The 576716-nt window shown below is 43.1% G+C and overlaps 1 protein-coding gene and 1 pseudogene across 2 annotated transcripts; both read right to left on the bottom strand.

The window, feature by feature from the left end:
- Positions 1 to 281323: 281323 nt before the first annotated feature.
- On the bottom strand, positions 281324 to 493551 carry ZMAT4 (zinc finger matrin-type 4; the record flags this gene model as incomplete). The annotated part of the gene is made up of 5 exons (XM_081221023.1): positions 281324 to 281424; positions 348570 to 348797; positions 376930 to 377086; positions 445540 to 445629; positions 493450 to 493551. The coding sequence occupies 5 exons, from the start codon at positions 493549 to 493551 to the stop codon at positions 281324 to 281326; spliced, it is 678 nt and encodes a 225-aa protein (XP_081077149.1).
- Positions 332552 to 337950, bottom strand: LOC308608265 (BAG family molecular chaperone regulator 1-like; annotated as a pseudogene). The gene is made up of 3 exons: positions 337910 to 337950; positions 336901 to 337045; positions 332552 to 333135 (listed from the first exon to the last, which is right to left on the bottom strand). The product of its transcript is annotated as a BAG family molecular chaperone regulator 1-like (transcript).
- Positions 493552 to 576716: the final 83165 nt, after the last annotated feature.

The following is a 576716-nucleotide window of genomic DNA, read 5'->3' as shown; positions in this document are numbered from 1 at the left end:
ATGATGTTCTTAGCCAATGCTTTTCTTATCTTCCTTACCCCATGGTGCATGTTTCCCCCAAGCAATTTACGTAATTCCTCAGAACGTGATTTAGGGAATTTGTTATTGCCTAGTCTCTTATTTAGGACAACAGATAATTTGTAAGATAATCTTACAATATTATAATGATTAAATAAATCACCTTAAATTAGTGGCTTCTACAAATTCTCTTGCTTGAGACTCCCTTTGAAGCCATCTCTGTCCCAGGACAGGGTTATGTTATCACTACTAACGGATCCTCTGGTCTTCATCTGATAGTTGGGAGAAAGCAGGCAGGAACACATAGAAATCATTTCTATTTCCCAAGAGAGATCCTCAATGATGAAAACCAATATGGAAACCTACCGTCAACAGAAAGTGGTGGTAGCAGCGTCACACCAGGTCCTCCAGGGTCCCGAGGTTTCCCCTTGACCCCATCTCTACTCAGACCCCCTCCCCCTCTAGGGCTCTGATCACAGAGCCTATTCTTCCTTTGCCTGAGTATCAATCATTCGACATCAGCAATGCTGAATTTTACCTGTTCTCCTGGAAAACAGTAAAGATTCAGAAACCGCCTCACCCTTTATCATGTGCCTGAGATGACTTACTGCTAAGAACCATCATTCCCCACATACCTTGTTGACGACTCCTGGATGCCCCCTGTTTACCTATGGCAAGGTCAGACTCAGACCCTTCAGAGTCCTATTCTTGGCCTCATAAGTGATGAGCTGAACTGCTGCTTTCACTGATCAATAAGAACAAAATGCTTATAAACCAAATGCTGATTCAGATTCTCTCCTTCCCCCAGGCCCCTGAAACTTGGCTCACCTCAGCGGAGAGAGCACACAGCCCTTCTGTGAGACCCTTCCCAGGAAATAGGCTGGCCTCAGGGTGAAACCTTCTCTCATCTTCTATTCCATCATGCCACCCTTTCATCCCATTCTTTCTAACTTTGTTTACTCCTCTCTCTAAAAGAAAGCCCTTTTTGCCTAGTCCTTGAGATGCTTGTAGATCTGATGTCACAGCTCTCTTCCTATTGGTGTGATCACTCTCTCTCTCTACTGCATTCTTCTCTTTCCCTTCTTTTCCCCCTGTGATAATCTTTCTGAATAAAGTCTCTCCTTACCAAGTTTGTATTTTTTAAAAAATTGTCAACGTATATTGTAAAACTCCTCTTCTAATAAGGACTAAAAAAAATTTTTTTTTTTTTTGGAGTACGCAGGCCTCTCATTGCTGTGGCCTCTCCCGTTGCGGAGCACAGGCTCCGGACGCGCAGGCTCAGCGGCCATGGCTCACGGGCCCAGCCGCTCCACGGCATGTGGGATCTTCCCAGACCGGGGCATGAACCCGTGTCCCCTGCATCGGCAGGCGGACTCTCAACCACTGCGCCACCAGGGAAGCCCAAGAACTAAAACTTAATGGTACCTCCTTTGTCCCTCTGGCCTCTATTCTTCAACACAGGTGTCCAGGATGGAGATGTTGGGCTAGTTAGGGAAAAAGATGAAAACCCCAGCTTAGAAGCCAGGAGGTAGGTGTTGAGTCTGGACACTCCTAGTTTTCTCCCCTTGCACTTGTCATGGAAGCAGCCAATGAAGGGCGTATCAGCCGACGTGGAGATCCTTCAAACCCCTGTTAAGAGCCTGGAAATTGATCTCCAGTCAGTCCTAAGACGCAGAATTGGCTCTGGTGATTTTTTAAATGGAGCAGCCACAGCCACTGGAGGGCACCAAACACTACTTGGCCAGGGACAGACTGACTAGGGATGGACGCCTGCTACCGCAGCATTTTAGCTGGACTGGCTCACGCGTTCATCTCATTAACTTTTCAGTGATGCTAACCTGCGTTTTAATTCTTGGACTCCACTATCACATTATGGTCCTAATAAAGTTTATGTATTAAGTACCTTTGTAATGGGAAATTCAAATCAACATTGGGTATCTATTCTCAAGGAGTTCATTTTCATTGGGGATCAGGCTATAAATCCATGAAAAGATGTGTTAAAAAAGAACAAGGTAAAATAATGCATTTAGTGCCCTCTGATTGAAATTCAGCTAAGACGTTTTCGCAAATGTTGATAGATAGAAGCTGGAGGAGAAAAAAAGGCATTTAAAGTGGGATGCAGGGCTTCCCTGGTGGCACAGTGGTTGAGAGTCCGCCCCCCGATGCAGGGGACGCAGGTTCGTGCCCCGGTCCGGGACGATCCCACATGCCGCGGAGCGGCTGGGCCCGTGAGCCGTGGCCGCTGAGCCTGCGCGTCCGGAGCCTGTGCTCCACAACGGGAGAGGCCACAGCAGGGAGAGGCCACAACAGTGAGAGGCCCGCATACCGCAAAAAATAAAATAAAATAAAAAAATAAAGTGGGATGCAATGTTTTTTCTCCAGAAGTAGAGACTAGTACTCCTTTGGGAGTCCCTTTCTTTTGGAAAATAATTTGGGTACATTTAGTAATGCAAATGTGATGCAAAGTGGCTGCAGAGATGGATGCTCGAGAAACCAGAGCTCAAAGAAGCTAAATTTCTGTAAAGAATAACAGTCTGAAGGGTCCCCCTTTGTTGCAGCTGAAGTTACATATTTAGATGAGTTGTTTCATGAAATCAACGTTTCTCAAACTTTTTAACAGACCCTCTCTGAGAAATATATTTCACATTTTACACGTGGCCGAGTACACAAATACGTGCCTGTTTCACAAAACAATTTCACTTATCAAACCCAAGGCCTTGATCATTTCTATTTCTATTTTTTAAATGCCTACAGTGATCCATTATATTGACTTCAAGAATCCCACTGGGTTGTGAAGGATATCAGAATACGCCACCCTACAATCTGCGGCTTGCCAAAGGATTCTTTTGGCAAAGAATTAATTGCATAAGGATTATTATGAGGTGAAGGCAGTTAAGAAACAGCAAACACAGGAGGAGCTCCCAGTCTTAAGCCTTGTGCCTAAAAGCAGGGCAAAAGTTTCCCTTTTGTAAAGGAAACTTGGAAATTTCCATTGGTAAAGGTTTCCTCCTGTCCTCTTTATCACCAGAGACAATTCTTATCAGCTGAGAGTGCACAGCAAACCTTACTAAACAACTCTTATTTACCTTATTTATCTTACATTTCCTAGTCCCTTGCCCACAATTTACCCAGCCCCCCTTTTCCTTTGTCTAGACTCTTGTCCACATTTTATCACCCTTTGTTAAAATTATACATATATATATATATATATATATATATATATATATATATATATCTCCCCAGGTTTAACTGCCTCTTTAGGGTTTTCATTTCTTTTCTCTGAGGAACCCTGTATGCATAGGAAATAAATCATTTCTCCCATTAATATGTCTCTTGTCAGTTTAATTCACAGGTCCCAAAACCAAACCTAACAGGGTAGAGGAAAGATTGTTTTTCTTCCCCTATGGTTGCAATCTATAATTAAAAAAAAAAAAAAAAAGCTGCCTTAGGAAAAAACGTTTTATTTCCAAGTATAGATTTAGAGTACAACTTATTTCTCATCCTGTGGAGATGTGCAGGTTTTTTGGGGAGACCGAGAAATGATTCAGAGTCTGCAGCAAGGACAGGCAGGTAAAGTCTTCACCTCATACTGTTTGACATACCATAATGTACCTATAAAATGGATACTTACCTAGATTCTTGATATTCAGTTTGGAATGCACTGCTGGTGTTATTAGAAATTTTTCTGATGAATGTGTCCCTCTGGGGTGAGGAGGAAATCCTGCAAACGTGGGAGTCATGGTGAAGGCATAGGTCCCAGAACAGAAACAATGACCAGGAGGGAGGCGCTGACTTGAAGAATGTAGAAGAGCCATGGGGGCTTTATAGAAAGTTGTAAACTGACCACCTGCACAGAGAGACACAGGTACAGTGTTGGAGTCCTTGAGAATGAGTCTGAATCTGTGGACTCAGAGAGTAGCCGTTCCCAGAAGTATTTTTAATGTTTCCTTGTTACACTCTCCTTCTTATATACAGTTACACTTTCCTTCTTATATACAGCAAGTCCCTGACATACGCACGAGTTCCGTTCCAAGAGCACGATCGTAAGGCCAATTTGTTCATAAGTCCAACAAAGTTAGCCTAGGTACCCAGCTAACACAATTGGCTACAGGGTGATGTACTGTAATGGGTTTATAATACTTTCACACAAATAATACATAAAAAACAAGCGAAAAGTAAAAAAATCATGTTTAATCTTACAGTACAGTACCTTGCAAAGCACAGTAGTATAGTACAAGAGCTGGCACACAGGGGCTGGCATCGAGTGAACAGGCAAGAAGAGTTACTGACAGGAGGAGGGAGAGCAGGTCGGAGATGGTAGAGCTGAAGGGTCGTCAGCAATAGGAGACGGAGGGCAAGCGGCCATTTCCCTCACGCCTGCAGCTGATGGAACGCACGTGCGCATCTTTGAAAGCTCACAACTTGAAGGTTCATATGTTGGGGACTTACTGTACCTGAAATTTCCATAATGTCTTGTCAGAAGTTATAGCCTGATCTTAGTTATGCAATGAGAAATTCTTGTCAGGGTCTCTTGTGTGCCTGGGACGAAGCAGGAGACCCTAGAACAGAACTTATCACGCGAGGCCAGAGAGACTGTAGCATTAGTGGATTCAAGCAAAGGCTGGGGGTACCCGGTGGGGCAGGCATCCAATGTGGGCCAGGCCACTGCCTGTGAGGCTTGTCCCGGCGGCTTGATGAGAAGCCAGAAAGAGGACACGGGCCCTCCTCAGCACAAAGGGAGCAGTGGGATATAATAGGGCAGTGGGTTTTTCTGTACTGAGAGGCAGCTCACTTGAATCACTGTAACTTATGCCAATAAAACATTAATGTTCCTGTATTTTTCCCTATAAGCTAGTGGAAAAGCCTGGGCTCTTCTCTCTTTTCTTGGTAAGTAGTGCAGCCAGTTACTCTTTGGGCTTAGAGGGACAGGGGTGGAAAAATTTTCCTTTTTCCCTTCTTCCTTGTAGGTTCTTTGCCTGGCCTAATAATTAAATTGACATAAGACAGATGAACAAGAGAAAAAAAAATTAATTTTGCACATATGGAGTCCCATCAAAATGTAAGACCCAAGGGCAAGTCTGGCAATTTGAGGCCTTATCTGCTACCCTTATCACCCATCCCGTGGAATGGGATGAGGACTGGGCCTCAAAAGGCAGGAGGGCACTTCACAGGAAGATGAGAAGAACGTAGCCATGTAGCTAAGTCGTTTAGATTAAAAAACTGAATAAAACAAAAAACAAACAAAAAACCCAAAAAAACTAAACAAACCCCAAAAAGGCAGTTGCAACAAAAAAATATTATCTCTGATAACAGCTCTTTTCCTGGTACAGGCCCCCTACTTAAATTCTTACAGGTATTAAGGGAGAGGTAAAAGTTTTTCCTGAGTTTGCTGGGTCTTAATTGCCTTGAGCTCAGAGTAATCCACATGTCAAAGTGGGACCTTTTGGGGTGGCCTATTGTGTTCCCCTCAGAGGAAAATGACAGCTGCATCTCAGAATTTGGAATCAGACCACAGCAGGTGTCCTTTCTTGGGAACTCAGACCAGAACTGCCTCTCCAGTGGACTTGTGTTGCATACAGTATAAGAAGCAGGGTCATGTGATGACACATGTGACTGCAGCAGTTTACCAATGTCTTCAGAACATTGCCTGCTCTCACCATTATCGTCAGCTCCAGCTCAGTGCTGCAGGTCAGAAATAACAACACAAATAATATAGAATCTCCCTGTGTTTTAGTTTCAGGTAGGGAGCTTTGAGAGTAGAACCAAATCCCTAATAGATAACTTTCCAGTTTAAGCATTTGCAGGCTCAATTCACAATAGGTTACTAATTGAGCACCGGGGAAAAAATTCAAGGCTCATGTCTACTAAACCTCCTAAATACAAAGTAGGGGGGAAAATACCAAGAGATGTACTGAAGATTTTTCAAACTCTCCCTTCTATTAATGTGGTCTAGATCGTTTGGACTAACTTTCCCACTAAGAAATAACTAAATGATGGATTAAAAACATTTTTTAAGTCTTAAAATTATTGACGTTGTGGCAGGTAGAAAGGAATGTCAGGGTATAATCAAAGGGAAAGAAGGAATCTGGAGAAGCAAGAAAAGACAGAAGCCATTTTTGCTGTGGAAGCATTTGTCTACACAAGCACATGTGAACTTTTTGCTAGATCGTCTTACAACCCCTGGGAAGAAAACCAAAGCCCAGGAAGTCTAGTTAAGGAGTCTAAGACACGACCTTCACGTATTCTGCTGGGAACACAGAGAACCACACTCTCAAGTTTAGGATAAGCTAAAAAAAACCCACCTTCACCATCAAATTCCATGGCTTTTTTTAGGAAAGTTGCCTTTATTCCAAGTAAGAGATCGATAATACTGTCCCTGAAGCCATAAACAGAAGCTGACCCTTCTGTAGATTTGAGGTCAAATTCATGTCACCTGAGTAACCAAAACAAAATAAAACAAAACAAACAAACACACAAACAAAAAAGACCAAAAACACACACAAAAAAAACCTTTGGCTCTTGAGTTTAGTTTAAAATGATTGAGCATAGTTCCCTGAGGCACCCTTTGTAGAAATGGACATTTATCCTTTATCTTAGGCTTCAAAGAACACTCATAAATAAATTTTCAAAGACAATACAACAAAGCACATAAAGAAAAAAGAAACCATGTGCAAGAAGCATTAAAAACTAATATGTAAACAGATCTACAAACACTTCTAATAGAAATATCAGACATAACTTACAAAATATTGATTATAGAAATAGATTATACTATGAAAAAAAGACAAACTTGCAGTACCTACAAAAAAGGAAGCTACAAAAAGTAATCCAGCATTTTAGAAAAAGTGCCAAATAGAAATTCTAAAAATGGAGATTAAATTACAATTTTGAAATATAATAACTTAGTAGATGGATTTAAGAGCAAATAGAATGTAATGAAGAATGAATAAGTGACTTGGAAAATAAGTCAGAGGAAATTGTATGGAAATCATAGTAGAGAAATGAAAAGATGAGCACACAGAAGACGAGATATGAAAGATAAAATGAGAAAACATAATATGTATTTAATTGGAGCTCATAAAGGAAGGGAGAGAGAAGGTCAGGGGCAAAGATGTGAAGATGATAACTGAGAAATTTCCAGACACGATAAAAGACACTCAAGAATTCCAATGAATCTCCAGAAACAACTATTTTTTTAATGTTCACATCTAAAGACATTACAGTAAAAGTTCAAAACTTTAAAGACAAAGAGAAAATCTTAATCACAGCCAAAGAAGTGAAAGATCATCTTCAAAAGAGAAGAGTGAGATTTATCACCGCCTTCTCAACAGCAATAATGGAAGTCAGGAGATAATGAAACGATAATTTCAATTTGCTGAAAGAAAACTACTGCTAATCTGGAAAACCTATGCCCAGAGAATCAACCAAGTTAAAGTTAATTTTATTTTAAATACTATTAATATTAACTTTTTTTGAGATTGATCATGGAAAATAGAAACGAGGTCTGAGGCATAGAAGATGCTATAGATCAGAAATAAGAAAACTATGGCCGTCATGCTTGCTGCTTATTTTTACAAATAAAGATTTATTAGAGCACAACCATGTCCATTCATTTATATATTGTCTATACTGTTTTCACAATACAGTGGCAGAATTAAGAGAACTGTGACAGACACCACATTACCCTCAAGCCCTATATTTACCCTATATTTAATCTCATTCCCTTTAAGGAAAATGAGCAAACTGAATGCATTACAATGAATCTCACAAATAAAATGTTGCACAAAAAAAGCAAGACCCAAAACAATACATATGAGCCAAACTCCACTCTGCAAATTTCAAAGTAGACCAAACTATACCTATATTGTATAAAGCTGCATGTATAGGTGGTAAAAGTATAATGAAAATAACTATCACAAAAGTCAGAAGAGTGCTTACCTCTGATGTGAGGAAGAATATTATGATCAAGGAATGACTCATGGGCTATGTGTGTGAAAAAAGTGTGTTTTGGTGATAATGATGTTCTATTTCTTGACCTGGGTGGTGGTTATAGATATCTTTGCTTTATGATTATTTATTAAACTGCACATATATATTTTCTGCATAATTATGGACTGAATTTTGTGGTCCCCAAGTTCATACGTTCAAACCCTAACACCCAATGTAACTGTATTTGGAGATAGGGCCTTTAAAGAGGTAGTTAAGTTTAAATGAGGTCATAAGGGTATGACCTTAATTCAAGAAGACTGATGTCCTTCCTTATAAGAAGAGGACAAGACCACAGGGATGCATGCTCACAGAGAAAAGGCCATGTGAGGGCACAGCAGGAAGGTTGTCATCTGCAAGCCAAGGAGAGGGGCCTCAGCTGGCACCTTGATCTTGGACTTCCAGCCTCCAGAGCTGTGAGAAAAGAAATTTCTGCTATTTAAGCAACTTAATCTATGGTATTTTGTTACAGAAGCCCTAGGGGACTAATACATGCACTTTCCTGTTTACGAGTTAAATTTCACAATTTAAAAATGGAGATTTTTTTAAAAAAATAAATTTCCTAAAAGGAGAATGCTCGATAGAGTTTTTTTTTTTTCTAAATAGTATTTTTTTCTAAATAGATGAATTTTTAACCATTAAGCTTCAGGAATCCTTGCTTGTCTAGCTTTGTGGGGTGTCTTAACAATTTGTTTACATAGTTATATGGTTTTGTAAAATTTGCAAACCTAACGTAACTGTAATCTATTGAGATTGATCTACTTCTCACCTTCCCTGGTGTCTGTTGGGTTGCAGTGAAGTGGCATTTTGTTGAATTGAGGATACGTTTAATTTGGGTTTAGTGGGACATACCTTTTTGGTTCCTAGTCACTCTGGGTATAGTTATCGTTGGCCATCTGTGGTCATAGTTTGTATCATGATATGAATGTTGGTATCAAAATTGGAAAGTGTCCACCATGGGAAACATGGAGATAGTAAAAGAGAAGGACATGTGAAATGTAAGAACTACAAGCTATCCTGTGGGAATTTTTGTTTCTAATCACGTCCTGTATAAAATTACAAGCAGAGAATTCTATTTCACAACATCTAGTGAAAAGAGTTGCCTCATGTCAATAATATATTCATAAGCAGCATATACAATTATAAAAGCATCATGGATTTTTTTTTCCTTTTGATGGAATTTGTGCAAGACGGAATTTATCCAAATTCTCATTTGTAAGGCTTATTAAATCTGTAGCAGTATTGCAAACAGCAACTACATTTGTAATGGTTCATATATGAAAGACACTCGGGGGAAGGATTCCCAAATTTGTCAACCAACCTAATAATTCATATGACATGACCAACACTGAGTTAATAAGCAGAAAAGGTTCTCTAAACAATTGATAGCAAAAATATTTTGACCAATGGCGCTAGAGGAAAAACCAATTATCTTTCTATTCTGTTTGTAGAGAATGATGTTATAAGAAAATCTTTGTCATATGAAAAGGCAATCAAATAATACACAGCAAAAAAAAATGCAGACAATTCAAGAGATGTGTCAGGCTATTATTAGCTGTTATTTTTTCTGGATTTTGTAATATTTGTACCGTTATAAACATTTGTGATTTGTTGTGATTTCTTCTCTTATTCTAAATAAATATTCACTTTTGTACCAAATTGCTCATTCATGGTGTTGTTTTTTAAAGAGTGTCCCCAAATTAATATTAGGCCCTACAAAACCTGGGTCTACCTTAATGTAAACCCAATCAGATACTTGCTGATTTTTCCTTTCTTCTCTGATGGTTCTGGCTTCTCTGTGCTAAGATACAATTTTTCTGTAGCTCTATCTCATTATATCTTTACACAATAATTCTATTTGTGAAATTACTGTTATACATTGATTGGCCTCACATCAGTTGGTGTTACCCTTTCTGTGGGAAGAACTATTTTCCACACATTTAATCTCAAGGACATGACCTTCAGTTATATCCCCCATAGCAAAGCAGCTGTAAGCTCTTAGTAATTTCAACCTGCTAAGTCTTTGACTTCGAACTATTGTGTTTTAATGGCTTTGGTGTCTTACTGTTCTATAGCAAAAGAATTGCCAAGGTCTCATATATTTTTACTGATATTTTACTTCATTTGTTATCTCAATCTAATCATCTAAACTGAATACTCCTTCAGTTTTTATTCCTGTCTCTTTTTATCATCTTCTTCACAAACATTTTACTTTCTCAATAACTAAGTTTACTTAATGTCATTAATCCCAAGATGCCAGTGGAAAGCTTAGAGGTGAAAGCAGGTAAAAAAATTAGTCTCAATTTAGACCTGTCAGTCAAACACAATTTAATCTATTTTCCTCTGCATGCTTGAAATAATTTCATGGAAGAGAAAGGCATTCTTCCAGCTACCAGGTTTTTAACCTGAGGCACAGAGAAGTAAAGTAATTTGCCCAAAGTCACTTGAAAATAACAGGAAACTTTCAGGATCACTGAGTAATGAAGTTCATATACCATATACAGACACTTAAACTGTCACAAACTTAATGGTTTCGTAATACTTTATGGTTCCTAATACTCTGTGCCCAGAGCTGTGTTAGGGGACATGGTAGCTATTGAAGAGATGATAACATGAACTTTATATTTTCAGGAGGTTATGGTCTAATTAGGAGAAGAGGTATGTACACATGAAGTAACTAAAACTGGTACAGCTAGTAGCAAGGCAAACAGGAAGGAGACAAAGCTACCTATGAACTGGGGCCTTATGATAAATAATTTCAGGATAACAAACAAGATTGGAAAGGATTTAAAAAATGAACTTGAGCAGGCAAAATAATAATAACAATATGTTCGGAGATCAAATTTAAGAGCAGTATTGACAACTTACTCATCCTTCCAGATAGAGTTCAAAAAGCACCTATGCCCCGGGGGTTTGGGAGAGGGGGAATTGGATGAAGGTGGTCAAAATGTAAAAACTTACAGTTTTAAGATAAATAAGTACTAGGGATGTAATATACAACATAATCACTATAATTAACACTGCTGTATGTTATATATGAAAGTAGTAAAGAGAGAAAATCACAAGAGTTCTCATCACAAGAAAATTCTTTTTCTATTTCTTTAAATTTGTATCTATATATGAGGTGATGGATGTTTACTAAACTTACTGCGATAATCATTTCATCATGTATGTGAGTCAAATCATTATGCTTTACAACTGAAACTTACACAATGCTGTATGTCAATTACATCTCAATAAAACTGGAAAAAAAAGTGAATTGCCACCATAAATAGGACATTGAAATTCTACCTCCAATGCTTGCTTAGCTTCTGGGTAAGGAGTCATTCATTGTGTTTCATTTATGATCATTAATGATGTTCAAAAACTTATTTACAGTGACTCAAAGGCAGTCTCTAAAATACCTTAATTAAATTTGCAAAACTTCATTTCTGCTTCTGAAATGTATAGAGAACACACAGTATTTACCACGTGCCAGACACTGTACAGATACAGATATAGATATGATTGTAGATGTAGACACACACACTCATTTAACCTGAGGCACAGAGAAGTAAAGTAATTTGCCCAAAGTCACAGAGCTGGTGCCTAGTGGAACTGGAATTGGAACCCCAGTTGGCTGACCCCAGAATCCATGTTCTTAACCAAGATGCTATCCTGTCTCTCATGCGGGGGAACAAACCTTATTATGTTTCACTTAGTTGTGAAGGAGATGTGGGATACTGACAAACATTTTCAGTCCCTGGGAAAACTACCTTGAAGTGTGCCTTCTTAAAAATATATATATATTCCACTGTATATATGTGCCACATCTTAACGAGTTATTTGTAGCGAGGTGGATGGACCTAGAATCTGTCATACAGAGTGAGGTAAGTCAGAAAGAGAAAAACAAATACTGTATGCTAACACATATATATGGAATCTGAGGGAAAAAAATGGTTCTGAAGAACCTAGAGGCAGGGGCAGGAATAAAGACGCAGACGGAGATAAAGGACTTAAGGACAGGGGGAGGGGGAAGGTTAAGCTGGGACAAAGTGAGAGAGTGGCATGGACATATATACATATGGTATATACATATATACCAAATGTAAAATAGATAGCTAGTGGGAAGCTTCTCCATAGCACAGGGAGGTCATCTTGGTGCTTTGTGACCACCTAGAGGGGTGGGATAGGGAGGGTGGGAGGGAGACGCAAGAGGGAGGAGATATGGGGATATATGTATACGTATAGCTGATTCACTTTGTTATACAGCAGCAGCTAACACAACAACGTAAAGCAATTATACTCCAATAAAAATGTTAAAAAATTAATTAATTAAAATAATAAATAATAAGATGGGGGAAAACAGCACCTATGCCCACAAGCCTTCCCATCCTACCTGGTCAAAATGAATCACTCCATTCTCTGCAGTTTGTTAGCCCTCTTTACTTCTCTTGAAGCACTTGCCAAATATAAACATTTATATCTTACCTTAATATAGGGCAATCTTATTCCAAATTGACTGTGAACTCCAAATGACATTGATTCATCTTCATCTCTGGACTCTATACATGGTTTTTCAGTAACAAACCAAACCTCGGGTACATTGATACTGTGTAATAAGCAGACTCGTTTAGTTGCAAGTGACTGAAACCCAACATAAAAACTTGAATCTAAAATGAATGTGTTGGCTCACGTAACTGAGAAGACCAAGAGTAGGCCTGGCTCTATTTATGTCTTGATCAACAAGCTCAAACAACATTAATTTGTGTTCTGTTTCATCTTCTCTCTTTGGATACACCCAGAAGTGTGCAATCTTCCTTGAAAGAAATATGGCCGGTTGTTTCCCAGGTCAGATTCCTATAGGAGACAGCTTCTCCCTCACAGGTCTGTAATCCATCTTGTGGAGGGATGCTGATTGGTTCAGCTCGGTCAGGTGACCCTTCTTGATCCAGTCATAGTTTTGCAGGAAAGAGTGTGATACCACAATTGATTAAGCCTGGGTCCTTGTTCCCACTTGTGGCAAGGGATAGGATGGAGAGAATGGTTACTAGGACTGAAAAAACCTACATGAGTCAGGGTAAGGGCAGCTGGGCAGACCAAAATCAAAGGTGTTTACTGTAGAAAGGTAGAGTGGGTGCATTGATTTCAGTTACAAATGAAGAGTTGAGATTTGTACAGTAGATGACAAATATGCAATAGTCTCTTATTGTGAAGAACCTGTTGGAAACAAAACGATGTAACAACTACAATGATTATAAAGTGCACTGGGGGTTAGAATGGGGGAGACAGTGAGGCCGGAGATATCGGAATGATAATCCAAGTATGAGAGGAAGGTCTGAGATGTCCATTTAGAAAGTGTGAAGGAAAGATGAGTAAGGTTAAGTGACTAAGGATTCAGGTGATAAGAAGGGAACTAAGTTATGCTGATTTAAAACTTTTGCCTTTAACAGTTGTTTGGAAAGAGAGGAGGGGCATATGTTTAGTTTCAAATAAAAGCATCTTATTTAATTAGATGGATGTCCAGGTATCTTCAAGTGCATGTCCTTTGAGCCACATGGAAGACAGAATTTCGGCTTGAGTGAAAGGTGAGAGGTGGAATAACAGAGGAGACAATATCAGTATTAACTTGATAGTTGAAGCCACGATGTTGAATGAAGGCACTTTCTGGAGAAAGCGTAGGAGTATTAAAACTGGAAATTGTGGTTGGATTTTACCTGCAGGAGAGGGGTTTCAACGACGTAGAAGAGGAAGATGCCCAATAGCAAGGGCGCAGGGAGGAAGTGAGGCAATAGAGGGTTAGACCACTTGGCTCTAAAGAAGAAGAAAATTAAGAAGATAGAGGTAAAGGACAGCAGAGTCAGGTTGAAATGTACTCAGTAAGAGACAGTGACTAAAAAGAGAGAAGATAAATATCGTAAGAAGAATCTTTAATGGAGGAAAGATTGAGAATCAGAGCCAAGGAGGAAAGAATTGTTGCCTCTCGGTATTGCAGGGGAAATGACAAGATACCCTGATTCTGCAAAGGGGATAAAGGAAGATATTCTTTCTTACCATCTGCTGATACCCGTCATTGTTGGGGGTGGACATTAGCTTCTGGAGAGTGAAAATTTGGAGGCATTAGGGGGAAAATCACAGAAGTTTTAGATCAAAGATGTTGTTTTATTCTTCTGAAGCTCTGAAGAGTACCCATGGGGTGCAAGCGTTGCTCATAAATTTCCTAAAGGGTGTTATAAAAGCTGACTTTGAACAATGAGGAAATGGCCACACCAAAGGCTTTGCACACTCTCCAAAGCCAGCCTATCTTGGCCTGTGTACCCACGCACCTAATAATCTCTGTGTAGACGATAAAGCAGGAGCATAGTGAATGTTGCTGTCTATAAGCCCCTAGGTAACAATTAATCATAATTTGCTGATTATAGAGCCCAGGCTTCCCAAGTTTGAATCCCAGATCCTCCTCAGAACAATAGTTCTGTGACCTTGGAGAAGTTTCGGAACCTCCTCTGCATCAGATTCCCCAGCTGGAAAATGGGTATAATAATAGAAATCTGTGTAATGGGGTTGATGTTAAAAATAAATGAGGTACTATACATAAAACGTTTATGAGTGCCAGGCACATGGTGAGCATAAATGTTAGGTATTATATTTAGAAATCTCTGCATTGGGGTTTAAAGAAAGGAAATCATCAATAATTACTCTGAAAACTAACCTAGGATGTGATGAAATCTCAATGAATTGAACTTTAAACATTTTGTAATATAAGTATTTTTAAAATTCCTATCAAATACAGTCTTTTGTTTTTAAAACGGATGTTTTTGTTTTTCATGTTTTAATTACTCATTTACATAAAGAGTTATTATAGAGTTCATTTAGGAAGCATACACCCCTCGTGTGTAGCTTGGAGTACATGATTACAGAATGTTTATCTTAATTAATTTGTTTGTTGTTTGATTAACTCATTTATTCATTTATTGAGTCAATCAGTATTTATATAGAGCATCTAACAATTGCATTAGCCAAGTTCTGACTTTTATAAAAGCCACATAAAGAGGATTAACTACTGAGGTATGAAAACAAGTGTATGCAGCTTCATTGCCCATGAGAGAATTTTCTTTACAATATCATCCATGACTACATTTTCATAGAATTTAAGTATATGATTTAATTTTTACCAGTTTGAAGGTATCTGTGTTCTATATTACAAGGCCTTCTTGGAACTGTGCATAAAAGAAATAAAATGTTCTTTATCCATATATCCTTTTTTTCTTTTTAAAGTAAGGTTTATTGAGCTATAACTTACACACAGTAAAGTTCACCTTTTTCAGTGTACAATTTTATGAACATTGATAAACACATACAGTTGTATAACCACCACCATGATCAAAATACAGCATATTTCCATCACCAAAATATCCCATGTCCATTTGCAGCCAATTCCTTACTCTCAGCCACAGCTCCTGGCAAACCCTGATCTCTTTTCAGTCCCTAATGTTTTGATATTTCCAGAATGTCATATAAATGGAATCATATAGCATATAGCAGTTTGAACCTGGATTTTTTCACATTGCACTGTGCATTTGACATTTATCAATGTTGAATTACTATCACTAGTTTCTTTTTTGTTTTTTAATTAGTGTTTCATTTTATAGATGTACCAAAGTTTATTTATCTGTTCTCCAGTTGATGAAAATTTGGCTAATTTCCAATTTTGGTAATGTAGCCACTAGAAAAATTTGTGCATGGCTTTTCTGTGAATATATGTTTTTATTTCTCTTGAGTTTATAACTAGGAGTGAGATTGCTGGGTAATATAACTAAATATTTAGCTTATAAGAAATTGCCATATTTAAGAAATTATTACCTAATCCAAGATTATGAAGATTTATGCCTATGTTTTAAAAAAAAAGAAAAAAATTGCCAAACTGTTTTCTAAAGTGGCTATCTCAATTCTGCATTCCCATTAGCATTGCTTCATTAATTGTATTGCTTTTTTCAAAGTATCAGATTTGGTTTCTTCTTTTTTTTTTTTTGCGGTACGTGGGCCTCTTGCTGCTGTGGCCTCTCCCGTTGTGGAGCACAGGCTCTGGACACACAGGTTCAACAGCCATGGCTCAGGGGCCCAGCCGCTCCGTGGCATGTGGGATCTTCCCGGACCGGGGCACGCACCCATGTCCCCTGCATTGGCAGGCGGACTCTCAACCACTGCGCCTCCAGGGAAGCCCAGATTTGGTTTCTTTGATTCTCTCTATTGTTATTCTGTTTTCAATTTTAATGATCTCTGCTCTTATCTTTATTATTTCCTTTCTTCTGTTTGCTTTGTCTTTAATTCTCCTCCCCTTTCCCACATGCCCCCTGTTTCTTATGGTAAGAAATTTTATCATTGATTTGAAATGTTTCTTTTTTTCTAATAGAAACATTTAAAGATATAAATTTTCCTCTAAACATTGCTTTAGCTGTATCCCACAGATTTTGTTGTTGCTGTTATTGTTGTTGTTGTTTTGTGGTATGCGGGCCTCTCGCTGTCATGGCCTCTCCCATTGCGGAGCACAGGCTCCGGACGTGCAGGCTCAGCGGCCATGGCTCACGGGCCCAGCTGCTCCGCAGCATGTGGGATCTTCCTGGACTGGGGCATGAACCCATGTCCCCTGCATCGGCAGGCGGACTCTCAACCGCTGTGCCACCAGGGAAGCCCCCCCACAGATTTTGATATGGACAATACTGTGTTTTTATTTTTATACCATCAAGATATTTTCCAATATTGTCTGTGAGTTCCTCTTTAACACGTGTTATTTACCAGTGTGTTGTTTTATTTTCAAATATTTGAGTATTTTTCACATATCTTTCCACTATTGATCTCTAGTTTAATTCTGTTGTGCTTAGAAAACATACTTTGAATGATTTCAATTCTTATAAATGTATTGAGGATTGTTTTAAAGCCTAGAATATTATTTACCTTAGCGAATTTTCCCTGTGCACTTAAAAAGGATGTATATTCTTATGTTGTTGGGTAGATGTGGACTGATCTATCAGTGTCATTTAGGTCAATCTAGTTGATAGCATTGTTTCAATTTTCTCTGTATTTACTTTTATCTATTTGTTTTATCAGTTATGGAGAAGAGTATCGAATTTACTAACTATAATTGTGAATTTCTCTATTTTTTCCTTTCAATTCTATCAATTTTTATTTCACGTATTTTGAAATTCTTTTGTTAAGTTATTTCCACTTAGAACTGGTGTCTTCTTGGTGAATTTTCCCTTTTATCAGTATATAAGGCTGGTCAAAAATGCTGTAAAATTCATAAACCTTGAGGTTGTTTTTGAAATAAGATTAATTATATGCTAAACCCAAAACTGATTTACTCAAGAATTATTTGATTTTCACATATGACTTAGTGGCTGAATTTGTTGATCATGCATGCAGAATATTTTTTTAAGTTGCTAAACTTTCAGTTTAATTATGTATTAAAAATACATAATTTATACCTTTAACAGGTATGAATAACAAAAGTCAAACTTAGAAAATAGACATCAGAAATATACAAGTTCGAGCTTCCCTGGTGGCACAGTGGTTGAGAGTCCACCTGCCAATGCAGGGGACACGGGTTCGTGCCCCGGTCCGGGAAGATCCCACATACCGCGGAGCGGCTGGGCCCGTGAGCCATGGCCGCTGAGCCTGCGTGTCTGGAGCCTGTGCTCTGCAACGGGTGAGGCCACAACAGTGAGAGGCCTGCATACCTCAAAAAAAAAGAAAAAAGAAATATACAAGTTCCCATCATTCTCCTCTATGTCCCTTAGGGCCTTGTACATACCTCTATTCTGATTTTGTTTGTTTGTTTATTTCTCTCTTATCATGCATATATATGGGAAAAGAACTGAATCTGAATCTCTGGTGCCCAGGCCAATAGTTGCTTTACAGAAAGTGCTAAATAAAGTGTAACTATATGAACACATAATAAGTGACTCCGGCTTCCTTCACTTTGCAGATTTCCAATTTAAATTCTGAGCTATCCTAAGATATTTGCGTTTTATATTATAGAGTACCAACCATCCTAATTTGCTCTTGTTTCCGTGTTGTAAGCCCTGCCTCCCACGAAACTCTTCAGTCCTGGGGAAACTGAGATGGTAGGTCACCCTACAGCCTCTCAGGCTGCATCTAGATGTTTAACATGGAAACAGAATTGTGTGAATAGAAATGCTTTTTCAGCTGTAAGGTTGAGATCAGTTAGAATTATCCATATGATTATAATGGAACCACGAAGTTCATTAGCATGGTTTTAAACTGGGGCACTTAGGTCTTCAAAAATTACAATTTGAATGAATGACGATTATAAATTTCACTTTTATTTTCCTGTGGAAACTTGTCCTCCCTTGGTAAAAATAGCATTTTTACAACTTGCTTTGGTTGACTTTTGATTCACAGGAGGTAGAGAAAGCAAAACTGAATTTTAAAATGCTGTTTGCCCTGGGGATTACACCCAACCAGGTGAAAAGAGGGACACTGAGTTAAGAAGCCAGTTGGGTGTTTGAATAATGCCATAGAGCACGTATTTGACGGAGTTGCCTACATTGTGTATTAACCACCTCCAAGAGAAAATAGGCTTAATTTTGTTGGAGCAAACTGATAGAATAAGCTAACTGTCCTATTTGAAAGTGATTATTCATGATCTTTCTTTCCCTTTTATAACCCCCAATTGCAATACCTTCCTCTGTTTTGCAGCAAAGTGGTTTTTTTGATATTGCAACAGGATATTATGCAAATATAAATCACATTAGGTTAGAATTACTCCTTAACAGCAAGAGCAATGTTCTTACTGGCAAGATAAGTGTAAATGTCTTTAATTATCCTTTATTACACGAAGTCTGAGAGCAAAGTAGCAGGCTGCAAATAGAAACAATCAGCTAGACTGTATTCCAGAACTAGATTGTTAATTCAATTCACAGAGGACAAAGCAGTTAATTACCTTCTAAGAGCAACTTTCTCGGTGCCTTATGACTTGAGATGCATTTGAGATGTATAAGCTGATACAATCATCACCTGTATCTTTCACATGATGGATAGATTCCAACAAAATAATGACTCTGGCATAATTGAGAAACAGTTCTAAGATGTAGAAGTCAGAAGTTGCTGCCATAGATGAGACACAAAGAAAACAAATAGGGGATGACTGTCATTTTCCACAGCAATCGGGTTTTTCTGCTTCTTCCAATTTTTAAACCAGAAGATGGGTGATGAATAATAATGCCCAGTTTCAAAATGTTTAGAGCTAATTGAAATGTGCCTATTAGGTCCTTATTTCTTCATGGATATGTCAGTTTAAAAAGAAGCTTTAGAAAGCAAGGCAAAAACGGTATGAAGAAAGCTACATGTTTGGGAACCTTGTCCAGCGTTCCTTTGCAGTAGGTATTTTATTCTCTGTTTCAGGTATAGAGGAAGAAATTTTGCAGGAAAAAAATGGCCAAAAATATTGTCTCTTTCCTAAAATTGTTAACAACAGTTAACATATATTGAGTGCTTGTATATGCAAGGCTAACCCTGCCAATGAAGGACTTACTATTATCATTTCAATTTTTAAAATTCTGATACTTAGTTTAACTTGCTTATGCAGGGACCCACAGCTAATAAATGGTAGACCTAGTTGGGTTTTTTTTTTTCTTGAAGTATAGTTGATTTACAAAGTTGTGTTAATTTTTGCTATACAGCAAAGTGATTCAGTCATATATATATATGTATATATATATTCTTTTTCACATTCAGAAGCGTGAGTTTTGTTTTTGTTTTTGTTTTTTTGTTTTTTTTTGCGGTACGTGGGCCTCTCACTGTCGTGGCCTCTCCCGTTGCAGAGCACAGGCTCCGGACGCGCAGGCTCAGCGGCCACGGCTCACGGGCCCAGCCACTCCGCGGCATGTGGGATCTTCACATACTGGGGCTCGAACCCATGTCCCCTGCATCGGCAGGCGGACTCTCAACCACTGCACCACCAGGGAAGCCCCAGAAGCGTGAGTTTTGAAGCACAGAGTGCCTGAGCAAAGCTGGTGGTCTCTACCAGCTCATCTCTACAAAGAACATCTCTTCATGTATCTGTGGGAATCTGTGTGCTTACATCTTGTACTCACACAGATCCTAAGACTGGGATATTCTTTTGGCTTATAAGATTTATGTGTTTTATTAAATACAAGTCTTAACTTTACCCATCAATATCTAATATTAAATATTATGTCTCACCCGTGAGATAAATGTATATCAAAATACCAACTTGGGAAACAGACATGGGAAATATACAAGTTATATTTCCATTATACTCCTCTGTGCCCCATAGCACCCATCATACATAATTAACCAGCCTTTGACAAAACATGGAAAGGCAGATTAGTATGGAAAGAAAGATTTCAGGATCCTTGACCGTCAGTAACCCAAATGGCTATAGACAACCATTCTTCACTGATACCTAGCACATCCTAACCTATAGATCATGAGCTGTCTTCCTGATTTCCTACCCAATCTCAATAGATACTGCACTGATTCTTCCCACAAGTTACTGCCTTACATGCACTGTTGCTTCCCATGGATTTATTTATAGGGACATAACATCCCTGCAGTCATTTCAGTTAAGCAGTATCTATAAAAAGTAAGGTGTGTGGAATCGCTTCAGTAAACTTCAGTTACCTGGTGAGAGAACTTTGCTCTTCATAGGTTGATCAAATTAATGACTGAAAAACAAATCATTTGAATGTGTGTTACATTCTAAGATACTCTATCCTCTAAATCTTATCTAGGATGATCTGAGGGAGCCCAAGGTAGGATTACATATCTGTAGACATGATAGGTGTTTAGTCTGTAAATTATTTAATCTGTACCTCAGTGTTTTTATGTCTTTAGCTCTTACTCTAAATGGTTTATTTATGTGTGTATTTGTTTATTCATTTAATGCCTGGTCAGACCTAGATTAAGATCAACATCCAAACAAACATCAGAGGTATCATGGGAGAGACAAAATTGAAAACATCCATTCTGATGGAGAGAAGAAAGTCAGGCACACAATGATAAATGACAAAGGAAAGGTAAAATGCAGAGTTGTACTCTTCAATATAGCCAGCAGCTTTTTGTGGCTATTGAGCACTTGAAACATGGAGAATTTAAATCAAGATGTGCTATCATATAAAATACATGCTGAATTTTGAAGACATTATGAATAAAAATTTTTAAATATCTCAATAAATTTCTCAATAATTTTTATATTGATTGCATGTTGAAATGATGATATTTTAGACATTTTTGTTGAGCATTTTTGAATACTTTTTTTTTTTTTTTTTTTTTTTGCGGTATGCGGGCCTCCCACTGTTGTGGCCTCTCCCGTTGTGGAGCACAGGCTCCGGACACGCAGGCTCAGCGGCCATGGCTCACGGGCCCAGCCGCTCCGCGGCATGTGGGATCTTCCCGGACCGGGGCACGAACCCGTGTCCCCTGCATCGGCAGGCAGACTCTCAACCACTGCGCCACCAGGGAAGCCCGTGAATACTTTTTTAACATGACTACTAGAAAGTGTTATATCATATATGTGGCTAACATCATATTTCAGCAGGATAATGCTGATGTAGAAGAAGAGAAAAGAGATCTATTTTCAACACTGGTGATCAAAGAAAGCTTAAGGGAGGAAAGATCAGAGAAGGCTGCTGTATAAGATGCCTGCAGAATAGGAAGGGGACTCCCCTTCTTCTACTCTGCTTTGGGGAAACAGACCCAAGTAAATGGGTTAATAAGGTCCACCCCAGTTTTACAATAGTTAGTTTTATAAATGGTATGTGGAGCTGAGCCAGCAGATTGGTGAAGGACTAAATGAAAGTGGACAGAGAGTCCTGGGAGCAGCAATGATAGGAAATATTTGAGTGTGTATACTCAACTGTGTGTAACACACTTTACATACGGTTATAGTGTTGTTACTGAAAGTGGGGTCTGGCTGCTCGCCACTCAAAAGCCAATAAACAGGCAAGGTTGGTGGAAAGGAAAGATTCCTTTATTTTGCATGCTGGAAAATGAGCAGGGGGAGCAGCGTGGACGCCTGTCCAAAGGCCGTCTTCCCACCTCCACCCCAGACAATCACGGGCAAGAGCTTTTATAGGTGGAGGGAGGTAGTGTCAGCTCTGACAGTCGTCTTGAAATTGGTCATCGGTGGTCTGACCAGTGTCATCTCGATTGTTATAGGTGCAGTTAATCTTCAGTTCCAGGGTCGGTTTGTTCACATTCCTTTGAGGCCAATTCTCGGAATTGTGGCAGCTTATGTCATGGCTACAGCCTGGTCATCATGTAGTTAATTTCTTCCACCTGGTGGGAATTTCAGTATCTACAAAGCCGCTCACAGTACATGGCTCAGAATATTATCTATAGTCCTTGAGGAGGAACTAAAGGTCCTTGACTTTACTTGCTGACTAAACTATTATTGTTTTATCCTGTATGACTGATTTTCTTTGCTTCTGCATTTTCTCACTTCTCTGATTAAACTTATTCTTTGGGTAAAGTTTTTCACAGACCAAAGGCAGGAGGAGGACATGGGGGGTGGGGGGAAAGACCATAGGGTCCTGCTCCACTTCAGTGTCCTTTTTGTTCATAAAACTTTACCAGTCTCGCCATGGTTTCCCAGGGATAGTATATACTTCCCTATCTCACTAACTTTGGGCTTGGTCATGTGTTAGCTTTAACCAATGCAATACGTACCAGTTCTGACTGGAAGTTTCAGAAGGCATCACCTGGTTCTGCTTGTCCTTTTGTTGTTCTGTCAACCACATGAGATGAACAGACTCCAGGTAATTCCTGCTCCTTCAGCTTGCATCCAGAATGAGAGACGAGAACAGATCTGAACCCAAGTCAATCCGGCCTGGTGGAGCCAGAGTTCACCAGGAAAGAAATGTTTGTTTCTATAAGCCACTGGGATTTGAGAGTTGTTTGTTACGCAGGGTTACTTCAGCAGAACCTAAATAATACGCATGCACAGCAAGGTTTATCTTCACGGAGATTCTATGAGGAAGATACTGCTGGCACCGTTTGAAACCAGGAGAATATCACACAGAGAGATTAAATGCCAAAGTTACACAACTAATAAATGGTGGCAACCGGATGAGAACCCAAGAGACTCCAAAACCTAGGCTATATTGATCCTTAAGGAGAAGTACTTTTATTTTATACAAAATGAATATGAGAATTTTAGAATTGTACTGTAGAATATTTACTTAGATTTGTAAACATGCTTTGTTTTGCTAGTTATGAATTTTCCGAAATCAAAGTTTCTTAAAAGTTGGATTTTTGTATGTTGTTGACTCATAGGAAAAATGTAGAGATTGACAGATGTAATGAAAAGTTATCATATAAATTTCACTGTCCATATAACATGACAGAGGTCATTATGACCAAACAAATTAGTCTGTGTGTCTATTCCTAAGGACTCAGAGGTGGAATAACTCTCTCAGTTCCAAGCTTTCTCTCCCAGGTTGCCAGGACTGGGCTCTTGGTTGATGGCTTATAGTCTCTGCTGCCCTCTGGAGGGTTACTGCATTTTGTGCTTTTGTGTCTCTCAACAGAGAGACAAGAGCACAGCAAAAGAGAGCTACACCTTTAAAGAAACACAGACTCAGAATCCATTTATTTATAAATTCTAAGCAAAAGAAGCGGTAAAGGTGATGAAAAATGAGACTTTCTATATCTGATACAGTACTTCCTGTAATTGTTTTTCTAAAACATTGAGACCTTTTACATAAAGGATTATTTTAAATATTATCATATTTGTTTCTTTTCTTGTAAAATTTCAGAACTCCCCACTAAAACTTTGCCAAAATTTAAGCAACAGTTTAATAATCTATATTTATAAATCAAACCTCTTTCAGATATTTTTCCCATTATTTTTTGAATTGTGGTAAGTTTACCTTTACTGGTGTTCTGGAGTTACTGTCTAGTGTCCTTTCATTTCAGCCTGAAGGACTCTTTTTAGCATTTCTCATAGGGCAATTCTACTAGTTACAAACTCCCTCAGCTATTGTTACCTGGGAATGTCTTAATTCCTCCTTCATGTTTTGAAGGATAGTTTTGCTGGATATAGATTAAGGTTTTTACTCTTTTAGAATTTTAAATGTGTCATATCTGGCTTTTAGGATGAAAAATTGATGATTAGCCCATATTGAATAGGTAATATTTTACTGATACACTCAGACTGTCCTATTAATAATGTGTTAAAATAAAGAGGGAGACAATAAAAAGGAGCTATTGATAGAAAATCAGTGTTTCACTGGATCATAGAATTTCTAGGTCAAAATGAATATTTAAGGTCATTTGTCCAAACTTTTTGGCTATATAGTATATGACTATTTTATTCATGGATACTATTGATATAATAGTAATTTTCAGGGTTCAGAATGCAAAATCTGAATCAGTGGCATACAAGGAAGACTATGTATTCTCAGAGTTTGATTAGCTCTGCTTCATAGACTAAGTCTAATTTATTTTAGGGCAGCCAACCAGAGAGTCTGTAAGGTCAGAAAAGACTCATGGCATTCCTCTGTTAACCTGAGCCATAGCAGACATCCATAAGCAACAGTGGCATTTTCCCATAACTCAAATTCAGTTTTAGAATCCTTCTCAAAAAAAAAAAATTCTTCTCAAAACACATCTTTCACTCTCCTACATTAGTCCTAAGAGTTTATCTCTAGAATGGAGAGTGAAAGCTTTGGTGAACCTCTAAGATCTTCTTTCTACTACTGTCAGACTCATATACACTTATCCCCACTGGTTATGCAAGATCAGATTATGATGCTGGGTCCTGCATCTCCCTGATTAGTCTCAAGACCCCTTCTTTCCTCATTGTATATCTTCATTCACCAAAGAACAGGGACTAATTCAAAACAGCACAGGAATCAATGGAAGAGCTACTTATAATCAAATGTCTATTTACTCCTTTTATTAATCAATCTGTGACCCTGAAAATACAAGAGAAATAAAAGCATCAGGGAGACAGTATGCAGATTATTGAACAAAAGACACGATTTTGACATCAGGTGATCTCTCCTTTCCTGTTTATTTCCCTTTCCTATTTATTTCTTTCCTTTTTATTTCAACTGTGGAATTAGTGTAACACCTTTGGTGAGAAAGAAAGAAAGAAAGAAAGAAAGAAAAGGAAGGAAGGAGAGAAGGAAGGAAGGAAGGAAGAAAGAGAGATAGAAAGAAAAAGATTTGACAGTTTCTATAGCTTCTGACACTGCTCATGTCTCCCGGCATCTATTTGCACATTAGGAGGTACCATGGGGGACTGCTAGTTCCATATTTCCAAATTTAGGCAAGTGCAGAGAGACAGACCTAAGGAAAGAAACAGGTGAGCAGCGAATGTAGAGAAGGTGCCGAATTTGTTCTCAACCCAGCCAGCATGAAAGAGCTTAACCCTTTGCAACTTGTAAAGCTCAAATAGTGTTTAACTGAATGAGGGCTTTCTCCTCAGCACCTATGATTTTAAAGCAGAAATGAGGGGCGAGCTGGAGGGCCGATGAGGACAGGGGGAAGGAGAGGGATAACTTAGAAAATATTTTTCCTGAATTTCTATCACACATTTTTTTGATGAGATGAAAAAAGAAGGATGTGTGACTAAACACAGTATTCAATATGTTTCCCTAAGATCTTTCTTAGAACTACCTTCTGCAGAGCAGATTTTCTATCATAGCTAGAAGGCATCATAGAATTAATCTGAAGCAATCCACTCATTTCTTAAGTAAGCAGAGTAAGGTTACCAAATAGATGACTTGCCTCAAGTCACATGGCTGCTCACAGGCTCAACTACAACTGACTCCCAGATAGCCTTTCTCAGCTGGGACCCATCTGAACCACAGAAAGCATAACGTGTGCATGATATTTACTCAGTTCTCCCAAGGATGGTACAGAGCTAGTACCACTTTCCCAAGGGTCTATTTATTCATCTTTCAAAAAAGCCATTTGTTATTTCCATAAGTGTCCTTTCTTCCCCCCTTTTAAAAAGTCATTTTTATCTCCCAGAAGTTCCCCGTTTCCTACCCCATTCACTATTAAGATGGTATAAAAGCCCCAAATTCTAACAGCCTTCCTGAGTCACATTTTTCTCTGAACTACATGTACATGTGTGTAAATAAAAATCTGTATTTTTTCTCACTAATGTCGTTTGTCAGTTTAATTTGCACTCCTCCAGAACAGAACTTAAAAGCGTAGAGAAGAAGGTTTTTTTTCCCGTCACCAACAAGGATCAAGATCACAGAATCAGATCATGTTTCCGTATAGTCTGATGATGGTCACTTCCTTGCCTGCTTCTACAAGACTGGAAAAATCAACCCATGACCACCTAGTTATTTTACTTAAAATTGAGGAGTGATCATGTGACCCTATTTGACCCATGAAATAAGAGAAGGCATTTTCTGGAATTGGTTTCTGCTTTCCTGATCAAAGTGGCAAAGGTTCTGGGCATCCCCCATCTGTCTTTTCTTCCTCCCTTGAATGTGGATGCAGTGTTTGAAGCAGCAACAGCCAACTCCCATCTATGAAGGGAAGAACATGAGAACAAAAGGCAATTTTCTAACAATGAAACAAAAAGTTAAAAAGAGAGTTTGACTTTGGGGCCGTGATAGTATCACTAAACAGGTAAACCCAAACTATCACCTTCCTGCTTCAGGACATTTTGTTAGGAGAGAAAATGTATCCCAATTTGTTTAAGCCACTATAGTAGCATATAAGTTCAGGCAATTGACATCCTAATGAGTGAAAACAGATAAGACAAAGCCAGGAACCCAGAGACCAGAATGAGGAGGGATAGGGAAAATCTGGAGATGTTACGTAGCTCATTGCTTCTGCTGTTTCCCTCTATTCCCGCAGAATTTTACTCGAAGTTTAACTTGCTTGGTATCTTCACTCCCTTCCAGGAGCCTAATGTCAGAGAAAGGAATTACGTGAGCCAATTGCAGTGGCTGAGTATTGCGTGTTTCCTCCTGACTGTAGCTCATGTTTGGACAGAAGGAAATGTCCTCCTGCCCTGTCCTCTCTTCACCCGCTTCAGAAGAGCCTTTGAAATCCTCTAACAGCAGTTGAGTGAGTGAAGTGGGTAATTACACTGTTTCCTTTCACTCAGAGCAAAGAGGACCATTTCTACCTCTTATCAGACCTAATGAGTGGCTCTTCTGCTGAGAAGCTGGAGGTCTAGAAGGGAAGGAATGATATGGAAACACATAGAAAATATTTCCTGGGGATGACGGTGCAGAGTGTGTGGTACATGGGAGATGAGCTATTATATAAAAGTACCTGTTTGCTAGTGTTCCTGGCCCAGGAAGGCACAGCTCAGTGGAGAGACGGGCTCTCCACTGGGTTCACAGATGGGTACGCTGTCTGACACTGTGTCAGACACAGAAGATTCCTGGAATGTCCGTACAAAGCAAAATATGACTGAAAAGTGCACATAATTTTTTACACTCAAATAAAAGAAATACAAAAGTCTTATTTGTTTGTCACAAATCTGTGATTTAATATACCCTCCTTCCTTCCCCCACCAAATCCAGTTTCCCTGAAGCTGAAGTGCATCTTTCGGTGATTTTCCTTCATCTTCGTGATTAGATTGCCCTCCATGAGTGTCCTGTCTTAGGGCCCAAAGAACCCTGGAGACATGGGGTAAGGAGAACAGGGAGGAAAGATCTTAGAAACATTTACGGAGGGCCGACAGTGAACCAGGTAGCATCTTAAGAGCCATATTAAATTACTGTGCAAAACAAGACAACAGGCCCCAAATGCAGTTGCTTCTGGTAAGCCCTGAGTTGCCAAACCGAGACTTAACAATTACAATATGGGTTCTCACAGAAATGGAATCTTAAGGCAGTCAAGCAGGAATCACCTGGCTAGCACTGGTTAGGTGATCTGCCTGATAGACCCCTGCATTCCCTAAAAGAAAGTAACCTCGCCATAACCAACCTGCTTTTTGGCCAGTATAATTCCCTTGTTCCCACTCCCTTTTGCCTGTAAAGGTCTTTCATTTTGTATGTTTGTTTGTTTTTTGTTTTTTGTTTTTTTTCGGCACGCAGGCCTCTCACTGCTGTGGCCTCTCCCGTTGCGGAGCACAGCCTCCGGACGTGCAGGCTCAGAGGCCATGGCTCACGGGCCCAACCGCTCCACGGCATGTGGGATCCTCCCGGACTGGGGCACGAACCCGTGTCCCCTGCATCGGCAGGAGGACTCTCAACCACTGTGCCATCAGGGAAGCCCAAGGTCTTTCATTTTGTAGAGCTCCTGGATTTCCTTTCCACCTGCTAGACTGGATGCTGCCTGATTCAAATCAATTTTTGCTCAAATACACTGTTAACACTTTTCATATGCTTCCGTTCACCTTTTAACCCTATATACTGGGCATGGTGCGGTCAGAAAGATGTGCGTGGGGTGGGTAGTGGGATAGGAGACGGGTGACCTGGGTAGGGCACGTGCCATATGGGAGAAAATAGGGTGGCAGAACAGGGTGGAGCATATGGGGTAGGGGGTGGACATCAGGACACGTAGGGCAGCAAAGGACCCAGTCTTCTGTACCACACTGGGATGAGTAGGTAAGACGTCAGTTCCCTGGGGAAAGAGACACTGATGGAATAGCAAGGGCCCTAAGAGAGAGAAAGTATAAAAGGTGAGAAAGTGTCAGAAACATAGACAAATGTTGGCACTTCCTATCTGACACGTTACCCGGGGGCAGGGCTTTGTGAATTCTCTGATTGGAATCCAAAATGCTCTCTCCAGACACCGACCTCTCCAAGAGACACAAACAAACGGACCGCATTAACGCAACTGGGAGCTCATCACATTGACTTGGCAACAGCTAACCCTAATCTCCACGCCGGAAGGGCAATGCTGCTGAAGATATTTAGCGGAGGAAACTAATCACTGAGGAGCAGTTTCTGCTCGAGGAGAAATAGTGATTATGAGCAGATCAGTGCTTACTGTCAAAAGGCTTGGAAAATGTCTTTCCTTTAGTTTCACTCTGTGCTGACTTCACACTTTTCCCCCCAAAAGTTTACAGAAGTAATTTCACTTACACGCCCACCAAGGAGACTAAAATTACAATAGGCAAATGGCTTCAGAAGAAAAATTAAGAACACAAAGGATTTGAATGGAAGGCCCAGATATCATAGGTCTGCCTACTAATATTCTCATCATGAAATCAAAAATGCAAATATAGGGAATTTCCTGGCGGTCAACTGATTAGGACTCCGCACTTCCATTGCAGGTGGCCTGGTTCGATTCCTAATCAGGAAACTAAGATCCCGTGCAGCCAAAAAAATTTTTTTATAAATGCAAATATAAGGACTGGGAAGGTTACAGGTCATAGCTGGGGTGAACCAATCTCTGTGACTCAGCAGAATTCATGGACCCTTTTACTACCTCTATGGAGCTTGAAGGCTTTTGTTTGTAACACAGTGACTGTCTTTTGAAACAGATTAACATGGGAAAAGGGTAGGTCTTACTAATGTATTTCAGGTACTTACAAAGGCACCTGTTTTGTTTCCTACAACTCAACTATAGAATTTTCAAATCTTATGAGGGCAATATTTAATCTTATTTTATCCAGCAAGGGAGGATAAATAATTTTGCCTCTACCTTCTGAGTTCTTGGCTGAGACCACCGGAAATAAAAGACAGATTAATAAGAGAAAAACAAACAGAAGTTTCTTAACATGTTTCCCCACGTACGAAAGAGAGATACCAGGGAAAATGAGGAACACTCCACGGTGGTCTGAACCACCACCTTAAAGACCGTCTTCAGCTAAAGGCAAAAGAAGGAAAAGTATGGGGGTGGGCGGGGGGAGAGTTTGGGAGGTTACCAGGTAAAGCCTGGTAAACGAGGGTAAGGTTAGTTCTTGGAGAATTAAACTGGTGTCTTCTCCACTGAGAAGATGCTCTTGTGATTCAGTCATCCTTCCCTTCCTGATACAGAGAGGGAGACACCCTTACAAATGGAGGTTTTCTTTATCCAAGTAAAATTCCCTTGTAAAAGGGTAACTTCTACTGTGATTTGCAGAGCTTCTCCTGGGTCTGCTGTTTCTCAGAATAATCAGCTCAAACTAATTCTTATGCCAGAGAGGTATACTTTGGTGTGGCATATCCTAGTACCCTTCACTTCCAAGATAAAACATGAAGCTGTATTTTGGGGTCATGGAAGCAATATTAATTATAAAGCACGGAATATTTGTAGTGTTTGAGCAGAGGAATCTGTGAAAGAGAGAAGAAGGAAAAACAGAGGCTTGGATATTTTTCAACATTCCCATTTTTTCTTAGCTGTTCCTTGATCCTTCAAGAGATTAATACTCTGCCTATATTTTATGTTATACACAGAAAAGAATCATGTAGAACAAGCGTAATGACTTGAAATATAAAAATGACTTACAGAGAAGAAGTACATTTATAGGAAACCATTCTCTGCAGAGTTTTCCTGAAAATCTCTGGGAATTTATGAAATAATTTTGTTAATGAACCTTATTTTTAGATTTACCCCATGGCAGTCCCCTTGCAAAAGGAATGGGAATTCTGTTCATGCCACAGAAATGGAGGTTCTCAGCAGTCAGTAGAAAACAATGGATATCAATTACACAGCTGGAACTGCTGACTTGATCATATTTTATAACTTTCTTCTCTGGGGGTCTTTTTAATAAATCCATGGAGAGGAGTGTCATGTTTTATGGGAATGTTCTGCTGTTTTATTCTATACATAGAAACAAGTAACTCAAGGTAGCTTGACCACCCTAGAGTAACTCACCTTACTAAATACATAAAAGTTAATGACAAACAAATACAGAATGTTAGATCTTTATTAGATCTGGAAGGAGTTGTTATCTTTGTTTCTAGGACTTAAAAGCCACTCTGATCTCTTTTAGTATCTTCTTTTTTTTTTTTTTTTTTTAACTTTGTATCATTCATCTCTCTACTCAGAGGGGAAATCAACTAGATATGCTGCTTTGGACAAGGTCCAAGGGTCTTTCACTTCCTTTTCTGATTTATCTCCTCCCTGATTGTCACTTGCATTGAACAGGATCTGGTTTAGGAGATCTTATCTAACTTTCTGCCAATTGGAGATAATAAAAGCACCTGCTTGTTAGGTAAGGGTGCCATAAGGATTAAATGAGATAATACATGCAAACGATTTAGAGCAGTGCCTGGCACATAGTAGTAAGTTCTTAAAAATGTTGGCAACAAGTCATCAGAAAGTCATCAAAAAGAAAAAAAGTCCTGCTTATTTTGTCACACCACTTCTGATCAAGTAAGAGAGTGATTTCAGTAAAAACAATAATAATCAAAGTGTATGTTCCTCTGTTCTTACAAGAAAGGGTCACTATGAAATCTTGAGGAGACTTTGCTATTCTTTCCTTTTTTTAGTTAAATTTCCACAGTTCTCCTGGAGTGTTTAACTTCATGTTTATGAGACTCACCTGCGGCACGGGCATGGGTAAAATGCAGATGATCAACTCCTTGGCCCATTCTCAGAAGATTCTTCTTCAGTAGACTTGGGGAAGGGGAAGGAATCTGTGTTATCAACGGCTTCTTCCACCCCCCATTTTCCTGCACTGGGTCCACGGAGGAGCCCAGACTTAGCATCTAGCTTAGAGCCTGACAATAGGCTCAATGGATTTATTGAATTGCTACTAAATTTGATTTTCTCAGTAGTTGATGTGTTGAGAACTCTCTGTACTTTTAAAGCTCTTTCAAGAGATTTAAGAAATCACTACCTTATGTGTGGACAGTTCCCACAAATAACCTAACTTTTTTGGAAGATTCCCAGTGGGATACTTAAGCCATCATTTCAGAATCCTTGAGTCTTTTTCCAAAGTGCTCAGAAGGCATCCACAGCTTTCCAGGATCTTCCAGTCAGAGCTTTTGCCATCTGCTGGATTTGGCGCTTGGTTTCCACTACAGGTGTAGACACCATTGTTGAGTGTCTAGCCTTACTTTATTTTTTTAATTAAAAAAATTTTTGTTTGTTTGTTTGTCTTTGAAGTATGATTGACCTATAACACTGTAGTAATTCCTGGTGCACAATATACTGATTTAGTACGTCTATACATTAAAAAATGATCACCACTATACTCTAGTTGCCATCTGTCACCATACAAAAATATTATATTATTACTGACTATATTTTCCACGCTGTATATTTTATGCCTGTGACTAATTTATTTTTTATTTTTTATTTTTTGTGGTTTTTTAAATGTTTATTTATTATTTATTTTTCTTATTAGTCATCCATTTTATACACATCAGTGTATACATGTCAATCCCAGTCGCCCAATTCATCCTCCACCATCCCACCCACCCGCCGCTTTCCCCCCCTTGGTGTCCATATGTTTGTTGTCTACATCTGTGTCTCTATTTCTGCCCTGCAAACCAGTTCATCTGTACCATTTTTCTTGGTTCCACATATATGCGTTAATATACGATATTTGTTTTTCTCTTTCTGACTAACTTCACTCTGTATGACAGTCTCTAGATGCATCCACGTCTCTACAAATGACCCAGTTTCGTTCCTTTTTATGGCTGAGTAATATTCCATTGTTTATATGTACCACATCTTCTTTATCCATTCATGTCGATGGACATTTAGGTTGCTTCCATGACCAGGCTATTGTAAATAGTGCTGCAATGAACATTGGGGTGCATGTGTCTTTTTGAATTATGGTTTTCTCTGGGTATATACCCAGTAGTGGGATTGCTGGGTCATATGGTAATTCTATTTTTAGTTCTTTAAGGAACCTCCATACTGTTCTCCACAGTGGCTGTATCAATTTACATTCCCACCAAGAGTGCAAGACTGTTCCCTTTTCTCCACACCCTCTCCAGCATTTGTTGTTTGTAGATTTTCTGATGATGCCCATTCTAACTGGTGTGACATGATACCTCATTGTAGTTTTGATTTGCATTTCTCTAATAATTAGTAATGTTGAGCAGCTTTTCATGTGCTTCTTGGCCATCTGTATGTCTTCTTTGGAAAAATGTCTATTTAGGTCTTCTGCCCATTTTTGGATTTGGTTGTTTGCTTTTTTAATATTGAGTTGCATAAGCTATTTATATATTAATCCTTTGTCCGATGATCCATTTGCAAATATTATCTCCCATTCCAAGGGTTGTCTTTTCATCTTGTTTATGGTTTCCTTTGCTGTGCAAAACCTTTTAAGTTTCATTAGGTCCCATTTGTTTATTTTTGTTTTTATTTCCATTACTCTAGGAGGTGGATCAAAAATACCTGGCTGTGATTTATGTCAGAGAGTGTTCTTCCTATGTTTTCCTCTAAAAGTTTTATAGTGTCTGGTCTTAGATTTAGGTCTCTAATCCATTTTGAGTTTATTTTTGTGTATGGTGTTAGGGAGTGTTCTAATTTCATTCTTTTACGTGTAGCTGTCATGTATTCCCAGCACCACTTATTGAAGAGACTGTCTATTCTCCATTGTATATCCTTGCCTCCTTTGTCATAGATTAGTTGACCATAGGTGCATGGGTTTATCTCTGGGTTCTCTATCCAGTTCCATTGATCTATGTTTCTGTTTTTGTGCCAGTACCATATTTTCTTGATTACTGTAGCTTTGTAGTATAGTCTGAAGTCAGGGAGTCTGATTCCTCCAGCTCCGTTTTTTTCCTTCAAGACTGCTTTGGCTATTCGGGTTCTTTTGTGTCTCCATACAAATTTTAAGATTTTTTGTTCTAGTTCTGTAAAAAATGCCATGGGAAATTTGATAGGGATTGCACTAAACCTGTAGATTGCTTTGGGTAGTATAGTCATTTTCAAAATATTGATTCTTCCAATCCAAGAACATGGTATATCTCTCCATCTGTTGGTATCATCTTTAATTTCTTTCATCAGTGCCTTATAGTTTTGTGCATACAGGTCTTTTGTCTCCCTAGGTAGGTTCATTCCTATGTATTTTATTCTTTTTGTTGTGATGGTAAACGGGAGTGTTTCCTTAATTTCTCTTTCAGATTTTTCATCATGAGTGTATAGGAATGCAAGAGATTTCTGTGCATAAATTTTGTATCCTGCAACTTTACCAGATTCATTGATTAGCTCTAGTAGTTTTCTGGTGGCATCTTTAGGATTCTCTATGTATAGTATCATGTCATCTGCAAACAGTGACAGTTTTACTTCTTTTCCAATTTATATTCCTTTTATTTCTTTTTCTTCTCTCTTCTCTGATTGCCGTGGCTAGGACTTCCAAAACTATGTTGAATAATAGTGGTGAGAGTGGACATCCATGTCTTTTTCCTGATCTTAAAGGAAATGCTTTCAGTTTTTCACCATTGAGAATGATGTTTGCTGTGGGTTTGTCGCATTTGGCCTTTATTATGTTGAGGTAGGTTCCCTCTATGCCCACTTTCTGGAGAGCTTTTATCATAAATCAGTGTTGAATTTTGTCAAAAGCTTTTTCTGCATCTAGTGAGATGATCATATGGTTTTTATTCTTAAATTTGTTAATATGGTGTATCACATTGATTGATTTGCATATATTGAAGAATCCTTGCATCTTTGGGATAAATCCCACTTGATCATGGTGTATGATCCTTTTAATGTGTTGTTGGTTTCTGTTTGCTAGTATTTTGTTCAGGATTTTTGCATCTATATTCATCAGTGATATTGGTCTGTAATTTTCTTTTTTTGTAGTATCTTTGTCTGGTTTTGGTATCAGGGTGATGGTGGCCTCATAGAATGAGTTTGGGAGTTTTCCTTCCTCTGCAGTTTTTTGGAAGAGTTTGAGAAGGATGGATGTTAGCTCTTCTCTAAATGTTTGATAGAATTCACCTGTGAAGCCCTCTGGTCCTGGACTTTTGTTTGTTGGAAGATTTTTAATCACAGTTTCAATTTCATTACTTGTGATTGGTCTGTTCATACTTTCCATTTCTTCCTGGTTCAGTCTTGGAAGGTTATACCTTTCTAAGAACTTGGCCATTTCTTCCAGGTTGTCCACTTTATTGGCATAGAGTTGCTTGTAGTAGTCTCTTAGGATGCTTTGTATTTCTACGGTATTTGTTGTAACTTCTCCGTTTTCATTTCTAATGTACGGATTTGAGTCCTCTCCCTCTTTTTCTTGATGAGTCTGGCTAATGGTTTATCAATTTTGCTTACCTTCTCAAAGAACCAGCTTTTAGTTTTATTGATCTTTGCTATTGTTTTCTTTGTCTGTATTTCATTTATTTCTGCTCTGATCTTTATGATTTCTTTCCTTCTGCTAACTTTGGGTTTTGTTTGTTCTTCTTCCTCTAGTTCCTTTAGGTGTAAGGTTAGATTGTTTATTTGAGATTTTTCTTGTTCCTTGAAGTAGGCTTGTATAGCTATAAACTTCCATCTTAGAACTGCTTTTGCTGCATCCCATAGGTTTTGGGTCGTTGTGTTTCCATTGTCATTTTTTTCTAGGTATTTTTTGATTTCCTCTTTGATTTCTTCAGTGATCTTTTGGTTATTTAGTAACGTATTGTTTAGCCTCCATGTGTTTGTGTTTTTTACAGTTTTTTCCCTGTAATTGATTTCTAATCTCGTAGCGTTGTGGTCAGAAAAGATGCTTGACATGATTTTAATTTTCTTAAATTTATTGAGGCTTGATTTGTGACCCAAGATATGATCTATCCTGGAGAATGTTCCCTGCGCACCTGAGAAGAAAGTGTAATCTGCTGTTTTTGGATGGAATGTCCTATAAGTATCAATTAAATCTACCTGGTCTATTGTGTCATTTTAAGCTTGTGTTTCCTTATTAATTTTCTGTTTGGATGATCTGTCCATTGGCGTAAGTGAGGTGTTAAAGTTCCCCACTATTACTGTGTTACTGTCAATTTTCTCTTTTAGAGCTGTTAGCCATTGTCTTATGTATTGAGGTGCTCCTATGTTGGGTGCATATATATTTATAATTGTTATATTTTCTTCCTGGATTGATCCCTTGATCATTGCATAGTGTACTTCCTTGTCTCTTGTAACAGTCTTTATTTTAATGTCTATTTTATCTGATATGAGTATTGCTACTCCCGCTTTCTTTTGATTTCCATTTGCATGGAATATCTTTTTCCATCCCCTCACTTTCAGTCTGTATGTGTCCCTAGATCTGAAGTGGGTCTCTTGTAGACAGCATATATATGGGTCTTGGTTTTGTATCCATTCAGCAAGCCTGTGTCTTTTGGTTGGAGCATTTAAATCATTCACGTTTAAGGTAATTATCAATATGTATGTTCCTATAAACATTTTCTTAATTGTTTTGGGTTTGTTTTTGTAGGTCCTTTTCTTCTCTTGTGTTTTCCACTTAGAGAAGTTCCTTTAGCATTTGTGGTAGAGCTGGTTTGGTGATGCTGAATTCTCTTAGCTTTTGCTTGACTGTAAAGCTTTTGATTTCTCCATCAAATCTGAATGAGATCCTTGCTGGCTAGAGTAATCTTGGTTGTAGATTCTTCCCTTTCATCACTTTAAGTATATCATGCCACTCCCATCTGGCTTGTAGAGTTTCTGCTGAGAAATCAGCTGTTAAACTTATGGGAGTTCCCTTGTATGCTATTTGTCATTTTTCCCTTGCTGCTTTCAATAATTTTTCTTTGTCTTTAATTTTTGCCAATTTGATTACTATGTGTCTCGGCGTGTTTCTCTTTGGGTTTATCCTGTATGGGACTCTCTGCGTTTCCTGGACTTGGGTGGCTATTTCCTTTCCCATGTAATGGAAGTTTTCGACTATAATCTTCAAATATTTTCTTGGGTCCTTTCTCTCTCTCTTCTCCTTCTGGGACCCCTATAATGCAAATATTGTTGCATTTAATGTTGTCCCAGAGGTCTCTTAGGCGGTCTTCATTTCTTTTCATTCTTTTTTCTTTATTCTGTTCCACAGCAGCGAATTCCACCATTCTGTCTCCCGGTCACTTAACCGTTCTTCTGCCTCAGTTACTCTGCTACTGATTCCTTCTAGTGTATTTTTCATTGCAGTTATTGTATTGTTCATCTCTGTTTGTTTGTTCTTTAATTCTTCTAGATCTTTGTTAAACATTTCTGGCATCTTCTCGATCTTTGCCTCCATTCTTTTTCCGAGGTCCTGGATCATGTTCACTATCATTATTCTGAATTCTCTTTTTGGAAGGTTGCCTATCTCCACTTCATTTAGTTGTTTTCCTGGGGTTTTATCTTATTCCTTCATCTGGTACATAGCCCTCTGCCTTTTCATCTTGTCTATCTTTCTGTGAATGTGGTTTTTGTTCCACAGGCTGCAGGATAGTATTCTTCTTGCTTCTGCTGTCTGCCCTCTCTAGCCTTATTTTAAAATGGGAACTACAGAAATAAGTCAGAACGTATTCTTTCCACATGCTCCCTTTCATCCTTGCCTCTCTCACAGAAGGTTTTATCCTCTTTCTATGGCAACAGATTAAAAACATTGCCTAGGTCTCTTGAGTGTTCCATCTCTGTAGTCCTAGGGGAAAATGCTGCCTATAGTATTTGTCCTCCTGGTCTTATTGACTACCTACTGCCTCTTGAGTTTGTAGGGGAACCTCTACACTTTTCCATAGTAGCAATAAAAACTGCCGTCTCTTCTTCTTCCACAAAAAGTAGAATCAATTAAAAATCTTTCTTAGAGATATCCTGCTCCTCATAAAATATAAACTATGGCATATAACCCTCCTCTCCATATGCAGCCAACTGCCATAAGCATTAAAGCCACTTAGACACTTGCATTACAGGAAAACCACACCCTATGAATTTAAACTGTGAGGGGAAAAGAAAGAGAAAGAGCTGCCGAGGTCTTCACCATGTTTTCTTTTGTGTGCATTTTTTTATTTATTCATGTCATTATCCAGGTTTGTAAATATAAAAGCATCGCGTCTTCTATGTGACATCTTCCCCATGGTAAATCTAATTAAACTGCCATTAAATGCTGTGTTCCCTCTATTATGTCAAGGTGACTACAGCAGCTACTAAATGTGAACAGTATCTTTCTTTGCTCATGGCCAGGCATTTGGGGAGGAACCAGCAATAGTGGTCTTTACAGAAATAGATTTTAACAACTATTCTTTTCTTGCTTTTTTTTTTACAATCAGTATCTGTCAGTTTGAAAATGTCATTGTCAACAATGAATAACCATGAGGGAAAAAATGATATATTTAGCACTTTTCCTCGTACTATATAACAGAGTTTGATGGCCAGTTAAAATCAATATTTGCATATTTCTTTGGCTTTGGGTCAAGTGCCTATCCATGTCTGGACACCTACCTTTCTAGTCTATTTGCCTGACTCTAATAGGACTGTTGCTGACTTCTGAATATGGCAAGCAGGTTTCAGCCCTCATGTTTTGCTCATGCTAATTTCTATTTTTAATGGGGTTTTTTTTGTTTTGTTTTTTTTAATCTCAATGCCATCCATCTTTAGGACTCAGTTTGAAATGAAGCTTCTCTTGGACCTCAGCAGCCCAAAGTGATTTCTCCTTCATCTTGAATCAGTCGACGGCCCATGTGACCATTTTCACAGATCATCTTGTGTTGGGACTCAGCATCTGTTCATCCAAAGCATCTTCTGGGCCACCAACCTGAGGAAGAAGAGAGTGGTCAGTAATTCTGGGCACATACTCTCTCCGATGGCAAGGGCTCGCTTTTGGCTTCTCTGGTCCTGGCATAGGATGGGGTAGGGACGAGGTGCTCTTAGCTCACAGAAGGCAAGCCAGGCCCCTTATCTGTTCATTCTCTGTAACTTTTTTTTTTTTTTTTTACCTTCACTATCGTCTTTCGATTGCTGTCATATTGGAGCACTACCTACACTACACTTGCTGCCTTTTCCTCTCTGTCCCTTGCTCTACCCTAATTCACACACACACACACACACACACACATACACGTGGTAGTTCCATACCTGTGGGGATGCAGGGCACACCAGGTCCTATGGCTTACATGGGTAGCTGCTGCTGACCGAGGCATGTGGGTTTCTTCCACCCCCAAGTTTGCCCTTCCCTTCTCTTTTGGGGGCAGTTTCTTATCTATCCATCCCCACTCCATGGCTAGAGTTCCCTCCACCTGGATTTGTAGGCCCCAGAGATGGATGCTCACTCTTTAGCAGGAAGGGGTGTGTGGACAAATATCTGTCTCACTAACTAGAGTCCCCACTTCGCTTATGTAACTCCCTGTCCCTGATGGACTCTAAATAAATGTGAGTTGAGGTCAATCATTTGAAAGCTCTATTTCAGAACCCCTACAGCAATTAGAGTTACTCTTTGTCCAGCTTCTATTAGGCTGCCGGGTTCTTTACTTGAATTATCTCATTAAATCCTTACAGTATTACCATAGGGCAAATATTCTTTTTTTCTATTTTGTATGTGAGGAAACAGAGTCAGAGAAATTCATTAACTTGCCCCAGGCCACTCAGTCCATCAGAATCAAAGAAGAGATTCAAACTCAAGTCTTCTGACTCTGTAGAATGCATGCCATTTCTCTTCTGACAGGCTTGTTCCCCAGTGAGAAGCAGAATCTCCAGGCGGGTTTAGATTTGTAATTCTCAGCTTACAAGGCCAGTCATTTAACTCCATGGGATGGAGCCTCAGTGTGGAACAGAGGCTACCCAGTTATCTGTCCACTTTGACCAAAAATATTAAAATGTACAAAAAGAGGTGCTTTATTGTTGATTAGCACATTTAATTATTTGAGAATTACCCACGTAGTTTGGAAAACTTAAGCCATACTGAGGTATTCCCTTCTGTAAGTTCCAGAGTTGCATTTTTATCCGTGGATCTGGCTTTTGACCCAAATGCATAGAGTATGCCATCCACTCTAACAGTTTACATTGAAATATATCTCTCCTAAGTAGGTAATTTGTCAACTGAAGGTTAATGACAGCAATGCTAATGACCAAATGGTAATTAAGTGTATCGTATTTTTAAACCAAACTCCCTTAAGAAGTATCACTGTATAATTATGCTCTAGGAAACCTCCACCATCTCCTAAATCAGAGTCAGGGAGATCTTCTTCTTAGCAACAACGTGTTTGTCTTCTGTCTTTCTCTATTCAATTTCACAAGTTTCATAAATCATTTAGCAGCTGCAATTGTTGTCAAAATGTTTTGGTTTCAAATGTAAATATTTATAACTATATCGTTTTCTTTTCCAAAACAGAAAGAACTGTGTGAAGAAAAGCAACTAGAACTTCTGATGCTTTTAGCTTGGCCAGGAATGAGCCACCATTGTGGGACCAGGATTGGCTCCGAGGCCCTTCCAAGTTCTTGCCTGAAAATAAATGGTCCTCACCAGGGGACACATACCAGGTCCACAGCTGGAGCTGCAAAGTGAGTTTCAGGATTCCCAAACCCAATTGAATTGGATGGACTCCGTCCAGACCTCGTGCTGCCCTGGGTAAGTGGTCTTCATGCCAGATGAGAGGCACATGTGCATTTTTATGGCATTTCCAAGAGTTCCAAGGACCTTGGGAATTATCATCATTCCAGTGTTCCTAAGAGGACGTGGTTCATATGGGAAGACAGTTAAACAAACAGATTCATGCTAGATCCTCCCATCCATCTTCCTCCCAATCTCTCTCTTCTAGCTGGACACTCTTCCGAGGACGTACCTGTGAGCCAGCAGGCTGTGACAATGCAAAGCAGTCACAGGCTCTCAGGGGCAAGGCACTTGCCATCTTCATGGGAATCAATACACTAAGAAGGATTCATTTATCAGCTTTGTCTGAGAAGTTCGTTTTTTAAAAAGAAATCCAACATGGCTTATAATGAACGTGTAGGAACTGCAATGACCATAAAATAATGTAAACTTAGATGGGGAGGAGAAAAACAGCCATATGTAGGCTAACAGAGTTACCGCCTGAGAACATTAAATATTCTAAGCTTCCAGAAGGCTCAGAAGGAGAATCAAAATGTTATGCCCAGCATTCATCTCATCACTTTCTAGTAGTAAAACTACATAAAAAGGTTTTCAAATCAGTTTTGAGGATAAGGAAGGCATCATTCTCCAGACTTGTCAAAGCTATTTTTTTGTTTGTTTTTGCATATGCCATTTCAATCTTTATTCTTGTGGAAATTCACATTCCTAGTACTTGTAAACTTTCATATTCTCCTTCTTGTCTCCTCCACAGCAACGTAACCATATGTCAGGTGAATTGTGACAGAAACTAGAGGACCAAAAGTTCACAGCAAAGCCTCTGAGGGCACCCGGGGCCCCAGAGGCAGAGGCAGGCTGCTGACCTTGAAGGGTCACGAGGCCCTTGGACGCCGAGGAAAGCAAGCTAAACTCTCCTTCGAGGACACGTAACCACACAACTGTACAGGTTCTTTTCATGCCATTTTAGGAAGCTGTAGAGCCTATATTGAAGATCTCTGATACACAGTTAACTGCAGCAGGCCCTGCCAACAGGGCAGAGCTCGAAAGTCATAACAGGCAAGCCCTTGGGAAAACAATAGCCCTTGGGAGAGTAAATAAGAGCAACTGTCTCAGGCCCAAGGCTTTGTGTGCCCAGATGTAATGAAGAGATAGCCTCCAACTGTGGATCTTAAATTCTGGTTTTGGGAGCCCTTGACACTCTTTAAAAGTATTAAGAATCCCCGGACTTCCCTGGTGGTGCAGCAGTTAAGAATCCTCCTGCCAATGCAGGGGACACGAGTTTGAGCCCTGGTCCGGGAAGATCCCACATGCCGCGGAGCAGCTAAGCCCGTGCGCCACAACTACTGAGCCTGTGCTCTAGAGCCCGCGAGCCACAACTACTGAAGCCCACGTGCCTAGAGCCCATGCTCCACAACAAGAGAAGCCACCGCAATGAGAAGCCCACGCACCGCAACAAAGAGTAGCCCCCGCTCACTGCAGCTAGAGGAAGCCCACGCACAGCAATGAAGACCCAACACAGCCAAAAATAAATAAATAAGCTTATATAAAAAAAAAAGAATCCCCCAAATGGTTTTCTATATAAGCTGGATCATTATTTACTATATTAGAAATTAAAATTTTAAAATATATGTTACTAGTGCATTGAACTACATGGATTTATTACCGAAACAGCATTACATAAATAACGTATCTTTTACAAAAGTCACTCTATTAAAAAAATAGTAGAAAATGGCATTGTTTTCCATTTTGCCGGTGTCTTTAATATCTGGGCTAAGACAGCTGGATGCTCCAATCTGCTCTGCATTCAATCTGCTGTGAGGTTTTGGTTGAAGAATATGAAGAAAATCCATCCTCACCCAGACATAGAGCAAGAAAAGGGAGGAGTATATTAGGAATCTCTTCAGATAATTGTGAAGATTCTTCTTTGATCCTACACCCAAAACTTTCCACGTGGTACTTTCTCAAAAGTAAATGGCCCCTGGGTGTGTACACCTGAAATAATTACTTGTACTTATTTCCTGCACTGTTACATTACATTCAGGGCTCTGTCTTGCCATTTAAATGTTTGCTTTACCCATGAGCGTTTTGGACCTCTCAGACCCCCTGAAAGACTCCCTGAGTCCCAAGGCCACATGGATACAGCCCTTAAGCAACCCTCTCCTCAGGCCACCCACACTCTGGACCTGCAAGTTCTCCTCTCGGGGTTTCCTTCTACCCATCCAGGCAGCACGTTGGCCTTACCACCCACAGCTAGCTACCAGGTAAAGAACAGAGTATGCAGAACGCACAGTGGGTCATCATGGTCATGGAAACTCAGGAACTCCAGTGTGAGGCCAACGCAGCAGCCTTGTTTGATATGAAGAAGAGAAAAGGAGAAAAGACCGGAAGGCAAAAAGAGGCAAATCCTAACACTAATTCTAACTGTATGTGTGTGTGATTCTGTGTGTTTGTCCTGGGGATGGGGGTGCAGATAACTGGGGTATGGAGGTTAGAGGTGAGTTAAAGACAAGCTTTACCTAATACCAATCTTTGTGGGAAATGTTACACATTATATATATGATATATATATCTATGTATATATCATATATATGTTATATATAAGATATATATATATCTATGTACTATATATATATTTGAACAGTTATAGGCATCACACATATTGTATATGGGATGCCTATAACTGTTCAAATTCCATGTATATATAATTATATATGTATTATATATGTATATGTGATGCTTATTAGCTGTTCCAGTTCCCTGTATTTGCAAGGCAGTTGGGATAATTATTAAAACGATAACACTACCTCAATAAAGGTTTAGCAAAACTGTTGAATGGGGAATTTTCTGGTGGTCCAGTGGTTAGGACTCCAGTGCTTTCACTGCAGTGGTCCAGGTTTGATCCCTCGTAGGGGAACTAAGATCCCCTGAGTGTGGCCAAACAAACAAAAAAAGTGTTGAATGAACCACATTTAGAATTTTCCTACCATTAAAATGCCTTATAGTCTATTTTTTCCTCTTTTTTTAATAGTTGGGTTGATTTTCTTTACCGAAGACAAAGTTAATCCTTAATTAAAACAAGCTAATTCAGTACTAGTATTTTTTCTTTCCTGGATGTTGCTCCAATATTGGCCTTCCAGTTCAGCTGTGGCCGTACAGCATCTGGAAGTTTTCCATGCCCCTGCGCTTAATAGTGTCTGATAAAATGTTAGGCAGCTCGAGACCTCCAAGGCTGACCACCCCTGCCAGTGAGCCTCACCTGTCCATCACAGAAGAACCCGTGCTGACTGACCTCACCAGAGACCAGGTCTCAGTTGGATGGAGAATATTGGATTCAAGGTTCCTGCTCCGAACTTGTCCCTTTGCAACTATGATATTTTATTCCAAGAAATACATATTCTCAATGAGGATCTGGCCCAGCCAGGAAGTCTTGGGATCTTTAGAGCTGAGGTCCCTAGACTTGCAATGCCTTTGTTACTTCTCTAAAAGTAAAGATGCTTGTGTAATCCTTGCGAAAGGCTTCAGAGACAGAGACATTTATGAGCATAAAGGTCTGGCCAATGAAAAACGTATATTCTGAGATTGTAACTACGGCCACATGCAGAGAGCAGAGAGCCTTGCTATGTGTTATGTAGGTGATGCCATGACTGTGCCCACGACTGGGGCACCTGAGCTGGGGAAGCCAGCGTCCAAGGCTGGGTACCTGCAGCTCAGGTCTGGTTGGTGGGCGAGTGGAGGACCCGGTCTTTGTGATGGAAGCACCCTCTTCGCCGAGCTGATTAGCCCCTGGCTTTTCAAGGAAAGGGATTCCACTTCTGCTGACACTTCCTATCTAATGAACTATTTAAGATTCGTCTCTGGTACCTTCCTTATCCCTGTTATGCAACTAATTTCCCCAAAGGAAGCATAGTTGGAAGCGTCTGGGGCCTCTGAAGGAGCCAGGCAAAGAGCACAGTCTATGTGTAAGCCGAGCTGCCTGCTGTTCTGGCAGGACCCAGGCACAGGGAAGACTTGTGTTTCTTCCAGATGGTTCCAGGCTCTAGGGACACATTTCTGGTCTCTGCTTCTGTCAAGTTCTCCAGTGTATTTTCACTGAAACACAGTGTAGTTTCACTGTTACTGACTCAAAGGGGGGCAAGGGGGTGAGGTGCTGGCAAAAAAAACCCAAAAAAACAAAACCCCAAAAACACCATGATGATAAATCCTGCTGATGCCTCTTTTCTGGAGAGAACAGACAACTGTCTTCTGCTTCCTATACCAGGCCTGGCTGGTTCCCTGTGTTTTCCTCTGTTCCCAGTTCTGTGGTGGGTGGCATTGGCGTGTACACAGTTCCAAAACACCTTAATGAGAAGGGTGCTATCGTGGGGCTGTCATTACTGTGAACATCTGTGAACCGTAGAGTTTAATGGAGCTGCAGCTAATGTTTATTGTGTGTGGAAAGAGTAGGGGATTAATGGTCGTTTGATTGCCTTTAGATGGTTTCTTACTATCTTTCCCTTTCTCGTGTGATGTTTTGGCAGGAGGTACCAAAAGGAACCGGAGCCCCGAAGATCAGACATCTAAATCATCCAAGAGTCTGGATTTGCAAACAAAGCAGCATGGGCAGGGATTTTTCTTACAGCCTTTCTTTGAAATATATAGTATAAAATTTAGGGGCAAGTGGGAAAGCAGTTAATCAGTGAGAAAAGTTAGCTCCCCCATAGCAAAAAAAAAAAAAAAAAAAAAAAAATTTCCAGAAAATTCATTGTAATTCCCCAAATGTTATCCACTTTGCACTGTCATTTCCGAATCTACTTATCTTAATATACTGGAATTGAGCTGAAGAAACGAAAGTTCACGAAGGACATTTTAGATTAAACCACAAGGCTCAGAAACTTTTTTTTTTTGAGATAAAAAAGTAAATAATCCTTAATTTTTTTTTCCCTTCACAAAGCTGAGTATAAATGAAGTTTCCCTTATCTTGGCTTCCTTACTCTGGCCGTCTTCTCGGGTTGCAGAATGTTGGATGCTGTACCCTGTATTCCTCCATCCTTGACAAAGATCTCAAGACTTAAATTACAGAACAGGTTTTTAATTAATTAATTTATTTACTTATTTCAGTACGACTTCAATCTGGAGAACAACTTCCAAGATACTTTTCGGTAAGAACGTTTCCTGTGTCTGGCATTTTAACTTCATTTTCCTAACAAATTTGGGTGTATGTAAGTATTCCAACTCTGGATTTCAGGCTCTTCCTCTGTGCTATAAACCTGTGCTCACAGCTGCAGAGAAAGACATTTCGGCATTTTTAGTAGTTAATCTTCAAAGAGCTATCATTTGAAAAAACCCTGTGTAAAATACACATACAGACGCCTGCCTCCGACTTTTTTTTGCTGAATGACAAATACCCTGAAAGGAGTGTACCAAGGTAAAGAGATCTGCCCGGGGCTGAAACTTCTTCCTCTCATTCTGGAGTCATAAGCAGTGGCCTCCATACACACACTTGGAGCCCTAACCAGACCCTGGCCCCCAAGTTCCTCTGCCAGGTATGCATCTTAGGAGCAGAAGTAGCATCTTTCTCCAGGAGGCCACGTGATGCCTTTCTATGTCGCCTCAATCAGAGGACACTGAAACAAAAAGCAAACACAAACAATAAGATTTAAAAAAAAAAGAAAAAGCCCTTTAGAATAAAATTCCTTTGGTCCAAGTATGTACTTTTCCTTTTATTCTAGCTAGCAATCTTCTTATAGAAACCTGAAAGAAAAAGAAGAGAGTGCTGACAAAGACATATGTGATTGAAATTAGCTGTTATCTTCAGGACGCCACTGGATTGCACATGGGATAATGAATTAAATGAAGTAGAAACCATGGCCTGAACTGGAAATGTGCTTTGTGCCTAATGTAATTAATCGGTATTGAAACAGCTAAGCCATTTAATTTGTGTTGCATGAATAATGAAATGAAAGGGGCCTGTATGAATGAACTTTTTAACCAGCAGAGAAGATGCAACCTCCAGGCTTAAAAATTGATTGAGAGTTTCCAGACAACTCTTTAGATTTATGTGTATTGGCCACAATCCCTTTATCTCATTGGCTGGTCACGGATTGGTCTTGCGTTTCAGAAATGTCTGGTTCATCCAGACTTTTTGGGAAATCTACATCACAGGGACATTTTTGGACAGTGACCCAAAGGGTGCATGCAGAGCACAGATAGCTGCTGGATGCAGAGCCCTTCCCTGCAAAGACCGACCTTTTTGCTTTTAAGATTTCCTTCTTCTGAAGACTTGCAGAGACCGGGTAGGAGAGTTAACCCATGGCTGTTGTCATGTGCATCTGTGCCTCTGAGACCATCAGGCTCCTTTGAAAACGCTGGTATATCTACAGTGGTCTCAGAAGAAGGGCGGTGCCAGGAGGGGCTCAATCCCTTTGTTTTTCATTCTAAGCATGGAAATGCACCCCGCCCTTAAATGGTTTTAGCATTTAACACATTTTTCCTAAGACTCAGTAATAGCCGATGGTTGTCATTAATAAAAGACAGGCTTCGGGCTAAACAACCCAGAGTCTGGCTGCTGTGCTCCATCCTCCAGCATCTTTGCTGGCTTTCCCTCTGCTTAGCCTGCCACCATGTCTCCTCCTATCCTGGGCCCAAATTTGGGCAGAGGTGGGAGGGTGAGGGCTTTTAGTGGTATGATTAGGCATCTTGGAGTCAGTTGGATGCAGATTTGAATCCTCACTTATGTTTGACCTTGAACAAGTGACAAAGTCCTTGGGCTTCAGCTGTACATAGGAGATGGTACCTATCCTTCAGGTTCATTAGAAATATTAGGAAGAATTTTAGTAACACTATTAGCACTGGACCTGCCAGCTTGTAGGGACTCAAAAAGTTAGCTTTTATGGTTATTTAGGTGATAACCGTCTCTCTGAAAATTTGGGTATAAAGTTTCTAGATATTAAATCATACTTAAAATACACTTAGGAATTTGCCTCTAATAAAATCCTTTAACTTTCTTTTTATTTTGAAAAGAGAACAACCTTTCTGTAAGGAAACTCTGTGAACTTTAAATGATCAATCGGTTGGTCTAGATATTTAAATTTAAGTTGGCCTTGACTGGGATATAATGCACCTATGCCAGCAACAGGTGCCTGCAGCTCTCATGAAAAAGAAGGAAAGTATTCCTGACCTTTTGCTTTATGCCTTTGAATTCAGTTACAGGTAGAGGAGAAGCTGGGCCATTGCCAGAGACAATAAACATGAATTTCTCCTTAGATACAAGTTCAGTGTTTACAAGGTTAGATGCATAGCACAAGACTTTGACAGTATGTGATACAACTTTTGTGTGTTAATGCACCTCATTCATATGCTGATAAGACTCCTGTTGCTGGTGGCAGAGGGTTGCCTTTAAATTAATACAAAGGGCAGCTGTAAGTTTTAATTTGCTACAACCGGATCAGCCCAATTGGATGTGCTGTTCTCATCATAAATTTAACTATGGTTACATTGCTTGGGCAGATATTTAGAAAGCACACCATTACTCCTACACTGAGTACAATATGCATTTTGGTTTTCACCATAGTTATTTTAACAGTATAAACAGTAAATTAAATTTATATTACATTTATCGAAGTGCACACAGTGATAGCGACAAAGAACACAGAAGATTACCTGGTTCAATCCCTACATTTTACCAATGAGGAAATAGCTCCAAAGAAGGGAAGGGATTTCCCAGAGGTGACACAGCTGAGAAGCAAAGCTGATGCTGGAACCCAAGTGTCCTGTCTTCCAGTCTCACTCTTCTGTCCACCAACACACAGTGAAATACGGTAACATTCTAATGGGGGATTCTGGGTTTCCTTTTCTCACCATTCACACTTTGTTTAAAGAAATTAAAATATTCTGCCATCTTTTCTATGGCGTATAAATTATCCACTCAGCAACTACAGCATTTGTAGAAGAGCTTTGGGGTAGCAATTTCTTCCTTTCTTTTTATGCTCTCTAGACCGATACCATATCGTTTCATGCAATGCACTCATCTCCCTGCTTCTGCTGTATCTCCACTCCATCCCAACCTGAAAAACACTCTCCACAAACTCACTCATTCCATTGCATTCCGCTCCATTGTAAGTATCTAACCTGGAGGAGGCACTGTCCTAAGGGATGGGCCCCCAACAAGGAATAGTAAAGAAACCAAGACATGCATCCTCCTCACAGAATCCTGAGAACTTTGACATTCACCTGCTCGACACTATTCTGTGACTTCTGTTGCTTCCTTCACGGAGCTCTGTCTGACCACTGTAGGCCCTTTTGCACTGCATCATTGAAGTGTTTCGTATAGAAAAAAAAAGTCAGTTTCCTGAGCTCCATCTCAAATTACTGAATCAGAATTTCTGGGTTAAAAATTCTCCATTTTTAACCAGCACCCCAGGTGATTCTTATGCACATCTAAGTTTGAAACCCACACTCCTACAAAAATAAATGTCTGCTCAATTCACTGGACACTTACCACACAGCCTCATTTTTCTATTTGTCATCTCATAAGTGAATAAAATATTTTGTCTATTGTACTGCTGACTTTTTTTTTTTTTTTTTTTGCGGTACGCGGGCCTCTCACTGCTGTGGCCTCTCCCGTTGCGGAGCACAGGCTCCAGACGCGCAGGCTCAGCGGCCATGGCTCACGGGCCCAGCCGCTCCGCGGCATGTGGGATCTTCCCGGACCGGGGCACGAACGCGCGTCCCCTGCATCGGCAGGCGGACTCCCCACCACTGCACCACCAGGGAAGCCCTATTGTACCGCTGACTTCTTAATGACAGAGGCTCTAATTGCACATTTTTCTGTGTGCCTCCCTGTGCCTTGCACCATTTATTGAATATATTAGCTATTCAATTGACTAAATGACTCCATAATTAAACGTGAAATGATATTATTCATTCTTGAGACACATTTCTCCCCAGGAAAGCAGCACAAGATTTTATTTTTTTATTTCTTAAACTGTGTACTTTGCAAAGTTGCCAAGCCTGACCAGAAGCTCTACGGGGACCCTAATGCGACTGTTGTGATCATCACCCCCAGCAGCATCCCTCTTCTCTTCCTTCCCTTCCCAGGTTTATTGGACGTCTCTGGTCCTTGCCCTCAACTCATAGACCCTGACTCCAGAGTAGGGCATGTGGCTCCAGCCTCAACTAATCAACGCAATCCCCACTATTGTATATTCAGCAGTAAGTATGACTCCATTAAAGCCAATGAGACGCAAGGAGAGATTGGCTGGGAGCTCCCAGAACGTGGGGATTTCTTCATATGGAAGAGAAAGCAAGTAACCTTGGTGGCCACCTTACAACCTTGACAGCAACCAGCCTTATCATCTGGCAGATGCTGCAGAAGGCAGGGCAGAGGTGGTAAGACACAAGAGTCCCCAAGGGTTGATGGATCAAACCATCCCTGAAGCTGGCTGGCCTTTGGCTTTGCTGCTTATGCAAGGCAATAATCCTTTTTATTATTTAAGTTGCTTTGAGCTGGGTGTTCTGTTACATGGGATCAAAAGCATCCTGAGTGACGCAGGTAAGGACCATGTTTATCTTTGTCACAGTACATAACGCAAAGTCGACATGCACAATACAATGTTGAGTGAATCAATGAACTTCAGTTGTGCACTTTTGTTTTCTTAGTGAACTAAATAATTACAATACCTTCAGAAACTACCATGGTTTGTTATAGAATATCATGGTTTGTTATTGGAAACTATCATGTTGTCTAATATACTAAGCTATACATTCCTGTATTGAACGTATACTTATTCCAAGTGCTGTGTTAGATTCTGGGGATATGGAGATTTTTTTTTAACAGAGAAGATGAAAGGAATTCATGTTTGCTGACTTCCTGAAATAGCCCAGGCGCTGTGCTGAGTGCCTTCACATGTAGTTTTTTTCAATGAACCCTCACATAAGCCTTATGAGATATATATGATTATTATTATGACTTTAAACAAACAAGATTATCTCAGGTGATTTATTAGACCAAAGTCATGCAGCTAGTCTGTGGGGAAATTGATATTCAAACTCAGGTTCCTGCCCTTTTTTCCTCCACCCCAGTTTGGTGCCTGTGCCCAAGAACCTCACACTTTCTACCCCTCGCTGGAGGCCTGCAGGGGACAGATCTATGTCAGCCAAGTATGAAGCCTCACAGTTTCTGCTCTACAGAGGGAAATGAGTAATCCATTGTTCCAAGGTCACTGAAGGGAAAAATACATGCCTTTGCCTCAGGGAAATAATAATATTTGTTACTCACAGTGCTTTCTGTCTTGTTTTAAAATTTAATTGGAGCTAGTTTTTAGCTTCTGTGACTGCCAAATGCCCAAGAGGTCAGCTGCCCTGCTGTGGGCTTTGCAGCCAATTCATGAGGGTTATTTTACTTGACAAGGGTCCTGTTTTAATGGGAAGGGTTGGCACATCTTACTCACATCCTGGTTTTGATCTCACTGCAACAAATTTGCTTGAACTCTTCGCCTGTCCTCCATACTGTTCTTTCCCAGATTTTTCTTTTAGCAGCCACACTTTGATATGCAGAGAGAGTATGTCCTGGTCAAGCTGTTTCCTGCCTTGTTGGAGTTCCCCCAACACCTGAATGCGGTCTTTCACTGCTTTGGGATTGCAGGTGATGCGGGTGAAGCCCTGATCAGCCCTAGCTTCCCAGCCATCCCCATCAAACACCCTCCTCCCTTGTTCAACAAGACGATTATGTGCTGGGCTGCTCTACCTAGCAGTAGCTTTCATTTCTTCTCAGCAGTAGAGGCCATTGTTTTGTGGCAGATATATGTCTTGAAATGAGTCTCTGGGCAGCCATGCCCATGAATGAGAAGGCTCATCAGCTCGGGGCTCGTTCTCGCCGGGTGGTACCCAGAACTTGATGACTTCATTAGCACTAAGAGACCATCGCAGAGCCTGGCACAGCAGAAGTCAGAGGAAGATGTAGACAAAAGCAGATGAATGGGAGAGGAGGGGCGAAGAAGGAAGGAGGGAAACAGAGAAAGTAGGAAGGAAAAAAAGGTGTGTGGCTTGTAGAAGTGGGAGCATGACCCTTAGAAGTAATATCTCTCATCCTCCCTCTCAAATGCAATCGTTCAAGCCCTTTTCACCAGGTTGACTGAGTGAACCTGTTTCCTGGTCCAATCCTGGAGCTTAGGGTACAATAGCAATCTCAGCCTCATTGCAGCTGAAGTGTGGAACTCGTCTCTATCTGGTAGGACCTTGTTCCTGGGGGGATCCCAGGACTCCTTGATCCCTTTTGATCTGCAACTTCCCCCAGACCCTCACCAAGTTATTCCACTTAATACGTACAGGTTTCTTCTTCTATCTTCAGCTGCTTAATGAGCCTGGAGTCATATTTAGATTCCCAGACCAGGGGTGCCCACAGCCCTGCACAATTTTAAATGATGCCCTTCAGGTGAATCAGGCTCCTTGGGGTCGTGCGTGCACAGACTCTATGACCTTCTGTGACAGTCCTGGTGTCACATCCCAACACCGTGATTGTGAGTGAGGGGTTAAGCCTCTTAATCCCAAATCCTGGCTATGCTCCTCTCTTGACAAGGCATTATGTCTGCTTCATCTTATTCAGAAAAGTGCCAGTTGTGTTGTGCGTATCCAGGTACTTGAGCTGGGCCTGATTCAGGGAAAATCCTCTCATACAGCTGCTCCCCATGCCTCAACCTCCCGTCAGGGAATAGCTTTACACTAGAGTGAGTCAGTTGTCCTTCTGGTCCAGTTCCTGAGTCTCTGTTGCCCAAAAGCTGGGCCTGGAGGTTGCAGTGGGTCTGAGCTCAGCCTGCGTTCCATGTCCCCATAACTCCTGGCCCGCCCAGCAGACAGCCACATCTTTCAAAGCACAGACCTCCTCAGAGGCTGTTCCCCTGCTTAAAAGTCCTCAGTGACTTCGTATTGCCCTCAGAAGGAAAAAGAATAGAAAAGATGAAACCAGGGAAAATTTAAAAATTGATCAACTCAAATGAAAAGTGAATGCTCTACCAAATAAAAATGATAAATCTCTGGCTAATTTAATTAAGAAAATAAGAAAGAAGATATAAATATATATTTACACGGATAATATTTTCACATATAGAATTATATATAGTTTCATATGTATATAGTCTCAGTACTCTAATTAGAATGCTTAATGAAATCTAACTACATTTAAGGCTCTTTAAATGACTCAAGTAGAGAAACGAAATTGGAATAGACCAAAAATGAGAAAGAAATTTTAGAAGTTTATGAAAGAATAACCTCCAAGAAAGATGCCAGTGGGCTTTACTGGAGAGTTATTTCAAAAGTTCAAGGAACAGATAATCCCTACCATTATGTTACCACCTAATGGTGCCTAAGGATTCAAAAGAAGCTAAAGAATTTTAATTTCACTTTGGTAAGTTAGTATGACTCTGCTATTAAAATCTGATTAAATTGTTTTAAAGATGAAACATTTAGATCAATGTTATTTATGAATCTAGATGCTGAATTACTAAAAAAAATGATAGCTAATCAAATTCTTCAATATATTAGAATTTATTAGTATATCAGTATGTCAGCCTATTAGAAGAAGAATATACTTTGTCAAGTAAGGTTTACTCTAAAAATATATGGTTAATTAAATATTAGAATACCTAGAACATAATTTATAATATTAGGAGAACAAAGGAAAACTATGCATTTGGTGGAGTTCTAATTTTATTCCATATTTTATTAGTAAAATAGAAGAAGAGGAACATGTCCCTAATATGATTTTTTAACAATTGCAAAAACAATAGCAAGCATCTTACGTTATGCTAAGAATGTTAATGGTACTGTTCCTAAGTTAGACATAAAAGAAACAAAGCTCTGTTTACTACTACTGTTATGGATACTTTTTTTTTTTTTTTTTTGCGGTACGCGGGCCTCTCACTGTTGTGGCCTCTCCCGTTGCGGAGCACAGGCTCCGGACGTGCAGGCCCAGCGGCCATGGCTCACGGGCCCAGCCGCTCCGCGGCATGTGGGATCCTCCCGGACTGGGGCACGAACCCATGTCCCCTGCATCGGCAGGCGGACTCTCAACCACTGTGCCACCAGGGAAGCCCTGTTGTGGACACTTTTGTCACTGTTCTGAACATTTTACTCTCTATAATAAGATAAAATAAATCTAAATTTTCAAAAAGCAGAGTGATAATATCAATTCTTTTAAAAAGTCTTCTAAACAACGAGAAGTCGAGAACTTTTGTAGTCTGGTAATAAGAATGTTTGTGATAAAACATTTCAGAAGGACAATTTGGTACCCAAATTGTAATGGTTATCAAGAATCTTTCATTCCAGACAAGCAAGAAGATATATACATATAAGTTTGTCATGTATAGAAATCTCAAATCTCCATGCTGTGCCCCAGGAGCTAACGCAGTGATGTAGGTCAATTGTGCTTCAAACAAACTCCTGGAAAAAAGAGATGATCTGCGGTCACCAGAGGCAGGAGGTGGGAGAGAGGGAGGAGAACTGGGGGAAGGGGGTCAAAAGGCACAAACTCCCAGTTATAAGATAAATAAGTACCAGGGATGTCATGTACAGCACGGTTAATATAATTAAGTTATATGTTATATTCAGAACTTGCTAAAAGAGTAAATCCTATGAGTCCTCATCACAAGGAAATGATGTTTTTCGGTTTTTGGGTTTTTTTTTGCAGTACGTGGGCCTCTCACTGTTGTGGCCTCTCCCACTGCAGAGCACAGGCTCCGGATGCGCAGGCTCAGCGGCCATGGCTCACGGGCCCAGCCGCTCCACGGCATGTGGGATCCTTCCGGACTGGGGCAAGAACCCGCGTCCCCTGCATCGGCAGGCGGACTCTCAACCACTGCGCCACCAGGGAAGCCCGGAAAAGATGTTTATTTCCATTTTGTATCTATATGCGCTGATGCTCACTAAACTCACTGTGGTCATCATTTCATGGTGTAAGTCAGATCATTATGCCATACACCTTACATGCATACAGTGCTGTATGTGAATTTATATTTCAATAAGACTGAGGAAAAAATAAAAATAAAATAAATATATATGTATGAGTTTACTTAATGCAGTGTTTTCAGTGATAATGTAGATAGAAGTGAGATGATGGAGGTCTGCATGTTAAATGCGCATGCATAGTTCTGTAGAGAGAGAATAAAAGACAGCTACATGTTGATAACTCTGGGTAGTGGAAATACTAATGTCACATTTTCAACAAGGTAAAATCCATGACTCATGAAAGTACAAAATGAACACATGTCCAACATTTTGTTCAACTGATTAAGTAATGAGGGAAGATATTAGGACTAGTTCAAAGAATATGTAAGAAGCTAGATATTTCTAGTCAGTTTAACAACAACAGAATACTAGGATATGATTGCTGGAGTAGAAACAAAACTGGTTAATATTCTACAGCACAAGATGGTGATGATTGATGTTATCTTTCCTACCAGACAGAAATTATTTAGCTCTCTACTGGACAAAAATCTATAAGTTAACATGTGGCTTCAGTAAGACCGGGAATTTTAATTAAGAGTAAACAGTGAGGGCTTCCCTGGTGGCGCAGTGGTTGAGAGTCCGCCTGCCGATGCAGGGGACACGGGTTCGTGTCCCGGTCTGAGAAGATCCCACATGCCGCGGAGCGGCTGGCCTGTGAGCCATGGACGCTGAGCCTGCACGTCCGGAGCCTGTGCTCCGCAACAGGAGAGGCCACAACAGTGAGAGGCCCGCGTACCGCAAAAAAGGAAAAAAAAAAAAGAGTAAACAGTGAGCTGAACGACATATCTTTCCCCAGATCTGTGCTGTCCAAGGTGGTAGCCACCAGCCACAAATGGCTTTGGAACTAGTCCAAATCAAGATGTGTTGTGAGTATAAAATACACACCAGATTTCAAAGATGTAGTACTATAAAATCATATGAAATATTTCTTTAATAATTTCTTACATCATCAATTACATATTAAATTGAAACTATTTTGATATATTGAGTTAAATAAATTATATTATAAAAATTAATTCTACCTGCTTATGTTTTTTTTTTTATGGTAGTTCTAGTTTTAATATTTTGAGGAATCTCCATACTGTTTTCCATATTGGCTGTACCAATTTATATGCCCACAAATAGCACAAGGGTTCCCTTTCATCTACATCCTTCCCAACACCTGTCTTTTATTGTCTTTTTGATAGTAGCTTTTCTGACAGGTGTAAGGTGGTATCTCTCTGTGGTTTTGATTTGCATTTCCATTATGATATTGATGTTGAGCACCTTTTCACGTGTCTGTTGCCATCTGTATGTCTTCTTTGGGAAAATGTCTATTCAGGTCCTCTACCCATTTTTCAGTCAGGTTGTTTGTTTTTTTGATGTTGACTTGTATGAGTCCTCTACATTTTGAATAGTAACCCCTTATCAGTTATATCATTTGCAAATATTTTCTTCTATTCAGAAGGCTGTTTTATCATTTGTTAATAGTTTCTTCACTGTGCAAAAGCTTTTTAGTTTGATGGAGTCCCTTTTGTTTATTTTTGTGCTTATTTCCCTTGCCTGAGGGGAAAAATATTGCTAAGACAAATGTCAAAGAGCATATTACTAAGCTTTCTTCTAAGAATTTTATGGCCTCAGGTGTTACATTTAAGTCTTTAATCCATTTTGAGTTTATCTTTGTATATCGTGTGAGAAAGTAGTCCAGTTTGATTCTTTTGCATGTAGCTGCCCAGTTTTCCCAACACCATTTATTGAAGAGGCTGTCTTTTTCCCATTGTGTGTTCTTGATTCTTTGTCATAGATTAATTGATATTATAAGCATGGGTTTATTTCTGGGCTCTCTGTTCTCTTCCACTGATGTATATGTCTGTTTTTGCGCCAGTACTATACTGTTTTGTTTACTGTAACTTTGTAGTATACCTTGAAATCAAATAGCATAATACTTCCAGCTTTGTTCTTCTTTCTCAAGATTATTTTGGTAAGACAGGGTCTTTTGTGTTTCAGTTCAAAGTACTTGTTTTAGTTCTGAGAAAAATGCATTGATATTGTGATAGGATTGCATAGAATCTGAAAGATTACCTGGGGAATTCAGTCATTTTAGCAATATTAATTCTTCCAGTCCATGAGCATGGAATATTTGTTTGTGTTATGTTCAATTTCTTTCATCAATGTCTCATAGTTCTCCCAGTACAGGTCTTTTACCTCCTTAGTTAGATTTATTCCTAGGTACTTTATTCTTTTTGATGTAGTTGTAAGTGTTGGCTGTAGGTTTGTCATATATGACTTAATAAAAGTCATATGTTCAGTTATGTTCCTTCTATACCCACTTCACTGAGAGTTTTTATCATAAATGATATTGAATTTTGTCAAAAGTTTTTCTGCATCTACTGAGATGATCATATAATTTTTATTCTTCAATTTGTTAATATGGTGTATCACATTGATTGATTTGAGATATTGAACCATCCTTTCATTCCTGCGATAAATCCCACTTGATCAGGGTGTAGGATCCTTTTAATGTATTGTTGAGTTCAGTTTGTTAATACTTTGTTGAGGATTTTTGAATTTATGTTCTTGTGTTGGCTTGTAATTTTCTTTTTTTTGTAGTACCTTTGTCTGGTATCAGAGTGATGTTGGCCTCAAAGAATGAGTTTAGAAGCATTCCTTTCTCTGCAATTTTTTGGAATAGTTTGACAAGGATAGGTATTAACTCCTTTAAATATTTGGTAGAATTCACCTGTGAGGCCATCTGAAACGTCCTGGATGTTTGCTTGTTGGGAGTGTTTAAATTACTGATTAAATTTCATTAGTGAAAATCAGTCTGTTTCTTCCAGATTCAGTCTTGGGAGGTTATACATTTCTAGGAATCTGTTCATTTCTTCTAGGTTGTCCATTTTATTGGTGTATAATTGTTCATAGTAATCTCTTATGATCCTTTTTTTCTCTTTTTTTTCTTTTTTTTTTTTTTACAAATTTAATCAGTTATACATATACATATGTTCCCATATCCCCTCCCTTTTGCGTCTCCCTCCCACCCTCCCTATCCCACCCCTCCAGGCGGTCACAAAGCACCGAGCTGATCTCCCTGTGCTATGCGGCTGCTTCCCACTAGCTATCTACCTTACGTTTGGTAGTGTATATATGTCCATGCCGCTCTTTCACTTTGTCACAGCTTACCCTTCCCCCTCCCCATATCCTCAAGTCCATTCTCTAGTAGGTCTGTGTCTTTATTCCTGTCTCACCCCTATGTTCTTCATGACATTTTTTTCTTAAATTCCATATATATGTGTCAGCATACAGTATTTGTCTTTCTCTTTCTGACTTACTTCACTCTGTATGACAGACTCTAGGTCCATCCACCTCATTACAAATAGCTCAATTTCATTTCTTTTTATGGCTGAGTAATATTCCATTGTATATATGTGCCACATCTTCTTTACCCATTCATCCGATGATGGACACTTAGGTTGTTTCCATCTCCGGGCTATTGTAAATAGGGCTGCTATGAACATTTTGGTACATGTCTCTCTTTGAATTATGGTTTTCTCAGGGTATATGCCCAGTAGTGGGATTGCTGGGTCATATGGTAGTTCTATTTGTAGTTTTTTAAGGAACCTCCATACCGTTCTCCATAGCGGCTGTACCAATTCACATTCCCACCAGCAGTGCAAGAGTGTTCCCTTTTTTCCACACCCTCTCCAGCATTTATTGTTTCTAGATTTTTTGATGATGGCCATTCTGACTGGTGTGAGATGATATCTCATTGTAGTTTTGATTTGCATTTCTCTAATGAGTAAAGATGTTGAGCATCCTTTCATGTGTTTGTTGGCACTCTGTATATCTTCTGTGGAGAAATGTCTATTTAGGTCTTCTGCCCATTTTTGGATTGGGTTGTTTGTTTTTTTGTTATTAAGCTGCCTGAGCTGCTTATAAATTTTGGAGATTAATCCTTTGTCAGTTGCTTCATTTGCAAATATTTTCTCCCATTCTGAGGGTTGTCTTTTCGTCTTGTTTATGGTTTCCTTTGCTGTGCAAAAGCTTTTAAGTTTCATTAGGTCCCATGTGTTTATTTTTGTCTTTATTTCCATTTCTCTAGGAGGTGGGTCAAAAAGGATCTTGCTGTGATTTATGTCATAGAGTGTTCTGCCTATGTTTTCCTCTAAGAGTTTGATAGTGTCTGGCCTTACATTTAGGTCTTTAATCCATTTTGAGCTTATTTTTGTGTATGGTGTTAGGGAGTGATCTAATCTCATACTTTTACAGGTCCCTATCCAGTTTTCCCAGCGCCACTTATTGAAGAGGCTGTCCTTTCTCCACTGTACATTCCTGCCTCCTTTATCAAAGATAAGGTGACCATATGTCCGTGGGTTTATCTCTGGGCTTTCTATCCTGTTCCATTGATCTATCTTTCTGTTTTTGTGCCAGTACCATACTGTCTTGATTACTGTAGCTTTGTAGTATAGTCTGAAGTCAGGGAGCCTGATTCCTCCAGCTCCATTTTTCGTTCTCAAGATTGCTTTGGCTATTCGGGGTCTTTTGTGTTTCCATACAAATTGTGAAATTTTTTGTTCTAGTTCTATGAAAAATGCCAGTGGTAGTTTGATAGGGATTGCATTGAATCTGTAGATTGCTTTGGGTAGTAGAGTCATTTTCACAATATTGATTCTTCCAATCCAAGAACATGGTACATCTCTCCATCTATTTGTATCATCTTTAATTTCTTTCATCAGTGTCTTATAATTTTCTGCATACAGGTCTTTTGTCTCCTTAGGCAGGTTTATTCCTAGATATTTTATTCTTTTTGTTGCAATGGTAAACGGGAGTGTTTCCTTGATTTCACTTTCAGATTTTTTATCATTAGTATATAGGAATGCCAGAGATTTCTGTGCATTAATTTTGTATCCTGCAACTTTACCAAATTCATTGATTAGCTCTAGTAGTTTTCTGGTAGCATCTTTAGGATTCTCTATGTATAGTATCATGTCATCTGCAAACAGTGACAGCTTTACTTCTTCTTTTCCGATTTGGATTCCTTTTATATCCTTTTCTTCTCTGATTGCTGTGGCTAAAACTTCCAAAACTATGTTGAATAAGAGTGGTGAGAGTGGGCAACCTTGTCTTGTTCCTGATCTTAGTGCAAATGGTTTCAGTTTTTCACCATTGAGGACGATGCTGGCTGTGGGTTTGTCATATATGGCCTTTATTATGTTGAGGAAAGTTCCCTCTATGCCTACTTTCTGCAGGGTTTTTATAATTAGTGGGTGTTGAATTTTGTCGAAAGCTTTCTCTGCATCTATTAAGATGATCATATAGTTTTTCTCCTTCAGTTTGTTAATATGGTGTATCACGTTGATTGATCTGCGTATATTGAAGAATCCTTGCATTCCTGGAATAAACCCCACTTGATCATGGTGTATGATCCTTTTAATGTGCTGTTGGATTCTGTTTGCTAGTATTTTGTTGAGGATTTTTGCATCTATGTTCATCAGTGATATTGGCCTGTAGTTTTCTTTCTTTGTGACATCTTTGTCTGGTTTTGGTATCAAGGTAATGGTGGCCTCGTAGAATGAGTTTGGGAGTGTTCCTCCCTCTGCTATATTTTGGAAGAGTTTGAGAAGGATAGGTGTTAGCTCTTCTCTAAATGCTTGATAGAAATCGCCTGTGAAGCCATCTGGTCCTGGGCTTTTGTTTGTTGGAAGATTTTTAATCACAGTTTCAATTTCAGTGCTTGTGATTGGTCTGTTCATATTTTCTATTTCTTCCTGAGTCAGTCTTGGCAGGTTGTGCATTTCTAAGAATTTGTCCATTTCTTCCAGGTTGTCCATTTTATTGGCATAGAGTTGCTTATAGTAATCTCTCATGATCTTTTGTATTTCTGCAGTGTCAGTTGTTACTTCTCCTTTTTCATTTCTAATTCTATTGATTTGAGTCTTCTCCCTTTTTTTCTTGATGAGTCTGGCTAATGGCTTATCAATTTTGTTTATCTTCTCAAAGAACCAGCTTTTAGTTTTATTGATCTTTGCTATCGTTTCCTTCATTTCTTTTTCATTTATTTCTGATCTGATTTTTATGATTTCTTTCCTTCTGCTAACTTGGGGATGTTTTTGTTCTTCTTTCTCTAATTGCTTTAGGTGCAAGGTTAGGTTGTTTATTCGAGATGTTTCCTGTTTCTTAAGGTGGGATTGTATTGCTATAAACTTCCCTCTTAGAACTGCTTTTGCTGCGTCCCATAGGTTTTGGGTCGTCGTGTCTCCATTGTCATTTGTTTCTAGGTATTTTTTAATTTCCTCTTTGATTTCTTCAGTGATCACTTCGTTATTAAGTAGTGTATTGTTTAGCCTCCATGTGTTTGTATCTTTTACAGATCTTTTCCTGTAATTGATATCTAGTCTCATAGCATTGTGGTCGGAAAAGATACTTGATACAATTTCAATTTTCTTAAATTTACCAAGGCTTGATTTGTGACCCAAGATATGGTCTATCCTGGAGAATGTTCCATGAGCACTTGAGAAAAATGTGTATTCTGTTGTTTTTGGATGGAATGTCCTATAAATATCAATTAAGTCCATCTTGTTTAATGTATCATTTAAAGCTTGTGTTTCCTTATTTATTTTCATTTTGGATGATCTGTCCATTGGTGAAAGTGGGGTGTTAAAGTCCCCTACTATGATTGTGTTACTGTTGATTTCTCCTTTTATGGCTGTTAGTATTTGCCTTATGTATTGAGATGCTCCTATGTTGGGTGCATAAATATTTACAATTGTTATATCTTCTTCTTGGATCGATCCCTTGATCATTATGTGGTGTCCTTCTTTGTCTCTTCTAGTAGTCTTTATTTTAAAGTCTATTTTGTCTGATATGAGAATTGCTACTCCAGCTTTCTTTTGGTTTCCATTTGCATGGAATATCTTTTTCCATCCCCTTACTTTCAGTCTGTATGTGTCTCTAGGTTTGAAGTGGGTCTCTTGTAGACAGCATATATATGGGTCTTGTTTTTGTATCCATTCAGCCAATCTGTGTGTTTTGGTGGGAGCATTTAGTCCATTTACATTTAAGGTAATTATCAATATGTATGTTCCTATTCCCATTTTCTTAATTGTTTTGGGTTTGTTATTGTAGGTCTTTTCCTTCTGTTGTGTTTCTTGCCTAGAGAAGTTCCTTTAGCATTTGTTGTAAAGCTGGTTTGGTGGTGCTGAACTCTCTCAGCTTTTGCTTGTCTGTAAACGTTTTAATTTCTCCATCAAATCTGAATGAGATCCTTGCTGGGTAGAGTAATCTTGGTTGCAGGTTTTTCTCCTTCATCACTTTAATTATGTCCTGCCACTCCCTTCTGGCTTGTAGAGTTTCTGCTGAGAGATCAGCTGTTATCCTGATGGGGATTCCCTTGTGTGTTATTTGTTGTTTTTGCCTTGCTGCTTTTAATATGATTTCTTTGTGTTTAATTTTTGACAGTTTGATTAGTATCTGTCTTGGCGTATTTCTCCTTGGATTTATTCTGTATGGGACTCTCTGTGACTCCTGGACTTGATTAACTATTTCCTTTCCCATATTAGGGAAGTTTTCAACTATAATCTCTTCAAATATTTTCTCAGTCCCTTTCTTTTTCTCTTCTTCTTCTGGAACCCCTATAATTCGAATGTTGGTGCGTTTAATGTTGTCCCAGAGGTCTCTGAGACTGTCCTCTGTTCTTTTCATTCTTTTTTCTTTATTTTGCTCTGCAGCAGTTATTTCCACTATTTTATCTTCCACCTCACTTATCCGTTCTTCTGCCTCAGTTATTCTGCTATTGATCCCATCTAGAGTATTTTTATTTCATTTATTGTGTTTTTAATCGATGCTTGATTCATCTTTAGTTCTTCTAGGTCCTTGTTAACTGTTTCTTGCATTTTGTCTATTCTATTTCCAAGATTTTGGATCTGGGAAATAGAATCTTGGATCATCTTTACCATCATTATTCTGAATTCTTTTTCAGGTAGACTGCCTATTACCTCTTCATTTGTTAGGTCTGGTGGGTTTTTATCTTGCTCCTTCTCCTGCTGTGTGTTTTTCTGTCTTCTCATTTTGCTTATGTTACTGTGTTTGGGGTCTCCTTTTTGCAGGCTGCAGGTTCGTAGTTCCCGTTGTTTTTGGTGTCTGTCCCCAGTGGCTAAGGTTGGTTTAGTGGGTTGTGTAGGCTTCCTGGTGGAGGGGACTAGTGCCTGTGTTCTGGTGGATGAGGCTGGATCTTGTCTTTCTGGTGGGCAGGTCCATGTCTGGTGGTGTGTTTTGGGGTGTCTGCGGACTTTTTATGATTTTAGGCCACCTCTCTGCTAATGGGTGGCGTTGTGTTCCTGTCTTGCTAGTTGTTTGGCATAGGGTGTCTTGCACTGTAGCTTGCTGGTCGTTGAGTGAAGCTGGGTGCTGGTGTTGAGATGGAGATCTCTGGAAGACTTTTGCCGTTTAATATTATGTGGAGCTGGGAGGTCTCTTGTGGACCAGTGTCCTGAAGTTGGCTCTCCCACCTCAGAGGCACAGTACTGACACCTGGCTCCTCAATTTGGGATGATTTGTTGTCTATTCATGTATTCCACAGATGCAGGGTACATCAAGTTGATTGTGGAGCTTTAATCCGCTGCTTCTGAGGCTGCTGGGAGAGGTTTCCCTTTCTCTTCTTTGTTCTCACAGCTCCTGGGTCTCAGCTTTGGATTTGGCCCCGCCTCTGCGTGTAGGTCGCCGGAGGGCGTCTGTTCTTCGCTCAGACAGGACAGGGTTAAAGGAGCAGCCTCTTCGGGGACTCTGGCTCCCTCAGGCCGGGCGGGAGGGAGGGGCACGGAGTGCGGGGCGAGCCTGCAGCGGCAGAGGTCGGCGTGACGTTGCACCAGCCCGAGGCGCGCCGTGCGTTCTCCCAGGGAAGCCGCCCCTGGATCCCGGGACCCCGGCAGTGGCGGGGCTGCACAGGCTCTCGGAAGGGCGGTGTGGACAGTGACCTGCACTCGCACACAGGCCTCCCGGCGGCGGCAGCAGCAGCCCCAGCGTCCCACGCCCGTCACTGGGCTCCGCGCTTTCAGTCGCGACTCGCGCCCGTCTGTGGAGCCCCTTTAAGCAGCGCTCTTAATCCCCTCTCCTCGAGCACCAGGAAACCAAGAGGGAAGAAAAAGTCTCTTGCCTCTTCGGCAGCTCCAGAGTTTTCCCGGACTCCCTGCCGGCTAGCTGTGGCACACCAGCCCCCTTCAGGCTGAGTTCTCGCCGCCAGCCCCAGTCCTCTCCCTGCGCTCTGACCGAAGCCCGAGCCTCAGCTTCCAGCGCCGCCTGCCCCGGCGGGTGAGCAGACAAGCCTCTCGGGCTGGTGAGTGCCGCTCGGCACCGATCCTCTGTGCGGGGATCTCTCCTCTTTGCCCTACCCAGGTATGTGGGGAGTTTCTTGCCTTTTGGGAGGTCTGGGGTCTTCTGCCAGCGTTCAGTAGGTGTTCTGTAGGAGTTGTTCCACGTGTAGCTGTATTTCTCCTGCTTATGTTTTTAACATGGCTATTAGGACACTTGAAATTACGCAGTTTGCTCTTGTGTTTCACATTATATTTTTCTTGGTCGTAGATAATCCTTGGGTGGGTCCTTGCCCTCATGGTGTTGAAAGGACATGCCATGCATATTTCTGTTTCCAAGTGTTGAATAATTTTTATTATCAGAAATATGAGTAATTTTAGTTTTCGTCATCTGTAATTTTACAAAATCTCTAAAATAGATAAGCATTAATTTTATAAATTGAAAAAAGACTATTTTGTACTTGGCTCTAAATATAAGAATAAAACACCTAAGTCAGGTTAGGAGGGGAAAAGCACACCAAGCAGGATTTTGAATGGGACTCTAATGGCACGTTCGGCTGTGTTAATTACAAAGTCCTCCCGTGAGTTATTTTCACTAATGATTTTAAGCAGCCAAGCATCTCTTAAAGTCTAATTCAGAGAAAATGAGAGTGACCCTAGGCATGAGCTGTGAAAGCCTCATCTGGGTGAGAAGGAGCTTCACTGTACGTTTCTCTGAGTTACACACTGTCTCCTAGAGCTATCAGGCCAGGGCTCACCACTTGGGGAAATCAGGTAGCCATGTGAGCTTGAGTTGTAGAGTTTTGGTGATGGAAGAGGCGGCGGATCAAGAAGGTACCACATCTGGTCCCTGTAGGGTTGGACCAGATTGGAATGGCCTGAGAGTAAGAGATGGCCATGACCCAAGAAGGCAAGAGATTCCCAGGCATCCTCAGATCCTAGGCTGTTATATCTTTACCTGCTGAATGATCTCTGCATTACAGACCGCACAGGTGCTCATCAATTCAATGGGTAACGTTTGTCTGCAGGGCAAGCCAGACCGTTTGAGATCTAGCTTTCATTTTGTTGCTATCTCACAGACTCCTCTGATCTTTGGCTGAAATTTAGGGACAAAAAAGCCAAGGAACTGGGATTTTCATTCTAGTCTTCTATTGTGTTCCCCACAGTCAGCAATGCAAATCTCTTAATACATGAGGATAATTGTTAAACATTTAGAAATAAAGGTGACCTGCAATCTCAAACCTAATGCCTTAGGTTTTCCAAGCTATGAACATTTTCTCTAAAGTACATAAAATAAAAATTAGTAATAGTATCCCCAACTCCTTGGATTTTGAGGGTGGGGAGTGTAATTTATACAGGAAAATAGTATTTACATGAATGATAAAACTAAAGTGGCAGTTTGCTTTAAAATAATAAATTACCCCTCCCTTCTTTTTTAAAAGGAGAGGGACATTTCTTCAGTTAGAATGGCAAAAGAAATTGATCCATGTGTGTCTTCTCTGTGAATTTTGATCTTTAATCAATCGCCCAGATTTTCAAGTTCAGGTAGCAAAATGTAGGCCAATTGAAATTGAGGCTGATTCAATAAATAACCTGAAAGGGAAGTGGCTTTCTATATATGCTTCTGTTTTTAGGGCAGAAACAAGCAGGTCGAGCAGCTGTTTCTGAATTGTGTAAGCCCTGCTTCATGTAGACTTGTGGAAAGAGTTTTGCTTACCCCTTTTCCAGCTCTCCACTGGAATAATTCCCTTTGTCCAATATGGCCTTTCATCCCTCTTAGCCTCTCATCTGACCCTTGTCTTCCAATGTTCTAGTCCAGTGGTTCCCAGAGGATGGTCTGAAGACTCTAATAGTACCCAAGATCCTCTCAAGGCCATCTGAGAGGTCAAAACTATTTTTACAATATGACTCAGAGCTTACTTGCTTTTTACACTTTGTTAAAGTTTGCACTGATGGTACAAAAGCACTGGTGGTAAAACTGTTAGTGTCTGTTGGCAATCAAGGCAGTGGTCCCCAATGGACAAATACTCACTGTATTCCTCACCATCATGCATTCAGTTTCACTTAACAGTGCCCCAGATGGAACAGTAAAAAGCATTAATTTTGACCCTTAAGTATATCTCTTTTTATTATTTTTAATAGGAAGTACACAAAAAAGTTCTTCTGCTACATACGATGGTTATCTCGAGGAAAAACACTGTGCAATGAACTTTTGTACTGGTACCTTAAAATCCATTAGTCTTTATAGACTAAAATCCATTCGTCTATATTCTCCTGGTACATTAAAATCCATTAGTCTACTTTAAGTGGACTTTTTACCTGTGTTCTGATTTTTGCAACAGCATGCATTGGTCATTTGGAAAGCATTTGCTCACTGAGTTATCCAAGTCTTCCCAAGGTTGACTCATTAAATTTGATATTCCCCACATTTAAGAAACGACCACTTATAGAATTTTCTGTGGCGTAACAAAAGAGAATATCCACAGTTACCTAAAAACGGCATTAAAATACTCATACATTTTCAAACTACATGTTTGTGTGAGGCCAAATTTTCTTCCCATACTTCAACCAAAATAACGTAACACAATAGGTTGAATGCTGAAGAATCTGAGAACCCAGCTGTCTTCTATTGTTAGACATTAAACAGACAAAACACACAAAAAAGTTTCTGAGTCTTCGATAATTTTTAAGAGAGTAAAGGGGTTCTGAGACCAAGATGTTTGGCGACTTAGGATCTGATCAATTCTGTCTCAGCTTGGAGGCTTTCGCTCACCTCTAGAACACATTACTCGCTCTTCTTTTGATATATTCTAACACAATGCTTCTTGAACTTAAATGTGCATGCCTATCACCCAGGGAAAGTGCTAAATAAAATGCCGATGCTGATACGGTACATCCGGAGTGGGACCTGAGCTCTGACAGGCTCCCAGAATATACCAATGCTGCTAGTCCATGGACCTGCCTTTAAGGAGTCTAGCTCTACCTGTACCACTCACGTGAGCCTCATCATTTGCTGCCTGTGACATTTGAGCTGTCCTCTCCCTTCTATTATTATATTATTATTATTACCATTGTTATTATTACTTGTGCATGTGCTATCCACTTGGTGCCGGAAGACACTGCAAGGAACTTTACATGTATTATCTCATCTAACACTCACAATATCCCTTTACATAGACTCCATTACTACACCTTGTCTACGGTCGAGGAGACGGAGGATAAGTATTTGCCAAGGGCACAAACAACGAGGAGGAGATAGAATTTGATGCCATGTCCATTCGATTCCATGGCCAATGGTGCTAATCACTGCCTTATATGGACTTATTTCAATGATCGTAACATAATTTGTTTTCACTAGTACTTTTCTGTTTAGATTATGTGCTCCTTGGGACCAAAATCTAAGCGCTGTCTCATTTCTCTTGGCCTAGTTCTCTTTTCAGAAATCTACAATGGCCCAAGAGATATGTTGTGTATTAGTTTGCTATGATTTCAGATCCACTTGTTTTCATCCAGGAATGAAGCTGTTTTGTTCTAAGAGTGGATTGTTTACATGGAGGAGGCTGTGTCAGGGTGTTGTCATCGACATCTGTAGTTGTCAGTAGCACTCAGTAGCTCAGTTATTAACAAGCACTGCTGGGGGCTTAGCCATAAAAACACATGGAGAAGCGACTATGGCCCGGGGAAGTTTAAGCCTTAAATACCAAGAGGGTTTGACTAGCAACTCGAGAGCGTCCTGTCTGGAGAAGTCTACACCTTGCAGATCTAAATAGCTCTCCGTAGACCTTGGGGCACTAGCTCCTGCCTGGGCAAAGTGACTCTTTGTGGGCAGTGCTGAAAACCATGCGTCTTGCCACCAACACAGTCTTCTTTCCTGGGCAACATTTCTAAGCAACAAGAGACTTTCGTGCTTGCTCTGGCAGCTGGATGCCAGCTCTTGGTTGGCTAAGCAGACTCTCCCGGGGACAAACTCATAGAAAGGTTCATCTCAACTAAATTTGGACTTTATTCTCTTCATCTCCCCCCTGCCTGAAACAATAATGTGATTAATCTATTATTGGTTCAGGTGATGCTATTTTTTATTGGCTTATTAACAGACATTATCCTGTATGCTCTTGGCTTATGAAATTATGATAATTCCCGCAGTGAGCCTGTGTTAAATAAATGAGTGGCAAAGAAAATCTCAGTCTCTGAGCATAAGTTGTTCTCAACCAAAACAAAATATATATTTGCTGAATAAATGTGTCAATATAAAAGTTTATGTAGTATAATAAAAGTGACCCTGAAAGTCCAAAGGGGTTGCACTTCACATACCTTCAGTAGGACGTAACACTCTGAATTATTTTAATATCCAGTAGTGAGGCTGGATCTGGGCTGATGAATTTCTATCCTTCTGTTCTAGCTCCTGTAGGTCAGAAGGTAGGCCTATGATGTCTTGTAAATGTGTTTTCTGTTCCCCAGCATTGTTGGACCTTTACATTTTTAAAATTAATCAACTAACAATATTTAAAATCAGGGAAGGGCTTCCCTGGTGGCGCAGTGGTTGAGAGTCCGCCTGCCGATGCAAGGGACACGGGTTCGTGCCCCGGTCTGGGAAGATCCCACATGCCGCAGAGCGGCTGGGCCCGTGAGCCATGGCCGCTGAGCCTGCGCATCTGGAGCCTGTGCTCTGCAACGGCAGAGGCCACAACAGTGAGAGGCCCGCGTACCGCAAAAAAAAAAAAAAAAAAAAAATCAGGGAATTTCACAAAAAATCCAGATCAATCGCTCTGGCTATAATGAGGCCTCAGTTACGCATTAGGCTAACTGGAGAGAAGTAGCTGCAGATCCCTGTAGCCAGTTTGTATTGTCCTGGTCAACACAGGGCCCAGCATCCCCACCCCTGTCTCACCCATCAGATTCTCATCTGTTGCCTTCTGTCGTTTAAGTGTGTGTGTCTAATTTTAGGACACTACTCTGCTTTTAGAAGTGATATTTTGTTACCATCAAACAAGATGGTATGTCAAAGAAGCACCTATTATATGACAGTCATTTCTGCAACCTGAGTGACCATAACTTTGTCTTAAATATCAGCTTATACCTTTTCTTGTGGAGAGTTTCATAATTGCCATGTTCTTGGAGGTCTCTGTGAGGATCTCCTAACTAGCCAGTTCCTCTCTCAGAGGTTTTGGATCAAGAGAAGGGTAGAGAAAAGCAGGAAGAAAATTCCTACCAGGAAGAGGTGAGAAGAAATGGCTAACAGTTGAGAAATAGCATGGAACCACAATGAAACATGACAGAAGAACAGAGAGAATATGCCAAAATTGAGTATTTTGAAAGTTATCCATTCTTACTTTCTTTAAGTTCAAATCATACTTTATCTTTGAAAAGGCAGTTGTTTGAAAGCCCAGAGTCAACTTTGCCTTTCTCTGAAAAGCTTCATCGGAAGGACCAACCACACTCTGAAGGGAGAAGAAAACAGCAAGGATTAGTATTGTATTGGCCTCTTCAAGTTTGTAGCGCTCCTTTGCTTACATTTACTCATTTGATCCTCCCTGCAATCTAGTGAGGTAGGTATTATCATCTTTTTATTAGAGATAAGGACACAGATCCTCAAAGCACCGTCCTAGTTGCTCAAGGTCCCTTATCTATTAAGCAGATAGAACAATCCAGCCCCTTGCTATGGTCCTTCCATTCCCTGCAGTAGCACTACTGGCATCAAACCACTATAAGAGTAGACAGTTAAGTGGCATATTGGACTGGCACTCACTGAGAGGAAGAAAGGTAACGTTTTTTGTGTGTGTGGTTTTTTTTTGCCGTACGCGGGCCTCTCACTGTTGTGGCCTCTCCCGTCGCGGAGCACAGGCTCCGGATGTGCAGCCTCAGCGGCCATGGCTCACGGGCCCAGCCACTCCGCGGCATGTGGGATCTTCCCGGACCGGGGCACGAACCCGTGTCCCCTGCATCGGCAGGCGGACTCTCAACCACTGCGCCATCAGGGAAGCCCAGAAAGGTAACTTTTATCTCTGAATTTCCATAAAATCAATTTACAAATATTACATTAATTTCTTACATTAATTATTACATTTGATTAATTAATTATTACATTTAACATAATGTTTTTGGTCACCACAGTTTCTTGTATTAAAGAGGCTGTTTTCAATTCTCTGCCCATCTTTGAGTTGAAGTCTAGTTTCTTTCTTTCCATGTTCTGTCTCTTGTTAAAACAGTAAGTCAGATTTTATTCAGGACTATTGTGACAGGTATCGGACCACAGCAATGGGGTTTTACAGTAAGGGAGAGAGATTGGGCTCAAGTCTGAATATAATAAAAAAAAAAGTGGGAATTTAAAGATAAGGAGCAGAATTGGGCAGGACAGGGGAGTGTGTATGGGAGGAGAGCTGTCTGTAGATGGAAAATTACTAAGAGGGTCCAGTCATTCTTTTCTCAATTGACTTAACGGTATTCTTGCTGAAGGCAGGCCAAAGTGATCACACGTCACCTGGGGGGTGGTGGAGGATGAGGAATTTGGTCAGCTAGGAGAGAGAAAAGATTGAAGGTGGAGGATTCTGGCTAAACCAACTTGACAGGATTCTTGCTTAAAACAGGGCTCTTCAGGGCACGTCTAGTTGAAAAAGAGCTTAGAGGAACCCAACTACAGTTTGGTTAAGGAGAGACTCTTTGTCATCACATTTATTAAATGAATAGTACATGAGTGTAGAATCAATGGAAACCCTGTTGCCTTTCTTATTTTTTGTCCTGTTTCTAATGAGTGTGTGTGTGTAGTTGTGTATGCATGCATACGTATGGGGGTTGAGGGAGATTGAAGTCCATTGTCAGATTTTGTAGATATTTGTCCCTTGACCCTGATTAACATTTGGCCAATAGCTTTTCTTCTCCATGCTTACTGTTATATTTAACCATAAAGGGAAGGAACTAGCCGAGATGATTTCTAATGTCGCAACTAGCAGGAAACTCGATGTGTCAAAATTTTGCTTTTATACATTTTTTGCTATGACAGCGATGGGGTATCTAGAAATGTGGTGAGGAGGGGGCTTTGTCCATTCCCCACCCTTGACTCTATAAGTCTTCCATTCTTGATATGCACAATTGACATTTTTTCAATCATTTGTAAACTTATGTGCAAACTTAGCTCCAAGGCAAGCTCCTAGGCCCCATTTCCAACTAAATTGCTCCCCTTAAGACTCTTCTATAGAAATTCTGGAGTTGAGGCTTCCCTGGTGGCACAGTGGTTAAGAATCCGCCTGCCAATTCAGGGGACATGGGATTGAGCCCTGGTCCAGGAAGATCCCATATGCCACGGAGCAACTAAGCCCGTGTGCTGCAACTACGGAGCCTGCGCTCTAGAGCCTGCAAGCCACAACTACTGAGACCATGAGCCACAACTACTGAAGCTCGCACCTGGAGCCTGTGCTCCGCAACAAGAGAAGCCACCGCAATGAGAAGCCCGCGCGCCGCAACGAAGCGTAGCCCCTGCTCGCCGCTACTAGAGAAAGCCCGTGCACAGCAACGAAGACCCAACGCAACCAAAAATAAATAAATAAAATAAATAAATTTATTAAAAAAAAAAAAAAGAAAAGAAATTCTGGAGTCACCAAGTTTCTGTAGTCCCCAAAGGGAAGCTCAGAGACTTACGATTGTGCATCTTTCTACAGCAGCCGCCATGGGTCCTAAGAATACTGCTCTCCCCATAGGGCCGTGTCAAGGACCTCTCCACAAAATCTGTGCAGCTCTGGGGGTTTCCCTCAATGTGCCAAATTTGGCAACATTGCAGTGTGTCTGCATTGCTATTTGGGCTAAATTTTTTGCCCTTTTCCTCATATCTTGTTGATAAGTTAGATACCAGTTAGCAAATTTGCATATATTGTCTCTAATCCTCATAAAATCCATGCAGATATAATTATCTCCAAGTTATTCATGACAGAGTTTGGATTCAGAAAAGGATGGGTAGTTAGTACCAGAACTGGATTTGACTCCAGGCCTGCTCAATTCCAAATCCTGTGTTTTTCCAAATATATCGTGCTACTGCAGTGTTCTGGCCTTTTTCTGGCTACAATGAACATCTGAGAAACCAAAGCAATTCATCTCCAGTGTAAAACAGAGCAATAAGCAAAACCTCTTTCCTAGAATTGGAGCTTATTTCCTCTGCTTACTGACTGTCCAGACTCAGGCCTCCCTCCCCTCTCTGCTTCATATGCAGGAGTTTAACCTCTTCCTGGCCAGGATGCTGAGTCTCCCAGACTCTCCTGCAAGAGCTAGAATCCTGGCTTTAACTATCGTTGGGCAATAGCTTTTCTTCTCCATGCTAACTGTTGTCTTTAACCATAAAGGGAAGGGATTAGCTGAGATGGTTTCTAACGTCCCAACTAGCAGGAAACTCTATGTGTTGAAAGTTTGCTTTTATACATAGTTTACGACAGTAGTGAAGGGATGAAGAAATGTGGTGAGGAGGGGGCTTTGTCCACCCCCTCCCCATTCTATGAATCTTCCATTCCTTCCATTCCTTAATGTATTTTGCATGACAATCATTAACCAACAGTCAAGTAATAATAGGAATTTCTTAGGCTACTTCCCTGCACTCGTGTTTTATTCCAGAGGTCCTCACATGAAAAGATTCCTGTCTGTTTCCACACAATTCCAGATTTCTGAACAGGAATACACCCTACAGATGATCTCGTCGACCGCTTCACTTTGGGGGTGATTGAACCAAGGCTTGGTGAGGTGAAATGCCCTCATTTACAGCATGCACCATGTAGATAGCAGAGGAGGACTGGAATGCAGCTCTCCTGGCTCACCACTCAGACCTCTCTCCTCCACACGGCTCTGAATCCGGAAGATGCCTGTGTAACTTATAACCCAGGTGAGTCACGTTTGCCTCTCCCCTAGTCCCAGCTGAACCGACAGCCGACGCGGCAGCGAGGTTTTCCGGGTCTGAGAGGGAAGCCTGACAAATGATGAGCGTTGATCTGGAGCCCATCGTCCTTGGTCAAACGAGAAAGTACCCTGCTGTCATACAACCTGGTTAGAAACCCAAACAACACAAGGCAGCCAGTCCTGGCAGCTGGAGACAGGCTTCCTGCTGGCAAAGCTAAACACTTAGAGGCAGTTACATTTTCACTTGTCTGAAAAACAAACTTCCAATGGCCCTGAAGCCAAAAACTTATTGAGCCACAGAGAAAACAGTGCAGGGCTCCCGTTTAGATATCCCCTTCTTTTTCATGGAGAAGTTTGAAGTTTTGAAATTGAGGAAGAATGAGTGGGCAACGGTAGCTGGGATCCCAGTGGAAGGGAAGGTGGGTGGGAGAAGCTGCCCAGTGGCAGACGTGCTCTTCAGTGGTCGCTGGGGACTTGGGCTATATTCAGATACTCCTTTTTTTTTTTAATCTGGGAGACCTTGGAGGGGTCACTTTGCCACTTTGGGACTTAACCACTTCATTGATAAAATGAGTAACTTAGGTCAAGCCATCACTAAGATATGTTTATCCCTTCAAAGTTAGGCCAGAGAAATTTAAGACTTAACCGGTATCTTCCACCTAGATTTCATCTTCACTCCCACCTTGGATGCTCTTTGGTCCCTCAGGATTCGTCTTTGATACCGTCCCATTATTCAAGGATGGACTCCCCTCCTAGGTTCTCAACCTTCCTGATGACCAGCCTTCACCGCTCATCCATATTCTCAGCCCTCCTCCCTCCTTGTCCTTTTGCCCCAGTAACGTTGTTAACTGCCACTGTTTGACCAGCTTAGTCTCCCTCCATCCCTGAGAAGCTGAGTCTTGATGGGAAAACAGAGATTTCACTGTACTAATTGGACCCATTCCAAATGTATGATTTCCTTTGCAGGAAGATTCTCAAAGCTCTTCAGAAATTCTCTTAATCATTTCTAGTGGTTTCCTCTAACACTCCCTATAATAAGCCCACACATTTATTACTTTTCTCAATATCCTGCTTTCACTCGTGCTTATTAATTGGATGACATCTACTCCAAATACATGAGAAATTTTACGGTACAGAGGCAACAACTAGGAATTAAACACTTAGTATTACCAGGCACTGTTCCAGGTAGCAAGAATAAAATAAAATATCTGTGTTCTTAGATTCTAGTAAGGAGCATGGAAGCAGACAAACAAACAAATAAAGCTGCAAAGGAGTTTCCTTGAATCTTGGATGAACTCTAAGCTGCTCATGTGTAGGGCAAGACTCCACGAGGCTGAGAAGTAAATAACCACTGGGGAGCTGTGAGCCACATAAAGGTTCCAGAGCTTGGGCAGGACTGGGAGTTTTGGAGTATGTTAAGTATTACTAACTGCTATGGAGAAAATAAAGCAGAATAAGGGGCATAGAAATTGGTGGGGGGATATATATTATATATAGGGTCATGAGGAAAGGCTATATTTATAGGTGAATTTGGGAAAGACACCTGAAAGAAATGAGGGTATAAATCATGTAGATAACAAGGGAAAATAACATTTAATTAGCACTAACTATAACTGATATAAGTGACAGTACTTGATGTATTAGAGACAAGAGCAATGAGGTCTCCAGTATTTTTGCCTAGATTATTGGAAGAATAGACTTGCCATTTACAAAGATGAAGAAGGTTTAGGGAGGGACTGGCTAATTATAGGGTGATGCTGGGAGACATCAAAAATTTGACTTGGAAATGTTAAGTTTCAGATTCCTATCATGTAACTACGTAATGATGATGAGAAATTAGTTGAATCCACAGCCATTCATTTTAGGGTAAGAGTCTGTCTGGAGATATAAATTTTGGAGCCATTGGGTATAGCTGGTATTTAAGGCAATCTATGTCAAATTCTAGCAACTCATTTTCTTCCCACTTAAAATGCAAGCCTAATTTTCACATATCCTAACTTCTCACTAGTCTCATGAGTGTTCTTTTTTCTTTCTAGGGCCACGTATTTTCCCATCTCAGCTTTCCTAAGGCAACTCTATAGCCACATTTATCTTACGATGTCTCATTTTCAATATAGCTGAACTTTAATTCATCTACCTCATTTATGAATTGTTTCTTCTGGTCTGGTTTCTTATCACAAGGATAGACACCACTGTGTATGATTTTCCCAAGCTACAAAGCTTATTCATCATTAATTCCTTCATCTCTCTCACCTCTGTCATTCAACTTGCTGTCAACTTCGAGCAAATAATGTCCTAACAGTGGTTCTCATATCTAACCTTCTGTACTTTCTCACGACCTTCCAAAACCTATCCCAAAGTATGCAGCTAACACTATATGCCATCACCCTCCACATTTACCCACAATTGCAGCTCTGCCAGCCTGTGGTCCATTCCACGTACACATCACGATTTTCAGTGTATTTAAAATTCCCTAGCCTCACACATGTTTAAATTCTACTAGTACTTGAACTATCTCTAGTATTCCCCTTCTGGATCTTCCTTGACTCCAAGTCAAAATTAATTCACCCTGATTATTAATTGCATAACTCTTTGTTTCTCTCTCTATCCTTGCCCTGGGCATAGTCTGACTTTATATTATAGTTTTCATACCTGTGAGTTTCCCTGGTTGTTCAGTGTAAGATCTTTAAGGATGTAAGATTCTTAATCATCATTTTGTCTCCAAGAACCAACAATGTGGCTGGTAACTAGACACTTATTAAATGCTAAATAAATTGACATTAAATATGTAATTTAGTTTTCTCTAATAGCTATATCCTAAATAATGTAACATTCTCAATTCCCTATTAGATAGTTCTTCCTTATCATTAGATAAGATTTTATCCATCTGGCTCCTATGGTTGGGAAGAAAATCCAACCTCTTGACAGAAGTCCCTTTAGTGTCTAGTATAGCCTGATGGAAATAGCATTCTTCAATCAATGGGAAAAAGAAAGCTTTCTCTTTTACCTTGAAGAAGCTTCTGATAAAAAACATTTCCAAAGGAGTGTCAACTGGCTGCAGCAGGCTCTTGGTCTTTCCTTCTGTGAATTGATTCCAAATAATCCCAGCACAATTTACTTTTAGATTTCTCACCTAATGGTAACTAGGTATTCTGCAGGCACCCTCACTACGAGAATAAGCTGCTGAAAGTAAAATAGAAGAGGTACTTCTCAAAGCACCATTCATTCATTCAGTAGGTATTGCTTAAGGGCTTCTTGTACATAGAGCACTGTATGCTGTGGGGAATCACTGAAGAAATAAAAGACAAGGGCTTCATTTTCTTTAAATAGTTTCATAGGGGAGACAAAGATAGCAGACGAAAACTAGAGGATGATGGTATATTAGTAACTTACAAAATATACTTACGATCTGAGTAATACAAAGTATAGTACTTAAAAAATTTATCCCATCTCAACAGCAATATTTTTTTCTTACCTTTTGGTGTATGCTTGTCCATCTGTCTGCCTATCTCAGTCTCTCTCCTGATTCCCAAAATTCAGTTAAATATTAAATTCTTTCAGAAGACTCTTTAGCTATTCCAGGTAACTGATTTCCCCCTTTTTTCAACACTACCTCATTTATGGTCTGTTAGTGTCAGTTGACTATAGGTGCATAATACCTTACATCATTGGTGATCTTAAAAATAGTAAAAATAGTCACTGTGTTTTGAGCTCTTATATGTAAGCGGTACTATGCCTTAAGAATGGCATGTGGGATTATTTCATGTAATGTCACAAGACCCTAAGAGGTGTATTATTTGTTGTTGTTACTGTACAAAAAGAGAAACAAAAACTCATTGACATAAACAGCACTTTAAAATTTTGAATACAGGTCAATCTGACTCGTAAAATCATGCTCTAAATGTGTTTCCCTGTAATAATTCGAAGCTCTTTTTTTTTTTTGGTGGGGGGAAGTGGGAGTCATTCATTCTTTTGAAAATCTGATCAATTTGGTTGCCATTTCTGTCAACACAGAGATTAGAGGTCCCCAAAATCCCATCCAGTGAAAACCTCCTGAAAATGTTGAATAAACTATTTCAAAAGAAAAATGTTGAGAGAACACAAATCAGGAGTAGACTGAGTGTCGAAGCTGGCACTGCCTAAGGACCAGATGCTCGTCCCTTATGGCTTAGAGCTTTCATTTTAACGACAATGAAAGATTACTTGGGACCAGAGACTTTGACATAAATGAGGACTCCCAAAAGGCAACACCGAGTGGTGTAAACTAAAAAGAAAACAACATCCCCCCTTACACCAGATAACGATCAAGAAATTTGCCCTTCTCTGGGGCTTCCCTGGTGGCGCAGTGGTTGAGAATCCACCTGCCAATGCAGGGGACATGCGTTCGAGCCCTAGTCTGGGAAGATCCCACATGCCACGGAGCAACTAAGCCCTTGCGCCACAACTACTGAGCCTGCGAGCCACAAGTTCTGAAGCCTGTGCACCTAGAGCCCGTGCTCTGCAACAAGAGAAGCCACCGGAATGAGAAGCCCGTGCACCGGAATGAAGAGTAGCCCCCGCTCACCGCAGCTAGAGAAAGCCCCCGCGCAGCAACGAAGACCTAACACAGCCAAAAATAAAATAAGTAAAGTAAATAAATTAAAATTAAAAAAAAAGAAATTTGCCCTTCTCAGCCTTGCCTCCAGATACAGGAAGAACAAGGAAAACAAGAATACCTCCTCGCCCGAGAATTCTTAACTACAAGTCAACTTTCACGTGAAGTTGGGTCTAAAAATTACAATAATGATGTGGTCTGAAAAATATCAAGTATCAAATTAAGTCTGAAGCCTTCCCAGGTAAATAGGGCTCCCAGAGGCCCAGCAGAAGCAAACTGAAATTCTCTTTATAATAAGGGCTCTAAGCCCAAGCCTTGACACATTCCATGCCTTAAAGTTCCAGGGAAAATTAGATCACAATAAAAGGAAAAAAAAAAGAAAGAGAGAGAAAAATAATTTTAAAATGAAGCCACCACAAAGAAGAGTGTTCAGAAATAAATGAACAACAGAACCCAAGTAAGTGCTGCGCGCTTCTGAAATGAGGTTGGCAAGGGGTTTCTGGGGTGGCTGGGTAAATGTGTGTGGGGCTCCTAAAGGGGTGTCCAAATATCTCTTGACCACTAGCTGCAGGCTCATGTATATTAATAAATATATAGCCACCCAAGGTGACTGAAAGGTAGTATTTATTTAGCTGTTTATTTTCCGGCCTCTTTCTTTTACAATTAATTCCACAAAGCTGTTTCCACGTGGAAGAAATTCCTCTTGCTTTTTTTTTTTTTTTTTTTTTTTTTGTGGTACGCAGGCCTCTCACTGTTGTGGTCTCTCCCGTTGCGGAGCACAGGCTCCGGACGCGCAGGCTCATTGGCCATGGCTCACAGGCCCAGCCGCTCCGTGGTATGTGGGATCTTCCCGGACCGGGGCACGAACCCGTGTCCCCTGCATCGGCAGGTGGACTCTCAACCACTGCACCACCAGGGAAGCCCTCCTCTTGCTTTTTAATGCTCACAGTATTTGGTCTATTCTATCTATGCTTTACTGACAATGCTAATCACTTTTTACCTAGTATTATACATTTTTATCTATTAGTCTTATCTCTCCTATTAAGCAGGAAGTATTCTATCTAATCTACCTTTATACATCTCAAATAACCTTACCAAACATAGTCAACATTCAAATAAACATTGAATGAAAATGAATAAACAGCAGATAACATATACTAGATACTTAATATGTTCTATGATACCACTTTACCTCTATTATTTAATAGGCACACGTAAACAAACCATTTTAGGAGGACACTCTCAGCATCCCCAGGACACTGATGAAGAAACAGACAGAGAGCTTAAAAAGACAACAACCTTGTCCAAGGTTACATGAGTATAGGGATCAAAACCAGTATTTCAGCTGGAGCTATCACGCAGCCAGGAAGCTTAAGTCCTGTGCTATTACACCGCCCTGTAAATGTCCCTATAAGAGGCAGCATTGTATACGGTAAAGTCCCCAATCTTGCAATCAAGAATGTCAGTGAATAAAAACTGAATCCTTAACCCAGTTCTGCCAACAAAATCACTGAGGCATCCTTGGGAAATCACTTACCTCTCAGCCTTAGTCTTAAATAAGGGATATTATAGGCTGACTTGAAAGTTCCTTTCATCATATGATTCTATGTGCCATCAAACTTGTTTACCCAGATTTCTCTAATACAAACACCATCTTGCACAGATTCCTCACTAACCTTCATCCATACCCTAGTTAATCTTATCTCTAACCCTTTCCATTCTGTCTCCCCTTTGGAAATAGCTTGTCTCTTTTTTTTTTTTTTCATACTATTGAAATTTTATTTTTTTAAGAAATAGGATTTTATAATAATTTCTTTTGCTGTGTAATAAATACAGTTTTTACATTGTATGACGTTTTCTTCTTTTTTTTAAAACATCTTTATTGGAGTATAATTGCTGTACAATGGTGTGAGCTTGTCTCTTTCTCTTGGCTGGTCTGTCTACTATCGTTTAAGTCATCACTTCAGTTCTGTATTCTCCATGAAGACCTTGCCAGCCCACACTAATCATCATTTGCCCTAAAGGATGTAGCACTTTCTGTTTAATACTGTTCTCTTCTTGTTTACTGCATGCTGTTTTAGGTTGGCATCCAAAATATAAGCTCCTTAAGTTTAGAAACTATATATTTTGCTTTTTGTTTTGTTTTGTTAGTGTTTTATGTTCTATAGCATGTACCATGGATACATTATAAGAGCTCATTCACATGTGATTGTTTATTTTTTAAAAATTTGATACTTAATGAGGGGGGAACTCAGTGAGAAAATTCAAAGAGTTTACAGCATCATTTAGAACCTTTAAAACTACATTCTCCAAGGCCAAGGAGTCAGAGTTAGAATGGACTGTATTGAATTCATAGCCTAGACAGTAGATCTCAGTCAGTGTCTTTCACTGACAAAGCTGATGATGTAAAGCTGAATGAGATCAATCCTATTCAAATCAGCATCCCTGAAAACCGGTTTTTCTTAAAGAAAAAAACCACACAAACAATAAAAAGCAATCTATAAACAAAGCAACAACACAACAATGACAAAATTTGTCTATGGTAAAAAGGAAATTATAGGAAAACTAAAAAAATGAAATTATTAAAATTTTAGTAAAGGTGGTGATGAGCACACATTTCCTTTCCAAACATAGTTTCTGTAGAGAAACAATTGACAGGCTGGGCCATCTAGACAAGCTGGTTCTCGGGTCATTTCCTCTGTCCTCGTGTCTGGTTGGAAACTCGTCCATAATTCATAGTCATCTCTCAAAGGACGATCATTTCCACCTCTTCTTCTCCTTCACATATTCTGGGTGGATAACCTCACTTTCTGCTTCACCAAAAAAACAGAAGTAAGTCAGAAGGAGAAAAACAGATACATATATTAACGCATATATGTGGAATCTTGAAAAATGGTACAGATGAACCTGTTTGCAAGGTAGAAACAGAGACACAGACGTAGAGAACAAACGTACGGACAGCAAAGGGGGAAGGGAGGGGGTGGGATGAATATGGAGATTGGGATTGACATATATACACGAATATGTATAAAATGGATAACTAATGAGAACCTGCTGTATAGCACAGGGAACTCCACTTCACTAAACACAACATTGTAAAACAGCTATACCCCAATAAATTGTTTTTTTAATTTAAAGAAATTTTTAAAAAAAGAAAATGGAAACCACGAAAAGGAACTTTTGAAACTTACATGGCTCCGTCTCCCCCCCCCCCCCGGCCCCAGCACCACCCCCCAGAGACCTCACTCTCTCAGTTAGCCTCGAATTAGCTTCAATTTCTCAGGCATGTTCACCCCTACCATCTGCTTGTCCTCCTAACAGCATTAAAATATTTTCAAAATCTCTCCTACCTTTTTTTTTTTTTTAATTAATTAATTAATTATTTTTGGGCTGCGTTGGGTCTTCGTTGCTGCGCGCGGGCTTTCTCTCGTTGCGGCGAGCGGGGGCTACTTTTCGTTGAGGTGCGCGGGCTTCTCACTGCAGTGGCTTCTCTTGCTGCAGAGCATCGGCTCTAGGCGCACGGGCTTCAGTAGTTGTGGTAGGCGGGCTTAGTTGCTCCACTGCATGTGGGATCTTCCCGGACCAGGGCTCGAACCTGTGTCCCCTGTGTTGGCAGGCGGATTCTCAACCACTGTGCCACCAGGGAAGTCCCTCTTTCCTTTCTTAATGAAAAAAAAAAAAAAAAATCCCTCCACCCTGCATCCCACGTTCCCCTGCTACACCTCTTCATTTCAACATTTAAATAGTTAACTGTATTTGTTTCCTCTCTCCTTACCACCCACGGTCTGGTTAGCCAGTCGCAATCTGGTTAGCAATCTCCATGCTCCCCTGAAACAGCAAATAGTGTCCAAGGTCGTCAAGAACCTCGCTTGCTGTCAGGTCCCTTGGATGTGGGAAGTGGCTTTGGGTTCACAAACTCTCGGTTGTGAATTCCAGCTTCTCCTAAGCTGATTGACCTTCCGCAGTTGCCTGATTTTAAGCTTCATTTCTGCCTATGCAAGTGCTTCATCTGAAGACTGTCAGGATGATTAAGTGAGGAAATGTATTTAATGAATTTAGCTTAGGTCCTGACTAATACGCTGCCGTTTACTGAGAGCTTACTGCCCTTGACCTCCCTGAAACTTTTGGTTCTGTGCTACCTTCCTTCTCTTTGACCTTCTGTCTCCCCTTTGCTGCTAATGCTGTTGGCTGTTCCTACAATGTTAATCACAGAATTCCCCAGTGAGTTCTAAAAAGTTGAGAAACATAATAGGAACCAAATCAGAATCAATGCATTTGCTTTGTTGCAGAAAAACGATGGGATGTTCTCTTATAGCTAAAATGAGAATTTCACTACTCTCCCCAAAATTTGGACCCACATGAGATCATAGCTCCCTCCCATCCAGCCAGTGACCCAGTTGACAATTGCACACCTCCCCCCATCACGCCTCCCCCTCATCACAGGCAGCTTGCCCCACGGGGAAGGCAGGATGGAGAGAAGAGGACGCTGGGCTCGTGGTCCTGGCAACCCTGAAAGGCTGGATCAGGCATGCTTGCTTCTGACAATCTCACCAAACAGCAATGAGTGAGGGTGTCGATGTTCCTTTGTTACGAGATAAGGTAGGAGGCCAGGAGAAAGCAAGCATGGTGTATCCCACCTTATGTGTCTGATTCTACTCCTCCTTGGCTGGCCACTCCTTCACAGCTTCCCTGCCTCTTTTCTCCCTTAAATGTCACTCTTCATTAGGAATTCACTCAACCCCTCTCCTCATCTCTAGGTACACACACTCTTAACATCTAATCTCATACTCCCCCAGGGTTTCAACTATCATCCATATGCTGATGACTCCAAAAACTGCCTTCCTATTGCTGTGTAACAAATCACCACTAATGCATTTCTTTATTAAACAACACAGACATATTATCACACAGTTTCCCTGGGTCAGGAGTCTGGGTGTGGCTTAGCTGGGTCCTCGGCTCAGATTCCCACCAGGCTGAAGTCAAGCTGGTGGCTGGGTCTGTGATCTCATCTGAAGCTCAGGAGGTATTCCAGGCTCCCATGTTGTTAGATAAATTCAGGTCCCTGTAGCTGTATGGTTGAGGTGCCTCTTTGCTTGCCTAGTGGTCAGCAGGTGACACTCTCATCTCTTGGAGGCCATCCTCAGGTCCTTGCTAGGGTCCTTCTCTGTAGGTCCCCTTACAAAAGAGTAGCTCATGTCTTCAAGGCCAGCAGGAGTATCTCTCTGTTCAGCAAGGACCCAGTCCCTCTTTTAAGGGCTCACCCAGGATCATCTCTCTTTTGATTAACTGGGAGTCAACTAATTAGTGATCTAGTCATGGAAGTGAAACATCATTATACGTACAAGTCCCACTCCCACTTTAAGAGATTGATTATACAGGACGGGTACACCAGGAGGTGAAAATCTTAGAGATGATCTTAGAATTCTTCCCTGCTGTACAGGCCGTTTCTTTCTTCCCCCCGAGTTCCTTTGTATGTACACACACATCTCTGTACAAAATGCCTCTGGAACAGCTCCAGTTAGAGGCCCCACTGGCTTGTCTAAGCAAACATAACGAAACCTGAATTATCTTTTTTCTTCATTCTACTGGGCAGGTTACAGCAGAAGTCCATAATACTTTACGGTATCTGTCAGGTACACTGAGCCCTTCTGAGAAAGGGAGCTTTCAGCGGTTCATTTGATCTTGAGTGATGGACATTCATGGCACCTAAAAAGAAGGACACAGCCCTGCTCTTCTAACCAAAGCTGATAGGACCAGGAATCTGTGCCCATCCTGAAGGCAACCAAATCTGGGTTAGATGAATGAAAGTCAGCTACCACTAAGTGGGTAACAATGAAAAGGCATTTCATATGGATGATGGTACATTGACCTCATCAAAACTACTCTTTGAGTAAGATGATACTTCCTTCCCAGCCACGGAAATTATCATCTTCAGAAAGATCAGTGTTTAAGTTACCATAATCAATGCAGAGTAAGAGGGAAAGCAATGGCCTTAAATATTCATATTAAAACCATCATAAATAAACATTTAAAAGACTCCCACCTCCGTAAAAAAATAAAAGGTAAAAATAAACCTTTTCTCTTGTATCTTTTTTTCTGAATCACCTTGTTGAGTTCTTTAAGAATCACTGCTACATATGCATGACCCCTGAGACAGACTTTTCTTACAAATTTTATTCTATGCAAAAAAATTCCTCCTTCTAAATCTTTCGAACTAGTCTTTTCTGGTTGAAATGCAATGCATTCTGACCTCTATGCTCCTGTTTTGTTTTTGCGAGTCATGGGAAAAACAACAGTCTGTCCTTTACAGAGAATATATTCATTGCGGTCTGTTCTTCTAGTTTTGGCCTGGATCTGGCCTCCAGTGGATGGATCAGCCAGCAAAACACAAATGGGACTTGACGCTTTGCACGTCCCCAAACTTTACTTAGAGACCATACAATTTCTAGGTTGCTCATCCACTGACACTTACATTTTAGGTAAGACTGTGAGGCTTCTGGGGCTTCCAAATATACAGAATGGTCCTAATGCTGCCTCTAAAGACTAGAGCAAAGCAGAGGGAGAAGCAAGTAAAAGATTCTGGCAAGTCAGGTACAGTCAGTGGGTATTTGCCTAAATGCTGTTCAGCTCTTTTGTTCTGGTACCACATTCAAAACCTTCTCTGGTTTTATTTTATCTTTTCCACAGGGTCCGAGCAAGATGCCAATTCTGTGATGAACCAATCCTCAGGTTATATAACAATATATTAGTTTATGTCAGAGGCATGCTTCACTTTGCCTCACAGATTGTGCTTCAAAATAGTTCTGTTTCTATCAGAATTTCCCTAACTGAAATATATTTTCAATGTAGTTAGGGTGGAATACTCTGTAAACAGTTAAGAGTACCTGAGTACTGACAAAATAATTCTGGAACAGGGATTATGAGGGCAGTATTCTTTTTTCTTTTTTTTTTTTTTTTTTTGGTGGTATGCGGGCCTCTCACTGTTGTGGCCTCTCCCATTGCAAAGCGCAGGCTCAGGACGTGCAGGCTCAGCGGCCATGGCTCACGGGCCCAGCCGCTCCGCGGCATGTGGGATCTTTCCGGACCAGGGCACGAACCCGTGTCCCCTGCATCGGCAGGCGGACTCTCAACCACTGCGCCACCAGGGAAGCCCGAGGGCTGTATTTTATTACCCATTCTGATACCACCTAGCTGTATAATCATAGCTCTGGACAAGTCACAACCAATAAAGGTTTTTATCTAATCAAGTGCAAAGTGAGAAATGTTGAAAACTAGACACCATCCCGTTCCAGAAATTCTTTGACAAAACATTCAGTGTTACCTATTCAGTGAGTCTGAGCTGGGAAATGTTAGTGGCTCCACTCTATTTTCTTTGCCATATATTCTGGAATTGGGACCTCGCCTATTTTTTTTTCCCAGTGTGCAGAAATATTAGCAAAGCTGTATTTCCTAGCACTGGAGAACTGCTTTATGTAACTCTATCTAGAAAATAATACCTTTCCCCCCACTAAAAACCTTAACAGAAACAAATCTTTTGGCTGTAAGGAAACCCTTGATCAATTAGGTCAGATCCCAGCAAGAAGGTCCCCAGTCACAGACAACTAGACAGAGGCACCTTGACATTTACAGCATTGAGGTCAATATGCAATCACAAAACAAAACAGCAGGATGTGGACAATTTGGCTTAAAAGTGCATTCTTAATCCCACAGCAGACTTCTCGGGAAGGAGCAGAATCCTCCAACGCAGCATTCTTCTGCTAGGTGAGCTGGGCTGTGCAGCTGTCCGGTCCTATTCAGTGGGAAAGAACAGATCTCACAGGACACGTGATTTCTTAGGACTGCCATTAGCTTAACATTACACTTATGGAAACAAGGTTCTTCTTACAGTCGGTTAAAAATCATATGTCATATATAATATACTGCAATCCACAGTGACTCGGTCAACAAGTATATATCTGGCAGCTGCTATGTGCCTGACACCTATGGTTAGAGCTGTAGGTGTAGCTATAGCTGCAAAACTGCTGGCCCTGCTCAGGAACAACCTAGAATGCGATACCTAACACCTAATACAACATTGATACAAATGAATATTTAATGACTATTGAAGGAACAGATGGGTTCATCTAAACGCATTTAGGCTTGCTTTGCCTTCATTACCTCATCTGATAAAACGGAGAAGACAACAGTAAATGCATTTAGAATTACAGGGAAGATTCAATGAATTCATGATGGGAACGTGCTCGATCAACATAAGCCTTTATAATTAGTTGGGGCTTAAGATGTGTACATACATAAAACAAATGAAATTCGATCATGAAATATAAAATTACCCATTATAGGGCTTCCCTGGTGGCGCAGTGGTTGAGAGTCCGCCTGCTGATGCAGGGGACACGGGTTCGTGCCCCGGTCCGGGAGGATCCCACATGCCGCGGAGCGGCTGGGCCCGTGAGCCATGGCCGCTGGGCCTGCACGTCCGGAGCCTGTGCTCCACAATGGGAGAGGCCACAACAGTGAGAGGCCCGTGTACTGCAAAAAAAAAAAAAAAAAAAAAAATTACCCATTATAGACAAGTAGGAAATAAGAGAAATAGGTGAAAAGGGGCTTTCCTGGGGTGAAATAGATAAAGCATAGAGACGGAATTGAGTACGAGAATCATCAGTAGGAGGTGGTTCCATACTTGGTTGGGGCCTGGGAGGTAGAACAGGACGTGGCCCGGCAGATGGAGGTAGTAACAAAATGGTCAGCAGTGAATGCAAGTTCGCTGTCAGTTTACCATACACGTGGCATTTAGGCGTTCCAAGCAGCTTTAAAGGTGCTGTAGAAATCTACACACAGAACATTCAAGTGAACATAGTCCTGCATACGTTAAATGATGGGCAAGCCTATCTTCATGTGACCCTGGACCCCCGCATAAGCGTGAACACCTCGTCTTTAGAACCCATAGCCGTTCATAGGTCCGAGTCGCATCTTCCCCAGCATCTCAGAATCAAGGAAAAAACCACGATCTCCTAATAACTTTGAAATTTTGCTGTTTAATCACACTAAATTGCATCCTAATATTCATCCAGACATTCTCAAATATGATCAAGTAGGCTAAACTATAACTAAAGTACGAACAACTGTCATTGAATAAGTGTAGCATGTCATATGCTTTGAGGTCATTGCATTCCCAGAAAGTGGGTCAGCTGAGGGTACCAGCAGTGATAGAGACAGTGGGACACAGGAAGTGGAAGAGGGGCTATGGGACTAGAGGATTAGAATGCTCCAAGGGTCACCGTGAAGAATAAAAGGGGCTGAAGTACTGACACAAAAGAGAGGGAAGGGCTCTACCGGAGTCCCCAGGTATCCTGACAGTGTGTTACATTTGTATGTATTCAGCAGCTATCAGTTGCTTACTACATGACATGATTAAAATACTGAACAAATTAGCACTAAACGTGTGCTCAGCCTAGTTGTGTTTTTCATATTATATGATTAAGTGGATGACATCCTTGTAGAGTATGAAAGGAATGTACAAAGAGTACTTAAGGACTCTTGTCTCTCCTGGCGGCAGAATGAGCAAAGGTTGTGTTAGTGGAACTACAGCAAAGCAGCTAGAGAATCCTCCTGCTGTGTTCCTAAGAGGAAGCCAGAATTTCTTGTCATCCTTGGACAAAATCAGGGGACGAGTCTGCTAAGTCCTGGGCTACGGCTGGGATGAGCTTCCCTGCATCATTCACACATCACTCCTTCTCTCACAGCCACAGGGATGTGCAGGGACCAGTTGACCAAGCTCCATTCTCTGATACCTGGGGTATTAGAGCCTGGGGTATATAATATCAACAGTTGGTTGTCCTGTGCAATATTTCATTTCAGCCTGGAGGACTGGCCTGCTCACGGCCATATGTGTGCCCTTCTAGACCCAGGCCCAGACATACACACATCCACGGGCACATTCACACGCACACCTCCCCTGCCAAAGCCATTTCTTTTTTTTCTTTTTTTTTCCCGTTGTGGAGCACAGGCTCCAGACGCGCAGGCTCAGCGGCCATGGCTCACGGGCCCAGCCGCTCCGCGGCATGTGGGATCTTCCCGGACCAGGGCACGAACCTGTGTCCCCTGCGTCGGCAGGTGGACTTTCAACGGCTGCGCCACCAGGGAAGCCCCAAAGCCATTTCTTTATCTGCTCCACCTCTTCCTTCATAATCCAAGCAAGAGAGAGAAGAGCTACAGGTTCATTATCAAAGGACGGAGCTGTGCAGGAAGCCCTGGAAGTATAAGTTCGTGTCTCTCCAACATGGTCAAGGGCAGAGACCTTGGATCTGCTGTTTTGGTCTCACAGAGCTATTCTCAGCATTAGAACAGGGCCAGTCCTCCAGGCTGAAATGAAATATTGCACAGGACAACCAACTGTTGACGTTATATACCCCAGGCTGCCCAAGCTGTGGCCAATGTAGCAATTTCGATTTCAAAGAAGAAATTGAAATGCATACTTACTGAACATCTGAATATCTCAGTGCTATATTTGCACTGGGCCATAAGGAATAAACAAAGGTACATGCAGCCTGGTGAGGACAATGCCCCTTAAGCAGGTAGTGTGTGCCTCAGATGAGGAGTTCCTGATGCCTTGAGAAAGTACGGCAGCGGGGCTGGTCCAGTCTAGGGGCCAAGAGGGGCCTCCCTGTGGAAGTGATTCTCAGGATGAAGGTTGAGGAGCTTACTGAGAGAGAGAGGCAGTGGGCGGGAATAATAGTGTTCCAAGCAGAGGGAACAGAGGAAGAGAGCAAGGGTAGGGGTGGGGGAAGATGCCCTATTCTGAAATTCCAGTCCTAGAAGGATTTGGTCTGTTCGATTATAAACCCACTTCCCGTGGGTCTGGTAATCATGTGCAGGTCCTTCAGCTCAATCATCCCTGAGCCTCTGGCCACCAAGACTCAAGAGGGGGTCCTGGTGGACTGCTGGAGTGACCCTGTGAATGCTCAAGCAGCCAGGCAATCGGCTGGCATTCCTAGCTTCCCTCATATCTTACATTGGGAGAGGTGCTGGTTAGTTAACTACACATAAATTCAATCCTAGTGTGGGGACTGTAGCAGGGATCTTGCAATCAGTCCTTTTTTATTGTGAAGAATTAAGAAAGAGTAGGATGAAGATTTTTGTACTAAGACGCAGCCAGTGCAGGGCAATGCCTTTCTTGTTTTTAGCAAAGCCTCTTTCCCATCCTGTCCTGTGATCCATTCTGTTCTCCTCAGCAGACCTGCTTGTTCTCAACCATACCTGATGGGCAAACCTCCCCCAAAGGCAGAAACATCGACACTTCAGCTGATTAAAACATAGGACTAGTGGGCTTCCCTGGTGGGGCAGTGGTTGGGAGTCCACCTGCCGATGCAGGGGATGTGGGTTCGTGCCCCGGTCTGGGAAGATCCCACATGTCACGGAGCGGCTATGCCTGTGAGCCATGGCCACTGAGCCTGCGCATCCGGAGCCTGTGCTCTGCAACCCGAGAGGCCACAGAGGTGAGAGGCCTGTGTACTGAAAAAAAAAAAAAATAGGACTAGTGAAATCGTTTCACCCTATGAAAATGGACCCCCTCAAAAAAGAAAACCCTAAAAAGAAATGGAGGAAATCCCCAGTGTTAAATAGGAAAGGAAGAGAGGGAGCCCTAAAACGTGAGGGTGAAAATCCTGGGATGGTTTCTTATCTGTGTCAGAACACAGAAGCTCTCTGTTCCTTCCCAAGCACTCCTACTTATCTGGCTTCTCTTTGGTTTGGGCAATAGGGAGATTTGGCAGCTATCAGAGGGAGGGTAAAAGGTGAGTTCAGGCTCTTAGTCCCTTTTCTCTTTCTCTCTGGGGTGGTCATGAGTTGATTATGTCCTATGACCAACTCTCTGCTCCTTTCAAAAGGGCGTCCTCTACCTGCTTCAGCCCTTCCTGGTTCTTGCACACTCTCTCCTCATCCCTCTAGGCCTAAGGATGGTCTGTTACTAGTCCCCGGTTACTGGATTGATGCTCCAAGATGCCCTACACTAGCCACAACATTGTGTGCAATCTGTTTATTGTCTTAATGTTTTCATTTGAATGTGTCATCTGTTTCCTGATACAGCTACAGATCCAAAGTTTGTTTGGGAAGGCAATGTGATGATCTCAAGCCCAAACCAAAAACTTAGCTTACCTTATTCCCTTCTAGCCAGGAGTGGTCATGTGACATAACTGAGGCCAATGGGGGCAAACCAAAAATTGTGGAGGGGTGGGCGCCTTCTGGAAGTGTTCTTTAAAAGGGGAAGGGCTCAGCTGGTTTGCCTCTCTGTTTCTTTAGCCCTTGACCTTCTTCCTTCACGGACAGTGGATGCCATGCCCACATCTTGAGTGTGAACATGAAAGCCATGTGCTAACAAGGGAAGAGTAGAAGGCTAAGGAATCTAGGAGCCTTAAGGCACCGAAGTGGTCACGGTACCAGCCACGGACTTCCAATTTCCAGATTACTTGCTACATAAGAAAAACAGATCCATATTTGGATGAGTCGCTGTGGTTGGGTTTCTGTCACCTGCAGCCAATGCAATGCTAACAGATGTAATATATACAGATATAATGCAATAGTTAGCACTTTTCTCCAATTCTGCTTGCTTTATGCTGACTTCACACAACCTTCCTGACTTTCTCCTGTCCCAAGGTCTCACAACTCAAACTCTTTAACAGCTTCTCTAGCCTTTGACCTCACTTCCTTCCCACTTCCTATTTCCAGGTACCCTGATCCTGTACTTTTTCCAACAACCCACCTAGAAAGCAGACCCATTTCCTTGATCCCAGAATGCTTTCTAATAAACCTCCTTTGTTCTCGGCCTTCTGAAACAGCTGCAGAAGTCCAGACTCCAAGAAGGAAATGGTACGTGGCAAGTTAATGTAATAAAATATTTATTGGAGTTGGAATCAGACAATGTGGGGTTATTTCTCCATTATCTTGTGCTTTGACCAGGGGCAAGTTAGTAATCTCTCTTCGGGTCAGGTTTTACCATTAGAAAATATTGGATAAGTTGGTTTTACCTAAGCAATAGAGTTGTTATAAGATGCAAAATCAAAAAAAATGCTTTCCAGTTTTGAAAAAACAATTCCAAAGTCAGCATACTAATTTAAGGATTATTATTATTGTAACTATGGGGAGAGTGCCAGAGCACTGGGTAGTAGCCAACTGTGGGCCTAGAGGAGTTGGTTAAACTTCTGACACTTCAGGGCTTCCAGGAGCTACGTGGTGATATTATTAAAATCATCAGCCTCACAGGACTGTAGGATATTCACTACCCTAAATAAGGCTGTCTCATGGGCACTTGATATTTTTTTTTCTCACTGTTGAGATCGTAGCCAGTGGCATAATTGGACATGAAGGGCCCATAAATAAATTAGTTCAGAAACTACCTCATTATTGCAGGATAAAAGAATCTGGATATCTGTTGCAATGCAGTTTATTTTCTCCTACAGAGCTGGAAGAAGGAGGCATCTGGCAGATATTTCCTTTTGTCTGAATCTGGCTTTCTCTCCATGTCATTTGTCACTCTCTCTACCTGACCGAAGTCACGGGTAATTAGTCTACATCCATAAATCACTGAAGTCCTCTACAGTATTTTCTCAGGAATTAATTTTAAAAATGAATTTCCATCTAGATTTTCCTGCAAGTCGCCGACCAATAGGACATAGCAGAAGTGAGTGCTGCACACACAGCCTGTGTTTATAGCACCAACAATGGTCTGGTTAACATAAGAGGTGGAGTGGGAGGGCAGTGGTAGAGTTTAGCCCTGCAGCTGGACAGCCTGGGTGCAAATCGCATCTCTGCCACTTCTCATTGCCATGACCTTGGACATGTCAATGGATTTCTCATGCCTCAGTGTTCTCTCCTAAAAAATGGGAATAATAGGAGAACCTCTCTCACAAGTGTATTAGCAGAATTAGATTACTTTATAAGCAAAATGCTTAAACCAGTACCTGGCACATGGGAAGATTACATGGCATTTTCTATCTTTGTCATCCCATTGTAAGCGAGGTGGAAATGCAGCCCCAATGCTCCAGATGATTCAATTACTTAAGAAAAGCTAGAAATTGGATCTTTATTGTGATGTTTAAATATTGGCACCTCATTTAATAGCCTTCAACACTGTACACACCAAACAAAATATGGCAGAGGGTGGAATTCAGCCTGGAGGCCTCTAGTTTTATAGCCCCTGAATTGGAGAAATCTACAGTAGATGCATAATTGCATGTAATCATTCCCACGTTCTGAGTCTTGGAAAAGTTGGTTTGAAGCAGGGCTGCACCTAGATCTTGAATGGACGCAATTGGTGTGAAAAAGAAAAACAAGCACCTGCTGTGTGCCAACCTCATGCCAACACTTGAAAAATATGATTTTATTACTTTCTCACTATAATGTGAAAGGTGAGCGTTGTCATCTTCTTCTCACAGATGAGAGGACTGGGACTCAGAGAAATTAAGCAATTTGTCCAAGTTTACGTGGCCATGATGGCAGAGCGGAGATTCAAACTCAGATCTTGCCCCAAAGCCTATGTTCTTGACCACCTTTTAAAACTACTTGTTGGACTTCCCTGGTGGCACAGTGGTTAAGAATCCACCTGCCAATGCAGGGGACACGGGTTCTATCCCTGGTCCAGAAAGATCCCACATGCCTCGAAGCAACTAAGCCCGTGTGCCACAACTACTGAGCCTGCGCTCTAGAGCCCACGAGCCACAGCTACTGAACCCATGACCCACAACTACTGAAGCCTGTGCGCCTAGAGTCCGTGCTCCCAAACAAGAGAAGCCACTGCAATGAGAAGCCTGCACACCACAACAAAGAGTAGCCCCCGCTCACTGCAACTAGAGAAAGCCCGCGTGCAGCAACAAAGACCCAACGCAGCCAAAAATTAATTAATTAATTAATTAGAAAAAATTAATTTAAAAAATTAATTTAAATTTTTTTAAAAAATAACTTAAAAATTAATTAGAAAATAAATTTAAAAAATAAATTTAAAAAAATAGTCAATTAAGCCAAAGAAATGATGGTAATGTTTGCCACTGATACATAAATTCCAAAATCTCATTGGCATATTCCAACAGGAAGTGATTTCTCACTCATGTAAAACCCAGATGTGTCTATCTAATCAGTGACATCTTCTGTGCAATCATTCGGAGACCTGGTTCCTTCCATCTCCTGGCTCAGCCATGTTTCTGTGGGATGGCCAAGGAGGGGAGTGTGTGGAAGGAGCATGGAGCACATTGAATCAGAGTCACTTCCAATCACACGCCATGTCCCTGCATCCCGCCACACAGGGCAAGAGGGGAGTCTAGCTATGGTCCAGAAGGTAGAGGAAACTGGTCTGGTAACACGTAGGAGTCCCTACCACTGGCTGTCAGTATCCCACCTGAGACGTAATAATATTTTTACCCACCTAGATCCAGTGCCCTCTTCCTGAGAGGTGGTGGTGGTGTTGGTGATCTTTGAAATGAGATGATGATCTTGTCCTTGAGATGATGATAGAGTCTCATGAATAACTATTTTCTCGAGAACATATTTGGCTGCTCCTGCATTAGCGTATTACAAAGGCCATTTCTTTCTGATGGTTTATAACTTTAAAAAAGTTACGATGTGGACATTCCTTTAAACCCCATAATCCATCATCAACAATAATATTATGTAGTAACTCCCACTTTTAATTTGAATTTTCGTGCTCTCCATTAAAAGTTCACTAGGGAGAAATGACAAATCATTTCATGGCTCAAGAGCAGCAGACAGGTGCCTTCAGCAAAGAAAAAAAGGTTTGGTATCAGCGGGGGTTTGACAAAACGTGTAGCCTTCAAATCAAGACTTTGCTTTCATGTTTGTAATTTTATCATTTAGCATCACTAAGGGTTTTTAGCCCATTCTTTTTAGATGAGCAGCAAGACGTGTCTTCTTGTCATTGTTTCTGTTTGCTCCATGTTGTTTGTTTTACAGCAGTGGGTACAGGAACCTTGGACATTTCAATATTTTGTTTCAAGATAGGAGCCGATTTCTTCCTCTCATTAAAATGGAAGACGTTCCAGGATACCTAAGTTTTCCCTCCCTTGAGATTTTTCTTTCCTTTTAAACTCCTCAAGGAAGAATAGCACTTGAGCCTCAGTTTGTTGGAGAGATTTGTAAATGCATCTGGGATTTGGCTTCCTCACACAATGCCTTTTTTTAATGCATTGGAACATCCCCCCAGGACATTGTCTGTGCTCAGCACAGCTGCCTTTGCTTTTGCCACTTTAGGAAGGGAGGGACAGGATGGCTGTCTTATGTAACCTCCATCCTGGGGCGTCTGTAGAAAGAAGAAAGTAGTAACATTATGGCGATTTAAAAAAATTTAATTTCTCTATTGAAGTAGAGTTGATTTACAATGTTGTGTTAGCTTCAGGTGTACAGCAAAGTGATTCAGTTATACATATATAGAATCTTTTTCAGATTCTTTTCCCTTATAGGTTATTAAATAACACTGAGTACAGTTCCCTGTGCTATACAGTAGGTCCTTGTTGGTTATCTATTTTATATATAGTCGTGTATATCTGTTAATCCCAAGCTCCTAATTTATCCCTCCCCCCATTCTCCTTTGGTAACCATAAGTTTGCCTCTAGGAGCAAGCCCCTACCCAATATAGAGGGACATCCACGCCATAGTTTGCTTTTCCTTGACCTCCAAATCCTCTGGCCACAATGTAGGAAAAGAAAATTTAATTGAGTCAGGAAAAGCAAATGACATAAATTGTTTAGCAATAGGAAGTAAAGAAATGGCAAGTCCTGCCGTCCACACGAATCACATAAGCTGTTCTCAGCACCACTTTCAGTCCCTGGAGAGAGGGTTTAATCCCACCTGAGTCCACAGAGGTCCGTGGCATCACCATTTTTCTTGACCAGAAAATCAACTTACCCACCTGTTCCACCCCAGATATGAACCCTCTTTCTCTGCTGCTACGCTTACCCTGAGAAAGTCCAGTGCTCTGACTCCTGGCAATGTGGTAACACAGGAAAAGTCTTTATGTCCCCTTGCAGAGCAGGTAGGCATACTTTAAAATTATCTGCTCCTCCCTCACTCCTAAGAACTATTAGGCTGGGAAGTCTGAGATCAGGGTGCCACCTGGCTGAGTTCCAGTGAGGGCTCTCTCCTGACTTGCAGACAGCTGTCTTCTTGCTGTGTCTGCTCCTGGCAGAAAGGCTCCATCTTCATGATCTAATCACCTCCCAAAGATTCCCTTCTCCAAATATCATCATGTGGGAGATTAGGGTTTCAACATATGAAGTTTGGGGGAACACAGACATGCAATCCATAACAAGTTAAAACCACAGTGAGATACCACTTCACACCCAGTAGGATGACTATAATAAAAAAATTAAAAATAAAAACAAAAATGATATGTTTTGGCAAGGATGTGGAGAAATGGGAACCCTCATGCATAGCTGATGGGTCTGTAAAATGGTGCAGCTGTTGTGGAAAATAATATGGAGTTCCTCAAAATATTAAATGTCAAATTACCATTTGACCCAGCAATTCCACTCCTATGTGTATACCCAAAAGGATTGAAAACGGGTGCTCAAGCAAATATTCATAAACAAATATTCATAACAGCGTAATTCACAACAGCTAAAAAGTGGAAACAACCCAAATGTCCATGAATGGACGAATGGGTGAACAAAATGTGATCTATACACAAAATGGAATATTATTCAGCCATAAATGGGAATGAAGTTCTGATCCATGTTACAATGTGGATGAACTTTGAAAACTTTATGCTAAGTGAAAGATATCAAGCACAGAAGGCTACATATTCCATGACTCCATTTACATGAAATATACAGAATAGGTAAATCCAGAGAAACTGAATGCAGAGTTCTGGGTGCTGGATGCTGTGGGTAGGGAGGAATGGGAACCCACTGCTTAATGGGCATGGGATTTTCTTTTGGGATGATGAAAATATTTTGCAATTAGATAGAGATGGTCCTTTGCAGAACTTTATGAATGCACTAAATGCTACTGAAGTGTAAATTTTAAAGTGGTTAGTTTTATGTTATGCAAATTTTACTTCAATTTAACAATATAAGCTCTGTGCATATTTGCAAACCCATGTGAATTTCTATTCTGATGACATATGATCAGAGGTCCCAACACTTAAACTTTCTATTTCCTCCTTCTGCCCTGTGTCCTGGGCTGAGTGTTTGTGTCCCCTCAAAATTCATATGTTGAAATCCTGACCTCCCACATGATGGTATTACGAGGTAGGGCCTTTGGAAGAGAATTAGGTCATGAAGGTGGAACTCTTATGAATGGGATTAGGGCTCTTATGTAAAAAAACACCACTGATTAAAACATGAGCAGAGGATCTGAACAGACATTTTTCCAAAGAAGACATACAGATGGCCAACAGGCACATGAAAAGATGCTCCACATCACTAAGCGTCAGGGAAATATAAAATCAAAGCCACAGTGAGATATCACCTCACACCTGTCTGAATGGCTGTCATCAAAAAAGGCAAAAATAGGGCTTCCCTGGTGGCGCAGTGGTTGAGAGAGTCTGCCTGCCGATGCAGGGGACACGGGTTCGTGCCCCAGTCCAGGAAGATCACACATGCCGCGGAGCGGCTGGGCCCATGAGCCATGGCCGCTGAGCCTGTGCGTCTGGAGCCTGTGCTCCACAATGGGAGAGGCCACAGCAGTGAGAGGCCCGCATACCACAAAAAAAAAAAAAAAAGGCAAAAATAACTAGTGCTGGCAAGAACGTGGAGAAAAGGGAACCCTTGTGTACTGTTGGTGGGAATGTAAATTGGTGCAGCCACTATGGAAACAGTATGGAAGAAAACAGTATGGAGGCTCCTCAAAAAATTAAAAATATAAGTACCATATGATCTAGCAATTCTACTCCTGGGTAGTATTTATCCCAAGACAATGAAAATACTAACTCGAAAAGATATCTGCACCCCCATGTTCATTTCGGTGTTACTTAGAATAGCCAAGATATGGAAACAACCTAAGTGCCCAAAGATAGGTGAAAGGAGAAAGATGTGAGTATCTCACAATGGAATACTACCCAGCCATAAAAAAGAATGAAATTTTGCCATTTGTGACAATATGGATAGAACTTGAGAGCATTATGCTAAGTGAAATAAGTCAGACAGAGAAAGACAAATACTGTATGACCTCACTTATATGTGTGATCTGCAAAACGAAACAAACCAACAAGCGAAAACCAAGCTCATAGTTACAGAGAACAGATTGCTGGTTGCCAGGGTGGAAGGGGGGTGGAGGAGGGCAAAACGGGCAAAGGGGATCAAAAGGTACGAAATTTCAGTTATAAGATAAATAGGTCAAGGGAATATGACGTACAGCACGGTGACTATATTTAATAATACTGTACTACATATATGTAAATTGTTAAGGGAGTACATCTTAAAAGTCTTCATCACACACAAAAAGAAAAAATGTAACTATGTATGGTGACAGATAGTAACTAGACTTACAGTGATCACAATGTATGCAAATATCAAACCATTATGTTATACACCTGAAACTAATACAACACTATATGTCAATTGTACCTCAATTTTAAAAAAAATTTAAGAAGACCCCAGAAAGCTCCCTCATCTTCTCTGGTTCCCTCTAGCATGTGAGGATAGAAGGAGAAACAGCATCCCAGAAGAAATTTCTCACCAGTACCCAACCATGCTGACATCCCCAGTCTCAGATTTCCAGCCTCTAGAACTGTGAGAAATACATTTTTGTTGTGAATAAGCCTCCCAGTGGATGGTGCTCTGTTAGAGCAGCCAGAACAGACTAAGACACCCTGCACCTCACCACCATCCTACCAGCTGCAGTCCCCATGTATCAAGTGCCAGAGACTTCACTTACCCTCTCATTTTGACATCTTTTACCCACTGCTGACCCAGCCTACATATGCTGGGTATACTTGGGGCACAACAGTTCAGCAGTTTCACTGCCTGCCAAAGAGATGCGTAATGATTGATAAGTAGCCAAAAATAACCAGGGTAGGCAGAATGTTTCTAAATAGAAATGTGGTACGCTTGCAAGTGGGCATGAAGCAGGATATGGCAGAGCCCCAGAAAGACAACAGATGGGTGGTTTAGACGCAGCTGCAGTCACTGGGGGCGGGGTGGGGGGAGAGAGACTTGCTGATTACCATAGAGATAGGGGGCAATGAGAATTTATTTGGGGAGAACATTTCAAGGGCATAAAGAATGTACGTAGTCATTTCCCACCTGAAACTCAATAAAGGGATTATAACATCAGGTGTGGGGTGATGGGTCGGGGATTAAGAGCAGATAAAGCACTTAGCCTTTAGGTGAGGGTTTCCTGGAGTGCAGGATGCAGAGAATCCCACAGTGCTGAGTACACGCCTCAAGCAATGACTGATACCACTGAAGCATCTGAAAGGACTTAAGGAAGAAGTTTACGTGCTAGAGTAATTGTTGCATTTTTCCAAACCTGTGGAGCAAAGAACTGAATTTAGTCACTTTCAGGAAATCGTCATTTTGTCAGGTTCATCTTTCTCTCCAGACTTTCTCTGTGGCATCACGGGGGGAAGGGGCCAGGTCGGCACCTGTACTCTCTCCTCCACCAGCATCTACTGAGATGCAACTCATCACATTTGATCTTTGCTTACCTGCAAATTTTGTTTAGGCTTGTTAGCACCTACGTGGAATCTGTCATTTACTTAAAATTGCATCAGCCTAAACAGCGTGATATTATTTGTGCGTTAGTGAAAACGATATTTTAGTGCAGTCAGATACTTTATTCTGGAACTCACACTCCTAGCGTTGTAGGCTGACACACTCTAGGGGTAGCTGCTCTTTGTTTTCTTTTTTGTAAACAGAACAAGTACATAGCATTTACTTTAGGCCAGGCTCTGGGCTACATGCTTTGAAAATACTAAGTCATATTCACCCATGCATGATACCACAATACTTCAGTTATCTTTATTTGCCAACATCATCAAAGGCTTTAGGAACTAGCATGATGGGTCCTTAGAGATGAGATTCAAAGTGTGTGGCATGGCTAGAATACTGTAGAGACACCCCTCGCTTTTGCTTGAGCATCTAACCACATTGGCAACATTTTCTCTAAGGGAAAGCATTTGAAGCTGGACCTTTACACGGTCCTGTGTCCAGCTTGAGGATCAGAAGGTTTTGGTTGTGTATCTCCTGCTCTACTGATAACGGAATCCTGTCTTTAGACTATTGTTGTATCTGCCCTAGGTGAGCTTTCTATACAGAATTGGCTTGATGAGCATTAAGGTTAGCAACCTGGAGTTTATCACGTTGTTTTTTGCTTACTTGTTAAAAAAAATTTTTTTAAGTAACTGTCCTCATGTGGGGAAAAGTTTGGCCTAAGACTTGCTTTCATTATAAATCTCGTAGCAAGATTGTGAAGCTATAGCTAATCCTTTGCCACCTCATACTTTTTGGCGGCTAACGTCATACACCAGGAAGAACCCAGACTGACCTAAGGAGTGTCGTAGCACCAGGTCGGTGTCTGGCCTCCAACAGCAGTGGTCCTCACACCATCTGGAGCTACATCCTCTCACCACCACTGTGAGAGGGCCTGAGGACCTCTGCCTCCTGAGATTATAACATTGCGTGTCTCAGACAATGGGAAATGGTTCCACTGTTCCTCATGGGCATGTGGGACCTTCTGTGTACAACTTTTCTCTTATTCTTCCTTGCTATAGTGCCAGGAGAAGTGCTCCAGAGGTGACTGCTTTCCTGGGTTCCAGAGAGAACATTTCTCCTCTAACAGCATTTACCCTGTGATGGCCCGAGTACCATCTGTGCAGTTACTAATACCCCACACCCACCCTAAGATTGGTAGCCGTAATCTCTGTCTCTGGGTTGTTACATCCTTGTAGTCCCCTCTCATATTGGACCAAGATTGGTCTGTGGAACCAAGAGAACACAACAAAAACAATGGTATGTCCCTTCCAATTGCAGGTCATAAATGATACAGTGATTCTATTTTGGTTGCTGTCTCTCTCAAGACCATGGCTGAGTCATACAACCACTAAGAGGAAGATAAATTGCCTCTAAGTCAAGCACAGTCTTGACCCCAGGGAGAGAGTTGTAGAGCTACATCAAAAAGTGCCTTCTTGGGGCTTCCCTGGTGGCTTAGTGGTTGAGAGTCTGCCTGCCGATGCAGGGGACATGGGTTCGTGCCCTGGTCCGGGAAGATTCCACATGCTGCAGAGCAGCTGGGCCCGGGAGCCATGGCCGCTGAGCCTGCGCATCCGGAGCCTGTGCTCCGCAACGGGAGAGGCCACAACAGTGAGTAGGCCCGCGTACTGCAAAAAAAAAAAAAAAAAAAAAAAAGTGCCTTCTTGTCCCAGGGAGGCTGCTAGTAAGGGACCACCTTGGGAGTCAAACATTTACCCAATTGTAACTAGAAATCCAGGAAGCTGATTGCCATTCTCATATTTTTTTCTCCTTCACCAAGAAGAGAAATTGATGTTATCATTATTTGAGTGGCAGGGATTCAGCAAATCCACAGCTTTACAAATCCATCAATTTCAGTGCTGACCAGAGTAACCTAAAACTTTCAAGTGTGTGGCAAGGTCAGGTAGTGGTATTGGGGTCTTGGGACCAGGGACAAGTACGGTTCTGTAATGGGGAGGGTTCTTGCCCTTATGGGTTCCAGACCCGGATCTGGTCTCTTATTGGGAGACTTTGGAAAAATCATAATCTCTTTAAGTCTTAGTTTATCATCTGTAAAATAAATAAATATAATAATCCATGCTCTACGTAACACAGAGTTTTTAAGAGAATAAAACAAATTAAAATTACGTGGCAGTGTTTGGTAAACTCTGAAATGCTATGTAACCATAAAGGATTATTATTATTCACCCAGATCAATTCAAAAAACCCACATGTAAATTTACAAATTAGAAAGTCATTATGTGCTAAAAATATTGTTCCAAATCTAATTAAATTAGAACCGTGGTTCATTTGTCAATTTGTATGCTAAGTATCCAAATAACAATGTTATGGGATGAACTAATGAACAGGAATAGAACAAAATAATGGGTTTGTTATACAGCTAAAGCAACCACCTATGTGTTCGCCAAGACTTAATAACTATCTTATTCAGAATTCATTTTTCGAAAGACAGGAAATCAGTCCTGATTAACACCTGGCTTGCTTAGGCCCCTTATACATCATTTGCATTGCACTTTAGTTTTCACAATGGTTTTAGTACATTTTCTCCTTCAATTATCATAAAATACTTTGATGCTAACTGAACACTTACTGTCCCAATGTGTATACAAGTGAAGAAATTGAGCTTCAGAAAGTATGAATGTCATTCCAAGGTTATACAACTATTATGCACCAGTGGTGCAGCTAGAACTTGCTTGCAGGTTTTCTCACTTCAAGTCCCCTATACTTTCCGTTATAGCACAGATATAGTGAACTCTATGGATGGGCGATCTTGATTATTCAGCCTCTCTTCCCACCCCTGGCCTCTCAAGCAAACACACAATCATCCCTTCTCTCAGCAGATCAGCTTAAACCACCATCTCATTTTGGCCCCAGGGGAAAGATCCACTAAGTTCTGCTGCCCAGTTCTTTTCAAATCACACTAGATTTTTTTTTTAATATTTATTATTTTATTTTATTTATTTTTTTGGCTGCGTCGGGTCTTAGTTGCGAGGTCTTGCATTGCGGTGCGGGCTCTTCATTCTGGCGTGCATGCTTCTCTCTAGTTGTGGAGTGCATGCTTTCTCTCTCTAGTTGTGGCACCCAGACTCCAGGGCGCATGGGCTCTGTAGTTTGCGGCATGCGGGCTCTCTTGCTGAAGCACGCGCAAACTCAGTAGTTGTGGCGCTCGGGCTTAGTTGCCCCGTGGCATGTGGGATCTTAGTTCCACCACCAAGGATCGAACCCTTGTCCCCTGCATTGGAAGGCAGATTCTTAACCCGTGGACCACCAGGGAAGTCCTTTTTTATAAATAAAGTTTTATTGAAACATAGCCATGTCCATTCCTTTACGTATTGTCTACGGCTCTCTTTTTTCTTTCTTTTTTTAATAGAGGTATAGTTAGTTAACAATGTTGTGTAAATATATGTATATATATATATATATATATATATATATGTACATATGTACATAAATCCTTTCCCACTGGACCACCAGGGAAGTCCCTTTCCTTTTCAATATAAGAAGTGAAACTTTCTAGTGCCTTCAATCCTTGTATATTCTAGTATTCTATGAGACCTTCTGTGGACATGAATTTATCCCCAGGAACTCTGAGGAACAGAGACCCTGATTTGTCCTGGAAATACAGTTGCAGATGGCAAAAGTGATTCTGCACACCCAGGTTAAGACCAAAGAGGGTAGCAGAGAAGACTAATTCTTGGCATCTATTTCCTTGAGGGACTCCTAAGTAGAAGAGAGAAGCTGAATATTCTCTTTCTTCCTCTCTTTTTGCTCTCCTTTTTTATTTTTACTTTTAATCAGATCAGAATATTGAAAGAAAAAGAGTCAGGAAACATGAAATATGTCCATGGAAGATGAGAATAGCATTTTGTCAGACATTAAAATTATGTAATCTTAATGATGTAAGCATTGTTCAATGGTTTTCAAAGTTTGGAGTTAACCTAGAAACAGATCATAGGTCATGAAGCAAAATTTTCAGCTACAAAGAGGAAAAAAAAGATTATATTAATAATTTGATATATTTTTAATGTATTTTTTCTAATGGCCTCCTCTTCTTCCCCTTACCTCCCAGAAGAAGAAATTCACAGTTTTGAGAAGGGGTTGGGGGTAAAACCTGCTCCCTGGACCTTTTCTTCTACTGGTGTCCTCGGCACTGAATTGATCCATTGTTGCCTGAACTGACCTGAGCTGCATTGAAGGCTTTCACTCACTTCACTGAGCGGGAGCATGTTTCATCCCCCCGTTGTGAGCAAAATCAAGAAATAACCGCATGGCTCTGCTTCTCCCCCATTTCTGTCTTGCTGCTGTTTAAAATAGAAAAGAAATATAGCTTCAGTGATTCTATTTAGTCCACACAATAGAGACGAAGCCGATGGGTGGCACTGCAGCTTCCTTCAGGGACATATGGGCTGAGAGAACAAGGTGCTGCTGGAAGCATTGATTTCTGACAGACAGTTTTTCATTTGATGGGGGACGGGGAGCCATGGAAATAAGTGAATATATATGTGTATATATATTCATATGAGGCCTTTAAAAAAACAAAACAATGATTTCAGGATCAGGCTTCTGGGTATTCATTCTGTGGGACAGCAACGGGACTGGGGAGGTGTTGAATAAACACACACATGCACTCACACATGCACACACACACACACACACCTGTGTGCACAGACCGGCAGTCCTAAACTTAAAACTGACCCTCAGGGACAGCAGCCATTTATAAATCAGTTATTTGGAACAACTTTTCAGAGAAACAATGCTCCACAGTAGAGTTAGGCGGCTTGCACAGTCAGAAAGGCCCACGTGCTCGGCTTGCACAGTCAGAAAGGCCCACGTGCTCTTGAACACCAAAGTTCTTGAAGAATTTTAATACACTGCAATGTGTCTAAGGGAAAATGCCTTTCAGCTTTCTAAATCAGGAAATCCTTGCTTTTTTGCCTTAGAAAAGCAAGGATTCATTACATGTAAACCAGAGGGTTTAAGTGAAGCAGTCAATATTGACAGAATTAAAATCATGAGAAATTTTAAGTACAAGGAGTGCTTGACAAATTGTGTATTTACATTCAATTTATGGCAATAAATGCTCATTGACCACATGCGATTATAAATTGGGCTTAACCCCATCCTCATTTCTCCATGATTCCCAGCTTAGATTTCAACAACGGCTGGTTTCAGGTGGATGCCAGGCAAAGGTATAAGATGACAGCTTAGTATATGTGTGGGTATTAGGTTAGTAGTTCAAATGGGCTTTTAAGCTCTTTTCAGAACCTTTCCAATCTTTAATTATGTTTGACCGCCAAGGTGGTCTCCCAACGTCAGGTGCCCTTGGATAAGAAGACACTTTTATATGCGTCCTGTGCTCTTCCCCTGGGGTCAAAACTACCCTGCACCTGTGTTACAGGCAATTTATTTCTGTGTGGCTTGTGTGGCCCAGCCATTGAAGAAATCTCTCCACGTTGGTACCCTCTTTAGTTTTCTGAAGCATATTCATCAGCTACCTGATCAGTTGTTCTGATCCCACTGTGAAGTATCTTCACTCTTCTTTCAAGATGAAGTCAGTGTCTGGGCTCCTTCCCCTACCCTTCTTCTGAGGTGTCTGCCTCTCCTGTTCCAAGGCTGGGGACCTCTACCATAAATTCAGTGGAAATCGTCTAACTTCATGTTTTAGCCTGGGGAGCATTTCTGATTCCAGCTTACCCACAGATGACTAATCCACCCATGGTCCGAGAAATAATCAATCCAGCCTCATCCAACCCCCAGTTCCTTGTGAGGATTGATTTATGTCTTCCCCCATCCATCCCAGAGCATTTAAAATCCTCTTCATTTTGACTTAATCGATCAAGGGGATTCAATCAGGGGGGAAGAAGATCATGTCCTCTAGGAAGATGGTGTCCACGACTCTCTGGCAGGGCATTGGGAAGAAGCATGACCATGGCTGAAGAGCGTTCTGTGGCCAACCCAGGTCTCATTCTGAGGGGAAGTGCTTGGCTGGGTCCACAAGACAGTCTCTGAGCTTCTCTCACCCCAAGATCTACAAGCCAGTCGGGCTGTGACTTTAGCTAAGCTTTCTCTCAAATCTGTAAAAGCTCCTTCCTAATCTTATGATAACTGAAAATAAATGTGAATGTGCTTTAAAAAGTTAGAGCTGGGCTATAAATATCCAGAGTTGTTGTTTATGCTTATATCTCGTCCTGTGTTACAGCGTCAATGAAATCCACTGACGTGTCTTTCCATCCACGACTCCGTTTCCTTCTCTGCATCACTTTATGTGTGTGGCTGGGAGTTGAAATGCAGACATAAACATATTCATAAAGGAGGCTGGCTGTGACTGTGGCTATAAATGGTTATAAATGTGCTTTTAGCTTTTCCTTCCTCTGGTGCAGATGACTATGTGTCTTAAAACCCCTCTAGTGAGCTATGTTTTGCCTTCAAAAGCTGGCGCTCCAAAAATAAGGCTGTGGCTGAGTCATCAAGCCCTGGGACGGGGAAGGGATGTGGTGGAGGAGAAGCAAGGAGGCATTTTCAGTGAAGATGCACTGAACAGAGTGGGAGGACTTTCTCTCAGGGATCAGCAACCTATAACCCACAGGCTAAATTTGACCCTCTGTCTGCTTTGTCAATAAAGTTTTATTGGAACGCAGAACGTTCATTCATTTAGGTGTTGTCCATTGCTGTTTTTGTGTTATGATAGCAGAGTTCAGAAGTTGCAACAGAGAATGTATTTGGCCTGAAACCCTAAAATACTTACTATCTGGCCCTTCAGATAAAGTTTGCTCACCCCTGCTTCTTTTCTAATATCTGTAAACATGCCATATTTTCCACATTTTTCTACACTTTGATTCATTTTAGTAGCATACTCCCTGTGAAGGACTGACGGCTTGTGCCTTTATGCCCAATTTGCTGATGAGAAAAATGAAGCTCAGCAGAGTCATAGAACTAGCCCCAATTCCTTCATCTACAAGTGACCAGGAGGGACTGGCACTGAGATTTCCCAGTGTTTGCCTGATCCTCTGTGCGCTCCTACTCTGCATCAGCTTCTGAGTGGGAACCTTCCTATTATGTATGTGTGGGAGTGAATAACCTATCTACCTATCTATCTATCCATCTATCATCTATTTATCTATCTATCCATCCATTTATCTATCCATCTAGCCATCTATCTATCTAGCCATCTATCTATCATCTATCTATCTTGCTATCTATCCATCCATCCATCTATCCATCTATCTATTTACCTATCTATCTACCCACCCACACACCTATCTATCCATCTATCTATCTATCTACCTAGCCATCCATCTATCTATCCGTCCATCCATCCATCCCAGCTTTATTGAGATAAGTGGGATGAAGAATTGAAATTCAAGTTATTACACATGTGCTTTTTATAGACTTGCACCTAAAAATCGGCATTCACCATCTGCCTCTACAAAGATGAAGTCTGTAGCCACTTCAGTCCCTGACCTTCAACACACCCTCAAAGGAGTTCAGGGTGGACATCAGGAATGAGACCCTCTGTGCTCTGGGAAAAACTGGAAGAACAGGCCTCAGGTAGTTAGAGATCTTCAGAAGATTTTATGAGCCCAAATCCTTGCATCTTCTCATATCTAGAAAAGCACTAAAATCATGAACAGAGACATCTGCTCCTCGTGGGTAGCAGCCACCTTCTGCCAAAATGTGTACTTGATTGCACATACCCCCTTCACTAAAATCATATGTAATACTGACCCCCCTGTCCCCACCTTTGGAGCAGTTCCTCAGAGCTATCTGAGACGCTGTCTCCCAGGCTATAGTCCTCATTTTGCCTCAAATAAAACTTAACTCACAACTCTCATATTATACTTTTTTTTTTTTTTTTTTTTTTTTTTTTGGTAGACAGACTCAACACTGCACCAAGTTAGAGGGTAAAGAACATTGGTTTGGGACTCCAGGTTCTGACTGTGCCCCTAAGTAGCTGAGGCACCTTGGCCAAGTCCAGTCAATTGGTTCTTCGGGTTCTAAGTTCTCCGTTTGTAACATAAGTAGGGAAGTATGACAAACAAACAAACAATGACAAAACCTCTCTAAATCGCTGGCACCTTGAAGTTTTACAAAGTCCCTCCCTTCTTCTCCCCCCCCCCCCAATACCAGGTACTTTCTCCTTTCTCCAGACACGCCCCTGTGCACCAGCCATCACAGGTACTCTCGCTAAGGCAGGGAAGTTCTGTGGGGAGACAGGAGGCAGGGGAGGGGCGGTGGTCTCACCCTCTCCTCTGTCTCTTCCCCTTTGTCCACAGCTCTGTTTCTTCCCCTTTCCCTGGATCCACTTGGTATCACCACCGCCTGTCCCTTACATTTCCTGGAAAACCACAGTTCTGCAAAGAGTCTGCTGAGGGGGCTGGTGTCTGTATAAAAAGGGACAAAACAGAACAGTCACTTATTTTGTTTCCAAAGAGTCTTTTCTTCCTTTTAATGGAATGTGCTATTTTTAAGTCCCATCCGCCTGCTGCAAGTGTCTGTGCGGCAATTGCCCTGAACACATTTGAATAATGTCTGTGCATCCTTCTGTGATGCGGTGCAGAACAGTAACTTTGTACTTTGTGGTTTTATCGTGATGAAGATATTTTATGACAGTACTTGAATCTCAACGACAAAAAAAATTCCTGAAAACAAGGCATTTCGAGACCACTTATGCAGAAGGAAGGGGTCCAGACCAATCTCCTCCTGGGAACTTTGGCCCAGGGCAGGTCTGATCCCCAGGGCAGCAAGGAACTTGGGTAATCTGTAGAAGTGAGTGGCCACCACATTTGGAACCATGAATTAGGCCCATTCGGCCTCCTGCCCACCCAGCAGCATCAGGGTCAAACCCAGGGAAAAATCGGCAATTCCAAAGTCTGCGTTAGTGCCCTATAATCTTCTTTTCTCTACGCTTTTCCTATTCCTACACCAGTTGGTTGGCCTTTCCGTGTGTATCAGGCAGGTTCCTGCCAACAGAAGTATTTCAGCATGGGGAAATAGTTGGAAGATATTGGAGGGCCTGAAATTTCAAAGACGGCCCTGGGAGGCAACCCAGAGATTTAGCAATTTGAGGAAACCACCATCAGTCACCCCTAGATCTGGAGAAACACAAGGAGCTTAGGACGTAGAGCCATGCAGTGGAAGCTGGACCCATGCCGGGGGCCACCCGTGGGAGCTGGGCCCAAAGAGAGGTGTAGTTTGACGAGAGCTGGTACCATGGGGGAGACACAGTCCCTTCCAGAGATGCAGCCCAAAGCAGAGGGGGTGAGGGAGAGAAGTTCCCTGGCGTCTCCCTTCCTTCTACCCTCCAGGCTCCTGCCAATGAGTCCCAGTAGCTGGACCCAAAAACTTAGCAGGAGAGCTTTAGAGAAATGTAGTTTTCATGGGTCAACTTCTTGTAACGTAAGCCAGAGTAGAAAAGATGTGGGGGAATTAATAATTAATTTGAGAGAAACAAGCAAAAAAAAAAAACAAAAACCCAAAACAAAGAACAACAAAACAGGTACCTTGGACAGCAGTTCATTCTGTCAACCTCTGTTACCCTTAAAGAAGTCTCCATTGTCCCGAGAAGATTTCCTTCTGCATCCAGGACATGCCACACAGAGGTGACAGAAATGGAGCCAGGGGAAGCTGGTGTGACTGCAAACCTGGGCCTGGGCGATGGGTGGGAAGAGGGGGAAGTCGGGGTCATGTGGGCTTGTGTTGATGTCTGGAAGTAACAACTGATGGCCTTGGTGGAAAAGGCGGCTGCAGCAGAAATACAAATTATCGAAGATCCTTATGATCAGACATTATGATTGCATTGTAGTTCCTGATGGCCAGCTCATTTGGGGGCTTGATTTCAGCGAGCAGCTAGTGATTTAAGGAACAGGCTTCCTGGGGGAGCAATTGGCAAGCTGTGGACCCAGGGTTTAAGCCTCCATCACACAGAGCAGGACTTAAGCTTTGGCCCCAGTCACAGCCGTGCCAACCTCAGCCTGGTCCTTCCTGCAGAATGAATACATTCACGCATCACGCCCTCCAGGCTTGCAGAAGCCCATTTCAAACACCAAGCTGCATTCAAGATAATCGCCCTGGTTGCAAACCCATTTTGTCCCTAACCTATTTTTCTTGGTTTTGATTTTCTCATTCCAAAGATTTGACTTTGATATCCACCTCTGACTCTTCCAAGACTCTGCTTTTTTTGGTTCTGATTTTGGCTTAGTCTGCTCCTGCTTCCCTGATACTTTTCACTGTCTTGGAGAGAACTTCCTGCTCTGGCTCCTGGCCTTACAGAGTGCTTCCCCTGCCCCTGTTCTAATGCCGGTCCTCTTCCTGCCTTGGTCAGCCCTCACCTGGCATGAGGGTGCATTCTGAGGCGCAAAGGTCAAGCAGCTAGAGGATAGAGCTTATATTGGATAGGCTGGATCAACACGGTAGAAGCCATGGAGGACTGAGGTCCCTTATATACTCACCCTGGGACAGTCAGGGAGATGGGGTTGTCAAGAGCTGGACAGGTTACCCTTTTTCACATATATCACAGGTTTCCTCATCAGCCAGCAATATGTGTGCCCTTTCATCTATTACAGGAATTCCAAGGGAGTCTGTCACCTCTGCTTTTATTTTCCAAAATGGAAACCACTTCCTCTGTTTTTATAAGTTTTTCTGTTTGTTAAGAGGCACTAAGTCAAACTTTCTGTATTTGAATACTAGTCCCACCACTGACACCCTGTGACTTGAGAATCATGTAACCTCTATAAGTCTCAAACCCTGCATCTGTCAAAGAGATATTAGTATCTTCCTTCCAGGGTTGCTTTGAAAAATTAAATCAAGTAACGCATAAAGAACTCAATACAATAAATGCTGATGGACGCCATCATGACTATTATCACCCTCATCATCCAAGACTGAACAGTAGAAATAGCCTTCCTGGCTCTCTGCTACCTTGATAATTCCCACAATAACATTATCAGCTTGCTTTTAACTACCAATCACTGCCAGACAGAAGATACAAATGAACTTATTTACAAAACAGAAACAGACTCACAGACTTAGAGAAAGAACTAATGGTTATGGGGGTGGGGGGGGGGCGTATGGAGGGATATATTGGGAGCTGGGGATTGACATGTACATACGGCTATATTTAAAATAGATGATCAACAAGGACCTACTGCATAGCGGCAGGGAACTCTGCTAAGTATTCTGTAATAACCTAAATGGGAAAAGAATTTGAAAAAGAATAGTTATATGTATATGTATAACTGAATCACTTTGCTATATACCTGATACTAACACAACACTGTTAATCAACTATACTCCAATATAAAATTTTTAAAAGTAAATAAATTTTTTAAAAGATAGCAGATACCCTATATGTGACACACACAGACATTTTTTTTTTAATTCTTGCAAAGTTATCTTTCTCATTGTCCCTGGTCAGTAATTCCTAAATCTTTCATTTCTTTTGAGTCTCAGTAGACTTGTGGGCCTCCTGTGTTTATCGAGAAACATCTGAACCTCTTCGGGTCTCTTTCCAGCCTTTGCCAACTATTTGCCTCATGGAAACCCCACTTTGCAGTGTCTGTGTTCAGATTCATGTTTTGGGTTCCTTAAGTCTCGTCTGTAAATGACCACTGACCTCTTAGGCTTCTATCATCCTCCTGTGAACTCAGCTTCCAAATGTTTCCAAAAAGAATAAAACTCTCCTTTTTAGGAGTCTGAGACCAAGAAAAAGTATTATTTATAAAAAGCTCAAACACAGCCAGTTCTCTGGAATTGGGCATTTCCTGGCTATCCACTGAGCCACCCACGGTTGATTTCCGGGCACATGTCCTTGTTTTTCCACTGTATTGTTCACTGGATCAGGTCTTGAAAATGTGGGTCATGAATTGGCAAATAAGATATCTTTTTTCTTCTAGATTGTTCCTATTTGGGAAATCTTGCATTCCTTATTGGTAGTGGGATCAGAACCCAGGACCCCAGACTCAGCCCAGTGGATTTCTCATCTGATATGCACACAGAAAGATTTAAAACCCCAGTAGTTTAAAACAGATTGAAAATGGACCATAAAGAGTAGAAGAGAGAAACGAAGGAAACTTCTGCTGATCAGAGTGTAATCCTGTAGTTAATTTTAAGAACTCAATACTACCTAAATTCAAACTGTAGCTCCAACACCTATTAGTTGCATGGCCTTGAGCAAGTTTCTTAATGGCCCGATGTCTCAGTTTCCTCATCTGCAAAATAGAGAGAATAATATCTACTCTGTAAGACTGAGGGGAGGTTGAGATGAATTAATACATGTAAAACATTTAGAATGATTTCTGACTGGCTCAGGAAATAAGCAACCTGACATAAACAATCACAAAAATTTCGATGGCATGAAACGATCAGCGTTGATCTCTCATATGTCTGTGAATCCAGGGGGAGCAACTCCAAGTGCACGTTGCACTGGTCTGCTTCATGTTTTTCTTATCCTCCTTGGGCCAGGCAGGAATAGTCTCCTATTCCTATGGCAGAAGCACAAGAGGGCAAATCCAAACAAGCAAGTTCACTAAGCCCCCGATTCCCTCTCATCTGGTGACATCTTGTTGGCCAAACAAGTCATATGGATGAGCCCCAAATCAAGGACCAGGGAAATATAGTCTGTCTCTGGTGGAGGAATTTAAAAGTTCTATGGCCAAGGACATGGATTTGAATGGGAAGCAGTATAAAGAATTAGGACCAGGGCTTCCCTGGTGGCGCAGTGGTTGAGAGTCTGCCTGCTAGTGCAGGGGACACGGGTTCGAGCCCTGGTCTGGGAGGATCCCACATGCCGCGGAGCAACTAGGCCCGTAAGCCACAACTACTGAGCCTGCGCGTCTGGAGCCTGTGCTCCGCAATAGGAAAGGCCGCGATAGAGAGAGGCCCGCGCACCGCGATGAAGAGTGGCCCCCGCTTGCCACAACTAGAGAAAGCCCTCGCACAGAAACGAAGACTCAACACAGCAAAAATAAATAAATTAATTAGTAAACTCCTACCCCCAACATCTAAAAAAAAAAAAAAAAAAAAAAGAATTAGGACCAATAATTTAGTCTACTACATGGACATGTAATCAAAGCTCTGTTAATGTTAGCTATCTGCAGTGATGCTGTTCCTAGACATTCTTCAGAGAAGGAGCATCTGCTTCCCTACTACTTCTGCCATCATATCCTCTTTCTCCTCCTGAGCACTGCCTTTCTACACTCCCACTATTCACTGTTAGGATGTGACTCCCCGACCACCAGTGGTTCCACCTCGCTTAAGGTCCCTACAGCAATATAACTTCTCGTGTCATCTTCTCCCCTAATAAAATTGAATTGGTCTAAAGACGATTTCTCCTTATCTCCAAGATAGGTGCAGGTTGACAAGGAAAGAAAAGAAGACTTGACAGCTTTATACATTAACACTGCAAGTTTATTTTAATAGAGGTCTCTTGATAAAAGTTTTAATTGCAGAAAAAATTAATGGCAAAAAAGACGATATGGTAGGTGTGCAGAGGAAGAGATTTGGGGATCTGGGAAACACAGGCCACTAAGTACACACAAGAGGATATCAAACTGACCTTAGTGTTTGTCGGCTGAATGATGACCTCCCAGAGATGTCCATGTCCTAACCTTTGAAACCTGTGACTATGTCACCTGGCATGGCAAAAGGGACTTTGCAATTGTGACTAAGTTAAGGATCTTGAGATGGCGGGTTAGATTTTCTGGATGGGTCGAATGTAATCATAAGCGTCTTTATAAGAGAGAGGCTGGAAAGTTAGAGTCTGCTAGAGGCAATGTGAGGATGGAAGCAGTGGGACAGAGAGACAGATTGGAAGATCCCGAGCTACTGGCTTTGAAAATGGAGGAGGGGGTCACAGTCCAAGCATGCAGAAAGCCTCCAGAAACTGGCCGAGCCAAAGGAATAGATCATTCCCTAGAGTCAGAAGGAACACTTCCCTGATGACCCATTTTAGGACGTCTGCTCTTCATAAGGGAATAAATTCTGTTTATAACCCTGTTTATGGCAATTTGTTACAGCAGCAACAGAACCCTAGCACCCTGGGAAAAAAGAAATCAGGCAACAGGCTCTACTTCCTATTTTCACACAGTCATAACTAAAATGGAAAAGCCCAGGAATTTTCTCTCTGCTGGGCCATGGGACTTATAACTCTTAGTCAATGAAACCAATAGTATGCTTTTGATAAGACAGGGGACCAAGCATCTAGACTCCGTAGACTTGTAGCAAGCTAGCTGAAACGCAAACTGTCTTCATGTCTGTCTGTCTTGTGTGTACTTGGACTTGACCTATCAATGGTTCCATTGTCCAGCAGTCCTAGAGAACCCAGACACAGCCTGCTTTGTTTCAGAGATCATGCCCCATGGAGTTTGTTTCTTGCTTTATTCTAACCATAGGCTTTTAGAATCTTCACTCTCAGAGCATAAAGACTGGCCAAGGCTGAGGACATAAGTTAGGATTGGGGTCTTTATTGTAATTGTAGTGGGAAACCATTGAATGATTTTTTTTAGAAAATTCTTTTCCATTATGGTTTATTATAAGATATTGAATATAGTTCCCTGTGCTATACATAGGTCCTTGTCGGTTATCTATTTTATATATAGTAGTGTGTATCTGTTAATCCCAAACTAATTTACCCCTCCCCTCATCTTGTTTTCTTTAAAGTTGACCAAGTATCCAGACCTCTTGCTTCTATTCAGTCATATACAAAGTGATTGCAGGCTAAAAGGAGCTTTTTAGCTGGAAGGGTCTCATTTTTTATTTACTGGCCTCTGTGCTCTGCTATGTCTTGCTTTCTCAACCACTCAAATTAATGGTCACTTCCTGGACTAATCTGATACACTGAACTTGGATGGGAATGTAATACCTTTAATCCTATATTTGTCAGCAAGTTCCTAACTTCCTGTGAAGGGATATGAATCTTACCTCTCAGCAATTTTACAGCCACTACTCATAACTGCTTCTGTTTGGGGTACAAGTGCACTTGGCTTTTTCAACCCTGAGAGACTTAAACTATGAGACTCCTCTTCAACCTAGATTGCAGACTGTAGGCAGGAATGTCTCTCTTGGTAAATTGGTATTTCTTTCCATCAGTGCCTACAGTGTGGCTAGCTCTCAGACGAGCTTCTTACTCTCTAGTAGGACTCTGCTGACAGCAGCAGGAGGAGGCTAGCACATACCAAAATGTTTAATTTTCCTACCACTTTTCCCAACACTTCGACTGTGGTCAGCATGAGGTCTGATTTTCAAGGTACAGTAGGCAACAGATTGACAAAATGTTTCACCACCACAGTAACGAGGACAGGAGGGATTGCACACTACAACACCTGAATCTTTAATTGACATTCAAGCTTCTCTACCTCCTCCATCCAGCCAGGTTGATATTTTGGGTTCTGTTTTCTCTAGCTCCCTACTTCTAGGAACCAAATTCCATATCGATTACAGTTGGTCTCAGCTGCATATAACAGAAAGCCCAAATATGTGGTCTAAACAAGGTAGAGGTTCATTTCTTTCTCCCATGAAAGAAGCAGGTGGTCCAGGATGGCTGTATTAGCACTAGGGTGTTCAAGGGACTGGGTTGCTTCTACTTTTCTGCTCCATCATCTCAAGGTCACTTCATTTTTCGAAATCTCTGTTGACTCTCCAGCCATCACGTTCGTGTTCCAAACAAGAGGAAGAAGAAGGGCGGGGGGTGCTGAATGAAACCTAAAGCCTAGCAGTGGAGTCAGCTTGATTTGAAATTTTTCTTCTGTGCGTCCCCAGTGACTGTCACTTACATCAATTTGGCTACACCCAACTGCATGGGAGCCCGGGAAAGGGAGTCCTTTAGCTTAGCACGTGGCCATGCAAAATAAAATTGGGTTTCTGTCAGCAAAACAGAAGACTGGGTGGAAAACTACCAGTCTCTTTCACATTCTCCAGACGTCTGTCTTCTCTGCCTTGTGCTGCCAGGACTGTGACCAATGCCTCATCTGCATTAGAGCTGACTGCCAAAGATCAAAGCTAATATTTCATGGGGTGGGGGGAGAGGAAAGGGAACAACAATTATGAGTCATCTACATCTAATGCCAGTAAACTTCATGTCATTTCCCAACAGTGATTTGATTAAGAGAGAGAAGGAGGTGAAGGAGAGGATACAATCAGGGCACCAGGCATCAGAGCAGAGGAGGGAGTCGGACACCAGAGAAATTCCATTGGTTTTTCTGAGCGTCTTCACCAAGGGTCATGGGCAGATGACCAGCTTCCCTTCCCCAGAGTCCCACCAGTATCAGGGTCACAGTTGGAAAGCATGTGTTCTGCCCAGGGTGTCACCCCCTGAGCAGCCCTCCAGATCACCTGTGCTGTACCATCTTGATTCTATGAATATGACGGGGCGGGGGGCAAGAGGCCGTGCTAGGTGGTGCCATGTGTTGGCTCCTCTTTGGGCTGTTGAGTGGAGGTGGCATGGAAGACGCATCGCCTTTATGGTGAAATGGTCACTCTGCCTCTAGAAGGATGTCTTTCCCCCGGTGCTTCCATATCTTAGCAGACAATACACTAGACCAGGGATATCAGTTCTAACAACGGGTTGTCCCCAACTTGCATGACCAGATACTGTCATCTGGTCAGTGTCTAGGAGCCCCACTTTGCTGGATGTGCCCATGCCCTGTCCAGGGTGGGGCACTCATGTCCCCAGCTGTTGGGAGCATCAGTGGCCAAAGGGTCTCTCCTGAGGACCCCTCTAGGATTTGCCCTCAGTCAAAGAAGCCACTTCATACAAGGTCACACACCCTCCCCAGGGGTGGGAGCATTGATGGAGGCCTGACTCCCTCTCCCCAAAGCAAGGCCATCCCAGCCCTGGAGGCTCCCACAGCACTCAGACGTCTCTGTCACAATTGTATCACAGCCCAGAATCTCCCTCTGCTTTGTCCTGCTTCCCTCATTTCTTTTAGATATTGTTTTTGAAAGTGCATCCCCAGTAAAAAGTCTGCACGCAGCTCTAAGTCTCAATCTGGTTTTTCAAGAGACCTGACCTACACCTGCCTGGGGGTGAAGAGGCAAATCAGAAATTGCCTCTGTGGGTCATGATCCACCTGGTCCAGTGTCATCTCTTTCATGGCAGGACCCGGGGTTTATGCTGCAGGGGTACCTGGTACCCTTCACTGGTAACAGCTTCAGAGGTTCTGGCTGACCTCCAAACTCTATCTTTCCTTGAATAATCTACAAAAGGTCTGTAAAGAATTTAATGAGACCTTCAGGTACTTATTATATTTTTAACCTGTATCACCTATTTGGGAAATTGATTTCATAATTTTATGTTATTAGATAGTTTATTAAAGAATTATCCTGAAGGACAACATGGGGGTTCCTCAAAAAACTAATAATAGAGTTGCCACATATCCCACTCCTAAGCATATATACAGAGAAAACTCTAATTTGAAAAGATACATGTGCCCCAATGTACAAAGCAGCACTATTTACAATAGCCAAGACATGGAAGCAACCTAAGTGTCCATTGACAGAGGAGTGGATAAAGAAGATGTGGTACATGTATACAATGGAATATTATTCAACCATAAAAAAGAATCAAATAATGCCATTTGCAGCAACATGGATGGACCTAGAGATTGTCAAACTAAGTAAAGCAAGTCAGAAAGAGAAAGACAAATACTGTATGACATCACTTATATGTGGAATCTAAAATACAACACAAATGAACTTATCTACAAAACAGAAACAGACTTGCAGACAGAGAACAGACTTGTGGTTGCCAAGGGGGGGGCGAGGGGTTGGGGGAGGGATGGAGTGGGAGTTTGGGATTAGCAGATGAAACTTTTATATACAGAATGGATAAATAACAAGGCCCTACTGTATAGCACAGGGAACTATATTCAATATCCTGTAATAAACCATAAATGGAAAAGAACATGAAAAAGAATATATATATAAACTGAATCACTTTGCTGTATACCAGAAACTAATACAACATTGTAAATCAACTCTACCTCAATGAAAAAAAAAGAAGTCCTTAAATGAAACCTCTTTTAAACTTTAAGGGGTACCCTTTGCTTTGAGTGGATTACAAATGAGGCCCTGTAACCTACCCATATTGTAGGTAACACAGATACTCTCTGTCACCCTTCTACCAGAACATTATGCTGTGGATGTGAGCCTGGGGTGGGGAGGAGGTCTGAGTTGTCCCCTAAGAGCTTGGAGATAAGAGAAATAAGATTCACTTCCGAGAGTTCAACTAGTAAAATCCACACGCAATGTTTAGAAATGTGTATACATAGATAAGAGACTGTCTGTAAATATGTGACCAAAGGATTTGCATTGTCCCTCAATTCCACAGAAGGTGACCTGGGTCTCAGAGAGGCAGAACAAGAATGTTTTTAATATTTAGGAAGCAACAGCCTAATCAATTGTATTTTAATGCGTGAATATAAAGGGACAGTCTGGATCACAAACGTAGAGGTCAATAGGACAAAATTTGGCGGTGTTTTTCCAGCATTGGCCAAGCTAAGAAGACACTGAATCTGCAAGGCAACCTTAATTTAATTACTAGAGAGGAGTTCTGTAGCAAAGGGTAGGGATGATTCATCATACCACACCATTGCCTGGACAAAAATCTCCCAGACTCTCCACCCCTGTTTGCTCTGATTCTGTGCTTACTACACAGCTTGAGAGCTGTCCCCCAGCAGTAAAAATGAGAACTCTTTTCACTGGATCAAAATAACTTCCATTGTATCCAAAGAAGCTTTCAATCTCCTGATGCACTTCACTTTGATTTTAATCTGATTAGTGAGAGTTAGTGTCCCAGCTTCCATCTGACTCCAGGACAATGACAGAGTTTGGACTTCAAGGGCATGGTGATTTCTCCAAGGTAATACCTCCCTGTTAGATGACTTGGAAAAGAGCCATCTGGCCTTCATCTCAAGACCCCTCCTCTCTCAAAGTGGGCAGACATCTTTTGGAAAGCTTATCTGTGTCTGTCTGCTTAATATTTTACATTCAGGAAATGCTGAAAGGCTGAATGTCATTGGCAACTTTGGGGATATCTCTGTAAACTTGCCCTTCCAGATCGCTCATAAAAATCAGAGATAGAATGTCTCCCAGACCCAAAAAACCTGTTATACATACATCCTCATAAGAGCAATGACTGTTCACGTCCATAAATATACCAAAAATATTACTCTGCCTTTGACAAAATATTTTCTTCCATCTACCGATGCTTAGTTGGAGCAGGCAGCATTTGTCAAGAGCTTTAGGAAAGTTTGCATTAATCAGTCACAGTGCTGGAACTTTCTCCACTCTGGATTCCTAAGCTGGTTCTTTAGACAGCTACTGTCCAGCAGCCCCCAAAAGCAGGCTGCTTATAGCACTGCCCTCCACTCAGCTCACCTTCCTCTGGATGTGAAGTTTCTTCCGGGTCCCTGGCCTTGAATTCTTGGCTTCTTGTCCCAGTTCTGCGTGCCACATCTGGCCTGTCAAGATTCAGTGCACACTGCACCCTCCCTCCAGGGCTTTAACCTCGGTTTCCCAGATGCTGGCAGGACCACCCTGTCTTCCAGCTCTGAAGGATTAGGGTGTCTCTGGTTAGGTATCCAGGACCCAGCCTTCAGTCCCTTCATCCAGGAAGACTGCGGAATAGATGCAAACATCTTCCTGAAACCCACCTTCCCTGGAATTCAGTCTCCCACCTGGGAAAAATGAATGAATTCCTCTTGCGCTCTACACGTATTGCCTGCAGCAGGCAAGGCTGAGCTGGCGGGTGGAGGGCCAAGCCAGCAGCACAGGTAGGGGAGCTGGGGGTGCCTGGAAGCAGCCACTGTGGCCCTGCTCTGTGTCCCGGCAACACGTGAGCAGCAGTGGCTCCTGAGACTCCCCAGGCTTTCCCCCGAAATTACAATCCTCATGAACCGCATCTGTATGGGACGAGGGTACTTTGAAATAGGCAATGCTTCCTTTTTCTGCCACCCAAATTTCCTATCTGTTTTGTCTCCCCTTTCATTATTCCAGGGGAAGGAAGACATAGCAAAACAATGAGAGGAAACTAATTCTTGACTTTGGAAGACTATATGAACAAGAATACATTGTCTCTATTCACAAGAATATAAATGATTCTCTTGGTTGTAGGAGGGGAAGGAATCAGAAGGGAGACCAAGATAATTTCACTTTGGAGATGTCTAAGCCCTGGGGAGGAGGTGACTGAGATACTGGAAGAGTGTGAAGACTCTGAGATCAGAGGGGATCAGTGACAAACCTCGGCAGCCTCCATCTTTCCTGAGGAGAGGTCAGAGATGGGAAGATGAGGAGGACCAAATGGATGTGGGGTGCACCTGGGAAGGTGGGCCCGAGACAGCCTGGCAGCATTTCTCACATACAGAAAGAGTGGGAACAGAGGAAGGCCCCAAGCAATGGCATGGAGCTGTGGCCCACAGGAGACCTTGGGGCTGGGCCGAAGGGCCCAGCAGGAGGGGCCTGCATGGATACAGGATGACATCAAAGACCAAATGCCCACCCCCAAACCTGGCATTGTAGAAGCCACTGTGTAAAAAGGCCCTTGAACTCAATGGAAATATGTTTTTGAGACCTGCAAAGTTGAGACTCAAAGTAGGAATTAATATCAGTTATAGAAAATAAAGAAATTTAGATGTCTTAGCCATCTGTGAATTTGTGGATTTAATCTCATCATCAATACAATGGAAATCTGGATTTCCCAGGAAGCCAAGTAGAGCAGTTTTTGCCAAGTCATACTTACTGGTGTAGGTGGAACAATGGGTGGTCCTTCTGCTGTAATTTGGCCTCCTCTTCTGAGGGTCCTGCACTGGTCTGCTCAGGATGCCATAGCAGGATACCGTGCGTTAGGTGGCTTCAACAATGGAAATTTATTTTCTCAGGGTTCTAGAGGCTGCTATATGAAACCCTGTTTTCTCAAGGTTCCAACATGGTCAGTTTCTGGTAAAGCCTCTCTCACTGGCTTGTAGACAGCCACACTGCTTCTGTGTGCATTTGTGTATGTGTACCTATACACAGGAAAAGAGGGAGAGAGAGTATTCTCATGTCTCCTCTCAAAAGGACACCAATCCCATCAGTTTAGGGCCCCACCCTTTGACCTCATTTAATCCTAATGTCTTCCACAAATCCCCATCTCCAGATATTAACACATTGGGAATTAGGGCTTCACATATGAATTTGGGAGGGGACACAATTTAGTCTATAAGAGTCCCTCGAGATTCCAGGCCACCTTGCAGAGCACAGTGGACAACTCAGAACATTCCAGCATGACCATTGGCTTGTCTGTATTTGTCCCTCTGAATCTGTGCTCCAGCCTTCTCTCCAAGTCTGGGCCTATGAAGCTGATGCCCACATGCTGACCATGCAGGGATCCATTGCTTTTTGGATTACAATTGGGTTCATCCACTAGGAGGCACCGGCAGAATTGGAAAGAAAGAAAAGAGAAAGTCTGGGGTATTTCTTCCTCCTGCTCCTTCCCCACTGATAGCCACACTCTCTGTGGGGCAGATCCCCACTTCCAAGGCTGCATTTCTTGCTGGGTCTGGTAACAGCATCCTCCTCTTGCCCCTTCAGCCTGGCTGTGGTACTGCTTGTGCTATTGCTCACCCCTGGGTGCTTCATGGTCCCTCGTTAGTCCAGTAACCCTGGCTACACCTCTGCAAATTCCCTTCATTAAGCCCTCTTCAATGAGACCCTTTGAGTAAACCCTTAGTAACAATGCCAAGTCCCAAGTGAGTTCCACCTTAGCAGCTGAGTGGAGCCAACTGATGCTTCTGACTGAGCTTCTTATAAAGAACAAACCCTCAGGGCTTCCCTGGTGGCGCAGTGGTTGAGAGTCCATCGGCAGGGGACACGGGTTCGTGCCCCGGTCCGGGAGGATCCCACATGCCGCGGAGCGGCTGGGCCCGTGAGTCATGGCCGCTGAGCCTGCGCATCCGGAGCCTGTGCTCCGCAACGGGAGGGGCCACAACAGTGAGAGGCCCGCGTACCGCAAAAAAAAAAAAAGAACAAACCCTCAAAAGAGCACATGATCGACCACTGCAGCCTCTCTGAGAGGCTAGAGTGACTTGACAACATAACAAAGCTCCCTTGTCCCGGGACGGGATGGAGCAAAGTGCCTGCTCACTCCCCGATATGTCTGTGTCTCTCCCGGGCCACGGGGCAGAAGTAGCAGACCTACTTGATAAATGACCACAGCTTGGCAGCCTTGCTGTGGACGTTTTACTCTAGGGAGGTGATGTGATCCAGAGTTGGAACCCCAGAAGACCAAATGGCAGGTGACAGGGAAGGGCAAAGCACACAGGGGGACAGAGTCAGACCCACCGTTGCTCTCAAGGGGCTCACAGTCCAGCAACCACTTACGACACAATGAGATGAGTCCTGAAATAGACGTATCTACTAAGGGCTTCCAAGGGGTGGAAGGATGGGGTGCCTGCCTGCTTTATGCTGAGTCTTGGAGAATGTGTAGGTTTTACCCCTAAGAAAAGGGTGGGCAGGATACTCTGGGCAGAGGTGTTGCATGGACACAGCACCTTGGTGTGAAGGACTCTGGGGCAAGTAACTGTGTGCCTTTAAAGGAAGATTGCAACCGTCAAGATACTTTTGGAAACTCATTAGGAAACTGATACATCGTTTCTTACTAAATCCAACAGAGATTGTTTCCCAATATTGAAAGGAGATTGTGTTTCTCCGTTTAAGCAGCAGATGGAGTTGGCTTGAGTTTCCTTCTTTTTTTAAACATCTTTATTGGAGTAAAATTGCTTTACAATGGTGTGTTAGTTTCTGCTGTATAACAAAGTGAATCAGCTATACATGTACATATATCCCCATATCCCCTCCCTCTTGTGTCTCCCTCCCACCCTCCCTATCCCACCCCTCTAGGTGGTCACAAACCACCGAGCTGATCTCCCTGTGCTATGTGGCTGCTTCCCACTAGCTATCTATTTTACATTTGGTAGTGTATATATGTCCATGCCACTCTCTCACTTCGTCCCAGCTTACCCTTCCCCCTCCCCATGTCCTCAAGTCTGTTCTCAGCGTCTGCGTCTTTTGGAAGTCATGTTCAACAAAACATGTTTCTCCTCAAACCCCAGGCTGAGTGGTGGAGCTCATGCTAGGAGGGGCAAGGGAGGAGAGCAGGGGAAGGCTAAGCACGTTTACAGTTGCTGTCTCTGCGCATCTTGCAACAAATGCTCTAGCACAACAGGAGCTAGAAACACCATCCATTCAAAGCATCGCTTCCTCTCCATCCCTGTTTCTCTCAGGCCAAGATGGCACCACAGAATCTGCCTGTGACAGTCACATGTGGCTGGGCTGCAGAGTTCTTATGTGGCCCGAGGGGCCACATCTGGGAGCAGGGGAAGAGGCGTTGGAGAGGAAGCAGGGGAGTAAGTCAGCTTCACACTGTGATGTGTTTTGTGTGCCGTGCTGGGTTCTTTGGACACTGTCTTTTAAGGACTGGGGACCCGGGAGACAATCTGCAAACCATCCTGTTGGGAACAGAAAGGATGGATCAAAGAGGGGTACAAGTGGAGTCGAGGAAATCATTTAGTTGGCAGCTGGGAAACCCAAACATGCAATACTCAAGATCTCAGCTGATGAGACCATCCCTGGGGAGAGAAAGGAAATGACCACGTCCAGAAGTGTTTGGGTGGTACGTCTGACAGGGCTGGATGGCTGGTGTGAATCAGGGGTACAGGAGACGGTGGATTCAAATGACTTCTAGATTCTTGACTTGAGCATCAGGAGAGATACAGCCCCTGAATCAGTTAGAATTCATACAGGACACAGATGACCTATCAAATTAGGATAATTTGACTAGGCTTTGTTTTGTTTTGTTTTGTTTTGTTTTACGAAGGGTCTAACTACAAAGCTGTAGGGGACCACGAGGGACTGTATAGGAACCTGGGGCAAGATTCTAAGGGAGAGGGAAGGAATCTGTTATCAGAATCAAGAGGGCAAGTTCTGCAGAGCAGACCCCTTGAGAGGAGCATTGATCTTCTGAGAAGGGATCCTGCCAGCCCAGGTCAGCCCCCTGGGGAAGGAACCAGGGAATAAACACCCTGACCTCACCCTCCCATCTGTTCTGGTCTCCTGCTCAGGCCCAGCTAGAGACAAAGCACCCGCGAGAGCCTGTTGTCATCCTTACAGGCAAGTGGGTCTCCAGGGACAGAGAACAGAGCGCAGAAGGGTGGGGAGAGGACCTCATGCCAGGGAAAGGGGGAACTTAAGATCTCCAGCCTTCAGATGGACAAGGAGTTAGGGGGGAAAAGCAGGCTTAGGGGAGAAAATGACACATTTAGTTCGTACATGATGAGGATTCGGAGATTTGGGTCCTAGTTCTAAGAGGATCCAGGAATGCCAGAGAGTCGCCATTGAATGAGGATATGCCAGACCCACTTCTATATGCTTTATGTAACTTAGCTCGTTTAAGTCTTCCTGCAGCACTCAAAGAAAATGTAGTATGTCCATTTCACAGATATGGAAATTGCAACTTGATGAAAATGGGACCACTCTCAAATCAGACTAGTTAAGTATGAAAGGCAGGATTTGAATCCAGCCCTGCCTGGCTCTGAAGAGTATGCTATTCCTGTCTGAAAGTTAATTAATGTTGTGCAAAAATCAGAGAGGATGGAAGCCCTCATGCCTCACTCCAGTGCCTACAATTATCCAGACAATTTATAAACAATTTCACACCCTTCACCTCCAAGTTTGGATCAACGTCTATTTTCTATGGCTTTTCTTGCAGTGGTTCATTTACCCATCAGTTCTCTGCAGACTTCGGAGGCCTGTATTTGGGGTTTGATGATGATGGTATTTGGGGTTTTCTACAGCCAGAGGCTCCAATTAGAACAGAGGAAGGACACAAATGGAGATGGAGTCAGAGTGAAACAAACAGGGCTTGCGAGGAGCTCCCTGCAGGGAGAATGGAGCACAGCCTCCTGATGGGTTGGTGAGAGTCCCTGAAGCTGGTGCTGTATCCCCAGCATCTGTGCAGGGGTCCCCCCTGGATGCCAGAGGCCATGGCCAATGGCAAGGTGACCTGTGAGTTTCTTATAGCTGATCATTCATAAGGCAGAAGCCCAGTCTTGTTGGTAAACAGACTCCTGGCATAGTATTGCTTGCTCTTAATCAGCCTGTGGAAGGACTGAAGACTAGTTTCGGTTGGATTCGGTTGCTGGTTATGATCCTTCTTATATTAATTTTTGGCTGTGCTGGGTCTTCGTTGCTGTGCGCTGGTTTTCTCTAGTTGCCGCGAGCAGGGGGCTTCCCTTTGTTGCGGTGCACGGGCTTCTCATTGCAGTGGCTTCTCTTGTTGCAGGGCATAGGCTCTGGGTGTGCGGGCTTCAGCAGTAGTTGTGGCGTGCAGTCTCAGCAGTTGTGGCTCGCGGGCTCTAGAGCACAGACTCCGTAGTTGTGGCGCACGGGCTTAGTTGTTCCGTGGCATGTGGGATCTTCCCGGACCAGGGCTCGAACCTGTGTCCCCTGCATTGGCAGGCAGATTCTTAACCACTGTGCCACCAGGGAAGTCCAACAAGTAGTTTTAAAAGGTGGTCAAGAACACAGGCTTTGGCGCAAGATCTGAGTTTGAATCTCCGCTCTGCCATCATGGCCACGTAAACTTGGACAAATTGCTTAATTTCTCTGAGTCCCAGTCCTCTCATCTGTGAGAAGAAGATGACAACGCTCACCTTTCACATTATAGTGAGAAAGTAATAAAATCATATTTTTCAAGTGTTGGCATGAGGTTGGCACACAGCAGGTGCTTGTTTTTCTTTTTCACACCAATTGCGTCCATTCAAGATCTAGGCGCAGCCCTGCTTCAAACCAACTTTTCCAAGACCCAGAGCTTGGGAAAGATTACATGCAGTTATGCATCTACTATAGATTTCTCCAATTCAGAGACTGTAAAACTAGAGGCCTCCAGTCTGAATTCCACCCTCTGCCATATTTTGTTTGGTGTGTGCAGTGTTGAAGGCTATTAAATGAGGTGCCAATATTTAAACATCACAATAAAGATCCAATTTCTAGCTTTTCTTAAGTAACTGAATCATCTGGAGCATTGGGGCTGCATTTCCACCTTGCTTACAATGGAATGACAAAGATAGAAAATGCCATGTAATCTTCCCATGTGCCAGGTACTGGTTTAAGCATTTTGCTTATAAAGTAATCTAATTCTGTTAATACACTTGTGAGAGAGGTTCTCCTATTATTCCCATTTTTAAGGAGAGAACACTGAGGCATGAGAGATCCATTGACACATCCAAGGTCATGGCAATGAGAAGTGGCAGAGATGCGATTTGCACCCAGGCTGTCCAGCTGCAGGGCTAAACTCTACCACTGCCCTCCCGCTCCACCTCTTACGTTAACCAGACCATTGTCGGTGCTATAAACACAGGCTGTGTGTGCAGCACTCACTCTTGGTCTGCGACCTGCCGGAGAATCTAGATGGAAATTCATTTTTAAAATTCATTCCTGAGAAAATACTGTAGAGGACTTCCTCTGCACCTCCCCCTCCTTCTTTCTCTCCTCCTCCTCCTCCTTCTCTTCTTCTTCTTCCTTCTCCTCCTCCCCTTTTCTCATCCCACTATAATCTACTAACTGGGTCAGTGTGAAAAATTCTGAACCTGTAAAATCAAGGCACTTTTCCAAAACCTATTAAATTTCTCAAAGCTGGGCATACACGAGAAAGGAGACTCAGATATTGTCACCACGCCATCCCAGGCTGCAGAGGCTGACAATGAGAGCAGCGGAACTCAATTATATGTAAACCAAAAGTACAGAGACGCGGCGATAGCCCAGGAAAGTGTGACAGGGAGGTTTTCAGAGATTAAAAGCCTCTTTCTGGTAAGCATAGGGCAAAAGGCAGGGATACAGCCAAATCAGAGAAAGACAGTAAAGTCGTGGAGTCGTAGGAAAGGAGCTTTCTCATCTCCTGGGGGCAGGAAAAGGATTTAGTGTCATGGGAAAGTATCGGCTAAGTATTGGGAGATCACTTCGTGCTCCATAGATTCTTGAGGGTGGCAGCTGTGGGACATCCCCACAGCCTGCCTGAGAGGGTTCCTGCCCAGCAATAACACTTAGGGCACACTGGGTGCCCAGCAAGCCTGGGGGAAGGGGGCTGTTATCCCAGTGGCAGGGTGGAGGTGGGAGGGCACAAGGTCTGTGGGGATCCTGAGAGTTGGGGAGCTAAAAACTGAAGCAAGTGCATCTCTGGGCTTCAAATGCCCATCTAAAAAGAACTACCGGGCTTCCCTGGTGGCGCAGTGGTTGAGAGTCCGTCTGCCAATGCAGGGGACACGGGTTCGAGCCCCGGTCTGGGAGAATCCCACATGCCGCGGAGCGGCTGGGCCCATGAGCCATGGCCGCTGAGCCTGCGCGTCCGGAGCCTGAGCTCCGCAATGGGAGAGGCCATGACAGTGAGAGGCCCGCGTACCGCAAAAAATAAAATAAAATAAAATAAAAAATAAAAAGGACCACCTTATCCATGGAGAGGGGGTGAGGTAAGTGGGTTTCATGGCCAAACCTAACTAGGAATTGTCAGTTTCTATTTGCCATCTCTACTCCTGGCATTTTGTGTAGTATTTTCTGCTCGTTGCACTTTTTAACATTACATTGTGATAAGAGTGATTGTCCATAGTTGAGATAGTCTCAGGAGTGCAGAGACTGGAGTGAGGGATGGTCCCTGGCAAAAGCCCATGAAACCAAACACCTGGAGAAATTCATGTCACAGTCACTGATTCAGATGTTATAGACTTGTGGCATATTTAAGGAGGGAGAGAAAAGAAAGATGCCTCTTGCTTAAACTGTAAACCTGTTGTCACTGTATAAAATGCACCAAGCACCCCTCTTTTCATAGAATTTTCACACCTGTTCAGTGGGTTTGGGTATATAGGGAGAGAATTTCTAGAAAGATCAACATTGCTGACTTGGTTCATCATTATGTACCACCTCATATCAAGGGTTCATTCTGCAGACGGTACTTGAGATCCAGGAACAGACAGATGGCAATTTCTCCCTGAAAGCTACGAGTTGTGAGTCCTTTGTCATTGGAAATTATATGCCCGCAACCTCTGGCTTCAGCAACCCCAAAACCATGCCATATGTTACTGAAAGTTAATTTTTTTTCTGAACCAGCCAGGTTGTGAAATACAGGTTGCTTCCAGAAAACAGTTATCTATCCTGCTACCCTCTTTTCATCTCAATTTTCATCCGTGAAGCTATATTTGACAAACCTGCATCACGTGTCACAGAATCTCAACACCCGATGGCTAAGCCAGGATTGAAAGTCCTTTGCAGCCCACATCTGACAGCCCTCATCAGATGCTGGGTCCAGACTGAACGTTGGAACAGGAAGAGGAAGATGATGATCTGGAAGTGAAGCCAGGGGAGCCGGGGCACAGCCAGCCTCGAGCTCCGTCCCTGTGCTCTGCGGGGGTGGGGGTGGGGGTGGGGGTGGGGTGGACACACCCTAGTCACGTGTTTCTCATCCCTCCTCCTCCAGCCCTTCCGGCGCCCCGCCTCCCTCCTCCCACAAGAAGGGCACCCGAGGCCTCACGCTACAGCTGCCCTTGCCCTGGCTCATATTTTCCGGGTCACTTAGTCCAGCCCCACCTCCTGTCTTCCCAGCCCTCAATTCATCCACCTAGCCCGCCCTCCAGGGTTCTTCCCCATGCTCCAGATGTCTGGACTCTTTCTTCTCTTTCAAAACTTTCCTTTTGTATTAATTTCCATTGCTAGTGTAACAAGTCATCACAAACTTAGTCCCTTAAAAATAACACAAAGCTGTTATCTTACGATTCTGTAGGTTAGAAGTCCTATACGAAAGTCTCATTAGGCTAAAATCAGGATGTCAGCAGGGCTGAGTGCCTTTCTGGAGGCTCCCGGGGTGGAGGGGTGGGGGGAAGCTGTTTCCTGGCCTTTTCCAGCCTCTGGAGACCGCTCCCGCCACACTTCTCCAGGTGCTGCGGCTGTGGCTTCATCCCTTCGTCCAACAGCCCGCAATGGCCAGTTGAGTCCTTCTCTCGTCCCAGCATTCTTACCTTTCCGCCGTCATCACCGTTCCTTCTCTGCCTCCCCCTCTACTTTTAAGATTTGTGTGATTTCACTGGGGCCACCAGAAAAATCCAGGATAACTGCCCCATCTCCAGGTGCTTAAGCAATGGCCTCTGCAAAGTGCCAGGTAAGGTAACTTACGCACAGGTGCCAGGGATTAAGATGTCACCGTATTTGTGATGCCATTATTTTGCATCCCACATGCTTCTCGGCCCCATTCCCTCAGAATTGTCTAGGTTCCTAACACTAATTTGATACACTAATTCACGATCAGGAGTGAGTGGGTTTATATGCCCCCTATACACACACACACACACACACACACACACACAGTGTGTTTGCCTTTCAGCCACTACTTTCAATACCCAGCCCAATGTAGCCCGTCACACAGGAGTTGGAGCTATTGTGATGAGCCCAGGGAGGTGTCATTTCCATTTTGGGTAAACAGAACATTCTAGCCCTTCAAACCACAACATATTGACATTTGCTTGTGCTGTGTAAGGTCAGAGACACGTCCCACAAGCCCTTCATCAGAGCATGAAGCTTTGGGATCCAGAGTGAGCATCATGAACTGGGGCTGAGCAGCATCCCTGGAAACCAGGTCATATTTGCCAGCTGCAGCGAGTCATTAGTGTAAAGGAGTTATTCCATATGACATTAATTTATAGGGACGAATACATCCTTCTGCACTTTGTTCCTCCTCTGGTAGGTTCCATTCCCCGAGGGTGCAGAAAAGTAGTTGTTATTGGTCTTCTTACATTTAAGAAATAGATGTTCATGGGTGCACATGCACACACGCTCATTCGCACACACCTGTGAACACGCGTGCCACGGGGGCGACACAGCAGTGAGCACCAGCCGCTCGAGCTTGGCGAATTTAGGACCAGCTCCTCCTCTTCTGTCCCGAGCATCTTGGAGAGAGCAGACCCAGCCCAGGAAACAATAAGGAGAAATGAAAAGTGTGGAACCTCTGAGAAAGTTTTACAGTCAGGCAAGACTATGGATCGCCACACGATGAGAAAATGAAGAAGGATGGGGCGCCTTTCAAGATATGAATCCAACCTATTAGCAACAGTAGCAGGTCACTCCATCCTCCCCAAAACTTCTCCAGGTTCCAAGCGAGAGCAGGGTGTGCGTGTGTGTGTGCGTGTATGTGTAACAAAGAGAGCAAAAAAAAGGGAGAACAGGAGAGAATAAAGGGCAAGAGAGAGGAGTATTTAGAATGGGGTGGACAATAGCATTGATCAGCTTTAAACAAGGAAAACAGCTAGTGTGGACCTGGCAGATGTTGAGGTCATAAAGTTTTGAGGACTTGAAGGTAAGTAGTAGTCCAAACGAACAGCATGGAGGGACAGAGAAGTCTTTCAGGGGCCTGAAGACTAGGCTTCACAGCTAGACTTCAAGAGCTTTTATGTCTATTTTATTTTATTTTTTAATTTTATTTATTTATTTATTTATTTTGCGGCACGCAGGCCTCTCACTGCTGTGGCCTCTCCCGTTGCGGAGCACAGGCTCCGGACGCACAGGCTCAGCAGCCATGGCTCACGGGCTCAGCCACTCCACGGCATGTGGGATCTTCCTGGACCGGGGCACGAACCCGTGTTCCATGCATCGGCAGGTGGACTCTCAACCACTGTGCCACCAGGGAAGCCCTATTTTTTAATTTTTTAATTAAAAAGTTTTTATTGAAGTATAGTTATTTAGAGTGTTTCAGTAGTACAGTACAGCAAAATGATTCACTTATATATATATGTATGTATATGTGTATATGTATATATATTTTTTCCAGATTCTTTTCATTGTAGATGATCACAAGATATTGAATATAGTTTCCTGTGCTTTACAGTAGGACCTTGTTATTTATCTATTTTATGTATAGTAGTGTGCCTCTGTTAATCCCAACTCCTAATTTACCCATAAACCTCTTCTTTCCCCTTTGGTAACCATGTTTGTCTTCTATGTCTGTGAGTCTATTTCTCTTTTGCAAATCAGTTCATTTGTATCTTTTTTTTATATTCCACATATAAATAATAACATATGGTATTTGTCTTTATCTGACTTAGTTCACTTCGTATGATAAGCTCTAGGTCCATCCATGTTGCTGCAAATGGCATTATTTCATTCTTTCTTATGGCTGAGTAATATTCCATTTTATATATGTGCCACATCTTCTTCATCCATTCATCTGTTAAGGGACATTGAGGTAGCTCCATGTCTTGGCTATTGTGAATAGTGCTGCTTCAGGAGCTTTTTACAAGTCTCTCTTCTGTCCTCCAACAATTGCCATATGTGAAAGTCTACCATTAGAGACTCACTTTGGGAAGGGAAGGAAGATCTGTCTTGGGAGGGGGTTCCTTTTAGAAGAGAAATAATACTTCTTGGGGGGCAACTTACGGTATTAATTGCCATAAGGGGTTAATGTTATCAGAGCTGATTTTGAATGAAGGGAAAGTGGCTGGGAGTGAGGAGATAGAGAGTCTGGACAGCAAGGCATAGAGAGTGAAGAGCCCGGAGGGAACGAGAGGAGAGAAAAGTGATGCAGGGAAAGAAAACTAGAAGAGAAGCCTGGCCAGGGAGAGAGACTAGACTTCTGGTTTTGTAATAAAGACAAGGATTTGCATTTTAGCTCTGTGTCCTGCGAGCTATGGCCGATGATAAATTCCTAACCTCCCTGAGGCACTGCCATGCAAATTCTCCATTCTGTAAATGAGAGATAAAGCTCTGGGTTGTTGTGAAGTTTAAAGTTAATGTTTATGAAGTACAGTGCCCAGTGCCTGGCAGGTGCCAAGAAACTGGCTCTTCTTGCCCTGGAGGGAGTCATAGATGCTCTGAAGCTAGCAGGGGAGGTGTATCTCACTCACTCTCTAAACAGCCCCTCAAAAATGACAGGAAGATTCTGAGCCCATTTCCACAGAAGACACAAGAGCTAAGACACAGCTCTAGGAATTCTCCCCTCTTTCTCCAGAATCATTCATTTCTTCTCCACTGGAACATTTCCATCATCACTGGAAACATGCTGCTGTGTATCCACCCCAGATATTTTCTCTCGATGCTCTTTTCTTCCCTACTTTCTGACCCATTGTTATGCTCCCCTTTGCAGTAAAACTCCTAGAAAGAATTGTTTACCTTGCTGTCAGATATCCCTCTCTTCCCGTTCTCCCTGAAGCCCATTCCCCTTGGGTGTTTATCTCCAGCACACCCCAGAAATGGCTCTTCTCAAGGGCACCAAGAACTTCCAAGGAATACTACTCAGCCATAAAAAGAATGAAATTTTGCCATTTGCAGCAACATGGATGGACTTGGAAGGCATTATGCTAAGTGACATAAGTCAGACAGAGAAAGACAAATACTATATGATATCACTTATACATGGAATCTAAAAAAATAAAACAAACTAGTGAATATAACAAAAAAGAAGCAGATTCACAGATATAGAGAACAAACTAGTGGTTATCAGTGGGGAGGGAGAAAAAGGGAGGGGCAATATAGGGGTAGGGGATTAAGAGGTAAAAACTATTAGGTATAAAGTAAGCTATAAAGGATATATCATACAAAATGGAGAATATAGCCAATATTTTATAAAAACTATAAAAGGAGTATAACCTTTAAAAATCATGAATCACTCTATTGTACACCTGTAACTTATGTAATATTGTATAATAACTATACTTCAATTTTAAAAAGTATTTTTTAAAAAGTGAGTTCTGGAGTTCCCTGGTGGCTGAGTGTTTAGGATTCTGGGCTTTCACTGCCATGGCCCAGGCTCAGTCCCTGTTCGGGAAACTGTGATCCCATAAGTCAAGTGGCATGGCCCCAAAAAAAAAAAAAGTGAGTTCAGGTTGTGTCACTCCTTTGCTCAAGAGCCTGCAATGGTTACCCATTTCCCACCAAGGAAGAGCCACATCCCTTACAATGGTCTAGGAGGCCTTTCAAGGCTGGCATGGCCCTTAGTCTCTGTCATCACTCCACGCCAGCCACTCTGGCCACCTGTCATTCTTCCAATATTCCAAATAACCTCTAGTTTTAAGGCTTTCACACTGTTCAGGTCCTCTGCCTGGAATTTTCTCGTCTCATATGTGCTTAACACCTTCACTTCCTTAAAGTGTGTTTTTTGATCATATATCACCTTCCCAGTGTACTTGAGCTTATCCTGATCACCATACTTAAAATTGCCATGTAGCCACCTCCTACATTCCCAAAGTCCTTTCACTGCAATTTTTTGTTCCTTATAGGACTTGTCACTTGATAACAAACAACACACTATTTGTTTTTATTAGGCTTACTTTTGTATTTCTTTTGTAATTTATAATAATAGTGTAAGCAGATAGGGTAGGGGGTCTCTGGAGAAAGAGGGCCAGGCATGGCTTTCTTGACAGAAGAGAAGCCATTTTGGGCCTAAGCCATTTTGTCATCTAAGCCTGTCAACAGTGCTTGTCCTAGAACAGGTCTCAGTAATTAATGATCTGAAGGGGACCAAAGAATGCAGAGACAAATGACTATTATCAGGCAAGAGAAGTAACAATAGCAAAGGTAATATATCATTTGGAAAGACTCCCAGTTCTGTTTCAATGGTAAGGATTGGCCTGAAGTGCTCAACTACCAGACCAACTGAAACCTGAGGGGTGACGATGTTGACATTTTCTGACCCTCATGACCTCAGTCAACTAAAGTTTAGACTCTGACGACTGACAGCCCAAAGCCCTTCATGAATATGCATGTACCTTTAGCTTGGAACTTCCCCAATTTTGCAGTTTCGGGAGACACTGGTTTGGGAAAGATCTCCAGTGTTCTCCTCACTTGCTGTGAGTAAAAAATCCCTCCTTCTCCCGATCTTTGTCTTGGTTGTGTCTTTGGGCTCGACACGTACTAAGAGGAGAACCCAGTTTTGGGGTAACAATAGTTTGCATTATATTTTGATCAGTTATTATTTATTTATTTATTTATTTATTTATTTATTTATCTATTTATATTGGGCTGCGTTGGGTCTTTGTTGCTGCATGCAGGCTTCCTCTAGTTGCAGTGAGTGGGGGCCACTCTTCGCTGTGGTGCACAGGCTTCTCTTGTTGCGGAGCACGGGCTCTAGGCACGCGGGCTTCAGTAGTTGTGGCACACAGGCTCAGTCGTTGTGGTTCACAGGCTTTAGAGTGCAGGCTCAGTAATTGTGGCGTATGGGCTTAGTTGCTCCGTGGCATGTGGGATCTCCCCAGACCAGGGCTCGAACTCATGTCCCCTGCATTGGCAGGCAGTTTCTTAACTACTGCGCCACCAGGGAAGTCCAGTTTGCATTATATTTTGTAATGTGTTTATTAGGTTTATGTTTTTATCTTCTGTGGCCTCTGCCACTATTTGAAGCTTTATGAGGACAGGAATTGCCTATTTTATTCACTAAAGCAGGGCTTGGAGCATAGAAGCCACTTTAAATATATATATATATATACTTTTTAATGAATGGAAGATAAGTAAATTAAGTTTACTAAGGACAGAGTTTACTAAGGACTAAGTTTACTAAGCACAGATCTGTCTATCTTCTCTTCCCACCCCTGTGTTCCTTTAGCTGCACTATATACTCTACACAAGATATAGCCTTCCTTGTACACACTACACATGATGTAACCTTCATTGTATACTCTATGCAGGGTATAGCCTTCAACAGCAGAGCAATATGGTTAAGGAGAAAGATCTAGAGGCAGACTGAAAGAGTTCTGAGTCCAGTCTCACCACATGCTTGCTTTGCAATTGGGCAAGTTATTGCGTGGGCCAAAATGTTCATTCATTTTTTTCCGTAAGATGGCTCTAGTAACACTTCGTTGTCTTTAACTTCATTCGAAACAATTTTGTTAGATTGGATGTAACAGCTGTCATATTAGTGCGCATTTAAAAAAAGACATCAGAATTGGTGAATTTTTGTGTAGCCACTTTAATATTAAAGATGGAAGGGAAAAAGCAACATTTTTGGCATATTATGCTTTGTTATTTCAAGAAAGGTAAAAACACAACTGAAACGCACAAAAAAATTTGTGCAGTGTATGGAGAAGGTGCTGTGACTGATGGAACGTGTCAAAAGTGGTTTGCAAAGTTTCGTGCTGGCAATTTCTCACTGGACTATGCTCCATGGTAAGGTAGACCAGTTGAAGTTGATAGCGATCAAATTGAAAAAATAATTGAGAACAATCAACCTTATACCACGTGGGAGATAGCTGATATACTCAAAATATCCAAATCAAGAGTTGAAAATCATTTACACCAGCTTGGGTATGTGAATCGCTTTGATGTTTGGGTTCCACATAAGTTACGTGAAAAAAACTTTCTTGACCATATTTCCACACTCAATTCTCAACTGAAACATAATGAAAACATTCCATTTTTAAAACAAATTGTGATGGGTGATGAAAGGTGGATACTGTACAACAATGTGGAACAGAAGAGGTCATGGGGCAAGTGAAATGAACCACCGCCAACCACACCAAAGGCCGGTCTTCATCTAAAGAAGGTGATGCTGTGTATATTGTGGGATTGGAAGGGAGTCCTCTATTATGAGCTCCTTCCAGAAAACCAAACAATGAATTCTAACAAGTACTGCTCCCAATTAGACCAACTGAAAGCAGCACTCAATGAAAAGCGTCCAGAATTAGTCAACAGAAAACGCATAATCTTCCATCAGGATAATGCAAGACCACATGTTTCTTTGATGACCAGGCAAAAACTGTTACAGCTTGGCTGGGATGTTCTGATTCATCGGCCATATTCACCAGACATTGCACCTTTGGGTTTCCATTTTTTTGGTCTTTACACAATTTTCTTAACGGAAAAATTTTCAATTCCCTGGAAGACTATAACAGACATGTGGAACAGTTCTTTGCTCAAAAAGATAAAAACTTTTGGGAAGATGGAATTATGAAGTTGCCTGAAAAATGGCAGAAGGTAGTGGAACAAAAGGGTGAATACGCTGTTCAACACAGTTCTTGCTGAAAATGAAAAATGTGTCTTTTATTTAAAAAACCGAAGGCACTTTTTGACGCACCCAGTACTTAACCTCTCTAAGACTCATTTTGCTCATCTGTAAAATGAAGTAATAGTGCTAGGTCTTAGGGTTATCGTGAGGGCTAAGTCAGAAACACGCATGTGTAGTGTACACGTTGTAGTTGGCAATGTGCCCGGATCAGAGTAAATGCTGTGAAGAGGGCGGGGAGAAGTGTCACCAGTGTGGGCGTTGAAATTCAATCCTGTACCTACTTTCAGCCTTCCCACGAGGAGAGAACCATATTTAAACCTGAAGATCACACCGTTCCCTTAACACTTGACCCTTGGAAGTTATCATTTCTGGGATCAGCATTTACCCTCCAAACAGGTTAGAGTCTTTATAAAGCCCTATTCTTGGGGATTAACCCATTTATTCTCTTCCCAGCCATGGAACTAGGAGCAGTTGTTTAAATTCTAAGACAATCCTTTCTATATCCCGAGGCTGTTCTAAACCAGACAGAAAAGAGTTTTAAGTTAAACAATTTATCCCCAAAAAGGGAGTGAGAGAGGACTTTGTCCAGCTGCCCAAAATGTGGGCCTATGGCTTTAGGTTGAACCCTGAACACCCAGATACCCATTGGTCCTACAGCCCTGGATACGTAGCATCCACGTGTGAGCCCCTGCTGGTCACTCCAGGACAGAGCTCTGCCTTGACTTCAGACCAAGTGATGGAGCCCTGACACCTGCGCAACACTTGCAAGAATCTCTCCTGAGAATCCTGCCCTCTTCGAGTACTAACTGCTGGCTACTTTTCCAAAGAGTAGTCCACACTGAACCACTGCCGCCATCTTTTCCTGAGAGCCCTGTGGAGTGTCCTGACATCCACGCCTTGGACAGCCTGGATAGCAGTACCATTCTGGGTCATTGGCCATGACTTCTGACACTGACCAATATCTAGTGCCTGGTCCAAGCCCCAGACTTTCCTCTTTTGCACTGTTTCCTACTTATATCCAACAGTCCCACCCAGATTAGATTAAGGGAAGAAGAGCTGGGCAACCACTCATCATACCGATCTGAAAAGGACATTAAAATATCACTGCAATAAATAGGAATTATAATGCCATTTAATTCAGGTTTCCATGGGGACTAATTAGATAACTGGTGAAATGTTAATTGACCCAGCCTTCCACAGCATCCTCGAAGGTAAATTAAAATTAAAAACTATCAATTAAATACTGACATGTTGCAAGTACAAATCTAAGATAAATCAGATGCTAGCCCTCTGAAACTGGCATTCAAAGTCTAAATTCCAAATCAGAAGAATGCGTGTTATAATCTTGTTTGCTGAGCTTTCTTCACAGCCTGAAGTTCACTTCAGATGGTAGAAGTGTATTATTAGGTAAATTTTTTGGAATATTTATTAATAGAAATATTAGTTAAATAAGTTTCCAAATAAATTTATCACCAAATAAATGTCATAGAACAAATGTTGAAATGTTAAAAAAAAACAAGCTGGAAAATTATGAAATTTTCTTCTATCTACACTGCCTGTAAGTCTGTCCAGTGTTGGTTTCACCATGCCTCATAGTTAAGAAGTGTTTTCCAAGTTGAAGCCCAGATCTTCTGCTGTTCTGTCTAAAAATGCAGATTGCTGGCCTCAGTGTAGCTCTACTAAATCAGAAGGAAAAGACTAGGAATCTATATGTAAACAAGTAAGCACAAGTAATTCTTACGCATACTCCTAATCTCAAGGGTTATTAAATTAATAACTGAAGGATTATTAAATGAGGGAGAAGAGGAATGAATGAATGAATGAATGATAGAACCTAAAATGCCACTTTCCTTCCTAGTGGAAAGATTTAAGTAGCATCCTTTCCCTACGCCCTCCCATCCCCCTGCACTCGGAGTGGACCCCACTTTGAGCAGCCGAGGTTACTGAGCCGGGAGCAGTAACGGCGCTCATCAAGCAGCCAATGGACTCTCATCCATCTCTTCGGGTAATTAATTCTATTCACAGCTCCTCCATTTAATACAAAGGACAGAAACCCTTGAAGGCATGGTTTTATAAGATATTGCAAAGCCTAACTGCAATTTTTTTACATTATTTTGAAAACAACTTTCCCTAAAAGGGTTTAAAAGTATTTAAAAGTAATAAAAAGGCAACTTAGCAACACTAACTTCTGGCTATGGAATTTTGCGAAGACACATCCAAGACTATTGGAAACATGTTTAATTCCTAGGGATCTTGATATGGGGTAAAAGAGGCATGTTAAGTGCTGGGCCTAGAATTATAGATTTACATGAAATGAGAGCTAGACTAAAAGTAGCCAATATTTATGCTATTCTGGGCACTGGGGAGGCCTTGGATCCTTTCTCCATGTGTGGAATCTAAAGTGTGGGGAGGTTAACCTAACTCCCCCCATAGTTCCAGGGGTGGTTAAGCAAGGCTGTAAAGGGGGATAATTTGCCCTTAACCACTGAACTGACTGTTCCTCAGAGAGTCACATCTTTTCCAAATAGAGAAAGTGAATCCAAGAAATGCAGTGGAGTCCAGGGTCACATGGCCAGGGAGCAGCTGATCTCACTTGACCTTGGGCGTCCCAGTCAATTTCTCTGGCTCTACAGCTCAGTGCCAGTCAACCATAGAAAGACAGAATTCCAGAGCCAGAAGGAAAAGCCTGGAGCTCACCTCTACCTCAAGGAGGTAGACAGCCCTCACCTTTAAACTTTTCCTGAATTTCCCAAGGCATCTGTCACAACTGACCCTTTGGTTGCTTCTACCTAGCATTGAATTGGCTTTTTCTCTTTGACTTAGAAACACTGTCCATTGGGTCCTTTTCATGTACATGGGAAATGTCCTCTAAATAAGAGACTAGAAAGCTCTGAAGTTGGGACTGTCTACTGAGCTTTCTTGCCCTCTTCTCCTGCATGTGGGAAGGGCTTTGCTTCCTGTCTGCTCCTGCACACTTGGGAGGGAGGTTCTCTCCATCCCAGCACCATGGGGCAAGCCTGCCAGGTGGGGGACTGCCAGCCAGCAGGGCCAGGCTTGCAGTCCCCATAGCTCCCAGAAGTCTAGCAAACTCAGATGCTTTCTCCCCCTGCGTGTTTTTTTTTTCACTTTCCATTTGGTAGAATGAGATCCCCATACTTTCAGTTAGATTTGACCTTAATATTCTTTGAGCTTTTGCTAAGGTCCTCCTATAAGATTGTCAAGCTTAATTTATTACAGCTAATAGGGAAGTCACCAACGACAGTCTCACCAAACATTTCTTTCTTTCCTTCTCTTTCTTTCTTTTCCTTCTCTTTCTTTCTTTTCCTTTCTCTTCCTTTTTCTTTCCTTCTTTCTTTCTTCCTTTCTTCCTTCCTTCCTTCCTTCCTTTCTTTCTTTCTCCCTCTCTCTCTTTCTTTCTTCCTTTTCCACACTGTGTGGCATGCAGGAATCAATTCCTCAATCACAGATCAACCCATACCCCTGCAATGCAAGTACGGAGTCCTAATCACTGGACTGTTAGGGAAGTCCATCATCAAACATTTCTTCATTCCAAGAGAAACCACGTGGCCTATTAACCATAGCTGATTATTTGTGTCATAAAAGGTTTCCAAACACTTTGACAATCTATGAAGTATGTATTACTTTAGGTCCAATCCCATTGTTAAGAACGCCAAAGCCCTTTTCATACTCTTTAGTGAATTTTGTTGAGTGGAGGATGTTGCTTTAAAAATAATGAGCTGTCCAACAGAGCTTAGAAATCATTTGGTTATGTAGAAATCTTCATGGCCACAGCTATCCAAATTCAAGAATACCTCTTTGATCTGCAAATGCATTTAGTTCATTCCAGCCTATACTTTGGCCTTTCCAGGGAGAAATTCTTCTCTTTGTCTCTCCTTACTCACTTCCTTGGGTCATCTTGTCCAACAATGACCTCACTGTACACTTGTGTGCCATGTTACTTTCACGTGCCCATAACTTCCAAATACATATCTTTACTCCAAACCCTTTCTTAGCTTCAAACTGTCTATCTGACATCTTTACATAGATATGCCTCATGCCCTTCAACACTGATCTTCTGCCCAAACCCATTTATCCTGCTTCATTTCTGATCCTGGTGAATCTACCTTATCACCCAGTTCAGTAAACCTGAGAATCGTAATGATCACCCCCTCCACTTCCCCACACCCAAACAATTCCTACCTGTATTGAGTAATGTTGACTGCTTACTACGCACCCACTTTCGCCTCCCCCATTCCTAGAAAACTCTGATTTTGTTCAGCTTTCTCCCCTCAACACAGCCCACTTGCTTCTTTGGAAGGGAATCCCACCATCAACTTCAGGGAAGTCCTAATTGGTTTGACAGTAATCCTATCCCCCTTGCCAGTGGTTGATTCAGGGATGGGCACGTGACCCAATCATGTGAGAATCAAGGAGAAGTTTATTAGGAGCTTTCAGGAAAGTCTGTCCCTGTTTGCTGGGCAAGCTTCTGGAAATGATCCTCTCTCTGGATGATTTCATACATGGCTAGATAATAGGTCTAGAATTGCTGTAACCATATTGCTCTCATCTTGAGAATCAAATCAACACAAAGAAGTGAGCATACAGGGAGGGGGAAGGGTAAGCTGGAACGAAGTGAGAGAGTGGCATGGACATATACACACTACCAAATGTAAAATAGATAGCTAGTGGGAAGCAGCCGCATAGCACAGGGAGATCAGCTTGGTGCTTTGTGAACACCTAGAGGGGTGGGATAGGGAGGTCGGGAGGGAGATACAACAGGGAGGAGATATGGGGACGTGTGTATGGGTATAGCTGATTCACTTTGCTGTAAAGCAGAAAGTGACACAACATTGCAAAGCAATTATATTCCAATAAAGATGTTTAAAAAAATAAAAAAGAAGTGAGCATAGAAAATAAAGTGGACACACAGAGTAGGAATCACTGTAAGCAACTCCTGAAGTCTATCTTCTTTCTGGATTTAATATCTCATTAGCAAACAACTGTTGAGGCTAGTTTGTGCTGTTTATTTTCCTATTATTTGCCGCAAAAAAGCTCCTTAAATGATCCATCAAGTCTCACCAATATCTAATATCTATCCCCCCATCACTGTCTCCACAGCCTCTGTCTTAGTTCCAGCTCTCATCATTTCTCACTTGGATTAATAGAACATCTTCCAACTGGTGTTTCTGCCTCAATCTATAGCAATCCATCCTCTGCAGCTGCCAGAGTGATCATTCTAACAAAAAATACCCAAAAAACAAAAAACAATCTGCTTATCTCAGACTCCAGCTAAAAAAAACCTCTTCAGATTTATCCTTTTTCAACCACCACTTAATGCAAACGACCTTATGGTTTACACTAATTTGGAAAGCACTAAAAAAGGGTGGAATTAGAGAAAGAAGGAACCAGCATTCTTCAAGGTCAAGACAGAGGCTTAGACAGAAACCCCAGAGACCAGAAGGTAAAGTAGCCTCTTGGAATGACTCTGGTCCAACTTGAGTAAGTCTCTCAACTGACTGTGTGGGCAGACGCTAAGGCATGTGGACCCCACAGGTCTTTTGTAAGGTCAAGGTCAAGGTCAAGGCATGTTCCAATTACAATGTGATGGTTTATCAACGTCCTGGAAGAGCTAGGAGCTGCTCTGCCAATGCTAAAGACTTAGGAAGTATTTAGCTCCCTCTTTCTTCCCCTCCAGCTTGCCAGAAGTGGACAACACAAACCCAATCATCCAAAACGCTAGAGAAATACCAGGTAGAAGTTATACAACTTATACAAATGATTGAAATCAATCTTTTCATCAAATGAATGCTCTATAGCAACATGAGTGCCTTTTACAGCCTAGCAAATTAGCAAAACTTTAAAAAATAAATAATAGTGCTGCAATGAACATTGTGATACATGTCTATTTTTGAATTATGGTTTTCTCAGGATATATGCTCAGTAGTGGGATTGCTGGGTCATATGGTAGTTCTATGTTCAGTTTTGCACAGGGAAATCATCTCGGTGCTTTGTGACCACCTAGAGTGGTGGGATAGGGAGGGTGGGAGGGCGACGCAAGAGGGAGGGGATATGGGAATATATGTATACATACAGCTGATTCACTTAGTTATACAGCAGAAATTAACACAACATTGTAAAGCAATTATACTCCAATAAAGATGTTAAAAAAATAAAAATAGGGCCTCCCTGGTGGCGCAGTGGTTGAGAGTCCGCCTGCCGATGCAGGGGATACGGGTTCGTGCCCCGGTCTGGGAGGATCCCATATGCCGCGGAGCGGCTGGGCCCGTGAGCCATGGCCGCTGGGCCTGCGCGTCCGGAGCCTGTGCTCCGCAACGGGAGAGGCCACAAGAGTGAGAGGCCCACATACCGCAAAAAGAAAAAAAAAATAAAATAAAATAAATAAATAAATAAATAAACATTCAAAATAAATAAATAAATAAGTAAAAAACAAGATGGTGAGACTTCTGGAAAACTGGCAAATGCATATACTGTAGGTGGTATTGCAAATTAGTATGTCCCTTTTGGAAATCAATATAATAAGGTACAGCAGGCACCATAAATGTGTTCACATCTTATGTCCAAACATGACATTTTTTCCTAAGGAAACAGTTCCATAAAAGCAAAAAAAAGAAAAAGAAAGCATAAATATATTCATGGCAGCAATGTATAATAGCAACACAATTAAGAGAGAGAAATTTTTACGTTAAATTATAGCTCATCAAGGTGATAAAACATTACATTTTATTCAAAATAAGGAGTTACAACTAGAAATAAGGGAAAATTATTATGTATTAAATTTTTAAAAAGCAAAATTGTGAAAGGGCAAATTCAGGATGGTTTTTAAATTTTCAAGACTAAATATCAAGCCTGGAAAGTAAATAGGCAAAAATGCAATAGTTGTGCTGAGCAATGGGATTAGCAGTATTGTATTCTCTTCACAAAAGTTTTATTTTAGTTGAAAAGGTATTATTGCATCAAGAAAAGGTATTATTGCAATTGATATTGCAACAATATTTATTAAGCAGGGGAACGATTAGGACTGTCCTCCATGTTGTGAATTCTTCCTAGTAATTCCTGCAAAACCTTCTTCTGGATAAGGTATGGATACACCTGCCTAGAAAATTCTTCACCCATGAAATTCAGTACATTCAATTGTGAATCATTCTATCAACATAGTCACAGTCGGCAAATTTGCATAATGATTTATGGACATTTGCCCTAACAGTTGTGTGGGGATACGAAGCAGCTGTTCACTAGCTCGGCTTTGGCTTTGCTAGCAAGAGGTGGACAGCTGTGGTTAATGAAAAACAATTGCTAATAGATAATCCCAATTATGCCTTGAAGTGCATTTTGGAATGGCCAGTACACAGAGGGACTTAAATACAGATCTAGAGCCTCATACCTGCTTCATCCTCTTCCTCTCCTCAGACTCCACCCTTCTGAGCTGGATGTTCTGGAGAGAGAGTTCCAGAAGGTGATCGGGGAGCATGTTTCATGGGAGGAGCTGAATCCAGTGAGGGCTCATGGTGATAAGATATAAACTCAATAATTTACACAGTCTGTAAGGAGAAAACCAGGAAAGCTCCATTCCTGATTGTCCTTTCTTCACTGCTTCATCAACCTAAAACACGAGGACCCTCCTTACAGGGCCACTAGAAAGTAAATGTCACCCAAGGACACAAGTAGAAGCCAACCAACCTGGGACAGTACTGAGACAGGCAATGGGCAGGACCCTTGTTTAGCCTTAGTTCTGCTACCTTTGTTGAATGGGTCGCTCTTTGGACCTCAGTTGACTCATTTAGAAGAGGAAGAATTTGAAATATCTCTGAGGTCCCTTGCCTTGATTCTCTAAGTACCAGCTAGGATGGGTATCCTTTTAGCCAGGTTGCCTTTCAAGAAGCCCAAATGCATTTGGGACTTATTTGTGATTGCTGAAGCCCTTCATCATTTCTTCGGAGTTCAAGTGCAGATTTGGCATGACAATGGCCCTCACAGTAGAAATTGGTTAATTGGTGAACCGTGCAGTGGAATTATTTGAATATATTGTAAGTCTCAGTTCATATGCCACAAGTTAATTGAATTTGCCCTAAAGCCCTTCAATTAAAAATAGTGCAGAAACTAGCATTTTCAAGATAAATGGGGGGCCTTGATCAAACTCCAGGAAAACAAAATGGTAAGTTTTTGAAAGGTTAATAACATCTTTCTAATCAAAGCCACACTGGAGATAGACAGGCTATTTTCTTTTATTTGGTGTATCAGAGAGTTTGATAGCTTCATCCCAGGAACAACCTGGTACTCTCAGGAATTCAGCTGAGAAATGAACAGCCTTTGAAACTGCTGGTAGCTCAGGACCACCTTTGGCAAAATGTGTGGTTCAGTCTCTACCTCTGTGAGGTGTGTTAGCACAGCCTTGAGGCTCTGCACAGCCTGGCCCCCCCTCCATACCAGCCTCCTCTCTTGCTTCTCTGGGTTTTTTGTGCTTTTCCATCACGATGTTCCCAAATTACCTGCCTTTTCATATGCTGTTCCTTTGGCCCAAATTAGTCTCCCTCCTTCCCTCCTTTTCTGCTTGACAAACTCCTTCCTCCTAACCCTTTGAGAGTCAGCTCACCTGACTTTGGAGTCAGTAACATCCAGGTAAACCTCCTGACTCTCCCGATTATCATTTGTGGAGCTTGGACCCAGTCTCTTCTGCAAAGGACTCACATTCTAGCAAGAAAATGGGTCAGCTCTGTGTTGGTTCTTCAGAGGGGCATGGAGCTTGCCCCTTGCACGACGGGGTAGATGGTGGCTACAAAAGGGCAGCAGCATGTACAAGGCATAGATATGGGAAGAATGGAAAACTTAACCCACTGATAAGAACACAGGATCTGGGGGGAAGGAGGAATCTGGAGATGAGACAGGAAAGCAGGCAGGAACCCAGATAATGAGGGACCTTTTATGATAGACTAAGAAGTTTGAAATAGGACCTTTAAAGAAATGGAAAGACTTTGAAGGATTCCATCCTAAGGAGCCCTTGGTTCCCTCTACTAGCTCCGTGATATTCTCGCTGAGGTTTTCTGTTTAAACAGCCTGGCTCCAACCTGGTATGGTGTCAATGAAAAGCTCAGTTCTCACCTGCTGTGTTGGGAGAAACCCAGTTCATCCTTGCTATGTCTTTCTTCCGCCTGCGAGTCTTACAGGAGCACTCCTGGCACTTCCGGTCACCCAAAATATGAGTTTCTTCCCCCCAACCATGAGCAGCTCTCAGACTGGACGCCAGCTGGGTGTCCTACGATTCAACTCCACTTGACACTATCTGCCTGGAGATGGTGTCCGATCCCACGGGTGAAGGGCTCAGTCCCACAAGACTCCCCACCCTGTCCCCTTCAGATGCCAATCACAAGTCCAGGTTGTCACCTGTGCTTCTGACCTATAGGTTGGAGGTTCTCACAACCTCATCCTCGGATTCAGTTAATTTGCTAGAGCAGCTCACAGAATTCCAACACTTTCCCCTCTCTGGAGAATGGGAGGGAGGGTAGGGCTGGACAGTCCGAGCTTCTGATCGTGACTTCTTCTTTCTGGTGACCAGCCGCCGCCCAGGAGGCCACGCAGAGTCTTCTCGTTAGAACAAAAGATGTTTCTAGTGTTGGTATCACTCAGGAATTTTTTTTTTTTTTTTTTGCAGTATGCAGGCCTCTCACTGTTGTGGCCCCTCCCGTTGCGGAGCACAGGCTCTGGACGCGCAGGCTCAGCGGCCATGGCTCACGGGCCCAGCCACTCTGCGGCATGTGGGATCTTCCCGGACTGGGGCACGAACCCGTGTCCCCTGCATCGGTAGGCGGACTCTCAACCACTGTGCCACCAAGGAAGCCCCTCACTCAGGAATTTATGAGGGTTTTTGGTGTCCTGTCTCAGGGACGGGCTGAAAATATTAGAACAAGAGATGCCCTTAGTATTCTTACCACTTCGGAAATTACAAGGGTTTTAGGAGCTCTGTGCCAGGAACTGGCGGCAGAGACCAACATATAAATGTTCTACTGCCTTGCACTCATATTCTGCTGTTTCTCTCTGGGAATAAACAATGTGGTTCAGGTAAGTGTTCACCCTGGTTCACCTGGAATAGTCCTGGTCTCACCAGTTGTCCTGGTTTAATTATTAACAGTGCTCACCTTTTATTCTCAAACCTGTCCCAGATTGGCATTATACGAATATTATCTTCATCACCTCAGGAGGTCATATATGGAGAAACTCTGAATTATTTCTAAAAGATTAATGGCATAATTTTGAAGAGAAAGCCAGACATCATAAGAGAGGCTAGAAGATATTCATCCACCAGAGGTCATGCCCAGTGGGATGTTCAGATCTCAGAGAGGGAGGAGGGTAGTGTGGATGCAGAGGGTGACTCTGAAGACAAGCTCACATGGCTCAGATGCTGGCCACAGTCTTCTTCCTGTGTGTCCTTAGGCTAAGTACTTAACCGCTCTGTGCTCCAGCTTCTCACTGTAAAATGAGGAAGCCATTAACAGTGCCTACCTCATACTTCACTTGGAAAACACGAAGATGTTAAAATAGGTAAAATGCTTTGAAAAGCCTGATATGGAACAAGAATTTGATAGATGTCAGCATTTGTTATCGGACTGGTAGTTGGATGTGACTTTATCTGTGGGTGAGATCCAATATACTGTGGTTTTGCTAATCGTCCTTGAGTATCCCACGCTTTCCCTGCCCTACACAGATCTGGGAAGCCACTCCTTTAAAAAAAATCTGTTCGAACCCTTAGGTGCCTAACGTTCTTCAATTGATCAAATAAAAACAAAGATCTCTTTAACAATAAGATGCGAGTGTAGCACTTGACTACTCTGCTAAACTTGTTTCTTGTCTTGCCCCTTAGAAGGAGGTCTCTATAAGCACAAGGACTGTGTTTGAACCCCCTCTATGTCTTTGCATCTGCCTTTGTACCTCATTCATAAAAAGAACACAGTGAGTATTTTTGGAGAGAAGCTGGGATTTTTTTTTTTGCCAACCTAAACAAAGCTGTACTCTGAAATACAGCTGTGTGGCCATAAGTTAATGGCTTTTACATTCCACATTTCAAGTTCTCCCATTGCAATCAAGTAGACCTTGCCCGCTGAGAGCCGACATCCTTTACATTGGGGGATATGGAATAAACAAAGTTAGCAGTTTGTATAGGAAACTTCCAGCGCCCAGCCTGGAGCAAAGTGAAGGTTAGATCTAAGCCTGGAGAAAGAAACGAAACAGCAGCCATACACTTGGCAGATAGGGAGAGGTTATTTTTAAAGGTGATGTTAACTTTATAACCCTGGGTTTCAGGTTTTCCTTTAGGGATAGTATATTGAGTGGTTAAAAATCACGAACTCTGGGAACAGATTCCTGGGCTCTAACCCTGGCAGTGGCACTTACTTGCTTTAAAGCCATGGGTGAGTTACAAGTGTTATCTGGGTTCCCTAGAAACCCAGGTACAAGGCACAGGATGACATGCTCAGATTTTGGGAGGGAAGTGTGAGCCTACTGAATACGTGAGTGAAAAAAAAGGGAAGAGGGACAGGGAAAGAAGGAGACCAAACACAAGGATGTATGGAACCGGGTTGACCACAGCTTCAGGACAAGCTGATCCTTCAGTCTTGTCAATACCTTTTAAGAAACAGTATGAGGGCTTCTCTGGTGGCGCAGTGGTTGAGAGTCCGCCTGCCGATGCAGGGGACACAGGTTCGTGCCCCGGTCCGGGAAGATCCCACATGCCGCGGAGTGGCTAGGCCCGTGAGCCATGGCCACTGAGCCTGCGCGTCTGGAGCCTGTGCTCCGCAACAGGAGAGGCCACAGCGGTGAGAGGCCCGCGTACCGAAAAAAAAAGAAAGAAAGAAACAGTATGAAACTACCTCCCAAGGGTTAGGAAAAAGAATTTATCTGCAGAGCCTTAAATTCCATTGATCAAAGCTCACCAGTGCTGGGAGTTCATTGCCCTGACCTTCTGGTTTGCCCATGTCTGGGTGACTAGTAGGTCTCACCCAGCAGAGGCCATGGTGAACCCCAGGTAGGAGCTGAGGGACAGGCCAGTGTGAGTCTAAGGCTGTGGGTTGTGCTTGGAAGCAGCAGGAAAGGCTGAAAAAGCTAATGCAGGTGGCCCCTCGGCCTGCAGGTGCAGACACAGCAGCATCAGGAGCCAGGTTCCTCGATGCTGAGGGCAGTGGGGGTTTGCCATCACTGGATGAGCTCTGGCTAGACAGTTCCTGGACCTCCAGTGAGGTGTAGACTGGATCCAGTACATCGCTTGACCTCGACTGAACAAGTTAATATAGGTAAGGTGCTTCGGACATTGCCTGGTACACAGAGAACAACATCAGATGTTAGGTCCTGTGTGTACACAATTCTACCTCTCCCTGGCAGCCTATCCTCATCTTTTTATGTTTCCTCTGAGGGATATATTTGAAAGTGGAGCTATAAGGCCTGAGTTTGGTACTGAAGGGTGTCTCAGAGCATCACCGTCCCTCATACCCTGTGCCTTGTCCCCTGCCACACCAGTTGATACGATGCTCGAAGACAAATCCCAGCAATAGCCACCAAACTCATCACCACCTTAGTCCCAAGGGGTTCTCTGGGAAAAGTTACCAAGTTCTTATCATGCTAGCTATACCCATTGGCTTGACTGGGTTTCCTCCAATGGAGTTGTTCAGAAAAATACGAGAAGTTCAGGGACAGAAGTGCAGGTACAGCGATGCAAACTATTATATAAAGAATGGATAAACAAGGTCCTACTGTAGAGCACGGGGAACTATAGTCAATATCCTGTAGTAAACCATAACGGAAAAGAATATGAAAAAGGATATACATATGTATATATATAGGAATCACTTTGCTGTAGAGCAGAAATTAACACAACATTGTAAATCAACTATACTTCAATTAAATACATTTTTTAAAAAAAGAAGTGTGGGTGCAGCAAGGGCTTAAAGCAGAGCTTCTGTACCTGGGAACTCTCTGGGTAAATCTAATTTGCCGGGGTGTTCTGTCTGCACTTCATGGTGTTAGTAAAAATATTTCAATTTGAGCCTCCTGTAATGACTTCCCAGACAACAGACTATCAGGAGTTGCTGTCTCTGTTGCAGTCAGTAGAAGCCAGGATGTAAATGTGTTGAAACCAACATTTAAATTTATAATATCGCCTATAAAAGTCCTTATTCATAACTTCCCTTTAAAAAGTAACCAGTCCATCAACAGACGAATGGATAAGAAGATGTGGCACATATATAAAATGGAATATTACTCAGCCATAAAAAGAAACGAAATTGAGTTATTTGTAGCGAGGTGGATGGACCCAGAGTCTGTCATACTGAGTGAAGTAAGTCAGAAACACAAATACCGTATGCTAACACATATATATAGAACCTTAAAAAAAAGAAAAAAATGGTTCTGAAGAGCCTAGGGGCAGGACAGGAATAAAGACGCAGACGTAGAGAATGGACTTGAGGACACGGGGAGGGGGAAGGGTAAGCTGGGGCGAAGTGAGAGAGTGGCATGGACTTATATGTACTACCAAATGTAAAATAGATCGCCAGTGGGAAGCAGCCACATAGCACAGGGAGATCAACTCGGTGCTTTGTGACCACCTAGAGGGGTGGGATAGGGAGGGTGGGAGTGAGACGCAAGAGGGAGGAGATATGGGGATATATGTATATGTATAGCTGATTCACTTTGTGATACAGCAGAAACTAACACAACACTGTAAAGCAATTATACTCCAATAAAGATGTTAAAAAAAAAAAAAAAAAGTAACCAGAAGGTCACATAACCTGAGCCTGAATTTTCACCCGGCAATAATCAGCTGGAGCAGAATAGTGACTCTCTACGTCAGACAGGAAATACTTACCCTAGTCCTCTCCTCTCCATATTCTCTCACCTGGCCCATCTCACTCACTTATATTATGCTCTATTGCAGACATTTCAGTTTTCAGCTCTGGACCTGAAGCTTTTTGGACTGAGATGGCCATTTATTGTGGACAAACAGGCCCTAGGACTCTAAAGTTACTTTAAAGATGATCTGGTCCAATCCCTGTAGCCCCACCTCCACCCTCCAAACTTGCTCACTGGATACTTGTTTAGTTTGGCTTTTTCAAAAATGGAATAGCGTTTTGGTTTCATTAAAAATGTCATACAGGGCTTCCCTGGTGGCACAGTGGTTGAGAGTCCGCCTGCCGATGCAGGGGACACGGGTTCGTGCCCCGGTCTGGGAAGATCCCACATGCCGCGGAGCGGCTGGGCCCGTGAGCCATGGCCGCTGAGTCTGCATGTCCGGAGCCTGTGCTCCGCAACGGGAGAGGCCACAACAGTGAGAGGCCCGCATACCGCAAAAAAAAAAAGTCATACATTTTCTTTGTTTAAAATTAAAAACAGACATGGAGAATGGAATAGAAATAAAAAGAAAGGCTTATCGTCACATGACATGGAGATGCACTAGAAATGTCGGGATAGATCCGTGGCAGGTACTGCAGAAAATCTCTCTAAGCTCCATTCAAATTCCCATAGCAAGTCTTACTTCACTTTGGAAGCTGGAAATGTATACTGCATATTCTCAGACTCCCTTAAACCTCAGGTTTGCCATGTGATCCCCCTGTCCCCAAGCCAAAGCACCGTGGGAGGTTTGGAAATGAGATAGAGCTGGTGCTTCTGCTGAGTTTGCAGTTTCTCCTGACAGCTTGCAGTTTCTCCTGGTCAGCTTTGTGACCACCTAGAGGGGTGGGATAGGGCGGGTGGGAGGGAGACGCAAGAGGGAGGAGATATGGGGATATATGTATACGTATAGCTGATTCACTTTGTTATAAAGCAGAAACTAACACACCATTGTAAGGGAATTATACTCCAATAAAGATGTTTAAAAAAAAAAGAATGGGAAACAGTTCATTCATTCAAAATGCTTTTCTCCAAGAATATTTAATGGTGGGAAGATGTGGTGTAAAAGCAGGGCACAAAGTACTAGACGGAGTATTTCATTTTGTTAAAATTTTAATAATACAAGTGCAGAAAAAGTGACTAAAGCAGTAAAGGCAGTAGCACAGTGCCCGCACTGTGTTTGGTCCATGTCTGGCACAGAACACCGCGTCGCTGGTGTGTCGGCAGCTGAAGTAGTGGGTCTTGAGCCAGCGGGGGCTACAGTCGCTTCTTGATGTGGCTGCTGATTGCTGTGGAGACAATAGCTTTCTTGGTGGCCTGTTCGTCAGTATTGTTTGGAGACTCATGGCTGGGAGCTCAGGCTAGAGCTCATAAAAGCTCATACCTTTCCGGTGAATTTGTAAGTGCTTGATTCCCTTCTGTTGAACTCCTTAGTACCTAAACCAGCTAGAGTGGCTTCTGCTATGTGCAGCTGAGCCCTAACTAACAGTGTATTCTTCCAACTCTCAGTATGCATCACCTTCAGTGGCAACAAATAACAGGGAGAGATTTCATGTACCTTTAACATCTTGGAAAACTATAGTACAATGTCACAACCAGGATGCTGACATTGTTACAGTCTACTGATTTTATGCAGATGTTCCCTGTTTTGCTTGCAATTTTATGGATAGTGTGTAGGTGTGTAGGTTTGCGGACCCATTACTACAGTCAGGGTAAAGAACAGTTGCAGCAGCACAAGGATCCTCATGTTGTTTTTTAATCTCCCTCCCAATCCCCTCCCTAACCTCTGACCCCTTCAGTCTCTAATCTGTTCTCCAGTTCTGTAACATTGTCATTTCAAGAAATGCTTAATATAAATAGAATATATGAGCTTTAAAGATTGGCATTTGGGGGATGGGGTTTGCTCAACATAATACCCCACTGATTCATCCAAGTGGTTGCCTGTCTCAACAGTTCATTCCTTTTTATTGCTGAGTTGTAACTCACGGTCTAGGAGTCCAGTTTGACCTTTCACCCATTGAAGACCTGTGGGTTGTTTCCAGTGTTTGGCTATTATGGATAAAGCTGCTGGGAACATTCATGTGCAGATTTTTGTGTAAATGTAAGTCTTAATTTCTCTGGGATAAATGCCTCAGGGTGTAATTACTGGTTCACATGGTAATCACGTATTTAGTTTTATAATAAACGGCCAAACTGTTTTCCAGAGTGGCTGTACCATTTTACTTTCCTTCCAGCAATGTATGAGTGATCCAGTTTCTCTGCACGTTTGCCAGCATTTGCTATTATCACTTAAAAACAAATGTAGCCATTCTGATGAGTGTCTAGTGGTAGTTTATTGTGGAATAGGCTTCATTTTATGCCAATTTGTGTAGCACTGCTTTATAATTTCAATGGTAGTTTAAAGCTGTTTATATCATTATATTCAGAATTGATACCCCACAGCATTGCCTTTCACTTCCATAGCGTTTTCACATATTTTAATCACATTTAACTTTTACTACCTTATGGCTTGTTATTATCATCATCCCCGCTTCTTTGGTGAAGAAATGGAGACAGCAAAAATAAAGAATTATGGGGCTTCCCTGGTGGCGCAGTGGTTGAGAGTCCGCCTGCCGATGCAGGAGACACGGGTTCGTGCCCCGGTCTGGGAAGATCCCGCATGCCGTGGAGCGGCTGGGCCCGTGAGCCATGGCCGCTGAGCCTGCGCGTCCGGAGCCTGTGCTCCGCAACGGGAGGGGCCACAACAGTGGGAGGCCTGTGTACCGGAAAAAAAAAAAAAAAAGAATTATGCAATGTCTCTCAGGGGAATAAAAATGTTTCTTGAGCAACTACTATATGCTAAGCCCATCGTATCATATTTAATGACACAGCTATTTCTGCAAGTATATGCTGTCATTCCTCATTGAAAGGGGATTTGAAAGTGCTTATAGCCACTAATACATGATTGAGTTAACACTGTCATGCATTTTCTTTGTCAAAAAAAAAATACAGACATAGGGACATATAGAGAGAAAAAAAGAAAAAACTCTACATATTATCTATAAACTATAAATACAGTTAATATGTTGATTATATATTTATATATACATAATATATATTAGATGTATATACATATCACGTATATATTATATATAGAGATAACATAATAAATATATCATATGTGTGAATATATGTACAAATGTACATATATATCATGTCTATAATAATATAGACATGATATAGAGAGACCCACTAGGAATTTGTGTATATATTTATGGCAGGTACTGCAGAATGGCTCGCTGAGCTCCGTTTGAATTCCATACCAAAGGCTTTTTCTGCTAAGCTATATTGCTCAGCTGGCAAGTTAAAGACCTGGGACTAGCACCTGCGTATCTGATGTCGTGTCTGGCAGGCTTTCCACCACAGCAAAGCTACCTCTCCTTCTAACTTGAGAAGATAAAAAGCACACCAAAGCAAAAGTCTTAGGGGACACTCTAATTTTGCATTTCTATTGATTAAACTGTTTTCACCTTCATGTTTCATTTCTTCCACCTCCTTCCCCATCTCTACTCCTGAGACAGTATCTTGGGCAAACTCTGTTTCCCAGCTCAGTGCTTCATGATGGGATGAGTGTACATCCCTGGGAGCATTTGTTTGATTGGAGCATTGGATACCTCATTGATTCACAGGGACACATCCTCTGGGAGGTGGGCTGGTGGGGTTAGGAGACTGAACTGAGAACAGGGACATTAAGTTCAAGAACTAACCAACCTGGGGCTTCCCTGGTGGTGCAAGTGGTTGAGAGTCCGCCTGCCCATGCAGGGGACGTGGGTTCGTGCCCCAGTCCGGGAAGATCCCACATGCTGCGGAGCGGCTGGGCCCGTGAGCCATGGCCACTGAGCCTGCACATCCGGAGCCTGTGCTCCACAACGGGAGAGGCCACAGCAGTGAGAGGCCCGCGTACCACAAAAAAAAAAAAAGGAACTAACCAACCTTGGGAAAATCAGTTCACCACATTCTTAAAATGCAATGTTTGGACCAGAGCATCTTCAAGGCACCTCCCAACTTTTTGATTGGCTTTGGTTTGTCTTTTGATTACATCACTTGCTCTACATCGCAGCCTTCAGTGAGCAAGGGTGGCTTGGAAGTCATCAGCTACTTCATCTGCATCAGGTTTTTTCAAGGATTCCTGATACCTTGGCCCCTTCTCAGAGTTAAGATGTCCAGAGGGAAAAAAGAATGTAGCCTTGCACATATGAAAGACTCTGGTTATTTCCTAGGGAGTATAGTTTCAAACAAAGGCACATACACACAAGTACATTCTCACTCCAAGAATTAAGGTAAACAAAAAGAAAGCAGTAAAATTGCAAGCCTGTATTTCAGTTCTAATGATCAGTAGTGACTTCCCCTGAGGTCCCTAGGATGGCCCTGGCTTAGATGATGGATTTGCTGCTTGTTCAGTCACATCAGTCACTTACTTGGCCGTGAGACATGACTTACGTAGGCACAGAGACTGTATGTGGATCTCTGTAATAGAATACTCTTTGTCCACCATCATCCCTCCTGGTTTTCCCATGTTCCCTTTCCTTCACCAGGAGACATGGGGTCGGGGCGGGGTGGGATGTTAAGTCACCAGGCTTCTCTGCCTCGTGCCACTACAGGGGTTAATAAATAATCGTGAAAGCCACGACTTGGCCTGCTGACATGGGACCTCCCAGAGCCCATTCTTACCCAACTGTTGTTGCATCCCTTTAATTAGGGGACCAGCATCTGCTGAATAGTAATCCCTAATTGGAGGCACATAATAGAAAAATGAAACCCAGCCTTAGCTGGCCTCCACTTCTTAGACTGTGAACGCCGGGAGGGACTCGGAGATCATTCAGTCTAGTACATTCATCTTAGAGGCAAGTAAACGAGGTTCCGAGACTGACAGCTGGGTAGCAGGAGAGCCAGGCTGGAGCTCAGGTTTCCTGGTTGCACTATTTCTCAGAACCTCACTGCGTTTGAACCAGTGGCAGCTACCAATGTAAGACTGTTATAAAGAAACAGAATCTGTTTCAATTTTGTCTTGTTTGGGGAAGTGGGATGGCTGTATTTGGGGCCAGTATATGTGGGGGCCGGGGACTTAGCTATTAACTACTCCTGTGCTCCTAAGGCATCAGCTCCTAAACATCGGTAAATGACAGTGTAGCAAAACTGCAGAGACGTGAGTGTCTCCCTATCACCGGCGCAGCTGTGAGTGCCCAAATTCTAGAAAAAATGTTGTAAAAATATGGATCAGTATAATGATTCTACCACCTGAGACCCCTTCCATTTGGCATGGAGAGTCAAGATAAGCATCAGAAAAAGATACACTGGAAAGATATCAAGGGTTACATAAAAGGAAGGCAATTCAGCCAGCCGCAGCACCTCAAATGGCTTGTAATCTTAAGACTACTGCTTCTAACACACGGGACAAAATAGAAAACAATTTACAGTAGGCTAGGGTCGGGTGGTATAATGAGGCAGAAATGCTACGGGAAACACTACAGGAGTGGGAAATATGAATGTGTTGCTCACAGTTTTATTTCTGTGTCCAGCACAGCTCCTGGCATATGGTAAAAACTTATTAGAAAAATACTCCATCTAATCTAGGATAGCGTTAGTGTAAGAAATGCCATTGTATTTTGTACTCTTGAGAAACAAAAACAGTGCCAATTAAACACTACATACCAGTGTTGGAGATGTTAAAATTTAAACAAAAAATGCACCTTAACATCAGTGAAATACAGTCTTTGTGAACAAACAGATGAATGAGTACCTCGGGTTAGAATCTGGGGGCAGTTGCTCACTGCATTTGTGACCTTTAGCAAATCACTTCAAGTGTCATGATCTTGAAATTAGAAAATAGTAATAATAAACCCTACCTCAAAGTCTTCTGATAATTATTAAAATATGTAGTTGAGGATAAACTCTTTGTAAACACAGAGTTTTAATAGAAAATGTTAATTCATTAGGTTTCAAACTTAACTCCTAAGCAAGAATTGCAATGACTTGATAGGAAAGGATTTTTTTAGAATTACAGCATCATGAAAGGCTTATTGGAAACTGCAGGACGGGCACTGTGCCTCAAACAACGGAGATGATTTGGACCAGGAGGGCATTTTTCACAGGCTTTAAATTGTCAGTAAGTGCAAGTCTTTGGTGAAAGCAGACAGAGAGACTGACATTAGACCCAGACCCAGAATAAAGGGCAGAAAGAAAGGCTGTTGCCCCTGATGTTTGTCTATAAAGAACAAAAGGTCAAAATGTAGCATTGCTTAACTCATTTCCAGGCACAACTTCTCATATAACTGGTCAACCACAAATGACTTCTAAACCAGCAGAAGGAGACAAGTCTGGAGCAGACATTTAAAACACTCCATTTTAGTGCTGACCTTGTCTGTTGAGTTTTTTTGTGTCACTCATGTTAGCAGTCGAGGTTAGCTGAGGTTCTGAACAGAATAATGCAGGCTGTAATACGGCTTACTAAGATTAAATGATTTTTTAAATTCTGTGCCTTTTAAATCAATTATATGTGTCCCCAAGAGTTGTCCACTCCTGGAAATAATGAAAGTAAAGTGGAGAACAATTATGGGAAAATAGAAAACACTTTACAAAGTTTCCTTGTTTTTCTGTGCATATTGATGCTGCTTTAGCAAATGGAAGTAAATTAGTAAGCAGAAGGGTTTCCTTAAACATTTGGTATCAACAAATGAACCTATCTGTGAAACAGAAATAGAATCACAGACATACAGAATAGACTGGCGGTTGCCAAGGGAGAGGGGTTGGGAGAGGGAGGGAGGGAGAGGCTGGCGTTAGCAGATGTAAGCTTTTATATAGAGAATGGATAAACAACAAGGTCTGACTATATAGCACAGAGAACTGTATTCAATATCCTGTGATAAACCACAGTGGAAAAGAATATTAAAAACAGAATGCATATATATGTATAACTGAATCACTTTACTGTACAGCACTAATTAACACAACAGTGTAAATCAACTATACTTCAATTAAAAAATTTGGTATCAAGTTCTGTTTAAGATATTTATTAACAGAAATCCCTTTGTTCTCTACTAAATAAACAGTGACAAATATTTAAGAAATATTACTGTGAAGATATTATCCTGTCTAGCATTGTCTCCTGCATTTATCTGCCTTTGATGGGACCTGAGCCTTAATCTTTCTAATGTGACTATTTGGGGAAATGTTCCTTCTGATCACTTGACACAGGAGAAAGGTTGAATAAACATCCAAAAATGTAGATTTCCTCCAAGCCTCTTTTCCTTTTCTAGCAATTATCCCTTCAGGAAGCATTTCGGTTTCGTTTGACACAGTGATGTAGTGCAAGGATATTTGGGGGAAAACTGGCACCTAACGTTTAATGAGTAAGCACTGAGTGCACAACCGGGTGCTGTACCCCTTCCATCCACCTGATATTTGAGAAGAAGGTGCCATCCTAGTCGTCTCTGTCATGGGGTTCCCATTAGAAGAATCATGGGGGGTTTATATCCCTATGAAACTTCCATTCCCAAGGAACAATCCAGAACAGATTAAATCATTCAATTGGCCACTGAAATTCTCTAAAGCTTCCAGTTCCTACTTCCTCTGCCACTGCTTCTGTCCCGTGTTTCCTCTGTGTTCTTGGCTATGCAACTAGCGTGTCTACATCACTAATAACATTCCATCTCCTAGCATGGTCCTTGGGACGCATGCCTTCCAGTTCATGGGAATCTGCCGTTCCCAGTAATTTGAGACCTTGGCTTATCTCCTCATGGGCCTTATCCCCCTTTCTTTCTCCATCACATACACATTGCACAAAACAGTAGTGAGAGAAGACCATCTCCCCGCTCTTATTAGAGAGGTATGCAGAGTTTCCTAGGGCTGCTGTAACAAATTACTCCAAACTGAGTGGCTTAAAGCAACTGAAATCTATTCTCTCACAGTTTTGGAGGTGAGCAGACCACAGTCAAGGTGTTGGTCGGCCCGTGCTCCCTCTGGAGGCTCTGGAGGAGAAGGCTTTCTTGACTCGTCCAGCTTCTGAGGCTCCAGGTGTTCCTTGGCCAGGGGCTGCCTGGCTTTAATCTCTGCCTTGTCTTTGCATGGCCTTCTCCTCTGGACTCTCTTCTGTGTTTCTCTTACAAAGACGCTTGCTGTCAGATAATCCAGGGTGATCTCATCTCGAGATCCTTAGCTCAAATACATCTGCAAAAACCCCTTTTCCAAATAAGGTCAGTTAGAGGTTCCAGGGATTAGGACATGGACAAATCCTTTTTAGGGGAGGGACACAACTCAACCCACCGCAAGGCATAAAAAGGTCTTCAGTTAATGTCTCCAGGCCCACCCTAGTGACTCTTACTTGACTTACTTGTCAGTTTCTCACATCCTCTTACCAAGAATATTCAATGAAGGTACATCAGGTGTTGAATTATATATAAGATGATACAAGTGGGAAAAAAAGTGCCTTGCCTAGTTTTTTTTTCCCCCAAACTTGAGCTTTCTTCAGAAAGGTACTGTAGGCAGGTAGGAAAGAATGTTTTATCAGATACCATTTGGTAGGTGACCATGATCTGATGGCCAGGGAATGTTCACTGCATTGAACATATATACAGTATACCTACTGCCCTAGAGCCCGCAAGCCACAACTACTGAGCCAGCGAGCCACAACTACTGAGCCTGAGTGCCACAACTACTGAGCCTGTACGCCTAGAGCTGGTGCTCCACGACAAGAGAAGACACCGCAATGAGAAGCCCACACACCGCAACGAAGAGTAGTCCCCGCTCACCGCTCCTAGAGAAAGCCCACACGCAGCAACAAGACCCAACACAGCCCAAAACTAATTAATTAATTGATTAATTTAAAAATAAGTAAATAAAAATACATGCTGATTTCCTATTCTAGACCTACTGAATCAGGATATCCGGAGCCCACAGGACCCCCGTCCTTAAGGATTCTCCATAAGTCATTAATGAATTCATCTCGTTATCATGGGCCATAATCAACATCCATTGAGGATTATAGATGACAACCAACGGGAGATAAAAAATTTAGCTAGAACGCCTAAACTTGGACTGGGCAGGAGAATTACAATACTATGAAATCTAAACTTAAACTTCCCATTTTTTAATGGAAAGAACTGTCAAGTCATATCTGTTTTACATTCTTAGAAAAATATTGTTCCCAAAAGATTTCTATCCTACTTGCTGCTATTAACTTTTCACCTAAAGCGTGGTTCTTTACTTTTGGGAGGAGCTTCACAGCGGGTGGCTTCACAGGGGTCTTACTCAGAGACCTTATTTCCCTTCTCCCATAAAGATGAGAACAAGAAAAGAAAAGCCCCTGGACCAACAACTTATGTCTATACCATCACCCTTCCTCGCTTACTCACCATAAACATCTCATGTTTACCTTGATCTGACCCCATCCAAGAACTGGTATTAATCAAGTTCTTGCAAGTCTAAGTCCAAAGTCATTTTGGCCACATCTTGGACTTAGGGATTCAGTTTGCTCAGCATTAAGCTCTTTACTTAGAAGATGGTTTCTCCCTTTGTTTTCTAAAGTTTTGCAGGAAAGTCAGTTTCATCTCTCTCTCTTTCCCTTCTTTTTCTTCTCATTGTTGACCAGGTTTCAAATAAGGTGTTTCTTGGATTGTCTAAAAGCTGATATACAAAGTTATTTCATGTGTGGGAGAGAGGGCATACGGATTAATTTACCACTTGCTCATGTCTGGAGCTTTCACAATAAAAGTGAGAAGTAGATAATACAGATTGGCAGGAAATATTTTATAATTCAATTGTTCTCCTGAAACAGTAAAACCTATTACCAGTGAACAACATATAAAGACAACTTTGGGGTCATCGGTTGAGAACTCACCTTCTCTTTGGCTTAAATCCCCCAAATATACTGCAGATGAAATCCTGCCGTGTCTATTTCCATTGAATATCTCTTATTGAAGGACTTTGGACTTTCAGAACCCATTCAGTTCCTGCCTGCTCCATGAATTTGATTTTATGAGCAAATCAGCCCACAGTGACCACTGAGTTTCTACCTTGGGTTCCTTATTTGTTCACTGTTTGTTCATGTTTCCAAAGTTTTTATAAGCTCCTAGAAAATAGGGATTGTGGTTACAGTGCAGTAGAAAGAACTCAGGGTTTGGAGTCAAAAGACATGATAAGGATGTGGAAAATTTATTGTGAATGTTGTTTTCCATAAGATCCAAGATTTTATTCATCTTTTTTTTTTGATTTTCTATGCCAATCAGATGCAAGAAACCAAAGAAAATAAGGGTTTACTGAAGGTTTTGGGCTTGTAAACAAGCCAATAAATATCTAAACGAAGATTAGAGACGGCCTTCTCATCTAGCTGGTTCTGTCATTAATGAGTTGCATAAATCTTTCACACATGCTTACTTCATGTTTGCATGAGAGACATGGCTTTTAGCTTCTTGAAAATTATATTTGACACTTTTTTGGAGGTCCTACTGAGATGACTAGTTGGTTTACCTTCTACAGCTACTTGAACTATGTTGCCCAAGAAGTGCCGTTATGGGCTGTTTAGGTCTAAACGTGACTTAGGTCTTGACTTCTAGGGTGGATCTTGGGTCACCCTGAGATTTCTTTCCCCTTCCTTTCATCCTTCTTTCTTCCCTCCCTCCATCCCCTCCTTTTCTTTCTTTCTCTCTTTCTTTCTCTTTCTTTCTTTCTCCTTCTCTCTCTCTCTCTTTTTCTTTCTTTCTTCTCTTTCTTGTTTTTCCTTCTTAATGCTCTGTTGTGACTTGTCTTTGCTTCTTCTGCTTCTTCCCTGAGTTCACCTCTAGTTCTGATTTTCATGTCTCATAAGTTATTGCCCACTGGTGGCAACAGTGATTGGTGGGTTGATTTTATGGTATTACCATTAGGTAATCTCTAACAGATAGAGAGGGATTTGTCTCACTGGAGGAGAGATAACAGAGAATTTGGTTTCTTAGATTTTTTCTCTGTGTGTTTGGGCAAGAACATGCCTTGCTTCCACGAGAAAGGAGAAGAGATCTTTGAGATCAGGATTGATACATTTTTGTTTTCTATGTTATTCTCTCCTGTGACAGTAGCTGTAAAGCATAAGCTGCAAACTCCCTGTGTCTGTAACTGGGAAAAGCTTTCACCTCTCATTTTGTCTCATGTATGTATATATATATGTGTGTATGTGTGTGTGCGTGTATATATATATATACACTCACACATATATATGTATATATATATACATATATATATATACACATATAGAGAGAGTGCATGCACACAAGTGTATGTGGGTGTATTAACATACAGGGTATTTTAATAAATTAAATTATAAAGTCCCTTAAAATAAATGTGCTCTGTTTTCATTGATTTATGGACATTAATAAAAACTTATCTAAATCTCATATTCCCACAATTCCCAGAAAATAAAAAAAAACCTGAATTTCTAATGCTTTAAATCTGCTAACTTTTAAAGAAAAGAAAACTTCTCATAGAAAGTGCTAAATCAGAAGCTAAGCTCATGTTATAAAAATGAATTCTTGAGCAAATCAGTCTGGTGCAATTAATTTGCTTTCAAACAGCTACATTTATTTCCCTGACTTTACCAGTGTAGAGTATATACAACTGCAGATTTCATTTCATTTTTAAAAGGAAGATGTAGCTTTTTGTTTGTGTGTTTGTTTTTTTAATTTCTTGATGACAAGTTTGGTGAATCTAATCTTCCTAAACTTCTTACACTGATTTACTAAATAAAGAAACTTACATTACTCTCACAAATGTTTCAGATTATGAAAAACATAAAATTATGTGTTTAAATTGAATTATAATTCTGACAAGTGTTTTTATGTTAATAGTAATTATCTCAATTTAAACATAATTACCAAATCTCATAGGTGATTTTAAGGTCTTAAACCAACATTAATTGAGTTGCTTAATATATATAATCTTTGAATACTCGACTTATTTCTAAGATAGAATACTATCAAGAAAAATGTATGTATGTATGTGAAATATATATAATAGTATATGTATATATAGTGTTTGCTTTGTAACTTCTTATTTTATGCATTTTGGAGTGGCTATATCCCTAAGTAATGTTAACAGAAGTCTTCACTTTTGCTGCTTTAAAACATTAAAAATGTGTAAAAAAGGTATCTGTGGCCACAAGTCATGCTGTATATGTAAATGAGCTAGAAATTTTGTTAAAATGCTTGTATTTGTACATGTCACCCACCTCCAAATTCTTTCTGTGAAATAGATGTTACCTACTTTGGTAAAATTTTTATTTACCATACATGAATGCTCTACTAGGAGCAATAGTAGCATATAGGTACAACTTAGTATGCAAGGTCATTAGATGTGATTTTGTTTGCTTAGGTGAAAAATATGACAGTTTTGTTTAAAATTAAGTGACTGGCTGTTCTAAATTGTTAAAGAGGATCGTGATGCAAAACACCTGAATTCCTTTTGCAAGAGGGAATTTTATTTTCCTTGGATTATGATATGTTCAAATAATGAGTCTGAAAAGAAGCATTAAACTGTGTTAACATTTTGCCAAAAGTGGCTCCGTTTTGATGAGTTTATTCAAAAGATTCTTTTAAAAGAGTTTTCATTCCTTTAGAATCAAATATTATATTGATGCATAACTAGAATTAGGTTTACTCTCTATTAAAATGATAAATCTGTCTTCGACTATTGATCTGCTCTTCTCTACTTTCTATGATATCTGATGAGAAACTAGGCTATTACCTGCTCTATGGCTGAAAGCAGAGGTTGGCAAACCATGGCTGCCCATCCAATCCAGCCCATCAACTGTTTTTGTAAATAAAGTTTTATTAGAACACAAGCACACCCATTTGTTTACATATTGTTGATGGCGATACAACAGCAGAGTGAGTAGTTGGAAAAGAGTTGTTATGACCTCAAAGTCTAAAGTGTCTACAGTCTGGCCCATTACACCAAGTTTGCTGACCCATGGCTTAAAGCTTCCAGTGCTTATAGGTAGTATGGAAGGCCACTTCCTGGTTGGCCATGATCCTTAGTTAGAGGAGAGAGAATTTCATCAGTATTTATAGACATTGGATTTGATTCCCTGGCCTTAAACTAAAAGAGAAAATGGGAGGAATGAAAAATAATAGAAACTATTTCATTTCTCCAGAGGGAAGTTAATTTTCCGGCCTTACAATCCCCAACACCATAGAGCTCTAGACCTGCTGATAGCATCAAAATGTGGCTTATATGTGTAAATTAACACTTTTTACGGCAACTGTGCAAATGAATTACAGTCAAACACAATGATGCCAGCGTTCTGTGATCAAGAATAATCTTGGCAGATTATTTACGATCAAAGGAAAGACTGCTAAGAAAAGTATCTGCTGAGAAAAAAATAGACCAGAGGGATTACTGAATGTTCTTTCAGTATCTCTTGAGCGTTTTCTGGCAGGCTCCCCTGTGGATTATCTGATTCTCCAGGTCAGGGGTTGGCAAACTATGCCTACAGGTCAGACACTGAAGCCACCTACTTTTTGGAAATAAATACAATTGAATAGGAACAGCCACACGTATTTATTTACATACTGTCTATGGCTGCTTTTGTGGATAGAGAAGAGTAGTTGCCCCAGAGACAAAATTACCCACAAAGCCTAAAGCACTTACTATCCGGTTCTCTACAGAAAAATCGTGCCAGCTTCTCCACCTGGAATGTTTTCCTTCGTTTGATTTATTATTCACTGTTGATCAGGATAGTTTTCAAGTCTGTAAGTACAGATGATATAAAAAATGTATAGCAATGTAAATGTGATAATGTCAAATTTTAGAGAAATTATGGAAAAACTGTACTTATTCATGATTTATGGAAGTGTACATTAGTAAAACCACTCTAAAGAACAATTTGGAGTTATTTAGTAAATATGAACCTGCAGATGAAGAAAGATTCTTCCTGAAGATATAAGCCTTAAAGAGATCTATGCACAGTTGCACAAGGACATGTACAAGAATGTTCATAGCACAGTAGTTTACAAGAGCAAATAAATCTAGAAATAAAAATGCTAACAACAGCAGAAAAAAATCATAGTATATGCATACAACATCAAAAATGAATGCATTATAATTACATGCAACAATACGGAAGAATCCCAGAATACAGATCTTTCTCGATTTACAAAGTGGTTACTTCCCCATAAACCCATCCTAAGTTGTAAATAATGTAAGTCAAAAATGAATTTAATACACCTAACCTCCTGAACATCTAGCCTACTTAAGTGGCTACATTTAATACACATAAATTTTAGAAAACAGTCTAGCAGTGACAACCAAAATGGACTACACAAATAAGGAACATGAGACAGAAGGAACTCGATATATCAGTCAAGATTCTTTTTTTTTAATTGAAATAGATTTGACATATAACTCTGTATAAGTTTACGGTGTAAGAGGGGTGGATTTGATACATTTATATATTGCAGTATGGTTGCCATTGTAGTGTTAGCTAACACCTCTATTATGTCACATAATTATTATTTCTTTCTTGTGGTGAGAATAATCAAGACTAGTCTCATAGCAAGTTTGATGTTTATTATTTAGTATTATTGTGTGTAGTCAATATACTGTGCATTAGATCACCAGGACTTATCTACTAGTTGCAAATCTGTACCCTTAAATCAGTCAGGATTCTTTGGATTGTAAATGAACAATAACAACAACGACAAAATGGTTTACGCAAAAAGGGAATGTGTTGGCTCAAATAAGTAAAAAGTCTAGGGCCTCAGCCATAGCTTAATGGGAGGGAAGAGTGTAGTCAAACTATGTCACCAGGTCCTGGGTTCTCGGAGCTCTGTTTCCTCTATGTTGGATCCCTCATGAGATGACTTCCCCCTTGGGTTAGCAAGATGGCTGCAACAGCCCTGTTACCACATTTTCTAGGTTCAGGCTTGCAAGTACAGTGGAAAATACTGTATGCCTCTTATCCAATAGTCCTAGCAAAAGTTTTTATTGTGTCACATTGGCTCAGCTTGGATCATGTGACCATCCTGGATCAGCCATTGGCCAGCAGGTATATATACAGTGCTCTGATTGGCTGGAAGTAAACCACATGTTCACTCCTTGAGCTCCACTTGGAATGAACTTCACCAGATCTGCAAAACCACGGGTGGTAAATGGATAACTGCCCAAGGAAAATCAGGGTTCTTTCTCCAAAAGAGGCAAATCAAGTCTCGGTGGCCAACATTAAAATTAAAGATCAAATCAATCATAGAATCTAACTTGCTCTCTCAGTAAGCCTGACCAGAAAGCCTGGTCCAGTTTAACTAGAAGCAGGAGAAATGGTCCAGAAGGTAAGTACCTGTCTATGCCCAGCTTCTCCCAGAAGCTGAGACTGAAGCAGAGTCTTTCAACTTTCAGTTCAACAGGGAACGTCACAGAGCAGGAGAGAGGGGTAAGGAGAATGAAGCAGGGGGCAGGGGAGAGAGACAACCCGAAAGACATTGATGAAACAGCCACCGTTAAACGTAACTGGTCCTGAGGGTTATCCACAAAGAAGCGCTAAAAATCGCCCCCTTCCTCCCCCCAGTCAAAGTTTTACTCTGTAGATCACAGATGCAATGTGCTGAGCAGAGATGCCCTGAAATGGGAAGCAAGAGGCGGCTGGCACAGGGGTGATGTGAGATGTTGCCAGGTTGTACCTGTGTGAAGGTGTCGGCAATCCATTCCGAGCTGGTTGCTGCCATACCAGCTGGGACAAGAAGCAGGTGAGACAGATCAGATCAGCTGCTGTGCCTCGGGTAGGGAGATTCATGGGGGTCGATGCCATGGCTGAGTCATGAGTCCCATCACTTAGTGATGTAACAGGGCCCCTTCCAATAGCATTTTTCTCTCTCCTGCCCTAGAGGCTTCAAGGCTCCATCATTCCACTCGTTACCTTTCAAAACCTGTCTGGTGCACCAGGGAGGGTTTGTTCTCTCAATTACATCAGTTACCTGCCTGATGATCTGCTAAATTGACTGCCCAACTCCTGGGGCAAATTTCAGCAAATAATCACTATCCAGGCAGGGTTCCTGAGGGGCCCCTCTCACTTTGCCCTAAGCCCAGCAACCATGCACAAAAGTGGAAAACTAGGGTGAAATCAGGACAGCAAGGTGAGGATGATAAAAGGATGGAGGGATTTGCAGTCATCTAACTGAAGAGAGTGGAGAGGGCATTCAGAATACGAAGCTTGCAGATGGTCGGGACCATGGTACTCCCGTAAAGGGACTGTTTTCTTATTGTGGAAGCAGTTCTAACCCCTTGAAGGTTAACTTTTCATGTAGCATTCGGCACGGCTCTGGTGCGTAATTGGTTTCTGGGAGGTCAGCTCACGTGCCTCAAGAAAAAGCCCATTTGAAAAAACATCAGTCTGCAGCATTAAAGTGGAAATCATTCCATGCTTAGCTACAGAAACTCCAGAAACACAATTTCACTGATGAAAAGCTTTTTAAAATAATATAGACCTTCATTTCCTAATCCCTAAAATGAGGGGATTGGATGAGGTGATCTTGAGGTCACTTGTTTCTCTTTGTCTTTGTTGCTAGGAAGCATAAAGCTCCAGTTGCTGCCAGTTTTAAAAAGGAGTTTGGGGTTTGGGTTTGTTTATCTCTCTCTCTCTCTCTCTCTCTCTCTCTCTCTCTCTCTCTCTCTCTCTCGGTCTGTCCCTTTCACCTTTTCAGTCTGTGTTAACAGCTTCAGTATACATGGGTCTCTCTGTTTATGGTGAGCTATTGCAAATCCCTTTGGTAACATATACAACCAAGATTCCTTTCATTTCTAAGACTCTAGGTTTCTAATGATGTCCATATTTGCTTTTCCCGTCTGAAAAATGTAAACAATAATCCCTGTAGCTCTCTTTGCTCAGGCGCTGAATCTTGGGTCCACTGAAGCATCAGATGTGAATAACAGTTCAGAAAGGCTCCAAGGTGCCCTGTGCCTGTTATCAGAGCTCTGACCTTGACCACAGCAAGCCTGGGATGCCCAAGACGATTCCTCACTGTCCTGGCTTTCATCATCACCAGACTCCCTGCTCACCGCACAATGTTCCAGCTCTGCCATCTGCTTTGAGGTTTAGTCACGGAATTTTAGTCACGGAATTTATCTTGTAACTTTCTTACACTCAACCTCCTACCTCAGCGGCACGAAGACATCTGGGAGCCTTGAGGCTTCCTCTGCGCAGGTGCGTGCCATCCCCTCAGGGAACCCAGCAGACTCAGGATGGCCGGGCCCCTTCTCAGGTGGTCTCTCTCCATTTCAGAGCCCATTACCTAAGAGGCTAGAAGAGAAAAAAGAAGTGTCACAGGACCCCCCTCCTTTTCCTGTCCTGTCCTGTCACTCCCCCCCTTGGCCACTGTGCTAATTTGTCTGCATCTCCATGGGCCCGAACTCTTCGTGTAGCATTCTGTTTTAGCTGCTTAAAACAGAGTTTCCCTTTGTTTTCTTTGCTTTTTGATGCTTTTTCTTGCCTCATCAAATGCCTCTTCCCTTCAGGAATAGCTTAAATGCTATTTTATATCCTACAGCTTCGACCCCATATTTTTCGACAAAGGGAAATGACTTTTATCCATTCTCTTCTGAGTTTATGGTGGTGGTCTGGAAGGAATGGGGTAAATCTGCGACCACACATATAAATCCCGGGCTTGGGCCCTTCAGGGGTGGGAATTAGACTTTGTGAAAGCAGAGTTTGAAAGCTCCACGTTTACGCACCTTTTCTTCATGCCACCTCGGGCGGAAAATCCATTCCTGACTGCAGGTGTGAGCTGGATGCATGAACTCCTCGGCAGGCTCCTGACAGGCAAGCTCTTGTTGGCCTCGACAAACTGGCGATGGTGACGGGGGAAATCACTTCCTACACAGGCAGCAGGTGAGTGAGAGAGAGCTGTGTCGACAGAGGAAGGGAAACCAGCATCCTCATGCCTCTGGTATGTGTGAGATGTTTTCCTAGGTTCATTGATAGTCACTTAATTCTAATAACAACTGACTAGGAAATGATCGTTGAGCCATTATACAGATGCATAAACTGAGGCTTTAACATGTTAGGTCTTTCCCAAGCTCCAGGTGCCAGTAGGTGGCAGAGCTAAGATTACAGCCTAGGTTTGTCTGATTGCAAAGCCCAGGCCCTTTGTACCAGGCCCCGTGTAAAGCACTTTACATAGAGTTTCTCAAGTCATCACGGTAACAACCCTCCAAGAGAAGGATTAGCATCCTCGATTTACAAATGAGGAAACTGAGGCTTAGAAAAATTCATTAACTTGCCCCAAATCATGCTGTTGTAAGGAGTGACAGGGGCATTCCAACTCAGGCTTGGTCCAGAGGCCACCTGTGTTATGTACCCCAATTAAACAGCCAAAGCACTTGCTCCCCAAGGAGGGTGGCATGGAATGCTCACACCTCAGGTTCAGAGCAGACAGGTCTGGGCCCGCAGCACGTGAGATTTCTCAGACATCCTCTTCGGCTTCCATCCGTACGTGCTGAAGCCCCAGGGAGCCTGGCAGACAGTGTTTCGTCTTCCCTTGTCAGGCCCCATCGTTCAGCGCAGCTCTTTCGCTCAGCCCTGAGTGTGCCGCTCTGTTGTGGCAGCTTCACCATTAGCAGCCCATATGGCGGAGCTGCAGCCCACTTATCTGTAAAGGATGTGTCGGTAGAAACTGACAAATGGCAGCAGCTTGGCCACCCTGGGGATGGTTCCATTTGGAAACCGAAGCAGGGGGACCGAAGTCCTGCAGTCACCCCACCGCAGGGCCAGCCCTGCCCCAGCAGCCGGGAGCCAATTGCCACAGGGCAAATCTGCTGACTTTGGTGCAGAGGAATTGCGAACCAGATTTGCAGTCCTCCCCGCTGTCCCGCCTCAAGCAAAGCAATGCCACCAGCACCCCTGCTCTGAAGTAGGACAATATCTTTGGAGACAGAAGCAATGGGAAAAATACGACAGAAGCAAAACAAACCCAGATTTTTCCATAACAAAATGGCTCACGTACTGACTACTGTAATGCCTGTCTTCCTGGTGCGCTAGAATTTCTATTTTAGAAATGAACCTTTTCTTCTTCCCCTCTTGTGGAATGGCCCTGTGACTGTCGTGGCCTTTGCGTTGATTTAATTACTATTAAAGAAGCAGATGGGAAAACCGTGAAGCGCATCGCTGGGAAGAGAAGAATGTTGGGAAGGAGGAAATCAACCTGAGAGTGGGCTTTGACGTTGTGGCCTTTTCAAAGACTGGAGGGCAAGCGACAGGTGCACCTGTGATAGCAAAGGAGCCACAGGAAGAGGAGCTCAGAGACCTCTGTGCGGCTCGGAAGGAAGCCTGTGAATCTGGGAGATTGTGAAGCACATCCAGAGATTCTCCCAAGATGGCAACATGATCTGGCTTTTAAGAAGGGCAAGCTGAGGGCTTCCCTAGTGGCTCAGTGGTTAAGAATCCACTTGCCAGTGCAGGGGACACGGGCTCGAGCCCTGGTCCGGGAAGATCCCACATGCCACGGAGCAACGAAGCCCATGAGCCGTGACTACTGAGCCTGCGCTCTAAAGCCCGCGAGCCACAGCTACTGAGCCCGCATGCCACAACTACTGAAGCCCGCATGCCTAGAGCCCATGCTCCACAACAGGAGAAGCCACCGCAATGAGAAACGCATACACCACAACGAAGAGAAGGCCCCACTCGCCACAACTAGAGAAAGCCCGCACGCAGCAACAGACCCAACGTAGCCAAAAAAATAAATAAATAAATAAATTTTTTTTAAAAAGAAGGGCAAGCTGTAGTCCATGTGCATCTGGATTGATTGGACATTGTTGTGCCCAGAAGGAAGGCACCTGTGGAAGGGAGGAGCAGCGGTGATGCTGGAACGGGTGGGTGTGGAGAGTGAAAGGCAGCGCCTGGGTGCGAGGACTGAAGAGGGGCTGGGCTCGGGCGCCCCAGGCAACCGCAGCTGCCAAACTCCAGTGTAAACTGAGCAAGAGCACGGCCTCCAAAATGCGGTGTGTTTCAGCACCAGGGTGAAGCCTGCATTTATGGGAACTATCTTGTTCCCTGGGGCAATATGTTCTCTCTCCAGGACCCAGAGAAACTTGACTGATAACGAAAGGGGACAGAAAAGAGAGTGAGATCATGGAAAGTTACTGTTTGGGGTGTAGGAGGAGTCTGTTCTCCACAGGGAAGCCCGGAGATCCATCACAGAAGGTCAAGTGTATTCCCAGATAAACAACCTTAAAGGTCAGGAATGCCCCTGAAACAAACAAGGCCCAAATCCTTGAAATTGAGAAATGCATTCTTTTTACTAATGTGTGATAACTTCACCTCTCCCGGGGCGGGGGGGGGGGGGCAGGTCAATGAGAAATCCATCATTCCCCCCAGGTGGGGGCCCCCCGCTAAAAGGGACACCAGCTAAGATTGCCAGCTGGGCACTGAGATGGAGCATCCAAAGAGCAGCCCATGTGTGAATCTAGTCATCAGCCCCTCATGTCTAGACATCAGACTGTTAGAACTCAGAGGCTCAGGCTTAGGAAGATGTAATTGCTTCAACCAGCCACGCATTGCAGAAATAATTCCAAGTGACCTGATTCTCTTGGAGAGGATCCCTCTCAGAACCCAGCAAAACTATTATGTGAGAAGCTCGAGCAGCTTGCAGATGCCATGGGTAGGTATTTTAAGACTTCAAGTAACGTCAGCCAAGGTACCAGGCATGGCAGTGATTCCAGCCCCCCACTGTTTTGGGTACTCCAGCTATGGACCAAGACAGCATGGAACAGAGACAAGACATTCCCACTGTGCCCTGTATCTGGCCCTTGGAACTGGCAGGCATAATAAAATGGTGGTTTTATAACACTAAGTTTGAGGTAGTTTATTATTTAGTGATAATGACACTGGCTAAATGGGTAAACACACTGACACCAACATACCTAATGTACAACACACAGCAAGTACCCCTTGATAGAGACCGTATGTTGTAGATTCTAACGCACTAAGAAAAACTAATTGGACATCAGAAACTTGCTTGAAAATTAAGGAAGAGAAGGGTAGTGTCAACATGTATTTCATTCAGGCCACTGTGATAGGGTCTGATGAGGTAATTTAACTATTTCAGGTCAAAGTCCTATTTTCATCTTTTGAGAAAATATTAGGAGCTAGGCACTGTACTAAGTGCTGAGTATATAAAAATACATGTCTCTTTTCTCTGGTTTATATTCTAGAAGAGAATATAGACATATAAATGAACACGCTTAGCCCGATAGGTTAAGGTCTATGGGAGAAGCAGGAACAGGGTTGAATAAGAAGGTGATGCCTGGGCTGAATCTTGCTGACTGAGAGGAAAGTAGTCAGCTGAAGAAAGAAACATGAATATTCTATGCAGAGGGAACTTCATATGCAAGGCCTGGAGGAAGAAACCCACACAGTATATCTGAAGAACCGTGAGGTCTTTGGCATCTAAAATGTAAACAGGGAGGAAAAGGGGATAAGGCCACTGCAAGGTATCTGTGAAGTGCCTGGATACCGTGGTAGGAGCTTGGATTTTACAGTGTAGGTGACTCAAAACCAGGGGACATTTAAAATTCGGAAGTGATACAGTCACATTGAGTTTTAGATAAATCACTCTGGGGGCTATACCAATGATGTCACTCAGAGGGTAAGTGTGAAGGCAGAGAAACTCACTGTGTTATTTTTTCAACAGCCCAAGGGAGAAACTGTAAAAGGCTAAACTTGGATAGTCATAGTAGGGTTGCCAAGGAGAAAATGGATTCCAGAATATTTTGTAGGTCAAATTCTCAGGATTTTGTAATCAATTAGATGCAGGTTGAAGATTAGGGAGAATTCAAGAATTGTGAACTTGAGGTGTTTGTGAAATACACAGTTGGAAATGTTCAGCAGAATTTGAATGTGTGATCTAAAGATGAGGGTAATTGAAATTGGGGAACATATTTAAAAGTTATAAAAGTAAGTCTCCCAAGAAAGAAATGTAGAGTGAAGACAAAAATTTTTTTAAAAGATAAAACCTGGAGGAACTTCAAATATCATTCAAAAAGAGAATGGATAGGCTTCCCTGGTGGCGCAGTGGTTGAGAGTCCGCCTGCCGATGCAGGGGACATGGGTTCGTGCCCCGGTCCGGGAAGATCCCACATGTCACGAAGCGGCTGGGCCCATGAGCCATGGCCACTGAGCCTGCACGTCCGGAGCCTGTGCTCCGCAACAGGAGAGGCCATGACAGTGAGAGGCCCATGTACCGCAAAAAAAAAAAAAAAAAAGAGAGAGAGAGAGATTGGATACCTAAATTAAACTATAATCACGCAACAGAGTATTATACAGCAGTGAAAATGAATACTGCAGCCACTTGCAACAAAACAAAGAACTCTTACAAAATTGAGAGGAAATGCAAGTATTGGAAAATACATCATATAAATTATACAAAGTTGAAAATATACCAAAACTCCCAATATATTGCTAATGGATATATATGTATAGGTTATACTGTGGTGAATAGGAAGAAAATGAAAACCAGAAACATCAGTATAGTGGAACCAAAGGTGGGTGGGAAAGGGACTCCACTGTGGACAGAGGCACACTGGTATCACTTTCACTCTTCTTCTTAGATGGCTGAAGGCTTCACGAGTATTAACATCCATAGCTTATATGTGCATTACATACATTGTTGTTGAATATTTGAAATACTTCATAATAATATATATATATATATATTGTTTGTTTGTTTGTTTGCGGTACGCGGGCCTCTCACTGTTGTGGCCTCTCCCGTTGCGGAGCACAGGCTCCGGACGTGCAGGCTCAGTGGCCATGGCTCACGGACCCAGCCGCTCTGCGGCATGTGGGATCTTCCCGGACCGGGGCACGAACCCGTGTCCCCTGCATCGGCAGGCGGACTCCCAACCACTGCGCCACCAGGGAAGCCCCCATAGTAATATTTTTTGATGAACCCAGAAGTGACTAGGAGACAAAATCAAGATAGAAGATGTAAATGACTCTTTCAAGTCACTGGATTGAGAAGACCAAGAGCAGATGGACGTTGGTGTGAGGAACGTATGAGATTGAGAAGGTTGTCTTTAGTATGAGGCTGCTGTGGGCAGCTGGATAGATTTAAGGAACTGAGCAAAGAGGAGAGAGAGCAGAGAACGTGTGGTTCAGCCACGCTGGAGGGTCTAAGAGGTAGAATATATACACACACACACACACACACACACACATATATACATTACTAATAAACTGATAATCAGATTGGCCCAGGAAACACTCTGTTTTTAAGTAGTTTTCTTTCCTGGATGGACCCCTCTGGTCTCCCTCTACCATCTCTCCCGGAGCTATCGGTGTGGCAGTGCCTTCTGAGCCCCAAGCATGCAACATGCCTGAGTGCACAGTATGAGAAGGACCAGATATTTCCTACTCCAACCAGACAGGAATAGGATTATCTCTCTCAACTTCAGGAGAAAACCAGCACAAACTCTTGGTAGGTGACCACGTTACGGAGTGTGCAGATGTGCTCACCACGTTGACTCCTCAGTCGTTGCTGGAATGATGGCGTGGTGGTTTTAGTTCCCAGCCTCTCCTTGCTGGGGACTTGGGAATAGTCATCTCACTGCCAGTGACTGGGAGTTCCTGTTCCGTTTCTGTGTCTTTATGTCATCACCTGCCATCTGCCCCTTCCTGTAGCAGACGACAGACCCCGCACTGCACCTATTTGGTATCCAGTCAGCATCTTACAGGGGCTTTCTCTGCCTCCGTTGGAGAGCAACCACTTTGTATCTTTGGCTGCTTCTCTTATTTTGATAAGGTCATTGCTCATTTTATTCTCTCGACCTCACTTATTCTCTCTTGGTCTCTTTTTCTTCAGTCGTGCATAGTCTGCAGAAACATAGAATGTTTTATAGTGTTCCATGCTTCTTCCCTGTGTTTATTGCCCCAAACTCACCTATAGGCTTTAACCTTCAATTATTAGCTCTGTGGCTGGGTTACCAAAAAAAAGGGGGGGTGGGTGGGTGGGTGGCAATATTATCTGTCTTAACATCTGGCTCCCCAAATTTGTCTTTAGAGGTAGGACTATTTTTATTTTGGAAAACACCATCAGTCACTTGGGGGTGGAAGGTAAGACCCTGAAATATGGGTTGGAATAAGACACAAAAGCTGCAAGAGATAGTTATCTATTTAGCATAAAAAATGAATGAGAGGTTGGTGCTGGTGATATAAAGGAATAAGCTCCTCACAGACTGACCCAACCACAGAGAGCATCTATGAACATTGTACAAAATACAAAAAACAAATAAACAAAAACAGTCGAAGGCACTGGAAAATGAACAAAAGCAGAGAGATTCTGAAAGGGAGGCAAAAAAGCAGCTATCTTTCTATACTAGGGAACCAAAGGGAAGAATATGAGGCGACCCCAGCCGCCAGAAGTGAAGAGGGGATCCTGGAAATGTAAAAGTACAAATGAGGGCCCCAAATTCCATATATAAACGTTGCCCAAGTTTCTGGCTGGCCCCTTACAAAGGCAAACATAAGCAGACTCAAAGTAGCTTTCAGCTAAGGCTAAAAGAAGTGATCTGAGTTTTGAGCAGTGCCCACTATAGGTGAGAAAGGGGTTAAGTCAGAATCTAATCAAATGAGTTGTTTGCTAAAACCAAATATCAAAAATCTTTGAGGAAAAATAACAGAATCCAGAGTTGCCATAAAATAACATTCATAATGTCCAGTATCCTCTGAAATTGGATGCATAATGTCCAGTAACCAGTACCCTCAAACTGAAAAGAACCAGGAAAATGGGACCCATTCTCAAGGGAAAAGACATGAAGAGAGGCCAATCCTGAGAAGTCCCACATATTGGAATTAGCAGATAAAGATTGTTTAAACCACTGTAACACATGTATCAGACTGCACTCTAGAGCCCGTGAGCCACAACTACTGAGCCCATGTGCCACAGCTACTGAAGCCCGCATGCCTAGAGCCCGTGCTCTGCAACAAGAGAAGCCACCTCAATGAGAAGCCCGCACACTGCAACGAAGAGTAGCCCCCACTTGTCACAACTAGAGAAAGCCCGCACGCAGCAACCAAGACCCAACGCAGACAAAAATAAATAAATTAAAAAAAAAAAAGCATGAAGAAACTTGTGGCAAAGGAATATTTACTTGCAATGAATACAAAACAGGGACTTGCAATGAATACAAAACAGGGACTCTTAGCAAAGAGATAGAAAATATAAAAGAGAATACAGTGGAACTTCTAGAGCCGGAAAGTAAACATCATCCTACTACATACCCATTTAAATACAAAAATAAAAACAAAAAACTGACGGCACCAATTGTTGGCAAAGATATAGTGCATCTCTACCTGTTTAATAATACACTGCCAAGGATGTAGTGAAATGTGCAGCCAATATAGCAGTTTCCTAAGTGAAACACACACTAATCATATGGGCCAGCCATTCCACTCCTAGGTATTTACCCAAGAAAAACAAAAACATGACCACACAACAGCTTGTACACAAATGTTTCAGCAGCTTTCTTGGCAAAAGCCCCAAACTAGAAACAACCTACACATTCATTAGCAGGCGAATGGTGGACAAAATGTGGTGTATCTGTACAATGGGATCCTACTCAGTAATGCAAAGGAATACACGTGGATGAATCTCAAAATCCTTATACAGAGTGAAAGAAGCCAGACACAGAAGAGGAATACAACATAGTAGATATTATGATTTGAGTTTTAGAAAATTCTTTAAAATTTTAGAAAATGCAGACTAATCAATAGTGAAAAGAAGTCACCTGCATGTGGGGATTGCATGTGGCTGGGGGAGAGAGAGGTTAGAATGAAAAAAAGAATGAGGGGCTTCCCTGGTGGATCAGTGGTTAAGATCCACCTTCCAATGCAGGGGACACGGGTTCGAGCCCTGGTCCGGGAAGATCCCACATGCCGTGGAGCAACTAAGCCCGTGTGCCATGACTACTGGGCTTGCAATCTAGAGCCCGCGAGCCACAACTACTGAGCCCATGTGCCACAACTACTGAAGCCACACGCCTAGAGCCCATGCTCTGCAACAAGAGAAGCCACCGCAATGAAAAGCCCGTGTACCGTAACGAAGAGTAGCCCTCGCTCGCCACAACTAGAGAAAGCCCGCGCGCAGCAACGAAGACCCAACGCAGCCAAAATAAATAATTTTTTTTTAAAAAGCATGAAGAAACTTGTGGATGATGTAAACCTTCATCTTGATGGTGCCACTGGTTTTACTGTGTATATGATTGTCAAAATTCATCAGATTGTATACTCTAAATGCTTACAGTTTGGTTTCTGTGAAATAAACTAATAAAGTTAATTTTAAAATGGATGGTCAATCAGGAATCAGTTAGAGCAAGGCAGAGAAAGGGGAAGGTCAAGTAACATGGAGCTTAAACGGAATCCGGGAAGGCCTTGAAGGCCACCACTACTTAAGATCAAGGATATTTAATATTCGGTCAGAACCCATCTGGTTTACTCCATCCTAACCCCATTCCACCTTCTACAAAACTTCTGTAATTCTAGAAATGCACAACAATCTATGAGTGGTTTTCCATGAAAATTAAGGACAGAAATTTAGCTGTACCTATGGCTTGATGTAGGGTGGAACAAGGAGACCTTACAAAAGGCAAAGAAACACACCATCAACTGAGTGACTTCAGCAGAAACTGGAGCTTAGGGCCAAAGGTCAACAGCCAAATATTCCCCAGATTGGAAGAAGTCACAGTGAGGCTGTGGCCTTTCTGTGGGATTTGGACTGGGATTTGAGACAAGTGTATCCAGCTCTTAAACGGCAGCATATACCTGGCTAATAATCTGGGTGATATCTATAAATGCTCTGAATGCTACACTTTCCCTCTGGCCACCTGCCTCTATGGACCTGAATGTGGAACCTCTATAATTTAAGGTAGTAAGTAATCCTCAATCAGGAGGGACAGCATCTCATATAAATTATAACCCAGGTCAACCAAGTCATTATCTCTATGGTATTGCTTGGGCATGTATAGTTTTTAACTGCTCTAATGAAGTCTCCACTAGTCTCTGGGCCACAGAGAATGACTGGTTCACCTTTTGATCCAGATGTGACTGACCATTTTAACCCTGCAGATTCCTGACCCCAATGGAACCACAAGTTCCAGTGGTGGGCTGGCCTGAATCATCTGGTCACATGGTCTCAGTCACTCCCTAATCAGAAACTAATCTTTGACACAGACATCCACTGGGCAGAGAAAAGACTCTTCCAGGATACACCGGAAGATATTTCCTAAGTACCAAAGTTGTCCTGTCTCTATAAGTGCCTCTTGGTATTTCACTCTGGAACTTTCTCTCTTCTGAATTCTGAGGCAAGGAACAGAATGGTCAGGCTTCTCAGTGTGCCTGTCAAACTGCTGCTGTCCTAGTAGAAATGCCTTTTCACACTTTTAAACATCCAACTCCTTTTGGTCAGCAAAATGAACCATACAAATACCCAGAACTGATGGATTCCCAGAAGGAAAACAGAAAGAACAAATGTGAAATAACGTACAATAACCATCTCCATATTTGCTATCTAGAATTTAACTGTTTTTCTTTTTTAATGTGCAAAGATTAAAGGGAAATATTATTCATCTTGGCAAATAAGATATTAGTTTTTCAGAGAGCTTTTTTCAGTGTTTTGCATTCTGAATATGATTCTGAGCTAAATATGATGGACTGACTGTATCATTCCTTAGCTAGCACTACTTGGATTCTTCCTATATACCGTGTATTGTTCTAACACTTCACATATATTAAGTAGTTTAATCATCATAATTCTATGAACTATTATTCTTATCCTTATGTTACAAAAAAGGAAACTGAGGCATGAGGAGGTAAAGAAACTTTCCAAAGGTCACACAGTTATTAGTCGGGGGAGTGAGATTCAAGCCCAGCAGTCTGCCTCGAGAGACAATGAGTGATCCATGTCTTAATCACTGTGCTTTTTTGACTCCTGTGGCGTAACACACTTCTTTTCCATCTGCCATTCCTCCAGGAACATGTGTGCCATAGACTGGCATTTGGAAAAGGTCTTGGAAATATCTGGAATTGCACATTCGGTTTTGCTGCAGCATATGATATAGGGATAATATTGTTGAAAATGCATTTTGCTACGTTATCCAGTGTCACCTACATTCAAACATAAGAAATCTAAAAACCCACATAAGACAGTTCTTCAAAATTTAAGAATTGCCAAGACATGGAAGCCACCTAAGTGTCCATCAATAGGTGAATGGATAAAGAAGACGTGGTGTGTATATTCAATGGAATATTACTCAGCCATAAAAAAGAACGAAATTTTGCCCTTTGCAACAACATGGATGGACTCGGAGGGCATTTTGCTAAGTGAAATAAGTCAGACAGAGAAAGACAAACACTGTATGATATCACTTATATGTGAAATCTAAAAAATAAAACAAACTAGAGATTATAACAAATAAAGAAGCAGACTCACTGATGTAGAGAACAAACTAGTGGTTACCAGTGGGGAGGGGTAAGGGATAACATAGGAATAGGGAGCTAAGAGGTACAAACTATTAAGTATAAAATAAGCTACAATGATGTATTGTACAACATGGAGAATATAGCCAATATTTTATAATAACTCTAAATGGAGTATAACTTTTAAAAACCGTCAATCACTCTATTGTACACCTGTAACTTATATAATATTGTACAGAAACTATACTTCAATTAAAAAAATTTTTAAACTCAAAAGTAAGGAAAATCTTTGTTCAACATTTTAAAAACCTGTATCCTATGAGTTTTTCTATACTTTTATCTTTTTGCTTGGGCCATCAGGGAGCTCAGGAGCTGAACTGGCAAAACAGCATCTTAAAAACATGGGCATTTTTCCATAGCTTTGGCTTATTGGACTTGCTTTCTAATTTTTTCTGTATTTTCAGTGATGTGAATTTTTATCTTGTCTATTTCACTCAATTTTTCATATCATTTTATGCTTTGAATCCTTTTAATACAAGGTGATATGGAGTGGTATAAAAATAGAAACATTTTCTTAAAATAGGATGGAAAAAATCAATGCCTTTCAGGTAGCATATTTGGATTTAAAGGGAAAGCAATATTATATTTTTCTAGAAAAAAATTTAATTATCTAGAGCCAACCTCTGACTGATAGATTTCCTCACAAAGATTTCTTCTCTCCCTCTCTTCCCATTCCCCTTCTTCTCACCATTCCCTCCTTCCCTATTTCTGTTTTTTTTTCTTCCTTCTGTTAAAAAAAACACTACAACTATTTTACTGTTAAACGCAACTTTGCATTCCTGCGTGAGTATGCCTCCAGAATAAAGTATTAGAAATATAATTATTGGACCCTTATTTTGTAATAGGTTGTTTGTTCTTTGTCTTATCAACTTAAAATAATCATATATATATAAAGAAAATTAATCCTTTATTAATGTATTGTAAATATTTTTCCAGGTTGTCACTTGTTTTATAATTTTGTTTATATTATGTTTTCTTAAAATTTTGACCTCGAGGAATCAAAGGTATTATTTTTGTTATGGTTTGTCATGTTTAGAAAGGCCTCTCCATACTGCAATTATATAAAGAAATCCAGCTATATTTGCCTCCATCTTTTCACATTCAAATCTTATAATGAATCTGCCACTATTTTTTTCTAAAAGATACCAGGTTGCCTTAACATAGTTTTAACGATATGTGTTTCCCCAACCGCTGTTTTTACCATCCACAAAATCCTCATTTATATTAGGGTCTATTCCTTACTATTGTATTACATCAGCTGGTCTCCTTACCCATCTATTAATGTGCCAATATAGACATTTTAAAATTTCAGTACACTTAAATGTCTGATAATGATTATTTTACCATGTTATTCATCCTTTAAAAGTAGATACAGCTATTCTTGCATGTTACTTTTAAAATATCATTTTATCAAATTCCCCCAAAACCCATCTTGTTTTTTGACTGAAATATCAAATGTATAGATTAATTTGGAGAACATGTATGAACACGTATAAAGAATTTTTATATTAGTGAATTTTCTTATTTTGAAATATATGCGTATTTATTCAATATTATTTTAGGATCTTTAGTAGAATTTAAAGTTTCCTGTTTATCAGTTCTATATATTCCTCATTAATTTACTTCCTAGGATTTCTCCTATATTTGATTTTGCACTTCAAATGACAACTTGTTTGTCTATTATAACTTATAGCTGATTGGTGATGGATATATGTTTTTGTATATTAATTTTAGAGCCAGCCTCCTTAGTAAACTTTGTTATGGCATCTAATATTTCAGTAATCATCCTGCATTTTCCAGGTGTACAACAAGTAACTTCAACAAATAACTTCATTTCTAACATTTGCACTTATTTTTTTCTGCAACAAGTAACTTTTCTGCAACAAGTAACTTTATTTCTAACATTTGCCCTTATTTTTTTCTCTTTTCTCCATATATTGGATAAGTCCTCAGAATATTATTAAATATGTATTGATAATAGACATCTTTATCTTGTTTCTAACTTTAATGAGAACTCTATTAGTCTTTTCACCAAGTCTGTCAAGGAAATGTTTAAATTTTATTAATTTTTTTCTATTAAGTTTATTTTTAATCAGTAAAGTTATTATATTTTATTAAATATTTTTTAAAGATCTGTTGAAATGATATGTTATTTTTCCTTTTACTTACATAACGTAGTTATTTAAATGCTGTCTTTTAAAAACAGTTTTACTGAAATATAGTTGATTTCAATGTTGTGTTAGTTTCAGGTATACAGCAAAGTGATTCAGTTATATATATATATTCATATGTATATACATATGTATAAGTATATATATATATATATATATATATATTCATTTTCAGATTCTCTTCCATTATAGGTTATTACAAGATACTGAGTATAATTCCCTGTGCTATACAGTAGGTCCTTGGTGGTTATCTGTTTTCTATACAGTAGTGTGTATATGTTAATTCTATACAGTAGTGTGTATATGTTAATTCTATACAGTACTGTGTATATTTTAATCCCCAACTCCCAATTTATACCCCCCCCTTCCCCTTTGGTAACCATAAGTTTGTTTTCTATGTCTGTGAGTCTATTTCTGTTTTGTAATTAAATTCATTTGTATCATTTTTTAGATTTCACATATAAGTGATACCATACTGTATTTGTCTTTCTCTATCTGACTTACTTCACTTAGTAGGATAATCTCTATGTCCATCCATGTTGCTGCAAATGGCTAAGTGCTGTCTTGACCCAGTTATAAGGACCTGGCTAAGGCTGGTCCATTCTCCTTCTTGAACGGCTAAGTCCGCACCTCACCACCTCTCTTCTGGAGGCTTCTACATTGTGGACCATCATATTCCAGCTCTGATGGCCCCAGAGCCAGGTTCCAGACACCCAGGCACCATCCCTACGCCCAGAGCCAGCGGGGATCATTCAAAGTAGCCAATTCTAAGCCTTTTTGCCCTGCCTGGCCTGTTCCTTCCTGCAGACACCACAAGAAGGACCCTTGTCCGAAGTCCCCTCCCTCAGGCCTTGCCCCCAACCCCTGCTGCCCCTGAGTGGCCCGTGAGCCTGCAGAGCTCTCCCCAGGGACCTGCGAGGAGCAAAACTAAAAGTCTTTCTGGTTTCTCTCTCTCTTGACCTTCATCTGGCCACAGCACACCTCACCCAAGGTAATGCGGTAAAAATAACGTGTTGACATGGTGAATAATATTGATAATTTTTAAACATTCAAACCCTGGCATTCCTTGATGAAATATATTAATCTTCTAATATGCTGCTTGACTCTATGCACCAGCGTTTTACTTTGGAATTTTGGATTTTTATAATAAATGCATAGTCATAAGTTAGATGGGTGTGTGTGTGTGTGTGTGTGTGTGTGTGTGTGTTTTAACCATGCTTTGTCAGGTTTTGTTATCAATACTATCTTGGTTTTATAAAATCAGTTTGGAATATTTCCCTTTTTCCCATGTAGTGGAACAATTTATACAGTCTAGGAATTCCCTGTTCCTTGCTGACTGAAAAAATACACGCAGCCTAAAAGTTGAGAGTCATGTTGTATTTGGTGGAAATTTTTAGGACTTAAGCCCGGGAGGCAGCGCCTCAATTAACCCTGAGAGAACTGCTCCAAGGAAGCAAGGGAGGGGCCAGGTTATATAGATGTTTTGCGACAAAGGGCAGATAGCCAGGAACATCAAAGGATTATTGTTAATTGAAGAAAACCCGATATCCCAAGTTAAGGAATTTAGTGTATGGGAAGATGCAGGAACCTGGGCTCCCTGAAATCATTCCTTTGCTGTGCACCTCAGCTCTCTGAGGCCTGTATCCTGTATTTTCACATCCTGAGTTTCCTCAGGGCTCACCAGCTCACATTCACGGTGGCTGCATTTGCTGAAGACTGTGACATCCTTTGTTTACTGATATGGCAGGAAATATTCCATTTCTCAATCTTAAACCTGTGAAAGAATGGGCCTGTGAGACAGTCTGAGCCTGAGAGGGGCTGGGGGAGGGGGGATTGTGTAGATCTGGAGCTATTTTTCTTCTACAGTAATTGTTCTGTGTAGAGTTTCTACATTTCCTGGGATACATTTTTGTTTTTCTCATTTCTGACAAGCGCAAGGTGGGCATACGGAGGGCAAAGCACTCGGATCCCAGGCGACAGGCTCTTCCCCAGCTCCCATCCAGGGCTCCCTGCCAGCCCCAAGCTGCCCACTACCAGGAGGCCTTTCCTGGACTGAGGGGTCCACACTGACCCAGCCAAAGCTTGTTCAGATGCTGAATCAACACTCTGATGGGCTCAAAAGCATTGGGAGTATCTGTTCATTGACAGTGTGATAACACTCACCTGGAAACCAAATGGAATATTTTTCCTGAGCCTATGCTGGTGAAGCCAGAGCAGTATTTTCTCTGACAGAACTCAGGGCCTGGGCTTCCCTGGTGGCGCAGTGGTTGAGAGTCCGCCTGCCGATGCAGGGGACACGGGTTCGTGCCCCGGTCCGGGAGGATCGCACATGCTGCGGAGCGGCTGGGCCCGTGAGCCATGGCCGCTGAGCCTGAGCGTCCAGAGCCTGTGCTCCGCAACGGGAGAGGCCACAACAGTGAGAGGCCCGTGTAACCCCCCCCCCCCAAAAAAAAAAAGAACTCAGAGCTCAGAGCCACAGGCAGGGCAAAGAAGCTTTCTGAAGTGAGCTAATACCCTTCCTAGAGTCCAAGGGCCTGTGTCTACAGTTGTATTGCTACACCTGCAGAAGGAAAGCCCTGGAGGGCAGAGCCCCTGGATGCAGTCACTCAGGGATGCTTAGTGCAGGGAGCATAGCAAGGGGACCCTGGGTGCTTGGTGTCCCCAGTAAAGGCGGGAGCTTGGCTGCACCAATAGCAGGAGAAGAAAGATGGCACAGGGGAGATGCAGAGAAGAGGCATCACACACATCACAGACTTTGGAAAAGGTAGTGAACGCTGGTTCTCCCGGTGCACAAACACAGCTCTGAGCAAAATACAGCTAATGGGCTCTGCTCACTTGCAATTTGATTTTAATTAGCCAAGCCATTATTTAAAAGGAGGGTGGAATGTATCTCACAGATCATTATTCACATGCAAAGGTACACCTAAGGCTTGGGTCCTCAATCTTCTTTATAAGTTGACACCCCCCTACCCCCTGGGAGCCCAGATTCTATTCCACACCTGGACTCCAAGGGCATCATCACATGCCCCAGTCACCATGAATTTCCAAAAGCCTTTGGTGAGGGACTGAGCAAAAACAGTAAGGAAGCTATGAGCCTGGCAAGGCCACTGCTCTGGTCAGCCTAGTCTGGGGGTCACACAGAAGACAATCCATTCCAAGGAGTGTGGCTGTGAATCAGAAATATTGCCTGCCATATCAGGAAACAAAGGATGTTGCAGCCATCAAGCCATCACATTACAGCAGCCTGATGGTGAGCCCTGAGGGAACTCAGGATGGAGACAAAGAATGCCTGCCATGTAGCAGTCAACTGCTGCAGCCACCCCAAAGGTGCACCCTGAGGGGGTTCAGGATGAGAAAACACAAGATGCTGGCCTCAGAGAGCTGAGATGCATAGCAAAGGAATGATTTCAGTGAGCCTAGGCTTTTGCATCTTCCCATACATAGAAAAGCGGCTAAATTCATTAACTTGAGAGGTCCGGTTTTCTTTAATTAACAGCAATCTTTTGATGTTCCCACTACCTGGTCTTTTGTTGCAAAAACTCCTACATATCCTGGCTCTCCCCCTCTGCTGCCCCTCCCCCCTGCCTTTTCAGAGCAGTCTCTCAGCATTATCTGAGATGCTGTGTCCCAGGCCTGAAGTCCTCAGAATGTCCACCAAGTAAAACATAATTCTCAACTTTTAGGTTGTGCGTTTTTTAATTCAGTTGACAGGGTCGAACATGGACAGGGACAGGGAAAGGGTTTCTTCATGAAGGTTTCTACTCAGAGACAAAGAGTTATTAGTGTCTCCACAAGGTAGCCAAAGGGAGTTGTTTTCCACTCTCTCTTTGTAATAAGGAAAGGAAGGTAGATAGCTAGTGGGAAGCAGCCACATAGCACAGGGATATCAGCTCGGTGCTTTGTGACCGCCTGGAGGGGTGGGGTAGGGAGGGTGGGAGGGAAGGAGACGCAAGAGGGAAGGGATATGGGAACAGATGTATATGTATAACTGATTGACTTTGTTATAAAGCAGAAACTAATACACCATTGTGAAGCAATTATACTCCAATAAAGTTGTAAAAAAAATCAGAAATCAAAAAAAAAGAAAGAAATGCATTACTCTCTGCCCCCCCCAAAATAAAATAAAATAAAATAAAATAAAATAAAAAATAAGGAAAGGAAATCATCACCTATAAACCTTCTCCTGTTACAGGCTGTAACTGACAGTGGCATCTTAAAAATGCTAATCGTCAGTGGTCTCATAAAAATAAATGTCATTCAGCAGGGGACAGTTTGGGAGAGACGCAGGACCGTGACTGTGACAGGTTTTTCTCACCCCTCATCCACCACCCTCTGGCTTAGGAGAACCCACAGAAGGTTCACACATTCTGGAAAAGTCATTAAAAAATATCAAACAAGAGGGTTTGATTCTCCCTTGAGCTCCATATGTGATCATAGTGAGAGAACTACCCTCCTGCATCCTTCAGAGTTTTTCGTGAACGACTGATTTTTAGGGTCCACCCCAAATCCTCACATGCCTCCTTTGGACAAGTAGCATGTGAAAATGGGAAAATTAGAGTCAAACCACATGTCGGAAGAGCCAAGTTGTTCTTGGTTGCTCTCCCTCCAAGAAACCTAGCTGAGTGACCTTGGACTTGTCATTTCTCTTCCGTGGATCTAAGTTTGCTCATCTATTCAATGGAGTTTCATTCCGTTAAGCCACGCAGAAAACATCTTCCAGGTGTCTTGTGGGCACCTGGGGAAATGAAGGAAGGTTGTGTCCTGATCTCCACGCAACTCATGGTGTGTTTGCTTTTCTATAAAATGATATGTGTTATCATTGAGATCAGCGCAATGATTTTCTTTTGGAAGGGCATGCGAGAATTTGAAATTGATAATCCCCGAAGTCCTTTTATGTAGGTGTCATTTCCAAAAGATTTCACAAAGGGTAAGAGAGCTCACTGCCAAAAAGATTCACCAGCTGACTGTCACAGGTCTGCCTTTACGATCTTAGCCGTGTTGTTACTTGTCTCTATTTCCTCTTTGCCAATCATGCTCAGTTTTGTTCAGGAGGCCACGCGCCAGGTCTCAGGGGGTAAACTGTGGTTGTTCCTCATCAAGCATCAAATCCCATCCCCTCTGTCAGTGATTGATCTGGGGCAGTATTAGCTCAGTTTGGACCAGTGAGCTGTAAGGTGACATCTGTTGAAGAGTTTCTGGAAAAGATTTTCATCTCTGATGTGAGAAAGGGTCACAAGAAGAACACTGTCTCATATGTGCTTTACTTTCTCTCACTGCACTGATCTCTCTCCTAATTCCTACCTCGGGGCACCGTCATACAAAGGGCTAATAACTGAGGCTGAACTGGCCATTTGGCACCATTATGGGAACGCTAAGAAAATCTCACACATCTCCACAGGCTCTAGGGTGGAACCGCTGTGTCACTCTAGAAATCAGCTGCCTACAGATTTAGTACTAAGTGCAAAATAGGCATGTCCTACAGTTTGAGCTACTCTTACTCAGTGTTCTATTTTTGCTGCATTCCTTATTCATATGATGACATAACACTTTCTGCTGTTGAACTTCCTGTTTATGTGCAAGAGAACTTTATACCAAGTGAAGGTTGTAACTTCATCTTTCAACTCAGAGGATCCCCTGGGCTGGAATACTTAGAAGTTTTAGCTTCTTTAAGTAAATGAATACAAAGAACCCCCCTTTCCCCTCCCAGGAAGCAGGTCACACTGCCCCATCTTCCAACCCAGGAATGCTCTGGAGGCCCGGTTCCTTTATGTCCTCTGAAAATGCAATGTCAAAGCATCTCTGTCTTTGTTTACAGGTGGAATTTCTAGGCTCAGCGGGGGACAGAGGTGGTCTAGCAGGACACAGTTCTTTGTCCCCTTCATGCGGTACATTTCTTTCCTATTCTGAACTGGTGGAGAAGAGACGACTAGCATTTTTAAAGTTATGCTGAGAGATGGTAAATATCCCACAAAGAATTTTTTTTAAGTTTGTACTCCTTCAGAGCCAATCCATAAGTGATATAAGTCTGGGGGAAGGACCCCAACCCACATCGGATCCAGACTCATCTTCTTCCAGATGTTCGGTTGACAGATATAGGATAACCCATGCAAATTGTGCTTGAATTACTGGAAACATGAATGCTGATGATTTTGGAGTGGGTAGGAGGGGTAGGGCAGGGGGAGAAACAGTAGGTCCCAGGGGATAAGTAACCGGAACTAGGGTTTAAACATAACAAGAAAAAAAAAAAAAAAACAAGAAAAAAAGTAAACATAACAAGAAACTGTTAAAGGAATAAAATGTCTCCAAGGTTAGGAAATTCGGGGGATTAGGGAGAGTTTAGAGGTGGCCCATGGTATAAAAGTCATGAAACTTAAGTGGCTGCTTGCTCTAGAGCTTTTTAAAATTTTTTTGACAGATTAGAAACTGCTGAGGAAGCAGGTACTAAATTATTGACCACCTGGCAGAAAAAGGACTCCAAGTTTTTGATGAGGTTAGAAATATTTTTACGTATGACATTGAAAAGAGGAAAGATGCATGAGGTGAGATAAATGCCATGCGAATTAAGCAAGTGCTGGTGGAAATTCCATAAGCCCCAGCTCTCCTAATAACCATATGCATTTTGAGAGGTGTAAAAGGATTCACCCTGTTAGTTCAATTGACTCAGGTGGAGGAGAAGTACATCCCACAGTAAGGGAAACAAACAACATAGGGTCCCTGGATTGAGGGGAAAAGCAGAAGAAATTATACAAGAGCAAATTTACAAGTTTCTCCTTTCATGATAAGAGTGAACTTCTCGACATATTTATGGAATCTCCTCTGTCAGGGGAGGCCCCATCTTCTACTTCTAGTGCGTTAAAAAACACTTCTAGCAGATGGCACTGTGGAAAAATTCAGAAGTTCAAGTGCAGTCTAACAAAGGTCCTGGGGGCACGTGTAAGAAGCAGCCAACCTCGAGAAGCTCTGGGTTCTATTCCGTGTGTCTCCCTCAAGCCCATTCCATCAGAAGGGATTTCAGTCCCCTCTCTATAAGGTTGGTGGTGCCACATGTGAACAGAGGGAGAGGGGTAATCAGCAGTGCTGGACAGCAAGTGTCAGTTATTTACAAACACCAATTCTCTGTGAATAACCTTTGGTCCACATTCAGCTACCACATCCAATGGGGCCTCTGTGGCTTGAGCTTAGCAAACTACCTTATCTGTTTCCCTCCCTCCAGACACTTTCGTACAACTATTTCTCCTACTAAAATCTTTGCATGTTTAACCTGTCTTGGCACCTGCTTCTCAGAGGATCCAGACTAATATCTTTCCCAATTAGTACAAGAATCTTCTAGACCATGCATTCTCAATGTGGGTGATATCATACCAAAGGAGGTGAAAATTGGTTCTTGGGTACACAAGAAAACTTTGATATTACAATTGTTTGTGGGCCACAAATAAAGAGATAGACCATATCTGTGGTATCAACATTTCATAGAGGAGAGGCAGTTAGGGAAAAGAATCTCAAAAAACTCCTTGTGAGGGCAATAATTTTAAAAAGATTGAGTAATTGTTCTAGATGAGTCATTCTGTCAGAAAGCAAAGATTTCAGAGATCATGTCAAGGACCTCTCTGGATTGCATTATAGCCAAGCCTTAGAGTCAGTATGCCTCTTTGATTTTGATGTGTGAATTAACAGATATGGAACAGATGAACTCAGACTGTTATATACACTTCCCCAGGTTCAGGAGGTTTTAGATACTCAGTAAGAAGCCAATGGTTCTCAATGTTAGACCTAAGAAGTAAGAACTTCCTAACACATGTATTTCTGTCATTATGCTCAGACACATCCAGCTACAACCTTCTGGAGAGCTTGTCCTTGATGGAGGAGACTAGCACAGCCCCAAGTCTGCAATCATCATCTGGTTGTCCAGAAGTACCTTGAAAAAATGTTGGATGACAATTCTCTCTGAGTGTCTTACATGTCAGCACATCTTGCAATAAGGCTTCAACAGCTTATTTCCAGACTATCTTAAAAGGATGGTGGCATAGCAAACAGCCTTTGAAGATAAAAAGTGTCTCCTTCCAAGTAAGAGGGGATATTTGTTTCCTGATCAGGATAATGAAGATAATGTCTCCTCTAGGCAAACATGGGGCATGTTTGCTAGAAGCCTCCTTATAAGATTGGGGGTTTACTAAGCTTGGGATTCCCCAGCTGAGATAAGCCCATTGCATGGGCAGCCTCTACCCGGGCCCATCACTACATCACCCCCATGGGGCTTGGGGACAAGAGGAACCAGTGTGAACTTGAAGCTCATGCTGTCTGCTGTGCCCTGAGTAATAACGTCCTCTGTCTCTGACCCAGGAATCTTGTGTCTCCTTCCAACATCTATGAAAAGGTAGCAGGCTAACTTGTTTGCTGGCAAGTAAGGTGAAATCTCAGAGCCTTCATGGTCCTTACCAGAAGCAGAACCAGGGAGGGATTACATTCTTTCCTCAGTGAGGAAGCAATCAATTGGGCAAGAAGATGGATAGAGCTGACAACTCCCAGGATTGGGGAGAAAATGGTGCTCCTTCTTTGAGGGACATGGGTTCTCCTCCTCCTACAGCACAGAGGAGAGAGTCTTTCCCACCCACCTGAGCCTTGGAGTCTTAGAATCCAAGCTTGCAAACCCCAGATTCTGAGTTCAGAAGGAGAACATGGTGAAGATGATAGAGCGTTGTCTTTGCTGCTCTTCCCACGTGGCTAGATCCTGCCTGACATTTAAGGTGCTCTGATGTAATAACTCCTTCCACTCGCCTCTATGTAATAACTGTGGGGGGACAGAGTGGATCTCCATGGCTGTAAAGCTCCAAAAATTATAGTAGGGGATGGAGCATAAAGGTCACCCTTCATGCCCTCCAGTGTGTTACATCCTTATTGGGGGCAAGCAGTTTCTTTTAGTTTAATAACATTTTAAAGTTTTTCCAAGAGAAAATCAATAAAAGAAACTTCTGTTTATCTTGTAGATGCTCCATGGTGAAAAATGTACGCTAATACGAGGGCCCTAGAGTTGGGGGTTGTGGCAGAATAAAGCTGAGATGATGGAAGAGAAGATGAAAGAAAAGAAAGGGAGGGAGTAGATCAATGAATAAGGGACCAATGGACACCTTGGGCACCCATCCAAGGTTTATCCCAATGGACTTATCAGAAGAGATATATCAGAGATATAAAGAAATGGTAAAGAAACTTAGGCTGGACTTTGAGAGTGCTCATGATAAGCTACTACATTATTTTTTCTATGTAATATATATTATGTACATCTATTATATTATTATTATTATCATAACTAAAATTTATTGAGGATCCACTACATTCTGGACACTGTTTTAAGTGCCCTCAATATATATTAACTAAGTTAATTTCAATAAGACTTCGAAGTAGGACCACTGTACTTTTTATTTTATAGATGAGAAAATGGAGTCACTGAGATGATAAATAACGTGCCAAAGTTTACAGAGTTAATAAACTCAAATCCAGAGAGCCTTGTTCCAGGGCCCCCCTACTCGACCACTTTACAGTTTCTCTAACATTCTGTGTCTCTCCCTCAGATACTCCTAAGTCTCCTGTATCCTGGGCTCCCAGATAGTACTATCAAAAGGAGAGTTCCAGGGACTTTTACTAATTCTGAAAGAGAATACTGAATCTCATTAAACTTTTCTTGATATTATATAATCATCATGGTGAAGCCCAAACACCCTGATGTCATTCGGTGAAACTTCACAGACAATTCAATTGACGATTCGATTTATTTTGCCTGTCATTCTGTGTCTGTTTACCTGGCAGTTCTCCTTGTCTTCTTTTTTCATAAGCCAATTGTACACTTTATTTTTATTTTATATATTTTATTTATTTATTTATTTTTGGCCGTGCTGCATGGCATGCGGGATCTTATTTCCCCACCCAGGGATTGAACCTGTGCCCCCCTGCAGTGGAAGCATGAAGTCCTAACCACTGGACCACCAGAGAATTCCCTCCTTGTCTTCTTGATTAAGCTGACCGGTGTCATTTTTTGTCACTTGGATGAATCTAGCATGGTTATATGACATGTTAACATTAGGGGAAGCTGGGTGAAGATTTTATGAGACGTCTCTGTATTATCTTCATTACTCTTCTGTAAATCTATAAGTATTTCAAAATAAAAAGTTAAAGAAGGAAAGGCAGGGGCCAGGTGTGACTATGACTGTGATTCTTGGCTCCTTGAATCACACCTTGGCTCCGTCACTGATTACTCTACTGCCTTGCTTTTCCTATTAGAGCCTTAGCTTCCTCATCCTTAATAAGCTTGCAGGATAATGATCATTATATACGGTTCTCTCGGGAGGGTTAAATGAAACAATGCATTGAATGGCTTTAGCATACAGCTTATCAAGCAAATGTTCAAAAATTGCAGCTCTAGCTATCCGGTGTATTACCATAAAGAGAGGTTCCTAATCTGAGCCCATGGAAGATTTCAGAAAATCTGCAAAACCCATAAAACTATCCATAAAATTGCCACATAAGCTCATGTACATTTTTCTGGAATCTAACACATTCATAAATTTCACTGGATTCTCAAAGAGGACCCCTCCCAGATGATTTTAACTCCTGGTCTAAAATAAAGGCTTTGAAGATTCTGAGGTAGAAAATGAGGGGCTTAGTTCCAAAGTACCTTTTGTATTTTTATTGTATGTTTTTTTGGAGAACTGGGCTGCTCACGTTTTTTCCCTATATAGATTTTTTTCCCCCTTAGAACATGTTTTGCTTGAAGAAGTGAGAGAGGGCATCGGATTCGTGAAACTGAAGGGGTGGCATAGGAGGGTCATTTCACAGCCTCCATTACTCCCAATCCTCTTGCTTTATCCTATATGTACCCCTGCCTGACCTCATATCTACTGATGGACTTGTTAATGGTCTGTCTCCCCACTAGACTGTAAGCTCCAGGAGGGCAGGGGTGTCTTTGTTCACCTCTGCATCCTCAGCTCCTGGAATATTGCCTGGCGTGTGATAGGCCCTTGGGAAACATGAATTGAGTGAAGGAAGCTGACAACGTGTAGGCTGAGAGGAAGGAAAGCTGGGTTGGGAGCCCCAGAACTCAATGCGACCACTGGGATTTTTGGTATGAAGCTGAGCCTGTCAATCTCACTATCCAGACAGCCCCGGGTCCCACCTGCTGCTGCCTTCACCCTTCTTAGCTTTCCATGTGGCCCCCCAGAATCTGCAGAGACCACCAGGGGGTCTGCCCTTTCCCAGCAGCATTTGTGAGAGAGGCTCGGTTTTCATGGAGCTAAGACCACAGAAGGGTGGTGCTATGGGCTGAATTGTGTCCCACCAGATTCATATGTTGAAGTCTTAACTCCTAGCACCCCAGAAGGTGACTGTATTTGGAGACAGGTTTTTAAAGAAGTCGTTAAGTTAAAATGAGGTCATTAGCGTGGGCTCTAATCCAATATGAGCCGTGTCTTTATAAGAAGAGACACAGAGGAAAGACTATGTGAAGACACAGGGAGAAGACGTTCATCTACAAGGCAAGAGGCCTCAAAAGAAACCAATCCTGCCCACACCTTGAGCTCAGAGTTCCAGTCTCCAGAACTGTGAGACAATAAATTTCTGTTGTTAAATCCACCCAATCTGGACTACTTTGTTATGGTGGCCTGAGTGAATGAACACACATGTATACCAGTATTTAGGGTCTAACTTCAGGGTTCTGTTGAGAGTTGAGCCCTGCAGACAAGAAGATGAAAGTTCTGTTCTTCCTTAGTATGGTGTAGGTAGTGGTTCTCAAATGTAGTCCTCAGAGCAGCACACTTGGCATCAACCGTGTGCTTGCAAGAAATTCACAGGACCGGGCTTCCCTGGTGGCGCAGTGGTTGAGAGTCCGCCTGCCGATGCAGGGGTCACGGGTTCGTGCCCTGGTCTGGGAGGATCCCACATGCTGCGGAGCGGCTGGGCCCGTGAGCCATGGCTGCTGAGCCTGCGCGTCCGGAGCCTGTGCTCCGCAATGGGAGAGGCCACAACAGTGAGAGACCCGTGTACCGCAAAAAAAAAAAAAAAAGAAATTCACAGGACCTACTTCAGATTTGCTAAACCATATTCTCTAGGAATGGAGCCCAGGAAATTTTAAAGAGACCCCCCCCCGTGACTCTCAGCCACGTGGACATCTGGGGGGTCACTGGGGACAAAGCTGTAGGGTGTGGGTTTCGTCTCCATAACTGGACTCAGCCATTCCCACCGATGTTGCCACACTTCCCTTCAAGCACTGCAAGAGTAAAACAGTGAGAAAACCATCGTTATTGGTGACTTCACTTAAAATTAAGAAACGCAAGGCTGTCTGGTGTTGAGGCAGAGAATGAACTCACCTGGAAGTTCAATGCTTTTATATACAGGGAAGCAATAGGCCTGAGAAACCTCACTGCTGGTAATTCAGTCAAGACAATCAAAAATAATTAGCTTTTTCCTAAAGGAGATTAATAAAAAATTGAGTTCTCTTGCAACAGAATATTCTAAAAATCTCTAGTGCTTCAAGCCTTGTCTAATTGCAGGACTCTCACTGGACCCCTTTGCCCGAAGAGAGTTTTGCTTTCTATTGCCAGGGAGCACAAAGTCATGTTTGAGGCTTCTCAGGGGTTTTCTTCTTTCTGGATGGGCAATTTTAATGAGTGATTTTGCTGATAAAATGTGTAATTTCTGGAAAGGTGAAAAGCCACTGAGTGTTTCTGGCAAAACTCTGCAAAGACTGAAGTTTGAAAATAAAAGCTTAGGGTCTCAAGACTACAAATTCACCCCACTTCCCAAACCCATAATTCCCTTAAGGTACGCAGGACCCCTGCCCGAGGGGACCTTGTCTCCACATACGTGACTTCATGGATAAATAAATGCACATCGACAAATGGCTGCATCTCTAAAGGAATTTGACAGTCTTGCTTCTGCTTCTTGCTGATGATAGAAAAGCCTGATCTCTCTTCCAGACCAACAAGCAAGAGAAGTCAGTACCTTCTCTCTCTCTGGTCTCCTGGACAATTCTGACCGCTCACCTCCATGATTTCAACCACCACCTGTACTGAATACCAGCCCCATGTCTTCAGCCCTGACCTTCCTGATCCATTTTGCTAACCAGTTCTGGTGACTTCAATCTGTGTATCTTGTAAGCAACTCAAATTCAATACATCTTAGACTTCAGCATCATCAGTAACTTCACCTCCACCATTTCAAGGCCAAGCAACACAATTTCAGTTCACAACTTCCTATGTGCTTACTCCCTGCAAGCCATTGGTCTTAGCATATCTGTAGTCTCTCTTTACATACCTACCGTCACATCTCTCCTAACCCAGCTTAGAATAATCACTCCTTTCACTAACCCTCCACTGCCTTGACCCTTTCCTTTGTCGCATCATTATAATCACTTTGCATCAAGCCCCATCTTTTGTTCAGCTGGACTCTCCTTTATTCAGCACCTGCACCAAGCAGATGAACCTGGCTAGAAAAAAAACCCTGGATCATGCTGACAGATCTCACTTTAAATTTATGTGCACAAATCTCAGTGTGACCCTTCTTGCTACAGTCACACTACTTTTTATTCTCCAGCTCTCCAAGATGACTATTTCATTCCTTCTCTTTCCTCAAGCCTCCAAACCCCCTCCACCGTCCTCCTGCCCAACTGAGGACTGCTTCCCATTTCACTGAAGGCATAGAAGCAATCAGAGAGAGTTTCCCTCATCTCCCACCATGCTGCTACTTACTACCTCTGTCTGTGCCTCTGTACTGAGCCCTCTTTCCCATTAATGAGGGTGAACTGTGCCTGTTCCTTACTAAGCCTGACTTCCCACGAGTGGACCTGATCTCACCCCTTCTCATCCACGCAAAGATGCATGACCAGAAATAACCCCCTCTCTACTGCATCATCCAATGTTCCGTCTCTTCTGGGGTCATTCCCATTTTCTTATAAACATAGTACTCTTTCTCCATCTTAAGAAAGAAAAAAAAACCTTTTTATTTCACTTCTCCCTCCAGTTATTGCCCCCATGTCTCTGATTCTCTTTGAGAAAACGCCCCAAGAGTTATGTAGACTCACCTTTGCTCAATCATCTCCTCCCCTTATCTTTTGATCTTAGGGCAATCAAGTGTTCCTTCTAACCCTCTAAAACGGAACTGTTTTCATCAAGATCACCAATGACCAACTTAGACACTAAATCTAATCATAAACGTCCATCCATCTTACTTGACCCAGCAGCGTCCTTTGGCACAATTTTTTAACCCTTTTATCCTTGCTACACTTTCTTCCCTCAGCTTCCGAGATGCCAAATTCTTCTGGTTTTCCTCTTACCTCACAGGCTACTCCTTCTCACATTCCTTCCTGGTTCCTCCTCATCTTCCTCCCTCTTCATGTTGGAGGACTCCAGGATCAGATTTTAAAGCCCTTCTCTTTCTATATCCCTTCTCACTTCTTTAGCAATGCCATTCACTCTTCTGGCTTTAAATGTTTTTCATCGGTGAGGACTCCACACTTTCGTCTCTAATCCAGGACTTTCCCCCCAAAACAACAATGAATATCCTACTGTTGACTCAGCAGCTCTTCTTGAACGTCTGAAAGGCATCTCAACCTGTCCAAAACCAAAATACCCTCTTAAGATTCCTCCAACTCCTGACCTCAGTAAATGGTAACTCCATATTTTGGGGCACTTAGACCAAAAATCTTGGAGTCACTCTCTACTCTTTTTTTCTCTCGTATCCTATAACCATGCCATCAGCTAATGACGTCTGCTTGACTCTGAAAGTATTTCAAAACCTGACCACTTGTTACCTTCCTAACGGCGCCTTTGCATCCCCACCATCCAAGCCACCCTCTTTTGTCCCCTAGAGATTTGCAGTAGCCTCCAAAAGGGTCTCTTGCTTATACTGCTCCCCCTCTAGATCTGTTACCAACATAATATCTAGTGCGATCCTTCTAAAATATAACCATTTCATCAATGCTAAGGTACGTGTTTATTTTTTCTTCACAGTTTAACAACTCTGAAATCAGTACGAGTCTTATCAGCATTATCATCTTACAATCTTTATCAAGTAGATTCTAGTACTTGGCACAAAACCCTCCAAAGGTCTGCCAGCCCCTCACGGATCAAACTAAAATTCTTGCAGAAGCGCACAAGTTCCTGTCAGGTTTGCCCACCACTGCCCCGGTGTCAATTCCTTCTGCTCTCCTGCTCATTTCCCGCCAGCTACCCTGTCTGCCTTCGTCTTCCTCTACAGGCCAAGCTCACCTACACGTGAAGGCCACTGCATTTGCCTCTTCCTCCTCCTAGAACCCCTTCCTGCCCAGAGCATCCTCTCATCTTCTGCAGGTGTGAGTTCACATGTCACTTCTCCAAGAGGCCTCCCCTCCACCCCACCCAGTATTTCATTTTCTTCCCTCCCCTGATTTCTTTTTCTTCCTAGCTCTTGCCATAACACACAATCTACATTTTACTTATTTTTCCCTTTTATCCTCTTCCCCCCTCCACTAGGATATAAACTACATGATGGCAGAGGTTTAGTCTGGTTTGTTTCCTGCTCGATACTCAACATCTCAATTAGTGCCTGGCATATGGTGGACAATTAATAAATGTTAATAATAACTTCAAAAGAATGAACAAGTTAAACAGTAAATCAATATTATTTAATACATTAAAATAATGACACCAAACTACACGATATTTGTTAAAAGAATAAATGGATGACAAAACAAACTAATTCTCTTCTTCCCCAAATGCTTCTTCTTCTGTAGTCTAGGCTAAGCTCCTGGTCATCCTAGAAATCCAGGTTCCTTACTCAAAGCACGCAGGCAGTCATCAAGACCTGATCAATTCTACCTCTTAAATATTATTGGAATACATATCTGCCACCCATCCTTTATTCCTGTCTTACTTCAACCTGACAGAATTGCCGGCCTCATGGGTAGAGGCTAGGAGTCAGGGATGCGGTTGAGGGAGTGGCAGGGGTCAAGGGAAGTTAACTGCCTGGGCTGTACTGAGACTACGTCCAGGCCACTTGCGGGAGGGCACCACCATCCTGCCTTCCTGGCAATACACTCCCTCCTTAGTGATAAATGAGTGTAGTACTTTGAAGCCTGGGCATTTGGACTCCAAGAAAGGTGCTGTTGCAGACTTGAAAAGGTAGAACCTGCTCTAAGAAGCTGGTGGCCCATTTTCCTTGCTAATTAAGAAGCACAACCCTGATTCTCACGTACGGTACTGGCCATGCCAGGGTCTGGTAAGGTAGAAGCAGTGGTCATAGAGTTTGGACTCTTCCCCACTTTCCCGATCCCCCTGATAAGGAAAAACTGATGATGGGGCAACATTAGATGTCCCCCAAAGATTTTAAGAGAGACAGGGAGCAATCATTGGGCTGAAGTCAGGGTCAGTTATTTCACTGGTTAAGTGAAAGGTGAGAAAACACCTGGCAATAGAGTGGTGAAAACCCTGCCTGTGTCATTTCCCCCAGTGATGCTTTATGAGATGGGGTGTGGTAACCTTGAGCTTGAGGTGAAATAACCCCAGGATCCAGCTTGTGGGATTTAAGGGCTGGAGTGAATAGTTCTCCATCTCATACCACTAAGCAAAGCAGAACCAACGGAGAGACTGGAAAAGAGTGAGATTCCAAAATTCAGTTCATCAAAGGAGAATTCCAATAGTTGATCAATGGAGTTGCCAGAATCAGAGAGCAAGGCCGGGGGGTGTGACTAAGGGCCGCATGCCGGGAGCGAAAGCATAAGAAAATCATGGGCAAATAAGGGGTCTAGAATAATGACCTGAATTGTATGTCATTGTTGACCATGTCCGGGCATTATTTGTAGCTCAGTCCACTGATTTTTAAAGATCTGGGTGAAGCGAGACCCCTGACACACAATATGGGCACAAAAGTGCCACCTCCTGCCTTCTCCACACATCTCTTCTTTTTTTTTTTTTTTTTTATTCCTCTTGGCAATGAAGGTAGGACCTCCAGTGTCACCAAAGCAAAGAATTTTAGGCAAATCAAGTTAAGAAGCTATATGGGAGCAGAAAGCTCTCTGAGTCATACTGTGAAGGTATGATGCCAGGAGCTGGCCACAACCAGCAGTGGTTCACAGTTCCTCGGAGCCCCTGGTAATTGACTGAACCACAGGACTCCCCATCAGGTAAACCAAGAGAGCAAAAATTCATCTTGATTCCGGTGGATCTCACTCAGTGATTTTGTGTCTAACAGGGAAATAAGTTGACCTGAATGAATAAAGAGTGGGCTCCAGATGTCATCAGGCATTGTGGTGGCAACGTGGTCTTCTGGATCTATCAGTTACTGAATGAAAGGAATCCCATTTAACAATCTAAGATTGATTCTTCCTGTGCCTGCTTTTCAGGCTGCAGTAAAAAGGAAGAAAAAAGAGCTGTCAATATAAAATGGGCCTATGTTAGTTGACATTATTGGCCATTGACCATGTGGAATGGTGACCAGGCAGTCATCGTCCTCAACAGCTACTGTGTTCCACCCAAGAGCCTTAAATCCAAAGGCAACAACTCATACTCTTTCACGAAGGGTCCATTCACGGCCATTCCACTTCCTTAGCACCACATCTGAAGATACACTAAATGCCTCATGCATTAGTGAGTTGGTGCGTGTCTTGTTGGGTCTAACTCATCACTGCCTGGTGTTGGGTGACCTGAAGGAAGGTAGGTAAAGATTTCTGATAGCAGTGATGCCTTCTCCTTTCCATCCAGTTCACAGATCCTGTATGGTGATAGGGTTTCCAGCAAAGTAGAAAATTATCAGATTAGCTTTGGTCATTATCTGCAATAGAATATGAAGCCTTCATCCGATTATCCCATGCCCCTCAAATATGAACGATGATTGTCTCTGGAAGTTGGGGGTGTGGGTGATTTGTATTATTTCTTTATCTTTTTCTGGGTGCCTCAAGTTTCCCACTAATAAGCATATAGTATTTTTATAATTTTTTAAAACTGCGTATTTTCAGAAGAAGGGTGGGGAGGTAAAAGAAGAAATGAGGAATTTCTTCGCAATGGAGAAAGCTAACAAGACATCATCACAGTTGCTGGCAGAAGGCCCCACCACCTACAAGTGACAGACCAGGTTTAATGTGGGTGCTCACCCACATCCACGATCTTGTTATTCATTCCTACATTTTCGTGCAGCTCTTTGAAGCCCGATAGCTCCGGTTTGCTTTATTCGTTTCATCAAGGGGAGACAGAAAGCAGGAGGGGATTGGCAGCAAACAGAGAGTGGATTCTGCAGCTTCCGTTCATCCCTGAGCCCACTTCACATCAGACAGGCATCCACACAGACTCCTGCCACGGGAAAGCACAGGTGCTCACGAAGGGTGTGCCAGCTCCAAAAAGAAAGCTCTGCCAGTGACACTGCTCTAAAAGTCATTATCCCTCTTTGACTGTCTCCCAGTTGCACAGAGAACAATACTATCTGGACCTGCAGATTCAGTGTCTACGTAAACAAGCTGATGTTTCGTGGCTGAATTTAACTCCCTCACCCATCCAACGCCCTTGCAGCCTCCAAAGCTTTCTCCAGATGCAAACCACCCCATCATCATAAGACCCATAAGACCTTGGACCTGAGGAAAGAGAGCTCCCCTGCTTAAACACTGACTATAGACAAAAAGCCAAAGCCCTCGGTATGGTTTATAGGACTCTTCACTCTCCATCCTTAATTTATGATTTCATAAATTTCATGAAATTTCACCCCACTCATGTGAGAGTTCAATTTTACCAGACTAATAATAGATTCGTCTCTGATCTCACCAAGAGTTTGTATTCCTTCATCTTTGTTTGCTTGTTTTTTCTCTGTCAAGAAATAATCCCTTTGCGTTGTTATTCACTTGGAAAATTTCTACCCATCTTTCTAAGCCTAATATTCTCACATGTCTCCCAGATCCAGAGAGCAAATCCCTCCCCCTTAGGCTCTCACAGCCCTTGGACCTGTATATGGATTATCACACTTCCATCTAACTGGTGACTTATTTGCCCTCTTATATGTTTAGACTTTGTGATTCACAGAAGAAAACTATTCATTCTCCTGTGTTCCCAATAGGCAACCACATAGTAGCTGTTCTTTAAATGTTTGGTGAATGAATAAGTGGTTTCTTCTGCCAGGTTTTCAATGCTGTGAGATTATGCCTCCAAATCTAATCATGAGTGGAGTTGTTTGGGGGGGGGGTGTTTTGTTTAAATGTTTTCCATTGTGACTTGATTATTTTGGTCTTGTGCTTTATTTAATAGAGCAGATAATTGTAAATTTAAGCGAATTAATAAATGCAGGTCAGAGTATGCCATTCCACCAACAAACAAGTAGGCATTGAAATCTTCTTTGAGGCTAGCTCTGTATTGGGTGTTAGGGAGACATTATCTTGTTAGATAAGAAAGAGAAGGAGCATATGGTCTAAGTGGAGAGATAAAGCTGAGAAGACTTAGACGTGTACCTATTTTCATTAATTAAGATTAATATGTGCGTCTGATTTACATTACATTACATTACAGATCTTCCTCAGCTTACAATGGGGTTACATCCCAATAAACTCATTGTACCTTGAAAATACTGTAAGTTGAAAATTTTTAATGTTTCAAAATGGATTTAAATCGAAATGGGAGGGAAGTCCAAAACGGAGGGGATATCTGTATGTGTATGGCTGATTCATTTTTTTGTGCAGTGGAGGCTAACACAACACTGTAAAGCAACCATACTCCAATAAAAATTAATTTTAAAAAATGGATTTAAAACCTCTAACCTACTAAACATCCTAGCCTAGCTTGGTCTGTTTTAAACGTGCTCAGAATAATTACACTAACCTACAGTTGGGCAAAATCATCTAACACAAAGCTTATTTTATAATAAAGTGTTGCATCTCTCATGTAATTTATTGAATACTGTTTTAAGTGAAAAACAGCATGGTTGTCCCTGTACAGAATGGTTACAAAGCTGTGGATTCTTTACCCCATGATGGCATGGGACCTACGGCTCCCTGGGCTGCTCACCTATACCAGGGAGGGTCTTACCACAGAGGACTAGCCTGGGAAAAGATCAAGCTTCAAACTTCAGTTTCTATTAACTGTGTATTGCTTTCGCACCATGGTACAGTTGAGAAATCATCATTCAGGGACCTTCTGTAGTGCCTGTCACTAAGCACATTAGGTCAGGGGTAGAAGTTACCAACATGCATGGGGACCAGGAGGAAGCCAACGAGGAAGCTGGGCTGGAGCCGCTTCCTGAAGGATCTGCACATGCGCGTGGGTGCAGACCCAGGAGTGTGCCCACACTTCAGAAGTAGAAGGAGCCTTCTTTTCTCTAGGACAGCCTTTTGGACCAGGGACCAGTTTTGTGGAAAACAACTTTTCCATGGATGGTGTCGAGGGGGAATGGGTCAGGCAGTACTGAGAGTGACGGGGAGCGGTGGGGAGTGGCAGATGAGTCTCGCTCGCCTGCCGGCCGCTCACCTCCTGCTGGGCGGCCTGGCTCCTAACAGGCTGTGGACCAGTACCACAGCCTGGGGGTTGGGGACCCCTGCTATAGGAGGTGTTGCCTTTATCACATCTGGGACATCTTATCCTCAGCAAATAGATTCCCTACAGCAGGGCTTCTCAACCTCAGCACTACTAATGTTTTTGGACAGGATACTTTTTGTCAGGGAGACTGTCCTGTGCATTTAGAATGTTTAGCATATCTCTCAGAGTCACAGCAACCTACCCCTTTCCCCATCATAACAGTCAAAAGTGTCTCCAAACATTGCCAATTATACTTGGGGGGGGGATACAATCTCTAAGGGTCCAGCCACAGCAAACGTGTTTTCCAGACTTGCTTTGTTGGAGCATTGTAATGTTTTTGTTAGGAATCTTTAAGAGAGAGAGAGGAAAATCATATGGATTGCCAGGAAGACAATTCCTAACGATTCAGTATTTTTGTTTTCTTTCGCAAATAGCTAGTATTAGGAAAATGAGGAAAACACACACTCTTCACTGTCTACTTCCTAGTGTTTCTTTCTCATCCCAGATGAACTGATAATACTCCAGTGATATGAAAATAGTGCCCGAAGCCATAGAATGTGACTTTGAATTAAGCTTTGAAAATATTCCTAGCAACACGTTTAATTAACTAGGATACTTGGTTTCTATTAAATCCACATCAACTAATATTAAAAACATATATATTGAAGCTTAATGGCTTCAGGAGGGCTCAGGATCTGACTGTGATGTGATTCATTTTCTGTGTACAGGTTCACTGAATCTCTCCAAATTGAGCACTGGGGACTGGAACATTTCCACTGATTTGCAAAGCAAAATGGGGAAAATTAAGTCCTTGTGCAACCATGTTTATATTTTTTTCTTTTTAAAAACTTTATATTGGAGTATAGTTGATTTACAATGTTGTGTTAGTTTCAGGTGTACAGCAGAGTGAATCAGTTATACATATACATGTATCCACTCTTTTTTAGATTCTTTTCTCATGTAGGTCATTACAGAGTATTGGGTACAGTTCCCTGTGCTCTACAGTAGGTCCTTATTAGTTATCTATTTTATATATAGTAGTGTTTTATATATAGTAGTGTGTATAACTCAATCCCAATCTCCCAATTTATCCCCCCCCATGTTTATCTATCTAAGCAACGTTTTTAATGAGCTACAAAAAGAGGTTGGGGGACCTTGCTTCATGGATGGCAGTATTCTTCCTTCTACCTCAAAATGTTTGAGTCTCACTTCCTTAAGCAGATGCAGGACAACCAGAGTGATAAAAATGACTATATGGTCATTCCCCATCCCCCCGACCCAGCAAAGTTCAGTTCAACGTTCATGGTCATCACTAAGGCTGCCCTTTGTTTGATCCGGGCCTGGAGGAAGCAAAATAGAACAGGGTCTGAAAGCAATGGATCCCTGCCTCCCTGGGATTTGGGGGATTACCAGGACTGGGAGGGTGGTGGTAGATGCAGAGAAATGGCCAAAGAAGGTTCACTTAATGTTTCATTCAACAAATACTGAGACAGCCCTGGGACCTGGGACCCTTTCTGCAGGGCCTGCAGTTAGACAAGTGTCTCCTCCAGCAACAAAATACAAAGAAACTACATGGGACTAAATATAACTGCGTGCACGCACAGCTGGGGCAAATTATGGACAAAAGATTAAAGAAAGACAAAAAAAAAAAAACCCAACTGCCACTTCTGAAGAGCTGGGAGCAAAAACAGGGTGTCGGGAGCAAAAGCAGGGTATTGCGCACGCCCCCTGCACACACCATCGAAGAGGTGGGCAAGCCACCCTTCCAGCCTGACCCCTGGACACACCTCTACCCTCATCCCATATGAGGATCCAGCTTGGTCCCGGCTCAGAGAGCAAGCAAGGGAGCCTGTTACTTGTTTTTGCCTACCCGGCCCCCCTGCTGCAGCAGAGGCCCCCCAAAAGCTTTGCCTGAATTTCCTGTCTGGCCTCTAGTCAATTTCTCTTGATGTGGGAAGGCCAAGAGCTCTGGTCAGTATCAATATGAAGGATATGTAATCTGATTCATAATTTTCCAATTTTATGGTATCAACCCTCTTAACAACAGAATTCTTTACTATTTTGCTTAACTGTATAATTTAGTAATCTTAGTCATCACATTCCTATATTGTGGTCAAACGCTCATGAAAGGTTTCTTGTGTGTTAATTTTGTTGTCCCCCAAATATTATAAGACTCTAAAAGACTGAATTAGAGAAGGGAGCAGAACCTGTGAAGAGGAAATCTCAGCCCCAGGCCCCATGCTCCCTTGTCAGGAATCTGCTGACTCTGCCTTAAAAATATTCATGCATTATCTACACTCACCAAGGTAGGGCCCAGAGTGGGTGCTGGGACCTCATTCCTGAGCCCATGCTGGTCGCTAAGGCTCCATTTCTTGGCCTGTGCCCACATGCTTGAACCTAAGAATTTCAAAATACTGTGATTTAGCGAAGGCCTAACACTGTTCTTCACACTCAGCCCACCAACACCCCTCCAGTGGGTGCCTGCCAGGACATTTTACTATACCCAGATCATTCTTTTTTTAAAATTTATTTTATTGAAGTATAGTTGATTTATAATGTTGTGTTAATTTCTGCTGTACAGCAAAGTGCTTCAATTATACATACATATTCTTTTTCATATTCTTTTCTATTATGGTTTATTACAGGATATTGAATATAATTCCCTGTGCCATACAGTAGGACCTTGTTGTTTATCCATTCTATATGCAGTAGTTTGCATCTACTAGTCCCAAACTCCCAATCTATCCCTCCCCTTCTCCCCATCCCTCTTGGCAACCACAAATCTATTCTCTATGTCTGTGAGTCTGCTTCTGTTTCACAGATCAGTTCATTTGTGTCATGTTTTAGATTCGACATATAAGTGATACCATATGGTATTTGTCTTTCTCTTTCTGACTTACTTACTTCACTTAGTATGATCATCTCTAGGTCCATGCATGTTGCTGAAAATGGCATTATTTCATTCTTTGTTAATGGCTGAGTAATATTCCATGTGCCACATCTTCTTTATCCAATTTATCTGTGAATGGACACTTGCTTCCATGTCTTAGTTATCGTGAATAGTGCTGCTGTGAAGGTTGGGGTGCATGTATCTTTTGGAATTAGAATTTTGCCAGACTATGCTTAAGACTCTGATAAGCTACAATTATTTTTTTTAAAAAAACAGCAGTGCTCATGTGGTTTTCTTCCTGATTATAAGGGACAAAGAATTTTTTCTTGTCAATAAATTCCTATGAACCACCAGATCTACCTGAATTTTTTTTCCTAGTGATATTGCCACTTCACGACTCATGCGTTAGAGTTTCAGCTTAGCAGCATCTGGACAGGACCAATAGAGCTGTGTGCAGGCTTGGCTGTTCCACAAAAACACGCAAGCATCTCTGTGCTCATCTGCCGATCAGAAGAGATGACCTGGATGGATTTATATTTCCTCTCTCCCCATTTTTAAAAGTAGAATTATCCAATAATTTGGATTCAGTGTAATTTACTTGCAGGATGGCAGTAAAGCAGAGAAGGCTAAAAGAATCTGAAAAGGTGGAGGGCTACTAAAGGCAATTAACAAAAAAGATCGTCTTTCCAATCTCACATCTTAACAAACAAGGCAAATGTCCCCAGTGAGAGGTCCCGAGAGGTTCCTCTCCACTTTAAGATCTGGTTTTGGCTGAGACTTACCTCTCCTGCTCATTTCTCTAAATTTTTTTTTAAACCTTTGAATCAAAATCAAAATAACCACCTTATCCAGTGGACTTCGTTTTGTAGCTTTCAGCTCTGGCTTCGTGAGGAAAACTCAGCAAACAGTGATGCCCTCAATCTTTGTCCCTGAAACTTGTGCTTTTTCCATTGTTTTAGGGCTGAGCCCTGGACTCCAGGCACACCTGACGGGAAGTGCTGAAGGTGAGACAGGATCCCAGACAAGTGGGTGGCCCGGGGGTGAGGCAGCCCAAGGCAAGGCTCCAGGAGCGTCTAGGGAGGGTGTCTCTCCTTCTCTGCCCATCTTTCTCCTTAAGGCTCCAAAAACTATTACACCAACATATGACCTTCGGAAGCTCAAGATTCTACGGAAATGGGATGCTCTAGGCAGCTTGTCCTGTTTGCATCCGGACAGAATGTCATGCCGGACAGATAGTCATTTTCACATGGGCTGCAAGCAGTGATGTTGCCTCACAGGTGGTCACGGGTGGTCATAGAAGCAGAGCTCCCAGCTCTGCCCTCTCTCACTGGAAGGAACCTTAGGCTTCACAAAGAAAGGTGATATGTATGTAACAGACACAAATATCCCTTTTTCCTCTCTTCTTCCTCTTCTTAACTCATTTCACCTCCCAGGCATGTACATTGAGATTCGTACACACAAGCACACGTGCACACAAATACAGAGGTGGAAAGCTACCACCAAACTGGGTGAGTATAGTATATGTGTACCCACTTGTACACCCACTCATTAAAATTAGGAGGAGTCAATTCAAAGCTAAATTCCTTTTCTAAAGTAAAAGAATAGGAGCTTGAATTGGGCTGCTTTGGCACACCGCAGTACCCTCGTATGTGCCAGTAGTTTATGCTTCTGGGTGTTGGCTCGTGCTGTGCTGTCCTCAGTACTCTCCCAGCAGAAGGATGATCATCTGCAGCTCATCTCTTGGGCCCCAGAGGCTGAGGGCACGAACGGAGACACACACTAATAAGTGGGCAGGAGGCCACATCTGACCAGGGGCAAATTTGCATAAAGGTTAGCTCCAAACACCTTCCTCTGGTTCTTTCAGAGTCACGGGGTTTCTCCCAGGTGTGTGCAACCTTCCTGCCCTATGGGCTATGCCCCCCCATCCTCTGTTGCTCCATGGGGGGCCTGGCTGAATCCCCAGTCTCTGTGTATCATTCTCCTCCACTCCTTATGGGCCATATTCCTCCCTAGGTGCTGGCCAGCAGGTCCCCTGGGCACTGACAGTCCACAGAGCAGAACCACCTTGGGCTCTCTGCCCATAAAACAGATTGCTGCGGTGCCACCTGTGCTGTCACGGTCCCCCTCTCTGCTCTCCTTCCTCCTCTCCCTCAGGGTGACTTCCTTGCTCTGGAGCTTCTCCGTGATGGCTGAGGAGTTCCGCCTGGGTGGCCACCAAAACCCGTTAAGACCAGCCCCCGACTCCTTTCCTTAGACCCCACGGGACTTGCTTTCCTCTCTTCAATAGCTCTTATCAAGGTGGATTATTATTGTCTGTCTACACATGGGTCTCCTCCAACTATGACCGTGAACTTTAGAAATCTGAGTCTTGATGATGCTTGTGTACAGATTTCTGTATCCAGTAGACTACCTCACATTTCATTTGGGATCACAAATAGACCTCTGAAATGTAACATGTACAAAACTGGACTCCCGATTTTCACCTCAGAGCTCTTCCTGCCCAAATATTGCTCAAATCAATAAGTGAAAACCCTCTTCTCCAGCTGTTCAGGCAAAAAACTCTGGAGTCACCCTTGACTCCTGTTGTTTTTTTCATAACCCATGTCCAGTTCAACAGCACTTCCCATCAGCCCTACATTTAAAATACAGACAGAATCTGGCCATTTCCCATGGCCTCTACCACCACTACCTAGTCCAAGCCATCTCCAGCTTTTGCCTGGATTATTTTAAGAAGGACCCTTGTTTCCTTGCCCTCTGAGGTCTATAATCCATGCAGCAGGCTGTAGGGGGTTGAATGGGGGCCCTCAAAAAGATATGTCCAGGTCCTAATCTCTAGAACTTGTGAATGTAATCTTATTTGGAGAAACAGTCTTTGCAGATATAATTAAGCTAAGACTCTACAGATGAGATCATCCTGGGTTATCAGGAGGGCCCTAAACCCAATGAGAAGTGTTTTTGTAAGAGATAACCTGGAGGAGAGACTTAGGGAGAAGAGACGGCAACGTGGAGACTAGGGCAGAGATTGGAATGATGCAGCCACAAGGAATGTCAACGGCCACCAGAATCCAGAAGAGGAAATGAAGGAATGCCCCTACAGTCTTCAGAGGAAGTGCAGCCCAGCAGACACCTTGATTTCAGACTTCTGACCACAAGAACTGTGAGAGAATACTTTTCTGTTCTTTTTAAGCTACCAAATCTGTAGGAAGTTGTTATGGCAACCGGAGAAAACTAAACACAGCTCAAGAAACACTCTGAGGTGTCATGCCCTGTATGTTCCACCAACGTCCTCCATCCCAACCACGAAAAGTATTTTCCATCTAGCTTCCTTGTAGGAAGTGGAGACAAAGTCACTCTGTGAGAGAACCCAGTCAGCACTGTAATACCAGAGGGAGGTGTTTTCCATCCCCTTACAAAGGCAGGAGCAGCAGTAGCCTGGGTACCAGCTCCATACCAGCTGCTCAAATACGGCAGGTCAGAGAGGGACAAAACCACCGTAGATGTTTCAGAGGTGATGCTGGCAGAGTCAGGATGGTACATGGAAGGGCAGAGAGCATCAGGTGTGGTAGCAGGACAGCCCTGCCAATGGAGGGAAGCAGTGATGCTTCACCCCAGTGATGCTGCTGGCTGGACACTCCCTAGGGGAACTGGGGATTTCACCCTACTGTTACAGAGCCCTTTACTTTGTGCTAATGGAATGTAACGACTATCCAGGAAAGATGGTAGAAAAGTTGTGGGGTGTTTTTCTCTCAAACGTATTCCCTCAAGCCTATTCAAGACCTTAGTTTTGAATAAGGAGGAAAAAAATAACCAAATAGCTTGAGATACTCAGAGTCAATCTACCATTCTGTGGTTGCTATGGTTCTGGGTCGATTAAAAACTTGATACTAAAATGAAAACATCCTAATTAAGTCGATTTTTTGGACATTCCACAAGAAATCCTAAATACTCTATTTAGAAAGACAATCCTGACTTTCACAGGCCACAAGATAGGAGATACATGTTGTGGCCCAATCAATCATTGTGAAGCTGAGGGCACAATTTTGTTTGCCAATCTAGAGGAGAAAATGCATTCAGAAGGGAAGATTAGAAAGGAAAGATCAACTGCAAGTCATTTGCAACTTTTAGAAGAGTGTGTACTATCAAATTGCTCTAAATTTTTTAACTTGATAGCATTTACCCTCTGAACAGGGGGTAGAGGGAAGAAGGGAAGGAAACTGATGTTGAAATTCTTCTGTGTTATTAGTCTTATTAGCGCTTAGTAGACTGGTCTTCATGGAGTCATTGCACGTAGTTCTCACCACAACCTACTTGGCTGGGCTATTTATTACTTGTTTTGCAGATGAAAAAAAAAACAAATATAAAGAGGTTTAATATCCTACCTGATGTCACCCAGTTTATAAATGACCAACAACGTTGAAATAAGCTGCAACCACAGATAGCTTCCCCTCATCTCTGGTGCAGCATGGGCAGTCGGCAGAGCACGATGGAAAAATGTGAATTTCTTCTGAGGAGTCCCACTTGAGGTTTCTGTACGGGACACATTTTGTCACAGCGGCATCTCCATCTTGAGTAATGTCTGTGAGAAGTGAGAAAGTGCCAGCTTCCTTAACACCATTCCTAGCAGAGTTCTTCACAACCTGTCAGTAAACTCAATACTGGAGATCTCTGTTGTTTTAGAAATGAAGCCAATGGGAGACTTCTTCCTCCAAGACATGTTGACCATTTGCATTCCTGGATGTTGGATTCTGAATTCTGAGCCCTCCTTCCAGCCAACTGTGCTTTATTATTTTTTTTAATAAATACTGTCAATAATGTATTGAGTAATTGAAAGTTAAAAATCAATCTTATTCTCAAACATTTGTTTCATAAATGATTTGTCTGCATGAGAAAATAATATTTCCCAGTGATTTTGGTGATAATTTTAGTGATTTGATTTTTGTCAAGTTGGAGTGTTTCCAAATAGCGACTGGTGCTTTTAAAATGCCCTTTTCCTGATGCTTGTAGAGTTTACCAAGTATTAACCCATTCAATCTTTATGACAACCCTAAGGCACATAGGAATCTTTTCATTTTTCAGATTTGTTAACTGCGATTCAGAGAGTTTTAGTAATTTGCACAATCGCACAAATAGTAAAGAGCAGAGACAGAACTTGAATTCATGTACTTTGACCTTCATTGTGGGCCTCCTCCCTGTATTTACCCATCCAATGCCTTGGGCCCCCAAATACTATGGAGATATTGGAATTCAGGCGCAGTGCACCGTGGAGTACAATAGACATGCTTTTCAAGGGGACATGAAGAAAGGCACACACGTGATGGTGCCAAGTTCAGTGCTAGACCCTGCAATCTAGTCCTTCTCTCACCATAATTGAGCCTTCCTTTACTCGGAGCCAAATTAAATAACTCTAAAACCATCTGATCCTATTTTCCATAATTTTTCAACAGAAACTCATACTGGCTGTGAAACAGGAATTCAGGTGTTTCCTTTTGACTTTTCATCAGAAGGTGTCTGGTACCCTGGGGATACAGAATACTGTCTCATACCCCTCAAATCTGCCTATCTATATACCTGCTTATTTTTACACTTAAAACATATTTGCTCCTTGACACATCTTTCTCTACGAAGCCTATTTTATCAAGAAGGAATGAGAATTCCTGGAGAATAAGCCAAGGACTTAGCGTTCCACCTCGGCATTGAAAAGTGGCCTCCCCATTAAATGGCAAATCCTTCATCTCAGAGGTTGAATAGTCCAGCTCTTCAAAAAGACTTCCAGCTGGTTACATGTAAAGGGCTGGGGAAAAAAGGCCAGTCCCAGAATATCTACTGGCTCGAGGCCATGATATATTTTTGTTTGATATCGAATGGGAAACTTTTCACGTGTTCTGCATTCCAACCCCATGAGATTCGGTCTTGTGTCCACACGTGCTGTGGACACAGACACAGGCCTAGGTGCCTCCGTGGCTGAGGTGCCCTGCCTAGAGACCCCACCAAGCTTCCCTCCTCTCATTATGACTGCCAGGAGGGAGAAGCACTCCTGCTCAGAATCCTCTGTCCAAAGAGAAACACACAAGACCAAAGGCTGTTTTCCTACGTTGTTTTGCTATTGCAAACTCTTTTCCTGAAAAAGGACCACGAGAATGGGAGAGGGCGGTCCCTCCTGGGCAGGGAAGCAGGTTTGTCTGTCTCCCCAACACCTCTGTAGGATTGTCACCTCTTACCCCACACAGCTGCACCCCCGCCACCTCCCTTCATCCTCCTTCCACGGCTAATTCTCTTCTTCTCCCTCCCATGACCCTAATGTTAGACGCTCTCAACGTTCAGACTTTTAATCTCTGCTCATTTTTAACTCTCTTTTTCTCAAAAAATTATTGAGGTGGAAATACTGCTCTGTCCTTTCCCCAATATAGCAACTTTTCACCAGTGTCTTATTTCTAAAAAGATAATAAGAATGGAATGTTTCGTGATGCAAAGTTTTGCTGTTGACGCTTCCTGCTGACTCATTTGTCCGTGCGTATCTGACACTGACTTTAGTAGTAACTGTAATGATGTGTTTATCCATGGCGATAAATCCAAAATCTGGATGTCTAATCCTGAGCTCCTGCGTCAGCTTCAATATTTTAGGCTGAACTACCTCCTTGACATTTTTAATTGTGTGTCACCCTTTCATCATTAACCATCACTAAGGGAACAGCCATAGTCACTCATCTCACGAGAGTTCCAAGACACCAAGCAGTGGGTTCGCTCTGATACCAAAGACTGGGCCAGTCAAGAAAGACGAGCTAATCATCTCTGGAGACGGAGAAGGACCACAGCTGCAAACTCAAATCCATCCCAACCTGGCATCCATCGTTAAGGGGTCTGATTCCGTTGGGAACAGAGGGTTGAGTGGTAGCAGTTCTTCGTATCAGGAAGAAAACAGGATGATAAACCAAGGTGGTAAATCCAAGTGAGGCAGAATAAGCCAGAAGCAAGATGGCCCTGGAATAAAAGGTAGCAGGAACATGACAAAACGTCATTGAAGTGAATGGTCTCAGGAATGTGTCCTAGACCCAATGCAGACCTGGAATAGAAACATCAAATTCTGATTCTAGGTGACCTGGCCACCGGGAGTGACCGTGAGACTAGCAGACAATGGCAATGGCTGCCCGCTGGAGAGGAGGGGCTTGAGTGGAGCTTGAGTCTGTGTTCTCAGTGGTGCAGCACCTGGGCAGGGCTGAGTCTGCAAGAGAAAGGTCTTTGTGCCTTTGGCCAAGCAGGGCTATGACAGGTGAGCAGTGACCAATGGATGCACCATCTACTTGAACTGAAATTTTCCCAGTCGAGCTTCCCATAGTGGTAAGTCTCTACTGCCACTTTCTCAGACATTTCATCTGAAAGCTTTGTCAGGTCTAACTTTCCACCCTTTATTTCCTCATATCTAAGCCATCATTAAATCCTAGCAACTATGCTTCCATTTTATTGCTAGTACCCTGGCTACCTTCCCCAAGCCTCTACAACCATTCTAGTTAATATCCTGTTGTTTCAACAAATCCATTATCCACTTAACAGTTTCTCTCCAGGTTCTCTCTCATCAGCCTATGCTGTATGGTATAGATTTTTTTTTCATCTAAAAATCTTTATATTTTAATCATACCACTCCCCCTTTTAACAATCCTCAAGGACTCCGCATTATTTACAGGGTAAAGTCCGAATCCTTTCAATGCAGCTTTCAAGACATTCCACCATCTGGTCGCCACGCATTGTTCTCACCTGATCTCTCACTCATTCTTAACAAAACCATTGCCGTCGAGGGTAGTCCGCCCACAGTAAGAACTCCAGGTAATTTTCATCCTACAACTTCTGCCCACGCTGGACCTGTGGCTGAGGCACTGTTTCCCACCTTCACTTTCCCTCATCACTGCTCCCACCTCACTACTAAGACCCTACTCACCTCTTCTCTGAACTCCCATTAACCATCCCAGCCCTCAAAGAACTTTCCTAGCATTTACCATCTATTCCTCCATTTTGGTACTTTTTGTATCTACTTGGCTAGTTAATTTCCCATGTTACTCATACTACATCCTGGTAGTTAAGCATCACTGGGGATCCCACCTTGTGTTCATCCATTTCTACCAGAGCACCTACCTCCGCAGAAAATAAGCAATAAATATTTTCTTAATAAATAAATAAATCTTCTCCTTCATAATACTGGTGGCTGCACACTGTTATGGCTATGACATTGGATACAGGCAATAACGTGATCAGTTCTATTTTTATTATACACAGGACATCACTTTGAACTGCATTCCTTCTGGTGGGAATGGATTTGTATGGATCCATTTACACAATTTCGTGAGGTTTCCCCTGTGACCAGTGAAATGAATTTGTGAGACAGCCTCCGAAGTCTTCCACTTCTCAGAAGAGGTTTTCGCTTCTATGGAGCTAACTAAGCATAGTGGATGGTGAACCCACTTTAACAGAATGCATTAACCATCAGCATATGCGTTCTGATCTATTTCGGTTTGGTGCAGTTATTTTCCATATAAATGAGTCCAGTTTATATAAATGGGTCCATGATCTCGTGGGAAACCACGCCCACAGATACACTCAATATAGGCAGACGCCCCATTTCTCCTTCTACTCCGTCCTTATGTTATTATATTCCACTTACTATATAAATGGCCCCACCAGTTCTGTAGACCCCGAGGTGGATTGTTTCAGAGTACAGGGCGAAGGCTAGACCGTGAACAGCCAAGAGTGATAAAGTATTTGAAGGAAGACAGTAAATAACACTTTTTCTCTCCATCTTGATTTTGAACAAAGCAAGCAGTTAGACAAAGGGCACGGAGGCAGGAACGTTATACTCCCTAAGCTTTCCCTCGTGGAAGGAAACATCAGGTGGGGAAATGAAGCACCGCATTCCGAGGATATCCCTACGCCAGACCCGGACTAAAAGCTTCCCTCCAGCTGGTCTCCAGTGAGGTTCAGACCACTTCTAAGTGACTACTTCCTCATGTCTCGAATTTGTTACTCACCTAATCAAAGTCAAAGCAATAATCAATCTAGGACTAGAGGTTTCGAGAGGAAAAGAGATGCTAGATTCCAAAATGGGGACGAGACAAAAGCATGAATGGTCCAACAGCTCCATTCCAAATTCCGGAGAGCAGCTTATGCAAACATATGGAAATAGCTCAGAACGAGCACCTGGAACTTGAACCCTACAGCAGAACTGCACACACATATGCAAAACAACAGAGATTTGACGAAACACTCGTTTTTTGCAGGACTGGAGCTGTAGCAGCTCTCTGTGTCAGCTCCAGGCTGTGACTTGGTGCCAGGCAAGGATTCCAAGTTTATCTAAAGGCTAAAGCTTCCTACTTTCATTTGAAGAACTAGGAAATCCCAGCAGGGATAACGAAACTTTCATTCATTTCTTATCAAATCTCTGCTTGTTTGTTTTTAATTGCCTGGCTGTCTACAGATCCTGGAATGAAGGTGGTCCTTCCTATTCTTAGAGATTAAGCCCCTCTTAAGTACCAGCTGTTGTGCTCGGGTTTTATTAATACTATGTGAACTCATCTAATCTTCACAAGAAAACTCGTGCAAAACAGGGACAATTCCCAACAGAGCATCACAAAAGAATTTCCTCATAGTCACAGAGCTAATATGGGCTGAAACTAGGATTTGAGTCAAGGTCTTGCTGGTTCCAAACCCTAGATCATAGGAGGAGGGGGCTGGTCACTCAGTCCCAGCGTGCTATTAACCTAATAAATGACCGAGAGCTGGGGACTTCCTGCTAAAATTCTATTTGTTTATCTGCAAAGTGCCTGCCTCCCTGGGCTATTGTGAGGAATAAAGCAGGTCATTTACTGGACGGTGTTATGTCAATTGTAAAAAAGCACAGGAGTAGAAAGGATTCTAGGTATTTCCTCACTGATTCTAACGTCAGGGTAGTGGGTCTGGATGGCAAACTCATCAAGTCTTAGACTTTGTTCCCTTTGACCCCATCACTTACTCCTGTTTATCCCAATTTCTTCCAGCTCCCGGGGCCCTGCTCTTCTTTTTTTTTTTTTTTCGATTCCTTCTCTCTGGTTGGCAAAGCAGGGGTGGGGGAAGGCTTGGCATTTGACAAATGCTTGACAGGTGGAGTTAGTGAGTGAAGACAAAGGTTGGGTATAAACACATGATTTCCACTTTTTAGTGGAAAGCTGACGTTGTGGGCAGAGGGACATCAGACTGGGAAATAACTCGGGGAGATACGACTCCCTGGGTGGTGAATTCATCTACCTCGTGTGGATAAATCAAATACAAAATCACTCCTGATGTGGGTGTTGGTCAGATTCCTCCTACATGGCCTCTCTTGGCTTCTGGATGCATTTCCTTGGATTAATTCCTTTTCAAGTTGGGCCTGAAATAACATGTCTCTGATCCCCAAAGCCCAGGAGAGAAATAATTCACTTCAAAAGAAAAAAAAAAATCACATGTGATAATAAATACTAAAATGCCAGGAAATTCAACAACGAAATGCCTACTGAACAGCACCATGGCAGAAATGTTATCCAGGGAAGCTGGAAACTCCCTGGAGAGGAGGCCAAGGAATGAACATAAGCCAGGGGGGCTGTCAGGCAGAGGGCTGTAGTAGGACAGCCCAATCTCAAAGAAAGCACTATGGGTCAACAACCCTGAGATAGGACAGCCCCTAAATACCTGAGCTTGAGCCTCTTGCTTGCTTAGTGGGATGAAAACTGTGAGTCTAAATTAAACTGATTTTTTAATTAAAAAAACACAATATTCTTTGCACACCTGTCTTTGAGAACTGCGATTCCTACCCACTACACAGTCACACAGAAAATCAGAAGGGTCTTACCATGATTTTAAATTGGAAATGAGCCTATATGAGCATAGCCATATTTTCCAATATGAAAAGAAATCTGTTTTTATATAAATGAAGGATAGGATAGAAAAAGAGAGCCTTAAGATCGAAAATTCTCAAATATGTCTCATAAACAAGGCAAGGACAGAGGGCAGCTGCTCTGGGCTTTTTTCCCAGTTTCTCAGATATGTCCCTTTGGTTAGCATGATCCAATTTTGCCCAGTTACTGGGTTCATCCAGTGTTTTTTCACCTGGGGTCTGGCGGCGTAATGGAGAGGGAAGGCCTCCAGGGGGCAGCAAAGAGACCAGGGTTCTATGAAATGCTCCAGCTCAGGGGCCATCGGCTCTCCGGGCCCTCACTTTCCTCCTCAGTAAATAAAAGACTTGGGTTAAGTTACTTTGAAGCAACTGTATCTCATGGGGGCCAGGGGAGCAACCATCTGGCTGGAGGAATATTTCTTCACTGGCATTGTTTAGAAGTATCGGTGTCTGGATAATAAAAAGCAGACTGACGGTTATTCCTTCTTTTTTTTTTTTTTTTTTTGGAAGTTCTTTCCAAATAATGCCTTCCCTTACTGGTCTCCCCCATCAGTGGTGGGAGGCTCAGACCACTACCTCTGTTCCCTCTAGGTACCCCCTGCTTGGAAGTCTTTTCAGTTCCCAAAATCTAAGATTTTTCTTTTCCTCATCAACATGTAAATGGATCTTCTGTTTCTCCCCATTATTTTCCTGCTGGACTGGGAGAGAGAACAAATCCAGACTGTGTTGGGTTACCAGCGAAGACAGGAGCTAGCAAAAAGGCAGGGAAAAAGGCATGCATTAGCCTGCCAAATGGTGAGTGTTATTGAAAGATGTAAAATACTCTGTGACTTTCATAATGTGGAGAAATGGCTTGACACAAAGTCTAACTACCTCCCAAACAGAGGCAGTGACAGCTGATCCATTAGGCCTTCTTAGTTTCCAGGCAGGACGTTTCTTGTTGGTCCCCTGTGACTTATTCAGAATCTGGCCTGAAGTATTAATTTGCAAGCTGCTAAGAGCACTGTGAACTTGGATAAATACAAGACAACTCATTTTAAAATGCTCTTTTCCTTGTTTTGTTGATTTCCCCCCAGTGGGTGTAGTATTTGCAAAGAGCTCTGAAGTTGCTTCTTCCCTTCCGTTTGCAGGACTTTTACTAGCTCTGCCGGCCAAGAAAACCCCTGAGTGCTTGCGGGCAGCCACACTTGAGCTGTACATGCTGGGGCTACAGAGAACGAGGAGGGAAATTGATCAAGAGCAGAAAACCTCGGAAGCCAGCATCTCATGCCAGTTATGACCCCCTCCTCTTTTTCTCTGGCTAACTTTGGAAATGATTTGCAAAAGGTTCATGATTTACAGAGGGAAAAGGAAGAAAGAAGAATAGATAGGAAAAATAAAAACTAATCTCCATCCTAGCGGTTTCTCCTTCCCTTTTCATTTTTGGGTATTTCATTTGCCTCCCAGGTGAGTCCTACTTCATCTATCCTTGGTCTATTTCAGAGTCCTTACACTTTTTTAAAAACATCTTTTTTGGAGTAAAATTGCTTTACAGTGGTGTGTTAGTTTCTGCTTTATAACAAACTGCATCAGCTATACATATACATACGTTCCCATATCCCCTCCCTCTTGCATCTCCTTCCCACCCTCCCTAACCCACCCCTCTAGGTGGTCACAAAGCACCGAGCTGATCTCCCTGGGCTATGCAGCTGCTTCCCACTAGCTATCTATTTTACGTTTGGTAGTGTATATATGTCCATGCCACTCTCTCACTTCGTCCCAGCTCACCCTTCCCCCTCCCTGTGTCCTCAAGTCCATTCTCTACATCTGCATCTTTATTCCTGTCCTGCCCCTAGATTCATCAGAACAATTGTTTTTAGATTCCATATATATGTGTTAGCATACAGTATTTGTTTTTCTCTTTCTGACTTACTTCAGTCTGTATGACAGACGCTAGGTCCATCCACCTCACTACAAATAACTCAATTTCATTTCTTTTTATGGCTGAGTAATATTCCATTGTGTATATGTGCCACATCTTCTTTATCCATTCATCTATCGATGGAAACTTAGGTTGTTTCCATGTCCTGGCTCTTATAAATAGTGCTGCAATGAACATTGTGGTACATGTCTCTTTTTGAGTTATGGTTTTCTCAGGGTATATGCCCAGTAGTAGGATTGCTGGGTAGTATGGTAGTTCTATTTTTAGTTTTTTAAGGAAACTCCATACTCTTCTCTATAGTATCTGTATCAATTTAAATTCCCACCAACAGTGCAAAAGGGTCCCCTTTTCTCCACACCCTCTCCAGCATTTATTGTTTGTAGATTTTTTATGATGGCCATTCTGACTGGTGTGAGGTGATACCACATTGTGGTTTTGATTTGCATTTCTCTAATGATTAGGGATGTTGAGCATCCTTCCATGTGTTTTTTGGCAATCTGTATGTCTTCTTTGGAGAAATGTCTATTTAGGTCTTCTGCCCATTTTTGGATTGGGTTGTTTGGTTTTTTTTTTTTTTTTTTGATATTGAGCTGCTTATATATTTTGGAGATTAATCCTTTGTCAGTTGGTTCAGTGGTAAATACTTTCTCCCATTCTGAGGGTTGTCTTTTTGTCTTGTTTATGGTTTCCTTTGCTGTGCAAAAGCTTTTAAGTTTCATTAGGTCCCATTTGTTTACTTTTGTTTTTATTTCCATTTCTCTAGGAGGTGGGTCAGAAAGGATCTTGCTGTGATTTATGTCATAGAGTGTTCTGCCTATGTTTTCCTCTAAGAGTTTTATAGTGTTTGGTCTTACATTTAGGTCTTTAGTCCATTTTGAGTTTATTTTTGTGTATGGTGTTAGGGAGTGTTCTAATTTCATTCTTTTACATGTAGCTGTCCAGTTTTCCCAGCCCCACTTATTGAAGAGGCTGTCTTTTCTCCATTGTATACTCTTGCCTCCTTTATCAAAGATAAGGTGACCATATGTGCGTGGGTTTATCTCTGGGCTTTCTATCCTGTTCCATTGATCTGTATTTCTGTTTTTGTGCCAGTACCATTCTGTCTTGATTACTGTAGCTTTGTAGTATAGTCTGAAGTCAGGGAGCCTGATTCCTCCAGCTCTGTTTTTCTGGGCTTTTGTTCTTTGGAAGATTTGTAATCACAGTTTCAGTTTCAGTGGTTGTGATTGGTCTGTTCATATTTTCTATTTCTTCCTGGTACACTTTTGGCTCCACCCTGAAGGTACCATTCCTTCAATCATGCACTGCATCAGAATTACGTCAGGTTTTCGAATCCCTGAGACGCCTTTGGCAAGGACCTCAGAGCTCAGAACTCAGAACAGATACCTGTATATTTGGAGAAGTTAGACTTCGTTGCTGAGGCTGCGATACCACAGGGGACCTGGAGGATGAAGGATGGAATGGGGGATGAGGGGCAGGAAGATGAAGGAAAAACTCATGGGTAGCATTTCCTCTTATTCTAGTCTGACCTAGAATGGGGGCTTGAAGTACCAGGAATTTCTGTGGACCTAGGCTGAGCAAGGAATTCTGGAGCAAGGGAATTATTAAGCTCTCCAGGCTGCTGTGGTTTAGAGAACAAACAGTTCTTTGGGCGGAAGTCTTTACAGGCAAAGAATCTTTCAATGAGGTAGAATTCATAGTCAACAAGTTTCTAATCAGTTCCCATGATATGCCAGGCACCATGCTGGGCAGAGTGTCACACAGGGTGGACAAGGTCCCTTCTTGCATGGAGCTTACACGCTGGTGCAGAAGATGGACAACTCAACAAGCCATTAACTACAAGTTTGACGTGTATTACAAAACAGAAGGTACAGGAGTCTGTTGGAGCATATAAGTTTGGAAGAACATCTTCACCTTCTTAGAAAACCAGGAAAAAAACCCAAGAACATCCCTCAAGTGGAAGCATGGTTTAGAGTAACAAAAGGATGTGTATAACACCAAGACACACCCTCTAGTGCTGCCAGAAGCCAGGTTCTCACTGACCATCAGCTGGTCCCATCCGGACTGGCCTTGTCCAGGTTCAAGGTTTTATTTCCATGATGTGTAACTTCTACCTGGGGTGCTTCTGCCTGACACCAACATCTTCCCATTTACAAGAGGCACCTGCATCTACTCAACCCAGAGCAGTGCCAACTCTCCCAATATCATCTCAAGTGTAGGGCTGCAGGGAACCAATTGCCTCTAAACAAATTAAAAAAAAAAATCAATCTGGCACAATTGCAGTATTCCATTGTTTCAAACTAAGTGTTCCATTAACCCACCGCAGATTACTAAGGAGGGACAGGAGGAAAGTACCCTTGACTCTAGCCCTTTCAAAGAAGCATTGAAAGTCAGAGTCCAAATGGTCTTTAGGGAAGATTTAGCCCAGTGGTTCTCGCCTGGGACAGGGTCTTCTTATTTGAATACCTGGCAAAGCTTTGTCAAATGTCACACCCTGCCTGTGCCCCACCCCAATTCCTATCCATTCGGGTTGCTTGGGGGGAAGGAGGCTGACATTTGATTTAGAACATGATCTTCCAGCATATTTCGGACTGTTCCTTCCACCCCGGCTCCTTTGCCCCCCACAGAGAAGGCTGATCGAATCCAGTTTCTCATTTTATAGACGGTCTAGGATCAGCGAGGTTAAGTGACTGTGTTGCTTTTTATTTAGTAATCAGGCTGCAACTAGAACACCAGCTCACCATATTTTATTGTTTTTCTGTGCTTTGGGCTCTCAAGGCAGGACTGGCTCTGCAGGCTGCCACCTCTGGCCCCTGTCAGGCTTAATTGCCAGCTGGTGTTTCTAGTGACAGCAGCCAACATGGGTGTGTTTCAGTTCTCTGGAGCCACCTGGCCCTGGGGACAGCAAGGAAATGCCCCTCAAATCCTGGGCTGCCTTTGTGTCGAGGAAGTAGGGGGTGTTTGCAGCTGGAATGGAAGAGGAGCCCCCTGTTCTGTGTTAGGAGACCCTCAGGGCTAGAAACCTTGGGCCTTGAGTCCTGCCAGTCTGGCTGGCGCACAGGGCAGAAAGACAGATCTCTAGGCCTTTCAGAAAGGGTGTGGGGACTTCCCTGGTGGCGCAGTGGTTAAGAACCCACCTGGCAATGCAGGGGACACAGGTTCGAGCCCTGGTCTGGGAAGATCCCACATGCCATGGAGCAACTAAGCCCGGGCGCCACAACTACCGAGTCCTGTGCTCTAGAGACCGCGAGCCACAACTACTGAGCCTCTGTGCCACAACTACTGAAGCCCATGTGCCCTAGAGCCCGTGCTCCACAACAAGAGAAGCCACTGCAATGAGAAGCCCGCGCACTGCAACGAAGAGTAGCCCCTGCTCGCCGCAACTACAGAAAGCCCACGTGCAGCAACGAAGACCCAACACAGCCAAAAATAATAAATAAATTAAATAAATAAATTTATTTTTAAAAAAAAGAAAGAAAGAAAGGGCGTGGGAGCAGGAACTCGAGATGCCAGAAATGAGGTGGTAACTTTTCTGAAATGAGGTGTCAGTATTTTTTACCTTTTTTACTTTAAACCTGCTTCATGGGGAAATGTCTGACACTGCAGAGGGCCAGGCATTCCCAAAGGGGAACTTGGTCCTGCTCTAATGATTTTCATCTCAGTATGCCATCCAAAAACGATTTGCATTTCAAAGGAGGAGATATTTACACAAATGGCACAGAGTGGGAGAGAGCAGGGCTAGAAACTCACGCTTGTATACTTTGCATCCTTCGCCTACGGCTCCTACAGTCGCTGAATTGTCTCAAAATCCTCTGGTCTGTGATTTAATGGGACAGGTCAGCAAACGATGGACCACAGCCCACATCGGGCCCTCCAATTTTTTGTACAGTCCACAAGCTAGGACAAGTTTCTATATTTTTAAAGGGCTGAAAAATATCCGTAGAAGAATAATGCTTTGTGATATGTGAAAGTTACATGGAATCCGAATCTCAGTTCCTCATTAAAAAAAGGGCTATTGAGTACAAGGGCACTCATTAATTTCTGTATTGAATACAGCCCTTTCCATGCTACAGTGGCAGGACCATCTGATCCACAAAGCCCAGGATACTTACTATCTGGCCCTTTACAGAAAAAAAGTTTTCTGGCCTCTGATAGAGGGGCTGACATAAAGAGAGTAGTTGTCATGGAGGAGGATTTGTCTCCATTCCTCTGGGTTCGGTTGAAGGAGGGCATCTGTCTCCCTGGTAGAAACTTCCCATCCAAGTCTGCGTGTATTCTTACATGTCACCAATGTCGACCTCTGTTCTGCATGTTCCTTCCACCTGACACAGGCCATGACACCAGTCTTTACTGCTGAAACAAAGGAGAAAGGAAGGCTTTTCTTAACTACAGGAAGACTAGGCACTCGGTCTCCATGTCAGGAAACAGCCCAGCCTTCACAAGTGAAGTTCATAGCAGGCCAATGAATTGGGATATTTTGAACATATTCCAATGGTCTATACCAAAGGTGGGGATGAGCAGGAGGAAGGCCACTGGGCTAATTAAATCCACCCTGTCTTCAGCTCTGCCCTCTCGACCCATCCCCAAGCCAACAACAAACCTCTGGGTCAGAACTCCCATCACACGTGATGTGATTCCGACATCACCAAGTAAAAGAGAGTGAGCACAGGGCTGGGAAAAGGAGATCCACTTTGATACTAACTTGCTATGTGTCCTTGAAAACAATAACTGCAATTATAATTGTTATTCTTTGTTGAATGGCCACCAGGCTCATTATCTCATAAGAATCTGAAAAGACAAGAATGATTAATCTCTTTTTACAAGTAAGAAAATTGAGTCTGAGTCATTTAACCCACTGCGGAAGGTCACTTTTCTAACAAATGATGGATTTATTCAGTTCCAAAGACTATGCTCTTATTATGATTAAAAACTTGTTTCCTCTCTGCTCCTCAGTTTCCTTACCTATAAAATAAGATTATATTGAATTCATTTCAAGACTCCATCAGTGAGACTTCCCTGGTGGTGCAGTGGTGAAGAATCCGCCTGCCAATGCAGGGGACACGGGTTCGATCCCTGGTCTGGGAAGATCCCACATGCTGCAGAGTGACTAAGCCCGTGCACCACAACTACTGAGCCTGCGCTCTAGAGCCTGCGAGCCACAACTACTGAGCCCACATGCCACAACTAATGAAGCCTACATACCTAGAGCCCATGCTCCATAACAAGAGAAGCCACCGCAATGAGAAGCCCACACACCGCAACGAAGAGTAGCCCCCACTCACCGCAACTAGAGAAAGCCTGCGCGCAGCAATGAAGACCCAACTCAGAAAAAAATAAAAACAAATTAAAAAAAAAAAGACTCCATCAATAAAATACATTCAATTGATCCTGAAACCCTTAAAATTCTGTTTGGTCACTTAGTAAAGCATCAAGGTATGTGTTTTCTACAGGCTGAAAGAAATCCACACAGGTCCTGTGGAAACAGCAGTGAACCAGACAGATATTGCTGCTGCCCTCATGGAATTTTCAATCTAGTCCAAGCTGGGTTTCTCCCTAGATGTTGGGTTAGGATTTCAGAAACTTCTGGAAAAAAAGAAAAAATGGAGTAGAAAGAAGAGGTTTATTTGAAAGCAAGTAAAAGCATTCATGAAAGAAGAGATTATTCTAAAATTCTGCTTCTCATCCTCACTAAAGGGGTAAGCTCAGTGATGTGTGTTTCCTGAGTTTCCAGCTGGGTGTCATGCCTATGGGTCTTGGATCCTGCTGGGAGCATGGAGAATTGGAGACCAGGAAGGGAAAGGCCAAAGAGGACAGGGAAAGAGAAACACAGCTCCCAGGGAGAGAGAGCTGGCCACGTTCAGGTGACAACAATTACTTGTGTGGTTTTTGTTTGTTTGTTTTTAATCATTTTTGGCTGCGCTGGGTCTTTGTTGCTGCGCCCGGGCTTTCTCTAGTTGTGGTGAGCGGGGTCTACTCTTCGTTTTGGTGCACCGGCTTCTCATTGCAGTGGCTTCTCTTGTCGTGGAGCACCAGCTCTAGGTGCACGTGGGCTTCAGTAGTTGTGGCACACAGGCTTAGCTGCTCCATGGCATGTGGGATCTTCCCAGACCAGGGCTCGAACCCGTGTCCCTTGAATTGGCAGGTGGATTCTTAACCACGGCACCACCTGGGAAGCCCTGAGTGTTTTTTTGAAAGTTGTATTATTCATTTATTTATCCATTCCATAAACATTCATTAAGCATCTTCTTAATGTCAGATAACGTGCCTAGGAACCGGATTCTGTTCTAAAAAGTGTGCTTCAGGCATTATTACATTTTATTGGAGAGAGGGGGTTGTGTGTTTAACTTCCAACACATATTTGTTGAACTATGGCTGTGCTTAATGAACTATCAGCTCTGAATCTGAAGAGACGATCTCTGGATTCCAGCACTTGTTTTGCCCTTCCCAGCCTTTCCACTGGAACAACCTTTGACATACAAAAGCCAAGTGAAGTCGCAAGCTCTCTGGAGATACGGAAGTTGGTGGGTGGTCTTGCTCTGAGCAAGACACAGAGGAAGATTTAAGGTACAACAACTTGGCCATGGAGACTCCGAAGAGACTTTCATGACTCCTGCCGTGTCTCCTCTTAAGAGAGACGGGCCTTTGGCAACAAGGAGCCAAAGGCCACACCTCCAAAGTGAAGTTGCTGCTTCTTCGGTGGCCCCGCCCTTCACTCTTCATGCTCTCCCACCCGCACCGGCATCCCTTGGCCAGGCTCTGTTTCTGTAAATTAGTGTCTTTTGGAGCACATCCTCTCTGAGAATCAACCCCCCAGCAGCGGCCAACAGAAGTAAATAAAGGGGAATGTCTTATACCTTGGAAGAATAAGACTGTAATAACATGCATGGAAACGGGAAGAACCATGGGAGTGATGCCCATCAACGACTGTAGTTTTACATTTTCTGCATCTTTTTTTTTTTTTTGCGGTACGCGGGCCTCTCACTGTTGCGGCCTCTCCCATTGCGGAGCACAGGCTCCGGACGCGCAGGCTCAGCGGCCATGGCTCACGGGCCCAGCCGCTTTGCGCCATGTGGGATCTTCCCGGACCGGGGCACGAACCTGTGTCCCCTGCATTGGCAGGCGGACTCTCAACCACTGCGCCACCAGGGAAGCCCACATTTTCTGTATCTTGCCAGAGAAAAGAACTAGAATGTTTTAATTTTACAGAAAGAAATTTAACTTCCTTCCCACAGTCAGGTAACTGTAACGTATAAGCAGACGAATCTCACAGTCAAGCATACTGTTGGACAGCACTTTCTGCAAAGATGGAAACATCCCATGTCTGCACTCAGAGGCTCTTGAACACTTGGAATATGGCTAGTGCAAATGAGGAACCACATTCTAAGTTTATTTAATTTTAATTAAGTCATAGCTGCATGTGGCTAGTGGCTACTGTATTGAACAGTGCAGGCCTAAGAGGTACCCATTAGACAAATAAATACCAGGCACCAGAAATTTGGCTAAGGCTTCTAAACTTCAGTATATCCTTCTGCATGTAAATTCAAACAGGTAAAAACAGGGGAGCTCAGAAATTCCATTCTTTTTGAGGGCAAACGACAGACCCTACGAGCTCTTGGCTCATGTAAGGATGAGTAGCAATAAAAAGAAAATAAACATTGGACCCAAGAATATATTTTGAGATATAAAAGAGCAAACACGTATTTTTCATCATCTAGGGCAGGAAACAAAAATATCTTTTGAAATCTATTGCTCAATGTTGCTTAAATTCTCAATAATACCCAAGGATAGGAACAGTTTATAAAAGGAAAATCGAAAGATTAGCTGTTGAGACAACAAATTGAGATGGAAAAATAGGGGGCTGAAAATCAGGAAGAGATTAAAAATTTGTTAGATGAAGGAAGGAAAGATTATAGACAATTGAAATGTAATCATAGAATTGCCATCTGCATCAGAAGTCCCAGAAGTCCCGAAAGACAGAATCAATACTGTAAAAATCAAAAGAGCAATCTGGAAGATGCATTTCCAAAGCTCCACTTGACTGTAGATTTTAAAAATGCAAAGAGATGCAAACAACTAAAGTTAAGAGGAATGAATGGAACAGAAGCAATAAGCAAACACACAATCAGAGAAAAACATTCATAAATATAAAGACAGACGCAAGGCACAGATTGAAAGAGGCCATTAAAAGCTGGTAAAATAAGTGAAAAGAAGCCAAGAGGCAGATATGTCTTTCATGAGAGGTTTGCTTTTAAAGAGTTAGTCAAAAATTCTAAGAGTTTTCAGACAAACCTATCTCTCTTCACCTAACTGCCCTCAAAAGTGGAAGATATATGAAGAACAACAAATTTAATATTTCTATAAACTACCTTAATATCACTCTTGACAGTCAACCGTGTACACACACTATAGCCACAGAGCTTTCACTCATCTGCAGTCTCTTACTGGATTTTTATAGAATAGAATCAATCTTAAAATAATAAAAATGTTTTAAACTAATAATTTAATAAAGTAAATAAAATAACATATGTTTGAAAGGATGTCTATGTTTTCCTCAATATTCAATGTTCCATCAATAAAATCCATTTGAACATGGGTTCAAGCCCTGATCTGGGAAGATCCCACATGCCGTGCAGCAGCTAAGCCTGTGAGCCACAACTACTGAGCCTGTGCTCTAGAGCCCGTGAGCCACAACTACTGAACCCACGTGCCACAACTACTGAAGCCCGTGCGCCCTAGAGCCTGTGCTCCACAACAAGGGAAGCCACCACAACGAGAAGCCCGCGCACTGCAACGAAGAGTAGCCCCTGCTCGCCGCAACTAGAGAAAGCCCGCGCACAGCAATGAGGACCCAATGCAGCCAAAAATAAATAAATTAAATAAATTTGAGAAACTTTGTGTAAGTTATGGGGCCAAGCCTCATTCTTAAAAAAGAAGAAAAAAGAGGAACCTATTGGGAATTCCCTGGAGGTCCAGTGGTTAGGACTCCGAGCTTCCAATGCCTGGGGCCCAGGTAACCAAGATCCCACAAGCCGTGCAGCCAAAAAATTAAAATAAAATAAAATAAAATATGGATGGTATAGCCTCTCCAGCATTTCTTTCACAGATTTACTCAAGGTAATTACATTTTGAACCCTTCATAAAACTACATTTTTAACAATATTCAGAACTTGGTCCAAACTAGGCTACAATTTTTCACAGTTATATCTTTTATGACTGTTAAAACTGTTACAGTTTAATGGATCGTGATAAAACTGGATCCAAAGATTCTTAAGGTCAAACTCTTCATTTTAATCTTGCTTAGTGTCTGTAGTGTGCTTTGCACCTAATAGAAACTTAATAATCATTTTAATATACCCTAATAACCTGTATTTTTGAAGTAATGCTGCACTGCAATATACTGAATTTTGTTTATTTTCAAAAATCTCTTTTCTGGAAATTCTTCTGAGTTTGTAAGTTCTGGTACAGCATCTTCTGACAGTAGTGATGATGTCTCAGTGCTGTATCCAGCTGTGTCTGTGATGTGCCCATGGACCTTCTTCCCATTGACTTCATTCCTTACCCTCAGAGCACAGGAGTGCGTGAGCCAAGCCTGGCCAGTCCTCCCCAAGACTGTTTATAAAAATACACAGGGGGTACTTCCCTGGTGGCACAGTGGTTAAGAATCTGCCTGCCAACGCAGGAGACAGGGGTTCGAGCCCTGGTCCGGGAAGATCCCACATGTCGTGGAGCAACTAAGCCCGTGTCCCACAACTATTGAGCCTGCGCTCTAGAGCCCACGAGCCACAACTACTGAAGCCCGTGCACCTGGAGCCCGTGCTCCGCAACCAGAGAGGCCAACGCAGTAAGAAGCCCACGCACCGGAACTAAAGAAAGCCCATGTGCAACAACGAAGTCCCAGTGAAGCCAAAAATAAATAAATAAATACACAGGTGGAAGGAGTTTTCCTTCTGCTGGGCTGTCATCGGCCACCTTCCCTTCTCGTCCCTGTGCAGAGAACCAGTCTGAGTAGGAAGCAACCAGAAAGGAATCCAGGTGAAACAGCTGGGAAAGTTATGGAGAGTGGTCCCTGCAGCCTGCACCCTGTGGCTTCCCTGGGCCTCTGGATGCTACCCTGGAATTTCTTTTTCTCAGTCCTTTTGCTCCTGCTGATTTGGAATAGATTTCTACCACCTGCCACAGAAAAGAGACCTGACTCATAATTACAGAAATAAATGAAATTGAAAAAAAAAACAGTTGACTCTGAACAACATGGGGGTTGGGGTGCAGTTGAGAATCTGCGTGTGACTTACGTCCACCGACTTATATATCCAGAGTTCCTCTGCATCTGGGAATTCAGTCAACCACAGGTACCGCAGTAGGTAGTCATTGAACAAAACCTGCCCGTAAGTGGATCTGGCAGTTCAAACCCATGTCATTCAACAGCATGCATATAGTTTTAGGCTTTCTGTTAGTTAGAAAGAGGTGCCTATTATTACTTCTTTCTAACTAACAAAAAGCCTAAAGCTATAAATTTGTTTAATTCACCACTGAACTCTGTTCTCCTGAGCAGCTACTCCTGACCTTTCATACTGTCTTATACTTGTCTGTTTACTTACACATCCCTGTTCGTAATCTATTTCTGTGTAGCAAATTATTCCAATACTACTCTGCTTCAAATGATCATTTTATCTTATCTCACGATGTGATGGGTCAAGAATTCAGACAGGGCTTGCTGCATGAATTGTTAACTCCACATGGTGTCCAAGGGGTCACCTGGCAGCAGGCAGTTGGCAGCTGGTCTCCTCTGGAAAGTCCAGACGGCTTCAGTCACGTGTCTGCACTTGGTGGGGATGACTGGAAGGCTGGGCTCTGCCAGGTGCCTCATCCACCCCATTCATCTTCCCGGTCTCCACATAGCCCACTCAGCAGAGTGGTCAGACTTCCTACCCAGTGGCTCAGGGCTCTGTGAGAGAAAGGAACTGGAAACCACTGATCTGCAAGGCCTGGGCCCAAACATGGCACTGCATCGCGTCTGCCGTATTCTCATGGTCAAAGCCAGTCTGGATTCCAAAAAGAGGACAGTGTCAAAGAATCTACGGCTTATTTTATCCACTGTACCTACTACTCTGTGAGTACCTTGAGAGCAAGAAGTGTGCCTTATTGATCTTTTCATCCCTATATCAAAAATCAGGCCAGGAACACAAGGACAAAAGCTAGAGAAGGACAATCAGAATCTGGAATCTTGAACACATCCTTGAGTAGCTGTACTAGCTCTGGATGGCCCACATCTCAACTTCTTGATACATGAAAACACAAACAAACAAAAATTATGTGTTTAAACTCTTGCTAATAACAAATCAGACTAGACTAATCTTCCTCTTCTGCATGAGGTCTCAGAACACAACTGAACAACATTCACAGTGGGGTTTCCTTGGAGGGGGCCAAGAGGATGGAACAATTTTGACTTAACTCATGCTGATTTCTTTAAAGTCAAGTTAGGGGAAATTGACTTTTTTTTTTGCATCAAGAATTAAGGAACTATAGATTTGAGTATATGCTTAGAGAAACTTAAAGGTGACCATTACAAAATTTAAATTTTATTTAAATTACAAATGACTAGAAGAAAAGAAACAGTGCATGTAACTTAGAGAACACAAAGGAAACATACAAAATGTAAAGTAAAATGACCTCAGACTAAATTTTCTGAAATGCCAAAATAGGTAATGGTTTAATTCTCTTGGTAAAAGACAAAGACTCCCAGTAGTGATTAAAAAGAAAGAAAGAAAGAAACCAAACCCACATCTAAAATAAAATGACGTAAGAAGCTAAAAGACAGGGGTAGTGGGGTGGGTTAGAGTGAGCAAAAACAAAGCAGAAAAAATTAAAATTTAAAGTAAGAAGAGTGGGACAATCTTAACAATAGGAAATAAAATATAAAGTCTTAACCCAGATAAGGAAGGTTAGTTCACAATGTTAGATATATAATCTATAATAAATATATAATAGCTGTGACACTTATACCCAAAACCATTCTGAAATACTTTGGGTAAGAATTAGTGCTAATCACATTGACAAATATTGTCTTATTAAATCCTCACCACTGTACTTTAGAGTAGGTATTATTATACCTAAATGACAGATGTGGAAATCAAGGATCTAGTCTTACATAATAGTATGGGGGTGAAGCTTTGAAAGCGCAAATGACAGATGGAAAAGAAGATGGGCAGAGCCGGGGTCGTGTTTGAATTCTGCTCCAAAGAGAGGAGTTGGCAGGAATAAAAGCCAGACCTGGCCTTCTTTCAAAAGGCTGCTAGGGAGCATTCCCTCCCCTCCTCAGATCCCATGCTGGGGAGGGTGACGGAGATTCCCAGGCTGCCCGAGAGGCCCACAGGAGGAGGACTTAGCTGGGGATGAATGGAAGGGCATTGCTGTTCTGACCTCCTATCATCTTATTGGTTGCAGGGCAGAGTCGGGCTTTGCTCATGAGAAAAATTGGTGCTCAGGCAGATGGAAAACTGAAAGTGTTCAGGACACACCCTATACACATTGGAGGGACCCTGGCCCCAGACTGGAACAGCTTTGCTCACTCTTTCAACATCTAGGAAACAGTTCCGGGCCTGTTTGTTGCTTGTTACTACTCAGCTATGGATGCTTTTCTGCTTACACACTGTCAAATAATAACATTCAGAATAAGCAGGGCTACATTCCAGAGCAAAAGAGCATCCATTTGGGTTGCCTTCAGAAGAAGCCACCTTGGGCTTCCCTGGTGGCGCAGTGGTTGAGAGTCCGCCTGCCCATGCAGGGGACATGGGTTCGTGCCCCGGTCCAGGAAGATCCCACATGCCACAGAGCAGCTGGGCCCGTGAGCCATGGCCGCTGAGCCTGCGCGTCTGGAGCCTGTGCTCCGCAACGGGAGAGGCCACAGCAGTGAGAGGCCCACGCACTGCAAAAAAAAAAAAAAAAAAGAAGCCACCTTATGTTCTTACACAGTAGCCCAAGCCATTCATTGTCTTTGGTTGGTTGATTGGTTTGGTTATGTTTGGACTTTGTATTAAAGTGTCTTACAAACATGATTCAGCTTAACATGTCCAGTGACTACTCAGAGGAGAAGGTGTTGAAAACACCAGTAAGAAGAGACATTGGGTTAGGAATGGGGAGAAAAGTAAAGATGATGCATGAATAAATTAAAAGTGGATTTTTTTAAAATGACAAATACCGCGTGTGCTTGTGCTTGTGGAAATGAGCCATTGGACTGTTACAAGGATTCTGAAAGAGGAAACTGTGTATCAGTGATAACCCAGAAACATAGGGAAGAAGTGATTGACCAAAAGCAGCATTGGCCTCTGTGTGGTTGGCTCAGGAGAGAAGCAGGGCAAATGTGGGAGGGGCCACAGAAACAAAACACGTGTGGGAGCCCCGCCCTGGTAGCCCATTGGTTTAAGGCCAATGGAAACTGACTAGTTCTCCTGGGAACTTCATCAGGGAAGAAGTCTCTGTGTGTCCAGTCGTGAAGGGTGGTCTCCCCTTTCGGTTGGGAATATACCTGGGGTTGTAGGTTAAGTCCTCTCATTATCAGTTAGGGATCACAGATATTTTGGAGCCTCGTAGAATCTGGGTTTCTCTTTGGGGCTCGTTTCTTGAGTTCTCAAACCTCAGGGGTGCATAAGGCATTCTGGGGGCCTGATCTGGCAAAGAGACCAAGGTTGTTATCTGGGCAAGCCCCCGCCCAAGCTCTGGTTCAGGAAACACCAAGTACCCTAGTTTAGGGAGTGATCACACCACCCGGGCTCTGGCCTTAATTCTGCCACCAGTCAGCCGGGACTTTGGGTGAATCCTCTACGATTCTTTGCCTCATTTCACTCAGCTGGAGGTTGGTACACACTCCAAGAACTATACAGCAATAAGGGAGTAGGGATGTCCCAAGGACCTTGTCTTAGAGACGGATGCTATAGGCCCTACGTGAGGACATGTCTGCCAGCAAGCCTCCACTTCCCTCTGATTCATTTTATGAAACTCTGCCCAAGTTCAACAGGCACGTGTTAGCTATGGTTTTGTCAGTTCCTTCTCACGATCTATCATCTGTTTCCATGTGTGATGGCCTTCTCGTTTCCAAGACAACAATCACTCCAACAGCACACGGATGGAAATAACCAGTTTTCTACCTTCAGCTTCTCACAGAAGTCGTTTTCGCTCACTTGTAGAGGAGGATTAATGAGGTCTATCTAATCTTCTTTTGCCAAAGTTACTATATTTAACAGACTTTCCTCATTGAAAGAGCCCAAGGATGATCTATAGCTTTCTGCAAATGTATAAAGAACCAACGTGTTGCCCCACCCGATAGAGTGATTTGACTTCATCTGTTTCCCCAGATTTGGGGAGGGGGGCAGATTTTCAGAAGGACAAAGCATAGATGTTCCCAAAACATAGTTAAAGCCATAAGACACTGACTCTACGGATGGCTTGAACTGGCCTGGAATACTTCACAAACTATCATAGGAAAATGACATGACAAGTTACTTTTTTGTGAATAGAGGAACACCTTGGTCTTTAATCAAATGGAAAGCATTCTGTTTATGTGTTTGAGAGCTTCCCATTACTCTTACACAGTTCTGTTGGTCCCTCAGTACAATAAGCAGTTACATTTTTCTAGGTTTATCCATTTAAATACGAATTATGTAATTAGCAAATGCAGTTCTAATTAGAGCTTTAAGTTTGTGACAGTTAAACACAGCTTTCTCCTTAACCTGTGAGAATGTCTGTACTGTATTTTTAGCATCTGAAATGCATTGAAATAAGACCTACAGTAGCACAGAATGTCACCCACAAAATAGGTCTGTTTTTCAATGCCGATTTGAGAGTGGACAAAGGACCCTAAGTTACCACCTACAGGCAGACGTTAACCCATCTGCCCCTCTCGGCTGCCTTAATTCCCCAAGGCTGTCTCTTACTAGGGAGATGTTTACCAGCAGCCTCGTGCCCACTGAGGCAGACCCTGAAGGACCTGCATCATCCATGTGTCTTGGCTTCTGAATATCTCGGCTAAGCTGACCACCCACCGATAATGGGCTGGTGCAGAAATCTGCCATTTACTCTGTCCCCAGCAGTTGTGGGCAGAGCCCCTCAACATCCCAGGGGCAGAACTGCTCAGGAACACGTAGAGAAATCTGAAATAATGTTGGAGCAGCATCCAGCTATCTGGTAGAATTTTGTGGATGTCGGGGGAAGCTGGGTCCCCTCTGGGAAGCCCTAGCCCTAGGGGTGGCAGGCTTGGTCTCAGTGGTGCTGCTTCCAGGCGCCTCCCATGAGGTTCTGTGCTCCATCCTTTGTTCTGCCTTTGACTTTGCATCGTCTTCAATTCTGTGGCCTCTCTTGGCTCTCACCCCCTGCTTGGGGGCCCTGCTCAATCTGGGGTCAGCAGGCTGTAGCCACCTGCCCTGCCAGCTGAGGAGCCCTGGCCAACCACAGACAGCACACCAGTGTTACCCGGACCAGCTCTTGATGTGTTTTATCACCTGGATGGCTGGGACCCAGCCCCTCTCTTTCCAGTCTCTTCCCTGGCAATTTCTGACCTGCTGCTCAGTCTTTTCCACAAATCTGTGTTCAGACCATGCCCTGTTGCTGGATAGGCACACTTTTCCGAATGACACCTGGCTTTGCAAGGTTGTCTGAAAATCGTGTAACATCCATCTGAGCAATTCTTTCCGTGCGAGCCCTGGCTGTCTGCTCAGTCCCCTGGGTCTCTGCCCGGACTCAGCTGCTTCCTTAGCCCTGCTGACACAGGATGCTGGGGTCCCCGGGTGCCTCACATGGGAGGATACCTGAGATGTAACAAGGCAGGGATGCACTGCGGTACATGGCCAGTAATGACAGGCAGCCAGAAGGTTCCCTCCGCATCTCCTTCTCTAAAAGGGCTTGTGTCAAAAAATGTGCATACAAGGGACAGAAAGCCTCAAGCAGAGCGTGCTATCCCTCTCAGTTTGTTTTGCAGAAGGTGGGGGGGGGGTGCTCCATTTGATTTTTTTTTTTTTTTGGACGCATCCAGAGAACAGGATGCAGCGTGGGCTGGGGTGAACTTCTGGGTCCTCTCCTACACATTCTGCATTGGATGGTCAAGAAGAGAGAAAGCTTTTCCCAGATTCTCAGAGGTGGTGACAGACCTGCAGTTAGCACACTGACACCTGAGCCTTTTATAGACCTTGCAGTCGGGGTACCTCAGAGGATGATCCACAAGCACCCTGCAAACCGTGCGCCTGTCCCAGTGTAGGTGATACAGAGAAAGCTCAGTTTCAACTTTCCTCTTTAGCCTGTATCAAATGGCTAAAGAAATTTCTGAAAACTCATACTTTTCTCCTTTCCTTCTTTTTTTTTTTTTGCGGTACGTGGGCCTCTCACTGTTGTGGCATCTCCCATTGCGGAACACAGGCTCCGGACACGCAGGCTCAGCGGCCATGGCTCACGGGCCCAGCCGCTCCGCGGCATGTGGGATCCTCCCGGACCGGGGCACGAACCCGTGTCCCCTGCATCGGCAGGCGGACTCTCAACCACGGCGCCACCAGGGAAGCCCTCTCCTTTCCTTCTTTAAGCCCTGATTTTGCCTGAATTCTACTTTCCCGTCTCCCTGCTTTTCCTCCCCGTCCAACAGTCTAGAACCTTCGAGTAGCTACAGCCGTTTTGCAGAAGCCAGGCCTCCCCTTCTTCCTTTCCCCCCCCCACCCCCGCTCCCTCTGCCCAGGAAGTGGCAGCCAATATAGTGCTTTCATCTTCCTGGGGAACATCATTATCATTTGATATGCCAATGTGCTAATGGGCAGTTTGCCAATCTTGTCATTTTAGAAGCAAATTGGCTTAAGTAATCACCTAAGCCTCTTCCAAGGGACTTCCCCCTCCCCCCTACATAGGAGACAGCACCTGTCATTTCCAAGTGTGAGGGACAGAGAAAATATTTCTCCCCCTAAATGATACAAGGGATTTGTTTGAAGCCTTTGCAGGCCTTCCATGTAAATAAAGCTTTTTTTTTTTTTAAGTAAAAATTCAATGCACGCTCAGAGGATTTCAGTGTTGTCAAATACTCCGTTTAAACTCTCCCCGTTATTTACATCCTCCATCCTAAAAACGATGATTACCCAGGAAAATTTTGTCCCTGCTGAGAGCTTTCAGGCCACGTGGGGCTGGTGTGATTACCTGAGCGATTCTTGTCTCCTGTAGGCTGTGTTCCGAAGCCTTATCTCTATTGTTCCCTTTGTCCCATCCGGCGCCAAGTGGGCGTTCTCCACAGCAGCAGACAGTGATTTCCATCTCTCAATAATCAGCCTGATTCCAAGGGGATGGACTGGGGGGAGCCAGAGCCTGAAAGCTGCTGGGCACTGGGCCTCAGGGTGGGAAAGCTCGAGTCCCCTGCCCTGCTCTCCCTGCTGCTTCTGATCTGAGGAATGCACACCCCGCCTCTTCTGTCCCTCATACGGACGTTTCCTAACACGCCTAAAACCAGGCTGGAGAATGCTGCGTCCTTGCTTCTCAAAGGGCTCTCTGGTGCGTGCTATTTTCCTCTGACTCAAGCCTGGGAGCAGCAACAGGACCTACTGCTTGGGCTGCGGCAGGTGGTCATGGGCTGACGCTTGAAAATGATTGATGGTGGCCACGCACCTGAGTTTTTGAGGACACCTAGGCTGCAGAAGAGTCTACAGACTGTCACTGTGGCTGGGATGCCACTTTTCCACCTGCTGCCCTTGAGCTCCATGTTGATTTGATCCCGGAGTCCATGCTCTTTCTTTAGTTATTGCTAAATTGTTTGACATACTTGATTATAAAATTAAAGTGCTTTCTCACTGTCAGTTGAGACCTGGGACGCACCGGACAATTGCGGGGTCATGAAAATGAAGAAGCCGTGAGTCGGAGCCTTGTCGTAGGAGAGGTGAATGGGGACAGCACCAAGGCATCCTCCTGTCACCGCCAAGTGCACAGAGGAAAATGCCAGAAACCCTCTGGACATCTTTGGGAGTTTCTGATAGTGTAATATTGTAGGCAAAGTAATTGCAAACTTCATTTAGGATGCAGGTGGCATCGGTGTTGCCCTCCTGTGATCTGGTCGTATTAATTTTTCTGAGTTGCTTTAATTCACATTCCTGAAAACTGAAGTAACCCTAACGAAGGAGGTCTTCCTTCAGCACACCGTACCACAGTAAAAGGCATTATCACTTTCTTTACTATTCCATCGACTTCCTATTTTACACGGAAATTGAGACCATCCTGTCCATAACTCCCCTACTGTTTTACCCAAGAAATTTGGGCTTACAGAGAGCAAAGCGGCTTGCTTTATAAAAGCCCCAATTTCTCTCCTGGCAGAGCCTGGCTAAAACTCCTAAATTTCCTACATTTCAACTCCCTTCTTGCACCTTAATGCCGCCTAATTCATAGAGTTTCAAATTAAATTCATGATCATTTCTGTTAGTATTTAACTTCACATCATTGAAGCAGTGAAGATGTATCTATATATAAAATGTGTGTGGATCTTATAAAGGCATGGCTGTTTTTCCCCCCACTTGTCAGGACTATCAAGGCCCCATCCACTGAAGATGAGAAGAATATCAGGAAGAGGGTTGTAAGCTCAGGATGGCTGGTGCTGAGAACTAACAGGAGAGCGGGACCCCTGTCTTCAAGGAAGGAGTCAGTAGGACACGTCATCAAGATCGAGGGAGCTGGTGAAATGAACACACCTTCTCTGTTGGGGTCAGGCGCCAGGAATGGGGACCAAGGAGCCAGGTTCTGCACAGAGCAGTCAGCAGCTAGACACGAATCGAGGGCTGTCCAGAGACACTGCAGCCTGATACGGTTGGAATATTTAGTCTGAAAAGTTCAAGTCCAGCAGGCTCCAGGCAGAAGGCTATAGTACACGTCCAAACCGCACTGATTGCCGGGTAGGGCTCTCATTGGCTCAGGGGACTGGGTCGGGTGGGACTCATAAACCCACTGTGTCCCTAACGGGACTGAGCAGAACCAAGCCAGCTCCAACCCCGCAAGCAAGCACTCACCCACCCACAGTGATGAGGATTCGGGCCATGCTTCTCTAGCATCTGTGCTGCGAACTTGAACCAGAGGGCAGATTTCTGAGCAGACACAAGGAATTCTAGTCAGCTAACGATTACAAATTTAGGGTGCCAAGGGGCAGACATATTTACAGAGCTGGGTCCTTTGATCTTATGTCCATGCCTAGTCAGCTGACTTTCTGGAGTTGGGGGCTCATGTGTAATGAGCTGATTGATGCAGTGGGTTAGGCTCAAGCTCACAAAGTTTATGACTCAGCAATGTCTGCCTGACATTTATTACCACTCAGACTGGCAGTCATAAATCCAGCTTCATTTTTACAGTCAAATGGCTCCTCTCATGAGACAAAGGAACAAAGGGGAATAATCCACAGCTGTGCAATTCATCCTGCATCTTATCAAAAACAGAAAAAAGTATAGAAATGAATAGGTCATGTTGTAACAGATTCATATTTGTGTGCATACACGCATGTACACTATATTACAAATACTGTATAAAAACATATGCTAACCTCTGCTCACCTATGGAAATACGTTGAGGAGATGCGTGTCTTATCTCTCTGTGTTTAGAGCCAAACTGATCACAAGCACTCCTTCGTAGCTGGAAGTGTGGGTCCTGGTTCAAGGTAAAAGCCCAGCAGGCAGACAGAGCTACTGGAAGAGATGCTTGGGGTGGGGGTGGGGTGGCTGGCAGAGATGCTTGAACCTGGGGATGGGGGAGGGGTGCAGTGGGAGTGAGACAGATGAAGGTGCCTCTGGGGAATTCATTTTACAGCTTCTGGAAAGCTTTGGGCTCTGCTCTTCTGGGAAGCTCTTTCCTCCTGGAGTTATACTAGCTGCAACCTTCCTCTATACAAGGTTCTATCTCATCATGTGTTTTTAAAAACAAGAATGGTCAAAATAAGAGAGATAGGCAAGATAGTCTTAAAGGCCTTTTCCAACTCACACTGAATGGCTCTGTCTTACATTAAACAATTATTAGCTAGTTGGATGGTAGAAGGAGGGGAGAAGAAGAAATGCATATAGTTAATTTGTTCAATTTTTACAACCCTATAATAAAAGTATCATTAGCTCCTCCTTAAACATTGAGAAACTGAAGCTCAGAAAACTTACATAACTTGCCCAAGATCATAGAGCAAATGAATGGCAGAACTGTATTCTAAATTCAAGTTATTTTTAACTCCTGTATCATTTCTTTTATAGTGTCCCCTTTGTCTAGAATTTTTTATTCAATAAATAATTACTAAATCAATATATGCACATATGATAAACATAACCCTTATAACCCCTTTAGTCCGTGTTATAAACTGAATTACTAGAGTTTGCAAAAAAGATAAAGAGATTTTGGTTTTGGTTTTTCCCTCCTCGGGTACCCATCTCTATTCTCAAAAAATAGAGCTTTGGCTAAAGAAGAATGATTGCAAAGGAAAACTGGTTTGTTCTCTTCAAACCCCATCAATGTCAGATAATATCAGATATTTCCTAAAAGTAGGAACTGTACTCTGTCTTGCATTCAACATCTGCAGAGGTAAGGCCCTATAGTAACCAAGACATGTGTTACCGTACAAAAATGGATAAGGTGGATCCAAATCCACCCAGAGAGAGCTCACCATTCATCTGGGAAGATAGGCAATTTCTGAACCAGGGGGTCACTGGAAAATAACTCAAGGATTTAGTTCATTTGCATTTCAGTACCATCAAAGAAGTAAATGGCTGATGGAATCCCTGGGTGGAACACTCAGTTTATTATAGACCCCCATGGGTTGCAAAGGGTACCTGGTTAGCTTTCATCACAATTAAACTCTCTATACCTAAAGGACACTGAGAGATGGTAGCTTATATAAAGAGGTAGGAGAGGAGCTTGTAACTGGCCTTAAATTAAGTGGTAAAGAACAAGATAAGGAAGACAGAGGCTTTAAAAAAGATACCTAGTCAAAAGTAGAAACTTGTTGGCTTTTAAAAAAATGTCTCCAAAATGCCAAGTATTCTCCATATATACTGACTGTATTTCCTTTTACTAATCACTTTTTTTAACAGCAACGCACTCTACGTAAGCAAGAGGGGTGGAGAAAAGTACACACCACTGAGGAGTTCTGAAGGTGTGGTCCTTGCCAATCAACATGAAAGCCGAAAGAGAAAAGAAGAATGAATGTGGAAGAAGAAAGGAAGGAAAACTCAAACCATTCATTAATGCTCCTCCAGCTGACTGTGGACTCCTGGAGGCCAGAGGATGTCTTTTCTCTACTGGGTGTGATCTTCCTCATGCTCTGACCGTTCTCAGAGTTTCTGCAGGTAGCCTGCCTTGCAAGATGACGTCCCTTCTGTCCATTATTCTCAAGCGCCACCAGAGAGATGATCTTTTTGACAAAAGAGAAAAACATCCCTACTACCTTGCTTGTACCTATGCAGCACTCATAATTTTCTTGGAACTAATACTAGGGAGGCCACTCACATCCTTCCATTCTGAGCTTCTTCGGACCATTTACGGCCAGAGTAGTAAACGGATGGGACATGGGGTTGACCCAGCATGGCAACTCTTTGAGTCTGAGTGATAAAATCATTCGTACTGATGCTGTTATGAATACTGATTAACACTCCATCCAGCTATGAAGACAAAATCAAGAAATATGAGAATATACAATAAGAAACTGATTTTGAGGTAGGACATTTGGTCACTGAGTTGGCCGCCACCAGGAAACCTTATCTTGCCCATCACTGGTGGTCTAACAGTCAGACTTTTAATCATTTCAAGTAGAAAATGCACCGAGAGTTCTCAAAAGAGCAAGGATGCAAGAGAGGAGTCCATGACTGTGTATAGCAATTTCACTTTTTTCCCTTTAATTAAGAAATGAATAAATTTAGCAGCCAAATGCACTACATTGTACATTACTTCAACTTTCTGAAGTTGAATCAGCCCTTGCTGACCCTGGTGACCACCTGTGGGATGAGAGAACTTGAGCTTGGACTTCAAGGAACCACCCTTGATGTGACGGTTTAGCACATAACAAAGAGTTTGACTCTTCTTCACAACGGTAACCTGTGCACGACAGCTGGAGGTCGGGGGACAGGGAAAATTAGGTTTTGTTTTTTCCTTCACTCATATAATTTGAAGATTATAGAATGTGGTTTTTAAAGGTCAGAATGAATTGCTAATGAAGTTGAGGCATTTAAAATTAGCAAATAAAACTGTTCCTCAGAATGGTGACTAAGGAGTAATTAATCATACAGGGAAAAATGGTAACCAAGTAGAGCCAGCAGGAAATTTTTTTTTTAACACATTGCCATTGAGCCTTCAAATGACATTACGAAGAAGGTGTCAGATTTTAATTCCTTTCCTTTCTCTTAGGCTATATCCTTTTTTTAAAAAAAACAACCAGTGTTCACCATTTTTCTAGGAAGAAACAAACCAAGGTAGACATTTTTCTGCCCAGTCTCTCTTGCAGGGAGGTGTTCCAAAATATATGGACTAATCATGACTCCTCCCTCTTTAACTCAACATGTGAAGGAATTAAAGGTTACATTATATAGGCGTAACCTTCACCCCATTCTAATTAATTTTTAAACATAAATCACTGACCATTTTTGGCATTTAAACTATTATAGTGCAAATGACTTCATACATTCTTTAAAATAAGTGTTGATCTCCTCTCCACCCCACCTTGGAGAACACCTGCTTTAAAATCTGCTTAAGAAAACATTTTGGTTTTGCTTCTAGGTACTTTTTGTTTCCTTAGGGGCTACATTTGCCAGACTTGAGTTAGATGGTCTCAGTCCATGCCGGGACTCTCAAAATTTCATTTCACATCAAAATATTTGTATTTGAAATTTCAAGTCAAATTTATCAACATGAAGATAACAATGAAATAACCAGATAGTTCATTTGACATGCATATCTTTTTTTTTTTTTTTTTTTTTTTTTGCAGTACGCGGGCCTCTCACTGCTGTGGCCTCTCCCGTTGCGGAGCACAGGCTCCGGACGCACAGGCTCAGCGGCCATGCCTCACGGGCCCAGCTGCTCCACGGCATGTGGAATCTTCCCGAACTGGGGCACGAACCCACATCCCCTGCATCGGCAGGCGGACTCTCAACCACTGCGCCACCAGGGAAGCCCCTGACATGCATATCTTAAACTAGAAAACTAAGGCAACATTTATCCAGAGATTTATATTTTTAAGCACTTGACATGTATTAATTAGCTAATCCACACCACAAACATATGAGGTAGTTTAGCATGACTTTAGGTTGAATAAATTAGGTAAGCAGCAGGAAAAGAAGAAAATCCATCCCCACAATAGTATGTTGATCAGACCATTCTCATCCTGGTAACAAAAGAACAACCATCAGTTCTTTGTACGATCTGACCAAATGAACGATGAATATTTAGCTTGGATGGAACATAGAAAGGGTAATTATTTTATTACCTGACAGTTAAGAAAAGTTATTTTCTTATTGGAGTTCCAATATGCTGTGCTCATGTGACCTGTCAGAAACTCCTCACTCAAAGATCAGCTTCAGAAGAGGTGTGAGACCTGCCCACCCCAATGACCCCCGGGCTCAAATTTCCCAGTGGGAGTATTAGCATTTTTTCATCTATCTCATGTTTTTCTTCTCTTGGTCTGATTGGTCTAATAAACTCAGGTCAATGGAAAGGTATAAAGACTCCTGCAGTTCCCATGTATGTTTATATGTCATCAAAAAGTTAAAGGAAAAACAAATTCTATTGGTCTTTGTAGTCAAGCAACTGCTGATGAGTTTTGTTACTACTTTTATCAGCCAAAGGGCTCACTGGAGTCCTCTCTACTTAGCAGATTGCTTTATGATCATATTTATGAGTGTGTTGGGCTGAGGAGACTATGTGCAATGAAAGCTCATTAACCTGGTTCTCATTCTTGTGGCATTTGTAGCCAATGGCCCAGGAGCCAGCCTGAAGGTTTCCTCTGTAGTTAAAGAAGAAAAAGTCTGCAGAGCAAGTGCACTACATGCCCAACACTGGAGGAGATTCTATCTCTGTGAGAAGACATACGCTATTTCAATCACTTAGCAAGGATCCTTTTAGAGACAAATATTTCACATTAATGTAAGAACACCATTAGGCTTGTGTGTTAACTCCAAACCATTTTTCTCTCATGGGAGTCAAACTTCAAATGGGCATTCGCTGGTTAGTCTAGTGGACATGGCTACAAATACTCTGGAACAGTACACATACTTTAAATATTGATAATCTGGATAGTCTCTCTCTTTCAAATAGATAGTGTTCTCCCCCAGTTCCCTTGAATTGAGATTTTACAGGAAATTCCTGGACTCTTCTCTTTCCCAGAATCTCTGCTGTAATCAGAAGGTCCTTCCAGAGCAGCAGGTCTGCAGGGGGCTCTTCCTCTCCACCAGAATTAATTTGGCTATTTGAAACTAGTTCCCTTACATCTCAGTCCCGTTGTTCCTAATGAAACTGGAAGGTAAGATACGACCTAATTAAACAAATATAACCATACCCCCCCCAAAAGAACAGAAACAAGTAGCTAGCTTCCCCAGCAGAGATGCTTCCATTCAAGACTTCCCCAAATATAAATCACATTCATCATCACCTCCATGGTACACTGGAATGACAATTCCCTTTATCTGCAGGGGCAGAAAAAAAAGAAATTTGAAAACAAACCACAGACCTCTGGCAGGGTATTCACTTGCACTGGACAGGGTGCCAAAGAGCAATGGTATTTAGATGAGGAATTCTGAAATAATCTGATCATTATATCTGGGAGCTTACCTATAAAGGGTGTGGCCCAGCTTTTCTGAAAAGCAAAAGAGATCTACGTTCATAGGCGTGTCTATATTGTTATTAACAGCAATAACAACAACAAAAAACACTTAAGGATATGAGCTCACTCACAAACAGAAACAGAGTGTTTTTCTTTCTTTTTTTTTTTTACTTGGACAATGCTTATTTTACAGCAGAATTGACAAAGAAAGCCTTATTTTACACACTCGAAGAAAAGTCATCATTGGTGGTTTGTACCTCTTTTGTGTGCTTTCCAAAACAGAAAAATAGATTGCTTCCTTTCAAAGCCACCTTCCTTCTCAAGGGATGGCCCATGACTGGTGTGGCCTCTTCTCTCTGCAGACACGGAAACTGACAAGCCTGGTCTCTCCTGAGTGGACCCTTCTCAAGAGAACGGTGCCAAATTGCAAACACCTCCATAACCACACTGTGATGCCTAAGTCATTTCATTTATTGCTCACTGAGTTTTAACCACCTCAGCTCTCTGTGGAAAAATCACAGACATACAGAAAATCCTGACACCAGGAGATCAACTGGCTGGAGTCACAATGCACAAAGGGCAACCCCAGCCAGGCCCTAAGAAGCATCCAGAATAGAAGCATTTAAATGCCCAGCTTTGCAGCCAGCCTGTAGGACTCCAAATCCACTCGCCATGGAGAAGATTTCAACCTAGAAATGTAAACCTCCGAGATAGTCCCCATCAGAGAGTAATGGTTTTCCAGTCTGCCATATTGGCCAATGGCGTTCTCTCTAAAGAAGTGGTTGAATCTCAGTTCAGCAAAAGGACTTCAGTGAGAAACAGAGGAATAGGTGACCTCAGTACCCAAGGCGGTCATTTGTTCAGAATTCACTCACTTCTTTCCAAATCATCAGTGCCCTACACGAAAGCCCACAATTCAGACCAACTTCATAAAAATGCTTCATTTATTTCCCTCTCATATGGGGTTGATCATTCTTCTTTTGAGTGCCTTTGGGAAAACATTTCATCAAGGTCAACTGCTATTAAGACATTTTTGCCTAAGAGGATCATCATGCAGGCAAACTAATTCTTTTCCTAAGCTATTATTTTGGCAGCTTGCAAAAGAAGACTTGGCTTAACCTTGAGAAACTGTTGTTTGAATGATCAGAAGAAAAAAGACGAGGATTCCTCCTTGATTACCCTCTTCATTCTTGTTCAGATGGCAAAGATGGCTCACATTTTTGAAGGTGAAATGAGAATTTGTGTCCATTATATATTTTCTACTAATAGTGATTTGTCTGGTTCTGTGCACGTTGCCACCAATCATGTCAACAAGATGAAAAAGTAAAGTTTATTTCATGATTGAAGTGGTTTACATCTCAATCAGCAAGGATTTAACAGAATAATTATATGTTGAAGAAATCTGAGAATAAATTGGAAATTGAGATTTTCCACTGTCTTTAAGTTTGAATGATGCTCCCGCTGTTTGCTATAGGATTATAATTGAGAACATGTGCTAAATATATTATCAGGAAAGAATTTTAAAAAACCATCCAAATATCATAACTTACCACAAAATTAAAAAAAAAGAAAGAAAGAAAGCTCATTCACTCTCCAAAACTTAAATTAGTCATATGTTAATCTGTGAATCCTCATAAGAAATGTTCATTGTTCCAGAAAGAATCTTCCTCTGGTGGTTGGTAAGCAATTCTCCACGGCACAGAAATCCTAACTTATTTTTTCTCATCTCTTGATTGATGTTTTCACTACTTATTCTTCAGGCTATAAAACAGAAGGAAATACAGTCTTACCTTCTTTCATAATTACATATTCCCATCTATCCCCCCACCCCCCTTTCTCTCTCTCTCTCTTAAGCTCTTCCCATCCCCCACACCACTTTAGCCATCAAATTAAAATAAAGCTGAATTGATAACGATGAAACTTTTAAGTTCTAAATAACAAGCATATATAATAATTCAATTACCAATAATTCAATTACCAATGTCACTTCAGTGTATGTAGAAGAAAACAGATATCTCTATACTGGCAATCCAGACACTAAATTCACTCTGAAAGTTCTTTAAAATTAAAATAATAAATTGAATTTTATATATGGCATATTGCAAACACCCATCTTTAAGTTTCAGGTATCACTCTTTGCCAAACCCTCTTTTGGGGAGGGAAGAACAACATTATAGCATTTAGATTTCAAAGAAGTATAAGCCCTCTTCAATTCATTCAAATTTTCAGTTGGATAAATAGGAAGAAATTGTTTCTGGTTTTACTCAAAAGTATAGATTTAAATCAATAGATAACTAATTTTTAATGGGTTTTTAGTTGTGTTTTCCTTTATGGTAAGAAGATACCTCCATGTGTTACATGCCTACCATGTGTCAAAACTTTCACATTTATTTTACATGATAATTTAATCCCCTCATCCACCTTTAATATGTATGTCATTTCTCCCCATTTTAAAGGTGAGAGCACTGAGGCCGAAATTGGCTAAGTTAATGGCACAAGGTCATCAGCTATCAAGGGTGGGAGCTGAACCCTGGGAAAGATCAGAATCAAAGGCAAAAGAGCTTGTTGGCATGATGTGAAGGGCATGTTTCTCACAGTATTGAAGGTATCCTCTGGCTGCAACGAGGCTGCCAAAAGAGTATCTTCTAACAATTGCCATTGACCCTAAAGCTATATTTTAGTGGGGAGGGCGGCAAAGTGCTGGAGCATGTCAAAATCCTTGCATAGATTTTCCTATCCCTCAACACTAAGATCTAAATATCTTAGTGGAAATCTGGTAAATGAAAACTCACATGCCACAAAGGAATGCTCTCTCACTCACCTAGAAGCACACAGCATATCTTGACATTTTATTTTCCAAAAAACACTGTTGTCATAAAATATTCTTAGGACCTGAGTAAGAACTGAATGCTGTTGGGATAATGCAGACCAAAAGAAAATGGAGACTACCTGCATTTTGGGGGTAAAAATAGCTTTGAAATTTTGCCTTGGAATGACCCTGGTAAACACTGATGCTTTTTAATAGTTGTTATAAAAAGAAAAAACCTGTTTTAGAATGTCATATTCAGTTTCTGCTACCATCCGGTCATGACCTAAGGAAATTCTATAGTCCTTGTCATCTTCATGAATTAATGTGACATAAAGGTTGGAAGTTCTCACTAAGCAAACAAGCATAATCTCATTTTTAAAATCTGCAAAGATGAACACTTTTCAAATGAAAATGAGTTTGAAGTGCAGTATCTCTACATAATAGTAAGAAAACCAAATATATTCCCAGCTGAGCAGACTTTAATCATGATTACATTGTTAGAAGAAACCACAAGAGAGGTTTTTTTTTTGCTTTTTTTTTTTAACTTATAGTAAAAGTGGTACATTAAGAACATAATCCCGTAATGAGGAAAAATAGTACACTCTTCTTTTTTATGGTCAGAATAACTATTCAGATCCTTCCTAAACACATAGAAGTAATGACAAATTAAAATGTCTTTCAGTTCCATACAGCTTTTATAATTACTCAGCCATTACTGGTTACTGTTATTATTTCTGGAAAGGCTCTTTCATATTTTAGTCAGCATCCCATTTGATACAAAAGAACATGGACATTTTTACTGCTATTAATAAATATGCAGTCATCCAATCCAAGGAGAAAATTCTTTTCCATCCAAGAGATAAGCTGCATAATTCATGTATTTTCAGAAATTTCTTTAAATAGAAAATTGAAGAAAGGCATAGGGAAAAAAGAATTCATTACATAGCTTCCATTTGTGGGGAGGGACGGTCTTTGTTTTCTGAGTCTTCAGTGTGATTCTGTTTGAAGAGACAATTTCCATTGCATGGTATCCATACCAATCATACTCACAGAGCTCACTTTATTTTCGAGTTATATCATGGTAAAAATGATGACAATGTGGGCTTTGTGTCGTTATCTAAAAAAGCCCCCCAAACCCTGTAACTAAAGATTACTGGGACTTTTCTCAGGGTCTTAGAATGCACTGAGAAAAGCTTAAAACAATTCGGGACGGATATCTCTGATCTTCAGGAAGAGAAGTTTCCACGTCAGGGGGTTTGGGGTTCCATCTACCTTCTTCCCTGTTGGAGTTCCTGCCTTAGGAGGGATGTGATGACCTTGCAGGCAGGTCTTGGATTCCAGGGTCCTAACCAGATGAAAATCACATGTGCAGGACCAGTTAGTGAAAAAAGCTTTTCTTTCCACTAATCACGCCTTTCACAGATCTGACCAGGAAGGTCCAGAGTGCAAGGATGCTGGAATGGGCTGCGAGATAGGTCTTATGTCATCTGATAAGGACTTAATACCTGAAAAGGAGTCTTAAATACTGAAATTAAACTGTTCTCACGTTTGAAAATGACCAGAAATGTACACAGTCTTTTTAGATATTATCAAGGAGAGAGATAGGAGGAAAGAAAGTGCTCAGACCAAGTGTGTTTAAAGTGGTGACTAGAGAAAAATGTAATGAATCATTAATCCCAGGCTGAATTTACGCTGTTTGATAAACCAATTAAAAAGCAAAGTGAACATCCTCAGCCCTGTCAAGCCCAGTTTCTGACAGCCAAGCAGCAAGTTTACAGTGACATGAACCACGAAGTCGTGAGCCATGGCTTTTATGAAATGATATGGCCAGGATTCATCAGATGAGCAGTTATGTTCCAAAGTCTTCCACCAACATGTTGCTGGACAGTTGTGACTTTGAACTTACTCAGCCTGCTATCTGTGTCCTGAAGGACGTCCAAGGGTTTGTCATCTTTGCCCAATTTATTAAGATAGTTACAATGTTATTAAAATTATGTTTCCAGATTAAATTATGTTTCTATAATTGAACATCTCCCAATCTCTATTCTTTCTTTTCCTGCATTCCTTAACTTGGCAAATAAGAATCAAGGGCAGAAATTCGGGGTTTTCCCTGACTTGTTTCTTTCTCTCCCTCACCCCATAACCAATCAACCACAAATCTCATTGGCTTCCTGATTCGCTCATGAACATGTATTTCCTCGGCATCCCCTACCCACCCGTGCCCTATTCCAGGACTTGGACGTTGCACGGTCTTCTATCCGGCAGCTTTGCAACCAGCTGTGCTGCTTCCTCGCAATGGGGTACTGACTCACTAGGTTTCCATCACCTACTGGAGAAAAATACAATCACAAGGCTCCTCTGCAATGTGACTGCTGCCTGCTTCTCCAGCTCCATCTTTTTGTCGGTCACCTTCCTAATCACCCTACACTCTGATCACAGAGAACTACCTGAGGTTTCTGAACTGGCCAGACTCCCACATGCTTCCACAGTCTGCACAGGCTCTTCTTCTTGCCCAGGAACTCATCCCTCGCAGCTGCTCTCATCCCACTTAGTGGAAGCATATTTCCTCAAGAGACCCTTTCACGAAATAACCCTGGCAAGATGTAACACAATAAGAAATGTATCTGGAATCTTTTGAGCAACCACTTAGGAGTAGAGAACAAAACCCCCAGAAAATGCCCAAGCGACAGGAAGTGACTGGTAAACTGCTATGCTTAAGACAAGGGGTGCAGTGTGTTTTGCTTCTGAGAGGGGTGAATGGCAGGGAATGAGTGGGGTGGGGAGAAAAGGGGAGAAGAGAAAGAAAATGAGGGGGAAGGGGGAAGGGGATAAAGCACGGAGAGAGCAGAACCAAGAAGACAGCTTTGCTCTGTGCACAGCACTAACTCCATGATGCCCAAATCTTCAAGAGTTGTCTAAACAAATAAAATACTTGCAAAGTGCTAATTATTAGTGGAAGTCTATGTAGTCTGATTGATATGGGGGGCACTCCATAGTTATAGGGGGAGAAAGATGCAGAAAGACCACAAGACATTGGAAGTTAAAAGTACAGATAGGGCTTTGCATCCTAACCGATTGTACGAACTTTGTTGGGTCGTCCTGAGCCAACCCCAGATAACTAAAAGTGGATGGGGTTCAGCTGGGCTACACAAGATGGACTTCTCCAAACCCTCTTGGAAATGCAAATCCAGTATATATATAATCCATTAAATACAGAAATAATTTAAGAAGATTCAGGCTAGATCAGAGAAAACCCAAATATTCTGAACATGCAAGGAATTGCAAATATTCAGAAGTATACAATAGTTAAAATGGATGCAGCTCTACCACTGCCTAATATACCTAGCGAAGCACAATTGACAAGAATGATCTGCAATTAACTTACCAAAACACCTAAGAAAACAAGCCTCCTCCGCTCATATTTGCATTGTTTGTATGCAAATGAATGCTCCTGATGTGTTTGAGAACAATTTATTCCCTGAAGAAGGCAAATATTCTCTTTATAATCCTGTTTACTCTGTTCCTTTGCTTTGCAAAACATTTTTCATAAAATCACAAAATGATGAAATGTTGGAGGCATCTAACATTTCTCAGGGAACATGTTGGAAAGTCCAAAGTCCTCGTTGTACAGAAGAGAAACTCCATGGAGCCCCGGGCACACCCATATACCCTCAGCATTCCCGAGGTCTGCACCCCATACCCCACACCCCGAGCCCCCATTCCCCCAATGCTGGGGTCCAAGCCACAGCTCAGGCAGATGCAAACAGAGCAAGAAACCTGCAAAGCACTAGCTTTGGGGGCATCACCAGGACCCATCAGCCTCCTAGACTGAGGCAAGAGATTCCAGCGCCATTTCCTCATAGAACTCTAGGCCTTGTTAATCTGTTTGTTTCTAAGCCCCAGCTCCTACTTTATCTCCCGCAGGAAATCTTTCCTGACTCTCTTCCCCCTACCCCATCCTGATTAGGTGTCCACCCTCAGTGCTTTCCTCTATTGTTTTTCTAACCACATCCTATGGCCATCTCGCATTTACTTTCTGACCCCCTGCAAAGAAGCCTGGGACTCTGTCCATTTCTGTATTTTCAATGCTTGGGATAAGGCCTGACACAGGACTTATTGATGCATAAACTTCTCCAAATAAACCCATGAAGAAAATCCAGAGAGGGAATCATCATCTCCTTGGGAAGGAACATAACTCAGATTCACACAGTCCTCATTTCCTGTCCTGTCCTGGCCAAGTCCACTTCCATCCTGCATTTTCAGGCAAGAAACACAATTAAGAATTCAAAGCATCTCTATCTCTATTCTTATCTTCTTCTTCCCCTCTTCTTATAGGTTCAAGGGACTTCTGATCTAAAGTTAGGAAACTTGGTTTTAAATTCCAACACCAATTTCTACTACCTGGATATTCGTGTACCGCATTTTCAACTTTATTTAGTCTCAGTTTATCCATCTGTAATACAAAGACACCAAGAATATCTTCCACGTGGGGGTTTCAGGAGGATTAAAGGAGATAACATGTATGAATATGTCTAGTAACCACTAAAAGTTAGAAATTCGAAGGTCCTTATCCTTGATCTTAGCCACTTGAAAGAAACATTTCTGAGGCAGGTGCTGTATAATAAGGAATTTAGCTGGGTTTCATCCCAGGGTTTGCGTGGAGGTCCTAAAGCCTTAGAATTCCCTAAGTGATAGGAGTGTCTTTGGTATTCATGGTGGGCCCTGCTAGTTTATCCTAATAAGGTGACTCATGGTGAGTCGCAGGATAATTTCAGGATGGGTGCTGGCCATGCCAGAAAGACTAGCCATGTGATTATAGAGGGTTGGGGCTCTCAGCCAAATGATGCTACACTGACCGCAGGGGAGGGGAGGGAGGCTGGAGATAGAGGTCAGTCATGCGGCCAATGATTCAATCCATCATACTGAAAGAAACAAAACCCCAATAACAACTCTGGACACTGAAGCTCAGTTAAGCTTCCTTGTTGGTGAGCACATCAATGTGCTGGGAGGGTGGGGGGTGCCCCCAATTCCACAAGGAGAGGGCATAGGAGCTCTGCATTTGGGACCCTCCCAGAACTCACCCTGTGCATCTTGTCTGCCCCTGATTTCTGTCCATTATAATAAAACTGTGATCATAAGACTAGTGCTGCCGAGTTCTGCAGTCCCTTCTAGTGAACTGTTGAACTTGAAGTGGGGGAGGGACCCCAGAATCTGTAAGCCCTTGGTCAGAGCACAGATAGTCTGGGGACCCCCCACACTTGTGGCTGGTGTTGGAAGTGAAGGTGGCCTGACGGAGGATTATGCCCTCGCCTCGTGAAGGCTGTGCTGATCCCAGGTAACTAGTGCCACAACTGCACTGCAGCACCGCAGTAGCAAACCTCTCTGGCTCTGCTTCTGGTTTAGCAGACAGCACCCAACCCCCCACCTCCATGTGGGACAGGCACTGAGCAGGGGCAGGGGGCAGGCCGAGAGCTTCTCTGCAGTGGCGCATAAGGCAGAGGCAGCTCTGTAGTTGTCCGAGAGTGAGCACCACCATCGAACACTGGACTTCAAATCCCAGAGCTGGCACTCACGGGCTCTGTGGCCTTTACCTCTGTTTCCTGATCCATAAGATGGGGATGATATAATAATAGCATAACAGCTCACAGGGCTGTTTCCAGATTAAATGAGCTGGGCTTCCCTGGTGGCGCAGTGGTTAAGAATCCGCCTTCCAATGCAGGGGACACAGGTTCGATCCCTAGTCTGGGAAGATCCCACATGCCGCAGAGTGACTAAGCCCGTGCACCACAACTACTGAGCCTGAGCTCTAGAACCCATGAGCCACAACTACTGAGCCCACGAGCTACAACTACTGAAGCCTGCACGCCTAGAGCCCGTGCTCCGCAACAAGGGAAGTCACCGCAATGAGAAGCCCACGCACCACAACGAAGAGTAGCCAACGCTTGCCGCAACTAGAGGAAGCCCGTGCGCAGCAACGAAGACCCAACACAGCCAAAAATAAATAAATTAATTAAAAGATTAAATGAGTTAACACCTGTAAGTATTATGTATCTTGTGCACATGGAACAAGGAATACATGTGGTCTCTCATTATCATTATTAGTACTGCTATTATTTACTCTGCTGCATGGGCCCCTGCTTTAGGTGAAGTCGATTACTGTGGCTGACGTAACTGGCAGGAACAGAGGCAGGGTATGGAAGAGAGACATGCCTTCAAGAACCCAAGGGCATCTCTGCTTCTATGTGTTTCCAGAGTCGTGAAAGGTCATGGGAAACCACAGAGTATAACATAAAGATACTGGGGGTAGGAGGAATGCTAATATTTGATGGGTTTACCATGTCCCCTCCGGCAGGAAAAGAAGAAAAAAAAGGTCTAAAGTGGTCTAGACTACACTGTGGTACCCAGTATCTATATGTGGTATTTAAATGTAAAATAATTAAAGTTAAATAAAATTAAAAATTTATTTCCTCAGTCACAAAGGCCACATTTCAAGCTCTCCGAAGCCACTGTACCTGGTGGCTACTGCATTGTTTAGAGTAGATACAGAACATTTCTATCACCACAGGATCTTCTATTGGACAGTGATGGTCTAGAACCATCAAAGTGTCTGCAATCAGAGATGTTTTGAAACATAAATCAGAGTTCTTTTGTTTTTTTTTTTTTGGCGGTACGCGGGCCTCTCACTGTTGTGGCCTCTCCCATTGTGGAGCACAGGCTCCGGACGCGCAGGCCCAGCGGCCATGGCTCACGGGCCCAGCCGCTCCGCGGCATGTGGGATCCTCCCAGACCGGGGCACGAACCCATGTCCCCTGCATCGGCAGGCGGACTCTCAACCACTGCGCCACCAGGGAAGCCCCAGAGTTCTTTTGTAAATAGTTCTATAACCATTTAAAAACCATCAATTTCCCCTCAAATGTAAAATAAAATGAAGAAAAACAATGGATGCATTTCACGGACAGACTGACCATCACTATGTTCAAATAATCTGCACTCTTCTCTCAAACACTTCAGTGGCTCTAAGTTTGGGATCAGGAAAGGGGAAATGTCCGAACTTCTGATATACTATCTTCCTCTCCTTCAGCTCTCATGCAAACATCCTGGGGCACCTGTCTTTTGTCAACCTGGAGGCTAGCAATTCCCGCTAATTCCTGGTATGCTCAGGTCAGCAATTTTAGAAGGGGAAAACCACTCCCCAAAGCTGGCCCTTGGGCAGAGATGGGTCGAAGGCCGATGAAATGGAGTAGTGGAAGCAAAGGAACACATTGGCAGAAGCATGTGTTGATGGGGTTCGTGGTGAGGTCAGAGGGAAGGGAAGGACTGGGAACAGAAGTGATAAAAGCTGGAAAGCAACACTGATTGCTAAGATGGTAACTGGGAAATCTGGTGGGATGGGATAGAGCCAGCTTGCAAGGGGGAAGATGCCAAGATAGAGAGTAAGAGGGCAGGAAGCTGCTGGAGGCAACATGGGGGTCTGTACCAACACATGGGCCATGGAGGGGTCACGGAGGACCCTGGTACCCTGAGCCAGCCTGCTGGATGAACATAACAATGCAATTTTTATAACAAGTTATTTGACAATTCTTACATTCTTATCAAAACACCAAAACATTGTGTGATGGAACAAGTGACCTCAGAAAGAGCATTCAATTAAGATCTAGGCCTGGATTTACCACTTAATGGCTACACTGCAAGTATAGCTTCATCTCCCCAAGCCTCAATTTTCTCAACTATTCAATCAAGAGATGGACAGATATATTCTCTAGGTGCTTTAACCTCCATCATGCTGGAATCCTGTGGCCCAGCCAAGGTCACTGTAGTGCAGACAGACTCAACACTTTAAGTCATCCAGCTCCAAGTTCAGCCCCATCTAAATGATCACAATCTCCAAAATGACAAATCCACAGATAGAGAAGATTCTATACCAACCTTTTCCTTTCCTTTTTAATTTATTTTCCCTTCAGACTCAGTTTATTTGCTAATCAGCACTAGCTATAAACACAGCCAAACCTTTCAGCAGATGTCCAAATTCACTACAGAAAGCTGTCAGGACATTTTTCCAATAGAGCCAAACTCTATCTTATAAATGTGCCAAAAGGCCAAGGAAGAGGACCAAGAAAGCCAGCATTGCTCACAGAGAGCCTCTGGAGGACCGTGGTCTGGTACAGCATCCTCCAGGGCACCCAGGTCTGGACCAAAACAAAACAAAACACACACTACAAAGAGAGGGCAGTGGTATCTGCAGTGTCGGTGGTAGGGAAACTCAAAGATGCGGAGACAATTCAGCCACATCTAGAAATCATCCTAATAAAAATATCCACCCTGATTCCTGACTCCAAACGACTCTACCCTCCATATTGTTCCCAGAGGACATCTACGATGCAGAGTAGGGCACATAGGTGTGGAGTCTGAAATTCCAATGTCACTGGACATCCTCTACATCATGTAACTGATAGAAAATGACTTGACCTCTCTGAGCCCCAGTTCCCAAAGCTCAAAACTGGGGAAAAGATATCTTCTGCAAAGGATGTTTGTGAGGAAAAAGTAGGTTAATGAAAACCCTTTGTAAATGGTAAAATGGGTGGGAAAAGCTATTCAAATGTAAATCATTAGAATTATAGCTTTATGCAATAATGTGTCTTTACTGCTCCTTAAAGACTATTCTGTACATTTTAATTGAGATAGTGTTGTGGGAATAACATATTGGCCAACTACGGCATCATCAGTGTTTTGCTTATATGATGAATCTCTATCACTTTGGACTTCCGGGTGTCCAAGGACTTGAACCTAACAGACTTGAGCTATTGGAAACAAGATGTTTGTCAGCCTGGGGATCCTGAAAACCTTGGCCTAAGTAGTCAGGGACTGCAAAGGGCAATGAAGCCAATGGTGGAGCAAGAATGGAAGAGCAGGGAGATGGCATGGGGGGTGGGTTGCAATTATGCATGGGAGGGGCTGTTAAAATATAGTTTCCCCCTCACAAAGTGGTCTTGACCAGCACTAATGAACTTGGTGGTCCAGAAGAGATTTTTAAGCTGGGTTGAAGGTGCCATCTGGCCTCATCTTGCTGCTTATAGTAAACTGCAAGAGTAAGAAACTGAAGGAAGAACTGTTAAAAGAAAAGGAAGCAAGACTTGATGATTTTGAAAATTCTCAGCCTCTCCGGACAGAAAATGATGCTAAAATTAAGAAATGGCTTCCAAGCACTGTCAGAAAAATGTGGTCTAGAGACAGAGCTGAATGAGACTGCAGAACCCTGGGTTAAGACTCTAAAAAGATCAAAGCATGGGCTGTTACTGGGTCCTGCACAGCAGCCTGTAAAGAGACTGAAGGTGTGCCTTACGGGTTGTCTCAATGGGACAATTGGGCATTGACTCTCGGTCTTCTCAACAGGACCCAAAGCTAGAGGAAGGCTTTTCTCAAAGAGATTTGTGGATGTGACCTTGTTCTAGTACAGTGAACCCCTACTGGATTCACAGAAATCCCACAGAGCTTTTGAGAAAATGATATCAGCAGAAACACTGTCATTTTGGACTAAAAGGAGTAGACACAGTAAAAAATGAAAAGAGGCCAGTAGACCCCAGACTTTCTCCTGGCAAGAAGCAGGCCAAGCAAACTACTTGGGAGCAAGCATGTATTAGCTTTCATGAAAAAGGAGGATGACTCAGAGGACAGACCGTGGTAAGTGGCTTCTAATAGAGCTTCCAACGGTCCCTGGATTCTGGTACCAATGTCCTGGTGTGATGGCCTCGCCTTGAGTGTGGGCTGGATCTCACGACTTGTTTCTAGCAAATTATGGCAAGATTAGGTTATAAACGACTGTGATTTCCATCTCATCTCACACACTCTCTCTCTCTTGTTCAGATGGTTGTGAGATGCCCATGCCCAGAAATGCCTCTGGTCAGTATTTAGTGAGGAATAGAGACCCTCATCTCAACAATTCACAAGGAATTAGATCCTGCCCACGACCACCTGAGAGAGATTGGAAGTAGATGCACCCCTAGTGCAGCCTTGATGGAAGCCTTAGGAGAAACCCAGAGCCAGAGAACCCAGGTAAGTCAGGCCTGGATTCTTATAAGGCACCAAGTTTAGGGGTAATTTGTTAGGCAACAACAGATAACTAATGACGAGTGTTATGAACTGAATTCTGTCCCCCACCCTCTCCCTTCACAATTCATATGCTGAGGTTCTAACCTCGAAAACCTCAGGATATGACCTTATTTGGAAATAGTCACTGCAGATGTAACTAGTTAAGACGAGGTAATCCTGCAGTAGGATGGGCCTCAATTCCAATATGAGCAGCATCCTTACATGCTGGGAAAGGGGAAAGTTGGACACAGATATAGGGAGAATGCCATGTGGAAATTGGAACTATGCTGCCGTAAGCCAAGGAACTACCGGGGCCTAGGAGAGAGGTTTGGAACAGATTCTTCCCTAGAGCCTTCAGAGGGTCCTGCCAACACCATGACCTCAGACTTCTGGCCTCCAGCACTTGGAGACAATCAATTTCTGTTGTCGAACCACTCAGTTTGTGGTACTTTGTTACGGCAGCCCTAGGAAACTAATACAGTCAGTAAGTAGAAGAAAAATGTTATAGAGTATCAAGTGGGAAAAGCACAACCAAGGCATGATTTGCTCTGGTTCCAGTAATCCTCTGAAACACGATACCCCCTCACTAAATCTTGGCCAAAAAACAAAAAAAGATCTATGTGTCCCTGTTCAAACGCCATCATTCCAGGGCCCTTCTGATCACAGGAGAAGTTAGAGGACCAAGTTAGAGGACCATTCTGAGGCAGGTGGGCATGGTCCTTGCATCATGGCAGTCACACACCTGGAAGAGGTAAGCAGGGTAGAGTAGCTGGAAGCTAACAAAGCAGAGCAAAAGCCCAGATACAGTAAAAAAGAAGATCTGGGTAAGGAGACCCCCCCGCTTACCCAGGGCATGCATCTCACCCCCTCTATAGGTTCATTACTAAGAGAATAAAAATAAATAAAGAGAAAATGTGATTCCCTTTTGTGTAAATTAATTTACAGCACTGGCTGACCCACTTAAAGAACCACAGGGTGAATCACTTTAACAAGAAAGACATCATCTTCTAAAGGACCTCTTATATAAGCCTGGGCTCTGCCGACAGGCGCACGCCAGCCCAGCTCTGCATGTGAGCCACTGGGCTCCCAGGCGTCCAAATCCATCAGTTCTCAAACTCTACGCATATTCACTTTCAATTAATAGACCAAAAAAATGGATTATGGAAAATTCAGGGCTGAAAAACAGACTCTCTGATTAAAATTCATGCTGACTGCTCTCATCCAGGGCTGGCAAGTCCTGGTGGAGAAGAAAAGCCTTTTTTGTTGACTTTTTGTTAATACTTGAGAAGAAAGAGTGAAGAAATGAATTACATTGCAGTGGTCCTCAGGGGGGAGCACCGGTTCCTGAGGCAGCATAATTATCCCTTCCAGCCCATGACCTTTACTCCTTGATGACTGGCAGGTAGGGAAGGGGGAGGGGAGCCCGGCTCTCCAAGGCTCCCTGTGAGCTGCCCAGGGTCAGGAAGCACTCTGCTCTAACCGACTGCTACAGAGATGTAGGTTATGTGCAGCTCATCAAGCTGCACCAAAATATGGCTCAATGATGCTTCTTCCAGATCCTCTGAACAGACTCCGACACATCCTGCTACCAGGGGTAGGTCTGAGTAGAGCGTAATTTTTTTTTAAAGCATTTCACACACACACACACACACACACACACACCAAACTAACAAGGAACAAATATGGAAATGCAAACACGACCAGGGGTAACATTTCTCAAGGTGCAGCATTTGCAATATTTTGATTAACTCCCATTTCCGAATGGCAAAGCAACTTATGTTAATAAACAGCAAACCTCAATTAGACATCTGTGCCTGCAGTCCAAGTGGAGCCTTTGGCTGGCTCACGTGTGGCACTGGTTTTCCCAGAGTCTGTGTGCAGGCGATCCAGCCTGGGCTTCAGGAAGAAGATTTCCAGTGATCTCCCCAGGCACCTGCATTGAACTCCTGTAAGCAGAAAAACCCCCCGCAGGCTCGTGGCCGAGCACCTTTCTCTCCTTTCCTGCCTTCACCCAATTGGATCCCTGACCACAGTTCAGTCTAGAAAGCATGAACCCCTGTGCAGAAGCCACCCCCTGAATATAGGAAGGTATTTAGCTGGCTATTCGGAGAGGAAGGAAACCACTGTGTAGTGAAAAGGACATGGATCATGGGCCAGACACAGATCTGGGTTTGAATTAAAGCCTTGCCATTTACTAAATAAGCGACTTGGGGAAACCATTCTAGCTTTTCAGCCCAGTCCTATTAATATCCATTAATTACTATTAATTATTAATATTTAGTAATTAATGAAAATGAAAGGGAATTTTAATAGTTGCCCTTTTAGAGCCAGGCACTGTTGTAATGTGCTTGAGGACACAGCAGGAAATCAAAGTGGCAAAAATCCATGCCTTATATTTTGGTAGGGAGAGGCTGGTGTTGGATGAGAATAAGTTAATTATACAGTATAACAGAAGGCAATAGGGACTATGAAGAAAAATAAAGCAAGGCAGGAGTTAGAGTTGGAATTTTTTTTTTTTTGCGATACGCAGGCCTCTCACTGTTGTTGCCTCTCCCGTTGCGGAGCACAGGCTCCGGACGCGCAGGCTCAGCGGCCATGGCTCACGGGCCCAGCCGCTCCGCGGCATGGGGGATCCTCCCGGACCGGGGCACGAACCCGTGTCCCCTGCATCGGCAGGCAGACTCCCAACCACTGCGCCACCAGGGCAGCCCTAGAGCTGAAATTTTTAAGAGTGGTCAGGAGACTTGCCATTTGCATGTGCTGGGAAATTGCCAGTGGCTGTCAGGAAGAGCAGGCAGGGGATCAGCAAGGGCAAAAGCTCTGAGATGGAGCTCTCTTGAGGTGCCCAAGGAGTAACAAAGCGGGGAGTGTGTCTGGAGGAGGATGAGAAAGCTGTGGGCACGACGGTGCGGTGAGTGCAGGCCTTGTAGGCTGGTACGGGCTGAGGCTTTGATGGTGAGCAAGATGGAAAACCATCCGTGTGTTCTGGACCTAGGAGTGACCTCATCCTTTAGGATGCAGTGAATTAAAACAAGATAAAGACAAAGACAAGAGGAGGAGAGAGAGGAGGAGGAGGACAGGGAAGGTGAAGGAAAAATGATACCAAGTGCAATTAAGGAAGAACAAATCTGACTCCATATTGGATCTTAACCTTGTGTTCTATTGCTTTTGCTACAAGTTAATCACAAAGGGATGGTGCCTATAGCTTAAAGTGTACATAATGGTCCATCTCTGGGAACCCCGCTTCCCGTCCTAAGCCTTAAGCTAAAATACCTTTGTTTAGCTCGCAGGAAACATTCTGACTGGGTCCACCTGTGAATGGCTGCAGGAAAGAAGAAATTAACACACACCCTCCCAGAGCCTGGCCCAAACCAGGAGATACTGCAACAACTTTTGGCCTTTTTACTTTACCTCCTCACCTCCCCTGATCTTTGCTCCATAAAAGAAACTAGCATCCAGACCCCAGCCAGAAGGGTCTCTAGGACAGCAGTCCGTCCTCTTCTTGGTCTGCTGGCTTTCCAAATAACGTCTTTATTCCTTGCCCCTACACGTTGTACCCTGATTTACTGGTCCACCGTGCGGTAAAGCAGAAGGAGCTTGCACCCCGTAACGAAAGCACTTAGATGCCTCCTGGGACAGGTAAGTGCTTTAAAAATGCTGTTTTGAAACGCTCTTCACATTCCCCAGAGAATCACAGCAATCTTTCTTTCTTTTCTCCTTTGCCCCAAGATGGTGTGATTTATGCATACAATTTTGCTTGGAAATTTTTTTTTTTTTTTTTTTTTTTTTTTTCTTTTTGCGGTATGCGGGCCTCTCACTCTTGTGGCCTCTCCCGTTGCGGAGCACAGGCTCCGGATGCGCAGGCCCAGCGGCCATGGCTCACGGGCCCAGCCGCTCCGCGGCATATGGGATCCTCCCAGACCGGGGCACGAACCCGTATCCCCTGCATCGGCAGGCGGACTCTCAACAACTGCGCCACCAGGGAGGCCCTTGCTTGGAAATTTTTATGTTGCCTGAATGAATGTCATGAAACTTAAAGAATGGAAATGAAGTTTGGAACCAAAGCACATTGTTTTACTAGAGATTCTGGTGATTTCTGCCTTGCTGGGTCAAGGAAGCCAGGTAATGTTTTCCCCTCCATCCATCCATCATCAGCTGTCAAGAGATGAGGGTGCTCGTAACCAGTGTCTGTAGGTTCACCCCACACACCTGTCTGGAGAAAGCAAGGACGCATCCTCCCAAAGGGACAGAGAAAGACAGAGGCAGGGACGGGCTGATTGAGTACCTTGTCCATGTGATGAGAAATTCATGGCTGTTGTTCTCTTTACTGACTTCTGCTGAGTAGACAAAGGTCAAAATCGATACCGAGATGCAAGGGAAGCACGCTCACTAAACCCCTCACTTTACAAGATTCAAGGCGGCCGCTGACCATGCCGGGGTTGTTAAAATGCCTCCCAGGAAAAAAGATTCACAACTCCCAGTCTGCATCTGAAGCCTTGAGTCATCGTTTGAGCTCTGGGTAAATCAGTGCTGAGGGATCTAAAAAGCCACACTGTCCAAAAAGCATTCTTTGTTTCCCAAACCAGTGTCTCTACATGCAGTCTCTCCCTAGCTGAGGAAACGACCCCACTGTCTAGTGCCCAAGCCAGAAACCTGGAAATCAAAGACGCCTCACACACAACTGGTGAGCAAGTGTTGCTAATTCTAGTTTCTAAACACCTTTCCAAGCTTCCGTGTTTCCGGTATTACTGCGATAGTCAGAACATAACCTGTTTTACCTGCTCTCCCTGTTTCTTATCACATCTTCTAATCCATCCACTGATTTATTTGGAGGAAAAAAAGAACCCAACAACCTTATTAGGTCCCTTCCCTACTTAAAACTCTCCAGTGTCTCCTCACTGCCTAAACCCCTTAGATGTACATATCAGACTCTGTGATTTAGCTACGGAACATCTCTGCTTATTATTTCTCAATACCTGCCCTCATCCATCCCCATTTCCACCAAAATGCAACTTAGCCAGATTGAGGTTGGAGTTCTCCTAAAATTTATCAAAACACTTTAAGCAAATGCTTTGCTTAATCCGCCCTCTCAGCCTGGAGAGCTGGCCTCACAGCCACTATGGGTCCCCGAGAACATGCCTTAGGGAACTGCTTCCACAGGGAGGGTGGTTTCAGACCAAGGGACCCAAGTGCAGAGTCCTCTGACTGCTTCTACCAGGGCAAGACAGAGGGCAGCTGAGAGGTCAAGGCGGATCCTTTCCCTGAAGGCAGGAGATCCTCTGAGACAGCCTTCCTCTCTGTCTTCCAATGGCCCTGATTTCCTTGGATGACAGGAATCTGGGACACTTCCACCCATCTTTCCTCCTTCTCTCCTTCACCTCGGGTCAGCCGTGTGGTCTGACAGCTTTCCCAGTTTCTCCTGGATCACCCCGCATTTTCTCTCACCGTTGTTCCCCCAATAATATTCTTGCACATTTAATACTCTTAGCATCTGCTTCCCAGAGGAGCTGGTCCCAGACTAACACAATGGCCATGTCGGGAAAACCTGCTTTTTATCCGACACGTCCTCTCCAAGGTGTCTTATGACCCCTGGGTAAAACAATGCATCATATATAATAACAGCATATTATATATTATAACTAATCATAGCACTGTTCATATTAGAGAAGTAAATATTCACATGTCTCCATGGCATCCCTGCTGAAATGCCATCATGCCTCATACTATACTACAGGGCCTCATCACAGTCGTGGCGTCTTACACAACATGTCTGTGTCCAGAGAGCTGAGCACAGGGATTGGCCCACAACCAGAAATGGTTCATCAGTGACTAGAAAAGTGCTCAGCACAGAGTAGATGCTCAATAAATACATGGTGAAAGAGTGAATGAGTGATGCTTACTGCCTACATGAACGAACCTATGAATGGATGGCACACAGGCCCGGAGGGCAGGGACGGAAACCAGAGATCCTAGAGAAACTCAAGGGAGAGAGAGAAAATGTTTTGCTTCCTTGAAGGAATAATGGAGGATGAGCAAATTCTAACAGGTAAGGACAGTAAGAAAGATATCGAATTGTCCTAATGACCTTTCAATTAAAAGTATAACTAAAAGTCAAGTATTTGATATTTTGTAATTTTGTTTTGTTGGACTATTTTGGTAGTTAGACTGTTATTAGTTGTTATGTAGTAGAGGATAGATTAGGCATAGCCTGGATGTTTGTGAAAGATGGGTAATTTGTTGTGGGGAAAGACATGGATTTGCAGAAGAGATCCCGAAAGAAAATCATCACCCCATTTTAAACGTCACTGCGGTAAAACCATGTCATCAAGAGCAAGGTACTTTTCATGGAATGAGATAAGCCTAGACCTTACCCTACACCAGTCTTTTATTTAGGGAGAGATGCTATGTTTTAAGAAATGTTCGTTATTCCAGGATGTATCTGCATTTGCAATTTCTCATTTTAAGAGAGGAAGGTTGTGATATAATCAAATGTAAAAACTTGGATTCAAAGCCCTGTTTTTCCCCCTTGCTAATCTGGTGACTTTGAACAAAGAACATAACCTCTCTGAGCACTAATGTCCTATAAAAGGAGAATACTAATAAAACTTCCCATACAGTGTTTGTGAGGATCGAATGAGATAATAAATGTGAATGCCAAAGGAACAGCACTTGACACACAACTGCGGCTCAATAAACACTGGCTGAGTTGACAGCCAGGGCTATCGTGGCATCAAATGCATTTGAAAAGGTCTGAGATGAATTTACAGCTTGGTGTTTCTCCAAAATCCAAATCTACTTGGAAAGGGTTCACATAAAAACCCTCTCTGAAACTCGCCGGACTCACTCACTCCTTCGGGCTCTCCAGTTCTGAAGAGACCTCTTCTTTGGCTGCATCTGGGAGATTTCCCCAGGGTGGTTCCCACTCTCAAGGTCATCTTCCCACCCATCAAGCTGCTGCTGCTGCTCCCACTGCCAGAGACTGCAGGCCACCTCCAGACCTCCAAGCCTTGCCTTCCATAAACACGTGCAGTTGTAAAGCTGGGATCTGAGTGCCTGATTCTCTTCCTTTTCCCACTGGACCCCTTTCCCCGATCCCATTCCTACTCTCCAAATCCTCACGTCCACTTACTAAAACTTGTGTCCTGGAAAGGATCAGATAAACTACTTCCATGAGGGATCTTTTGATACATTGAACTAATGTTCCTTGAACTCTTTTCTGGGCCAGGCTCTATGTTCCATCTTTCCAGAGATGTTCGGTTTTAAAGGAGATGGTGTATTAGCACATACGGATAAACATAAATCAAACTCTACTGGGAGAACTTGAGCAAGCAAGTGAAGTTGACTGAGAAGTGAGAAGGAAGATGAGGTCCCCGTGCTAAGTGGATCACCATCGGTGGCAGGTGACGTCCAAAGGGATTGCGAATTGACTTTGACTCTAGGGAATGGCGGTGGCTTTAAAATATGTCCCCAGCTTCGTTCACACACCTCCCTTCAAGAGGAGGAGGCTGGTCTCCATCCCAACAGCCCTTCAGTGGGGCCAGACTCATTCCTAACAAATAGAAAAAAGATTAGAATAAATGGTGTGTGACCTTAGAGGCTTGGTTACGCAAGGCACTGTATCTTCCTCCTTGCTCTTCCTCCTGGATTTCTCACTCTGGAAGAACTTAGCTGCCATCTCATGGAGAGAGAGCCGTGTGGTGAGAACAGAAGCCTCCTGCCAATAGCCAGGTCCATGCGCCATCTTGAAAGCGCATCCCTCAGTCCCAGTCAAGCCTTCTGATGCCTATGTCAGGCATCATTCCTGATTCCCAGAAACTGTGAGATAGCAAATATGTGTTGTTTGAAGCTACTTAGTTTGGGGATACTTTGTTACACAGCAATAGAGAGTTAATACAGAGGAAACTTAGACATTCTAATGTTTTAGAGTTGGTTAGAAGTAACAGGTGGTATATTGTGTTTCAAGGTAGCAGCTGGGTTTCTTGTGCCAACACAAGAACACGGGGCCTAAAAATGCTAAAAAAAAATTCCAAAGGCATGGTTGACTCTCATCCCAAGATAGAAATGTCTGTCTGGGTCACAGGTGGCTTTGAGGACCAAAATAATGGCACCTTACATTCACATAGCATTTCATGCCTGATGTCATTTGATCCTCACAATAATCCCACTGGGAATGTAGGAAAATTATTATGTATTTTGTAGACGACATAAAGTGAATGCCTAAGTTTCACAGATAATGAGTGATATGGGTGGTATGAGAATTCAGGACCCCTGAATTTCAATCCAGCATAATTTCTTCCATATTATACTCTCTGCAAGAATCTATTCCCAAGCCAGTGACTGTGTTAGTTATTAGGGGAGAGGAAAGAAATAAACACTTTCTGATTATTCATTCTGTGTCAAGAAGTACAACAGCTATTTTACACATGATTTCAATTAATCATCATATCCATTGGCATAGCTCTTGTTATCTTAGTGTTTCTGTCCGTAAAATTCCTTGTAGCTCTAACCTGACATGATATAAGGTCAAGGTTGGTCACCCCTGTGTAATTTTTGGCACTTAAAGGCTTTCGTATTTGGGTAAAAGGCAAGACTAGAGCAGGCTTCAACTACAACCACCAATGTCAAGATTACCACCAATGTCAAGATTACCACAAATTTCTGCTTCTGTTTTTGATGAATTACAAACCTATCGCCATCTTTAAAACAAGCAAACACAAAAACAAAAAATTAACAAAACAAAGTAATCTACGTTCTGGAAATACATCAGTGAAAAAACTAGGTATAAACTTCTTCCCTCACAGAGCTCCCTGGAAAGTGTCAAACAGTCCTACACAACATGGAAATCAAGTAAACATCTTTGTGGGAAATGTCATTCTTCCCCATGCCACTTCCTCATCCATCCCAGCTGGGTCATCAATAACATTCGCCAGTCTTTTTATTTGTTCTTCATCAACCACCTCGCAAGTATCAATACTTCTTCATCACAATCTCAGATATCTTCAGATAGCACAGTCTTCAAGATTAAAAACAACAACAACAAAAGTAGCAGCTAACACACTGGAGTGCTTGCCCAAGCTAAGCACAGTGCTTAGTTTTATGGTAATGATCTTATTTGATTCTCATAACCCCATGAGATAGGTCCTGGTATCCCCATTTTACAGATGAAGAAACCAAAACCCAGAAAGGGTAAGTTACTTTCTCAATGTCAAACAACTAGTGAGTTGTGTGCCCACTAACTCATGTCAGAGCCCATGTTCTTCACTGCCAAGGGCCACGGTCTCTCCTCCAGTCCCCACCCCGTCATTCTCAGCAGAGGATCATTTCCTCCCGGATCTCTCCCTTTTCTATGTAAGGTGAATTTATTCAAGGAACAGTTCACACCATCATCGTCCCTTCCTCCCCTCTTCTTCCTTCAACACCCTGCAATCCATCTTCTCTCCCGACCACTCCACAAACTGCTTTTACTGAGGTCTTTGAAAGAGCCCACTTCTAGACTATCCAGATAGCATTTAGACTTTACCTTACCAGACTTCTCTCCTGCATTTGACTCTGCCCAGGACTCCCTCCTTCTTAAAAATCCATCCAGTGTTCCAAGATACCAGCTATGCGATCCTCCCACCTCTATAACTATTCCTTTTGGCTGTCCTTCATATAGTATCTTTTACCCACACTTAAATTTTGCTATTTCCAGGGTTTCGTGCTTGCTTGCCTCTCTTTTCACCCTTTATACTTTTTATTCAACAGCACTCATGTTCTTCTTTTTTTTTTTTTTTTTTATTTTGCAGTATGCACGTCTCTCACTGCTGTGGCCTCTCCCGTTGCAGAGCACAGGCTCCGGACACGCAGGGTCAGTGGCCATGGCTCAGAAGCCCAGCCACTCCACGGCATTTGGGATCTTCTCAGACCGGGGCATGAACCCGTGTCCCCTGCATTGGCAGGCGGATTCTCAACCACTGCACCACCAGGGAAGCCCTCGTGTTCTTCATTTTAACAACCACTTACATGAGGGTTCCCAAGTCCACAAGCGTGGAAACACTCCTAACTGATTTTGTACCACCAACCCCCACTGCCAACTCTTATATCCAATGTTTTAGTGGAGAATCTTTCTGAATGCTCCACACACACATCTCAAACTTAACATGACTAAAGCTGAACTCATCATTTTCCCCTTTGTCTCAAGTCAGCTCCTCCTCCTTTCTTCAAGTGATGCCACCCCCATCCTTCTAGTTCTTGACTCTGAAGTCTGGAGTTGTCTCATAAAGCTCACTTTCATGCATCCTTTTCTTCAGCTCCTAATACTATTATTGTCTAAGATAGTGTCCCTCTCTCTTACTCCATGCAGTCCTGCAATCACGTTCCTAGTTCTGGCCTGGACTACCTTAATAATCACTTAATTGTTGTCTCTGTTTCTCGAATTTTCTAATATGAAGCTTTTTCAATCCAATGTTGGAGTGATATTCTAAAAATCACTTCAATGTGACTCTGCTACCTGTAAGACCAACTTGCTTATTTCCTGCACACCTACTCATCAACAATGCAAATACCACCTCTTCCAGGAAGTCTTCTCCCAGGCTGGGTTGGCTGAGCCTCTTTTGTGCTCCCATAGTACCTCTGCTTTCCTTTGACATGGCATTTTCCATATCATTTTTAAATTTTCTCTCTCTGACTGTCTTTAAAACAAGAATGCAATGCATGCCTTCTGTGGGCTGGTCCCTTCCAGGTACTGGGGATATAGCACTGAACATGACTGAGAAAATCCCTGTTCTTCTGGAATTTTTATTTCTGAAAGTATAGATGGAGGGATGGATGGATAGATAGAAATATCAGAGAGGAATAAGTGCTAGGTAGAGAATCAAAATAGGTTGATGTAACAGAGAATATTTTAGAGTCATTTAAGCTGAGAGCTGGTTGACAAGAGGCGCTAGTCATGTGACGATTAGTGGAAAAGCACATCAAGGAGAAATCCAGGCTGTGTAGGGGATACCACTTCAGGCAGAAAAAAGTTTGGCTGTTTCAAAATCAGAATGAAGGCCAGCCAGTATGCCTGGATCCAAGTGGGCAGGGGGAGATAGGTCTGAGCTGACACAGAGAGGTGGGTGGAGGTCAGATCACATGGGGCTCCATGAACCCGGATGAGGAGCTTGGATTCTCCTCTGGGTACAATGGGTAGCCTTCAGTGGATTTTTAGTAAAAGAGAGTAAGATCTGGAGAGATGCAGACTGATTTGAGATGTGGAGAGGCAGGGTCCCAGGACTTGCTGATAGATTAGATGTAGAACTGGAGGGAAAGAAAAGGATCAAGGTTAATTTCTAGAATTTTGCCTTGAGAAACTGGATAAGTGGTAGTGATGCTTAGAGATATTTGGAGATCAGGGGAGAAGGAGGTAGGAGGTTATAGAGGGAAGTCAACGGTTCCTTCTTTTTGTTTCTCTTTCTTATTTTATTTTATATTTTTTTGTATTTCCAAAGGATGTTTTTTAATTTTTATTTATTTATTTATTTTTATTTTTAATTGAAGTATAGTTGATTTACAATATTATATTAGTTTCAGGTATACAACATAGTGATTCAATAATTTTATAGATTATAACCCATTTAAAGTTATTATATAATATTGGCTATATTCCCTGTGCTGTGCAATATGTCCTTGCAGCTTATCTACTTTATACATAATAGTTTGTACCTCTTATTCCCCTACCCTCATCCTGCCCCACTGGCAACCACTAGTTTGTACTCTATTATCTGTGCTCTGTTTCTGTTTTGTTATATTCATTTGTTTTATTTCTTAGATTCAATATATATGAGATAACATATATTTTTTCCAAAGATGACATACAGATGGCCAATAGACACATGAAAAAATGCTCAACAACAGGGAAATGTAAATCAAAACCACAAATGAGATGTCACCTCATACCTGTCAGAATGGCTGTCATCAAAAAGACAGCAAATAACAAGTGTTGGCAAGACTGTGGGGATCAAGGAACCCCAGTACACTGTTGGTGGGAATGTAAATTGGTGCTGCCATTATGGAAAACACCATGGAGGTTCCTCAAAAAACCAAAAACAGAGCTACCATATGATCCAGCAATTCCATTTCTGGATATATGTCCAAAGAAAACAAAAACACGAATTCAAAAAGATACATTCATCTCAGTGTTCATAGCAGCACTATTTACAATAGCCACAATATGGAAGCAACCTAAATGTCAACAGATGAGTGGATAAAACAGACGTGGTACCTATATACAATGGAATATTACTCAGCCATAAAAAAGAATGCAGTAATGCCATTTGCAGCAACATGGATGGAGCTGGAGGGTATTATGCTTAGTGAAACAAGTCAGACAGAGAAAGACAAATATTGTACATTATCAAGATTTCTCTTTTTAACCATGTTAAGTTTGAGATCTGACTAGAGTCTGGAGTTCCAGGGGAAAGTGTTTATATACATATACACACACATATATGTATATACATACATACACCATCAAATGTATATATGATAGTATGTGTGTGTGTATATACATATAATCAAACCCATATCTCCATAGATATATGTGTGTGTGTGTATTTATATATAAATACTCATATAGATAAATAAATAATGTGTGTGTGTAGTTGGATTAGATCTCTTCTGGCAAGTGTGCTGATAGAAAAGAAGAGAGCACCCAGGAATGGTCTCTATAAGCCCCTTTGTGACCAAACTGTTTTGACAATCTCCTTGGCAGGAATTACAGAGCAGGTGTTGTCTGTTGTAAGTTTTTCACCTTTTTGTCCCCTGAGGTCTGTCCCCTAACTCTTGTCCTCACATCAGCTTCAGGAGGTGACCCTGCCATTGCCATCATATCTGACACCTAGCAAGTTTCCAACTCCACCCATTCACAATGTGGCTAACCTATTTTCTTTGGAATGATCTTCTATAACCCTGTCAAACTTTAAATATACACATTCAAAATAAAATAGACAATTTCACTGAGGGAAATTGGACCTTCTATCATAACTCGTCCTGAACAAATTATATAAATAATAATACTTGCAACCACAGATGTTCTATTTTCCAGGAAAGCTCTGTAATAAATCCCCAAGCTATAGCACCAGCATAAAATGTTTTTTCTCTTTTTCTACTTACCAGTGAGAAAACAAATCATTGTATCTTTCCCCTCAAATAAATTTCAGTAATTTAAATTAATTTCAGAGGAAACCATGTATTCTCCAGGTTGTATTTCAGTTCTTTAGTATTCTGGGTTCAGTTCACTTCTAGGTGGATATTAATTATCTTACACATGTGATTCTAGAATATTTTCATTAAAGCCATATGGTTCCTTTAAAAAAAGGTGGTCTTCTCCAACCACCTAGAGGGGTGGGATAGGGAGGGTGGGAGGGAGGGAGACACAAGAGGGAAGAGATATGGGGATATATGTATATGTATAGCTGATTCACTTTGTTATAAAGCAGAAACTAACACACCATTGTAAGGCAATTATACTCCAATAAAGATGTTAAAAGAAATTTAAAAAGATGGTCTTTCATTTATAATTTTTATATGTACCTAAAGCAAAGAGATTCAGAATGCCATTCATTAATAAAACAAGTTCATTTTCCTGAGAAAATTGGAGGCCTCTAAAGTTCCTCTTTAATTTTTTTCAAAGAAGGACCAAATGACTCGGCACTTAATGCCTTGGACTTTCATCTGGTATTTAACTCTTTTTCCTTCTATCGTTATCCAGCTGCTCTATTAGTGTGCTGTGGTCATTTTGTAGCGTGCTAACATGGCTAGGCTGAACCTTTTCTAGAATTCCCTTCCCTGTCTCGTTCCAGTTTTTTCTTTTTACACTTGAAGGTCAGCACTTTTGCGGTTCACACAGGTCCACACCTGATTCTCCTGCAGAATGCACCCTTCACCGAGGTGGGTGGTGATAACCAGTGAGCAGTAACAAGGGGCTCCGTCCATCCTCACAGGTTCCAGCTGGTGCTCACGAATTCGCACTTGTCCTGGCTCTTCCCCACTTTCAATCCATTTCTCTTTCCAACAGGCTGCACTGCATCCTCCAAGCTCCAGCATCAGATGCAAAGGCGACAGCCTCAGACAGTGTCTAACCAGCGGCCACGCTGCCCAAAGTCAAATCTCTGTTGCGAACCCCTGTGTGTAAGGGGTCAGGCGGTAGGGGGGGAGCTGTCCAAGGTGATGCGTTTTCTCTCTACCCCTGTCTGTATGCCAAATGACACTTCTACTCTCCAGACTTTAACTCAATCCTATCTAGCTGACTCCATCATCTCCGTTTTAAGCCCTGGCTTGTATCTGCACACCTTGCCTGTTTCCAGCTACCTACAGGACATCCCCACTCTGATAAGGTACCATCACTTCAAAAGCAATGTGTCTAAAGCTTAGATGACTGAAGTCCCTGCCAGCCTCCATCAGCATCCCTTCCATCTTCCAGGCTGGATAAAGGCAGGCACCTTTGATTCTTTCCTCCCGTGGTCCATTCAGCAGCGATTATTGAATGCTCCCTCGGCGTTCTAGAGGACAGCTGGGGCCAGGGAAGAAGTCCAGTGGGTGGCACTTTTGACTCTACCTGTCCAGTTCCAATAAACAGAGTTCTGTTTTCATGAAATTCCACACACAATTATTTTAAATGAGGGCTCTGCTATTTACTGTGGCGTACTCACTCAAGGCCCTTTCCTCTGCACGTCACCCTCTGCCCTCCTCACTGTTTATGATCTGTGGGGTTGCTGGTCAGTATTGCTCATCCAGTGAGAACACTGGTGAGGGACATCGTCACTTCGTCCACACTCCAGACAACGTGGGCAACACGGTCTCCAAATTTCAGCAAGATGTCCCTGGCAAAAATCAACCACCGCTGCCTCATTGACAAACCCTCTGGATTTTTCGTCTCCTTCCTACTTGACTCTTTCTGGTATGAGGTGACTCTGTTTTGCACCCTCCTTCTCGAAATGCTTTTCTTCCTTGGCTTCTGAAGCATTAATCTGTCCTGTTCTCCTCCTACTTGAAAAGAAATATAAAATGCATTATTATGGGAAGAAGTGATGACGTCACTTCCTTTGTCACCCTGTGTGTGTGTGCACGAATGTGTGTGTGTCCCTGTTCTTCTCCATACACTCTCTTTGAATAATCTCATCTTTTTCCATCTCATCCACTTCAACAATCTCCTACGAGCTGATGACCCCCGAATCTGTATCTCAACTGTCATCTGTGATCTGCATTCCAGTCTCATAAACCTAAATATCCACTGGAATCTCCACCTGAATGCTCCTAGACCCTTAAACTCATCCCACCCCAAACTGAATCTATCCGTGTTCCCCAGCCCAGGTTCATCTCATCCAAGCATATTTCTCTCATTTATTCATTTATTCTCCCTTCTCTTGATTCCTTGCATGATGTTATGTAAGATCACTCTCAGATATTAGCATTTAGATGTTCTTTTATTATGTTCACCTGTTAATTTAGTCTCCTCATGTAAAATTTAGGCTTCTTGAAGGCAGGGATCACACTGTTGGCTGGTCTTCTAGCCGTACAATATGTGACATTTAGCTACACATAAATACATGGAATCGAATGGAATTATTCTCAAGTCTTTGGCTCTACCAATGGAGGAACATGCCAGGAAATCATAACTACATCCGCTCTCTAAATCCAAAAGTAACAGATGCAATTCATCTTCTTTGAGTACTATTAGTAGGAGAAATAATTTTAAAGTGAAAAATATGTAAGAAAAAGAAATGTTCGAAACTGGATTTTGAAATCTGACTTAGAACTATGTCTTAAACGTTTCCACCTGCATGATCTTCCATGACTTGATAATCCATCTCCCCACCTCTGACCTTCAGACTGGACCAGTACAGATGACGACAGATGAGAAGCACATGGTTTATTAGGCTACAGAGGCTCTGTCCCTAAAGATGGCCAATCCTTAACTCTGAAAACCAGTCAGAAACTGGAGGAGTTGTGGGGAGGCTGGGAAACAGAAGTGGGGCATCTCAGCCCCTTCCAGCCCCTACCTTTGCCTCCCGTGGTCAGTCCCCTGCAGGGACAGCCTCTGACCTTTCACCCCGTGGTGGCAGGAGGAGAGGCCTTCCCCATTTTCTCATGCCAGGCTCCCCAGACTCTCGGAGGCCACACATCTGCTATCCACCAACACTTCTCTGACTGAAAATGGTAATGAAGCTACTTATTCCCCGCCTGTCCTCCAAAAGGATAAAAATGGGGTGGGTGAGTCATGAGCTCAGTACATCTACAGTTGTTCCAGAATATTTGAAATCTTTGCTTTATGGGCAGTAAGCTAGAGGGGCCAAAGAAATAACCATGGACACAGCCATGACGGGAGGAGGTCTGGAAATAGTGTGTAGAAGAAATAGTTATCGTCTCCTTCAGTTTTTCTCACTTGCCTTTTGATAAATCCAGGGTGCATGGAAGCAGATGTTATTTCTTCATGCTCGCCTGGCCCTGGGCCCAAAGAGGCCAAGCTGGACCTTGCCTGTCCCAGCACCCCTTCTGCCCTCTCTGCCCCACTCAACGACACCCTTTAAATGTCTACCTCAGGCCCTCCCGTCTAACTTCTCACAGATAAGATTCTCAGATTTGTCATTTACACGCCCCATCGTACAACTAACCCAGGGACTTCTATGGGAAAGTAGACAGAAGCAATTGTTTCTCTTCTTCCCCAGTTAGCTAGCAGGTGTGTAAGGGGGGAAGGGTGTCTCTTTGAGAGAAGAAAGCCATTCTCTGATATCACATCCTAAGGCAGGTCCAATGGTCCAGGCTGTTACATCCTCTCAGGGCAATGAAGAAATTACTGACAATTAGCAGAGAACATCTTGGAATGATATTCACGATATTCCTTGGCTTTAGTCATTGTATGCTCTGTTGGCCTCAACCCTAATTAGACGGTTGAGAAAAGAAAGACTATTAATTGCTGCGCATCCACTGTGAGCACAGGATGAGATATTTTAATCAAAAGACCCAAGAACAATTCCCCTTCAAGGTTAAAAGAAAAGTTAGCTGCATGGATAGTAAAAAGATCTGCCTGGGCACATAAAGCAGTTCTTGTTATGAATATCTGACTCAGGCTGACGCTTCTATCTGCGTGCTATCTTATAGAAGCTAATCATTTGCTACCACTTCCTAGAACCACACACTAGAGAACATGTTGTAAGCATGAAGAGAAAACAAATAATTCGACTTGCTTTTCAACCCAAGTTGGACAGATGAATGCCTCTCATCATCCTTCTTTGATCACGAATGTCACTTTTTCTTAATGTAATTTTCATTCCCGGTTTCTTCCCAGGAATAGCAATGAAATATCCAATCAGGTGTTACAAGATTTAAATCATCCTATATAAGTCATGAGGGCTCTTCAAAGAAAACCCAGAAATTATGAAGTTTTGACTGAAGAAAGCAAAGGCTTTTTTGGGAAAGCCTTAGAAGGCAGAGCTTCTGGGATGGCCAAGACAACAAAACAGCAAGTGCTTTCTTGATGCTTCATCTTGTTCATACTTGACATCCCTCCTGCATCCTCAGATCATCTTCTCTCCTCCCTTCCCAACTCAGGTTCCAGGCTGCTCTGGATCCTGAAAGCTGTACCTAGGACCTACATTCCTGGTGGCAGCTGCTTGGAGGCACAGCTGGGGATGCTGCATCTGCTCACCCAGCTCCACTGCGCTGACAGCTGCTCAGAGAGCTCACCAGCCTCCATCGCTGAGATGGGCCACCAGCCCTCTCTCCCTCCAGAGAGACCCAAGAAGGAGGGGTTACTCTCTGGGATCACAAAGCTTTATTGTTGAGGCACTTTAAAAAATTACACCAGTGCTTTAAGGATAGGGAAGGCAACTTGCTAATTTGTCATTCTCTGGTAAGTGCCTTGGACCCTAGCATGCAGTGGATTGCTCTGTAATAACTGACTCAACTACTGACCCAATCAATGGATATCCTGGAATTCTTTCATCATGACATGTTGTGTCACCGAAAACGGATCATCAGTGGACTAAATTCCATCTGCAGAATGAACTTTCTAGATTCACTGTAGAACTATCATTTGCATGTTCTAGAAGATGAATTAGTGGCTTGTTACTGGATTTCTTGAGAGTTAAATTTGAAATGAAAGATGCCACTCCAATGTACATACACAATGAAATGTGCTGGTAGATCTTTTACTTGTACTTGTTTTCACTTGTACTTGTTTTCCTAAAATACTGGAGTGAGGGAGCCCGACCCCTTTCCTGTCGCTTTTAAATAGCCTCCTTCTAATCCACTAAATTTCCTGGCAGTAATGAATCTCTCAGAATACATTCTGATCAGGTCTCTCTTTTCCACAGAAAGCACACTTTTTACCTGCAGGACTCTTATAAAATACGGAATAACACAATCATAACATCTGGTTCTAAGAGTAAGATATAGAAACCTGTGTAGTTGGTCTAAAAGGGTCCTTTCCAATATAGATACTCCAGGGCAACTAGGTTCTAATTTAGGTAAGATGCCTGACCGTGAAAATCTTAAGCTATTAGTAAGTTTATCTTTAGCACTGGAAAGATGTTAGAAAACAGAATCTATTGTTTGAACTTTATCTATTATCAAGGAAAGAAAATCAGAGGTCTGAAACTCCTCTATGTGAGGCAATTACAAGATCTTTTTTGTTAGAACAGGAATAAATTCAGTGGTGACGGTTTTGGAAATCAAAAAGAGTAAAGAGCACATGTTAGCCTGTTGGGTGTCTTTAGAAGAAACAGCACTTAAATAAGGAAGAGAAAAGACAGATATATCTCTGGAAAGTATAACAGGACCAGAAGCTGTGGGGAGAACTTTGAAGTAATTGTGTCCTGAGCTTGAAATATCACCAACATTTCTGAAAGCTAGCTATATAGATTTTGATGTATATTTGACTATTCAGCATGAAATGGACTGAGATTTCTTTGTGACTCTAAAAGCTATAGAAAAATATACACATTTCCTATTTTCTGTTCGGGACTATTCAAAGTGACACGTATATACTCTAACGATGCTCAAAACTGCATATTCGGACTGAGGTCCAGATTTTGGCTGCATCTGGCTATACTTAACACAATATTGAATGGTCTAGATAATATTAACTCAAAGAAGAAAAAAATCTTCAAAATATTTATCATTAAGTTATAACTTAAATAACAGTGGTTAACACTTAAAGAGGTGTCTCCCTCATACAGGGAGATCATTTGTTTTTGAGAAAACCCTTCTAATTCTGAAATATAGAGGATTTATCAAATGCTGTGAATCAAAATCGAATTTAATAAGTTAATGTTGAGATTAGCTAAGGATCTAGTATGTGCTGCAGCAGACAGATGCCTGCGTAAAAATGATACATATTATTTTTTAATGGTGAATTAAAAATGCAAATGGAGAAGAAAAATGAGCTCCATATTATCAGAATGGTAAAGAAAATCTCTCCAGGGAGTCTCAAAGAATATTGGGAAAATGATTTTGGGAAATGCAGCCAGGAGCATAGTTCAATTTATTTTATTTACTTTCAAGGATTATTATCCATGGTCTTTGGAGAATAATGTGCTAATTATAGACGGCTGACAAAATGTAACTGGTAACAAACTATTATATATAGAATGGATAAACAACAAGGTCCTACTGTGTAGCACACAGAACTATATTCAATATCCTATAATAAACCATCACGGAAAAGATATGAAAAAGAAAGTATACATATATGTATAACTGAATCACTTTGCTGTACAGCAGAAATTAACACAACATTGTGAACCAACTATACTCCAATAAAATAAATTCTAAAAAAAAAATGCTCTTTCTGATGTTGCAAGATTGAATACCAAGGTTGAAACTGTTGTATAAAATGAAGACTTGGAGCAGGTGGAAGGCATTAGACCACAAGAAACTCAGAATGAGAATAGTCTTTGGAGGACTGTCCTAGATAATTCTTTATATCTGTCTGATTTAGGTCAGTTTGGGTTCTAAACCCTGTACGGGTCTGAACTTTTTGTGAGTCCAAACCCCCAACTTTGGGCAAGCAACTAGAGTTTGCTATGAAGAATTCTGGACCAATCTTACAGAAGTACTTGGGATAAAGAAGTACTGACGGATCCCTCAGTATTCATCTGCTTGTTCCCCAAAGTCCATTTCAAATGTAATTTCATTATTACAGAATGATAATTAACACATGAGAAAAAAGTTCATGCCATGCATGCCAAGTACTGTCTAAGAAGTTTTGTATTTTTTGTTATTGTTGTTTTTTGTTGTTCTTAAAATTCAATCCTAGGAACTTCCCTGGCAGTCCAGTGGTTAAGACTTCGCCTTCCAATGCCTTCCTCGTCAGGGAGCTAAGATCCCACATGCCTCCAGGCCCCAAATCCAAAACATAAGAAAGCAGGAGCAATATTGTAACAGATTGCATAACGACTTAAAAAAAAAACCTCAGTCCTCACCACAGTTCTGCTAAAACTTTTTAAAATCTGTCATATTTTACAGGTGTGGAAACTAAGCTCCAGACAGGTCTTTAAGTAACAAGCTCAAGGTCACCCAATCAGTAGATGTAGAGCCAGGATTGAACCCAGATGGTCTCCTTCCCAAGCCACTTTCCTGTACTCACCCCATGACCACCTTTCCTGCTGGCCCCCAACCAGATGCAACTACTTCTGAATTCCAGCAGCATTTTGTGCCAATATATCCTATGTTGATTTTAACTGTATTTACTTGACTACCTGTTGCTTCCTCTCAACTAGATTATATACTTGTTGAGAGGTAAAAGGAGCTCCTTCTGTTGTCCCCAAGGCCTGTTTCAATGCCTCAAACATAGCAGGCACTCAACAGATTTGGGTCATGGGAGTGAATTCAATGGGGTGAGGGGCTGATTTGTCCAATCACTCAAACCACTACCCCATTTACACTATGAAAATCCCAGCCAGAATGGACTTAATCCTCTTCTCCAGTCAAAGGGCAGAGATGGAGAGCTGGACTCAGCAACACAACCAAGGCACGTGTCCATCCCCATCTTATCTCCTCCGCCTACTCCCCTGTCAACATTGACCTAAATGAAGCAAGGTCCGTCATTTATTTTAATTCAATTCCCTGGCATTCCATGTTCCATGACAACTTTTAAGAGATGAGACAAATGCTGGCCAAGTTCAACATTTTACCAAAGTCTGGTTGGAGTACAAGTCAAGAGCAGCTAAAGATAGCTTACAACTGGACATACTCTAGTGTCTAATGAACTCTGGGGAGATGTGTGAGAAGGGGTTACAGTAACTTACAAAAGACCCAGAATGAGTGGAAGGACAGAAGCCTGGACTACTCAGGTGATGGGTCCAGGTTCCCTTTCGAGCCTTCCTCACCCCCTCTCACTCATCCCGTTTGCCTGAGAAACCACCAGAATGTGTGCTTGGTATTCATAGCGTGGAATGAAGTGAAAATAAGCTTCTTTCTCTACTTTCTCCTGATATGACCAATTTCACTTCTTTTGCCCCAAGTCATAGCCTTGGAAAAGCCCCTCCGCCTTTTGTTCAAGAACAGGATAAACAGGCCCGGAGGACACTTTTCCTCTAGCAGGACCTGAGCGTGAGGGGGCTGGTCAATTTCTGGGCCACCCAGCAGGAGAGAGGTAAACACAAAAGCAGGATGACTTTACAGACCCTCTTCTGCCGCTGGAAAATACTAAAAAGTTTTAAAAGCTCAGTCTTGAAGCATAAAATTAGAGAATGTTGGGTTGATAGAGACCTTGACTACCCTATATTCAATGAGGGCTTTGAAACTCAGTGAGGGGACATGATTTGAGAAGCAGTGACTCTGGGACTTGCTGTCCACCTCCCAGGCCAGCCCTGTTGGGCTCCATCACATCCTTCTGGTGGTTCTTTTCTCTCTTGACACAGATGCACTTTTCAGAACCAAATCAGGTAACGGCCTTGCACCCTTGGAGACTGGTACTAGGTGACTCTCTGAAGCAGCCTGACAAAGAACATGAGAGGTGGGCAATGGGACCCACAATTAAAGCGGAGACTTGAAAGCATCGGCTCAGAACCACTCTGGAGACAGCCATGACTCACGAAAATTTCAAGCTAGACAAAATAATGATTACAAGTCTGTCCAGAAGGCGGGGGGTGGGGGGGCGTGAGTGAGCTAAAGAGCACTAGGGGTCATCAGTCATTCTATAAATAATATGGAAGATTGAAAATGTTCCCCATTTAGTACTTGTCAAGCCCACAAAAGGCCTAATCTATTCACAGACTGTAACTGTAATGGATCCCTAGATATGGCATGTAGAGCAAAAGCATGCAAGTGAGACTTAGGAAAAAGTACAGCTGTTAGAATTGCCGGTGCATTAGTGCCGTAGAGAGAGACAGATCTAGTTTTTTCTGGCTTCTCTGGAATCCCTCTATCTATAAGCTATTGTCTCTTCCGTTTGAGAAGTTGGGCTCTGAGGCCTTCCTCAGAGAAGGGAGGGCTCGTGACAGTAGTGAACTCGAATGTTCTGTAAAGAGCAGGGCTAACTGTGAAAAACAATCTGGAGTTTCCTTAAAAAATGAAAACTAGAGTTACCATATGATCCAGCAATCCCACTGCTGGGCATATGTCCAGAAAAGATGAAAACTCTAATTCAAAAAGAGACATGCTCCCCAGTGTTCACAGAAGTATTATTTACATAAGCAAGACATGGAAGCAACCTAAGTGTCCATCAACAGAGGAATGGATAAAAAAGATGGGGTGTATATATATATATATATATATAAAATGGAATATTACTCAGCCATAAAAAAGAATGAAATTTAGCCATCTGCAGTAACATGGATGGACTCAGAGATTATCATACTAAGTGAAGTAAGTTAGATCAAGAAAGACAAATATCATATGATATCACTTATATGTGGAATCTAAAATAATGATACAAATGAACTTATTTACAAAACAGAAACAGATTCACAGACATAGAAAATAAATTTATGCTTACCAAAGGGGAAAGGGGAGGGTGAGGGATAAATTAGGATTATGGGATTAATAGATACACACTACTATATATAAAATAGGTCAACAACAAGTATTTACTGTGTAGCACAGGGAACTGTATTCAATATCTTGTAATGACCTAAAATGGAATAGAATCTGAAGCTGTACACCTAAAGCTAACTCCCTATTGTATATCAACTATAGTGTAATAAATAAATTTAAAAAAACAGGGCTAAATAGAGAATGCCCTTTGACCCACAAGCCCTGCCCCATCCCCATCCTTGTGCTGCATGAGGCACCCTATTTACAGTGCCTAGGATGTAAATCTAGCCCTTTGGCTAGAAAGACTTGGTGATATTCCACAAGCTCCACTTCCTGCAGGAGCTCTTTTGCCTTGGATTCTAGATTTTGCCCTTTATTCCAAGCCTTTTCAAGCAGCTTATGAATAATTATCAGCTGAAGAGAAATAACTTGACCCTCTTTGGGAAAGGACAGCTCTGTTTTCAACACTGTCTTATGTCCTGCCTATCTCAGAACTCAGAACCAAAGTCCCGACCCCTTAGGTTATTGAAATTCTTGGTTAATGCCAGTAAATCACATTGAAAATTCTACAAAAAAAAATTCTATACTTTTAGCCTTCGAAGAAGTCCATGCCTTGATTTGGTTTTTGTTTGCTTGTTTCCAAAGAGAACATCTCCTTGGTATATTAAGCTATTTTTATTTATTAGAAGTACAGAAGCTTCTTCATGCTGAACATCTCTTGCAAAACTATTTATTTTTATTATTATTATTTATTATTCCACCCTCCTCCCACACACACACAACTAACTATTATCCTGAAGGCAGGAACTGAATTCCAAGGTATTTAAAGCAAATATATTCTAGCTCTGAAAATTAGACTGAACATCCACTCAATCACTTCACAAATAAATGAATATAATGGGGAAATGAATAATATGAAGGATTATTGTCTGGAGGATTCATACTAATTGGGAAAAATTGCAGAAAAAGCAATGGATATCACCACTTCAGGATTATTCTCAAAGGAAGCAGCACATATAGAAATTACTACTAACTTTTGGTCAGTCTGATTTATTCTTATAAACACTTGTACCTCATTTTCAACCAAATGAAATATCAAAGTAAGTAATGACAAATTTTATAACCTTTAATTCTAGGTAATACAATGTCTGAGGCTTGAAGTGTTCCCTAAACTCAAATTTAAGTACATTATGGGGGCATTGTTCATTAGCCTATGGTATGTACTCATCTGCCTTTACATTTCATTTTAAACATTTGTACTAATTGACAGACTAGATCCCCCGGAAATGCTGAAAAATCTACCAATAGGCAATTGCTTTATATGCCGGTATGATCATTTGCATTTCGAAACCTTTACTCTCATTAGCTATTGAATATTTCTCTTGCAATTTAACCACAGAGCAAATTTGACAGTCATTTTGCTGTTTATGACATTTGCCAAAAAAAGAAAAAGGCTTTTTACTACTAGTAAAGAGCAATATAATAATAATAATGTTATTTAAGTACTGTTAAAACAGTTAGAGTAAAGGTTGCCAATAACCTGACTTCTGTTCTTGACTCTGCTGACCAATTTTTTGGGGACCTTGGGCAAGTCACTGAACTTCTCTGAGACTCAATTTTCTAACCTATAAAGTGGAGCCTCTGGTCAATTACAGGACTGCTGTGTGTATTAGATGTAACACTTCCAAAGCATTTTAGTCTGTGGCTGTATCCCAGTCTCAGACAAGTCCCACTTTGGTTATCAGTGGTGGCGTCATCATCATCACCATCTTCTCCACCCGCATCATTATGACCATCATCGTTGTCATTATCGGGATTGGCATTGTAAGCAGTTGCCCAGAAAATATGACTGAAGGATTACTGATGGAACAAGGCATGTAGGTTTCACACTATATTAATTTCCTAGGGCTGCCCTTAAAAAAGTACCCAAAACTGAGTGTCTTCAAATAACAGAAATTTATTCTCTCAAGGTTCTAGACGATGAAAGTCTGGAATCAAGGAGTCAGCAGGGCACACTCCCTCCAAAAGCTCTGGAGGAGATTCCTTTTTGCCTCCTCCAGACGCTGCTGTCTCCTGGGGTTCCTTGGCTTGAGGAAACAGAACCCCAATCTCTGCATCTGTCTTCAAAGGGCCACCTTCTCTGTGTGTTCAAATCTCCCTTTCCTTTCTCTCATAAAGACACCATAAATCATTCTCATAAATCCAGAAAGATTTCATCTTGAGATTCTTAACTTTTACATCTGCAAAGATCCTATTTACAAATAAGGTCATATTTTGAGGTTCTGGGTGGACATAATTGGGGCAGAGGAGGGTCATTGCTAACTTCAATAAATGCTCAAGGCTGACTGGGACATGTTTCAGGAAAAAATTTAGGTCTGAATTCAGGATTCGTAGAAAAGAATATCAGGATCATGAGCAAAGCATGGGAAGTGGAAGCATATTTGTTGTGTTCTTGTCATCATTAAACACTGATCTTTGAGGGAAGTGAGACTTAAAGAAGGTTTGTCAGTGCCCAGGGTCACTCAGTGGCAAAATTGCACTAGAAATAAAATTCAGTGTCCTTTCCACTACACAACTGAATCATCTCTGCTCATCTCAACGCTCCTCCAGAAATGACTGCAAAAATATAAATATAAGACCTTGAAAATTACAGACACTTTAATACTTATGTTGACTTAGATTAAAGCAGTTAAGAACCATTTGGCTGACTTCCACCACACTAAACTTCCACCTGAGAACAAAATAAAAGCTGGATACAATTTAAAGGAAAAAGTTTTGAAAGCTTTGAAGGGTTGCTGTAGTTGATGGTGGTATACTTCAAGGAAAATACTACTAGTAACAAAGAAGGATATTTCATGATGGCAAAAAGTGACCAAAAAAAAGGGGGCCCATACAATAAGAATACATTAAAAAATCCTAAATTTGTAAGCATCTAATAATATACCTTTAAATATATAAAACAAAAAAGAAAAGATAGAATTAAGAAGACACATAGGCAAATCATATGTACAGCTGGAGGTTTTTAATTATGTCTGCTTCTCATGGATATAAAAAGCAGACAAGAAAATCAGTAAGAATACACTGATTTGAACAAGATTAAGAAACTTGGCCTAATTGATAGATAGGACCATTTATTTATATTTATATTTATATATATTCTTTTTCAGATTCTTTTTCATTATAGAACCTATACTTTTATATTAAGAAGCCAGGGGAAAATGTAAATTAAATCCAAAGGAAGTAGAAAGAAGGAAATAATATTTTAAATGTCATAAAATAACTGTACATAAAGAAAATCAACAAATCCCCAATGTTTGTTCATCAAACAAAAAAAAAACAACTAATAAAGATTGATAAACTTCTAACAAGAAAAGTGATCAAAAAAAAAAAAGGAAGAGACACAAATAAACAGTGTCTGGAAAGAAAAATATTCCACAAGCATTAAAAATAAAATTAGGGGATAAAATGAACAATTTTAAACCAATATATTTTAAAATGAAATGGACAAATTAATTGAAAGGCAGCTTATTTAAGCTGATATAAGAATAGAAGATATGAAGAATGCTGTACTAAAGAAACTAAATTTCTAAGAAAAATACTCCCATAGCATAAATTTTTAGGCCTAGATGGCTTCACTAATGAATTCTTCCTCTTTTTTAAGGTAAGAAATAGCAGCAGTCTACCACAAACTCATTCAGGGATTAGAATCTGTTTATCGAGGCCCTCACACACTTGAAACCAAACCTAACAAGGATATTACAAGAAAATTATGGAACCATCTGTCTCTTAAACAAAGACAGACTCATGTACACACCCAGGATACTCAAATCTGGTATAAAGACAGATGAAATGGCCTGCGCGACACAGCTATGACAATTATTTTCTTCAAGGTTTCTTCAACCTTGTGCTTTTGTGGTTAAAAATAAAAGCAAACTGTCTTGTTTATTGGAAAGAAGGCAGCACAGCAAGAGACGTACCCTTCTGAAGTCACATATACTTATTAAATTATACCAGGGAAGCGATGTCCTTTTTCAAAATTCATCATAGGACTCTACTGGCAGTCCCTGCAGTCCTGTGTCCAAAGCCTGTCTGTGGTGGCTGAGTGACACGAATGAATTAAAAGCGAGAGTCTGACGCTGCTGGGTCCAGTCCTGGTTCTGCCATTTTTTTTGGCAAGATGGTGCTGCGAAAGTCACTTTGCCTCTCTGAGCCTTAGTTTCTCAGATCAAATAATGGGTCAGTAATATGTATCTCAAGGTAGTTAAGGGAAATAAACAAGGTATCAGGTGTGACTATGCCTAGCACAAATTCTGTCACGTGAAGTTTTATAGGTACACATGGAGAGGTAGGTATTTTCCTGAAGCTGGAGATGCTATCCATCTGCATCAGTTATTGACATGATTCTCACCACCTAAAATCACTGCTGTCTACCTTTTTCTGTTTATGAAGAGCAATAAATACATGCCCCTAAAAGATGATCATTTATTGTTGCAGCTCCTTGTAAGGTGTCTGTGCGTACATCAGATGCATGCTCGTTAGGATGCATACGGTATGGCTCACAACGGGAGAGTCAGAGAGATGCTGAAGGGACCGTTTTGGGGGTTGGGGATGGGATTGGGGCAGCGGCTTCCAATAATCAATACAAGTGTTCTAGGTGCTCAGTATCAGAGACAGTCTTGTTTCTGAAGAACTTCCTTGATAAAAGCCCTTTGGGGGTGGATCAGAGTAAAGCAAGTGATGAAAGCAGCTTTGACTCACTGAACCGCACAATATTGTGGAAAAACTGAGAGTCGGTAGGAACTCTGGGCTTAAACTTCTCCCCTGAAGCCAGAAACCCCTGTGAATCTATGTCTTTACAGTATCTTTGCCAAGAAATTTCCCTGCCTGGAATGTACCTTCCTATCCGTGCTTGGAAAATCGTTACTCATCTTTTCTTCTTTTTTTTTTTTGGACATCTTTATTGGAGTATAATTGCTTTACTGTGTTGTGTTAGTTTCTGCTGTCGTTATCATCTTTTAAAAATCACGTATTCACTCCATCAGGAATGTTTATGAAGCCCTTACTACGTATCAAGTGTTGTGCTGGGGGCTGGGTGATAATGGAAAACAAAATCAGACCCTGACTTCATCCTTATGAGCTCAGCCTCTGCACTGATGTCCCTGGAAAGCTTCCCCTGGATGCTTCCGTCCTGGTCCTCAAAGCTCGGGGTGCCCACATTATGGTAACAGAGAACAATCTATGTGTTTACATGACTGTTTCCCCAGCCTGGCAGGGAGCTCCCCAAGAGGAAGGCCTAAATCCATTCATCTTTTCTTCCCCAGGGCACACTCGGGGTCTGGCACACAGTGGGCGCTCCATAAACCTTTGTTAAATGAATCATTCATTATTTATGAGGCCCTGATACAGTCGAATCTGTTCAATGATTCTGCTAATGAATATGAGAGAAATGAAAACAATTCTATTCAGGAAAATTACATATTTTTGAGATATTCTTTGTTTTTTCCTATTTTATTAGATTTTATTAGCAGTCCTAGCAGCTACTTTAAAAATACCTAAAAGCTAATGTCATTGGTTTTCTCAAAAGATGAGCAATATAAATACAGGGGAAATGATGCCTGATTAGACTTTTCTGGCTTACAATCATGAGAATTTGGGGGAGGGGGAATGGAATGAGCTTCCATTGAATTGAAAATAGCTATGTACGTGAATGACTTAAAATTCCAGGGGATTTGTTAGGTTTCCAGACTAAGCAACAATATGCTTCTAGAAATAGAAAGTGGTCGAAGACATTCACAGAATTTGACTTCACAACACGGAGGTCTGGCCCATCCTCCAAGTAGAGACTACATTGCTTATTTAAAAACACTTAATATAGATCTAAAAGTTTCCTGAGGTTCATACAAATGTGCTGACTAGCCTTGAAAAGAAGGAAAAAATGAAAAAAAAAATGTCATGACTGTGTCCAAAAAAGGCAAGAAGTCATTCTTCAAGCGGTGCTAGGCAGACTCTGGAGGCTTGAGCAGCCTAAATATCAAGGGAACCTTGGAGATAAGAGATACAGTTTTCATCTACTTATTTTGAAATAAGTAAAATGGTTAGCCTTGATTCATCACGCTAAAAGTTACATACAAAAGGGCTGAAGAGTGAAAGCATGAAAGTACCTACTTGGTCTGATGTTTAGATCCTTTCAGATGGGCATGATACTGTTCTATTGAGTTTAGAGAGACACTGCAGATGGTACATCTGTAATTGCGCCTCAGACCTGTGGACGACAGACACACAGACCTGGTTAGCTGCATCCTTGTCATCAACCACCTGAACGAATCCTAGATCTCCAAAAGGTCAGGGACAGAGCCTCTTAGAAGCCATCTGGTCTACCCCACCAATAACAGTTCAATCCTTCCTTCCAAGAGCCCAGCCAACAGGTTCCTCTGCAGAAGTATGACTGTCAATACTTTGGAAGCCGCCTGCCCCATTGCTGGATGACTGAAATTATTAGAACATACTTCTTTGAGGTAAAACGTTTCCAGATACTTCATAACCCAAACAAAGAAGCAATCTATTTTTTCCTTACGGCAGAGAGACATGTAAGCTGTCATTTCTGCAGTGAAACTTGAGACTCCAGAGAAAAACTTAGTCTCAATTCCTCTTCCACCTCTATTCCAAGGACTGAATCAGAAATTCAAGTTTATATATCATTCATCTGAGCTCTTCTCCCAAGACCATCTTATAAAATGTAAATACCCAGGAGGAGGAGGCCGTCTTAATTTAACCCACATGTAAATTTACTTTCCACCAGAGAGTTGAAAAGAAAGTTATTGACTGTTTACCCATTTCACTCATTCATTAATAGAGTGTCAACTTTGGACCAGGCACTAGGGATTCCAAGAGGAATAAGATGTTCTTTGTTTCCAAGGAGTTTAGTGAAAACCTTGACTCCTCTGTCGCTCCTCATCTAGAGTCAGATGTGTTTGAAAGAAGCATCAACCAAACAACTTCCACAGCTCATATTCCTGCTATGTCCCATCAGAGTGGAGAGGAAAAGTAGATTCAGGGTCATGGTCTGAGACTTTGGATTTTAAATACTGGCTCCAAATATTCCTCGTTCTGTAATGTACGGGAGGCCAATCATATCCCCCTGGCCTCAGTTTCTTCATCTACAAGATGAAGACGAGTCCATCCACATCACAAGGTTTTATAAGAATTAAGCGAATGAGTCTATTCAAAGGCTTAGCAACTGAGACTCAGTGTTCTTAATTTTGCTCCAAAATTCCATATCTTCCCATTGTCAAAGCCAGGAGAGTAAACAGCCATAACATTTTTTCCCCCCTGATGAATGCATAGTATTTTCTTTCTAAGACACAAAAATCATTCTTATTTTCCTAAAAAGAAAATAATGCACAGTGTTGGGAAGAATTTTGCAACCTGCTATCTGGGTGACTTGACACAAATTATTTGACTTCTCTGACCTTCTGTTTCCTTATAGGATTGTGGGAAGGACTGAGTAAGATAAGGCATGTATGAAGGAGCGTCTGGTATACAACAAGTGATAAACATGAACTAGCTGGTATTATGACTGCAAAGAGATATTACAAGGGAATCTTTATTTCTCAGTATCTTGGATGAAGCCCCTGGTTGAAGTTCTAAGACACAGATGCTAGCTACACCTCCATGACTAAAGTAGAGTATGAGAGCCCCAGTTCAGGGCATCCAACAGAAGTGGTCAAGAGCCATTTTCCAACTAAAGCTGATCCCTCACCACCAATCTGAAAAAGAGATTGGAGAAGAAAGAAAGAAATAGAGAATTTCTTAAAGGGATCTCTATCATACTATGAATTTGACTTAACCCTCTTCCATGTGAGATGGGGGATTCCTTCTCTCTCACCTCGAACCCATGGGAAAAGGATTCAGTGGAATACTCAGAGAGCTTGAGGAATGCCTTATTGTGCTTGGAGCCCAGTGTCCTGGACTCAACAACACTGGCAAGATCCAAAGTCTGGAGCCTGTGTCTACTTAGCTACTCTGATGGCGAAGTAAGCGAGGTGGAAGGACTAGGCCTGACCTATATTCTCAGAGCTTGTCAGAGCAAACGATGTGAAGTTTCCCACAGACCACGTGTGTGCCGTGTATGAACGGTGGGGGCAATGTGACCTCAGCGGAAGGATGCTAGCAGGTTCAACTGGATATCTAGGGCCTTAAAGTGACCCCAGAGGAGGTACATAGCCTATAGACTAAGTATCAAGTAATGCTGAGTTCTTGAAAAAGCCATGAAATCACCCCATGCGAAAGAGTCAGGCAGTGTCTATGCGAGTTTTGTATAGGTATGTATCAAATAAACCTTTATCTCCCTCGCCTTTCTAACCTGATACCCTGCATCCCTCAGCCCTGGAGGAACCTGAGGCAGAGATAAAGGAAGAAAAGCAAAAGCCACAGGCAGAGAGGAAGAGAAGAGCCTATGCACCCTTTTCCCATGGCAAATAGGCCGCCCAAGCAGAACTGAGCTAAGGGAGGGGGAAAACTCACTTCCAATAAAGTTTGGAGCTGTTTAAAAATTATTTTCTACCCTGTGGGAACTACGAATGTCACCTGCCATTTCAGTAGACAAAGGAGTCATCAGCCACTGCAGGCCTCCTGACAATGGGGCTCCCTGAGGGGATTCAGGATGCAGAAAAACAAGATATTGGACCGGGATAGTTAAGATGCATGTCAGGGCTTCCCTGGTGGCGCAGGGGTTGAGTCCACCTGCCGATGCAGGGGACACGGGTTCGTGCCCCAGTCTGGGAAGATCCCACATGCCGCGGAGCAGCTGGGCCTGTGAGCCATGGCCGCTGAGCCTGCGCGTCCGGAGCCTGTGCTCCGCAATGGGAGAGGCCACAACAGTAAGAGACCTGCGTACTGCAAAAAAAAAAAAAAAAAAAAGATGCACGCCAAAGGAATGACTTCAGTGGGCCCAAGACTCTTGCCATACATAGAAAAGCACCTAAAATCATTAACTTGAACTGTTTTGTTCTTATGATTAGCAGTAATCTTGTGATGTTTAAACACATGGTTTTTTTTTCTCAGCAAAAACTCCTATATATCCTGGCTTCTCCCTTACCTTTTTAGAACACCCCCTCAGAGCTATCTGAAAGGCTGTATCCCAGGCTGAAGTCCTCAGTAAGTTCACTGAATAAAGCATAATTCTCAACCTTGAACCTGTGCAGCTTTTTTCAGTAGATAAAAACTACTGAAAAAAACTTGGATATATCAGTTAATGCCATAGAATTTTGTGTATCTAAGAAGGAAAGTAAAGAACTCTTTACTACTTAAAAGTGAGCAAAAATTCATGACACTTACCCTAGTTTTTACCAAGGGGTAGGAAAAAATTAACCCCACAGAGATGGCATGAAAGGGCAGTGGATGGCAAGAAGTTACTTCTGATTACATCCAATGAGCCCTGCTTACTGAATACTGCAGTGTCATCAGAATTGCTCTTATGTAGATAACGTGACAAAGGGCAGAACTTCCTGTGGACTTTCAAATTCCTAGAGCCCAATGCATGTGTCTGAGAAACCTGTTAGACATGACAGGATAAGTTGGTTTGGCCAGTGTAAGGACGAACTTATTTTGTTTTAGTTTCAAGTACATGATAATCGGACGCTGACTGACCTAATTGCTCAATTAAGAGTCAATTCAGTTATGGGAAAAAACAATGAGACCACAGGATCTTCTTGGTGAGCAATCTAAGGGACTCACAATTTTCCAGGCACAGATGGACAGTTCAGAGACAAAAGAGACAACTCTTGTCTCTCTATTCCTTCAAGCAGTGGCTCCAAAACGTCCCAGTGCATCCTCTGGGGATGGTGCTCAAATGCAGATTCCCAGGCCCAGCATCTGCAGGTTCAGATTCTATAAGCCTTGGATGGGGCCTGGGAACCTACAAGAAGTTTCAGACTTGTAACCCTCACCTCCAACACACATACACACCTACCTTACAGAGTACCGCACTCTAGTACCATGGTCCTTTCGTTAACTTGAACTTGTCAGAACAATACTGGGTCTTAAAGAAAAAAGTTACAAAGAAGAGCTGTGCTTCCAAGGCTCTTCCATTTCACTCGCAGGTGTGCGTGACTCAGGAAGATTACCATAGTCCCCAAACCCAGAGGCAATAAGTTATCACAACCTACATGTGAGTTGTTTGAATGCTTGTCTGGGGCTGAGCCATTCTCCTCTGTTATGCACAGAACATGAAAGCTAGCTTCAGCCTTCCTACCTCCAGAGTTCTCCATCAGCCTTGTCATAATAAATGGAAACCAGTATTTATATGGGTCCTCTTCACACTACAGACTCATCAAAGGTCTCCTCATAACGAATGGAGGTTGAGCACGGCAACAGGCATAAATATTTATGTTTACAAGTGGGCCTTCTTAAGAGCACCAACAAATCTAAAAACTATTCTGATCTGTTGCTTTTCCATTACAATTCTCCTGCTCTGCAGCCAAACAGAAGCATGGGCAGGAAATATTTGGCACGTTATTGTGATGCAAACTGCAGGAAGCATAAACTATGAAGGCAGTGCATATAAACATGAACAAAGGGAGAGACAGGGCAGAGGAGTCCTCCTCCACACGTGACACAGTGTCCTTGGTGGGAACTTAGGGCTTTATTAATGCTGAGTTGAAATTCCAATGACTTTGGAATTATACAGCTCCGTTTTCCACAGAGAAATAGAGAATCCTATTAAACAAAAACGCTAACTTTCTCATTCAATTCATTTTCAATGCAATACCATTTTATGAGTATCCCGAAATGTCTGCAGATGTAAAGGTTATTTCTGCAGGATTGCCAGTGTGTGTTCAGAAATATCTCCCCTGCTGGCAAGGACCTGACAATCCAGTTGGAGAGGGAAGATACGTATAGAAAGAGCAATAGTACAAGGTCAATCACAAAAAGTACCACAGTCAGGATGAAGTGGAATGCTAGGGGAATGAGAGGAGGAGATTGTTTCCAACTCAGAGAATCTGGAAAAGTTTCTTGAAGAAGCTTCACTTTTGCATTTATATTCCCTAGCACAGTGTGTAAAACAGATGGTCCTGGAGAGTTTAGCAGTGTGACTACTCAATGTGTCTTTTCAATTCTAGCAAAGCTAGACTTCAGATGCCCCTGTAACTTCAGTTGTATCCATTCTACATTAGGGAAACATCACTGTGCCTTTATCATGATGCCAGGCATTTTGCCAAATGCCAAGAATGTAGGAGAATATAAAATAAATTTTCATATGGAGCTACTCAGGTAGAAAGATAAGAAGCAAGGAAACAAATAAAAACATTGTGGAAGTATTGCACAAGGTGTAAAGAGGAAAATGAGAAAGTCACAGAGAAGAAGGCTGGTTTTGGATAGCATGGTCAACAGAGGTCTCTGAGAAGTGTGAAATGAAACCAGAGAGATGAGAATTAGCCTGTGATATGAGGAATTGGTTAAAGAGTTGTCCAGGGAGAGAAAAGAGCAAACAGAGAGACGAGGGTGAAGTGGAGTTGGATCGTTTAAGGAAGAAAAAATGGTGAAACAAGCAAACGAACAAAACAAAACAATCAGAATTCTATATCCAGCAAAAATATCCTTCAAACTTTCAAGTAGAATAAGGACATTTTCAATAAACAAACCCTAAAAGAACAGTCTGCCAACAGACCTGCGCTAGAGAAATGCTTATAAAGTTCTTCAGGTGGAAGGCAAATGACACCAGACGTAAACTCAGATCTACAGGAAAAAAAAAAGAACACCATAAATGATTAATATGTTGGTGTCTTTTTTATTGATCTAAATTTATTTGAAGATAGAGAGCAATTTAAAGCAAAACTATAACACTGTGCTGTGTATTGTGGTGCTTACACTGTATATAGATGTAAAATATGTGACAACAATAGCCCAAGAATGGGTAGGAGTTTGAGAGCTCATGATATTGTGTATAAAATCTAATTAATAAATAATAAATCTACCAATATTAACTCTAAATGACAGTGGTCATTTAAGGATGCGTCCTAATCCCCTAGAAACAAATACAAAGATATAAACCTAAGGAGACTATAGAGAAACTTAAGTAGGATAATAAACAGTATTTGATAACCCAGAAGTGGAAGTTCCTATATGAATATCAGACAAAATAGACTTCAAGACAAGAAATATTTCCAGAGATAAAGAGGATGTCTTGTAATAATACAGGGAGAAACTCATTAGGAGAACCTAGCAATTGTAAATGCAATTTAGCCAATAAAGCATAAAGAACATGAAGCAAAAACTGATGGAACTACAGGCAGAAACAGACACCATAATTATAAGAGATTTAATACTCCTCTCTCAGTAAGAACAGAACAGTACAACAAAACAAATAGTATCTAAATGAAACTATCAACCATATTGTACCAACTGATATTTATAGAACAGTACACTCAACAAGTGGAGAATATACAATCTTTTCACACGTATATAGCAAGTAAACTAAGTTAGGGAATGTGCTAAGCCATTGAAAATTCTTACTAAATTTCAAATATTTACATTTTGTACAGTGGTTTCTTTGACTATCACTGAAATTAATAAGAAATAAATATTAATAGCATTTATGAAAATACCTAAATACTTCCAAGTGACCTATTATCAAAGGGAAAAATCCGAAGGGAAATTAGAAAATATTTTGAACTGAATGATAATGAAAATACTACATATCAACAAGTTTATATTAATCAGTTTTTAAAGGAAAATATATAGCTTTATATTAGAAAGGATGAAAGGTTTAAAATCAATGGTCAAAGTTTAAATGCTATGAAAGTAGAAAAAGACAAGAAAATTAAAACGAAATCAGGTAGAAGGAAAGAAATAATAAAGAGAAGTCAATGAAATAAAAAAGAGTACAGAAAAAAATAACAAAACCGAAATCCACTCTTAGAAAGGATTAATGCAACTATTAACCATTAGAAAGTTTCATGGAGGTTTAAAGAAAAGCAACAAATTACTAAAATAAAAGAATTGTTTCTAATGCAGATACTACAGACAGTTTTAAATGGATAATAAGAGAACATTATGAATAATTTTATGCCAATAAATTTGACAAAGTATATGAGATGGGCAAATGTCTTTAAGAATTCAACTTACCAAAACTAACACAAGATGAAATAGAAAATTAGGGTAGCTATTATCTATTAATGAAACTGAATTTATTGTCCAAAGTTTTCACACAAAGAAAGACCCAGAGGATTTCACTAGAGAGTTCAAACAAACATTAAACAGTTGCATAGTATCCACTTATACAAACTCTTTTAGCAAACAGATGAGAAAGAAACACTTCCACACTTGTTTTTGAGGTAACATAACACTATTTTTTTAAAAAATTGATAGAATATAAAAGAAAATAAAATTGCAAGCCAATATCTGTCATGAACATGACAGAAAAATCCTTTAAAAACTAGTAAGAATCACATTATAGATAAAGATATTTCTGTATGTATGTATACATACAGACATATAACAGTTCCATCATAAACAAGTTTGTTTGTTACAGGAAGTAAGACTGGTTTAACATTTAAAAATCAAATCATATAATTCAAAACCTACAGCTAATATTATATTAAGCAGTGAAGTACTGAAGCTTCCTAAGACCAGGAAAAAGCCAAGAATGTCTTTCTTATTTATATTCAGCATTGCACTGTGGATTCTAGGCAGTGCAATAGGATAAGTAAAAGAAATGAAAGGCTTGCAGATTGGAAATGAAAAAGTAAAACTGTCTTTATTTGTAGAAGATATGATTGTTTATATAGAAGATCCTAAAGGATCTACAAAATAACTACTAGAATAAGTGAATTTAATAAGGTCACAATACACAAGGCCAATAGAAAAAATTGCATGCTTAAAATAGCTGCAAACCACTGATAAATACATTTGTAAAAATACCATTGTAACAGTATCAGAAATATTTTAAAACACTTAGGGATGAATTTAATAAAAGATGTACAAGACTGAAAACTACAAAACATTGCTGAAAGAAATTAAGAGGAACCTAAATAGATACAGAGATATATACACCATACTTATCAACTAAAAGAATCAATACTTTTAAGATGTCAGTTCTCCTATAGATTCAATGAAATTTCAAACAGTCTCTTCCAGAGGGCTTCACTGGAGAATTCTATCAAACACTAAAGGATTACAGAGATAAGTGGATTCTAAAATTTATGTGGAAATCAACGTACCTAAAATAATTTTGAAAAAGAAAAAAGTTTGAGGACTCACACTTGAGGATTTCAAGATTTGCTTATAAAAGTCCATCAATCACAATAGTGTTACATAAGCATAAGAATGGACAAAATGCATCAAAGGAACAGAATAGAGAGCCCAGAACTAGACCACACCCAAAGAATCAATTGATTTTTTCACTTTCATTGAGATACAATTGACATACCGCTCTGTGTAAGTTTAAGTTTAAGGTATACCCTGTAATGACTTGACATACGTATACCCTGTAATGACTTGACATATGTATACTGATACATGATTATCACGATAAGTTTAGTTAATATCCATCATCTCACATAGATTTAAAAAAAGAAAAAAAATTTTCTTTGCTATGAAAAACTTTAAGATCTACTCTTAGCAACTTTCAAATATATCATACAGCCGTGTTAACTATGGCCAATGTGTTGTACATTACATCCCCAGTACTTATTTATCCAATAAATGGAATTTGTACCTTTTGACCACTTTCATTGATTTCAACAAAGGTGTCAGGGCAATTCAATGGGGGAAAGAAAGCTTTTTCAGCAAATAGTTATGGAATAACTGAATAAATGCATGAAATAAAAAAATGAACATCAACCTCTACCTCACAACACACATTAAAAGTAAGATTGATTACAGACTTAAATGTAAAAGTTAAAACTAGGGGCTTCCCTGGTGGCGCAGCGGTTGAGAATCTGCCTGCCAATGCAGGGAACATGGGTTCGAGCCCTGGTCTGGGGAGATCCCACATGCCGTGGAGCAACTAGGCCCGTGAGCCACAGCTACTGAGCCTGCGCGTCTGGAGCCTGTGCTCCGCAACAAGAGAGGCCGCGATAGTGAGAGGCCCACGCACCGCGATGAAGAGTGGCCCCCACTTGCCGCAACTAGAGAAAAGCCCTCGCACAGAAACGAAGACCCAACACAGCCCAAAATAAATAAATAAATAAATAAATAAAAAGCTAAAACTATAAAGCTTCTAGAAAAATATGGAGGAATACGTCAATGAACTTGGTATAGGCACAGATTTCTTAGGAATTAAAACACGGTGAACATAAAAAAGAAAAATAGATAAATTGGATTTTACAAAAATCAAAAGCTCCTGCTTATAAAGAGACCAATCAAGAAAACCAAACAGTAAGCCACATACAGGGAAAAAATAATTGTAATTCATATATCTTGTTCAGGACTTCTGTCCAGAATATATAATTTACTCCTACAGATCAATAAATAAAAGACAAACAGTCGAAGTTTTTCAAAGGACAAAATATTTGATCAGATATGTTATAAAAGAAGACATAAAAATGATTAATAAACACATGAAAAGATGCTCAACATCGTTTGTCACCAGGAAATGTAAATTAAAAGAACAGTTAAACACTATCTCATACCCTCTACAAGTGCTAACATCAAATAAAACAACATAGGGGCTTCCCTGGTGGCGCAGTGGTTGAGAGTCCGCCTGCCGATGCAGGGGACACGGGTTCGTGTCCCGGTCCGGGAGGATCCCACATGCCGCGGAGCGACTGGGCCCGTGAGCCATGGCCGCTGAGCCTGCGCGTCTGGAGCCTGTGCTCCACAACGGGAGAGGCCACAACAGTGAGAGGCCCGCGTACCGAAAAAAAAAAAAAAAAACCATAAATAACATTTGGTTATTTACCAAATGTAAATAACCACATAGAACAGCTGGAATTCACATACAGAAGAATGTAAAATGGGAAAACTGTCAGTTTCTTATAAAGATAGACTTACCCTATAACTCAGAAATTCTACTCCTAGACATTTACCCAAAAGGAACAAAAACTTAGGACTAAAAAATGGCTTCTGCAAAAATGCTTATAGCAGCTTTATTCATAATAGCCAAAAACTCAAAATAATCTAAATGTTCATCCATGCAAGAATTGATAAGCAAATTATGGTGTATTTATATAACGGAATAATACGTGGAAACTAAAAACCAAACCAAACCAAAACAAACCCTACTGATTTATGCAACAACATAAATTAGCATCAAAAACATAATGTGTAGGTAAAGAAGTCAGACAGAAAATAGCACAACAGCATAGCTATGCTGTAATGATAGAATTCAGAGCAACGTTGCCTTCTGGGATGGGGAAGGTCTGGCAGGAGACACAAGAGAATTTTCCAGAGTAATGTAACTGTTCGGTATCTTGGGAGGGTAGTTACAGGGTATATTCATTTACCAAAAGTCATCAGATTATATACCCAAGATCTGCATATTGCGTTTTATTAGAAAAAAAAGCCAGAAGGATGTAGTTCCAGACAGAAATCTCAGCAAACCTGAGACTTCAGTTTATCCTCATGTACTCCCTACATAACTTCTATTGTTTTACATTCCTAGAAAGTAAACTTTATATTCCTACTTATGCTTTGATAACCTTGCAACTCTCCAAGAAATGTTTGCCCATGTTCTGCATTATAATGCTTGCTAAAGCTGGAAACATTTTGAAAGATGATTAATAATATGAAAGTATAAAGTCTTTGGTTTTGAGTTCTTTCTTTCTCCTCTAATCCTAAACATTCATGAATCAGACTGTCTAGTAAATGGATGTGTCATCTTCCAGTATAAAAAATCATATCTAGGGCTTCCCTGGTGGCACAGTGGTGGTTAAGAATCCGCCTGCCAGTGCAGGGGACACGGGTTCGAGCCCTGGTCCGGGAAGATCCCACACGCCGCAGAGCAACTAAACCCCTGTGCCACAACTACTGAGCCCGTGTGCCACAAGTACTGAAGCCCACGTGCCTAGAGCCCGTGCTCCACAACAAGAGAAGCCACTGCAATGAGAAGCCTGCACACCGTAACGAAGAGTAGGCCCCACTCGCCACAACTAGAGAAAGTCCGCACGCAGCAATGAAGACCCAACACAGCCAAAAATAAATAAATAAAATAAATACATTTATTAAAAAAAAATCATAGCTAATCCGTATCTTATATATGCCATATAGAAGCATTGCTGTGCTTACTTTACCCATCTACTCATTTACTCTTGGCAACATTCTAGGAGCAGACACGACGGTTATCCTTCTTTAGTAGATGAGGAAATTGAGGTACAAAGACTTAGTCAAAATCACAGAGCTAGGTGGAGACACAGCTGGGTTTGAACCCATCCCTTCTGCTCAAGCTGCTCCTGATACCATGCATGGGGCCCTCCTGGGACAGGGGGAATAGAGTCACAGAAATATGTAAGGTTCTTTGGAGCTCATCTGGTCCAGGAGTTCCCACACTGGTGACTAGAGAATCAGGTGGGAGTTATTAACAGCACAAATCCCAGGCCTCACCCCAGATGACTGATTCAGTACATCTAGAGTGGGACCTGGAAATCTATATTTTGGAAAGCTCCCCAGGGGGCAAGTTTAAGAGAAACCATTGGTCTAGTCCAAAACCCCATGGGGGTCGCATGAAGGTTTACAAGCAGAATGGTTTGTGTCTGCTTGCATTTGGAGGCTGTCCTTTTTCAAACACCCACTGTTCTGAATTCTGCTTTGTGCACAAGCTTATTCCCATCTCTTCAAATACATCAAATACTTGAGGAAAGTTATCATATCCCCAAGGCTCTGTTTACCAGGCTGAAAGTCCATTGGCACTTTGACAGCGTTCTTCACTAAAATATAGGTTCAAGTTCCCCATATCATCCCTTATTACCTTATGGACGGCATTTCCTCTTTGTGGATGACATTCTTAAACTATGACCCTTGAACTGAAGGCCAAGCCCCTGGTGTGGTTTCATCGGTACAAAGCAGAGCAAGACTTTCACAGCTCTCGTGCACCATTAATTCTATCAATACCTTTAAAGCTTTAAGTATGTATCTGAGTCTGGCAACCCTGACCCACTGTAATCTATACTCATAAGGAAGCTGCTAACAATCAATTCTAAGTCTTTTGTACCCAGATTTCTGCTAAGCCAAATCTTCATTTCCTCTACTTTTTATACTGTTTATCCCCATTAAGTTCTAGCTCAGTGAATTCCACCTATTCCTTTAGGGAATATAGCTGCAAATACAAGGCAGCTCATGTATCCATTTTGATTAGTTAGGAAGGAGAGGCAGCCAGAGTGCTATGAGAAGATTATGAGCCCTCATTCCAGATGACAGTGAAAGACGGCCACCATCTATTAGCCAGTCTGTCATTGGCCAGTGGTGTACTTGGCCTGTCTGTGAGATTCCAGCTCTAGCATATCAACATCAATCATAGAAAAGTCAGGACAAGCAATGTTCTGGTAAACCAGGGAGTCATTGACATATAGGTGGTAGTTAAAGCTGTAGGGCTGGTGAGATCATCTATGGAGACAATGTAGGTAAAGAGAAGAGAGTGGAGGAGGGTGGAGAAGCATTTAGTACCCCTTGATATCAGAGATGCTCACCGTGATGCATGCGGTGGAGCCAGACCCACGGGCATCTCTGGCTCCTATCAGACCTCCACCTTCCAGGTTGCTGAATCCTAGGCAGGACGTGGTACAACATGGTACAAAGCCCCAGCCTATCCTGCAGGTCACCCACATCAGACACAGCCTCCAGTTTGCACTCGTGGGTTCCAGTTTGTCTTTGCTCTTCCCTACTTCACGGCCACCTTTCCTTCCTGACTGCCGGCCCTACGGACTTCAGGCCCAAGACCAGATGCAGAAGAACCAACAGAAGAAAAGACTGTCTTACCAGTTCCCATAATCCTTACAATAAGTTCCTCACTCTTGGTGGTTGTACTCCTCTGATCAAACCCCGATGGATAGAGGGGTTATCAAGGAACCAGAGAGAAGAAAGCTTTGCTAGAAGGATGAAGGAGACATTTTTTTTTTTTTTTTGCGGTATGCAGGCCTCTCACCGTTGTGGCCTCTCCCGTTGTGGAGCACAGGCTCCGGACGCGCAGGCTCAGCGGCCATGACTCACGGGCCCAGCCGCTCCGCGGCATGTGGGATCCTCCCGGACCAGGGCACGAACCCATGTCCCCTGCATCGCCAGGCAGACTCTCAACCCCTGCGCCACCAGGGAAGCCCAAGGAGACATTATTATCATATTTAATCCTCAAAACCACTTTATGAACGTTATTAGCCCATTTTCCAAATAAGAAAACCATGGTTCAAAGACATCAAAGTCATACAACTAGCAAGTGCACAATGAGACCTGAATCTACTTATTTCTGAATTCAACGCTAGTGACCTTAATAACGACACTAGGGCTTTTAAACGAAACATAGGAGTGAAGGAAGAAAAGCGGAAGAATCCTGTTTAAAAAAAAACAACAACTTAATTTGAAAATAATGCATAAAATAGACAAAGCACAGTTGCTCTAGTTGAAAGGGGGGTTAGGGTTTTTAAACATCAGTGAGACCATCAAACTTCAAGCATAGCACTTAGGGTGCCCCAAGTAAGGGACCTTGGGCTTTGGGGAGAAGAATGTGAAAACCACTGCATTTCGTCATGCCACCCATCATGGGATAACACAAGTGTTGCCATGTCCAATCTTAGACTTGCGCTGTGGAGTATCTCTTCCCTGTGAGTGTCAGCTAAGGAAACCTCCTAGGATCAGGGCTGGCTGCAGCACCAGATAGAGAAGAGCAGTATTACTCCAAACAAGAACCATTATGACCTTCAGAACATTTAAATGCTTAATCTTTTGAATTCATCCCACTGTTTGCTGGCACAGACTACAAGATATCTGACAGTCAATTAAACAAAGAACACACATTTCCTAAAACAATTCTTTCTCTATTTAAATAGTATTTATGTGAAGCCTTGAAAATGGAATCAGGAAGCAAATGGCTTTACGTCTTCATAAGCTCTTTCCAAACAAACAAAACCTAAAGCTATGGGCTAAATGTATTCCCCATAATTAAAAGACAATTTTAGCCATGTTGGATGCCTGACCCAAGAAAGGACTAGAAAATTGTCACCCTACTGTGAAGATTCAGAATTGACAGAGTAGTTCATTCTAAGTAGTTAAAGAGCTGCTTGATCAGAAGAAGATTCACATGTATTCTATGTGGCAGAGGATAGATGATACTTTTTTTTTTTTTTTTGGCCGCACTGTGAGGCATGTGAGATCTCAGTTCCCCGACCAGGGATTGGACCCATGCCACCTCCACCAGGAGCGTGGAGTCTTAACCACTGGACCGCCAGGGAAGTCCTGATATATTTTCATACTTTGAGCAAGGCAGCCCCCAGACAACCTTGTTTTTAGCTTTGGAGGGGATCACTAGTATTATGATGGCTATTAGCAAACTGCAAGCAACCCAAAGAATTGAACTCATTTTTGTTTTTGTGATTTGAATTAAATGCAAAGGATACAGAAGTAAGTAAACCTACTCTGAAGTAATCTGTTATTTGAAAGGTACTCAAGGGATCTGTAACCATATATTAAATAACAACATATGGGTGAAATAGCTTTGTCCTGGTCTGGATGTTGATGTGATACAAATGGAAATTTATGGAACATGAAATGTGTTTTTCCTTTTGGTCCCATGACATTGCCATAGATCTCAACTTATACAGGCAACTAACAACTTAGCTGGGCTATATGTTTTTCATGTAAAGTGTTGTCATAAATGTGTTTTTTTCTACAATATAATTTTTGATTACAGATTTTTTCATGCATAAAGTAAACTGTACTCCTAAGGTGAAGTTGTGAATTATGGCATCAAGTTCAACAATGGGTTACATTAAACTCAAATGGGTTAAATTAAACTCATGAGGGCTGGTGGAAAGGGTGCACAGGAAAGGAAACACGTGTCTCTTTCCTTCTCTCTCTGCCCTGTGGAGATGTGTCTTCCAAGCCATCTCTCATTTCTTCCTGAGGGCTAGGGAATCACAGGCCCTGTGATTTCCCTGAAGAACTGTCAGTAGTCCTGATAGGTCCACAGCTGTCAAAGGATCATGGCATTGGCTTTTTAGCTGCATCAGCTGAGGCACAGTGATTGTCAACTCTTTTGTTATCGGCTAGAGGTCCGAATGCATCCTTAGCGACCTTTGCTTTGGAGCTGTCCCGACTACCCTGGTCAACCAAAAGGCTCCAGGAAGCAGTAGGAGCACTTGTGATCATTTTCAAGAGACCTAGTCCAAGAAGGATTCAAAGGTGAAATATGAATGAAAAAGAAGTCCTAATTGTCAGTATCTCCTTTGACTCACATTATAAATGAAATTGTTCTCTCTCCCTCTTTCTCTCATTATCGTTCACACACAAGTTGGCTGTCTGGTACATGAATATTATCTTTGGTGTCCTCTGATTCTTTGTTAATCTCTCTTGGCCTGCTCATAAACATCTATCTCACATGGCTGGGTCTTTATCTTGCTTTCAGCAGTCAGCCTGCCAGACCCTGTGTTAAGTCACAGCTGTCTGCTGCTTCCTGCAGTATTGGCCTTTTAATAGGGATGTTTGAAATTAAAAAGCCTTCAACACTTGAAGAAAACAATATGAAAGGTAGAATTTCAGGCCTCACCAGATGGGTAGGAGAGGCCTTTATGAAGACAGTAGCCTTCAAATCTCTGCAGCCACCTGAGTGTGTGCCCTGCCTTCCCCTGGGCCAGCCTGACACCAATGCCTTGACACACATAGCCCCACTGTGCCTTGAATAAGTGACTTTTCTCTAGGACACATGGCAAGAGACATCCCCATTCAATACCATTATCACAGTAGCCTCACCTAATTACAGAAGCACACCCGATCTTGTTTGATTTACAAGGTAATGGAGAATAGCAAAATTCACAATTTATAGATAAATGTTGATTTTAGAAAAAGAAAACATTGTAAAAAAAATCTAGAAAATGCCTGCGACTCAGTAATTCTCAAATATATCGGGGCCTGCGGATATGGGAAACAGTGGGCATGAGAATAAAGTACCAATCATTTTTAGGAGGAGGAATTACATACTTTTCTCTCTTTCAACCTAAGCTTGTTATTTAACCCTTAGGAATCTCTATTTCATAAACTATAAAAGGGAGATAATAATTGTACCTACCTCAGAAAGATTATATGAAAATTAAAACTGTTGATGTAGGTGAACAACTTAGAAAAGAACCAAACAGCTCAATAAATGTAAGCTGCAACTGCTATTTTTAACCACAATGAGCCTTTGCTTTGAACAAAAATAAAGACCTAACTCATGAGTGTGAGATTTAATAGAAATTTAATATTCTAGAAAGAGTTCTCTTTCTTAGCATCCTGAGGCATATTCAAATTATTCTGGCAAGCTGCCTTCTCTACAGATGCTATTTATACACATCTTTTTTGACAGGTCAAAAGTTTCCTTATACACTGATCATCCTATATATTTGCTTGGCATAGAGTTGAATGAAAAATTATCTCTATTCTTTTAAAAAATTTTTTTGAAAACATGGAAGATATGACATTATATGAACTACTTCTTAGGAAGCTGTTGACAGTGGATCTCAATATATTTTGCCTGCTTAGTTCTCAAATTGAGTGATTGAGGCTACTGAATATAGGTAATTAGCCACGTTCATAAATTAGATAAAAAGGAAAACTTGGAAGGGTATGTTGGAAGTTGTGTAATTGCATCTTTTTTATTCTTAAGGCGTGCACTCAAGGATCCATCTGAAGACCTGTTTTAATTCTTCCATTCATAGCTTTTGTTAACAATACTGTTTGTTCTCTTGGGCCCTTATAAACACTGAGCAGGCAGCAGCTCTGGTGAGAGCAGCAATTCCTTTCCAAATGCTCAAACTGACTTCCCAGGAGACTTTGATGTACCTGAATAGAATATATATACAGATAAATAGATGTATAGCTATATCTCCTCATCATTACATTCTATTATATTATAATGCATGGATCTGAAATTGTGAATTCACTTACCTACTAAAATTTATCTGTAACCCCCAAAATCAATACTGGTGATGCTCTGTGGTCATTCTCAGACATGTACAGAACAGCCCACATGCACATTCCTTGATGAGGCTGAACAGGTGATACTCCATTTCCTAGTTTCAGCTCTCACACAGAGATGAACAGAGGATGGAGGTGATGGGGAACAACCAATGTAAGGCAACAAGCTCCAGCTTCGGGGCCCATTGATGGAATTTGAAACTCAACTCTAGCCCCTATTCATGGGGCAGCTTCAGGCATGTTGCTTACCACTTCTAAAGCTCATTTTCCCTTTTTGAATAAAAGGAAAATAGCCTTTACCAGTCTGAGTTGTTTGTTAAGATTCTAATCTATGTGAGATACGTATACAGATAAAATGATAGGCGTTGTTATATTGTGATTTATAATAAGAAACATATATTTGGTCTTCACCCTTGTTGCTGGCACAGAGCTCCTAAAACCCTTGGAATTTCCAAAGTGAGGGCAGAAAGTTTTCTTTTGTTATGTTAATGAGGATGGGGCTGGTTGTCAGGAGAACCAACCTTGTGATTAGAGGCTTAGAACTCTCAGACCCACCCTTCTGATTTCTGGCTGGAGGTTGAATCAGTCACCAATGGCCAGTGATTTAATCAATCATGAGCCTCCATAAAAACCCAAAGGATTGGGTTTGGAGAACTTCTGGGTTGGTGCACATGTGGAGATGTGAGGACAGCGGCTCCCGTGGAGATGGCATGGAAGATCCTAGCTCCTTCCCACGTACATCTCTTCCATCTGGCTGTTCCTGAATTATATCTGTTTATAATAACCTGGTAATCTAGTAAGTAAAAGGTTTTCCTGAGTTCTATGAGCTGCTCTAGACAATTAATCAAACCCAAGGAGGGGGTCATTGGAACTTCCAACCGATAGCTAGTGGGTCAGAGGCACAAGTATAGGTAACAACCTGGCCTTGTGACTGGCATCTTAAGTGGGGCTGGGAGGGCCGTATGGATGGACTGTACCTTTAACCCATGGGATCTGGTGCTGTCTCTGAAATGGTGTCAAAGTTTAGTTGAATAGTAACACACCCAGCTGGTGTCTCAAGAATTGCTTGCTGGTGTGGGGAACTCCTTGCCAGCATTGGAATTGATACCAGAGCCTATGTAGATATACATATTTCCCCTAGTAGCGATGGTTCAGTATTTGTAATTTAGTTTTGGGGTGGGGGGATTTACAGAATAACTACCCTGGATAAAGAAGATTAATGGCATATATACACGATGGGGGAGGTCAAGACCATGCGAGGGTCTGTGACCACTGTGGTGACTTTGGCTCTTAATCAGAGTGTCATGGCAGCCAGCCACTGGACCGAAAGTCAACAGGGTCACTCTGACTGCTATGTTGAGAGTTGTCTAAATGCAGAACAAGAGCAGAAGCGGGGAGACGGTGTAGAGACCAATTACAATCATTCAGATGGGAAAAGGTAGTGTCCTGGACCAGAGTAGTAGCCCTAATTTCATAAAATGCCAAAGACGAGCACAGAATATGCCTTTCTCCCCCCAAAAGAGGAAAAGCAAGAGAGCTTTAACTATGCAATGTCTCCACGTCTAACACCAAGCTCTTCGTCTTCTATTCCAACTGCTCCTCCCACAATGCTTTGCATCAGGTCCAGTGAGCACCGGCTAAGCCTTCAGAGCTGTCCTCCAAGCCCCTTCCAACCCCATCCAGCTCCCTGGTACACTGGGTTGGCTCTGTCTTCAAAACAGATCCAGAGCGTAATCTGACATTTAAGAAATTGTTTCAATTGTGGTAAAATTTATTTACACGTTAACAAAAAATTTGCCATCTTAACGATTTTGAGGTGTACACTTCAGTGGCATTCAGTACATTCATATCACTGAGAGGCCATCACCACCATCCATCCTCAGAACTTGTTTCATTTAGCAATCCTGAAACTCTGTACCCAGGAAACAACAACTTTTTCCTCTCTCCCCCGCTGGCAACCACCATCTACTTTGTCTCTGTGAATATGACTATTCTAGGTACCTCACATGGGTGGAATCATATGGGATTTTGTCCTTTTGTGTCTGGCTTTAGCATCATGTCTTCAAGGTCCATCCAAGTTGTAGCATGTGTCAGAACATCCTTTTAAGGCTGCACAATATTCCATTTGTATGGACATACTAAACTTTGTTTATCCATTTGTCCTTGGACACGTTGATTCTACCTTTTGCCTATTGTGAATATCGCTGCTATGAGCCTGCTGTACACGTACTTATCTGTTTGAGTCCTGGCTTTCAGTTCTTTTGTGGCCCTAGCCTGAGGTGGCATTTCTGGATAAAATAGATCCAGAATCCATCCCTGACATGTCTGCTGCTACCACCCTAGTCTAAGCCCCCATAATCTCCCATCTGAATGATTCCAATTGGTCCCCACACCTGTCTCCCTGCTTCTCTCCTCTTCCCTAACTTTAGACCATTCTCAGCACAGCAGTCAGAAGGATCCTGTTAATGTTTCAGTCCAATAGCTCCCATCACAGTGGCATCACACTGTCACTCTGGCCGGACCTCCCCCACTGCTCTCTGCCTTGCACACTCCTGTCTTGGCCCCACCCTTGCTACCCCCTCTGTCTGCTCATCCCCAGGGCTGTGTGTGGCTCTCCCTCAGCTTCTTCGGAGCTTCATTCAAAGGTCACCTTCTCCGTGAGGCCCTCCTTGACTGCCCTAATGAAACTGCAAACCTCCTGCCCCACTCCTATCTGTTTTCCTCTCATCTTTCTCCATAGCACTTACACCATCTATCAGATTATTGACTTTACTTCTTAAAACAATTTTCTGCAATGCTGCTTTAAAATTTAACATTCAAAAAGGCACATATCTTTGTCTTTCTGTTCCAAGCACAGAGAAGTGCCTGACATAGAAGCACTCAGTAAATATTGGAATAGATAAATGGATGAACGAATGAAATGTACAATCATTCAAAGGTAATTCAGAGAAGCTGAACATGAAGATATGTTTAATCTTTAGAGAAATATCCAAAACAGTCTTTTCTTTAGGTTACCTGGATGGGAAAATTCATTGACCTATTATTTGAGTTTCATGGCTATTTAAAACCAATGTTTGTGGAAGGGAGAGAGTTTCAACAGAAACTATGTTGCTCTCTCCCTCCCATCAAGATTCTAATGTGCCTCTCCAAAAGGAAGTATTTGAAGATGCAGAGAGTATATTTTTAAAATTCCCTGAGTTTTATGATATAAGATTATACCACAGATTTTAAAAAAACACATGCAATTCATATTTTTACATGCCAGTATGTTATATGCATAATTTGAACATGAAAGTAAGGTACCATGTATATGAGTGAATTGATTTTGGAATTCTATGTGAATGTGTATAGGAAAAGAAATAAAACATTAGGCCTACAATCCAATGAGATAAAATCCCAACAGCTATAAAATACTGCTTTGATACTCCAACTGACAGTTTCCAGGATTAACTGTCACCAGGTATGTGAATTGTTACAGGATTTTTTCTGATCAGCCAATACAAATGACTATTCTTTAGTCAATAGTTACAATCTGGTGGGAAATTTTGACTGGAAAAGAGTTAATTCAATAAGGTCAGTAGACATAGGCAAATCGATCAAAAGTTGTAAATTTGAGATTTCCTGAAATCTTACAAAAGTCTGACACTGACCTACTCCAAAGTATTTCTAAAACGAATTCTTAAGGCCCCAGATTCACTCATTGCAATTTATTTTATCGTTTCTCCTCTTTTTACCCCATTGCACTTTAATTTTATAACACTCCGGCTTCCTCTATTACTTGGTTATAGCCATGGAGAACGGGAAATGTCTGATTCATTTATGTATTTCCAACATAGGGTCTAGCACATAGTAGGTATTCAATTGAGGTCTATAATTACAGTTAATCAGTAGGACTCTGTCAAATACATACACATACATACACAAATGCACACACACATAAACACATACACATAAACATGTATACATACATATACATACACATATAGACTTAAATGTTTCTACGCTGACTTTCAGGAAGTTGAAGAATTTGATTTCCAAGGTAAAATTGGGAAAAACTTTACCAAAGAAGGGCTTCCCTAATATAGCAGGTCTTCACCATTAAAAGAGCTAAGATTCTCTTCCCTTTGGTAAAAATAGGGGCACACCTCGCCTGGCGACATACCATTTGGGGAATCATCAGCTTGCTTTTTTTTTTTTTTTTTGCGGTACGCAGGCCTCTCACTGCTGTGGCCTCTACCGTTGCGGAGCACAGGCTCCGGACGCGCAGGCTCAGCGGCCATGGCTCACGGGCCCAGCCGCTCCGCGGCATGTGGGATCCTCCCGGACCGGGGCACGAACCCGTGTCCCCTGCATCGGGAGGCGGACTCTCAACCGCTGCACCACCAGGGAAGCCCCATCCGCTTGCTTTGAACCTAAGAGTTGGCATCTGCGTTAGTGTGCAGCTGTCTGTGCCGGGGCATGGCTTCCTCTCCCAGGGCTGTGCCTCGAGGCAGGTGGGAAGGTGGGGTGGAGACATCTGGGAGGAGGATGGAGACTGCTTGAGCATATGCTGTCTAAGGAGCAGCATGGGGAGGCATCACTCAGTCCAACTGAGCCCTCAGTTCCCAGCACAATTCTTCTGCCTGCCCTCCCTCACCACACTCAGTGCCCGAGTCACCCTCGGGATTCCTTGGACCGTGATGGTCTCTCCTGGTCATGCAGAGTTTGCAAATGTTCTTGGTCTTCAACTATTCAAACTAGCACACTATTTTTTTCGATGTTTTCATCTCCCCATTTAAACTAAAAACCACTTTGAAGCAACGGTGGCATCTCAGGATGGTCATCCTTTTACCTACATCTGCACCTGCAAAGAGTTCTGCTCACAGGGCTGCTCACAAAATAGCTGTGCAATCCAACAGGTGTGTATGTGTGTTGGGGGAGGGATGTTGGAAGGGAGAATGAAGGTGATGGATAAAGCTCTTTTTTGCCTTATTTCCATAAATTGGACATCTGTCATTCCTGCTAGGACAAAAGTCAACCATAAGGAAAGTAAAGTTTCCATCACATTCAGATATTCTGTTATTCCAACCTCCTTTCTGGTCTAAGCTGTGCTAACTCTTATCTCTAACTTCTCCCAAGATAACAATGAACCAATTAAAACATTCCTACACAGCTCAGTACAGGATGCCAGAGGGTCCTGCCTGGGTACCAGCCCGCAGATCCTTCTTTCTCCATCACGGTGGACCCGGCTGCCCTTAACAACGGACAAATACACACACATACACCTAACACCTAGCCGCACCTTTGGCAGTCCCAAGAGCCCCTGCCAGCCAACCTTAGGCAGGAGGAAGCAAGGAAGTTCTGATCCCGGTAATTGCGCTTCTGAAGGGCTCTCAACATCTAGGCTGTGTAACTCCATCTCACCCCAAGTGTGGAGACTAGATTCCCGGCTTGGTCGTGATGCCTGAGCACATCGGAGAAGTGCTATTTCCTCGTGTCGGTCCCCCTGCTGTCCCAGTCCCCTTCCAACTGCCCACAAAAAAAGACCAGCAAGCCATTCGATCCTTCCCGTCAGTTCCAGAACTCCAGCAGGGTGGAAGTTAAGTAAAACTTTTGTCCCTCTGACCAGGTGGGTTTGGAAAAAAATCTATTTAATCTATAGCTGAGCACCTAAATGTCAAGCACGTAATATAGACAGGCAGCAGGATAAGACTGTCCTCCATCCCTCGACTTGAAAATGGCTCTCACTCCCAGCAACTTTTATTGCTTGAATATTTTCAGTTGTTGAAGGAAAGGCTTTATTCATCTGATGTGCCATCAGGCAGAACCGAAGATCAGGTGACACCTGGTTGAAACAGGGTCAGGATTATAGGGCAAGGGAAAGCTGAGGATGGTTCCTCAGTGGTTTGGACTGAGGCAGCCCTTTTCCACTTGAACCAAAACTTGCAGTCTGGGTACCAAAAACCAGCAGCATAGCGTTTACTGAGACAGGTTTAATAAGCCTTGTAATTTAGCAGTTCTCCAAAGTTCCCAGGAAGTGGGGAGGTAAATAGCAGAGAAGCAAGAGAGGGGGCAAAGGTGAAAGGCAAGGGGGAGGTCTGTTTTATTCCCCTTACATGCTCAGTGCTTCTCAAAATATCTGTGATAAAGAGCCATAATTTTTTGTTTTTATTGACTTTTAATTTTCGATATGTTGCAGACCGCACTTTTGTGAAATCCAATAAAAATTAAATTAGTAGGAAAATAAAATGAAAGCAAAGGCACATAAAACACCAGCTCAGAGTTTTATTATCAGCTTCAACATACTTAAAATGACTCTATAAAGTTAGGGGGAAAAGTTTCTAAACGTTTACTCTCAATGTCTATGCTTATCTCATTGCAGACCAGTAAAAACTGGTTCTCAGAGCATCACCGGCCATGAACTACTTTTTGAGCGGAATTGCTTTAATTTAGTGGAGTTTCTTCAGTGCCTCTAGATCTCAAAGCCCCACCTGCCCACGGGAACATCCCCCGCTTCACAGCGGGCATCCCTGTGGCTGGCGAGTACTTTCCTGACAGCAACCTGCTGACCACTGCCCACAGGTGGCCCCCATGCTCTTGTTTTCAGTGAGAAGTTACACCCCAAACCCACAGTTAGGCACTAACATTGGCCAATCTGATCACCTACCAACACTTGGAATGTGGCCAAACCCCAGAGACACCTCACTGTGACAAAATAGCAAAGCCAGACCTTTTATTCTGCATTCTTCTCAATTTTCTTCTTACCTCCCTTCACTTTCTCAATTCCTTGATGGATAACTGATTCAACACACTTTGGTGTGCCATCCCTCCAAACTTTTCTTGTAGCTTTGGACCATGGTTTCCCCCAAGTTTCATGTCCTTTCTGTTCCCTCAGCTCCCTTTGAGAAGATGTCCCAGGTTCTAGCTGAGCCGGCAGAGCCCCAATTCAGAGGAGTCAGGTCACAGAATTTGCTGTGTTAATGGCCAGATCCAAGCCCTAGTCCCTTTACTCTGTCCCAACATAGTCAACCAGTCCCAAGGTAAGGCAGCAACTCCAACCTTTATAGTTATTAGAAGAGTAATGCCCAGCAATTTGAACAGATTCCCATTGGTGAACTCAACATAGTCTGTTTAAAGATTTTTTTTAAGAAGTAAAAGTATCTTTCAATAATGTCAATCCTTGAAAACAAACAAAACTACAAAGAATCCACAAATAGGGCTTCCCTGGTGGTGCAGTGGTTGAGAGTCCGCCTGCCGATGCAGGGGACACGGGTTCGTGCCCCGGTCCGGGAGGATCCCACATGCCGCAGAGCAGCTGGGCCCGTGAGCCATGGCCACTGAGCCTGCGTGTCCGGAGCCTGTGCTCCGCAACGGGAGAGGCCACAACAGTGAGAGGCCTGCGTACCGCCAAAAAAAAAAAAAAAAAAAGAATCCACAAATAAATCCCCACTCATTATTGAATCCAGAGCGTGGAGAGTGTGCGTTGTATACAATAAATCCAGGAAACTGAGAGATTATTCACAGAAGCACACAGGACTAAATTTAAAGAATACCCAAAATACTGTTCACATGTACAAAGACCACCTGGGTGTCTACCTACTTTTATCTTGGATCAAACAGGCAAACCTTTGTGAGCACATCATGCCTTAGGTAGACACAACACTACAAAGCAAAAATGGGTTGGGTGAAGCAGTGATGCAGGGTTGGAATTCATCCCACGAGGAGATATCCAAAGAAAATCACACAAAAAATATCCTAATCAAGTGGATGATCCACCAAATCATATACATTTTTTTTTCTTTGCATCTGTCTGGAAAGCTTGACTGCCAGTTGAACCACTTAAGGGAAGATGGGTCGTCTGCTTCATGTGGATGAAAGCAGGAAGCATTTCTTTCATAAATGACATGCATACAATTTAATTCTGTTATCTTTTCTGCTTGGGAAAAGTGCCTGGATTTTACACAGAAATAAGAATTCGATGTTGGCACATTTGCCATGTTTTCTTGAGACTGTAAATAAGAAAGAGATGGTGTCTTGTGCATTTCTGAATCATTGGTATGTCTTGGATTCAAATGTGCAGGCTCTGTAACAGCAGAAAGGAAAGATAAAGACAGGGCAATAAGAAAAGGAGGTTGTGTGTAAAACCCAGGCTGGTCCTAGACTAGGCTTTCTCCTATTTTCAAACTGAGTAACCAGATTTACCCTTTGTATTATATTACTCGGCTGGTCTCAGCTTATGTGTGTGACGGCTGTTATGGAAATTTCTCTTCATCACCACATAAATAGACAATTATCATTTTCAAAAAGAACCAAGGTGGCATCTGCACTTTCCTTTGAGTTCTAAGAACAAGTGGTCTGTGCTTAACTGAAAAGTTCCTTTGGCAAATACACAAGTTGTGGAATCTTTTGCTATAGAGAGTCACGTAAAAGTAGTTTTAATGGACCATGTAATAGCTTATTTGACTGTGCCCTTTTATTTTAGCATAAAAGCATAAATATTCCATTCAAATGCAGAAAATCTATTCAAGGCAAAAATTCCAGCCTCGTGCATCAGCTACAACACTCTTTGGGTTGTGGTCCATTTAAAGGACAATGATGTGTCACCATTCATGGTGTCTGCCTAGAATTTGTATGTATTATCTGTGGGATATATCTGCTCTCTGAAATTCACACTTCAACTTATTGTCTGGTGCATGTAATCACATTGAGAAAACCATTATTCCTTTCTACACCAAATCAATGTAGGATTTCCTTCTGGAAAAAAAAAAAAAACGTAGGATGTTCATTATTCCGGGCACTAGTAAGGGAGACCAGTAAAGATGAAAAGTAAAAGTCTCAAATGTTCAAATGGTTTCTCAAGAGAGGTTAAAAATAAAATTTTACTATCATCTATTTTAGTTTTACAGACAAGCAGCTTAAGTGCCACAGTAAACTGGGGAAGTAAGGTCTGAAACTCTCCCTATAACCTAGAGAGCTGATTTTTCAGCAAGCGTTTTTAATGGTCAGACCTGCACTGTCACGGTTGAAAGGCAGAGGTAGTCCAGAGGAGGGCAAGTTCACGGGCTTTGGGTTCAAACAAACCTGAGGTTTCACTCCCAGTCCCACGACTTACTGTCGTGACGCACTGAGGCTCAGTTTCCTGCTTGCAAGAATAAAGATCATTTCATTCACTCTGGAGGGTTATTGTGAAGGAATGAATTGGCAACATATATAAAGGACCCAGCACAGTTCATGGTATATTACAGATACTCAATCAGCGCTTATTCCTAATCTCTCCTTTTCTCTCTCCCACGAGTCTATTATGCTAAATAATAGCCACTAGCGCTCTGGGGCAATATTGCAGCCCAAAGATTCATTTGTGTGTCAACGCAACTAGAGGGTAGGAAACGCAGGTTCTACGTCAAAGAAGCCACTTGTGACACCCACAGAAAACTTCTAATTCCATATTCCTGGCAAATCTTTCTCAGTTTCCTTTATTGCTAGCCCTTCCCATGTACACACAATAGCTGTTCCTTATACATTGATATTCCTCAAGCTTCTGGGCTTGGCTTTTCTCCTTGATCTTCACTTATCACTGATCTTACCTCAAGGACTCCAGCTTCTACCTCTGTGCTGATGATCTGAAGTCCATATGGTCAGTCCTGGCTTCACGCCTTAGCTCCGGACCCACGTACCTCATGGCTGACTGGCATCTTCACCTGAGTGACCCCCAGGCACCTAAATCTCACGTCCCAAACAGTCTTCACTCCCTCAACCCACTCAATCCTCTTACCCACTAATAAACCTGTTTCTCTGATCTCCTATATTCTGGTTTATTGTATTCCTACCCAATCATTCTCTGAACTAGAAATTCTTCACCTGCCCATATAAATTGGCTAAATAAGTTTTACCCTCTTCCCAAGATTCCTACATGCACTACCCTATTCAGCTATGGATGTTCATTCCCTCCTTGCCTCTTCCCACCCCATACCTGTAACCTGCTCCTGACTTCCTTATCTACTCATGTAGCAAAGGCAAATCTTATCTGGAACCTTGGATTTCCTCAACTGGCCAGTTTCCTGGACTTGATGCCACCACTGGGGGCCAGGAAGTCACTTGGTCTTACTGAGAGCACCAGGCCAGGCACGTGCACTGGGTGACTGGTTTCTTCAGCCACTTCTGGACTTGAAAGAAACATCACGCTGCAGGGCATGGAATCTGGCATCCCAGAGCAGCCTCTGAAAGCTTGGGTGACGCAACCTGATAGCATGAGAGAGTCAGCTTTCTATATGGCCAATGTCCCCCAAAGAAAATCAGAGATCGGATAGGTCTGGACAAAGGAATTCCCCCTTGCTCCTGGGCTCTTTTAAGGTAAGCTTCCTTGATAGACAGTCCAGTGGCATTCCACATACTGATTGACAGCCCTGCTGGGTCACCTCTGTATCTCCTCACAGCCCATCATGAAGCAGCAGCTCACACAGAAATGCATCACGTTTCATTACATCATATCCTTCTCTGCATCCCCTCCATGGTTCCTCGCTTCTGCTCCCCTGGGCTTTTACCCGACAAACAAAGCATTGACATTTAATCCTTGCCTTGAGCTCTGTTTTCTAGGGAACCCAGGACTAAGAAAACTTCTAAAAAAGATTTTGCACAACCTTAAATAAAAGGCCATGTTCAATAAGATAAGAAGGCTTGGCCTTCCTTTTTCTGCAGCAAGTATTAAAAGAAAAAGTAGTAGTTTAAGAGTCTGCTGGAGGAATGCTACATTCATTTTACAAAATTTTGCCTTAGGTTTTCTAGCAGCCAGAATGAAGAAAGAAACATAATAGGTTTCATAAGTTAATAACAATTGGAAATATATTTATCAAGAAAAGTATCTCAACTCTGAATAGACCCTGAGCTTTGGGAGGAATTTGTCATGATGTCATGACGATCTTTACATAGGAGTCATAAAGTAATGCAATGAATCATATCCTTTATATTATATATTTTTTACAAAATTTAAAAATATACACAGAATGCTCCCCATGTGAATTTTTCTTATACTAGAATTCAGGGAAAGGCAATGCAAGATTTTAGGACAATAGTTGTAAAACTCTTGATCTACACAAGAAGTTTCTTTAAAATACACATTTCAGGGCCTCATTCCAGACTCATGAATCAGAATTCCTGGGACTAGAGATATGTATTTTGGACAGGATGAAGCCAATGCACATGAAAGGTTGAATACTGGCAATTCCAATGGTTCAATCTAAATGTTATCTAGAAAAATGGTACAACTTTGGTAGCAGACACAGCTTCTAAGAATACAGTCTAAATGTTATCCTAGAATGGGGGATCACTACACAAAAAGACACCATCGTTTGGATTTGAGGAATTACGAAATGTGTATAAAGCTAAAATGAAATGGCAAATTATGGATCAAGAATATGATGTGTGTTCTTTGAACAAATATCTGTGACACATCCTCTGTGGTTACAATGCCTTAGCTAAGTAAATGGCATGGGACATGCAATGTAGGATTCTTAAAAGCAGAGGCAGGGTCCTAACCATCCATAAGCTTACAGGATAATTCAGAAGAAGTGCCACACAACAAAAGGTTATATCACTCAGGACGAGATGATGTACCGTGAATTATGTCCACAGTTGCAAACTGTCTCCTGAATATGTCAGCCACTGAGGAAACCCAAGACCAGCCAAATGTTTTGTCTTTTCCAAAAGGAAGCTTTTGTCCCATAGATAGCTTTGCTGCTGACAATTGATGTGAGATTAAAAATACAACAAATAAGGCACATGGCACAGATCAGAGCACTAGAATGTTCTCAGAAATTCTACCCAACTCTCCACTTGTAGAAAGCATGACTGAGACAGCCTGGCTGGTCAGAGTTGAATCACCATTGTTTTCTTTCTTTTTTTTTAAATTTTTATTGGAGTATAGTTGGTTTACAATGTTGTGCTAGTTTCTGCTGTAGAGCAAAGTGAATCAGCTATATGTAAACATAGATCCCCTCTTTTTTGGATTTCCTTCCCATTTAGGTCACCACAGAGCACTATGGGTAGAGTTCCCTGAGCTATACAGTAAGTTCTCATTAGTTATCTATTATATACATAGTATCAATAGTGTATAAATGTCAATCCCAATCTCCCAATTCATCCCACACCCTGCTTCCCCCTTGGTATCCATACATTTGCTCTCTATGTCTGTGTCTCTATTTCTGTTTTGTAAATAAGATTGTCTATACCAAAGTTTTTCAGATTCCACATAGGTGCATTAACATACCATATTTGTTTTTCTCCTTCTGACTTACTTCACTCTGTATGACAGTCTCTAGGTCCATCCATGTCTCTACAAATGACCCTATTTTGTTCCTTTTAATGGCTGAGTAATACTCCATTGTATATACGTACCACATCTTTATCCATTCATCTGTCGATGGGCATTTAGGTTGCTTCCATGTCCTGACTATTGTAAATAGTGCTGCAATGAACACTGGGGTGCATGTGTCTCTTTGAATTATGGTTTTCTCAGGATATATGCCCAGTAGTGGGATTGCTGGGTCATCTGGTAGTCCTATGTTTATTTTTTTTTAAGGAACCTCCATACTGCTCTCCATAGTGGCTGTATCAATTTACATTCCCACCAAATGTCTAAGAGGGTCCCCTTTTCTCCACGCCCTCTCCAGCATTTGTTGTTTGTAGATTTTGTGATGATGGCCATTCTGACCAGTGTGAGGTGATACCTCATTGTAGTTTCAATTTGCATTTCTCTAATACTTAGTGATGTTGAGCATTTTTTCATGTGTTTTTTGCCATCTGTATGTCTTCTAGAGTAATGAGAATAAAAACAAAAATAAACAAATGTGACCTAATTAAACTTAAAAGCTTTTGCACAGCCAAGGAAACAAAAAACAAGATGAAAAGACAACCCTCAGAATGGGAGAAAATATTTGCAAACAAAGCAACTGACAAAGAATTAAACTCCAGAATATACAAACAGCTCATGCAGCTCAACATCAAATAAAAACAAACAACCCAATCAAAAAATGGGTGGAAGACCTAAATAGACATTTCTCCAAAGAATCACCATTGTTTTCTACACATTAACCTCCAGGCTCTAGGTTTCCACCATCTGGGTGTGTGGCAATGAGCTGACACACCATGAGGAACAGTACCATGTTAATATGACTTCAGATTCAATATTTAGAGGTATTTTTAAACATCAGTCCAATTCTAACAAAGAAAAAAAAATTCTTTGTCCTGGGGTATCCAGGACAAGGACAATGTGAGGCAGTGTTTTCATTTATAACAGAGTCCTGCAGGGCCTATTGGTATTTACCTTCTACATCACTGCTCTAAGAGGCTAAACACTCACAAACAATTCTATCAGAGGGTCTGAGGATAAAAAGCACTTATAAATAATACTTCCTGACACCAAATACATTTCATAGTGTCTAACAGATGCTCCAGATTTTAAAAAGGAAACCATGGCTTAAATATCTTTTAAGGGGATGCAGTTCGTGTGGACAGAAAATCAGATACTCTTGAGTACGAGGGTTTTAATTGTCTTTTGAGACTTTTAAATCCAAGCTCCTAACTCATTTGTTTAATGTAAAAGCTGAAATTGTGTGGTCATTTTGATTGAGCACATTCCATTTTTCCTGCGACTAGAAAAAAAATCATTACAAGTTTTAATGGTCAGAGCCACACTAAAGATGGAAAGGAGACGTGAGGGTCTAGCTCACTCAGGCTGACCATGCATTAGCCTGAAAGACACAGCTTCCGGCCTCATGCCCCGACGTGCTATGAAGTGGCATCTGAGCTTGGGTTTCTCTGGCTGATTCAAGGAATCAAGTGCAAGAATTGTATTCTGAAGACAATTCCAGGAAACACTAATGATGCAGTAGGGAAAGGGGTAAGGAAACTGATTAATGAAGGATTTGTTCCCCAGTAAGTGAGGTCTGAGAAGAAGGCTGAACCCCACTGGGGCCTCTCGGAGTGAGTGTCCAAAGTGTCTGTCAGAGAGTAATCCCATCTGAGGGGTGAGGATACACCAACTCCTGGTCAGCCACTGAGGACAGGCTGCTGGGGGAAGGGGCAGGAGTATTAATCCTCTGATGACTTCAGCCTCTGCCACAGGGACAGCGAAGTGGACTCTGGTGACCCGAGAAGGCCCTTAGACAAAGAGATGCTGGTGGCGACGGCCTGAGGTCAAGGTGACGTGCACTGAGGCGCCGTAGGTGGGGGGTGATATGGGAAGAGCGTCAACAGAGTTGGCCCCAAGTGGACTTGACCTCATGCGCCCATTCAAACTCTCTGTAGTCAGGAAGATGGCGGGGGCAGGGGGGCGGGTAGAAGAGAAAAGGTCAAAAAATAATAAAAGCAGACAATTTGGTCTTCTCTACTTGGATGGGGCACACTCGGCACCTTCAGTGTTTATGCCGTGCTGGGCAGGACGCAGGCTGGAAACAGGCAGAGCTCACACAGGTGCCCGTAAGGTAGACACGGATTGGGGGTGGCCGTGAGCCCAGATGGGGACCACAGGAGAGGCAAGTGGGGAGAGAAGCAGAGACAGAAGCTTTTGCTCAGTCCCTGGGGTAACAGAGGGGGAGACAGGGAAGCTGGCATCGGCAAGGTCCAAGGAAGCAGGTGCCAGAGAGGTGCAGGGCCAGGGAGACACCAGCAACCTCTAGAGCAGAGCCCTAGCTGGGCAACGATTCTATTTCACTCATCTCTTAGCATCAGCTCCGCACTGCTGACAGGCAAAGCGGAGCACGGAGGGTGAATCGGGCACCTCTCCACACCAGGAAGGAAGAAACACGCCCTGGCAGAGAGCAGAGGGATCAAGGGAGACCATGTCCACCACAAACATCCCAAGTGCATGCCCTGTAACTGTGGGTCAGTCGTGTCTTTTTCAGACTTGAAGCCCAGCCCATTACCAACAGCCCAAGACACGTCCATCTAGTTTCTCAGAGTGAAATCACTTACAAGGAAAATGCACAGTAGAAACACAATAGGCCATCAGCCAAATAAAATCCCAGAGTTTGGAGGCTATTTGCCATAACATAGAAATCTAGATTTTTCTCACTAGCTGAATACATTGTCCCCTACATATGAACCTTCAAGTTGCGAGCTTTCAAAGATGCAATCGTGTGTTCCGTTCCATCATCGTCAGGCGTGAGTGAAATGGCAGCTGGCCCTCCGTCTCCTGTTGCTGACGACCCTTCAGCTCTACCGTCTCCCACCTCCTCTCCCTCCTCCAGTCAGTAACTCTTCTTGCCCGTTCACTCGATGCCAGCCCGTGTGCCGGCTGTTGTACTGGACTACTGTACTTTTCAGGGTACTGTACTGTGAGATTAAAAATGTTTTCTTTATTTGTGGTGTTTGTTTTCTATGTATTATTTGTGTGAGAAGTAGTATAAACCTATTACGGTACAGCACTATATAGCCGATTGCGTTAGTTGGGTACCTAGGCTAATTTTGCTGGACGTACGAACAAACTGGACTTATGAACTCGCTCTTGGAACAGAACTTGTTCATATGTAGGGGACTTAGTGTGTTCCGAGAGATCCCAAGATATGGAAGTGTCTGGGCTCATGGCTTGTGCAGGAAGGTAGCAGGCTGAGAACTGCTATGGGGCAGGAGCCCTGACCCATCCTGACACTCTCTACGCTGAAGGGTCACGGCAGAGGCACACTTTAAAGTGACAAAAGTCTGGGTGTTTAGAGCAACAAGAGAGTCGAAGCTGGAGCTAAGGTTGATGTGGGAACTGTCAGAAGCCCCCCTTCTACTCTGTTCTTCCCCAGAGCACAGCAGGGCTGGTGGCCACAGGGCACAGAACCAGGACAAAGCGAGGCCTTTCCTGCCCGGGGATAGGGGATCTGCCACCCGACTAACATTACTTTTTTTTTTTTTGGATTTTTTTTTTTTGAAGTATAGTTGATTTACAATGTTGTGTTAATTTCTGCTGTACAGCAAAGTGACTCAGCTATACACATATAGACATTCTTTTTACATACTCTTATCCATTATGGGTTATCACAGGATACTGAATCTAGTTCCCTGTGCTATACAGTAGGACCCTGTGTTTAACCATTCTAAACATAAGAGTTTGCATCTACCGAGCCCCAACTCCCAGTCCATCCCTCTCCCTCCCTCCTCCCCCCTTGGCAACCACAAGTCTGTTCTCTATGTCTCTGAGTCTGTTTCTGTTTTGTAGTTTATTCCACTGTTAAAGACCATTTTTGTAGGATCCTTCCTACAAGATCTAGGAATCCTGTTTAATAGCCAAGCAAAGATTTAGGTCAAAGGAAGACGTGTTTGTTTCAGATTTTGAGATGCTCCCAATGTAAAGTCGACCATACGTGATTATAACACAAATTATCCAACCAACGATTCCTCACTCCTATCACTTGTTTACAGATTTTATTAAGTTCTTGATCCAGCCACTGGGGTTTGCCATTGCTTTTATTTGTGTCATCCCATAACAAACGGCCCTGATAGGTTATAATTCTTCAATTACAATGCCTAATACAATCTGTATGTGAATGTGCACAAATATGTTTCTCTCTTAGTGGTTTTCTCAGGCAAGCCTTTTTGCTGCTCAAGCTGCTTTCAAGCCTGTGCCGTACATTTATTTTTCAGCAAAAGCATTTGATTATATAACCCCTGCTGCTTATTCATTTCTAATGCCTCCTAGACCATTTGGAATTCTAGTAAATTCTTGACAGAATTATATATATTCTAATACTAGCAATGTTCTGTTTCACAAAATTGAGGCCTGAATCGTTTTATTAGAGAAATGACATCCACCGTTACTGAGCTCCATTTTTATAACCTAATAAGAGTGGGTGATGCCCTGCAAGGATAGTGGGCTGGCTGGGAGACACTGTGATTCTAGTCTCAGCCCTACTGGGAAGGAACTTGGGGGTGGGGCGCTTGGGAAAATGACTCAGTGTCAGACACAGGGCTTGTGCCCATAAGACAGGCCTGCACACACCAGGACCACCTGTGGAAAGGCAGCAGGTGGAAAGATGGGAAGATGTTGGAAGCTGCAGGCAAGGCCAGAACTTGCTGCATTAAAGGATGAATGAAGATACAAGAACCTGCAGATAACCCTAAAGCCATACTCTAATCTGGAGGAAAAGGGCTGGAAGAGGCTGTAATTCCACTAGCTGGTGCTTTGAAGTGGGTCCAGGTCTGAGCAGCTGGTAATCTGCAAAGACTCAGGGATTCAGAATTTGGAGCAGATAATAAAGACAGAGGAAAGAAGAGAGTCACCCCAGTGGTACCAGGCAGGGCTGGGAATTTCAAGTCACAAGGTTAGAGCTGAAGGAATAAGCAACAATAGTGACATGATGTGACATCCCTGAGCTAATGGCATCGACTCCTCGGGCCCTGACCTTGGGCATGTTTTGTAACACATTCGTAAGTGGTCCAGAGGCCTCTGCTTTCAAGGTCAATGGGAAATGGTGGTGATGGTGGGGGTGTGTAATCAGGAAAACATGGCATGTGTCTCTTTGGATTTTCCCTTCTGTAAAGTGAACAACTTGGACCACACCTCTAAGTGTCACTCGGTGTCTAAGTTTAATTATTCTAATGATTCTTTGCGCCATCTGTGAATTGTTCAAAGCAGGTCAAATCATGTTTGGTAAAAGCTTACCCAAAGCTTTTCAATTTCAGTCGTGTCGGAGGCAACACACCAGTTACAAGGTCAGGGAATTTATTTTGAAGGCACTATAAATATGGAATATTTTGTATAGTTTTAGTAAAAATAGAAACTCTACTCCTGTTTACTAAAATAACAGTTATCAGAAGCTTAGTAGTAAGAGTCACTTCAAAGTATTTAACCTGTTTAAACTGCCCATCACCAATACATGAAAACACAAAAGAAAGTTCAATTGATAAATGAGCTGCTAATTCTTTTCACTAACCAATCACTATGGCTTATAATTTAAGCATATGAAATGCAGAAGAAACACAATAGTTTATTTCAGACATCCAGAGTTTACACTTGTATCTGCCCAAAGAAAATGGTGAAGAGAGTGAATATGTGTGTAAGGTACACCATTGAAGGATACTTGGAAGGCCCATGGACCCAAACACCTGTCTTCTCAACCACTTACAAGGAGGCCCCTCCAAGGCTGAGGCTGTAGACTTCCAGGAACCTGGCACGGCTGATGCATGCTTACAAAGAGGAAAGCACACTGGGCCAAGAATCAGTTCTATTCTAAATAGTGGCACTAACTGGGCGGCTTTGCACAAATCCTTCACTTCTCCAAGTTTTCTGTCTCATTTGCTAAAGAGGGTATTTAAGGCCAGCTCAAATGTTATGATTCTAAGAGGTTACTTAGCATTAACACTTCATTTGACAAACATTTACCGCTTCCCTCACCAATGTGTTGGACTCTTGTGTTAAGGGCTGGGAAGCAAGACAAATAAAACAGCACATGTGGCTTCAGGGAGCCGTCCGTCTGGCTGGGGGACCACCAAGGACACTCTAACTGTTACTGAAGTCGGGTCTAGCTGCTCAAAAGCCAATATTCGAGAGGCAAGATTGGTGGAAAGGAAAGTTGGCTTTATTCTAGAGGCTGGCAACCAGGGAGAAGGTGGACTGATGTCCAAAGGCCAACTCCCCACTGCCAGTCAGTGGGCAAGAGCTTTTAAAGGGGAGCTTCAGGGGTGTATAGGTGGAGGGAGGGGATTACGTGTAGAAACAGCACAGTCAGCTCTGACAGTCATCTTGAAATTGGTCATGCCATGGTCTGATCAGCATCATCTTGATTGTTTTAAGTCCAGTTCAACTTTAGTTCCGGAGTTGGTTTGTTCCCATTTCTCTGAGGCCAGTTCTTGGAATTGTGGCCACTTATGTCATGGCTACAGTCTGGTCATCATGTAGTTAACTTCTTCCACCTGGCGGGGGTTTCAGTATCTACAAGACAGCTCATAGGACATGGCTGAGAATATTATCTATAGTCCTTGAGGAACTAAAGGTCCTTGACTTTATTTAATAACTAAGCATTGTTAATTGGTCTTATTTGACTGATTTTCCTTTGTTTCTGTCTTTTCTCATGTCTCTGATTAAATTTATTCTTTTTTTTTTTTTTTTTTTGCAGTACGCAGGCCTCTCCCTGTTGTGGCCTCTCCCGTTGCGGAGCACAGGCTCCGGATGCGCAGGCTCAGCGGCCATGGCTCACGGGCCCAGCTGCTCCGCGGCATATGGGATCCTCCCGGACCGGGGCACGAACCCGTATCCCCTGCATCGGCAGGCGGACTCTCAACCACTGTGCCACCAGGGAGGCCCTAAATTTATTCTTTTATTAAAGTTTTCCTATAGACAAAAAGTAGGCTGAGGACTTGGTTGGGGGGGATAGTGGGGTCTCTTCTGGGAAGGGTCCATAGCGTCCTGCTCGGTTTCATAACCACGGGATGCTACACAGACAGAAGGAGGGTCCCCCGACATAACAGAAGAAGCTAGCTGGAGATTAGTAGCTGTCACTTGAGTACCTGGCCTCATGGCGGCACAGTGGGGCAGCATGCAGCACTAGGACAATGTGACATAGTGACAAGATGGCAGACTTGGAGGCCTCTCAAGGCAAATACTGTAACTCTAAGTGCTCCTCTGTGAATCTGAAAAACAAGACTAATATTATTTCCCTTGCAGGGTGGGTGTGAGGATAAAAGTGAGATAATGCATAAGAAAATACTAGTAAATGCCTAGCATAATTGTAATAGGGAAGAACAAATCTGCCTCCATATTAGATCTGTTCCTTTTACTTTAATTTTTGTGCTCTGTGGCCTGTGCTTAGTCATGCTGGCTCTGCACCTTTTGTAAAAGAATGTTGCCTAGGGCTTCCCTGGTGGCGCAGTGGTTGAGAGTCCGCCTGCCGATACAGGGGACACAGGTTCATGCCCCGGTCCGGGAAGATCCCACATGCCGCAGAGCGGCTGGGCCCATGAGCCATGGCCGCTGAGCCTGCGCGTCTGGAGCCTGTGCTCCGCAATGGGAGAGGCCACAACAGTGAGAGGCCCGCGTACCCCCTCCCCCCACAAAAAAATGTTGCCTATAGCCTGAATTATACAGGGTAGCCCATTCTCAAGGCTCTGACCTTTAAAGGTATAACAGTCCTCCATTCATATAGAGATAAAAAGTTGCAGAACAGAGAATAACATTTGTCTTGTTGGAGGTTTTACAAGAACATCATGACCTAACCAGATGTGGGCAGATGCAAGAACAAAGGATTCTGACAGCAAAAAGTTTGCAATAACCAACCTCACCCCCTCCCCTTTTAGTATAACAGAAGCCTGAATTCTAACTCAGGCAAGATGGTTCTTTGGGACATGAGTCCGCCATCTTCTCAGTCTGCTGGCTTTCCAAATAAAGTCATTATTCCTTGTCCCAACAATTCGTCTCCTGATTTATTGGCCTGTCATGTGGTGAGCAGGATGAGTTTGGACTCGGTAATATTATTTCGGTGATTTTCATTTTTACTAATATGCAAGTTACTCAGAAGAGGAACCAAGAGGCCAAGAAGACAGATGTGTCAGTTTTGCCTCAGCTTGGCCTTGCTTAGCCTGGCTGGAGGAAGTGGTCATCCCTAGCCTGCAGACCCCAGATCTCTCTTTTCCAAGACCGCCAGGGTATATCACGGCACAAGGGGACAAGGGATGGCATCTAGCATTCCAGCAATAGCCAGAAAACAACAGTGCTCTTGGTTGTGGGAAATCCATCTCACAGGGGCATGAGATATGTTGGGTTCTAAAACCACAGGGACCCCGGACAGGTCATATCAATTCTAAGATGAAATAAACAACTCTTCTTCCTCCAAGTTTCACCCCGCCATAACAAACCCCAGAACTAACAAAGCCTCAGCCTGCCCCATCCAAGCAGCTACAGTGCTAATGTGTTTGACTCCAATGGGAGAGGCTTCTGTGATTGGTGGCCCTTTGTCTCCTGTATCCTACAAACACTCAAGGCTTAGGAGAAACACTAGTTTGCCAGACTCCTTATCATTGGCCCAATATCAATACCCTTGGGGAAGTGCATGGGTCTGCTCACTGCACTCACACTGCCTTTACCTCTCAAATGAGGAAACTAAAGGAAAAAATGTCCCCAAGGATATACAGCTCGTCTGTGTAAAGGGCCAAGACTAGTCTCCAACACTAAACTAGCCTGCTAACCGCCAGCCCTGTGATCTTGACCTGTGTCACCTGCCCCATTGCATGCCACCCTCCCTGATGCCCTGCCATGAGCAGTAAACATGCAGGGTGTCTGGGGAATGGCAAAGCTGGTTAATATCTCTTTGTGATTGAGCGCTGTATCCAGCACACTGTCTGGGAGGACAGACCAGATCTTTATCCCACTGGTGTGAAGGTAGGCTTCTGTGACTATAAGAAGGAACCCCTGAGTCTTTAGAATTAAGAGGAAGCAAAGCCGTTGATTGCTAATGGGAGATGCTGGGTGGACAGGCACCAGTTAGGATTCAACTGGGGAGGTAAAAGAAAGCACGGAGAAGATGGGGGTAGGCTGGAGAGAGCCATTTACAACTGCAGCCCTCTGCAGGAGAAGCTGGGTTTGGAGTTTGGGTAAAAGGAGAATAGAACAAGGAGCTGTGGAATTATCCATTGGATGAACCACATTTCCAAAACAAAGTTCAGCACAGCTGACCCTGTGAAGCTCTTCCTGATCACCCCACTCTGAATTATGTGTTCCCTCTGTAGTTTTCCCAAATGATTCTGTGTATAAAATCGCATTGTTCTTCTCTACCTTTGTACCTGTCTCCCCCACTGAACTGTGCCTGGTCTGGAAGACTGTCAGTAAGTGATTATTGAACCAATCAATAATCAAACGATGAATGAATCAGGAGATTTGACATTTGGTTTGTCTTTGAAAATCTGAGATATGTATTTGCCTTAAGAATATTGCTGTGGAATAGTCTACCAGAAAGGCTGAGATTTTCAAGGGCATTAAGCACACTGAGAATGTATCACCTCATTATGTAACTAGAACATTTTAGATATATCTGCAGTAGAGTTAGGCATTAGAATCTAATGCATAGATAAATAAAAGAATATAAGAATATATACACAAATACAAACCCATACACACATATATACTCAAAAGTCTATATATACATACATATATGTTTGTCTTTATATGTGTGTAAGTATATATACACACACAGAGAAAGAGAGAGAAAATATTCATTGTTTTACTGACTTTATGGACCAGGAAGACATACACACTCCTAAAATTAATATTCATGAACATTTATTAACACTATTGTAATTCAACTTATCATTTGAATTATAATATTTCTACCATTACAATTTTTTCTGCTATGTATAAGCCTGGAATAGAATTAAAACATCTTATACCTGTGAGATTTCAATATTTTCTAGGTTGATATTCATATTCAATTTATTTCAACTTGCTTCTTCAACTTTAAATCTAATGAGAGCATCATCTCTTTTCTTATATGGTACTAAGCAGTCTCTGTGTTCACAAATAGGTATGTTAATAAGGCTTTGTAATTGATACAGCCCTATTTCTTAGGGAGTCCTTGGAGAGGATAGGGAAGGAAGTGAGGATTAGTCTACAGATGCAGAGGCAGGAGGCCAAGGGATTGACTGCTGGAAGGTCTCACTTCTGTCTCTGTGGTGGGAGGGGAAGCCATCACTGAGAATGAAGGTGATGGAAGGTTAGGAAGAGGCTTGAAATAAGTTGTCAGCTTTGAACCGTCCACAGGGAACGGGAAAGAAAGTTACACAGAGATACACAGGAGGACTGAGCTCTGAGTCAAGAGCTGAGGAAGGACTGTGTCAATTTATCACAGCCCAAGGTTTAGGTGATTTTTCCCATTGGTGTCTCCACATCCTGATCACAGGAAGGGATGTGAAGATGTGTGGATGATTCCAGGTTACAGCCTGCCTGAGGGGGTGTAAACACAAGAGGGCAAGGGACCTGAGGGTACTAATAAGGGGGAGGCAGGCTGATGTCTAGGTTATCAAAGAAATGAAGTCAGAAAAAAGTCGATAATATGGTATATATGGATCAAGGGACTAAAGGTCGTAACACTGAACAGTAAGGTTCTGGAAGGTTTATTATGCGCCGACTATTGTGTGAAGCATTTCACATACATTATTTCATTTCATAATAACTATGAAGTCTGCACTATGACTATGAAAGAGGCTAGGTAAGTTATCCAAGGTCATACTGCTAATAAATGATAGAAGGACTCAGCCCTCTCATCTATTATATGACGAGAGCGCATGGTGAATAGTTATAGTGAAATTAAGAAACTGTTTTGAGCTTAGAAAGCTGTGGTCTGGGCATGAAATTTTGGATAGAAAGGAGGAATTACTGGAGGGCTGAAGGTCTAGAAGTTGGTAGCTGGGTGGCATGAGCCTCAGAGGAACACGAGCACTAATTTGGAGCAGAGAGATGGAAATTTGAAAATGTCACTAATAATCTACAAGGATGTCAACACTGCTTCTGGGTTATTTGTAACTTAGAATGAAAACAAGGAGTAACCACGAGGGAAAATGCCAACACAAATCTATGCAATACAGAATCACTACTACTTCGAATCTAAATACATAGTGATAAAGATCCATCACACAATGGAAAAATGATTGTATTTGTATGACAGATCATGTGGAAGCATATTATAATGTCTACTTGAGAAAGCCTTACTTTCAGTCTTCCTTTTCTATTCGAATTCTACTTCCTGGCAAAACAAAAAAACAAACAAACAAAAACCAAAAAAACCTTATTTTCAATTCTTACTTAATGACTTGCTGCTCCATGTGAAAAGTTTCACGTCACTCATGTGGCTTCCTCCATCTGGGACGTCCATCCGTCAGTGGCGTTCGTGCAAACTCTCTCTTGTCTGGACCAAATTCCACATTCTACACAAAGTTTTTCTTCCTTCTCCAAACAGAAGTATAGTCGGTCCACCGTATCTGAGAGTGGTTGAATTCACAGACAGAGCCCAAGAACGCAGAGGGCTGACTATACTATGACACTTTATACAATATAAGGGACTTGAGCATCTGTGGATTTGGGTATGGGGAGGGGGTCTGGAACCAACCTTCCCCAGATTCCTAACGACAATTGTATATGCTACTTGTGCTCCAAAATCCCCACCACATTTGTTTGTACTTCAAATGCCTCTGCTGCCTTTCACAGTTACATCCATAATCAGTAAAACAACAGCTCACATTCATTGAGAACATCATATTCCCTGTGGGGCCTAACATGGGTCCCTTGAAATAGATTTTCTCTAAACCTCACACATCTCTTATGTAGAGTATAATCGGTATCAGTTCCATTTTACAGATGAAGAAACTGAGGTTCAGAGAGGCAAGTTACTTGTCCAAGCTCACACCACCAAATAGGAAGGGACCAATATTCAGACACAGTGATGTCTATTATTAGTCTCGGGCCCAACCCCTGTAGTATTCTACACATACAGACTCACATTCTATAAATCCTGAAGAGTAGGTACAGCTTAAGATCTGAGTATAAATGATCTTTGTACTTCCTGGAGTGCCATGACAGTGCTTTGCCCATAATAGGCTGTGCAAAGATACTGAGTGGGGGGATAAATGAATCAGGCTAGTGATAGTTAATAAGGGAAAACGTTGTTTCTGAGCATTTAAATAATTGTGGGAGAGGGTAAATTATCAGAAGAAAAGGGCTTAAAAAGTGAGGAATAGGGCTTCCCTGGTGGCGCAGTGGTTGAGAGTCCGCCTGCCAATGCAGGGGACACGGGTTCGTGCCCCGGTCCGGGAAGATCCCACATGCCACGGAGCAGCTGGGCCCGTGAGCCATGGCCGCTGGGCCTGCGCGTCCAGAGCCTGTGCTCCATGGCGGGAGAGGCTGCAGCAGTGAGAGGCCTGCGTGCCGAATAAAAAAAAGTGAGGAATAGTTGGCAGTGTAGGGGGAAAATGGGGCTACAGGGAGATATGTGTCAGGACCTGAGCCATGCCAGAGCTACAGTAGCCCCACTAACCCCAGTCACTGTTAACACACCCATGTTGTGTCAGTGTACCTGTGCGTATGTCCACGAAGTCATTTTCTTACCTTTAAGAGTTTGATTTTTCTTTTTAAAAATTTTACTTTATTTTTCTTATTTCACTCCTTAACACCTTACCGATGCACAACCTGTCAATGGCATATACTTTTTTTTCCCAAAATAAGTAAAGTTAAAAAAAAGTTCTCTTTTATTATTTTCTTATTTCTGTGATAGCATTGTTTTTACATTATCAATTGGTAATAAGCAGGAGAGAAAATAGCACGGCTTGCCAAAAAAAATCTATAAAACTCTTAGACTAGGATGATTTCTTGCTATGGGCAGGGGCGAAAGAAGAGGGATGAGCAAGGACCCCATGGATGGACATTACCTAAAAGGTTTGTTTAAGTATCAGATACAACTAAGCTTTAAACGTCATTGGACGCAATAAAGTTTCTTTCTTTTTGGCCCAGCAGCTAGAGGTGCATGAAAAAGACCCTATTTGTTTAGGCAAACAAAAAAGCATCTAAGCACAGTGCAAATGAATTCGTGTTTATCCCAGGTTTATTCCCTTAAATAGCTGGGGAAAAATATTTTCTCTTTGTTGTCACCTCTAAGAAATTATCTTTCACAGCTCAGAAACACTCCTTACACCACCAGTTCTAGAGAAAGATTATTTCCACATCCTTAATTTCACCCAGAAATGTAAAAGTAAGTCAAGGCAATAATGTCATGCATCAAGCAGTTATTCTACATGTAACGAAGAGGCTCCAGAAGCTCTGGTTCTATACACGGGGAGTTGGGCAGGAAATGTGAACTGTTTGCAGGTAAAAGTCTCCATCCTGGGGGCATCATTCAATATGGTTTTCTTAAGCTCAGTTACCTTCTTTGCATTCATAATACCTCTGATCACTTTACAAAAAACTATTCAAACATCAGTAGTCTCCCACAATCCACTTGTGTGTAAAAGCATCTAAGGATGGAGCCATCCACACAGAGAAAAGATACAGAGGCAGGATTCCATTACCCACATCCCTTCAGCACCCTGCGATCATTTGCAGTATATTAATTTGTACACATTTGTAGGAGTTTCATGGAGATATACTTAGAGGCTAGTCATATGGCTCTATTCTGTCTGCCCTTTTAGATGGTGGATGATCTTTTCAAAGGGAAGAGCAGCAATTTCCCAGCGGCCCTTGTGTAAACTGCTCGGCTACTAGTACAGAGAACGAAATTCCCCCAAATCTGATGAACGGATAGCGTTCCTAGGTTTTCTCTCCCAAACCTGTACAAAGCATTTCCGTTTGTATGATTTCCGAGAGGTCCACTTAGCCAAGGCGCCGACAAATAAAAGGTGGCCTGGGAAATGATGTTCAGTACATCTTGATCATTACTTTCTCTAGAGACCTAAACACAGTGGTGAGAAGGACTCGGGAAAATTTGGTCACTGCTTCCTTCTGCCTCCGTTTCCTTCCCCAGACAGTCCCCTGCTGCGTCCTCATCTCTCTGTGACTTCCTTCTCTCTAAAGGACACCCCAGCCCACCACATGCAGACACACTCACACACACTGCAGCCCAGCACCCGGGCGTACATGTGTTCCAAGATATCCCATCCCCTGGCCAAGCAATCAAACTCCCATTCCCTGGTAGTAGACTAGGTAGTCAGTCGTACACTAAATATTCATTTACAGTGATTCCCCGGACTTCCCTGGAGTTCCAGTGGTTAGGATTCTGAGCTTCCACTGCAGGAGGCACAGGTTCGATCCCTGGTCGGGGAACTAGGATCCTGCATGCTGCACGCACGGCACAGCCAAAAAATAATAATAATAATAAATAAATAAATAAATAAATAAATAAATAAATAAATAAATAAATAAATAAATAAATAAATAAAAATATACAACGATTTAAAAAATAATAAGTAAAAAAAATAAAATGATTCCCACGGAAAGAGTGGCTACAACGTTCCAGAAAGAGCCCCCAGACTTTAATTTGGAAGTCTTGGGTTTGCCCCCTTGTTCTATCACTGACTACTTCGAAAAATTCCTCTGCCTCTCCAGTGATTCCCCTCATTAGCTTTGGTGTCACGGCCATGAAAATATTCACTATGGTGCGTAAGTGGCTAACAGACATGGCCTTTGTGCATGTGTTCTGAAAAGCAATGTTTAAAAGGAGAGCTTAGGGCTTCCCTGGTGGCGCAGTGGTTGAGAGTCCGCCTGCCGATGCAGGGGACACGGGTTCGTGCCCCGGTCCAGGAGGATCCTGCGTGCCGCGGAGCGGCTAGGCCCATGAGCCATGGCCTCTGAGCCTGCACGTCCAGAGCCTGTGCTCCGCAACAGGAGAGGCCACAACAGTGAGAGGCCCGCATACTGCAAAAAAAAAAGGAGAGCTTAAAGAGTACAGATAGATACACATATGTATGTGGATAACCGAATCACTTTGCTGTACACCTGAAACTAACACAAGATTATAAATCAACTATATTTCAATTTAAAAAAAAGTTTAAAAAGTTAAAAATAAAATAAAAAGAGCTTACTAAGTCAAAGAAACTGTAATTTAATTAGTAAAGTTTGAGAGCAGGAATGGCTGAGTTCTGACATCTTCTGGGGGCCTCCATCACCACCTGCCAGAATAAGTGTCAGCGACCCGGGCCCTTTTCTAAAGGTTCCAGATATCTGAGTAAGCTTCTTAGTCAATGTTACAAGAGATGCCGTGAAGAACTGTAAGGAAGTCCAGCAATCAAAATTAAGGACATTTCCAGAAGAACCTGTGACTAGTCCCTGGCACTTTTCAATATGTCATCGCCTTTTCATTTAATGGATGTGAGAACATTTCTTAGTAGACATCTGAGGGTGTAAACACACACACATACACATTTTGTATGCCTTTTCTTCTTGAGAAACAGGCTTGCACTCACAGAACTGATTGAAGTTGAAAAACAGACTTGGCCAAGCAGCCGGGGTTGAAGTATGGTACACAAAAGCTTTCACTCTGGGAAAAACCAGGATCTCTGACATAAAGCCAAACAGTGGCTTCAAGTCCTGCACGTCCGCATCCTTTTTTTTTTAAGCCAGTGCTCAATTTATTCTGCCAAACACAATCAAAAAGCCCTCACAATGTTTTTTGTTTTTTTGCTTTCTTTGGTGTTTCGAAGGTCAGCTTTAAATGCCTTCACATTTCTTCGGCTGCCTTCTATTCTTCTTTCAGGAAAACAAACAACAACTTAGAAGAGAAAGATAATTTGCTATGCCTGCCAAAGCTTCTGGAGCTATAAGTTATAAACAGGTGGCAGTCACCAGTGGCACAGTCTAGGGGAGTTTGTAATTAAATAGTGGCGCTTTGAGTACCTACCAGAAAGCACTGATGATGGATCAATGGCTTGGGGAGAGTTTTTGTCCCAGACAATCAAGTCTCAGTCTAACACGTATATTTGGGGGCACTGAGGAATGTTTTATGAGGGATTGGGGCCCTAGGATCAATTTTAATTTCACTGAGTTCCTAAGACGCAATTGTCAAGTTTTTTTTTTAATGAAAAACTTTCATTTTTTTTAAAAAAACACCTCCCTCCAGAGGGAGTCCCCATGCCTTTTTCTGATGTGAGAGCTGCCAAATGCAGAGTTAGGTATCCTGAAAAAGTAATTGCTTCTTTAGCCGAGGCTCTAGTGTGTAGTTCCTGAAAAATAACCATCTTCAAAAGTTCCAGAGAGAGGAAGGCAGTCTGAATCTCAAATATAAAAAAGTAATGAAATAGACTGAAAAAAATAGGACACAACTCTGTGATTCCCAGGAGGGTACACAGAACACTTTAAATGTCTCCTCTGTCTCAAAGTGACATTTCTAAGACAAACTGCAGGTGTTGGAGACGGGGTCAGAAGGAACACTACAGTCATATGACCAAAATAAAATAACATGAAATTATTTTCAGATTATCCTCAGAACGGAAGCCCTTTCAGAGAGGCAACAAAAGGCAGCAGTTATCGTGGGAATTGCTTAGTGCCAAATCAGAATTAATGGCAAAGAGGCTGAGTCAGACTTGAAGAGGCTGACACCCCAGTAACTGTGTGATTCCTCCCTTCAAGTCTGAATCCACCAAGATCTGGATAAAGTGACTTAAAACAAGAGGTCAACATGCAGTTCCTTATGGTTCGGCACCCACCACTTCCTGTCTCTCCCAAAAGAGAAATTAGTGAGACTCAGAGAATTATTAAAATTAAACTTTAGAAACAGAAATCCCTCCAATGCCATATTAAAATAGTTATTAGGTGGGTCCTCTGCAGTAACAGAAGCTGTGTACAGAAATAGCCACGAGACAATTCCTATCATGATGAAGTCCTGGACAAATGTCTGCTTTTAAGAACCCCTGAGGGACTTCTCTGTGGCACAGTGATTAAGAATCTGCCTGCCAATGCAGGGGACATGGGTTTGAGCCCTGGTCCTGGAAGATCCCACATGCCGCGGAGCAACTAAGCCCGTGCGCCACAACTACTGAGCCCACGAGCCACAACTACGGAGCCCGCGTGCCTAGAGCCCATGCTCCGCAACAAGAGAAGCCACTGCAATGAGAAGCCCGCGCACTGCAACGAAGAGTAGCCCCCACTCGCTGCAGCTAGAGAAGGCCCGCGCACAGCAACGATGACCCAATGCAGCCAAAAATAAATAAATTAAATAAATTTTAAAAAAAGAACTTCCTTTCAAAAAAAAAAAAAAAGACTTGAACAGGTACTTTAGAAAAAAAAAAAACCCCTGAACCACTCATGTGACTGTTGGATGGAAAGGTCCTTGCTTTCCAGACTCACCAGGACACTAGGTACCAGGTCAGGGAATGGAGCAGGGTGTGCCAGGATGCTGGAATTTGGGGATGTTGGGAAGACAGTCAGGCCACCACCACCAAATCTTCAGTCTGTCTTTACTTCACAGTCATTTAATGAGGGATGGAGTCTTCCATTGCACAGCTGATGTGAAGGTTAAACGGCTCCTCTGCTTAGGAGGAGCTCCATTGAAGTCCCCTCTCCAGGGTAAATAAGTGCTTATCAGACAGGAGAATATTTGTGTTATGAAGAACAATTAAGGATGGCGAGGTAGAGGCATCGGAGCAGCAAGAGGGGCGCTGCGGGAGAGGCCCTGAGAGGGCAGGAGAGGCATCCCAAGAAACAAGGGTGAGTGTTTGGGTCAAACTTCACCCACTTCTCAATTGTGCAGTTTTCAGGCTGTGCCTGGGCGTGAAAGGCCCCAGGAAAAGCTTCTGGTGCTTTGGGGAAAATGGAACATAAACAAGGTCAGCAACGAACATACACGCCGTTCAGATTTCTATTAAACGGGGGAACTCTGAGTCAGTGTACAAGGTTGTATCCGGAAGAATTAAAAAGATGCTCATGAATAGAAAGCACATTATAAATATGAAGTGCAACAGAAAAGCTTTTGAGTTCAGTCTATTACGTGGTTGTCTTCAGTCTGATACGGAAGCATGACGTCATTACATAGCAATGAATAATTACCCTCCGTCACGGGAAGCTCAGTCTATGCCTTCAGTGACTTGATGCTGGTGATGGCAGGGTACCCCCTCCTGCACCCAAACCTCCAGGCCTATGACTGCTGCTTCTTAGCTGAGCAAAGCCCAGAGATAGGAAGGTCGCAAGCCACCGACAGAGTCATGGAGAAATAATGGCCGGCCACTCTTTAAAAGGATCCATGCCTTCAGCTTGACTCTTCTCTTGAACGGTATTTCTCATCCATGACTGCTCAGATATAGATGTGGAAATTGGGGATATGAAAATTCTACGCTGGTAAAGTTTTCTACAGGGTTTTGAATGAGCGTGGAGATAGTTTGGGAGCTGGGAAGGCCCAGTTGGGGCTAATATACCCAGGCAGGCTCTGAATCCCCAGCCCTCCATAAGGTCCCCAGGTCCACACTGGGATTCCCACGCCCACACGGGGACCCCATGCCCACAAGGGAATTCCCACACTCACACAGGGATCAAGGGCGGGGAGTAACTCTTAAGCTTCAGAACTTCCACCATTCTCAGTTCGTAGGATTTTTCTAACAATCCTCCAAAGAGGTGGAATGGAAAGACACAACGCTGTTTCTCTGAGGTTCAGCCAAGATAAGGCTGGATTTTCCTAAATAACATTTATACGGAAAATAAAAAGAGGGAGGGGAAGAGTGAGGCAAGGCAAGAACACACACGCACAGATGAAATCACGGAAAAACAGTATCTGAGTTCCTGCTTGCCTGGGTCTAGTCCTCATAGTTGTTTTTTTTTTTTTTTTTTTTTTTTTGCGGTACGCGGGCCTCTCACTGTTGTGGCCTCTCCCATTACGGAGCACAGGCTCTGGACGTGCAGGATCAGCGGCCATAGCTCACGGGCCCAGCCGCTCTATGGCATGTGGGATCCTCCTGGACCAGGGCACGAACCCGCGTCCCCTGCACCGGCAGGCGGACTCCCAACCACTGCGCCACCAGGGAAGCCCTAATCCTCATAGTTTTGAGGGCAGGTGCTTGTCTCAAACAAGCAAAAGATCTTTATCATAAATAAATATATATGTAATAATACATATGTAACAATGTACAAATATATATAAATGTATTGTTTATTTTTGCATATATTTATAAATATATGTAGTGTATATATTATATAAATCTATATGTAATATTATGTATATGTTTGTGTGCATATATATATATATACACATTATTATACAAGAGAAAGACTCAAGTGAGAAAGGAGTTCTAAATAAAAAGAAAAAATTTCAAGCTAACATAAGTCACTCCCCTCCCCTGTCCTCTGTCTTTCCCTTATACCCATTTACATTTACATTTATTTTGCTCAGGTGACTTTCAAATCTTGTTAGAGGAACAGGAAAAGTAAAAGCTCAGAAATGTTTACATACTTTAAATGTCTCAATAATATGCACAGAAATGAATTATTTTTAAAAAAGCGTTGGTGACTTTTAGTCATTTTTTTTAATGACTTTGCAAATTTGACGATCCCTGACAACCAAAGCTGATGTTGCCAAATGGCAGCGAAACCATTTTCTTCTTCTAAGATGTCTTTTTCTCTTTATTTCATTGAAATTCAAACTTTTAAAGATATTTTGGCCTGAAGAATTAGGCATGACATTAAGTTTACCAAATTTAGCAAATGAAAATATAGGATGCGTGGTTAAATTTGAATTTTGGATAAACAACAAATAATTTCTCAGGATCAGCATGTCCCAAATACTGCATACTCATTGCATACTTCTACTAAAAATTATTTGTTGTTTATCTGGAATTCAGATTTATCTGATCATCTTATATTTTATCTGGCAAACCAAGGGGCCATTAAAAAATCATACCTACACCATATAGCCTACTGTTATGGTGGGTGAGCATTAAATAATATAGGGTATTCAAAAATAATTATCCTGGGATATCAGAGTAGGAAAAATATTAAACATTTAGTCATCCTCATTAGTATGGCTGAGAAGTAGTACATATACACAATCAATGTGGCTTCCAGAAGACTAGAGAAAACACATATCAATACTTCAGTGTATTCAGCTTTCCTACTTCCCTCACTTGGCCAAAAAGGGTCATCTTTTCAGGACAAATATTTCCAGCTCACTCCATTCAGTATGAAAATAAAAGACTTTCCTTCTAAACCTGATACACGAGCATGTCCTTCCTTCAGGAGAAAAATCTGGCAACGCTGCGGCAGTTTTAGCCTCTCTCCTGTAAAAGCTATCTGTGAGAGAAGGGCTATTAATATTGTCTCCATTTCCTTATCTAAGGAAGGAGGATTGGAGGCGACGTCTCTACACTACCAGGTTTAGAGGAAGAGCATTGCTGTTTGGAAGGAGTAAAGATCCATTTCCATTCTGGTGGGTCTGAAACCTCACATCCGGGCCGTATTTTACGGAAGTAAGATGACTGACTTAGTTTCCCAAGGAAAGATATTTGAGAGACACCACAGTTTTCTCTGGAGAAAATAAAGGTGTGGATGAGCAAAGTCAAAACTTATATACTTGTTCTCCTGTTAAGAGTCTTGGTGAGTGTGTCACTGTCTGGGGGGAAGTTTTGGAACTTGTTTGGAAATGCCTTTGAGATTACACTCTATTCTGAGCCGCGAGGCACAGGTAGACATTTCCTGGCAGCTTTAGAATCCCTGTCCATTTCTCTGTGGCTGGTTTCCCAGTCTGTTTAACCAAGCACTTGCCACATGCTACATTAGGACTAGGCTCAAGCAGTTCAGAAGCTGCACTCTGCCTTCTGTGTTCATTTAGAAATGAAAAAAAAAAAAAAAAGAGGCCAGTAATGCTGCCTTATAATGAGTGACGATAGATGGGTGACATTACCTGTTCACGTACCAAGGGAGTCTCTGCCTGTAAAAATCAATTTATAATAACACTTGGAAAACCATATTCTTTTGGAAGTATGTCAGGACCCTTTATATCTATGAGACAAGCATAATGGGGAATACCCCAGGGGGCACTTACCGACTCACTAAACAAATACTTCTTTAGTGCATGTCAAGTGCCAGTTAACACTGGGTTACGTGTTAACACTGCAGTGATGAAACTATGTACAAAGTCTCTGCCATCACATAGCTCTCAGCCTAGAGGAAAGAGACATGTGCAAAGGTGATTGCCAACCATTGTGAGGAGTGCTGTGAAGTGAAACCATAGTGCAGGGTCCTATGGGGAGCTGAGGAAGGATGCCCAGCCTGGAAGCATTCTTGTGACAGCTTCCTAGAAGATGCTCATCAAAGGCGAGATCTGAAAATTCAGTAGGTATCTACCCAGTGAAGTGTGTGTGCATGTGTGTGTGCGTGTGTGTGTGTGTGTGTGTGTGTGTGTGTGTTGGTAAAAAGATAGCAGTAAGGGGCTTCCCTGGTGGCGCAGTGGTTGAGAGTCCGCCTGCCGATGCAGGGGACACGGGTTCGTGCCCCGGTCTGGGAAGATCCCACATGCCGTGGAGCGGCTGGGCCCATGAGCCATGGCCGCTGAGCCTGCGCGTCCGGAGCCTGTGCTCCGCAACAGGAGAGGCCACAACAGTGAGAGGCCTGTGTACCGCAAAAAAAAAAAAAAAAAAAAAGCCGGGAAGACTTGGGCAGGGGAGGTCCCCTCCTGACAAGGTGGGCTGCTGGACGGCACAGATATACAGAGATGGAACGAGAAACTGACAGGGGCGCTAAGATCGTACAGACAATACTTGTTCACTGAGAGCGGGTATAAGAGAAGGAAAACTGGCAATCATCCAGTTGTCCCCAGCAGCCCTGGGGAAGGCGCGTCACTGCTGTTCCAGAGAGGACAGAGCTGCTGGAGCTGTTCTCCGGAGCAGCCCCGCCTTCCCTGCCCCACCTCGGGGAGTCAGGCCAAGTTTACGGACTGCAGTCGCTCTGTCTCCTGGCAGATGTTCCGCCCTCCTGCGCCGCACTCAGCCAGGAACGCCTGAATCCTTTCCCCCAAACCCTTCCTTTTTCATTCTCCTGTCTTGGGGATTTTCGGGCAGAATCAGTGTGTCAATCTCTTCCAAGATCTTCATACACTGCTCGCCTATGGAGTTTGCAGAGAGCTTCAGCTTGCAAATCCTTGGCCACAAAAGCCTGCTGAATTCCAGTAAGCTCTTTACTCAACGCCTCCAGTCGGTCAGCTATCTTCTCCACAGACTTCTGCAAGTCTTTTAACTTCTTTAGTTCAACTTCTTCCTCGGGATTGTTCCTTTTCCCAGTTCACATGACCCGGCCACCGTTTGGTATTCCAAGTGCTGACAATGGCGTCTCCATTTCCTTCAGAGATTTCCCCTTCAATATGAGTTTCTGAAAAGGCCGCAGGACCCCTGTGGCCTCTGCAACAACGTGGACCAGGTCTTGGACCATTGGTTCACTATAGCCCTCTTGCAGGGTAACTTGCAGATCGTGCTTCTTCTTTTTTTTTTTTTTTTTTTTTTGCGGTACGCGGGCCTCTCACTGTTGTGGCCTCTCCCGCTGCGGAGCACAGGCTCCAGACGCGCAGGCTCAGCGGCCATGGCTCACGGGCCCAGCCGCTCCGCGGCATGTGGGATCTTCCCGGACCGGGGCACGAATCCGTGTCCCCTGCATCGGGAGGCGGACTCTCAACCACTGCGCCACCAGGGAAGCCCAATATGGCATATTTTTGTTCATCACCCAGGTCTAAGAACCCACTTAGCTAATGGAGGCATCGTACATACCTTTCAAATAAAAGATCTGTTTTGGTAAATAACGTTTCTACAGGCAGCACACCACCAGCCTCCATATTTCTAAGGAAATCTTTAGTTTTATTATTGTATATGTTTAAATGAAAATGTTTTCTCCAAGATTTTAAGGAAAATTTTCCCATTTCATACAGTAAGGACATATAAATCATTGGGGAATTTTAAATACATTTTTAAAATAATGTTAAAATGGGGGCTTCCCTGGTGGCACAGTGGTTGAGAGTCCACTTGCTGATGCAAGGGACACGGGTTCATGCCCCGGTCCGGGAAGATCCCACATGCTGCGGAGCGGCTGGGCCCGTGAGCCATGGCCGCTGAGCTTGTGCGTCCAGAGCCTGTGCTCCTCAGCAGGAGGGGCCACAGCAGTGAGAGGCCCACGTATCGCAAAAAAAAAAAAAAAAAAAAAAGTTAAAATGCTTGCTTTTCCTATTAAGTGTGGAAATTGCCTCAAGTCAAGGACTGTGTCTTGTTCATTATTGCATCACAATATCCAGCATGATAACATATAACACAAATATAATAATCACCTAATAAGGATTCGTTGAACAACCAGTGGATGAATAAATGAAGAGATCTTTCTTTCAAGTGATTCCATTAGAGCAAAGCATCTATAGGATTGACTGTCTCCATTTGCACGTAGCAGTTTCCACCCTGGGCATAGAGCCATACAAAGGTTCCAGACACAATTTACCAGGATGACTAATGCTTCTTCCCTTACATCAACGTCAACTATAAAATCCCCATTTTCTTGGGGAACTGTTCACATGAGATGATAATTGCCAGTAGCAGAAGCTGTTTGAAAAACAGATTGAATGTGTAGAACGCACTATGCTTTTGTGGGTGTGTTTTCCTTCCTGTATCTCTATATGTTTATGTACGCAGGATACACCAGAGATTTTCAGGTAAACAGCTTTTCAAAATATTGCTGTGGACTTCTTGAAGATGGGAGGATGTCTTTTATATTTTAGGGCAATGCCATCTTTATACGCCAGGGTTTATCACAATGCTTCTTATACGCTAAGTGCTCATTAAATATTAGTCAAAATAAGATAGTGAACAAAAACATCAGTCAGTAGGCTCTCCTTTGAGTAAACCTGACATTTGTATACCTTAATCTCAGTTCACAATCCACTTTATAGAATCCCATCTATTGCAGAAAATTAGGTCTATCGGTAGCAGCTTTGAAAAAAATGGACACTTATGATTACTCTTTTGCGTGGAGTTAAAGCTATAATTTTAGAAACAAAGAAAAGTTACCCACTTGTTAAAAGACAGGTTTCTCCTGATTTTGCATCTTTTCCCAAAGCATCCCTTATTTTGTTGAATACAAAGCCCAACTAACAGAGCCACTACCAAAGCCCACATCTATTTAAGAGCCAGCATGGCAGATATCTGTTCCCAGAACCTTAGGAAAACACCGTGCTGAGCTCTTGTAAAATACAACCTCTGTTACTGGAGCTTAAACTAAACAATAGAGACCTTCAATCAATACTGAGGAAAAGCCTTAGAGCACTGAGGAAGGAAAGCATCTTCACAGGATACTGTCAGCTTCCTCAATGTAGCCAAAATTGGCAACTAAAGAACACTTAAGTAACCTGGATTTTTGGTGGGTGTGTTTTGATGTTGCTTTTGCCCTTTTCTTGGTCAGCATCTCAAAACCAAGGACACTGTCTCCATGTGTCAAACTCAAGGCTGTTTCCAATGTATTAGCCCACTCTGAAATTAGAAATCCAAGTAGCTTTGTAGTTCTCTGTTTGATGAGTTTGCCCACAAACGCATAAATGGAGACAGAATGATTCCGTTTGAAAAGCCAAGCTCGTCCATTCTGGAACCTAGTCAGTGACGATGAAGAGTTAACCCAGCTTCTTCAGACAGTGTTCCATTCATTAGCTTCAGGAAGAGCAATAATGGACCAAAGTCTGTCTCGGCTGAAGAAAGAATGGCCCTACAGGATGTAAACAGACTGCCATGAATGTTCATCAACTACATTTCTTGTTGGACTTGAGAGTGAACAGAAATTTAAGTCATTACCCATATTACTCATTAAATTTCTATTTTTCCTATGAGTGTTCCCAAGGCCTCGCCAAGGTGTCTTTGAGAATTCGAATGCTCTGACTTGTCTTCATTTGGCTGACATGGGGAAGTCTGCTGAACAGAGCAAAGAGAAATACATGTATCTTTCACTGGTCCCATTTCTTCCCCCCCCCTGCTGGACCTTGGGCCCCTCCAGGCCTTCACACAGGCCTCTGCATCCATTCTATCCAGTCTCCTGGCCTCCTGAATCCCCCTATTACAATCCATCACAGAGCTATCCCCCTAAAGCACAGATAAGACCGGTCATCATCCTACTCAAAAAAAAGAAAAAAGAACAAAAAATGTCAGTGGCTATCAAATAAAGTTCAGCTTTGCCTGACACGTAAGGCTATTTATAATTTGGTTCTGATCTGTCTTCTCAGTTTTATCTCACTAACTCCAGGGAACTGGGTTGCTAATCGTGCTCATACTTCTGCCGTCTCTCTACACTTTTAGTCACGCCGACCCTCTGCTCTAAAGAAACTGGTCATCAGTTTCCATGTGTCCTGATGCTAACTGCAGGTTGGATGTCATTGTTTCCCTACTTTCAATTCCCAAAGCATCATGCTGGAGTGGCTGTTAAGCTCTGATTTTAGTTTTTCATATGTTGTGTTCTATTTATTTCAATAAATGTATTATTTTGCTCTCCCTGCTCTTCTCAAGACTTTAAATGCTTTGAGATGGGATGATGAGTCACAGACATTTCAATATTCCGTAAATCTTTAGGCACAGAGCCTGGTACATAATAGATACTTAGTAAGTACGAGTGAATGAATGAAGGAATGAATGAAGGAATGAATGAGAATGATCTCTTCCACGTCACCCTATTTTCCCATTCCAATAATATGACAGGAACACGAGCCATTTAAGCAGTTTAATTATCTAACCCAGAATATGGGCTCTGAACATCAGAGCAAGTCTAGATGCAACAGCTGAGGTGTCAAAACACATTAAAACTAATAATGCAAAAAGAACCAGGTGTGAGCTAAGCTGAGCATTTTCTTCTGGCACCTCTTCCCCTACCATTCAATTGTTCTATAATTATCGTCTCTGCTTCAAGGTCCTATTTTCTGCTAATTCTCAACTAGATAAAATACATACAGCTTTCAGAGATTGAAAATATTCCTATAAGGAATATTAGTTCATTAACCTTAGTTCATTAACTAAGGCTTTTGTTTTAACTTATTAAATGGAATAAAAATACACCTTAGTTACATAGTAATTTATTATCAAGTATTCAGCACTGGGAAATGTTCAATCATCCGTTTGAGACCCAGAATTCTGAGTGCACCAGAAAAACTGGAGTTGGTTAACAGGAGTGAGACCACTCAAATCCTGGGCATCCATTCAGGACCTTCCATCAATGATACGTTGTTCTGCATACTGTAGGTGATACAAAGAATAAGAAGGTATGGACCCTGCCCTCCAGAAACTTTGACAAGACCACGACTGGGTTAAAAGTATCAGGACAGATAACACCAAATGCCCAGCCCTGGGATTCGTGCTTCAGCAGAAGGTTCTGACAGTATCTGGGTATGCAGTTAAGAGTCGGTCATGGGCAGGCCCTGCCTGTACATGGAAGGTGCAACTGTCAAGGGCTCTGGAGGACCAACTGTCCACCAAATTCTGTTGAATTCACATCCAATTTGTTCCTCATTTTTTCCCTTTACTGATATTCCTGCTGCTACTACTTTCTTTAGATCAAGTTGGCATAATTTCTCACTGGATTAAATTAGTAGCCTCCCAATAAATCTCCCTGCTTCCCATCCAGTTCCCTTCTAATCCAGGCTCCACATTGCTGTCTGTAAACATCTCTTTCAAAAATACAAATATCAGGGCTTCCCTGGTGATGCAGTGGTTGACAGTCCGCCTGCCGACGCAGGGGACGCGGGTTCGTGCCCCAGTCCAGGAAGATCCCACATGGGCGTGGAGCGGCTGGGCCCGTGAGCCATGGCCGCTGAGCCCGCGCGTCCGGAGCCTGTGCTCCGCAACGGGAGAGGCCACAGCAGTGAGAGGCCGCGTACCGCAAAATAAATAAATAAATAAATAAATACAAATATCAACATGTAACTTTCCTGCCAAAAACTTTAAGTTACTCCCCATAACCTTCAGGGTTCAGTGGAAGTATCTTTCCTGCCAAAAACTTTAAGTTACTCCCCATAACCTTCAGGGTTCAGTGGAAGTATTCAACTGGCGCCATGATCTGTTTCTCTAGGTCCTTCTCCCATTAACCCCAAAGTGGCCTTAAGCTCCAGCCATCCCACACAGTTCCCCCAGGGGGCGCTGCTGTCCCTCCAGCTCGCAGGCCTTTCCGTGAAGTCCGTCCTCAGCCTGCAGTGTGGTCCCACTCAGCTGCCTGACCTGCACATCTTCCAGTGTCTTTCAAGGTTCACCTGACGCCTCGGATCGCACCATCTGGGAGTTCCACCTCCATTCCCACGCCCACTGTCACCTTCACAGGGCTCTTTTACTTGCTCACTTAAACAAGGCTCAATCAGTGGCCAGAATCCTCTGTTCTGAAATGAAGACTTCAATGGGGATTTGTTAGGTCCATTTTCCTGTGAATAAGCTGCCCCAACATGCCTGGATGAACCTAATGCATCTCTTTCTAACTCCCCTGCTGTTTTTCAGGAACCAACATGCTCCTCCCAAGCTTGGTTTCCTCCCCAAGACTGTCAAGAAATTTCAATTCTCCCCCCATGCCCCCCACTCCCCCAAAACTATTAAAGAGACCTTGGTCAGTATGACTTTCATACTAAAGGAACTCCAGAGCTTTTTCTTAGTCCTGAAAACTATGAATGAATGATGGACCTCCGACCAGAATGGGTTGCTACCATAAAAACCTGCTTGTGATTTGAGAAATGTAGCCCTGAACAAAGGAAGCAGGTAAAGGGTGCGTCCCCAGGAATGACAGAAGCAGGACCTGCTCTTGGACAGAGGGAAGAGCTGGTGACCCAGAATGGAAATGAACTAAGCCCTAAAGTAGGGAAAAGGTGGAATATTTGGATTCACAAATAAAATGAGATGCAAACACCTGGGTGCACTTAGAATAAGTCACAACTTCTTCCCAAGAATAAATCACAACTTCTTCCCATGACCTATTTGGATCTATGCAGTGTGACCTCATCTAGATCACAATCTCTCTTTTTACCCCTCTCCTCTCATTAGCTTCAGGCCCTCTGCCCACCACAGGGCCTTTGCACCTGCCAGCACCTCTACTCGAAGGGGCAGGTGCTTTGTGTCAGGATCCTTCAGGTCACAGTTCAAAATGTCAGCTTCTCTGAGTGGTTGTCACTAACTTTCCCATTTAAAGGAACACACCTCCCATTAGCACTTGTCACAGGCTAAATGTATTTTGCTTGTTTATTTCCTGCTTCTTCTCGATAGGAAACTTCTCTTCTCATTCACTGTAGAATCTCCAGCACTTTGCGCTTGGTACCAGGTAGGAGTTCAATGTTAGTGGAATGAAGTGGAAAATAAATGAAAAAATCAAAGAAGGCATCAAAGAGGAAAGAAATCAACACATAACAAGCTTTCTGTTTCTAAAATCTTGACCTTGAGTCACCTGATCAGAATTTGTTTCTATCATCTCACAGGGAGATTAGGAGCCCACGAGCAAACTGTTAACTCCAATTAATCTGCTCCCCAAAACTTTGGAATCCCCAAGCGTATTGGAGTGGCCATGTCCTAAGGGAAAATGATTGTCGGATGAAGGAAGGATTGTTGAAAACTCAAATGGAGATTCTCAAGCAACCTTCAGCTGGGAAAGTGTGCCCTGTCTTTGCCGATTCCCGCCGTCACATCCATCAAGTCTTGGGCAGAGGACCCCAGAGAAACTATTTTCTGTTGACCTGGTTCTCATGAGAATAGGCAGAAATCTCGATCAGATTTTTAAAATGAAACCCTTGACTTGTGTTTACTGCATATATTAATGCCTCCTGTGGATGAGATGTTTTCCACTCCAAAGTCTACAAAGGGTATAACAGCACAGTATTTGTCACATGGGTCAGGTGTCCACCTGCGTTCTGATTGTGGTGGTTTAAAAATGTCCACGTGTTCTCTGGTGGTCTCCTCTTCAAAGGTGGAGTTGAATTCCCAACCACCCCTTGAATAGGGACTGGCATTGACTTCTAACCAACAGAAGGTGATGGAAGCAAGGCCATGTGACCTTGGAGCATCCTAAAAAAAGATGGCTTTCACCTGAGGCTCTGCAGGAAGCCAGGGCCACAGCACGAGCACCTTCAAAACTCCTGGGAGAGGCCCACAAGGAGAAAAACAGAGGCCTCCTACCAACATATGAGTGACTCACTTTTTTTTTTTTTTTTTTTTTTGGTACGCGGGCCTCTCACTGTTGTGGCCTCTCCCGTTGCGGAGCACAGGCTCTGGACGCACAGGCTCAGCGGCCATGGCTCACGGGCCCAGCCGCTCCACGGCATGTGGGATCTTCCTGGACTGGGGCACGAACCCGTGTCCCCTGCATCGGCAGGCAGACTCTCAACCACTGTGCCACCAGGGAAGCCCCACATTTTCTTTCTTCTTTTATTTGGCTTTTGAAATTGACATGCCACTCTCCCCACTCTCTCCTTGGATACAGTTACGTGAGTTTTGACAAACACATACAGCCAGGAAGCCATATCAAGGTCCAGACAAGTTCCACAATCCCCAAATGCCCTCTTATGGCCCCACTGTAGCTAACCCCTTCCCCTCACCACCAATGACCGGCCACCACTACTCTGTTTTCCAGAATGGAATGAGTCACCTTTAGAAGTAGAACTGCAGCCCAGGCTGACATCTCAGGTGCAAAGTGATAAGAAACCTCAAGCCAGAATCACCTAGCCAAGCCAGTCCCAAATTCCTCCCTGAACTTTGAGAGATAATAAATGTTTACCATTTTTTAAGCCACTAAGTTTTGGGGTAATTGTCACACAGCAATAGTTGCACCTGTTGCCTTTGGAAACTGTTCATTTTTTAACCTAGACTACCTTTCCTTCCCTGGTCTTGGAGAAGCCCCAGTGCCCAAGTCCCCTGCACAGGTACCTTAGGTGACCTGAAGGTGGAGGAGGGTCACTGAATGATAGGACCAAGCTGTCTACTTCCTGCCACGTGGGCAAAGGCCGAACTAATATTAAGAGGAATCCACTATCATCTGAAATAATTCAAAAAGTAAATCTCTCTCACTCCAGTGTTCTGCCTGTTTTGAGGAAAGTCTGCTCATTCTCACGCACATACCACTTTTATGATTTGAAGTCCTAGGTAAACTTCCTGTAACCCCTGGAAATGATTCCCCATTCCCTCCAATAAAGGCAGAAGCTGCATTACAGAGGGAGTCATCAATTCTAGCAGACTCTCTAGAAATAGCTTTCTCTTCACAGAATTTTGCTTCTCAATCCCAGGCCCCTGGGAAAAGTGAATATGATTTCTTTGCCTTTTCTAGATTCTCTCTAACTGAGATGGAGTCATGAAGGTGGAGAAAACTCTTTTATTAAAGTATAGGATGTACCCTGTAAATCATTCATTCCCAGAAAGCTGAGAGTTGAACTGTGCCCATTCTATACTTGAATTCAAAGAGTTTTATACTAAAATATATGTAAGTTCCCAAACTTAATTGTTTTGAAACAAAAGAGTTAATCATCAGAGTTCTAGTTAGTCAATGAGGAGTCATTGGAAATGGATGCACCTCCAATCAGGAGCCATAACTTAGAAGGGGACAGTTACCCCACTTCTCTGGGCCCCAGAACCCTGCTCTGTAAAAACAAGGGGCATAATTCATGATGTTTGATGTCCTTTCCAGCATTGTCTGCATCTGATGCTCAGAAACATTATGAAATTTTCAAATGAATTCTTTTGCTCTGTTTTCATTTCCTCCGAAACAATGAAATAACTGTGCATTTTCTCATCCTAACACTTTTAAGAGAATAAATAATAAATGTCTGCAAGATGAATATTCTATTTTCACTGAGCTCTAAATTCATAATTTATACTCTCCCTGTCTCTACATAAGAAATTGCCTTATATCTGTGTTTTATGCTAGCAAGAAGAAATTAAACTACAAAGAAAACCTCTAAAGCACTTTCTGTCTGTTGGATTTTATACTTCCATAATTCAATAACTTCCTTTGCTTTCTACACTGGACTCCATGTTCAGAAAGAGGTGGCCATTTTTCTTATTAAGCTAAAACTTGGAAGTAGATAGAGACAGATGTCATCTATTTTCTGGAACAAATATCACTAAACTTGAGTCAGTAACCAGGTTATTCATATTAATAACTATTTAGGCCAATCCCATTTAAAATCCCTTGTTAATCTACAAGAATAATTTCCTTTTTAAAAAATTGATTTGCCACTTGAAGCAAAGGAAGGCCAGAAAGCTAATACGGTTCTGTAGAGTTTCCAATGACTAAATAGTGTGGATACCAAAAAAATACAAAAGGTACAAGGTTTTTTTGTGCTATTAAATTATATACAAATAATAGGTAGAAAGTTATGTGTAGGTCACAGGAATCAAGGTCAATGTATAAAAATTAATTGTATTTTCTATATGTCAGTAAGAAACACATAAAAATGAAATTTCAAAAAATATAATTTATAATAGTGTTAAAGAGCACAAAGTACTCAAGGATACATTCAACTAATAATGTGTAAAATCGTTACACTGAAAACTACGTGATAGTGCTGATAGAACTTAAAGAAACAAGTAAATAGGGAGACATATGATGTTCATGGATTGTAAGATTCAATACTGTGAGTCATTTAAATAAATCTCCCCAAATTGATCTTTAGATTAAATGAAGTCCCATTCAGTATTCCACCAAACTTTCTACGTAGAGACTGAAAAACTGATTCTAACATTTATATAGAAATGTGAAGGATATAGAACAGCCAAACAATCTTGAGAAAAAAGAACAAAGCTGAAGAACTTGCACTACCTAATATCAAAACTTCTCTAATGCTATAAATAAACACAGTGTGGTGCTGGCATAAAGATAGACAAATAAATCAATGGAATACAATAGATTGTATAGAAATAGACTCACACACAATCAATAGATTTTCAAAAGAGTCGCCAAGAAAATCCAATGAGGAAAGAAGAAATAATTTCAACAAATTTGCTGCAACAACTGGGTAAATATCTAAAAACAAAATGAATTTCAACCCCTTCCTCACACCATACACAAAAATTAATTTGAGATACATCATAATTCTAGATATAAAAGCTAAAATTATGAAACTTGTAGAAGAAAATATACAAGATTATCTCTGATCATGAGTGTAGGCAAAGATTTTTTAGATGGGACACAAAAAGCAATGATTATGAAAGAAAATAAAGAGAAATTATACTTTCATAATTCAATAGTGTCTGCTTACCAGACATTATTTAAGAAAATGAAGAGCCAAGTCATAGTCTAGGAGAAAATATTCACAATGGGTATACCTGACAAAGGATTTGTATCTATAATATATGAAAACCTTCTACCTATTACTCAACAATAAAGTATGGTACTGGCACAAAAGCAGAAATATAGATCAATGGAACAGGATAGAAAGCCCAGAGATAAACCCACACACATATGGTCACCTTATCTTTGATAAAGGAGGCAAGAGTATACAATGGAGAAAAGACAGCCTCTTCAATAAGTGGTGCTGGGAAAACTGGACAGCTACATGTAAAAGAATGAAATTAGAACAATTCCTAGCACCATACACAAAAATAAACTCAAAATGGATTAAAGACCTAAATGTAAGGCCAGACACTATCAAACTCTTAGAGGAAAACATAGGCAGAACACTCTATGACATAAATCACAGCTAGATCCTGTCTGATCCACCTCCTAGAGAAATGGAAATAAAAACAAAAATAAACAAATGGGACCTAACGAAACTTCAAAGCTTTTGCACAGCAAAGGAAACCATAAACAAGATGAACAGACAACCCTCAGAATGGGAGAAAATATTTGCAAATGAAGCAACTGACAAAGGATAAATCTCCAAAATTTACAAGCAACTCATGCAGCTCAATATCAAAAAAACAAACAACCCAATCCAAAAATGGGTAGAAGACCTAAACAGACATTTCTCCAAAGAAGATATACAGATTGCCAACAAACACATGAAAGGATGCTCATCATCACTAATCATTAGAGAAGCGCAAATCAAAGCTACAATGAGGTATTACGTCACACAGGTCAGAATGGCCATCATGAAAAAATCTATAATAAATGCTGGGGAGGGTGTGGAGAAAAAGGAACCCTCTTGTACTGTTGGTGGGAATGTAAACTGATACAGCCACTGTGGAGAACAGTATAGAGGTTCCTTAAAAAACTAAAAATAGAACTACCATATAACCCAGCAATCCCACTACTGGGCATATACCCTGAGAAAACATAATTCAAAAAGAGTCATGTACCACAATGTTCACTGAAGCTCTATTTACAATAGCCAGGACATGGAAACAACGTTAAATGTCCATCAACAGATAAATGGATAAAGAAGATGTGGCACATATATACAATGGAATATTACTCAGCCATAAAAAGGAATGAAATTGAGTTATTTGTAGTGAGGTGGATGGACCTAGAGTCTGTCATACAGAGTGAAGTAAGTCAGAAAGAGGAAAACAAATACCATATGCTAACACATATATATGGAATCTAAAAAAAAAAAGAAATGGTTCTGAAAAACCTAGGGGCAGGACAGGAATAAAGATGCAGATATAGAGAATGGACTTGAGGATACCGGGAAGGGGAAGGGTAAGCTGGGACGAAGTGAGAGAGTGGCATGGACATATATACACTCCCTAATGTAAAATAGATAAGCTAGTGGGAAGCAGCCACATAGCACAGGGAGATCAGCTTGGTGCTTTGTGACCACGTAGAGGGGTGGGATAGGGAGGGTGGGAGGGAGATGCAAGAGGGAGGAGATATGGGGATATATGTATACATATAGCTGATTCACTTTGTTATAAAGCAGAAACTAACACACCATTGTAAAGCAATTATACTCCAATAAGGATGTTTAAAAAAAGTAAATAAATAGGCAGACATGTAATTTTTTTAAATAGGCAAAAGACATGAACAGACATTCCACAAAGGAAGATATACAAATGACCAACATTTTAAAGTGTTTGACATAATTAGTCAACATGGAAACACAAATTATAGCCATAACGAAATACTCTCCTACACCCACTAGAATGACTAATATTTGAAAGACTGATAAAAACAAATGTTGGTGAGGACATGGAATTCATATATGTTGCTTTAGGGTGTGCAAAATAATGCAGCTACTTTGGAAAACATTTTGGCAGTTTCTTGTTCAGTTAAAAACACACGCAACTTATGACTATGACCCAGCAATTCTACTCTGAGGTATTTAACAAGAAAAGTAAAAACATCTGTCAACAACAACAACAAAAAGAATGTTCATAAAGCCTTATTCAAAATACCACCAAAGGGCTTCCCTGGTGGTGCAGTGGTTGAGAGTCCGCCTGCCGATGCAGGGGACACGGGTTCGTGCCCCGGTCCGGGAAGATCCCACATGCTGCGGAGCGGCTGGGCCCGTGAGCCATGGCCTCTGAGCCTGTGCGTCCGGAGCCTGTGCTGCGCAACGGGAGAGGTCACAACAGTGAGAGGCCCGCGTACCGCCAAAAAAAAAAAAAAAAATAGCACCAAAAAAGTCAAGAGGAGAATGGCTAGACATATTGTGGGATTTCTGTCTAGAAGAAAACCACTCAGTGATAAAGGGCAAGGGGCTACTCTGCTTTTTATGCAACAAATGGATACATTTCAAAAACAATATGAGAAGCTAGATACAGAAAAATACATACTTTCTGTGCCAATTATATGAAATTTTAGAGCAGGCAAAACTAAATTTTGGTGAAAAGAAATAAGAAAAGTGGTTCCCTGGAATGGGAAGTTAGGATTGACTGGGAGGGGGCATGTGGGAATGACGTCATGATGGAAAAGTTATGGATCTTGATAGGAGTGTGGGTTACACTCAGTGAACTATATATCACTTAATATCTCTGCCTTTCACAATATATAAAATATACATCGTCTTTTTAAATTAGAAGAAAAAATCATAAATAATTTCTTGTAATAATTATTCAATCAGGATCCTTTTGGAAATGAAAAGGATTGCCATGTTAAAAAATGCAGGATTTTAGGTGATTTTAAAATTCTGATTTCTCTGTTTATTCATTCATTCAGCAATTTTACTGAGTACCTACTCTGTGTCTCTCACTGTTCTAGGTGTTTTTGAACACATCAATGGGCAAAGCAGACATAGATTCCTGCTTTCAAGTTGCTAACAGTATATAGGGTGAGTAGGGAGAAATCAGGAAAACCATAATAAACCGGTAAATGATGTAGTGCTTTACTGAGAAGTGCTGGGACTTCCCTGGTGGTCCAGTGGTTAAAACTCCATGCTTCCACTGCAGGGGACACAGGTTCGATCCCTGGTCGGGGAACTAAGACCCCACGTGCTGCATGGCCAAAAAAAATAAAATAAAATAAAAAAATAAAAAACTGAGAAGTGCTAAGAAGGAGAGGAAGCCTGTGACACTGCCATCCTCCAGCTGCTTGACACCAGTTTTTTAAAAGTTATGGTTATGCCTGTATTTACTGGTTAGCATTTTTGCCTTTATTAATTGATGGACCATGCACTAGAAGCGTTCCAGAAACAGGAGACTGTGTGTGTGTGTGTGTGTGTGCGCACGCGCACGTGAGTGTGTTTTAAAACATGCTAGGTTATCATCATTGCTTTATTCCCTAAACTTTTGCAATATTTAATGCCTGAATACATATACAAGATGTCACCTGGGGTGGGTGAAAAGGTCGGTTTCAAGGACGCTGTGTTCAATGCTAATCGCGTTTCATGTGCTACTGAGTCAGAATCACATTGAGTTATCAAGTCCAAGAGCAGCCTTTTTTGTCTTCGGGATAAAAGACAAACCACTCAAATGTTACAGAATTCAGACTCCCAAGTCATTAAGATGTGGTTGTACCTAAAAGATGCAGCACCGATAATTCAAAACAGACAAGAAGAATGTGCTCTAGGAATAATTCTTCTACAAGTCATAATATCTGGCACAAAACATAAATAAAGCCCTATTTTTCTCCTTCAGTGCCTGCCATGAAGGAGTCGCCGAGCAGACTTGTTATCTGCCAGGAACAGCGAGACATGGGGAGGCCTTCAGCTAAAAAATACTCCTCCTGTATTTTTTTTTTTTTTTTAATTTATTTATTTATTTATTTTTGGCTGTGTTGGGTCTTCGTTTCTGTGCGTGGGCTTTCTCTAGTTGCGGCGAGCGGAGGCCACTCTTCATCACGGTGCGCGGGCCTCTCACTGTCACGGCCTCTCTTGTTGCGGAGCGTAAGCTCCAGACGCGCAGGCTCAGTAGTTGTGGCACACGGGCCTAGTTGCTCCGTGGCATGTGGGATCTTCCCAGACCAGGGCTCAAACCCGTGTCCCCTGCACTGGCAGGCAGACTCTCAACCACTGCGCCACCAGGGAAGCCCCTCCTCCTGTATTTTTAACAAGACAGAGACTGCGAACACAAGAAATTCCCCAGCAGACAGCAATAGTACCAACAATTCAAAAGCGTTTGCAACGTGATTATCCAACATACTGAAATATTAAGCTCCATGTTGTTTCTCTATAGCTAGAAAACCTACACAAAAATAGTGTTTTTGCTCTTTGTTCTCATTTGCTGTTTTTAATCATTATCTTGGAAAAATCAGTCTCTCATCAAGCTCCATAGATCTCCTAATGGACCTGCAGTCTTGAATCTATGCTGTATGATAGGATTCTTCCATGATAATGTTTATTCACCAGCGACAGCTTATGTTCTCCTCTCTTTTGCCTAAACATATATGATTCTGCTCACATGGGATGCCTTCTCACCTGCTAAAAACCACCCACCTTTCTAGTTCCAACTCCAGTCCTTTTCTTTGGTGAAGTCTTCCTCAACCAACATAATCAGAAGTGACCTGTCCCTCCTCTCAGGTCACACAGCAAGATTTTCTGTCCCATTTATTTGGTCTAGAATTATACCAGGTTATTTTCCCTTGGAGGCTCATAGCCTGGTAAGGGTAATAAGAATCGCAGGCTCCACATACCAAACCCAGCTCAAACCCAGGTTGTGTTCTCAGAACTGACTTGTAAATTTTGTTATTACAGCTCTTACGATGGATGACGTCCTGGCCAACTCCTAAAAGTATATCTAAACCATAAAATATCTGAGGAATAGTCGAGCACCCTTTGCAGAATTATTTTTCTGAGAAAATGCATTTCTACTTCTACACTGCCAACATCAGTTGATCAAAACTGTTTAGATGATCAAAAAATGTTTAAATGGTTGTTGATGATGAAATATTCTATTAGGTTCCACAGAATGGTATGTGGCTTCCTCAGGAATCCATAGGACTGATCCTCACCCTATGACTTCCAAGTCCCCACTCAGCAACTTCTGTAAAACCTCCCATGAACTTCAAATGCTCCATAGTTTCCATCAACCGAGAAATACGTATCAGATGGCGGATGGGGGGAGCCAGGTATTGATTCTATAGTGGTCCACAGCACTGTCTTACCTCAGCTTCCTAGATATGCCCATGAAAAGGCCTTGGGCTTAATTTAATCCATGAAACGGAGCCAATGTGTTGCTTTGTTTTGGCTGAATTCATAAAAGCACAAAAGTTTAAAATTAAGATCACACCATGTGGCCTTTTTTGCATCTGCTCTTGTACTGCTCATGTACAAAAGCATTCATTCCAGAAGGTGTTTAAAGGTAAAGCAGAAGGAAAAACTCTGATTCATGAATGGGTGGTTTTGATCTGAAACATAGTCAATAAAAATATGGCAATCACAAATACTCTGAAAGAAAGGAGATGGAAAAAATTAGTTTTCTGTTCATTCCTTTTTCTTCTATTCCTTTTGGAGGATCCTAGAATTGTCCTTAGTAAGCAAAGCAATAGGAAGAATCATCCCAGTTTATGAAAACACAGTCCTTTCTCTGAAAGCCCAGTTCTGTGGCAGAAATCAGAAGAGTTTCTCTTACCTCTTAATTCCCCCGTATCCAGAGTTGTCCCAAGCTGTTCTAACAAAGCAACTCTTGCTGCATTCTTTTTGTGTTTCTTGCCGTCATAATGCTGCTGGGCCATCAGAGGATTGTTAAACCAGGCTGCACAGAGCCCACAGTATCTGTCTGAATCTCTTCTTTGATAGGGAGATGAGACCACTGGAGCAGTGTCCACTCTCGGAGGTTTAAGTGAGTTCAGAGGCGTTGCTGGGGAGAAAAACAACCAGATAGAACCACAAGCCACATTAGTCCCTTCCTGAGCACACGTGTCCTCAACAGCTGAAGATGAAAGGGTCTCCCGTTCATTCTAGAGCTCAAAAATCCAAGAATTTACTGAGATCAGGAAAAATGATCTTTGCCAGCCTTTGTTTTTGAAGTCGGGCTACAATTAAAAATTCCTAACTTATTGCGATCAAAGTTTGCAATCTGTTATGGTTCCATCTGATAGGTCAGGAAACCATCCTTTAGGAGGAAAGAAAGGTTTTTAAAAATAAAATCTCGGGGCTTCCCTGGTGGCGCAGTGATTGAGAGTCCGCCTGCCGATGCAGGGGACACGGGTTCGTGCCCCGGTCCAGGAAGATCCCACGTGCCGCGGAGCGGCTGGGCCCGTGAGCCATGGCCGCTGAGCCTGCGCGTCCGGAGCCTGTGCTCCGCAACGGGAGAGGCCACAACAGTGAGAGGCCCGTGTACCACACACACACACACACAAATCTCGGAGGTAAGGGAGTGATTTATTAATCAAAGCTAAAACTTGAAGTAAACATTGAACAATCACGACTTGAAAGATTCTGAATGAATGAATTAAACTAGTAAGTAAAGGATTTGCCAAAGTGATAGAAGCTGATCTGTCAGTTGCATGGATTGTACCAACTGACGAAATCATGCTAATTTTATTTTCAGTTATTTCTGTTTACTGTGAGAGGTTACTGTCAACCCATACCTGCTAAAATTGACATTGAAAATACAATATTTTTTTAAAAGACCAAAAGACAAACACTATAGAGCAGATGTTGCTATCTAAATGAAAAAGACATACTATCACTATTTTGAGATTGCACAGCCTCAGCTATTAACACATTTCATTGTGAGCTTACAGTTATTTTGGGTCCAGGAAAAAAAAGAGAATCTAACTTGGAAGAGTTTACTAACAGAAAACAAAAATAACCTTTTTAATGCATTACAACATACAAGTTGCTTTCATCTTTTCAATAACTATGAGTTGGATTATTATCCTGTTTCTCAGATGATGGACTTCAGAGATGCCAAAGTTTTACTGAAGGTAAGGTAACTAGTTATGGTAAATGCAGGATTCCAAGCAAATCCTTAATTTCCAAAACCAATATTCCTTTCAATACCCCTAAGAACTCTTTTCATACTTCTTAATAAGCCAAGGGATTTTTTTCTAGACCTCAGTTATCTTTGTATTTTATATGGGACATAATTTAATTTTAGAAAAAAATTCTGCTCCAAAACTTCTGGAGAAGAAAACAAATTTAAACTCTCACATGGCCCATTAGTCATCATGCAATATAGCAATGCCTTCTGTTTCTTTCTTTGCCTCTGTGATGTGGAGTGCAGCTGGCAAGACTATGAAAATTAGGGTTATTCCAAGGAAAAGCTGAGATCTGGAACCTCAATAACAAATTAATGAACCATCTGATCAACTCACTAAGCTTTCAAATCACTTTTATGTGGATTTTATTTTTAGATTGAATAACTGATATACCCACAGCCAACACAATACTCCATGGTGAAAAGCTGAAAGCCTTCCCACTAAAATCTGGAGCAAGACAAGGATGCCCACTCTCACTGCTTCTATTTAACATGGTATTGGAAGTCCTAGACACAGCAATTAGACAAGAAAAGGAAATAGAAGGTATCCAAATTGTAAGGGAAGAGGTAAAACTGTCACTATTTGCAGATGACATGATACTCTATATAGAGAACCCTAAAGTTTCCACCCCAAAACTATTAGAACTAATAAATGAATTCAGCAAGGTTGCAGGATACAAAATTAATATACAGAAATCTGTTGCATTTCTGTACACCAATAATGAAATATCAAAAAGAAAAGTAAAAAATATATAAAATAAAATCACATCAAAAAAATACTTGGGAATAAACTTAGCCAAGGAAGTGAAAGACCAGTATGCTGAAAACTATAAGACATTAATGAAGGAAGTCAAAGATGATTTAAAGAAATGAAAAGATATCCCATGCTTTTGGCTGAGAAGAATCAAGATTATTAAAACGGCCATATTGCTGAAAACAATCTACATATTTAATGCAATCTCTATCAAAATACCCAGGACATTTTTCACTGAACTTGAGCAAATAATCGTAACATTTATATGGAAGCACAAAAGACCCCAATTTGCCAAAGCAATTCTGAGAAAAAAGAACAAATCTAGAGGTATAACCCTCCCAGACTTCAGACTACACTACAAAGCTACAGTAATCAAAGCTGCATGGTATTAGCACAAAAACAGACATGAAGATCAGTGGAACACAACAGAGAGACCAGAAATAAACCCACACACCTACAGTCACTTAATCTATGACAGAGAAGGCAAGAATATACAATGGAGAAAAGACAGTCTCTTCAGCATGTAGTGTTGGGAAAGCTGGACAGCTACATGTAAAACAATGAAAATTAGAATATTCACTCACACCATATGTAAAAATGTACTCAAAGTGGTTTAAAGACCTAAATGTAAGACATGAAACCAAACAACTCCTAGAAGAGAACATAGGTGAAACACTCTTTGACATAAGTTGTAGCAATATTTTCTTGGATCAGTCTCCCAAAGCAGAAGAAATAAAAGCAAAAATAAACAAAGGGTACCTAATTAAAAGTTTTGCATTGCAAAGGAAACCATCAACAAAATGAAAAGACAACCTATGGGATGGGAGAAAACATTTGCAAACGATGCGACCAATAAGGAGTGGTTATCCGAAATATACAAACAGCTGATACAACTCAATATGAAAAAAAAAAGCCCAATCAAAAAATTGGCAGAAGACCTAAATAGATACTTTTCCAGAGAAGACATACTGATGGCCAACAGGCACGTGAAAAGATGCTCAACGTCACTGATTATTAGAGAAATGCAAATCAAAACCAGAATGAGGTATCACCTCACACCTGTCAGAATGGCCTTCATCAACAAATGTTGGAGAAAAGGGAAGCTCGTACACTGTTGGTGGAATGTAAATTTGTGTAGCCACTATGGAAAACATATGGAGTTCCTTAAAAAACTAAAAATAGAGCTGCTATATGATCCAGCAATTCCACTCTGGGTGTATATCCAGAAAAACAAAAATCACTACATCAAATAGACACATGCACCCCTGTGTTCACAGCAGCATTATTTACAATAGTCAAGACATGAACACAACTCTCTTTCTCTCTCTCTCTCTCTCTATATATATACACACACACACACACACACACACACACACACACACATGTAAATACACACTCGTGTATATTTTATATATATATATAAAATGGAATATTACTCAGCCATAGAAAGAATGAAATATTGTCATTGGCAGCAATATGGAAAGACCTATTAAACTTAGTGAAGAGTGTATTATACTTAGTGAAGTAAGTCAGACAGGGAACAACAAATACTATATATCACTTATATGTGGAATCTAAAAATAATACAAATGAATGTTTATACCAAACAGAAACTGACTCACAGACGTAGAAAACAAACTTGTCATTACCAGAAAGGGGTGGAAGGACAAATTAAGGGTATGGGATTAACAGATACAAATTACTACACATAAAATAGATAAGCAACAGTAATACATAAGTTACTGTAGAGCACAGGGAATTATACCAAATATGTTGTAATCACCTAAAATGGAATATAATCTTCAGAAATACTGAATCATTATGCTGTATAGCCAAAACTGACACAATATTGTAAATCAACCATACCTCAATAAAAAATAAATAACTGATATACAAATAAATACTTGCTAAATGACATTTTAATTCAGGAAATGAATTGTCACAATATCTAGAAAGCCTTTTCCTACCTACCCAGAGATTTCATCAGAAAGGGAAGTTTTTAGCTACTTTGGATGAAACCAAATGGTATTATTTCTATAGGGACTTAGAAAAACAAGAGGTCTCTTAAGAACCTCATTGCCGAATTCAATAATACATCACCATGTGATGATAAAACTCAAACTGGGGCTGTACCATCCTGGCAGCCACCCAGATCATTCTGCTATGACTTAGAAATGCTAATAAAAGCTACAAATATGCAGTTGGCCTGTAACGTGAAAGGACTTCTATTTACTTTTCTGAAGGAAATTGAATCTTTCTTCCAAAGTTTCCTGCATCCTTATCAATTTCTGAGGATTTATAGCCATCTATTGTTTTTGATAGAAATGGAAAACATATCAAACATTTGCAGTCTGAATGAATGTTGAGTCTTGAAGCATAATTCACTTTTCTCTAAACTGGGCCCTAAAAAACATTTCAGAGTTGATTTCATCAATGGATAGCTTATACATCATATTCTGGCAGGAGCAATACACTATAGAATATTCATCAGATAAGATAATCTTATCTTGCACATAAGAAAGTAGTTTGATCCTGCATTTGCATGGTAGCTTTTCCTCTTTGGTAATCCTACTATCCTGGTGCAGCACCAAAGTTTAATTTTTCCTATGCTTCTGTTTCCAACTGTCTTCACCAATTAAAACCCAGTTTATATTTCCTATAAAGGCAAACAAAGGTAGTAGTATAAAGGGAATGGAAATAGCTTTGAATCAAAATTGAAAATCAAGGTTGGGTTGGACTCTACCACCCCTGAACTGTGTGACCTTTGGCAAATCTCTGATGCCTCTGGTTTCCACAGGGTTATCTTTATACATTTCAGAGAGTACAAATTATGCATCTCATTCTGGAAACTTTACTTTCAAACAGGAAACCATGTACTCTGATTCACTGAATATAGCATCCAAATCCTCACTTCAGCTTTTGACAGGGTACCAACGATCCCAGTGTGCCTGGGACCAAGAGGGTTCCCAGGACATGAGATTTTCAGTGTTAAAACAGAGAAAGTTGTGGGCAAACTGGGATGAGTTGATCACCCTAACCTCTGGGATCAGACCTGATTTAACATCCCACTGGAGAAAAGAATTAGGAAAAAGTATGGAAATAACTGTTCAGGAGACCAGAGCAGGTTCTCTTTCAACCAAGCAGACAGGATCCACTGATAGATCTCAAAGGTTTACTTGTTAGCTCACCAAGTGGGTGTCCTTTGCCAGAGAAGGGGGTACCACAACCTCCAGGAAATGATGTTCTCACTTGCCTGTCTGCCTTCCAGTCCACAGTCACAGGGCGCCCTTCAACTCTCACACCTCCACAAGTGAGACTTTCAATAACATCTTCTATCTCCTACACTTTCTCTCTCTCTCTCTCCTTTCTTCTTTGTTCCTCCTTTTCTCTCCCCCTCTTTCATTCATTCTTACAAAGGATCTGGGGGCTTTCAAAACAATCCCGTAAATGGACTCATTTTAAAATGAGTGGTTTTCTACTAATTCAAAAAGATACATGTATCCCAATGTTCATAGCAGCATTATTTACAGTTGGCAAGATATGGAAGCAATTTAAGTGTCCATCAACAGATGAACAGATAAAGAAGATATGGTATACATACATATATACATGTATATATGTGTGTGTATACACACACACACACACACACACACAGTGGAATACTACTCAGCCATCAAAAAGAACAGAATTTTGTCATTTGCAGTAACATGGATAGACTTGGAGGGCATTATACTAAGTGAAATAAGTCAGACAGAGAAAGACAAATACCATATGATATCACTTATATGTGGAATCTAAAAAATAAAACAAACTAGTGAATATAACAAAAAAGAAGCAGACTCACAGATATAGAGAGCAAACTAGTGGTTCCCAGTGGGGAGGGGGGAGGTGCAATATGGGGGGGAGGGCGTGGGAGTTACAAACTATTGGATGTAAGAAAGGCTCAAGCATGTATTATACAACACGGGGAAAATAGCCAATATTTTGTAATAACTAAATGGAAACTAACCTTTAAAAATTGTATAAAACATTAAAAAAATAAAAGTCCATAATACATTAAAAAAAGCATGTGTTTTTCTCACCTAAGGGTTCTTATCTACATTACTAATTCTTCCAAGTTTTGTGATATCATGCAGTTTATTCTATTTCATCTGTTCCATGCATTTTTTAAAAATTTGAGTTGCCCCCAAATTCAGTTTGACCAATGGGGCAGCTTGAAGCTCAGGGAGATAAATCAACCAGCGTAGGGCCCCTAATTAATAAACAGCAAAGGAAATAGCAAAGACCACACCTTCGGACTTGAGGCCCAACACCATATTTCAATGTCAGCCAGTTCCCAGTGATGCCAAGGGAGCAACAGGCCAAATAAACAAGCAAATTAACCACAGAGTCAGGACACAGTTCCTAGGTTTCAGCATCTGTTCTCAGTAGGGATTCTTTGGAAATATGCATGTTCTCTAAAATAATTTTTCTGATTTCCAGTCCCTATGATAAACTGCCTTTCTTTTTTTTCTTCCTATCCTAAATCAAATTAAAGACGGGAGGAATTTTTCGGCAAGTATCACTGTTTTTTTGCAAATGCAGTTGACACTTCAATGTGACTGGACCATTTAGCGCCTGGCTGAGGAGTGGCTGTCACTGCACATTGACAGCTCAGCCTCCAAACAGTCCAGCCTCTTCTGAAGGTAAATGCCTCAACTCCATGCAAACTGTGCAAAGTTAGAGCTCAAAACGTAGACTTCCTCTGTACTTCTCACAGAGGAGCATGCCTCTTGTGTAGAGGATAAATGCTCAGTGAACATGTGATGAATAAATGAAGAAAAGAACTAGTAAATTTCAGTTAATATCAACTCGGGGGATTTTCATGTTTTAATAATGGCTTGTGATAGCTGAATTTAAAATCTTTGATGGTTTCATTAAACTTACTTCATAGGATTAAAAACAAGTTAGATGCTCGTACGTGGGGATGAATTAAATAAACTGTGGATCGCTATACTCTGAGATTTAGTGACCTGGAGAAACATTCAGGATATAATATAAATTAAAAGATGGAGGTTACATGTGGGATGTAAACCCAATTACTTATTAAATTATACACACAGACATATAAAACTATATATAAAGGCTAGAAGGCTATAAATAAAAATCTTAGCACTGGTAATTTTTAAGTTGTGGATGATGAGTGATGTGGTTTATACTCATACAACCCTTGATGCAGGGGAAAAGCATTTCTATTTTTCATCTTATATAGAGGTCACATTTCATGCGAACTTCTTATAGTGCAAAGTCTAGAAAACACTGCTTAAGGGACTTTTGGTGCCACAACGAGGTCTCAGATTAAATCTCACAAGATTTTCTTTGCACTGATTTATTTATTAATTTATTTTTGATGGGGGTGCGATAGGTTGGGAGAAAGCTAACTCAGTCAGAATATCATATAAAAGCTCCAGCTTCTCCTATTTCTCCGAAAGATATGGGGCAACTCCTTTCCCACCACAGCTGACCCTGAAATGGCTCTAATGATTTAGATAAAAGGAAGTATCTCTCTTCCTTCTCATCTGATATGTTTGGAAGTGAATACTGCTGCCTGAAGCTGCAAGATAGAAAAATCCAGGTGCTATTTCTTCGATGCCAGGAAGGAAATTAAAGAACACTATCAAATATCCCAAGTTCCAAAGTATGTACCATTAAACACTTCCTGAGAATAAACAAAGATGAGGGTGACTTACCAGAGCCATCATTCCAATTCAATTTTGTATCAACAGTCTAAGTATAATCAGCCTATTAGTGAGAATTGCTTCCTCACCCATACTGCATTCATAGATCATCAGTCTTCATTAATATCCTATTCATAGATTATTGCTTTTCATTAATATAGAATAATTCCCTCTGGTTCAGTCACTGATTAGGTTCTAAATATCTTAAGTACGCCTGTTTTCTGCGGAATCTTAATCTTTGAGAATAAGCCATTAAATAGAACTTCAGAGGAGATAAAAGCCCTTTTATAACTTTCTCAGGTTGTGTGACAAAAGAATCCTAAGGCTGTGGTACTGCACATTCTTTTACACATTGGAAACAGAAGGACAGAATGTAAGTTTCAGGAAGATAGAATCTTTATCAATTTCATCCGCTGACATATCCCAGGTGCCCAGAACCAGTGCGTGTTATATCAAGGCTTGTGGGATAAGGGGCCTAGTTTTTTCTCCATCAAGCTATCTATGTACGAGAAGGAATCATGGTTTTGCCTTAGGACATTCTGATAAGATGATGAGATAACGTCCTGTCTGTCCAGAGTGATCTTAAAAAGCCCTGCTGCACTGTGGGTACAATACACTCATGGCATTCGGTTTTCCAACACTATTCAGTTAAGGTGCTTTAGTCCCTCTGAGTTCAGTCTCAAAATCTTCGGTTTTCGCCTCTGTCCTCAAACTCTGTGCAGAGGTGCCCTGGATGGTGCAGTGAACACACAGAAGAGCCCATACGATCTTTTAAAATCCTGAGAAAGCATCGTGAATCCATCAGACCCCATGGGAACCACTATCTCCAGGTAATTCCCAGTTTCAGCATGAGATGCTACAGTCCTTTCTGTGAGCTCATATTCCCTTGAAGCTGGACTTCCAGAAGCTGCTGTGTACCTCCAATCCATCCAACCCATCAATGAGGAACAGGCAATGAAGTTGACAAAGTCCAGTCTAATTCAAAGATTTGAGAAGTTACCCAGTGCCCAACAGGCAAGCGCATGCATTAGGCAGTGTGGTTATTTAAGGATTAAGTACAAAATTAAGACTTCTTTCAATACACGTGCATTATTTTTGCACACGGCTGCTAAGTCATTAGGACATAAATACTCATTAAGTTGTATGGACACAAAGAGTTATGACATCCTACTGTATACTTTGCTTATTGCTTGAGCAAGAATTAATGACCTGCTAACTGGGCACTGCTCGAAGTGCCTCTCCTCACAAATCTCAGATGAGAGGCAGAAAGTCAGCTTCTGGGAGAGAGACTCGACTCACTGCCACCCCCGTGCCTGCCCCCAGCAGGTGCCATCCTTAGAGTGGTGAGCAGGAGAGCATCACCCAGACCACAGCCAGTATTGTTGGAGGGCGAGGGAGGGCCGATGAGCTGACCCCTGGGAACGGATACTAACTCCTGCTCTTTTCATTCTGCCATGGTTCTCCGGCATCACCTAATCCATACGCAATGCTCAGGGACGGGAATGATTTACTTATCCAGCGGCATCAGCTATTCAACCAGGGAGCCAGCTTCCTGGCTCGTTTCTTATAGCCTATGAATATGTACAGAGGATTCAAAGATGGGAAAAGTGATCAGTGCCAGAAACACAGCGGGGATCAAGTGCAAGCTAAGTTTGGAGGAAGACAGAGAAAGAGGGTGGCCTTTTGGCCTGGGCTGGAGGGAAGCTGAAACTTTAGAAGTAATTTTAGGGAAGTCAGCGCTGATACTGTCCCCTGAGTAGAACACGTGCATCTACACTTTTCTTCTTTACCCTTAGGCAGCAGCCCCTGCAGCAGCCCCAAAGCGATCTCCTGGCTTCTCCATCCAGCCTCAGCTTTGAGGTACCTTAAGCCCACATCCCTAAAAGTGACACTGACCTCAATAACCCAGAGTTTGCAAGTTATGAAAATTGCCTCTACTTTGTATTTAAAGCTATGAATATTAGCTCTGCATATATCTTGCACATATCTATTTGGTTAATCCAAATAATCTAGAAATAAAGTCTTTTGTATTAACTGCCACTTAGAAACTTCTAAGTCTTAAGATTTGGTACTCTTGGTATTCAGCTCTATAAACCTCAAAGCAACCCAAAACTTCCAGAGGTTAGACTGTGAAACAGCTGGGGTTACCCGGCCCCATCATGCGAGCTGCCCCCTAATACCTGGATCAAGAGAATCCAGAATATTAAAAGCTAAAGCAAGAAGGTTCTCCAGCCCCAAAGAGTTTAAGGACCACAGCCTTACACCACTGCTCCTGATCTTGAGCAGTGAGGTTGCTGGGTAGAGGATGATTGTACATAAGGAAGAGGTTTTAGGCTACATAAGACTTTGAAGATAAATGCCAGAAAATCATTAGGCAATCCAGTTCCTGTGGAAACAGAAGGCTACTCAGAGCCCGAATTGTTTAGATGTATCATCTATAATCATTCCTTTAACTATGGTTTTGGCCGTAAATTGCACAGTGCATTGCCAGGCAGACACAGCCAAAAGGGAGTGCGTAAGAGAGAATAGAAAAGCTCTCAGCTGAAGAATTTTTTTAGGACAAGAGTGCCATTAACAGCCAAGGAGTGTGAAGCCTCTTAAAACTTGTTACTCTGAGTGTGCTCCAAGGACCAAGAACATCAACATCGCCTGGCAGTTTACTGGCGATGCAAATTTCAGGTCCAGTCCTGGACCACTGGATGAGAACCTACATTTATGAGAGCTTCAGATGACTCATATGCAAATTAAATTTGGAAAGCACTGAATTAGGATTCAGTGGTTCCCATCCCTGGCTAAGGGTTAGAATCACCTGGGAGGAGTTGAATACTTATGGACTCTAGGCCACAAGCCAGATCAATTAAATCAGGATCCCTTGGTTCAGGGCTGAGCATCACTAGCACTTCTGCAAGGTGCTTCTGGTGTGTGGCCAGGGCTGGGAACCATGGGACTGAAGGAACACCATCTGGCTTGGACCACACATTCACCTTGACCTTACCAAGCATCTGTGATTCCTTGTCTCATCCATTCAACTATAACTGGCACCATCTTCCCCATGAGACCTACAGCACCACTCTGGCCCTCTTGGAATGGAAACATCTTTAATTTCAAGTGGCATCTTGTACAATGACCTGTAGAATTTAGAACCTGGAGCCTAGGCAGAGTCTTTCCGGGTGAGCATGAGGTCTCCCAGAGCACGTTTCCAACCCCCTCCTGTCAGAAGGAAGGTGTAACAAGCTCCAGACACCTTTTTGGCTGTTCTCCTGCAGCTGTTAGTTTTTAAATAAACACTTCCTTTTTCCCTCCTATTCCAATTGACAGCTTTCTTATTTAATAAATACTAAAACTGTTTTAGGTCTATGGCCATACCACCCTGAATGCGCCCGATCTCATCTGATCTCGGAAGCTAAGCAGGGTCGGGTGAGTACTTGGATGGGAGACCACCTGGGAATACCGGCTGCAGTAGGCTTTAAAAAAATAAAAAGTAAAAAATAAATTTAAAAAATTTAGAACTATTTTACTACATTGCATTAATTCTACAGAAGATTTCTTAAAAAAACTAATCAAAAGAGACAATGGGAATAAAAAAAATAACATGGTTTTTAAATGAAATCCAACCACAACTCAGGCTGGGGTTTCTAATTAGACAATAAAATGGGGCTAATTGTTCAACCTCATATCGTTGCTGTGAGGATTCAAAGTACCTGTTTGGTGAACGTTAGTTCCCAAGCATCCTGGCCACAGAGGAAACTATGACTGGAACTCAGATCTCCTAACTCCAGCTCCATGTTTTTCCACTGTCCCACACTGACTTTATTATTTTTTTACATGTTTATTGGAATATAATTGCTCTACAATGGTGTGTTAGTTTCTGCTGTACAACAAAGTGAATCAGCTATACGTATACATATGTCCCCATATCCCCTCCCTCTTGAGCCTCCCTCCCACCCTCCTCAATCCATCCCTCTAGGTGGTCACAGAGCATCGAACTGAGCTCCCTGCTGAGCTGATTTTAGTCCTGCCAAAAGTGGGCCCAGAGGCTGGCCCAGCAAAGACCGGGAATGTGGTGAGCATGAGAAAGGGCAGTGTTGGGTGACAATAAGCTGACCTAGTGGTAATGAAATGTTCAGGTCACTTCTCTTAAGTGTCTGGTTACCAAAGTAAACGGCACACGTTGTAGAATGATACATAAGATCCAGAGAGATGGCTCATGGAAGAACGGTGCGTCAGTGATGGTTAAAGGATTTGGAATGGCTGCACCAGAAGAAAGGAGGCTGCAGACTTATAAATCTGAGACTCATAGAGGACTATGGCATTTGGACCAACGGCCAGCTGTTTTCCAAAGCTGCTCAAAGAGGGAAACAGATCGAGTCTGGAACAGGAGGCCTTTGGAAGACAGGTAGCTTAAGGGACTTCACGCCTGATGTGAAGCAGGCTTCCTGGCCCTGGGACGGGGACCTGAGGGAGGTTTACAGAATGTGAGCATTATTAATACCCAGTGGGGGAGGGGAAGAGGGTTTCAGTCACACCACATACTGGGACTTAGAATGAAATGGAACCTTACTGGCATCAGATAGATAGATAAGATCCTAAGTCCAGATTCTGTGAATTCCTAGGTATAACTAGTCTCTGGATGAAACATAACATTTTTTTTCCAAAAAGCAAAATTCTTGAATATTAAATCATGAGGGTTAAACAGATATATGGACATCTTTCTTTCTGACTTATTTTGACTAAAAATCCCCTCCCCTTGGTATTAAAGAAGATCAAGGAAAACATTGCCAGAGTTAGTTTTCGCCTCCCTTGCCCATCAGCATTCTTGATCTATTAGTTCTACTATCTGAAAATGAAAATTCAAGTATTAATATTTCATCCGCTCTATTGACTGAAAAGCAAAATGAAGATGTCATGATTAGCATTTTGCACTAATCGAGATGTAATTACGGTGAGAATTCATGAGGAGGCCTTTAACCCCAGACTCCTGCTGCCCGGGTAACTGATTCCAGCAGGTGGGACAGAGTGGCCATCATGCCTTCCCGTGACCGAGGGCTCCTGGCTTCCAAAGACCTTTGTAGCTTTCGGTTTTGAGGGCTGCACTTGGAAGTCCCAGGTGGTGTCTTTAGCCAGTATCGCTAATTATAAGAGTGGCTGCAACTCCTGCCCCGTCACAGTAGACAACATCCTCTTGAAAACCTAGATGGGGCTTCCCTGGTGGCGCAGTGGTTGAGAGTCCGCCTGTCGATGCAGGGGACACGGGTTCGTGCCCCGGTCTGGGAGGATCCCACATGTCACGGAGCGGCTGGGCCCGTGAGCCATGGCCGCTGAGCCTGCGCGTCCGGAGCCTGTGCCCCGCAACAGGAGAGGCCACAACAGTAAGAGGCCCGCATACCGCAAAAAAAAAAAAAAAGAAAGAAAACCTAGATGGATTTTCCATTAAAGCCATAAACGAGTGTGTGCCCATGAGACAAGTGAAGAGAGTCACTCAGCAGGAAATCCTACACAGGAGAAGCAGCTCCTCTGAAGGCTGATCATACAGTAAGAAAGCATGAAATGTCATCTACTTGTTTTCGGACAGGGAAACTTGCTTGGTGTCTGGATCACATGACAATTTATAATGCAGGATAACCCCTGGAGAAATTGTGTTTTCCTGTAGACTCACTTCATGAAGAGGAAAGATGCTTTTCTATCGCATTCCAACATGAGACCCTTGAAGCTGTGGTTTTCCTCACCTCCACGAGAGAAGGAACCCATGCATTTGTTCCGGGCTGGCTGAGAGGCAAAGGGATCTGAGTGTCAGAGGTGTGTGACTGATGTCAGGAAAGGGATTGCTAGGGACTAGGAAAAAAGAGGATTGTACGTATGGATAGAGGCCTGTGTGTCCAAGGTGGCAGGATGTCCCGGGAATGTCTACAATGGGACCACAGCCTTCTCTTTGAAAGCCTAGCTTGGCACAGAGGGGTTGAAACCACCAAGGAAAGTCACTGACCTGGAGGAATAGGCCAGTCTGCACAGGCAGAGAGGAAAGTGAGACCCACCTCTGAGGAAGTCCTGGGTCTTCACCTTGAACCTGTGGAAGCCCAGCACCCAGCAGCCTCCTGGGTGATCAGAAAGTAGCCAGCGCCTACAGGCTGAGGGACCACTTTGGGGGTACCCACATGCTTCTAGGCCCCTGTGTGGCCCTGAAGACAGAGAGGGTACCCCAAAGAATGACCAAGACTGGCCTTCTCACCAAGCTTCAAGGCTAGAGGACAGAAGTCTTGTAAGTTGATTTTTTAAATATAAAGAAATTTAATATGTGTGGCACTCAAGTACTATCCAGTAATCCACACTTACTGCATCTGATTATTGAAGAAACCAAAGTGAGTGTTAAGCAAGACTTTTAAGGCTGATGTTTAAAATACATAGATGTTTCAGAGGATGAGAATACAGTCTGGGACATTGACTCCCAATTATTTTAGGTGGAATGCTTACTTTACAAGTGCCTTCTCGATTTCATAAACTAGACAGTTTTAGGGTTCTTGTCTTTAGTCAATAATTTAAGAGTTGTTGCCAGAAAATCTCTCACTCACAGTTTTCTGAATCATAATGCATTCTGTGTGGATGCCAAGTCCTGACCATGCCTCTTACTGACAGTTTCAGAATAAGCGCAGGAAATTGATTGTTTCATTGGTCTACTCTATTCGTTCCTAAAAATGTGTCAAAGAATTCTTTCTGGAATAAAGGTATAACTGCATCATCAAAGCTGCCGAAATCATCAGCTATCTTCTACTGCTATTGGATCACCCAGAGGAGAAAAGTGAGCTTGCGGTGTTTTTAAAGATTTGGGAAAATCACCTGGGAGGCAGCCTCATTGTTGAAATCTTTAAGGCTACCCAGTCACCGATGCATTGCTTTATTGGTCATCAAATATAAAATAAAAAGACAGGGCTTCCCTGGTGGCGCAGTGGTTGAGAGTCCGCCTGCCGATGCAGGGGACACGGGCTCGTGCCCCGGTCCGGGAAGATCCCACATGCCGCGGAGCGGCTGGGCCCGTGAGCCATGGCCGCTGAGCCTGCGCGTCCGGAGCCTGGGCTCCGCAACGGGAGAGCCCACAACAGTGAGAGGCCCGCGTACCGCAAAAAAAAAAAAATAAAAAATAAAATAAAATAAAAAGACAGTAGCCTTGATCTAATCATTGTTCCAAGCCTCTTATGATCCACTGTACAAAAGCATGACCAAAAGAATCTGGCTTACTTCTCATGCTAATTCATTTAAAACCTGATTCCCTATAGGGTAGTCAGCGGCCTGACGTGTGTGTTTTCTCCCGACAGTGTGACACCAGGGAAAGATCACTGCAAGAGAAGAGAAGCCTCTTTGCCATCAACCAGTTTTATCACTTGGGGCAAATAATGTCATCTCTCTAGACTTCAGTGTCCTCATCGGGAAAATGAGGTGGTTGAAATAATAACTGCTAAGAGCCTTCCAGTTCTGCAACTCTATGAATCTATTACTTGTTGCATTTACAAGCATCAGAAAAGCCACACTCATCATCGGAACAAGTGCACTGATGTGAGGACAATGCCTTAGAACAAGCCAGCTTTCCTAATTTAAAAGAAAACACACCACTACGAAGATCTGCCTGTTTAACAAACTACTGTTTTAAAACAAGTATCTAGACAGGTTATGCCAGGCACACCAAATAACCTGATTCAGATGATAGAACTGCTGGGGTGGAGAAAACCTTCAATGCAAATGTGAGGCACTGATTGGATCTGAAATGCATATATATATATATATATATATATATATTTTTTTTTTTTTTTTTTTTTTTTTTGCGGTACGCGGGCCTCTCACTGCTGTGGCCTCTCCCGTTACGGAGCACAGGCTCTGGACGCGCAGGCTCAGTGGCCATGGCTCACGGGCCCAGCCGCTCCGCGGCATGTGGGATCTTCCCGGACCGGGGCACGAACCCGTGTCCCCTGCATCGGCAGGCGGACTCTCAACCACTGCGCCACCAGGGAAGCCCTGAAATGCATATATTATTCAAAACGTGAATTTATTTAAGTTTCAAACAGATCCAGAATACCCTTTTCTTTATTCATTCAACAGAAAACTCAAATAAGCAACTGGGTATCAGCCATAGAAATTTATGGAAAAGTTCTAAATCTCTGTCTCGTGTTCAATAGGAAATAAGGGGAAAAAAGGAGAGAAGCAACAAGATTTCAGAAGAGGAATATACGATAAATACACCCACACACGGGACAAGCAGAGTGGACAAGATCATTGCTTGTCTATTTCTTTCCCCACACAGTGGTTCACTGTTCCCACAAATGAGAAATTATTTTTTTTGAGCTTCATTTTTTTAAATTGAGAGACATTCTTGATTGAAGGTGTATAAATATCTGTCTTTGTGGCTTTATTGCTTCCAGTCATCTTAGTGAGAGTCTTGGGGGCTGAACTCTGCTGTTCGTTAGGTAAGCAAATGTCTGTAGATCATTTTACAAAGAATTACTTATCCTCACCTAGAGATCAAGGGAAAAGCCTTAGAAAATGCAATCAGAAACCTGGGTTCAAGTTCTGATTATATATATCACTATGTGACACCAGGCAAGTCACCTTACCCTATACAGCCTCAGTTTCTTCATCAACAAAATGGAGCTAATAATACTTTGCATTTATTATGAAGATTAAATGAAACAATGAAGGTAATATTTCTGAGATAGTATCTTTTTTTTCCGGGGGTGGGAAATCCAGGGTGAGATAATATCTTAACAATTATCAGTTATGATCACTGATTTTATCATTAGGTTAAAAAAATATATATATATATATCATTAGGTTAGATTCAGCCTGCTCTACTACAGTTTTACCACAGGGCAGGATCTTCTAAAATACAATATATTTTTGCTTCATTGTTGAGAGATGAAAAGGCTTTTTGAAAGCTACACTTTATAAATGTAATGAATATAAAGTAACTTTTGCCATGTAGACAGTTGATTCTTGTTATCCGTGGCAGTTATATCCTAGAAACTCTCCAAGAATACTGAATTAGTAAATACTGACCGAGTATTCCTTGGGGAAATAGAGTTAGGTTCCTGTGAGCTTGTGGTCACATTCTGATCAACTGGTCAATATAGAATCTTGTTTTACGTGTGCTTCTGTTTAAAGACACCTTCTTTAATATATATTTTTGATTCACTAACATTTAACTCAAAGCCAACACATTACAACTCATGCCTGAACAAAGCTTATCTAAACACACACATTTTCCCCGTAAGGCACATCACAGCCTTCTTGCACTTAGGAAAACTAGACAGCACTCCAGGGCCGTCCCGGGGAGCCATTTTAAATGGCAAAATTTTCAACAAAAAGCACAAAAATGCAAAACACCTGGCAGGAAATAGATTGCAAAAAAAGGCACTTGTTTGCAGTATGAGGGTTGAAATTTCGAAGATAGAGGGTTGCCTTCAGCTGAGAACATACACATGGGGCAACTCAAATGTTTCACCACTTTGCACACATCTGTGAGTGCCCATGAAATGCCATAAGTGCTGATTTTGTGGTTAAAAATAAATTTTAGTGAGTAGGTGAGTTCACAGATACAAAATCCCACAAATAATGAGGATTGTGTGTTTGTGTATACTTATGTAAGTATTTATACACAATCATATATTCATTTAATACTTAATCATGTGGCAGGCACTATAGTAAGTATTTTAGATATATTTTCTTCCTCCTTTATTATAATAATTATATAATCTCAGTATCCCCATAATCTTACCAATATGAAATTGAGGGCTGAGAACTTAAAATCACTTGTAAAATTCACACAGATAGAACCAGAATTTAAAGCTGAGTCTGATTTCCGAGCCTATGTTTGCCCTCTACTTTATTCTGTGTTTCACCAATTTTGTTTTTTTTTAACTCAAGCAAGTGGCCAGGCATGCCACATCTTGTCAAATTGGCAAACCACTGCCTTTGATCATCATTCTGAACTCAAATTTAAATGACCAAGGTAACAATTTGAAAACTAAGCTATAGATATTTAAATGCCTATCCTTATTCTAATCCATGCTTCCAATTTTCAGTCATCTATGTTCAGTTATTAAATGCCTACTATGTGCCAGTAAGTGTTGTATGTGCAGTCATCAACACAGAGGTAATGCCAGGACGCCTCTGGAGCATGTCAGAACTGTTCTCCATCCATCTTCTAGGGTTAAGATATACACACACTACAGCAACTTCAAACTCTTACAGGCAAATGAAAGAAAGGTTATTGCTAAATGTGATGCCATTACCTGTCAAGCCAGTGATGTCTGAGAACTATATAAAAGAAAGTGCTCAGTATCCATTCTGGCTAAGAATGATGGATGTATTCATAAAAGCTTATATGTGAAACAGTAACTTTCAGGGACAATGTATCAAGCAGGATGGATTAGGCTCTTCTGCAGTAACAAATAGCCCCCATGTATCACAATAAAGGCCTCTTTTTTGCTCTTGAAAAGTCTAGTGTAGGTTGAATGGCCCTTCTCCATCCTGTAGCCCGGTCTTAAGACATCTACTCTCAACCAATTGAAAGTCTGGGGAAGGTAGGAAGCAAAGGGTGTTTGGATGAGCAATGTCTCTGCCACAAACACAAATAAATTTTCCCGTTAATCCTAAATTTAATACCTAACCATATAGACTATGGGTAATCTTAAATCTCACTTTGATTAATGGTAGACAATGGGAAATACCTGTAGTTTAAAGTCTTTATTCTAAGCTTCAAATTTCTTCTAAATCATTTACATTTTCTTCAAGAAAACTTTTTAAAGGACAGTTAAAGGATGTTTTCTTTTAGGATTTTCTTTAAGATTTTGAGTCTGAACTCAGTCTCATTCTTATTTCAATTATCTTGTTTGTACGGGTTGGTCATAAAAAGAAAGGGGGAAAATCACTAGCTAGCAAGCATAATATCGGGGCCAGTGACTTCAGTTAAATGAAGGTGGTTGTATCCTGTGTTGAACAGTGTCTCCCCTCCAATTCATGTCCGCTCAGTATTTCAGAATGGGAACTCATTCGGAAATAGGGTTTTTGCAGATAAAATTATTTAGACTAAGATGGACCAGACTGGATTAGGGTGAGCCATAGATCCAATAATTGGTATCTTTATGAGAAGAGGAAAGGACACACAGATGCACATGGAGGAAGGTCATGTGACAATGGAAGCAGAGATTGGGATGATGGATCCAGAAAGCCAAGGACTGCCAGGAGCCTCCAGAAGGAAGGCAAGGATTTTTCCCCAGAGCCTCAGTGTGAGCGTGGCCCTGCCCACACCTTGATCTCAGACTTCTAGCCTCCAGAACTGTGAGCATAAATTTCTATCATTTTAAGCCGCCCAGTTTATGAGAAGTTGTTACAGAATCCCTGGGAAACTATACAGATCAGACCTCAGATTTCAAATAATAATTTAAAATCAGGAGGTATAAGTATATGAAGGTTTTGATAAAATCTGGTTATAATCTCACCTCTTTCATTTTCTAGATGTCTTTGAAGTTCAGGACTAGTAGAGATATTTGCTATCACTCATATCTCGCAGCTTCTCTGGAGAATTCCTTGCTCTCAGCAAGAGGGAGCCACTGGCCTCCCCTCATTCTCTACTCTCAAGGTACCTCCCCAAGGCTCGTCTCTCTAACTTCCCCCCATCTGTCCTGATCTCTCCACTAACCCCCATCCAGTGTCTCCCCAGCTTCTCAAAGGTGTGTGGTCCTGGGCAATGTTTCGTTTTATACACACACACCTAATAATACCACCACTCTCTCCCCTCGCCACCTCTCCCCCCGAGATCATTCATTGTCTAGATCAGAGGTGGGCAAACCTTCCACATAAAGGACATTGGAGCAAATATTTTAGGCTTTGTGGATTCTACGGATTCAACTCTGCCATCATGGCACAACAGCGGCCTAGACAGAGCGCAGGTGAATGAGCACGGTCGTGTTCCAATCAAACTTTATGTATGGAACACTGAAATATGAATTTTCTATATTTTCCCTGTGTCACAAAGTATTCTTTTCATCTTTTTTAAACCGCTTAAAAACATAAACACCATTTGGGGCTTGCAGACCACACAGAACGGGCAATAAGAGGTCAGATGTGGTTCTCGGGCCAAAGTTTGCTAAACCTGATCTAGCTCAGAGGTTCTCAACTGGGGTCAACTTTGCCCCCCAGGAAACATCCGGCAATGTCTAGAGACATTTCGTATTGTCACATGTCTAGTGGGGCTCTTTTGTCATCTAGTGGGTGGAGACCAGGGACGATGCTGCTAAACATCGTACAACGCACAGGACAGCACCCCTCCCCTAACCAAGAATTAACCAGTTAAAAATGTCAGCGAGGGCTTCCCTGGTGGCGCAGTGGTTGAGAGTCCGCCTGCCGATGCAGGGGACACGGGTTCGTGCCCCAGTCCGGGAAGATCCCACATGCCACGGAGTGGCTGGGCCCGTGAGCCATGGCTGCTGAGCCTGCGCGTCCGGAGCCTGTGCTCTGCAATGGGAGAGGCCACAACAGTGAGAGGCCCGTGTACCGCAAAAAAAAAAAAAAAAAAAAAAAAAAAAAAAATGTCAGCGCCACTCAGATTAGAAACTCTGAGCTAGATAAAGGGCTCCTGTGAGAAACTGAGAACCCTCCCTAACACCCCACGCCATAGGTTATATAGTTATTAAGGCCCTAGTTGGACAACTCTCAGCCTAAATTCTTCTCAGATCTCTCCAACTGCAATGATTCTAACTGTTCTTCAATAGATCCTGTGTATCCGTAGATCTTCACGGTGTGTTGTTCATTGTAGCCAAGGGCCCACGTTTCCTCCACAGCGAGCCTCAGAAGGGCGTGTGGTGTCTTACCCACGTTTACATTCACAGGACCAAGGGCAACAGGAACTGAGAGAGGAAAACAATGAACTAAAACCTCCAAGTTATGAACTCACTTGAGGCAGGTACCAGGTGAGGGAATTCCAGCTTCCATAGAGAAGCTACTTCTATGAGCCCTTAGAGTGGAATTTTCTGTCCCAGAATGCCAGAGTTGCTGGGTGAATCGATGGCCAAACAAGGCCCCATGCTTGATGCAGCAGGAACTACCTTTGGCCAGAAAGTCAGTGGGACTGGAGCTGGTTGAGAAGAGCCAGTAGGGCTTCCTGCAGCCCCTCTTATGGCATCGGTGGAATCTTCAATTACCCGTTGGGCTTGGTGTCCTGTGGCATCACATGAGGCTGGAGCAGGTGGGACCACAGAGCCAGAAATGGATTTGCAGAACCCTGCAGCTCTGGGTTTGCCCTGCCCTGCTCCCATCCAGCGCACCCGACGGCCCTTGGATCCCTGACTCAGCCCCTCCTCCTCACCTCTGAGTTTCTCTCACCCGGACCCTGCTTTGCTCTCCCCATCTCACAGTCCACCTCTGCCCCACCCCAAGCTTCTGCACTGACTATGCCTCTTCCTCCTATGATTTCCGGGCTCGGCTAGTCCACACCCTGGACGTCCCAGGCCAACACCACCAATGGCTCCCTCCCTGCGCACAGCACAGAGCCCCACTTCTCCCACCCTCCGACTTGCCCTCTGCTCAAATCCGGGCTCCTGCACGGTCCTATTAGCTCGTGTCCATCCTCCCTCTCTACCCAGTCACGCTAGATTACGTCTCCTTTGGCAGATTTCTCTGGCTGTTTTTTTTTTTTTTTTTTTTTTTTTTTTGCGGTACGCGGGCCTCTCACTGCTGTGGCCTCTCCCGCTGCGGAGCACAGGCTCCGGACACGCAGGCCCAGCAGCCACGGCTCACGGGCCCAGCCGCTCCGCGGCATGTGGGATCCTCCCGAACTGGGGCACGAACCCACGTCCTCTGAATCGGCAGGCGGACGCTCAATCACTGCACCACCAGGGAAGCCCTCCCTGGCTGTTTTGATTCATCTTCTCCCCAGGTTCCTGTGACCTGTACCCTGACCCCTACACCTGCACTCGTACTTGTCCTCAGGCAGGAACAGAACGCCAGGTGACACGGGCTGTCACTCTCTGTTTCAAGGACATGGAAGACACGCAAGCTTGTGCCCGGGAAGGATGCAGGAGAACAAGTGTGGAGCCCTGTTCCCTCCAGGAGGTGCTCTTGGTAAAGTAGATTCACCCAAGGGAAGCAGCCTTGGATGACAAGACAATAAAGTAGTTCAAGAGCAAAATTATATGGCCCGGAGTTCAGAGCAGGGTAAATAAAAACAGCTTCATTTCCTAAGCAAACAGAGCAAAACACCTCCTGAGCTCTACATGGCCCTGTGATTAGCACTTTGCATTTATTAATCAGATCCTATAATCACTGTGGAAAGCCTTTGATATAAGTAACAGCATTAGACCCATTGTACAGATTGGGAAAGGGCAGTCCGGGCAGGTGAAGTCCTCAGCCAGTAAAGGGTGGGGTCTGACTGACCTGCTTAATACCACAGGACAAAGTCAGCAGTGGTTTTGCACAGCGAAGTAATAAGTTATACTTGGGGGTAAGGCCCTGATACAAAGATATACTCCTTCCCCCAGGCAAGTCTCTGAAAACAGTCACGTCAGTGTTCCCTATGCTGAACTTGAGGCTCCCCAAGGTGACATAAGTACAATATACATAAAGGAGTGCCCTGTCTGGCCAAGTACTTACTTAGCCCGGGTGTGTTAGTGTCCTCTGGTTGCTGTCACAAAGTACCACAAAATTGTGGTGTAAAGCAGCACAGGTTTACTATATCACCATTCTGGAGGTCAGAAAACTGAATTCCATAGGCCACCTCAGTTGCCCCTTGCCCTGTAACACATATTCACAGGTTCCGGGGATTAGGAAGTGGGCACATTTGGATACACTATTTGGTCTCCTCCAGGCACTAACAGTGCACTTGGGGCACCACCAATGGCAGACCTGCAGCCATTGAACATATACCCCTACAGGGCACCCAGGCAGCCACGGGGAAAATCCAGCCCAGCTTACGGCACAGGAGCCCAGAATGGAGCCATCCAGCTGGTTCCTCATCCTCCCCTGCTCTGTGGGAAGTGCTCCCCTTCACCTACAGACTTGGCTCCTGTGAGGGGCCTCCAGGGCGAATCCCTGCCTCCTGCGAGCAGGTTTACATCAATCTTCTAGCTCTTTGTGTTTCCACTCTGATCGCACAGCTCCTTCCATATACCTGAGATTGGCACTCTCTTCTGGGCCTTCATTCTGGTGTCTGGTTCCTTATTTGATCCTTCAGAGATGTTGAGTTCTTGTCTTTTTTTAAAATATAAATTTATTTATTTATTTTTGGCTGTGTTGGGTCTTTGTTGCTGCGCACGGGCTTTCTCTAGTTGCAGCGAGCGGGGGCCACTCTTCGTTGCGGTGCGCGGGCTTCTCACTGCGGTGGCTTCTCCTGTTGTAGAGCACGGGCTCCAGGTGCACGGGCTTCAGGAGTTGTGGCTCGCGGGCTCAGTAGTTGTGGCTCGCGGGCTCAGTAGTTGTGGCTTGCGGGCTCTAGAGCGCAGGCTCAGTAGTTGTGGTGCACGGGCTTAGCTGCTCCGTGGCAATGTGGGATGTTCCCGGACCAGGGCTCAAACCCGTGTCCCCTGCATTGGCAGGCAGATTCTTAACCACTGCGCCACCAGGGAAGCCCGAGTTCTTGTCTTGCAAAAGATTTACGGTCTCCTCTATTTGCTTGCCAGTTCTCCGTCCCAGATGCAGAGTTCTGCCCTCGGGTTGGTGGCTGTGTCTCTCTCCTCCTGACAGGTTTCCTAAACGCCAGAGCCTGTTTGTGTCCTCGGCTCCGTGGCCACCCCCTGCCCGTGAGTTCACAGTCCCTGCTCCCCCGGCCCACCAGCACCAGCGCTGCCCCCCTCTCCTGAGCCAGGCCCTGCCTTGGTTCACAGAACTCATCCCAGAAAGGTCCGTCTCCAAGGAGACCCAGTCCCGGGCACCCTTGTGTTCCTCCCAAGGCAGAGTTTGAATAACCCATGTTAATCATAATCCGGACGTCAGAGGCTCTGATAGACGAAAGGGGTCAGGCTGCCCACTACCCCCCATCAACTCACCAAAGCCTCACCTGGGAAGAACACAAGACCTTCTACTTTTCAAAGTACTTTTCAATCTAACATTTGCTCTGTAAAAGGGCCAGTGAGGTAAATGCATCCAGTATAAGAAATAGACGACTGATGGGAAAACTGAGGTTGAAAAGTACGTGGAGCTACTAAAGGAGATGCTACAAGACGGAGCCAGGGCCTCACTTCCTGTCTCCTGACTCCCAGGTTAGGACTTTTTCTGCCATATTTTGTCAGTGGGTCAAGCCTGTAGGTGGCATCCGCTGAGAATCTCAGTGTTGGAAGGTCTTTAAATGTCATCTAGGCTAACCATGTAATCTAGGGCCATTAAATGTCCTCTGGGCTAATGTCATGATGGTGGCAGGCCCTCAGGAAATGCCCTGCCAAGTGGTCAGCCAGCCTCTGCTTCAAAAGCAGCCCCCAGATACACAGCTCACCTTTAAGTGTCTCTGAACATTAATAAAGCCTTCCTTATCTCGAGCTCAGATCTAATCCCCTAATGCCTACCTACTCATTGGTTGAATCTGTTGCAGCCAGGCACACACATGCATGTGTGCACACACACATATGCACACACACACAGACAAACAGAGAAGAGCCAAACTGGATTACCTGCTGGATCTGTTTCTTTTACCTTAACCTTTGCTTTCCGCTGCTTTTGTCCATGAAAAGGGTACTGTCTATACATAATTGCCTGCCTTGGGGAACCCTGCCCCTTTGCCTGAATGTTAAACAGAAGTGCGTTTGTTCAGGGAATCTCTGGACCCTGTTCCACCTGTAGATGGTTGCAAGAAAGAAGAAATTAACACATCCCCTCCCGGAGGCTGGCCATTCCAGGGGATATTTGCATAACTTACAGCCTTTCTACGTTACTTCCTCATCTCCTCCCTTTCTCTGTGCTATAAAATAAACTGGCATCCAAACCCCGATAAGATGGTTATCTTGAGACTTTAGTCTGCCATAATCTCGGTCTGGCGGCTTTCCGAATAGTCGTATCCCCTGCCTCAACACCTTGTCTCCGACTTATTGGCCTGTCGTGTGGCCAGCAGAGCGAACTTGGACTCAGTAACACACACACAACATGACTCTGTCCCATGACAGCCTTGTGAGTAATCTCTTTTCCGTGCTAAACAACCCCGCTCCCTTTCCTCTCCCTCCAGTGAGAGGATTTCCATGCCCTTCACCATTCTGGCCTCTGTCCTGTGAGTCAGCTCGAAACGCGTCCCACAGTGTGGCAGTGACACGACCACGGCAGCCTCAATCTAGCCTCCGATCTGGGCAAGACCTCCACGCTGAAGTCTGCCAAGGCTTGGAGAACGTGGTGGGTCCCGAGTCCTCATCACGCTCTCATCTTACAGAAGGATCTAGAAAAGCGTGAACTGGAGCAGAGATTCCACAACACACTAACAAACGAGATCCGGAACTGGGTTGTGTTCTAGTGGCCCTGCCAAGCATTTCAGAAATTCTAGTAAATACACGTCCATCTGGAAAGGCAACCCAAACCTAAACCATGTAATTCAGCAGGATCCCCAGCTGATGCTTGATCAAAGCACATCTTGAGTAGGAGGAAAGGTAATGATTCCCAGATACCAACTGCTCACCCTCATCAGATGGAGAAGCTCGGAGAAGCAATGAGTTGTGCTTCAATTATTCCTATCCAGAAATCGCCACCGTTCAAGGGCCTATTATTCACGGAGGGGAGGCTTCAGCAGCACACCTGAGCAGGGAGATTCCTTCTGAATTCAGTTGTTTATGATTTTTATGTTCTGTTTATTCCTTTTGTTTTCATGCTAGAAGTAATGTTAAGCCAATCTGGTTGATTAGGCAGAGCAGTTCCTAGATGGGCAGAGGACGGTGAACCTTCGGGCACCACTGCTGGGTTCGGCTGCAGGCAGCATGGGCGGATGGCAGGCAATCCCGACTCCACTCAAGGAGCAGAAAGGGCTGCACTCGGGGGCTCAGGAAGCCCGTGGCCTGGGTATCCTCTTGGTCCTTATCCTGCATTTGCAGTAACTGCATTTTGCTGGAGACCAAGCCTCAACCTCTATCCTAGGTCTGGCCAACCGGGTTCCTGATGTGTCGTATACTTGGTTTCCAGCCCAGCACTCTGGTCTAAAATGACGGTGCCCTGCCATGCTCTGAACAGCCTTTTCTTTCCCTAGAGCCCCAGGACTGCAGCCAGCACCCCGCTACCACATGCCTGACTTTTCTTGATGCTGGTACCCTGCTTGAGTCTCAGCATGATCTCGGCACCCAGAATGTCCATTGCTGGATTCCACCCTCCTATCAGGCCCTCCACCCCTGTCCTGTGCCTCAGGACATAATGCCTACCCTCTGCTTACACTTGGACCTAATGACTCACCTCCCTGTAGGAGGACACATTGCTTCCTTTGCTCCCTGCGGGCAGCTGGCTTGACAACAATGCCAGCCCAGGGACCAATGTAGCTTCCCAGGCTCTCCAGTCCTGTCTGAAGTTACCATGTTCTAAGATCCTTTCTGCTCAAAGCAGCTTTGGAGGAGAATGAATGAGAGATTAAGGTACAGAAAGGGAGATGCTGGGAAAAGACAACCAGCATCTGTTTCCATAGCCCAAGCCACGAGCTGTTAGTGCTACCTTCCTCCTGCCCACCCCCATTCCCTCCTCACCCACCCAGCAACTGGATGCCTGTCACAGTGAGGACTGGCCCAGCTCCGTGGACACCAAGACTAAGTCATTAAGGAAACACTGCAGTTCAAGTATTTTAGATTCTTTTCCTTTGGAATATATTGATGGCAACTAACAGCTCAGGATAACTCAGAAAAACAAACTGATGCTTGGTTATCTTAAGGATGTATTGAAATTCACAAAGAACTATTTTTTTTTTTGGCCTGGTGGTGATTTTTTTTACAGAAATAATAACTCCCATTTGCTAATTAATGTGATAAACAAAGATATAGCCTCTTCTCGTCCATCACCACCTCCAAAATTAATTTTAACAGCAATACTAAGCTTAGGCAGAGAGAATAAATGGGTTAGTTACACATTCATGGAGAACAGGTAAAAACTTTCCACTGGTTGTTTCTGTGAGGTGTCTATTTTAAGAGATTTGAGGGGGAGTAGGTTACAAGGTGAGTATCCAAACTTTTAGAGGGCAAAAATCAAGAGTTTCGACCAAATGCCTGCTTATCAAATATCAACACACAGAATGTGCCTAAATCAAGCTGAGGTTGTCTCCAAATTCAATGTGTTTTGCAACGCCATCCTATGTCTGAATGTCATAGCCACCTTGACAAAAACAAGTCTTTAGTTCAACTAAGTAGAAAAACCCAGTGAAAAGATTCCTTGCTCGTCTCCAGGTAAAAGCAGATTATTTTCTTAAGAAAAACACCAGTGAGGATAAAAGCCAAGTATTGTTTTAGACTCTCTTCAATTTCAAAAATACCATTGAAAAAATAATTACACCCACGATTTATGCATGATGCATTAGGCAGCCAGATACAATGCACTGCTACCTTGTAATTGCACTGAAAAAGTCAACATCATGAAATATACCCTCAACTTCTTGGGATCATCACCTAGTCTAGTAACATCTGTGCCACAATGTAAATCTTGTCCAAATAATCTATCTTGATTAAATGATAACAGTAGTAATTTTGTTCTATGACTTAATAGACTTCTGAAGAATTTTTTTTGGTTACTTCTGAAGAACTAGAGGGTCAAATGATCTGTTATCAATGTTTAAGCTTTTTTTGGGGGTGGGTACGTGGGCCTCTCACTGCTGTGGCCTCTCCCGTTGAGGAGCACAGGCTCCAGACGCGCAGGCTCAGCAGCCATGGCTCACAGGCCCAGCTGCTCTGCGGCATGTGGGATCCTCCCGGACTGGGGCACGAACCCGTGTCCCCTGCATTGGCAGGTGGACTCTCAACCACTGCGCCATCAGGGAAGCCCAATGTTTAAGCTTTTTATTGTGAAAGTTAATAGGCTTGAATCACAAGATTCCCTACAAAGATGACTGAAATGTCATCTGGGGGGAGGGGGTGGGTGCGCCTCGGGTGTCAGCACATGAGAGTGTTTTTAAAGACTCCAATTTTCCTCCTCCGTATCCCCATGAAGACAAAAACATTCTCCAGGAGTAAGCAGGGAAGCAATATGTATACAATACACTATCCATCACCCCTACTGATTACAGACCAAAACTAGAAAGGACAGTGTTCCTTACATAATAGATAGATTATCTTACATAATATACGACAAATATGACAGACAACATCTTGCAGGATGGAAAGAGCCATCCAGAAGATGCAAATTGCCGAATTACGAATCTGAAGGGGCCAGGTTGAGAGAACCAGCACTTGGATTTAACAGTCTTATGACAGACAGCACAGGTTCTGCTGGGCTACCTGCTCATCCCTTTAGGTTTTCCTCTCAGCCACTCTCATCCTGGCAGCCACCCATGAAGAGGGAGCCTGATGAACGGGACGGGCACTGGATTTCAGTGTCTCCCCGCCATCACTGTTCAGACACCTACCTGTGGTCGTTAATGGGGTTTTCTCTCCTAGCAACAGTTTTAACCTTTTGGCATGGATTTTGCCTTGATAATGGGAGTCAGCCACCACCGCGGAGGTGAAGGACATGTTACAGAGGGTGCAGCACTTGTTTTTATCCACCATGTCGGCATCACTTCCCTGTGAGGGAGAGAGATGAAAAGAACATTAGAGAGAGCCCCAAGGCCTCTGATGTTTTTGTCCTGTTCCGTTCTGTTGCATGTGAAACCTACCATAGACTTTCTTCTTGAAATGTCTGTATTGTCTTTGCTCTGCAATCTCTTTTTTCTTCTCCATGATAACATCATCAAAACTTTCTCAGTTACTAACTTCAACCTATATTTAATAGGGACCACTACTGCCAGGCACTGGGAACACAGGACAAAGGGGCGGATATGAACTACCCGCAGAAAACCAAGGCCCACAACAGGTGTCAACACGTTGGATCCGGCACTGGGAGGAAAGGGGTCTCTCACTTCCTCCGTTATATGCATCAAAGTTAAGTAGAATATCAGAGTTCACATGGCCTGAATTATTTAGCAAAAATTATCATTTGGCATTCAGCTCTGCCTTTGACCCACTTTGGTCTCACTAGGATACGTGGTCCCATGTTCAAGATTTTTTTAAAGATTCCTTTAAGGAATTGAATATTTTTCATAAGTAACTTGAGTCTATATCATAAAGCTATGGTGACCATGCTGGCTGAATTTTCCAAGAGAGTTTGTGTCATTTTCCTTTTCTTCAGGACAGGGGATTCATTAACTGCTGCACAAAATACTTAAATCCAGCTTGATATTTATTCCTTTGTAAGACTTCACAAAAATGAATAATGATTTGGAGAAAATAAATCCTTTGTCAGACCATGTGACCTGGCTATTGTGCTCACAGATCATCAATTACCTATATTCTGTGAGGGGAAGATTAATCCATGGGATCCCCTCCTGCCTAGTTAGAAATTGAGGGTAAAGAAGGCACTCAGATAAGGAGTTAATCTATTCCTTAATGGAACGGCAGTAGCAAAGCATCTCTTTATTAAAACAGCAGCCTTGGCTGAGTATCTTGCCCCACAACAGCCCCTTCTCCTATTCCCGGCAGGCCCAAAGAGTGCAATTTAAAATAAAAAGGAATGAAATTGGGTCATTTGTAGAGACATGGATGGACCTAGAGACTGTCACACAGAGTGAAGTAAGTCAGAAAGAGAAAAACAAATATCGTATATTAACGCATACGTGTGGAACTTAGAAAAATGGTAGAGATGATCTTATTTGCAAAGCAGAAATAGAGACACAGACGTAGAGAACAAACGTATGGCTACCAAGGGGGGAAGGCGGGGTGGGATGAATTGGGAGATAGGGATTGACATATATACACTATTGATACTATGTATAAAATAGGTAACTAACAAGAACGTACTGTATAGCACAGGGAACTCTACTCAGTGCTCTGTGGTGACCTAAATGGGAAGGAAATCCAAAAAAGAGGGCATATATGTATACGTATAGCTGATTCACTTTACTGTACAGTAGAAACTAACACAACATTGTAAAGCAACTATACTCCATTAAAAAATTTTTTTAAATAAAATAGCATGGGGACGAGGATGAGGGTGGGGATGGGACTGAGAAAGGGAATTCTGTATTTTCTGCATAATGATAAGATGTCCAGACTGCTGGAGAGTGTTGCATTGCAAATTATGTGGCAGTTGGAAAACTAACTCCTTCCTTCTTAAGGCAGTCGTTGGTAATATGGCTGACAATTGGCAGTCAATCTTGGGAGGAGCGGGGTGTGTGTGTGTGGGGGGGGGTTGTGTGTGTGGTTGTGTGTGTGTGTGTGTGTGTGTGTGTGTGTGAATGCACCAGGAGGCTGGCCTGCAGCTCGAGGATCAGGGAAAGGGAGAGACGCCATAAGAGTATCTGAGATTTGGAGTCCCACCTACAGCCATTTATTCTCTTGACCTTAGCATTTAAATCTTAGCATCTCCCCAGCCCCCTTACCACAGCTAATGAGTGAGATTGAAAGAAATGTACTGCTAGGGGCTGGAGTGGGGGTCGGTGAAAGGAGGTGGATTCTATGGAGAGGGGAGGGGCTTCCCGAAAGGGGTCTCCTAGAGAGGCACAAACCTCAGGGCAGGACGTCTGGGTAGACATCGAGGCTGGACTCACCGAGTGTACCCTTGCTGAGGGTTTCAAGCCAAGGTTTTCTCCTCAATAAAAAACCGAAAAGGGAATTCCCTGGCGGTCCAGTGGTTAAGGCTCTGAGATTCTACTGCAGGGGGTGCGGGTTCAATCCCTGGTCGGGGAACTAAGATTCTGTATGCCTTGTGGCACAGCCAAAAAAAAATTTTTTTAATTTAAAAAAATTAAAAAAATTAAAAGCCAAAATGAAGTCATAAATACTTGTACCCCTTTGTCTGGTCTACTGTGGAGCTGACTGGACCAGGCAGGAAATAGGAGAAGAGTTGGCTTCCCTGCATCGACCTCACCAGCCAAGCCCAGGAGATGCCCCAGATCTATGTATGGGGTAGAGCTAGGAATACCGGGAAATACAAATCAGGGAGTTACTGAAGGCTTTGAGCCCGATAAATGAGGAGCAGACAGCTCGGGAGGACTGAGAGACACACACTGGCACTTTCCCACTCTGTGTGAGAGGATATCTGTCCTACATTTGGCGGGGGGCGGTGGGGAGAAAGGAAGGTTGTCAAGGTGAAAGTGGTTGCTTGAATTACCTGTTTTCACCTACTTATGCATAATATGGGTCAAAGCACCTAATTTTTTTCTTAAAATTAGGCAGAAGGTCATAAGCCAAAGCATAACTCACAACCTACACCTATTTAGATCATGTGCATCCCTCCTGCCTCTTTCTAGCAAAACTGCCGGCCCAGCCTGCCCCTCTCTCCCTGGAGTTCTAAGGTGGAGACATTTCTATGGAAAGTGCCTGCTGTCATTATATGAAGTGTATTCAGAACTAGTTTCCGGGGCAACGGACAGCCCTTAAACTGGATAATGACCAGTGGGTTTATGGTATTCATTCACCCAACACATTTTTAAGGACCTCCTAAATGTGTGAGATGCTGTGTTAGATGAATATAACCCTCCTCCTTGTTATTAAGGAGGTTGGGGCCAGGAGAATTGGAGAAGGCAGGTATAGAATGAAAGGAACATATTGTAATCAAAGACATATAATATAGTCTCCTATTGGACCCACGCTCTCCCAATTGTAAGGTAAAAAGACTAGCAATGTAAATGAGCCTATTTCTGTGGCTTTTCATCTTCAAGCCTTTCTTGTGCCTGGAATGTCCTTCCTCATCATTTCTTGTCTAATCTCTTTCCAGAACCTGTTTTCATGGCCCAGGTTAACCATCACTTCTTGAGATGAAGCTTCTTCTGTCTCCCTCTACTGCCCTGCAGAAGTGGGCACTGATCTTAGGGCCCTCTGTGTGTCCTGTACATACTTCTCTTATAATAGAGCACTGAGTCATGATATTTGTTTTCATATTTGTTCCCCTTGTGAGGAAGAAGGACATTGCTAAGGTCAAGGAAATGGATACTGAGGCCCCAGCTTTTAGCACAATGCTTGCCACACAGTGGGACCTACAGATATTTACTGAATGAATGGAGGAGTTGAGGGTTGGTTTGTGAGGTTAGTAAATTGCATGCCATAAAAAGTCAAAAGAGGAGACAGGTAATGCAAGGAGGTCTATGGGCAGCCCAAATCTCTCAGACTAACAGGAAACTTGCCAGAAAAAGAACCAGAATTTTGAACAATTTATAAACTAACTTGAGGGTTCAACTAGGGCAACATTTTCCGAAAATTTATGTTTGTTTCATCATGGTTTTAATATATATTCCTAGATTTCTGCTCTGCTGGGCAATCTCATTCACATCACTATATAGAACAGTGGTCCCCAACCTTTTTGGCACCAAGGACCGGTTTCATGGAAGACAATTTTTCCATGGACCGGGGTTGTGGGGTGGGGATGGTTGTGGGATGGTTCAAGGGCATTGCATTTATTGTGCAGTTTGTTTCCATTATTATTACATTGTAGTATATAATGAAATAATTATACAACTCCCCAGAATGTAGAATCAGTGGGAGCCCTGAGCTTGTTTTCACTTACCACTCACTGACAGGGTTTTGGTATGAGTCTGCAGGCAATTGATTTATCATGGTCTCTGCAGTCAAACCTCTCTGCTAATGATAATCTGTATTTTCAGCCACTCCCCAGCACTAGCATCACCACCTCGGCTCCACCTGAGATCATCAGGCATTAGATTCTCATAAGGAGCACGCAACCTAGATCCCTCGCATGCGCAGTTCCCAGTAGGGTTTGCGCTCCTAAGAGAATCTGATGCCACCGCTGATCTGACAGGAGGCGGAGCTCAGGCAGTAATGCGAGTGATGGGGAGCAGCTGTAAATACAGATGGAGCGTCGCTGGCTCAACCGCCGCTCACCTCCTGCTGTGCGGCACCATTTCTAACAGGCCATGGACGGGTACCGTGGACCCCTGATATAGAAGAGTCAAAGAATAATAGAAGCAGAGAACCAATTGTTATGCAAAAATATATCATGGGATGTAATTATGCCATCATTGCAGAAGAGGGTCGAAGAAAGTTTAGCTGTCTGACAAGAGAGGGGCTGGGATGCCCTGAGAAGTTAGGCAGATTTTGAGGCCCATAGGACACCTTTTATAGGATATTTTACTGAAGAGGTCAGTGTAACTCACATGATGCCACCATCTCTGATTCCTCTAATGAGCCTGGTGGAGATGCAACTACCCAGAAAGAATCTCAATATTAACCAAGGGCCTGGAAACTGCCAGAATTTTTTTTTTTTTTTTTTTTTTTTTTTTTTGCAGTTCGCAGGCTTCTCACCACTGTGGCCTCTCCCACTGCGGAGCACAGGCTCCAGACACGCAGGCTCAGCGGCCATGGCCCACGGGCCCAGCCGCTCCGCGGCACGTGGGATCCTCCCAGACCGGGGCACAAACCCGTGTCCCCTGCATTGGCAGGCGGACCCTCAACCACTGCGCCACCAGGGAAGCCCGGAAACTGCTGGAATTTAATTGTGTGTTCCTGGCTATCTACATCCTAAATTCATAGCTCCTTGCAACTACAGATCATAGCATTGTTCCTGGAGTCTCCTACTGCCCCCCAGAGCCCTGCTCTTCTATGGCTCAGGGGAGAAATTCCATAAAAGTTGATGAACTGACCTCAGTGAACACATTTAAGGTTTCTGGCTTAAAGAATTGAGAATGGCCCCAAACTATGAAGTAAATTAAGGGGAATCCAAGATTGTCTTAAAATATGGGTTTCAAACTGGAGGTAAACATTCAGTGGGACTTTTTCAATGCAGTGTCCACATGGCTGAAAGAAAAAGAAGTTTGTGGAGGGTCCTAAGGCTGCCTCATCAAAGCATTCTGCAAAGTTAAGAACGTTTCAGAGGAATTCCATCTAGGTGAAAAAACGCTGGCTGACTAGGCCAGAAATCTAGTCCCAAAATTCTGTTTTCTTTTTTTGTACTTTTTTTCTTTTTTTACTTAATTCAAATAACTGTCTTCATTCTCCTTTACTTTAAGTGAGTGTAAAAAGCCTGAGAGAGAGACTTTTATTTCAGAATATCAGAGTGAGGAATCCTGTGAATTTGTTCCCTGGCAAAATAACCATAACCAGTGAAAATTCTTTTTTAAAAAAAAAAAACCTTTGAAGTCTCTGAAAATTATCCTAAGAGCAAACACCAGCTTAAAAAATATATATCTATTTAAGAAAATATACTAACTCTCAGTAAGAAGAGTGAGAGTCTACGGCACTTCAGAGACCACCTCTCCCTCCCTACTGACCCCCCAGTTCAACATAAAAAATAGTCCACTCTGCTGTGTATGGTCAAGAAATTAGTGTTCCCTCTCCCATCAGCTCCCCATTAAGAGATATCAGGAAGAACAGATCACCAACACATCCTCTTTAGCTCCAAGCTGTAGAAACTAAATTCCTGGCAATGTAGCCCAGACAGAGATCAAGTACTCTCTTCCTCACTCTTATTCATAGGACAGAAGCTCTTTCCCTGGCATAGCAGGCCAAGAATATTGGAACTATGATTGGCCATGCCCCAGTTTGCTTGGAGGACAGAGGTTCTGTGCCAGGGAAAACAAGCTAAGAAGACCAGAGGCTGCCATCTCTGCCCAGATAATAAAGCAGAGCTGTCACTCTGAGAAAAGCAGTGGCTCAGAGATTTTTCCATAAGAACAGAGGGGTAAGAGGGGGGCTGTAAGAACAGAGAGCTCCTAAACTCTCCCCAGAGGAACTGACTGTGTTTGAAATAGTGTGGGAAGGTTTATGCTAAAGGATGCTCTCAAAAACAATGGAGGTTTTGGTGTTAAGCAATTAAGAGAAAACTGATAGCTCCATCAGACCAATAAGCTAAACCACAGCCCAGCTAGTTTATCAGAAAGAACCAGCTAAGGCGAGCCTTCCCGGAGTGAGAACAAACTTCAAAGACTTGGGCTTCCCTGGTGGCGCAGTGGTTGAGAGTCCACCTGCCGATGCAGGGGACTCGGGCTCATGCCCCGGTCCGGGAGGATCCCACATGTCGCGGAGCAGCTGGGCCTGTGAGCCATGGCCGCTGAGCCTGCGCGTCCGGAGCCTGTGCTCCACAACGGGAGAGGCCACAACAGTGAGAGGCCTGTGTACCACAAAAAAAAAAAAACAAAAAAAACTTCAAAGACTTGCCTCAAAAACTAATGCTACAAAAAGGAGTGAATTTAATCGGATCAGAATTTATACTGCACACTGGCAAAAACAGAAGAGCAGTCGTCCAGCAATTAGCAGAGCCTAAGAGCTAGGTATGATTCTAGCAGAGGCAGACAGCTTAACAGAGAAGATCAGGGAAAGAGACAGTCAAATAGAGTCCTGCAAAAACACTGTCACCCCACAATGACTGTGCACTTTCCTAAGGCTGTTCCTCTGAGCAATGACATTTGTGGCTGCATATCATGGGGGAGGAAGAGATATAATTAAAATAATCTAGCAAAGACAATGGACAAATAAATAAGCAATCAAGAACAAAAACAAACCCAAGAGGGTGGGGGAATAAGTTTCCAGAATTGCTACAATATATTACCTAAAATATCAAGTTTTCAACAACAAAATTAAAAAACATTAAAAAAAAACCCAGAAAAGTGTGACCCATACAGAGAAAGAAAAAAAAAAAAAAGAGGGCCCAGATGTTAGGTTTATCTGGCAAGACTTCAAAGCAACATCAAAGACTTAAAATGATTACAAACGTGTTCAAAGAATTAAAGGAAATCATGCTTAAATAATGGAATGTATGATGCCAATATGCTACTAAGTAGAGAATATCAATAAAGAAATAGAAATAATGAAAAAGAATAAAATGGATATTCTGGAGTTAAAAAGTGCAGTAATTGAAATTAAAAATTCACTGGAGGGGCTCATCAGTAGTTTTGAGCTTGCAGAAGAAAGAATCAGTGAACTTGAAGATAGACCAAGATAGAGATTGTGCAATTCAGAAAAGAGAGAAAAAAAAGAATGAAGAAAATTGAACAGAGACTCAGAGAAATGTGGAACACCATTAAGCACAACAACATATGCCTAAAATTGTAATACCAGAAGAAGAAAAGAAAGAGAAAGGAGCAGGAAAACATATTCAAAAAAATAATGACTGAAAACGTACCAAATCTGAAGAAAAACATTCATCTACACATCCAAGACATTCAACAAAACTCAAGTAGAATAAGCGCAAAATGATCTACATCCAAATACTTCATAGTAAAAACACTGAAAACCAAAGACAAGGGGAAATTTTTGAAGCAGCAAAGAAACACAGGTCATCACAGACAAGAGAACCAAAATAAGATAAACAGTTGACTTCTCATCAGAAGCAATGAAGGTCAGAAGACAGTGGGATGACATACTCAAAAGGCTGAAAGAAAAAAAATCCATCAACCAAGAATCTTATATCCAGCAAAACTTTTTTTTTCAAAATTTAAGGTTAAATAAAGGTATTCATAGATTTTTTACAAGTGAGAGAATTTTTTCCTAGCAGATCCACACTATAAGAAATACTAAAGGAAGTTCTTGAGGCTGAAAGCAAATGACATCAGACAATAAGTTGAATCTCATAAAAAGAACCAATAAACAAAGAGCACCAGTAAAGGTAACTATGTAATTATAAAAGACAACATAAATGCACGTCTTCTTTCTTCTCTTAACTAATTTAAAAAGTATATAGAGTCACATGTATATATTTGTATAGTTGGGCCAATAATATATAGAAATATAATGTGCTTGACAATAATAGCACAAAGGAGGTAGGTGGGAGCAAACCTGTAATACAGTAAGGAAATGACACCAGGTTGTAACTCAAATCCACAGGAACTAATGTTAAGAACCATAAAGAGTGAATAAGAAGGTTAATACAACAAGCACTAAAATATATACTGTTCTCCTTTAATTTCTCAGCTTCCTTAAGGATATAAAATTACATAAAATAGTAATTATAGCAATATATCATTGGGTTTGTGACATGCATAGATGTAATATATATATATATATATATATATATATATATATATAAAATAATAGCACAAAAAATGGAAAGAGAGAAGACTGCTATACAAGAGTAATATTTCTATATTAGGCTAAAATTAAGTCAGTATAAATCTTAAGTAGATTCTGATAAGTTGGGATGTATGTGTAAGCACTAGAGCAACCACTAAATAAATAATTTCGAATAATACAGTGAAAAATCACTAAAGGAATTAAAGTGGTATAGTACAAAATATTCTCTTAATGCAAAAGAAAGTGGTATAGGAGAAATAAGGGAATAAAAAAGACATAATTCATACAGAAATAAAAACTAAAATGGTAAACATAAATCCAACTATAGCAACAATAACACTAAACTGTGGCAGTATTATACAGTCTAATCTAAAGAGAGATGATAAGACTGGATAAATAGAAAACGTGACCAATCTACATGCTGTCTGGAGGACACACACTTTGGATTCAGTGATACAAATGGGTGAAACGACAAGAATGAAAAGACGGGACTTCCCTGGTGGTCCAGTGGTTAAGACACCATGATTCCACTGCAGGGGGGCGTGGGTTCAATCCCTGGTCAGGGAACTAAGATCCCGCATGCCACAGGGCGTGGCCAAAAAATAAAATAAAATGAGCATAGTTTTAAAAAATAAAATAAAAAAATTAAAAGATATATCAGGCAAACAGCATATGTAACGAATCTGTAGTGACTCCTAGGAAAAGACCTAGGCAGTACACTTTTTAACATCAGTCTGAGCAATCTCTTTTTAGATATGTATTCTCAGGCAAGGGAAACAAAAAACAAAAATAACCAAATGGGACTATATCAAGCAAAATACTTCTGCACAGCAGAGAAAACTATCAACAAAACAAAAAGACAACCTACCAAGTGGGAGAAGATGTTTGCAAATCATATATCTGATAAGAGGTTAATATCCAAAATATATAAAGAATTCGTACAACTCACAATTAAAAAATAAAACTGATTAAAAAATGAGCACAGGAGTTGAAGAGACATTTTTTCCCAAAGAAGACGTACAGATGGCCAACAAACAGATGAAAAGCTGCTCAGCATCACTAATCATCAGAGAAATACAAATCAAAACCACAAGGAGATATCACCTCACACCTGTCAGAATGGCTACTTTCAAAAAGAAAATAAATAACAAGTGTTCACAAGAAAGTAGAGAAAAGGGAAACTTGTGCACTGTTGTTGGGAGTGTAAATTGGTGCAGCCACTATGAAAAACAGTACTGAAGTTCCTCAAAAAATTAAAAATACAACTACCATATGATCCAGCAATTCCATTTCTGGGTTTCCAAAGAAAACAAAAGCACTAATTTGAAAAAATACATGCACCCCTATGTTCATTGCAGCATTATTTACAATAGCCAAGATATGGAAGAAACCTAAGTACCCATCAACAGATGAATGGATAGATAAAGAAGACATAATACATATATATATATATATATATATATATATATATATATGTACACACACACACACACACACACATAATGGAATGTTGGTCATAAAAAGAATGAAATTTTGCCATTCGTGACAACATGGATAGACCTAGAAGGTATGCTATATGAAATAAGTCAGACGAAGACAAATACAGTATGATTTTACTTATATGTTGAATCAAAGAAATAAGACAAATGAACAAAAACAAAACAAGTGAACAAATATAACAAAATAGAAACAGAGTCATAAGTACAGAGAACAAACAGGTGGTTGCCAGAGGGGAGGGAGGTAGGGGGATGAGTGAAATAGATGAAAGAAATTAAGGGGTACAAACGTCCAGTTACAAAATAAATGGTCAGGGGATAAAATGTGTAGTGGGGGAAAATTAATAATAATGTGATATCTTTGTATGGTGACAAAGGAGGTCAAAAGGTACAAACTTCCAGTGATAAGCTAAATAAGTACTATGGGTGTAAGGTACAACATGATTAATATAATTAACACCAGTGTATGGTATAATGAAAGTGATTAGAAGAGTAAATCCTGAGTTCTCATCACAAGAAATATCTGTTCTATTTCTTTGATTTTGTATCTATATGAAATGGATGATGTTCATTAAACTTACTGTGGTCATCATTTCATGATGCATGTAAGTATGTAAGTCAAATCATTATGCTGTACTCCTTAACCTTATACGGTTCTGTATGCCAATTATCTCATAATAAAACTGAAAGGAAAAAATTGGGCGGGCTTCCCTGGTGGCGCAGTGGTTGGGGGCCCGCCTGCCGATGCAGGGGACACGGGTTCGTGCCCTGGTCCGGGAAGATCCCACATGCCGCGGAGCAGCTGGGCCCGTGAGCCATGGCCACTGAGCCTGCACGTCCGGGGCCTGTGCTCCGCAGCGGGAGAGGCCACAACAGTGAGAGGCCCGCGTACCTCAAAAAAAAAAAAATTGGGCAAATAGACAATTTTACAAAGAAGATATACAAATGGCCAATAAGAACATGAAAAGATGCTTGAGTCACTATCAGGAAAATGCAAATAAACCACCATGGGATACCACTTCATTACCACTAGGCTGGCTAGAGTTTAAAAGATAGGTAATAAAAGGCACGAGCAAGGATGTGGAGAATTAGGAACCCTCATATACTGCTGCGGAGAGTGTAAAATGTCACCGCCCCTCATTGGAAAACCATCTGGCAGCTCCTCAAAAGTTGAAACGTGGAGCTACCGTACAACCCAGCAATTCCGGTTCTAGATACAATCAGTCCTCCTCATTTACAGGCACGTACAGGTATCCCCCGCTTTTCGGAAATTCGCTTTCACAGGAAGATCTCCAATTAGTACCTGTTTCACTAACTGAAAGAAATCCCAAGAGGATTTTGACTTTTGGGGAGAAAAGTGAAAACAGCATTGAGCTTTTGTTTTGCACTGAGCTGTTAACAGGGGCAGCACACAGCCGCAGCAGCCAGAGGAGCATCACAAGCTCCCTCCCCAGGAACTACACAGCAACTCAACATCAAGCTGCCATAGCTTTGCACACCCTGTGAGCATCTGTGCCTCCGTTAGCAAGGTCTGTCCTAAGGTAATCGCTTCTTCGCTTTACACCATTTCAGTTTACGAAAGGTTTCATAGGAACGCTCTATTTTCAGATAGTGGGGGGAACCTGCATTTGAAAATTTACCTACTTGCAAATATTTATTTGTAATCCCCAAATCCACACTTGTGGTGCTATTGTGGTAATTCGCAGACTCGTGCACAGTGGCAAAAAATGAGTCACCTGACGCACACGTTCCCAGCTGAGCTTGAACAAGGCAACGCTGCCTTCTTGTTTCACCTCTCATGCTGTAAACAAGTGTTCTTTTTATGGCCCATTCAGTTCCACATTTTTTTTTGCATCTTTGTGCTTTTACTTGGTGATTTCACCGCTTCTAATGATCCCCAAGAGTAACGTTGAAGGGCTGGACAGTGTTCTCAACCACAGAGAAAATACACGTGTTAGATCAGCTTCATTCAGGAGTGACTCATAGTGATGTTGGCTGTTTGAGTTTGGTGTTAATCCATAAACAATACTTTACATCTGGAATAAGGAAGAGAAAATTCACTGATCCTTATGTTATCCAGAAAGTGCTAAAGTCGTATCTGCAGTGCATGATGAAGGTGTGGAAAATCTGGAAAAGTGGCTACATGTGTGGATTCACAAGATAACAGCCGATAAAAAAGCATAATGGACAGCATTGTTGTGAGGCTAAAAGTCAATGAAATGTACCACATTACCCAGAGTCAGGAAAATATTAAACGTCCCTCAGCTAATTTTATCATAAAAAAGAACTATGTATAATCAATTATTTGTAAGAAATGTATATTAAATAAGGCATCTTTAAAGAGAAACACATAAAACGAGGTTATGTATTGATAGATTGACAAAAGTCTTGGGACCAGCGGCTTGCAGGAACTTAACCCTGTATTTCCCCTAGAAGCAATGGCTCAGCATTTGCTAACTCAGAGCTGGTAACTTTACAGAACATAACTACATGAAAAATAAGAATTAAATGTATATTTCATTCAAGAGAAATAAAAATATATGTCCACATAAAAACATGTACATAAATATTCATAACAGTATACTTCATAATAGCCCAGAAGTGGAAATAACCCACATGCCCATCACCTGAAGAACTGGTAAATAAAATATGCCATAATCCATACAATGGCCCATTATCAGAAATAAAAAGAATAAAGTACTGATACATGCTATGGCCCAGATGAACCTTGAAAACACTACGCTAAGTCAAAGAAGGCAGTCACAAAAGACCGTATATTGTATGATTCCATTTGTATGAAATTTTCAGAATAGGAAAATCTATAAAGACAGAAAGTAGCTTAGTGATTGCCACACAGTAGGAAAAGGGGAGAGAGAGTGAGGGGAAATGGGAGCAACTCCTAATGGGTACAAGGTTTCTTTCTGGTGAGGATAATATTCTATGGTTTACTATGGTAATAGTTCCACAACTCTGTGAATGCACTAAAAACCCTTGAATTGTACACTTTAAATAGGTGAATTGTAAAATATCTGAATTATATCTCAATAAAACTGTTAAAGGAAAAAAAGCCTAAGAGATGCATTTAAGTATTCCAAAAGCCCAAAGGAATACTACATTTGAAGCATAACTTTTCTTTTCTGGGCATCTTCTGCTTGGAGGCAAATCCACCGAGAAAGGGAAAAATGAAAAATATTTTGTTCGTGTGGTCTGCCTTGTAGTATATGTCTCAGAACTAGCTGAAAGTCCTTGGAATTCTGATCACTGGTGTCCATTTTAGCTAAAGACATTTCGTGGCTACCATGGAACTCTAACTGCAGCTGCTATTAACCTACACCTAAAGGCAAGAGCAACCTGACACCCCCTGCTAGAGCCAGAAATAACTGTCTCCCAGCACATACCATGCAGTAAGAGGAAATGTCCAATAAATGCAACTATTTCCAGAGTTATGCATGTCGTTGCTTATCATCTGTATTTAACTTTGAAAAGAGGCAGAAGGAAAGAATGTTCTTTCTCCTTCTCTCCTACTTTATTGGGACCAAAAGACCTAGAAGATGCTTCCTGACTGACAGCAGGGCCCTGAGCAATCTTTCTCCCACTGTTCTCTCTCATGCATCCTGTCCCCCTCCACTTAGGTCACGCTGTCCTCTCTCCTCCCAGGCTATTCAAATCACACCCAGATGCCGGTCCATTTTCTCCAGGGACTCCTGTGAACTTCAGCTACTTCTTCATGGCTGACCTCTCCCCGTCCTGAATATCTGTGCCTTAAGTTTTGATTAGGTATATTTCTTTAATTGTTTCATCTGCATTTTTTTTCTTTCTTTTTTTTTTTGTGGTACGCGGGCCTCTCACTGTTGTGGCTTCTCCCGTTGCGGAGCACAGGCTCCAGATGCGCAGGCTCAGCGGCCTTGGCTCACGGGCCCAGCCGCTCCGCGGCATGTGGGATCTTCCCGGACCAGGGCATGAACCCGTGTCCCCTGCATCGGCAGGCGGACTCTCAACCACTGCGCCACCAGGGAAGCCCCATGTCCATTGTTTTATTAGGATCATCTCTCCAAAACCATCTTTAAGGCAAGAACTATAGGAGTGATCCTCCCTCCCCACCCGCCCCATCTCCAGAGCCTGCTGTGGGTCTAATTACATAGAAGAGACTCAATAAACATGGAATAAATAGTTGCTGAATGAATGATGTGAAGTGGCCATCCATGAACCAGTTCTAACTTGGTCATGTACATCTGTTTTCCGCATAAAATCATCTCTCCCCTGCTCTCTTCCCAGCATTATTGCTGTGTCTCAGGAAAAGGTCAGTGGGCATGGAGTTCATACTCAATACTGAAATGGACATAGTGGCAATGGTATGTTATCATGGGAGTTTGCCCACACAACAAGGATGTATCCTGCTGGCCAGGAAAGTGGATGGTGACCAGATATCCCAAGAGGAAGCTACAGTGTCTGCAAGAAAGCTGGCATGAGCCTCGTGTCCCAGTGTTGACTAGAGAGATACACAACCCGTCCTTTGGATGGAAACCATCCCTCCATTTCTATAGGATTGGGGAAAGTGGTCCTTTTGACACTAAAGGAAAGAGAGAAAGAAGATGTCTCCCCGGGAGAGATGCAGAATTGTCTGTGTGCCTTTGGTGTTTGGAAGGCACTGGTTTGTTTCTGCAGTCACTGAAGAAATATTTAAACAGATGGTAACAGTACTTATGAGATCCCCAAAGGGAGAAATTAGCCAGAGTCCCTGAGACAGGACAAGCACATAAGTCAGATAAGCCCCACTAACAAAGAGAAGGGGCAAACAAAACTGTCACCATTGAATAGATGTGCCACAGAGAACAAAGGCAGTGGGAGAGGCAGGAGGGAAGAGGGGGAGACCAAGGGCTAAAAGCTCTGAAAATCTAGAACCTTCCAAAGGAAAAGCTGTATGTCCTGTCTGAGACACCACTTGAAGACTGAGCAGAGCTGAGGTGGCCTTAAAATTTGAATGCCACCCATGCCAGGCAGGCCCTCCTTCAGACAGCCCTATTCACCTTTACCATCCAAACTCCCAGCCCCCACGTACCCACACAGCTGCCTTTTCTGAGCGATAGGAGGCCCTTATGTATTTTCCCACACTTAGTTTTCATAATAACTCTAAAACAGGCTTAGGATATATCTCTGTCTTCCCTTTTCCCTCATCCCCCGAACACAAGCCATCAGCACATCCTGTCAACTTGTCCGCCAATTACACCCCCAAACTGTTTCTCTCTGTCTCTCAATCCACTTGTAGAGTCTTTTCTCTGATCACTCCCACCATTCAAGCCTGAGTCCTTCTCCACTGCATGCTTCTCTTTTATACTCTTCATAGAACTTACTTCACATTCTAAAATTATACGGTTTAGCTATTTAAATCAACTTATTTCTTACCTGTCCCCTACCACTAAATTATTCAATCCTGTGTGCCCAGTATCCAGAGCAGCAGCACTGGCCTAGAGTCTGTAAGACAAGCCACAAATATGGCCACTTTAAACATTTTAATAGTCATATTAAAAGAATTAAAAGAATCTGTGAAATGAATTTTTAAATACATACTTTATTGAGCCCAATATATTCAAACTAGTTTCCTTTCCACATATATTCCACGTAAAAATTATTAAGGAGCCATTTTATATTCTTATTCTCCTACCAAGACTTTGAAATCTGGTGTTTACATTTACAGCACATCTCAATTCAGGTTACCCGTACTTCAGGTGTCCAGTGGCTCCATGGGCCAGTGGCTACCGGGTTGGATGGCATAGTCCTAGATCATAATGAGTAATTGTTAAATACTAGTTGAACTAAAAAATGAATGAATAAATGAGTGAAGGACTCAGTGAATAAATAAATAAATGAATTCCCATTTTCACAGATCAGGAAAGTGAAACCAGAGTGTTTACATAAATTCTCCAATGTGTCATATGTTTAGAACGTGGGGGAACTGATTTTTGAATCCTTGACTCACTGAATTCAAGGCAGTGCCATCTCCATGATATGGCACTGGCATCTTAGGTCAGTTGTTGCATCAAAAGCTTTCAAGGGCCCTTTACTACCTAAAAGTAAATTCCTTATCATGACATTTAAAGCCTGCTACCACGTAACTCTCAACACACTTTTCCACTGCTTTTCACACATAATGTGCCCCAGGCAAACTGATTTTTTCAAGGTCAGGAACACAAAGGAACCTGCCAGGAGATGGCCTGAACTCCCAGTTCTCAATGTCTCTGCTCTTCATAGCCTGGCCGCCTGCCGTTGTCAGATGCTGCAGGTGAGTGAGGATCCAGTGCTTTTGCTCCCATTTCTGTATCAGGTTGGAGAGCAGCAGACTCCCCAGAAGAGGAAGCCCCTATCTTGTCCATCTTCCTGTCTCTGCCCCAGCAGAGTGCCCGGAACATGGCAGCTTGAATGGAGGAATAAACCCCCCACCCTACAACCACCCTGAGTATATTCCTGCATGTCCTTGTTCATATGGCTCCTTCCACCTAGAATTTCCCCAGTCTCTCTACATACAAGGGTCACTCAGCTACCATGTCCCTCATCAAGGCTTCCCCAAGTCAGCCCACCACCAAAGGATCTCATGCTTCCCTCTCTGCTGTACAACTTCATTTAGGTCTCTCCCCACACACTTAACACCACAAAGCAAATATCTCACTATCTCTACTGGATCGTTCATTCTTTGGTCTAAAAAGGTATCATCCCCAGTGCCCAGCATGGTGTTTTTGTGTGACATCCTGAAAAAAACACAGAATACTGAATTAAAGAGGAGCAGATCTGCATTCAAAAGATGCTGGTTTAAGTCCTGGCTTTAAATGTTCGAGATGTCACATAATTATTGAGTCTGAAATTTCTCCCCTGTTATGTATGAAAGAAAATCTGCCCTGTCTGTCTCTTCATGAGGTAAAAGTCAGGATAAAAGAATACAATATATGGAAACATGCTTTGGTTGGAAAGTACTTTTCAAAGTTTATATATATATATATATATATATATATATATATGATGTATATACACATATTTATGTATGTATATATAACATATAATTATAATATTGTAATTATATTATTCATATATACATACATATTCAAATAGACTGGGGGATGGATGCATATTATCTTATTTTATCTTTTTCATGGCATTTATTTATACCTGACTTTTTCTTACTTATTTATGGGGGTTCATGTTTAATCCCTGTCTTCTATCGTTGTAATGTATGCTTCTTGAGGCCAGGAACTCTGTTTTATTCACAGCTCTACCCCCAGTGTCTGTAAGAGGGCCTGCTATAGTCCATTCAATAAACATCTGCTGATGAATGAAAAAATACATGCACACAAAATAAAATGAGGATTCTGAGAAGATGTTGGCAACAGTGGTACAGTTTTAAATTTTCTCTAAATCCCCAAATAAACACAGAACTCAAAAGCCAAACAAAAAAAAAAAAACCAAAGACAACACTTCTAACAAAACTAAATGACAAGGTAGTCCCGGAACGTCAAAATACAAGTGACTAAAAATAAACAACAAGATCTAGAAGGCCTCTAGGTATAAGTCTCTGTGCAGGAAAACAGAGTGAAGGCATGGGGTACCTGTTGGACCTCAGAGCAGAAGGGCCCTCAGCGGCCAGCAAGTCCTCATGAGAAAGCATGGTAGATGCATGTGAGAACAGCAGCTGAAATAAGGAGGGCCTGCTCCATCCCAACAGCAGGTAGTACAAGGGTCTATGTAAGGTCAGGAGAGGCAAGCACAGTCTTGCCCCTTGGAACTTTCAAGGCAATGCATCAGAATTCTTACCGGGACAGAACTTTATACTGAAAAGACACTGCTGAAGACAGAATCAAAATCTTGGGGTTGCCATATACACACTACTATATATTTTTAATTTATTTATTTATTTTTGCGGTACGCGGGCCTCTCACTGTTGTGGCCTCTCCCGTTGTGGAGCACAGGCTCCGGATGCACAGGCTCAGGGGCCATGGCTCACGGGCCTAGCCGCTCCACGGCATGTGGGATCTTCCCGGACCAGGGCATGAACCCGTGTCCCCTGCATCAGCAGGCGGACTCTCAACCACTGCGCCACCAGGGAAGCCCCACACTACTGTTTTGAAAATAGATAACCAACAAGGACCTATTGTATAGCACAGGGAGCTCTGCTCAACATTCTGTAATAACCTAAATGGGGAAAAAAATTGAAAAAGAACAGATATATTTATATGTATAACTGAATCACTTTGCTGTACACAATACTGTAAATTAACTACAGTACAATATAAAATTAAAAATTTTTTTAAATCGATCAGATCAAGGACAATGGAGACAAAGAAAAGAGAGGTTCAGACAAACATGCAGAAGTGAAAAAGAGCCAATAATATTCAGTAAACAAGCTACCGTATTTTTAAACACTAAACACAAACATGCTCATGCCAAAAATGTAAAAAGAAAGGAGCTCTGTTAAGTTAGAAAAGCAACCTTGAATTACACCTCCTTCTAAAAGTTCAAGAGACAAATACATGATAATAAGCAAGAGAAAACTATGAAAATCATATTCCATAAGAGTTATTTTCAAAAGGAGCAAAATAGCAAGCTTACAGAAAATGAAAGCATATCAGAAACAAATGCTTTCAAAACAAATCAAAATGGTAATCTTCTATTTCAAAGCAAACTAAGACACTTTAAGAAAATGATACAAGGCATGAAAGGACAACATAAAAATGAGAAAATTCACAAATTAGGTGTAAGAACTACAAATATAAGTGGAGATAAAAGAATAAATCACTACAGAAATGAAGATTAAACTAGAAGAAACAGAAGATGAATAAACACAATGAATAATTCTCTAAGAAAAATAGAAGGTAAAATTAAGGAAAACATTTAAAATCCTAAGGAAGTAGAGATATAAAGAGATTCAATAGTAAGTGACAAATTGAAGAAAGACAAGGATGATCCAATATACGAATAGGAAGAGACCTTGGAAAAGAAAGTGAAATAAAAGAAAGCAAATGTTGGTATTTTCTAAAATTAAAATTAAATAATATAAAATATATATATATATTTTTTATTAGTTTCTGCTTTATAACAAAGTGAATCAGTCATACATATACATCTGTTCCCCCATCCCTTCCCTCTTGCGTCTCCCTCCCTCCCACCCTCCCTATCCCACCCCTCCAGGCGGTCACAAAGCACCGAGCTGATCTCCCTGTGCTATGTGGCTGCTTCCCACTAGCTATCTATTTTACGTTTGGTAGTGTATATATGTCCATGCCTCTCTTTCGTTTTGTCACAGCTTACCCTTCCCCCTCCCCATATCCTCAAGTCCATTCTCAAGTAGGTCTGTGTCTTTATTCCTGTTTTACCCCTAGGTTCTTCATGACATTTTTTTTTCTTAAATTCCATATATATGTGTTAGCATATGGTATTTGTCTTTCTCTTTCTGACTTACTTCACTCTGTATGACAGACTCTAGGTCCATCCACCTCATTACAAATAGCTCAGTTTCGTTTCTTTTTATGGCTGAGTAATATTCCATTGTATATATGTGCCACATCTTCTTTATCCATTCATCCGATGATGGACACTTAGGTTGTTTCCATCTCCGGGCTATTGTGAATAGAGCTGCAATGAACATTTTGGTACATGTCTCTTTTTGAATTATGGTTTTCTCAGGGTATATGCCTAGTAGTGGGATCGCTGGGTCATATGGTAGTTCTATTTTTAGTTTTTTAAGGAACCTCCGTACTGTTCTCCATAGTGGCTCTATCAATTTACATTCCCACCAGCAGTGCAAGAGGGTTCCCTTTTCTCCACACCCTCTCCAGCATTTATTGTTTCTAGATTTCTTGATGATGGCCATTCTGACTGGTGTGAGGTGATATCTCATTGTAGTTAAAATTAAATAATATATATTAAAAGAGCATACTCTGAATGTCAATTTAGAGCAGCCAATACTAAAATATATTCCAGGAAAACTACTGAACTTGAGAGAAACATTTAAAAAAAGTATTTGAGCCTCTAAGAAAATGACTTATTTATAAGGAAAACAATATTAGATCATTATCAGACTTTTCAACTGCAGTGTTTTATTCCAAAAATAAATGGACTAACATATTTTACATTCTCAAGAAAAAAAGGTGAGCCCAATTTTTTTTATATATCCAGCAAACCTGACATTTCAATAGAAAGGGTCCAAAGTGCTAACAGGGATGAACTCAGGTAACTTTGTTCTCATGAGCCTTTCCTACTGTATCTGCTGAAATGACTAGAGAGACATCAATAGAAGACTAGTGGTTGTGTAGTATATATGGTTACTTATGAAATTAAGATAAAAGGGGGTTAATAGGGAGAAAGTATAGTATGCAGTGTCTATATGCTCAGATACTGTGGATATAGTATAACTATTTAAACTGGGGAGAATAAGTGCTGCAGAAAATATTTATCAGTTAATATATTAGTGATGTAGTAATAGTATGGTTATTTGCAGCATGTTATGTCTATGATATTGGAGAGAGTAAATGAATAATCATGGGACATTCAAATTTTGTCATTTCCAGTGTCTCTGGGAATCAAGAAGAAAGGTAAACAGAAGAAAACGTAAACAGAAGAATAGAGGAGGGTGAGTACAAACCCTAAAATCATGACTGAATTGGAAGAATCAGTCTTTACTGGTGAGGTCTTGTGGAAACACACACCTTTCTTAGTTCTATCCACTGAAGAGACCTAAAAACAATCACAAACCCAGTACAATATCCCTAGCACTCAGAATCCTAGCAATCTTGAAATACCATTCCCACTAAAAGAAACTCAGTCTTTTGGGAGAAAAGCAGCTGATTCCAGGAAGTGGACAAGATGAGCCTGAACTATCTTGCCATACTAGATAACAAGAAAGCTATCAAAGATGACCACGGGGCTTCCCTGGTGGCGCAGTGGTTGAGAGTCTGCCTGCCGATGCAGGGGACACGGGTTCGTGCCCCGGTCCGGGAAGATCCCACATGCCGCGGAGCGGCTGGGCCCGTGAGCCATGGCCGCTGAGCCTGCGCGTCCGGAGCCTGTACTCCGCAACGGGAGAGGCCACAGCAGTGAGAGGCCCGCGTACCGCAAAAAAAAAAAAAAAAAAAAAAAAAAAGATGACCACGGTCATGACACAATGGCTCAGAGGCAAACTTGAAGAGAGGCTCCCACTGGCAAAAGATGAACTTCAAAAGGGATAGTAACTGCAGTTGATCGAAACACACCAAAATACGTTTAATCCATGCACTCATAACAGTATGTCTTAAAAGTCTATTAGGTCACCTCTGCAGGGAACCCAATTCCTTAACTGGAAAATTGGTAAGTAAAAGGACAGAATAAAGCAATATTTCTGCCTTTTCTAAAAGACCTGTAACACAGAGTACCAAACAGTAAATGAGGAAAAGTGCTTGTTCAAAACAATTCCAACTAATCAATGAAAAAATGATAGAAGAAAAAAATTTTGCAAGCTTCAGTGAATTAATAGCACCAACAGCTGCTAACATCACAAAAAGAGAGACAATCACATATCACGTGTCTTTGGATGAAAGAACCCAACACCATTTACAGTCTTGTCAAAGGCATCAATCCCAAAGCTTATCAAGTCTCTGGATCCATCTGCCAATTTGCAGGGAATAGACAGGATAAAAGAAAAGTATTGAATGGAACCACAAATACACTTGCAGTAAAACCTACACTCTAGAAAATTCTGTAGGTCAAGTGCCCCCAAGTTTTTTCTACAGGTAAGTTATAATGAAAAGAAGAAAACGGAGAAGGAAACTGAAGATTCAAATCAATAAAAACAAATACAGGGAATTCCCCGGCGGTCCAATGGTTAGGGCTCCGTGCTTCCACTGCCGGGGGCATGGGTTCGATCCCCGGTCAGGGAACTTATAATAATAAGATAAACATTAAATAAGAAAAACATTAAATAAGAACAAATTCATCAAGTTTTTAAAAATTAGGCAAGACTAAACTTTGGTAATTAGGGATGCACACATTGTCATAAAACTATACAAAAACCTGAGAAATGGTTCTGGGAAAGTCAGGGTAGCAGCTTATTTTGATGGCATATAGAGGGTCAAGATAGGGAAGGAGCAAATGGAGGTGCTCCTGGGATGAGTGACCTGGGTCGTGGTTACAGGGTGTTTGCCTGAAAATTCATTAAGTGAAACATCTTTTTTTTTTTTTTGGTAAAATTTTGTATCTGTGTTTTATTTGCTAATGAATGGTTTGAAAAGATGGATTCCAGTTTAAAATGCACCTGGCTAGCAGCCCTAAGTGTCTCCCTGAGTATAACTCTAAAATACTAACGAAGAGTGAAAGAGATGAAATGCACACTAAAAATTAATTTGACAGACCACCTGATACCAGGACTTAAACTGAATTTCCACTTGCCATAAGGCATAAGGAGTTCAACTGAGATAAGCTGTGAAACTGGAATAATAACAGAATTTCCCTCGTAGGGCAGTAGTGAGGATTAAATGAATTTGTAGGCGCAAAGTACTCAAAATGGGGCCTGACCTAGAACAAGGTTATATTTAAGAATAAGCTACTGTTTTTATTATACACCTACCCACGGTCACGTCTCATGAGTTCCATAAAACAAAAGATAAAAATATACTGTCTACATCTCACTGTCCTTCCCCAAAATTCAGACTTGTACCAACCACAACAAAAACTGAACTGCTATACTTTATCATATGGCTTCTTGAACTGACAAATCATTTACTAGTTGTCATTTATCTGCATCCATTCTGTGACACTCATTCATAATTATCAGCTGGGTAAGGAAACGCGACTAATCCATTATACATTGGTGGGTGTAGCTTCCCATCCCAGCAGCCAAAAAGATGGGCTATAGAGACAGAGGCAGGGACAGCTGCAGGGGCTCAGCATCTTGGGACTCATAGCTTTAAACTGAGGCAGCCGCTCCTAGTGTTAGAAAACCAGCAAGGATAAGAAAAGATGCTACTCAGAAAGCAAGGCTTAACTATAGTTGAAGATCTTGCAGAAACTGGGGATGGGCCAGGAGCTGTGCCCATCAAGCCACGTTTCATCATGGCTCTAAGAAAGGAATTAGACACTTAGCCAATTGGACACCAAGAGAAGTTATTTCTTCTCAGATTAATTTACAAATTCAACACACGTTTAACCACTGGACGTTGGGGAAAAAGAAATCTGAATTTCTTCTGCAAGAGAAAATCAGTAGAAAGCTTAGACAATTTTGAACATTAAAAATTAGGAGTGATTTAGCTTCAAATATGAAAAACATAAAACTCTATGAGTTTTTAAGGTGGGTTTCTGTTACAGAAAGGCTAATGAAACAAAATAAATGCAGAAACAACTAAAGAATAAATTCTAATTAGGATAAAATAAAGAGAAATTTCATGTCAGTGAGAAAAGTGACATTATTAAATAAATGGAATTGGAAGATTGAATAATAATTTGGGAAAAACAATAAAGCCATAAAATAATGAGAAGAAATATACAGAAATATTCATATAATCTTAGGATGGATTAAACTTTTTAAGCATAAAATAAAAAACAGTTCAACATTAAAAACCTTAGTGACATATTCTTCTTGACCAGAAATTTTTCTGGAAATTTATCCTAAGGAAATCATGAGAGTCTGAGTGAATACATACAAGGTTATTTGCTAAAGCACTGATTATAATAGCTAAATGCAAAAATTTATATACTGAAATTAAGAGGACAATTTTTGAACAAATGGTGGTATACTGGTTATTGAACTAATGTTTAATAAACTGTGGCATGTTTATATAAGGGCATGATGGAATACAAAGTTATTAAGTGAAAGCAAAGCTATTAAAGTCATGATAGAAGATATTTACAGACATGGAATATGATTCCTGATGCATTACTAAGCCCATTCATTAGAGATTTTTAAACAAGTATTTATGGAGTGTCATCTCTGCATTGGGGATAGTGCAGGAAACAACCCAGGTGACAAGCCCTGTCATGGAGTTTATATCCTAGCTGGGGAGGCTGATAATAATTAAGACAAATAAGTAAAATACATCATATGTTAGTCATGATTCCTAAGGAGGAGAAAATAATGAGAGGAGATGTGAAATTTTAAAGTGGTCCTAGGGGTGGGGAAGGGAAGGATTGGGAGTTGGAGATTAGCAGATGCAAATTATTACATATAAGAAGGATAAACAACAAGGTCCTACTGTAAAGCACAGGGAATTATATTCCATATCCTGTGATAAACCATAATGGAAATGAATATGAAAAAGAATATATATATGCATCAATATAACTGAATCACTTTGCTGTACAGCAGAAATTAACACAACATTGTAAATCAACTATACTTCAGTAAAATTAAAAACAAACAAACAAAATAATAAAGTGGTCCTAGAAGACTTCAGTGTGGAAGAGACTTCACTGTGGAAGGGACTTATTCACTGTGGAATAAAGGCCTGAAAGCAGTGATGATTGGTCGTGCAGATAGATACAAGGAGGAAGAGTGTTCTAAGTGGAGGGAACAGCAAGTAATAGGGACCCGAGCATGAGGTGACCACGGTGCTCAAAGGTTAGCAAGGAGACTGGCATAGCTGGAGCAGAGTGAAAGGAGTGGTCATGAGGTCGGGGAGATGACCAGGAAGGGGACATGGTGCAAACGGTAGGTTATAATAAAGACATTGGCTTTTATGCTGTATGCAACAGAAAGTCATCTACAGGCAACAACCAGCATGGTCTACCATATACAAAAAGCAATATTTGCATATATATGCATACATCTTATTTATTCATATAGACATAAGACAAGGGAGAAAAGAGACAAGTGTAAACAAAAACTAGAAAGACATGTCTCAGAATGTTAAAAAGATTTTCTGTATATACAGTTTCATAAAATTTCTTTCTTGGTCCTTCGTAAATTGCCTAAACATTCCATATTGACTATATGTTCCTTTCTTGTTTTAAAAAAGAAATGAAATTGCTTTTAAATTTTTTTAATTGTAGTTGATTTACACTGTTGTGTTAGTTTTTGGTGTACAGCGAAGTGATTAAGTTATGCATATCTATATATTCTTTTTCATATTCTTTTCCATTATAGCTTATTAAAAGACACTGAATGCAGTTAGCTGTGCTATACAGTAGGAAAAGAAGTAAATTTTTTAAAAAATAATTTTTTAAATAAAATGTGAGCAAATCATGATTCCCACTATCTTGGAAATTTTCAGTTAAAAGGGGAGAGATCATGCATTTGTAGATGAGATACTCTTTCAGCAATAGACGGGGCAGATCTACACGAATGTCTCTAATTAGCATGACCCACCTCAGTATCCGGGTTCCCTGTCCATGACCTCTTTTTCCACATGTTCCCATGGGGGTCAAGTCACTTACCTCTGCAGACTTCTGAATAAGCTTAAGGTCCAGGAACTCCCTGACCCTACAAGTCATGAAGGAAAACTGTCAAGGAGGCAAGATGTGGGATGCAAATCTACAAACACCTGTGATCTTATGTCTTTACCCCCCCACACACACGCCACTTCCGGGTCTCAACTGTCTACAGAGAGGACAGTCAGAAGCAGACATTATACCCCAGTTCCCACTGGTATCACCACAGCCTTGGGGAAAGGAAATCAAAGGATCAGACCTAAAGAAAAAAATTTATGGACAGTTTTAAAGGAAAAATAAATAAATATCTCCACTGGATTCACCATGAATACTCAGAAAAGAAAGTCTAGATCTTCAAATTGTGGCACCCGGCTCTGCAGCATCAGGATCACCTGAGAACTTGCTGGAAATGTGAATTCCCGGGAGCCCATCCCAGACCTGCAGCATCAGTGATGCTGTCCATGGGACCAAGCTCCAGGTGATTCTGTTCCATTGAAAGAACGCCCTACCAATTTACATTCCCAAAAACAGTTAGCTTTTCTCCACACCCTCTCCAGCATTTATTGTTCAACCACTGTGGAGAACAATATGGAGGTTCCTTACAAAACTAAAAATAGAACTACCATATAATCCAGCAATCCCACTCTTGGGCACATAACCAAAGAAAATCATAATCCAAAAAGATACATGCACCCCAATGTTCACTGCAGCACTATTTACAATAACCAAGACATGGAAGCAACCTAAATGTCCATCGACAAAGGAGTGGATAAAGAAGATGCAGTACATATATTCAATGGAATATTACTCAGCCATAAAAAAGAATAAAATAATGCCATTTGCAGCAAGATGGATGGACCTAGAAATTTTCATACTCAATGAAGTCAGACACACAAAGACAAATATCATATGATATCACTTATATGTGGTATCTAAAAAAATGATACAAATGAACTTGTATACGAAACAGAAACAAACTCACAGACTTTAAACACAAATTTATGGTTACCAAAGGGGAAAGGTGGGGGGGAGAGGGATAAATTAGGAGCTTGGGATTAACATATACACACTACTACATATTACATAGATAACCAACAAGGACCTACTGTATCACACAAGGAACTCTACTCAATATTCTGTAATAACCTATCTGGGGAAAGAATCTGAAAAAGAATGGATATATGTATATGTATAACTGAATCACTTTGCTGTACACCTGAAACTAACACAACATAATAAATCAACTAGACTCCAATATAAAATAAATATTAAATTTAAGAAAAAAAGAATGTCCTAAATCTACTGCAGGAGTCATTCCTCAGACTCTGCATCCCTTTACTTAAGGGAGAGTTGGTTGGATAGGGGGTCAAATGTCTACCCTTTAAAGGAGCTCTTCATTCATGCTTTGTGTTCTATGGAGGCTTTAAAAAGCAAGGTCTGCTCAAGATATCAACACCTACCCAGTTTCCAGCTGGTTAGACTGGGTAGGAGTTGGGACATGAACACTTTCTCTAGACTGGTTTGGAGACCACATGCCCATCTGCTTTCCCCCCTTATTTCCTCAACTGCCAGCAGTCCTATCCTTGTGAAATTGTTTCACTGGTGAGTTAATCTCTTTGGATATAAAATACTGTCCTCCTATGAAAAGTTCTGAGAACTTTTAACAGCGAGACTAGCTGAAACATTCTGTATCTCTTTTGTAATCCTGTAAGTTTATCTTCGATTGTTCAGTAATACCCTCTTTTCCCAGTAGGTTGGAATCATCCTTTTGCTACTAAACCTTGAACACACCGAAGGCCCTTAAGTCCCTGTCTGATCGGGCCAGATGGAAGGTATTCTGAGAATCTCATTTACCATTTACTATGTGCTTGTCTCTGATTCAGGCTGTACAGAAAGGTCAGAACAAATCACATATTCACTAGCCTTTCTGTGTCAGTTCAACTAAGCAAGCCAGACCAAAGGAACACTTTCTAATAGGAAATATGCAAACTAAAACATTCAGTTAAAAATGTGCATTTCTTGAAAAAACTTCAGAGAGTTATAACTTCAGAGAATCTTTCAGCCTCAAGCAGGGACTGAATTTAGTAAAGTAAGGTTACTGGAAGTTTTGGTGGTATGTTCCTTTGTATTTTATTTTTAAATAAACTTTATTTTGGAATAATTTTAAATATAGAGAAAAGTTACAAGGATAGTACAGAAAGGGCCCATATACTGCTCACTCAGTTTTCCTTAATGATAACATCGTACGTAACCATGATATATTCTTCAATGCTACGGAATTAATATCTGTACATTACTATTACCTAAACCATAGGCTTTATTCGGATTTCACCAGTTTTTCCACTCAGATTCTTTTTCTGTTCCAGGATCCAATCCAGGACACCACATTGCATTTGGCATTCTGTTTCTCAGCTTTTACTCCTTCCTGCCAGCTTCTGGATTAGAACTTTGTATAGAAGATCCGCTTATAAATTAATTAACTAACACAGCATCCTGTGTTTCATAACTGGTAGCTATTCTGCTCTAAACATCAAGCAGCCCATCATGCCCTGTCACCAGCCCACCTCAAGGGTTAGATTGGCTTGACTCAAACTTGGGCACCCTCTTAGGTAGGCCTGGGATCAGAGCAAGAAATCTATTTGGACTGGACAAGCTAACCAAGCCCTGCTGATTCCTATTTCTGAAGATAAAAGTAAGCCAGCGTGTCATGAGGGCAGCTCTTTGTAACGATATCTTCAGGATGGCTGGGACGACAAATGGTTTAGGAAACTGCTGTTATTTATTTTTTTAAATTACCAGTTCATTCAAAGGCTACAGTATGAAGAAGATCTGGGCAACAGAAAAAACAGAAATCACCCATGATCCCTTGGAGAACATCCTCCTGACAACAGTTACTGTGTCTTTATCAGCTCACTGGTCTCCCACACTCTCTCCCCACCCAACTCACCTCCACAACAGTGAGAGAAAGGGAGAGACACACAGAGCAAAACAAACAAAAACCTTTAGCCAAAAGCGAAGTTTGCAAACTGCCCATCTAGATCATGGTTCTCAGCCCTGCTCTGTAATAAGGTTTCTGCCGGTGCAGGAAAATGGTTTCCTGAGTGGAAGCAATCGTCTCTCATATCCCTGTGAATTCAAGTTCCAATTTCTCATGATATTCTTCCTCTAAATCTCTGACACACAAACGTTCCTAAGGTTCAACTGTGGCATCGACCCGGAAGCTCAGATGAGGAAGAAACAAATAATCATGTCTGATTCTTGAGGCACCTCCCAGATGGGAAATGGGTCAGGCCCAGAAATAAGCCTGAGGGCTCTCTCCCTAAATGCGTTATACCACGGGGATGTTTTTTCTTTTTCTTTTTTCAATAAAGAAGTTGGCGCGAGAGTTGTTATGACTTTGAGGAACACACTAGAGAAAGCAGCGGGAATGTGGACCTGGACAGACAGTGAGGCCCAGGGCAAGGGCCCCCCCATGTGCTGTTCTCCATGAGCCCGAGGGCACAAGCCCTGTCCCCGCAGCAGCCCGTCCTTCCTCAAGGCTGATTCTGGACTGGAACTGAGACCTGGAGACAGTTTCGGCATGTCCTCTGCAGAGGACCAAGCCACCATTTACACCATCATTGGTCCACAGTGGACTCACCTTCCCCTAATTCCAAATTCATAATGAATCTCTGCATCCGAAGATTCTTATCAACTTCTTGCCTGTGTTATTTAAGCCTCAGAGATTTGTCTGGAAAACACCAGCATCCTTAATGATCCAGAGGAGATCAGTCTCATTCAGGTCATTGTTGTCACTATTGATTGGGACAATCAGCACTGTTCAGTACAAAAGGTCCTAAGATTAGCCTGCCATTCACGGCAAGTATCCGCAAACTTTTCTTAATCGAGTTTCTAATTTTCTAAGAAGTCTTATGATTGCTTTGGATAAATACAATACAAGTCTTGGTCTGAGGTCAGAAGCATTTGCATCATCCCTTCTCCCTGCTGCCCTCATCCAAATTACAGGAAAAGAATGACAGGGAGTGTGACATCAAAGGCCAGGTACAATTTCAGAATCATCAGCTAGACTCTTTCAGAAAAGCCCCTGTCTCCTGATAGCACGATCTGAATGAGGGGATAAGGGGAGAGGGAGATAGGATCAGAGGCAAAATAGCAAATGCCATGAGAAAGCTATTTTTAAGCCTTCAGGTGACACTGAGGGTAGAGGTTTCTTGAACCTTAGAGCTGCATCTTAAAGCCAACCATGTGTCTGCATTTTAGAACTATCAGCTAGAAGCATCTTAGTGGGTAGGGAATTTATATTTATAACCAGATAAGTACATAGTCTGAAAATAAACAATGTACAGCCGCCTCTCTATCTATGCCTGGAATGGTTTTTTTGGTAGCACTTTCTGCTTTTCTTTACAAACAGCCCTAAACGTGGTCACAAGTAAAATGGCATCAAATATAACAAAGTCATATTCAAATTATTCTCCAAAAAGTGAATAACGATTCCCTTTTTTCCTGTGAGCCACAAAAATAAAACTGTGATGAAACCCCAAGGGGAAAAGCCAGACTTGGAACACAACCCTCCTGTCCATGAGCAGGAGTAAAAGAAGGAGATGTACATGCTGCACAAAGCACCAGGGAAGTGATGGGGATCCACACGCAGAAGGGACCCAGTGAACGGAAGCACATGGTTTTCGTCCATCGCTACCTATGAGCACATGCGCACTCACAGCACAGACAGCAGGCGCGTGCGCACACACGCACGCAATGCAGGTACACGCGCGCGCTCACGCAGGCCCATGCACACGCACGCACACTCATTCACTCACGAGCTAGTCTTCCCAGTCCGCGACATTCACACTCTCAACACAACAATAACCCACATACAAGAAACGGTTTCCCCAGGAGTCCGAGACCCCACCACACAGCCAGGACGAGGCCATTTCTTCCCCACCTGACTGAACCTGCAAGCACACCTTCCCTCAGGAAGAAGCTGGAGATGGAGGCGACAAGGCAGTCACAGAAGTACGAACCGATGCTCCAGACTGGAGCCTGTGGGTACCAAGGGCCCAGAAGCCCCTGAGTCAGGACAGACAGCCGGGGAGCATGAGCATCTGTATCTGAGGCCACAGTCACCTTCTGGAAGGCATATCGTTAAGATTGGTTAGGTGTAGCTGGAAGGTTCTATCCATGCTCCACGTCAGGTACTTCACGGGCTGATGAGGATTAGTGGACCAGGTGGAAATCAAACCAGCCTCTACAGTATTATTTCTATGGAAAAAGGGTTCCACACTCCAGGCAGAGATTCACAAGTGAATTGTAAGAACACCATACATTTGTGCTTTGGTGCCTTCTGGGGAGGGGCAGGGACTAGCTTTTTGCCTTTCGTCTCATCTTGAAGGACACAGCCGGTGGATGGGGGCTGTGCTCCACGGGGGTGGCAGATGGTCCTGGAAGTGTCACATCTGAAAATGCACTCTGACAATGACTGCTACTGCCATCCCATGTGCAAAGCTGCCTCCTGAAGTCCTGTGCCAAGCGCCCTTGCCCTTGAACCTGGCTGTGCCCCTGAGAGCCAGGTAGCTGCCCTGCCTAGTCTGCATTTCAGCTTTCTCCCGTCCTGTGGGTTGACGTTTCCTGTGCCTTTGCTGTCTCGACGTGAAAGCCACTTCCCATGCTCTCCTTCGACTCTCTGCCCAGCAAGTCGCCCTGGGATAAACACGAATCCCCCTAAGGCTTCCCTGTCGCTCTCCCCACAGCCTGACTGCCACTTGACAATTGACTGAAAAACCTATGCTTTTGAGTTGCTGCCAGGTGACTGAGCAGGAATTAACACACTTATAGGTGTCTCGGGAAGCACAGGTGAATTCGGGTAGGCTGACCCTCGATAATATGATCCAAATAGGATGGGGAAGGGAAGGAGTGACAAAACCATTCAAGGAGCTGGATGTGGTATCTGTGGTGGCCCCAAGTCTCAAGGGAAGTCAGGATGTAAAATTACTTTCTTGGCTTTTAGCTTGCACAGAGGTGATGTGCTCTGTCAGTGTTTGATTTTGTTCTAACCTGTTTTGTGGCTCAGTAAATCATTGGACGATGTCTTAAGATGGTATCTAGCTTTTCATGGGCTGACTCATATGCACAGATACTTATTAATCATCTACTATATGCAGGCATCAGAGAGGAATAAGATATAGACTCTGACCTTCAAGAACTTCCAGTGGAAGGAGAGAGAATGACCATAATCAGGTCAGTTGATTTCACTACGCTCTGCTATGTTCTATCACAGACAAGGGGAGGCACAGCAGACAGAATAACTCTTCTGGAGAGAGCTGGGACCTTCCTACAGGAAGAAATATTTAAGCTGGGTTTTGAAGGCTGAGTAAGACTTTGCCAAGCATATATGAATGTAGAGATGAGAAAGGACATGGTGCAATCTGGAAACGGGAAGGCATGCAGAGTAAGGCACTTGAGGGAGAAGATGAAGTGGACAGGGAGGCAGGACCCAGGACAACAAGAGGCTCAGGTCCCAGGAGGAAGAGGTAACAGGATACTCCTAGCTCCCCGTGTTCATCTACAAAACAGTTTTACTGACGAAGCATCAGAAGTCTTGTGAATCTGCACTTCCACCAATGAAGCTGAAACGACGACTCCTTTCCATCACTGCATGACTTGCAAGTGGACACTTTTGTGATCATCGGCTGCCTCCCAGGGGCCTCTCTGTGAGGGGGCCCACAGGGGGGAGTCGTATCAGGAGTCCCAAGCAGCAGAGCTGCGCTTCCCGAGACACTTGTAAGTGTGTTAATTCCTGCTCAGTCACCTGGCAGCAACTCAAAAACACAGGCTTTTCAATTAATTGTCAAGTGGCAGTCAGGCTGCGGGGAGAGCGATAGGGAACCAGTAGAGGAATTTATGTCTCACGGGGCTGTGGTTACTCTTTCCCCAAAGAGACAGAGAACCTCATTAGAAACTAAGCTAATGTAACATCTTTCCTGGGGTGCCTCTTAAGGGGAGGTTCTTTTGTTCTGTTTTCTCTTTGTGTGTGTCTGTATTCATCAGAATCCACCAAGGCACTGGATATAAGAATGTATGAGGGTGATACGACATATACTTCTCTTCTACACAGGGTGCAAGGGGCAGCTGCGTGAAAGCATGATGCTGAGTCAGGGATGCAGCAGCTTTTCTGACCCTGCCTGGTGGTCACAGAGCAGGACCCATCAAAGAGCCACCGGGAAGCTCTCGCTCCACGGCTACGTGCACTGAGGAGCTCCTTCAAAATCGTCATTTCATTTCCACCTACTGTCAGAGACAGCGTTGCATTTGAAGAAACAGGGAGAATGAGAGATAAGAGAAGGACTTGTAAAATGAATGAACATTCTTCTGAATATGTGTTGTACACAACATATAATTTTTGCACTGTTACTCATTAGATCATGTAACCAGGATCCTCCAATTTCCACTCTGCCTTTCCTCTCTTTTTTCTCAACAGATACTCATCATTGGTACTTTCCTAGATCAATCTTTTACCTGATTTCCATTACCCCATGTTGTTTTTGCCAGAGTTCATGATTATCTCAAACAGCACGCTGGCTAAATGTGACAGACAGGCACTTTCGGAATTAAAGTCGTTCCTGTTTCCCTAATTAGAACAACATTCCTGCACAGACTCCCCAGATGCACCTGCCTTCGTGTGAACTCTGAAGGCTGATCACATTGCCTTTCTTTGGTCAAAGATGCTTTGAGTTAAAGCAGATGGATGGGAGGAAACCTTCTCCAGATGTGATTTTCTCTTTCATCGAGCAGCATCAAGTTCATGGGCTTTTCTAGACAAATGGTTTCCAAAAAATGCAGCCAACCATCAATTATTCAGTAATTGATTAAGTCGACTGTCAATTATATAAATCTGCTGTTTCTCCATTTTCTCTCCCTTGACTTCTGCTCTTCCCACCATCTGCAGATAGCTCTTTCCCCAGAGGACAGACGGTGCCAGTGAAAGGGGAGAAAATGGGAGTCAGGCAAGTGGCCGCCCTGTCCCCATGAACCTTGATCACCCACACTTGGCTGAGCATGTATTTTAGGTCAGAAGTCAAACTATGGCCCACTCCCCAAGTCTGGCTCACTGCCTGCTTTCTGAAAACAAAGCGTTATTGGAACACAGCCACTATCATTTGCTTATGTGTTGCCCGTGATGCTCCTGCACTCAGCAGCAGAGTTGAGTAGTTGCAACAGAAACCACACGGCTCGCAAAGCCTCAAACATCTACCTCTGGCCCTTTACAGAGGAAGCTTGCTGACCCCTATGTTAGGTGCTTGGGCTAGTGAGATCAGCTTCTTTAGGGCAAGCTCTGATTGAGGTGAAGGACTCATATTCTCTAGCTCATGAGCCCAGATGTCACCTGTAAGAATAGTATAAATGTGAAGGACACCCTAGGTCACCCAGTGCAGAAAAAGATCATTTGAAAGTTTGCTTTTAACTGCAAGTAAAAGAAAACACCAAATCAAACTGGCCTGAGGAATTTATTTTCTCACTTCGTAAGTTGAGAGATAATTTAGCCCCAGGGTTAGTTTTGTTACTGGCCTGGCAGCTCAAGGTTCTTTTGCCCTTTCTGGCTGGCCATGCTTAGCCTGATGTGTGCTTCAGGCGAACTCTCCTCGTGGCACTAAGATGGCTGCAGAATTCCAGTCAGCTCACACTGACACAACAGTGTCCAGCAACAGAACAATCTTTCCTTATGTCTGTTTTTAAGATTGTGTCAAACTGTTCCCATAACTGCCACACCCACCCTCAGCTGTCTTACCCTATATCTCAGTAGCCAGAACCACAGTACACGCTCCTGTGTTAAACCAATGACTGACAAGTCACAGGACCAGCTTCCTCTAGTCATGATGCAGCCTTTGGTCCTGGAACGGACGCCTCTCTCCCCTGAGCTTATGCTTTAGCTGAGAAGGGTGGGTCTGTAAAAAAAAATTGGGGCTCTATCAAAAGGAAAAAGAGTGAAGAGGTATGCTAAGTAGACAAACAACAATGCCTGTTGTAGATTAACACAGATCCCCTTTCACCACTAGAATAATTCACAAGCCATGTCCAATTAGTGATAAGCAAGTTATATATATTATATATACATATATATGTATACATGCACACACACAGAACTTGATACAGTAGAGAATACTTTCTATTTTAAAGATTAAAATACTGCCATGAACTATCACTATGAACTTGGAACCTGGACACATCATTTTATCTCTCTGGACCTTAAGAGGTTAAGACAAAATGAAACTCCCTTCAAGGTCTGGGATACAAAAATCATTATTAATTCAAAACCTTAAGTAAAGGAACATTGGTATTTGGATAAATATTTTATTCATATGTTTTTATAGTTACAAGCTGCATTTTTACACAAAGAATATGAGCTAACCTTAAAACAAATCTAAATACCAAAAGGGAAAATAAGTAGCCATCAGAATAGGTGCTAGTGGAAAATAAGGGAAGGAAAACATTAAAGATAGAGGCTAGGGGAGCATGTAGAAAAGCAAACCACATGTTCCCGGAGAGTTGCTTCTAAGAACCACTTAAAAATTGAGTTCTAAGCTCTTTACAATAGGAAACAAGAAAGGAAACACGGTAAGTTACAAAACGGACAATGCCCTTGAGATAAAATCACAACGATTATTTAAAGGAAGCATAGCTTTGCTTGATAATAAGACTTAAGATAGGGGCTTCCCTGGTGGCGCAGTGGTTGAGAGTCCACCTGCCGATGCAGGGGACACGGGTTCGTGCCCCGGTCCGGGAGGATCCCAGGTGCCACAGAGTGGCTGGGCCCGTCAGCTATGGCCGCTGAGCCTGCGCGTCCGGAGCCTGTGCTCCGCAACGGGAGAGGCCACAACAGTGAGAGGCCCGCGTACTGCAAAAAAATAAATAAATAAAATAAACTTACAATACTTGATTTGTACACAGTATATTTCTGTGTATATGGGTTTCCAACCTGCGCTCCCTGAAAGGGTTCAGACCCGAAACACCAGGGAAATAGCTCCCCTTGAAGACAAACAGATCTGGCTTATATACAAAGGGTTGCAATAAAAGGACCCAAAACAGGAAGGTCAAAGCCAGTAGGAAGTACTGGGACAGGTGACATACAGCAAGCAAGAGACTAACAGTTGGCATCAAATAGAGCCGGGAACACAGAGTGAGGGTCCTGGGGCTGCGGCCCTCAGAAGCCCAAGCAGAAAGGAGGCACTGGGCATTAGGACAGTCGGCCAGCAGGGAGCAGGGCCCAAGCCACTGAGCTGGATTCATGTCTAGGACTCATGCCAAGAGTGCCCTAGATGGCAACTAAGTCACCACGATGGGACTCAGGCAAAGGACAAGAGGGGAGTTTAACACCTAGCCAAAGTATCCAGTGGTCCATGATGCCAGGATAAGTCTTGAAGCAAGCATGACTGAGGCTGGTTTCAAAAGTATTGGGGTGGGGCGGGGAGGGGGTGGGGGTGGGGATGGTGGTGGTGGTGGTGGTGGTGGGATGAACTGGGAGATTGGGATTGACATATATACACTAACATGCATAAAATAGATAACTAATAAGATCCTGCTGTATAAAAAAATAAAATATTAACTTGTAAAAAAAAAAAAAAGAGTTGTGGGATGGATCTTTACCATCTCTTCCCAAAATGGGCTCCAGTTGCCTTGGTTGTGGGAAGAAGAGGGATGCAGAATTCGGGGACCAGGGACAGCTGGCAGGCAGAGGCTGAGCGTGACCTTCATGCTCTTAACTTTAAAAAAAATTTCTTCCCAGAGTTGAAGTACATTGACATTCTTTTAGAAGAGTCCCCAACGCACCTTTGAGGGAAAATTATTACAAGGGGGTCAATGGGCAAAATAGACCCCATTTTTGGACCTTCAGTAGGTTTACTACTGTCTTTGAAAAAATCAGAACTCTGGTGTATTTCACTTCCAACTTAAAAATGCCTTGAAACGCTACTATGTTCCAGATTTTAAACTTGTTGCCAGAAAAGAGGGTGACTGCATCTAATTTGCAATGCATGCCTAGGCATCATGTTAATTCACAGAACTTGTATTAATAAGATACACTTCAAAGTGCATCCTGTGTATTCTACAGAATTAACTAGAATTGTTCAGGGGCCTGTTAACAAGTTGCTGAAATGCAGAAGCTTTGGGGTTTGTTGGGCAGTCAAAGCTTATTACAAGCTGTGTCAGGGCAATTTCAGGGGCAGGCAAAAAGGATTGCTACTTTCTGGGGAGCCTTAGGCACAACTTTCAGATTTCATTAACAATGACATATACATGGATTGCAGATAACTATTACAGGTGGGCTCCATTTGAAGAACTATTAGTTGTGAAAAGCAATCTGAAAGTGTGTCTACATGAGGAGGAAGTTATTCATTTTTTTTTTTTTTTTTTTTTTTTTTTTTTTTTTTTTTGCTGTACGCGGGCCTCTCACTGCTGTGGCCTCTCCCGTTGCGGAGCACAGGCTCCGGACACACAGGCTCCACGGCCATGGCTCGCGGGCCCAGCCGCTGCGCGGCATGTGGGATCTTCCGGGATAGGGGCACGAACCCGTGTCCCCTGCATCGGCAGGCGGACTCTCAACCACTGCGCCACCAGGGAAGCCCTGAAGTTATTCATTTTGATAAAGAATTTTCTATTTACTCATCAGCTATTATTCATTCATTCATTCATTCACTCATTCAGAAAACGTTTCCCAAGCCTCCCCATGAGTGGGAAACTCTGGACTATCAGTAACTTGCGATCCTTGACCTGGAGGAGCTGACACCGCTGAAGACACATATTAATAATTAGCTAGTTCTAGGAGGTGACAGGTGAAAACAAGATGTTATGAACATTAAAATGATGGAGATGCCATTTCCAGCAGGGAATTTAAGGAAAGCTTCTCAAAGAAGACGGTAGCCTAGCTGAGACTCAGAGCTAGCAGGGTTTTAGCAGTTAGTGATTGTAAGTAGAAAAGAGGAACCATCTGGACAGGCATAAAGGAATATATGCAAATCAATCAATGTGCTACACCATATTAACAAATTGAAGGAGAAAAACCATATGATAATCTCAATAGATGCAGAGAAAGCTTTCGACAAAATTCAACACCCATTTATGATTAAAATCCTCCAGAAAGTAGGCAAAGAGGGAACATACCTCACCATAATAAAGGCCATATATGACAAACCTATATGCCAACATCGTTCTCAATGGTGAAAAACTGAAAGCATTTCCACTAAGATCAGGAACAAGACAAGGTTGCCCACTCTCACCACTACAGTTTTGGAAGTTTTAGTGACAGCAATCACAGAAGAAAAAGAAGTAAAAGGAATCCCAATTGGAAAAGAAGAAGTAAAACTGTCACTGTTTGCAGATGACATTATATTGTATGTAATCCTAAAGATGCTACCAGAAAACTACTACAGCTAACCAATGAATTTGGTAAAGTTGCAGGATACAAAATTAATGCACAGAAATCTCTGGCATTCCTATACATTAATGATGAAAAATCTGAAAGAGAAATTAAGGAAACACTCCCATTTACCACGGCAACAAAAAGAATAAAATATCTAAGAATAAACTTACCTAAGGAGACAAAAGACCTGTATGCAGAAAAATATGACACTGATGAAAGAAATTAAAGATGATACAAACAGATGGAGAGATACACCATTTTCTTGGATTGGAAGAATCAATGTTGTGAAAATGACTATACTACCCAAAGCAATCTACAGATTCAATGCAATCCCTATCAAATTACCAATGGCATTTTTCACAGAACTAGAACAAAAAATTTCACAATTTGTATGGAGACACAGAAGACCCCGAATAGCCAAAGCAATCTTGAGAAAGAAAAACAGAGCTGGAGGAATCAGGCTCCCTGACTTCAGATTATACTACAAAGCTACAGTAATCAAGACTGTATGGTACTGGCACAAACACAGAAATATAGATCAATGGAACAGGATACAAAGCCCAGAGATAAACCCAAGTACATATGGTCACCTTCTCTTTGATAAAGGAGGCAAGAGTATACAGTGGAGGAAAGACAGCCTCTTCAATAAGTGATGCTGGGAAAACTGGACAGCTACATGTAAAAGAATGAAATTAGAACACTTCCTAACACCATACACAAAAATAAACTCAAAATGGATTAAAGACCTAAATGTAAGGCCAGACACTATAAAACTCTTCGAGGAAAACATAGGCAGAACACTCTATGACATAAGTCACAGCAAGATCCTTTTTGACCCACCTCTAAGAGAAATGGAAATAAAAACAAAAATAAACAAATGGCACCTAATGAAACTTAAAAGCTTTTGCACAGCAAAGGAAACCATAAACAAGACGAAAAGACAGCCCTCAGAATGGGAGAAAAGATTTGCAAATGAAGCAACTGACAATGGATAAATCTCCAAAATATACAGACAGTTCATGCAGCTCAATATCAAAAAATACAAACAACTCAATCCAAAAATGGGCAGAAGACCTAAACAGACATTTCTCCAAAGAAGATATACAGATTGCCAACAAACACATGAAGGGATGCTCAACATCACTAATCATTAGAGAAATGCAAATCAAAACCACAAGGAGGTATCACCTCACACCAGCCAGAATGGCCATCATCAAAAAATCTACAAACAATAAATGCTGGAGAGGGTGTGGAGAAAAGGGAACCCTCTTGCACTGTTGGTGGGAATGTAAATTGATAGAGCCACTATGGAGAACAGTATGGAGGTTCCTTAAAAAACTAAAAATAGAACTACCATATAACCCAGCAATCCCAGTACTGAGCATATACCCTGAGAAAACCATAATTCAAAAAGAGTCATGTACCACAATGTTCATTGCAGCACTATTTACAATAGGCAGTACATGGAAGCAACCTAAGTGTCCATTGACAGATGAATGGATAAAGAAGATGTGGCACATATATACAATGGAATATTACACAGCCATAAAAAGAAATGAAACTGAGTTATTTGTAGTGAGGTGGATGGACCTAGAGTCTGTCCTACAGAGTGAAGTAAGTCAGAGACAGAAAAACAAATACCGTATGCTAACACATATATATGGAATCTAAAAAAACAAAAAAATGGTTCTGAAGAACCTCGGGGCAGGACAGGAATAAAGACGCAGACGTAGAGAATGGACTTGAAGACATGAGGCTGGGGAAGGGTAAGCTGGGACAAATTGAGAGAGTGGCATTGACATATATACACTACCAAACGTGAAACAGATAGCTAGTGGGAAGCAGCCACATAGCACAGGGAGATCAGCTCCGTGCTTTGTGACCACCTAGTGGGGTGGGATAGGGAGGGTGGGAGGGAGACGCAAGAGGGAGGGGATATGGGGACATATATATATGTATAGCTGATTCACTTTGTTATAAAGCAGAAACTAACACACCATTGTAAAGCAATTATACTCCAATAAAGATGTTAAAAATAATTTAAAAGTTAAAAAAAACCATTTCCCCAAACAAAAATATTAATTAATTAAAAAATAAAATAAAGGTAATTTGGAGCCAAACCAAGAAGAGACATAAATTCCAGGGTAGGGAGTGTGCGATGGACTTGTCAGGCAATCAAGAGCCACTAAGCTGTTCTGGAAAGAGAAAGGACAGGATGAATGCTTATATTTAAGGAGAGCAACATATGCTTCTGAAATGCTGTGCATCTTCTATGGGGAAAGAAGACTGAAAGCAGCAATGTCAGATACAAATACATCACCATAGTTTGGCAGAGATGTGAGGGGCGACTGACCCCATGGGCTGCAGGGTGATACCCGTGTGCCGCTGGGTGATGCCCCACGTGCTGGTGTCTGAAGGAGGCTCAGCTGTGCTCACTAGGACATGTCACAGTGCTGCCCAAACTGGGCACAAGTTTTCAGTTGGGGCTTCAAACAGGAGGAAGCTCTTCCTCCCAAGAGTCTTTCAATGGCCCCATCAGCACTGGCTTTGGGGTAGATGCAGACACACACGCCGGTTAAAGGGATGGAACTGTAGCCCTGTGGTACCACTGTCACGACTAAGAAAAACACAGTCATCAGAGACACATTTTGCTCAGGACCAAACCAAGACCAGGTTATGGATAAGGAGCGAGTACTGGACATTCCAGAACAGACCGGACTCTTGGGGGCAAGAGCAGTGGGGGCTTCAGAGCAGAAGCTACAGACATGATCAGTTCAGAAACGTCCTCTTGGCATTCCTGGTAAAGGTTACTCATCAGTTCTTTAGTACAGAGGACCTGGAGGCTGCTCTGAAAACCCACTGCTTCTTCTTATGTTTAGCTGCACAAAAGGCTGTACAGGAAACGAAATACTGCTCCTACTATAGCATAGACATGATTGATCATGGTGTATCCTCTCATCAGCACTATAAAGAAGCAAGGGGAACAACATGTCTAGGTATTGGTATCTATTCATCACCTAGATTGAGAGAACTCTTCGGAAATTTAACATCAGGATCCCTGTGTCCACAGTGTGTGTTTGGAAGTAGGGCAAGTAAGATGGCAGATTGTCCTAGAGTCCCATGTTACCAAGGCTTGTCTTGTATACACCAGGAGCAGCTAAACTTTGCAGTATCTTCAAGAACACTAGCACGGCTTTAGGTTTGCATACATGAAGGACAGGAGCTGAGTGGGACTGAATGAACGCGTCTGGGAGCCTGGAAGAACAGTGATGCTTCCTGTCAAGTAACAGTAGTTGAGAAGGGGAAATTATTTGCTTAAGATGATGACTTCAGTTGAGAATGTGTTGACCTGGGATGGGGAATCCAGAGCAAAATGCAGGCACTGAAAAGGCAGGATGAGAGGTCAGCAGAAAAGGTCAGGGCACGAAACCAAAGGTTTCTCAAAATAAAATGTAAACCAATAAAAAGGGACTCATAAAATGTGTTATCTGTTTACACACAGCTTTCTAGAACTATCCCAAAAGCTTAAAATGAGGTACAGCTTTAATTACATTCGTAGTATATTTGACATTAAATAGACAATCATTTTACACATTTTTAGAGAAATAAGTAAAAAACAAAACTCTTTTTTAAGGAACTGCAAAGTTCTAGTGTATCCCTCATTCTTGAATTAGTCAATACTCTTATTGAGATAATAATATCATTGTAAAAAAAATTTGGGGGGCCTCCCTGGTGGTGCAGTGGTTGAGAGTCCGCCTGCCGATGCAGGGGACACGGGTTCGTGCCTCGGTCCGGGAAGATCCCACATGTCGCAGAGCGGCTGGGCCCATGAGCCATGGCTGCTGAGCCTGAGCGTCCGGAGCCTGTGCTCCACAGCGGGAGAGGACACAACAGTGAGAGGCCCGCGTACCGCAAAAAAAATAAAAATAAAAAAAAATGGGGGGATGTAAGTTGCTAATAATTTAATCTTTAATAGAAGTACTGGAGGTTTTAAGACATTCTGAGCTTCAGGTGTGCTTCTGATCATAAATAAAGAGCCACAATTTGCAATACACTACTGGTGTTTATCATTTTTTAAGAACACAGAACTAAATGCTAATTTAAAGAATTAATACATGTTGTGTGTTTCTGTCTTATGGATTTTTCCCCCCTACTGTCCCTCAGATGTGCTGACTATTGAAATTAATCATTTTAAGTCACCCCAGAAACAGAATTTATAAGACGGGTTCACACTGAAAGGCATCCACCCAACTCCTCTGTACATAAGGCCATCTGTGCAATTGTTTTCCATCTCTACACTCAAGACAAAACAAAACACACCTGAACAACAAACTCCTGAAACCAAAACAAAACAAAACAAAAAACAGTGCATTATATCACTAGAATATTCCACTGCACAAGAACAGAGACTCTTGTCTGTTTGTTCACTGTATCTTCAATGCCTACAGCAGTCTGTGGCATACAGTGGGTGTTCAGTAAACATTTGCTGAATCAATCAATCAATAAACACCAAAGTAAAATTTTTCTTTCTCAACAGACACACTTTTAGCATTTTAGATAGGACTGTTCTTACCTGTGAAATGTTGTCCTGCACACTGCAAGACGGTTAGGACCGCCGACCCTCCCCTGGTCTCCCCAGGAGACCCCATTGTAACAACCCCAAACACCCTCACCCATTTTCCAATGGCCCCTAAGAGGAGGTATTGGCCGCAGGTTGAAGACCCAGTGTGGGAAATGTGGAATTCATTATAGGCATCTGCCTAAGAACCCCAGCCAACTTTATGAAGCTCTGCAAAATAAAACAATATCTAGAATATTTGAGTGCAAACTTGATGATTTCCACACGAAGAAAAAAAAAATGCCACTACTAAGAAAGTTCCCCGGGGGAAAGGTGCTGAGTTAGAAAGAATCAGCCCTCTCTCTTGAGAAAAACTCATCAGTCGATTCTCCCCACCCTCTACAGAGAAGCATGTCCAAGTTTATAAAGAAAGTCAAAGGGGAAGTAATATCCACTTTACATTGTGGGTCAATCTTTCCAGAATACAATTATCCCACAAGGCTATAATAATAATAGCCTTGTGGGATAATTGTACCTAGGGATAATTGATAAATAGATAATTTACAGATAGCTCTTCCAGAGGCCAATATTGAAAATCCCCAAAAGATATCTGAATTGTCCAAAACTGAACATACCTTTAAAGACATTAGAAATACAATAGAAATTACATTTTTTGAAATAATGCTCTCTTGTTTGAATGTTGCAACCAACATTTATGGCTTTGTAATTAGAGGAATGTGCAAGGATTTTTAAAAATACCCTAAACATTTCATATGGGCTTTGAGTCAAGTTTTATTGCCAATAATACAGTAACATCAGTATCTCTGGTGACCTAAAAATTACAGAGCTTGTTGAGTTTGATTTTTTGAAGAACATAGACTATTTTCAACTCTTTCTTGCCCATAACTAGATGACAAAAAGGCCCGTTTGAGGCAGGACTGACTGCCACGTGTGACCATCTGAACTGCTCACCAGATCTGATGTTCTAGGCAGAAATCCTCCCTTATTAATGCTCAAAACTCCTGGTTTAATCTGTAACAGCATAACAGTCAAGTTGCATAAGTGGAGCCATTGTAAGGAGTCCTTGGTGATGATACATCTGCCAATGAAGAGGCTAAACATCCAACGTTTAGCATAATGCTTAATGCATATTTGGAGTTTATAATAAATATTGGTTGAATAAAGGAATAAAAGAGATGACCTTGGGGCTTCCCTGGTGGCGCAGTGGTTGAGAGTCCGCCTGCCGATGCAAGGGACGCGGGTTTGTGCCCCGGTCCGGGAAGATCCCACATGCCGCGGAGCAGCTGGGCCTGTGAGCCATGGCCGCTGAGCCTGCGCGTCCGGAGCCTGTGCTCCGCAACGGGAGAGGCCGCAACAGTGAGAGGCCCGCGTACCGCAAAGGGAAAAAAAAAAAAAAAAAAGAGATGACCTTGGCCACCCAGGAAATTTAAATTATATTCAATATCTTCTGTTTATAGAGGACAAGATAACGGTTCATGCATTTTATGAGGCTTTTCATCACAATAGTTAAATATTCGTTTTGGGTGCTCACAAGAGTAACAGCCAATCCTCTGCAAAAGATACTCACTGAGAATAGTCCATTATCAGACAGTGTCAGATGTTTTTAAAAAGCATTACTAAAATACAGGATATGAGTTAGAAATTTGTTAAAAAGTATTTGAGAGCTGTTTTCAGGAATGTAACCCACTGTGAAGTTTGAAAATATACATTTTGTGTTGCAGCCACTTTTCCAACTCTCCTCATAGAGAAGGGGCCTCCATGAAGCCGCCCGTCAGAATGTGCAAAACTTCGTGCCCAGTGTATGCAATCGTCCTCCTAAAGCGGAGAGTTTAGCAACTCTCTCTGTAGACAAAGGCATATGGACAGGTGCCACCGCAATACTCAAGAGTCCCAAAACAGCATGTCTGGAAGGGAACTGGGAAAGCATCTTCCTTTCACAGAAAGAGAAACAGGCACAGAGAGTCTGAGCGACTTTTCCTAGGTCACACAGTACATCGGTAGCTGTGATGATACTGGAAATCAGGTCTTAAAAGCTAAGAACCCAGATGAATTATGCAGGAGCACAAATAGAAAAGATGAGAAACACATCCGTGTATAGGGAGATGCTGCAACGTGAAGCAGCAGAAACACGATAAAACATCCACCTTCTGACGGTCCAGACATCAGGTGGGATGGGAGACAGTTGGACTCACCTGGCTTGAGCTTTTAGAATACTCCAACCACAACAGCCTCGGGAACACGGGGAAGGAAAAAGGAAAGCCAGCACCAGGGGACATTGCTGGCTGGGGGCCTGAGTCCAAGAAAACATGTAAGCCCTGCTGGTAAAAATGAGGATGGCTCCCCAACCTTTGCTGGCCTCTGCAGAGAACCCACCGTGAAAAAGCACAGGACATAGAGGGAAGGACCCTCTTGATCATCTATACCCATAACAAGGAGCAAACTGCAGCCAGGAAATGGTGGGTACTTCCCCTCAAATTTGGATATTACCCAGAAACATTTGCTTTCCTGGCTCTGCTATTTTCATATCTTTCAGCGGTAAGTTTTATCTGACAGTCTCAGAGTAGCATCCCATGATTCTCATTCATTCAGTAAATACTCATTGAGCACCAACTGTGAGGAAAGTACAGCCCAAGCTCTGGGGCCTGATGCCTGCCTTAGAGGAACGCACAGTCAAGGCTGAGGAAAACAGTAAACACCAAAAGTGTCCAAAATTGCTGGGAGTATTTTACAAGTTCACAGCAAGTTCAAAAGTAAGAAGTAAAAAGATGCAGCTCACAAGAAGGACAGGGAGACTGGAGATCACAGCATGAACAAGGGAAAGATCACAAAGCAGTGGGTTTTGCATTCTAGAAGGACCCTCTCCAGCTGAGTGAGAGACAGGGAGAGTGAAGCAAACGGGACATGGAAACCAGAGAGGGAGCGATGGGAGAAAACGGAGGTCAGAGAGGGCCCCGAGATACAACAGGTGGGACTTCCTTAGGGATGGAAAGCGGGGGCTGAAAACACCAATGACTCCAATGACTCCAGGGTGTCTGGCTTGGGGTCTTATTTGCCAACACTGGAAAGACAGGGAATGGGTTTAGGTCCAACAGGACATAGCACCCATGAGACTTCCAGAGGGAGAGATCGGTAAAGCATTTAGATACAGGTCTAGAAGTGGGAGGGAACGTGGGGACATGGGGTGGTGATGGAGCCATGGCAGCGAATGGAAGATACAGAGAGAACATTTAGAAAAAGAAGTGATGGGGGCCAAGGATGGGACTGCTAAGCATGTGAGAAGTTAAGGATTTAATGGAAGCAAGCCATTAAAGGAGAATGAAAAGAAGCCAGAGATATAGGAGAAGGAAGAAACGTCATAGAATCCAAGGAAACTAAAGTTCTTAAAATAATATCATTGGTGTCATATGCTCAGATCAGATGAGAAAGGACTAAAAATCCCACTGACACTGGTCACTAGCAGGCCAGTCATTAGTGACCTTGATCAGGGCCACCAGCCAGGTGGGTGGGAAGTAAATAAGATGAGGAATCAGCATAAATGTGCTCAAGGAAAGTAAGTGAATTTGAGGGAGGTCTGATTATCCATCTCTATCTATAAACATAGACAGAGATACAGATTTATCCAGATATATCTCTCTATATAAATATAGATTATGGAAAATGACATAAAGTCTCTGCTCTGTACCTTTCAAACTATATATTATTAAACAAGTTGTTTAATCTATCTTATCCTCAGCTGCTTTTTTTTAATGAAAAGAGTAATAGTACCCACAAAAGAGTTACATGAAACAATGCACGTGAAACATTCAGCTTAGAGTCTGGCGCATGGGATGCCCTGGGTGATGCTAGTCATTAATATAAGTACCATGGTTGCTGCTCTAGCTGGGGCAGTGAAGGTTCTGTCAAAAGAGCAGTGAAAAAAGTAAAGCGAAGAGGTGCCCGCTGGATGGGTTGAAAAGGAAAGGGTTAAGGTGTTGGAGATATGGATGCAGTAAAGACAAGGTATCCTAGGAGTTAGGACTTGGAGAACTGGGGGAATAGGAAGTTCCCCTATGTGACTAGAAGTTTCTATGTTGCACTTTAATACTTCAGGAAAGGTTAAGTGTCGTGTAATAATGAAGGAATATGACTAAGGCAATGAGAAGACAAAGATCATTCATTCGTTCCCAAGAAGTAAAAACCTCTTGAGAAATGATGATGTTGTTTGAGGAGCTGGGGCCACACCTTGAAACAGAGTTGAAACCTGGCTGCAAAGGAGCCTAGAGGAGGTCAGGATGCAGGACGGCTTGTCTCCAAGGATGTGAAAGGTGTTCTTGGCAGTGTCTGGACGGTAGACTCAGCGACCCGAGACCTCACAGCGTCAGAACATGGGCATCAGCTAAAGGAGAGCTGTAGGGTGACCTGTGTGGACGGAATGAGGCTGGAAGTAGATGGTGGCAGGAAAGTGCCCACCACGTGGGGAATTTTCAGTTAAGAGCAGGAGGTGAGGGGACATGGTCTGAGAAAAGTCTGAGTACAAAGGCTGTTGATTTACACCCCCAGGCGGTACCATATCCCTTCAGGCACTACAGGCACCAGCCTCAGGGCCCAGGGGCTTTCCAGAACCTACAAAACATACTTTTAAAAAGTTGGCTCCAGGGGCTTCCCTGGTGGCGCAGGGGTTGAGAGTCCGCCTGCCGATGCAGGGGACGCGGGTTCGTGCCCCGGTCCAGGAAGATCCCACATGCCGCGGAGCGGCTGGGCCCGTGAGCCATGGCCGCTGAGCCTGCGCATCTGGAGCCTGTGCTCCGCAACGGGAGAGGCCACAACAGTGAGAGGCCCGCGTACAGCAAAAAAAAAAAAAAAAAAAAAAAAAAATTTGGCTCCAAAACATGGAAAGCAAACTGCACAACTGCTCTTGCTAAATGTTTAATTAAATGTACAAAAATGTATCATTATGTCAACTCATTAATTGTTAAATTTAGTGCTCATAAAAATTTCATTACCTTTAGAAAACAATTTGCATGTTAGATCTGCCTGCTTTGCAAGAACCCCTGAGTAAGTACAATAGTTGTCAAGAAAGCGCTGTCAGTTGTAAATGAAATACCTTTCTCATAACCAAGTGATTTAAAAAATACTATTAGTATAATAATTTCAGATTTTTATAATAAAAATGTATTTAATGGGGAACAAGGGTAGATGCTAACATATTTGATATAACACTTGAAAAGTTTCCAGGGGCCTAGGACAGGGATCCAGGAGAGTGAGGAATGATATAGGGAAAGGAGAGGTCAGGGCAAAGGAGGAACCTTAACCAGGAACAAGTAAGAATCTTCCAGTAACCTTGACACTTTCTCCAGCTCAGGGATTCTTAACCTATGTGTGCCTTGACACCTACAGACCCCTTCTCAAAATAATCTTTTTAGGTGCATAAAGCAAAATGCACAAGATTACAGAATAACCCAATTCTAGTGAAATACAACCAACAAAATATTTCACGTTTTTGTAATAAAGAGAGGATGCTTTCAACATCAGTGATGTGATTTCAAAATATTGATGGTTTGTATTGGTGTCAGGAATTGCTCCTATTACTACGGTTTGTGGCTCACATGTATAATTGAAAGAAATACTAAATCTCAAGATGTCAGTGCACATAAAAGTGTAATTTTTTTCCCATCAAAGTTCACAAATCTCTAGAATTCTATCCACAGATTCCCTTGAAAGTTCATGGCTCCGTGGTTAAAAAATCATGCTGTAGCTTCTGTGCAGATAAAATGAACAGACTGGGGGAAACGTTAAAGGAATGAGAAGCAGGGGCAGAAATTTCTAGCTGACTTACAGGGACATCACATTCAAAGGTGCTCCACCATAGTTTCATTTCCTCTTTCTAAACTACTTCATACATTCTGGCAGAATCTACTTCTGTTGGTTTGGCGTGTCACCTCCTTTAGCAAAACCTCATTTGAACAGTACTGGACTCAAAGCTAGAAAACGATTTCACAAATGGGTAGGGGGATAATATAGAACAAAAAGTAAAAGTGAGTAAAGGATACTATGAAATTCAGAGAAAGTTATGAATGTTTAGAAAAGATGGACATAACCACATGATAATCAAACCTCACTAGTAACTAAAGCTCTATCAACCAAATAATGAAATCTCTCATTTTTATCTAACAAATTAGCAAAGATTAAAAGGATTACTAACATCTAGTGTTTGTGAGGATGAAGTAAAATGGACACTTTCATACACTGAGAGTGGGAATACAAGTCAGTACAATCTTCCCGGCAGGCAATAGCCTTAGCCTTAGACTACATATCAAAAGGCTATAACACAAAAGTGCTGCTAGGAGGATTTTAAATAAATACTTGTACAAGTGGACCAAAATACAGTTAAAATTTTGATATAGCATAAATATCCATTAATAAGAAATTGATTAATTAAATTTCAGAATATTCATTCAATATAACATTTAAAAGAAAGCATTAAAAATCAGATATATATGTTGTGTTGCCATAGGAATTTGATTAAACTATTTTATTACATAAACAAGTGGGACACAGACATTATCCATAGTATTATCCCATTTTTGCCCCCAAAATACATATATAACATAGTTAACATACAATTCATATGTAAATATTATATATAGCTTATATATGAATATTATGTATGCATATATACAGATGTATATATGTATACAGAAATGCAACTATCAAAATATTTTCTATATGTACATATATTTCCAGGTGTATCAAAGTAAAGAAACCAGAAAGGATCTCTATCATACAGTCAACTGATGGCATCTCTCAGGGTGGGACTTTAGTTTGCAACTAAACTAAGTAAATAAATAAAACCATGTAGAAAACAAGAATCACTGTATCTCATTTTATAATCAGAAAGGGAAATAACACAGCTATTCCCGTTTGGCAAAATGTAATGTGGTTCCTGTGTCCTCCAAAGGCCTACTTCTTTAAAAGCAGGCTTTGAATGATTGATCTTTTTCTCTACTCAACAAGAATTCAAGGCTTTAAAACATTTGCTTAATTGGGTGGTTTCAGTTAACACCTGAAAGCAGTAATTTGTGATGACATCTGAACAGGGAGCTTCCTTCCTATTTCCTAATGGCCCCAAGGTGTCAGGCGGACGCCCCAGACAGCTTATCCAAGGTTGCCCTGGCTGAGGGTCCCACTAAGCATTTCCTAAGGGCCAAGCAATCCATTTGCAAAGAAACAATGTTTTGCACTGACAGAGGTCTGGTTCAAACCCAAGTGTTACTTTCTTGTTCATTTATTCACTCACCACCCATGTGCTAAGTATCTTGGATGTAAAAGGAAATAACATACTCCCTGGCCTTCTGGACCTTACCATAGAGAGGGAAGTCCTTAGTGAAAAAAAGAAACACACACACAAATCAAACAGAATGAATGCAGAGGGGGCCCCAGGTGATGGTGGTCTTCAAGGTGCAGGTGCTTTCTGAGCTGGACCATGAGTGAGAAATGGGGCTCTTCAGGCAAAGAAGCGGGGGAACGGGCTCTCATTTCTAGGAGGGTGACCAGCTTTAAAAAAAGAAAGAAGATGCATGGTAACCACTTCCAGGAACGAGGAGAATCTGACCTGACATGATCTTAGAGTTCTCTTGGGTCAACGCCAGGAGCTGAGTCCACAATAGTGACGGGGTGGGATAATAAGGTCTTGTTAAGGGACCCCTTGGAGACAATCTCCTACCTGGGGCCCAGGCTCCCTGGCACTGCATGTTTGGATGTTTCTTTTTCGCAGGAAGCAGGAGGGGTTGGTGCACAGATTGCATCTGCCAGCTCCATTTCTATATCGAAACACACCAAGGACTCTGGGTCCCTGACCAGTAGAGATAGAAGGCAAGCCTGCTGGAGACGGGGAGCTGGGAAGTGGTGTGAGGGTGAGGAGAGGCCAAGGGGCATGACCCCGCTGCAGACCCCAGCTGGTTCAGTCATCAGGCTTGTGTGTTTCATTCCTTGTATGTTTCCATGAAATATCAGGAAGGCCCTGCTCATCAGTGTCCCAAATGAGGTGAAAGAAATGTGAAAGAAAAGATGTATCCAGTGGTCCCTCATTTCTGTTCTAAGTGAAAAAACACATGCCGTCAGACCCTGTCTCCTGGAGCACCTCTACTGAATGTAGTCACCGGGCTCTGCCCAGCTGTAACTCACCAGTGTCCCTCCATATGAGTGACTGAGCAAACCCACCTTGGATATAGTACCCCCGGCACAGTTCAAGAATTGCATCTTCGGGCTTCCCTGGTGGCGCAGTGGTTGAGAGTCCGCCTGCCGATGCGGGGGACACGGGTTCGTGCCCCGGTCCAGGAAGATCCCACATGCTGCGGAGCGGCTGGTCCCGTGAGCCATGGCCGCTGAGCCTGTGCGTCCGGAGCCTGTGCTCCGCAACGGGAGAGGCCACAACAGTGAGAGGCCCGCGTACCACAAAAAAAAAAAAAGAATTGCATCTTCACAAAGGTAAACTGGGAATGGGGAATGAAGGGAGAGTGAAATCCTTTGGACGGACTTGCCCTTGGTATCTTGCAATTCCTACCTAACTTCGAACTAAAATAATGACTGAGGCAAGCCCTAGTTAGGCAGCTAAATTAGGAGGGGCTACGGGTGCCCTGTTGAGAAGTTTAGGTTTTATCCTACAAGAAACTGCATCAAAGGTAGATAGAGAAGATGGGACAAGATCAGACCAAGACACAAGAAAGGCAATTCTTGTAACAAAATTTCTAGGCTGGATAGAAGCAAAGACAGACATAAAGAAGGGTAAGGAGACAGAGGCATTAGGCCGAGTGGGAGTTGATGACGGCTTGATCTCATTCTGAAACAGCAGGAAGGGACCGAGATGGGGTGAGCAGGGTCAGACAGGGAAGAATCACAGGATCGGAATGTGGCAGGTGAGCGGGGCTGAATGTATTTCAATAGATTGCAGCCTGAGAAAATGGAAGACGTTTGGTATCATTAAATAGTAAAAGGACATATAGGAGGGGAATCAGGTTTCTGTGGGGAGAAAAGATAAGTCCATGAGGCATGCTTGTTCTAGACTGAAAACACCCAAAAGTCCACAATCTGAGAACATGGGGCTCTATTTTCAATATATAAAAGCAAACTGCAGGGCAGTAATGCAAGGAAGTGGTATATGAAAACATTTTCCCCACATTCCCAGAATAGAGAGAGATTTCTTCATGTTTAAAATTTAGTTTTCTGAGCAAAACAAATGATTTGGGCGTATCAGTCATTTGCACCTTAGTATAAATGAGCGAATAAGCGCTTTTCCCAAGCCAAGGCTTGGAGGAGGGTATCTGAGAGTCAAGCACAGTGGCCCTGGGAGGGAACAAAGGTGCAGAAGAAGGATTACAGGCAGCCTATCCCTTGCTACACACGGTGCCCAGAGCCAGAGCTGCCAGGCAATGCTCCTCCATTTCCAGCCAGAGAATGTTTACCCTACACCTGTAGGTCATCAAAACCTCTGCCCCTCCATCTCATGTGCCAGAGGGGAAGAAAGCAAGGGGACATTTCATATTCTTTAGTGGCTATCATTCAACTTGCCCTCTTTAAGGAAACAGAAAATGGACAATTTGGTATTGTTTTATGGAATATTGAAATAGTAAAATGCAAAAAGATATTGTTCTATAGCTGATTTTATCCTCTACCATGACTTTGATAGTAACCAGCTAAGCCTCCCATACACAACACACTCCCATCTTCCTCCACATGTCCTCTGAGGCCTCACTGTCTTCCCAGCAGCAGGTTTCCAGGCTCCTGCCCCAGCCCTCCCCTGCCCTCCCCCCCTCTCCCCTCCTCTCCTCCGCTCTCCCCACTCCTGGTTGGCATTACCTCCAAAATATCTCAGTAGCTCCTCAAAATCAACATGTCTAGGGCTTCCCTGGTGGCGCAAGTGGTTGAGAGTCTGCCTGCCGATGCAGGGGACACGGGTTCATGCCCCGGTCCGGGAAGATCCCACATGCCGCGGAGCGGCTGGGCCCATGAGCCATGGCCGCTGAGCCTGCACGTCCGGAGCCTGTGCTCTGCAACGGGAGAGGCCACAACAGTGAGAGGCCCACATACCACTAAAAAAAAAAAAAAAATCAACATGTCTAAACAAATGGGTTTATGCAAATCTGGTCTTCCTCCAGAGTTTTCTCTCAGTAACAACTTCTGCTTCTACTGCTATGTAACAAACCAAACCAAAACGTAATGGCTTGAAACAACAACGATTGCCCTAGTCTGAGATTCCACAGGTGGGCAATTCGGGCAGGGCTCAGCCGAGCGGTTCTCCTTGTGTGAGCCGGGCTTGCCTGCTGTTCACTTTGGAAGTCGGCTGTTAGGCTGGGTCTCAGGTTTCTGGCGGCCTCCACGGGGGTGCCCACACCTCCTTCCCCGTGCCCTCCCATCCTCCAGCCAGCTGGCCTAGATGGGTTGCCAGAATCCAAGTGCATCACAAGTCTCGGGGCAGTGGACACGTGTGTTTCTGTCTCTACTTGCGATGCGTTTGCTACTACTCCACTACCAAAGCAAATTGCCTAGTTTAGTCCCGGTTCAGGTTGGGAGAATGATGCCAAAGGGCGTGTATACAAGGAGGTGGAAACAAATTAGAACCCTTACTGCAATCAACCCTCCATCACTGAAGATGTTAACTTTAAATTCTCTCATATTATTCACTTCTGGTCTCCACCTGCTCTGTCCTAGTCCAAACTCCCCTAAACCTCTACAACAGGCTCCTGGCAGGTCCCCTTGCTCCCCTCTGAGGCCCTCTTCAACCTTTCTTCCACTTGCAACAGACTGATTTTCAAAAGCCACATCTGATCATTTCAGCCTTATGGCTTAAAATCCATTGATGAGTCTCATTCCACGTAAAGTAAAAAGAAATCTTCTTTCGATAGATTTTAAAGAGAGCCCTTGATCATACATAGTGGGTTACACCTATTTTTCCAGTTTCATTATGAATAGTGCCCTTTCACTTGCACACGTATCGCAGCTGGGATGGGCTGGGAGGGTCCATGACATCGTCAGCCTTCCCCTAAAAGCATCAGCGGTCTGGCTCCTACTTAGTGCCTGTCCCAGCCTCTTTTACCACCATACCTTGCGTTGCTCTGCGCTTGCCAGGCTCACCTTCTCTCCATCCCTCCCCAAACTTTCATAAATGTGATTCCTGTTCCCTGGAATGATCTTCCCTTACCTCCTTACCTGTGAATACCTATGCACCCTTCACATGTCACTTAGGAATCACTGCTCAGAGAGACCTCCTGCCAGCTCCCAGACAGGCCATCTCCCCTAATGAGCTCCCCTGGCACCATGCCCACTCACCACAGCATCCATCAGGGTTGCCATTTTCAGCCAAGGGCAGGGGGATCTTGTCTGGGTCTGGCTTTGCTCACCACTGACTCTCTATCTGGAATTGGCGCTTATTACTGGATTATATAGATGAATAATTATTGCCTTAGAAAATGAAAGAAATATTTCTAATGGTAAACAATTTATTTATGAATCATAATATCGGTTTCCAGAGAATATTTAAATCACATTTGATGAAGATCGGAAAGCAACAAGTGATCATTTAATCCAGACAAGGAAACAGTCCAGGCATGTTTAGTGACTTGTCCAAGATCTCTCAGCCTTTCTTGAAGTCCAAGTGAAATGCAGACAGGACTATAGGTTTTCTCTTTTATTTCTCAGTGACAAGGCTTCCAAGGAGAAGCCTTGAAATCCCTTCCAAACTCAGATATTCTTTCGTTATGATTTAACTTTACTTTTGTCCTGATAGCGTTCTGTTTTTTTTCTCTTTCTCTCCCCTTTCCTTATCCTTTTTGCATCATTAGCCATGAAAGCAAAGAACTACTGCCCAGGAAAGTATGTCACAATTCTCAAAAAAAAAAAAAAAAAAAAAGCCAAGTCTGTATGGAGTGAGGGAAGGACAGGAGAGACACACTCACAACTCTTATTTCTTGGTGTTGAGGAAATTTCAGGCCTTAATCTCATCTTGAATTTTTCCATTCTCCATTACAGCAATGGATAGAAGGGTAATGAGAGATCAAACAAACTAATTTGTCAATTCTAGGATGTGACATCATGACCATTCATTTCTGGAATTGCTAATGCCAACCAGTGACCTTCTAGGATTATGTACAGCTGTGATGAGGAAATTTAATAAGAAAAGGTCAACCAATACTCAGTATAGAAAGGAAACAGACTTTTTTCTTTTACAATAAAATATCAAAATTTTTTAAAAACCAACATTGTGTCTTACAACACATATTCAGTGCTTATAGCCCAAACTATAATGACTATTTAAATTACAGAGAGGACAATATTTGCTGAGTTCTTGAGTATCTGAAGCCATAGACATTCCTTGAAAGGTCAGCTGTAAAACCCAGTTAATAACTTTGAAGGAAAATGACTTTTTCCATCAGGAATTTACAATAAAAATCATGTCCTTTTCTACACAATTTTTCTTTTAACTATACTTGGCAAAAAGACAAAGCTAATAGAGGAATTATAAATAATTACAGGGCTATTTGGCTATACAATGTCACAGATCAAGAGGAACAATCCCTACTGCAAGTAGGAAATAGTCCTACACCATTCGCTCACATATGCTTCCAGAGAGAGTTTCGATGGGGTTTCAAGAATGACATGCTTAAACAGCTGCATTTTTATTATCTATTAGTCGCTGTGCCATGACTGAATAATGCCACCCGTGAGCAGGAGGAAAGGGAATACAGTCCAACCAACCACACCACGCGTGTGACCAAGGCGTGTGCTTGCTGTCACTGCAGCTGTTCCAAACATCTCACTCTCTCCTGCTTAGACTCAACAATGGGGACTGGATAGCAGCCAAGTCAGGACAAGATGAAAGTGTTCCTCCAAGCAAAGGTCTGATGTGCAAATACCAACACCATATTTTTCACTCTTTGAATTAGTTTAGGTTCCTTCGAACAAGAATATTATTGGACACTGCAATATTTCTTCTCAGTTTGTCTAGTTCCTTGGCCATCACTTAGGGCTTCTACAGAAAATGTATCTCTCAGCAGCGTTTAGTTCTGGATACAGACCACTGAATTTCACCACTAGGTCATTCTAACCAGTCTGTATGTGTTTCTCCCCCTATCAAATGTAGCAGCAGAAAGACACTCAGCATCATCTGGGCTATTAGAAAGGAGAAGAAGGTAACAGGTGTAGAGCATCTCTCCCCCACCAGGCTCTGGGGGGCTCCCTACTTCACGTCTACATTATCACATGTATTCTTCTCAGTAGTCCTGGAACATATGGGCTGTTGGCAGCATTTCTCAGATGAGGAAGCTAAGTCTTAGAAAAATTAAAAAATTTGACCATGGTCACCCAGCTAGCAGAAGTTGGAGGCCCGATTCAATACCAGGGAAGTTCCCAAAGCCTGTGACTTTTCCTTTATATTACACTGAATCAGGTGGCACTTCAGCATCTAAAACCTCAGATTTTCTATAGGTCTGTAAGGCCATCAACCCTTAGTAGGGACCTGGCGGAAAAAAGAACGTGACTGGGATGCCCCACCAAACATTGCTCCAGCCCACGGCAGGCTCTGAGTGGAAGATTTCCTTGAGTCACTCCCATAAAGAATGTTCTATGGGGACCTAGCACTACCGATGTCACCGATATATGAAATGGCTGAGCCAGGAGTGAAAGTGTGTTCTTAAAAATGAAGAAAGTCAATGCATCAAAGCCTGCCACCGGGAAGTGGGAGAACGAGAAAGAATTAGATGACCTGCCCCAAACCTTCTTTATCTCATTTGTAAAACGGGCACAGTAAATGCTCACGTTGAGAAAATGTTCTGAGCCTGACATAAGCTCACACGTGCAGAGCTCCCAACTCAGTCTGTGACATGGGGCACGTGCATGAGTGAGGTTTGCTGGATCCAAGTCCAAAAAGCCATTTTACTGCAAATTAGTAGAACTCAGCACATCATCCCTATTTTCAAAATGTATTTTGCAAGGCTTTCTGGTATTTATCAGGAGACATTCATCACTGTCTCAGCATGACCTGCAGCAAATCTAGGTCACATGAAGTTAAAATGTATCTTGTATTCCAATGTCACAACCCCTTGTCCGGTTCTAAGGCAAGAAGAAAAATATACAAATATTCCTAAATGAACACATCAACCTAAACAGAGCCAAACGGTCGCAAGCCAGAAGGTAGTGAAGGAAACGGATTTCTTTGTTCTGCAAGAATAATATTCTGAGCATGAGGAATGCCCAGAGGTGACAAAGGAGAAACAGAACGGGCACTGGGGGTCATGTAACAGGGTGACAGAAGGCGTGATTTATGATACGGCTGCACAAGGGTACAGACTCACGGGGCTTTGTAGGACAAAGCAGGGAAGGGAGGCAAGATGCCCTCACACCCCTCCCTGCAGCCAGGGAAGAGATGACGATAAATGGACCCAGACACAGAAGAAAAGAAATCTGATTAAACATGAGTGATAACATTTTCAGGATAGAGTTGGGATTTCAGAGAAAAACAAACGGATGTTTTACGAGATTCTAGAATGTTAACCAAGGAAATCTATCTACCAGGGGAAAACATAATTGAGACAGGGAAGATACCTTTGAGATACAGACACCTAAAAAAAGGAAACAGCAGAAAGGGAGGAGAGAGCTGCAGATCCCAGCTGTCACGTGCCAGCGAGTCACCTGTGCCTGGAGGTGCCTGGAGGTGCCTGGAGGCTCCTGTGTACCCATGCTACCTACCCCCAAAAAAGCCAACGTAGAAACTAACATTTCAGAGCAACACAGAAACGAATATTTCAGAGCTGACATCAGCTGGAGAGAGACTATCACAGGTCAAACAGCTCTCTGGCAATCTGTGGTCACCAGAATTCTTTTATTCAAACTACCCTAAACAAAAATATCTTTCGATTCATTGTCAAGGGCCCAAGTGGTGTGCAAAGTGAGAAGACACACACTAGGGAATTTGATCCATACCCTTCCAAGTCTTAAGGTCACCCAGGAGGCATCCTCGACCTCTTCACCCGAGGCAGCACCAGATTGTCCTCCAGAGAAGGACGTCCTAACTGTCAGGTCCCTTTTGTCTTATGGCTGAAAGGGGGTTGGGATCTGGGAAGGACATCTACCTCTGTGCGCTGCACACCAACTCCTGCTCACGCAGCCTTGATTTCTGGTACAATAGGATCAAGCCTCCAAAAGCAGACAGGTGAAGGCAGGCAATGCCTAGCAGCAGAGGTGTCCAGTGAGAGGGCAGGAGGGTTTGCCAAGGGGGAGGATGGAGTCAGGACGTGTAGATGGTTATCAGAAGCAACTTACGTCGGGACCAGCTTGTGCTATGAGACCACGCCCTCCAAGGACCTGCCTCTCCCTTTCTTTGGGTTTTTCCTATTTGAATATGACCCCCATGGGACCAAGAACCTGGTCAAGATTCTTGTGGGAACTGTCCACAACGCTCAGATTTTCTTGAACAAAGCCAATTTCACAAAATATTCTTTTAACAAGGCCACTTTGATAGGTATATAACTAAACTATGATTTCATGGAAATGTTCTAGAAGACTTCCTATACAATTGATCATTTTTTATTAAAACTATTGTTTAAAGTCTTAATTGTTTTCAAGAAAAAACAATGGGGCAATAGCTTATTATGAAGATATGAACAATCATTTATGGAACTAAGTGCTAAGGTACAAAGGTGAGTAAGCAAAGCCCATGCACTCAAGAAGTCTAAAATCGTGCTCTCTGGGTCCTACCATCTCTGCCTTTTAAACAAAGGAAGAACGGGATGGACCCCCTGGGAATCACTGGACCTAGGTCCCGAGACCACACCTAAACTGTTTCCACCTTTTAAATAATCCAGTCCTCCTGCTAGAGGCGTATGATCTAACTACTGCCAACGTCCGTGTCCCCTCTGGACGCCTGCAATAACTTCCTGCTGGTATCCTTCATTCAGGGTACCGGGGTTCTGGTAACTGTCCTCTCCCCGGCCCCTCCCTTGGTGACTGTCTTGAACTCACTCAACGCACTGTCCTGCCTTTGGATATCAGCACACCAGGAGGGCACCTCTAGCCCATGCCTCTCTGGGCTCCACCCCCTGGGCTGGCCCCTGGGTGTCCTCACCCTCCATCAGAGAGGTAGAAAGGCTTGATTGGGAAGAAGCTCTGAGGACAAAGCCCCCCACCCACCGTCCCTCTCTTTTGCTGCCCCATACCCCTTGGCTGGAGGCAAATTCACCTCTACGCCACTTTAGCCCTGCGCAGCCTGGAGCAACATGGACAAAGGGTTTCGTCATGTTCTTCCCTGCTTCTCAGATCTTTCTGCTCTCTGGGTCACAACCTCAAGGTTATTGTGGCGGGGTGGGATGTAGGGTGGAGGTGGGTGGGAACGGCAACCATGCAGTGGTGTAAGTTCTAAACTTGGAAGTCATTCAGAAACCACCTTCTCTTTCACATCCATTATCCACTTCATCCATTTTTACCTACTTCACTGTCCCTCAGATCTATTTATTGCTCATTTTTCTCCACTGCCGTCACCCTCACCCAAAGCCATACTCTTTCCGTTGATAAAAGAAATGTTCACATACTGAGGTATGGGGCAGTCATTCTGGCTTAATTTGAATTTTATGCTAACTAGAACAGCCCGTTTGTGGCTATCAAACCTACTTTATACATCTGCTTTAGTTATTAAAGAAAAGGGTGCACTGACCAGAAGTAAAGAATGTCCATGTTAAAAATAAAGATGAAATGCCCCCCCCGCCGGGACGCCACTGCTGGTGCTCCTTCCATGATAAGACCCCCTTCCCAGGTGCCAAGGTCATACTGACTCGCTGTGTGCATGCTGATCTGGTTTTTTGAAAACCTAAAGGAATGTATCCCTGACTTGTTTGATGTTCTTTGTTCTGACAAGACATAAAACTGTGCTGAAAACCATGCTTCTCCAGAGCAGTTTCTCAGAGTAATCTAAGAAGCTGTCTTCTGGGCTATAGCCCTCAGTTTGGCTCAAATAAAACTCTTTTCTACTCCTATTATAGACTGTTTATGGATGATTTTCATCGACACAGGAAACAGTTGAAAGTCTGACACTTGACAGTTCAAAGTAGACAGGACTCTTCTTCCCATGAATCCATTCTCTGCACCTCACCGCACGGCTTCTAGCCATGCTGGCTTTCTTATTCCTTAAACGCTGTGATTTCTCTGACTGCAGACGCTTTGCATAGGCTGTTCCATCTGCCTGGAATTCTCCTGTCTCCCCTCTCTGCTCTGACTAATCCTTACTCAGAGAAGACCTCCCTGATGCCAAAGACCTTGTGATTTTCCCATTCTCTACTTCTCCATTACGTTCCTTCATTTAGATATTTGTATGACTTTTTACATTAGTATCCATTTCCCACACTATCCTGTAAACACTGTAAACCGAAACTGTATCTGTTTCATTTGCTATTAAATTCTCTGTAATTAACACAGCATCTGACTCTTGGTAGACAGCCAATTAATATGAAAGATTAAGTAAATGAAAAATATATAGTAATTCAGAGCTCAGATTCGAGAGCTAAACTGTACTGTGTTTGAACCTTGGCTGTATCACTTACAAGGTCTACGATTTTGGATGAGATATTTGACCAAAGCTTCAGCTTCCACATCTTTTTAAGATGGAGGCAATGAAGATTCCTACTTGCACTTGTAAAGTTCAAATGAAATAAATACCAAGTATTTAGTAAAGGGCCTGACTCATAAAAAGGGCTTAATAAGTCATCTGCTAAGGAGAGGATATATCCAATGATAACAATATAATAATGGGATTACAGAGTACAGGAGGAGGCCACAAGGCTTACAGTAATCAAACACCCATGACACTACCTCCACCTTAAAAAAATTACTTTCACAGCTGTCATTTTGGGGAATTCTCTCCTCTCCTCTGTATCAGATTCTAGATGGAAGTAATAACTATGATTTACATATTTTAGTATAAATGAGCTTCAGTACCAGAGTCCCATGCTACAGATCTTGTCGCAGGCCTAGGAAGTTGTACACAGCTCAGGTGCCATACTACACATTCACATCTGTTTTTTCATTTAAATTATCATCTGTCTGTTTGTATAACAAAAGTGTTACTCCCCTGCTGGGTACAGTTTGGAGAGGAAATACTAGATTTTTCAGGACATATCGTTGATCTGTAGTGACAAGAAAAAATATTCTACATCAGGGCCGTCTCAGAAAACTCACGAGTCCTGGTTACCATAAATTCAGTTTGGTGGGAAGATGGCAGAAGAAACAAACCTTCCTCATTGTTTCCACAGTGTGGCAGACTTCAAATTGATTCTTACAACATAACCTGTTCATAAATTTCAATCTATCCTACTGAAAGAAACAAAGCAAAACAGCAACAAAGTTCCTGTTCAGGGGTTGGGAATGATACTTCTTATTCCCTACAACCTTCAACCTGCTGGGCCCTAAAAAAAACGAAACTCTGGAAATGAACAGAAGACAAGGCAGCTTTAGAGTCTGGAATGTTCCAAAGGGATCATTCCTATGAGTAGCGAGACAGCCACCCAGAGGGATGACAACTCACCTCCTCCTTCGCCATAATCATCCACTTCACACAGGGGTGGGCAAACATTTCCTGTGTGGCGGCCAGAGAGTAAACATTGCAGGCTTTGTGGGACAAAGAGTCCTCCACTGCAACTACTCAGTTCTGCTGTGTGATGTGAAGAGAGCTCTAGACAGTATGGAGAGGATTGAGTATGGCTGTGTTCCAATAAGGCTTTATTTATGAGCATTAATTTTTGAACTCCATGTAATTTTCATGTCATGATGTATTATTCTTCTTTTGATTTTTTCCAAACATTTAAAAACGTAAAAACCATTCTTCGCTTGCAGACCTTACAAAATAAGTAGTGGCTGCATTTGGGCGGTGGCTATGTTCTGACCCCTGGCTTTTAAGACACATAAATAAATATTAAGTCACACCTATGGATTTCCTAATTGCTCTTCGAGTCTTCCAGATGTGAACAGCAGGCCTGCCCCTAACTGGAAGATAGAAGGTCGTATATTGCACTGCAGAGATGAAAGAATGGAACTAATAGACAAATATATTTTTTAAATCCCAGGAAGGAACATTTTACACACACTTTACAGTTTATTACACAGCTTCGCAAACAGGAAGCTTCTAAACAAGCAGGGCAGTGATTGTAATCCCTGATTATAAAACCATGGCAGTGAAGGTTTAGAAAGTTCAAAGCAATGCTGTAAAACTAATAGGTTGCTGAGCCAGGGAAAGAATCCCCACTTCTAGCTCTCAATGTGCAACTGGAAGCCAAGACACAGCATCCTCAGTAGATGCACCCCTCTTTGAGAATTCCCCATGAATTCAGCAGCAGACCAGTCGAGAAAATGGAAAATGTTGACAAAGTGAATGTCAATATTATGCACAGTATGGGTCTGTACCTTTGTCTACCATCCAATCTCCACTTTTGTCTCTACTGCTGTGCTGGGAGAATACTGTCCCCCCAAATTCAGGTCCACCTCGGACATGTGGCCTTATGTGGAAATAGGGTCTTTTCAGATGTAATTACGATGATGTCACACTGGATTATAATGAGCACTAAATCTAATGACTGGGGTCTTTTTTCGAAGAGGAGAGGACACCCAGAGATACACACAGAGAAGAAAGCAGACTGGTGTGACTCAGCTGCAAGTCAGGGAACACCAAGCATTCTCAGCAACCACCAGCAGCTAGGAGAGAAGTGTGGACCTGACTTTCAATCAGAGCCTCCAGAGGGAGGTCCTGCCTACACCTTGACTTCAGATTTGTAGCCTCCAGAACTGTGAGAGAATAAATTTCTATTGTTGTAAGCCAAGCAGTTTGTGGTCATTTGTTACAGCAGCCCAAGGAGATGAACACTGCCACCCACTAGCACTTTGTATCTAGAAATACCTTTGAATTTTGTTTCCCTGAAGACATCACTCATGTGGAGGCCACACTCAGAAGAGGCCTTTCCCACTCTTCTTCATTAGCATCATCCACATCCCACCCTTCAGGAATCAGCTCAGGGTCACTTTCTCCAGGAAACACTGTCCTGCCCTGTCCTGCCAGGAGAGATCGGGGACCCCTCCCCTGTGCCCAGATGGCAGTGAGAAAAGAAATTTTCACATATTGAGGTATGGGAAAGTCATTCTGGCTTATACAGGAGTTAACTTGAAGTTTATGCTAACTAAAACAGCCTGTCTGTGGCCTATCAAACCTACACTGTACATCTGCTTTTTTTTTTTTTTAAAGATGTTGGGGGTAGGAGTTTATTTATTTATTTATTTATTTATTTATTTATGGCTGTGTTGGGTCTTCGTTTCTGCGCGAGGGCTTTCTCTAGTTGTGGCAAATGGGGGCCGCTCTTCATCACGGTGCACGGGCCTCTCACTATCGCAGCCTCTCTTGTTGCGGAGCACAGGCTCCAGACGCGCAGGCTCAGTAGTTGTGGCTCACGGGCCTAGTTGCTCCGCGGCATGTGGGATCCTCCAGACCAGGGCTCGAACTCATGTCCCCTGCATCGGCAGGCGGATTCTCAACCACTGCGCCACCAGGGAAGTCCCATCTGCTTTAATTATTAAAGAAAAGGGCACAGTGACCAAAAGGAAAGAATGTCCATGTTAAAAATAAAGATGAGGGTTTCCCTGGTGGCGCAGTGGTTAAGAGTCCGCCTGCCAATGCAGGGGATGCGGGTTCGTGCCCTGGTCCAGGAGGATCCCACATGCCTCGGAGCGGCTGGGCCCGTGAACCATGGCCGCTGAGCCTGCGCGTCCGGAGCCTGTGCTCCGTAACGGGAGAGGCCACAACAGTGAGAGGCCTGCGTACCGTGAAAAAAAAAAAAGTGCTGAAAACCAAGTTTCTCTGGAGCAATTCCTCAGAGTTGTCTGAGAGGCTGTCTTCTGGGCTCACATAAAACTCTTTGCTCTTCCTATTATAAATCGTTTATTGATTATTTTTGTTGATGGCAGCCTGGACATATGTTTAGGGTAATGCCTAGCACACTGTATGAAAAGACATGATTTGCACATTGAAGCCCCAACTAGATCCTGATTTCTGTTGAGGAAGGTTCCATGCCCTTCCATCTTTGTGCCCCCAGAACTTAGCAGATGCTCACCACCTGTCTCTGGGAGTGGCATGGTTAATTTGCAGAGCCAGAGGGAATTTTATTTTGTCATGTTTTATGTTTTTGCAGCGGCTCTGCCACTCACAAGCTGCAGGACCAGAGTCAAATGCCTTAATCTCGATTTCAGTTTGCTTCTCTGTGGGGATAATGCTAGCTCTTGCCTTTATACAGGAGGGGGGAGGATTAAATGTGTTGATGTATATAAAGCATTTAGAACTTAAGTGGGAAGTACCTGATAAGTGCCGGTTACTATTATTACTTTGCCCCAGAATAGCAATATTCTCTGGCTATGGACCCAGCAATGGCTTCCATGACTCCAAATAAGATACAATTTCAAGATACGTGGAAGAAGCCCAGGAATAAGATTTAGGGAAGCCGGGAGGGTCTTTTTCTAAGGCCTGACAAATTTGGACAAGTCATGGTACTTATTTGGGCCTATTTTCACCTTTGTATTTACGGGGTGGGAGGGAGGTCATATCAAGTCCTCCCAACCTGAAACCCAGGATATTTAGGGACCTGTGAACGTGATAATGGAGGTCCTCAAGCTGCGCTGAATATTTCAGACCTAAGGGAAACCATATAAAATATTTAGGAGTGATAAGTTCAATCACACTAACCAAATGTCAAGTTTCCCCACTTAGAAGAAATTACATTAATTCCATGTAAAAACACTGCTTATTTAATACCAACTGGCAATTTGGGTTGGTGGTTACTTATCTTTACAGAATGAAAATAAAAGTAAAATTAAATCACCTTTTTAACTTAAAAGTGCTATTTCCCAAGCAGACAATTTTTTTTTCAAAGCATGTGACCCATGAGTGAGAAGATAATAAAAGGGACCATTGGTAGAAAACCGAGGCTCTTGGTCCTTTTTGGCTCTAATGCCGGTGGGATTCCTGAACATTTCTCTAAGGCAATCAACTCTAACCATTTATTTAGCATTTAATTTTACTCTGTGGCCTCAAGGGGAAAATGTTCTGCTCTAAAATTTCAGGGAAAAAACACAGAAGACCCAAATGAGGATTCTAAAGAGTAAAGCAGGGAATTTAAAATGCTGGAAAGGCCAGAGGACAGAAATGAATTTCAGTTTTTAAAAAGCAATGACAACAAAAGGTCAAATGACCTGGAATAGAAGTGGCAATGGCCCTGGGAAAAATATCAGGCACTTCTGTTCATCTGTAGGTAAATTCAGAGTTACTGTGTGTTCCCAGGCTGCCATTACCCATCAATTTTAGGGATCACTGTAGGCCCAAGGTTCATGTGTGGTCAGGGTTTGGAAAATCAACAACAAGTTTTCTGTTTTCAGAAACACTCCTTTTGTTGGATATTCAGGGCAGCCATAAAAGTGTTTTCAATTGAGTAACACTAGGATGCAAACCATAGACCCTGGGAGCAGGGGAGGTGGGAGAATGGGCAAGACTGGAGAGGCAAGTGGACCAAAGTATTACATACTCCCAAGATCACAGGTGCTGGTAGAGAGAGGATCAGTAATAATAATGCCTGCAGAGGGACTTCCCTGGTAGTCCAGTGGTTAAGAGTCCGCCTTCCAATGCAGGGGACGCGGGTTCGACCCCTGGTCGGGGAACTAAGATCCCTCATGCCACGGGGCAACTAAGCCCACACGCTGCAACTAGAGAGCTCACGTGCCACAACAAGAGAGAAGCCCGTGCACCATAAGCACAACTAAGACCCGACGCAGCCAAATAAACAAATAAATAAAAAATAATAATGCCTGCAGAAAGCACTTTGAAAACAAAGTGCTATATAAACGGTTAGTTCAGTTGAGTCTTAGGATGAACCTGTACTTTAGAGATTCTTATCCTCATCCCCATTTTACCACCCTGTGGAAATAAACAACAATCAAATGGGAACAAGAAAGGCTATTTACGTAGAGCTTGCTGTAGCAAGACAGCCAGCCAACATCACCTGCATTTGGAGGAGACTCAAAGGCAAGCAGAGAAGTGGAGAGGAGCTTCATAATGGAAAAGGGGTGGGTTTCACCCGTGCCCCAATTGGAGGCTGTTGGCCTGGGGAAACTGCAGGTGGGCCACCTAGAATGGGACAGCCTATGTGATTGGTTAGGGGTACATATTTGGCTTTTTCTGGTTGGTCCTAAGTTGGAAACAGGGACAGAAATTAGGGAAGCTGTCAGCTATTCATCAAGCCTGGCCATTCGAGGCCTATTGTTACAGGGCTATTTTTTGACTTCCTGGATTGTCACTAGAGACGGTGGTCTGACTTCCTACAAGTCTGACTCACAGCAGGCAGGCTTCTGGGCTAGTTACTGGATATCAATGGGTTGGTTTTCTGGACTGGTTGCTGCAGGTTGTGGGTCAAAGTTCTACTTTTAGATATGTTCTGGCCATTGTCGATTTGTGTATTTAGTCTTTCAACCCTTAGGTGTGAGTCTGTACCAGAGAAAATTGGCCCAAATAGTTACCCACATCAACTCTCAGGGCCCTGGAGAGGGGCTGGGGGTACCTTCCACACAGCATCCAATGCATCAAGATGCCTAATGGAAATGATCTATTCCTCCTGTGAAATGTCCATACAGCCTACTAAGGCATCAACCATCTCTTTTAAAAAGTAAGATCATTATGTTGCTTTTCCTACTTACTTATTTGCTTCCAGACAGTGATTAAACAAGTCATAGAAAATGATGCAATCAACAAATCACTGGTAGAGCTAAGTTTTCAAAATCCAGGAAAAAGTTCTCAAAGGGGCCTTTGGTAAAGTACCCTTGCAAACACTTCTTTCTGTAAAATCTGAACCTCTTCCCCTCTATCAACTGACCCCAAGGAGTCTGGCAGAACCGGAGCCTGAGTGGGGTGAAACATGGATCTGACCAGAGCAGCAAAGATCGTGTCCTCAAGGTCACAGCTGGAGTCACAGTGCCCCTTTCTGTTTGGTTGTGAAGGGAAACAGAAATAAGCCCACCCCAAAATAAGCCACTTGGGCATATTGATTTTTTTTTAATGAAGTTACTTAAGAAACAGCAAGGTCCAAGAAGGATACTCTGACCATCCTTCGTCCCCCTGAAAGCAGGAAATAAATCTCCCATGGAAAAGGCACCTTCCCTGTACCAGGAGGTAGACAGACATGCGTATCACCAAAGATACGGAATTCAGGGCGGGGAGAAGCCTGTATAAACCAACCTTGTTATTCCTTCACTAATTTGCTACCCCAAGCCCAAAAGCCTTTGTCGTGTCAATTCCTCACAAATGTATTGCTTTGCTTCTTTGTCTAAAAAGCATCAAAGTTGCCTGTTTTGGTCACCTCTTTGAGTCTCCTATCTTTGGGGCTCCCACATGTATGAAATGAAATTTGTTCTTCTTCTGTTCATGTGTTTTATGTCATTTTAATGATTAGACCAGCCAAGGAACCTGGAAAGGAAAGGTTTTCCTCCCCTACACCTGATGGATGACTCGCTAGGAGCTCAGAAACATTCATGATTAGAATTTGAGTGGATAGAAAATAATCTGTGTTCCGAGAGCTAACTGTCAAGTGTCCGTGAATCCTATTGTTTCTGACTCTTAGGATTAGATGCTAAATGGCTATTGAATAAAGGGATACATCACTGAATAATTTCAAGAGGAAATAAAAAACCTAATTCTGTTCTCTCCGTTAATAGACAGCTGATGGAGGGCGGGACTCCAACGTGGTCCCAGGTTTCTGAGATCACATAAAAGCTGACTTAGGCCAACTTTCCTGTGTCTTAATAGGTTCTTTGGCTAGGGATGCACCCAAGAAAACACCTGTCCTCCCCTCACTCTCATGTCTCCATCCGGTACCACCCATCCAAGCCCAAAGACCCCAGCTCACATGCCAACCCTGCAGTAACACCTTCCCTGGTCGGATGGCCCTGGCATGACTCATCCGCCCTTTGTCTCCATGGGGCTTTGTACAAATGTTAACAAACACCCACACTGTGGCATCAGAGCTATTTTTTATACAGTGTTAACCTGTCTCACTATATTTAAGTCTCTTTAAAGCCACAGGTCTGTGGCTTATGTGTCTCTGTTTCCTCAGCGGGCAGTAAAGAAAAATCCACAGCATCCAGATGAGTCTATACGTGAGCACCTCATTTTGTGATGCTGAGACACGGGCTTGGAATCTGTGGACCCTGCCAGCCATACTGCTTGCTACCTTTGGTCATATGCAGTTACCTTTCTCTCTCTGTTTCTTCTGTGACAACAAACAAGTACGGTTTTTGTCCAGTCTCTTTGATGATCATGTATTAATTTTTAATAAGACTGGCATCGATATGGCAGCAGAAAGAAAACAGGATCACAAGCACGGTGAGAGTGTGGGGTGTGAATGCTACATCCTCAGCCTCTCAGCCCTCAAAGGGTGAGAGGAGTTTCTGTGTTTCATCGGCAGTTTTTATCATGGAGGGTCTCTGCCATGGGTGGGTAAGAATATTCCACTTATTAGGAAAAGGGTCCCCTGCTGGGAGGAAGCAATATTTCTCTCATCAGTCTTGGCCTTGGCCTGGCTAAGGGAACCCCTTTGCTCTGACATTAAACCCTCAAAGCAACTTTCTAATTGTCATTTGTCTTCCTAAGTAAACATTCCCTCAGGGAAAGGTGACGCTGATCAAAGCCGTGAGTATTTTTATTTGCAAGATGTGCACAGCTTTCATTATAAATGAACAAACGGCATTCTGTTTTACACACCAAAGGAAACATACATTATGTAGCAAGCAAAGCATCTGATCTTTCTGACAGGTTTGCCCTTAGGTCACGTCTTCTGAAGGTGCCCGCCTCCCCTCAGCCAGCCTCTGTCTGTCTCAGCACCTCTGTCTGTTCTTTTCTCTGTGAGATCCCAGCATAGTACCATCAAAAAGTCTCCCAACCCGATACTGGCAAGTTCTGGCAGGAAAAAAGGAGAAGACTTGCTTACATGTCATATTTTCTGTAACATTTAATGCGAACGATTTCAACTCACTTAGCTGGACATAACTGCAATTCCCAGACCTGCAAAGTTTTTAGCAAACAGAACAAATTATCCAAGGATAACATGTGGCATCAGATACTCACATTCTCTGATCGGAGTCTCTTTGCGGGACACCCACCGTCCCTGGGGTGAAGCATGTAATATAGTCGGACTTTACTGGCATGTTTTCGACTCTGGAAAGAAAAAGCAGAAGAAGCAGATACTGTGAAAGAGAAGGCATTCTGAATCCTTGGACACATAGCCAGTGACTGCAAATGCCCAAAAGGACTTTGCTTAGAAAACACTTGAAACAACAAGGTCCTCACTGCAGAGCACAGAGAACTACATTCAATATCCTATGGTAAACCATAATGGAAAAGAATATTTTAAAAAGAAGGTATATATATGTGTAACTGAATCACTTTGCTACACAGCAGAAATTAACACTTTATAAATCAACTATACTTCAATTAAAAAATATTAAAACTGAAAAAAAAGAAAACACCTGAGCACGTTCCTATGGGTCCCGTGGGGTGAAGTTTCAGATAGGTTAAGTGACTTGCCCAAGGTCATCAAGCCAATATAATTTCAGGATTACAAAACAGAGTTAATGAAGAAAGGTGAAACCATTGGGATCTTTTAGCCTGGAGTGAATGTTTAATTGTCTTCAAAGGTAAGACCAGGTCAGCAGAGGGAATAATACAAGGACCAACTGTGATGAAGAGCTAGGTCCCCAGCCCCTCTCTCACTGCAGCTGCCCAGCCCTAAGCAGCCAGGGACAACGCCGCCCTGGGATGGTGACACGCACACGGCACCTCCAACCAAAGCCTGATCAGAGCCAAGCTACACGCAAGCAGGCAGATGCAACTGAACAAATCAAGCCCCACCTCCTGCAAACTAGCAGGACTGTGAATTTCCATCTGTCCTGACTGCTCCGTGTCCAGTGTGGACAAACTGACCCCTTATTTATTTATTTATTTATTTATTGCCTTTTCTGGGTTTTTTTTCTTATTTATTTATTTTTATTGGCGTATAGTTGCTTTACAATGTTGTGTTAGTTTCTGTTGTACAACGAAGTGAATCAGCTCTATGTATACATATATCCCCTCCCTCTTGGACCTCCCTCCCATCCCCCATCCCACACATCTAGGTCACCACAGAGCACCGAGCTGAGCTCCCTGTGCTATACAGCAGGTTCCTACTAGCTGTTTTACACATGGTAGTACATATATGTCAATCCCAATCTCCCAGTTCATCCCACCCCCACGTCCACACGTCCGTTCTCTACATCTGCGTCTTTATTCCTGCCTTTCTTATTTCCATCTTTCCTCCTTTGCTGAACTGAGAGCCCATCCAAACTCCCCTCACCTCTAAACAACACTGCAGTTCTAACTTCCCAGTTGCTACCTGAGGCAGGATGGTGGGCTGAAAACACCAATAAAAGAGTCAGAAGTTCGCCACAACTAGAGAAAGCCCTCGCACAGAAACGAAGAGCCAACCAACACAGCCAAAAATAATAAATAAATAAATAAATAAATAAATAAATAAATTTTAAAAAATGAGAGACAGCTTAAAACAATGTGACCGGGGCTTCCCTGGTGGCGCAGTGGTTGAGAGTCCGCCTGCCGATGCAGGGGACACGGGTTCGTGTCCCGGTCCGGGAAGATCCCACATGCGGCGGAGCGGCTGGGCCCGTGAGCCATGGCCGCTGGGCGTGTGCGTCCGGAGCCTGTGCTCCGCAACGGGAGAGGCCACAATAGTGAGAGGCCCGCGTACCGCAAAAAAAAAAAAAAACAAAAATGAGACATTGTATTGGAAACACTGTAATCCATATAATGTTAAACATCGCTCACTGCAGACTGCATCAGTCCTAACTTCGAGTTCTATGTGATCTCCATGATATGAACTCTCCTTGAATCCTTTGCTACCTGATTCCAAGTCCCCCATCCCCTTCCTTTACTCAGAGATTTTTTTCCTTCTTTTCCAGTCCTTGGTTCCACTTGTCATTCTTTATAATTGGGTTCTAGCCGACCTCCTGAATAATGGTTTGCCTTCATGGATTAGCCACAAAGGCAAAGTGATTTTCAGAGAATACACAGCAAATTGCATCTTGTTTACAGGATGTAGTGTAAATCCTTTCTGTCTGGTTTCCCTCATTTATCACTTTTTTAATTCCTTCATTTTTCCTGGAGCACAAAGACTGTGCTTCCAAACAGTCCCTGGACTGTCTTTAAATGGGTTTAAAAGTGCTATTGGAACATGAGAAATACTAGAGACGTTAAAAAATACTGAAGTGTGATTTTAAAATATATTTGTAGTCCTTTCTAGGTTGTATCTTAAGTTTTGTTTTTGTTTTTGCTGTACGCGGGCCTCTCACTGTTGTGGCCTCTCCCGTTGCGGAGCACAGGCTCCGGACGTGCAGGCTCAGCGGCCATGGCTCACGGGCCCAGCCACTCCGCAGCATGTGGGATCCTCCCGGACCGGGGCACGAACCCATGTCCCCTGCATTGGCAGGCAGACTTTCAACCACTGCGCCACCAGGGAAGCCCTACCTTAAGTTTTAATCAAGGTTATCTGGAGTCTTGTTTGCCTGGAAGATTGGTAGGACAGAGAAATGGAACCCTATATGAACCCGTGTCAGGCAATTTCAACAACATGGTTTAGCTTCTGCATATTTTTGAGAATGACCATGCAAACTAGCACTTTTCCTTTTGCAGATAAATATGTTGATTCCTAAAATGTGTACACCTTTCCTACAGGATTGTGGGGTTTGGGGAGGTAAGGGGTAGTGGGAATATTAGGAATACTGCTATAGTCAAAAAATAAATAAAATTAAAAGAAGATGTCAAAATCTCCAGGACAGTGAACGTGGCCACAGAGCCTGGGCTGGTGAAGAGCATACACAGACGAGTAGTTGGTGAAAAGACAAAGTGATAACAGCGTGAGCTCAAATGGGGCTGAAGTAGGCTTTCAATTTTGCGTTTGTTACCATAGAAGAACTTCTTATCACGGTCCTTGCAGCATCAATCTACCCAGGGAACAAAATCATGGCAAAATTGGAAATCTCATAATGCAGCCTGTTTTGTGGTTGGGCTTTTTTTCCCTCTTTCCTAAAATAAACCATTTCTTTCAAAAAGACTATTTCCAGCAAAGACACAGTTCACTAGGTTATTTACTTGCAGTTTGACAAAACTAGTAAAAGCCCATTAGCTGGGGAAAAAAAGGGGGGAGTAAAGAGCAGCTCGGGTATGAAGCCGTTAGTGGTGAGCGATGCTGGGTGCGACGAGCCTTCTTCGTGATTTTGTTCATCGAAGGCTAGTTTGTCTCCTTCAGCTTCCCAGCCTCCAGGTTTGATGGAAGCACTGCCTTGCCCCAGTGTCTGGGTGAAAAGAAACAGAGTCTTGGCAAACACCACCTGATTGTAGATTGATGGGGGAGGCGTTCTGGCTCACCATTTAGCCGCATCCGTTCCTCCTGGTTCTCTCTTTTCCCCCTGCTGCTTTTTCCAGGCTGGACCAAGGCCTCCTCACCCTGACTTCAGGCAGGAAGTAACAACCCCAATGACCGTCCACTCCCCAGTGAGAGGAGCACGGAGTCCCAGTGAGTCTGATTCAAACCCAAAGCCACAAATCACGTTGGTTGACAAAGGGAAAGAGGTTCCCAGCAGAATGTTCCAGGTGCTCTCAGCTCGCCCTGCTTCAGCCCTGGAGCTCTGCAGCAGCCCTCCCCTTTCTTCCTGGTACACTCACCTCTTTGTCCTGACAGGACACAGAGTCACCTACTGCATCTTTCTCCAAATGACTTCTCTTCACTACCCTCCTCTCAACTTCCCTTAACCATGTGAAATTGCTTGGAATTAGGCACCGAAATTCCATTCCATTTATTCTAAAAACAAAACCTTCCCCATAAAAAGTTACAATTAAATTTGAGCAAAGATGTTCATGGCGGCATTATCGAAATAGGAACAAAAATAAATAAATAAATTGGGAGACAGCTACATTTTTTTTTTTTTGCGGTACGCGGGCCTCTCACTGTTGTGGCCTCTCCCGTTGCGGAGCACAGGCTCCGGACGCGCAGACTCAGCGGCCATGGCTCACGGGCCCAGCCGCTCTGTGGCATGTGGGATCTTCCCGGACCGGGGCACGAACCCGTGACCCCTGCATCGGCAGGCGGACTCTCAACCACTGCGCCACCAGGGAAGCCCGAGACAGCTTCATTTTTGACAACAGGGGATGGGTTCAAGCCACCGTCAATGCCCTTATGTTCGGTTGGAAATGGAAAAAATGCTTTCTACGTAATGAATGTTGGATGGAAAATGCTAAACTCAAAATGGCTTGTATACGATGATGACAATTAAATAAAAATTCGTAAGTATACCAAGAAGAAGTGGCAAGGGAAAAGGAAAAAAAGCATGATTTATTAGGGTAGAAGGAGGCTGGATGGTTTTCCTTCTTAATTTTTATAACAGATTCATCTTTAACATAAAAATAATAACAACTTCACAATGCTCAAGCCTTTGTAATTCCTCATTAAGTCTACTTTATATGCAAAATAATTGTAATTAGTAAAAAGCATCACTGATCTGGAATGCGTTTAACATATACTGATATAACGGACCACATTTCCATCTACCCTTATCAACATTCAAAATGCATATTTTTTTCATTGCAATAATTGTTATTTAGTGGAGCCTACTTAACCCAAGGGTAGCACGTGCTACTTCAAAACTGAAAACTTGATTTTGGTACGTACAAATTCAATGGTAAATATGTGTACTTTTCACAGTGTGGTCTCTTTAGCTTTCTGTGTGTGTGAATGGAGATTATGGCAGCGGTCCCCATCCTTTTTGGCACCAGAGACCAGTTTCGTGGGACAATTTTTCCACGGACTGGGATCGGGGTGGGGGTGGGAAAAACGGGACGGTTCCGGCGGTAATGCAAGCGATGGGGAGTGGCAGATGTAGCTTCCCTGGCTCGCCCACGGCTCATCTCCTGCTGTGCGGCCCTGTCCCTAGCAGGCTGTGGACTGCTGGATTATGGGATGGTAAGTACTGTCCAGACAACCAAACTGAGAAGCCCTGGAAGAAAGCTACTTCTGAAACAGACTTATGTCATCCAAATAAACACGAACAATAGCAAGTCCTTAGGACTTTTTCAAAGATGAATTAATATCTAAAATTTACACTACTTTTAAGAGCTTAAAAAGCCAACTGAAAGGAACTTAAAAGAAAAAAATATATACCTTATATGTTAAATGTATACCTTACAGAGTTTCAAGAGGGGAAAGGACCATTCCTTTCAGGGGAAAAAAAACATGAAAAAGGAATTACAATCTCTTTCAGCTGCACTCAGAGTCAAACCCAGGTTCTTTCTTGCATTAATATTCGCATTTTAAGCAGAAGTCATTACTTTCATACAAACCACATCAACTTTAAGCTTCCCAGGTAGGCCAGAAATGACCAACTCTTCCATTTTAATTAAAGCCTTTGCCCCCATTGCTGGGCATTGTGCGTGGGCAGATCTATCTGCAGATTAGTTTCTTTGGCTGAAACAATCTCTTGGCACTGTAAGAAATAGTTTAAAGTGGAAATTCAGGCCAGCCTTCTCTTTGCAGGGATAAAGAACGAGACCAACCTCTATTTCAGATCTATCGCTGTGAAAGGAGAGGGCGAAACACATAGAAATAGAACGGCTCTCTGCTTCACCTAAATAACCATCTTCCATTATCACACATTCCTTAAAAAACTGGCAACTCACATTTGCTTCCAACAGGGCTACTGATTTCTGGTCTCATAAAATGTGGCGGTAGCAAAGCAACTTTGTATTTGCATAATGTTCCTAACAGCCTTCAAAGTCCTTTCACATTTATCCTCTCATTTTATCCTCCAATCACCGCTGTGAGGCTGGCAGGAGATGTGTTATTTCAAATAAGCTTTAAGATCCATTGCTGATTTCCTAGTTAAATCTTTACCATCTTATTTCATCATAGGTATCTAATTATACCTCTTCCAGAAACCAGCTAACATAAGCCAAGAACTACAAGAAAAAAAGAAAACCTGGAACGGACTGATCATTACAGAAGAGTGATTCTCACAAGCCACCAATTTTTGAAGTATTTCCACTCATTCTAGGGTAAAGAGCAGCTGATTAGAGCAGAGACAAAACATACCAAAGGTTTAACTCCCCAGCTGCCCAAGAATGTCTGCCCGATGTGAGATGGGGGTTCCATCTCTCAGGAAGGAGGAGAGGTTGCCCTGGCAGATCCCCACTTAACATTCTGAAGTTGAGGTCCCAGGGCTGAGCCCCAGAAAAACTGGGGGGCAACTCCACTAGGAAGTCAAGGTTAAATGCAGATAAACCAAGAGAAACCATGAGTCTCGGAGATTCCCTCTGATGAGTAGGGCTCTTTCCCAGATTGGTGCACCCGGATTGGTTGGATACAGAAACCTATAGTGAAAGACGGACCAACTGGAAATCTAGGAAGAGAAGACTGACCCCCTAGAGAAAGGCTTTACCAACACAGAGAAGGAAGAAATAAAACTCCTCTGCCCAAGGCCCCAAGGCAAGATGTTCTACCCAGGCTGCTGGGTTACTGAAATGGTCTGTCATCCAGTCCTACAGCTGAAATTGGATCAGAAGATCCTAAGGAGTTTTGGGTGGACTATGAAAGGATCCAAGGCTGATCCACACACACTGGGGACATGTGGCAGGCCTTAAACTGATGAGTGGCATACAGAAAAAAATTACATGACTCAAAAGAAGACATTGACAAAACTCTCAAGGAAGAGACATCAAGGAATTTTTTCTTTGCAAAATATTTACCACAATAAATAGAAGTAAGTTTTAAGCGGCATGTTGTATTGGGCCATTTAATTTCAGAAAATATGACTGAGGATTAAAGCTCAAAGATGAGATAAGACAACTGATTAAGATGAAGATGTACTATCTGAGTTAATAAAATAAAGCTATTAAAAATATCACAGCTTAATTTGGAAGACCTTTCACAGCAGGGCAAGAGCAGAATCAATACTGCAGGCCAGTGTGAAGTCCAGATAGAGTCACTTCCTAGAATGCAGAAGAATAGGATAAAGAAGTAGGAAAAAAATGATATTGGAGATCTGACATATGAAAGACCAGGACAAATATAGTGCAGCTTTAGCCGTAGAAAAAATAAGACAAAAAAATGGAATAGGAAAAGACTCCCAAAATAGACCCAATAGTTTGGGACCAAAAAGAAAACTAGGAAAATATATCTAACTTTGTGATTGGAAAGTTTTCTAAACAACAAAGCAAAAGAAGCAGTACTGATAGATACAGCTAAATATATACATATACATATATATATATGTTTGTAATCTGAAATACATAAATGTAAGAGGCAAACCACAAAGTAGGAAAATATCTGCAATATGTAAAAGAAAGTGGTCTAATACCTTTAAGATAAAGAGTGTTCTAACAAATTTATAAGAAAAAATAATATTAAAATAAGCAAAAGATATAAATAGGAATTGTAGAAATGAAAATAGCTAAAAGATACATAAAGAGAAGTTCATCCAAATTCTACCTCATATTACTTACTTTAAAATACATATGTATTTTCACCCATTAAATTGGCAAAGGTTTATAAAATATACATATCCATATCAGTGAAGATACAGGAAAACTAAGACTCTTGTACATAGCTAATAGGCATGTGAATTGATACAATCTTCCTGGATGGAAATTTTGCAATATATATTCAAAAGGCAAAAACTTGTTTGATCCAAAATGCTACTCCTACAAGTTCATTTTAAGAAAGCAATCGGAGACATGTACTGTCATTTATTTATAATAGTGAAAATGAGAAAATAATTTAAATGTCCTGAATGAGAGAGAGAAATGTTATGACATATATATGATAGATCACCAAAACTGCCACTAACAAGCATATTAATAATATTTAATGACATGAAAAATATCTATGCAATAACACTAAGAAAAAGTCTGTTTCAAACCAGAAAATAAAAGATGCCAAATTTTTTAAACAAAAATATCTATGTGTACTATACACGTTTGTGTGCATAGACATGGCCAAAGTCTACGAAGAAACACACCAAAAGATTAATATTCTTTACCATGGGTCACAGGTGACTTCAATGTATGCTTATTTTTGAATTTTCCAAATTCCTTAAGGAAACTAGTCATTCCAGTAATTAGAGGGGAAAAAAATCACAATTTATAGGTTCATTCCAGTTTTGATGATTTACCATTCTGTTTTACCTTAAGATGAGGACAATGATATCACAACTTCTAAATCCTCAGAGAAGATGGATTACACCTATTTTGTTCATTTGCATCCCCATCATTTAGCATCATGACACAGTCAGTGTTCAAGAAAGGTTTGTTGATTGAGGGACTGAACGCATGCATGGAAGAAAGAAATGATCCAGAACCAGAGCCCAAGACTCCTGATGTACACACACTTCCATGATTGTGTGGAAGTGTCTGTACATCATTGCTATAGATTCCCTTCCACTCTGAAAATGAAATCAAACCCACCTCCCCGTTCTTACCATCCCTGAACCCCACGGGCAGGGCAGGTCCAAAAGGAGAAGGGAGTGTGCAGACCAGAGAGAGTTCTGGCAACAGCTCCTGTTGCAGACTGCACACATTAGAGGAAAACTCTCAAGGGGACCTGAGGACAGCTGAGCTTGAAGAAAAACTCCAAGGAAACCGAGGAACTGCTGCAGCTGGTACAGAAGTCCAGATCCAGAGCGAGCCCTCTTGCTGCAGCCATCGTGACACATGCAGATCCAGGTGGTTGAGCAAGAGGAGGTTCGGGACTGGCAGAGCCTACTCCTCCACTGTTTCCAAGAATCCCAATCCACCAGACGCTGGTTTAGTAAATCTCATTTAACCTGTGGTCAGACACAGGCTGTGGCCTAGGGTGATATGTCACTTAGTTTTTAATCATAGGATCCCGGGCATTTGTGCTGCTATGGACTGAATTGTATTACCCACCCCCCAAATTCATATGTGGAAGCCCTCACCAACCACCCTCTCCCACGCCCCAGCATTATTGTATTTTGAGATAGGTAATTAACGTTGAAAGGGGTCAGAAGGGTGGGGCCCTAATCCAGTAGAACTGGCGTCCTTCTAAGATGAGGACACGTGCACAGAGGAAAGGCCATGTGAGGACACAGCAGGGAGCTGGCAGTTCTGCAAGCCAGGAAGAGAAACTTCACCAGAAACCACGCCAGCACCTTGATTTTAGCCTTCCAGCTCCAGAACCGTGAGAAAGCAAATGTCTATTGTGTAAGCCCCCACGCAATGCTATTTTGTCTCGCAGCCTGAGGTGACTAAGACACATGCCATCTATCCACACCAGGTGCTCTTTGGGGGTCTTTCTTCTTGTACACAGGAATCAGTCCCTTTCCCAAAAGCAAATAGGATAGCCTTAAAGTTTCTAGAATTAGGTCATTTTATTATTTTTCTGAAATATTTTTAAAAGAGCATTTGAAATGAGAAATGCTTATCTTAAACAAGTTTTGAGAAAAATGAATTTTTGTTGGAGAAAACCATATAGGGTGGGCTGGGCAGCATTCATGATTGTGTAAACATGTTCGCACTAAATCTGTTACTTCCGTCTGCCTACACAAGTGCCTACATCAGTGCATTACAATTTTAAATCAAAGTCTTGCAACTCAAAAAATTACATTACCACCAAAGTACAGAGGAACAATTTTTCTGTTGCGTGAGGGCAGAGCTAAATATTTCTCCAAGATGTCTGCACATTTCAAGCAGAATCACAGGAGAAATAAGAGAACACGGGAGGATACAAAATGCAGTATACCTCACCTAGGTCTCACTTTTGCTGTTTGGGAAAATAAAACAAAAAATGATTTTTTCTTTCCCTCCAGAAGCTCCTGTAAAGAAGTTAAAGTTAGAGATGAGAGAAAAAATAAAGCCAGTGAGATCAGTGATTAAAGTCAGAGAAGACAGGGTGATTTGAAGCAACAAATCTACCAAAGCCTTCTGCAGTGTGAAAGCTTAAACACAAGCCAATCCTGCGCAATCATTTCCCAAGGTCTCTTGGTTTCTCTTATAAAATTCATGCCTGGAATAAGAAAAAGGTTAGCACTTTATAAAAACATGGCTTTATGAGGTCTTCCAAGATTAACCCAACCACTGCCAAGGGCAAACACTTGTCTCCATCTATTTGTTTGGAGTGCGGTTTAAGGTGGTGGAGAAACCAAGATAAAACCGAGTCCCTGGTCTTCTGAAATAGATGACAGTCACTGAGAAAACCCAACAAGCAAGGCAGCAGGAGCAGGTTTAATGTGGCCTCATTACCCTGTGTAACATTTTTACATTTGATTCTCTTTTTACCCTATTATTTTATACTTCTTGGCATGTACCATACAATTATTCTCAAACTGAACTCTGTTGTTATGACTGAATCCTCAATTTTCGTTGTTTTTATAGTCCTGATCCATTCCCACTATGTACCTTTAAAAGTTCCGCACAGGGCTTCCCTGGTGGCGCAGTGGTTGAGAGTCCGCCTGCCGATGCAGGGGACACGGGTTCGTGCTCTGGTCCGGGAAGATCCCAAATGCCGCAGAGCGGCTGGGCCTGTGAGCCATGGCCGCTGAGCCTGCGCGTCTGGAGCCTGTGCTCCGCAACGGGAGAGGCCACAACAGTGAGAGGCCCGCGTACCACACCCCCCCCCAAAATAAAAGTTCTGCACAGATTGGTTCTTCTATAAAAGCATGTTAATTACTTAAATAGTCAGGTGAACAGAAGCTTTTTTGTTCTGTAGTCTGCTTTTGTTTTTATAGTCCCACTTGCTTATTTTTGCTTTGGTTGGCTTTGCTTTTGGTGTCAAACCCCCCCCCCCAAAAAAATCATTGCCAAAACCAGTCTCAAGGAGTTTACTCCCTATACTTTCTTCTGGGAATTTTATGGTTTCAGATTTTATGTTTAAGTCTTTAACCCATTTTGAGTTAATTTTTGTGTGGGGAATAAGATAGTGGTCCAGTTGCATTCTTTTGCATATGACTGTCCAGTTTTCTGAACACCATTAATTGAGGAGGCTATCCTTTCCTTTATTCTTGGCTCTTTTGTCGTAAATTACTTGATCACATATGCATGTAAAGGTTTATTTATGATCTATGTATTCCATTGATCTGTATGTTTGTTTTTATGCCTATATCATACTGTTTTTTTGGTTTTTTTAAACATCTTTATTGGAGTATTATTGCTTTACAATGGTGTGTTAGTTTCTGCTTTATAACAAAGTGAATCAGCTATATGTATACATATTACCAAAGATTTGAAATATACCTTGAAATCAGGAAGTGTGATGCCTCCAGCTTTATTCTTCTTTCTCAAGATCACTTCAGTTACCTGGGGTCTTTTGTGCTTTCATACAAATTTTGAAATTGTTCTATTTCAGTGAAAAATGCATAGGAATTCTGATAGGGCTTGAACTGAACCTGTAGATTGCTTTGGGTAAAATGGACATTTTAACAATATTAATTCTCCCAATCCATAAACATGGAATATCTTTCCATTTTTGTGTGTTTTCTTCAATTTTTTTCATCAATGTTTTGTCACTTTCAGTGTCCAGATCTTTTACCTCCTTGTTTAAATGTATTCCTAAGTATTTTACTCTCTTTGATGCAATTGTAACTGGGATTACTTTCTTAATTTCTCTTTCTGATAGTTCATTGTTAGTGTATAGAAACCAACTGGGTTTTGTACATTGATTTGTATCCTGCAACTTTAATGAATTTGCATATCAGTTCTAACAGTATTTTTGGCAGAGTCTTTAGGGTTCTCTACATATAATATCAGACCATCTGCAAATAGAGACAGTGTTACTTCTTCTTCTGTGATCTGATACATTTTATTTCTTTGTTTTGCCTAATTGCTCTGGCTAGGACTTCCAATACTATGTTGAATAAAAGTGGTGAGAGTGGGCATCTTTATCGTATTCCTGATCTTACAGAAAAAGCTTTCAGTGTTTCACCATTGAGTATAATGTTAAGATGTGGGCTTAGCATATATGGTCTTTCTTATGTTGAGGTACATTCCCTCTACACCCAGTTTGTTGAAAGTTTTATTATGAATAGATGTTTAATTTCATCAAATGCTTTTTCTGCATGTACTGAGATGACCAAATGACTTTAACATTCATTTTGTTCATGTGGTGTACCACACTGATTGATTTGCAGATTTTCAACCTTCCTTACCTCCCTGGAATAAATCCCACTTGATCATGGTATATCATCCCTTTAATGTATTATTGAATTTGGTTTGCTAATATTTGTTGAGGATTTTTGCATTTATGTTCACGAGAAATATTAGGCTGTAATTTTCTTTTCTTGTAGTGTCCTTGTCTGGTTTTGGTATTAGGGTAATGCTGGCCTCGTAAAGTAAGTTTGGAAGTGTTCCCTCCTCTTCTAATTTTTGAAAGAGTTTCCAAAGGATCAGCATTAATTCTTCTTTAAATATTTGGTGGAATTCACCAGAGAAGCCATCTAGTCCTGAACTTTTCTATGCTGGGAGGTTTTCGATTACTGACTCAATTTCTGTAGTCTGCTTAGATTTTCTATTTCTTCATGGTTCAGCCTTTGTAGGTTGTACCCCTCTAGGAATTCATCCATTTCTTCTAGACTGGCCAGTTTTCTGGCACTGTTTGTTTACAGTAGTCTCTCTGATCCTTTGTATTTCTGTGCTGTCAGTTGTAATGTCTCCTCTTTCGTTTATAAATTTGGTTTTGAGTGCTGTCTCTTTTTTTCTTGGTAAGTCTGGCTAAAAATTTGTCTGTTTTGTTTACTCTTTCAAAATACCAGCTTTGAATTTCATCAATCTTTTTTTATTGTCTGTTTAGTCTCTATTTCATGTATTTCCACTCTGATCTTTGATATTTCTTTCCTTCTACTAAAAGCTTCTGCACAGCAAAAACAAAACAAAACCATCAACAAAATGAAAAGGTAACCTATGGAATGGGAGGAAATATTTGTAAATCATATTGCTGATAAAGCTTAACAGCCACGATATGTAAAGAACTCATGTAACTCAATCACAAAAAAAAAGAACAATTTGATTAAAAATGGGAAGAGGAACTACATAGACATTTTTCTAGAGAAGATATACAAGTGGCCAGTGGGCATGTGAAAAGATGCTCAACATCACTAACCATCAGGAAAATGCAAATGAAAACCACACTGACGTACCACTTTACACCATTCAGCATGGCCATCATCAAAAAGACAAGAAATAACAAGTGTTGGCAAAGATTTCGAAAAAGGGAACCCTTGTGCACTGTTGGTGGGAAGGTAAACTGGCACAGCCCTTTGGAAAACAGAATGGAGATTCCTCAAAAAAATTAAAGATAGATCTACCATATGATCCAGCAATTCCACTTCTGGGCGTATATCCCACAGAAATGAAAACAGGATATCAAAAAGGTAACTGCACTCTCATGTTCATTGCAGCATTATTCACAATTATTTACAATATTCATAAATCATAAGATATGGAACAACCTAAATGTCCATCAATGAATGAATGGCTAAAGAGGATGTGGTATTTACAGACAAAGGAATATTATTCAGTCATGAGAATGAAGGAAATCCTACAATTTGAGACGCAATCATGGCCCTTGAGGACATTACACTAAGTGAGATGAACCAGACACAGAAAGAGAAATACCACGTGAAATCACTTATATGTGGAATCAATCAATCAGTAAAAAGCTGAACTCACGGAACCAGTAGAGAAGTAGTTGCCAGGGGCTGCAGGATGAAGGAAATAAGGAGAGGTTGGTAAAAGGGTACAAACTTTCAAGTGTTAGATGAATAAGGTCTGAGGATCTAATGTAAAACATGGTGACTATAGTTGATAACACTGTGCTATATAATTAAAAATTGCTAGGAGAGTAGAACTTAGTTGATCTCATAAACAATAGATAAATATGATAAATATGTGACGTGATCGATGTGCTAATTAACTCCATGGAGAGACTACTTTCACAATGTGCACATAAATGTGTACATATGTCAAATCACCATGATGTACACTTTAAATATATTACAAATGTATTTGTGAGTTATACCTTAATAAAGCTGAAATAAATAAATAAATAAATGGCCAGATGACTTTTACTGTAGAACATAACTCCAATAGACCTCACTTTGAATGCAGCGATAGTAAATAATAATAATTTTTCATTGGACTAACAAACAAAACAGAATATCTGCCTAACAAAGAGATTCTTCCACGTACAAGAAAATTTAAATTTTGAAAGTCAGTTTCCTCTGGTACACTTGAAAGGTGATTTTATTTTCACAGATTGTACATTCATCCTATTTTCAAGAATACTTGTAGGTACATATAGCTTTTATAATCTGAGAAAAGTAATCAGCCAATGTATTAGGAATATTTTTCACTGTAAAATAATGGGCAAAGAGTGGACTGTCTATTTCTTCCCACCCTAGTGTCCCCCCCTCCATGTTTAGCTAGATTTTTGCACACCAAGTTAGCCGGCTGAAGTGGGGCAGGGCTGGGAAGCCTCAGCACTGCTGAAGTCCTGAGGTCCAGCCGTGCCACTAGTCGAAAAATAGGTTAATAACTTGGTTTCACTTAATGACAGGGAGGGAAACAGAAATTTTTTTCCCTTGAATCCCTAGAGTCGAGTATCTGGAAGCATATTTTATTTTTCCAGAAATACCTGTTTGGCTTAATACTGCTCTCCAGACCTTCAGGGCACACATGCACATGGCTGCCAGCTGCAAATCTGCTACCACCACCAGCTCACCACCACCTGCATTTCAGCTTCTCTATTTGCCTATTCAAAGTCCCAGAGTTTAATCTGTTTGCAGGTTGCTCTGAGCCTATAGCATGATTAAAGAAACACAGGGAATTCTGAACTAATCCATTCTCTCTAGCCAGGTGGTTCAGACAGATAGACTTGTTCAGTGGAAGATGGTTGTATTCAATAAATACTCCCCAGAGGCTCCAGAGTCCCTATGTCACTCCTTTCCCTCAGCTGGAGGGACCAGAGGGACACACCGTCTAAAGCAAGCAGAGGTTTGCACATCCATCTGCCACAGACGGCAGCGTGCTGCCTCTCGGGGACAGCAGGGAGGGGCGCAGGAATCCCTAGTTTCCACCCAACCGCCCACCCCTCTGCATACAGACCAGACCTGGAGTAGTTCTTGTCCTTCCAATCTCTCCCAAAGTTTGGTCCCTGGACCACCTGTTTCAGAATCATAGGGTTGTTTTTTTTTTTTTTTTAAAGGAAGGTTTCAGACCTCATCACAAGAATTGCTAGGGGGCCAAGGGACCAGGAATTAGGTTTTGTGCAGCTCCCCAAGTGCTTCGAAGGCAAGTGGATTTTTGAAAACCCGGTTCTATTTTCCCTCCTTTCTAATCAGCTCCTCTCCCCTTCCCTTCTGTGGCTGCCAAGCCCAGATTGAAAGAAAAAGAAAACAGACTGGGAGAGCTACCTCCAGCTTTAGCTAGATTGCGCTTCAGTGTGAAGCAAAATCTGGAAGAGCCGGTCTCAGCCAACCTCCCAGGGACCTGCAAAGAGCAGGCTGAGAAGTGCAGAGCTCGAAAGAGGCTGCTGCGTGGCACAGAGATGCTGCTCTGACATCTCTCAGCTCTCAGACTCTGAGACTCCACTTCTCACCATCTCCTCCCGACCTCCATTTGCCTCTTCCTAAGGGCCTTCAGAACATCCCCTGTAGGTCCAGCCAGTGTCTTGCTCAAACCCAGTACTTCCAAAGAGAAGTCATTATCTTTCTTCCTTGTCTAGTCCCCTTTTCAGTGTCTCTGTCTTTGTCTGGAACACAAGTGTTCGTGCAGGCAACCAGGCACAAAACCAAGTGAAGCAAAAATATTGGAAAATACCAACCAAAATTGTTAAATAAGGATGCTAAATATATTTAAGGAGTTGAGAAGATATTACCAATATGAAACAAAAACATGAAATCATAAAAAAGCAGAAACACTAGGTAATAGGATTACACAGCATGACTGTATGCAGTTCATTGCTTTAACAGATGAAAATCCATCAGTGTAATATACCGCAACCATGATTGTTGAACTATGTGAATCTGTTATTTCTCTAAGTGAAAAACAATCAAATATTGGAAATTTCATATGGCTCAACTTCAGTTTTCTTTGATAATCGACAAAAAATACATCTTTTTTACAAAATGGAAATTTTGTTCACACAAAACCTGCACACAGATGTTTATAGAAGGCTTATCCATAATTTTCAAAACTTGGAAGCAACCAAGAAGCCATTTAGCTAGGTGAATGGATAAAATAAACTGTGGTGCATACAGACAATGGAATGTTATTCAGCACTAAAAATAAATGAGCTGTCCAGCCATGAAAAATTTAGAGGAAACTTAAGTGCATATTACTAAGTGAAAGAAGTCAATGTGAAAAGGCTACATACCATATGATTCCAACTATATGACATTCTGGAAAAGGTAAAACCATGGAGACCGTAAAAAGATCAGCGGTTGCCGGGGGTTACAGAGGGGGAAGGATAAACAAGCAGAGCACAGAGGATGTTTAGGACAGGGAAACTACTCAATATGATATTATAAAGATGGGTGGATGGGGCTTCCCTGGTGGCGCAGTGGTTGAGAGTCCGCCTGCCGATGCAGGGGACACGAGTTCGTGCCCCGGTTTGGGAGGATCCCACATGCCGCGGAGCGGCTGGGCCCGTGAGCCATGGCCGCTGAGCCTGCGCGTCCGGAGCCTGTGCTCCGCAACGGGAGAGGCCACAACAGTGAGAGGCCCGCGTACCGCAAAAAAAAAAAAAAAAAGATGGGTGGATGGTTGTCATTATGCATTTGTCCAAACTCACCGAAGGTACAACAGCAAGAGTGAATGAACCCTAAGGTAAGCTATGGACTTTGGATGATGATGATGTCAGTGTAGGTTTGTTAGTTGTAACAAAAGTACCATCTGTTGGGGGATGTTGAAATGGCGGAGGCTGTTCCTGTTGCGGGGTAGGGAGTCTATAGGAACTCTCTGTACCTCCCTCTCAGTCTGCTGTGACCCTGAAAACTGCTCTAAAAAATTAAGTCTATTAAATTAAAAAGATTAATGGAGATGCCAAAACCCTTAAGTAAAATTAACAAACTGAATACAACATTGTGGGTTTTTTAAAAAAGTAATGTATCATGATCAATACTGGATTATCTAAGAAGCGCAAGCATGGCGCGGCTTCCAAAAGCTCAATGTTATTTACCACACCAGTAGACTAAAGGAAGAGAAAAAGCATTATCTCAACCAATACAAAAAAATCATATGATAAAATCCAGCACCTATTTATATTCTTTTAAAAACTTAGTAAACTAGGGAAAGACAGGAGCATTCTTGCCTCCACACTGGTTGTATGAAAAATCTATAGCGACCGGTATGCTTATTGGAGAAATTTTTTTTTTTTTTTTTTTTTTTTTTTTTTTTGCGGTACGCGGGCCTCTCACTGTTGTGGCCTCTCCCGTTGCGGAGCACAGGCTCCAGACGCGCAGGCTCAGCGGCCATGGCTCACGGGCCCAGCCGCTCCGCGGCATGTGGGATCCTCCCGGACCGGGGCACGAACCCGTGTCCCCTGCATCGGCAGGCGGACTCTCAACCACTGCGCCACCAGGGAAGCCCTGGAGAAATTTTTATTGTATTTCTTTAAAGACTATGACCACTGTCACTCTTGCTGTTGCACACAGCACTGGAGCGCCTCATCAACTCCATAAAGAAAGTAAAAGAAAAAGAGATCTGGGCAAAGAAAGGGGAGAGCTGAGACTCACTGTTGGCAAATAATAAAAAATGTATCTAGAAGAAAATTGACAGAGTCAACAGACAGACCATTAGAACTCGTAGGAGAGTCTAGTCGGTTTGATGGATGTGGAGAGGCACTGCCCAGATCCCCTTCCATGGAGAACGTGCGGCCCCTGCTCTGGGAGTATTGTCAGCAGCCAGTCCTCAGCTGTCAACTTTTTCAGGGATCCCCAAGGCCAGGTCCTTCCCAGGGTGAGTGGAGAAAAGAACATAAATAAATACCAGGAGAGGGACCTCGCAGAGCCCGGTTTTGAGAAGGCTTTATGCATTCTGAATGTGATTAACTAATCCCGGTTACACACTTAGTAGGTTGTGTACAAGGTTACACAACTAGCAGGTTGTATAGAGCCAGTAGTTGAACCCAGGCTTTCTCATTCCAGGGGTTAAATAAAGTCTTAACTACAATGCTGTACCACAGGATACTTTCCCCTTACCATCCTAAGATCACAAAATGCATATTCCTGTCTCTGTATATTTGTTGATTCTCTTCCCAATTCCTGATATACACGTACGCCTCTCATCACATAACCGAATATAATAACCCTTCTATGTCTATTCCAAGACTGACCCCTCTAAGGACTCTTCCCCAGTTGCTCCAGAAACTAATTTCATCCTACTTGAAAATCCCACAGCTCTCATTGTCTTTACCGTATATTTTAGCCTTTTTATTAGTTTCAGTTAAGCAATTCATAAAACATTCCCCAGCAATATCAAATGCATATGTAGTTATCCATCCAGCATAACTCATGTAGCCCCAAACCACAACTACTTTGGCAAAGGGCAATGTATGAATCTTCTATATTAGAACAAGGCAGGGTATACAGTTGGTGTCAAAACAGCACCCCTCGATTTGAATAGATTGCAGATAGTATATTAGTCTCGCTGTCTCGAGACAAGTTAAAGCAAAGGAAACAGAACTGACTGTCAAATTCAGTTCTGCTTGTCTTTCTCAAACACATGGTCAGTATTCTATAATTTCTTCCTTCCCCTCATCATTCTTGACAATCTAATTTTGATTCAGAATCTCTTCCCGAAAGTCAGCCCACAGATAAATATGCACATATAAAGATAGCGCAAGACTACTGAGAAGTATTTAACCAGTGTAATCATGCATTCAGGCTGGACACGTTCTCATCCAAGGAAAATAATAACATCTTCATCCTAACATTATCGGGCATCCCATGATTATGCAGCACCATGCAGAGCCCTTTCCCTCTGCCACCTGCTCTTAACTAAATTTCAAGTAAGCCTTCCCCACTCCTTTTCACCTCCCGAGTGACTGGCTGTTTCATATAAATGGACTGAAATTTTGAAAACTGATGAATAAGGGTGGAAAAATTATGACTATAATTTTTTTTAAAAAGATAGAGGGTTTAGCTGTCTTCAGCTCCCCCACAGCCCACTGCAGTGGTTTCTGGCTTACATGACAAAACACAGCAGCCAAGGCAGGGGGACGGGGTGCTGCGGCTGCGGGTTCCTCTCTTCTTTGCTGAATTAGGAATCCAGCAGAAATTAGTGCCTTCAACACAACCATCTGTTCTCCATGCACTCTTTTCTTCTGGACTTCAACAAGGGGTGATATGTTGATGCTAAGACACATTTAAATCCAGTTCCTGGTGTTTCAAATCTTATTCATCTCAGCTGAGAGTGAAGTTATGAAATTGGGCCAAGATGAGGGAGGAAATTAACTAATGTTCATGCCCCATTAATTTTCTAGTTTCCTTTTACTGGATTCAACCAACTGTACAAAAAAATTCCCGTGATATTTCAGCTATGAGAAGAGTTATATGGACTGTGGCAGGTAAACAGTACCAACAATTACACAACAATTATTCATTCACTCATTTATTCTCCAAACTCTTGATGTGTAATACGTACAGGCTAGGGTCAAAAACCACCTCCACAGGTCATGTGGCATGTGGATTATTCTGGGTTGAGTTATTGCTATAAAAAGAGATGCTACCGAAAGGAAGATGATCCAGCATACGCTATCTAGTTATTCTCTTGTGAAATCTCAGCATCACCTTCCACGAACATCTACTCAGTCCTTGTGCCTCCCAACTTACTGGCTGGAATTCACTCAGCTATCCTTCGGCAGCCTGACACTTCTTGATCTTCTTTTGACTTGGTATGTCTAATAGCACTCCCCTTCCTCAAGAGTCTGGGCCCTAGAATAGATGTATACAAACACAGGCTGTGCTAACAGAAGAAAACTGGAGTTGCATTTTGCCAAAGGCTATTCTTGGTTCAAAGAGGATGAATAGGTAGAATGTAATTTTGAAATCTGTTACAAAGATTAAAACAGAACAGAAAGCTAGATGGTGAGTATAAAGATACATTAACCTTCCAAAATTGGGTTCATGAGAGAAGCTGTTTAAAGGCCAGTGAAGGAACATACATTAACTTTAAGATGCTGACTAATTTATGGTCTCTTAACTATAAAATGCAAAGGTAGAACATGACAATTTTTAATGTCCCAATCAATGGTAACACTCTGTGATTCATGATATACACCCATTGAAAATGCCATTGCAAATTTAGAGCAGTAATGCTTATGTTAGAACAGGAGGAAGGTCTCAAATCAATGACTTCAGTTTCTACCTTAAAAAAAAAATCAGAGGGCTTCCCTGGTGGTGCAGTGGTTGAGAGTCCGCCTGCCGATGCAGGGGACACGGGTTCGTACCCCGGTCCGGGAAGATCCCACATGCCGCAGAGCGGCTAGGCCTATGAGCCATGGCTGCTGAGCCTGCGCGTCCGGAGCCTGTGCTCCACAATGGGAGAGGCCACAACAGTGAGAGGCCCGCGTACCGCAGAAAAAAAAAAAAAAAATCAGAAAAAAAAAGGAAATTAATCCTAATGAAAGTAAAAATGATAAAAAAATAAATATCAAAGTGGAAATCAAGAAAGAAAACAAAAAAATAGAGAAAAATCAATGAAAGCAGAAGCTGGTTCTTTGAGATCAGTAAAATTGATAAGCCTCTAGTCAGACTGATCAGCCAAAAAAAAAACCCATAAAAGACACAAATCACCAATATCAAAGATGAGGGAGTTAACATCAGTACAGGTACTACAGATATTAAAATATTAATAAGAATATTATGAACAACTTTAGGCCAATTAATTCTACAACTTAGATGAAAGGAAAAATTCCTTGAAAAATACAAACTACTGAAGCTCACTCAAGAAAATATAACCCAAATAGCATATCTATTAAAGAAACTGAACTTGTAGTTTAAAACCTTCCACAAAGGAAACACCACACTCAGATGGTTTCACTGGGAAATTCTACCAAACATTTAAGGAAGAAATAACATCAGTTGTACACAAACGTTTCCAGAAGTTGAAGAGGAAAGAATATTTTCCAGCTCATTCTATGAGACCAGCATTATTCTGACACCAAAAATAAAGATATTACAAGGAAAGAAAACCACAGATTAGTATCCCTCATGAACACAGATGTAAGACTTGTTAACAAATTTTCAGCAAGTGAAATCCTACAATGTATAAAAAAGATAATGCATCATGACCAAGTGGGATTTACCCCAGTAATGTAAGGTAGGTTTAATATTTTAAAAACCAGTCAATAGAATTCACTATACCTACCAGCAAAAAAAAAAAAATTTATAATAATAATAAAAAAATAAAAATTAATAATAATAAATAAAAGGAGGGGGAAAAAAGAAAAGAAGAAAACTTATGTGAACATCACAATAGATGAAAAAAATGCATTTGAGAAAATCTGACATCAATTCCTGATAAAAACTGAAAGCAAATTAGGAATAGAAGGGAATGCCCTCAAATTGATCAAAGACATCTATAAAAAAAACAAAAGCTACCATGATACTTAATGGTGGAAGATTGAATGTTTTCCCCAAGATGAATTAGGCAATGATGTCCACTCTCACTGCTGCTATGCAATATTGTACTAGTGGTTCTAGCCAGTGCAATATAGCATGAAAAAGAAAATGTATCCAAATTATAAAGTGAAAGACTAAATATACAAATGGACAATGGCCAAACCATGTATAACTATAGAACTCTGACCCATAGCTATAGCAACCAGTCCTAGAAGTCAACCTACTATCTGCAGTAACCAGTCCAGAAAATCAAACTAGTCTTCATGGCAACCAGTCCGAGAAGCCAAATAGTAATGCCTGTAGCAACAGACCCAAACTGCAAGAACATAATTAATAACTGAAGTCTCCCTAATTTTTCCCATGCTTCCAATTTAGGACCAACTGGAGAAAGACAAATATATGTCCCAAATCAATCACATAGTTAACCCACCTATAGCCTCCCCATTGCTAAGAGCCTCTAATCAGGATATGTCTGAGTCTCTTTTTTGCAGCTATAAAGTTTTATCACCCCTCTGCCTGTCTTTGAGTTTCTGCCAAACACAAGTGATGGTGACTGACTCCCTTGCTATAGCAATCTCTGAATAAACAGCATTTGCTTGTTCTCTTTTGATTGGTCTTCATTTATTTCTACAAAAGAAAGAAATAAACCTGTTTTTACTTACAAACAACAAGAGTTATGTGTAGAAAAGACTACAGAATCTGTCTTAAAAGCTCTTAGAACTGGGTACTATGTTAGTAATGTTTCGGGATACAAGATTGATATTCAAAAATCAATTGCATATGTACTAGTGACAATCAGAAATTGATTTTTTAATTCACTATTTATAATAGATCAAAATTGAAATACTTAGAGATAAATCTGACAAATTATGTGCAAGACCTATGCACTAAAAACTATAATAGATTGCTGAGAGAAATTAAAGAAAAAGTAAGTAAATGAAAAGACGTACTGCATTCAGGAATTATAAGACTCAACATTGTTAAGATGTCTATTCCTCCTGTAAGTTATTTATAAACTTCCAATAAAAAATCTGTGTAGCCTTTTTATTTGTATGAATCGATGAACTGATTATAAAATGCATATGAATATGCAATGTACTTAGAATAATCAAAACAACTTTGAAAACAAAGAACAGATTTAGACTTGTACTACCTGATTGAGACTATAAAGCTACAGTAATCAAGAGAGTGTGGATTTGGCATTAATACAGAAAAATACAGGACAGAATAGAGTGGGCAGAAGTAGACTCACACATACATGGTCAATTGGATTTTTAACAAATATGCAAAAGAAATTCAGTGGAGAAAGAACAGTCTTTTCAACAAGAAGTGCTGGAAAAATTGGATAGTCATACAAAACAATGAACTTTGATCCATAACTAACACCATATAAAAATTCATTCAATCACCTCATACCAGGTAAAATGGCCATCATCAAAAAGTCTACAAATAATAAATGCTGGAGAGGGTATGGAGAAAAGGGAACCCTCCTACACTGCTGGTGAGAATGTAAATTGGTGCAGTCACTATGGAGAACAGTATGGAGGTTCCTTTAAAAAACTAAAAATATAGCTACCATATGATTCAGCAATCTCACTCCTGGGCATATATCCAGAGAAAACTCTAATTCAAAAAGATACATGCAATGTTCATAGCAGCACTATTTACAGTAGCCGAGACATGGAGCAACCTAAATGTCTATCGACAGATGAATGGATAAAGAATATGTAATATATATATATATATATATATATATATATATATATATATATATATATATATACACACACACACACAAAATGGAATATTACTTAGCCATAAGAAAAGAATGAAATAATGCCATTTGCAGCAACATGGATGGACATAGACATTATCACACTAAGTGAAGTAAGTCAGATAGAGAAAGACAAATATCATATATCACTTATACACAGAATCTAAAAATTGATACAAATAAACTTATTTAAGAAACAGAAACAGACTCAACAGACAGAGAAAACAAACATATGGTTACCAAAGGGGAAATGGGGGAGGGATAAATTAGGAGGTTAGATTAGCAGATACAAACTACTATTTATAAAATAAATAAAAAACAAGTTCCTAGTGTATGGCACAGGGAACTATATTCAATATGTTGCAATAATGGAAAAGAATCTGAAAAGTATATACTTTTTCAGATATATATATGTGTGTGTGTATATATGTGTACATATATGTATATGTATATGTACATATATATATATATACACACACATATATGTATAAAAAACTGAATCACTTCACTGTACACCAGAAACTAACACAACATTGTAAATCAACTACAGTTCAATTTAAAAAATAACTTAATTTAAAAAATTAACTCAAAATGGTCCAATGGTCAATTGTGAAACCTAAAACAATAAAACTTCTGGGAAAAAATAGAAAATTTTTGAAATCATGGATCAGGCAAAGATTTTATAGATATGACATGAAAAGCACAATCCATAGAGTGTGAACAAATGGACCATTTGGACTTAATTAAAATCAAGAAGTACTGCTTTGCAAAATCTATAGTTAAGAGAATTAAAAGATAAGCCACCACCTGAAAAAATATATATTTGGAAATCGCATATTTGATAAGGGACTTGTATGCAAATATATAAAGAATTTTCAAAACTCAATTATAAGAAAACACACAATAAGATTTTTAAAAATAATCAAAGGATTTTAACAGACATTTCTACAAATCTCAAATAAGTACATGAAAAGATGCCTCAATATCATTTGCTATTAGGAAAATTCCAATTAAAACCACAATGAGATACCACTACATATCTACTGGAATACTAAGATAATGATGTCTGACCATACCAAGTGTTGATAAGGATTTGGAGCAACTGGAACTTTCATACACTGCTCGGGGAATGTCAAGTGGTACAATGACTTTGGAAAACAGTTTGGGAATTTCCTTAAAAGTCAAACATCCACTTACTGTATCAGTTTGTTAGGGATGCCATAACCACAGACTGGTGGGCTTAAACAACATAAATTTATTTTCTCACAATTCTGGAAACTAGAAGTCTGTAAGCATTACTGGCCTAGCTAAGAGTGTCACTGCACAGCTGGGCAGTGATGTCTCCAGGGCGAGGAGGGTTGTTTTGCTGCCCAACCAAGACAAGCAGTGAAAGCTCACCTTCTCTGGGATTGTGGACAAAGTTCCAGCTATGACTAGGTATGGGGGCAAAACAAGTCTGGATGGATCCTGAGGCATAACATAGTCTTATGTTAATTTTACCTATAATAAAAATCCCATTTCAATTTTCTACAGTTTGGTATTTGAGTTATATACTATGAGCATATATTATGTTGAACCATATATAACTTTATTTGTAAGTGAAGAAGATCATATATTGGCAATTTCAACCTTATATTTCTTTGATAATCAGAAAAAAATACATCTTGATTTTTTTTAAATTGAAACCTATGTCCACACAAAAACCTGCACATAGATGTTTACACCAGATTTATTCATAATTGTCAGCAGTTGGAAGCAACCAAGGTGTCAACAAAATTTGCCAAGTAAGTGAATGGATAAATAAATGTGGTACATCTTGGAAATGGAATAGTATACATCCATGAAAAGAGATGAAGGAAACTGAAATGCATATTAGTAAGTGAAAGAAGCCAACGTGAGAAGTCTACATACTGTGTGATTCCAACTATATGACATTTTGGAAGAGGCAAAACTATGGTGATGGTTAAAAAGCTCAGCAGATGCCCAGGGCTTACATGGAGGGAGGAATGAACAGGTGGAGCACAAGAGGTATTTAGGGCAGTGAAACTATTCTGTGTGGTACTGTAATGGTAGACATAAAACCCATAGAATGAATAACACAAACAGTGAAACCCAAAGTAAATTACAAACTTGGGGTGATAATGTGTCATCATAGGTTCATGGATTATAACAAATGACCATACCAATTCAGGATGTGAACCGTAGGAGAAACATAGAGGTTAGGGAATATACAGGAACTCTCTGCACTTTCTGCTCAATTCTTTGGGTAAATCTAAAACTGCTCTAAAAAATTAAGTCAATTAATTTAAAAAGAAAACAAAAACACCTTGCCTTTCATGGCCAAGTACAGACATTAAGGACAGATGAGCTCAGGGAGAAAAATCCTGGGACAGGCTGTGTGCACCTGGCAGGGAGGCAGCCCTCATGTCTGCAGAAGGGGCCCTAAAGGAGTTCAGACCAGTCCCAAAGACACGCTCCAACGACTTTCCAATCTGCCTAAGGCTGACCTTCCTTTCCTGACAGCATGACTTCACAGCAGCCTGGAAATCCTTTTGCAAATTTGCTGCTTCCTTTCAAGCATCACAAATTTTCCATTGGGGGGTGTTTCTAAAGCTCTGGTAGTGTTTAATCTCATCTCCAAGTCATGACAAAAAGTCCAACACTTGCAAACATTTCCAAGTAAAATGAATAGCTTGTGACAAGCAATGTCCCCAGTGTTTTCAAACCTGCACGTCAGGGAAGACAGGGACCACCCCATTTTATCTGGGTTATTTTTCTTGCCCTGAGGTTTCCCCCAAGGTTGAGGGGTCCCCTGAGATGTGACATCTGTCATTACAATCCATCTGGATTCTCTTGTCACCTCCTTTAGGAAAAGTGTGACAGACTTGCCCCTCTTTTTTTTTTTTTTGTGGTACGCAGGCCTCTCACTGTTGTGGCCTCTTCCATTGCGGAGCACATGCTCTGTACACACAGGCTCAGCGGCCATGGCTCACGGGACCAGCCGCTCCGCGGCATGTGGGATCTTTTCGGACCGGGGCACGATCCCGTGTCCCCTGCATCGGCAGGCGGACTCTCAACCACTGCGCCACCAGGGAAGCCCCTGCCCCTCTTTTTGCGATCATAATAGAAGCACATATTTGTGTATTTTCTGCCCCAGATCTGTACATTCCTCAAGGTCTTCCATCCACGGAAAACAAAACATGCTTATTTCTCCCCATTCTCCTATATTCTCATTCGGTTGAACAGAATGGCCAATTTCACCGAAGAGAAGTTCCCTGGAATTAGTTATCTGTGGGCTGATTCAGGAGAGGTCAAAAGGCCATTTTTATTTTTACCTTTAACAGAATTGTTTTGAACTGAAACATAAATATCATTAAATAAAATCCATTGATCTGTTCATGTGGGTCTGTAACATGACACAGTCCTGGGCTGACAAAACTCAGCAGCTTGATCAGGAGGTCAGGATACATTAAGGAAGAAACTGCCCTCAAGAGCCTGGATGGGAAATAGCTTGTCTGCACCAACAGCTGAAGAGAGGCATTGGGATCTGCCCTGATTCACAATGTAGGACTGTGTTTACTCAACACGCTAGAGTGCAGGACCCGCCTCCATTGTGGATATTAACTCAAACCTGGGGCACCTAGAGAGGAAATATACACATACTGTGCTGCAGTTCACAAAGTATTTCACCAGCCCAGTGACCCAGGCACTATCTGCTGGAAGGCAACAGTCAGGTTTCTACATCAGGCTTCTTCTTAAGGACTTTGCTTGGGCTTTTATTGCCTCATTAAGGGGTGTATGCTGTTTGGATCAGGACACCACACGGTGGCACAAAACAGATATGCACTGTCCCTGGGGCCTTCTGACCCTCCCTTTCCTATGGACACGGGTGTCTCCAGCCCCAGGGACCTCCCTTCCCTACAGCCTCTGTTCTCTCTCCTTGGATCTGTCTCAGCTGGTTTCCCAGATGGACAGCTGTCGTCACAGACGTGTTGGGCTCTAGCGTGACAATGGTTACGTTAATGGGAAAACAAGAACTTGTAGATGGGGCAGGAGGGAGACTGGGTGATAGTGGCCAATGTAATGTCATCATCCTGACAGAGAGGAGGAAGCTCAGAAAACAGAAAGGAACAGATGCAGAAACACTTTGTATCGTCTTGGAAACCCAGACAGAGCCACCAGGAGTCCTCCATGCTTCTTTTTCCACATCTCCTCATTACGGACTCCTGAGCAGTCCTAGCTCACGATCCTGCCGTCATCGTCACCCTCAGACCCTCCAATCCAGAATCTACTCTGGACCTGGCCCTTGCCTTGCAAGCCCTAACCTTGGGCCATATTGATGGCTGTACACCCCATCACAGCACCTGACCTGGGGGCAGACTTCTTGGGCAGCTGTGGCCAATGGTGTGAATGTCCCTGCACTGCCCTCCTGTGAAGAGGCACTTCTGCACCTGAACCCTAAAGACACAAATAGAGAGCCCACTGCATCAACCCATCAGGCATTTGAAAGGTACAAGCTACCCTTATGACACACCATGGTCACTAGACCAAGAGACTGCTCTTTAGTGCAATTTCTAGCCAACTTAGTTAACTCTAGAACTTACAGAGATGCCATTCAGAGCCTCGGCCGTCCCTAAGCTGAGGGGAAAATTTAGTGTCACACCTGCTTCCTCCTCAGGGGCTTCCTTTTTGCTTTCACTGGCTGCACTGATAATACATCAATTGGGAAACTGTTCTCAGCAGTGGAGTGCGGTATTGATTTAAAGGGCTGAGGCTCTGGGGCTCAGACTTTCTCCCCAGATTTACTGGATACAATCCATGGCATTAATGTTGTATATAAAAATCTCCCCATACTTTATAATGAGCATTCTCCATTCTGCAAATTGCAAACAAATGGCGTTCTTGAGCATCCAAAGTGATGCTTTATATTCCAATCACCATCACGACAAGTACCTTACAAGACACCACTTACACAGGATCTCATCCCTTCCTATTACAAAATGGACCTGAGAAGCAAAAGAAGTACTTAAAAATATGGCTATGACTTTCCCACATTTCCTTTTTGTTTGTTTTTCTCCCCTTTCTTTGCACTTTGAGTCTCAAATAGCATGCGTGAGGGGATGGAGAGGTTTATGCTGTGATCCCTCTCCCCAGAATGACCTCACTCTCTCTGGCTGGCAGAGGCGGGCGAGGCTATAAAGAAAGGGGAAGTTTTCACGCCATATGTAACCCTGCCTTGGAAGCGGGGTCAAGGCAGGCAGCGTGCACCACTGTGGAGCGCGCCCCTGCCGTGGTGCATGCACCTGGGAGGCTCCAAGATGCACGCAGTGAGAGGGGATGGCAACACCGCTGCCGGTCCCGTCCAAACTCTACAGCAGCCTCCACCTTTCCCTTTAGAGGAATGGTCCTGCAGGATTTACTCAGATCAGCGCTGAAATGAAAATGAGAACATTGATATTCCATCTCAGGATGTTTCTTTGTGTGCCCTTTAGCTCAGGAGAAGGTAAAGAGCAAGTGCTTAAATCAGCAATTCACAGAGCAATTCACAGTCCTGTCTGCTAACCACCGCCCTTGAATTTCACCTGGCTGTTTATCACTGTCTCCCTGGTATTTAGAAAAAGACAGAAAGAAAACTTTCAGAGCTGCAGTGCTGCCTCCAAAGCACTAGTGAGAATGGTGTCTCCTTCACTCCTGGGCTGCCCCACACAGCTGCCGCCCAGACGGGAGAAGGTGCCTAGATGTGCACGACTGACGCAGTCTTCACAGTATCGCCTTTGCTTCTTCATCGAATCCAGTCTGGAATTCTTGTCCATTTCAGTCAAAGGCCATCTTGGTTTTTTCTCTTCCTTTTGGGTGTCTGGGAAGCTGTGTGAAGTTCTAGGCCAAATAGCCACCTGCTGTGCTTGGAGAACTCACTGGCCCCAGGCAGGATTCACAACAGCACCAAGTCTTCCAGTCCCACACAGGGTCCCCTCACCTCTGGGGTCAGCCAGTCCCCTGACCTCTACCTCCAGGCTCACTGGGCTTGCTCCTCTCTCCAGCAAAGCCAGGCTGCACGCCTTTCGTATTCACTCTGACTTTGGAGCTTTGTGCCAACAGCCTGGAGCCTCCTTTTTCCCATGTCTATAACTGCTGAAAGCTTCAGAGCCTGCTCACCTCTCCTCTGCGAATCCCACCCAATCCATCATGTCCCACCCACCAAAACACTGCCCAGCACCTGTCCAGGGGTCAGGGTGGATCTGACCTAACCCTTGGGGCAACCTGACATGTGTAACAATCATTCACACATCCATCTCTGCTCTCCGGGAGACCCCAGGCAATCACAGAGACACCACCATTCATCCTTGTATTCTTGGGCCCCAGGCTCAGCACCCAGCACTTTCTAAGAGCACAGTACATGCTTGTTGAATTGAAGAAAACACAGTTGGACTCAACTGCATTGTCACCTGACTTTTCTCAGACAGAGAAAGGAGAGAGCGTGACAGGACCAAGGAAGGTGGTATTTTGGGGAATTTCCTACATAACAGAGTCCAGGTACTGCACCTGGGCAAATTACCTAACCTCTCTGAACTGCAATTGCCTCAAAGGACTAGGGAAAAATCGCCATATCTACCACTTGATAGTCCTTAAAAGAACAAAACGAGGGACTTCCCTGGTGGTCCGGTGGTTAAGACTCCACGCTCCCAATGCAGGGGGCCTGGGGTTCAATCCCTGGTCAGGAAAGTACATCCTGCATGCTGCAGCTAAGACCTGGCACAGCCAAATAAATAAATAAATAAACAACAACGACAAAAACAAACAAAAAAACAGCTTTAGTGTTTAAAAAAAAGAAAACACCGGGGGCTTCCCTGGTGGCGCAGTGGTTGAGAGTCCGCCTGCCGATGCACGGGACGTGGGTTCGTGCCCCAGTCCGGGAAGATCCCACATGCCGCGGAGCGGCTGGGCCCGTGGGCCATGGCCGCTGGGCCTGCGCGTCTGGAGCCTGTGCTCCGCAACGGGGCAGACCACAACAGTGAGAGGCCCACGTACACCCCCAAAAAAAAAAAAGAAAAAAAGAAAACGATATGAGATGATGCATGTAAAGATTGGCACAATGCCTGGCCCTCGGTGAATGGAAGCATTGCCATCAAGAAGAGCATGGGTAGGAAAGCATATCAGGCAGGGAGTGGTCGGCCAGCCCACACTTTTCACCTGCAGCATCCTCCATGGTGAGACGGGTCTGTGGCAACTACACGAGAACAGGCAGCCTTGGGACACAGGCTAAGACCCCGAAGTCCAGGCCAAAGCCCTCCAAGGGGTGAGCCAGGTGGGAAACAGGCAAGGATGTGAGGGAGACTGGCAGGTCCCTTGGGTGAGCTCCTAAGGGAAGGTGTCAGTGGTCCAAGCCTTTCTCCCCCTCCCCAGTCTCGACTGCCCCCCTCAGTTTCAGAGCAGGGAGACAGGAGGGCTCAGCTACCATCTGGGAAGGGGGCTCTACAACAGGTTGAGGGATCTGCCCATGGCTCGTTCCCCTGCCTCCTCTGAATCTGTGCAAAAAAACTTTAAATCCAAGCATGAACCGGGGCAGCTCCGCTCAGAGCCTGATCTGCACGTAATGCCCCCCACACATCTCAGACAGAACTTTCCGCTGTTCTCCTCCTTCTTCTCCCCTGGCAAATATTCATCCAGCCCCACAGTGGGATGTGGTCTTGCCAACCTGTAGGGCTCGGTTCCGAGGTCCTGGTGCCCAGCTGTTAATGCATGAGAACCCAGAGGGCAGGACATCTTATTTCTCAAGCCCTGTTGCAACTATCTGAAAAAAGACATTGCTGAAAAGCAGAAGAGAACACTTAGAAACTAATCAGCATCTCTATACCTTGACTGATTCTACCTCTAAGAGCTGCCTTGAGTTTCCACATGCGGCATAAACCTGGGCTGTTTTAGAGCCACAGAGGTGCCCGTGGATGTCCCTCGTAGTCCCAGTCCCTCCCAGCTTCTCTTGGCTCTGACAGGAAAACTTCATTGACAAAGAAGGTAATTCATACTTGCGCTACCAAAGCAGCACTCTGCTGAGATTAATTTTCCCTTATCTTTACTGCCTTGCTGCTATTCCTCAACTTTGCTTCCTAGGGTTTCATCCTGGGCCAACACAGTGTTTTATCAGTGAATAAAATAGCGGCTAAAATTAGAGGCACCTTAGTGCACAGACCACCTCTGCCCCCTACCTCCTTCCCCACTCCGTGTTTCTAAACTGTTTCTACCATTTCGAAGGATTTTTTTCAAACCAAACTCTCTTCAGTTGGCTCAATTACCTTTGTTACCATCTAGTCTAGCTTCTCCCTTTCTGTGTCTGTCTGCTTCTGTCCCTCGATAGATGATAGATAGATAGATAGATAGATAGATAGATAGATGATAGGAAACAGATCATCAAACACTGTTTCTGTTTCTCTCTCTCTCTTATATACGGGCAGAGACATATCTAGGGGAAAGAGAGAAACAGAGTCAGACAAGAATGGAAACAAAGTGTTTTTTTCTTTATTCCAAATTCACAGATCTGTTCCCTTCACTATTGGAGCTTTCTCCTGAGGTCTCTGAAGGCTCTCCTAAGCAGTTTGGTTTTTTAAAAAAATAAATTTATTTATTTATTTTTGGCTGTGTTGGGTCTTCGTTGCTGCACGCAGCTTTTCTCTAGTTGCCGCGAGCTGGGGCTGCTCTTCGTTGTGGTGCGCGGGCTTCTCATTGCAGTGGCTTCTCTTGCTGCGCAGCACAAGCTCTAGGCGCGCGGGCTCAGTAGTTGTAGCACACGGGCTTAGTCGCTCCGTGGCATGTGGGATCTTCCCGGGCCAGGGATTGAACCTGCGTCCCCTGAATTGACAGGCAGATTCTTAACCACTGTGCCACCAGGGAAGTCCCTAAGTGATTTTCACTTTGAATACACAAAAGAAAGTCAGCTAATAAAAATGTTAAAGTATAAAAGAAAATTTTAAAAACACCACCAACGTACTTGGAAAATAGGTAAAATCAACTGTTAAATCCATCAATCTAGTGATCATCTTCATAATCTAAATCATTGGCTCACCAAATCTGGAGATCATTGACACAAAAGCAATTTAAAATTATTAAGCCCCCAAAAGAGTAATCGAAGAGTGGGCTCTAAGATGCAATGTGTCTCAAAGACAAGTAAAAGAAGAAATTCTCAAGTGTCCACAAGAACAAAATTCTTAAGGATCTGATGACTCCTGTCTGAGAAACAGTAATTTAATGATCTAAAGTCTTATTCCATAAAAATATCTTTTATTAACACAGAAAAGGGGAATGGTTCATCTTTATACCTGCCAAAATAGATGCATTAAAAATGATTATTGGGGCTTCCCTGGTGGCGCAGTGGTTGAGAATCTGCCTGCTAACGCAGGGGACACGGGTTCGAGCCCTGGTCTGGGAGGATCCCACATGCCGCGGAGCAGCTGGGCCTGTGGGCCACAATTACTGAGCCTGCGCGTCTGGAGCCTGTGCTCCGCAACAAGAGAGGCCGCGATAGTGAGAGGCCCGCGTACTGCGATGAAGAGTGGCCCCCGCTTGCCGCAACTAGAGAAAGCCCTCGCACAGAAACGAAGACCCAACACAGCCATAAATAAATAAATAAACAAAACAAAACAAAACAAAACAAAAATGATTATTAAGGGCTTCCCTGGTGGCGCAGTGGTTGAGAGTCTGCCTACCGATGCAGGGGACATGGGTTCGTGCCCCGGTCCGGGAAGATCCCACATGCCACAGGGCGGCTGGGCCCGTGAGCCATGGCCGCTGAGCCTGCGCGTCCGGAGCCTGTGCTCCACAACGGGAGAGGCCACAACAGTGAGAGGCTGGCGTACCACAAAAAAAAAAAAAAAAAAAAATTAAAAAAAAATTTTAAAGTAAAAGAATTTGTAGAACCCTAGGGTTACATCCATGTACCAAATGTGAGGAACACTAAACGTCTTGCATCCGGACGGTTCAGTCAACAGTGTGTCAACACTCCCTGGAATCTCAGAGCTACAAACCTCAACCTCCAGGAAAGCAGACACAGGGCACCACTGTCAGGGTTTTGCTTTCTTTCTTTCTTTCTTTCTTTCTTTTTTTTTTTTTTAATTCAGGGCATTTGAATTGACTTTATTTCCTAAAGACATGGATATGTACTTCCTCATGATCACACACGACAAGTATCCAAGGACAGAAAAGCAAGGTTCCCTGAATGTGACTTTGAGTGACCTTAATTTTCAGAGATGTGCTGCCATAATCAGGGCTTTGTTCTTCTATTAAGCAACCATATTTTCCCCTTTTAATTATTAAATATATTATATGTACAAATCTAGTCCACAGAAAAGACACAGGAAGTTTTTTAGTTTTCACACTTCATTAAATAGAGGACAGGGAAGAGATATGGGAACATATGTATATGTATAACTGATTCACTTTGTTATAAAGCAGAAGCTAACACACCATTGTAAAGCAATTATACTCCAATAAAGATGTAAAAAAATAATAATAATAAAATTTTTTTAATTAAAAAAAAAATAGAGGACAAGTCCAACTGAATCTTCTTTCTAACCAAGTCACCCTAATCTCTGTAATGAATAACACACACCTGCACTTCCCTAATGCTCCTTACACCTTCTCATTTGTACGGGTGTCATTCCCGCTCTATCCAAATGAGTGCAAGAGCTTTGTCTTTTTCATCTAGGGATCCCCGAAGAGGAGGAAAATGGAATCAATTATGGTGCATTTACACAGTGTAGATGTTCAAAAAATATATTGGGAGCATAAATGCAGACAAACATCAGGGGGTTCATCACCAGGCTCTAGACTTAGAAGAAAATGTTCAGAAATTGCAGTGAGTCAGCCACCTCTTAAATCCTACACTACTTGGCTGACCTAAATATCAGAACACAAACCAGTGTGCCTCTGTCCACCGCTGTGGACAGAAACAAGCTTAAGAGACTTGCAGTTTCCCAGATGAATGTTTCCAGAGGATAAGACCCTCTTGAATTCTGGAGTCAACCCTACAACGCTGGGCGGGCTAAGCGGGGATGAAATCAGTTATGCACTCGGTGTTTCACGTCTTCCAGAGACTGAAGGGATAGCCCTGGTCCTTACCACCCGGAGTGGCCCTTCATTTTTATTAAACAGAGAACGTGTAACTCTGCCACATTAATATTTTAGCTACAAGACCGCTTTCCTGGGCAAACACATTTTGGTCTCTAAGATGCTAAGGTAGTAAACATCACTTCTTATTCCTTCACCCAGAAAACATTTCAAGAAAATTTCTGAATGTCATAGAAGCCCAGTGACATCAGATTAACTTCCAAACTTTGTTTCAACAAAACCAGCACATAAATACCACACACCCATGTCTCATCTGAGGCACGCCAAGCCATTCCAAAGACACCTGGGTTTTTTAAGTACCAGAGCCAAGGGATACCATGCGTTTTTAGTGCCCTCAGCTTTATCCAGCTTTGAATTATTTCCACTACACCCAGTTCCTAAGCCAAATAACTTGATGAATTCTTTGCACACTGACACAGATTAAAGCAGCTTTTCAACATGGAGAACTTCATTATCATATAAATTTATTATATGGATTTGGATAGGGTGCAAGTCAAATCACATTTCTGGCTCACCGTATAGATTGAAAAGAAGACACGAAGCAAAACAGCCAATAGGGCAGGGGTTAGACATGTCACTAACAAAATAAGGAGGATCTACTATGACTTTTCTTTTACGAAAATAAAATGTTGTTTTTCTTTAGATCAAAGAAGACTACCATGGGAGCACCTAAAACAATAAAAGTTTCCATAACGAATGTTAGAGCACTTTGTAAAGAAGATGTGGTAATGAAAATGCAGCTTAAGGATTGGAGGGGGAAAAGATTGCATATTTTGGCTTTTTATTACAAGGGGGAGTGGGATGAAGTGAGAGATTGGGATTGACATACATACACTACTATGTATAAAATAGGTAACTAATAAGGACCTACTGTATAGCACAGGGAACTCTACTCAGTGCTCTGTGGTGACATAAATGGGAAGGAAATCTAAAAGAGTGAGGATATGTGTATACATATAACTGATTCACTTTGCTGTACAGCAGAAACTAACACAACAGTGTAAAGCAACTATACTCCAATAAAAATTAATTTTAAAAATAAACAAGGGCTTCCCTGGTGGCACAGTGGTTGAGAGTCTGCCTGCCGATGCAGGGGATACGGGTTCGTGCCCCGGTCTGGGAAGATCCCACATGCCATGGAGCGGCCAGGCCCGTGAGCCATGGCTGCTGAGCCTGCGCGTCCGGAGCCTGTGCTCCACTACGGGAGAGGCCACAACAGTGAGAGGCCCACGTACCACAAAAAAAAAAAAAATTAAATAAATGAAATATACATGCCCATAAAGCAACATACATTTCAAAGACCATATACAAATAAAAAATATGTCAACACTAATAAAATGGTTACCTGTGCAGATGCAGGGGAGATGGGCGTAAGGAATGGGGGTAAAAGAAGGAAGACCCCTAACCTTCTTTAGAAGGGGGAACTAAATTCTGGACGGGTGAAGTGACGTCGCTAGGATTATACTTACAATGCAGGCCTCTGACCTTGAGAACACCGGAAGCTCTTTTCCTACCTCAGGCAAACTCTGCCTGCTCTGAGGATAAACTGAGTGAATTCACTCCACAGATACAAACTGGGGAATTTAGCAGGTGGGCCAAGAAGGAGTATGAATGTTTCCATGAAGTGGAAAAAGAAGATGATGCTTTGCTGCTTTAAAGTAAGTGACGGAATCCCATAGAATTCCCCAGGTTAAACACAGGGGCTGCTTTAGCGCCACAGAAAACTGGGGAGTAAGATGAGAGGTATCATTTAGGGCCAAACCTGGAGAGGTTTAGTTTCCAGTAAGTCAAGAGCTACAAAGAATTAATGAAAACACGGATGGGTTGGATTTCTGGAACCGGAAGGTGGAGAAACATCTCAAGTCAAACGCAACATCTGGGACTGCAAGGCCAGAGCAGAAGGAGGAATATTTGGGGCAGAGATAGAAGAGAGTTTTGCTCTATTTTTCCTATTTTCTCAGTAAAATCTAAAACTTTCCACCTGCCTGTAGGTTTTTCAAGGTGAGGGCGGGACTGTTTCTATAGTTGAGTCAGTAGAGTGTGTGGACAGGAGAGTCTTCCCAGCAGCTAGCATCGTGGTGGCACAGATGTGCCCAGAGGCCAGGAAACCTGAAGGATGGGGCAGGGAGAAGGGGGCTGCAGGGAGAAGGGGGCTGCAGGCAGGAGGGGGCAATTTGAAGGTGGTAGGGATCCTGCCTGAGTACGTACAATTATGCCTTTGTATGATCCTCAGGGAAAGGGATGGAATTCAAAGCTAGAAACATTCCACTCAAAATTAAAGCATCTTAGTAAAAGCTAAAAGGAACGAATTAAATGCTCAAATCACAGAGAGGGAGGGAAATATGATGCCCTCAACATCTTCTCCAAGCATCAGAAGAAACGTGGGCAAGACACCACAGCTGACAGCAACACTCCAACCCACTTCCTTAGGTCATTAGCCTTCAAGATTCCCCTGTCTGCTAACATCTTAAAAAAATCAACAAGCCCAGATGGCTCAATGACTCGGAAGTCGGAAATGCGTATGCTTTCAAGGGAATGCCGGGAACGGAAAACTGGAAGAAAAATTGTCACTGTCAAAAACCATTCAGTAGGAGCCAGGAGCATCTTCCTGCTACCAGAGTTTTATCGAGCCTGCCAAGGAGTCATCATTCAATTCAGTAATTTTTTTCTTTACAAACTGTGATACATTCATATCATGAGAATCTAAGCCACAATTAAAACAAACAAAAAGTGGAGGGTCGGGGCATCCCTGGTGGCGCAGTGGTTGAGAGTCCGCCTGCCGATGCAGGGGACACGGGTTCGTGCCCTGGTCCGGGAGGATCCCACATGCCATGGAGCGGCTGGGCCCGTGAGCCATGGCCACTGAGCCTGCGCGTCTGGAGCCTGTGCTCTGCAACAGGAGAGGCCACAGCAGTGAGAGGCCCGCGTACCGCAAAAAAAAAAAAAAAAAAGTGGAGGGGCTAGCTTGCTGCCGTTTGTGAAAAATAAAGAAAAGGAAAAATTAAGTTGTAGCAACATGGGTGGACCTAGAGATTATCATACTGGGTGAAATAAGTCAGACAGAGAAAGACAAAAATCATATGATATCGCTTATATATGGACTCTAAAAAAAAATGGTACAAATGAACTTATTTACAAAACGGAAATAGAGTCATAGATGTAGAAAACAAACTTATGGTTACCGGGGGGAAAGTGGTGGTGGGGAGGGATAAACTGGGAGATTGCAACTGACATATTTACACGACTATATATAAAATAGGTAACTAATCAGGACCTACTGTATAGCACAGGGAACTCTACACCATACTTTGTAATGAGCTCTATGGGAAAAGAAACTAAATAAGAGTGGATATATGTACATGTATAACTGTTACACTTTGCTGTTCAGCAGAAAGTAACACAACACTGTAAATCAACTCTAATAAAATTTTTTTTAAAAATTAAGCTGCATTGATATGCATAGATCATTTCAAAGAAAATCGGTCACCCAGGATTCTTCTGAGAAGGAGAACTCCGTAGCTGAGAAACAGGAATAAGTGGAAGAATTTTCACATTATACACTCTTCCCCCCTTTTTGAATTTTGAGTCATATAAATTTACCCCTTCGTCAAAAAAAATGAATAAAATGTTAAAAATAAAAAGATTAAATATTGATATGTTTATCCCCTGCTCTTTTCTTCAAAGACTTTAAGAAGACATATCAAAATACATCCACCTCTAACGCAAAAGGATGAAATAAATAATTGAGAGGTACAGATTTAAATTAAAACAGGGGAAAGAAAATAATAACATCCAGAGGTAAAGTGAGCGCAAAAAATGTGCACACAAAATCCTGTTGCTGGATGTGGCCATAAATCTGGTGGATAAAGCAAAGCAGGAAACTAGATCAGAGTCAAGGGCCTGTGATAAAGCAGCCTCTCAAGCAGAAGAACACCTTTTCTTATAAGGGAGAGCAAAGAGAAATTTCTCCCAAACATCCATCTTTAGAAGATGCTGAGATACCAAGGATAGATCCCCAGCTTCTGCCCACAGATGGAGAGCCCCTGAGTGTGGGGTAGGCAGGCCGCTCACCACCTGGGCCCCCCAGGGCTCAGAGCCTGGCAGACCGGATGGCGGGGCCCAAAAAGGCAGAGCAGAGGGGGATCCTCCCAGTTAGACATGCCACTCAGAACACAGGCTCCAAATTCCAAATGGAAAATCTCTGGGCTTGACCAATTAAGTTGGAGGAGTTGGAGAGAAAATCCTCATTTGATAGCATTGTATTTCTTTGTCTCAGACAAACAACACATGCTGGCTTCAGTTTTCCACACATCATGGAAATGAAATAGGCATCAACTTCACAGGGGCCCCCAGACACGCGATTGCCAGAGTTGTTTGTTTGTTTTTAATACATTTATTTATTTTTGGCTGCGTTGGGTCTTCGTTACTGCGCGCGGGCTTTCTCTAGTTGCGGCAAGCAGGGGCTACTCTTCATTGTGGTGCGCAGGCTTCTCATTGAGGTGACTTCTCTTGTTGTGGAGTGCGGGCTCTAGGCACGCGGGCTTCAGTAGTTGTGGCTCGCGGGCTCAGTAGTTGTGGCTCGCGGGCTCTAGAGTGCAGGCTCAGTAGTTGTGGAGCACGGGCTTAGTTGCTCCGCGGCATGTGGGATCTTCCCGGACCAGGGCTCGAACCTGTGTCCCCTGCATTGGCAGGCGGATTCTTCACCACTGTGCCACCAGGGAAGTTCCCCAGAGTTGTTTTTTACATGTTTGTTTGTCAAGAGCACTCCCTTGGGGATGTACAGCCTTTCCTCTCTTCCTCTTTCTTCTCCACACGCCCCCCTCCATCCCCAACGAACCCACAGCAGGTCCTAGTCACGATGTCCCTCTGGTGTCACACACATGCAGTGCATAGAGGCAGTGCTGTATGTTCACCACACCGGCTCCATTTTCCTCCAGGGAACCCAGCTAAGCCACATTGGTTGCCCAGCTTCTCATGCAGTCAGGAGAAAACATAGGCCTGAGGTCTGGTCAGTGGAATGTGGGTGAATATGGTGTTGTCACTCGCAGACCTGGCCCCTAAAACGTCCTGCACAGTCACCCACATTGCCCATCGGTCCCTAAAATGTCAGCTGGACTTTGATACTCAGAGCAACTGATGGCTCTATCATCTTTGTCAGGAGCAAAGACAGTGGAGCCTCTGTCAACTTTTGTCCTAAATAATTACATGGTAGAAAACCCCCTCTGCTAGCTAACCCACAATGGGCTATAATGCAGGCAGTAAAGAAATTTTTATTTCTAAGATGCCGAGATTTTTGTGACTGCAGTTAGCCTACGTTGTCTAAGGTAGAAATGGGGGTTCTCCCATAACAAGACACCAAATATTTGGCATTGGCTTAGCAGATGGAGAGTTAGGTGGGGAGGGTACACATACAGCAGATCCGGGATACACAGTGACAAAATCGTGGCAAAGCTACTGCCTATAGTACCCTGGAGGGCAGACCTGCCTCCAGAGCTTATGGTGCTAGAACTGGCTGGTTCTGCACGAGGAAGTGGTTAAAATTCTAAGAAAACTACAAGAGGATGGGAAAGCAGATTGCTTGGAGAGATGTTACCTGTTCCTAGCTGCCTGGTGCTGATGTTCAGCTAGGTTTTTTTTTTTTTTTTTTTTTTTTGCGGTATGTGGGCCTCTCACTGCTGTGGCCTCTCCCGTTGCGGAGCACAGGCTCCGGACGCGCAGGCTCAGCGGCCATGGCTCACGGGCCCAGCCGCTCCGCGGCATGTGGGATCCTCCCAGACCGGGGCACGAACCCGCATCCCCTGCATCGGCAGGCGGACTCTCAACCACTGCGCCACCAGGGAGGCCCTCAGCTAGGTTTTTATAGAAGTATCTAAGAACTACAAGAACTATGATGTGTAGCTGACTCACTAGCAAACAGACATAAGCAAAATAAAAAGCTATTTCAGAAATTTGAGACTTAGGGAGTTGGAAAAGTCATTTGCTAATTGCTTCTAGTCACCTCAAAGAGATGTCATTTTTTAACTTTTTTTTTTTTTTTTTTTTGGCGGTACGCGGGCCTCCCACTGTTGTGGCCTCTCCCGTTGCGGAGCACAGGCTCCGGACGCGCAGGCTCAGCGGCCATGGCTCACAGGCCCAGCCGCTCCGTGACACGTGGGATCTTCCCTGACCAGGGCACGAACACGTGTCCCCTGCATCGGCTAGCGGACTCTCAACCACTGCGCCACCAGGGAAGCCCTTAACTTTTCTTTTAATTGAAGTATAGTTGATTTACAATATTATGTTAGTTTCAGGTGTACAACATAACGATCCCCAATTTTTATAGATCATACTCCATTTATAGTTATTATAAAATATTGGCTATATTCCCTGTGCTGTAAAATATATCCTTGTAGCTTATATATTTTATACATAGTAGTTTGTACCTCTTGATCCCCTACCCCATCTTGCCCCTTCCCTCGTTGCCTCTCTGTCATTTTAAAAGACACTGTGTATTGGAGACCCCGTGAGCTTTCTCAGTTGCACGTGGTGACTCAGGCCTTTGGCAAAAATCAGATTAAGGATGGGTCTTTCCACCCACTTTTAGATAACCTCAAGGTAGCCACGATGAAACTGAAAAATAGAGGCACAGAAGTGAGGAAGCAATATAATAAACAGCCTTGAAATTATGTCTGGGAAACGCTGTATGGTTGTGACACGAGGAGCTTTCTGAAAGGAAACAAATCAGAAGCCTTCTATATTACTGAGAGAATTGTATTACTAAAGCTGTTCTGATCTGGAATTAGAAAAGCTTTGAATAGTCTCCAAACCTTAAATCAATCTCAGGCAGAAAGTGGGCTGTGAGTGCTGGTGGTCCCCAAGGAGGCTGGAGGACCCAGGATCCATTTCACATGTGTCAAGGAGGACCATGGACGGACAAGGAAGAACTCTGGGGGCAGAGCCAGGGATCCCTGGGGAAAATGAACAAAAAGTCCCTCCCAGAGGGGAAGATCGGAATCTATTTGGGTAACTTCCCCCACTCCCTGGAAAGAGAAACTTCCCAATGCCTGCCCTGCAGGATGTCGACTTTGCTGTGGGCTAATGGTTACTCTTTGCCTTCTTTTCTTCCTTTTTCAGATGGAAAACATTACTGCTGTCGTCACCACTCTAAAGTGTAAGAGGGGGAGAGATGACATTTCTCTTTTGTTCCTTGGTGGCTGAACCAAGAGGACTCACATCCACAACTGATAGAGAAAGCCACTCCCCTCCTGGAGATCCTGACATTTGAGCTGTAGGCAGTGACTGGGTAGCACCTGGAGGCTGTTCCCATGGAGATGGGATGCATGTTCCACATGCCCCAGGGAGAATGTAATGGTGACCAGAGGGGTTGACGCGGCAGAGATGATCCTGTGTGTTCACTGCACCCCTTCCATCTCCTTAAACATTGAAAGAGCATTTCCCAGCTTCCCCTGCAGTTAAGTGGGACCATGTGACTGAGTTCCAGCCAATGGAGTGTGGCCTGGCTCCTAAAATCCTCTGAGTGACGTCATATGCTCTCAGCAAATGAGAACTCATTAACCACCTGCTCTTAACCAATGAGCAGTAAGCACAGCGTCTGACAACTGCTCTTGGTCAATATCTGTGTTGTCCCGAGTCGAGTGTGTTCTTCTGCCTGGCATTGTCTACTTCACTGTAGTTTCTCTATTAATCATTTATTTTATGTTCCAGTAAACTGTCTTAACTAATAATACGTGATAAAAGGTAAACTGGCCAGACCTGCTGGAATAAACAATAGAAAAACATAAGAATAGGAACAAATTTCACAGAAGCTCAAGAGTCTTCATGAATTGGTCAAGAAACAGACATTGAAGAGTATCAGGCAATCAGGGACATGAGGAAAGGTAGTAAGAATTGCTTTAGCCTGGGCAGATGCACCAATCATTGTAGTAAGAGCATCTGGGAGAAATTAAGCACGTCATGACTATAAGAGATCTGAAGAGACGAAAACAGCAAATCTCAGTGTACAGTGCAAAGGAGGCATCTCCACAGGACCCTGCAATAAAGATCTTTTATTTTCCTCACACAGTTAGCACTTGCATCTCCAGGAGCACATCACCAGTGGTACCCAGGAGAGATGCGAGTGGTGTGAGGATACAGTGAGCCCTGCCAATATTCAAGTCCAGTTAGCGTGGTACCTGGCAGGACTGATGCAGAAACACAACACAACATTGACCCCCAACTCTCACAACATGTGCTAGGAGTTGTCCAGCTTGCATGCTCACTCAGGCAAGTCGCAAAAGGAAGAAGCAAAGTGGAGAAGAAGGTGTGAGGGACTAAGGGGGAGAAGGCAATAAAGGCATTGGTAACACCAAAAAGTCAAGCCACTAATCAGCATATATTGGAGACCTCATGTTTACCTGGTTATCTCTACCCAGGAAACACTTATGCCCCATTCACTATTGGACCTATAGAGACTAAGAGACTGCCCTTCAGCTCTTCCCCACCTTCAACAGAAGCTGAGGAAGGCAGAGTTCTGTTGGAAGGCCATCAAAACAGGTGAAACTGAAAAATCCGTTTCAGCATGCCCCTGCAGGCCCAATGCACCTGTCGCTAGATTCTGGCATTCCCGTGGGGACTGAAGGTCTCACTTGCCAGGACTGACATTACTACAAGACTCAGAGATGCCTGAGGAGTTCCCCATCAGCCTAGAGAACCGCCTGGCCTATAACTTCAAAACTGTCACCTGTACATTGAAGGCCGCTCCGGGAGTACAGAGCGACTCCGAACGTACACCATCGCGCCGTCCGGTGCACCCACGGACGCTTCCGTTACACCTGCCCCACTGCTTCCCCCTGCCAGTCCCCACCGCAACCTCCTCATCACCCTTGAAGTGCCAATGAGCAACAAACAGGGGCCAAGCTGTGGAAATAAATGAGAAACACAGTGCAGGACTCTGGCCTGCCCTCAGGAAGCTTGCAATCTTGTTTGGAGGCGCCTCTGAGACATGGATTTCACAAGCAGTGATCAATTACACAGCCGGCAAGGTAACACAAAACGGGCAAGGAATCGGGGCTGGCCTGTTGATGGATGGCTCCCTTGGGTCTGCCTAACAGGAGTTTTTTCTCTCCTGCTAGATCTGATCATTCATCTTCTTCCTTTAGTTTTACTCCAGAAAATAATCTTTCTGTCCTTTTGGTTTCAGTTCTCATAGTCTTCCAATCCTCTTCTTCCTACACTTAGAAAAGCAGCCCTTCCCTCATGGCCTCAAGGGGAAACAAGTTCTAACCTCTGTAACATTCAGGCATATCCATTTGAAAGCTTTCTCTTCCCCTCTGTGTCTGTGTCTACTTGTTCTATTGATTCAGACTATTCAACCAGCGAGCAGAGACAACATCTAATTATATTTTCCACCGAAACATTACATGTTACTAATGCTTAGCAAGTACGAAAAACAATAATGTCTTTATGTTTCCCCTTTTTTTCAGCCCAGAACTTCATATGTAAAAAGAGATCTTAAAAGTATAGCATGGAAGGGTTTGGTCCATTAGACATATATTAGGTTGTGTCCTCCTGTACAAAGGTTCAGGCTTTTAAATGGGACATGAAGCTATTAGCCATTACACGTCTGCTTTGTTGTTTTTCCTCCAACTTCAGCGGACTGGCACGTTAGTCTCTAGGCAAAAGTCATATCAAGAGCTGTTCTTTTCCCAACAATACATCTTGACCACCAACGATGGGCTGTCACTCAGAAATGCACAATGATTTTTTACACTCTCAAATACTTAAGAGCCTCACAAGAGTCCAGACTCCCCTTTGCTTACCCCTTGATCCCACCCTACCTGTAGGTGCTGCCAGCCTCTCTTCTCCAACACAAATCTTCCAGGCCAGCCAGGCCAGCCTCCTTGGAGATTCCAAGGCTTCTTATTCTAGTAACCTCTAAATTTAACCCATCCACTGAAACCTCGAAAACCCATGTCATCCCCAAAAATCTCTCTTGACCATAATAGCTCTTGGTGATGACTCACCCTTTTGAATTTGGAATATGCAAAGATCTAAAAAATTAACAGCACAACATAGCATATACATCAGACAGTCCAATGGGCAGAAGAATGAACATTCTGTTTATATCAAGTTAGATCAGCCTCTTTTTAGGAGCAGAATCTACAGAGCCTGTTCTCGGTATCACACACATAGATACCACACTGAACTAGCCATGGCTTTTCCTTTCCAAGGAAGTTTATGAGCCTCTTGGAGGCAGGGACTATTCCTCACATAACCCAGAACCGCCTGCAATATCAAACGCTAATAGTGCTGGGCACGCAGATAATACACCGAAGATTCCCACTGATTTGCCCTGTAGGGAGGCTGGGAATATGATCTGGTCAAACTGAGAGTAAAATCATATTCAAGCAATAAATCAGTGAAAGAGCACTGAGAATAACCGTAGCCCTATTTTCAATGAACTGACTGGTCTTGGGACCGTAACGGAGCTGGACCCTATGAGACCTTCCCAGAATGGACACCCACCCATGTCATCCGCCTGCCTCTCTGTCTGTAGGAGAACGTTAGTCACAGAATAAATTTAATCAGAGAAGTGAGAAAATGCAGAAAGAAAGGAAAATGGTCAAGCAAGACAAATAATAATACTTTAACCATTAAACAAAGTCAAGGACCTTTAGTTCTTCCTCCAGGACTATAAATAATATTCTGAGCCATGTCCTTCAAGCTGTTTTGCAGATACTGAAACCCTCAACAGGTGGGAGAAGTTAACTGTGTGCTGCCCACAAACACACAGACCCTAGGCCGGCTGGAGCCAGAAGGCTGACGATGCTGATTCCCACTCACCTAACCACCGACCAATCAGAAGGATGTCCACGTGCTCACCACGCCCTGCTCCTTGAACACCGTAAGACCCCTCACTACCGGCACCAGGGTGGGACACACAGTCTTGAGGGCATTAGGCCCCCTTTGCCTGGCAAAGCAATAAAACTATTTCTTTCTACTTCCCCCAAAGCTCTGTCTCCGAGATTTAATCCAGCCCCGGTGTACAGTGGTCAAATTTTGGCAACAGAACTCACAGAGACCCACTCTACGTGCAATTTCAGCAGAGGGGGTGTGGGGGTGTGGGGGGGAGGGATGAATGGCATGAAAATATCAGTTCTCAAATGGCCTTTGAGATCATCTGATAGGAGCCATCCTCCTAGAGATGAAGAACGTCTCCAACCGAAGCTGGAAGACCAGAGACCACACAAGGTGTGCTCAGTCCCAGCTACACCCTTTCCGCACTCACAGCGGCTCTGCATGTGTGTTTCCCCCGAAGCAAGTACCCACCTCTACCTGGAAGCAGGGGATGAACCCTCGCCCAGAGTTCCCATCCCTGGTTAACAGGGACACATTTCATGTTGTTCTGATGATATGTAACTGGGTTAACTGCAAATCTGCTGTGATTGCTTTCTCTTCTCCCTCTCATCTACGCTACACGCAACAAATCTTAACCCATCCTCTAAACAATTAAGTTATGCCACAGCTGGTACAGTGTGGTAACAGGAAGACTTGAGTTCAAATAACTAAACCCGTAACTGAGCAGCTAAGATGTTTTTCCTTTAAAAAATTTTTTTTTGGCTATTTTCGATTTTCTGACATTACTTCTGTAGCTCAGGTAACAACAAAGCTGTGTTTGGACAGTGTCACCAGGTTATTTTTGTAAACAAAAGCTCACTGAACAGCTCTGATGTGCACATGCTGTCCCAGGAACTACGGAAGATCAAATGAATAAAACTCTCTTTCTGGCCTCAAGAATCTAGTAAGATGATTAAAAATGGAACCCAAAAAGTCTAATAAAGGGAGAACATAATAGGAGGCTGTGGAATTTCAGAGCAGGGACAAATTCTCTGATTTTCCTTCACCGGTGAAATGGAATTAATAAAAAACATATGTGTTTACAAAGCAACATCTACAGAATTTAGAAATTTTTTTTTTTTTTTTTTTTTTTTGCGGTACACGGGACTCTCACTGTTGTGGCCTCTCCCGCTGCGGAGCACAGGCTCCGGATGCGCAGGCTCAGCAGCCATGGCTCACGGGCCCAGCCACTCCGCGGCATGTGGGATCCTCCCCGACCGGGGCACGAACCCGTGTCCCCTGCATCGGCAGGCGGACTCTCAACCACTGCGCCACCAGGGAAGCCCTAGAAATTCTTAATTTCAAAAGATGGCTATCTTCCATTTTGATCATTCTTCTGCATTCACATTTCTTTCCTCTTCCACTCAGTTGCCTACTGACAAAAGAACATGCTGACTTTTTTCACAGAGGCTGATTTTTAAAAGTTTTCTCTGAAGAGCAAGTTTTCTTTGCCTTCATCCAAATATTGACGCCATAGAGTTAATAACGAGCAATAATGTAATGTTGCACGTTTGCCACACTGTACAACTTCCGAAGTGTTTTCACAAATGCTATTACAAGGGGTCTCTCTGGTCACCACAGAACCCTGAGGAGAACACATGGTCCGATGAATGCGCCGCTCAGTGTGTGTGTCTGCATGTGATTATTATTATTTTCCTCGTGCGTGGAGGAATCTGAGGCTCAGAGGAGTTTGGTGAGTGACAGGGACAACTGGCATTTGTCAGACAAAAAGAAAATTGCTGGCTAAGCCCTCTAAGCTAAAATTACTTACAAATTATTGCCCTTGAAAGCTCACGTTCTCGCTGGTATATGTTCTCTTGCAAAGCTAACGGCCCTGAGAAGCATCTGGGGGCCCAGGCTCCCCTTTTCTCCACACGTGCCCCGCCGCCTTTCCCTCCTCAGAAACTGGTCGACCTCTCTCCTCTCATCCTGTCTTCCCAATAAAAGATCAAAAAGCAGCCATTTGAACTTCCATCCTAAAAAGCCAAAGCCAGTGAATTATGTCCTTCAAGAGTATTTGGGCTTTAAAACTTGGGCATCCCCCTGCGGGGGGATGTCTTCTTGCTAATAAACACTTTTGGGGGCAGCAGCCAGAAGGTGGAAGGAATTTGGTGCTGAACCACTGATGCTGCTATGTTTCCCTCCAGTGATGAAGAAAGGGCCTCTGAGCTTTTCTTCGGGGTCAGAGAAGGAAAGAGAAGCTGGCACCAATGAAACCTGGGCTGTGTCCCTGAAAGGGACTTCAGGGATGAGCAATGACAGATTTAACCAGTACAGAAAGCCCACTGGGTCCCCAGGGGCTGAGGGACAAAGAAAAAAGCAGAATCTGGGGAGCAGCCAGGGGCCTGAGAGTGACATCCCCAACGCTCTCTCCAACCCCACGCGTGCACATCTGTCCTGGCCTGATCTGAGACTCGCCGGCTCAAGCCCTGTGCTTCTCGAGATCTGCCCCAGGTCCAGAAAGCAGCACCCTCAAGTCCCACAGCCTGGACCCAGGCTTCTCTTGCTTCCATTTGACACACTAAGTGGGAGAAGCTTTCTTACCTCGTAGTGGGCCACGCGCTGAGATTCCGATATCAGCTGTGCACTGCACACCTTGCAGTAACTGTCTGTAAATAAATCCTGATCGATATCGGAGGACTTCATCAGGCTAAAAGAGAATCAAGAGAAGAGAAAGGCAAGATGAATCCACTGCTTCGGTTTTTAAGCAGGACACTAAGCGTGTGAGGAAGCCAGGAGCCCGGTACCAGATCCAGTGATGGTGACAGTGGGGGAGATCTCCCCAAACCTTTGGGGTGACCATGTCAATCGACCTCTGTAAGCATACAGGTGACCATTTTCTCATAAATGCTCAACGGCATGGCTGATACCCCGAAAAACTGAAATCCAGCTTTAGTTTTCTTTGTTTGACAAACCAGACCTACATCTACTGTATTGTCAGGAATTTATGTGAAAAGACATCTTCAAAAATGATTCATGCCTCTCTCATATACACTACCAAACGTAAGGTAGATAGCTAGTGGGAAGCAGCCGCATAGCACAGGGAGATCAGCTCGGTGCTTTGTGACCGCCTGGAGGGGTGGGATAGGGAGGGTGGGAGGGAGACGCAAGAGGGAGGAGATATGGGGATATATGTATATGTATAGCTGATTCACTTTGTTATAAAGCAGAAACTAACACACCATTGTAAAGCAATTATACTCCAATAAAGATGTAAAAAAAAAGATTCATATTAGCAAAATATTGTAAGCACCCAATATAGCCAACAGTAGGAAATAGGTTAAATGAAATTTTGATACAGCCACACACTAGAATACTACATGGCTCCCAAATCCAAACTCCGATCAAATCCTTTAAGAAAATATTTAGTAAAATAGGAAAAAGTTTACCATTAACAAAAAAGGTTTACAAATCAGTATGCACAGTATTATACTAATATCTTTTAAAACAGGTATAGATGTGTAGAAAACCATTCCAGGAAATTTTAACAAAATGCTAATAGCAGTTATCTTTGGGAGGTTATAGGTAATCATGTAATTTTCCTTATTTTTACATTTTCTCCAATGAACATGGATTGCTTTTGCAGTACATGGAAACAGGTTAGCTTTGTAAAAAGACTTATAAGCAATATCCAATTGACTTTTGAGTTCAATGGCTTTACTTAGACAGTTAAAAAGTAAAATCAGACTAAAGTATCACTTTCTTTGCAAGTCTATACCTTGTAAAGTGAGGAGCCCTCATGATTCCTGCTGACTTTTCTACATGTAGGGTAGAGGAAATTCATAAAGGCCACTTCCACCGCTCCACACCACAAGTGAGCCCACAAAGGTAAACAAACATATCCTCAAATTCCAAACCCCAAACCAAAGTGCAGCCAAAGTTCTCAAGCTTGTGAAAGTGAGCTGACACAGAGGTGTCTTACAGCAGCTGAAATGTAACGTCACCACCCTGGAAACACACCCCAGCACATCAGGATGCTTTTCTCTAACCCAAAAATTCGTTTCATCTTACCTCCTACCTGCCAAGCAAAGAGTAAGGACCGTGCCAGAGGCCATGCGTATGAAGAGGCCTGAGAAGCCGAGACACCAGGGTAGGGTGGGCACCCTGGAGTTCATCCTACTCCGACCCCCTCACCGTACACGTGAAACTGTCCACAGTCACACTGCTGACGTTTGGCATGGCCACAGATACTGCCCAGTTTCCCTGATCCCAATTCCCAGTCTCCAGCCCAGGTCGAGCACAACCTGCAAGCTGCATGATATGGTAAGTCACTAAACCCTCTAGGTCACAGTTCTCTCCCTAAAAAACTTGAGAAAACAACATTTTCCAGGCAGGCCTCCTTAGAGAACTGTGGGGAATATCAAAAGGAGAAATCTAGAAGAAGGTACTGTATAAACTGTAAAGCTCCTTTTATTTGAATGGGAATCACTACCCCATTTTTACTGACATCCCGATGTTGGTAAGACAGTGGGCAAGTCTTGATTAATGCAACAAGATGGAGGATTGTGGTCCATTGTAAGACATGTAAAAAAATCATCTAAATAGCTCGGTCATGAGAGTAAAGTATCCGCCTGAAATAAAAGGCTGCCTGCCTCAACAACTCCAAACTCACTTTCTACCTTCTCTTTGGCTATCTTGGCCTGTTAGGGCATTTGTATTAAGCAGTTCAAAAGGATTCACAGTTTCTGCTCCCAGGAGACAAGAGTACCTATGGTTTCCAATGCCCTGAGTCCCAACAGTAATGCCAACGAGTAAGGACCAGTGATTCTCACAGCTGAAATGGACCTGTTATTTCTGGAAGGATCGTTCCGGGCAGACAGCCCGGTCAACTTGGGAGTACAGCACCTGCAGTGCCTGGAGGCTCATGACCTCACATGGCAGCCTGTTCCAAGAGCCTGTGAGCTCTAGTATTTAGGTACTTTTTAGGTTGATTCAAAATCTGTCCCCCTATAGATTTCACTCACTGATTCTCTTTGGGAAGGACACAGAATCATTCTACTCCCCTTTCTCATGAGATCCCCTCCCTCAAGTATTGAAGATAGCTCTCGTCTATCTATTCCCAACACCTGTTCTGCCTTATCATCTTGGTCTGTGTCTGTCTTTTTATGGACCATCTTCAGAGGCAATGCCAAGAGCAGAATGAAACACTCCAAATAGGTCGGCAGAGGATCGCAAATCCAAATGACCCTCCAACATCCACTGTCATTTGCAATGGTCTGTATTCACAGCCTAGAGCGCAAATGGACAAGAGGTGCTTTGATGATGTGAAAATGTAGTACAACGTTCTGAAATGTCAAATGGGAAAAGAAAACTCGGTAAGGTGTATTTTTGAAGCCAAGCTCCTATAAGTAGTTGTGTTTAAATATTATCATGTTCCCTGCTATTTCTAATAAAGAAAAGCACGAAAATAGATTCACGGGTGACCCGGTTAATAGGAATCTCCAAACTCAATGCACACTCCCTCCTCATTATACAACTGACTGCAGAAATCAAACAGTGTGAAAGGATATTCAAGGTACATGTCGGACCAAGCAGGGCCCGTAGGAGTCTGAGTCTCGGTAAAGCAGCTGTGCAGCAGAAATAGCTTTAAAGGCAGAATATAAAATGTGTATCTTAAAAAAAAAAAAAATTCAAAGGAAGAAGAGAATATCCTGGCTTTTTCCACTGTTTTATATAAGAATATTGACTTGAACAAGCCCACATACAGTACAATGGTAATAAAGACCCCTCTGAAATCGACACGGCCCGAGTAGAATGCCTGCACGAGTTAAATTCCAGTGGGAGGCTATCAGTGGACAAGTGTCAGCCTGGTTTGTGCATGAGACCTTTACTCCAAGAAAAGAGAACTCCTTCTGCGTAGGTCACGTTAGACCAGCAGAGGGTCTGATTTATGATTCAAAGAGTGGACGTCCCAAGAGGGGAGGCTGCCACTTGAGCCTCTCCTCCAGCTTGTTTAGAAGAGGATTCCCAGCTTCACTGGCCCTCAGAAGCACAGGAGAGCTGGGAAGAAAAAGGAAGACTTGACTGTCTTTCCTTAACCTTGTCCATGGCGCTGAATCATTGGCTAGAGCTGAGACGGGGCTGGGCCACTGATCACTGATTGGTCAGTCATACTGTCCATCAGGGCCAATGTGTGGTGACACGCCCCCCGCCCAGACGCTAAGAACATGCTGATTGTACTGAACTCTGACCAGGCACTGGGGCATTGTGAGGAGGGAGACCGGAGTAAGGGAAGCAGTTTGATGTCCTGAATTTGAAACTGATCTGAAGGAAAGCTTCCTCACTATTCCCCACCCTGGCACATTCCAGAGCAAACACTGAAGACTTGAATAACCTCTCTATCACTCTTCAGTATTCACAGAGGAAAGGGCTGGCCTGTATTGTAGGAAAGTAAAGGCCCAGAGTAGAACTGGAGGCAGTATTAGAACAGGAACATGGTCAGATTCTCATTGGCTGTCCTAGGTCTCTATACAGCAACAGACCTATTTAAACGTGTAGCGGTGACAGTGTAAGACTCAGAGGTGTAGTTCAGTATAATAAATAAAGAAAATTTGGAGGGGAGAGATTTTGTTAATTCAATAATGGCTATTGAGCTTCCCTTATGTGTGAGGCATCGGGATAACAGAAGGCACAGATCTTGTCTTCCAAATCGTTATAAGCTATTGAGTGAGAAGAGAGATACCCACCAAATACAGGCAGCAAGTGTAATTGGCTGGTAAAAAGTGCTACAGGATTTGAAGAGACAAGAGGTATTACAGGGAACTCTTCAAGGAGATTCTATAAGAGTTGAAACTTAAGGATGGACAGGATTGGAGTGGAGAGAAACGGGTTCCAACTCGGGAGCTAATTCTTTTCCCTGGCACAGGAGAAAATCCTACTATCAGTAGTATAAGAAGATGTATATGGGGCTTCACTGGTGGCGCAGTGGTTGAGAGTCTGCCTGCCGATGCAAGGGACACGGGTTCGTGTCCCGGTCCAGGAAGATGCCACATGCCGCGGAGCAGCTGGGCCCGTGAGCCATGGCCGCTGAGCCTTCGCGTCCAGAGCCTGTGCTCCGCAACGGGAGAGGCCACAACAGTGAGAGGCCCGCATACTGAAAAAAAAAAAAAAAAAAAGAAGGGCACTGGTGGGCTTATTTGTGATTATGCAACATGAGGGGAAAAGGCAGCAAAATGCAAGGAAGAGTGGGGTACACAAACTTCAAGGTCCAGATGGAAGCAGGAGAGCCAGGTCCCAACACGTTTCTCAAGGTGCAAGGAATGGCGTTTCTCAGGACCTTCAAATGCAGATGTGAAGCCTTCCTTTCTGCTTCTTTCTGCCCCCCAAGAGTAGATTTCAGGAATACTGGCTGAAAATTCAAAGAAACCTAAGGCTTCATAGGCGAGATGAACATTCTTCATTCCATTTCTAATAATGCTAAAACAGCTTCTGACTGAAAGATCCCAAAACCCATGCAGGACTCTTCAGAGGAAAACAAGACATTAGTTCAAATCCAGGTTTGGTCACTTGTCAACTAGGTTTTTGAGCAAGTTACATATCCTCCTTGAGCCCTGCTTTCCTCATTTGTGAAATGGGGTAAACATTCTCACAGGGTTATTGCGGTGATAAGAGAAGGTGAAGATTGAAAGCATCTAACAAAGACTGTGGCGTGTGGCAGACGCTCCAAAGACAGATGTTACCGCCACTGGTATGAATATTATTAATTTTACATTATCAGTATTCTTATTTTCAGGAGGGATGCTGTAAATATTTAAGCAGAGAAATAAATAGAACCATATTCAAGACTAAGGGGGAAGATAACACAGTCGGTGCGCTGAAATCATAGCTCTTATTGCCTTCACAGGCTTTCTCCTTTGTATTAACAATCTCATCTACAAAAATGTCTTATTTCTACTGATTCCACTGCCAGCTGACACTCAGGCCTTATGCTTGTGAAGACCCCATACTTCATGAATGTTTAAAATCTATTTTTGTTGTTGGGAGGTGCTAATACTTGCAGATGGAGCAGTTTGATGAGAACTGTGCCCTACCCTCTGTCTTGCCCACGTGTGCTCTTCTAGCTGCGAACTGCTTCCCGGGGGGACACAAAGGAAAAGCACACTCCACCCAAAGTCTGGGGGTAGACCAGTTCTCTGCACCCATAGCCACTCACTGTGGTGGCCCTGCGGTGGCCACAGCTGTCACACTCCCCAGGGTGGCATCTCGGCTCCCATCCCTTGGAGAGAGAAGCCCTCGGCTCGGTGATCCCCACCGCTGGGTATCCTGTCACAGATTTTGGCATTTTCCTTCCGAAGCTCATCTATAAGATCTAATAACCTAACCTACTCTTCAGTCACTCTCTCCCCTCACTAGCCCTTTAAGCATAGGGTTTAAGGGGTTTCCCTGGTGGTGCAGTGGTTGAGCATCTGCCTGCTAATGCAGGGGGCACAGGTTCGAGCCCTGGTCTGGGAAGATCCCACATGCCGCAGAGCAACTAGGCCCATGAGCCACAGCTACTGAGCCTGCGCGTCTGGAGCCTGTGCTCCGCAACAAGAGGGGCCGCGATAGTGAGAGGCCTGCGCACTGCGATGAAGAGTGGCCCCTGCTTGCCACAACTAGGGAAAGCCCTTGCACAGAAACGAAGACCCAACACAGCAAAAATAAATTAATTAATTAATTAACTCCTACCCCCAACATCTTCTAAAAAAAAAAATACAATTTAAGACTCATGGCAATTTTAACCAAAGTGTTATTTACTCTTACCTTTAGGGGCATATTTCTGCATCTCTAAACTGCCACTCCATCTGAATTTGTGAACTCATCAGTATCAGGGACTGCATCTAAAAATACTCCCAACATGGGACTTCCCTGGCATCCGGTGGTTAGGACTCCGCGCTTCCACTGCAGGGGGCATATGGGTTCGACCCCTGGTCAGGGAACTAAGATCCCACATGCTGCACGGCGCAGCCAAAATTAAAAAAAAAAAAAAAGTACTCTCAACAGCGTTTGACTCTTGTGAAAACTCTAGACCCAGAAGGAATGAAGATTTTATTTTACTACTGTAAACATACTAAGTGGTGCTCCTGAGTCGGGCGTAGGGCTAAGGGCCTTACCACCTGATTCAGTTCCTCCAAGAGGCAGGTAGCGTCATCAGCCTCATTTTCCGGATGAGTAACTAAGGCTTTGGATTGAGTAACAAGTTTGTAAGTGGCCGTCGGGTACCAAGCTGGGGCTGACTCTGTGCGCATCCGCTCAGCCCTCACCCTGGCTCCCTCCCTGTGGTGGAATTCAGCGCGGTGAGCCTTTCAGTCTGTTCTCCTATTGCCCGTCTAGGGAGCAGCATTAAAAATATGAAAATGGGGCTTCCCTGGTGGCGCAGTGGTTGAGAGTCCGCCTGCCGAGGCAGGGGACACGGGTTCGTGCCCCGGTCTGGGAAGATCCCACATGCTGCGGAGCGGCTGGGCCCATGAGCCATGGCCGCTGAGCCTGCACGTCTGGAGCCTGTGCTCCGCAACGGGAGAGGCCACAACAGTGAGAGGCCTGCGTACCGCAAAAAAATATATATATATATATATGAAAATGAAAGTGTCGGGCAGACATCCTGCCCAGAACTCATACGTTGTGGCCTGGGGAGCCCCAACTGTCCAGGTGGAACCTTGGAAGCTGGAACTGACCTCAGGGTCCAGACGCTTTTACCTGCGTTTATCTATCAAACTGGGATGTGCTACCGTCTTCCCGCACCTTCTACCTCTGTTTTGCCTGCACATCGGTAGCCTGACTCACCCTCAGATTCAGCACCTACTTCTCCCATTTGGCCTGACACCCTGCAAAACCAGCCCACCCTTCTGTCTAGCCTGGCTGGCTCCTCTTCATCCGGCTGGGACCCTCCACTCTATGCCCCGTGCCCACCCCAGCAAAGGGCTGGACTCCCGCGGCCACAGTGCCCCGTGCGGAGAGGCTAGACTTCTGTCTCTTTCAATTTTTTTTTTTTTTTTTGCGGTACGCGGGCCTCTCACTGTTGTGGCCTCTCCCGTTGCGGAGCACAGGCTCCGGACACGCAGGCTCAGCGGCCATGGCTCACGGGCCCAGCCGCTCCGCGGCGTGTGGGATCTTCCCGGACCGGGGCACGAACCCGCGTCCCCTGCACCGGCAGACGGACCCTCAACCACTGCGCCACCAGGGAAGCCCTGTCTCTTTCAATTTTGACAAGCTGAATGGTTGACTGAAAATGCCACCAATGAAAATGAACTTTCCCCTGGTTTATGAAATCGAAACTGACAGGAGGAAGCCTGCTGCTGTTTACAATCAGCCACATTCTAAAATTAAAATTATTAACATCAAAAAGAATATTGAAATGGTTCCTGTTTTGTTCTTACCAATACTGGAGGGCATCAAGTTCTACTCAGAAGGAGGGAAGCTATGAGAATTGGGGCTGGTTCATTTTCGGGGCAAAACAAATAAGCCTTGGTCTGCTTCTCTGTGGTACTTTGAGTTCTTATTCTACGTGCGAAAGGGCCCTGAACTGGAGCCCGCTTTTGGTGTTGTCGTGTCTGTGGCCTGATCTGTGCTCCCTGCCCCTTTCAGGCCCTGCCACTGTCCTTCTGGGGCACATAAACCGCCTTCCCCGCGAGCCTTCCTGGCATCAGCAGACAAAGATTTGGAGACAAACACGTGACTTTGGAAACATCTCCACAGTGACCCCTCACCCTAACCCCTGCCTCTAGGGACCAACAATCCTACAGATGAGCTGGGTCTGTCTTGTCCCTTCACATCTCCCTCCATGTGATGGTGGGGGACCCAGGGCTGGTTGCCATGGCAGCAGACCAAGCAGCCTGAGCAAAAACCACCGTGGAAAGTGCTCCAGAAATGGAAGCACACTGGACTTCCATGAAATCGCACCCGAGAGAGAAAGGGGGCCGGGAGCACACAAATGAAGTGATGCCCGAACCCAGCTCTCGGGGCCACAGACCCAACGTGTCCTCCTTTAATTCACCGCACACCCCCAGGTGGCCAGACAGGGGACCTGGAACCTCCATGAAGTGGCTGAGATCCGGACGTACGTCAGATACACAACCAGCTTGAAGCAACTTCGGGTTCCCTGTTTCTTGGGATGAAGCCTTTTCTGCTGATCGGATGCTTCCTCCCCCCTTTCCTGATGATGCTCAGGTAAAGGAATCTGGCAGTCCAGGCCCCTCACCATAGATTATCCACATGCAGGCGCAAGCTCTGCTTTCCAGCCTGAGCTTGAGAGAGAGAGAGAGAACTCCCCACACCACTATCTTCTCTCTCTTCTGCTTGGCATCGCCAGGAGCTGCAAAGCTGACTTACACCACTCGAATAACTGTCTTTTAATGGCACCATTTTCCTCACTTGTAAAACCGGGCACTGTGATCCTGACTCAGAGGCATCTGCCTCTGCTGGGCACACACGCCTCATCCCGGGCCCTGGGCTGTGGAACCATGTCTGTCAGTCTTGTCCACATATGGCTCAGGCTGGCCGATGACATCCGGGGCACAGAGAAGCAAACATGCCCCCAGCCTGGGCCAGCCTCTGAGGGCACACACGTGTGCGCCTGGTCCCTGGCCACTTCTCCCTCTCCAGCCCCTTGTGCCTTGTCAGGACGTGTGAGTCTGGATTGTAGACGCCAGGGGGCTGAGTGGAGCCCAAGGCTTCCAGGAACCCCAGCGCCTCAGATTTTCTATGGCCTTTACAAAACGGCCTCTGCCCAAGTCCAGCATATCCTACAGCCTCGCTCGCATCCCCCTTTTACTCATCACCCGGGGTTTATTGAGCATTTACTCTGTGCTGCTGCCCCTCTAGGCACTAGGTTTGCTGCAGTGAACAACTCCTCCAAGGTTCTGATCTCACGAGAAGGCTCACACACTGGACTCGGTACACACCATTCTGCAGAAACACACACAGAATCCCCATCTCCTTCCACACATTAATAAAATATTTATACCAGCTAGTAGGCAGTGGCTCTATCTCTCTCTCATGTCACTCTAGAATCTCTACGTGTTCTGTGGCTTAACAGTTCCTGCTAAGATTTCAGGGTTGGACCTTTGTCTCCAGCGAACAGTGGAGATAGGGGATGTGGGCAGAGGAGGGGGCGAACAGGTTTCCAAACGGTGAGAGCCCTTCCGTCTGGGTTTCCCAAAGGCCCTACGGGAGACAGCTGTGGGGAGGGCCCAAGGTGGCCGGCAGTAACAGGCAATGAGTCCAATTGCCCCCAGCTGACGGGTCTGAGTGGCCTGACGGAGCACTTTTGTCAGGAGAAGCACCATTTCCTTCCATAGGATATGAATGGGTACACTCCAGCACCTCTGCCAGTCACAGTGGGTCAGAGGCATTTTCTTTGGCTTTCTGCCACATCAGAGGGGAGACAGGGGTGATGGATGGAGAACTCCGATTTTCCCTTTGTTTATCCCTTCCGTCGGCGCCAACACAGAGCCCCCATCTCAGGAGGAAAGCCAGAGGCAGATAGAAAAAAATAAATTACTAAGCCACAAAGAGAAGGAGAGGGCAGGAGAAAATATGGGCGAGGAGAACACGCCCCTTATGTTTTCTGTTGCTCCAAACTGAAGGGCTGGGCACCCAGATGGAAAAGCCACTCGCATCTTAAACACTAGGTTCCCACCCTCCCCACCACCACCGCCTCCCCACCCCGACGTGAAGGAAGAAAGCCGATGTGGGTTCCTCACTTCCCAGGGTGCCAGCTGCCTGGGTGGAGCAGGTGCACCCTTAAAACAGGTGGATTTTCTTAACAAGCTGCAAGACAACACGATCTTTCTTCTGAACAGTGGATACAAACCTTTGCAAATACAGTTTATAAGTAAATATTCCATTACTGCAACTTGTTTACATGATTTATCTTCACAAGGCTGCCCCTACTGAACCAGAAAGATGAGGGCAGATGTGAATACGGCTATCACAGCCAGGGCTTGGGGGCATAGTTCTGCACCTGTAACCAAGTGCAGATGAGCCAGACCGAGCCGCTGCGGGGAAAACCATCACTTTTATTCTAATCTGTACTCCGAGGATGCTGTGTGGCTGTCCCTCAGCCAGCAGACATTCTCAGCCCTGTTCCCTACTCCAGCCTGCTAACTTGCCTTAGCTCCACAGGAGATTCCTCTTTGGTCTCGATTTCTGTGCCGCTTTTCATAACATCAGCAAAACTGTAGAGCTGTGTAATAGTATCTGGAGTGGCCAAGATGAAAAGACGCAGGAATTAAATGTTGCAAAGGTAGGGGCCGCCCATCCGCAAGGTGACAAAAACCTGCCTGCAGGTCCGCCCCTTCCATGAAATCTTTCAATCAGAGCTTCTTTCCCATCTGAGACCTGGTTTGAGATCATGTACCACCTCTTGCTTTGGGATGCAGCAAGAAGTAGGAAACATAATGACAGCTTAGGGAATCCAGCTACCAGGGGAAGCTAAGCAAAAAAAAAAAGCTGTGTGGTATGCACATTAATAAACAATGAAGGGATTAGTAAAAATGAAAATATCTGACTATCTCAAGTGTTGGTGAAGGTATGGACACACAGGGTCTTTCACACACTTTAGATAGGAAGAGCAGTTTGAAAGTTAAGCATCATCTCATCAAGCTAAGCACTCCAGTTGACAGGCAAGAAATATTCTTGCTCCACGCACGACACGAGGCGTGTAAAGGATGAGGATGGTAGCATTGTTCAAACAGCAAAACCTGCAATCAGCCCAATGCGCGTCTGCCGGAGGTGGGATGAATAAATTGAGGGAGAATCACAATATGAGTGTTGTCTCGCAACCCACCAGAATATGGATGAACCGTGGCAGTCGAATGTTTACATGGAAAAAGTAAGTCAAAGAGCATGTACACGAGATCCTTTCTACGAGTAAAAAACTGAAATAAAAATAGATACATCTTGGGCTTCCCTGGTGGCGCAGTGGTTGAGAGTCCGCCTGCCGATGCAGGGGACACGGGTTCATGCCCCGGTTCGGGAGGATCCCACGTGCCGCAGAGCAGCTGGGCCCGTGAGCCATGGCCGCTGAGCCTGCGCGTCCGGAGCCTGTGCTCCGCAACGGGAGAGGCCACAACAGTGAGAGGCCCGCGTACCGCAAAAAAAAAAAAAAGATACATCTTTAGGAAACATGTAGAGAAGACACAACTCTGAAAATGTTTAGCAAAAAAATGAGGACAGGATTTAGGATGGTGATTAGTGCAGACGGGCAGGATGAGGGAGACACATGACTGGATGCAAGCTGTTGCCAGATCTTAACTTTGCTTTGAAAGGTGTTATACAGGGGCTCATTGTTATTAAAGATGGTAAATGATAGTGATAATGATGATAGATGATAGATAGATAGAGGTTAGATAGATGCCAGATAGATAGATTGATGACAAATAGATAGATACCATCTATGCACCAATGATGAGAGAGAATTTTCTGGAAACATATCCTCCACACCCTCTATAACAGAGACACTGTTATATTGTTTTCCTTCTCCCCAGCCACAAAAGATAGTCTGCATTTCTCATCCTCTCTCGCAGTTAGTTTGCCTTCTACTAGTTCCGGCCAATGCAATCTGGGCAAAAACAAACTGCACTCTTGTAGGCGGGCCTGGAAAGCCGGCTGCACGATCTTCTATCTGCTTTCCCTCCTGAGGGTTGGATGCTCATGCCTTAGTCCATTGGAAGCCACGTGTTAAAGAAGTGAAACTTCTGAAAGCCTGGGATCTTGAGTGACCACATGGAGTGCAGCCCCACGGCCCTAATCCCTGGTGCCCACTGGACGTTACAGGATTGAGAAATACACTTCTGATGCGCTAAGTCACTACGACCCCAGGGTTTACCTAGCATGACCTTAGCTAACTCAACTCAAACACAAGCACCATGACATGGCTGGAAAACAGTTACCCAGAAGCATACTTTTTACCAGTTAAACCTCTTACGTGCTTTTGAGGGAGCTGGAAAAAGCCAGACTTTCAAGGGTCTTAAACTTGAGAGACTCGACTCTACGTTGTCCCTTGTGTGCTCTGGGTGATGGCAATAAACAGCCCAGGTCTCCCCGAGAATGCTTATACGGGCTCGTACCAATCACTTCCTCATTTGAAGAGATGTGGTGCTTTTATGGCATCTAAAAACTAAGCAATTTATGGAAAAGTATCACACCATTTGAGGACAAAGCCTATGTACTGGTACATTGACTAGAAGGGCCTTTTCATGTATTTTAACTAGGAGCCCTTTTCAAATACCAGTGGCACCTTCTAGGAAGGCCACTCTGTTTCTGTCCGGCTTTGAGCGCATTCACCCTCCTCATGCCCGGCATGCTGGCACTGGTGTCTTGTGCGATCTGCTTTGCTGTCTTGTGAGGGAGGAGAACCAAGCAGATGGCCATGGCCACAGGGATGCCAGGTAATGAGCAAGTGCCTCACATCAGAGCATCGGGGCCTTGTCACCTCGCCAGAAACGACAGCTTGGCCGTCTGGCATCAGCCCTGATGTTGGGAAGAAGCTCCCATCTCACCACTCCAGCTCCTAATGTAGCTGCACTTTCCAATTCTTGCCCTGAATCAGTGTTTCTTGCCTTTTCGGCTGAGTTGAGCTGGGGTTGGGCAGTTTCCAGAAAATGAAACGATATTAAATATAGATGCATCACCTGGCTGAGCAGTTTGTGGCTTTGGGGAAAAGAGGGGCATATCTACTCTGGGCGGAGGGATGCCCTTCTAAGGCCATGTCCCCTCCCCCTGCATCGCTGTAGTCGTACCCCTGCCCCAAGCCTGGCAGTGAACTGTCAGCCCCTCCACCTCTCCTGCTCACCTACCCAGACCGGACTGACCTTAAATCAGTGCCCCTACCCAGCCTCCCTCCTACCCACCTTCCCCACCTCCTGGGAGGAAGGTAGGGCTGCCCAGTGGAAGAGCACATCGGTGTGTGGACGGGCTGCAAGGAAACAGGGCAGTGTGAACGCTGGGCTGCCAAAGTCAGGGGACATGGGACTCGCCCAGAACTGAGGGGACTGGAGACGGAATAAGACCACATCCCACGGTGGAGACAGGAATAAGGTAAATCACAGCTGTAGAAAAGACCTTAGGGACCACTTGCCCTCTTCTCCATACTCAGAGAGAACAGAGAAGACACGCAGGAAGATGATGTGACTTACCCCTAGGTGACCCCTGTGAGCAAACACAAACTGGGGATCCCTACCCTCGTACAGTAACATCCTTTTCCTACATCTCCCTGCCCGTCCAGAATGTTCACTGTTTTCCTTTTAGGAAGCATTTTGGGCAAAGAGGAACCAAAGCCACCCTTTTAAATTAGGAGGGAGAACCAGACACGTGCGGGACCTGGCAAATCAGGGATGCCCAACAAAGACCACCTTCTGGATCGGCCTCTGGGAAGTAGGTGGGAGGGGTTGCGAGGAGGGGAGGGGCATTGGGTTGGGGGCCTCGCCTCCCCCACCAGGCTCTCGGATTGTGGTGACTGACCCTTTTGGTCAGGAATGAGAACGCCCTGCCCAGGGACCTGTGAGTCGTGCAGATGTCAGGTCAGAGAGGGAAGTAGATTTAAGTACCGATTTCACCTACGCTAGCCGTGCATTCACACCGCGAGCAGCAATTCTGATTTCTCACCATCCAGAATAAGAGGCCATCCTCCCAAGTCGATGGGCCATGACGTGCTTACTGACTGAGTCATCTGGACCCACGCTGAAATAAGTACTTGGAGCTTCCTGGGGTGGACAGGGAGACGAGAGGTCCAGATGCCCTTTCAGGGAAGACCTTCTTGCCCCAACTGCTGGGAGTGGGGTTGGCTCTGGGGCTCAGCTGTCTGCCCTTTGGGAATGGCTTCTGCTGCAGTCACCCCGTCCAATGTCACACTCGCAGCCAGGGTGGCCCACACCCAGCCGCTGATGGACGCAGGGTGAAAAGACCAGCCACTGAGGCTTAGGATGGGACAAGTCGCACACACGGTCTCAACCTGGACCCTCTTTCTCAGGTGGAGAGGCTGTGGCATCCGCTTCCCGACCCTGCTTGTGCCCCTCCCTTCCACGATGTCCATCCCAGGTGCCACTTCTGGTAAACATCCCAAGCACTAAACCCTGCAGGGTCTACCTCCTGGCAAACCCGCACATGGACCTTGCTTCTCTCCCCAGGAGGCAAACCTCACACCGTAGCCCCACTGTGGACCCCACCTCATCAGAAATTCAGAGACCTGATCAGTTCCCGAAGCCCTAGAACTCCTCTGGGAGCCCAGCAAGTCATCTTCAGAGTAAACTTCAGACAACCTGAGGCAAGAATTGCCTCTGGTAACGCTGTATCCTGAGATTGGCTCAGTACTATGTAATAATATGCAAAACAGAGAAATATGCCAGAGCTGAATCCCATTTCCCAGCCCTTTGATCTATGGTCTCCACTGTGGTTACAGTTATCACACCATCTGACTTGAACTGATGCTTCTAAGTTCCCTAATGTCAAATAACTCATACTTCAGTAACACTGCCTACCCACGGCTAAAAATATTGTTTCTTCCCACACAGCTATTCCTAATGAGATATTTCAAGCCACCTGGCACCCGGGGGAGATCCCTGGCTCATCTTCGATGGCGCCCTATGAAATGGGAACTGTATACAATAGAACCCATTGGATGCTGGTGTCACGGGGCAGGAAGAGACTGCACGGGTTCTTTTGTCCTACAGTAAGAGATGTCCCCTGGAGATGTCATTAGACCCACAGTCAGGGTGACCCTCGGGTAAAACGTGGTACAACACACCAGAAGAGGTGCTGGCCGCTGTTACTGATTGGTTTTCCTCCAGGACCTTAGCTGCTCTTACAGTTTCTGATAAGAACCAGTTTGAAACCTGAACAAGTGTTAACTCCCACTGAAATGTAAATGCATTCAGGGAGCAGACAAGGCTCCTAACGGCTGCACTAGCCAACAAATCCCAGCCATCCCAAAGGCGTGCCGCGCATCACAAACAGTGTGCCCTGCACGCTCGTCCCCCCATTTTGCTAGGCTGTGTTCTCGCCTCTCCAACACCCCACTGATCCAGGTGTTTAGGCGTCACCTCCCTGGGACGTGCTTCCTCTTCTTCTCACCCAAGCTGGGTTAGGGACCCTTTTCTAGGTCCTCTCAGCTCCCCGTGTACACATATACATAACAGATATAATATATGCTGCACCCCTGGTGTGCTGTGCTCCCCCACGGACTGGAAGCCGTTCTAAGCATGTCAGCTTGGGTTGAAACAGCAAAACTAAAATGCACTGGTGTGGCCATCTGTGTCTAAAGAGAACTTGTTGTTTCTATTCTTTGAGTGTTATCCTGAAAACTATTAAGCAGAGCCCAGAGGATGGTCCCAAAGAAAACAACTCCAAGAGCATCCCTGGGACATCACTGGGCTACCCTGGGCAGGTCTTCTCCAGGGAGAGCCAGGCAGCCCACCTACCAGTGCAGATGTGTCAGTTTCTCAGAGCCCACAGAGGGGCTCCACCCTCTAACTAGAAAACGAGGCCTCTGTGATCTGGTCTGGGAGAAGTGGTGAGTATAGCCTCCCCTCCCCAGCAGTAAGCTCCCCTCCTCCTGCCTCACCTCCCAGCTGCACAATGGGTCTCTGCTGGAACAGGAGATAACACTAAAGAGGAATAAATGTCCCTTCATGCACTGCAACATCCCAGGAGGACCAAGTGAGTTCAGCAACTCTGCCTCTGCCCAGGCAGGGCAACTCTGTTCTGAGTCACACCCTCCCACGGCCTGGATTTAGCCTCATCCACTGTTCAGACCACATCTGTGGGACATCTGGGAAAATGCTACTAGATACTCATCATCATAGTCAATGCTAACTGACTATTATGGGTTGAATCATGTCCCTAAAGAAGGTATGTTGAATTCCTAACTCCCAGGACTTGGGAAGTGACCTTATTTGGAAATAAGGTCTTTGCAGATGTAAGGAAGTTAAAATGAGGTCATATAGAATCAGGGTGAGCCCCGAATAGCCAAAGCAATCTTGAGAAAGAAAAATGGAGCTGGAGGAATCAGGCTCCCTGACTTCAGACTATACTACAAAGCTACAGTAATCAAGACAGTATGGTACTGGCACAAAAACAGAAATATAGATCAATGGAACAGGATACAAAGCCCAGAGATAAACCCATACACATATGGTCACCTTATCTTTGATAAAGGAGGCAAGAGTATACAGTGGAGAGAAAACAGCCTCTTCAATAAGTGGTGCTGGGAAAACTGGACAGCTACATGTAAAAGAATGAAATTAGATCACTTCCTAACACCATACACAAAAATAAACTCAAAATGGATTAAAGACCTAAATGTAAGGCCAGACACTATAAAACTCTTAGAGGAAAACATAGGCAGAACACTCTATGACATAAATCACAGCTAGATCCTTTCTGACCCACCTCCTAGAGAAAGGGAAATAAAAACAAAAATAAACAAATGGCACCTAATGAAACTTAAAAGCTTTTGCACAGCAAAGGAAACCATAAACAAGACTAAAGGACAGCCCTCAGAATGGGAGAAAATACTTGCAAACAAAGCAACTGACAAAGGATTAATCTCCAAAATATACAAACAGCTCATGCAGCTCAATATCTAAAAAACAAACAACGCAATCCAAAAATGGGAAGAAGACCTAAACAGACATTTCTCCAAAGAAGATATACAGACAGCCAACAAACACATGAAAGGATGCTCAACATCACTAATCATGAGAGAAATGCAAATCAAAACTACAATGAGGTATCACCTCACACAGGTCAGAATGGCCATCATCAAAAAATCTACAAACAATAAATGCTGGAGAGGGTGTGGAGAAAAGGGAACCCTCCTGCACTGTTGGTGGGAATGTAAATTGATAGAGCCACTGTGGAGAATAGTATGGAGGTTCCGTAAAAAACTAAAAATAGAGCTACCATACCACCCACTCCTGGGCATATACCCTGAGAAAACTGTACTTCAAAAAGAGTCATGAACCGCAATGTTCATTGCAGCTATATTTACAATAGCCAGGACATGGAAGCAACCTAAGTGTCCATCAACAGATGAATGGATAAAGAAGATGTGGCACATATATACAATGGAATATTACTCAGTCGTAAAAAGAAATGAAATTGAGTTATTTGTAGTGAGGTGGATGGACTTAGAGACTGTCATACAGAGCGAAGTATGTCAGAAAGAGAAAAACAAATACCGTATGCTAACACATATATATGGAATCTAAAAAAAAAAAAGGTTCTGAAGAACCTAGGGGCAGGATAGGAATAAAGACGCACACATAGAGGATGGACTTGAGGACACGGGGAGGGGGAAGGGGAAGCTGGGACAAAGTGAGAGAGTGGCACGGACATATATACACTACCAAATGTAAAATAGATAGCTAGTGGGAAGCAGCTGTATAGCACAGGGAGATCAGCTTGGTGCTTTGTGACCACCTAGAGGGGTGGGATAGGGAGGGTGGGAGGGAGGTGCAAGAGGGAGGGGATATGGGGATATATGTATGCATATAGCTGATTCACTTTGCTGTACAGAAGAAAGTAAGGCAACATTGTAAAGCAATTATACTACAATAAACATGTTAAAAAAAAAAAGAATCAGGGTGGGTCCTAATCCAATATCTAGTGTCCTTTTAAGAAGGAACTTGGACAAATGGGGAGACGACCACGTGAAACCAGAAGCAGAGATGGGAGCGAAGCGTCAACAAACCAAGGATGCCAGAAACCACCAGAGCTGGAAGAAACAAGGAAGCATCCTCCCCTACAGCCTTCAGAGACAGCAGGATCCTGCTCACACCTTGATTTCTGGGAATCTAACACGCTGAGCCGGAATTTCATGCCACACGCATAATGACAACAGCCCTGGGAGGTGCTTACTGAGGCCCAGAAAGCCCACATGACAGCCCCAAGGGAAGGTCAGCATAACTAACACAGAGCAGGAACTCAAATTCATGTCCCAGGGACTCGAATCCGTGTCTCCTGCCTGCAAGCCCAGCCATCTTTCCAGAGCTTTCCAGAGCTTTGAAATCAATTGTTTCAGTTTTTGCTTTAGGGGTCTCCTGATCCTTGTTAAAACCTCCCTTTCTTTGCACTTGCCAAAAGGAGAGAGAGTTTGAGGCTCTGATGGACTTCCAGATCTCATGGTCAGGAAAGGCCCAGACAGCCACAGCTGCCATCTGCCTGGTTTTGTCCCAGGCCTGCCTGGGTTGCTGCACTTGATTTGGGGGGTCAGGAGAAAGCAGTAATTTACAAGCTGTCTTCACCTGCCAGTGTCATTGCCATAAAGGGAGTCCATAGTAATTAGGCACTTGTAATCACTTAATCCACTCTAAAAATCTCTGCAAGAGGAAGGGAATCATTATGCAGCTCCAATCTGGCTAGTCCTTGGCTAGTCTTCAGGCACCTAGAGTCCAACAGAATATTATAAATTACACATTTTTAAAGACTTCTCCAAAACAGCTGCAGCCCTGAAGTGGGAGCTTTGTACAGAAAGGCGAAGTCAGGAAACACTCTGCGTTTCCCTGTGACTCTTCCCAAACTGGGAGCCAAACTGCCTCAGAGGCCTCCACTGCTGGGATTGGGCTTGTACATTGGAACTATACCCCTCATTCCATTACATCCACATGGGCCACCTCTCCAGTCACCGCTGAACTCCACAGCTCCCTGACACAGGCCCCGAAAGTATAATTTACCAGGTGCTGCGGGATCAGAGACCCAGCTCGATGTCACGAACCGCTGTGTCCAGCTAGGCTGCATTTGCAAGCGGGAAAGGAGAGTAGAACTGGGCCAGAGCTGAGGGATAGACCAACGTGATCCCCATTTTCCCAGGGAGAGAAGGCTTGCCCGTGGCCCAGACGTCCCCTCCACCCGCTGGGCTAAAACCGCTCCTCCGATCTTTCCGAAGCAGCAGCAGCAAGCAGCAAGGCTCAGCCTTCAACACTGATACTTCACCAGCCTGCGGCTCGGACAGCCTGCCAGCTCCACAGACTCAAGGGGCACCCCTGAGCCTGTTCTTTGTCTTCCTTCTGTGGAATCTGTGCCTGCAGGCAAGTCACCACTACTTCCTGGTGACACAAGAGGCTCTTGGTCTACCAGGGAAGTAAAAAATCGGTTGAATGGATTTGCTGCCGATTATGATTTCTGGTTGGTGGGGTAATTGGGGGCATGACTGGAAAACAAACCCAGCAGGACCTTGCACTAACTTTCAGGACCTGGTCCCCTCTTTCCTCCCCCAGAGTTTATGGGCTGTGTAGACACGGCATCCGGAAAACCAGGACTCACACAACTGGCACTGATGCAATTTAGCAAAAGCCCAACCAGTGACACTGAACATCTTCAGCCCAGCCCAGGTGCCTCTGAAAAATGCCCAAGGATACAACCAGCAGAAGTGACAAGGGCAAAGTGATGAAGAAGGAGAAACTGAGAAAGAAAACATCGCAGTTAAATGAAATAATGGCTGACCTTGCATTAACAACAAAACTTTCTAACTTTTGGAAGTGACCCCACAGAGCAACATCACATTTTAAACATTCTTGGGGTAGTAAGAGTGTCTATCTCACACCTGACAGAGCAGAAACTGAGGGCCTGAGAAATAAAGGGACTTGCCTTGGGTCACATTGTCCGTGGCAGGGTCAGGGTCAGGGTCGGGACTCGGGCACCTGTGGCATTGCTGTGAGCAGAAATAATGCTTCTCCCAGGGGAAAGGTCCAAGGGGTGACCTCAGTGCATTAATGAGACAAAAGCAAAGACACCGAATGCTCGCGCAGTGGGAGAGAGGCTGCCTTAGATTCAGTCCCAGATAACATGACTGCAGGTGCTGAGCGAGGCTCTGAGCTGAATATCATTCACCAATAAATATAGCATCCTCAGCCCTTCATAGCTTCACCTTTCAATGTTCCCCCATCTCCCTGGGACTTGGATCATCTCGGGAAAGAAGTGTGCGGACGCCCTGGACCTGTGCCCCAGATCAATACAGCCAAACAGCATCAAAGAGAACATTGGCAGCATCATTATTAATTTCAAAAGCTTGGCTTCTCCAGAGAAAATAGTCTCGTTTCGAGATCCACCACTCTGCAGACTGCCCTCAGAAGAGGACAGAAAGTTGAAAGTTATTAATGGGTATCTCCAGGCAATTACAGACACCCTGCCCTCGGGTTTCTGGTGTCTCCCGCCTGCCAGGTGGCGACTCTGCTGCTTCTGGAAGATAACGCAGCCTCTGCTAAAGTTGGTGAGATGTTCGATCAGACCTGCAGGTTGTGACAACTTCCGCAAACATAGCCGCCTCCTGTAATTTGATTGCAGGCAAGACAGTTGCTCGTGTTCAGGCAAGAGTCCTGACACGGTGAGAACCCCAAGAGACTGCCGGGAGAACATGGTGAAAAGCCGTGTTCACTGTCCAGGGAATCTCAAAAAACCTGTTAGGAAATGATTCAACCTCCCAGGCTAAATGCACTTGCTAGTTTAAAAAAAAAAAAAAAGGTTGGAGGGGTCCACTGAGGGTGAAGATGTGTTGAACAAAGAGCTGAGCATCAATTAAGACCAGCCCCAAGGAGGCAAGGTGTCAAAAGGAGGGAGAAGCCAACTGGCATATGGGCTCCACGCAGGGAAGATGCGGGCCTCTCCTCGTCTGTGGATCCTGGAATTCCAACATTTGGACTTCAGCCTCTTCCAAGGCACAGGGAGATCAGCTCAGCAGTAGCCTTCCTGAGGCATCAGAGAAAGCGGTCCATCTGCCAAAGGTGCACCGAATAGTCTGTCCGCCAACTGGCTCTGGCTGAGCCCTGGGATGCTGCTGCTTTGTGAGCTTCTTCCAAAGGGGCCCCCCACTCACACTTGTTTTTTCTTACAGCCTTTTACTTGTTTCCCTCTCCTCAATCCAGCCCACCGCTGCCCCAACCCTCCCACTCATCCCGATCTCCAATCTTCCCAACAAGAAGACCGAATCTCCCTCTTTCTAGATGTGCTTCAGGACACAAAGGGAGAGCCAGCGTCCTGGAGCTCAGGTCTGGGGGCCATGGAAGCAGGTTCCATGGAGGGAAAGGGTGCCCAGGACAGGGCTGCAGCAGCTGCCTCGGAGCTGCCTGCCTCTGGATTCCATAATTAAAGTCACTGGGTGTTTGATCACCTCTTCCATGCAGAGTAATTAAAATCCTGCGCTGTTTCTTTTTCATTTCCTTTGATAAATGGTGAAAACTGTTAACGAGCAAAGGCAGCAATGATCCCCGTCATTCACCCTCGGCTCCCCGGTTTTCATGAGCATCCCGCTTCCCTCTGGGTGGGGACTGCGTCAGAAGCTGCAGAAGCGGGGGTGGGTACAATCCAAGAGCCCGGGCAGGATGGATCCTCACGGCTGAGGGGAAGGGGTTTGAGGATGACCTCTCCAGAAGGACTGACCCTGTCTTTTCAACCTTTTGAGGGGAAAAGTGTCCAGGTAGGTCTTTGTTTTAAAGGGAAAACTAAAAGTGTGAGTTCAGGCTATTCTGTTTGGCTTGTAAAGGCATCTCCCTTCCCCAGGCCCTTATGAAAAAGAAATGGGGTGATTTCATCCCATTTCTTTTGACCTAGGAGAAAACACTTTAGAAAACACCTTTCTAAGTTTCAGCCTCTCCATCCAGGAAATGGGTACAGTCGTATTTGCCCTGCTTATCACACAAAGATGCCATGACAATGAACAGCAGGTTACACAAGAGAACACTGCACAGGCACAGGCTCTAATTGAGTCACCAAGTTTCTGGCATTATTCCCGCCTCCCTGAGGGCAGATAGGGAGAGCGTGGCTGGTTCCCAAAGCAATTTAGTGTTTCTAGTTCAAGTAGGGGGAACTGAGGAAGGACAGGGAAGGGGAGGGGGTGGGAGGGCAAAGGTGTTCCAGGGAAATTTCCGCACCATCCTCTCTGTGAGAGGACCTTGCCCGTCCCTCTCACAAGGCTCTAGAAGGTGCTGGAGGCCCCAGGCAGCCAGCTGGCCTCCCCTGTCACCACTTATTTTCCCAAGTTGCTCCACAGCTGTGGCAACTGCAAGAAAAAGGACCTTTTCCCCTAATAACGTAGACGTCTGTGCAACTGGGTTGTGAGGAGAATGAAGGCCCCTGCAGAGGTGACTTCTGTCCTGGGAGTTTCCCCTCGAGTCACCTCTCATGGGACAGCCTAAGTCCATCCGCCACGTGCAGGCTGGATCGGCTGACGTCAAGCCCGGTGCCTGCGGGGCTCTGAGGAGAAAACCCAATGTCAGCAATTCCTGGCCTCCAGAAGCGCTAACCCGCCAGGGATGATGGGAAATGTAGTTCAAAGGCACACGTGATACGGCCTCTAATGTAAGCACCAGACTTTCCCTCAGAACCACAGGGACCAGGAAACCTTCTGGCAGTGGGTAATCTTCCTTGTTTTGTTTTGTTTTGTTTTGGCTGCGTTGGGTCTTCCTTGCTGCACGTGGGCTTTTCTCTAGTTGTGGCGAGCGGGGGCTACTCTTCATTGCGGTGCGCGGGCTTCTCATCGCAGTGGCTTCTCTTGTTGCAGAGCACGGCCTCTAAGCACGTGGGCTTCAGTAGTTGTGGCTCGCGGGCTCTAGAGCGTAGGCTCAGTAGTTGTGGCGCACGGGCTTAGCTGCTCCGCGGCATGTGGGATCTTCCTGGATCAGGGATCGATGGAGCCCGTGTTCCCTGCATTGGCAGGTGGATTCTTAACTACTGCACCACCAGGGAAGTCCCGGGCAGTGGGTAATTTTGAAAACGAGGAGAGGGTTTTCTGCTGGACTCTGGATGTAGGTGCCCCTCTGCCTACCTCCTAGCGCCATCAGCCATCAGCCATCCTGGGGAAAAGATGTCAACCCAAGCAGAGGGAAATGAAATCCGACAGCCTAGAGAAACAAGGGGAAAGAGCTTCACATGGTGTGACTCTGAGGGAAATGACTTGGCCCATAGCAACACCTGGCCATGAGGAAGAAGGGTGCGCTGAAGGGGAAAAGTGTCCCCTCTATGTGGACGTCACACTTTACATTCTGTGACCCCAGACTGCACTCAGGGCCAGTGTCCATCCTGTCACCCAAGCATTACACCTGAGTATCCCCAGAAACACAACAAAGTGTTTGTGCTAAAACCACCACCAACACCAACACCCAAAAAGATAGTGATTATTTTCAGTTCTTTGGAGGAATCTAAGGCAACTGAACTTTCCGGAGAAAAGTGGGAGGTGAGTTAGACATGAGTCAGACAGCAGCATGTATTCTACAGTAGGGAAAGCACAGGCTTTGGGAACATCAAGGTGATCCCAAAATGCCACTCGTGGGTATCTATCCCAAGAAAACAAAAACACTAATTCAAAAAGATACATGAACCCCAATGTTCATAGCAACACAGTTTACAATAGCCAAGACATGGAAACAAGCTAAGTGTCCATCAACAGAGGAATGGATAAAGAAGATGTGGTACACATATACAATGGAATATTACTCAGCCATAAAAAAGAATGGAATAATGCCATTTGCAGCAATATGGATGGATTTGGAGGGTATTATGCTTAGTGAAATAAGTCAGATAAAGACAAATACTGTATGATATCACTTATATGTGGAATCTAAAAAGTAAAACAAACTAGTGAATATAATAAAACAGAAACAGACTCACAGATATAGAAAACAAACTAGTGGTTACCAGCGGGGAGAAGGAAGAGGGAGGGGCAAAGTAAGGGCAGTGGATTAACAGATACAAACTACTATGTATAAAATAAATAAGTTACAAGGATATATGGTACAGCCCAGGGAATATAGTCAGTACTTTATAATAAATATAAATGGAGTATAATCTTTTTTTTTTTTTTTTTTTGCAGTACACGGGCCTCTCACTATTGTGGCCTCTCCCGCCGCGGAGCACAGGCTCTGGATGCGCAGGCTCAGCGGTCATGGCTCACGGGCCCAGCCGCTCCGTGGCATGCGGGATCCTCCCAGACTGGGGCACAAACCTGCATCCCCTGCATTGGCAGACGGACTCCCAACCACTGCGCCACCTGGGAAGCCCCTGGAGTATAATCTTTAAAAATTGTGAATCAGTAGGTAGTACACCTAAAATTTATATGATATTGTAAATCAACTATATTTCAATAAAAAATAATTTTTAATAATTTCAAAGAATTTAAAGACTGTAAATGTTTTCAAAAGGTGAAATGGCTGACTGTGCCATTTGCAAAGTGATAGAACTTCGGGGAATTACTTAATCACTGAGCCTCAGTTTACTCAACAATAAATAGGAATAATAATAACCACATCATATCAGGGTTGTATGGAGAGCAAAGAACATACAGTACCTAAAAGCTTGGTGCATAGAAGGGATTAAGTAAATGGTAGCAGACTCTTACCTTTGTTACTATCGATGAGATTACAGCTTTGGGTTGGGGGGAGAGGGGGATAAATTAGGAGTTTGGGATTAACAGATACACACTACTATATATAAAATAGATAAACAGCAAGGACCTACTGTATGACACAGGGAACTATATTCAATATCTTGTAATAACCTATAATGGAAAATAATCTGAAAAAGGATAGATATATATATATGTATAACTGAATTGCCTTGCTGTACATCTGAAATGAACACAACATTGTAAACCAACTACACTTCAATAAAAAGTTGTTTGTTTTGAAAATAAATAAAAAATAAATAAATAATTTTTTTAAAGATTACAGCTTTGGGGAGGATTGTATAATTCTTCATCCATTCCCTTCCTCAGTTCAAAAGTCCCTTCACTGTGATTCCTGATCATAAAAACCAAGTCAGTGCCTGCATCATTCCAGCCAGCCCCAAAGAATCTGTTCAGAGGTTCAGAGGACTTCAGACACGGCACCAAGGAGAGTGCAGAGGTCCCCTGCAGGTCACTGCTCTCTGCCCCTGGCAGATGGCAAGTCCGGCAGAAGGACCAGCTGCTAGCAGGCCGGCGGGTACCACCCAATGCCGGCATCACCAATTGCCAGGTCAGGTGGCACAGCTGCCTACAGAGAGCCAGAGAACCCAGCCTGCGGACCTAGAAACAAGGCGGGGAGGAAGACGCTAAGCCCGTCAGCCTCTTCCCCAAAGCCGCGCCGGCCACGGCTGACCGCAGGCCACTCTCAACCCACAACTGCCCTGTATTCTTCTTCTTCTTTAACCCGAGCAACAGTGGCCAGACATGCCACAAGGAGCCATCTTCTTTTCTACTTTCCTGAGTATTTCCATTACTGACTTGTAATATATTTACAAATAATGACATTCCTCCGCCCACCTCTCTTCCACAGTTACGGGAAGGAGGAATAAGATGAAACGCTCTAACCTTGCCAGGAGAAAGAGATAAAAGACAATATATTGGGCTTCCCTGGTGGCGCAATGGTTGAGAGTCTGCCTGCCGATGCAGGGGACACGGGTTTGTGCCCCGGTCCAGGAGGATCGCACATGCCGCGGAGCGGCTGGGCCCGTGAGCCATGGCTGCTGAGCCTGCGCGTCCGGAGCCTGTGCTCCGCAACGGGAGAGGCCACAACAGTGAGAGGCCCGCGTACCAAAAAAAAAAAAAAAAAGACAATATATCTCTTGGGGTCCCCGCAAATTGCAAAAAGCTTCCCCAATCATGCCACTTGTCCCCGAAGAACACACATCTACTCTGCTGGATTTTCCTGCACCTAAGCCATTCTCAATATATTCCCAAGAACGGGGTGGCAAGAGGATAACTCACCCAGATGGCATTACTCACGCCACCTTTTCTGCTTCCAAAGCACTGTGATGAGAGAGACGGTCACACATGGTTGTGTGTGTGTGTGTGTGTGTGTGTGTGTCTCATTCATGAGGAAATCCTTGAATACACAGATCAGTGTCTTGCACAGAGTAGGTACCTGATCAGTATCTGTTCAATTACACTGTAGTTTATATGCTTGGCTATCTATCCAACAGGGCTCAAATCTAACTCGAATCCAAAGAGAACTACTCAACACAATCTGTGAGTTCACTGCCCTCAAGGCTTCCCCAGCTCAGTAAATGGTACAAACCCTCACCCAGCTGCTCAGGACAGAAGCCCAAGATCCCTCCGTGATTGCTCTTTCTTTCCCACTCGCATCCAATCTATTAGCAAGACATGCTGCTTCTAACTCAGAAACAGATCCTAAATGAGACCATGTCCTACCGTCTTGGACAGGACACCTGGAGCCTAAGCTTCCATCATCTCTCACCTGGGCTCCCGCAAAGGCCCTCCCTGCTCTCCCGGCTCCATTTTGCTATCTGATAGTCCATCCTTCGAGGCGCTTGGATGATCTCGCCCGTCAATCAGACACTGCCGCTTTCTTGCTTAAAGCCCAGCAAAGCTTCCCAGGCAACGAGAATTAAATCCAAACCCGCTACCCAGCCTAGGAGCCCTACCCAACCTGACCCTGCCTGTCTCTCCAGCCACATCTCCCTCTACTCTCCTCCTTCCTCACACCACCCCCCCCCAGCCTCACTGCCTTCCCTCCACCCTCTTGAAAGCACCAAGCTCATACTTGGAAGGCTCATCCACCAGATCTCTGCCTGGCTGCTTTCTTCCAAATATGACCAAGCCCCGACGTGTGCAGGCACCCACCCCTCTCCTGCTGACATGGCTCTCTACCCGATCACCCTATTGTCTGTGCTCGAACCAGTACATAAAGTGATGCAATTTGTTTGTGTGTTTATTGTCTAACTTCCCCCAGAAGAATTTAAGCTCTTTAGACAGAGACTTCCTCTGCCTTATGGATAGCTAGATCCCCAGGGTCTGCAATGTCACGAGGTGCATAGTCGGTCCTCAGCAAACATTTGTGGGCTGACTAAATTAAGTGGCTTGATCTAGTACTGCCTCTAGTACCCAGCTTCTTTCTCACTGAACTTAGTTTTGCAAATATATGTATATTTATAGATCTCATGGTGGGGAGGAGGAATGGACATATTCTCCAGCGACATTATGTAAACCCTCAACCTTCTAACTACCCTCCCAGGTGAGCAGTTTGCAAATAGAAGCCTTCTTTTCTTACAGAATATGTTAGGTCAGCAGCTCTCAAACTTTTTGTTCTCAGAACGCCTTTACACACTTAAAAACTGTTGAGAATTTAAAGGGGCTTTTGTTTACGTGGGTCAAATCCATCAGTATTGAATGTGATAGAAATTTAAAGTGAGACATTTAAAAAAATACTTATTAACTCACTTGAAAATAACAATCATAAACCATTACATTTTCACATACATTCCGTACTTATATAAAACTGTATTCTAAATGTCACATGGTATCCTAGATTGGCTCCCAGAACAGAAAAAGAACATTCATGGAAAACCTGGTGAAATCCAAATAAAGTCTATAGGTTAGTTAATAGCTGTGGCCTGGGACTTCTCTGGTGGTCCAGTGGTTAGGGGTCTGAGCTTCCACTGCAGGGGGCATAGGTTCGATTCCTGGTCAGGGAACTAAGATCCTGCATGCCCCGGGGCACGGCCAAAAAAAATAATTGTGTACTAACACTAATAATTGTGTTAATGCTAATAATAATTTCTAAATGTTAAATATTTAGTTCTGACAAATACATTATGGTAATGCAAGATGTCAACATAAGAGAAAATTGAACGAAGGGAATGCAGAAACTCTGTACTATGTTTGGAATTTCTCTATAGATGTAAAATTAATTTAAAATACAAGATTTGTTTCTAAACACTGGATTTAAAATGAATTAGTGTGAAGAGGGGCATTGTTTTGCATTTCTGTAAGTCTCTTTTATGTCGGGCTCAAGTAGAAGAGAGCTGGATTCTTGTGTCTGTGTCTGCATTCAATCTGTTGTGATATGCTGTTTTAGTTAAAATACACGAAGAAAATCCAGTTCACACAGATATGTCACTGGAAAAGGGAGGATTTAATAGCCTTATCACATAATTATGGATATTTTTTTCCGTGATACTACATCAGAATTTGATGAGGGATAACTTCTTAAAGGTTAATTGCAATGTGAAATATGAAACTGTTATCAGTGAACTTTTTGTACTTTGTTATAATAAACTGTCGGTCTATCTTACATTTTGGATGGATCTTTCACCCATCAGTGATTTCATAACAACATGCATTGATCATGTGGAAAACAGTTCACTGAGTTATGCAGATCTTTCAAATTTTGACAAATTTCATTGTACAATATCAAAGAAAGAAAGAATATTCATTAATATCAACCATCTCATCAGAAAGTCTTTAAGGTTTGGGAAGCTGTCAAGTTCATCATGATAGATGCAAATTTTCCAAAATTCTAATTTTCACTTGAGCGCTTAAAATTTATCACTGGCAAAAAATACTTTCCTTGAAATGGCAGGCTTATTTTTACTCTCTTACTCTTTTTAAGAAAATGTCCCCACAAATATTTAAATCTAATAACCATATTTTCAAAGAGTAGTTTATCTACCAGCCCTTTTTTCAAGTAAAACTAGTATTCCATGAAAAAAGCACAACTCAAACAACTGCACAAGTACTTTTCCTCAAGACAAGCTTTGTACCATGGTATAGAACAGAAGTCCTTTGTGTATCATTCCCACTTCATCACACAGGATGTTAAAAAGATATGTACTCAAAGGTTGATAATTAATACAATTATTAATTTCTAAAACTTCACTTAGGGCATTTTTAAGTACAACTGACAGTTTTGGGTTTTGTTTTATTGCCACAAGCGTGTGGCTGCTACACTGACTTCTAGCACAGTGCAGTGCCGTCGCCTTGACTTGGACTATAAGGCGCCTAGTTTTACCACTTTGCTTTTGCCTCATTGGTCCAACACTTTCCACATGTGTTTCCACACATTTCAACAAGTGGAAAATGCAAAGAAGTCCTCAATAGGATGATGAAAATAATGTCAACCTCACAGACATCCTGCAAAGGGTCTCAGGAAACCCCAGCGGTCTTCGGAACACATTTTGTGAACCACTGTTCTAAATGATCTACCAGTAAGATCCTCCAAAATGCAAATATTTAAAAAGCACCCACGGGGCTTCCCTGGTGTTCCAGTGCTTAAGAATTCACCTGCCAATGCAGGGGACGTGGGTTCAAGCCCTGGTCCGGGAAGATCCCACATGCTGCGGAGCAACGAAGCCCGTGCACCGCAACTACTGAGCCTGCGCCCTAGAGCCCGCAAGCCACAACTACTGAGCCTGCATGCCACAACTACTGCCCGCACGCCTGGAGCCCAAGCTCCCGCAACAAGAGAAGTCACCATGATGAGAAGCCCACGCACTGCAACGAAGAGTAGCCCCCTCTCGCTGCAACTAGAGAAAGCCCGCGCGTGACAACGAAGACCCAACAGAACCAAAAAAAATAAAATAAAATAAAAAGCACCTACCGCATGTGGACCCAGCTCTAAATTCGTGTGGAGACTGAGGCTAGGACAGCACAAAAGGAGGAAGACAAAGTCCCTTCCCTAGGAGTTCAAAATATGGTTATATAAACAATGCATCAATAAAAGAACCCCAAACAATATAAAGGAATGACAGTGATAACAGTGATTAAAAAAAACAGAGATTTCAAAGTGATTTCATTTTCAAATGAGAATGCAAAGTGCTAAGGCAATGCTGACTGTGGACCTGCAGCAGTCAGGAGGCTTTGGTAGGGAGGGATTCCAGAAGGTCAGGCCTTTGGCAGAGTTGGCTTCAGATTCTGGATTTCTCCCCAACCTCACGCCCAGCAATCCAGCTAATGTGGATTCTCAAGATCACGGCCTTGGCCTAAAGACTGCCAGTGGTGCTGGAACCATCCCAGGCAGGGGGGAAAGATGGCAGCAGGATGTGTGAAAATGGCTTCTGCAAGTTACACAGTGCAGAGGAGAAAGACAACAGATCCTGGCCGGATACCAGTGGTGGCCAACATCTACATCTGGGCGATGGAAAGAAGGAAGGGAAGACTGTAGGATGCTCCAAAGGGGCTGATTGCTGGGGAAAAAAAAACATAAAGTCGGTTTAATGGAAGATCATAATCCAAGGACAGGTAGGACATTTTTGAGATGAAGTTTGTACCAGATGAATACTGTCCACCAATATCATCCAAAACTCCCACGGCTAATTTGAACACAGTGGCATTCACGCTCTTCCTCCGTCCCCCGCTGTTTGTGTTCATTTCAAATGACACTAGACTTCAAAAATTGGCCAGCTGCCCACTTAACTCAGGCTCTTTGTAAATGATGGTTGGCCCAGACCAAAGCCGTTCACGCCTGCACTATTTTTCTAACAAGCTGTGGTGTTTTACCCAGCAGAGCCAGGATGTTCTGAATCCCAGTGGACCCCACTAGAGCCCATCAGAGGCTTTGCTGCTGGCTGCTTTGATGGCCCTGGTGCCAAATGACTCAAAACCCCTCAGGCTCTCAGTTGCTAGGCTCGGATGATGTGAAGCAGAAGGCCAGAGACATCTTCAGCAGAGATGAAAACTGTTTCTGTCCCAGCAAATCCACAGGCGTGGGGTACCACAGCTCTCCACCATACAGCCAAAAGCACTGATGCAATCAGAACCAATTCTCATGGAGTCTGGAGCATTTTTCCAAACAGAATTGACCCATGTCTTTCAGGTCCACCCACCACTTACATGGAGAGGTCTATCCTTCCATCATTTGATGCTATCATGATTCTGAGCATTATTTTTTATTTTTATTTTTTTGCGGTACGCGGGCCTCTCACTGTTGTGGTCTCTCCCGTTGCGGAGCACAGGCTCCGGACGCCCAGGCTCAGCGGCCGTGGCTCACGGGCCCAGCCGCTCCGCCGCATGTGGGATCTTCCTGGACCGGGGCACGAACCCGTGTCCCCTGCATCGGCAGGCGGACTCTCAACCACTGCGCCACCAGGGAAGCCCCGAGCATTACTTTTCAAGGAGAGGTTCCACCTACTTATCCCGTCCACAGGACCCCCAGGCTCTGAATAGGGAATGAGCCCTAGTGAGTCAGAGTCCACATGGACTATGTGGTCCAGGGAGGGGATATAATGAATTCTATATCAAGCTGCTACTATGTCTTCCTCTGCATTTTCCTCAACTCTCTAAATAGACACTGAGCCTTTAGGAAGGATAAGATGAGTGACAAAGGAATTCAGAAACACTAAGGATAATGTGGAGGAGAAAGAGGTCTTTCTGGACACCTTTCCTCTAGGTGTCCTGGCATGCTGAATGGAGGAAGCAGAATTCAGGAGCCAGCACAAGGCAGGAAGGACTGGAAAAAGAAGACAAAGGGAAGAGGGCATTCCAGGTGAGGGAGGACATCACTCTGGCAGGGGTGCAAGGTTAAAGCATGGAAATCAATGAAGATCATGTGAGAAAAGTAGGTTGAGCCCATAATGTAAAAGAAATTGAACATCAGACTGTAGGGAACTGGGGAAACGAGGGTGATTAAGAGGACTGCAGCCCAGCAGGGTGTGTAGAAAGGGAAGGTGGTACACAGAGCAGGAGACATCAACCCTGAAGATATCATGAAGGACAGATACTGGAGCATCTTGGCTCAAAGGATGTCACATTCCCCAGGCAGACACTGGGGAATGGGCAAGAAGCACTTTCCAAGGACAGGAAACAGAACAGGCAGAGGTGTTAAGGCTTGGAACAGTATTTTGGCATCCAGAAGGCTACAGGCACTAAGATACGGCTGGAAGGGGACCTAAGGGAGCTGTGGGGACTGGGGCTCTAGGTGTGGACAGGCAGCGGGTCAGGGAGGGGCAGTCGGCAATTTCCAACGTACACTCCAAAGAGCACACGTCACAAAGGAACCTCAGGTGCTGCAACGGTACAGGGACGGATAGATGGGAAGGATGCATAAACAGGCTCCCATCTCCCTTCAGAAGACTAGCTCTGCTCTAAAGAAAGAGTTTTCTGCTGCAATTAAAAGTTCAGAAACTTCTGATATCAGTGTTAGTCATTCAAGGTCTTTGGGAGTAAAGGACTGAAGCGATCAGGAAGCTACCAGAGCAACGCTGGCAGCCTGGTCCGGGAAGTGAGGGAGGCAAGTGAAGAGATCACTGTTTAGTTCAGATGAGGGCTGATCAAGGCTGGGCTATGACTATGAAAAAAAGAAAAAAATTAAATCAAAAGATGCACCTCAGAGCAATGTCAAGAAAGGATTCACTGGGACTTGATGGTTAATTTTACATGAGGAACCACAATAAGACTTCACTACACATCACTGAAATGATTCCAAATGAAAGGCTGACAATACCAAATGCTGGTTGGTGACAGAGTCTTTCGAATTCTCGTGCATTGATGGTGGAAGGGAAGATGGTGCGTCCACTTTGGAAAACTGTGTAGAAATATTTGCTAACGTGAAAACGATTTCACTCCTAGATATTTACCCAAGAGAAATGAAAACCTATATCCCCAAAAAGACCCATATAAGAATATACATAACTTTGCTCACAAAAGGAAAAAACTGGAACTTTTCCATATGCCCATCAACAGGAAAATGGACAACCCAATTTTGATATCTCCACACCATGAAACACAACTCAACAATAAAAAGGAATGTACTACCCATGTAAGGAACAATCTCAAAAAATAGTGTGTGAAGCAAAAGAAGTTAGACATAAAAGGACACAATGTATGATTCCACTTATATGAAGTTCAAGAACAGGCAATGGGAGTTGTTGCCTAGAAAAGGGCAGGAGTGAACACTCAGGGGTGATCGGTTGTATATTTTTATTTGGGTGAGAGTTACACAATGTAAACATTTATCAAAACTCACTGAACTCTATACTTAATATCTAGGCATTTCACTGTATGCTTTGAAATATACTTCAATGATTTTGTTTTTCACCCGAGGAACCTGGAGAAAGGGAAAAGTCAAAGGTGACTTGAATTCACCTGGACAGACAGGAAGAAGTTTTCCATGAATGAAAGAGGGAATCAGTGGACAGTGAGACGGTGCTCATTTTCTCCTCCTTTGAAGCTTCCCCTTTATACTTGGAAATATTTGGTTTTTATCTTCTGCCTCTTATCAGATCATAAGCTCCCTGAAATCTCCTTAATGCAAGATCTTGGGCAGCTGTCACTGGGTGTTGGCCTTGAGATCGGGTGATGATTTTTTTTCTCTTTTCTCTGGATCCCAAGATGGACAGGCTTAATAAGCAAGTGTAGGGAAGCCCTGCTGAACGATGACAGGTCAAAGTGTTACCTCTGCCAGAGAAGATGGCTTCATTTCTATGGGTCTCAAGGAAGTTCAATGCCTTCACCCAGAGGAAAGGTTAATTAGAAGATGTAGGCTCAGGCTTCCCTGGTGGCGCAGTGGTTGAGAGTCCACCTGCCGATGCAGGGGACACGGGTTCGTGCCCCGGTCCGGGAAGATCCCACATGCCACGGAGCGGCTGGGCCCGTGAGCCATGGCCGCTGAGCCTGTGCGTCCGGAGCCTGTGCTCCGCAACGGGAGAGGCCACAACAATGAGAGGCCCGCGTACCGCAAAAAAAAAAAAGAAAAAAAAGAAAAAAAAAAGAAGATGTAGGCTCCATGAACAACCAGCTGCAGAGATCGTATGCGAGGGTTTCCCATGGCCTCAGCTCACATTATCTGTCCCCCAATGAAGAGTTCAGGTCAGTTCTCAAGGTACCAGCAAACTCCCTCATCAGAAATCCCTTCTCCTCTCAGCTCCTCTTCTGTTCTCCTCCATCACGTTCATCTACTTGCCCCTGTCCTCCTTGTCAACTTCATGAACATGTGAAATCAGCCCACACTCACTGTACACGATCCTTGCCAGTCACCCGCCCCATGGGGTTAAAGGTGACCCTGCAGGACAGGACAGCTGCGTTTACAATCAATGGGCGTGTCATGTCCTGGCATCTTCCCATCATTTAGATGCATTTTACTTGCACTTAATTAAATTGGGAGGCAGAGAGGATGACTCCTGGGGTCCAAAGAAAGCCTCTGTAATTGCCCTTGACCACAGAATCAACACTACGTACATGCTGCTTCCTCCCCAGCAGGGCCAGGGCTGCCCCTGCCTGCCTGGCCACTCTTGACCTCAGAGACTTCAGAACGGTTGTGTTTTCCCAGGAAATTAGATTTATGCAAAATACCCAGTAAAGTCACATGCCCGCCTTCAAGGCCTCCCTGGTTCCCTCCTGCCTCAGAAGCTACGGGGAGGAGGGAACCAGGGGTGGTCGCCCTACCCTCATCAGGGGATGAAGAGGCTTAACCAGGGGCACAAACCCACAGAAAGAAAAGTGAATTGCCTTTCCCTCCTTTCCCCACAAACAGTATTTGTGTGGAAACGCAGATCGTCAGCATCCTAAAATCCCTGACAGTGGCAGGTGGAGGATCTAGCAACACACACATACATCTGCAGGATTCTGAGTTAATCGTCAGACAAGGCAGATTATAGGACCAGTTATCATCTTCAGAGGGCCTTGAACATAAGCAAAAAAAACCCTCTGATTAAGGGCAGAGCTCAAAGGACTTCCCTGGTGGCTCAGTGGTTGGGAATCCACCTGCCAGTACAGGGAACACAGGTTCGAGTCCTGGTCCGGGAGGATCCCACATGCTGCGGAACAACTAAGCCCAGGTGCCACAACTACTGAGCCTGTGCTCTAGAGCCCGCGAGCCACAACTACTGAGCCCGCATGCCACAACTACTGAAGCCCACATGCCTGGAGCCCATGCTCCACAACAGAGAGAAGCTACCGCAATGAGAAGGCGCGCACCGCAAGCCCCCGCTCGCCGCAACTAGAGAAAGCTCGCACGCAGCAACAAAGACCCATCACAGCCAAAAAAATAATAATAAATTTAAAACTAAATAAATAAATAAATGAAAATATCTTTAATAAAAGAAAAAATAGTTTAAAAAAAAAAGAGCAGAGCTCAAGGTAAGAGGCAGTGACTCTGCTGCCTGTGTCCTATCAGGACTCAAAGCAAATACTGTAATCAAGACAGTACGGCAGTGGCACAAACACAGAAATACAGATCAACGGAACAGGATCGAAAGCCCAGAGATAAACCCACACACATATGGTCACCTTGTCTTTGATAAAGGAGGCAAGGATATACAATGGAGAAAAGACAGCCTCTTCAATAAGAGGTGCTTGGGAAAACTGGACAGTTACAGGTAAAAGAATGAAATTAGAACACTCCCTAACACCATACACAAAAATAAACTCAAGATGGATTAATGACCTAAATGTAGGGTCAGACACTATAAAACTCTTAGAGGAAAACATAGGCAGAACACTCTATGACATAAATCACAACAAGATCTTTTTTGACCCACCTCCTAGAGAAATGGAAATAAAAACAAAAATAAACAAATGGAACCTAATGAAACTTAAAAGCTTTTGTGCAGCAAAGGAAACCATAAACAAGAAGAAAAGACAACCCTCAGAATGGGAGAAAATATTTGCAAATGAAGCAACTGACAAAGGATTAATCTCCAAAATATACGAGCAGCTCATGCAGCTCAATATCAAAAACACAAACAACCCAATCCAAAAATGGGCAGAAGATCTAAATAGACATTCCTCCAAAGAAGATATACAGATTGACAACAAACACATGAATGGAGGCTCAACATCACTAATCGTTAGAGAAATGCAAATCAAAACTACAATGAGGTATCACCTCACACGGGTCAGAATGGCCATCATCAAAAAATCTACAAACAATAAATGCTGGAGAGGGTGTGGAGAAAAGGGAACCCCCTTGCACTCTTGGTGGGAATGTAAATTGATACAGTCACTATGGAGAACAGTATGGAGGTTCCGTAAAAAACTAAAAATAGAACTACCATACCACCCAGCAATCCCACTCCTGGGCATATATCCTGAGAAAACCATAATTCAGAGTCATGTACCAAAATGTTCACTGCAGCTCTATTTACAATGGCCAGGACATGGAAGCAACCTAAGTGTCCATCAACAGATGAATGGATAAAGAAGATGTGGCACATATATACAATGGAATATTACTCAGCCATAAAAAGAAATGAAATTGAGTTATTTGTAGTGAGGTGGATGGACCTAGAGTCTGTCATACAGAGTGAAGTAAGTCAGAAAGCAAAAAACAAATACCGTATGCTAACACATATATATGGAGTCTAAAAAAAAAAAGGTTCTGAAGAACCTAGGGGCAGGATGGGAATAAAGACGGAGACGTAGAGAATGGACTTGAGGACATGGAGAGGGGGGAAGGGTAAGCTGGGACGAAGGGAGAGGGTGGCATGGACATATATACGCTACCACATGTAAAATAGATAGCTAGTGGGAAGCAGCCGCATAGCACAGGGAGATCAGCTCGTGCTTTGTGACCACCTAGAGGGGTGGGATAGGGAGGGTGGGAGGGAGGGAGATGCAAGAGGGAAGAGATATGGGAACATATGTATATGTATAACTGATTCACTTTGTTATAAAGCAGAAACTAACACACCATTGTAAAGCAATTATACTCCAATAAAGATGTTTTTAAAAAAAGCAGATACTGTGTGTTCACACAAGATGCTTCAATTACAGTCTGGCGCTAGGGAATATAAGTTAGCTTGCAGTGTAACCAAGCTTCTGTATATACTCATGAACAGCGAGTTAAGTCATGTTAAGTCACAAGCGTTAAGCAGAGTAAGAGGGTAGCAAGGACCCAGCATCTCACATTCCAGTGGAGTGACGTCACACGAGATCTTCCTTCAATACCTCCCAGATCTACTTTACAGCCTCACTCCTCAGATGACTTGAAAATACAGAAAAAGATGTGGAGGTTAGTCTGAAGGAAGAGGTTAATGCTCTACTAAGAAGCAACACAATCTGTATGCAGTAAAGCAAAAAGAATAACGACTTTGTTATCATCTTCAGTGGGCCTTGAACATCACCAAAGATGGACCAAGACTAATCCTAGCTCTGGGATATGGGCCTGGGGCAAGTCACAGATTGTTTCAGCCTCAGTGTCCACATCTGAAAATATGGATAATAATATTTGCACAGGCACTGTTTGGTAATGACCCCTGCCACAGAAGTCTTTCACCTAGAGATCTTCCAATCCAAAAGAAACGGCTCCTTGGTGTGATTTTAGTACCAGCCTGAGGTGAGGCAAGGGGTCCGTCAAGGGAGGGGCAGCCGGGAGTCACCAGAGTTTTCAGCCCATGGAGAATTTTGGCAGAAAACACGGGCCACATACTACAGTGTCTCTCGTGTGACTGGAAAAAGCTTCCAACTTTACCCCAAACCATCAAGAGATATTCATCAACTACCTGTGTGCCTGAAATCAGAGATGCAGAAGCCAGGCTCTGACCCTGCCCTCGTGGAGCTGACAGGCTAGAGATGGAGGGGTGATGGCAGCAAGATAACAAGACAATCTAACAGGGAAGTGGGCAGTGCTACGTGAGCCCTAAGGCGGCCGCGAAACCCACAGCTGGGAAACAGGAGAAGCTTCCTGGAGGAAATGGCCGGAGAAACCCCCCAAGAGGAAAAGGTCTCCCCTCCAGGAAGCCCTCCCTGACCACCACCCCCCAATCTAAATCAGGCCCTTCTCACACTCTTGTCAACCCTCTTCCTTCCCTTACTTGTCACGGTTGGCATTTACATATTCACATCATAACTGGCCTCCTCAAGTACAGGAAGTCCCCTACATACTATAAACCGTCAAGTTGCGAGCTTTCAAAGATGCGATCGTGCGTTCCGTTCCATCCGCGTCAGGCGTGAGGGAAATGGCAGCTTGCCTTCCATCTGCTATTCCTGACGACCCTTCAGCTCTACCATCTCCCACCTGCTCTCCCTCCTCCAGTCGGTCACTCTTCTTGCCTGTCCACTCGATGCCAGCCCCTGTGTGCCAGCTGTTGTACTGGACTACTGGCTTTTCAAGGTACTGTGCTGTGAGTTTAAAAATGTTTCATTTTTTGGGTTTGTTCTTTTATGTATCCTCTGTGTGAAAAGTATTATAAACCTATTACAGCGCAGCACTATATAGCCGATTGTGTTAGTTGGGTACCTAGGCTAACTTTGTTGGACTTTCAAACACATTGGACTTATGAATGCACCCTCGGAACAGAACTTGTTTGTACGTATGGGGCTTACTGTAGTTTCAAACCCTCCAAGGGGAGAAACCAAGTCTTTCTTGTGTCCCAGCCCTCAGTCCAGGACCTGGCACAAGTCTAGGTGTTCTGTACGTATGTGTGGGTGAATCAGGGCAGAGATGACCGTTCCGGACAGGAAGACTAGGCCATGCAAAGGACTGAGGGTTGGAAACAGATGATGCATTTGAGGAAGAGGAGGCCATTCAGGTGACATAGAGATCATGTGTGGGCCAGGACACGAGCAAGAGATGAGTCTGGAAAAGGAAGCAGTGAAGAAACCAGACGGTTATGAAAGACTCTGGACTATATCACAAGGACAATGTGGACTTCAGAAGAACTGAAGTAGAGAAGTGACGTTATCAGATCCGTATTACTCTCGCTATGGTGTCGGGAATGTTTGGGAAGGACGAAGCCTGGAAGTGGGAAATGGGTTAACAGTCTGTGTATAAAACTCGGTGAGAGGTCATGGTGGGCTGCTCTAGCATTGGAGGAGAACTTGGAGGAGATGAAGGGACGAAAGAAGTCAGCAGGAAGCAGCATCTGCATATGTGGAGGGTCTTTGAAAGAAGTGGTTGAATGAAAGGAAGAGTCAAAAACTAGCCCTGGGGCTTCCCTGGCAGCTCAGTGGATAAGATTTCACACTCCCCATGCAGGGGGCCTGGGTTCGATCCCTGGTCAGGGAACTAAGATCTCACATGCATGCCGCAACTAAGGAGCCCAGGAGCTGCAACTAAGGAGCCTGCCGGCCTCAACTAAGACCTGGCGAAAACAAATAAATTAATTAATTAATTTAAGAAAAAAAAGAACTAGCCTGGCATTGGCTCAAATGGGGTGCCACTTACTGTGGCCAGAACAACCCTGGAGGAGGTGGGAGGTGAGGCTGGGATGGGGACGGAGGTGGTGGATTCAATTACAACCAGGTGAGTTTAAGTTCTTACTGAGCTTCCAAGAGGAAATGCCTAGGAGGTAACTGGATACATCAGAGTAAAGCGCCCCAGACCAAGAACTAGACTGGAGATACAGATCCAAGACAAATCCATCTAGTGACAGTCACTGAAGCAAGAGACTAGATGAAATTGCACCCCCCCCCCAAATTCATCAGAATAGTATATTTTTACGAGATACTGATGATGGAAGACATTGTGAAAATCATTAATTTATGTAAGAAACCAAAGTAAACCTTTCTATCACCAATACTCACAATCTGGTATTCATTTAAGATTACACACACACACACCTGCACTTTTATTACAGCATTTACCTATACAAAGTAATTGTCACACGTTATTACTTGCTCAACAATTAGATCAAAAAGTTCAGAAAATGGGAATATATATATATTTTAACATCTTTACTGGAGTATAATTGCTTTACAATGGTGTGTTAGTTTCTGCTGTATAACAAAGTGAATCAACTATATGCACACGTATATCCTCATATTCCCTCCCTCTTGTGTATCACTCCCAGCCTCCTTATCCCATCCCTCTAGGTGCTGGCAAAGCAACGTGCTGATCTCCCTGTGCTATGCAGCTGCTTCCCACTAGCTATCTATTTTACATTTGGTAGTGTATATATGTCCATACCACTCACTCACTTTGTCCCAGCTTACCCTTCCCCCTCCCTGTGTCCTCAAGTCCATTCTCTACATCTGCATCTTTATTCCTGTCCTGCCCCTAGGTTCTTCCGAACTTTTTTTTTTTTTAGATTCCATATGGTATTTGTTTTTCTTTCTGACTTACTTCACTCTGTATGACAGACTCTAGGTCCATCCACCTCACTACAAATAACTCAATTTCATTTCTTTTTATGGCTGAGTAATATTCCATTGTATATATGTGCCACATCTTCTTTATCCATTCATCTGTTGATGGACACTTAGGTTGCTTCCATGTCCTGGCTATTGTAAATAGTGTTGCAATGAACATTGTGGTATGTGACTCTTTTTGAATTATGGTTTTCTCAGGATATATGCCCAGGAGTGGGATTGCTGGGTGGTATGGTAGTTCTATTTTTAGTTTTTAAGGAACCTCCGTACTGTTCTCCATAGTGGCTCTATCAATTTTAACATTCCCACCAACAGTGCAAGAGGGTTCCCTTTTCTCCACACCCTCTCCAGCATTTATTGTTTGTAGATTTTTCCATGATGGCCATTCTGACTGGTGTGAGGTGATACCTTGTGGTTTTGATTTGCATTTCTCTAATGATTAGTGATGTTGAGCATCCATTCATGTGTTTGTTGGCAATCTGTATATCTTCTTTGGAGAAATGTCTGTTTAGGTCTTCTGCCCATTTTTGGATGGGGTTGTTTTTTTGATATTGAGCTACATGAGCTGCTCGTATATTTTGGAGATTAATCCTTTGTCAGTTGCTTCATTTGCAAATATTTTCTCCCATTCTGAGGGTTGTCTTTTCGTCTTGTTTATGGTTTCCTTTGTTGTGCAAAAGCTTTTAAGTTTCATTAGGTCCTATTTGTTTATTTTTGTTTTTATTTCCATTTCTCTTAGAGGTGGGTCAAGAAGGATCTTGTTGTGATTTATGTCATAGTGTGTTCTGCCTATGTTTTCCTCTAAGAGTTTTATAGTGTCTGGCCTTACATTTAGGTCTTTAATGCATTTCGAGTTTATTTTTGTGTATGGTGTTAGGGAGTGTTCTAATTTCATTCTTTTAAATGTAGCTGTTGAGTTTTCACAGCACCACTTATTGAAGAGGCTGTCTTTTCTCCATTGTATACTCTTGCCTCCTTTATCAAAGATAAGGTGACCATATGTGTGTGGGTTTATCTCTGGGCTTTCTATCCTGTTCCATTGATCTATATTTCTGTTTTTGTGCCAGTACCATACTGTCTTGATTACTGTAGCTTTGTAGTATAGTCTGAAGTCAGGGAGCCTGATTCCTCCAGCTCCATTTTTCGTTCTGAAGGTTGCTTTGGCTATTCGGGGTCTTTTGTGTTCCCATACAAATTGTGAAATTTTTTGTTCTAGTTCTGTGAAGAATGCCATTGGTAGTTTGACAGGGATTGCATTGAATCTGTAGATGGCTATGGGTAGTAGTGACATTTTCACAATGTTGATTTTTCCAATCCAAGAACATGGTATATCTCTCCATCTGTTTGTATCATCTTTAATTTCTTTCATCAGTGTCTTATAGTTTTCTGCACACAGGACTTTTTTTCTCCTTAGGTAGGATTATTCCTAGGTATTTTATGCTTTTTGTTGCAATGGTAAATGGGAGTGTTTCCTTAATTTCTTTTTCAGATTTTTCATCGTTAGTGTAGAGGAATACAAGAGATTTCTGTGCATTAATTTTGTATCCTGCTACCTTACCAAATTCATTGATTATCTCTAGTGGTTTTCTGGTAGCATCTTTAGGCTTCTCTATGTATAGTATCATGTCATCTGCAAACAGTGACAGTTTTACTTCTTCTTTTCCAATTTGCATTCCTTTTATTTTTTTCTTCTCTGATTGCCATGGCTACCACTTCCAAAACTATTTTGAATAATAGTGGTGAGAGTGGGCACCCTTGACTTTTTCCTGATCTTAGAGGAAATGGTTTCAGTTTTTCACCATTGAGAATGATGTTGGCTGTGGGTTTGTCATATATGGCCTTTATTATGTTGAGGTAGTTTCCCTCTATGCCCACTTTCTAGAGAGTTTTTCTCATGAATCAGTGTTGAATTTTGTCAAAAGCTTTTTCTGCATCTATTGAGATTATCATATGATTTTTATTCTTCAGTTTTTTAATATAGTGTATCACATTGATTGATTTGCATATATTGAAGAATCCTTGCATTCCTGGGATAAACCCCACTGGATCATGGTGTATGATCCTTTTAATGTGCTGTTGGATTCTGTTTGCTAATATTTTGTTGAGAATTTTTGCATCTATGTTCATCAGAGATATTGGCCTGTTGTTTTCTTTTTTTGTGAATCTTTGTGTGGTTTTGTTATCAGTGTGATGGTTGCTTTGTAGAATGAGTTTGGGAGTGCTCCTTCCTCTGATATATTTTGGAAGACTTTGAGAATGATAGGTGTTAGCTCTTCTCTAAATGTTTTATAGAATTCACCTGTGAAGCCATCTGTTCCTGGGCTTTTGTTTGTTGAAAGATTTTTAATCACAGTTTCAACTTTATTACTTGTGATTGGTCTGTTCATATTTTCTATTTCTTCCTGGTTCAGTCTTGGCAGGTTGTGCTTTTCTAAGAATTTGTCCATTTCTTCCAGGTTGTCCATTTTATTGGCATAGAGTTGCTTGTAGTAATCTCTCATGATCTTTTGTATTTCTGCAGTGTCAGTTATTACTTCTCCTTTTTCATTTCTAATTCTGTTGGCTTGAGTCTTCTCCCTTTTTTTCTGGATGAGTCTGGCTAATGGTTTATCAGTTTTGTTTATCTTCTCAAAGAACCAGCTTTTAGTTTTATCGATCTTTGCTATTGCTTCCTTCATTTCTTTTTCATTTATTTCTGATCTGATCTTTATGATTTCTTTCCTTCTGCTAACTTAGGGGGTTTTTTGTTCTTCTTTCTCTAACTGCTTTAGGTGTAAGATTAGGTTGTTTGCTTGAGATTTTTCTTGTTCCTTGAGGTAGGACTGTATTGCTATAAACTTCCCTCTTAGAACTGCTTTTGCTGCATCCCACAGGTTTTGGATCGTCGTGTTTTCACTGTCATTTGTTTCTAGGAATTTTTTATTTCCTCTTTGTTTTCTTCAGTGATCTCTTGGTTATTTAGCAGTGTATTGTTTAGCCTCCATGTGTTTGTATTTTTTACAGTTTTTTTCCTATAATTGGTATCTAGTCTCATAGTGTTGTGGTCCAAAAGATACCTGATGTGATTTCAATTTTCTTAAATTACCAAGGTTTGATTTGTGACCCAAGATATGGTCTATCCTGGAGAATGTTCCATAAGCACTTGAGAAGAAAGTGTATTATGTTGTTTTTGGATGGAATGCCCTATAAGTATCAATTAAGTCCATCTTGTTTAATGTATCATTTAAAGCTTGTGTTTCCTTATTTATTTTCATTTTGGATGATCTGTCTATTGGTGAAAGTGGGGCATTAAAGTCCCCTACTATGACTGTGTTACTGTCAATTTCCCCTTTTATGGCTGTTAGCATTTGCCTTATGTATTGAGGTGCTCCTATGTTGGGTGCATAAGTATTTACAATTGTTTTATCTTCTTCTTGGATTGATCCCTTGATCATTATGTAGTGTCCTTCTTTGTCTCTTGTAATAGTCTTTATTGTAAAGTCTATTTTATCTGATATGAGAATTGCTACTCCAGCTTTCTTTTGATTTCTATTTGCATGGAACATATTTTTCCATCCCCTCACTTTCTGTCTGTATGTGTCCCTAGGTCTGAAGTGGGTCTCTTGTAGACAGCATATGTACGGGTCTTGTTTTTGTATCCATTCAGCCAGTCTATGTGTTTTGGTCGGAGCATTTATTCCATTTACATGTAAGGTAATTATCAATATGTATGTTCCTATTACCATTTTCTTAATTGTTTTGAGTTTGTTTCTTGTAGGTCTTTTCCTTCTCTTGTGTTTCCTGCCTAGAGAAGTTCCTTTAGCATTTGTTGTAAAGCTGGTTTGGTGATGCTGAATTCTCTTAACTTCTGCTTATCTGTAAAGGTTTTAATTTATCTGTCGAATCTGAATGAGATCCTTGCTGGCTAGAGTAATCTTGGTTGGAGGTTTTTCCCTTTCATCACTTTAAATATGTCCTGCCACTCCCTTCTGGCTTGCAGAGTTTCTGCTGAAAATCAGCTGTTTACCTTATGGGGTGATTCCCTTGTATGTTATTTGTTGCTTTTCCCTTGCTGCTTTTAATATTTTTTCTTTGTATTTAATTTTTGATAGTTTGATTAATATGTGTCTTGGCATGTTTCTCTTTGGGTTTACCCTGCCTGGTACTCTCTGTGCTTCCTGGACTTGATTGACTATTTCCTTTCCCATGTTAGGGAAGTTTTCGACTATAATCTATTCAAATATTTTCTTAGACCCTTTCTATTTCTCTTCTTCTTCTGGGACACCTATAATTCGAATGTTGATGTGTTTAATGTTGTCCCGGAGGTCTCTGAGACTGTCCTCAATTCTTTTCATTCTTTTGTCTTTATTCCGCTCCCTGGCAGTTATTTCCACCATTGTATCTTCTGGCTCACTTATCCATTCTTCTGCCTCAGTTATTCTGCTATTGATTCCTTCTGGAGTATTCTTAATTTCAGTAATTGTGTTGTTCATCACTGTTTGTTTGCTGTTTAGTTCTTCTAGATCCTTGTTAAATGCTCCTTGTATTTTTACCATTCTGTTTCTGAGATTTTGGATCACCTTTACTATCATTACCCTGAATCCTTTTTCAGGTAGGTTGCCTATTTCATCTTCATTTATTTGGTCTTATAGGTTTTTACCTTGCTCTTTCGTCTGTAACATACTTTTTTTGTCATTTCTTTTATTTTTGATGCATGTTGCTGTATTCCTGTCTTACTGGTTGTTTGGCCTGAGATGTTCAGAACTGGAGTTTGCAGGCAGTTGGATAGAGCCAGGTCTGGTGCTGAGATGAGGACCTCTGGGAGGCCTCATTCTGATTAATATTCCCTGGGGTCTGAGGTTCCCTGTTAGTCCAGAGGTTTGGACTTGGAGCTCAGGCCTGACCTCCGGCCTGGGAAGCAAGATCTTGCAAGCCGATTGCTGGGGGTTCCTCCCGTCCCCTTAGGTATCTGTGGTCCCCTGCCGGTGCCTGGTAGGTGCCCTAGTTGTGAGGAGACGCGAATTCCACGTCCTCCTAGTACGCCATCTTGACTCTGCCCCCCCAGGATTATATTTTTATCCATATTTTATTTGTATCTCTCGTGCCTGGCACAATTCCAACATACAGAAGGTTTGTGCATGGCATGGGACTGCGTGCCTTGATGATGACCTTCTGAATTCCTTTGTCAGCAAATGGATGCATCTGACTTTTGCTTGGATGGAATAAACCAGAGTTGTGTTGTCCCAGGCTGAGGAAGTCTGGCCTGCTTCACCCTGAATGGAAAGGCACTTGTCTATCTGCCAGTGTCTGGAAAATCTGCAGAATATGGCCTCTGCTGATATTCATTTTCCTTTTGGGAATTTCTCCTTCTCCCTTTACTACACTGGCTCTATGCCCACAGATCAAACACAGCGCTAAAATCTTACAGACCTGAAAGTGTTTGCATTTCAAAAGAAGTTGGAGAAAAATTGAGAGAAGTAAATCTCTAATGGTGGGGTAGCAGTGAGGTGGCCCTTGGATATGCCATCTAAGTGGGAAAGGGCAATTCTAATGACCAAGATGGTGGTTGAGGCACCTTAACAGGAAGGGCAAAAGAGAACAAGTGTCACACTTACCCTGTGTGGCCTGGGTACTTGTCACAGTCCCTGGCAGCCATGAACTGGTGATGACGTCATGACACTAGGTGACACAAGTGGTGCAACGTCTCAATTCTAAATTTTTCATCTCTCTGACTACAGTGGGTTGTGGCTTGCCCAAGTGACTGGTATTCTTATGCACTGTGATGGTATAAGTCGGATTTGAGCAAATATAGAGACAGCCCCCAACATGTTAGGAGATGACTGTAAAAAGTCTACCAAATTATAATTCTCAAAAACTGAAATATATGTCACAACATATCAAAAATTAAAAATGCACTGAAGCTGATTTGGATCATCTGAAATTCCAGTATTTATGAAGAGCTGACTTCCTAAAAATAGAAAATCCTGAGCACTTTCACTGAAACACGTATTGAAATTCTTCCTCTATTTAGTAAGTCGGTTCTTTAAATAAAAGAGTGACATTCACACAGCACAGAAATTTACTGAATGAATTCAGAACAGTGTCAGGCAAAAATGTGAAATTAAATCTTATGGGCAAATTCTGATGCAAGATTCCCCTAAAAATGTCGGTTTTGTGTGTGGATATCTTTTGGCAAAGGAGAGGGCTGAAAGAATCAACCTTTTGCTGAATTCACAAGTTCTCCATACCTCGTAGAAAGAGCAACAAATGCCACGTTCTCCTATTTCTGAGCTTCACACAATGTTTTTTGTATGACAACGTCCAAAACAAAAAGGAAGTCGTGAATGCAGAATCAAACATGCCAATACACTCCAAGACTGACATCCCTCAGAAAATGTCTCCTTCAAATAAAATCTCCCATACGATCCCACCTGCACTGCTGTCTGGGGTGTGAGGGGAGCTGGGCACATCTGGAGCAGACAGGATGGGGACCTAGTGCAGAGGGGCCGTCCAGGCAGGGCATGAACTTGGCCCCCAGGGCAACCCTGCCAGGGACATCAGGCCTCTCTCCTTCCAGATCCACAAAGGATGTGCAGTGACCACTGACACTGACCCAGCATCTTTTCCAGGCTGAACCCCCGCTGGGTGATTTAAATACAGGGCTCATCTCTCCCCAGCAACAGTCCTAGAAGAGATGACATCATTCTTACTGTACCGGGACTCAGAAGGAAACTGCAACTTAGAAAGTTAGTCACCTAAAGCCACACAGCCTCACAGCCTCAGTTTATGAAGTGGAGGCTCAATCCCAGACTTTGTGACTCCATCTTATCCTGTTTCACTGCACCCGGTAGAACGTGATAAAGTCTGAGCCCGAAAAGAGGCTCTCCCTTTTCCAACCCGTTGGCTGAACAGCAGCAATCTGACTTTCCCAACAAAATTTTTGTATTTTAGAATGCCAAACCAACTAACTCATGAGTTTCTCAAAAGCAAAGAAAGCCAGGAAGCAGGTGAATGGGTATAAAAAAGTGTCAGACTCAGGGGCCACCTCAGATAGCCACACTCAGAGACAGCTCAGTGTTTCCGAATGACTGTCTCGCGGGTGAAAGCAGAGTTCAACAATTCTAGTTCACAGCATCCCCAGAACTCTGCATTCTCAGAATATAGTGCCTCCGTCCCTGACCTTCCCAGGTTCCCAGAAAGAAGGGTTTTCCCCACGGTTCTGCCTCTGGAATTCGAATCCATCACCACAGGGGCCATGCCATCTACTGCTTCACTTCTTTTCTTTTTTCTTGTCTTCGCTGTCTGCTGCTAAGGGTCGGTGGGGACCGGAGGACCCAGAGCTGTGCGCAATGAGGGTTCTGCCTACAGCGCTCATGTCCTGGGTCTGGAAAACCTCAAGTGCCCCATTGTAAGCAGATCCATTTCCACTAATAGCTGGTGGATGTGCATTCAGAGCCTACGGCACCCCAGGCACATTTCCAACAAACGATGTGGCACACACAGGAATTCATCCGAATCCAGCAAAAATCACTTAGCTTAATAACGCTGCCCTGATTTAATTTTAGCTTTTCATAAAGCATGAGAGATGAGCGGGGGATGCTTGGTTTTTTTTATGGATTACTGATGAGACGCAGCTCACATCTGGCGGTTTCATCTTTTTTTTTTTTTTTTTACAACTTCCAAAAAGAAGGGGGCTGGGAAGGGAAGTGGGTGGATAATTAAAAGGAGGGCAGCACCTGCAAAATGTACGAGCGAAATGCCGTGGCGGGAGGGCTGGCTCTGTCTGGTATGTAAGTAGCTGGCGAGAGCCCAAGGAGCCAGAGATACTGGTCTCAGTGGAGGGCTTCACTGCTGGGGCTGTAAGCGTCCAACAGGAAGGGCACCACACACATGCGCACATACTCTCATGCGCACGCGTCCACATGTACACATTTATACACACGCATAGGGCATGCTGATGAAGAAACAGTATTATCCCCCTGGTCTGCCTTTAGGCGGCGCCCTCAGGGCACAGTCAACCCAAAGGCTACCCACAGAGTGACTTTGGTTTTCAGGCACGAGGTTAGACAAGATGTTCTGACAAAGTCGTCCTGAATGCTTGCTTCTCTTTCTCTGGCTCTAACTGCAAAATGTATCCAAGCCCTCCACCATCTCCACACTCTGCTGTCCAAGACACCCTCGCCTCTCATCTACATTATTACCTGGTCTCCTCGCTGGTCCCTCTATGCCGTCTCCTGCCCCCTGTTCTGTTCTCAAAGGAGCAACCAGAGCGAACCTGATCAAAAGAAGTCAGATCTTATGATTCCGTTGCTCAGGCCTCCCCAACGGCTTCTCAGTTCTCTCAGAGTAAAAGCCCAAGTCCCTACAGTGGCTATAGAGCCCTGCGTGATCTGCCGGATGCCAGCCTCCTCCCTCTGTGCCTCTGTCCGAATCCCCAGTTGCTCTGCCCTTGCTCCACAGTTCCAGCCACATGGCCTCTTTACTGCTTCTCAAACCCACCGGGCACACTGCGCCCCAGGGCCTTTGCACTTGCTGTTTCCTCTCCCTGCAAGGCTCTTCCTCAGACACCCCCGTAGCTCCCTCTTCACTTCCTTTGAGTCTCTGTCTAAATGTCACCTAACCCTCAGATGTAGGATTCCAACCCTCCCTGTCTTCCAGCATCCCCAATCCATCTTACCTGGTTTTTTATTTTTCCACCCCACACTCACCATCTTAAAAAATACTGTGGAATTTGCCTACTTATTTGTCTTGTTTGTCTCCACCCAGCAGACTGTCAGTTCCATGAGAAAAGGGACAACTGTCCTCAGCTGTACCCCAGAGGCTAGCACCATGTCTGGCACAAATAAATTATTAATATATTTGCATAATGTATATAACAATCATTTTAATATCACTGTTGAATGAAGAATGAACAAATGATTTGCTCTGATTTGCAGGTATATTCATATACAAAAATATAATCCCATTAAGTTGGCATTTCTAAATCTCCTGTATTCAAAATAATAAAATTAGACAACATCCAGAGGGCCATGGGCTATCGGGAGACCAGGGGGCCAGAAGACCAGGGGCTACAACAGCTTGGGGATGTCTATGAGGAGAACAGGTCGTCCTCCTGGCCTTTCTGCCTGTAGCTTCTAGCAGCTCCAGGACTCTGCCTGGAGGAGCAGCTCAGCTCTGCTACAGAACCATGGCGAGAGAACGAAACCAGTTCACCTTCTGGCCGCACTGCCGAAGGGTTACACCCCAGTTTTCTCAGGACACCACACCTGTACGTGGGCACCATGAGGGCTCAGTAGGGGTCAAGACAAGAAGCAGGAGAGAAAGTGTTTGGGTTAGGTCATCAAGGCGGAACAGAGTCCAAGGGCATCTGATTGGACCTGCCCCTCCTCCTAGCTTCAAGCAAGGATCACCACCAACCCCTCCGGCCCCTAAAGCTGACAGGTGAGCGCTAAGGCTTCACGCTGACCTTGAGAAGGGGAACAGATGGAAGGTCTGTCCATCCCTCTCCATGGCCACCCGAAAGCAGTCATATGAGTCAGCCTTCCCGGCTCCAGGCTCTCCTATCTGATCTCTTCTGCTCTCCACCCCAGAGTCACGACCAAACGCCCTCACTCACATGCAGCTGCCCAATTAAAAAGTCTGCAGTTTTAGCCGTTACCCCAAACCGAAGCTCCCCCTCCTGCCCTCACAGCCCTACGAGATGGGCTTTGCCCCACCCATCCAGCCCATTTGCCAATGCTCCGCCCGACCCCCAGCCAAACCCTCTGGATGGGCCATTCTTCATTCTGACCCATCTCATACACGTCCCACCTCTGTTCACGTATGTTTGTGTTATTCCTTTTCACTGGAAGGCCCTCCCTTTAGCCCCACAAATATCACTGAAGCTTCTAGAAGGTCCGGCTCAACCTTCACTTTCACCAAGAAAGTCAACTTCTCTTTTGAAACTTTAAACACCGTCAGTCCACATAATGCGAATCTCTTATATAATATGTTACTGAGCACAGACAAGCCTCCCAATAAATTTTGACCAGTTAGCCAGTGTCTACTGCCTTGGTACTGGTATCGAGGGGGTGATTTTTTGCCCGTGGGGAAGGAGCGTACTATGGGACTTGATCTTAAACCTCCAGCCTGACTTTGGCTAAACTACTTAACTTCTTTTAGTCTTGATTTCACTCTCTACAAAAGACCAGAAACCTCTTCCTCCCAGGGATAACAGAAGGACAAAATGAGATCATCCCCAAATTCTATTAGAGCAGGAACTTGGCTTTATTCACCTCAGTGCCCAGGATGGTAACTGCCACACTGTTCTCAGTAATAAAAAATGTGAGTGAATAATGTGCATACAATTCCTCATATAATCTGGTGTGTGGCAGATGATTAAAAAAAAAAAGGGTATTGTCAACAGTCTTATTCTTTTTTTTTCTTTTTTTTTTTTTTTTTTTTGCAGTACACGGGCCTCTCACCACTGTGGCCTCTCCCATCACGATGCACAGGCTCCAGACGCGCAGGCTCAGCGGCCATGGCTCACGGGCTCAGCCGCTCCGCGGCATGTGGGATCCTCGCGGACCGGGGCACGAACCCGTGTCCCTTGCATCGGCAGGCGGACCCCCAACCACTGCGCCACCAGGGAAGCCCAACAGTCTTATTCTTAAGCAAACTGAAGAGTGATGCAGGACAACTCACTAAAGAAGTCCACACACCGACGGCCACCAGCACGACCTCTCCCCACCTTCTCTCCTGCGGGAGACAGCCCAGCCCCTCAGCTCTTTCTCACTGATCTCCTTCCCTAACCTTTCCATCACCTTCCTTGAAGATCTTTCCAACTTCCCCACAAGATAAAAATTAAGAAGTCTGGTTAATTCTGGAAGGGAAGATTATCCTTCCCTAGAAGTTAATTACTTATTTCATCCATGTCTTTCTTTTGCTGCTAAAGGCCTCTGTATTCATCTGTATATGTCAGACGTCCCCTTCCCAGATTGAGGATGGACTCTTAGACCTACAGAATGTTTCTGACACATGTTTGTCCCTCCAACACCATGCACATAATAGATGCTGAAAAAAAATAATTGTTGAGTAGCTGAATAAATGCACTGATGGACTAAAGCCGATTTTATTATTGCAGACCTTAAAAAGTAATGGCAGAAATGGGTCTAGATTGTGGTCTTGCAAATCGGGTGGAGACTTCTTTCCAGGCTAAGGAAGAGGATTCTGGAACAAACCGGGCTTAAGACACGCTCTTTCCGAAAAGGGGACTCCTGTCTGCTGGGCCATCTGACCTTTTCACAATTATCGGACACATGTACCACTCTTAGCTCCCTTCGCAAGCTCCCCTATTTGTAAAGCAAGCCCATGACCTTCCAAGGAGGTTGGTGGATGCACGAGACAGCTCATCTTGAAAGCTTCTCTACCCCCAGGGAACGTGAACACTTCCAAGGAAGCGCATTATTACTCCACTGTCAGGTGAAGACAGAGCTCACGTCTTACTGCCCCACAGAAACACATGGCGAGAATTTCTATTTTACAAAAGTTGCTGCACCATTTGCTGAAGGATGTTACAGGGCAGGTAACCAGGATGATGAAGAGAAGGGATGTCTTGAAGCACCTGCTCTGCCCTCTGCTACGAGAGTACAAACACAATTACAGGTAACTGGGAACACTGGAGAAAATCACCATTATTTCTCCACCTTTGTATCCAGAAATAGCAAAAGTATTATGTTGCAAGGGACAGGGAATTCCCAGAAGCTGCACGGGGCTGCAGAGGTCACGGAGGGGTGAAAGTAAAGGGTGGTAGACAAACGACATAAAAAAGAGGTTCCTTAACAAAAAAGCAGCAGACTCACAGATCTAGAGAACAGAGTAGTGGTAACCAGTGGGGAGACAGAGGGAAGGGGAGAAGGCAAGGTACAGGTAAGGGATTAACAGGTACAAACTACTATGTATAAAATAAGTTACAAGAAACAACAGAGATGGTGCTGTATAGTACAGTGAACTATTCAGTATTCTGTGACAAATCATAATAGAAAAGAATATGAAAAAGAATATATATATGTATATATGTATAACTGAGTCACTTTGCTATACAGAAGAAATTAACACAACATTGTAAATCAACTATAGTTCAAAAAAATTTAAAAATAAAATAAGCTACAAGGATATACTGTACAACGTGGGGAATATAACCCATATTTTATAATAACTATAAATGGAATATGACCTTTAAAATTGTGAATCTCTATAGTGTACAGCTGTAACTTATACAATACTGTACATCAACTATACCTCAACAAATAAATGAACATCCCCAACTGTGAGCTCGGTCTCCCAGGATGAATGGGGCCCTCCAGCCAGCCCAGGACAAGGCTGAGTGTGGACTGCCCCATCTCCTACAGCCCTTCTCTTCCTTGGCCACAGAAGCCTGCCCTTCCACTGGGGGCCCAGTTCCCTCGTGCCCTTTCCTCCTCTATCGAGGAGGTGCTCTCAGGAAAGGATGTGGTAAACTGCCCTCTTGATGAGTCTACACTGATATAAGGTCTCACAAATTACACTCCTAAATGTATGTGTTTTCAGCTCGGATTAAAACCTAACTGGAAAGACATTCATCTCAATGTTGGGCTTTCAGGGAAAAAAAAAAAAAAATGTGGCATGATTTCCAAACAAAATGGGATTTTGAAATCAGGGCCAACTTGGGCCAATTTGGGCAAATCTGATCGCTACAGTAGTCAGCCCAAGGGTGGGGGGGATTTCTACTTGAAAGTGGAGGGCAACCTCCAAGGCATCTGGAATCCTCTGGAACCCCCTGTAACTGAGCTGATGCTTCTTCAGCCTCTGCACTCCCATCACCGCCATCGTGCTCACACATGGACTATGGACGTGCTTACACGTGAAGACACACACGTGCACACAGAGTCTGCAGGGGCAAGAAAGGCACCCCACAGTGAGTAACTCCGCAGGTGGGCCCCCCGGAGCACCCCGAGAGCTCCCCAGTTCGCGGAGAGGCTCAGGGAGTTCTCTCCAGGTGCCTGTGGAAACATCTTTCCTTCAGCGGCAGACGTGTTGTAGGATGTGGCTGTTGCTAGGTAACAGTGATCCCCTCCTCTCTTCCCCCCAAGCCCTCCCTCTCCGGACAAGGAAGCCCATGTACAACCTGGTTAAGTGCTCCCAGGGTGTCCTCAAAGCCCCCTCCTGGGAAGGCAGACTCTGGCCCACTCTTAGAATGCAAGATTTCTGTGCTTAAAATGAGAAGACTGAGGCTAGAGAACTAGACTTGAATTTGAGGAGAGGGGCACTGCTGGTTGGGGACTTGGGGGGAGAAAAAAAGGGGATTTTGTTTGTTTTGAGTTTTTGTGGACTGTTTTAGAATTTAAGGGGCATTTGCTATTCCACGCGGCCCTCAGAGCCCAAGCCGCCAGAGCTATCAGCAGGGCCCGGCCAGCTGATCTCTCCATGGGCCAGCACAGCAGAAACCATGACCTCCAGGATTTTAAATAATCAGGGGCTGTCAGTACCAATAAGCCTCAGTCCCTGAAGCCCTGAGAGGTTAAAAGAAAATCCTCCATGCAAGGTGACAAAGAGATTTAGATGAAGACTCCTTCGGGATAACAAAGAGGGCAGCTGCGGCTTGCAGGGATGCACTGCCTTTGGCCCATCAGAGAAGCCTCCCTGGCATCACCTGACGGGCAAGCCAGGCCCCAGCCAGCCCCGCCTGGATGCACCCACACATGTGTGCAGAAAAGATAATGTTAATGTCGCTCCTTATTTGTTTTTCCGTCAACCAAAATGCCCACTTATCAGTATTTAATGGCTCTCAGAAATAAAGCTATTTTAGAACATGATCCAAGATGCAAATGAGTCACTGAAAGCTGTTGCTGTGACCTTTCCCTGTCACCGGGGGGATCTTTCCAAATCCACAGCGGCTTCCTGACAGCCTGGCTCAGGGTGGGGTCCCCGATGGAATAGAGGAACGTGGACCTTTGCTGTCGGGGGCAAAGACCCCTAAACGTCCACACACCCTTGAAGAGCCAAGTCCTTCATTTTAACAGAGAAGTCCCAGTGGCCACCCTAGACAGAATGCTTTCTCCTCAAGAGGCTGTTTCCTCAGCTGCCTGACCTCTGATGAGAAAGCCAGGCCATCCAGTGACACAGCGAGGCCCCCCACGGAGAGCCCTCTGCCTTTGAGAGACGCAGACACCCAGAATCTGGTCAAATACGGGCACCCCTGCAAAGGAGTCCCAGAAAGCCTGAAAATAGTTCACCTTCACTGGGTGTCAGGAAATAGGACCTTTCGGAGACCATGCGTCCTCCTCACTGTTTTCCACTTTTGCTGTTTTTGACGATGTCAATTCCACTTGACAGCCTGAGGTTTCACCCCTGGGGCCCAAGGAGGGTCACGGTAGTCAGTATGAATCGGGTAAGCCAGGCACATGAAGCGGGCACTGTACACTCACCACGAACCACGGCTCCTGCCCTCAGACTGGGAAAAGGTGAGACGGCTAGGAACTGAACTGCATTTTCTCACATGGAAGCTTCTTTCCCACATACACAGACGTTAACATGCCCCTTCTCTCTAACTTCCACCTCAGACACACCCCAGAGGGAACACTCGGACCCACTGGCAGTGTTTCCAAAGTTCCCTAGAACTGAGGGTCCTTAAAACTAGGAGTCACCCTGGCCTCTTCCCTCCCCTCAGCCCCCCAAAGACCCCTCTCTCTTCTTCAGTCTCTCAGTCCACGGAATGGGATGATCTTCGCTACCCTGGAGGCAGTCACCGTGCCATGATTAAGGGCTGGATGGTCAGATCCCTGGCCGTGTGAGATGCTGGGCAACTTATTCCAATCCGGGGATAGCCACTGCACATCCTTACCCACACAACTCAACGCTCTCATCTCTAGAAAACTCCTCCAGGCCCAGCTGCGCAACAGACCTCTATCTCTTCCAAGCCCCATCTCGACCTCTGGCTGCGTTCACGTCTGCCTCTTCTAGTTGACCGGGTATTAAAGACAGGCACTGTGTGTCAGGTATCTTTTTGCCTGGCCTGGTGGCTGGCACTGAGTAGATGTCCTTTAAGCACCTGTGGAGTCAAAGAGTCCCCTCTTGCGATGACACAGACATAAGCAGCTTCCATGCCAACCCATTCCCAACACCAGGACAACCCTGCTGGGAATATTTTAACTAAGCACCCTCTGTGTCAGCCTGGGTACTCTTTCAACCCGATCTGTCTACCAACAAAGCAGGATCCTGATCAGAAACTCCAAAGCCTGGGGTCATACAGAAAGTCCTCCCTGCCTCCCCATCCACACTCTAGTTTCCAGAATCCAAAGGAACATTTAATTTTTCGTAGTACTCACACTCCCGATAGCATACCAATTAACACCAATTAATCATCTTCATTAGGTGTGATAATGACTGGGAGGGAAAAGATTAGTTCCAAGAAAATATTCTGTACTTCTGTCAAATGAAGCTCATGAGATTAACCCACCCTAAATCAGACCCTCATCAAACAACCCCGCTCCACTGGAGACCTGTCACTAAACCTCCGGATGGTGTCAAAGAAGCAAAATGCCCAGCTGGAGAGACAGCCGGTGGAGACATTTGACCTGAACAATCACCGATGTCTTCCCAATGCAAGAATTCTTTGCAACCAGAACAGCTCTTGAAACAGGATACATCCATCAGTGATAGATAATTCCTGAGTCCCAAAGGAGACAGCCAAGATGAAGGATGCTATGGCCTCCTACTCCTAAGTAGTTTCCGATCCAAAGAGGACCAACTCAAAGCCCCTCCCTTGCCCGAGGCCCCTCTCACAGCCTTTCCCATCGCTGGTGTTGGACCCTGCAGCCTTCCAATCGCTCAGGCCCAAATCCTCACAGCCATTATTGATTCCTTGCCCTTTCCGATATATCACAATCTTTTCACTAATAATAAAATTCAAAATACATACAGAGTCTGACCACTTTCTCATCACCTCCACCCTGGCCCAAGCCACCTGGACCACTGCCGTAGCCTCTAGGTTTGTCTCCGCTTTCCACCTGCTTCACCTTCCCTCTGTTCTAAATATAGCATCCAGATCAATTCCTACAGAGAATAAATCTTATCACATCACTCTTCGGCTCAGAATCCTCCTTGTCTCCCTCAGCCCTTAAGATGGCCAACAAGATCCCATGTGATGTCCCCCCATGACTTCTATGACTTTATTGCCTACTCTCTCCACTTCTCTCTCTATTACAACCACTCCGGCCTCCTTGTTCCTGGAGCACACTTCCACCTCAGGGCCTTTGCACAAGCCTTCACACGGACGTAAGCCTCCAACAGGAGGCCTATCAAAAGACCACCCTCTTTAAAATCGCAACCTCACGCACTCCTCCCATATCAGCTTTCCCAACGCCCCTCTCCCACTCTTCTTTTTCTCCATAACAGTTATCACCTGATACTTCATACGATTTACTTACATGTTCTTTCGATTCTTCATTATCTGTTTTCCCTAGCTAGAACATAAACTCAATGACAACAGAGGTCTTTGATTGATTCATGGATTTATCCAAGGTACAGAGAACAGTGCCTGGTACACTACTCAATCAATATTTTACTACTAAGTAGTAAGAACAATTAAAGAGAAGTATATATTCGTGACTCGGAGCATCCCTTAGAGCCAGGAACAAGAGAGAATCAGGGAAAGTTCCACAGAGGACGTGACACTTGAACTGAACCTTGAAGGATGGGGAGGATTTGAACCTGCAGGGATGCGGGAAGGACATTAGGTGGAGGAGCACAGTGTGTCCTAGGCCAGCAGAGGGCCTGTTGAGATGAGAGGCGCTTCCATCAGGCCCAGGGCAAGCAGGGGGCGAGGAGGTGCTGAGAACTCAGTTGGGTCCACTGGAGCCACGGCTTTGAGGTCCAGGGAAAGGACTCTGATGATGGAGTTGCAAAGGATTCTGTGATGAGCCGGAGGAATGATTTCCCTTCGGCCACTTCTGCTTTATGGAAACGCAACCTGGGACTGTTGGCAAAGCATAACCGACCCTTACAGACCAGTGGCCAGGAGCCTCGTCCTTCCCCGTCTTTTACTCCCTAGACTAACTGGCCCTGGTTCAACCTTCCTTGCCCTTGCACTTGTCTTCTGCTCTGGTCACCACAGCAATCACCCCCTCCTCTGGATGTTCACCACATCCTCCTGTACCCCACTGCACCTTCCTTGTTCTCTGGTCATCTGACATGTGTTCTGTCTCCAAGTCTACATCAGAGGCAACTCCTGGGCCTCTTTTGTGGCCTCGGCACAGTTCTGAGCACATAGGAGGTGTGGCAGGACGTGTCTGCGTTCAGGTGCCCTTCCAGACGCAGAACCGGTCTGACCCAGTGCAGGATCTGTAGTGAGTGTGCCCGTCACATCCATTGCTAAGGTCATCACCCCTAGGCACTCCTCTGGAAGAAAAAACCTCTGAGAGACTGAGAGCTACATTCTGGGCTCCCCTGAATATGAGGGGAGTGGAAGGGACAGGTTTGTTTGTTGGTGTGTTTTTGAAGGAATGGGTATAATGTATACAGAGAAGACCCCAGGGAGAGTGAGCCTCGGCATCCTCCTTAACACTTTCTTACTTTGTGGCTGGAAGGATCCAGCCACTCAAATCTTACAGTGGAGGGAATGCAGCCCTGATGACCCCCACAGAGGAGAACACCCCCCACCCCAGGCTCACAGGGTGTATCTTTCCTATGCTTTCCCCTCACCCTTGCCCCGAAGTGAAAACTGTAAAAGTCGGCTTTAACGTTTGGCATTGTTCCCCTGTGCCCTTCCCAAGGCAGCTAAGCATACCTAATGTAAACACAATTTATTAAGGGTTCCACGTTTGCACATGAATGGTCCTTGACTCTGGAACCTTTCTGTATCGGGATTTTGTGTGATCCGTGGCCCAAGGCCTTTCCTAATTTTAACGCGCAGCCTGAGGCAACTGGGCTGCAGCAGATAATGGCTTCAGAGCCGGCTTATCTCAGGGACCATGAGCAGAGAGGGTGGTGGTATCTGTATTCATAACTCAGTAGGAGAAAACGGCCTCCACTCTTGCCATTTTCCTGCCGGATTTTCCAGCTCTGCGGCTCAGAATGTCAAGAGCAGGGCAGACGGAAGCACCACGGTAAAGAACTTGGACCCGTTCATCCCGTACGCGCTGAATGTGCCGACGCCTGGTCCGTGGGTCTGACCAGTACAACCCCGCAGCATCTAAGGCAGGGATCAGGACAGCCAGGGGTGAAGCTAAAGTCTTACTTCTCGGTCACACCAGGCTCTGTTGCTCAGCTTCAGGTTCCTAGCCCTCCCCAGAGGAACCCCAGGTTCCTCCTGAACAAATGTAACTGACCCCTGGCTCCCTGCCCAGCGTCCACATGAAAGGGCTCATCCAGACATGTAAACTCTCCCTGCATCTGTCTTACCTCTGGAGGACTTCCCTGGCCATCCAGTGGGTTTAAGACTCCACACTTCCACTGCAGGAGCACGGGTTCGATCCCTGGTCCGGGAACTAAGATCCCGTATGCTGTGTGGCAAAAAAAAAAAAAAAAAGAAAGTCTCGCCTCTGCTCAGCACCATCCCGTCCAGGGTGATGGCTCTGGCCATGGGTGTAAGAGCGGGATGCACGGAGGGGCGGGACCAAGGGGCACTGAACTTGTCACAGCCTGGCTGTGCTCCGTGGCTAAAGCCCTAACTCTGTCACTTCTGACATCCCCCTCCACGCCTGGGAAGACACCACGCACCACACACATTACCCTGTTTCCCCATTGTGCTTCTGAACTTGGAAATCCTGTAGGTGGTCACGAACGGGTCGTTTCATTGCCCCGGGGAGGCTGCAAGCACCCATAAGCTGACATCCAACTCTTTTCAGACACACGCTCATTCACTTCTGTTTAGTCAATGGGCTGCAAGCACACTGACATGTTGGGTTCTGTTGAATACCTTGCAGACACAGGTTCCTCAGCTGTTTCTTTTCAACCTCTGTCCTAGATCAAGGGTGGTCCCTGGCCGTTCTCCGCTGGCTTCACAGAAGAGGAACTGGGTTTGGCTCCGGGAAGGGGTATGGGGTTCACAGAACCAAATTTGAAAGTAACGTGAATTGCGGAAACTCACTGCGTAGTGAGGGGATAGGGAGAGAAACATTCTCAATCTGGTGGTCTGGGATGTCTTAAGGCAAGTTATTGCCTAAGGTAGAACTACTACCTGAACGACTTCTGTTAGGGTTGAATGGTGCCACCCCCAGCCCCCTAACAAATTCATATGAGGTCCTAACCCCCAGCCCCTCAGAACATGGGAAGAAGGCGTTAAGAGAGGTAATCAAGTTAAAATGAGGTCATTAAGGTGGTTTCCAATCTAATAAGACTGGTGTCCTTATGAAAAGGGACATTTGGACACAGTGACAGACACACAGACAGTATGAAGAGGCCCAGGGAGAATGATGGTCATCTACAAGCCAAGGAGAGAGGCCCAGAACACATCTTCCTTCACAGCCTCAGGAGGAAGCAACCCTACCGCCATCTTGATCTGGGATTTCCAGACTCCAGAACCCTGAGACAGGGAACGTCTGTGGTTTAAGCCACTCAGGCTGTGATCCTTTGTTACCACAGCACTAGCAAACTAATGCAACTGTGAGAAAGTCACTCTGCAGCTGAGAAAAGTCCCCAGGAGTTTATAAGAGGTATCTTTTCACGTTTTATGCCCAGGAAGCCTGGTACAATTAGCTACTCATAAAGCTGCCCTCTTGCAGGACCGTGCATTCTGATGCCAGGGACTGATTTAATTTACCACTGTGCTTGTACAGAGTAGGTACTTGGAAAGTCATTTTGCTTCCCATTATTGTTGAAAGCTCTTTAACTCCTTTCTACCTAATTCCTAAAAAACAAAAGAAGCGAAAACACATATGTGTTTGAACACATTCAAGACTTCTACTTATGTCTAAATATAACTGTAGACACTGTGTGTGTGTGTGTGTGTGTGTGTGTGTGTGCGCGCGCACGTGGAGAGAGTGAGAAAGAGAGAGAATTTTCTCCCAAGACTTTCAGTGGGTGGCAGGAAAAAATAATCAGCCTCATACCAGCATTATAGCTAATGTTTGATACTATTTAGAGAGCCAGCCGTGGCCATGTCAGATCTTTAAAAGAAGCAAAACATCTGGGCACATTCCAAAGCAGAGAGGAAGAACCCAAGTCACAACGTATTACACAGCGCAAGGCTGCATCTTTACAAAAGTTATAATTTACATTTGCTAAACAGAATCCTGTGCCTCCGAGGATCTTAGGGAACCAGATTCTGGCACCAAGTAGAATGAAAGAAAAACACAATAGCCATCCTATGTGTCACAATTCCAAAAGTTCTGAAGGGAATCACTGAATGGTTTCCAGAGAGCAGAAAACCCAGCACCTCCTCAGCAAAGGGCCTCCAAGTGGTCAGTGGCCACTGACCGTCCATCACGGGAGGCAGCCCCCTTGAACTGAAGTCAGCGGCTGCCCTGGAAGGTTCTCAGAGGGGCCCCAGTTCAAGCCCAAACCATCCTCTGTTCCTCACTTGAAGGCAAACGGCATCCTCTCCCTGCCCCCATCTCACAGAGCTGTCTTAAGGATGAATTAAAGAAAAATATTTAAACCTACATAACACTTGGGACATCTACACTAAGAGGAAAAAAATCACTATTTCTACAATATTTCACAGACCTAAAGCAAGTGTCCTACTTGAAGCAAAACCAATACACACACACACACAAAAAAAATCCAGATTTTAAAAACATATATATCAGAATTAAGTTGTCCAACATACAAAACATAGAACAAGCTCTTCAAAAGCTTTATTCACCAGGGAACGCCCAGCACCTAGGTCAAGACCAGGCACGTTACATTCAAAAGGCATTTGCTGAATAAAAGCATTATTTCTGTTAAACAGCCAGCTCCATCGGCATACTTCATGAATTACAGAAGTTGCAAATATTGCATTCGTGTGTCCCATTCCCCAACATGCACGGTGGGACGGGTGAGACACCCTGTAAGGTGGCCCGGCCTGGGAACAGCTATGTCCTGGCAGTCGCCCCCGGCCCAGGTCCCATTACCTCTGCCAAATGTTTGCTGCATCACCCCTGGCGCATCCAGCCCCGCATCCTGGCAGCAGCGTGGAGACAGGGCTGCTTCTTTGTTTGAAGACACCTCTTCCTGGCTTCCTGGTGACAACGGCCAGGCGAGAGGGCAGCCTGTTCCAGTCTGGCTGTGCCTTTGGCAGTGACTAAACACACAGGTTGTTACCATGTCTGTGGCTTCCGAGAAGCTAATGGATTTCAGGGCAGAGAGCAAACCCGGGCAGGCTACCCACCATGCTTGGCGCTGTCTTCATCACATACCCACTTCTGCCTCTTTGTTCCAAAATGTTTCTTTCAATCCCCAAAACCCTTGTTTCTTCCCTGTTGGTCGAGGAAGGGTAAGAGGAGGATCCATATAAGGCCTTCCGACAAGCTTCCAGGGAATCCACACCAGCCCTGATCACAGAGAAAAACTTCCACAACAGGGCAAGAACCTGGTCTGCTCAGGTTACTGGATCTCATGTTATTTCTGTAACTTTTATTATTTTTTGTATTATAAAAATTAATAAAGGCTCATTGTAAGATATTTGGAAACTGTAGAAAAAAAGTACAAAAATGAAAACAAAAATCATCCATAATCTCATCATCCACAAAGAATCTCTATTACCACTTTAGTCTATTTTATTTATATTTATACATACACATACATACACACACACACTTCATTAGCCACTTTAGAAGTATTTAACAGACAGCTTCATGGGCTTCCCTGGTGGCTCAGTGGTTGAAAATCTGCCTGCCAACGCAGGGGTCACGGGTTCGATCCCTGGCCCAGGAAGATCCCACATGCCATGGAGCAACTAAGCCCGTGCGCCACAACTACTGAGCCTGCGCTCTACAGCCCGCGAGCCACAACTACTGAGCCCGTGCACCCAGAGCCCGTGCTCCACAACAAAAGAAGCCACCGCAACGAGAAGCCCGCGCACCGCAACGAAGAGTAGCCCGCACTCGCCGCAACTAGAGAAAGCCTGCACACAGCAACAAAGACCCAACGCAGCCAAAAATAAAAACAAATAAATAAATTTATTTTTAAAAATAAATAAATAACATACAATTTCATGAGCATTGTCTCATATCATTAACATTCTTCAAATAGCTTTATATGGCTGCCTACTACTGCATTGTATGGATGTACTGTAATTTACTTAACTAGCTCCCTGCTACTGGGAAAAGTTGAGTCCAATTTTTCAGAAAGATAAATAGCACCACATTGAACAATTTTGTGCACACCTATCTCCCCACATTTCTGATTATTTCCTTTACATAGAATCCCAGAAGTAAATCAAAAGCATGAAAATGCCCCCAAATCATGCTTTCCAGAAAGATTACACCAATTGTAGTTCTAGTAACAGGACATTATGGCAATCTACCACATCTCTGTTGACACGGAACAATGCCATTTTTATTTTTATTTGTATTTATTTATTTATTTATTTATTTATTTATTTTGCAGTACGCGGGCCTCTCACTGCTGTGGCCTCTCCCGTCGCGGAGCACAGGCTCTGGATGCGCAGGCTCTGGACGCACAGGCTCAGCAGCCATGGCTCACGGGCCCAGCCGCCCCGCGGCATGTGGGATCTTCCCGGACCGGGGCACAAACCCGTGTCCCCTGCATCAGCAGGCGTACTCTCAACCACTGCGCCACCAGGGAAGCCCCACAATGCCATTTTTAACCTTCAGTAATTTTAGAGCTAGAAAAAGGGCATCTCATTTACATGTTAATTAGCATTTTTAGTATTGTTATTATTGAGATTGTTTTCAGTGGTCGGGACTTGACTTGAATGCCTCACCTTAGCCGCACATGGCATCCCGGGAAGGTAGGCCCCCTTATCCTCATTCCACAGAGGGAGAAACTGAGGCCGAATTAAGTGCCTTTCACAAGGTCAAACAACCATCTCTCAGAGCCAGGGTCAAAGCCCAAAGCCCATCCATCTAATGATTATACCATGCTGGTTATTCTTGGAGTCAAACATTTTCCCATGTGTTTTTAGTCACTGTATTTCTTTGTCTCAGAACTGGAGTAAATTTATTTGTCTGTGTAGAAACACAGCCCTCAGCACTTCGGGTGTTTTGACACTCCACGCTTGTACCGAGATGCACACATCACCCACACCGCTCGCTGCCTCAGCCCAACCCAAACTGCCACCCATCTCCCCACAAGTCAAGGATGACACAGGGTCTCCCCTCTACATTGAAGAGTTTATACGGGGAGGGGGAAGGGTAAGCTGGGACGAAGTGAGAGAGTGGCATGGACATATATACACTACCAGATGCAAAATAGATAGCTAGCGGGAAGCAGCCACATAGCACAGGGAGATCAGCTCGGTGCTTCGTGACCACCTAGAGGGGTGGGATAGGGAGGAGATATGGGGATATATGTATACGTATAGCTGATTCATTTTGTTATACAGCAGAAACTAACACACCATTGCAAAGCAATTATACTCCAATAAAGATGTTAAAAAAAAAAAAGAAAGAAAGAAAGAAGAGTTTAAACTGGCTTCACCTGAGCCCTAGTGAGGTTAGTCAGAATGCCCTGGAATTGAACTTAACCTCGAGTGGGAGATATCCTTTCACAGTCAAAGAATGATCAACTCTACAGGACCCATAACATAGACCAGCTTGAAAGCACAGCACTCACAAGGGCCCATTCTACAGGACCATCCATTCCTTTCCTTGTGGAGGCAAGGCGAGATGTCGATGTGTCTCTCCACACAGAGGTAGGAGTATCTCCTGGCCAGACAGCTCCCATGATGCTCAAGTTCACAGCCAGGCCAGCACCTGCCCACCACAGCCACTCCTCAGAGGCCCAGGGAAATGTGTGCCAGTCCCCCTCCACGGGCTGAATCCCCTCAAAGGATGGAAGTCAGGAAGCTGTGCCCTAAGCAGTCAGAGGACATTCCTCCACCCAAAAAAAAGAGCCCTGCACCAAGCAGCTGGAAGGGAGGCCATGGGGGAGCTTCTTTCCTTTGAAGTCACCTGCTCACCCAGGAATTCATGCTGCAGAAAAGTTCTGCAGGATCATAAACCAGCCTTGCACCTGCCTCAGAGCCCACTCTGCAATTCACAGCGATCATGTGCTTGATTCAGCTCAGGTTAGGGAGATGGATGGGATTTTCACACAAATCACTTGATTTGTATGAGAAATCTATGCTCCTGCTGTTCTAAGCATTGCAGGGATTTTTGGTTCCGCTAAATCTCTCTCAATATTATGGTTCTTGCAGCTTTTTAGAGTTTCCTGCCCAGGATTATTTTTTGAAGGCACTGCACTATTTGGCAATGCTACATTGTTCTTCTCTGGTACCTTGACCAGCAATATTTGGGAGAAAGGGCTTGAGCTCTGAAACCCCAAAACAGGTATTCCAAACTTTTTATTAAGCATTCTGGGATCTCGGTAGCAGAACCACACGGAATCCATCGCCTGGCTTCTCTTGACCCCGGCCCAGTACCCTGGCCCTCCCTGAGCCATCCTTAGAGAGAAACTACCCCCCTACTACCATCATCACCTTGTATAACTTCCCGGGCATCACTGAGCCCTCGCTGCATTACAGTGCTGTGTTGGACACTCTACAGCTAATACTCACTTAATCCCGGCAACACAGCTCCGAGGTGGGTACCAGGAGGTCATGCAGAGCTGGGGAAACTGAGGTTCAGAGCAGAGCCACAGGGACAATGTGAGCTGTGTCTGCGGAGATGCCTTGGGTTAGATAACCTTGGGGTCCCTACACCTCTGTGCTTCCAGATCCTCTATTTTATCTCAAACAGAACCTCCAGGAACAAGATTTGGAGAAAAGATGGGCGATCCCTCGTCCTGGATCAGCCCTGAACCACAAATTCCTTACTGCCTTTAACGCTCCCACAAAGGACTTTGTCCCCTAGGTGAGCACGACGTTTTGGACCCTTTGCCATCCAAGAAGAGCGGCCCCACAGAAAAACCGACAGACCCAGGGCCAGTCACGTGTCCTGTCCGAGGCCACCCCCCCTTCCTGGCTGTACTGACAGTGCACAAGGCACCTCTTCTGAAGCTCCCTGAGCAAACACTGCCACCCCCACCGCTGTGACCATCCTCAGTCCCCTCAGCACTGCCTGGGTCCAGTTCATCTGCCCGGCTTTTCTGGTGATTAGTGACCTTGGACTCTGCTCTCTTTGCCTAAGCCCCAGGTCACCCTGTAACCCCACGCCTTGCCTGGGCTGGCTCAGCCCACCCTGAGCCCCACCCCATGTCCAGATCATGTGACCTGGGTCCCCTCTTCTTTCCCCAGAACATCTTAAAAAAACTAGAGAGAGGAATCTTCCTCTCAGTCCTGCCTCCCTCCTGCCTTATAGGAAGATGTAAAAAGAAAACAAGAAGTCTCAAAAAAACAAACAAACAAAGAAGCTTTAGGAGGAGAGAGGAGGAAGTGCAGTAAGCATCCCCCAGCTCTCCTCCATCTCTGGCCAAGGGGTTCTTGGCGCCTCACCCACCAGCCTGATTTCTGAGGATTGTCATCATTCCGGGCAAGCCGTTCCATTTCTTCAAAATGCAATTGTAGCACAAAAAAAAAAAAAAAAAAAAAAGTAACTAGGAGTGGTGATGGATGTTATCTAGACTTACTGTGGTGGTGATTTCACAATATATAGAAATACTGAATTATTATGTTGTATGCCTGAAACATATAATTTTATATGTCAATTACATCTCGATTTTTGAAGAATACACTCATTCAAGAGCCACCTGGGCAGACAGCTCCAGGCCTGTTGGAATCTGAGACTAAGTTTTGAGGACTCTCAATCCACACCCTCCTCTTGGCCTTATTAATTCAGTCATAACTCTTGAGAATTTACAAGGCCCCTTTTACAGTCAGAGCATGGGCAGAAACCTTTTAATTTTGATTTAGAGACTCAAACTCTCTCTGTCACTGTCTCCCGTCCCCTCCCTCGGGGCTCCAGGGGCGTCTCTCTCCATGGACCACGGGCTGAGGTCAATCCCTGCCTCTGTCTCAGCTCTTGATCCTAGTCACAGAGCAAATGAAGCTACAGGAGAGAGTGCCCGCGACGATTCCCCCCACCCCGCCCCACCCCACCCCGCCGGTGCCTCTGACCACGGCTGTCCATCCTCCGTCCACCGCCAGTGAAGGCCACGCCTGGCCCTGCGCACTGCATCCCTGCATCCCGTCCCCTCCCCCACAGGCCATCGCCCAGCAATGCTCGCTTCCTTCCCTGCATCACCTCTGTGTTCTCTCCACTGGACCATCTCCATCTGCACACAGACACCCTGATATTTTCCCCATTTTAAGGGAGAAATACTGACCATGACCAAACAGCCCTACACTTCACCATTCACTTCTTTGCACCCTTTACAACCGCACTCCTCCACAAAGTCGTCTACCAGACCGAGCAAGCCGCACTCCCCCGTCCTCCGCCTGCCTCTCCTCCAACCTGCTCCACCCCGCGCGCTCCCACCAGCTCCCCCATGGCCTCCACGTGGCCAGTGTCAACTCTCCTTCCTCCTCTTACACCAGCAGCACCTGACCGCGCTGATCACTCCCTCCCTGAAAATTGCTCCCCTTGGGAAACATGCCCTCCGGGTTCCCCTCTCCTCTCCTGGGCTGCCCCCTGCTGGTTCATCTTCATGGCCTCGATCCAGGGTCAGCAAACATGGCCCTCGGGCAGCTGCCTGCTGTTATAAATAAAGTTTTATTGAACCACACACGTTCATGTGTCATCTGTGGCTGCTTTTGTGCTACAAGGGCAGAATTGAGTCACTGCAGCAAAGTCTGAAATATTTACGATCTGGCCCTTTAAGAAAAACGTGGCCAATTCCTATCCCAGACCCCTGAATACGGGAGTTCCAGAACCCAGTCTTTAGAGCTTCTCTATCCACACTCACTCTCCAGGTGATCCCATCCGGTCCCACACTTTCGGTATTATCAGGACACCGACAACTCCCAAGATTTTTCTCCAGCATAGAAAACTCTTCTCTCACCCCCAGACCCATCATCCTGCTGACTGGTGGACTGCATTGAGATGCTTGGCATCTCCCCAGACAAACGCCTCCCTTCCTGTTTTCCGCCAGTTTGCTCCCCCCACAAGCCTTCCCATCTCATGCTAAAAACCTTGGAAGTCATTCTAGAACCTCTTTTTCTCTCAAACCCCACATTCAACTCATCAGCAAATCCTGCTGCTTCCACCTTCAAAATATATGCAGAATTTGCCCACTAACCCCTCCATTGCTCCCGCCCTAATCCAAGGCGCCCCCTCTCTCTCTCTCTCGCCAGGGTCACTGCCTCCAGGCAGCCCTCCTGGAGGTGTTCTCAATGCTGCCTCCCACACAGCGGCCAGAGTGATCCGTTTCCATTGAAACTATGTCGGTCCTCTGCTCAAAACTTTCCAGTGGCCTGGCCTCAGGGCTACCCCTGACACCTCCAAATGTCTCCAGCGTCAGGGCCCCTCCTGGGTGGACGGCTTCCCCCCAGACAGCCACATGGACCCTCCTCCGCTGCACTGGGTCTCCACTCCAGGGTCACTTTACTACCGAGGGCCCCCGGGGCACACCCTCCCCACACCCCCCATCCCCTTGTTCTGCTTCCTTTTTCCCACTGCACTGCCTGACCCTCCTACATACTTTCTCACTTGTTTGTATCTATCCCTCCACTACAGCAGAAGCTCCGGGAGGACAGGCACTGCATCGGTTTTGTCCCCCCTGTATTCTCAGCGTTGAGAACTGCGCTTGTCAATCCTCAGCACTTTGAGCAATGAACAGGTGGACACATACATTTCAGAAGCCCCCTCCCCTCTTGAGGAAGCAAAAGGATGGGGAAAAGAAGCACGTGGCTTCCGTCGTGGAGAAATCAGAGAGGACCACAGTGCAGAGGTCTCCCAGCCCTGAGCCAGCAACATCGCGCACTGACCTGCCCCAGGGACCGGACTGAAACAAGCCAGTCCCCACGGACGAGGGGACTGCCCACCAGCTGCTTTCCAAATCCCTCTCTGCAAACCTCCCGGAAGCCAGGAGGCTGCTCTGGGGACCCACGGAGCTGCAGCACCTCCTCCGTCCCCCCTGCAGGCTACCCTGACCCAGATGGGGTGTCATGGCAGACAATGCACCAGGCTTGGAATCCACCACTCAGCAGCTGTGTTACCTTGTGAGTCTTCACCAGTCCAAGTCTCACTTTCCTCTCTGTAGAAGGAAGGTGATGAGCCATCGCTTCTAAATTTGACAATACAGTCATCCCTTCGTGTCCACGGGTTCCTCACCCCTGGATATGGGGGTGGGTGGGGGAGACTACGGGGACTTGAGCATCTGTGAGGTTTGGTATCCACGAGGGTCCTGGAACCCATCCCCTGTGGATACCAAGGGACGACTGTAAAGGGTGGTCTCGGACTCTTTTTGCTTCTTATTTGTGTGCTTATCACACTGCAAGGTCTACTGTGTACAAAGCGGTTGTGCTCAGGGCTTTCCATGTGCTGTAACCTGCTGCCCCGTTTCCAAGCATCCCTCTTGCGCTCCCACCTACTGCCCATCCGCTCCCATTTCTTCTTCTTCGTCTTTTTGTCTCACAACTTTTCCTTCCTCTTCCCACATTCTGAAAACCCTGAGGTCCAGGCAGGCGGGGAGGCCAGGCAGAATCGGACCCATCCTAACCCACCTCCCTCGCCTCCTGGAAACCCACACAGAAATTTCACATCAGCAGGAAGAAAACCGAGAGAAAGAGGTGTGTGTGTGGGGGGGGAGAGAGAGAGAGAGAGGGACAGAGGGAGAGAGAACAACAGAGAGAGGGAGACAGAGAGAGGGAGAGAGGGAAGGAGGGAGAGAGGGGGGAGAGGAGGGGAGAGGGAGAGAGAGAGGGAGAGAGGGACGGAGGGAGAGACAGAGAGAGGGAGAGAGAGAGGGGGAGAGAGAGAGGGAGAGGGGGGGAGGGGGGAGAGAGAGAGGGAGAGAGGGGGAGAGAGAGGGAGAGGAGGGAGAGACAGAGAGAGGGAGAGGGGGGAGAGAGAGAGAGAGCGGGAGACAGAGAGAAGGAGGGAGGGAGACAGAGAGAGGGAGAGGGGGGAGAGGGGGAGAGAGAGAGGGAGAGAGGGGGAGAGAGAGGGAGAGGAGGGAGAGACAGAGAGAGGGAGAGAGAGAGAGGGAGAGAGGGAAAGAGGGGGGGAGAGGGGGAGAGAGAGGGAGAGAGAGAGGGAGACAGAGAGAGGGAGGGAGGGAGAGAGAAGGAGGGAGAGACGTGGTGCAAGGGAGCAAATCCATAGGAGAACCTCCAACCCATTCCCCCCACCTCGCCCCCTCCTCACAGAGCACACTGTCCCCAGCTGATTAAACAGAAGGGCTTTCTGAGAACTGAGCAGAGCCTGGAACCCCCGGGCTTCTCAGCAGCCCTGACACCCACGCTGGCTCTGGGCTCGAGACCACCACTCACACCAAGGATGTCCCTCCTTCTATCCAAATCATCCTCACACTTCAGTGCTCGGTGTTCAGGACCTCCCCAGCCTTCTGTGACCCTCACACGCCCACGGACACCCACTTTCTCAGCACCTACACCGGCCTTGAGTTCGGTCTCGGGTGAATACACCCCGGACCGGAAGTCATCTCACCTGTGCTGCGGCTGACCCCGCCAGTGTCCACCAGGGACACAGGACACTCTGCTCACCCCTCTGCGGCCCAGGACACACAGGCCAGAAGGAGCCCTGCTGCTTACGAGGTCAGGCGGTATTTCTCTGCAGGACGAATATCTGGCTCTTTCCATGCTGCCCGTACGACCTGGGGAGGGTGGCTTCGCCTTTCCGGGTATCCATTTCTTCCCCACCCACCTCGGAGGCTTGTGAACACAGAACGCCATACACGCGCGCGTTACTATTAAACTAAATAGGGCGGCAAATCGGCCACGCGGCCCACACCCCTCCTCACCCCGTCCGACCTTCTGGCAGCCCAGCCGCTTTTCCAATTAAGCCCGAGGAAGCCCCAAGGATGTGCCTATCAGAGCTGCCACCTGCCCCACGGAGGGAAGACACCCCAGAGCCTCCACGTGGCCAGGCACACATCACGGAGCTGCCCAGCTGTGACTTCCACCGGGATGCTCAGGCAGCCCGGAGTGGATGCAACAAAGGAAACCACAGCGGGAAGCGAAGGCATTTCAGAAAAGCAGCAAAACCAAAATGAGAGCCCGGGAGACAGAAGCAGGAGGTGGCCTCTGGAGAGCCTTCAGCACCTGAAGTCCCTTCTCTAAGCGTAACGGCTGCTCGTGCACGCACTCAGTCTTAATTAATAAGGGAATGAAACACAAGGCATGGCTTCTGGGAAGCGGGGGAGTACAGCGCCACGCCTTCCTGGTGGAAACCTGCCAGCCGACCCCACAGCACCCGAAGCCCTACACCACTGCCCACCTGGACAGGCTCGGACACCCCCGTTCCCTGTGACCCGGCTCTGACACTCGCTGGCTTTGTGACCCTGGACGAGCCTCAGCCTGTCAGAGCCTCAACGTCTCGATTGGGGAAATCAGCAGGTATCCATGATGCCTGTCAACACACCACCTGAAATGCTAGGATGGGTCTGACCCCTATAGATGGGGCCTGGGGTTGAGGTGGGGAGAAAAGAGCAGGATGCCACCGCCCAGGGTCCCCATGTCCTGCCCAGAGATGCTGCACCCTCGGCACTCGGCCCTGACTGATGCGGGGAAGCACACGCTGAGTGGCCTGTGCACATTGGTCTGACCTGGGGGTCAGGTCTGGGGGGTCCCCCGCCCCGTGGGATGCTTTTTAGTGAGAACAGAGCACCCGATCCATTGCTACATGTGGAGTCTCTGCTTGAACATTCATGGTTTGAGGAACTGACGTAGCGTGTTTTTCTAATCTGTAAAATAGCACATTTACTGTGGGAAATTTGGGAAATAAAGAAAAGTTGAACAAAATAAACAACGGTGCCCCCTAAAACCCGAAGAGAACCACTGTTATCAATTCGATATATTTTTAATCCATTCTATTTTTTCTTGACTGTACACATCGTTTTGTTTTTACAAGATTGCATTTATACCCTATACGTTTTTTTGTTGGTTTGTTCGTTTGCAGTACGCAGGCCTCTTCCTGTTGTGGCCTCTCCCGTTGCGGAGCACAGGCTCCGGACGCGCAGGCTCAGCGGCCATGGCTCACGGGCCCAGCCGCTCCGCGGCACGTGGGATCTTCCCGGACCGGGGCACGAACCCGCGTCCCCTGCTTCGGCAGGCGGACTCTCAACCACTGTGCCACCAGGGAAGCCCCCCTATACGTTTTTAAACCTTTCTTTACTTAATATATTTGGTTAGCATTTTCCCCTATCCTTATATATTACTGAATGTCATTTTAATAGCTTCCTTGATTTCCCTTTTATGTATGCACCATATTAGATTTAACTAATCCCCCCCCATACAATGTTTTGTTATAATGAGTAATGCTGAAAGGAATATCCTTGGTTTGGTTAGAACTATTTTGCACAGCTCTGATGATTTCGTTAGGATAAATTCCTAGAAGCGGAATTGCTAACTGGTTCAATGGGTATGTTTTTAAGACATGTCGCTTACGTTTGCAAATTATCTTCCCACAAGCTAAGTCTGAAAACATCCATTTGCCAGTACTCTTAACAGCACTGATACCCATTTTCCTTTTGCTCATCTGCTAGGTGGGCAATACTACCTTGATTTTAATTTTGTACTTTAGTGATTAGTGAGGTCGGACACTTTGGCATAGTCTTCTGGACATTTCTCCTTCTTTGCACGTGAATGAGCTCTTTACATCCTCTGCCCACTTTTCTATCAGGGGACAGGCTGATGTGTTAATACTCTATTAACAAATAGAGTACTGAGAGAAGAGAATTAGTCCACAGCCGCCTTTGATGATTCTGCCCCTGTGTTTAAAAATCCCCTCCATTAAGGCATTAATGTTAATGCTACCTTATACCCTTTTCCTGTTGTTTAAACCCATTTGCTCTCATCCTGTCTTCAGTGGGGGGGGGGCACCCCTCTCTTTCATCTAATATTGGGACCTTCCCTCTCACCTGTCAGCCCCTTCTCCAGGGATGAATAATTCCTCTTCATTTTTGCCTGATCTAGTGTAACTCATGAAGCCAGAGAATCACCCCTTGACCGTCCCTCATCTTCTTAGACTTCTTCCTCCAGGCCCTCATGCTTTCTCCCCTGAACAGCAGCAAATGACTTCGGACCCAGCCTCTGCATCCCAGGCTTGCCCCTCCCCAACCTCACCCCCGCTCTCCATTCCCACCTCATTTTCCCTAAATGCAAACGTGACTGTCTTTTCTTGCCTAAAACCCTTCCGCCCCTGAGTTTGGCCAGCTGGTCCCTCCCTACCTGGGGCACTGGTATCTCCTCCTCTCACACCCCCAAACGTCCCTCATGTGCTCAGATGGAGCCACTCCAAGTGTTACCCACGGGGCGCTGGCCCCCACTGCTTCATGCTTCTGCGTCTTGACCTGTGGCTGCCTTGTCTCCCCCAGCCACCTGGGGGGATCCGGTTTATGTCTCAGGTCCCCCCGCCCCCCATGTCCCTCTCTGCAGGAGGCCTCCTCTGACCACGCCAAGTAAGGGCACCCAGTGCAGCCTGCATCCGGGCCCCCCCGTCACGCTTACGACACCGCCTTGTATCTGTAGCGCACAGCACCCACACTGAGGGCAGAAGTGACAAGTCAGCTGAACGTCCTTCTGAATAAAAAGGACACGGTGGAAGCAGGGCTGGGACGAGAGCACCCTGGGCTGGGACCGGTGACCCAGGTTCCATGCAGTGGTCCACAGCGTGCGTGGGCTCTGGACAAGACACTTCACCAGTCACCTTTACCCAACAGAACAGAATTTTGAATTTCCCTTGGATTCTCATTTCTAAGAGAAGCTTCTACAACGTGGGGCTGAAATTCTACCTTCCTTCTGGCCAGACTTGATTCACTTTTGGGCAGACGCACCTCCTGGATACTCGGAGGCCCAGGGAAGGGTGCACACTTCTGCAGAGGGGGGGCTGTCTCAGGGCCCAGAGGCTCCCTCTCCTTCTGTGGACGAGCTCCGCAGCCCCTGGGTTTCCTGTCTTCCCCTGGCTACCCAGCCCTCCTCTCTCTTCCTCATCTTCCCAAGCTCTCTCCATCCCTCAAGCCTGTCTCACATCCAGGGCAGCTCAGCCCCTGGTGCTCACGGTGTCCTCTCCCGCTTTGGCTTCTCTGCATCTTCTCTCCTGGCCGTTCCTTGGACAGACATCCCACTTGGCTGCCTCTGAGGCTGACAGTCCTTCTACAGAGGTTCCCTTGGAAGAATCACACATACTTTGTTCCTGGAAGAACCCCACCCTGACCCCCCGTGCCTGCCTCAGTGCTCAGGAAGCTTTCATCAGCCCAAAGACACGCCCACGGGCTGTGGGTGTGCAAGGGTCGTGCCCTCCCCGCCAAGCACTCACCCCTAGCTAGCCCAGCACAAACCTCAGTGTTTTACCCCCTTTTTTTTTTTCAAATAAAATATGCATTCATTTGGTGATGCTCATTTCACCAATTCTCCTTGCTGCCTACATGGCTCAAAGCACCACAGGGCAAAGTGGTCCCCAGCCTCTGCCTGGCTCTCCAGAGGGCCAGCCTCTGTGTTCATCCCCAGGCTGCTGGCTAGACAGCACCCCTCCACTCCCATCCCTGGGCCCCCAGGGAGCCAGCCTCTGGGCCCTGAGACAGCCCCCCCTCTGCAGAAGTGTGCACCCTGCCCTGAGCCTCCGAGCATCCAGGAGGTGCGTCTGCCCAAAAGTGAATCAAGTGTGGCCAGAAGGAAGGTAGAATTTCAGCCCCACGTTGTAGAAGCTTCTCTTAGAAATAAGAATCCAAGGGAAATTCAAAATTCTGTTTTGTTGGGTAAAGGTAACAGGTGAAGTGTCTTGTCCAGAGCCCACGCACGCTGTGGACCACTTTTATTTCATTTATCCAATGAGGAGCTGTAAGTAGACATCTAAAGGCTCTTGCCTTCGTAAGCTGCAGATTAGGTCATCCTTTATTTTTTGCCTCTGTCTCTTCCTGGTCCCCGCAGTTCTAACCCATCCCCTCCTTTTCTCCCCAGTGTCTGGCGTGCGTCCTGCCAACCCTGGCCTTGCAGAAGCCCCTTCCCTTGCAATGATAAGGACCAAAGCGTCTGCCATGTAAACCAGGGAAGCTGGAGTTGGTTAAACGGAATCAGTAACGGGCACTCAATGACCACTGCAGACTGCAGGGCTCCCTGTCTCTGCCATTTGCATAGATAGACAGCAGCCCAGAAAAAGGAAATGGTCCTTCAATTTGGAAACAAGGAAATAAACGAGCTACAAAGCAAATAACACTGACTCGGGATGGAGGACCTTGATTCTGATCCCGGCTCTGCCATCGGGTCACCATGTGACAGCGCCAGGCCTCTCACCTCTCTGGGTCTCGTTCGCCACATCTGGAAATGAAAGGTTAGACTTGAGGAGAGGTCCTCAAGCCACAGACAGGGTCTGGGCCTCAGGCAGCGGCAGGAGGGCGGCTCGGATTGGTCGGCTCCATCCCTCGGACTGATTCTCTGGTCTCTTTGATGCCCCAGAGCACAGGTGAGGTCTCAGAGAAATAAACAAGGACCCTCATCAGGCATGGGCCAGGATCCCCGCACTAGACGGCCCCTGCCTGTCGCCTCTCCACAGTCCCCTGCCTCGTCCTCCAGCTGAATCTCCCGCTCATCCGTTTCCTAAAGATCATCACGGAGGCTCCGAACCTTCCCTTTTTAACAACTCTTGCTGATGGAAAATTCTTCCTCATACCTAATCTAAGTCCATCTGCTGCAATTTCTGTCTATTTTCTCTCGTTCAGAGATGGAGATGGAGAACAGCTGGTCGCCATCCCCCATAAAACGTCCCCTCCTAAACCAAAATCAGTTATTACATCACCCCTCAGCCTGTTTTCCTTCTGGTACAGCATCCACCATTCCTTCTGACCTGGCTGCATGGGATTCCGGCTCTGGAAGCATCGCTGAGCGCTGTGGCTTGCGCCAGAGCAGCTCTGTACACCCGAGTCCTTCTGGAGCTGTTACATCCCCAGCTGGATTTAGGACTCGGGTGGCAAAATGCAGAGAGAAGGTCAGAGCAGAGAAGGATGGATGAGAACACAGTCCAAGCCCCGGGCTTTCCATGAAGGTCAGAAAAGGAAAATAGATGCAGTGCCCAAGGTCAAATCTGAGGACTCAAGCTTCAGCTGCTAGACCCCAAATCCTGCCAGCACTATGCCCTGAGTAACTGCAGCGTATCCATGGGTAAGAGCAGAACGAGCCTTAACGGGAAAGCAAAGAGCCATCATCGCACAGACACTCCTGATCCAAACGCATCTCTCCAATCCCATGAGCAGACAAACGAAACTCCACTTTGAATACCATTAAGAGCTCAAACACCTCCGAAAGTGACAACACTGTTAGCTATTCACACTTTAGTATGAATAAGTCAACTGATCCTAACTCTTGATAGAGAGATTTAGGGGTGAGGAGAGAACAAAAAACAAAGAATGGGAGACTGACCAAACAAACGCCACCACGTGCTGGTTTCCAAGGTCAGTCCTGCCCATGGAGGCTACGGGAGGGTGGGGCTCAGCACAGCCGGTGGGTCTGTGCCCACTGGCCTCACACAGGGCGGCTGCACCACCCCAGGTGCCCAGTGAGGTCTAGAACTGAACACAGGGCTCCCCCAGGGCCAACGCCAGGTGCATTCCAGAATTCCTGACACCCCCGGTTCACTGTTTCAGAAGTAAGGTAAGCATGGTGTCTAATATTAAATCTCAACCTCTAGGGTGCCCTTAAGTGATGGCAAGGAAGAACCAGAAGGGAAGGAAGAAAGACAGGCATCTACTGGGATGAAGTAAGATGGTTCAGGTCCCAGCTTCAGTGCGAAATTGCTCCCAAGTGAGGAGGGAGGAAGGGACCACATGAGTGTACGGAAAAGGGAGACGGGCGAATTAGTCACTGATAATTTGGGCTACGAAATGGTCCTAAGTGAAGAACGAAGAGTAGAGTGAACGCATTTCAAAGCAGCCTTCACCGCATCTTGAAGAAACAGAAGCATCACACTCCAACCTCTCCACCTTTCAGAGGCCACTCCAGACTTATTTCCGACCCCCAGACACACCCCAGCCCCCAGGATAACTGGGAGTTCACACATCTACCAGAGAAAAAGAAGATGTTTCAATGGCGTTTACAAAGACACTTAACACAATAAACGTGCTGATTTGATTTCCCCCAAACCGCAACACTAGAGAAGACTCAAAGGCTCGTCTCTGATCAAAATCTTAATATGTTTTCTACCCTACTTCAGGGGACAGTTTTCATTAATAGCGTGATTGGCACAAAATGACAAGATCAAAGCAGGTTGGCAAACAGATTATTAACTGATGTGTTGACGATGAAAGGAAGAATGGGAAAGAGAAGCAGAAAAGTAAGGAAGGGACTTCGGCCAGGTAAATCACCCAGGGCTGGTGAAAGCAGGAAGAGGCAACCCCTCCACAGCACAGCGGTTAAAGGAGAGAAATCCTGTTTGGCCAGCTGGGGAGAGACCTATGAATGGTGCTTATCCGGGGTCCAGGCTCAAGCTCCCACGTTTGATGAAATGACGAGCGACAAATTTAATTTCCTGAACAGTAATCAGTCCCTTCAGACACAAACAGGTGCCTGGCTTCACAAGGAACCAATCAGCCCAACACCAGCCAGCAATGAAATTCTCCAAACTGCATCACGCAGTGGTTGGACCCTGGGTTTCACGCCCCATCCAAGGTGAAGTTGCAGTGATGGCGTTTTGAGACTCTTCAATTATTCTTCAGCTCCCATTATGCCTTTTTTAGCCTAAAGTTGTTATTTTTAATGATCTCTGTTCCAAATAGGGAGCTACAAGGAAGACTGAGGAGGAGGAGCAGAGGGAGGGAGGAAAGCAAGTGTCTCCAGTGTGTCCCACTTGTACTTTACAGCTCCCTCTGCCCCCCTCCCCCACCCAGCCTTCTAGCTCCGCATGAGTCACCACTCCGGAGCCGGTTTCAAAGCCTTACTTTGAATGTCCTCTATCACGACAGAAATCTAGCAGGTCGGTGGGAGGGACCCACCATTTTGCTACCTGTCCCCGGTTCTAGATACCCCTCCAACTCCAAAGCATGTTCTCGTGTTATCACTGCCTTCATGAAAACCAAGGTGCCCCTTTTCAAAATCTCCCACCTGCTGGATGTCTTCTCTCGTGAGCTCTCTGGGAGTCACCTGCCCCAGACAGACCACAGAGGAGAAGGTCTTGGGCAAAGATGCCCCAACAGGCAATAAAAGTTCAGCCTCCGCTCCAGCCTCCCAAACACAAAGGCATTCTCCTTTGTGGGGTTGCAAGCTTGTTTTGTTTACTGCCAGGCAACCTGTGCAGAGGAGAAAGCTGACTGTATCCTGACCAAGAAAAACAAAAGTCGGGCAGCTGGGTTTTTTTTTAAGCATTGTGAGTAGAGCTTCAGCAATAGTATCTCCCACCTGAAACAGCTATGTAAAAGGAGGGAGAGGAGAAGCCCTTGTGGAGGTTAAAGAAAACAAGAATTAAAGAGTGAATGTGATTTGTGGAGCCGGAGAACGGAGGCATCTACACCTCGGCGGGAAGGGTGTCCTGGGGACCAGGTGTCCTGGAGGAGTCCTCCCAGCACATCCCCATCCTGCCAGGACTGGGACCCGAACTTCCCAGCTTCGGGTCTAGGCTAGAAGTCCGAGGGACTCAGGGATTTGGAAGATCAGTCCTGGACCAGCAGCTTCTGAGGACCCAGCAGGTGGGAGGACACACCTGGCGAAGTGCTGTGAACATTCAAATAGGAGCTGCCTGCTCCAAAGCAGGAAGGAAGTTTAAGACCAAGCACTTCACCTTCTCCCATGGGGACCCTGCTTCCTAGGAGCCCCACTGACCTAATACCGCCCCGGTGGCAGAACGTGGGGAGAAGGACTTCTCCTCAGGACCGCAAGTGAGACTCAGAGCAAGCAGGGCCCCTGTGGTCCTAACTGTTCAGCAATGAGCAAGGATGCTACAAGCCTGGACCAGCCTCCGGCCGCGGCCAGCCCTTTACTTGGAGAGCAGTCATCACAGGCAGCAGGGGTGGTGGTGCCAGTAGCCCCTCAGCCCCCCATGCACCCAGAGCCACGGGCTTCCTTAGCGCCCTACAGCCTGTCCCCGGTGAGGGTGTAACCTTCACACGGGATGCAGTTTCACTCCATCCCCTTTATTTCAGTACACGCCAAGCCCAGAGAGTCTCCCAGAGTTTTGGGGAGCTCATCAGTGGAGTGCTGGCTTTTCCTCTGGGAACCGTTTTGTTGGTTTCTCAGCAAGTTATGTGACAGGCAGACGCCCATCAGGTCCAACGGGACCGTCGCCCACACCCCAGGAAACGTCTCCTTCCACCACATTAAGTGAGCAGAGACAGAGTCGGCAAGGGGGACGGGCGAGAAGGAGACAGAAGTTTGAGGAAGGACTCAAGCTGAAGGTCACAAGAGTTGGGGGAAGCAGGTCAAGGTAAAGTCAAGGGGGGCGGACCCTATGGTGGAAAACCCAACCAAACCATCACGCTTCCCAGAATCAGCCACCCAGCAATGGGCCCGCCAGGAAGCAGCGCATCCAGGGTTCAACCCCCTTCACCCAACAAACCCAAATCTACACCCCAAACGGCAGGCACCCTAGCCCAAGACCAGACCTATTATTTCCACACACCTGAGCGCGGCTAATTGAGAGAGTAGTAAACAAATCCAGTTCTAGACAGCACAGAAGTTTCCCAAACCGTCAGCTTGTTTTCCTCCCAACAAAAGGCGGTGATTTCCCTCCGTGGTCACATTTCCTGCCCTAAACTTTTCTTCCCGCAACCCCTCTACAGAGGCTAAACTGCAAGCTTCTGAGAACAGACGAGCAAGAGCAGCCCCGCCGGGATGCAGCAGGAGTACCTTTTCCGTGGAGCACAGGGGCCGGTGCCCAGAGGCTCGCTGCCCTGCCGAGCCGTGGAGGGCTGCTGTCGGGATGGAGCACGCTGAGGATTACGCGTCCCTGTCTCTGCGACCAGACCTTTCGGCGGCTCGGAGCAACTGTGCTAGCGAGGCACTTAGCAATTATCTGCTGGCGCTGACGCCCCGCCCTCTGCTCCTGCGATTGGCTCCCGGGGCCCGGGCAGGACTGCATTGGTTTCAGACGACCTCACTCATTGCCTTAGCTCCTACTATTATCTGAGCCATCAAAGGAAATAATTCCAGGTTTCATTGACAACCTGTAAGGCTCTCCTCCGGCCCCGGTGTGGGAGCAGCCCTGGGAGACCAGTGGAGGGAAGAGGGCAGAGTAGAAAAAGTGGGGGTGGGAGAGAGGGAGAGCCGAGAAAGGGTGGAGGGTGAGAGAGAGAGAGGGAGGGAGAGAGGGAGGGAGGGAGAGAGAGAGACAGACAGAGATGGAGAGAGAGAGGGAGCTATCAAGCAATCAGATTCCTGCACCAGCATTTTAACTTCCACAAAACAGAGCCCATAGCAACAATTTTCTGGCCTTATTTTTCCCCCAACTGGTGAATGTTCCTGAGGGCAGGGAGAAATATGATGGTGGTGTTTCTGCCTGTGTAACACAGGCTCTGGGAAGAAGAGCAAGGTAAAGGCTGGAGGAATCTACTGATGTATTTCCCGGGGCTACCCTGGAGGGCATGTGAAGGTCATTTTAGATTATTTAGGAGAACAGATTATGCACCTTCACTGGATTTATCCATCCGTTCTTTCCCTTATGGTCCACCTCAGCCCCCAACCTGAGAAGACAGTTTCCTTTTGCACCTTATTCAGTCTCAGCAGAGCTGATTTTAAAGTCTGCGAAAGTCTGGAAATCCTCACTGGCCCCACAGGGAGGTCCAGAGAGACAGGCATTCCTCAAGCTAGTAATTCTGCTTGGACCCTGACTTTTGCTTGTTCTCACGTGGCTTCAGGGAATTGCTTAGACTCATATCATCAACCAAAGCAAGGAAGGGGAGGAAAAGGAACTCATCAAGGGGTGAGAACAGTCCAAGTGCTTTTCCTTGTTCAACAAGGAATCACAGAGCATGAGTCTTGCCCTTTTTCTTTCCTTAGTGTATATTTTTCACTGTATGGAAAGGACATCATTTGATAGCGGACATCATTTGATAGCTGAATTTTTTAAGAGGGAGAAAAAGACGTTTAAAAGGGCCTTTTAAAGGAAGCTCTTGGAATATCAAATTTCAGATTAGTTAGAACTAACCTTTCACCCTTTTCCTTCTGGGACCCACATGTCTCTGAGTCCAGGCTATGGTTCCAGTTCGTCCCCCATGGCCTCAGACAATTGCAATCTTTATCACCATCTGCATCCTTGGAGGCAAAAGTTCCTCCTGCCTTGTTCAGTGAGCTTCTGCTTCATGGGGATATGCCTGGCTTCCCTAAACACATTGCAAGCTCTGTAGGGGCAGAGCCGGTATCATGTATATCTTTATAACTCCAGTGAGAGTACATAGCACTCAGTAAGTGGGCTGACTAATAAAACCCAATTCAAAAGGTAGAGTGTACCTCTGAGCCTCCTGGCATCATTATTCCACTGTGATCAGTCATCCAGCTGGCGGGGTGGGGAAGGGGCCCATCCTGGATTCCAGGAGGTGACAATTAAGGACAAAACACTGTGACAGCTACCACTGTCCCTCCAAGCTCTCAGTGCCCCTATTCTCTCCGGAAAATGAGGCAGCTCTTCACTCCACGTCTTCTTACTCCCTCGAGCGCTGGAAGGAACTGAGAAGATGAGGGACACACATTTTATTTATGAGACATATACCTCAAAATATTAAGTCATTTCCATAGTGGCTTTCCAAATATCAGCATGGCTAAAAGGAGAGTGACCCTCTATTAGGAGTCAAAAAATAGGACAAGGGATGTAGCAAAGTATTTGCTTTCCATTTCCTTCCTTTGTCTAGGTGAAATTCTTACAAAGCCACAAGGATGAAATTAAACTTAGCTGTTCATTTGAAATTAACCCTGTCCCAGAAAATCTGGCATGTTCAGTCATGTAGTAAAAGCCATAAATAATGCTTTTATGATTTAAGCCATAAGATTTCGACTTCCACAAGAAAGCAGAGAGCAAGAGCAAAAGGGAGGGGATATGGGGATGTATGTATATGTATAGCAGATTCAGTTTGTTATACAGCAGAAATTAACACACCATTGTAAAGCAATTATACTCCAATAAAGATGTTAAAAAAGAAAAGAATGCCTTTGATGGGCTCATTAATAGACTGGACAACACTGAGGAAAGAACCAGTGACCTTGAAAACCTGTCAACAGAAACTCCTGAAGCTGAAGGGCAAAGAATAAAAGAATGAAAAAAAGAACAAAATGCCCCCCAATCTGGGACAATTACAAAAGATGTTAACACTTGCATAATGGGAAACTCAAAATAACAAGAAAGAAAGAAGTAGAAGTCTATTTGAATAATGGGTGGAATCCACAGATACAGGAATCTCAGGGAACATGAAGCAGGATAAATACCAAAAATTAGACACCTGGGCACATCATACTCAAACAGCAGAAAACCAAAGACAAAGAATATCTTAAAAGAAACCAGAAGATATTAGGAAGCAGCTTGCCTCTAGAGTAACAATGATACGAACTGAAGCAAGTCTCTTGTCAGAAACCATGCAAGCAAGAAGAGAGTGAGGTGTTGAAAGTGTTGCAAGAAATAACCCCAGCAAACTATAATTCTGTATTCAGTGCAATTATCTGTTAAACATGAAGGAGAAATAAAAACTTTCTCAGACAAACAAAAATGAAGGAAATTTGTTGCCAGCAGACCTGCCTTGCAAGAAATATTAAAAGAAGTTCATTAGCAAGAAAAAAAAGGATATAAATCAGAAACTCAGAGCTGTATAAAGGAAGAAATAAATGAAGGTAAAATGAAAAAATAAAATGCAGGCTTCAGCTCTGTGCCTTCACACTATCCCACTTCTCCCCCTTAAAAAAAAAATAAGAGAAGTAAACTAAATTATAAGAACTCTCTTGAGCACCTATCAAAGGTTCAGCCATCGTCAAAGGAAAAGGAAAGCATTTCAAGTGATTTTCTAAAATGTTTTGTCTGCCAAACAGCAAGTCCTTCATGTACTTTTTGCCTTTTGAAGATGAGAAAGAGAGAGAGAGCTGTAAACAGTTGTTTATGTCAGTGCCTTCCAAACTGCCTGGTGGTGGTGGGATGAATTGGGAGATTGGGATTGACATATATACACTAGTATGTATAAAATAGATAACTAAGGGGCTTCCCTGGTGGCGCAGTGGTTGAGAATCTGCCTGCCAATTCAGGGGACACGGGTTCGAGCCCTGGTCTGGGAAGATCCCACATGCCACGGAGCAGCTAGCCCCGTGAGCCGCAATTACTGAGCCTGTGCGTCTGGAGCCTGTGCTCTGCAACAAGAGAGGCCGCGATAGTGAGAGGCCCGCGCACCGCGATGAGGAGTGGCCCCCACTTGCCGCAACTAGGGAAAGCCCTCGCACAGAAACGAAGACCCAACACAGCCATAAATAAATAAATAAAATTTAAAAAAAAAAAAAAAAAAAAAAAATAGATAACTAAGAAGAACCAGCTGTATAAAAAATAAATAAATAAAATTCAAATAAATAAATAAGTAAACTGCCTGGTCATAAAATATTCTCTTTGAGAGAAGGATGATCCCTTTGTGTCCCGTAGATCAACTGCTTAATTCTGAGAGGACGCAGATTAAGTATGCGGATTCCACTGGTGCTTGCATTTGTATTAAATATCAGCTCCATACCATTTAAGTGCATTGAGGTATGAAATGTACTGAATTCCATCTTGTGGGCAGTGCCCTGGCTAAAGTAGTCCATTTCGATTTAACAATTTCAGTGCATTAGTGACCTGAAAGGCTTTGGAGGAGATTCACGTTCCATTTTCAGCAATTTAGGGAAGGCTGTGGGTTGTTTTATTAAAATACAAATTAAACAGCAGCCGTTGGAGCTCCCGTCCTTCTTGTGGGTAACCACCTGCTACAACATATTACCCTGACCCGCAGCAGTGGAAGCTGGAGAAACCCT

This window comes from Mesoplodon bidens (assembly GCF_964165515.1).
Source record: "Mesoplodon bidens genome assembly, chromosome: 20".
NCBI lineage: Eukaryota > Metazoa > Chordata > Mammalia > Artiodactyla > Ziphiidae > Mesoplodon > Mesoplodon bidens.
The sequence above is the reverse complement of the archived record's forward strand: the minus strand, read 5'-3'. Positions and strand labels throughout refer to the sequence as shown.